General features: G+C 32.6%; 2 protein-coding genes across 6 annotated transcripts; one reads left to right on the top strand and one right to left on the bottom strand.

The window, feature by feature from the left end:
• Window positions 1-24,658: 24,658 nt before the first annotated feature.
• On the bottom strand, window positions 24,659-39,624 carry LOC114328264 (protein ITPRID2). The gene is made up of 4 exons (XM_050655656.1): window positions 39,481-39,624; window positions 39,016-39,427; window positions 34,193-34,257; window positions 24,659-30,798 (listed from the first exon to the last, which is right to left on the bottom strand). Exons 2-4 carry the CDS (start codon window positions 39,298-39,300, stop codon window positions 30,753-30,755), a joined length of 396 nt encoding a protein of 131 aa, XP_050511613.1. The 5' UTR covers window positions 39,301-39,427; window positions 39,481-39,624; the 3' UTR covers window positions 24,659-30,752.
• A 17-nt stretch (window positions 39,625-39,641) lies between these two features.
• LOC114328226 (ral guanine nucleotide dissociation stimulator-like 1) lies at window positions 39,642-457,290 on the top strand. Of its 5 annotated transcripts, none has more exons than XM_028277060.2 (10): window positions 39,642-40,054; window positions 398,735-398,845; window positions 415,774-416,033; window positions 420,472-420,627; window positions 422,970-423,114; window positions 428,435-428,721; window positions 430,529-430,887; window positions 440,784-441,151; window positions 442,802-443,048; window positions 446,868-457,290. In XM_028277060.2, exons 1-10 carry the CDS (start codon window positions 40,034-40,036, stop codon window positions 447,002-447,004), a joined length of 2,091 nt encoding a protein of 696 aa, XP_028132861.1. In that variant the 5' UTR covers window positions 39,642-40,033; the 3' UTR covers window positions 447,005-457,290. The 5 variants fall into 5 exon arrangements, with proteins under 5 accessions (XP_028132861.1, XP_028132854.1, XP_028132821.1 ...); XM_028277053.2 differs by having other exon boundaries at window positions 398,732-398,845; XM_028277020.2 differs by lacking the exon at window positions 39,642-40,054 and adding an exon at window positions 133,176-133,594.
• Window positions 457,291-501,133: the final 43,843 nt, after the last annotated feature.

Below are 501,133 nucleotides of genomic sequence, written 5' to 3'. Positions count from 1 at the left end.
ACCACCTGATTTTAGGGGTAGCTAGAATACCTTTTCTTTCTATTAATGACTTGGTTTTGGAATTGTGTCCTAAAAATGTGTGTTCCGGGCAGCGCAGCGACTTAAATGTCTCGCTATCCGCAAATGTCACTGGTAGGTCTGGATCCCGCGTATGAAAAAAAGCAAGTTAATAGCAAGTTGAAAAGTTGTTAGTAGCTTAATAAGGGTGTCTAGTCGGACAAACTTTGATATATGGGAACACTGGAACAGGGGCAGTTTTAATTGTAGAACAGGTTAAAAATTTGGAACAGTCAGACCACAAACCATTTTACATACTCATAGACGTTTCACGACCATGTTAATCTTTCGGATCGAATTAACGCCATCTCTTGATTGGAATGGGAACTATATTGACAAATTTTAGTTGTAAGAATTTCAAATTATAAATTTTGCGGGATTTTTGATGAAATTTCGCAGGAAATTAAAACAACAGAAAGACAATTCAATGTTTTATTCAATATTTTACTGAAAACTTCAAATATTCCAATTTGTTTTCAAAATGATAAACACTACTGCCATGTGTCACGTGAAAGCTCTGATGTGTAATATTGAGTTGAATGAAAATTTTTGAAAGAATCTTGTAGGATGATTGTTAAACATAGATAAATATTACCTTATAATCTTTTACAAACTTCCAAAAATATATAGGCCCGAAATGTTGATGACACACTTGTCTATTGGAATAAACTGTTTCAGGATCTATTAAATTATATTGATTTTTTAAATGTGGAAAAACACAACACGGGATGATCAATGTAAACCAAAAATTCTACTCATAAAAACGGAGAGGAGATTAATACAATTAATTGATTAAAATTGTAATTAAATCTAATTAAAAACGTAACACCACTATAATAAAATAATTAAGCCACAAACTGTAAAATAAAAAGTAAATAACAAATTAATTTGATTGTCAACTGTCAGCTGTTAAATATGACAAGAGAATTGACTGACAGCGACATCTCTGGATTGGAATGGTAACTAATTTGCTGTCTTGACCTTGACAATTTACGTGAAACGTCTATGAGTATGTATGGTTTGTGGGTCAGACCACGAAAACGGCACATATGTATTTTGTCCGACAGAACAGACTAAGGGCCGGTTGTTCGAACGCTAATCAACAATGATCACCATCAAATATTTAATTACTGTAACAACTGTCAATATCAACTTTGGTTGGGTTGCTGAAAACACAATTGATTATAATTATGAGATTAGTTAATAAATTAAAATAACAATTATTAACATAATTGATTAATTAATTTCATAATTGTAATCAATCATTATGTTTTCAGCAACCCAACCAAAGTTGACATTGACAGTTGTGACAGTAATTAAATATTTGATAGTGATCATTGTTGATTAGCGTTCGAACAACCGGCCCTTAAACTCTCCGAACAGAGATTAAACTCTCGTGCAAAAATCAGACTGATATTTATCACCAAATGGGCGTTTGAATGAGTGGAACATGTAGAATATGTCAAATGACAGGAAGTATGACAGGTGATAAATAGCAGTCTGATTTTTGCATGAAAGTTTAATCTCTGTTCGTAGAGTTTAAGTCTGTTCTGTCGGACAAAATAAATGTGCCGTTTTCGTGGTCTGACCGTTCCAAATTTTTAACCTGTTCTATTCCACAATTAAAACTGCCCCTGTTCCAGTGTTCCCATATATCAAAGTTTATCCGACTAGACACCCTTAAGCTACAGTATTTCTCATGATCATCTTTCAGTGCATCACAGTTTTTCGATTTCTTTCTAACGCATTAAATTGTATGTGACAAAAAAAAAGGCACGTCGGTGATTACATTTCGTCGGTGACATTTTTATAACATTTATTCTAGTTATTCTAGTTGTCGATAGATGGCGCCATAATAAAAAAATAATTTTTTTTTAATTAGATAATAATATTACAAATATAATCTGTATAATTTATAAGACTATACAAATCAAAGAAAATACCATTTTATAAATACAAGAAACACATTTGATTTGTTTTTATTCCAAATTGAAAATAAAATGTGACAACTGTCAGAATTAACTAAAATGTCATGTTAGAATGTCATAAATGTATATTATCACGGACTTACCCATTTTCCTATCATTTGTTACGCACTGAAAAATGATCATGAAAAGGACAATATTAACAAATTTTCAGCTTGCTACTAATCAACTTTTTTTTCATACGTGTGATCCAGACCTATGGTAAATAAAGTTCGGTTACAGTTTTATTAGAGCCATCATCTGACAAAACAACTTCGCTTTAACTTTTTTAAGAAATTGGCATGAGAACTTACATTGTTTTTTGTCATTTCCTCTTTTTCGGCTTTTCTTTTTCGATTTGTGCCCCAGATAATTTTTTTAATACATTTTTATTTAACTAAATAAAAAAAAACTTTGAAACCTCAAGATTATGTTTCTTCAGTAATGTGAAACCGTAATTTTAATAATAGTACTGAGTACTTAACAAACATAATTTTATTTTAATTGAATACTGAATGCAACACTACATAGATTCTTTACCTGCAGATTACAACATGACAAAGGGACGAAGACGAACTATTCTGTATTATACAATCACATGAAATAATACTAAATCTAAAGCGAGCACGACCACACTCTCGGCGAAGTTACTTCGCCAAAGTTGACCGAAGTCCGACCGAAGTACCGTCACTACACACTCGTTCTACTTCGCGAGGAACACATTCGAGCGGTGCGATACCGACATCGATCCCTTTGACTCGATCGCAAAAACCGCCTCGGAATGGAAGTAGACCGAGGCGCAGCAAAGTAACATAAGGTGGCAATCTACACTCTGGTACTTGTTGAACTTCGATCGACTTCGCCGAGAGCACCCGAGAGTGTGGTGCTCACATAAAGAGCTCTAGACTAAATTAATTTTATATAAAAAGTTTATTTTAAATACATATTATGTTTTTATGGGATTAATACGTAACTTGATACCTGTTAATAGGTACATAATACTTAAATTTAACAAGCGACAAGAAAACAGTAGGTATCACAATCTGGTTTTATTTAACTAAATAGAAATTATTCATTTCCTCTCATAACTGCTGATACAAAAGCTAACAACTTGCAAGAAATTTGAAGAAAATAAACAAACCATTCACATTAAGAGCATAGTTGTTTGGTTGAAATATGATATCTTTGACCAATAAATTATACTACATACTACATGGTAGTTAAGAATTTTGTGCGGAATGCGGCATTGCATACAGTTGAGTCCGTGAGTCTTTACCCGTGCGTCATTAATACCTGGCGAGATAAAACACATACTTTTTATCTAGCATCATTCTCTTCCACGCATGAAACTCATGACAAACCAGCTGCCGTTTGTTATTAAGTTAACACATGTTATTTTTGTGAACAATCTAGACTCAGTGCATTGAAAAGAGATAGGTACAAAAAAGACGATTCGGTATGTTTTCATATTTTAAGCACAATTTGTTTGACGTTTCTGCTTTGTTTACTTTTTAGGGCTGTCAGTCAGTTGAATTTTTTGCGGTTTTTGTCGAGTTTTTGCGTTTTGAAGTTTCTTTATTATACACAAACAGTTGTTTTCACAACTAATTTTATATTGGACTTTCAAATTTTAAGGTAAATAATTATATTTTGGCAATTAATATTTAAAACATACAAAGCTAACGTCATTCACACCACAAACCATACATACTCATAGACGTTTCACGTAAATTGTCAAGGTCAAGACAGCAAATTAGTTACCATTCCAATCCAGAGATGTCGCTGTCAGTCAATTCTCTTGTCATATTTAACAACTGACAGTTGACAATTAAATTAATTTGTTATTTACTTTCTATTTTACAGTTTGTGGCTTAAATATTTTATTATAGTGGTGTTACGTTTTTAATTAGATTTAATCACAATTTTGATCATTGTACTAACCTCCTCTCCGTTTTTGTGAGTAGAATTTTCAGTTTACATTGATCATCCCGTGTTGTGTTTCTCCGTTTCTCCACATTTAAAAAACAACATAATAGATCCTGAAACAGTTTATTCCAATAGACAAGTGTGTCATCAACATTTCGAGCCTATATATTTGGCCTTTGGAAGTTTGTACAAGATTATAAGGTATTTATCTAAACAATCATCCTAAAAGATTATTTCAAAGATTTTCATTCAACTCAATATTACACATCAGTGCTTTCACGTGACACATGGCAGTAGTGTTTATAGCATTTTGAAAACAAATTGGAACATTTGAAGTTTTCAGTAAAACATTGAATAAAACATTGAATTGTCTTTCTGTTGTTTTAATTTCCTGCGAAATTTCATCAAAAATCCCGCAAAATTTATAATTTGAAATTCCCACGTAACTAAAATTTGTCAATTTAGTTCCCATTCCAATCAAGAGATGGCGTTAATTCGATCCGAAAGATTAACATCACAGACCATATATACTTATAGACGTTTCACGACCATGTTAATCTTTCGGATCGAATTAACGCCATCTCTTGATTGGAATGGGAACTAAATTGACAAATTTTAGTTACGTGGGAATTTCAACTTATAAATTTTGCGGGATTTTTGATGAAATTTCGCAGGAAATTAAAACAATACAAAGACAATTCAATGTTTTATTCAATATTTTACTGAAAACTTCAAATATTCCAATTGGTTTTCAAAATGCTAAACACTACTGCCATGTGTTACGTGAAAGCACTGATGTGTAATATTGAGTTGAATGAAAATTTTTGAAAAAATCTTGTAGGATGATTGTTTAGATAAATATTACCTTATAATCTTTTACAAACTTCCAAAAATATATAGGCCAGAAATGTTGATGACACACTTGTCTATTGGAATAAACTGTTTCAGGATCTATTATATTGTTTTTTTTAAATGTGGAGAAACACAACACGGGATGATCAATTGTAAACTAAAAATTCTACTCATAAAAACGGATGGTTAATACAATTGATTAATATTGTGATTAAATCTAATTAAAAACGTAACACCACTATAATAAAATAATTAAACCACAAACTGTAAAATAAAAAGTAAATAACAAATTAATTTAATTGTCAACTGTCAGTTGTTAAATATGACAAGAAAATTGACTGACAGCGACATCTCTGGATTGGAATGGTAACTAATTTGCTGTCTTGACCTTGACAATTTACGTGAAACGTCTATGAGTATGTATGGTTTGTGATTAACATGGTCGTGAAACGTCTATGAGTATGTATGGTTTGATTCACACAGTAAAGAAGTGATTGTGTTTAGGTTTCCGTCAAAGTGAATAAAATGACAATTAATTAGGTAGTAGTTATAAAATATAATATTATTTGCTTTAAAACTCTTTTAAAAATTGTACTTTGATTTTATCAGTGGGTAAAATCCTTACTTTTGTTTATTTTTGACACTCAACATATTGCAAAATACTTTTAAATTAATAAAAAAAAACCTATTACATCAACACACTGTAAACATTGTATATTTAATTTTATTTTTTATAAATTGTTTATTTAATAATCACTAATGATATTAAAAGAATTTATTAATGTAATTCAAATGTAGCTGCAATTCTGCCAAAAATTTTGAAGCAAAACTTACATTTGACATTCTATTTATTTGATAACGTCAAATTTTATAGTAAAACCCGTAATCGGAACAGTAGCCACTTTCTGTCACTTGTTGCGTGAAATAGATTTCCGACTTATTTCGTATGCTTTAAATGATGACGCACGGGTAAAGACTCGCGGACTCAACTGTATTTTTGTATATTATATTATATTACATGTGTGATGTGTGATATTATGCAAAACTAACAAACACAGATTAGGGTATTATGACGAATTTAAACCACATTTAAAAAATGAATTTTTCTATTTTAGTATTTTGCATAACCAGCAGAAAAAAGCTCATTATTCTGGCGCCCCCCAAAGAGGGGCGCCCACCTGCAGTGCATCCCTTGTAGGCCCGTTATCGCCGGCTCTTTTACTATCCTTTCACATTCTCCTCATCTCCAAAAACTTATTTTTGTTTAAGTCGTATGAGGTGAATTTGTTCCAGCCACAAAAAACAAAAATCGTGCATACAGACTCCCATATAGCACACAACGTCCGATGTACGTCCATATAACGTACATTTAAAGTCCAAACGTCCATGGACCAAAACTGGACGTACTATGTACGTACATTACGGGACGTCCATTGGACGTTTGATTTCAACGTACATTGGACATCCATTTGTGGTCCATGGATATTTTACACAAAACGCGACTATTATAAATATTAAGTCCCAATACAAACTAAATGAGAATCTTCTTGACAACGTTGTCGCTCTTCGCGCTATCGGTCGTGAAAGGTAGTATTAGGCAGGTACTTTTAGGGGATTATCGCTGTCAATTGTTGTGAAATACTGAAGGAGGGTTTATTTATGATAATTCACAGAATGGCAAACCTGCTTGTAATATACAACAAAGGTACTGACTCTAAAAATAGTTTGGAACAGAAACAGAACAGAGATTAAACCTCTTTTAATGTGCATGCTTCCTAAGGCGTCATTATCTGAATCTCGTCTTTATGAAAATACATCCTGTGATATATTTGTGTTTTCTGTTTATCGTGCAAGTGCAGTCGTGCATTAATAAAGTTCCTAGTTCCTATAATAAAGTATATATTATAATGAAGTTATAGTAAAGAGAAATAAAAAAGGTCTTTTGTGTAATATTTTTAAGTATAAGTTTAGTATTATAAGGAACTATTTCCTATAAAGGCTTTTTGCTATGTATTCACAAAATTATGGATATTACATTGCTTTCTGAAAAGTGCCCTACAAATGTCCATAAGACGTACATTGAATGTACATAAGGTGTACACTGAAAGCTCCAATACAACGTACAATGTACGTTTGTAGCGGACGTTCTATGGACGTCCAATTTTGTGAACTCTGGACATTCGTTGGACGTCCATCGGATGTCCATTGTACCTTAGCGGGACGTCCATTGGACGTTCCAATGTACACAGATATACGTCCATTGGATGTCCATAAAACGTACTTGTGCTATCTGGGCTTAGGTATGCAAAAAGGAAAATATGAGCAAAGGAGCTTATAACACATAAGAAGAAGTCCACAAGAAAGGAAATTTGAGACTGCTTGAAGAATTGGAAGTCCGTAGACCGTCCACTCACCATCAGAATCAGGGAGAGGTATACGCCTGAACAGCTTTAAGCATATCAGTGTACCTACCTGGAAATAATTAGCCTCTCAGGGGACGAGTAACAACTTTCAATTGCCCGAAAATTACTCCTAAAATACACAACACAAGTTTCGCTTAAAACAGGTTTTTATTTCAATCTGGTCCATTGAACATTATAAAATAGACTAATTTCTATTTTTAAAAATATATCTACATCCATAAAAAATGTAGTTATAATATGTATTTCCTTTCATCCCAGACGAAAAGTCATAAAAAATTACTTAATACCTTCGGCCTTGGGTTCTACCAGAGCCACTTCACGCTGAATTAGGGATTTATTTTTAAAGGCAAACACTTCCATACATACCTATAAAATATGTATCAAGCCTTCATGTTCATTGACTCTACACCCAAACTACAAAAACAAGACATATAAATAATAACTTTTTAAGTTTATATTTTTTTCCTAACTAGTAACTAGTGTGTTGAATTTGACTGTTCACTGTTTAAATTTCATGAATTTTGGACCTTGTTCGGGCGGGGATTTCCCTAATTTCCCCCGTAGATCCGATTTCAGTTACTAATTTCTGCACATGTTTCAAAAAGATGTCGCCGCCGTTTTTAAAAATTTCGACAGTACTCTGGGCTAATTAGCAAAATTCATGGAAAAGTTATTTACCAGCAATTTTATTGCTGGAATCGAATTATAAGATCCTATATATTAATAATATAGGTATGCAAAGTCCGCAGATAGTGTGCTACTTTTTTTACAAACAAAATGGCGCCGACAAATCGTATTTTTTTCAATTATTGCTCTATAACTCCGAAGATTTTACCATTACAACAAAAACACTCAAATAAAAATTCACCGCAATTAAATTCTGCATAGGGATATGTTTTTCCCGATTTTCTCCGACGAAAATTTTCTTCGGAAAATGCGGGTTTTCCCAACAAAAACTCTAATTTTTAAATAAAGTTTTAGGTAAGTAATTATTAATCAATAATTAAATAACTTAGTGACATCAAAGCTTTCTGGGTATAGATTGTAATTCCAGAAGCCGGTGAAAATTAAATGAATATTTTAGCAACAATTCAATTGTTAATTAACAATTTACGATCGCAATAATAACCAAAATAATCATGATACATTGATCAAACTTATAAAGATTATAAAGATGAGATGCTTATTTAATATTTTATCGACAAAATATAAATTTTTCGTTTTTTGCCTAATTATTAAATTTTGAAAAAAAAATAGTTATAATACGCTGGTCTAATTAGTAAAGTACAAAGAAAGGTTATTTACCAGCAATTTTATTATTGGAATCGAATATTATGATCCTATATATATTAATAATATAGGTATGGAAAGTCCGCAGATAGTATGCTACTTTTTTTATTAGCAAAATGGCGCCCCCAAATCGTTTTTTTTTTCAATTATTGGTCTATAACTCCGAAGATTTTAACTTTACACCAAAAACACTCAAATAAAAATTCACCCCAATTGAATTCTACATATAGGCATGTTTTTCCCAATTTGCTCCGATGAAAATTTTCCTAGGAAAATGTGGGTTTTCCCAACAAAATCTCGAATTTTCAAATAAATTTTTTGGGCAAGTAATTATTTATCAATAATTAAATAACTTGGTGAAATAAAAGCTTTCTTGGTATAGATTATAACTGCAGAAGCCGGTGAAAATTAAACGAATATTTTAGCAACAATTCAATTGTTAATTAACAATTTACAGTCGCAATAAAAACCAAAATAATCATGAGTCATTGATCAAACTTAGAAAGATTATAAAGATGTGATGCCTATTTAATTTTGTCGACAAAATATAAATTTTTTATTTTTTTGCATAATCTATAATGTTTTAAAAAAATAGTTATAAACAAATTAACATTTCTCAGAAATTGTTTATTATATTCTAATTTTAAAAAATACTTAAAATGCGTATTTCAAAGGTCTTGAAAATGAATGCTTTAAAAAAATTTTCCAACCATTTGCAAAAAAGTTATGAAACAGTAAAATAAATATACGATTGCTCCGTTGTTTATAATTTGTTTTAATTGTTTCAAAGCTTAAAAGTGAGTCTGTGGTACAATCTAATTACTCACAAAGAATATCAAATATTAGTTCAATGGTTCTATTTTAATCAAAGATTAAAAATACATTTTTTTATAATTTTTAGCGCGAAAGTAGGCTTGATACAGAGCCGGAGATGTTCACTCGAAGCGACTGACACGCTTTAAACTCGCGCCAGTTGTGTATGTGGACGGGTATAATACATAATACATAGCTACGGTACTGTATTAGTCTACTTTCGCTCGTGTAAATTACAAAAAAAATATTTACAATCTTTAATTAAAATATAACCATTAAACTGATAATCGATATGTTTTGTAAGTAATTAGCTTGTACATACTTTAAATTCACTTTTACGCTTTGAAACAATTAAAAAAAATTATAAACAACGCAGTAATCGTATGTTTACTTTGCTGTTTCATAACTTTTTTGCAAATGGTTGCAAAAAAGTTTTAAAACATTCATTTTCAAGATATTTGAAATACGCATTTTAACTATTTCTTAAAATTAGAATATAATAAAAACTTTATGATAAACGTTAATTTGTTTATAACTATTTTTTTTAAACATTTAAAGATTATTCAAAAAAATAAAAAATTTATATTTTGTCGACAAAATGTTAAATAGGCATTTCATCTTTATAAGATTTCAAAGTTTCAGTGTATCATAATTATTTTGCTTATTATTGCGACCGTAAATTAATAATTAACAATTGAATTGTTGCTAAAATATTCGTTCAATTTTCACCAGCTTCTGGAACTATAATCCAAACCTAGAAGGCTTTTAAGTCACCAAATATTTAATTATTGGTAGATAATTACTTATCAAAAACTTTATTTGAAAATTAAAGATTTTTTTGGGAAAACCCGGATTTTCCGAGGAAAATTTTCGTCGGAGCAGATCGGAAGAAACATATCTCTATGAAGAATTTAATTGCGGTGAATTTTTATTTTAAGTGTTTTTGTTGTAAAGTTAAAATCTTAGGAGTTATAGAGCAATAATTGAAAAAAACACGATTTTCGGACGCCATTTTGTTTATAAAAAAGTAGCACACTATCTGCGGACTTTGCATACCTATATTATTAATATATAGGATCTTATAACTCGATTCCAGCAATAAAATTGCTGGTAAAGAACTTTTCCCAAAAATGGCCTATTCTCTGATAATCAGCCCAGACTACAGGGAGATTATCCGAACCGGCGACTTCTTTCTTTTTTTAGTTTTAAAATGGTCTGTCTAATTTCTTCTTCGGTAAGGAGTGCCTGCCGATCATTTTCATTCCATTGAATAATATCATCTTCATAATTGCCATAAAGTAGTTATTTAAAATAGAATGATCATTGTTGGGCATAACGTTAAGAGATAGGGTAAGAAACGAAGAAATTCGTAGAATAAGTGGTGTAGAAGACATTATATAACACGACATAGCCAAAATTAAATGGAAGTGGGCAGGACACGTCGCTAGAATGAAAGATGATAGGCGGACCAAAAAAATCTGAGAGTGGAGACCGAGATCGGATAGACGAAACCCGGGAAGACCACCGACAAGATGGACTGACGACATAAAGAGGATTTGTACCAACTGGATTGCATCAGCGCAAGATAGATCTAAATGGAAGTTTTTCGAGGAGGCCTATGTTCAGCAGTGGAGGACTATGAGCTGATGATGATGAGTTATTTAAAATTATTCCTAGTCGCTTTGTTTCATTAGAAAAAACACTAAATATTGTTCATAGAATTTATTTTTATTATTTGGTCCATTTAAAGTATTTACATTTTATTTTATTTGTATACACGCCACACTTAGTCTACTGACTATTATAGCTAAATGTAAAGTCAATTTGAATGTTCAAATAGGAGATTTGGATGGAATCTGGTTAAAAATGGAATTGTTAATACAACGCAACCTAAACATAATAGAACTTTCGTAGGTTTAACAATTCCTAATATTCCATGTGGTGAGACCGCTCCCGTCTGGAAAAATTTCTGATTAGGTTTCTTTGTGGATTCCTATTCAAAAATGTCACCTTTAAACAAATCTAAAGGGTGCCGGGCGGAATTTTTGGGCAGAAATTGTTTAAACAGTTTTTTTAAACAAATACAAAAGATCGCGATTTTTTGCTCTGGAACATATATTTTTAGGTTTTTTGGGTCATTCTAAACAAGAAAGGTATCTTGTAATTTTTCTTAAAAATTGATAGTTTTCGAGTTAAAGGCAATTAAAAATCTGAAAAATGCGAAAATAAGCATTTTCAAGGCTTAAAAACTCATATTTTAATTAGTATTTTTGAGGTTGCCAGATACTTAAATTGAAGACTAAACATTCAGCTTCAAGACACTGAAGAGTGTTCGCGTCTAACCTTAATTTATATTGTTGTTTTTTAATTGTTAAATATGCGTGTTTATCCGAATTTTTTGCCGGTGCGGCGCGCTCTATTTCAAAAATTTCCTATTTACCTCCGAAAAATATTTTTTCTAGATTCTTTGGGATATTCTATATAAAATAAACTTCTTGACATTTTTCTCAAAAGTTAATAGTTTTAAAGTTATAAGCGATTTAAAATCAGAAAAATGCCAAAAAACTCGTTTTTGTATTTTAAATTGCTTATAACTTTAAAACTGTCAACTTTTAAGAAAAATGTCAAGAAACTTATTTTATTTAGAATGTCCCAGGAATCTAGAAATATTTTTCGGAGGAAATTGGAGATTATTAAAAAAAAAACGGTTTAAATTAAGGTTAGACGCAATAACTCTCCAGAATCTTAAAGCTGAATGTTTAAACTTCAATTTAAGTATCTGGCAACCTTAAAAATGCTAATTTAAATATTAGGCCGATAAATAAATCGAGTTTTTAGGCCTCGAAAATGCGTATTTTCGCATTTTTCAGATTTTAAATCGCCTATAACTGGAAAACTATCAATTTTTAAGAAAAATTATAAGATACCTTTCTTGTTTAGAATGACCCAAAAAATCTAAAAATATATATTCTAGAGCAGAACAAGGTGATATTTTGTATTTGTTTAAAAAATTGTTTAAACAATTTCTGCCCAAAAATTCCGCCCGGCACCCTTCAGATTTGTTTAAAGGGGACATTTTTATATAGGAATCCACAAAGAAACCGAATCAGAATTTTTTCCAGACGGGAGCGGTCTCACCACATGGACTATAAGTACACTGTGACTAACGAAAATGCCCACATTTTGTTATACACTGTTTACAAAAAAACAAAGAACTTATAGAGTAGACTAAGATTGCTAAGTCGTCACAATACAATCGACTACATAAAATGTCGTCAAGTAGATTAATATTCTGAAACATATAGAATCTAAACGAGCATTTCTATACCTTTACATATCAATCACCCCATAATGAAACATGTATACTTATATATACAACAGTGCTACAGGCCTTGTAGGACCCTAGCTTTCAAAATCTTGGAGGAAAAAATGTCCCTCCATTTCTTCTGGTTAATTGCTTTTTCTCTCCAATCTTTTACGTCTACTTCTGGCGTAATAGATTGGAGATTGTAAGTCTTCGCAGCATCCTGTGTTACCCCGTCTATCCACCTCAGTCTTGGGCAAGCTATCCTCTTCTTTCCAATGGTTCTTTACTCTTTTCTCCTTGCAGTGAAAATTTCTTTTTACTGCAAACAATTTTCCCCTCTTTAAAGTTAATCTTATGTTTGGGTGTGATAGCATGTGCTGGATCCCGCGTACCGAAAAAAGTTGATTAATAGCAAGCTGAAAATTTTTTAATAGCCCAACGGTGTCTAGTTGGACAAACTTTGATGTATGGGAACACTGGAACAGGGGAAGCTTTAATTGTGGAACAGGTTAAAAATTTGGAACGCCAGACTACGAAAACGTTCCATGTATTTTGTCGGACAGAACTTCTAATTGATTTATTACCATTTCATTAAACTCTCATGCAAAAATCAGACTTATGTTTATCACCAACTGGGCAATTTAATGAGTGAAACACGAAGAACATGTTAGATGACAGGAATTATATTGGTGATAAATAGCAGTCTGATTTTTGCATGAGAGTTTAATGAAAGGGTAACAAATCAATTGGATGTTTTGTCTGACAAAATACATGGGACGTTTTCGTAATCTGACGTTCCAAAAATTTTTAAACTGTTCCACAATTAAAACTTCCCCTATTCCAGTGCTCCCGTACATCAAAGTTTGTCCAACTAGACACCGTTAAGCTATTAACAAATTTTCAGCTTGGTATTAATCAACTTGTTTTTGGTACGCGGGATCCAGGCCTATAAATGGCCTGAATGTTTGGATAAGCTATTATCACTGCGCTGTGAAGTAAAGCTACCTTTCAGTGAACGGCCACTCTGCTCTATCTAACACGTGTTGTATTCTGCACAGGGCATGTGAAGTGGTAAACAGCATTAACTTGTTCAAGAGGAGACAAATGAGTTTTGATTTTGAAAAATAAGTTCCTGATGGTCTTAGTATTCGTTGTACCACTCTTTAACTTTACATATTTGAATTGAGCATTTTGATTTACTTTACAGATTCCATAAAATAAATTGGACGTCAAATTAAACGACCTGCAACAGATTTATTAAGGAAAGACCAATCTATGCTCGTATAAGAAAGCGAAAGTTTTACTTCAATAAAATATAAAATATTATCAAATTAAAACTTTATTGGGAAAATTTTTTCTGGTAAAACCTTCATGGCTTTTAAAATTTGCAAGCCAAACGAATGCCGGAGCAAAGAACGCTAAGGGAAATCTAACAATTGCATTTCACTTCTCGTCTATCCAGCGCAGAAATCATTCCAACGCAAAAAAGATCCACCATACTCAGTTAGGAGCAAAACTAATAGAAATAAATAATCATTTCGTTGCAAAACGACACCAAAAGCCGTCTTATATTTCAGTTCGTTCCGCGCTGGACAGGCGAGAAGTGAAATACAATTATTAGATTAGATTTTCCTCAGGCTTCTCTGCTCCGGCATTCGTTTGGCTTGCAAATTTTAGAAGCCACGGAGCACGGTGGTCCTTTTTCATAATCTATGGTTGCAAAATGTATAAAATTCATCGTCAAATAATCGATTGTAATGACACTCATTGAATACCTAGATAACCAGGTCAACAAAATAAATCGTTGTTAGAACTCAACTCCCACCTCGAAGTGAACAATTGAAACCGATAGTTGTAGTACTTCTTTACCGAACTTACGCTCATTAGTTTTAGGCAATTTATCAGCGCCCGCGCCCTTTTAAAGTGAATTTAAGTGTACCTAAAACTGTTATTTTAATATTTTTTTGAAATGGAAGTCGAGCGAACAGGTATATTTACAATATTATAAAACAATAGTTGTACCTTTGTTGATAAAAAAAATATTTGATTGTAAAGATGATGATAGATTAGCACTAAAATAAGAATTTGTAAAGATTTTAATAGAGTAGAACTTTTGGGATTGATCGGGATTGTTGTTAAACTATTTTTTTTATTGTTCCTTTGTTTATTTATCTCTCAGAAAAAGTTACTCTTGTGTGCTCGAACGTGCTCTTTCTATATTTTTTTAATTTTTGTAGGTTCTTGTATTTTACATATACAACAATGTTTTACCTGTATACGAATTTTCAGTCCCTTATATTTAGTCTAAGAGCTGGGAGCGGATTTTGTGCATGATAAGTAATATGAAAAAACTATACGGGGATATATTGAATTAGTTGTGTACATGACTTTCCCCAACGACTGGAAACCAGGGTGGGGGACAAGGGTAGTTATAAGGGGTCAAAGTCGCGAAGTCATGATGGAGATGTGCACCAAAATTTGGGAATAAGTAGATTATGATATTAATAAGTAAAATCTTCAGGGGCGGAACGCTGCGTGGCGGGCAAATGTTGCCATGCGTCACAAAAAAAATAATACAAACTGTGACTTTGACCCCTTAGAACTACCCTCATCCCCAACTCTCATTTCTGCCCCTGAAGATTTTGCTTAGTTACGTCATGATCTACTTACTCCCAAATTTTGCTTCACTATCTCGATCACGAACGTCAAAAAAATCCCGTATAATTTTTATATTCACCCCTGCCCCCACCCCTTTGTCGGCACGCAACGTTCCGCTCCTGGAGATTGTACTTACTTACGTCATGACCTACTTATTACCATATTTTGGTGCAATTTCTCGATCATGAGCGCAACAAAAAAAAAATAATAAAAACCGCGACTTTGACCCCTTATAACTACCCTCGTCCCCCACTCTGGTTTCCGGCCGTTGGGGAAAGTCATGTATAGTCCGTCCGCTATAACTTTTCCCATGCGGTACGATTCATTTTCAATCAAATTAAGTCAAAACATAAATTGAAACCAACGTCGATGTGTATATACATTTTGTGTACTGTATACTATATACTACACACATCGGCGTACGTTTCACTTTCTGTTTTGACTTTACTTGACTGAAAATGAATCGTACCGCATGGGAAAAGTTATAGCGGACGGACTATACACAACTAATTCAACATATTCCCGTATAGTTTTTCCATATTACTTATCACGCACAAAATCCGCTTCTATCTCTCTGACTAATTGTGGTGAAATACTTTTGCAACCATAGATCGTCAGAAAGGACCACTGTGCGGAGGTGTTACCAGAAAAAATGGTCTCAATACAGTTTTATTTTAATATTATTTTATATTTTATTAAAGTAAAACTTTCGCTTGCTTTTAGAAGATGTCGCTACGATACCCATGTCACGTTATTTCGTTCCGATTCGATACTAACAGCTAGGGTTCCGATTCGATACTAACAGCTAGGGATGTTCGATACGTATCGATACTTTGAGGTATCGATACTTTATATTTCGATACTCGATATTTTGTATCGATACATTAGTTGGTATCGATACTGTGTATCGATACACCGAATCATAATATCGTATCGAAAATTCAACCCCTTATTTTATGCAACACCGGTTTGGAGAATTCTTTGTCCTTTATTTTCTTTCCAAAGTTTGTCCTTTAGTTTTCTTGAATATTATAGGTGGGTGGGCCAGGTGGCCTGCATTTTATTACAGGAGAAAAATAAGGGACGGACACCATACTGCGCTTGCGTACATGTCAAAATAAAGATGTCGATATTTTGTATCGATACTTGCAATATCGATACTTTTGATTACGATATCATAGGGTATCGATACAGAACCTAACAATACGTATCGATACAATGTATCGATACTTTGATGAATATCGAAACAGCCCGATATGCTTTGTGTTGGTTCAGTGACAGTCATATATAGTCCGTCCACTATAACTTTTCCCATGCGGTACGATTCATTTTCAATCAAATTAAGTCAAAACAGAAAGTGAAACGTACGCCGATGTGTGTAGTAGTAGTATACAGGGTGCGCCAAACCTCTGGTCTTTTTTGATTACGGCTAAACTATGAGACATACAAAAAAATGTTTATAACAAAACTAATGTGTATCAAAGAGGTCTATAATTTAAAATTATTTTCAATTATACAGGGTGAGTCAGAACGACGGTATGAACCAAAGTTGTATTTTTTTAAATGGTACACCCTGTATATTAAATCATTTTTGAATATATTATTTAAAAATATGAAAAATTTGTATAAGGTCTTATAGGTCTAAAGTTAATAATTTTCGAAATATTTACATTTTTATTGAGAAAAATGGTAATATTTATAGGGTTGTGGATTATGTTTCCAAGGAAATAAAAATTTGGGTGATAGGTCAAAGTTTTTAAAATATAGTGTTATTTTTAAATAATTTAATATTTTTTACTTTTAGCCATAAAATATACAGTGTGATCACTATTTGCAAATACAAAATTTTCTCATTTTTTTTAAATGGGACACCCTGTATATTACTTTTGCGTTTTGTAGTAAATATTACAACCTTTTTTTTTGGTATAAGGTTGTATGTACCTAGCATGTTTCGTTTTGTAGATATTTAAAAAAAACTATAGATTTTAGGTGTTGGCGGATTTTTTATTTAAAAATTTTTTTGCAAAAAAAATAATTATAATCTGGTTTTAGAAACATACACTAAAATATAAAATATGAAGATAAAAACGTAATTAAAGATTAAAATAAATCGTATGCTAGTACAATTCAATTGAATTTAATAACTTTAAATTATTTTACAAAAAATATTTTACCATATTAATGAATGCATAAATTAGTTACTAAATTAAATAAACAACCAAATTTTAAATCAACCGTAGTAATTTTTCTACTACAGCAACTTTCCTGTGCCAAATTAATTGTTAGTTAAATTGTATTTAGTTAAACTTTTAATTTACCTTTTAAATTTACTTACATACATCTTGAGAATATAAAAATTATTATAAAGTATGCTTTGAAACAAATGAATGTTAAATGTATCATCCAAATTATTTATTAATATAAATAGTATTTACTGGTGTCACAAAAACTGGGAATACTTTTGTAGTTGAAATTTTTGTAACAATTTTTTTTATTTTAAATTTTAATTTTTTAACCGAAACATTTTTGGATATGACATTTGTTTTGGGCGAAACCATTAGAAATTATTACCAGATTTTGTGACACGAGTAGGTACATAGATACTATTTACTTCTTAATATACTTCCATAACGTTCAATTGTTTCAAAGCATACTTTATACGTTCTCAAGATGTAGGTAAATTAAAACGTTATTAACTGATCTTACTCGTAAATACAATATAACTAACAATTAATTTGGTATAGGAAAGTTGCTGCGGTAGAAGAATTACTACGATTGATATAAAATTTGGTTGTTTATTTAATTTAGTAACTAATTTATGTATTCATTAATATGGTAAAATATTTTTTGTAAAATAATTTAAAGTTATTAAATTCAATTGAATTGTACTAGCATACGATTTATTTTAATCTTTAATTACGTTTTTATTTTCATATTTTATATTTTAGTGTATATTTCTAAAACCAGATTATAATTATTTTTTTTGCAAAAAATTTTTTATTTACTACGAAACGCAAAACTAATATACAGGGTGTCCCATTTAAAAAAAATGAGAAAATTTTGTATTTGCAAATAGTGATCACACTGTATATTTTATGGCTAAAAGTAAAAAATATTAAATTATTTAAAAATAACACTATATTTTAAAAACTTTGACCTATCACCTAAATTTTTATTTCCTTGGAAACATAATCCTATAAATATTACCATTTTTCTCAATAAAAATGTAAATATTTCGAAAATTATTAACTTTAGGCCTATAAGACCTTATACAAATTTTTCATATTTTTAAATAATATATTCAAAACTGATTTAATATACAGGGTGTTCCATTTAAAAAAATACAACTTTGGTTCATACCGTCATTCTGACTCACCCTGTATAATTGAAAATAATTTTAAGTTATAGAGCTCTTTGATACACATTAGTTTTGTTATAAACATTTTTTTGTATATCTCATAGTTTAGCCGTAATCAAAGAAGACCAGAGGTTTGGCGCACCCTGTATAGTATACAATATACAAAATGTATATACACATCGACGTTCGTTTCAATTTATATTTTGACTTAATTTGATTGAAAATGAATCGTACCGCATGGGAAAAGTTATAGCGGACGGACTATATTTATAAATTCTCCGATGAGAACCTAAAAAGGTTTGAAACCGGTTAGAGTGTTTTTGGCGCTATCTGAACGAACTGAAATATAAGACGGCTTTTGGTGTCGTTTTGCAACGAAATGATTATTTACAAAATAAGAAATTTGATGTCAAAGTGATTCAAAATATGGGCATTCCATTATTCGACGTACAATCTTTCAATACATATCTTATTTTAAAACACTTTTATAAAAATAGTTTAAAAAATATATCATACAATAGAATACATAGAGGAATAACTATAAAATATACACGTTTTTAAACATTTAAGATCACAAAATAGTTGACTGCCTCTAAATGGTCAGCTGAAGCACTGGGGTTTGGTTTACATTTGCTTATCTAAGTGTTTGTGGGAATACAATTGAGGTAAACTACTACTATTTAATAATGGTAGGGGAACACAAAGCAGGGATTTTGCAGTTACTCGAGCGCGTCAGAAAATCACATGCGGAGAAACCTTGTACCCTGTAAATGTATCTCTACCATAAACTAGATCTTAATACAGGGGAGTTCGTTAAGGAGGGTCCGAAAAAAGAATTTTATCCTTAAAAAACTCGAAATCGTCAGATTAAGATAAGGTAAGTCAAGTACATACAAAAGAGTGTATATATCAAAAATCTGACGATTTGAGCGGGGCGTAAGGAAATGGGTGAGTCAGAAAGTTTCATAAAAAAGCGAACATTTCGCGAAATGAACGTCAGATCGAAAAACTAAAAAATAGGTGAAATGAAATTCGACTCAATTCAAGCTTTCTGCTTAACCCGGGTATAAACATACCAAAAGGCACCGCCAGAAAAACATTCCACTTTGCTGTTCAGAGAGCCCATATGAAACGAGTCTTTGTACTCTACGCAGAGTATGGCATTAACAAAATAAGAAAATCTACGGTTTCGTTTTGATTAAAATCTGTCTTCCTCCATCCCCCGATAGTACTATTTCTAGGTCTACCTGTTGTCAAGGAGGCTCTAAGTGCCTTTTGGTATGTTTATACCTGGGTTAAAAGAGAAAGCTTGAATTGAGTCGAATTTCATTTCGCTTATTCCCCGTTAGAGGGCGTTCTATCCATACTGCGATATAAATTATTTTAATTTATATCGACAATCTACGGTCGGAATGGTAAAAATCTGTCTTCCTTAGAGCCTCCTTGACAACAGGTAGACCTAGAAATAGTACTATCGGGGGATGGAGGAAGACAGATTTTAATCAAAACGAAACCGTAGATTTTCTTATTTGTTTAAAAAATAAGTGTTCAATATTTTTCAAAAATCTATCGAATGGTACCAAACACGATCCCCCACAGAGAGGGGTGGGGGGGTAAATTTAAAATTTTAAATACGAACCCTGCGATATTTCGCGAAATGAACATCAGATCGAAAAACTGCAAAATACACGTATTCAATATTTTTGAAAAATCTTTCTAATGGCACTAAACACGACCCCCCAGGGCGGTGGGGCGGGGTGTTACTTTAAAATATTAAATAGGTGCCCCCAACTTTTATTGCAAATTTGGATTTCTTACGTAAAAATAAGCAACTTTTATTCGAGACATTTTTTCGAATTATGGATAGATGGCGCTATAATCGGAAAAAGCGATTATTGGTAATGGAAAATTAAATTAAAAAAATGGAAAGTCCCCCAGTTTATGGAAAACTTAACTAACTTTTTTTGGTTTTAGGACCTACGCTTCACATCCCAATAATATGTCCCCACAACACTCGAGTAACTGCAAATTTAGCATACTTTCCTCCCCTACTATAAGGAATACATATCGGTATAACGGGATTTTGATATCTCAATTAAACGTCAATTATGACAGCACTAGGGTCTGCTTTTGTTAACGTTTTCATTAGGGCCAAACTGAAAATTAATTCGACACAAGCTAATTACAAAATACCAAAGAATTATCAGTATAAAGCATTAAGTTAGTATTAAAGATTTTCTCTTCTTTTTTGAAGTTATACTTCTTTACCGGCGATATGAGGGTGAATTTTTATATTTTAACACCTATGATCCCGGCGCATGCGCATTATAACTTTGTTCTGATTGGATGTTCAAATGACATGTCAAAAATTATTCAATATGGCGGCTGTGGCACAGCTGTATAGTTTGATTATTTATGGTTGTTGCATTTTAAAATTTGTGTGAAAAGAAACAACAAACAAAAGTTAGTTAATAGTTATACTGCCTTTTTAAATAGTTTTCATATACCTATATTTTTGGACTTTTGGACTATTTTGGACAAGGAAAACTCATTCTAATTTGGTAATTAGTTTTTATTATAATCATATTGTAATTATACATTTGGATTAGGTTGAAATATGTACATTTATTTTCTCAAGAATGGGGATTTTAGAGAGAAATCCCAAATTAGGTCCGATTTTTATTTTTAAATTATGATTTTTTGGCGTAGATTTATTTATCTAGTAGGTATGTAATGCTTTGATTTACATACTTAATTTGATTACCAACAAAAGTTCTACCAATATTCATCTAATATATTGTTTTCTTACTGTTTTGTTATATTTTAATATTTTCTTCCACAAAATTTAAACTACATAATTTAATTATATTCAAAACAACGGTCAAACAGTAAAACGTTCAGTTACCCTATTTTTCCACATGACAAATAATGTGGAATTGGACGAGTGAGTCTAGGCTTCGATTACGAATCAAAGCGCCGCGAATTTCACGGGTTCGATTCCCGATGCAAGTTTTTATTTTTTTTATGCATTTTATGATTGTAAGTATATTTGTTATATATTTTTTTTTCAGAAAATGCGTATTTAAAATTTTTGCCAACAATTATTATCGTTCAGAAATCATTTTTTCTTTGTGGCATTTTTCAATGTGTTTGTGTGCGTTTTATTCTTGTGTGTGTGTGTGTGTGTGTGTGTGTGTGTGTGTGTGTGTGTGTGTGTGTGTGTGTGTGTGTGTGTGTGTGTGTGTGTGTGTGTGTGTGTGTGTGTGTGTGTGTGTGTGTGTGTGTGTGTGTGTGTGTGTGTGTGTGTGTGTGTGTGTGTGTGTGTGTGTGTGTGTGTGTGTGTGTGTGTGTGTGTGTGTGTGTGTGTGTGTGTGTGTGTGTGTGTGTGTGTGTGTGTGTGTGTGTGTGTGTGTGTGTGTGTGTGTGTGTGTGTGTGTGTGTGTGTGTGTGTGTGTGTGTGTGTGTGTGTGTGTGTGTGTGTGTGTGTGTGTGTGTGTGTGTGTGTGTGTGTGTGTGTGTGTGTGTGTGTGTGTGTGTGTGTGTGTGTGTGTGTGTGTGTGTGTGTGTGTGTGTGTGTGTGTGTGTGTGTGTGTGTGTGTGTGTGTGTGTGTGTGTGTGTGTGTGTGTGTGTGTGTGTGTGTGTGTGTGTGTGTGTGTGTGTGTGTGTGTGTGTGTGTGTGTGTGTGTGTGTGTGTGTGTGTGTGTGTGTGTGTGTGTGTGTGTGTGTGTGTGTGTGTGTGTGTGTGTGTGTGTGTGTGTGTGTGTGTGTGTGTGTGTGTGTGTGTGTGTGTGTGTGTGTGTGTGTGTGTGTGTGTGTGTGTGTGTGTGTGTGTGTGTGTGTGTGTGTGTGTGTGTGTGTGTGTGTGTGTGTGTGTGTGTGTGTGTGTGTGTGTGTGTGTGTGTGTGTGTGTGTGTGTGTGTGTGTGTGTGTGTGTGTGTGTGTGTGTGTGTGTGTGTGTGTGTGTGTGTGTGTGTGTGTGTGTGTGTGTGTGTGTGTGTGTGTGTGTGTGTGTGTGTGTGTGTGTGTGTGTGTGTGTGTGTGTGTGTGTGTGTGTGTGTGTGTGTGTGTGTGTGTGTGTGTGTGTGTGTGTGTGTGTGTGTGTGTGTGTGTGTGTGTGTGTGTGTGTGTGTGTGTGTGTGTGTGTGTGTGTGTGTGTGTGTGTGTGTGTGTGTGTGTGTGTGTGTGTGTGTGTGTGTGTGTGTGTGTGTGTGTGTGTGTGTGTGTGTGTGTGTGTGTGTGTGTGTGTGTGTGTGTGTGTGTGTGTGTGTGTGTGTGTGTGTGTGTGTGTTATTTTTTTAAATTTTTGGTATTGTCTTAAAAATCACATAATATGTAGTAGAAGTATAACTTCTTACGTGCGTACAAAGTACACACACATTCTTTTTTTTCTCATTAGTATCTACAATATTGTGTAATGGGAATTAACCACTCTTTTAATTTGGAAGGGTGATTATTTTGACGTTTAGATTTTCACTTCGAAAATCGTTCTTAAAATATGAAACATGATCGTATATATGAAGCAGAATCTTATTAGATGCGAGATAAGAGTTATAGCTACTACATACAGTCTGTAGGTGATCTTTCTTGTGCATTCTTTCTTGATACATATTATGCGATATAAAATGAAATTATGAATATGATACATATTATGTGATATAAAATAGGACATTCTGTATAAAATATGTTTAAAACTCACTCAAAGTCATTAATCGATGTAGTATCTGTTCTTGGATTCAATAACCGCAAGTAACAATGGACTGTCATGTTTGTTATTATTTAAAGGTGTATATAAACATTAACTCGGACGAGAAAGATATTATGATTATTGTTGTAGTTAGCAAGTATTCACGTTTAGGATAGGTCACGTCATTATTGTAAATAACTTATGGTGGAATCACCGATAGTTCGATTTAAACATAATATCGGAAAAACTGAGTTTTAATTAATTGGGACCAGAAGGCATCAATATACACACTTATTTATTACACATAGCTTAAAGATTGTGTTGAATCCTGTTTCTCCCACTGCTTCCATTACTTCGTTATGTTAATATGTTATGGTCATTTTCATGGGCATTTTTCAGTGCGTCACAAATGATAGAAAAAAAGGTTAAGTCCGTGATAATATACATTTATTACATTTATTCTAACATGACATTTTAGTTAAATCTGACAGTTGTCACATTTTATTTGCAATTTGGCATAAAAACAAATCAATTGTATTTATGGCATTTATAAAATGGTATTTTCTTTGATTTGTATAGTCTTATAAATTGTATAGATTATATTCTTAGATATATTATATAATTCGTAAATAATTTTTTTTCAATTATAGCGCAATCTATTGACAACTAGAATAAATGTTATAAATGTCTGTAATCACAGGCGTGCCTTTTTTTCTGTCACATACAATTTAATGCGTTAGAAAGAAATCAAAAACTGTGACGCACTGAAAGATGCCTATGAGAAAAAGATTACTTTTGAAACTGGGAGTATTTTGTTCGCTATATAAACATTCGTATATCTCAGCCCACGGTACACGCAAGAAGGCTATGATTACGCTTTAATAATGTTTGTCGCGCTAGCAAACCCGGAAAACAGTGCATCATTACCAATTCAGGGGATTAGATGCTAAGGGGTACAAGTAATAAAATGGTTTAGTCGAGAAAAACGAAGCCAACGTTAAATTTACATAGTAAATTCTACAGCGAATTAATTACTTATAGATTTATTTTGAATTAATTTTATACATTTTATTTATCTAATTGTAAAAGCTTTTGTATAGTTAGTATTTATTTTCATTCAAAATATTTGAAATTTTGAAAAAACGTTCGCACTTGTACCCCTCTGCTTCAAATTTTGCACTTGTTTCTTTTTGCCACTTAACGAATCTGCCATCTTACGAATTTCTTAAAGTAAAATAAAAGAAAATTTTGTGTTACATTTTGTGTTATTATTTCACTTATTTTGAATAATTTTTAAGGGCTTGATTTGCAAAGATGCTAAACGATTCACCAAAAATAATATCCAACACCGTACAGGCAAACGGATATAAGTGTAGTTATACCTGTTTGCCACAAATTCTTTTTAAATATTTCGTAAGTAGTCAAACTAGAATCTGCGATATGTCGCCACCAGTAGTTTAATTCACCTGTATCTCTTTGCCACTAAATTTTTAATACTATCTAGTATTATTTTGTGCACGTAACTCAGTTTACAATATTTTGTCACTTGTGCCCCTTAGCATCTAATCTCCTCAATTATGAAATATGAAGGATCAAAAATTCACCCAATTTCGAAACAAAAACGCTTTATACTGAAAATACTAACATGTATATTATAAACGGTCATAGTTGACAATTGAAGTGTTATAAAAAAATTTCGATTTACAGCCAATAAAATTACAGAGAATATTCTGTACAGACACTTATCAGTATTTCAACAATATAAAAACAACGCAGTAAAATTGGTACTTAGGGCTTTTGTCTGATATAGTCCTGTGGCGACACGTTTCAATTATTATTTTACTATTTTCTTAATTGCTAATTACGAAATAATATGGGTCATTTAAAATTCACATTTTATACACAAACCATATTTATAGAAGGGCCTCTTAAGTTCTAAGAAACGAAATATATCAGTATTCAGATATATTACCTTATCAGACCGTATGTTAATAAATCACCTTTAAATGCATTTGAACCGTCAACTTTGCTTGCTCTTAAACATAATGGCATTTTCGTGGGAAGCACAAATTCCATAATAGATTACGGTACCAGAATAGCCAGCCTCTTTATGTCAATAAATTAGTATTCAACTTAAAACCACAGATATGTGTTTTTAGTTCATCCACAGCCAGTCTGTCGCAAGCCCTCGAAGAATAACATACCTTTTTCTATTCGAGAGTCAGTCACACCCCAGCGGGCGTCGGAATAGGTCAACAACACACTCTTATGACATATAAGCAAAACTCGTCTTTTTACCGATTAAAATAAACATATTATTGACAGTTCGTTGTGTTACATTTATTTTAATTTAGGACACAAACAGTGTCCTAGTATGATACGGTACATAGGAAGAATATATAAAAGTTCAATGACAGTCCTTGGACTATTCCTATTGGAATAACATTTTGAACAGTAGATCCTCTCACTGATCTAAACCGGCTTTATTTCATAAAATGCTTTGATGCTACATTGTTGCCACACTGTACTTTGAATATATTATAGCGAAATAAACAGGAATATATCAGACGAAAAGATTTAGGTACTTCTTTTGAGGATCAAGCATTAATCTTGGGCTAAGTGACAAAAAGTTGACTTTCCAGTTATGTATTCCTTTTTTTTTTTGTAAACAATTAAATTCTTCGGCAGCTCTTAGTTAGACGAAGCTCAATTTCTTTTATTACACCCTATCTGTAAATTCCCTTTTGCAATTAGCTCATTACAAATGCCCAGTCCTCATTTATAAAGATAAAAATGCTACCTTTTCATAATACAAATTAATAGATAACGTTTTACATACAATTTTTCAACAATTAGAATAAAAGACGAATATAAAGAAAATAAGAAAACCTGTATTTGATACATATATCACAACAAGAGGTACGCTAGTTTCTTTTGTTTGATCGCATCAGTTTCTAAAGGTAATGGGGTATTACATTTTAATACTGAAACCAAAAGTGCTTCAGAAGTTTATGACCTTTGTATTCATGAATACAGTGTTGCCATATCTTATAAATAAGTTTCTATTTATTTCATTTATTCGTTAAATATTGTGAGTCTAAATATGAATCTAAGCTACAACTCATGGGTGTGTAAGAACTTGAAATAGCAAACAGTTCTTCAAGTAACTGGTGAAGCACAACGAAATTTTTTTGTAGTCATAGGTGCACTGGAATAAAGACACTACTGACACTCTTCCTAAAGAAAGACCTAGTGTTGTTTTTACATGACCATATAATCTTTCTGCGGTATGGAAACATCTGTATATTGCATTCTCAAGGCAAGTAAAGATTATTACAATCTTCTGATGAAGTACAATCACAGTGTTATATGAACAAAAAAATCTACAAGAGCCGCTATATGTTACTGAATGTTGAATATTAAGTAATAATAATAATATCGTATGGCTTTTTTGCCGGGGAGATCCTTTCGGACAGGTTCAGGCGCCATTTACATCTTTAACCCTGTTTCAAGTAACTAGTGTCGATGATAACACTAGCCCAGGGGGACCGACGGCTTAACGTACTCTCCGAGGTATGGTGAACAGCTCGTATCACTTTTTGGAAATGAAAATGGATTAAATATAAAGCAAAAGATTCCTCTAAATTAATTTCCCCTAAAGGAAAATGGATTGTCTGTGCTGGGGCTCGAACCCGGGCGCTCTGGCTTATGAGTCCAGTTATCATGCCGCTGTGCTACGGCTGTTCACGAATCTTACTAAATATTAAGTAAAGGAAGAATTATAAACAATTTATGTGGCCAACATGAGGAAGCTTGTATGAAGGACCCAAGTAGCACAATAAAAACATTTTAGTTTTATAAAGGTTTTATTGTGGTAAATAAGAAGATAATGGTTTTAAAGTTACCTTGTAGATATACTACCAGAACTTTAAAACTGTTAAGCATTTGTCACTAGTTTTAAAGTATCTAATAGTATCAAATAAGACTAATTAATCTTAATAGATAATTTGTCTTATTGTAGTTTTAAAATGGTTTATTCTCAGTTCACTTTAAAACTAATCAGTTTTATAAAGAACTTCCGGACTGTTTCGTTTTATTAGATTCTTGTTTGTTACCTTTTAGTTTTAAAGCAGTTTTAAAGATTCTCCTAATATGACTAATAAAACCTATTATTAAAACTACTTGATCTCAAGACTATTATGTGAGTAAAACATATGCCTTAAAACTATTTTTGTAGTTGTCTTTAAAGTTGCTTTCTTAAAAGCAATTAGTAGGCTATTTAAAATCAAAGCTCTTAACTGAATCAATTTGGTTATCGTATAGACTAAACTATGCTTCTTATTAGAAACACTAAAACTAAACCCATCCCTTCTTCTTTCATGTCCAAAATGGTCGGCCATTTGTTTTAGAGCGAAACAGTGGTGTAGTGTGTTGTAAAAAATGGAATTACAGTTAGTATGGAAGAAATATGTCGCAAGTACTTAAAATATAAACGAACTGGTCATTTTAAAAGAAAAATACAACACACACAGCACTACGACGCCTCGATTTTAGGTTAGATTCACATTAAAATCGAGTGGCATTATTGACAGCAGCATTAAAACTAAACGGTTTTAATTCCAAGGCAACCTTGCTTTTATGTAGGATATATGCTCTTGGCAAGGTATAAAATAACACCATTTGATCTTATCAATTCTCTGTCGATAGAATAAATAGTTTTATTTGGATTTCGGCCATATTGCTTTCTGGAGATGCTGAAAGCCATGATAGATTACAATATAAGGCTTGCCTAAAAATTATAAATAAGCAACTTAAAGACATAAATTCGATTTATTTTAACATTTAAACATTAAAATTGTAGATAAAATTAATTTTCTTTCAAATTAATATTTTTTGGATTTAAATTTTTTTATTATTTTTATTCTTTAATCGCCAAAAGTCAGAAATTTTAGGGCGCGTGAGTTATTTAGATCTCTTTTTGTTAACATTATCAATATAGTTGAGTGCGCAAGTGTTTTTCTACCTTAACAGTCCGAAATAACCAAGTACTTTTTATTATTTTATGATTACAAATGCGTATGTACCTATCATAACACATGTAAAAATTTGTTGGCCTATATGGAGAATATGGGTTTAAAGAATCATTTAATATGGTAAATCGTCTTTAAAAATCTCCATTTAAGAAACCTTTTTAAAACTGTCTGCACTTAAAGTGTCTTTTAACATGGTTTTAAAAGCACCTTCACAGCAGCTTTAAAACCAGTTGCTTAAGAAAACAAACTTTTAAGAAGGTTTTTATTTTTGGTTTTATTGACCTCTTTCAGAGTGGGCCCTTTTATGCTGAAAGCAGTTTTATTGCAACCTTAAGGTTTCCTTAAAAACCAAATGGTTTTAATTGTAGTTTTATTCTACAGTTTTAAAGCATCCTTAAAAGACTTAATAAACCCGTTCGGTGCTACTTGGGGAATTACAAAAAGGATATAATTAAGAACAAATCTATTAGAGTAGACGATGTTTAGATCTGACACTTGATGTTAACGTTAGAGGCCATATTATATTAAGATGGATAGGGTGCGTTCAATGGCGCAATTAATTTGATCCTATCTCTAACCGTTAAGTTCCTGAAATGAATAGGGGAAGGAGACCTGACAGGAGGCCCTTAGAGAGTACATGTCTGTGAAGAAGATTTGTATTGTTATTATCCAAGAAAAAAACTTATATAAAAAAGAAATTCAAGTTGCTTGACTTAGAAAAATTGAATCTTTCATTCATTGACATTTTAATTCCGATGATAAAGACAGTCTTCAAAAGGTCATAAACTCTGTTGCATTTATGGTTTTGCTAATCATATAGGTATTATTTGAGGCCCACAAACTAATCAATATTATCTGGTACTACAATTCGACCATAGTAACGAATATCCGGTCGAATATCCACAGATATTTGGACTTCAGAGTAATATAATAAGAGAAAAAAGGGAGCACAAACAGATCCAGCTGTTTTAAATCTTATTCTAGCCACTTTCAGTGGCATTCGTTTCATTGGTCGAACTATAGATATTTGAAAAGCAAAGACATTACTTTTGCATATAATAAACGGTCAGAACATATTTATCATGAAATATGAGAGCTCTATAGACCCAAGATATTTAAGATCTACAACACATACATATTGTTCTCTTAACTCTATTGTAAAAAAAAACAGAACAGAAAGAGAAAATAAAAGCAGAAAAAAAATATTGTAAAAAAGAAATATATTGTAAAAATTCTTTTTCAGAAGACAATGGCAAACTACCGAGTAGCGAGTAGTTCTATCTTGTTCTATTTTCTTTGTATTGTTTTATGTTCTTTGAATTGAATTAACTTTAAATTTTTCTTCAATAAATTTGCGCCCTAGCCGTTTATTATAAGATAAACCACATTAAGGGCTGCTATGTTAGAAAAAATCATGGAATTCCTATGAAAAATATTTAAAACTACTTACTTATTAGCTAAAAATCTCAATCCATGAGCAATGGTTAGACATATTAACATTTACATATAAATAATTAAGGAATAAAATCTCTCTAAAAAGGAAATGGAATAAAAGCCTTTGACAAGGTTGAGCTGACTGTAAGTACTTTTATACCTAAGAGTAGGTTAAATATGGTTGGAGGGAGAGGAGTCGATGTATATTTTGGAGTGTAATGGACGTTCCCAAAAGGAAAAGAAGACTTTTTTTTACCAGACTTGGTACGTACATATTGGAATAAAATTTCTTTTAAAATGTCCAAAAATATACAGGGTGTCACGTTTAAATTTAATAAGTTAAGGGTATATTCGATGAAATCAGAAGTAGAGTCGTAATAAAAAATATGGCATTAGATGAGTTATATATATATATACTTTATCCCAACTCTGTATACTATTACATATTTACAGACTTATTTTATGCACACCTTTTCTTATGTAAATTTTTAGTGGAAGTATGTATGTCTACAATACATACCATTCAATACAAAAGCTGTTCATTGTGGTGCACACGGCAGTTAAAGTGTTAAAAAGTAGTGGAATAAGTACATTCTAGATTAAATGCTTTAAGTTTTAAGTAATTCTTAAGTACCTACTAACTTTAAAAGACCCGTTTTTTTAAATACACACATATTACATTATATATCACCCATCAGCACACGGTCCCATGTATTATAGCTTAGCAACCTGACTGGTCCAATTGTAAATCTCCTTTTACAATATTTTTATGCAATAGAGATAACCCAAGTATATGGAAATAGGTTAAAACTCCATCGAAAAATGCTCAGTTCCATTTTTTGTTAAAGGTATAAGCGTATAAGATATAAGTCAAAAGTAGCTGTTTTATGTTCAAAAGAATTGATCAATTGATTGTCAATTATTTTTTCGTCGTCGTTTGTTAAAAATTTTCTCAGTTTGATCTTGGTCGTGTTCTGGATGGTGTAGGTGGATTGGACCTAAAAAGTAATATCAACATGAATTTTTAAATAAGCACTGGAAATTTGATCTGAAGAAATAGTACATGAAAATAAGCAAAAAGTACCCTGTTTGATACACTGACCCAGTCAGGCAAAGAGACAGTTGTTGATTTGAGTAGTACAGTCGAACCCGCTTATTAGAATACTGGTTACAGGAATATCTCGGTTTAAGGAATAGAAATTTGAGGTCCCAAAACGTTTCTACTAGCCACCAATGATCGGTTATTAGAATATCCCGGTTATAGGAATACTTTTTCTTGGCTTAGAACGCTATTCCAATAAGCGGGTTCGACTGTATATACTTTTTTCTTCTATCAGCAAAAAGTGAAGCATTTTAAACAAATTTAAGAGGAGTAAACTTATTAGTCATGTAAAAATCTTCAAAATGGCGTTATGTAAATGTTTCTATCCTTATTTATTGCTTAGAAAGTTCAGTCAGTCAGTCAGTAAAAAAAATCAGTCAGAATTTTCAGTTTCTTATGGTAATAATTTTTTTAAAAACAAACTTAGAACATTCAGATTACATGGAATTTTGGACCTTCTGGTGCTTAAAATATGATCAAAATTGTTTCTACTCATTTGTTTTTTTTTTATTTAAAAAATTAGAAATGTTTTTTTTTTTAAATAATATTGAATAGAATAAATAATCATCTTCTTTTATAAGTTACCTGTAGAATTACTGTAACTTTATTATTTGCTGATAGGCCTGAAGTTTATTAATAGCAAGCTGAAAATTTGTTAATAGCTTAACGGTGTCTAGTCGGACAAACTCTGATGTATGAGAACAGGGGAAGTTTTAATTGTGGGACGTGATTTTAATTGTGGAATGTGTCATTCTGACAAGTTTATGATTGTAAAAACTAACAGGTTCTTTTTAAGTTTATTCAATAGCAAACTTTATATGTATAATATATGAAAAAATGTTTGTCCTTCAACATATTGGGCATTTTAATAAGTCCTACAAATAGAACATGTCAAAGGACAGAAATTATGTTGGTAAATAGCAGTCTGATTTTTGTATGTTCGATAAAATACATGGGACATTTTCGTAGTCTGACGTACGAAACCTGTAACCTGTTCCGCAATTAAAACTTCATCTGTTCCAGTGTTCCCTTACATCAAAGTTTGTCCAACTAGACACCGTTAAGTTATTAACAAATGTTCAGCTTGATGTTTATTAACTTTTTTTTGGTACACGGGATCTAGGCCTATAACTTATTCATCATCATCATTCTCTTTGCCTTATCCCTATGCGGGATCGGCTTCCCTAATTGCATTTTTTCCACACAATTCTATCTTGGGTCATATCAATGTTAATCCTATTTACCAACATGTCCTGCCTTATCGTCTCCCCCCAGCTCTTCTTTGGTCTTCCTCTCCTACTCCTTCCAGGAATCTGCACTTCAGCTATCCTTCATATTGGATGATTAACGTCTCGACGTTGAACATGACCAAACCATCTTAACCTATGCTCTCTCATTTTGGCATTAATTGGTGCCACACCTAGACTTTCCCTAATATACTCATTTCTAATTTTATCCTTCTTTGTCACTCCACTCATCCACCTAAGCATTCTCATTTCCGCAACATGCATTTGTTGTTCCTCTTTCTTTTTCACTACCCAACATTCAGTTCCGTACATCATAGCCGGTCTTATGGCTGTTTTATAGAATTTTCCCTTCAGCTTCATTGGAATTTTTCTGTCACACACCACACCACTCGCTTCTTTCCACTTCATCCATCGAGCCCTAATTCTAATGCATGCATTTCCATCTATTTCTCCATTACTCTGTAATACCGATCCCAGGTACTTAAAAACTATTGCTTTTTACCAGTTCACTTTATCAGTTCACCATCCAAAGATACCATTTTATTTGTAGTAACTCCATCTTTAAATGAACATTCCAAATACTCTGTTTTTGTCCTACTAAGTTTTAAACCTTTTTCCTCCAGAGCTTGCCTCCACTGTTCCAGTTTTTGTTCTAAGTCTCTTTCACTATTTCCTACTAACACGACATCATCAGCATACATTAAGTACCATGGAATGTTACCCTGTAGTTTCGCTGTTATCTGGTCCAAAACTAATGAGAATAAATACGGACTAAGCACTGAGCCTTGGTGCAATCCTACTTTCACATGAAATTTATCAGTCTCTCCCACACCTGTCCTAACACTAGTTGTTACTCCCTCATACATATCCCTCACAATCTTTACATATTCACCAGGGACTCCTTTCTTATTGAGTGCCCACCACAGAATCTCTCGAGGAACTCTATCATATGCTTTCTCAAGATCAATGAATACCATATGAGCGTTTGTTTCTCTACTCCTGTATTTTTCCATTAACTGCCTTATAATGAAAATTGCATCTGTTGTTGATCTGCCCTGCATAAAGCCAAATTGATTCTCGGATATTTCGGTCTCTTCACGTATCCGTCTATCAATTACTCTTTCCCATATTTTCATGGTGTGGCTAAGCAGTTTTATAGCCCTGGAGTTTGTACATTGTTGTATATCTCCCTTGTTTTTGTAAACAGGTACTAGTATACTGCTTCTCCATTAGTCTGGCATTTGTCCAACTTCCATAATTCTATTAAATAGACCTGCTAGCCACCTTGTTCCTATCTCTCCCAATGCTCTCCATACTTCCCCAGGAATATCATCTGGTCCTACCGCTTTTCCTTTCTTTATTTTTTGAAGCGCTTGAGCTATTTCCTCGTTTGTTATTTTGGTGACCATTGCTGCTACTGTCTCCGTTGACTCTACAGGCTGTCTGTCAAATTCTTCATTTAATAAGCTGTCAAAGTACTTTCTCCATCTCTTTTTGACTTCCCTTTCGCGAACTAGTATTTTATTATTTTCATCTCAGATACATCTAATCTGATTAAAATCTTTTACTTTCTTTGCTCTCTGTTTGGCTATTTTATATATCTTCATTTCGCCTTCCCTGGTATCAAGTTGATCATATAGGTTTGAATACTCTTCTGCTTTTTCTTTTGCTACTGCTACTTTCGCTTCCTTTTTCGCAAGGCCTATGACTTACATTGTTGCAAAAAAAATTGATTTGAGATAAATAAATAAAATAACTGTTAAACTATTTGACCAAACGCATTGAAATTTTGAGCACATTTTAAGCAACAAAGACCCAAAATACCCAGAACAAAATTTTATTTCCTTAGACTAAAAGGAATTTACTAGAATTTTGATATATTATGCTTTTTCACAAAACTTGTATTTTGGAGTATTGTTATTTAATGGATGAGCTAAGTCACAACTAACAGCACTTGTTACAAATACTTCATCATCATACCTACTCTACCTGACTGGTTCAAGAAAATGATAAGATAAGGAGCTGTTACAATTTATAACTTACTGTGAGTCCGGAACTTTTGCACCATAGTCCTCTAAAAACTTGTTTAAGTCAATATGTGGCAATAACTAAAAAATAAAAATATATTTAATATAAACTTTGTTTTTCAAAACTGTTGCACATTATTAGGTCTTTCAAAATGCATTATATATCAGCTTGATATTCTTTCCAATTTTAATAATACTTAACCCTTAAACGCCCAAGGGTGGGTAAAAAATGTCCACCTAATGCGTATTCCCTTGTAACATATTTATTACGTGTTTAAAAAATTTTTCAAAAATTATTTATTGTTAAAAAGACAGCCCTTTATCGAATGTTAATTTGGTTCTACCGATATTTTTGAAAATAAAAGTAATATCTTGAGTTAAATATGGGTGGACACAAAAAGTACACCCTTGGTAAAACTTGTTACTAAAGGTTTCTATATTATTTCTCATTGGTAGGAATATAATCCATATAATTATCGACGTATAATTACATAATCGACATAATTATCCGCCAATGAGGAGGCTGAAAGGAAGAGTGTGGAGAAAATCGACAAATCTGAATTACTGGCTGTTACTTGTATATTAATTTTGATCTATATTTTAATTTTGTTGTAAGGTTTGTAAATTGTTTATATTAATATTTTAGAAGATGCTGTGTTTATTAAGCATAAGATTCTTAAGTTTAATCCATTTCCAACAACTCTCGATAAATATATTAGCTATTTTCGAGGTGGACATTTTTTACCCACCCTTGGGCATACATGGAACCTAAAAAAGGTTGGGCGTTTAAGGGTTAATACCCAAATGGATTTACTTTATTATATCGACACCTGATATGAAAAACATTGTATCTCCACTTACAATGTTTTTCAACTATGGCTTAAATAGCATCTATAAAAGATAACCTTCAATTTGGTCTAAGAAATTTTATCCTATCTTATGTAATTATAAAGTTATTTAACAAAATAACCTCATTGTAAGTGCAAATTTTTGATCACTGGGTGGAAAAAATATTATAACCAATGTTACAATATTCAATTTTTTTATTATTGATGAAAATTTTTTAATAAAACATTGTAACATGGGATACAATGTTTTTCTCGAAACATTTATTGAGTAAGTTTTATATAACTGCATTGTAAGTTGTGATACAAGAAAGCAAGATAGTGGAATATTACGATGAACAACATTGTAAGTCAATATAGTCAGGAGGTAAATTCTATATTATTAACTGCTGAGCATAGTAAGCATGCCTCAAATTGTAAAAACTCACATAAAAATACTAGTTTAGAATTTCAAACAAAAATAATAACACCTATATCATTCACTGCTGAACTAACTTCTACTGATGAAACTCAGATAATCAATGGTCACAGTGGATTGCACGCTCAAGATACATCGACAGTGGAAAATTCTGCATGCACCGAAGATACAAGTTCACCATTAGATACGTCTGCTAAGAAAAAACAATACCACAAGAAGAAAAATCTTGGAAGGAACAGACAAAGGGATCCTAGTGTTTGGAAAATGAATGTCTTGAAGAAACTGAGGAACTCTGGCCAAGAATTACTGGCAAAACTGGAAAATTATCGAAAATTAGAGAACTGGGACCTGGATGTAACGATAAATGTATCAGAAAATGTAAATCGAAATTATCTGAAAATGATAAGACTCAATTTATTTAATAATTTTTGAGCAATGGCTGATCATGACCAACAAAGCGAATATTTATGTAGATATGTTCTCAGATAAGAGAGGAAAGTTGCAAAGCTGAAAGAGTCCAGAAGACACTGGAAATATGAATATAATTTGCAGTTGGAAGAACACCGACTTCAAGTTTGTAAGAAAACATTTTTGGACACTTTTAACATAACAGATATGTGGTTAACTACATTATTCAAAAAAATTGATAGTCATGAAGGCGGAGGCCGTATACTTGGAGATATGCGTGGTCGCCACAAGAACAGGGCAAATGCTGTAGACGAAAGTATTAAAAATTCGATTCGTGAGCATATTAACTCTGTTCCAGCAAAAGAATCCCATTACGTAAGGCAAAGAACAAGTAAGATGTATTTTGATGAGTCTTAACTTTTCCCAAATTGTATTCACGTAAAACCAACCACCAAAAGTCAGTACAGAAACATATTCAATACTGAGTTTAATATCGGTTTTTTTGCACCGAAAAAAGATATGTGTCTTACTTGCAATCTACATAACACTAAAGCAGAGAAAGACCAAATAGAAAAAGAATATGCTTTATATATTGCAAATAAATGTGTTGCACGTGAAGCCAAAAATCGCGATAAAGAGGTTTCTAAGAAAACAGAAACGGTTGTAACTCCCTGCTTTGATTTGCAAAAAATATTAACTACGCTCCAATCAGAGGTATCATTGTTTTATTATAAAAGGAAGTTTAAAGTGTATAACTTTACTATCTTTGATCTTGGATCTGCGGAAGGCTATTGTTATGCATGGGATGAAACCACAGGTAAAAACGGGCCTAATGAAATAAGTAGTGCGCTATTTGATTTTATTAAGAGAAAAGTTGCTGGTGGAGCATTAGAGTTTAGAGTTTATTCAGATTGTTGTGGAGGACAAAATCGAAATCGAATAATATTTTAATGTATATTTATTCAGCTAAGATCATAAATATTAATATTACACACACGTTTTTTGAGGTGGGCCACTCTCAATCTGAGGGTAATTCAATGCACACCCTTATTAAGCGAAGAAAAAAGAACCAAGTTGTTTATGTACCACAACAGTGGTATACACTGATAAGGTGTGCTAAAGACACAGGAAAACCATACAATTTGAAAGAACTAAGTCAAAATGACATCTTGGACTTTAAATCAATGTTAAAGAAAATGCCGAATTGGGATTTAGATATAGATAAACGCCAAGTTTTCTGGTCGAAAATACAATACGTAAAAATATATAAAGAACAACCAAATATTATTAGTTTGCAGTACGATCTTATTTCTGATCAATTATCGTTTATAAACAGAATGTAAACCAAAATCGAGCAAAAGGCTACCAAATCCAGGAATAAAAATATACACGATTTATGGGAAGTACAAATTCCTTTAGCATATAATGGGTTACTTCCCATAACCACTTCAAAATAAAAAGATCTTGTTGCTTTGTGCTCTGGTAAAGCTATACCAGAGCAATATTGCAGTTTTTATTTAAATCTTCCCCACTCTCAACAAATGGAATATTCGGATGATGAATCTAAATAAAAGTTTGCAAGGGGTTAATTTTGTTTATTTTTTAATAGAATATAAACTGTTCTATACTTTGTAAATGTTCATTTTGTAATAAATAAATCTCAAAGATATTATTTTATTTACCTACTTCTTGTTAGTATGTATGACGTAAATTCTTAAATATTACTTGGCTGAGCAAAAAAATCACGTTTCAAGTAAAACCAATAAAATAAATTAATTATAATCTCTTTATTTGGATATTTACTGATTAGTTACAATTTATATCCACCTAACCAAAGAAACATACTGTGTTGAAATATCATTGTATGAACCACTTACAATGATTTTCACCTAAAATTCTGAAAAAATTTGCTATTGTAACTCGACCTAAATCAGGACCAGTAATGTTGACAACAATGTGATATGTAAAAGTGAAAAGCTGAGAAAAAGTTATAAAATATGGATTAAGAACATCACAAAAAATGTAAAAGCTGACCCAGTAAAAAAATAAAATGTTTTGGAAATTTCTTTAAATCGCTCTCCTGTAAACTAAGCAAAAGTGAGTTACAATGTTTTTCATATCAGGTGTCGATATATACTGGATAATAATACTGGATGCCATTATTTATTGGTCTTACGCTGGCTTTATAAAAGCTTGACTTCATCTTAGTACTAATATGTTATTTTCATACTCAACTCTGCTTGCAATCTTGCTGGGTGGATTAATTAGCTCGACAGAACTATTGCCAATCTCAAGCCTGGATAAATGAGAGGTCTGTAAGCAGGTTAGCACCCTACTGACAGACTTTAAGCCCATAAAGCTCATAGAAACAGGATTATGCATCAGAGCAATCTTTAATATGATAACTTAATATTTTTGGTGTGACTTGTCATTTTCTTGTATCTGCATTGTAAAGAAATACCTGTAGATATTAATTAATAATTCTCCCATCAATCTTGTATTATGCCCTTTACATATTCTACTTTTTTCTCAATCTTCTATAGTGTAATTTATTCCAATATTTTCATTTCACATATCTTAAATTATTTTACTGTTACTTATGCCCTTCATCTTCTACATCAGAGGTCGGCAACATTTTTAATGTAAAGAGTGAAATACTAAATTAAAAATTCATGGCGGGCGCCAACTACTTTTTGACTTATACCAACTTTTTGACTTTGATTATACCAAATATATTAATATAAACGTATAAAAAATATACGTTTTAAATTTCTTGTCCAAATTAACAATATAGCTTAAGGGCGCATTAAAATTTATTGAAGGGCGCAGTGGCGCCTGCGGGCGCCGCGTTGCCAACCTCTGTTCTACATGTTAATTACAATAAGTTTTTGTGCCACTTCAGATCACTTACAGTAACAGTTTTTTCTTTTAAAAATAAATTCTAATGGAATTGAGATGAAGTAAAGACTCCCATAAAGTGTATAATACTAAAGGTGCCATGCTATTTCAAAAGTTTTCATTAAAAATAGACAGTAGTTAAAATAAATCAATTATAGCTAAAACATACCAAAACAAAAATACATTCACACTATCTACTGATAACTATTGGTATATCATTAACTAACCAGACCAGGTTAAAGTTCAAATACACTATCTAAATATTCATACCTTAGAAGGCTGAAGAAACCTAGCTGGAATACGATTGATCTTTTCCGAATTCTTATTCGGACCAAATCCAAGTTCCAGCAGTACTTCCTCTGGATCTGGCTTTCGCAACTCCAGAAAAGACTCTACACTAGAACAGTGACTAGTACCGTCGTCAGAATGAAACGAAAAATCTCTAGAAAGAGATTTACCACTATTATTAAGTAAAGAAATTCTTCTTTGAGTGTTGTTAGATGAGTTTTTGGATGGGAGATTTTCGAACCATTGTTCTAGTGGGCTTTTCTGCATTCTTTATTGGAATAAATGTTAAAATTTCAATCAATATAACCTAATGTTATATTAAAACTACGAAAATCAACAAGTGGTTGGTTCTATTTTTAGGTATAGTGAGGTAATTTGGAACATCATATGACGTCTAAAACAAAGTGAATTTAAAATTAAATAAATAAACGTTTTTGAAAAACTTACATTATTAATACATCCTATTTGTTATTTACATCCAATAACACTATTTTTTATCTTGTCTTATCTTTTTGATAATAAATAAATATTGACAATTGACTTTTTAGTAATTTTTATTGTTGTTGGTATTAATTTGACAGTGACAGTGACATATGACGTCACGTAATAAAAAAGTTTATGGTGAAAGCAGAGCTACCGGAGAAATTAGCAAGACAAATTTAACTGTGATAATTATTTAATTAGTTTATTTAAAATTCAGTGAGAATTGTTTAGAATCGTTAACGTTATTTGGTTGAGTAAGTGTCTGTTAATTCTTCAGTGTTTTCGCGGTTTGTTGAACCCTTCAGTTTTGACAGATGTTTACCGTTCTTTGCGTTGGATCAAGTGTATCGTTTAAAAAATGTTCGGATTAATGATTTAATAATAATTTGCGTTTTTAAATGGCCATTGCAAATGTAAAATTATGTGTTTAAATGTCTATAAACATTAGTCTGTTGGACTGTTATATCTTAGAAACAAACCAGGAAGAGGAATAACATTTCAAAATGCCAAGGAAAAAATGAACGATGATGATAGTTTGGTAAGTATTTAATAATTTATTTTCACGCTTATATTTGTCGAAAATATTCTATTTGAAGAATCCTTCTTGGTCAATAAACTTTCTAGTTTGTTTTAAAGTAACTGTATAGTGCGATACGTAGGAAAATATGTAAATACGCTCATAGAATTTTAAAAATATAATTACACAATAAAAGCTTCCAAGTCGATTCGAAATCCCGCAATAAATAATTGTAGAGCAGTTTAAATGATAGATTTTAGCTTGTGTACATCTCAGTAACTATAGTAACTGTATTACATTTAATATTAGTCTGCAATATTTTAAAAAATATGATTTAATAAACTAGGAAGTGAATGTAATAATCAACAAGGACTAGGAGAATGTAATGTATGTTTAATCAATATACACGTAGCAACGACAGTATTAACATTAAAAAAAAATAGATATTACCTTTAACCTTTAAGAAGTTCAATAGTCTTGGTAAAAGTGGTATAAAACATATTTAACAGTTAAAACTGTTACTTTATGCCTCCCTGCACCTTTAAATTGCTTAAAAAATAATCTAAGTTAGATGACCATTGGTTTTCTGATCATTATACAGGGTGTAACAAAAATGCAGGTCATAAATTAATATACATATTCTAGGACCAAAAATAGTTCGAATGAACCTAACTTACCTTAGTATAAATATGCACACAAAAAAAGTTACAGCCCTTTGAAGTTACAAAATGAAAATAGATTTTTTCGAATATATCGAAAACTATTAGAGATGTTTTATTGAAAATGGACATGTGGCAGGAACATCTTAAAGAAAAATTATAGTGAAATTTGTGCACTCCACACTCCATAAAAAGTTTATGGGTGTTTTGTTCCCTTAAACCCCACCAAACTTTTGTGTATGTTCTAATTAAATTATTTTTGTGATACCATTAGTTGAATTAAATATTTTTAAAACTTTTTTGCCTCTTAGTGTTTTTTTGATAAGGCAGTTTTTATCTAGTTGCAGCTTCTTTTTTAAAATATGTTTACATAAAAATTTTATGGGGGTTTTGTTCCTTTAAACCCCTCAAATGTTTGTGTACGTTTCATTAAACTATTATTGCAATTCCATTAGTTAAATACAGGGTTTTAAAACTTTTTGCCTCTTTGTATTTTTTCGATAAGGCATCTTTTATCGAGATGTGGCTTCTTTTTTAATATGGTTCAAAATATACCTAAAAATGTAAATCATAAATAAATGTTCATATTATTTCCAAGTCTCCATAATCATACTTAACCATACACAAATATGTGGTGGATTTGACAAATATTCAAAATATCTCGATATAAACTGATTTTTCGAAAAAGTACTGAGAAGCAAAAAAGTTTTTAAACATTGTATTTAACTAATGGTACTATAATCTGCCTAATGCATCGTGGTCCCATGACAATTTCAGTTCATCAGCCACATTTAATCACCTTGCTACTCCTAACGAAAGAACATCCATTGAGATTATCTCAAATCTATCCTGTCTGCATAATCTATACCAGATTAACGTTTGCCCAAATACCTCTAATTCTTTATTAGATTTGATACTGGTCCAAAATAAAGATATCGCCGTTGTTGAACCTACAGACATTTTAATCCCTCCTGACCAATATCATCCCCCACTGGTGTTTGTAACTACCCATAACTACCAGATATAATGAGGGACTTTTACCGGAGGGTTACTATCATGACTTTAAATCAGCAAACTTTTCTCTAATTAAAGGCTATCTCGATTGTGTCAACTGGGATACTTTAATGATTGGATGTTCAGTCGATGAAATGGTTAACATTTTATATGATATTCTGTACTCAGCTATTGACATCTATGTTCCTGTTAAAAAATTCTCTTCTAGAAAATTTCCTATCTGGTACTCTTCGGAACTAAAATCGTGTATTATTAGAAAGAAGACAGCACACAGGAGACTTAAAGAGTCCAAGCTGCCAAAAACCAGTTACCTTTACAAACAGTTCTCAGAGCTCCGATCTCAGTCCCAGATACTTGCCAAGCGTGACTATTTAAACTTTACATTGTCTACTGAAAACTCTCTTCCCGGCGGTCTGAATAAGTTTTGGTCTTTTATCAATAACAAAAGAAAATCAAATGGAATTCCTTCTGAGTTATCTCACAACGGTAAAACTAGTTCATCTGGTAAAGATATTGCGAATTTATTTGCTGATTTCTTTTCATCAGTTTACTCCTCTGTTGTTGTTGATTTCCCCGAAGACATCACTTCTTCACCCTTAAACCCATCATCATGCAAACTATCCATCTCTGACATTTACTCTAAATTGTGTAACCTCAATCCTTCTAAAGGCCCGGGACCTGATGGCATCCCATCAAGCTTGCTCAAGTACTGTGCATTTAATTTAGCTCGGCCATTATTTCTCATCTTTAACAAGTCTTTAGCTAGTGGAAGCTTTCCAAATGTTTGGAAGACCAGTTTCCTATTGCCCTTACACAAAACAGGTGACAAAAGTCTTGTGTCCAACTATAGACCTATTAGTGTCCTAAACTCTATTCCTAAACTATTCGAATCACTTGTCTGCGATTTCCTTACACCCTCCTTGAACGGTGTTCTATTGGAACAGCAGTTTGGTTTCAGGCGCCATAAGTCAACTGAACTCAATTTGCTGACATATACTAACTTCTTACTGAACGCCTTGGACGAAGGACTACAGGTGGACGCCCTGTACACCGACTTCTCTAAGGCTTTCGACAGAGTTAATCACAATATTCTATTAGAAAAATTGCAGCGATTAGGGATACATGGTTCACTTCTGCTGTGGCTTAGGGAATATCTTCTGGACAGAAAACAAATCGTCAAGCTCTACAGCTATTTTTCCTACGAAATAGTTGTCCCTTCGGGCGTACCGCAGGGATCTCATCTTGGACCTTTGTTGTTTAATGTTTTTATTAACGATATAAAAGACTGTTTCCAATATGCGAAATTTCTTTTATTTGCTGACGATGTTAAGTTTTACTGCCACATTAGGAATCCACTCGACTGTTTAAGGCTTCAGTCCGATTTGAATCGGTTGAATGAATGGTGCAGCAACAATGACATGGTTCTCAACTCCTGCAAATGTTTTCACATTTCATTCACGCGTTCGAAAAGTCCTATCTCTTTCACATACAAAATAGGTGATATAAATATCACAACAGTCACATCCATAAAAGATCTTGGAGTTACACTTGACTCTGGACTATCTTTCAATATTCATATAAGCAATATCATCTCAAAATCGCTTCAACTGTTAGGTTTTATTAAAAGATGCTCCCAAGACTTTAAGCAGTTGAGATCGTTTAAACTGTTGTACTGTGCAATGGTGAGGCCAATCGTGGAATATGCATCTTGCGTCTGGTCACCCGCCTATGAGACATACAACTGTAAGATTTAAAGGATCCAGCACCTATTCCTTAGGTTCGTCGCATTCAAAACAAACCGTAGAGACTGGAATTATATGGATCTTGAACTAGAACTTAACATTGACACCTTATCAAGCAGACGGAAAAAGAAGGACATGTACATGTTGTATAATATTATAAATTCAATTCACGACTGCCCTGAGCTCCTGGAGGAAGTAGGTTTACATATTCCCTCCAGAATCACATGTTCAAGATCTACGTTTCATACTCCCATCAGCAGAACTAACTTCACTGCAAATTCTTTCATCTCGAGGGTTTCTAGACAGGCAAATGCTTGCTCCAATTGTGTGGATTTCTTTGCGGATAGTTCGCGATTTTTAAAAACGCTAAAGGATTGCACCCTCTAGTTTTATGTTCTTGAATATTTTAAACTTGTGATTATATATCTTTACCTGTTATTTTTACTTTTTGACTTGCTTTATTGTCGTAGTGTTTATTGTATCTTATTGTATTTTACGTATATTTGTAATATTTTGTTAGTTCTTCATATCTTCTGTAATGTTTTATTGCAATGAGCTTTGCTCGTAAATATATATAAATAAATAAATAATAATAATTAAATTGAAACTTACACAACAGTTTGGGGGGTTTAAAGGAACAAAACCCCCATAAAATTTTTTTGGGGTGTCCAAATTTCACTATAATTTTTTTCTTAAAATACTACTGCTATAAGAATACCACATGTCCATTTTCAATAAAAATCTCTAATAGTTTTCGATATATTGGAAAAAATTGATTTTCATTTTGTAAGTTCAAAGGGCTGTAACTTTTTTTATGTGCACATTTGTACCAAGGTAAGGTAGGTTCAATCGAACTATTTTTGGTCCCAGAATATGTGATTAAATTTTATGACCTGTATTTTTGTTACACCCTGTATAACTCACTACTCACTACTTCTCACATCACCTGAGTTTTTGTTAAAAAATTGTGCAAAATATTGTACAGTAGACTCGCGATTATCCAAGGTAATTGGGACCGTGACTACCTCGGATACAGAAAAACTCGGTTAACACTGAGCTTGGTTATATTGATAGAAAAACACGTATATCACCATAACTGTGGACATTTTAATGACAAAACTGATACAGTACTGTCTATAAAAACATTTGCATTATCAATATTACTGTTTAAAAAAGTTTGATTTTTACGTAAACTTCATTCCTCTTTTTGAGGCGACGATGTTGCGCCAATGTTGAAAGTTGTAACTCACCAGTTATGACTTTTGCCTCGGTTAACCGAGGGGCTCGGATAACCTAGACTCGGATAATCGCGAGTCTACTGTATTTCAAGATATTGTACATTTTTGAAAATGAAGGGAAACTATAACTTCATTCATTCAGTAAGATTTTCAATCCCTAGGGATTGTAGCTAACGCCATGGTATTCAAAATCCTATTCTTGGGTGACATGTATTATCCCTCTATGTCATTTATAGCTTGCTGTGTGTTTTTACTGTTCTAACTATTTTCCATTTTTTCCTGTCCTTGCACTGAACTTTTCAGTCTTTAACATGCATTATTTTTTTATCTTCTATTCTATATCATCCAGCCATCTTCTTCTAGACCTTCTCTACACCTAGATTATAGTGGTGTCCAATTATGCCAATTACATATTATATCCAAATCTTAAGCTCCAGCTTAGCCCAGCTCAGCTTATAGATAGGGCTCCTCTATCTGAGCACATCTTAACTGATATGTTTAAGATACAATCCATGTGGCAACCTGAAAATTGATCTAAGACTGAATGGTACAACGCATATGGGCTATTCCACGAATATACACCTGTCTTGGATTATCGCGACAACGAATATTTTAGTGTGCAACATAAGAAGTGCGAAAATAAATGGCTCTAATAATTGTTCCAATAAACAACAATGTATTTTGCAATTTACTTTCGTTCTTCATAATTTGCACAGTAAAATATTCGTTATCGCGATAATCCAAGACAGGCATATGTTCGTGGAACAGGGTATATGTTTGGTAATCATAGCTTAAGGCACGTTTAAACCTAAGATCTGTTGGTGCAACCAGTCATTAGTTATCCTTTTAAGCATAACTGAGTGTGAGTGTCTCTGTATATATCTCATATCCATTCTAAGTGAAGATAGTCCAGAAAGCCACTGCGCATCCGCTAGGAAAAATATTCTAATTAGGATTTTTTGCACAATCTTACTAAAAAAGGACCCCTTTTAACAAATTTGCATGTTGCCAGGACCAAAAGTTGGTCAAAAATTTTTTAAACGTTTTTTTTTGTTTTTTTCCTAAAATTATTTTTTTTTGCATGGATCAAAATTTTTTTAGGTTTTTTGGATCAATCCAAACAGAAAAGGTTTTTAGTGACTTTTCTCTAAAGTTAATAGTTTTTGACATATAAGCGATTAAAAATTGAAAAATTGCGAAATCGGCCATTTTTAACCCTCAAAAACTATGTGAAAAACTGAAAATTTGAGTGTTGCCAAGGTAGGTAGATATTCTTTAAACATCGATTGATGAAATCCCGAAGAGTTTTTTGCAGTACAATATCAAAAACCCCTTTGTTTTTTAATTGCCAATCAAGCATGCGCGACACTATTTTCCACCGTTGCATGTGTATACAGTATGGTGCAAATGAAAGGAATAAATTCGTTATTTCGTAAACCGGTGACTTTAAGGAAAAATCCCAAAACAGGTCGGTTTTTATTTTTAAGTTATGATATTGTGGCATATATAGTATACTAGTGACGTCATCCATCTGGGCGTGATGACGTAATCGATGATTTTTTTAAATGAGAATACGGGTCGTGTGCTGGCTCATTTGAAAGGTTCTTCAATTCTCTATTTAGTAATATAAGCATGTACATAATTATTTATACTGGGTGTCCAAAAAATTTTTATTAAATTAAATCATTTGGCAAATTGACAAAAAAATTAAATTATTGGACACCCTGTGTAAATAATTATATAAATGTTTATATTACTGAATAGAGAATTGAAGCACCTTTCAAATGAGCTAGCACACGACCCCTATTCTCATTTAAAAAAATCATCCATTACGTCATCACGCCCAGATGGATGACGTCACTAGTATACCATAGATGTCACAATATCATAACTTAAAAATAAAAATCGACCTGTTTCGGGATTTTTCCTTAAAGTCGCCGGTTTACGAAATAACGAATTTATTCCTTTCATTTGCGCTATACTGCATACACATGCAACGGTGGAAAATAGTGTTGCGCACGCTTGATTAGCAATTAAAAAACAAAGGAGTTCTGAATATTGTATTGCAAAAAACTCTTCGGGATGTCATCAATCGATGTTTAAAGAATATCTACCTATCTTGGCAACATTCAAATTTTCAGTTTTTCACATAGTTTTTGAGGGTTAAAAATGGCCAATTTCGCAATTTTTCAATTTTTAATCGCTTATATGTCAAAAACTATCAACTTTAGAGAAAAGTCACTAAAGACCTTTTCTGTTTGGAATGATCCAAAAAACCTAAAAAAATTTTGTTCCATGCAAAAAAAATAATTTTAGGAAAAAAACAAAAAAAAACTTTTAAAAAATGTTTGACCAACTTTTGATCCTGGCAACATGCAAATTTGTTAAAAGGGGTCCTTTTTGAGTAAGGTTGTGCAAAAAATCCGAATTAGAATATTTTTCCTAGCGGATGCGCAGTGGCTTTCTGGACTAAGAGATTTTATGTACAGCTGGTTCCAAAAAAAACTGATACGACTCTTAAAGCGTATTTTGTAGAAAATTGAGCAGTGTACTTTCTTCTTCTTTTTGTTTTTGGTCTCGCTGCAAGGCAATTGCCAGCACGATTTATAGGCGATCTTGATGTAGTCTGGCTTTAAGCCATATCAAAATCGCTGACTATGTTCTTTTAAAAAGCTTTTGATGAGGTGTGATATAATGAATATGAGTTTAATATTTAATTTATTATATTTTGAAGGATAAATACTTATTATTTACATACTGTCACTGTCACTGCCAAATCTTAAAATTTGTCAGATAACTTCAACCTCAAAAAATGACTGTTTGGTTTATTTTATTATTTGTCTGTCATAATAAATATAATAGGCCATTTCAAGACTTTGACGTTTATGACACTAATTGAAAGCTGGAAGGCAAACATTGAAATTATTTATATTTGTACCGCATTGAGTTTCTTAAGTTTTTTACGTTTAATAGTTTTTTTATAAAATAGTTATTGTTGTTATAAAATAGTGGTCTATATAATTGTTTTTATATAATAGTTTAATCGTTGTATAATAGTTTTTTATAGTTGTATTTTCCGAACATTTTGCTGTTGACTTCTGTAGCTTCCAGCTGTAGAAGTACTTTAACGACTGTATTTAGTTGTAAGCAGTGAATAAATAAACATAAGTAAATATTTTCAAAAGCTTTTGGTATATAGATCCATTTTCCCTCAAGGGGTATGAGTTAACCTACAGTAGAAAAACTTTTTCAAGGGTGACAACATGGACAAATATAGTTACTTACATGGACATAGTTTTTTTTGTATTTGGAGCTTAGTAATAGTTTTTACACAGGTCAACAAATGAAGGCATTCAAGAGTTTAAATTCTTACAAATATTTTGAGGTAGGATTTGTATATAATTGTGGAGCTATAAAAATAAATAATTTCATCATAGTGGTTCACCCCAGATATCTTAAAAAATTGACCTTTTAAAGAATTTGTACAGTCGGAAAAATGAAAGAATACCCATGAACGGTCACGTCAAACAGGTACAATCACATATTTTGTATTTGCTGTTCTTTTTCTATAAATAACAAACGATAGAGATTATGTTAATAATATGTGATCGTTCATGGGTACTCTTTCATTTCTCCGACTGTACCTGCAGTGAAAAAATTTCAAGAGAAGAAACTGAGAATCTGCCGGAAGAGGTGAAATGTTTTTTGATTTTAGACAACGCTCCTGCTCATCCCTCTGAAAATATTCTATGATCAAAACATGGCAACTTTAGTTGTATGTTTTTGCCAAAAAATACATCGCTTATTCAACCCATGGATCAGGAAATAATTTTAGCAACAAAATGAATATATCGCAGAAAGTTTTTAGATGAAGTAATTGTATGATGAAGATAACACAGAAGATACAAGAGGGCAGCATACTTTGCAAAACTTAACTGTTACAATTTGAAATCAACAATTTGTTAAGTTTGCTACAGCATGGAAAGGCAGTTATTAAGGGGTTACATAGGTCTTGCGGGTAAAAAAGTGACTTTTTAAAAAAATTATATCTTGGAAACTAAAAATTATTTTTATTTATAATTGGAACATGTAAAAGTATAGTACACTCAAAAAAATTTCAGCCAAATATATTCATTTTTGTAGAGTTGACTGCAATTTTTCGACAACAGCCCTTTTTTGCGGTGAGCAGCATAACAAGTCCAGTCTCATCTGAAATTTCTTGTAGTTTATACCTCTGGTTAGTGAATGAACAAAGATTTTTTTATTAGATGAGGTCATTTTTGTTTTATCAAAAAAAAACTACTTTAAAAATGAGAAAAATTGGGGTCAAAAATGTGTTTAAACTTATGTAAAATCTTCAAATTTCATTTTTTTTAATTCCTTCGTTCATTTACTAGCCAGAATTATAAACTACAAGAAACTTTTTGATTTCAAATGAGACTGGACTTAGTTATGCTGCCCACCGCAAAAAACTTAAACTCTACAAAAATGAATATTTTTGGCTGAAACTTTTTTTGAGACTACCTTAAGTACTATACTTTTACATGTTCCAATTATAAATAAAAATAAATTTTAGTTTTCGAGATATAATTTTTTTAAAAAGTCACTTTTTTTACCCATAAGACCTATGTAACCCCTTAAAAAAATGTTTGATGGCCAAGATGCATACATATATTTAGAAGGAAAGTTCCTAATTTCTGTAGTATAATACATAATACCGAAGAGGAAGTAGCTCTAAGAGCCGGACTCGACTTGCGATTTGTAGTCGTGAAGATTGAACACATTCTTTCAAATAGAAGTCAATCCATGATTATTTAGTTACAAATGGATTGACTTGTATTTGAACAATGTGTTCAATCTTCCTGATTACAAATCACAAGTGGAGTGTGGTGCTAATAACACCAAAATATTCCATATATGTCCATAGAAGGTACACAGACATTGAAAAATTCCTGGAATATCCCCGAAAACACATTCCCTGAACATCCCAGGAAAATCCTGTGTCAGCATTTTAAACATTACCTGAATGTCTTATTGGAACATTCCATGAATGTCCACGAATGTTCTTTGGACATTCAAAATATATTTTGTAGACATTCCCTGGATATACCAGAAATACAGTGATGAGCGCTCTAATAACCTGCAAAATAGCACAAAAGATGGAAAACGTATTAAGTAGTGAGATAAAAAGAAATGAAACTAGTCGAGCTGGGAAATTTAGCGATATTAACTTATACATTTAGATTGTATCGATTGTGTACCACCTTCAGACGTATCAGACGAGTTTGGAAACTACCACTGTCACAGTGACAGTTTTAGTTGATATACTCCTCTGATATGTGTAAAGGTGGGAAACAATCAATATAAAATAAAATTTAAAGGTTAATTTCGCTAAATTTCCCAGCTCGACTAGTTTCATTACTTTTTATCTCACAACTAAATATGTTGCCCGTCTTTTGTGCTATTTTGCCGGTTATTAGGGCACTCATCACTGTACATCCTTGCTGATGTGACAATACCTCCTATCTGTTTTTTCATGAGTTTTGTAGGAGAGATGGAAAATAGCTATTTGTATAACAAGGGAGGAAAGTGCTACTTTTCCTCCCGAGAATGAAGTTTACTGCCCGACGCGTAGCGGAGGGCAGTAATCATTCAAGGGAGGAAAAGGCACTTTACTCCCATGTTATACATATGGTTTTTCCACCTTCCTCAAATAACAAGTCATTTTTTCATTTTTACTTAATTTATTTATGTAACTACCAACAAAATTTATTAGAGCTAAAACTAACAAGTAGGTACAATATAACTGTCAACTGTCAAATATAAGTCAAATTATTAATGTAAACATTGTTAAATCAGAATAACAATTTACTGTTTTTTACCATTCTGCAAAATATGGAGTGTTTTTAAATAAACGTTAAAATGTATAGATACTTACGTAATAGAAAATAGATATTATACAGGGCGTCAATAAGTTATATTTCATGAATGAAATACAATGACGTCACTTTTACTTTTCCTCCCTAGGGAGGAAAAATATTTTCCTCCCTAGGGAGGAAAAGTACAACTTTGCTCCCTACAATCAGGTCCGGAAACGTATACTTTCGGTAGAGGTAGGTGGAAAACATGTTTTAAGGTCACCTCCTGTGTTCATATGTAAGTTTTGACTTGTTTTGTAGTTCATAGATAGTTTAATTTACTACAAAACAAGTCAAAAAATATCATATGAAAACAGGAGGTGACCCTAAGACAAGTTTTTAGTCTCACGAAACTCATGAGAAAACAGATAGGATGTATTATTACATCACTGACGATATGTGGCCATACCAATTAATACATCCTTGATAAATATAAACATTTTTATTGAACAAAATCTTTTCATACATTTTTTTAATGCAATTTACTGATATTCCTAAATATTTCAAAAAAATGTGTCACATTTGCTTTGTAAACCTTTCTTTTGCCTTTCGTAGCCACATATTCCGTTTCCTTCCTGGGTTTTTGTAGACCACTTCTCTCAGCTGATTCTAAAAAAATAACATAAATGGTAATTTTTCTATCCTTTACAATTAACAATCAGAAGAAATATTTACAGGTAATAATATGCATAAATAATAATATTTTGTATTTTGACAATGACGTCTGATTTGGAAGTCGAAAGATTAATAAAATTATTTTTTAAGTTAAATTGTGGCTTATTTCCCAATTAGAATAGTTAATTACAAAAATGCCTCAAATAACTAGCTTCAGAACAATAAATAATTCGTTTCATACCAACATTCGTCCAAAGTCAATTATACCTGTAGTATTTCCATGAAAAGATTCTTTAAGTGAATTTTGCATAGTTTTCTTTAAAATATCTCTATCAGGCCAGAACACAAATTTTTTTTAACCTAAGACACATTATATACAAAGTATTTTTGAAATAAGTTGATACCGGGTAGGGTGAAATACTAAACCTATATCCCAAATCTTTATAATCTAAGTTTAAGCTTAGTTTAGCTAAAGTAAGCAATACTTGATCACTTGGTGACAAAACAGTATTTTGATGGTATTTGATAAATGGTGTAATATACTTTAAAGCTATTTTAAAAACATTGTAATTTGCTAAACCAGTATAATTTTTAGTTTTGGCATCATCATTTTCTATACTTTCACAAGATAAAGCTAATTTCTTAAGCTGATATTTAAAATCCTGTGTTAATGTTAATGACATAAAATGTATTTGTTAATTTTTCCATTGTAATATATGTTTGACTATTTGGCAAAATCTTGTCTTCTACTAAACTAGCTTTTATACCAAATAACTGCTATCTACCACTAAATCCACTGTTTCTAAATCTACTAAAGTAACAGTAATGTATCATTAATGAAAAATGTGTAAAATCATAGACCTACCTAGTATTTGTAGAATATAAGACAGTCCAGTGTCTTATAAATCATTTCAAGAGGAATAAAAAAAGCAATTTTTTCTTGTAGGTACCCTTTTCTTTTAATTCTCCTTTGGTACCTTAATTCCCATTTTAGATTTTGGGGAACTCATTTCACTGTGTTTATATACCCCATATTTATTGAAGGAACCCAATCTGGATTGTTATTATCAGTTAAGTCGGCTGGTTTTCCTACAAGATTAGACTGTTAACATCTTCAAAAATCGTTAATGTTCAAATGTTGTAACTTACCAGATATAAGATGATTACAGGGGAATTTCCATTTTGCTAGTAAAATCTTTATATCTTATTGCATTTTACCATTGTTGTTGTCTCTCAGATGATAACTATAACTTATTTAGTTAAATTGGTTCAGTTTTGTGCTTAGAATGTAGCACTGATGGTAAGTGGTAAAAGCTAACTTTATCACGATTACTTTGCATTTCACACTTCAAAACACAACACCAATGAGGCATATTATCTTTCTAAATTAATACTTCCAGAGAAAATGTTAAATTAATCTTTGTACAACAACTAAAATGATCTAAAACCATAAGAACCTGATAGAATAATATTCAATGTTTGCCTTCCAGTAGCCATATTGTTTTAATTTTGACAGCATCTTGGAACGGCCTATATAATGTCAGGCCAATCATACACTGCTCAAAATGATCAAATCTTATTAAGAGTCGTATCAGTTTTTTTTAGGAACCAGCTGTACCTGGTAATATAATAATCTGACTATATTTTCTCCCTTTAATTTTTTTTTTGCAATTTCAGCATTTGTTTTCATTCTTCTTTTTCCCTCTCTTGTTACATTAGGGCCCAGTATTGTTCTCATTATTTTTCTTTTAAATTTCAGAAGGCTATCTTTCTCTCTCTTGTTAATCTCATATGTAACAACAGGTCTTATATAAATTCATCTTTGTTTTCTTACTTAGAGTCTTGCTTCTCAGCAGATTTCTATTCATTCCATATGTTTTTTTTGCCTTTCAGAATTCTTTCCTCTGTTCTCTCTTTTCGGGATTTCCGATTGTTACTCCCAAGTAGGTAAAGTTGGTTACAGTTTCAGTTACAGTTGGTTAGTTCTGTGTTATGAGATATTTCTGAGTTGTTGTGTCATCCTTCCTAATCATTATGTGTTTTGTTTTGCACTGGTCTGTCTCTAGCCCTATTCTCTTTGCTTCCTTATCTAATTTTTCAATTGCTCTCATTAGTGTCATCTTTGTCTTTGCTACGGTGACTAGATCATTTGCATAATATGAAGTTGATCTGTAATAATGCTTTTGTTTACGAAGTTTGTCCTCCTTTTTATTGCTTCTAATAAACTTAATATAAACTTATCTTTGCTGTGGAGTTTTTTAGACTCACTGTTAGCATATATGTGTTAATTTTTCTGGGATTCCATGATACTCTACCTTTCCCATAATTTCATACAATTAATTTCATCAAATGCGCTTTTGAAACATATGAATTTTACATGCATTTCTCTGGTGTATTCTCTTGATGTCACTGTTGTACTCGATGTGGTAGGGCCACTTGTACCTTTTGAGATAAGACTGTGAGGAAGGCCATGTTTTCTTTTAACTGCCTGTATTGAAAATGATCAAAAAGAGCTAGGAATACTAGGTGGCAAATATTGTCTGAAGATTTGGAATCAGATAGATCATCAGTCTACAGCTTATAATGGGCTATAGTGCCACAGATTAATAATACTTGATGTGTAATCTTTATAAAGCCACTTACAAAAATTTGAGATATAGCGATTGTTAAGGTGTTTAATTTACTCCTTCACCTCATTAGTAATTACATTAGTATATAAAACTTTCTACTACATCAACATTTGCCTCTTGGCATATGTGTGGTAGATAATTATTTGCCCTTTATTTTCGCACATATCAAATTCAACATTCCTCGGAGTAAAAAGTGCCTACATTATCCTTACTTTAGATGAAACTTTACATGATTTCGATGTAAAATAATTGCCCAACAATCAAATAAAATCACTAGTTGTACTGTTTCTAAAGTATTTTGTTATATTTAGTCATTTCTATTGCATGTAATTTAAAATGCCACTCCAGCGTTACATCATTCGGTGTTCACTGTTCCATAAACTGTTACTCTTGATACACTTAAATAAGTAACATAGTTACAATTTACACAGCCCAATTTGCTTAAGGTAGTGTAAAATTAGATATTCTTTGTTAATTGTCTTCGGATTATTTCCTAAAATCTTAGCATTTCTGTTATATTCAACATTCATAAAAAACTGAAAGTTCGGAGCAAATCTTATATGCTTTATTGTTAGTTGCGTCTTGTTTTGAACAAGACTTAAGACACAATAAACAGCGATGCACAAGCCCTTTTTATTAGTCCGTGTATGGAGAAGAGCAGCCACAGACAAGCAAGGGTGGAGGCAAAAAATAAAGGAGGCCAAGGCTCAATTTGGGCTGTATTGCCGTAGAAGAAGTCTTGTTTTGAAGCATATTTTTCACAATTATATAATTATCTCCCTAGTGTTAGTCCCCCACTATTGCATGGTCCACTGTTTTGATCAGTCATCACCACCTGCTTCGATACACGGCGCCATCTGGTGTGGTATTGACAGTCGTCATATCTATGTTAAGTATATCGAATTCTCTTCGCTATTCACTACATGTCCATACCACTTTAGTCTTTCCCTCATCTTGTTCGTAATTGGTGCAGCTCAAATTCTTTTCCTGACATAATCATTCTTAACATAATCAAGGCTGGATATGCCTAAAATCCATTGTAGTATCGATATTTTATGACATGGATAGCCTGTTCTTGTTTTACTGTGGCTGGTTAACATATTTTTGTATATAGGGCAACTGGGTGAACAACGGTATTAGGTATATACTTTTGCTTTGAATCAATCGTGCATTCGACAATGGCACCAGCTTGGCGCCATTTTAGTCATGTTTCCGATGGAAGGATGGAAGGTAGAAAGGCGATGGATAGGGACAAATAGACAGAAATTTTTAAGAAAACTAGGACCCACACAGGGCTGTAAAGCCAGAATGATGATGATAATTGTCATGATAAGTCTTTTCGAACATTAATGTGATAGTTTTCCACTTGATTTTCGCATCTTAGATTTGTACATGCGCATTTTAGGATGATCCCTTCTCACTCTAGGACAAGAATGTGCTGCATCATTATGGATAATAAAGTTGAATTTTCCAGCATACATTCGGTATTTATCTGTGTCAGCCACTCAAGTTATAGACTAAAGTACTAAAGTATTGCTGGTCTTTTACTACAAGGAGTAGACTAGGATTTTCATTTATTGAGCTCAGGATCCAAATAGTCCATGTGGTGAGACCGCTCCCGTCTGAAAAAATTTCTGATTTGGTTTCTTTGTGGATTCCTATTCAAAAATGTACCCTTTAAACAAATCTGAAGGGTGCCGGGCGGAATTTTTGGGCAGAAATTGTTTAAACAATTTTTTTAAACAAATACAAAATATCACGCTTTTTTGGCCTGGAACATATATTTTTAGATTTTTTGGATCATTCTAAACAAGAAAGGTATCTTGTAATTTTTCTCAAAAATTGATAGTTTTCGAGTTATAGGTGATTTAAAATCTGAAAAATGCGAAAATACGCATTTTTGAGGCTTAAAAACTCATATTTAAAGTAATATTTTTGAAGTTGCCAGATACTTAAATTGAAGATTGAACATTCAGCTTCAAGATTCTGAAGAGTGATCGCGTCTAACCTTAACTTATACCGTTGTTTTTAATTGTTAAATATGCGTGTTTATCCGATTTTTTTGTCGGTCAAATACATTGCCACATATTTATTGCCAAATACATTATATTGTATAAGATGTTGGTTCTGGTACTTCTTTGTATATACATTTCACAGCAGGTGTGCGATCATATTATATAAAATCCCGCATAACCTCAAGTGGAAAAAGAGGTTTCCAACTTTCCAATTAAGCACGACCTTTTCCTTTTCAATCCTCTTTTCCGGTCTCCGCAATTGCTTGCTTTAAACCCTCAGTGCCCTAAGAGACTTAAACTCAAAGGTAAATCCAAGGGCGGGCTTGTCAAAAGATTTATTGCGTGGGGAAGGTTTCATTATAATCTTTCGTTTTGATACTTTTTAGGTTGTGGAATTGATTTTTTTCTGTTTTGTCAGTAATTTTATTGGAAATTTTCGGTTCGCATTATTTTATTTTTGGGACTCCTCTTTTTCTTATATTAATATACAGTTGTTCCATTTTATCTTTTCCCATGCGTCAGGATTAATTTTCAAACAAATTAAATCAAAACATAAAATGAAACTTACGTCGATGTGTATTGTATATAGTATACACAATGTAGTGTCATCGACCTAGGTTTCACTTTATGTTTTTATGGACACATTGTAGATTTTCTAAATATTTAATTTAATCAGAGTTGATGATATTTGTTTCTGTAAAATAAAAAAAATTGTGAGATAATACAAACTAAATTTTATTCATTGTTTTTAAAAGAATTCGATCAATCCGATACGTTAAGTGATCCCTACGCGTAAGAAACTTTTGAAAGTAATAATCAAAGCCATGCATCCGATTGCGATTGTGTGAATTCTTTTTTATAAGATCTGCTTCGACAGGGACGGCAAGCCGTCCCTAGATTTACGATTTACTTGTAAGAAGCGCTGTGGAATATTAGCCGATAGGCAACCAATTATACATTTCACCACAATTTCACCCGTATTTGAATGGCAGAGTCCGGCAGATACCAATCTGCCGATCGCTGATGAACAGACACCAGCGCGGCATGTACCAAGCCACAAGCCACGTACCCTGCTAATCTAATAGTGCGCTCGGGATGAAATTATTTATGAAATAAAGTAGCTTTTGGAATTTTAAATCTCGGTTAGTTTTCACTGTAGCAGATTTTCGTAAACAGCTTTTGGAAGTTTTTAATTTTATTAATAAAGGCGACAATTTTGCAAGTGACGATATCTCGATCCGTAAAGCAATCGGTTTGAAAACTTTACTAAATGATGATTATTCTTTTAATAGGTATTTTTTACATATTTTTAAAAAAGTGTTTACCCAAACTGATGTGATATTCAATGTTGTTCAAGATCAGTCAACTGACATTATTTATTCCAAAAATAGAATAACAAAGCTGGTAAAAAATCTCAGAGATATACTATTTTTACTACAAAAACGATATTACTTATGTCAAAATTTTTGACGTAAGAGAACTGTCAAAACATTAGAATGTGACTTTTCATTATTGCCATATTTATTATAAACATGGCAATAATGAAAAGTCACATTCTAATGTTTTGACAGTTCTCTTACGTCAAAAATTTTGACCTAGTAATATCGCTTTTGTAGTAAAAATACTATAGTAATTTTCAATATATCGCAGTGACGTTTTGGATTCGCTTGATATTTCCGAACACCCCCACAAAAGACAAAAGTATGACACAGATCTCGAAAAACAAGTATATTTTGAAATTTTTGATACTGTTATTACTTGTGCAAATAGATACTCATTTTTTCAAATTTTGAAGATTTGCAAAAATTTAAAAGTTACCACAAAGTATTTTCAAAATATCTATTCGACAAGTGTATTAAAACTATCCATCATTCTTTAATCAAATAAACTAAGGAAATTAATTAAAAGTTATATTTGCTGATCCAAATATTTTCGGAAGATAGGATAAGTTACAAAATATGTATATGTAATTTTATATACAGCAATTCATTGCAACAAACTGTTCCCGAAATTAATAAATTATTATCATGAATTTTCTCATTGCTACCAACTTTTGCCTTAAATGAACGGGATTTCTCTTGTCTCAAAAATGTCAAAACGTATTGTCGAAACACCATGAAACAAAAGAGAATGTCAAGCTTTTCTCAAATGTCAATAGAAAAAAACTATTAAAATCTCTCCAACACATTAATAAATTTTACGATGATGTTATAAGTTATAACCCATTTTATAAATGGGTTATTTATGGGTTAATGGTTATTTATATCATGTTATAAACATGTTTAGGTTCTTAATCTATGTGAAAAAACAAAAAAAAAAAAACAAAAACCAAAAATCTGCTATTATGATTCAAGCCTTTTAATTAGATGGTATACCTATCTGATTAGACAAAAACCTTGCCGACCCTGTCCCTAAAGCCACGAGCCGCCACTGAGTGCAAGGACAGGAAGAAATGGAAAAGAGTCACAACAGCAGCAAAGACAAGACAATAATAGAATTTTGAACGCCATGGCCTTAGTCTAGAATACCTAGGGATTGTAATGCTTAATGAATGAATGAATGAATAAATTCTGATTCAAAATTTTGTCCTGGACCAATACTTAGATATAACAATCGAATTGAATGACAGAACTATTCAAAAACTCAATTAGGTACTACTACTTGAACTGTCACCTTTCGGATTATTTCGATATCAAGAAAATTCTTGATTTTTAATTCTTCTTCTTTTCGCCAAGGACTGTTTTATATAGATGGAGTAAATCTTACAGAACTGTCGTACCAAAATATTACATTTTTATAATATGAACCCCTGTTCTAAAAGAATATGAATCTTCTTCTTAAAGTGCCGTCTCCTCAATGGAGGTTGGCTACTACAATTGCAAATTTTTGTTTGTCTTCAGCTGTTCTTACTAACTGTTCAAAATTTAGCCCTGTCCATTGTCGGATGTTCTTAGCCACGATAGTATTTCCTCTCTTTATCTCGATTTTTCGTCTCACTATTAGTTGACCATATTGGCACTTATTGTTTCTCAGTATGTGAATATGAATATTTGGCTTAAAAAGAACATATTCAGATATATTAATGATCTTAGAATATGGTAATGATTTTTATTGGCTAAAGTTTTGCTTATATTTCTTTAACATTTAACCCAATAATGTTGAACTAAAGAAGCGAGTTTAAATATATCAGAAATCAATTTCCATCTAGATCTGGTTGACATCATCAAATAATAATTGTGTTTCCTGTTTTCTCGCACGCCAATGAGAAACTCGTCGAAAATTTTCTCTTCCGGTGCGTTTTATTACCGGGAATAATGTCAAGCAGTCGTAAAAATGAAGTTTACATATTCTCGTCCAAGCTAAATAATTCTGTAAAATACGTGAACCACCTAATGTTTAATCAAGAAAATTGGAAAGCCGCTATGGTGAATAATTAATATGTAGAAGGACGAGTAATGTTGGCGGTTTTGTTTATTTGTCTGTTTTGACGCACGGAAGATGAGTTTGGATAAAAAATGTGACAGTCAATATTAAAATCAAATTCACAAAACGATCAAGAGGACGTACAATGGAGAAATATGCAAATAAGTTGAGGACACAAAAACATGAATAGAAGAACAGTAGGTAATAATAATACTGGAAGAAAATATATAATCTTACTCTAAATTCACAATCAAGATGCAGTAGAAATAAACAAACCAAGACACGTTAAATGTTACTAGGAGTACTCCCAAATCATACTTTACAATGTATGTGCATTGTTAATCCCAAATTATGATTTACAAAGTTTATACATTGTAAATTATGATTCAGGAGTGCTCCTTGTAACATTTAACGTGTCTTGGTTTGTTTATTTCTACTGCATCTTGATTGTGAATTTAGAGTAGGTACCTCTTCGTCCTTTTGTTTCGATGTTCATTCTATTCCCACGAGAAGAGACGAAATGCTGTCAGGCTGAGAAGGCTATAATCCCCTTGAGTTAACCAGCTTTCTGAACTATTGCTTACGTGATACTTTTCTCCTTGTACCATGCATTTTCTGGATGTGATGGTCTTATACATCGGGATTGCATAGAAGCTGCAGCTTCTATGTCACATTTAAGGTTGATCTGAACCCTTAATTAATTTGTTTCTGATCCTAGAGATGGCTCTACTGTAGCATGTTACTGTGGTAACATTTTCAACTTAATTGTAGATTTCTACATGATGACTCAGTAATAATGTAGAGACCTGAACACTTTTCCATCCTTACACCCATTGGCTCAATTGGCTGTGTTGCCAAATTGTTTAGACAGTAATTTTATCAAGGCCTAATACCAATGTAATGTTAGCAAGAAACATTTAGTCCATGATGTCAGGCCGCTCCCGTCTGAAAAAAAATTATGACTCGGTTTCTCTGCGGATTACTATTCAAAAATTTTCCCTATAGGGCTTTTCATTCACAGTCATTTGTTTCGAGCTTCTGTTATAAATGTGTCACATAATATTAATATATCTACGATATACGTTATTAGTACAGTCGAACCTCGATTATCCGTCAGGGCACCGGACCAAGGGTATGACGGATAATCGAAAAGACGGTTAACAGAACATTAAAAAAATTCAAAATTCATAGTACAGCTCTCAAATTTTATTTGTATGTTTTGTTTGACAATATAAGAGAGATTTGTGTTCGTACAACCTAATCAATTTGTCAGCTGTAGTCTGTGTCAGCTTCTGAATCTGCTTCCTCCGCCTCTGTTGCCATTTCAACGATTTCATCATCTGTCAACAATTTTGCGTCCTCATCACAAATTAACCATTCTTTTATGTCATCTTTAGGCCACGAAAACAAAACAGTTAATTCATTCTTAAAATATGGTGATAGCAAAACTGTACATTTCAGCGAATTTCACTTGGCCTATCGACTTATCGCAATGCTCAAACAAAATGAATTTATGACTCATTTTTTACTTCTGTAGTCAATACAACTTATATATGGACCCTGACGGTTAACAGAGGTGACGGTTAATGGAGAGACGGATAATCGAGGTTCCACTGTATATACAATAATACAAGGCAGTGGATAGGTAGCCGGTACCGGTGACTTCTTCCGTAGCCGGTAGTTGGCTTTTATTGGTTAAGCAATTAAGTGGGCGGAACTACCGGTCAATGAGTTGGTTGCCGGTACCGGGTACCGGTAATACATTAGGTAATGGTGTATTAGCATGTGTATTACTTACGAAAATTATACAAAATAGCTGCATTTACATTATACATTTTCAATGATTGTGCGAAATAAGTGCATTTTATTTTAAATAATTATTTTCAAGCAATGTGCATTTTTATGAAAAAGTAATAAAACAGATCACAAATAATTAACTCAGAGATCAAGTAAAACTTTATTAAAAAATTAAAAAGTAACAATAGTTATGATTATTATTGTACCCCGGCAGAACCAAAATTAAGTCCCCATCACAGATAATCAAATTTGCCTGATTGATGCAGTTCTGAAGGCAAAACTCTGCTTTTCTGTATGAACAAGATCCTGTATAGATTTCCATGTTTCACAAGTTACCATAGTTTTAAAATTGATACCGAAACAAGATTAGAAGAGATTAGAAACTATTTGTTTTTTAAATTCAACTTGATCGGATTGGCTTTTCATTTTCTTTATTTTTTGTAAACCAATTACGGTTACATCTTGTCCTTTTGGTCTTTCAACCTTTAATTCAATTCAATGTTTTAAACTTTATATAAAACAAACACAGGAGCACACGAAGCATAGATAAATAATATATTATACTGAATATATCATATATCATACTCAAACACGAAGCAAACATAAACATAACCTAAACTAAACACTAAACATACCCTTAATTTAGACATGATTTAGACCAATAATAAGCGACTACCGGCTACAGAATAAGTCACCGGTACCGGCTACCTATCCACTACCATAATATAAACCAAAGACGTATGACGTAGATATATTAATATTGTGTGACACATGACAGAAGCTCGAACCAAATGACAATCGATGAAAAGCCCTATATAAAGAGTGCAGAACGAAATTTTTGGCCAGAAATTGTTTAAACAATTTTTTTAGAAATTCAAAAGGTCACCATTTTTTGCTCCGAAAAATATTTTTTAGGTTTTTTGGACCATTCTAAACAAGAAAGGTATCTTGTCATTTTTTGAAGTTATACTTCTTTACCGGCGATAGAGGGTGAATTTTTATATGGTAAAACCTAGCGACCGGGCGCATGCGCATTATAACTTTGTTCTGATTGGATGTTCAAATGACGTCAAAAATTATTCAATATGGCGGCTGTGGCACAGCTGTAGTTAGATTATTTATGGTTGTTGCGTTTTCAAATTTGTGTGAAAAGAAACAACAAACAAAAGTTAGTTAATAGTAATACTGCCTTTTTAAATAGTTTTCATATACCTATATTTTTGGACTTTTGGACTATTTTGGACAAGGAAAACTCATTCTAATTTGGTGAGTAGTTTTTATTATAATCATATTGTAATTATACATTTGGATTAGGTTGTGTGAAAAGAAACAACAAACAAAAGTTAGTTAATAGTAATACTGCCTTTTTAAATAGTTTTCATATACCAATATTTTTGGACTTTTGGACTATTTTGGACAAGGAAAACTCATTCTAATTTGGTAATTAGTTTTTATTATAATCATATTGTAATTATACATTTGGATTAGGTTGAAATATGTACATTTATTTTCTCAAGAATGGGGATTTTAGAGAGAAATCCCAAATTAGGTCCGATTTTTATTTTTAAATTATGATTTTTTGGCGTAGATTTATTTATCTAGTAGGTATGTAATGCTTTGATTTGCATACTTAATTTGATTACCAACAAAAGTTCTACCAATCTTCATCTAATATATTGTTTTCTTACTGTTTTGTTATATTTTTATATTTTCTTCCACAAAATTTAAACTACATAATTTAATTTTCAAAACAACTGTCAAACAGTAAAACGTTCAGTTACCGTATTTTTCCACATGATAAATAATGTGGGATTGGACGAGTGAGTCTACGCTTCGATTACGAATCAAAGCGCCACGAAATTCACGGGTTCAATTCCCGATGCAAGTTTTATTTTTTTATGCATGTTATGATTGTAAGTATATTTGTTATATATTTTTTTTTCAGAAAATGCGTATTTAAAATTTTTGCCAACAATTATTATCGTTCAGAAATCATTTTTTCTTTGTGGCATTTTTCAATGTGTTTGTGTGCGTTTTATTCTTTTATTTTTTTAAATTTTTGGTATTGTCTTAAAAATCACATAATATGTAGTATTCTTTTTCTCATGATCATCTTTCAGTGCGTCACAGTTTTTCGATTTCTCTCTAACGCATTAAATTGTATGTGACAGAAAAAAAGGCACGTCTGGGAATACTTCGGTAATTATTCTAGTTCGGTGATTATTCTAGTTGTCGATAGATGGCGCCATAATCAAAAAAGAATTATTTATTAAATAAAATAATAATATTATCAATATAATCTGTACAATTTATAAGACTATACAAATGAAAGAAAATACCATTTTATAAATGCAATAGACACAATTGATTTGGTTTTATTCCAAATTGAAAATAAAATTTGACAACTGTCAGATTTAACTAAAATGTCACGTTAGAATAAATGTTATAAATGTGTATTATCACGGACTTACCTTTTTTTCTATAATTTGTGACGCACTGAAAAATGTTCATGAAAAGGAGAATAGAAGTATAACTTCTTACGTGCGTACAAAGTACACACACATTCTTGTTTGAAAAGTTGATAGTTTTCAAGTTAAGGGCGATTTAAAATCTGAAAAATGAGATAATATGCATTTTTGAAGCTTAAAAACTCAGATTTCTATTAATATATCTGAGATAGCAAGTGCTTAAATTAAAGTTTAAACATTTGTTTTCAAAATTCTGCAGAGTAGTCGGTTCTATCTTCAATTTACACCGTCCTTTTTAAAATGTTATTATGCGTCCATCCAATTTTAATGCCGGTGTGGCAGGCTCTATTTCAACAATCTTGTATTTTGCACCGGAAAATATTTTTTTAGGTTTTTCGGTTAATACTAAATAAAAAAAAGTTTGTTTTCATTTTTCTGACAAGTTAACAGTTTTTGAATTATAAGCGATTTAAAATCTGAAAAATTCAAACATACACATATTCGAGTTCGAGGCTTGAAAACCAATAATGTAAATTATTATTTTTGTAGATAATAAGTGCATAAAATCGAAGCTTAAACATTCAGTTTTAAGATTTTGCTGGGAAACCGGGGCTAATTTCAAAAATAAAACGTTGTTTTTTACTTGTTTATTATGCGCGTTAAAAATAAAATTTTAAAAATGATTTAAACAATTTCTGCCCAAAAATTCCGTCCGGCACCCTTCTCATATGTTTAAAGGAGACATTTTTAGCAGGAATTTGCAAAGAAGCTGAATCAAGCATTTTTCACGCGGAAGCTACCTCACAACCTGGACTACTTCATTTTAAATTTTGTATATTATTATTACCATAGTTTTTTTAAACAATTTATTTATTTATTTAATTATTTCTTCTTCTTCTTAAGGTGCCGAGACCGCTTGTCGATCGTTGGCTCTCATGTTGCGCAGCATATTAACAATCATTGTCTTATTTACAGCCGCACGAAATAGTTCAGTGCTAGTTTTCCCAAACCATTGGCGTAGATTTTTAAGCCAAGAAGTTGTACGGCGGCCCACACTTCTTTTTCCCATTATTTTACCTTGCATGACAAGGTGAAGTATGTCATATTTTTCTGGGTGACGCATTATATGACCAAAGTATTCCAATTTGCGCCTTTTAACCGTGTTCACTACTTCGCAACTTTTATTCAAACGTTGCAAAACCCTTTCGTTTGTGACTCTTTCTACCCAACTGATCTTCAGAATACGGCGGTAGACCCACATTTCAAATGCCTCTAGGTTTTTTAAAAGCGATTCTGTCAGTGTCCATGCTTCAACCCCGTAAAGTAGTACTGGGAATATATAACACCGGACCATTCTTATGCGAAGTTCCAAATTTAGATCATGACTGCACAGGATTTTCTTAAATTTCATAAAACTTGTTCTTGCTTTGACAATTCTACTTTTTATTTCTGTACTAGGGTTCCAGCTTTCATTAATATGAGTACCCAGATATACAAGATTACTTACTCGTTCAATTGAGTCATTACCGATTGTTACGTTATAGTTATTATTATTTACGGCTGCCTGTTTACTAATAACCATAAACTTTGTTTTTCTTGCGTTGAGTTTGAGTCCATATATCGCGCAGAATGCCACCATTCGATTCAATAACGCTTGAAGATGTTCAATTGATCCAGTCAGCAACAAGGTGTCATCTGCGTTTAATTATTTACAATGTGCCAATTACATACGCCAATAATATAGCACGACAAAGCTGTGGACAACCAACCTGCTTTTAAATTTGATTTTAAATTTGATCTGCGAATGTTTATTTGGTTGTGCGACGTGTATAAGACGTTCCCTATCAGCGATTGGGACGTTCTGTGTCGGCAATGACGTAATGACGACTTTCCCACCTAGTCTGTTCTGCGTGGGGTACTGGAGAGCTCCTGCGCAGTTGCGAGATCCTTCGCAAGGTTCAGGGAATATTTTATTTGCCTCCATAGGTATTTCATCAGGTCCTACTACCTTACCATTCTTCAACCTCGTCTCTTGCTATTCCCGGTATTACATTCTCATTTGGGATCCAGTATCCTCTGTCTCTCCTCTGGTGTTCTTTATTTAGCAACTCTCTAAAGTACTCATACCATCTTTGCTTTATTTCAACATCGGATCTTAACACTCTTCTATCTGCTCTCTTAATCTGCCATACATGAGTCAAGTCCTTTGATGACTTGCCCTCTTGCTTTAGTAATGTTATATAACCTTTTCCAACTCTTCATACAGCTGTGCAGGCGACCTTTCCTTAGTAGTAGCTACAACGTGCTTTGCATCCAGTGTTGCCAATCGGCGTATCCGATTTGCGTATCTTTTTGAGAGTTGTCATATCTTCTCCGTATCTTTAAATAAATCGGATATTTGCGTATATTTTTCAGTGTATCTACCAATCTACTACAACAAACTAACAACAAAAATAAACTTAAAAAAATCCGCTTCTTGTTCATATATTCCCAACAACACATTAATTTTCTTTGGTTCCACCCAAATTTCTATAAATAGCCTATATTAGATGAATGTTAGCGACATCAGATACTTATCATGGCAATTATCTAATTTTTTAAAAGATAAGAAGGAACATAAGGGACCTGTGCGAATTGTTTTGTTTCCACTTAAGGCATACTGATCCAATTCAAATTTCAAAAACAGGGATTCTGCTGTCCGATGTTATTTATGGGGTTTTAGTCTTTAAACTTATGATAGCTACTGCACGATTTAGATTTATAGTTTTATTTTTATTTTATGTAGGTAAACGTCTGTCGAAAAATGGTTTGTGAAAATACTTTTCTATAATGGATAAATGGTAAAATTACAAAATGAAGCTAATTATATTTGTTTCTTAATTTAAAAAAAGTATTTTTATTGCTATTCGTTCTACCATTTTTAAACGCTAGTGTAGAAAGGGTTTTCAGTAATGCATTCAATATAAAAACAGATAAAAGAAACCTCTTAAATACATCTACAATTAGGGCTTTATTGGCGACAAAAGATGGTGTCGATAATACTGGCTGTATAAAATTTACACCTTCAAAAAGAATGTTACAATGTAACATGGCAAAATAAAAAATAAGAATGTATTTTGTTTTTTTTTGTGTGTTTTGCATTACGTACATGTTTAGGTTTTTAGTCCCTTAGAATAAACAAAAAGGTTTTTTTAATGAGATATTTGAAATTAAAAATCACACTCAATTTTGTCTTTTTTTTTCACCCCTGTAACTTATTACAATAAACATTATAGAAATCTTCAGGGACTTTCTGCCCTCGGTAATAATGTAATCTTTCATTCTGCGTTTAAATTTTTCAAATTTACTTATTAGTTTTCTCAGGATTCGAAAAACCATTGACCAGGAATTTTGCGCCTACGCTCTTAATGTAGTTGTAGTTTTTTTGTATTGATTTATTTTTATTTATTTTTCTAGTACCTAGTTTTAGGTACATAGTTATTACGTTTTAATAGAATAATATTTAAAAATGTTTTTTTAGTTAAAAATAAATAAAAAGCTCCAAATAATGAAATATTTAGATTTAACACTTACAATAATACAAAATACGTACAATATACAGGGTGTCCAGAAACTCTACCGACAAACGAAGACAGGAGATTTTTCAGATAATTTTAAGACAATTTAGCTCAATTCACCTAGTCCGAAAATGCTTCCTAGGGAAGCTAGAGCTCTTGTAATGGCGTGTTGTAATTAGTTTTTCTTAAATACCTCCAGAACGGTTCAATTTAGAAAAACGAAAATCGGTGCGTATATTTATCTTCCAGAGATAAATCAATTTCATCCTTTGCAAATTTCTAGTATCGATCATAGGCGTCCGTTTTGGGTAGGGCAACGGCTATTTTATCACATAACTTTTTTGTCTTTAACTTTTAAGCATTTTTGACACTGGATTAATAAATTTGAGATATTCTAGTACTAAAACGTACTCTTGCTTTAAGTCGGTAGGACACACGGTTTTCTAGAAAAATCGATTTGAAAATTTTTCGTTTCTTGAATTTGAAAAAAAAAAATTGAAAATATTTTTAACAAAAGAGTAACTTTTATTACTAGAATACCTCATAAATTAATAATCTAGAGTCAAAAATGCTTAAAAATTAAAGACAAAAATGTTATACGATAACATAACCGTTGACCTACTCAAAACGGACGCATATGACCCGTACTAGAAATTCGCAATTAATGAAATCGATTCATCTCTGAAACATAAATAAACGTACCAGTTTTCGGATTTCAAAATAGTTTTTTTGAATTTTTTTTTGGAAATTCAAAAAAAGAAAAATTTTTAAATCGATTTTTATAGAAAACGGTGTATCCTATCGACTTAAAACAAGAGTACCTTTTAGTTCTAAAATACCTCACAATTTAATAATCCAGAGTCAAAAATGCTTAAAAATTAAAGATAAAGAAGTTATGCGACAAAATAACTATTGCCCTACCCAAAACGGACGCCTATGACCGGTGCTAGAAATTCGCAATGTACGGAATCGTCTTATCTCTGGAAGATAAATTAATATGTGTACCAATTTTTGTTTTTGTCAATAGAAGTAGTATTCTTGGGTTATTTAAGAAAAACTAGTTGCAAGACGCCATCTTCAAAGAGCTCTAGCTCCCTTAGGAAGCATTTTTGGACTACGTGAATTGGGTTAAAATATCTTATAATTATCTCAGGCTGGAATCTCCTGTCGTCGTTTGTCGGTAGAGTTTCTGGACACCCTGTATAATAATAGTAGGTAATTACATGAATTAATCAGCTAGAATATGAGATTTCAATATACACACACCGGCAAAATTAGCCGAACACGTTAAAAATGGGACATGTTTGATGTCTCGTATTTCATAAACCAGTGGTCCGATTTGAGTGATTCTTTTAGTATTTTATAGCCTTATTATTTAAGAATATCGGTGTAATAATATTGTTGCTAGACAGGTAAATGTCATTTTATACCGGGTGTAATAAGCATACTGTGTTTTTTTCTTAAAGTTCGGAACACGCTGTGGAATATTCCAGCATATATAAAATATTAAAATTAAAACTCGATTGTAGAATTATGCTTTCTTAACATTTTCTTTTTTGATTCATTTGCTTATGTTGGAAAATAAAAAAGTTATGTGCTTTAACAACTAGCCATGTTTTTTATCAATAAATCCTCATAGTAGGGGAGAAAAGTATGCTAAATTTGCAATTACTCGAGCGTTCTTGGGACCTGGAGTGGATTGTGAAGAGTAGGTGCTACAACCAAAAAAAGTTAAGTTAAGTTTTCCATAAAGTGTGGGACTCTCCATTTTTCAATTTAATTTTCCATTTCCACCAATCGTTTTTTCCGATTATAGCGCCATTTATCCATAATAGGAAAAAATGTTGCGAATAAAAGTTGCTTATTTTTACGTCAAGGATCCAAATCTGCAATAAAAATTGGGGGCTCCTATTTAATATTTTAATGTAACCCCCCACCCCACCTCTGTGGGGGGTCGTGTTTGGTGTCATTTGGTAGATTTTTGAAAAATATTGAATAGGTGTATTTTGCAGTTTTACGATCTGATGTTAATTTCGCAAAATATCGGAGGGTTCGTTTTATAATTTTTAATTTACCCCCACCCCTCTCCGTGGGGTGTCACGAGCCCCCACGGAGTTGGGGTGGGAGATTTAATTTAAAATATTAAATAGGAGCCCCCAACTTTTATTGCAGATTTTGATTCTTTGCGTAAAAATAAGCAACTTTTATTCGACATATTTTTTCTAATTATGGATAGATAGCGCTATAATCGGAGAAAAATGATTGTTTCAAATGGAAAATTAAATTAAAAAATAAAAAGTCCCCCACTTTATGAAAAACTTAACTTAATCTTTTTCTGATTTTAGCACATACTCTTCACAATCCAATAGGTCCCCATAACGCTCGAGTAACTGCAAATTTAGTATACTTTCCTCCCCTACTATGAGGATTTATTGATGAAAAACATGGATAGTTGCTAACGCACATAACTTTTTTATTATCTCACATAAGTAAATGAATCGAAAAGGAAAATGTTATGCAAGCCTAAATCTACAATCGAGTATTAATTCTAATATTTTACATATGCTAGAATATTCCACAGGGTGTTCCAAACTTTAAGAAAAAAACACAGTATGATTGGTACACCCGGTACAAAATGGTATTTACCTGTCTAGCAACAATATTATTCCAGCGATATTCTTAAATAATAAGGCTATAATATACTAAAAGAATCACTCAAATCGGACCACTGGTTTATGAAATACGAGACATCAAACATGTCCCATTTTTAACGTGTTCGGCTAATTTTGCCGGTGTGTGTATAAACGAAAATTTTTAAAATGGTAAAACAGAAAATCCAGTAGATTAAAAATTATTCTGTAATAGGTAGTCAGACAAAACTGACAGGGCTTTAATTACAGAATAATTTTTGACCTATCCAACGTTGTAACCAGAATGATCCTAAGGGGGGTTACAACTACAGGATGGTCTCTTGGAGGTATGGAATAGTAATGGACAGTAATGTTGTTAAGTGTATGAGCTCAAAGTACATCAAAATCGGGGGGGGGGTTATAACCTCCAACCCCCCTGGTTACGCCCATGAACGTATCTTTTCGTGACAAACCGGATCTTTTTCGAGCGACCATCGGATAATCTAGAGAAATGCGGTTGGCAACACTGTTTGCAACCCTCTTTGCAATGGACACGCGCCAACTCGTAACTCTTAATGACAAACTTTTTTAAATCAAAATGTACACCGGCCAATTCGTAACTTTTCTACCTGACCAACTCGCAACTTTATAGAGGTGAATTCGAAACCATTGTTTAATAGTTGTTAATAGGTTAAAAGGTAAGAAATACATTTGAACAGTAACGAATTAAGCCAACACGGGGCATGTAGCATATTATTATGTAAGCGAATGGTTCTTGGTTTGCTTAAAAACATGTTGTGTATTATATGTACCTATAAAAAAATAACAAAAATTGAAATCTCTTTTGATTGAAACAATATTATATGTATAGACCAGGGCGGATCTGTAAAAAAAACGTCTATTTGTGGATGTGCGAGGTGGCATTCGGATTTTTGCAGATAAAGTTAGGTGACAACTTCAATAATAATAATTGACTTATGCTCCTTCTCAAATATGCCCGGAACATTAATAAAACAATTAAAATATTTAAAAATTTCGAAAAACATTAATTTTTTTCTACATTTTTTCTTATAACTTTAAAACGATTCATTTTGGAGCAAAGTCGTAGGGAATTAAAATAAAGATAATTGAATTTATTATGATATACGACTAGCTAAAAATGTCTTAAATTAATACCCTTTCTGAAAAAACTTTGGTTGCACTTAGAACCTTCGTAATTCGCATAGAAAATCCTTATAACATACTTAAATCGTCCACCAAATTTCATTAAAATCTACCTGATAGATTTTGCATAATAATTTTGCAATCTAAATTTTTTTAAAAAAGTTCAAATTTTTTAAAAACTTTCTGAACAGAAAGTAGACCATTTAGAAGTTTGCTAATTTTTTCACATATAAAGAGGCTCTCTACCTATCTAATACACTTTACAGAATTAAAATCGGATTATCTAAGAGGCCTCAGCACTGTTTAAAAGTTATAAACAATTTTTTGGCTTATAAACAAATACAGTGAGGACGTTTGAGTTGGAATAAATTCATTTTCTCGAGAATGGGCGTCTCTGGAGATAAATCCCGAAATAAGTCGATTTTTATTTTTAAATTCTAATTTTTTGGTATACATATCATACCAGTGACGTCATCCATCTGGGCGTGATTACGCAATCGATGATTTTTTTTTAAAAGAAAATAGGGGCCGTATGATAGCAGGCCGTATGATTCCGTCGGTATAACAGGTTGCTTTGCAACCAGATGCAGAACAGTACCATAAATGTTTCTCACTTTTTAGCACTTTCTTTAATTGAAATTTAAAATTATTTACCACCAATAACTTACACCCACGTGCACTCATTACGAAATCTGTTATCTGTTACAAGAATTTCAGTCATTTTCACAAAATTTATTTGGATTTTCTCTAGTATGTAACTCTTCCAAGAGACAATACATAAATGATGAATACCTTTTACACCACCTTCAAAGAGAGTAATTTTTACAGGTACATACCTGGAATACCGGTATTAAATTATCAACATTACTTAAAAATGAAAGTTATTAATTCACCGGTAGTTAGGGGGTTATCGAAGAATTACCTGCGCGCCAGAGTTACGAGTTGGCCTGTAATTAGGATGGGGGATTAAAATAGTTACGAATTCACCGAGACCCTTTGCAATCTTGTATACCTCCTTATGACCCTTTTGCATCTCTCGCCAGAGATGCAAAAGAAGTTTTCACTCTATTCGAGAACGGAGCCAAGGAAGTTGGTCTTAAGGTCAACGAGGACAAGACCAAGTACATGGTGGTTACGAAGAACCCAAGACCAAGGGTTAGACAAAACGTAACAATTAATGAATACAATTTTGAAGTCGTCAAAGAATTTAAGTACTTGGGAGCGATCATAACATCTGAAAATAACTATGAAAAGGACGTGGCAGCCAGGATTATTGCAGGAAACAGGGCATATTACTCGTTAAGGACCCTACTTAAATCAAAAATACTCTCAAGACCAGCAAAAATAAGAGTATATAAGACAATAATTCGTCCCACAATAACGTATGGAAGCGAAACCTGGACTCTGAATCAGCGGGAAACAACAAAATTACTGGTACTTGAAAGAAAGATACTGCGGACTATCAATGGGCCTTGCAGAGAAGAGACAACAGGAGAATGGAGAAGAAGACACAATGATGAACTCCAGACAATATACGGAGATGAAAACATAGTACGCTACATTAAATCAAACAGAATACGATGGGCGGGTCACGTACTAAGATCAAGTGACGAAAGACTTCTAAACGCCACATTCTGGGAAAGGCCAGTTGGAAAAAGGTCAGTTGGTCGCCCAAGAAAAAGATGGAAGGACGCAGTAGCCAGCGATCTACGCAAAATGGGAGTACAGCAATGGGAAATAAATAGCTGCTCAGGACCGACAACAATGGAGGGAAATAGTAAACGCGGCCAAGACTCACATAGAGTTGTAGAGCCAAATGATGATGATGATGATGATACCTCCTTATCTTCCTTTATATCTTGATTACTGCTGCTGGTAAATTAATTGATCACTCTTACACGTCTTTTATGAACGATTTTTCTTTACGAATGAATCTTTATCATTAAGATTAACATCTTTCCTTAAGGACCTGTAGCACGTCGTCTACCAAATTCCCAACTCATCAAATTATAGTCAACCGATTATTCCGATCCTCTATTATAAAGTTAAAACGAACTTTTTAATTCATCTGATTAGCAGAAGCTCCAAAGCCATCATTTTCTCGGGCCGGTTTCCTGGCTGGATGACGGGGTAGTCTTTTGGGGAGCTTTCCACCTTTCCAACGTCCTCTCCTCGTAAATATTTAAACGGCTTTAAAAGCTTTACCGGAACGTTTTATGGAGTAGCAGAGGAGCTGACTGCGAAACTAAATAGCCGAAGATAAAAGCGGATTCTCCTGTTAGCGGATGAAAATGTACATTTTTACATATTCAGTGGTGTGAATTTTTTCGTAATTTAGGTAATTTATGTTACCGGCGCGCGAATAATTTAAGTGTTTTTCAATCTTTTTGTTTTGCGACCCTTTTACAGGTTGAAATACTCTGGCGACCCCCGGTATTTATTTTGTATTTATTGCTATATTGCAGAAAAGGTAATACGTTAAGACATTTTTGATCAGTCGTATGTCATACAAAATTCAATTATCTTTATTTTATTTCTGTACGACTTTGTTCCAAAACGAATCGTTTTAAAAGTTATAAGCAAAGAAAGCAGAAAAAAATCGACGTTTTTCGAAATTTTTAAATATTTTAATTTTTTTATTAATGTTCCGGGCATATTTGAGAAGGGGCATAAGTCAATTATTATTACTGAAGGTGTCACCTAACTTTATCTGCAAAAATCCGAATGCCACCTCTCACATCCAAATATCCAAAAATAGACGTTTTTTCACAGATCCTTACTGGTCTATTAGGGCTCTATTAGTCTAGGTAACTGGTGGCGCAACTAGTGGGCCCACCAAATTGTGAGCACGGGCAACTGGTGGCCGAGAATAGCCACCAGCAAAAATAATAAAATGAATTGGAATTGGAAAAATAATCAAATGCAATTGGAAACTTGTTTGTTATCAATTTTACGAAAAAAAGTTATTCTTCATAAAATGCTCTTAATAGTATAAAATATAAGATGCAACCATCAGATTCAAATTTTGTGAATTTTATACGAGGTATGTCAAAAAAGATGAATTTCGCTCAAGAGTAAAGTATCCTTATATTAAACAATATCGAAAAGTGTTTTATAAAAAGTTGTTCGGAATTAAAAGCTATGTTTGAATATGCAATTACATTCTTCTAATTGAAATATTGTGAACTGTAAAGGTACTTTACTCTTGGACGAAATTCATATTTTTTAACATACCTCGTATAGAACTGATAAAAGTTTATATATTATGATTGCATCTTAGATTTTAGAGCATATAAAGCTTTTTGTAAAAAATAACTTTTTTCGTAAAATTAATAATAAAACACATAGGGCCGGTTGTTCAAACGCTAATCAACAATGATCACTATCAAATATTTAATTACTGCCACCAACTGTCAATGCCAACTTTTATTGGGTTGCTGAAAACATAATTGATTATAATTATGAGATTAGTTAATCAATTAACATAACAATTATTAACATAATTGATTAAGTAATTTCATAATTGTAATCAATAATTATGATTTCAGCAACCCAATCAAAGTTGACGTTGACAGTTGGTGACAGTAATTAAATATTTGATAATGATCATTGTTGATTAGCGTTCGAACAACTGGCCCTTATAGATATTTGTAATAAAATGATGTTGGGTATCCGTAATTTAAAAAAATTGCATTTTTTTTTCAATTAGAATGATGTAATAAAATTATTGTGTCCCAAAACATAGTTTTTTACTTCTTAACAACTTTTCAATAACAATTTTCGATGTTGTGAAATCTAAAGGTACTTTACATACAATTTTTTTGACATACCTCGTATAACATAGACTATGCAGAGCATTTTATAAAGAATTTTTTTTTTTCGTAAAATTGATAAGAAAAAAGTTTCCCATATGGTTCCAAGTTACGCAGACATACTGTACCTATATATAAAAGCTCAATTTTTTTAAATTTTCCAATTAACGTCACATTCGGATTCAGCATAATTAAAAACAAAATAGAAACATTTTTGATCGAGGTAAAGTGATGAATTCACCGATATTTCTAAAATATAAAAAAAAAACTTTTATTGTTTAAACAATGAATAGACAATTAACGGCTAAATCTGCGAGAAGAACTTTTTAATATAGCATATTTATAAATCAACAAAAAAGGTTTTAGAGAAATATACGCTTGTTAATAGAAAATATAGAAGTTAATAGAAAAGAAATACGAAGCACTCGATTACAATACAAATGAACTAGTGGTGGCCGACACCAGTTGCTCAGTCTAATAGGGTCCATATAACATAATGCCCCGGCTTGGTGGCGCCACCAGACCCGGTTACCCGGCTGCTGGACTGGTTCGGCCACCAGATCGACAACAATTTCTGGTGGCGCAACCAGTTGCCGTAGTCTAATAGGTCTCATTTACTTAAATGCCCCGTGACGTCATGAGTCACTGGTGGAGCAACTTGGTGGCGTCACCAGTTGCCTAATATAATAGCGGCCTTAGTTATAGTATTACCGTTGATTGAAATATTGATATGGGTCCGTCCCAGGGCCGTCCAATACCTCAATCAACGGTATTACTGAGTGGTGCCACAAAGTGGCTTAAGGATAGGGTACTGTAAGAAGAAGAAGAAGTGAACCAGCACATATAGAACCTTATATTGATAAATAATTTAATACACATGGGGTCTAATTATCAGGCTCCTAACATCCTCCAAAACAAGGTTTAGACAGATCAGGGTTCACAGCTACCCGAACTACCATTTTTTCCGGTGAACTGATATGATTATCTATTATACTAGCATTTTGTGTCGAAACTACAATTTGTTTTGTACAATATCAGTACCACAACCACAATGCAACTATTTAGAAACTAGAATTATATAAAATCACTATTGTAACATTAGTCAAGGTTCGTTTCGATAAGTTTTTGTGTCAAATGTCACGTTCTTGCTATTCTCATTAAAATGCCTCTACTGCTATTCCGTATCTAATATGACAAGCGAAAATACCACTCGAATGTGCACTAAAATCATATCCCACCTTTTTACGATCTATAAAACAATATAATAGAAGCATAAGAAAATTTGTGTTAGATTATTCCAAACAGATCCAATTTACTTTTTAGGGCAGTACAATAAAAAGAATCCCGAGCCAGAGAACAATAACCACAGAGAAGCGTCACGACCGTACTTAAAACGTGTACTGTTTTTGTAGACGCATGCGCGAACCTGGTTGCTTTAAGTGTTCCCAACACATGCTAATTCCAGCTAATTCTGTCGGTCTGGTTGTTTTACGATAGTCCGTAGGCGTGTATGGTAAATACTCGACTTAACAAGTTTGTTTGAGCATTTATATAATAATTATACATAATAGTTAAAATGTCTGGTTACTCGTGTGTGGTTCACGGATGTTACTCTGCGACAGGAAGAGGAATAAGTTTATTTAGATTTCCTAAGAATAATAACAGGTAATTGTTATTGCTTTGTAATTTATACATATTAGTTATTAGGTTTCTAATAGTCTTAATTTGACTTGATTAAATATTATTGATAATAAATCATGACGAAAGTGATTCATTTTCTTGTATACATTACCCCTAAGTAATGCAAATAAAAACTAAACTTCGTTCTGCCAAGCAACGGATATTTCAAAAAATAATAAATTTGGTGTCAGTGCATGTATTTCATAACAGACGCAAGTCTGCAAAGGGCCAACCAGGTCAAAACAGATGTCCGGGTGTCATCGCATTCTAATGGAGAATTCTCACGACGAGGTCGAGGCGCGTGTTGAAGCGAGATTCAAGTGGGTCCTAATTTAAACGTCGGCAAAGAGAGATATAATATATATAATAGTGGAAAAGAAAGAGAACGCAGATACCCTACAAGATGGTAAAATTAGTAATATTTACACTTTGTGATAAAATGTCCCGAATATGTCCCGAAGAATACAGGCAACCAAAAAGTTGACCGCTCTCAGTGGTGGAGATAAAAATATTAGTTGGTTTTTTTAATTGTCGCAATGATAAAAATTAGAACAAAACGTAGTTTGACCATAAAATTACCACGCCACTGATCATACCCTCGGCTGACGAGACATCCACACTATCTACAGGCTAATAAATTTTACCATTTGGTGTTATTTTAAGGGTCATAAATACCAAATTTTGACAGAAATTTCTCTATCTCTTCTTACGTTTAATCTTTTTCACGTTGGGTTGAATTCCGTCTTCAGTTTTTATCTTTTTCTGTTACATTTTTTTATTTCACTCATAATGTCGCAACACGCTCTGTCAGTTTTCCTCTTAAGATATCCTATTTTTATGAAATAAAAATATATAGAGTTCTATATACACGACAATTTCTGATCTGATTTAAACGACGCAAAAAAAATACTATTCAAACTAAAAATTGTTGGAGACATAATTGGGGCGATAATTTTGAAAATCTTAAAATTATAGCAGAACAAGACTTCAAAATTGCAAAAACACGGTTGCAAATTAACAAACTTACATTAAATTATGAAAAAATTAAATACTTATCTACCTTCTGCAGTGCAGTATACAAAAATATTGCCAACTTTTAATTCGTTAAATATAACAAAGATTAAATATATCGATCGGAGTATACATCTAAATCGTATTGTAGTCATATGTTTTGTTAACATTTTGTTTTTTGAATGTACCTGATATCTTTAGAAACAAAGAAAATAGACGATTTTGTAGTTTAACATGTCTTTTGTGGATGCAAAGGTACAAAGGTGGATACATCGATATTATATTGTAGTCTTGTGTTTTATTTCACAACGTATTATGTTTTCCATTTTTTGCGTTATTTTTTCGGGTATTAGCGCACTTATCACCGAATATTATAGTATAGGTCCCCGTGCGTGACAAGCTTTAGGTTCTTGACGTTCGGCAATATTTGTGCTGCTTAGAGCTATTTAAAATATTAAAACTATTATTATTACTATTATTTAAAATACAGAGATAAAATTCAACTTCAAGAAAAATTGTCAAATTATGAAACATGGAGAGAATTAAATGTAAAATGTCTTCATACTTTTGCTCCAAAGATATATTAGAGTCCATATATAGTCCATAAAATTTAAAAATATCTTTCTATCTAAAAATCTATAAATTCTTTGTTTAACATTTGTAGTGCCCAAGCATGGATAAAAGCTTGTAACAGACAAGATTTGCTATTTAAAATGGATTCACTATATAATAGTTATAGGATTTGTGAACTGCACTTTGAAGACCAGCTTATTTTAAAAGGAAGTACAAGAAAAACATTAGTCCCTGACGCAGTACCTACAATATTTCCATGCAATATAAGCAATATAATTGACCACGGTGAAGATATTCAAGAACCACCAAAAAAGATTATCGTTTTAGGTTTGTGTACATTTCAGTTAAAAATAGTATATTGTACAACAAGTGAGAAAAAACACATATTTCTCACGAGCGCAGAAGTTTGTTGGCACGAGCCGATGGGGAGTGCCGCAAAAAAGCGAGGGAGAAATAAACTTGCGTGCATAGAAATCAGCCCATTTAAAAATTTGGTCATTTTTGATATCTCGTATTTCCTAAACCTGTTGGCCGATTTAAGTCATTTCTTAATATGTTGTAGCTTGATTCTTAAACAATACCGCTGTAATCATATTATTGCTAAACAGGTAAATTTTCATTGTATACCGGCTGTACGAATCAAACTCTGTTTTTTTTGGCGGCCCTTTTGGATTTTCTATAATGAACTCTTTATTAATAGTCAAGCCCTTTCATTTGATACCCATATTGAAGTAGTTGTGAAAAAATATGTAATCCGCCATTTTGTAGCGGTGGACATCTTGGATTTACAATGATACTGAATGTATGTAATGTATGTAATGTTACAAATCGGTGTAATTGTAACGATTCGTATAAGACTTTTTTGATTATTGTTTAGATTGTTGCATATTTATATTTATAGAAATATACTCTTACAGTACTTCTTGGGTTTTTATTCGTTTGCTCCGATATTCGACTTTAAAGGAAAAATGTACTTTTGATACGTTTCCAAGACAAGAACAATATTGACATTCAATTTCAACATAAAGTTTCTTGTTATCGATCACGAACATTTGTCACCCAAAGAGAATTGGAACTTTCAGAGTTTGTGACATTTCCGTGGCCGTTACAATGGCTGTGTTTTTTTTTCGATAACCTATATTAAAAAATATAATTTATTAGGAAATACCTCGACGAACAAATTATATCTTGTATCAGCCCAAGCCAAAAACAAGCAGTGAATGTCACACCTACCGTAATAAATAGATATATTTTATTATTGGTCTTTCAATGCCAAAATCAGGATAAACAAAAAGGTATTTTCATTTATGGTTCCAATCCATATGATTTTCACCATTACTTTGCATTGTGCGATATATTTGCAACCTTTTGTAAATCAAAAATAATTCCATTATTATAAAGAATGCCAACAAAAGCCGGCCCTGTACGCAACTTTTTTCTCGGTGAGATATTTTATATTTATTGAAAGTCAACATAAATGACGATAAATGTTTAATTTTATTTACGAATTTATATTGTGTGATATGCCCACTGACTATTGCTTCGATGGCCGCTCTGGTTGCTTTAAGTGTTGTTGTCGGCTTAACCACGAAAGATCAAAGGCGTGTCGTTTCTCTGTGGTTATTGTTCTCTGCCCGAGCTCTGGCCGTTGCAAATGGGCAATCGATCTTCTGTTCAGACTTGGGCTATTCGGTAGCCTGAAAAATTACGGCAATAAACGGAAAATTTACATCGGGTTTTATAGCTGAAGGGCTGGGAATTCGTCATGGGTAGCTCTTGAATGTTTTTAAAGTTAATGGACAGAAAGACATTTTGTGATATTACATTTACTTAAAAAAACAAAGAACTTTCGAACATGAATAATTTTCAATCACTTTCAGCATTGGATAAAGAACAAGATATGTATTTAGGATTTAGTGTTGTATAACTGTAGTATTAATATTTGTTTCATCTCGTTGTGTATTAAACATACAATTGATGTGAGTACTACAACTTAATGATGTGAGTACTACAACTATTATTTTCCTCCACTCTTCCCGGTCTTGTACAGCAATATATTTTTGTTGCACCCCTATCCTTGTTGCAACTCGTTACTCCATCCAACCTTTAATAAAAGGTTGTATTTAGTAGTCTTTCATCCAGTGGCGGATCTACGGAGAGGGAAAATGAGGAAATTTCCCCTCTAACAAGGTCCAAAATTAAAGATAAAAATTATTGAAACAAAAAAATATATTAGCTGACATGAAACTTAAGCCACAGATGACAAATTCAACCCAATAAACACGCTAGTTAGGAAGATTAAGGGAACTTAATGCATATAGGTATTTTCTCTTTTTTATAATAGGTTCCGTCGTATTAATATTGTTTGTCTCAAAAATTATCGGCACTGGTCTATTATATTGTCAGCATAAATACAAGCCGTCCTTGTTCAAATATGCATACTGTTAATTTGCACTTTTACGTGTCTTTCACGACACTTCTATGGGTTTTATCTCATTAACCAGTGATTTTTCTACCATACTAGGTAGGATATCACTTTCTTTTGTAACAAGATATTTTTATACAAAAGGTCAGTCATAATACTCATAGTTACATAATAATAGTTTCTTTACGCCATGGAAATACCAACGAACATATAGACGTCCATAAAGGCTTGATTGACGCTTATGAAGTTTTAAGGTACTAGTACACTTTAGAAAACCAAAAATAAGCATTTTTTCAAGATTTTTTTTCTCAGAACCTTTATTAGAAATGAACATAAAACTTTTTACATATTAATATCTAACTCTTAGAGAATACAAAAAAAATCTTTTTTCATTTATACACATACACTAATATTGTAGAGGGCGCCAAAGTCGAGGCCTCGAAAAATGATGGCGGACAGTTAATCTCAGGATTGGGATCTCTGAAACAAAAAAATCGTACGGCATTTGAAAAAGGAAGGTTTCTTACGTGACAATTTACCACCGTTAGTGAAAAATTCCGCAAAGAAAAGATTTTACGGAAATTTGAAAAAATTTTGCGAAAAAATCGCAGGTTTTTCTTCAGTTTTTCATGGTTAAAAAATATTTATTTTTAATTTTTTTGGTCAAATTGTGGTAAATTGTAACGTAAGAAACCTTCCTTTTTCAAATGTAGTGCGATTTTTTTGTTTCAGATATCCCAATCCTGAGATTAACTGTCCGCCATCATTTTTCGAGGCCTCGACTTTTGTGCTCTCTACAATATTAGTGTACGTGCATAAATGAAAAAATATATGTTTTTTGTACTCTCTAAGAGTTAGATATTAACATGTAAAAAGTTTTATTTTCATTTCTAATAAAGGTTCTGAGAAAAAAATTCTTGAAAAAAATGATTATTTTTGGTCTTCTAAAGCAGTGGTTCCCAACCTTTTTTTGTCTGACGACCCACCTTCTGGTGTTTTTTCATATTCGCGACCCATCCCTCACCCATGATGATAGCAAAAAATAAGAAACACTGTCACTGTACGGCTGTACGCTACACAGCTACTGTAAGAACCACGCCGCGACCCACCTGAAATCCGCCCGAGACCTTCTAGTGAGTCGCGACCCACCGGTTGGGAAACGCTGTTCTAAAGTGTTAGTACCTTAAATGTATATTACCTAAAAAAAAAGATGTGTAAACCAATCGATAAAGGCGGTGCTAATCGAATTATTGGCACAATTCATCATCGTCATCTTCATGCAACCTCTTCTGTCCACTGCTGGACATAGGTCTCTCTCATTTTTCGCCACTCTCCACGGTTCTGTGCGTCTTGTTGCCATTTCTTGGATATTCGTTTATTGTCGTCTATCCAGCGCAGCGTGTTGGTGGTCGTTCTCTGCTGCGTTTGTCTTCCCTTGGGCGCCAGTCAATTAGTTTTCTTGTACATCTTGAGTCTTTTAGTCTCGCTGTGTGACCTGCCCAATTCCACTTCAGCTTGGCTATACGTTCGACGACATCACTGACACCTGTTCTTCTCTTCATATCTTGGTTCCTTATTTTGTCTTTTGTTGACACGCCAAGGATCGATCTTTCCATGCGCCTTCGTGCCACTCGCATTTTTAGTGCTGTTGTTTTTGTGAGCGTGAGAGTTTCTGCTCCGTATGTCATAATACATACAAATTGTCATAATAAATATGTCTAAAGTCATATATAAATATGTTTAAAGACATATGTTTGCAAAAAATGAACCATGCTGTGAGTTGTTTAAAGAGGTGGCTTTCCTATTCTGGTTTTAGTATACATATCATCTGATAAATCGGTCCAACTGTGCTTTACTAGGCACAGATTAGGGACACAAGATTTTATTACTATCGATGATTATACTATACCTTCAGTTACTAGTTATAAGTATTTAGGCATTGTCCTGGGATAGTAAATTGCTATAGACCAATCATATTAGCTATATTAAGCAAAGATGTGAGAAAGGTCTAATTTTACTCAAAGTTATATGCAGAAAAAGTTGGGGAGCTCACCCTAATACGTCTCTCATGTTCTGTATAGAGCTTACATAAGATCGATTGTGGATTATGGGTGTACACTATACGGATCAGCTTCTACCAGTAACTTAAACATATTGGATCGCATCCAAGCTAAAGCACTTAAGTTATGCTTGGGCGCGATGTTGTCATCACCAAATCATGCAATTCTTGCTGAAGCACAAGAACCTCCTTTATATCTTCGTAGACAGTATTTAGCTGCAAAACATATGGTTAAATATAGGTCATGTAATATGTATTTGTCTAATAAAATTAACTTAGTTAATATTGAAAATCTCACCAATCGTTACTGGTCAAAAAAACGTTCCCTTCCTTTGGCTGATGCTTGTATTGATACATACTCCTATGAAAAGTGGATTCATATCCACAGTAAATACCCACTTTACGAATGCAAATATGACACCTTAATTGTTAAACCGAGGGTCATATTTCTTGAGTATTCAAATCTATCATCCCTAAATAATGTGATTTTGAAATCCATTTTGGGAGCACAGGATAATGAGGTTGCAGTATACACAGACGGTCCAACGACTGGGGACAGCTCGGGTTTTGCCTTTTATGTACCATCCACTGGTCATACACAGCTGCATCGTGTGGCGGACTTTACTTCTATCTTTCCAGCCGAGACATTAGCAATTAAACAAGCGCTGCAATGGTGTTTAGAAAATCAGCTTCAGAAAATTGCTATTTTGACAGATTCTCAGTCAGTACTATTGGCATTACTTTCTCACCCAACAGAACATTATAAGAACAATATAATATATGACATAAGGAAAATTATTCAATATCTGGGAAAGCTTGACAGGAAAGTTCGTTTCATTTGTGTTAAAGGACACGCTGGTATTATTGGCAATGAGCATGTAGATATAGCAGCTAAAGACGCATGCCATTTGAGAATATTATCTATGAAACAGACGCAAACGATCTTTTAGCGACTTTCAGAAATAAAATCAGAAGCGATTGGGAATCATTATATATAGGTACTTATTAAGTATTAGTGAAAAATCGCAAAGTCACTATTATAGGATACATAAAGATTTGCCAAAGAACATTCCTCATCTCACCTTCCCTGTATCCAGACGATATTCCTCAATCATTACTAGGTTGATATTACATCATGGTCGTTTCTCGGCACACTTACACAAAATAAATATAATAGATTCGCCTTTATGTTCTTGCAATAATATGTCGATAGGTGACTTAAACCATATATTTTTCGACTGCACTAAATATACACTTGAAACATTGGAACTAATGACGGAATTAAATAATATAAAATTTCCTCTTCCAGTAAATATTTCAGCACTCCTTGTTTCATTTGATAAAAGAGTCTATGACATAGTTAATTTTGTGAGTAGGACGAAAGAAGACATTTGATCTTTCTTACGTTATAGTCTGTGGCAAATAGACTTTGTCTGATGCCAAACACACACATACACACACAAATATGTCAAAAATTCATACAAACGTCAAACGTCTTGTTTGGTTTGAATATACAAACCGCTGTGAACACGAGGTTTGATCCGTGATAAAACACGCGATTCTAATCGATTTAGGATCGGTGCCAGATTGATTTTTTAAATTTTTGTTATACCATTGTATTTTAGTCTTATGTTGTTTTCATGCTAAATTACGAAAAAATAAAGATGTAATAGATACTACCATTCATTTTAAACATAAGCTCAACTTCTATACAATATCTACTGACACAACTCAAAACAATGAATTATTCTTTGCAGAAAGTATTGTATCTCTTTAAATACAATATGATAATAATTACCTGTTTTTTAATACTGACGTAACTCAAAAAGGGGTAGTGTTCTACAAAAGAAGTACGTCCACTTGGAAAGCAAGAGGAATACCTGGGAAGCAGAAGCAACCGAGTTAATTATGACAATATTGTGCAAAATGTCGAACCAACTTTTCGAAAAACAATAACGACACTTCTGACATCTATCGGCCATAGACATAAACTAACTTTATGACGTTATCACACAAAAAAATATAGAATATTTGAAATCTGTTCAAGTAACGTAGTCCACTGTTTACTGTTTTTGAGATGTAATAGTCTTCTTCCAAGGTAGCGATATGGTGCATAATGTGGATATTTATCTCACTTCGTGAACATAAAACTAATTTATCAATCAGGAATCGAAAAAAAGTAAAGAATGCTGTCAATCAGCAGCTGATTTGGATTTCGACTAATACATAATAATATGAATGTCTCGAGGATGGCAGAGAGAGGCGGAAAGGCCTTGAAAATACTCCAAATGTGATAAGGCGACAATATTAAAAATGTATACCTATTGGTGGACCAATAGGCAAATGACCTGCAAGAGACACATGCAGGTAGGTAGAACTGGGAGAGGCCTAGATTCGGGCTACCGAATAGAAAAAAAAAAACAGTTAAAAAAGAAAATTGAGTTAAATTATGATAATGAATCTGATTCGGTATTCTCGCTGTTAATGGTTCTTGTTCAGTAATTTAAATAAACATAATACATGTCCCCCTGTCGTGTAAGCTAAAGCATGGTACTGAATTAAATTTGATACTTTCGCTAATCAGTTTTTTCACGTCCATAACGATGATTTAACAGTACGGGTGATTTGCTAGAAATATATGGTTTAAATTCGTTAAAAATTTTATTATTAGATTAATTATATAATTTTTAATCTCTCCTCAATTAGATCTACTGTAAATTGATCCACATTTAAGTAGGTGGCAGCCATTATTACCACTTATATTACTTACTTTTCTTATATTAACACAACCAGCAAAGGAAAGTATAGTAGTAAGGAAAATAACTTGACTTCAACAATAAACATAGTCCAAGAACGAAAATACAAAGATACAAGAAAGTATATCATTTCTAAGATAAGAATATAAGATATAAAAAGAGAATAATGGACACGATTTACTAAAGAGATGGAACATGACTTATATGGTTCGCAATAATAAGTTAAATCCTTAAAACGTGGAAAACATTAATGAACATAAAAATCTAAACAAAATAGAAGTAAAGCAGTAGATAACCCATATAAGAGAACTTAACTTGCTTTTTCGCATTTTTCCTATATAGGTATCTCAAATGTAGAACGGAACGTAAACGAGACATAGTAGACCAGGGCGCATCTGTAAAAATATTAGTACATTTGGACGTTGAGAGGTGACTCATTTTTTGCAGAAATTGCTTGAAAATTACTCATATAATAATACTTGAGTTATCCTCCCACTCAAAAAGGTCCGGAACATTGTTTAAATAATCAAAATGTCAAAAAATGAAGGGAAAATTCGATTTTTCCCTTCGTTTTTTGATTATAACTTTAAAAGTACTCATTTCCGAGAAAAGTTGCATATTATATGCTTCGCAAAAAAAAATATTTTTTTTTTAAATCTTACAGGACTGAAAATAAAGCAGATAGCAACTTCATATTTTTTTGCATATAGAAGAATACTATACCTTTTATTTGCAATTTTCAAATTTAACATCGGTTAACTACCACGGCGTCAGGAATTTTTTTAAATAAACATTAATTTTTGGTGCTACGAGCAGGATATCGGGTACGTTTGCTCTGATTGGGCATTCCAATGACCTTTGTTAATGATTGATAAATTTAATTTTTAGTACATTTCGATATAAATAAATTAATTTGTTTATTGCAAAATAAAAACACATACTCTGTCCTTTGAAATAACACTTTTTTTAGCAAAAACTTTGTTCATATATTTTAAGTTAGAGAATAAAATTTTATTATTTTTAAACATTATGCAATTGTTTAAATAATATATCACAAACAATAATCAAATTAGTTTGATTTTTGTGGAATTAAAATATTAAAATACAACAAAATATAGAGTAAGAAAATAATATATTAGATAAAGATTGGAATAAATTTTGGTGGAAATCAACTTGTGTGAATCGAACACCGCTGTCCTGCGCGTAGCACCAAAAATTAATGTTTATTTAAAAAAATCCTGACGCCGTGGATGTTAACCGATTTTAATTTTGCTAATTGCAAATGAAAGGTACAGTATTCTTCTATATGTAAAAAAATCAACTTGCTATCTGCTTTATTTTCAGTCTTGTAACATTTTGAAAAAACGAATTTTTTTTGCGAAAGCTGGATTACAAAATCTATTGAACCGATCTTAATGAAATTTACAGCATTGTTTTATTATATCACATAGTTTTCCTGGGTAAAATATGAAGGTCCTATGTGTGGCATAAATGGTTGAAAAACGTAAAATGCAAATACTTGTTTTTTTATGGTTTTTTCGCAATTATTGCTATTTTGCAACAAGGGTGACAATTTTTAAATTTTTAAAAAATCATATTATATTGTAGGAAATTTAATTACGCAACTTTTATGTCAGTGCAATTTTTCTCGAAATTGAATACTTTTAAAGTTATAATCAAAAACGAAGAAAAAAATCGAATTTTTCTTTCATTTTTTGACATTTTTATTATTTAAACAATGTTCCAGACCTTTTTGAGTTGGAGGATAACTCAACTATTATTATATGAGTTAATTCCAAGCAATTTCTGCAAAAAAATTAGAGTCACCTCTCAACGTCCATCTCAAAACAGATGCCTCCTAGACTATAGGCAACATAGAAAGTAACATACCTAATTCTTCTTCTTTCTTGGCTCTTCAACGCTGTAAGTGAGTCTCTCAACTGATCTCCGTGAGAACCGTGCTCTCTTTTCTTTTCACTATTACATATATGTTTTCTATTTCTTTTTGCCGACGTAAACTGGTGAAGAGTGCCACGCCACAATCCATTGGGTCCCGTCTTAAGAGCTCTTTTTTTATTTACAGTATCTTTTGCGTTCATCATCTGTACTAATATTTGATTTTGATTCGAACCGAGCAAACTACCCCTGCGAGACTTTTTACGATAATCGTCCACGTAGATACCTACATGTGCATCGATGTGACATATCATTTCCTGGCGCCAATCGATGTTTTGACGCCTTTTTCGTCGGAATAGGATGATTTATGGCACCTTCGGGATGTGTATCCGACGTTATCGAACTTCGTGCTGTATGCTGTATCGGATTGCTGCTATTTGTACCGTTTACCTTATGAAATATCTCCAGAGACGCCAAAACGTTTATTTACGAGATATTCATCCCAAAGTTCAGTTCAGAATCAAATAAATATGCGTTTATAAAGTTCCTCAAGCCTTTACCGAGGAATATAATGTTTGTGTGTACCGGGTGTCCCAATAAGAATGGCTCTCGGCCATATCTCAGGAACCGTTTATAGTAGAGCTTTGAAATAAAAAATTTTATAACAAAAGTTGCCCCAGGAAAAGCCTGGAAATTATTTTCGTAATTGTGGGACCACCGCTAGAGGGCGTAATTTAATATCAAAAATTAAAAATCTAAATTTTACAAAATTTTCCTAATGAAGGGGCACTGGAAATCCGATCGTCGTATTCTTCATAAAATTCTACGCATATTTGATTTGACAAGTTTAGGTCTACCTTTGGAAATAAGAGGTGGGGGTGAGTGGGAACCTTGTTATGAGAAACTGGCTGTGAGTCCGGTTCTGCTTAATCAAATTTTGCAAACTTGGTCTTGTTGAAGACAGATTTTTTTCGTCAATGTAAAAGTTATGATTTCGAACCAACTTACTGAGTAATGTGACAGCTAGAAGGCGTTATTTAATTTTTTTCAGAAATCTAGTGTTCCTTGGAAAATATTAAATACAAACATGCATTTTTACTACCATATTACAAAATTAGACAAAATTAGCAACAGAATAGCGAAAACCGCATGTTAATACCTCTTTTCTATCTCGAGATATCTTACAAAACGTGTAAATTTAAAAACATAACTGTTACTGTCACCGGTAAACGAAATAATTCATTAAAAGTAGTGTGCTATGGAAACAACAAAGAAACATTTTCCAGCTGTCAACGTATATTAGGTCTTTTCAACGCTTCTCATTTGTTTCGAGCCTCGTTCATATCTCGTATATTAATATTATACACGGATTCTACGGCATATGACAGAGGCTCGAAACAAATGAGAAGCGTTGAAAAGCCCTATTACAAAGAAATAAAAACAACTATTTAGTGATGACATAAACGTTCAAATTTTTGCCCACCATTTTCGTTGCAAACATTTATTCTTTCAAGAGTAGATTGAACAGCAGTCTCAATTTCTGCTCTAGATATGCTTTGAATGGCGTTTAGTATTCTCTGGATAATGTATTCTAGAGTAGTGTATGATGGGCAACAATTTGAATATTTAGGTCGTCACTAAGTAGTTTTTTTGTTCTGTGTTATATTTAATTTTAATAGTATTGTTTCTCTTTGTATTGTTGCTTTAATTAATTATATTTTTATACGTTGACATCTGGAAAATGATATTTTGTTTTTTTCCACAGCACACTACTTTTCATTAACTTAATTTACCGGTGATAGTAACAGTTATGTATAAAATTTACACGTTTCTCGAGATATCTTGAGATAGACAAAAGGTATCGACATGCGGTTTTCGCTATTCTATTGCTAATTTAATCTAATTTTATAAAGTATGATTAAAAATGCATACTTGTATTTAATATTTTCCAAAGAAAACTAGATTTCTGAAAAAACTTAAATAACCCCTCCCAGCTGGCTAATTACTTATTAGGATGGTTCAAAATTATCACGCCTACATTGAAGAATAAGATCTGTCTTCAGCAAGACCCAGTTTTCAAAATTTGATTTAGCAGAACCGGACTTACAGCCATTTTTTCATAACAAGGTTCCCACTCACCCCCACCTCTTATTTGCAAAGGTAGAGTTAAACTCGTTAAATCAAATATGCGCAGAATTTGATGAAGAATACAATAATCGGATTTCCAGTGCCCCTTCATTAGGAAAATTCTGTAAAATTTAGATTTTTTTATTTTTCATATTCAATTACGCCTTCTAGCGGTGGACCCACAATTATGAAAATAATTTCCAGGCTTTTCCTGAGGCAACTTTTGTTATAAAATTTTTTATTTCAAGGCTCTACTATAAACCGTTCCTGAGATATGGCCGAGAGCCATTCTTATTGGGACACCCGGTACATTCTCAAAGCAGTCTTTCGTTTATCTTCTGTGTGTAGATTCTTTTGGTAATTATCTTAAGTATGGTTTGTTTAGCAGTAAATGGTTGACTTCAATTGGTGCGGTCGTAAATATTATTAAATTTATCTGACTTGGTGCATTGTTAAGACCGGTCCGGAGCGATAAGCAACCGAGGTAGACAGAGTTGGTCTTATGACAATTAACACTGACTAGACGGTACTCCTATAATAAAGCAAAGAATCAACAAAATTTTCAATAATTACGACGACAAAAACAAAAAAAACGGATGTAAAATATTTTGCTTTGCCTTATATACCCGAAATTAATGTTTTCAAATGAGTTTTAAAACACATTAAATCTGTTTTAATTGCTAAGTTTATAGAAAAACAAACATTCAAACATATTTAAATTTTACCTGAAACCGGACCTTTTATACTATTGAAGTACCAGTACAAGTATTGATCATTGAAGTCAACCATTTACTGCTAAACGTACCATACATGTTCACATGTTTTACATATTCCATTCACTTAACTCGCGGCTATTTTGACAGATTCATTGTCGGGAACATAAAACACAAAAATTCCTATCTCTCGTCTCTCAGTAGTACCTAATATGTAGTTTAATGTCTCATTTATTGATGTTCACCAAATTGTCCGAGAGTTTTGTCTAAGATCAATATTCTTAATTAATTTTATAGTATGGGTTTTTCCTTTGAGTGGCATTACATTTCTTTTAATGATTCTTTCACCTTTTTCTAGCCACTTCTGAACCTTATTTCTTGCAGCATATTTGGTGATGCTACACAATGGTTGTCGACCTAAAAAGGTTTCTCTCAAGTCCTTTTTTGCCAACAAATCTGCTCGTTGATTCTCATGTACCCCTTCGTGACCAGAGATCCGTATTAAAAACACTATTCTCTTTTGCCAGGTAGTTCCTCATCCGATTTGGTTTCCGTTATCATATCTAAGTTCATGTAAAAGATGGTTTCCTCAAGTATAGTCCCAATGGTATTTGTGTGACTATTCAATACATAATTCGGCCTCTAAGTTGTTTACTTTATGTCTCAAGATGGTTATAAAGGCTAACGCCGAAATATATATGTTACGGTCAATGATGTAAATTGGACATTGACGTTAATGGCCGGGCATTGTCGTGAATGTCCATTTTCCTTGGTTATTAACGGCAATGCCCGGCCATTAACGACAATACCCGTAGCTATTGGCCAATGTTGTAAAAACTTAAGGTAAAATTAGATTTTTCATCAATAACCGGCCAATAACGACAGTGCCCAGAAGCAAATGGCCAATGTTGATAAATCGATGCCTCAGAAGATAATCGGTGTGAGTCAGTAAGTGTTTAAAATGAGATACTAAGATGTGTCTGAACGTAGTTGCAGAAATATAAGTAGTTATTAAAAACAAATAAAACGTCTTTATTTATCATAATATGGGTAACATATTCATATGAAGTAAACGATAGTAAAACTACACATAACCTATCTTTTATTCAAAATATCAACATTGGCCGGGCAATGATAAAAATGTTATCAAGAATTTAAAATTATCATCAATGTCCAGTTTCTATGGACAATAACGTTAATGGCCGGCCGTTGTCGACAATGACCAATTCAACCGGCCATTGTCGTTATTGGCCGGCCATTAACGTTATTGACCGGATTTACGTCATTGTCCGTAACATATACACTCGCACAAAAAACGGGCACCTCAAAAATGAGTCATTTTTAATGACTTGTATTTCCTAAACCTGATATCCGATTTAAATAATTTTTTAATATGTTATAGCCTTATTCTTTATCAATATCGCTGTAATAATATTATTGCTAGACAGGTACATTGTCATTGTATACAGGGTGTACGAATCAAACTGTGTTTTTTTTTCTCAAATTGGAACACCCTGTGGAATGTTCTAGCTTTTATAAAACAATGAAATTAAAACCCAACTATAGCCTCAGGTTTTCTTAACATTCTGTTTTTTGATTCATTCGCTTATGTTGGATAATAAAAAAGTTAGGCACTTTAACAGCTACTCCTGTTTTTCGTCAATACAGGATATTTTTAAATAAGTACGGCAAACTTTAAGGGATAATTCTGCATGATAAAATAATGACAGTATGCCCGCAAATGCTTCGTTTCCGATATAGGGGGTGTTGAAATTGTTCTTACAAACTGACGATTTATTTATTGCTCTAAAACGGTTTGTGATATGCAAATGAAATTTGGTAGATTTTAAGAGGTAGTTATTGCGCTTTTTTTGGCATACAATTAAGAATTTTATATTCACCATTGGCGTGCATACGGGATATTTCTAAAATGTTTATACCCGTATGCACGCCAATGGTGAATATAAAATTCTTAATTGTATGCCAAAAAATGCGCAATAACTACCTCTTAAAATATACCAAATTTCATTTGCATATCACAAACCGTTTTAGAGCAATAAATAAATCGTCAGTTTGTAAGAACAATTTCAACACCCCCTATCTCGGAAACGAAGCATTTGCGGGCATACGTTTATAAAGCAAACTGTCATTATTTTATCATGCAGAATTACCCCTTAAAGTTTGCCGTACTTATTTAAAAACACCCTGTATCGACGAAAAACAGGGGTAGTTGTTAAAGTGCCTAACTTTTTTATTATCCAACATTAGCGAATGAATCAAAAAACAGAATATTAAAAAAACCTGAGGCTATAGTTGGGTTTTAATTTCAGTATTTTATAAAAGCTAGAACATTCCACAGGGTGTTCCAAAGTTTGAGAAAAAAACAGTTTGATTCGTACACCCTGTATACAATGACAATGTACCTGTGTAGCAACAATATTATTACAGCGATATTGTTAAAGAATAAGGCCATAACATATTAAAAAATTACTTAAATCGGATATCAGGTTTAGTGTAATTAGTGTGTAATTTAAAGGTAGAAAGGCTTAGGACTAAGTAAGTAAGTAAGTGTGTAATTTAGTGTGAGTGTAATTCCAGCGGAGAAATATGAAATTTTAGCTTATTTAATTCCCAAGAACCTGGTTTGCAAAAAATTTTTCTATGGCAAAAATTAAGTGAGCTATTGACAATTAAGTAAAACTTATAATAACATGCAAAAACCACCTTTACCAACCCTTTCAAAGTCACCTCTTTTTGCGACTGAGGATTTAAAAAAATTTAATATTAACAGGCTTATAGATCTTGTAAAAACCTACAAAATTCTTTTTTACCAAACTTTCTAAGATAAAAAGTAAAAAAGTTACGGTTAAAAAATCAATATTTAAAAAAAAAGGAGAAATACAATTGGAAGCATAATAATGTAAGTTAGCGGTGTTTTTAGTCATTGGACTTCTTCATTCTTCTTTATTTATGTATTATTAATAGATTCTAGAAGTTTTACTGGCTTAGAATGATTAGTTTTTAAAAAACTGGAGTTAAAAGCGAATAACGAATTTTTGTAGTTTGGTAAAAAATGCCATTTTCTTTAGAATAGAAAGATTAGTATCAAAGATACGAAAAAATGTTTAAACATGAAATTGGAGGTTATTTAATTCCTAAGAACTTGGTTTGAAAAATTTTTTTCTACGGTAAAAATTGAGTGAATTGTAAATGAGTAAATGTATATCGAAAAACATTGATTTTTAGATATAAAACTACCACTTTAGAAAGCGAATAAATCGAAAACTATTAATTTTATCAAAAAAATGTGTAGAACATTTTTTGCTTAGGCTTAAAATGAATGTTTTTATCAACTTTTACGGTCAAAATATAACAAAAAATTTCGACCCCCGAGATGGGGTAGCAAACATCCCCATGGTAAAAGCGTCTTTCGGCATTATATAGATTTTGATCATTGAACTATCCAATACTTATTCTCAAATTTTCAAGCAAATAGATCCATTCTGTAAAAATTGCGAGGTGAAAAGCTTCGGTTCCTAGACTAAATGGTCATTTTCCCTTTGTGCCTCGTAGTGACTGTTTGCTGATTGGGAATAATTTATTATCAATTTATTGTTTGGTATGCAATTTGGTGTATTACATGAGGACACAAAATACAAGCCATCAGTATATAGTTGATGATTTATGAATTATTTTTCATTTACTTTTGTTGAATGTTTTTTTGAACTTTTATTTTTTTTTTAATTTGCCACCGCTTAATTTCATTCGCTTATCCAGTCGATTGGATATGAAAATATTGACGTTAAATCTTCGAAATTCTCATCAAATCCTGTAAACTTTTGATATTGAAATTAGTTCCCTTTAACAAACCATTTTCTTTCGTCCCTTCTGTCAAACTTTTCCAATTTAGCGTCAAGTGTCACAGAATCTGCGTCTACTTTGCATAATTTAGTCGAGAATTCGATTGTTTCCCAAATACAGCTCTACCCCGATATGCCTGTCTAAAATAATTTATTTAAAATGTTTGGAAATACTTCGAGATTAAAAAAAGTTAAAACATTTTCAATTTAAAGGAATTTTCACCCAAAAAGTTAAAGGATAAACAAATTAGTGCCACAAACTGCTCTAATAATTTAATTGATCAAATATCTGACTGGGCTTTAACTATATAATGTACTGGAAAATAGTTTTTTTTTACTTTATATTATAGTCCAGGACGCATCTGTTTTGAGATGGACGTTGAGAGGTGACTCAAATTTTTTTTGCAGAAATTGCTTGAAAATAACTCAAATAATAATGTTTGAGTTATCCTCCCACTCAAAATGGTCCGGAACATAGTTTAAGTAATCAAAATGTCATAATATGAAGGAAAAATTCGATTTTTTATTGTTTTTTTGACTATAACTTTAAAACTATTCATTTCTGAGAAAAGTTGTACTGACATAAAAGTTGCGTAATTAAATTAATTTCTTACAAGATATAATTGGTTAAAAATTTAATAATTAGTCACCCTTTTTGCAAAATAGCAATAACTGCGAAAAAAACCATACAAAAACAAGTATTCGCATTTTACGTTTTTCAACCATTTATGCTATACTTAGGACCTTCATATTTTACCCAGAGAAACTTTATGATATAGTAAAACAACACTGTAAATTTCATTAAGATCGGTTTAATAAATTTTGCAAAATACATATCGGTTTAATAAACTCATTTTTTTTTAATGTTGCAGGACTGAAAATGAAGCAGACAGCAAGTTGATTTTTGTTTGCTTATAGAAATGTACTGTATCTTTCATTTGCAATTTGCAAAATTAAAATCGATTAATTACCTCGGCGTCAGGAAATTTTTTAAATAAACAATAACTTTTGGTGCTACGCGCAGGACAGCGGTGTTCGATTCACACAAGTTGTTTTCCACCAAAATTTCTTCCAATCTTTATCTAATAAGTATATTATTTTTTTACTCTATATTTTGTTGTATTTTAATATTTTAATTCCACAAAAATCAAACTAATTTTATTATTATTTGTGAAATATTGTTTAAACAATTACATATGTTTAAAAATAATAAACTTTTATTCTCTAAGTTAAAATATATGAACAAAGAAAGTTTTTGCTAGAAAAAGTGTTATTTCAAAGGATAGAGTATGTGTTTTTATTTTGCAATAAACAAATTTATTTATTTATATCGAAATGTAATAAAAATTAAAATGTATCAATCACTATCAAAGGTCATTGGAATGCCCAATCAGAGCAAACTATCCGCTGTCCTGCGCGTAGCACCAATAATTATTGTTTATTTAAAAAAATTCCTGACGCCGTGGTAGTTAATCGATTTTAATTTTACAAATTGAAAATGAAAGGTACAGTACACTTCTATACGCAAAAAAATTTCAACTTGCTATCTGCTTTATTTTTAGTCCTGTAACATTTTGAAAAAATGATTTTTTTTTGCGAAAGCTGGATTGAAAAACTTATTCTGCAAAAGCTATTAAACCGATCTTAATGAAATTTACAGTATTGTTTTACTGTATCATAAAGTTTTTCTGGGTGAAATATGAAGGTCCTAAGTGTAGCATAAATGGTTGAAAAACGTAAAATGCGAATACTTGTTTTTGTATGTTTTTTTCGCAATTATTGCTATTTTGCAACAAGGGTGACTATTTTTTAAATTTTTAACCAATTCTATATTGTAGGATATTTAATTACGCAACTTTTATGTCAGTACAACTTTTCTCGGAAATGAATACTTTTAAAGTTATAATCAAAAAACGAAGAAACAATCGAATTTTTCCTTCATTTTTTGACATTTTGATTATTTAAACAATGTTCCGGACTTTTTTGAGAGGGAGAATAACTCAAATAATATTATTTGAGTTATTTTCAAGCAATTTCTGCAAAAAATTTGAGTCACCTCTCAACGTCCAAATGTACTAATATTTTTACAGATGCGCCCTGGTCTATTATTTATCCTTGTCTTCTACACACCTAATCAGCAAAGAAGGTTGATGTTTGTCCACGTAGGACGATAACAAACGATACCTTTATCTTTGTCTATTTAAATAGTTTTCTATAAAAAGGCAGCAAAGTCTTTTCAATTTTATTTTACGTTGCGCACGAAGATGTAAAAACGTTCTACTTGTGTGTTCGAGACCTCTGTCAAAGGGTAATTTATCTTTTTATACCTTTTGATTCTCTATATTTGTATCTTTTGCTTCTTCGCATGTTTGATTTTGTATTTTTTCATCTGGTTAGAGTCCCGTTGAGAATCCAAGTTTTGTTTGAGGCGACCTTCATTCCATTTAGAATCTAAGTTTCTCCCAATCTTAGTCCAGTATCTCCTAATTTAGAGGTTACCTTTATCCTGATATGAAGGACACTCGCATCTTAGTATGGAGGCTGCTTTTATTAAAGTTTCGGCTGCTGTAGAGGCCACCATCCAATTAATTTGATCAACAGATGATTTGATTTATTGTGAGTAGTACATTCTTATAAGTCAAATCAAGTGGTGTAGGTCTGGATCCTGCGTATGAAAAAAAGTTGATTAATAGCAAGCTGAAAATTTGTTAATAGCTTAAGGGTGTCTAGTCGGATAAACTTTAATATATGGGAACACTGGAATAGGGGCAGTTTTAATTGTGGAACAGGTTGAAAATTTGGAACGGTCAGACCACGAAAACGGCACATTTATTTTGTCCGACAGAATAGACTTAAACTCTCTGCACAGAGATTAAACTCTCATGCAAAAATCAGACTGCTTTTTATCACCTGTCATAATTCCTGTCATTTGACATATTCTACATGTTCCACTCATTAAAACGCCCATTTGGTAATAAATAGCAGTCTGATTTTTGCAAGAGAGTTTAATCTCTGTTCGGAGAGTTTAAGTCTGTTCTGTCGGACAAAATACATGTGTTGTTTTCGTGGTCTGACCGTTCCAAATTTTTAACCTGTTCCACAATTAAAACTTCCCCTGTTCCAGTGTTCCCATATATCAAAGTTTGTCCGACTAGACACCCTTAAGCTATTAACAAATTTTCAGCTTGCTATGAATCAACTTTTTTTTCATACGCGGGATCCAGACCTAGTGTGTTGCTTTCACGTTAATAAAGTTATCTGGTAATTCAAGAGACTTCAAAGTACGTATTGCCATGATGATCGCCAACATTCAAAACGAATAGGCACTATAAGAAGCAGAAGAGACTGAAATGAGTTACGAGACTCATGTGTTATTTTTGTAATAAACCATGCTTATTATGTAACCGCTTCAATTCACAAAATTCTAATATATTCTCTGATTGAGTTAACTCAAAACTCAACAACAACAAAATATTTGATAATATCGACACATTTTTGGCATAGTAACGTAAGTCACTAAAAACGATTTTGTAGAAAAATCATGTTTTTTCTTTTTTCTTTTCATGCGTTTGTTTTGCGGGTATGATTAAAACAATTCTGGACATACGTTTTTAAAATAGTAAAAAAAAAGTTTAAAGTAATTCTAGGCTAGTACACTTTGGCAGTATGTACCTTCTAAACAATAATATCGTAAATGTCACTTACGTTACTTTGCCAAAAATGTATCGATATAGGTATGTACGGATCGTATTTTATAGACAACCGTTTTGTTCTCTAATGACTTCAGAAACCTAACATAAATTAGAGACTACAGAGAGACCCATTATAACAGAGAGATATATTTTGTAATTTTGTACCTCTGTTGTCGTCACTAGTCAACAGTGAAGAGATAGACTCGCGTTATTTTTTACCACGCGGTAACTAGTGGTTGTTACTGAGAGATATGTGTTGCCTTTGACGGCCAACAATCACGAGAGGTATAATGTTCGTTTTTGTCTCAGCAAATGTGTGTAGTTGTGTAGGGATGAAACTAGCTACTGTTCTCAGGGTTGTCTTATTAATTATTTAAAATTAAGGATTGTAATTATGGGTTAAATAAAGTAAAAAAAAAATATATTTAATTGTTTTATGCGTGTGAAAAATTGAAAACTTCCCAGTTAAAGTTCAAATTAACTTGAACATATAATTTTTCCCATTATCAACACTGACGGGAAAACTTATACAATATAAGTTTTCTTCTGTTTTCGATAGCTCGTATAACTTTTGGAGGAAACCATTAATTTTATAATTACAATTACACCCCCTTGAAAAGCTGAGCGAACCCTTAAGAAAGCCTTTTGTTCCAAGTTTTTTGTGTATCCGTTTCTACCGGATGATTTAATTTCAACCAGAAATTGAAACAATATATTTCTCTGCGAGGTCGAGAGAGAACAGAACAGAATAAGAGCATTGAATCTATGTACGTCATTGTATCTAAGGATTGCGTTTCGCTAATTGTCCTGGTAAATAATTGTTTGAAACGAAGTAAATTGGCTAAATTTGCGATATCGTTCTTTGTTTGTTTTTTAATCAGTGTTTTTTGTGACACAAACAGCGCAGTCACGAAGATTTCGTGGGATCTATGATTTTAGGTATAAGTAGTACAAGCACAAAAATCAATTTTGATTGAAATATTTGAAGAAAACGATTACAGTCAAACCCGCTTATTGGAATAGCATTTGTGCCAAGTAAAAGTATTCCTATAACCGGGATATTCTAATAACCGATCATTGGTGGCTACTATAAATGTTTCGGGACCTCAAATTTCTATTCCTTAAACCGGGATATTCCTTTAAGACGTATACTAATAAGCGGGTTCGACTGTATTTTATATCAATTTATTTATTTAAAAATTGTATTATTATTCCATATTTAAACCATGCGGCTCTTACTCCCTCTAAGGAAAACTTTCATTCTTATTAAATACCAGGGTTATCAAAAAAAAATTCTGGCAGGATAACTTAATGTTGCCCTAGGTCTAGGTCCTAGGTGATTTGGTATAGCAAGTATGTATTTATAGTCCAAGTAATGAAGCTTAAAATAGGACAAAACCTCGCAATTTTTACAGAATGGATCGATTTGCTTGAAAATTTGAGAATAAGTAGTGGATAATCCAAGGATCAAAATCTATATCATTTCGAAAGACGCCTTTACCATGGGGGTGGTAGCCACCCCATCTCGGGGGTGGAAATTTTTTATTTGATTTTGACAGCAAAAGTTGGTAAACACATCCAATCTAAGCAAAAAACGTTCTATACATTTTTTTGATAAAAGTAATAGTTTTCGATTTATTCGCTATCGAAAGTGTTGGTTTAAATCGAAAAAATCATTGTTTTTAATCAGTTTTCTGCTAATAACTCAAAAAGTTTTCGTTCTATCAAAACAAGTTTGCTTAACAAAAATGTACCTTTTGAAATAATAAACAAAACCGTTTTTTATAATTTGCTTTTAGACCAATAGTAATCGAGCTATACTTTATTATATGTTAGCTCTTCTTCGTAAAATGCTAAATATTGTAGTTTCAAAGTCAAAAGACGGGAAAACTATGCATTTTTCGAGGATAACTTGTTTAAGCTAATTTAAAGTATTTAAAAATATCTATCTTCAGAAATGAAAAAAATAGTCCCTAGCTCAAAAATTAAGTGAATTATAGTAAAAAGAATGTCAGTCCCTATTTTTTTCAGCGAAAAAGTGATCGTAAACTTCCCCCTACTCTCCACCCTAATTAGAACTGGTCATTAATCTTATTTGGTCTTCTTAATTTATGTATTGTTAATGGGTTCTAGATGTTTGACCGGCTTAGAATGATTAGTTTAAGAAAAAATGAGTTAAAAGCGAATAACGAATTTTTGTAGTTTGGTAAAAAATGCCCATTTCTTCAGAATAGAAAGATTAGCATCAGAGATACGAAAAAATATTTAAATATAAAATTGTAGCTTATTTAATTCCCAAGAACTTGGTTTGCACAAATTTTTTCTACGGCAAAAATTTAGTGAGCTATTGGAAATTAAAACTTGTAATAACATGCAAAAACCACCTTTACCAACCCTTTCAAAGTCACCTCTTTTTGCGAATGAGGATTTTAAAATGATATAATATTAATAGTCCTGGAGGTCCTGTAAAAACCTACAAAATTCTTTTTTAACAAACTTTCTAGGATAAAAATAAAAAGTTACGGTTAAAAAATCCACATATTTTTTTGAAAAAAAAAGGAGATAACCAATTGGAAGCATAATAATGTAAGTTAGCGGTGTTCTTAGTCATCGGCCTTATTCATTCCTCTTTACTTATGTGTTATTAATAGATTCCAAAAGCTTGACTGGCTTAGAATGATTAGTTTTTAAAAGCGAATAACGAATTTTTGTAGTTTGGTAAAAAATGCCTTTTGCTTCAGAATAGAAAGAGTAGCGTCAGAGATACGAAAAAATATTTAAATATAAAATTGTAGCTCATTAAATTCCCAAGAAATTGGATTGCAAAACTTTTTTCTACGGCAAAAATTGAGTGAATAGTAAATGAGTATATTACCGAAAAACATTGATTTTTTCGATATAAAACCAACACTTTCGATAGCGAATAAATCGAACACTGTTAATTTTATCAAAAAAATGGATATAAATTTTTTTGCTTAAAATGAATGTTTGTATCAACTTTTGCAGTCAAGATTATAATAAAAAATTTCCACCCACGAGATGGGGTGGCAACCACCCCCATGGTAAAAGCGCCTTTCGGCATTATATAGATTTTGATCCTTGGACTATCCACTACTTATTCTCAAATTTTCAAGCAAATCGATCCATTCTGTAAAAATTGCGAGGTGAAAAGCTTCGGTTCCTGGACTATTATGTTAGTCTTTTTATTTTACAGTTATTTTAACACTATTTTTTAATTGATTTATACTAAAAACACATCAAATTAATTTATAATATTTTTATTTATTACTGACAAACAAATTTATAATTTAGACTGAAAAAAACTAAGTTTTCATTCTAATAGCACATAAAACAACATCCAAAAATGTTATTCTACATTTTACCAGACCAGACTGAAAACAATGGGAACCTTCTCTGGTAACACCTCCGAGGCTTCTACAATTTGCAAGCCATAACGGATGCTGAGACTAAGGAAGATGAGGGAATTTTACAATTTATAATTCACGTCCCATCTGCTCAGCGCGGTAAAGTTGCAACGAGAATGGCTCCCTTCGTACTGCAATCAGAGTAAACATTTAAATCAAAAATGAATAACCATTTTCATTTTCGTTGCAACACGAAACTACAGCCGCATCATCATTCCAGTTCGATCGGAGAGTGCAGCAAGCACCTCTACCGGTTTCGAACTTATTAGTCTCTTATCAGGAGGCACATATGCTGCTCTCTCTGACCCAACTAGGACAAACCCCGGCGTGCAGTCACGAATTGCAACGAACGAAATGGCAGGGATGCCCTAAAAATTCCCTCATTTTCCTTAGTCTCAGCATCCGTTATGGCTTGCAAATTGTAGAACCCTCGGAGGTGTTACCAGAGAAGGTTCCCATTGTTTTCAGTCTGGTAGGATGTAGAATAACATTTTTGGATGTTGTTTTATGTGCTATTAGATTGAAAACTTAGTTTTTTTCTAGCAGTTGCCGCTAGGGCATCCCTGCCATTTCGTTCGTTGCAATCCGTGACTGCACGCCGGGGTTTGTCCTAGTTGTGTCAGAGAGAGCAGCATATGTGCCTTCTGATGAGAGACTAATAAGTTTCGAAACCGGTAGAGGTGCTTGCTGCACTCTCTGATTGAACTGGAATAATGATGCGGCTGTAGTTTCGTGTTGCAACGAAATTGAAAATGGTTATTCATTTTTAATTTAGACTGACTTTACGGTTTAAATTTCGCGTATTTATATTGTTTGCTGCGTTATCTGAAATTCGATAGATGGTTCTCGTTCGACCAGTTTCTAAGTCGCCCTCGAATAATCTAGATCTAGATGATGGAGCGGAGTCTCGAAATTCGATTATTCGAATTGCTCCATAGGCTATAGACTGCTCGTGACGTCAGACGATCGAGAGAATCGTCAGTTGAGTAGCCATACTATCGTAACACAGTATGTTGGAGTGTCTTCCATAAATTTCTTAATGGGTCTGAATATTGCGAGTAGTGCCGTTTTTGCATGGTCTTATAAAGATTCAACTGTAGGATTGATAGTCTTGGCATTGATATCTTCGAAATACCACCAATAGTTGGGAGTGTGTTCCTCGTCTAATTTGTTCCATTGTTGAAATGAATGTAAAGTAAACAATAGAATATAAAACCGACTGTATGTACCTAAATAATACAAGACTTGTGCAAGTTGATCACATTGTTTTATCTTGGATATCAGTTAAGTTGTGACGCGGGTCGATGAAATGAGATCCACAAAATTGAGCATGCCAGAGCAGCTGTCAGAAGTATGTAAAAGTGGACTTGAGGTCTGGGTCGATGGACGCGATTGGCTGAATGATGACGATGAAGACGATTTAATTCCAATAGAAATTAGTTACAAATGAAGTAATTCGAAAGCCAATAGCATGTCTTCGGTAACACTGGATAAGTATACTTCTCTACCATACTTCTCCATTTTTGTTTGTCGGCATTGTCTAGACCTAGACACTAGGGAACTTGCACTAAAAAATTGTTTTGCATAAAATTGTTAATTTATGTTTTAAAATGTTATATTCAAAATATTACGTCCTAACAATGAATAGTGTACGTACAACATCTGATCAAAGTTCCGCGCCTAAAATTTCCGTTTCAAACAACTTCAAAAGCGAGAGCTGGGGTCTGACGTCATAGGCCACTCGTATCGTTTGCCCGTTCGGTAGGCTATTCCATTTAATGCAGTTTGCCCATAGATAAATAAATAATATAGTTGAAATATCTTGTTTTACTCTGTGGCAAAAATGATTTTTTTCTGTGACAGGCAAAATATTAACATTTTATCTCTGTTGACATGTATCAAAAAGTTCTTTTTTATGAAATTACTTTTGTCGTTTCTTGTGTTGAAGAACAAAGAAGAAACAAGTAACTTAAAAATAAACAAAACTTTTAGTAATAAAAGTAAGAGTAACTAAAAAGTATTGGTGCTACTATAGTATGCGGTCTACAGTCGGGTTTCTACTATAGCTTGCGGTCTACCGAGGGATGCGGTGTAAGTGTAAGCTGAGATGATAAAGATATTAACTTGTAAAATTACAATAATGATTCTTCTTATTTATGCGTATTATTAACTTTGTAAAGAAGGATTTTGTTGGCTATGTACACGTTCTATCGGTACGTCTGCTAATCACCATAATCTTTTCTCAGAAGGCTTTGAACACAATAATGAAAGGCTCCAGTAGGTACTAATAAACATTGCAATAAAATATAATCTTTATTATAATGCAAATTACACCGTAATCTTTTCCAGGATATACGAAATCCTTCGATTAGAGGTAGGTAGGTCAAACCCACGGGGTAAACCGTATACTATAATATAATGGTACCAAACTATTGTTATAAACGGTTTAAATATGCTTATTAATAACTCTTACTTATTTGCCTTGACACCTCGCATTTCTCCAATAGAATAGCTTTCACTACTTTTTATAAAAGTTGCCACCATGAAGACATCAACGGTAGGTAAGTTGTCAGACTTACCCTCGTCCGTCATATTATGCGTTTTAAACTCTTTACAAAGTAGCACTCAACTTTATCAATTTCAGTTTAAAACTAAGCTAATTGGAGAACTACTTATTACAATATATAAGATGAACATAAATAATACCTAGGAATTTTCCATTAAAGACGATTAAAATGTAATATACCCGTGATACCTACCCTAATCGCGTTGTTTCCGACTGCTAGGCCGGTTGACCGTGGCCCGTGACGTCGGACCAATAGAAGGACGTTCAAGAGCCTCCTAAGATATTTGAATTTTATAGCATTTTCAAAGCGTCGTAATTAGTGTACGGGTTAAAAATATTTGTTTTTTTCGCATGCAAGAGTTTTAAGATCATGTTACCTTATGTTTTTTAATATCATTTTAATATTTAAAAATTTATGCAAGTTCCATATTAAGGAGTTCGTGTGATATAGAAATTGAAACTAAAAATTCACTTTTTCATCTCTAATCCGAGAACCTTTCATACTGCCCTCATATCGCTAGGGTGTAGACGAAATGTATCTGAAACAGCCTGATTAACAGCATAGCTACGTTAATTTTATACAAATTGTATACCTTTGTATAATTGTATAATATCTTCGTCATGATACTAATTTAATCTTATTCAACTTCAATCGTCAGCGCCACGTGCATAGAGCACGGGTCTGCTTTCTATAGACGCTGATTCTGATATTAAAAATGTAGCGTCGGGAACATTGTCTAGAATTCATTATGTTGAATGGTATGTACAGGGTGCGCCAAACCTCTGGTTTTCTTTGATTACGGCTAAACTATGAGATACAAAAAAATGTTTATAACAAAACTAAACCCGTGTTGAGCTGCCCCCCCCCCACTTGCAAAAATTAAAAAACAAATAGCCCTGATTTATGAGCTATTTATGAGCTCTCATATTCCGCAAACTAAAAATTTTGAGCTCGTTCCACTGAGCAGGAATTTAATACCCTAGTGGGGGGGGCTGACTCAGCCCCCCCCCCCACTACTTAAAAATAGGAATATTGAATCGGTTTTTGCGGCAGAATTACGAGCTATTTATGAGCTCTTGAAATTATATAGTTTCGATTTTTGAGCTCATCCCCTTCACCCCCAAACAACCCTTTAATTGATTTAACTTAAGAGAAAGATGCTGAGAAAACTTAAAATATATCGTATTGCGGATATAATTCCTATAGCTTATATACTCTAAGAATAAACTATTAAATCAAGGGCATTTCGATTATTGAGCTACAACCCCTTCGCAAGAAAACCACCCTATCTTCCCGGCTTAAGAGAAAGTTGTACTTAAAATGCGTTAAACTAATTATTTGGCGACTACATATCATTTCATAATTTATAAGCTTCCAAATTACGCGCATTTAGATCAGTAAATTGCAATTTATTTTGTATAGTGCAGTCACTGAAGGTAAAAATCAACGATTACCTTCAATTTCGGTGAACCTTCATCGATTTTCACGAAAATTGTTCAGTGGTTAGAGGATACGTCAAGAAACAAAGGTGACATGGTACCACCTTGCGCCTTTACCCTGAGGGTGGATACCGCCCCTTCTCCGGGGTGAAAATTATTTTATAAAAAATAACTGCACAAATCAATAAAAGAACAAATTAAAAGCAAAATTTATTATGTAAAGTTAATAAAATAAGTCAATACTTTTTAAGTTATTAAAGATCAAAGATTTTAATTATTTGTGAAAAAAAATGCATATTTTAAAGAGGTTTTTTGTAAATCACTGAAAAACTGTAAGTTTTTACAAAAAAGTTAATAGTAGTTTAATTCGTATTCTAAGAATAATCTCTAAAATCACACGCCTTTCGATTATTGAACTACAACCCCTTCGCAAGAAAACCATCCCATATTCCCGGCTTAAGAGAGAGTTGTTCTTAAAAAATTTAAATTGATTATTTGGCGACTACATATCGTTTAATAATTTATTAGCTTGCAAAATATACGCATCTAAATTATTGAATTGCCATTTTCTTTCTATAGTGCAGTCACTGAAGGTAAAAATCAACTATTACCTTCGATTTCGGTAAATCTCCATTTATTTTCACGAATTGACAATAACAACTTGGGGTTTTAGCCTGGGGTATATGTCACCCCTTCTCGGGAGTGAAAATTACTTTATTAAAAATAACCCCACAAATCGAGAGAGGGACAAAGTGTAAGCAAAATTTGTTACATAATGTGATTAAAATAAATCAATACTTTTTGAGTTATTAAAGATCAAATATTTTAATTTTTGGAAAGAAAATGCATGCTTTAGAGCGATTTTTCATAAATGACTCAAAAACTGTAAGTTTTTACAAAAAAGTTTTCATCACTAAAATTGAAGCTAATAAAAAATATAATAAATTGCTTACTTGAAAAACCTTTAATGTTAATTTAAAGTAAGTTATTGGTAATTAAATGTATATTTTTTTCCGCGACTGTTCAAATCTAAGGGTTCAAGCTTAAATAACGGGAAAAAGATGCAATTTATAACACTTAGGTACTAAATACTTGTCAAAGTACTTTGAAATACCCATCAAAAATAAGATCCAGAAAAAGTTGATAGTTTCAAAATCCGCTCACCAATTTTCGTGAAAATGAATGGAGATTTACCGAAATCGAAAGTCATAGTTGATTTTTACCTTCAGTGACTGCACTATAGAAAGAAAATGGCAATTCAATAATTGAGATGCGTATATTTTGCAAGCTCATAAATTATTAAACAATATATAGTCGACAAATAATTAATTTAAATTATTTTAAGTACAACCCTCTCTTAAGCCGGGAATATGGGATGGTTTTCTTGCGAAGGGGTTGTAGTTCAATAATCGAAAGGCGCGTGATTTTAGAGATTATTCTTAGAATATAAGCTATACGAATTAAACTACTATTAACTTTTTTGTAAAAACTTACAGTTTTTCAGTGATTTACAAAAAACCTCTTTAAAATATGCATTTTTTTTTCACAAATAATTAAAATCTTTGATCTTTAATAACTTAAAAAGTATTGACTTATTTTATTAACTTTATATAATAAATTTTGCTTTTAATTTGTTCTTTTATTGATTTGTGCAGTTATTTTTTATAAAATAATTTTCACCCCGGAGAAGGGGCGGTATCCACCCTCAGGGTAAAGGCGCAAGGTGGTACCATGTCACCTTTGTTTCTTGACGTATCCTCTAACCACTGAACAATTTTCGTGAAAATCGATGAAGGTTCACCGAAATTGAAGGTAATCGTTGATTTTTACCTTCAGTGACTGCACTATACAAAATAAATTGCAATTTGCTGATCTAAATGCGCGTAATTTGGAAGCTTATAAATTATGAAATGATATGTAGTCGCCAAATAATTAGTTTAACGCATTTTAAGTACAACTTTCTCTTAAGCCGGGAAGATAGGGTGGTTTTCTTGCGAAGGGGTTGTAGCTCAATAATCGAAATGCCCTTGATTTAATAGTTTATTCTTAGAGTATATAAGCTATAGGAATTATATCCGCAATACGATATATTTTAAGTTTTCTCAGCATCTTTCTCTTAAGTTAAATCAATTAAAGGGTTGTTTGGGGGTGAAGGGGATGAGCTCAAAAATCGAAACTATATAATTTCAAGAGCTCATAAATAGCTCGTAATTCTGCCGCAAAAACCGATTCAATATTCCTATTTTTAAGTAGTGGGGGGGGCTGAGTCAGCCCCCCCCCACTAGAGTATTAAATTCCTGCTCAGTGGAACGAGCTCAAAATTTTTAGTTTGCGGAATATGAGAGCTCATAAATAGCTCATAAATCAGGGCTATTTGTTTTTTAATTTTTGCAAGTGGGGGGGGGGGGGCAGCTCAACACGGGTCAAAACTAATGTGTATCAAAGAGGTCTGTAATTTAAAATTATGTTCAATTATACAGAATGAGTCAGAACGACGGTATGAACCAAAGTTTTATTTTTTTAAATGGAACACCCTATATATTAAATCATTTTTGAATATATTATTTAAAAATATGAAAAATTTGTATAAGGTCTTATAGGCCTAAAGTTAATAATTTTCGAAATATTTACATTTTTATTGAGAAAAATGGTAATATTTATAGGGTTGTGGATTATGTTTCCAAGGAAATAAAAATTTAGGTGATAGGTCAAAGTTTTTAAAATATAGTGTTATTTTTAAATAATTTAATATTTTTTACTTTTAGCCATAAAATATACAGTGTGATCACTATTTGCAAATACAAAATTTTCTCATTTTTTTTTAAATGGGACACCCTGTATATTAGTTTTGCGTTTTGTAGTAAATATTACAACCTTTATTTTGGTATAAGGTTGTATGTACCTAGCATGTTTCGTTTTGTAGATATTTAAAAAAACTATAGATTTTACGTTTTTGGGGATTTTTTATTTAAAAATTTTTTTGCAAAAAAATAATTATAATCTGGTTTTAGAAACATACACTAAAATATAAAATATGAAAATAAAAACGTAATTAAAGCTTAAAATAAATCGTATGCTAGTACAATTCAATTGAATTTAATAACTTTAAATTATTTTACAAAAAATATTTTACCATATTAATGAATGCATAAATTAGTTACTAAATTAAATAAACAACCAAATTTTAAATCAACCGTAGTAATTCTTCTACCGCAGCAACTTTCCTGTACCAAATTAATTGTTAGTTATATTGTATTTACGAGTAAGATCAGTTAATAACTTTTTAATTTACCTACATCTTGAGAACGTATAAAGTATGCTTTGAAACAAATGAACGTTATGGAAGTATATTAAGAAGTAAATAGTATCTATGTACCTACTCGTGTCACAAAAGCTGGTAATATTTTCTAATGGTTTCGCCCAAAACAAATGTCATATCCAAAAATTTTTCGGTTAAAAAATTAAAATTTAAAATATAAAAAATTGTTACAAAAATTTCAACTACAAAAGTATTACCAGCTTTTGTGACACCAGTAAATACTATTTATATTAATAAATAATTTGGCTGATACATTTAACATTCAGCTATTTTAAAGCATACTTTATAATAATTTTTATATTCTCAAGATGTAGGATGTATGTAAGTAAATTTAAAAGGTAAATTAAAAGTTTAACTAAATACAATTTAACTAACAATTAATATGGTACAGGAAAGTTGCTGTAGTAGAAAAATTACTACGGTTGATTTAAAATTTGGTTGTTTATTTAATTTAGTAACTAATTTATGCATTCATTAAAATGATAAAATATTTCTTGTAAAATAATTTAAAGTTATTAAATTCAATTGAATTGTACTAGCAATTGTATTTATTTTAATCTTTAATTACGTTTTTATTTTCATATTTTATATTTTAGTGTATGTTTCTAAAACCAGATTATAATTATTTTTTTTGCAAAAAAATTTTTAAATAAAAAATCCGCAAAAACGTAAAATCTATAGTTTTTTTTAAATATCTACAAAACGAAACATGCTAGGTACATACAACCTTATACCAAAAGAAAGGTTGTAATATTTACTACAAAAGGCAGAACTAATATACAGGGTGTCCCATTTAAAAAAAATGAGAAAATTTTGTATTTGCAAATAGTGATCACACTGTATAGTTTATGGCTAAAAGTAAAAAATATTAAATTATTTAACAATAACACTATATTTTAAAAATTTTGACCTATCACTTAAATTTTTATTTCTTTGGAAACATAATCCACAACCCTATAAATATTACCATTTTTTTCAATAAAAATGTAAATATTTCAAAAATTATCAACTTTAGGCCTATAAGACCTTATACAAATTTTTCATATTTTTAAATAATATATTCGAAAATTATTTAATATACAGGGTGTTCCATTTAAAAAAATACAACTTTAGTTCATACCGTCGTTCTGACTCACCCTGTATAATCTAAAATAATTTTAGAATATAGACCTCTTTGATACACATTAGTTTTGTTATAAACATTTTTTTGTATATCTCATAGTTTAGCCGTAATCAAAGAAGACCAGAGGTTTGGCGCACCCTGTATATTTATTTTTGAACACAAACTGTTCCTGTGTACTATATAGAATAATCTACTAATTGCCATCCAAAATTAATTGATTCATGATGCTTAGTCCTGTCGCCAGGGGGGGTACAACGGCCTCGTTAATTCAGATGGACTTACTCAAGTTTTTTTTATGTATTTTGATCCGTAGAACACGAATTTTTTGGGTAACAGTTGATCCGGATGTCGATAAGATTGTTATAGACCAAGAACTTGAGGAATCAAATAACAGCGATTTTTGGCAAAACAAAACAATATTTTGTATTTTTTGGGCTATTTTAAGTAAAAAATATTTCTACAAGTTTTTTCGTAGGATGCACAGTTTTCGAGATAAACGCGGTTGAACTTTAAAAAAATCGAAAAATTGCAATTTTTGAACCCGAATAACTTTTGATTAAAAAATAAAATAGCAAGTCTGCTTACCGCATTTGAAAGTTTAAGTCAAATTATATCGGTTTTGATTATTTGCATTGGTAAAAATTTATTTTTTTATTGTTTAACAAAGCTATAAACACGTAGGGTTTCCCGTGCTTTTACATGCGTTTTAACGCATGTAACGTAGAAATAGTCTTGATTGCACTAGTACCTATTCTACCTACTCGTTCGATTTTAAATGAGAAATCATAGAAACATCACTCACGCACTAGTTGTTTGTAGCTTTGTTTAACAATAACACAATAAATTTTTAGCAATGCAAATAATCAAAACCGACATAATTTGACTTGAACTTTCAAAGGCGCTAAGCAGAATTGCTATTTTATTTTTTAATCAAAAGTTATTCGGGTTTAAAAATTGCAGTTTTTCGATTTTTTGAAAGTTCAACCGCGTTTATCTCGAAAACTGTGCATCCTACTAAAAAACTTGTAGAAATATTTTTTGCTTAAAATGACCCTAAAAATACAAAATATTGTTTTGTTTTGCCAAAAATCGCTGTTATTTGATTCCTCAAGTTCTTGGTCTATAACAATCTTATCGACATCCGGATCAACTGTTACCCAAAAAATTCGTGTTCTACGGGTCAAAATACATAAAAAAAACTTGGGTAAGTCCATCTGAATTAACGAGGCCGTTGTACCCCCCCTGGCGACAGGACTAGCTGTGATACTAGAAAGAAATAGACAACATTCAGGAAAGCTGGATAAATCTTAGGAACAACCTGAAAAAGGAACTGGTAGAGGGAAAACCGGAGAGAGAAAGGTGACGTGAAGTGAAAATAATATGAGAAGAAAAAGAAAACCTAGAAAAGAGACAGTCGTCAAAATCGTGCATTTAATACTAATTGGTATAATAAATGGGACTGGTTAACCGAGTCTATTAAGAGGGAAAAAGTTTTTTGCTATCCTTGTATCTTATTTTCAACACAAACCGAACATACAACTGGTCTAAAATAGGATATTCAGATCTAAAAAATTTATCTCGTTCAACTGAAAGACATTCCAAATCTAAAGATCACATATTTTCGTCGTGTTAATTAAAACTTTTTGCTAAACAAAATATAGTAACTGCTTTAGATACCTACAACAGCTCTAAAAGAGTCCATAATTACTTACAATAATCAGGTTTTGCAGAATAGGATGAATTTAAAAAGGCTTATCGATATGTTATAGTCAAAGCCCGAATTTCAGGCACTCCTAGGTTTGACTAGGCAATCCTCAGGTTTGACTGACGGTCTTAGTCAAAGCCCGAAATAAATTACAGTTTCGGCCTTTGACTAGTCAAACCTAGGATTGACTAAGTAGGTCAGGCAAAGGTGGAAATTTAATTTTATGAAATCGGGGTTTGACTAGTCAAACCCCGATCAGCTATTAAAATGTCGTAATTTGTTAGATTAGGTTTAATAAAACGTCATTTTTTAATTTTATTCTTTATTATTTTTATATGGTCGTAATTAAAATAGGTAAATTAGTGTTTATTCTCACATGTTGAGGTATTGTGGCATTTAGTTTTTCTTAAATATCCCCAGAACCCTTATATTTAGAAAAACGAAACTGGTACATATTTATCTTCCAGAGATAAATCGATTCCATCAATAATTACGAATTTCTAGTACCGGTCATAGGCGTGCGTTTTGAGTAGGGCAACGGTTATTTTATCATATAACTTTTTTGTCTTTAACTTCTAAGCATTTTTGACACTGGATTATTAAATTATAAGGCATTTTAGTACTAAAAGGTACTCTTACTTGATGCACCGTTTTCTAGAAAAATCGATTTCAAAATTTTTAGTTTTTTGAATTTAAAAAAAGTTTTTAGTAGTAATTGCACGAGAGCTCTAAAATTATCAATTTGTTTTCCGAGTGACACTTTGACAACTTTAATTTTACGACGCCAAGGGGAGTGAAATTATGTCAAAGTGGCACGAGGGCAATAAGTCTATAAAAATTTTAGAGATCCAGGGTAATTCGCTGAGATTATTTCATGAATAAAACTGTCTTTTTAAATAATTTTAACTAATATTTTATTCTAATATCTTCACTTCATAATTCTAATATCTTCACTCGAATATTTGCTAAACCTGTTTCATGGTGTTCTCTGTGACAAGTTGTAAAACATTAATTGTCATTATGTCACTCATTACTTAATGTCACTGAATGTTCATTTTTGCATAGTAACGAAGGCCATCTGACGTAATGCCTGACGACGGGATATTATCAGTAGTAATTGCACAAGAGCTCTGAAATTATTGAATTTTCCCGAGTGACACTTTGACAGTTTTAATTTCACGAGCCGAAGGCGAGTGAAATTATGTCAAAGTGTCACGAGAGCAAAAATTCTATTTTAATTTCAGAGGTCGAGTGCAATTTGTTGCGATTATTTCATGAATAAAACTGTTCAAAACCAAAATTTTATTGTAATTTATTTATGTAAGTACCATTAAACACACAGTTTTTATAAATATTTGACGATTGAAAGTCATCACTTTTATAATTTTTAAAACATTAATTGTCATTAATGTCACTGAATGTATTTTTTCGTAGCAACACGAAGGGCATCTGACGTAATATACTTAACGACGGGAGATTATCAAAAATTATCGATTTAATTCAGATTTCTGTAGTTTTCTATTGGTTAGAATCTCCTATGAATGAAATAATCAGTGGTAATTGCACAAGAGCTCTGAAATTATTGAATTTTTCCCGAGTGACACTTTGACAGTTTTAATTTCACGAGCCGAAGGCGAGTGAAATTATGTCAAAGTGTCACGAGAGCAAAAATTCTATATTAATTTCAGAGCTCGAGTGCAATTTGTTGCGATTATTTCATGAATAAAACTGTTCAAAACCAAAATTTTATTGTAAATTATTTATGTAAGTACAAATTAGTACCATTAAACACACAGTTTTTATAAATATTTGACCGTTGAAAGTCATCACTTTTATAATTTTTAAAACATTAATTGTCATTAATGTCTCTGAATGTATTTTTTCGTAGCAACGAAGGGCATCTGACGTAATATACTTAACGACGGGATATTATCAAAAATTATCACCTTAATTTGCATTTCTGTAGCTTTCTATTGGTCAGAATCTCCTATGAATGAAATAATCAGTAGTAATTGCACAAGAGCTCTAAAATTATCGAATTTTTTCCAAGTGACGCTTTGACAGTTTTAATTTCACGACTCGAAGGGGAGGGCAAAAATTCGATAATAATTTTAGAGATCGAGTGCAATTTGCTGCGATTATTTCATGAATAAAACTGTTCCAAATCATAATTTTATTGTAATTTATTTATGTAAGTACAAATTAGTAGGTACAATTAAACACACAGTTGTTATAAATATTTGACGGTTCAAAGTCATCACTTTTATAATTTTTAAAACATTAATGGCCCTTCGTAGCAACGAAGGGCATCTGACGTAATATACTTGACGACGGGATATTATCAAAAATTATCGGGTATAATATCACAAGAGAGTGAGAATAAATTGAAAATAATGCGACAGTTTCTCGAAAATTTGTTTACACAGAATTAAACACGTGATCAAATATCTTACTATACGATTGGAAGTTAAAATAATTAAAAAATAATCACTTTAATTTTTATTTCTGTAGCTTTCTATTGGTCAGAATCTCCTATGAATGAAATAATCAGAAAAACACGGTGTATTTTACCGACTTAAAAAAATCAAAAGTAGCTATTATCACTAAAATACCTCATAATTTAATCATCAAGTATCAAAAATTCTTAAAAATTAGAGACAAGTTATGCGATAAAATAACCGTCGACCTACCCAAAAGGGACGTATATGAACTGTACTAGAATTTCGCAAAAAACGTATCAGTTTAAAAAGTAGTTTTTTTATGTTATTTCAAATTAAAAGAAACATTTTCAAATCGATTTTTCTAGAAACGGTGTATCCTACCGACTTAGAGCAAAAATACCTTCTAGTACTATAATACCTCACAATTTAATAATCCAGTGTCAAAAGTGCTTAGAAGTCAATGACAAAAAAGTTATGCGATACAATATCCGTTGCCCTACCCAAAACAGACGTCTATGACTGGTACTAGAGATTCGTAATTAATGGAATCGATTTATCTCTGGGAGATAAATAAGTGTACCTACCAGGTTTCATTTCTCTAAATAGAAGTGTTCTGGAGATACTTAAGAAAAACTAAATGCCACAATGCCTCAACATGTGAGAATCAACACTAATTTTTTTATTTTAATTACGACAATATAAAAATTATAATAAACATTAAAATTAAAAAATGGCGTTTTAATAAACCTAATCTAACAAATTACGACATTTTAATAACTGATCGGGGTTTGACTAGTCAAACCCCGATTTCATAAAATTAAATTTCGACCTTTGCCTGACCAACTTAGTCTCTCCTAGGTTTGACTAGTCAAAGGCCGAAACTGTAATTTATTTCGGGCTTTGACTAAGACCGTCAGTCAGACCTGAGGATTGCCTAGTCAAACCTAGGAGTGCCTGAAATTCGGGCTTTGACTATAACAGATATAACAATATATTGGGCTTCGCAAGAATTAGCTTTTCGCGGACCCGATGAAAGTGATGATTCCATTAATCGCGGCAATTATTAGGAACTTCTATCGTTGTGCGGTAAATATAATTCAAAATTCAAAAAATTTCGTTAATTTTATATTTAATCCTGTTTTTATAAAGTTCTTTTAGTATCACTAATTCTAACAATATTATTATTATTAATTATAAAAGCTATTCTATCTCAGTTTTAATGGAAGCATGCGGTAAGAGGGAGGGTCCCCGTAAGGTGAAATGTAAACAAAAATGGTCAAAAACAAATGGAGCCTTAAATTACATTTTTGGTGCATTTTTTTTCTAGTGCAAATTTGTCTAGATTTTTTATAGTTAGAGCCTCCCCTATTGTAAAACTCACGAGCCGCCACTGACTATTGGTATTATCCAAGGTAATTATTTTATTTTGGATATTCTGGATATTTGGATATTTTTAAAAATATCTTGATGTTTTGGCTGTGTCAGGTATTAAAAATACATAACTTTCGCATGATACCTGAACACGGGTACAAGTAGACAGACGCTCTTGCAATATAATAATAATAATAATAATAATGTTTATTAGCTTTCATGAATACAAAATATCTTTTATGAATACAAAATATTTCTAAGCCACAAAACTTAACTAATAAACAGAAATCTCCACAGAAGTAACACCAGTGCAAGCACTGGAGTTGCTTGTATGTGGAAGTACAATATATTGACGGCTGACAATACAGAGCAGGAAAACAACGAGTTACGTGATAACCTAGTAAGCGAAATGGCACGTGCGGTACAGGAGTTTAATGGAACAAACCCACTTAGCAGACCACCGCTACCACGAATAAACTCTTGTAAGAAACTAGGTGCGCTGTTACAAATTGTGAACACTGAAGTCCTACCCAATTATGTCGCAGAAGCCCACACATTAGAATATTTGCACATGCTAATCTACTGTGCAGCAACAGCAATTGCTAATATAATGGGCGTTAAGATCAGAACACGACGGGGTACTAATAACGAAAGAACTGGTAACAGAATTGCACCTTGGGAAAAAAGACTGCTCGGAAAGATTGAACTACTACGTAAGGATATTGGTATAGTCACAGAATACGTACGAGGTGTAACAAGTAGAAAAGTCATCAAGAGAGCTGAAGAAATAATGCTGAGTACCGCAAGACACTCAAGATATGATCCAGAAAACAACACAGCCCATCAGTGTCTGGATACATTAAAACAAAAACTCTCCGTTTATTCAGGGCGACTAAGGAGGTACAAAGTTAGTAACAACCGCAAAAGCGACAATGCTCTTTTTGAGAGTTCTGAGAAGGCGTTCTATCGAAAACTCAGTTCCACTGTAGAACGTGTCGATAAGACTTACCCAAGCCAAGAAGAAATTCATGAGTTTTGGGGAAATCAACTTTCCACACCAGCTGCTCTTAACAACAATGCTGGATGGATAGAAGATACGACACAGAACTGCCAACACTACATTACTACCCTTTACGAACCCTTCACTTCTGAAGAAGTCTCAAATATCATCAAAGAGCTTCATAACTGGAAATCTCCTGGACCAGATGGAGTTCAAAACTTTTGGCTCAAGAAGTTTTGGCTCAACATTAATTAATCATGTTATTTCTAATCCGCAGGATATACCAGCATTCCTAACTCAGGGTACCACTTATTTAATACCGAAGGATCAAAATAACACCCAAGATCCAGCCAAATACCGCCCAATTACTTGTCTTCCAACTTTGTATAAATTGGTCACATCTTGTGTAGCCCGGCGTATCTACCAACACTGTGCTCTGAACAATATCATAGAACCTCAACAGAAAGGATGCGCTAAGGGTTCCATGGGATGCAAAGAACAACTCATCATCGACTCAGTCATTTCTAACCAGGCATATTCCAAAAAGAGGAATCTTTTTACTGCCTTCATTGATTACAAGAAGGCCTTTGATTCAGTGCCGCATGAATGGCTTATAGATATATTGAGAATATATAAAGTCGATGATAATATAGTGACCTTTTTAGAGCATATAATGACAGAGTGGAAAACTAGAATTCACCTTCAAATACCTGGTGAAATTAACATCGAAACTGAAAATATCGCAATCAGCCGGGGCCTGTTTCAAGGAGATTCGTTGAGTCCTCTGTGGTTCTGTCTAGCTATGAACCCACTATCTCAGCTATTGAACTCCACAGACGCAGGTTTTAGCATCAAAAATAACAACAATGTGGTGGCGAAGCTTAATCATTTATTGTACATGGACGATTTGAAATTAATGGCTTCCACTCGAAACCAACTCGATGAGATGCTAAAAAATGTAGAAACTTTTTCTAATGATATTAGTATGCACTTCGGACTAGACAAGTGCCGTATTTTAAATATAGTCAGAGGAAAAGTACAGCCCGGAGGATTCGATATGCAAAATGGCCAGAACATCGAGGCCATGGGTGAAAACGATATGTATAAATATCTTGGAGTAAAGCAAGCGCGGAAAATTGACCATAAACAAATGAAAACAGAGATAACTACAGAGTTTATACGAAGGGTAAAACAGCTGCTTCGCTCCCAACTTAACAGTAGAAATTTGTTTAACGCACTAAACACCTACGCATGTTCCGCGCTTAGCTATTCGTTTGGCATTGTTAAGTGGACAAAAACGGACATAGACAATCTTCAGCGAAAAGTAAGAACACACCTCACAAAGGCACAAAAACACCATCCTAAAAGTGCAGTAGAAAGAACAACATTACCACGGAATCTAGGAGGAAGAGGACTTATGGATATAGGTGAGCAATTAGATAAACAAATTGCTAATTTAAGAAATTATTTTCAGTTGCAAGCTGAGACATCTACTTTACATCGCGCTATTTGCGCAGTAGATGACACAACACCGATCAAACTGAGGGAACCAGAAATGCGCATAAACCACCTCACTAAAGACGAAAAAATGCGCACCTGGATGGGTAAACCTCTGCACGGGCGACATCCCAATGAGGTCAGCCAAGACTATGTCGACAATACAGCGTCGAACTATTGGTTGACATCAGGAAAGATGTTCCCTGAAACGGAGGGTTCATTACTGGCCATTCAGGATCAGGTTATACCAACCAGAAATTACCTGAAATATATCTTCAAAGACCCTCAGGTTCAAAACGACAGATGCCGATATGGATGTCAAGCCCAAGAAACCATCCAACATATTACAGGGGGCTGCCAGGCATTTGCTGCAACTGAATACAAGGAACGGCATGACGCAGTGGGAAAAATCCTTCATCAGGAGATAGCTATCAAGCTGGGACTTCTCCAAACGGACCATCTCCCGTATTATCAATACGTCCCTGAGAGTATGCTTGAGGATGGCAACTACAAGCTATACTGGGACCGCACTGTGCTCACAGACCAAACAGTGGCACATAATAGACCAGATCTTGTACTAGTTAATAAATTAACAAAACAAACAACACTAATTGATGTGGCGATACCTAACAACAATAATCTACGTAGTAAATTTACTGAAAAGATCGCCAAGTACAGAGATCTGGAAATTCAAATACGAAGGCAATGGAGAATGCAAAGTACCCAGACGATACCGATTATCATGTCTACTACTGGAGTCATTCCGAAGACCCTCCTCGAAAGCATCAAAAAGCTGGGTCTGAATGAACATCTTTATAAGACCATGCAGAAAGCTGTACTACTCGCGACGGCCAGAAGTGTACGAAAATTTTTGGGAGATACACCTGCATTCCAAGTCACCTAGGGCTCGATAACACGGAAAGAGTCCCACCAGAGCTCAATCCTTTTGATACCGTAGGTATCTGGGATGAGTCAATTTTCCCCTTAGAGGGAGTGTGAGCCGTATGGCTAAATCTGGATGTTTATTAGCTTTCATGAATACAAAATATCTTTTATGAATACAAAATATTTCTAAGCCACAAAACTTAACTAATAAACAGAAATCTCCACAGAAGTAACACCAGTGCAAGCACTGGAGTTGCTTGTATGTGGAAGTACAATATATTTTATGGAATATTATTAATAATGTAAATATTTAAATAGTTATAATTACACCAATGACACTAATATTAGGTAACTAGTAGTAATCTGATCAAATCTACTTAACAATATAGTAAACCTATGAAAAAAAAAAACATTAACAACAGGACAAAAACTGTAATTAAAACTTTACGTAAAAAGAAAATCATATAATATAGTCTAGTAAAGTAAAATTATGTACATGTACATGTAATATGTACAGCCGGTTCCTAAAAAAACTGATACGACTCTTAGTAAGATTTGATCATGTTGAGCAGTGTATTTGATTGATCTGACATTATATTTATTATGACATACAAATAATAAAATAAACAAACAACAAACAACTGATTACATATTATGTTAATTCATAAATTGTACTAATTATTAAGGTCTAAATGTTTATATTATTTTAAATCTATCTAAACTTTTATATTAACTATCTAAATGATAGTTTTTACATCAAATAGATCATTGTAAACGTGGATTATACAACAAAACAAATTAATATTCAATTCAGCCCTGTAACTTATTAAAATAAATATTATAGAAGTTTTCAGGGACTTTCAGCCCTCGGTAATAATGTAGTCTTTCATTCTGAGTTTAAATTTTTCAAAAATATTTATTAGTTTTCTCAGGATTCGAAGAAAATGAATACAATTAAAATACATTGAGAATTTTGACATGCGTCACAATTTTGCATTAACTCAATGTAAAATTCTAAACTGTTAAATTCCAGCTTCCCTAATTATTTGACATCAAAAGACATTAGAAACTATTTGTAGAGGATTAAAATCTGTATTGAAAACAACTGTTAAAATTGGTCTACGTAATTAAACATATTCCAAAATTTTGTAAAAATGTAATACATTTCTTTTCAGCCCAAACTTAGGCCACACACAATGCAATAATGTTCACATTTTTGAACTGTCAATATTTTTATTTTATCATCTATTGTTTAAAAAAAACCCAGTTGATAAGATACTCTCAGTTGCGGAGAAAGTATTAATAATAAAGATTAATAATAAAGTCTAATAACCGTGGAACAGACTAAGCTATATGACAAATTTTAAGATTTGGCAGTGACATTGACAGTATGTAAATATTAAGTATTTATCCTTCAAAATACACTGCTCAATTTTCTACAAAATACGCTTCAAGAGTCGTATCAGTTTTTTTTGGAACCAGGTGTACATGTAAATCAAAATGTAAATTCGTACAGATTGAAACAAATTTTATATCAAAGTTTAGGTGGGTACAAAAGATATTTTCAAGAAAGTATCCAAATCATACAAGGGGATCATTGGTTAAATAATTAAAAGGGGGTCATTTTTGCATAAAAATTACTTTTTTAACTGCTGAGGTCATCCAATTAGTAATAAAGGTCTATAGGATTGTTTTCTTTAAAGTTGAAGGGTAAATCTTTCACATATGACTTACTAAATTAAATTTGGCCCCCTATTTATTTAAATAATTATACATAAAACTTTAAAAACAAATTTACAAAAAATTATTTTTAGCGTTTTAAATAAGCACTATAAAATATCTTATTTTACAAGATAAGTTGCGCTATGTTATCAGTAATAATCAAAAGAAAATTGGTGCAAAAATATTTAATATTTTTTGAGATATTCAATTTGTTTATTAAATATTACTCTATTTTCAATTGCAAAAACGCGGTTGTTGCAAAAGAAATATTAACCTGTATTAAATCTTATTATTTTTATTTTTATGTATATTTTCGATAAATGTATTGATACATTAAAATTTCAATTAAACTTCCCCCTAAAATGGCATTTGAAAATTATTCAAATTTGTTTATAATTTGTTTTTTTAATAGCGTCGCGGGGATTAAATATTTTGAAATGCCGTTTCGATAATTGGGTTGCTGGGAATTTTTCACTAATTAACAAATTTTTTTGTCCTTTTTTCCTCTTCTTTTTTTTTCTTGGAATTATATTACTACGGGCCCTTTTTGGGTTAAGTTTCATTAAGAATGTCGAATCTCTAAATTGTAGATTCTAGACCTAAAAATATTAAGATTGGTCTAAAATCACTTAAATAAAATGTGAATACTTACTGAGTTACAGGGTGTTTTATTTAAAAATTTAAAAATTATTTTTACAAAGTACTTTCAAATTATTTGACGTATCCTTATCATACTTGACAGAAAGTGTGAGTACTATACAGTCTACTAAATTGTGATAAATAAAAGTTTCTAGCTACCACCACAGGCGTACGACAGGGGACAGTTAATGGTTGACCCTTCCCAAATTCTACGCCACTGAGGGAATTACTATTTTAGCGAAATTTTTCGATTCTCCAATACTTTCTATGTAAATAATATACTCCTTACTGGTAACGATTAAGTCATTAGTTTTCGAGATATTGGACGTTAAAAATGAAACGGCATAGTTATTTTGATTCATTCATTCATTCATTTTAAACTTACAATATCTCTCAAACTGATGACTTTATCGATACCAATAAAGTTATTTACATACAAAGTATTGGAGAATCGAAAAATTTCGCTACAATAGTAATTCACTCAGTGGCGTAGAATTTGGAAAGGGTCAATCATTCACTATCCCCTGTCGCACGCCTCTGGCACTAGCTAGAAACGTTTATTAATCACAATTTGGTAGGGTGTATAATAGCCACACTTTCTGCCAAGTATGATAAGGATACGTCAAATAGTTTTAAAATACTTCGTAACAATAATTTTTAAATTTTTAAATAAAACACCCTGTAACTCAGTAAGTAGCCACATTTTATCTAAGAGATTTTAGTTAAATATTAATATTTTTAGGTCTAGAATCTACAACTCAGAGATTCGACGTTCTTAATAAAATTTAATCCTAAAAGGGCCCGTAGTAATATAACTCCAAGAAAAAAAGAAGAAGAAAAAACGACAAAAAATCTTTGTTAATTAGTAAAAAATTCCCAGGAACCCAATTATCGAAACGGCATTTCAAAATACTTAATCCTTGCGACGTTATTAAAAAAACAAATTATAAACAAATTTGAATAATTTTAAAATGCCATTTGAGGGGGGAGTTTAATTGAAATTTGAATTTATTAATACATTTATCAAAAATTTACGTAAAAATAAAAATAATGAGATCTTAAGCAGGTGAATATTTCTTTGGCAACAACCGCGTTTTTGCAATTGAAAATAGAATAAACAAATTCAATATCTCAAAAAATATTAAATATTTTTTGACCAATTTTTTTTGCTTAATACTGGTAACATATCGCAACTTAGTATGTAAAATAAGATATTTTATAGTGCTTATTTAAAACGCTAAAAATAATTTTTTGCAAATTTGTTTTTAAAGTTTTATATACAATTATTTAAATAAATAGGGGGTCAAATTTCATTTAGTAAGTCTTATGTGAAAGATTTACCCTTCAACTTTGCAGAAAAAAATTCCATAGACCTTCATTAATAAGTGAATTACCTCAGCAGTTAAAAAAGTATTTTTTTTGCAAAAATGACCCCTTTTTAATTATTTAAACAATGATCCCCTTGTATGATTTGGATACTTTCTTGAAAATATATTTTGTACCCACCTAAACTTTGATATAAAATTTGTTTGAACCTGCACGAATTTACATTTTGACTTTTTTTTATTTTATTAGGCTAATAACAAAAAAACACAATTTCATTGTATCGAATGTCAACAAAATCTCTAACTAAAATTTTCAGGATAAAAAACCGGATCGATCTTAATATCGGCAAACATAAATCAGCCTTTTGTTTGACGTGCGAGGGGATAAAATTAGAAGGCTGAAACAAAAAACATATGAAACGTAATAAGCCAAAAGAAAATCCTCTTTTTCAGAGATTTTACGCTCCCAGACTCGAGTTCAAACGTAACTCAAATCATTATTGAGTAAATATTTCGCCGCCCTTATTAAATTACTTCGTCGGTATCAAGTTTATTGACGAACATGACGATTTATTATTTTCTACATAAATAATACGTAAAGTTCATAGAAAGTGATCGTGTATAGGCGGGTTCTCATTAGTCAACCTCATTGATCAATAGCGTTGATTCTATGCAACTGAACATAGAATTCAAATTCACACTATATCAAGGATATTGAATTCGGTCTACAAAGTGCTAACTTTAATAATGGCTGTAAAGAAGAAAATTGTGCATGCTGGCGTTCGCATTGGGTGTGAATATTTAAAAAACATACTTAAAAATAGGAAAACAAGAACATCTTTTACTCTATTTTGCAACGGAAACACCTCTTAAACGTTTTGGTTTTAGGTCTGGATCCCGCGTATGAAAAAAAAGTTGATTAATAGCAAGCTGAAAATTTGTTAATAGCTTAAGGGTGTCTAGTCGAATAAACTTTGACATATGGGAACACTGAAACAGGGGTAGTTTTAATTGTGGAACAGGTTAAAAATTTGGAACGGTAACAGCACGAAAACGGCACATTTATTTTGTCCGACAGAACAGACTTAAACTCTCCGAACAGAGATTAAACTCTCATGAAAAAATCAGACTGCTATTTATTACCTGTCATAATTCCTGTCATTTGACATATTCTACATGTTTCACTCATTAAAACGCCCATTTGGTGATAAATAGCAGTCTGATTTTTGCATGAGAGCTTAATCTCTGTTCGAAGAGTTTAAGTCTGTTCTGTCGGACAAAATAAATGTGCCGTTTTCGTGCTGTGACCGTTCCAAATTTTTAACCTGTTCCACAATTAAAACTACCCCTGTTCCAGTGTTCACACATATCAAAGTTTATTCGACTAGACACCCTTAAGCTATTAACAAATTTTCAGCTTGCTATTAATCAACTTTTTTTTCATACGCGGGATCCAGACCTATTTATGATGGTTTATATTTATACAGATCATCTCTTCCTGTACCACTTTTATTTGCTTTTAATATTTTATTCAGTTCAACTTTGTAGGTTGTCCGGATACTTTTAATTTTATTTTTAATATCGTTTAGAGTCAGTGTTTCTATTTCCATTCCAAGACGATTAGCTTCATAGCTTTTTTCCCGCTTTATTATGTTTTTATATTGTTCACTCCTAATTATTATCCATAGCACTCCTCTCTCTGGTATAGTTCTAGAAACTTGCAGATATGGTTGTCTCTCCATTTAAAATTTGACATTGTTCACGAAATTATAATATGTCTATGGTTTTCACAAAGAATTTAACCTCATCTCATATGCTTACTATAGGGCTTTTCATCGATTGTCATTTGTTTCGAGCTTCTGTCATGTGTCACATAATATTAAGATATCTACGTCATACGTCTTTGGTTTGTATTATTGTATATACCAATAACGTATGTCGTAGATATATTAATATTATGCGACACATGACAGAAGCTCGAAACAAATGACTGTGAATAAAAAACCCTATTTAACTACACAAAATACAAGTCAACGCAACTGAACGCTAGTTCTCATTGTCAAGCATTGTTCTATTTGATAGAATCATTTCCATTGATCTATCAAAAGTAGGAAGGCTTTTCACTTTTATTGAAATACCATATGATAGAACAATATCGCTGAATCGACGTTCATATAAATCTATTTTTCTTATATATTCTATAGCATAGAATCAAGGATACTGATCAATGAGATTGACTAATGAGAACCCGCCTTAAAAACGAAGTAACTAATAATAGTAGGGGAGCAAAGTATGCTAAATGTGCAGTCACTCGAGCGTTATGTGAAGGGGACCTATTGGGTTGTGAAGAATAGGTCCTAAAACCAAAAAAAGTTAATAGCCCAATAAATGACCGTTTTAAAGTGTAATTTCCAGGGGCAACTCCGAATTGCATGAAAATTTGGATTTAGGTTCTACTTACCCTTCACTTCAAAGTTGAATTTGTGCCGTTGGTTGCTTTTACTTGGGGGGTGACATTTACCCCTTCTCGGGGGGTGAAAAACGCGTGTTTAAAATAAGGCCGGAGATGGATAAATTGACTTATTTTAAGCACCTTTTGTTCTATAAAGTTTTTTAAGTAAGTCAATACTTTTCAGTTATTCGCGATTTAAAATGTTGATTTTTCGACAAAAAAAATTACGTTTTCAGACCGTTTTTCCCAAATAACTTAAAAAGTAAATATTTTATCGAAAAAAATATTTTTATCAAAAGTGTAGCCTATAAAAAAACGAAAAAAATGGTGTACCAGTAAAGTCTACAAATTGAGTAGAACCAAAGTTGTAGCTCATGAAAAATATGTTTTATTCGTCTAATTCCAAATCGAATAATTCAACGCGAAATCCCCGAAGAAAGAAGCATTTTTCGGGAAAACCCCGAAAATTTTTAAAGTATCGAAAAAAAGTTTATTATTTGTTTTTTACAAAAGTTTACAGCATCAACAATAAACGAGTTACACTGAAAAAAAAAGTTGGCCCCTTTTTTTTGGTAAAAAAATCGTGAAAACCTCCCTCTATTTAGCACCCTAAATGAAATTAATCGTTTGGCTTTACCATCTATTTTAACTGTATCTCTATTGTTTATATGATCTGTAAGTTTGATTGGTTTGAAGTGCTTATTTTTGAAAACATTTGGTTTTATAGTAAAAAAAAAATTCTAAAAATTTTTGAAAAATTTCATTTTTTCAAAATAACTAAAAAGTATTAGTGATAAGAAAAATCTTAAACAGTAAAAAATGCTATTATAAATATGCTAGTTTCATTTTGTTTCTCCGTAAGACAAAAATTGGTTAAGATATGGCTGTTCAAAATTTGCATACACTCGTGATTAGTGACCCAGTCAAGCTTTCTCAATTATAACCCTTTCAAAAATAAACAGTTTAAACCGGTGAGACTGACAGATCATATAAAAATAGATAGGTAAGTAAATTGTTTGTAAAGCGGTAGCGATTAATTTCATTTGGGGAGCTAAACACGGCGAGATTTTCATGATTTTTTACAAAAAAAAGAGGGCCAACTTTATTTTGAGCGTAACTCGCTTATTTTTAATGCTAAAACTTTTGTTAACAATTAAAACAAAGATTTTTATAAACACTTTAAAAAAGTTTAAATGGGTTTTTCCCGAAAAGTGCTTAATTTTTCGGTGATTTCACCTTGAAATATTTGATTTGGAATTAGACGAATAAGAACGTATTTTTCATGAGCTACAACTTTGTTTTTATTTGATTAATAAACTTTACTGATACACCATTTTTTTGGGTTTTTTTATAAGCTACACTTTTGCTAAGAATATTTTTTTCGATAAAATATTTACTTTTTGAGTTATTTGCGAAAAACCGTCTGAAAACGTAGATTTTTTGTCGAAAAATCAATATTTTTCGACAAATTCATTTCGCAAATTACTCGAAAAGTATTGACTTACGTAAAAAACTCTATAGAACAAAAGTTGCTTAAAATCAGTCAATTTATCCATTTGCGGTCTTATCTTGAACGTATGTTTTTTCACCCCTGAGAAGGGGTGACTGTCACCCCCCAAGTAAAAGCAACCAACGGCACAATTTCAACTTTGAGGTGGAGTGTAAGTAGAACCTAAATCCCAATTTTCATGCAATTCGGAGTTGCCCCTGAAAATTACACGGTATCGCCGAATTTCCCTTTCATTTACTGGGCTATAAGTAAGGTTTTCCATTTTAGTGGGCACTTACCATTTTTTAATTTAATTTTCCATTTCCAACAATCGTTTTTTCCGATTATAACGCCGAATATAATTCCGAAAAAATGTTTCGAATAAAAGTTACTTATTTTTACGTAAGGATCCAAATCTGTAATAAAAAATGGGGTTTCCTATTTAAGATTTTAAAGTAACCCCCACCTCACCTCCGTGGGGGGTCGTGTTTGGTGCCATTCGATAGATTTTTTAAAAATATTGAATAAGTGTATTTTACAGTTTTTCGATTTGATGTTCATTTCGCGAAATATCGCGGGATTCGTACTTAAAATATTAAATTTACCCCCCACCCCTCACCGTGGGAAGTCATGTTTGGTATGATTCGATAGAATTTTAACAAATATTGAGCACATATTTTTTAAACAAAGTAAGTTATCAATCGAAGTAGCACATAAAACGACAATAAATATCGTTCCCATACCACCATATTGACAACAGGTGGAATACTTTCTTTGGTTACACCTCCTGAGATTTTCAAAATTTATAAATCAAACAGGATGCCGAGGAAATTAAGATGAGAGAATTTTAAATAATTCACAACTTATGTGAATTATTTAAAAAAGCATAAGTATGTTTTATATTTTCTTAGCGAGACCCCCTAAAAAAGTTTTTTGTACGCCAGTGAATCTGTCCATAATATATCTATCAAAAGTTCCTATAATAGTCCTGTCGCCAGGGGGGGTACAACGGCCTCCTGTATTCAGATGGACTTACCCAAGTTTTTTTTATGTATTTTGACCTGTAGAACACGAATTTTTTGGGTAACAGTTGATCCGGATGTCGATAAGATTGTTATAAACCAAGAAGTTGAGGAATCACATAACAGCGATTTCTCGCAAAACAAAACATTTTTTTGTATTTTTTGGGCCATTCTAACCAAAAAATGTTCCTTTCAACCCTACAACCCGTATATCAATAATTTCTCTGCATTCCTTTCTCATGATATTATTTTTATAGTCCTGTCGCCAGGGGGGGGGGGGGGGGGTACAACGGCCTCCTTAATTCAGATGGACTTACCCAAGTTTTTTTTATGTATTTTGACCCATATAACACGAATTTTTTGGGTAACAGTTGATCCGGATGCCGATAAGATTGTTATAAACAAAGAGCTTGAGGAATTACATAACAGCGATTTTTCGCAAAACTAAACATTTTTTTTGTATTTTTTGGATGATTCTCAGCAAAAAATACTCTTACAAGTTTTTTCGTAGGATGCATAGTTTTCGAGAGAAACGCGGTTGAACTTTCAAAAAATCGAAAAATTGGAATTTTTGAACCCGAAAAACTTTTGATTAAAAAATAAAATAGCAATTCTGCTTACCGCATTTGAAAGTTCAAGTCAAATTATATCGGTTTTAATTATTTGTATTGCTAAAAATGTATTATTTTATTGTTAAAACAAAGCTATAAACACCTAGTGCTTGAGTGATGTTTCAATGATTTCTCATTTAAAATCGAACGAGTACGTAGAGGAGGTAAAAGTGCAAGCGGGGCTATTTCTAAGTAGCATGCATTAAAACGCATGTATTAGGCACGGGAAACACTATGTGTTTATAGCTTTTTTTAACAATCAAAAAATAAATTTTTAGCAATGCAAATATTCAAAACAGATATAATTTGACTTAAACTTTTAAAGGCGGTAAGCAGAATTGCTATTTTATTTTTTATTCAAACGATATTCGGGTTCAAAAATTGCAATTTTTCGATTTTTTGAAAGTTCAACCGCGTTTATCTCGAAAACTATGCATCCTACGAAAAAACTTGTAGGAACATTTTTTGGTTAGAATGACCCAAAAAATACAAAAAAATGTTTTGTTTTGCGAGAAATCGCTGTTATGTAATTCCTCAACTTCTTTGTTTATAACAATCTTATCGACATCCGGACCAACTGTTACCCAAAAAATTCGTGTTCTACGGGTCAAAATACATAAAAAAAACTTGGGTAAGTCCATCTGAATTAAGAAGGCCGTTGTACCCCCCCTGGCGACAGGACTATAAAGTTTTTTAAAATTTTTCTTAATAAAGAAGATCTGTAACCCTGTCGTTTTCGACATTTTTCAATAATCGCCCAGCATCTCGATAATGTGAGGAGCTATTGATGATTTAATTGGGCAATCGTTACTTTAACGAAAAAAGAAGTCATGACATCTTAACTACTTTTTTTCTATCTCCTCTAGTTTTCGGTTTTACATTGCAAAACATACCAATTTGGGACACACTGTACATATACACAAAAAGTGAGACCCTAACAATCCTGATCAAATAGTTAACTGAGACAACCGAGAAAACTCAGCAAAGGGGCGGAGGTAAATTCCTCACCAACCAGTAAAAACATATAATCCGACAGGTATTTTCCTTACCAAATTTAAGGGTTCCTATTAATCCGGTAGGTATTTTCCTCACCAACTCACTCAGGTAATAAAATAAAAATATAGATGTAATTTAAGAATGATTATTATGAAAGCATCCAAAATCCGAATAAAAGACATTAAATTCCTTACATTATAATAATAGTTTATAATATAGATAATAAGCAAAATGTATAAATTATTATTTAATATTTACTATTATACTAAGAGACACACTTTACAAAATCCATACAAAATTCATTTGATTAGACTGATATTAATAAATTTTCTACAGTTATTTTTCAATTTCAGTTTAACTTCTTTATCTTTGATAGGTTTAGCAATATGCAAACTTTAAATTTTAACATACGTATATATCTGAAATTCTTTAATTTATTCTAAGAAGATATATATGGATGGATGCGTATTATTTTTTTTTTATTTTTTTATTTTTTTTTTATTGGCTTTAGGATTAGACCATGCGGCCAGAAACAAAGTAAATAGTACATACATAAACATAATATATATCTTATCTAAACTATCTAATATATGCGTATTATAAAACGATGAACTAAAATGCGACTGAAAAGATTCGCAAGCATTCGTAGTACGAATAAGAGAAGAATTTGCCTCTGCTCACAAATATGGGGAAAATATGGTATTTTCGTCTACATAAGTTTCAACTAAATAATCAGCATATTATCTAAAATTTCATTTTCTGGTTTGCATGACATTAAATCAAACACAAAACAAGCTGATACGTCTTCTGGTTTTATATATAATATGTAAGGCCAAAAGTATGTTTGAGTCACTTACCTACTTCAGAATAATTTTGTATATTCTGATGTTAAATCAAGAGACTGATTTTTTTCTATACCAAGCTTGGTGTAGATGAAATCTAGAACCATGTATTTCAGTGTTCGGACACATTTGAATGATTGCATTATGTATAGCCTTTTCAAAATCTACAAAAACTTTACTAGGGGGGAGGGGCGATCAAAAATCTTCAAAAATTGCGTTACGTAATACGTGAACGCAACATTACGGTGCGTTACATAGGGGGGAGGGCGGGGTCAAAAATCTTCAAAAATTGCGTTACGTAATACTTGAACGCCCCCAAACTCAATTTTGAGAGCTTTAAAAATTTCTGATTTTAATAAATAAAAAAATTGTTGTAAGTTTCTGTTTTTTGTTTGGCAGTAAACAGTATATCTAATAAAGATATAATGCCCATATACATAATGCCCATTACTTAACCCAAGACTAGTGAATAATTGCAAATAATATGTGGTACAGCAAGAAATGTACCATACATACGAGAGGGGCAAAATTATGAAATAAATTCATTTTCTCTAAAATGGACGATTTTGGAGAAAAATGCCGAAACAGGTCGATTTTTATTTTTAAGTTACAATTTTTTGGCTTATATTTCATACTAGTGACGTCATCCATCTGAACGTGATCACGTAGTCGATAATTTTTTTAAATGGGAATAGGGGTCTTGTGGTAGCTCATTTGAAAGGGTGTTTAATTCTCTATTCAGTAATATAAACATTAACATATTTATTTGTACAGGGTTGCCAAAAAAAAATAATTCTTGGATTAAATTAAATGACACAAAAAGAAGAATGTATTTAATTTATTTGACTCAAAATACATTATATTGCTGCCAGAGAATAGAAAAAAATGTTTATTTGGCAAATGAACATTGCTTTTCGCTTAAATTAAATGTTCGAATTGCCAAGAGGCAGGTGAGAGGTTGTTTGAGATTTAATTTAAGTGAAAAGAAATGTTTATTTGTAAAATAAACATTTTTTTTTACTTGCTACTCTGACAGCAGTACAATGCATTTTGAGTTAAATAAAGTACATACCTACATTCTTCTTTCTGCGTCAATTAATTCAATTCAAAAATTATTTTTTTGCTCACCCTGTATAAATAATGATGTTAATGTTTATATTATTGAATAGAGAATTATTTTACCTTTCAAATGAGCCATCAAACGTGACTAGTATGAAATATATGCCACAAAATTTTAATTTAAAAATAAAAACCAACCTGTTTCGGAATTTTTTTCCAAAATCGTCCATTTTAGAGAAAATGAATTTATTCCATAATTTTTACCCTCTCTGTATAAAATTCAATGTGGCTAAAAGTCTTATATTTGTTTCACAACTAAATACAATTATCTTACTTTTGACGCAGTTTATAAAGAGAAAATTTTCCCCCTTGGTTGTTTTTTGAGCACAGCTCTTCACAAATTCTTGAACCTCATCAATATTGGAAGGAGGTTGACCAGGCATCATTTTTCGTCGATAAATATATAAATATATTTTCTTATGTAACTGACATCAATCGTAGTAATTGTTTCAGTCAAATTACCTGCAAGCTCTTGGCGTATAATTTTTGCTGGTTTTTCACTTAGATTCTCTTCGGATTTACGTTTACAAGAGTTAGAAACAATTTTTAGATATATCTTCTGACGATCAGGTTCATGATTATGGTGTAGGCTACTTCGAGATATTGTAAAATTTGCACCAATAGTAAACAATTTCGCACTACAAGTTGTTTTATTACACCTCCAGAACACTTCTTCACTTCTTAAAACTTTCATTTTATAAAAAATAAAATTTTCAAATTGTACCAGTAAAGGTTTACCGCAATTACTTTCTATTAAACATGCCATTTTTGTCAAAATTCCACTAAAAATAAAATACTATAATCAATTAACTAATTATTATTATAGGTACCTACTGTAATTTTATAGTAGATAAACAATTCCCTGAATGCCTTTTAGTAAAATCTACCTGAAAGAACCATTTCGGTTTTGGTGAGGAAAATACCTGTGGGATTATGACATACCCTTCCAAACGCAGGTAAAAAATTATTTTGGTGAGGAAAATAGGGCGGAGGTAAATTCCTCACCAACCATTAAAAACATATAATCCGACAGGTATTTTCCTCACCAAATTTAAAGGTTCATATTAATCCGGCAGGTATTTTCCCCACCAACTCACTCAGGTAATAAAATAAAAAGGTAGATGTAATTTAAGAATATTTATTATAAAAGAATCCGAAATCCGAATATAAAGTCGTTAATTTCCTTACATTATAATAATAGTTTATAATATAATAGGCAAAACGTATAATAGAGGAGTCAATGGAGTTTTTGCTTATGGAAAAAATCAAATAAGATAGAACTTTTTATAATTTCATTAAGAAATGTTAAATAAACAACATATCAAAAAGTAGTAGGTACTCCAAAAGTGGGTGCTTCACTTTTTATTAAACAAATGAACTGCGAAATTAATTGTTTTTTTAAATGCCGATGAAAATTATAAATTTTAGAAAAAAACTGACTTAAAAATTCTACGTAAAGAACCGAATACAAAGATTTGTCTAATATTAAATCTACAGCTTCTATAATTTTTTTATTTAGAACGCTCAAGTCACCCTTCTCACAAACATTGGCGCGCTTTATAGAAGCGTTCAACGCTGCGCGCGTTTGAATTAATTTATTATAAAAAATCACAAGGAAAAAGCTTTCCTGTAGGCTGTATACCATATAATACAAAAAACGAATAAAATCCTTTATAAAAGGTATATAATTAAAAATACCTAAAAAGGGCTACATTACAGAACTAGTTTTCGATTGGTTGACCAATCATTTTAGATAAGAACTGATGATGTGTGCTTACAAAATACCTTTTATAAAGGATTCTATTGGTTTTTTTTTAATTTATTATAATTTCTTAACTAATTGATGAAACTAAATTTTACAAATTGGAAACGAAAGAAGAATATTAAAGCTATCTTAAGTTGAAATAAACAGTTTAAATTGTTTCAGGCAAATTAGCTGCAAGCTCTTGGCGTATAATTTTTGCTGGTTTTTCAGTAATATTCTCTTCGGCTTAACGTTTACAAGAGTTAGAAACAATTTTCCGATCTATCTACTGACGATCTGGTACATGATTATGTTGTAGGCTACTTCTAGAAATTGTAAAATTTGCACCAATAGTAAACAATTTCGCACTACAAGTTGTTTTATTACACCTCCAGTACACTTCTTCACTTTTTAAAACTTTCATTTTATAAAACTTTCACTTAATAAAAAATAAAATTTTCAAATAGCAGTAAAGGTTTATCGCGATTACTTTCTATTAAATATGCCATTGCATATTAAATATGCCAAAATTGCAATTGTGACTAAAAATAAAATACCATAATTATTAACTCATTAATTATTATAGGTACCTACTGTAATCTTAGAGCAGGTAGATAAATAATTCCCTTGAATGCCTTTTTGTAAAATCTACCTGAAATAATCACTTCGATTTTGGTGAGGAAAATACCTGTGGGATTATGGCATACCCTTCCAAACACAGGTAAAATATTATTTTGGTGAGGAAATTACACCCGCCGCAGCAAAGATAGCACACACGGACTGATATGCACAACAATTTGAAACACCCTCGTAAAGCGCATCTCCTATTAAAAGCGCGTGCGCATGCGTGTAACGGTGCAATTACATACTGTGAGCGCACGCCGTGAACAGACCACGCTCTCCGTATGACATTTCGTTTGTTTGGTCGGCAGGATCGCGTTTTAGTTGATCGAAAACTACGCGGAGAGAAGTGCTCGCTGCTCAGTGTTCGTTACCGGCTCGCCATCACGTTGGCCATATCGATTTTTGTCACTCACTTGGCGCGATTTCATCGTGCCTCAACCAGTGATTTTTCCTCCATTCAAACTCAAATATAATGAATTAAACTGGTATTGTTTTTGTGTCTTTTTTGTAAAAATCAATGTTGTTACCGACTAATTCCTCGCCGATAGGTTTTCAACAAGAACTTTATCAAAGTGTCACCGAAAAAACAAAGTTTTTTGCTTCGAAATGCGTGAACAAGAGTCCGGCGAAGGAAAAAAGTGCCGAGACTTTGAGAAGGAGCAGGTTTAGGTTTTGTGTGTGTACCGGGCCTCGCAAAAGTAGCAAAAAGACTGCCAAGTGGTATGTCAAGGTAAGGAAATAGTAGTTTTGTAAATGACATAAAAATAACAAATTAATGTTAAAGGGAATGAATGAAATAAGTCTAGAAATTTTGAAGATACACCAAATACAGTTTTTGATTGTTTTTTCAATTTAAGTATTTTTTTCGTAGAGACGATCTAAAAATACACTCCAGATCAGATGCCCTCTCAAATTTTTCAATTTATGACATTATTTTTAACGAAACAAACTACACTGCCCGGCACAAAATTCGGCCACAAAATATTTTTTAAGTTGTTTTATTTTATTTTGTTTCATAGTCCTTTCGCATTATCCCGGAGGCATTGACTCATAAACATGAATATCTTACATAGATGTTGGATTTATAAGATTGGAATGGCCCGAATGCAGCCCAGATCTGAATCCTATCAAGGATTTATGGGATGAATTGAAAATAGCTACTTGCCGTCGTCCTATACTATTATCACAATAAAGATGCACTAGAAATAAACAAACCAAGACACCTTGAATGTTACGAGGGGCACTCCCAAATCGTTATTTACAATGTATCCATTTTCGGACTAGGTGAATGTGGTTAAATTCTCTTAAAATTATCTGAGGAATCTCCTGTCTTCGTTTGTCGGTAGAGTTTCTGGACACCCTGTATAGTCGGTTCGCTAAACTCGACACAACTGGCTAATGATTTTAGTAGGTAATTTTTTTGTTTTTTGCGAATTTTGCCAAAATTGGCAAAATTACTAATTATTTAGTAATTATTAACTAATTAGTAATTATTTTTTTTGATTATTGACTAAAATCACTTGCCAGTTGTGTCTGAGTTTAGCGAACCGACAGTATAAGTATGAAATAATATTGTTTGGTATAAAAAATTATGGTCTGATATGTGCAATTCTAATGGAAAAAAATATTTGAAGATTTTTCTCAAATTATGGATACCAAAAACATTTTCATTTATAACTCTTTTATTTTTAATTTGACGAAGAAAAGTTATTCTTCATAAAAAGTTATTCATGTTCTAAGATTTATGATGCAACCAACATATTATATAAAGTTTTATTAATTTTATACGAGGTATATAAAAATATAAATTTAGATCAAGAGTAAACTACCTTTATAGTTCATAACATTTAAATTAGAATGATATAATTGCACATTAAAACATAATTATTAATTCTAAACTACTTTTCATAATAGCAATTTTCCATATTACGAATTAAAATACGTAAATAAACAAAGTTTTCGTTATGATAATGCTCGCATTTTCAGCTTATTAATTAAATAAACCTTTAAAGCAGTGTTTTTATTTACGGCTTTTACAAGAAAAGAGATATTCGGATAATTCAAAAAACAAAATCTTAGTAATATCTTAGAGATAATATGAAAAAGACTATGAAACAAAATCCGCCCTTCAATTGTTCCACAAAATTTTTTAAAGTTATGAAAAAATACCACGCTTCTATTCGCCCCCGTATAATGCGATCTTAGCAAAATATTTTGTTACCAAAATTATAACAAACGATATCAATAGGTACATAAATACTTATTTTTTCCTTCTGTATGTTTATTTCATAGCGATTTCCAAATAAAAATGATCATAACTCGTCACATAACTCGACATACCCTGTATAGTATTGTCAATATATTGTAAGAACAGATAGAAGAAATATACAGGATGTCAGATTTAAAAAATTATATGTTTGCTTTACCATGTAGTTATTAATTACCCTGTAGAATTCAGCATATCTTCCAAGCGTGGAAAATATCATTGCCTACATGTTTTCTAAATAACTTTTTTGGATACTCTGTACCATAATGGAATTATCCAATAGTGTCGCACTAAAAATTCACCCTGTATGGATATATTATTTTGAATGGCACATTGCACATTCACTAAGAACTTGATCTGGTTTTCTCATGGTTTTTATCTTAGATATAAGAAATGTATTTTAATTAGTCTCTTTCTATGATAATTATCAGCTTAGGTCGTATTGATGTATGTATATAGTATTTAAGCGCACTCCAAAATTAGGTCTGGATCCCGCGTATGAAAAAAAAGTTGATTAATAGCAAGCTGAAAATTTGTTAATAGCTTAAGGGTGTCTAGTCGAATAAACTTTGATATGTGTGAACACTGGAACAGGGGTAGTTTTAATTGTGGAACAGGTTAAAAATTTGGAACGGTCACAGCACGAAAACGGCACATTTATTTTGTCCGACAGAACAGACTTAAACTCTTCGAACAGAGATTAAACTCTCATGCAAAAATCAGACTGCTATTTATCACCAAATGGGTGTTTTAATGAGTGGAACATGTAGAACCTGTCAAATGACAGGAATTATGACAGGTAATAAATAGCAGTCTGATTTTTTCATGAGAGTTTAATCTCTGTTCGGAGAGTTTAAGTCTGTTCTGTCGGACAAAATAAATGTGCCGTTTTCGTGCTGTGACCGTTCCAAATTTTTAACCTGTTCCACAATTAAAACTACCCCTGTTTCAGTGTTCCCATATATCAAAGTTTATTCGACTAGACACCCTTAAGCTATTAACAAATTTTCAGCTTGCTATTAATCAACTTTTTTTTCATACGCGGGATCCAGACCTAAATGTTTTAAGGTGTTACTCTTATCTGGCTTGATTATAAGGGGTACTTATCGTAAGATTCGTAAGAGGTCAGCCTTTGATTTTAATTTAAAATAGAAATATCATAACACTCAGTTTGGAAATGCCCGATATCGCAATAACAAGGTTACAACGGTCTTTCCACAGGTCAGTTCAAGGCAAAAAAATATAAATAGCCCAAATATCTTCGAATACAACACAACATAAAATGCAAAATGATCAAGTCTTAAGGGTTTAAGCCTGTGAATTTTATACGCCTCAGACGAAAGACATTAGTTTACCAGAAATAGACAGATGTCAAAAGGCACATACATACATTTTTTGTTACATACCCAAATTGCTGCAATAAACTGGGTTTATTATCTAATTACTCTCTTCTTCTCCAGATGCCATCTCCTCTAAGAAGGTTGACAACCATCATGTCAATTTGCAATTTCGATACGGCTGCTCTAAAGATATCAACAGAAGTGCAGTGTGCAGTTAAACCAAGCTCTCAAATTGTTTAACCAGGAGATTCTTCAACAACTTCTTTTACCCTGTATTCTTCCTTGTATTATTAATTGCAATAAGTTATAACACTCGCCCCTCATGACATGTCCCAGATATTGCAGTTTTCTAACTTTAATTGTATTTGAAACCTGTTTATCTTTTCTAATTCTTCTCAACACCTCGACATTCGTGACTCTATCCACCCAACCTATTCTTAATATCCTTCTGTAGGCCCATGACGCGAAGGCTTCTAATCTGTCCAAAACATCTTTCTTTATACCTCGTAAGGCGGTGCGGGGTGCAATAGCACCCCATACCTCGTTTTTCTTACCTATCTTTTTTAATATTTTTTTTTGATTTTTGTCCATTTTTTATTCGCATTAAATTCAATTCTAAACACATTCCACTCATTACAGGTGAAAATTTCATATTATCCTGAATTGGGCGTTTTAGTCCGTTCTTTAACGGTAAAATATTGCAAAACCTCTGAATTTTAAAGAACCGCTTGGATTGACATGAAATTTGGCATACACATAGCTAACAAGTCAAAGAAAAAAAGTGAAATTGTGCCGATATGTGCTTTTGCCCTGGGGGTGGTTTTCACCCCTTTTTGGGGGTGAAAAAATATTCGTCCAAAGAAAGTCAGGAAATGGATAAACTGGCTAATTTTAAGCAACTTTTGTTCTATAGAGTTTTTTCACTAAGTCAATACTTTTCGAGTTATTTGGCAGTGAATATGTTCATTTTTTCAACAAAAAACCACGCTTCTAGACGGTTTTTCGCAAATAACTCAAATAGTAAGGATTTTGTCGAAAAAACATTCTTAGCAAAATTATAGCCTGTAAAAAATTTAAAAAAATGGTGTATATATCACGTCTCTACACCTAGTAGAAGCAGAATTATAGTTAATAAAAAATAGGTTCATATTCGTCAAATTCCAAATGGAATACTTTAACGTGAAATAACCAAAAATGAAGCACATTTCGGGGAAAACTCATTACGACTTATTTAAAGTGTTAAAAAAAGCTTCATTTTCGTTTTATAAAAAAAAAATTCTAGCATCAAAATTAAACAAGTTACGCTCAAAATAAAGATAGTCCCTTTTGGTTTTGGTAAAAAAATCGAGAAAGTCACCCCCTAATTAGTATCTTAACCCTGCTGTCCCGTTCGAGTCAACTACACAAATGTACTGTTCGGGTCAATATGACCCAACTAGAGTTTACGCTCCTTAATCGAAATAAAATATACTAATGGTGATAAATAAAACTTTATTAACAAGAAATTATGGTTAATTAAACAAAAATTATGTTGTTAATGCAAATTAAACCTTAATAACAAAAATAAAAGATATGTTTTTCTTTCAAAAATGCCTAGTAACAAATATCTACAAAAATTTAATTCAGTTTAAAACTGGGACCGTAATAAAAATAATGAACTTTAAAAATATGTTTATGATATATACAACATAATAATTAGTCTTGTTATCGTTTTTCGGGCAAGTTTACTTGTTAGATTGCCGATAGACGGTTCACTAGCATTTTCATCTTGTCTACTTATTTCTGATCGTATCCTTTTTACCAGTTCGTGAGAGCCCTTAGATATTGGTATATTTTTTCTGGAAATGATGACTGGTTTCATTAGTTTTTTCCAAATTCCTCAAGAAAAATTCGCCGTTTTGCCAGTTTATTGGCATTCCATTCAAAAGCTCCCATATAAAATAAAACTCCTTAGGGGGGGGGGCAGACGTAAAGATATTGCACATTATATTTTGTATACTTAGGATAACCATATATAATTTAAAGCACCCGAAAAGCCGGGGGGGGGGCACGGCCCCCCTCTCCATGAGTATGGGCTCCTATGAGTATCGGCGCCTATGAGTATGGGCGCCCAAATTGGATATTTATTGATGCTCATAACACGAACGCGTTGTAGGCAGAAATGTCCAGCAGATTATAAAAAACAATAATTGGCCAGCGATTTATCTCTTCTCACATGTATAATACGTGCCAACAAGTAATCTGGAGTACACTGCTCCCTTGTTGGAAGTGTAATATAAAATAATTTGGGGCTTTTTCATTTGATGAAAGTGATACATGATGCATCGATTCATGATGCAAAGTACTCATAAGAACAACATTTTTAAGAATATTGTCAACAACATTGGTATCTTGCGTGAAGCAAAAAAGACGAGCTATAAACTTCTTTATCCGCGATTTTTGCTGAAAGCTCCGGTTTATTTTACTTATAGTTCCCGGCATTGTATCTACTTTGTTTTAGAAGAAATTGTCCTAAATTTTACACGCTACACGTTACAAGCTTTTACACGTAATATTGTGGCCTTCCAAATTACTACTCAAGACACACATCACACGCATTAGTGTATAGATCTGCAATTTTAGCGAATAAGAAGTTTTACTGTTGGACTGTACCATTTGAAGGGAGAGCGGCCTCTAAAGGCAACTAGTTGCTTATCGACGGTAACATTTTCATCAGGGTTTAAAAATTTGGTACATTTTCTACCTATGTTTCCTTTTCACGTATTTTAGTAAGTTTATCAAAACGTTTCCTATCTTGTCTAGTAGTTTTGTTATCAAAACGTATTACTTGCAAACTTCTTGTAAATATACCAAGCGACATTGTTGATTGAAATATACTACGACCCGTTTCTTCATTCCACAAACTTTTAGTTGATTCACCATGGGACTTATAGACTCGAGCTAAAAATAAAAGACCAATGTATGCTTGGAAACCAACTTTATTCATGCCTTTCCAGTTGGTTCCAAAGACATGCTGTCCGTCCATGTTGGTGATATTTATAATTTGGTTTTCAACATCGCCCAGCTATATACTACAGTTTATTTTACAAGTTCTAGCTTGCAGAAACCTGTTTTTATTTACAGACGTATCTGGCTGACAAACACACAGGTACTGCCAATATAGAATACTGCCAACTAAACACACATATACAGGTAATTTTTCACGGTTTAAATACGCGGGTCATATTGACCCGAACGTGCCCTAGGTAACAATTTAATTTTTATAAAAAATATCGGGAACTTGATTATTTACCTCATATGCAATTGAAAGACCTCATATTAGGTAATAAAGTCACGAAACACCAAATCGTTACACCGCGTAATAATTTGTAAAATAAGAAATAAATTATTTTTTGGGTCAAATAGACCCGAACAGGACAGCAGGGTTAAATGAACTTAATCGTAACGACTTCACAAGTTTCTTTACTTGTGTATATATTGTTTATATGATCTGTAAGTTTCATCGGTTCAAAGTCCTTATTATTGAAAGGGCTGTAGTTCAAAGGGGTTGAACGAGTCACTGATCACGAATGTATGCAAATTTAGAAACACCAAATCTTAATCAATTTTTGTCTAACAGAAAAACAAAAAAAATACATGATATTCACAAAAGCAATGCTGACTTTTTTTGTTTTTCGAGATTTTTGGTATCTTTAACAATTTTTAAGTTATTTTGAAAAAAAGCATATTTTTCAAAATTAAAATTTTTAAAAATTTTACTTTGAAACCAAATTTTAAAAAAAATAAGCACTTTAAATCAAATAAACTTACAGACCATATAAATACAACATAAGTAAAATAATTTGTGGAGCGGTAACGATTAATTTCATTTAAGTTGCTAATTAGGTGGTGGTCTTCCCGAATTTTTTTTGCCAAAAACAAAAGGGACCATCTTTATTCTGTTCGTCAAATTCCAAATGGAATACTTTAACGTGAAATAACCAAAAATGAAGCACATTTCGGGGAAAACTCATTACGACTTATTTAAAGTGTTAAAAAAACGCTTCATTTTCGTTTTATAAAAAAAATTTCTAGCATCAAAATTAAACAAGTTACGCTCAAAATAAAGTTAGTCCCTTTTGGTTTTGGTAAAAAAATCGAGAAAGTCACCCCCTAATTAGTATCTTAAATGAACTTAATCGTAACGACTTCACAAGTTTCTTTACTTGTGTATATATTGTTTATATGATCTGTAAGTTTCATCGGTTCAAAGTCCTTATTATTGAAAGGGCTGTAGTTCAAAGGGGTTGAACGAGTCACTGATCACGAATGTATGCAAATTTAGAAACATCAAATCTTAATCAATTTTTGTCTAACAGAAAAACAAAAAAATACATGATATTCAGAAAAGCAAATCTGACTTTTTTTGTTTTTCGAGATTTTTAGTATCTCTAACAATTTTTAAGTTATTTTGAAAAAAAGCATATTTTTCAAAATTAAAATTTTTAAAAATTTTACTTTGAAACTAAATTTTTTCAAAAATAAGCACTTTGAATCGATGAAACTTACAGATCATGTAAATACAACATAAGTAAAATAATTTGTGGAGCGGTACCGATTAATTTCATTTAAGTTGCTAATTAGGGGGTGGTCTTCCCGATTTTTTTTTGCAAAAACAAAAGGGACCAACTTTATTTTGAGCGTAACTTGCTTAAATTTAATGTTAGAGACTTTTTGTAAAAACAGAAATAAAGCTTTTTTTAAACACTTTAAAAAAGTTATAATGGGTTTTTCCCAAAAAGTGCTTAATTTTTTGGATATTTCACGTCGAAATATTCTATTTGAAATTTGGTGAATATGAATCTATTTTTCATTGGCTATAACTCTGGTTCTACGAGATCCAGAGACCTAACGCATACACCATTTGTTTTACTTTTTTATAGGCTATATTTTTGCTAAGAACGTTTTTTTCGACAAAATACTTCCTTTTTTAGTTATTTGCAAAAAACCGTGTAAAAATGTGGTTATTTTGTTGAAAAATGAACATATTCACTCGCAAATAACTCGAAAAGTGTTGACTTGGCGAAAAAGCTCTATAGAACAAAAGTTACTTAAAATTAGTCAGTTTACCCATTTCCGGACTTATTTTGGACATATATTTTTTCACCCTCAAGAGGGGGTGAAAGTCACCCCCAGGGCAAAAGCACACATCGGCACAATATCACTTTTTTTCTTTGACATGTAAGCTATACGTATGCCAAATTTCATGTCAATCCAAGCGGTTCTTTAAAATTTAGAGCAAAAACCGTGAAAGAATGGACTATTTCTGATGTTCCACCTGGAGCTAACAGGGCTACGGGACAAGATCGGTGTTACTTATGTCGGAGAAAAAGACTGTAAGTCCCGGCATATAGTATTTTTACTACAAAAACGTTATTACGTAGGTCAAAATTTTTGACGTAAGAGAACTGTCAAAACATTAGAATGTGACTTTTAAAAAACCTGGCAATAATAAAAAGTCACATTCTAATGTTTTGACAGTTCTCTTACGTCAAAAATTTTGACCTACGTAATAACGTTTTTGTAGTAAAAATACTATAACTGTATTTTGTATAAAAACTTTGTGTTGCTTACTCTGTGAAAAATTTCATGTGTTTGTCTTGCAACGATAATTAATTTTTTTAAAGAAGAAATAATTACCTTGTTTGTACAATTATGTTTCATAGTATAATATATACAAGTTCTAATTATCTTTCAAATCAATTTCCCCAACGTTTACATATAAAAAAAAAATGGATATACGGAGGGGTTCAATGGATATACGGAGGGGTTCCTCGTGTATCCATTAAGGAACCGCCTTAAGAGGGTTAATGTCCAAGCCTCCAACCCGTAAAATAATACGGAGAACACGTAACATCTCATAAGTTTTATTTAAAAAGAAATTGTAATGTCCCTGCTACAAAATATTTTTTTCAGTTGGTTGAAAGCAATTCTTGCCTGTCCTATTCTTGCTTTAATGTCTCTTCGATGTATTGCTTATTATTGTACCCCTTTATTTATATTTTTCAACTTTTTTAATTTGTTCTCCATGTATTGTTATGCTTTATTGACGCTGTTGGGCTTTTGTAATTACCATAAATTGTGTATTTTTGTGTTTAGGGACAGTCCGTTTTCTTCGCTGACTTCTACTACCCTGCCAACCATTTGTTGTAAATCCTCAAGACATTCCGTTAATAAAATAGTGTCGTCGGCAAACCGTATATTATTCATTGGTCGTCCATTTAATTTTATTGCCGTAGTTAGTTCTTCTAGTGCTTACTGGATTATTAATACAATACAATATACATCCTCTGAATACAAATTGAACAAAGTGGGAGACATGACACAGCCCTGTCTGACGCCTCTCTCAATCTGTATTTCATTTGAATCTAGAATATAAAATATGGTACCAAGTCTGTATATTTTTTTTCTCATTTTTGTATACTTTATGCCTTGTCATGTCTCGGATTATATACCCTATATATTTATATTAGAGTTAGAGTGTCCCTATACTCAATTTAAAACGCGGCAACTTAGTCACATCAATATCACTATTGTGTTTGCTTATAAGGGTGAAGTCGTTCAATGACCCTATGAGATCTATTGTGCACCCTTGCTTACTACTTTCTTTGATGGGTGATTGTAGTGGATTTTCTACAGTAGCTGGTCTAGGGCCTAGACTCTAGGCCTACTTACTAGATATCGATAAATCTTGGTAGTATAACATGTCATAAACATCGTGAAATCTCAACTGCTTAGCTTACACAACAAATATGATTTATCCTTATTGTTGTGTAGTTAAAAAAACTAAATATTACAACGTGAAACAAGTTGTTAATATGTACAATATAAATCAATTACAAAACAACAACAGTTGTTCTGAATTACTATCCTGGTGTATAGTGTAAAAGGGAAACACAATTTGGTAATAAGAATTGAATGCATGGGATCTACTCAAACATATTCATCTACTCTGACAAATAATTGGGGAGAGTGACTCATAGACGTAACTTGATCTAGTTGTACGAGGTGCAAATCAAATACTATTTTACTACACATGTTCACATCATTCACGATTCATTTTTAGGAACATTATTGACTTTGTCTATTTCAGTGAATACACTTAAAGCGGGCTCCACACTCTCCCAAAGTTGACCGAAGCCGGAAGTATCTCTCTACACACTCGTTCTACTGCGCGAGGAACACATTCAAGCGGTGCGATACCGACAAAGATCCCTTTGACTCGGACGCCCCAGACCGACAGAGAACGGAAGTAGAACGAAGCGAGGCAAAGTTGCACAAGGTGGCCGTCTACACTCTCGTACTTGTTGAACCTCGATCGACTTCGGCGAGAGTGTGGAACTCACATTAGAATTGGAGTCCCATTTTTAAAGACAAACGAATATACAGTTCTGCGGAGATTTTACTAGTTTACTTTTCTTAACAATATAGTACATTCTTTCACGGTTTTTGCTCTAAATTTTAAAGAACCGCTTGGATTGACATGCAATTTGGCATACGTATAGCTTACATGTCAAAGAAAAAAAGTGATATTGTGCCGATGTGTGCTTTTCCCCTGGGGATGACTTTCACCCCCTCTTTGGGGTGAAAAAATATATGTCCAAGATAAGTCCGGAAATGGGTAAAATAACTAATTTTAAGTAACTTTTGTTCTATAGAGCTTTTTCGCCAAGTCAACACTTTTCGAGTTATGTGCGAGTGAATATGTTAATTTTTCAACAAAATAACCACATTTTTAGACGGTTTTTCGCAAATAACTACAAAAGTAAGTATTTTGTCGAAAAAACATTCTTAGCAAAAATATAGCCTATAAAAAAGTAAAAAAATTGGTGTACGCGTTAGGTCTCTGGATCTCGTAGAACCAGAGTTATAGCCAATGAAAAATAGATTCATATTCACCAAATTTCAAATAGACTATTTCGACGTGAAATATCCAAAAAATTAAGCACTTTTTGGAGAAAACACATAATAACTTTTTTAAAGTGTTTAAATAAAGCTTTATTTCTATTTTTACAAAAAGTTTCTAGCATTAAAATTAAGCAAGTTACGCTCAAAATAAAGATGGTCCCTTTTGTTTTTGGCAAAAAAAATTCGGGAAGACCACCCCCTAATTAGCAACTTAAATGAAATTAATCGCTACCGCTCCACAAATTATTTTACTTATGTTGTATTTATATGGTCTGTAAGTTTATTTGATTTAAAGTGCTTATTTTTTTTAAAATTTGGTTTCAAAGTAAAATTTTTAAAAATTTTAATTTTGAAAAATATGCTTTTCTTCAAAATAACTTAAAAATTGTTAAAGATACCAAAAATCTCGAAAAACAAAAAAAGTCAGCATTGCTTTTGTGAATATCATGTATTTTTTTGTTTTTCTGCTAGACAAAAATTGATTAAGATTTGGTGTTTCTAAATTTGCATACATTCGTGATCAGTGACTCGTTCAACCCCTTTTAACTACAGTCCTTTCAATAATAAGGACTTTGAACGGATGAAACTTACAGATCATATAAACAATACATACACGAGTCAAGAAACTTGTGACGTCGTAACGATTAAGTTCATTTAAGATACTAATTATGGGGTGATTTTCTCGATTTTTTTACCAAAACAAAAAGGGAATAACTTTATTCTGAGCGTAACTTGTTTACTTTTGATGCTAGAAATTTTTTTTTAAAAACAAAAATGAAGCTTTTTTAAACGCTTTAAATAAGTTGTAATGAGTTTTTCCCGAAAAGTGCTTCATTTCTGGTTATTTCACGTTAAAGTATTCCATCTGGAATTTGACGAATATGAACCTATTTTTCATTAGTTATAACTCTGCTTCTACTAGGTATAGAGACGTGATATATACACCATTTTTTTTTTTAAATTTTACAGGCTATATTTTTGATAAGAATATTTTTTCGACAAAATACTTACTATTTCAGTTATTTGCGAAAAACCGTCTAAAAGCGTGGTTATTTTGTTGAAAAAATGAACATATTCACTGCCAAATAACTCGAAAAGTATTGACTTAGTGAAAAAACTCTATAGAACAAAAGTTACTTAAAATTAGCCAGTTTATCCATTTCCTGACTTCTTTGGACGAATATTTTTTCACCCCTAAGAGGGGGTGAAAACCACCCCCAGGGCAAAAGCACATATCGGCACAACATCACTTTTTTTCTTTGACTTGTTAGCTATGTGTATGCCAAATTTCATGTCAATCCAAGCGGTTCTTTAAAATTTAGAGGTTTTGCAATATTTTACCGTTAAAGAACGGACTAATATTTTTCTTAGAATTTTTCGTTTTATTTTTTTTTTCTGTTGTATGTACTTCAACCTTAATGATGGTTTTCAGATTCCTACAATTTTTAACAAAATGTAGAATAAATATGGGGAAGTTTCATGTTTTATTCTTTTCCTGTTGACAAATAAAATTGATTTATTTTAACTGGTGCGTTAAGTTCTTGGAGAAATGTATTATATAAAGTTGAGTTATTTAAAATATTTTTATATTTTATATCCAAATAAACTAATTGACTTATCTTTCCATTGAATCGTTTCCGCTTCGAGTATCTCCTAATAAAGACAACCTTTCTTCCTTTCTTTGGGGCGTATATTAAACTCCCGGATTCGTTTCAAGGGAAGTTTATTTTCCTTTATTCACGCTCCATTAGCCCGATCCGTGATTCTCGCTCGGCGCCTTATAACGAATCTTTTATAACGGATCTATAGGTGTTCTGATGCATACTATAAATTTTACAACAAGCGAGTTCCTTTCGAGTGAAAATGACCGACACGCGTAATGTAGAATTTGGCAAAATTTAATTATAATCCCAATACGAAAGAAAATCAGATATATTATGCTCTAAAAAATCTAAGGCTTTCGAACTTATCAAAAATGTCTATTAAAAGGGATGTAGGTAAATACTAAATAAACCGATAAATATACCTTAACATGGATAATGCTTGCTAACAAAGCATACTTCTCTCTGTTCAGGTGTCTGGATTCAAAAACATCCATAGTATCAATTTCTTTATTTTTTGTTTATTTTGCTAATTCTGTGAGACAACCCGTATATCACTAATTTCTCTGCATTCCTTTCTCATGATATTATTTTTATAGTCCTGTCGCCGGGGGGGGGGGGGGGTACAACGGCCTCCTTAATTCAGATGGACTTACCCAAGTTTTTTTTATGTATTTTGACCCATATAACACGAATTTTTTGGGTAACAGTTGATCCGGATGCCGATAAGATTGTTATAAACAAAGAGCTTGAGGAATTACATAACAGCGATTTTTCGCAAAACTAAACATTTTTTTTGTATTTTTTGGATGATTCTCAGCAAAAAATACTCTTATAAGTTTTTTCGTAGGATGCATAGTTTTCGAGATAAACGCGATTGAACTTTCAAAAAATCGAAAAAGTGCAATTTTTGAACCCAAATCACTTTTGATTAAAAAATAAAATAGCAATTCTGCTTACTGCATTTGAAAATTCAAGTCGAATTCCATCGGTTTTGATTATTTGCATTGCTAAAAATTAAGTTTTTATTTGTTAAGCAAAGCCATAAACACATCGTGTTTCCCGTGCCCAATGCATGCGTTTTAATGCACGTAATCTACGTAGAAATGGTCTGTATGCGCGCCTACTCGATTTCAAATGAGAAATGCATTGAAAACATCATTCAATCACTGTGTTTATAGCTTTGTTTAACAATAAAAAATTAATTTTTAGCAATGAAAGTAATCAAAGCCGATAGAATTTGACTTGAACTTTCAAATGCGGTAAGCAGAATTGCTATTTTATTTTCAATCAAAACTTATTCGGATTCTAAAATTTGCAATTTTTCGATTTTTTGAAAGTTCAACCGCGTTTATGTCGAAAACTATGCATCCTACGAAAAAACTTGTAAAAACATTTTTTGCTTAGAATGATCCAAAAAATATAAAAAAATGTTTTGTTTTGCAAAAAATCGCTGTTATGTGATTCCTCAAGTTATTTGTTTATAACAATCTTATCGACATCCGGATCGACTGTTACCCAAAAAATTCGTGTTATATGGGTCAAAATACATAAAAAAAACTTGTGTAAGTCCATCTGAATTAAGGAGGCCGTTGTAGCCCCACTGGCGACAGGACTATTATGACTATTTTCAAAATTTCTGCAGTAATAAAAAATCCGTTAGCCCTAGATTAATTTTGAAACATTCTAATAGACCAGTCCAAAGAGATTTGATCTCCAAAACATTTTGCTGAGAATGTTAATTTTGGGACCCAAAAAAAGAGACAAGAAAGTTTGCCACTTTTACACCTGGGCTTCCCCCTAAAGCCCCTCATTTTTTTCTGACGGGTTGAAGATTATTCCTGATTTCTTTCAATGCCTTATTTCATGTTTACTGATTTGTGGTGTACATAAATACTAAATAAACCGATAAATAGACCTTAACATGGATAATGCTTGCTAACAAAGCATACTTCTCTCTGTCGCAGATTTCTGGAATTAAAAAACATCCAGAGTTTCAATTTCTTTATTTTCTCCTTATTTTGCTAATTCTGTGAGACAACCCGTATACCACTAATTTCTCTGCATTTGTTTCTCATGATATTATTTTTATGACTATTTTCCAAATTTCTGCAGTAATAAAATAATCCGTTAGCCCTAGATTAATTTTGAAACATTCTAATAGAGCAGTCCAAAGAGATTTGATCTCCAAAAACGATTAGTAGGGGAGCGAAGTATGCTAAATGTGCAGTCACTCGAGCGCTTTGGGGACCTATTCCGTTGTGAAGAGTAGGTCCTAAAACCAAAAAAAGTTAAGTAAAGTTTTCCATTTTAGTGGGGACTTTCCATTTTTAATTTAATTTTTCATTTCCAACAATCGTTTTTGTAGATTATAGCGCTATCTCATAATTCGAAAAAATGGCTCAAATAAAAGTTACTTATTTTTACGTAAGGAATCCAAATCTGCAATAAAAAATGGGGGCTCCCATTTAAGATTTTAAAATAACCCCCACCCAACCTCCGTGGGGGGGTCTTGTTTGGTGCCATTCGATAGATTTTTCAAAAATATTGAATAAGTTTATTTTTCAGTTTTTCGATCTGATGTTCATTTTGAGAAATATCGCGGGATTCGTATTTAAAATATTAAATTTACCCCCACCCCTTTCCGTGGGAAGTCCTGTTTGGTATCATTCGATAGATTTTTGAAAAATATTGAGCACGTATTTTTTAGTTTTTCGATTTGTCATTCATTTCGCGAAATATTTGCTTTTTTCTTGTGAAACTTTGGGACTCCTCCATTTCCTTACGCCCCGCTCAAATCGTCAGATTTTTTAAATATACAATGTTTTGCATCTACTTAAATTACCTTATCTTAATCTTGACGATTTCGAGTTTTTCTAAGGATAGATTTTTTTTTTCGGACTCCCCTGCATTAAGAGCCAATATCAATATGGTAGAGGTACATTTTCAGGGTACAAGGTTTCTCCCCATGTAATAATCTGACGCGCTCGAGTAACTGCAAAAATCCCCGTTTGGGCTCCCCTACCAATACGAATAACTGAATTTTGCTGATAATGTTAATTTTGGGACCCAAAAAAGAGACAAGAAAGTTTGCCACTTTTACACCTGGGCTTCCCTCTAAAGCCCCTCATTTTTTTCTGATGGGTTGAAGATTATTCCTGATTTCTTTCAATGCCTTTTATTTCATGTTTACTGATTTGTGGTCGTTCGTACCACACACACAACTACAAAATTGACGATTTTATTTTAATTTTTGTTTTTAATTATCTCGGGATTTCCTGTGACGGTTTTTGTTTTGAATCATAGAGGCTTGAGTAATATTCCTGTGTTATTTTTATAATAATTCCTTTCTTTTGTCTTTTGTTTCTTTCATATCGTTGTTGTTTATACTGTTAATCTGTATTTTTTACCTAGCTGTGGTGTTTGTCAAAAGTTTTATATTCTTATTTTTTGAACACTAAATAAAAGAATTGAATAAATACCATGATTTTTTCATTTGTTCACATTAATTTACAAAATAGGTACTCGTTATTTCAAAATTTAATTACAAAAATATTCATTTTTACGATCATGATAGCATAATGCTTGTTTTCAATTTTTTGTACCCTATCCTTGAATTAGTCTTGTTTAGAGAATACTCACTTTATAAGTGTTTACTACTTTTTCGGTATTATTCAATTGTATTATTGAAAGAGTCAATTGTTTTACTGGGGTTTTCATTCATATTAATTTTACTTGCGATCATACGATATTTCGGTTTTCTAGAATTCAAAAATAGAAAATAGCAACCTCTATCTAAACTTCTAAAGTTTTGATTAAGTCTGCGTGGAATTATTTTCTAAATATAGCATCATATTTTTTATTTAGCCTTTATTTCCCAGCCGGGAATGCAATACATTGATTTTAATGAAATGAAACATACCACACTACAACAGCTATTTTAAAACGCCATGAAGTAAATGTAACAACTAGAATTTCAAGTAAGAGGATCGTGACTTTTCATTTACAGGGTGTCCCGGAAAATAGTGCATTCCTTAAAGGTGTGGGTAGAATGCACCATTTAAAAGAAAACTTTCTTATAATTTTTTTTTTTCTAAAGTCGTCTGTTGCATCAAAAAAATAAAATAATATCTTTTACTAAAATTTACATTTGGCAACCCGGCAGTTTTATTTATTTTGACATAGCGAAGATATTTAAAATTGTTAACAAACAGTCATATCATAATTACCTGTAACCCGAGAATACATCGTATTGTTGTGGTATTGTCATGATTTCGATCGCAAGTATCATGTTAATTTAGGTACACCAAGGCGATTTACCTCGAAGTTTAAGGATTTGTAGATGGTTTCAAAACAAAATGTGTAAAGTGTTGTGTGCAGATAAAACTTGTTTTACGAGAAATGATGTTTGTGTTTTACTTTAATAATGCCAAAAGTATTAATGTATGGGATGGGATTATTAGTAATCATCTGATTGAACCACTCGAACTTCCCAGAAGATTGAATGGAGAAGTGTAATACTCAAATTTTTTGTAACATGTTCTACCGATAGATACTTCTTGAAGACGTAGCTTGATTGAGTTGATTGTAATAAAAGTTTTTCATGTAAGTTAAAACACTATACCTACAAACCTTATTTATTAGATATTTAATAAACACAAATATTATCCTGTTTTTCTATCACTGTTATCAGTATTTTATCAATACATAATATTATGCCTAATGGTCGATGATTCATGATAGTTGAGTTCCAGTAAAATTATTTTTACACAGAAGAAGGAACGCAGCGTTGCCGGCTGTATTTGCATTTCTGTGGACATTAATCAAATGCATTAAAATGAATAAATTATTTTTTTGAAAACTGTTGACTTTACAAAAAAATTTTATCAGACTTTTTTGCTCTAAATGGTGCACTTAGCCCGTACCTTGAAGGAACGCTCTATTTTCCGGGATACCCTGTATATTAGCTAAGTTTTGTTGTTGTTTCTACATGAAATATGGCTTGCCATTCATTTTTATGGAAATTTACAAGGATTCTTTGTGATATTTGTTTCTTAATTTTAGTTTCTTTGTAAAATATTCTTTATTTAATAATATATGTAAATACCATATTTACCGAACGTGTAGGAACTCATCACTTTATAGCACCCCATAAAATTATTAGACCCTTCGATAACAAACTGGTCACTTGCATATTTTGGAAACCTGTTAGCTGATCACCTTCAGATTGGTAAACTCATCATTAGTATCTTTGCCCCAAGTCGCTGGTTTCGTATACAGAAGATTGCCTGCCACACTTCTTGTTTGCGTGGTAATCTATTAAATTGAGACAAATTGCTTTAAAATCTAACTGCTATATTTATGTCGTCTGTCTTACGGTGGGTGACCTATAATACCTATCTGCCAAACTAAACGGATATGATATCTGAAAATTCAGCTGCGTATAGGTTTTCTATAGTAGAATTCCCTAATACCAGTCAACCCTTGAATTTCATACATCGGGATTTGAATTACAGTATCTTATTAGTTTAATATTAAATCTGAAGTCTTGCATTGCTTCAAACAATTGAAAATTTCGAAATAATTTGTGATTGTGATTCTTTTAAATCGTTAAAGGGGTGATACACACGCGAGCAAGTACGCGAACTTATGGCTCGCGACCATTTTCGCGCGTGTATCACCGCAAGTACGCGTACTTTAAGTCCGCCGAGTAAGTACACCGTCGATCCAACAAGTTTAAAATCTTACTCGTAACCCGTACGTGTATCACTGCCACGAGCCACGAGCCTCGAGCCATCATGTTATTGCGTTTAAAGTTACACTTATATTTTCACTAATTAAGCAAATTACCTAAAAATAATTCAATCGTTTATTGTTGAAAGGAGACAAGTTACATTTTATAAGTTTTGAGAAAACCGTAAAACACTATTTTAAGCTATACTAAATTATTTTGATTATTTGTTTTTGAGTAAACCTAATTATTTATAGGCTGTTTTATCCTCCTGATGAAAATATTACCATCTTATCTATGATATTTTGTTTGTTTATGCCTACCTTGTATTAAATTAAAATAGATCAAAAACAAGTGCTATACTTCACATCATGATTTTGACAGATTACCACACTTATAAAAAATCAAATTATTCTTCTATTTAACAAAACTTGATCAAAAAAATAATCAAACTCTACTAAAAAACATAAGATTTCAGCAAAATTAGGTACACAGAAAATAAAAAATTTAACCACGAGGACAGTTTCTAAATTTTTTGCTACCGACGGCGACCGCGATCTTTAAAACCGCGTACTTTAAGTCTGCCGTGTATTACCGACGGCGAGCCGAGTAAGTCCGCGATCTTTAAACCCGTGTACTTAAAGATTGCGTGTGTATCACGCGCTTTACTGTTTTTCACTACTGCCTTGGTGGCCATTGAAGTTATAATTTACCTCAAATTTCCTCTAAAACCATTCATGTTATCAGAAATTCACGTCATCGCTCTGAACTTGTTTGAGGTTACATAAAATGGGAACGGAACGAAATATACGCCCTTCACTTCTGCTCGAAACAGATGAGATTAGTTTCATGCCGTAAATTATCCCTAGGAACAAGTAAAAAACTTGTCATCTGTCAGGAGCCCCAAAAGTTTTGATGGTTTTGAACAACTTGAGGGGTTAAAAATATAACAAACTAAATTTAGTATTTTAAAAAAAACTTAGTCTTTTAAATTTTTTAACCTCATTTAATTTTTTTTACAATTTGTCTAAAAATGTAATTAGAACAATAAATTGCAGACAATTCTTTATGCGTTTGTATTGTTCTTCTATGTGTGTGTAAAGATAAATAAATATCGTCGCTGATTTGCAAAAAGGGGCCAAGTAACATTCTTATATTATTACTAAGTGGAACTTAGCTCCTTTTCACACAACCAGTTTAGGAAAAAATGTTACTTGGCACCAAAAAATTACGAGACTATCTCAACAACAATTAAGTAATACACTTGTCCCCTTTTTGTAGAATAGGTACAACCTTCGTATCTTATCATTTTTGCACATAATCTCTCTTTTCAATAAAATGTCGCTTGGAACCGTTTTGCGAATCAGCGACGATATTCAGAAATAAGCAAAACTGTAGATAAATCTAATCATGCAGTTATTTTCGTTACAATAGAAATAATTTAATAAACTTTTCAATTACACATACGTAATGTATAATAACGGTTTGCTAATCACTTTCATTTTTTTAAAACATATACAGGTTTTGAGTAAGACCTTTTAAAATTTATTTTTTTGTGCGGGCACGTTACCTGATAGCGTTCACTTTGATAATACATGACTCTACCACAATTAACATTCAAAATATCTATTCTTGATTTTGGACAAAACGTTAAGCTTTAGATAATATTTAAATACAGTTGCAGAGAAGCTAAATACTGGAAATAACATTATTCAGAAATTCTGCGGCACAACATGGGGGGTATTGACATCCACACTCAGGTCTTAAAGCTTAGCTCTTGTTTATTCTGTAGCTGAATATTTTGCACCAATATGGATCAACAACAGTGCTCACATTTATGCTTTTGCTTTTGAAATCTCATCTATTAGTTGCCAGTCACCTCTTATAACATAATGACCTAATTAATTAACCCACTTACCACCTGTGGGAGTCATATGTTGCCCTAAAGCCACATCCATAGGAATTTTATCCATCCTTCGGATTTTACGATGTTTACATTTATATTATGAGACTTTTAGTCTATTTTGAAAAGGTTTCAGCCTTTGTATTTTTGGGTGGCTCACCATGTTCTTGTAACACTGATGATGCTCTTGTTACAGAGCGAAAACGTTTTGTTTCTATGTTTGTAGCCCTATGCTTTTTAAACTAATATACATTTTATCAGAACAAAATTTTTTTATTAAATTTTACTTCTAATAATTAATGGTATACAGCCAGCTACAGGAATTTCTTCCTTGTGGACTTCTGCTATTTGTTCTCAATAAAACTAACATCATCAAGTTAATATTATTTCCAGCAAAAGGCATTCAAATCATAGATATATTGTTATTATTGTAGATTAGGCTAGGTCCGAAAAATAGCGTAACGCGGAGCAGTTCGGGTTGGTGGTCTGTCTATCTGTAGCATACGATGGCCGCCACCTCTATGTTTGTGTCGTTCCATTACTCCCACCTCTTGGTAGATATGCTTACACTCGCACGACAGACAAAGATAGCTAGACCACCGTTACACCCCGATGCATTGAGTGGCATATAACTAGCCTGGTAATATATTGTTAACATGTCTCTGATTCGAATACCCTCTATCTAGATTACCTCGAAAATAACCGGAATGGTAGTTACTTCGTTATATGAATAACAGTAACGATTATGTATTATTTCTATTGGACATTAACTACATATTTCTATTGGACATTAACTACAAATTGAGTTCAAAATACTTGTTTATTTCTTGACGTTTCGATTTCCAACTCAGTATTATGAGAACGATTCCCGAAGTGGAAATCGAAACGTCAAAATAACCTTATTTTAAGCTAAAATTTTGAATTCCCAATGAAAATAGTAAATAATATTAAAATCCCACAAGAAAATAGCTTCAGAACAAGAGTAACGTTATACAGGGTGTTAGTAAATAAGTATGAAACATTTTAAGGGCTAATTCTACCTGAAAAAATAATGTCGCTTTGCTCTATAAACATATGTCCGCAAATGCTTCGTTTACGAGATACAGAGTGTTGAAATTATTATTTCAAGTATTGGATATTTCTTGATAATGTATTAAAAAAATGAAAAATACGCGTCAAGATGTTTTATTTTTCTGCATAAAACGGTGCACCAAATGAAAAAAAGGCAAGAAAGGTTTTTTATCACAAATTAGACGTGGAATTTAAAAATAATTTTTAATTCGAAATATCTCAGTGGCGTACTATTTTTTTCTTTAAAAAAATTCAGACCATTACCCGTAGGCGCGCCAATGATGGATACAAAATTCTTAATTGTATGTCAAAAAATGCGAAATAACTATCTTCTAAAACTCACCAAATTTCATTTTCATAGCTCAACTGGTCTTAGAGCAATAAATAAATTATCAGTTTGAAATAAAAATTTCAACACCCCGTATCTCGGAAACGAAGCATTTGCGGATATGTGTTTATAGAGCAAACTGGCATTATTTTTTCATGTCGAATTAGCCCTTAAAATGTTTCATGCTTATTTACTAACACCCTGTATAAGTTAATAAACTGGTCCATTTTCCTATATATCGAAAAAAAAACATTGAAAAAATTATAAGTCTATTGTCTAAATACGACAAACACTTCAAATATTTCATTAATTAAAAGTAATCCTACTCCTTAACTTTATCATCTCAATTATTTGATAAAACATCATAAACATTGTACATAATTTAATCAACCTTCATTGAATGAATATATTATTAATATTATTATAAAACCGATACCGAACGATAAAATGTAATGTAGAGAGAGCAGCTGAAGAACACGAGAGCAGGTGCTTGGAATGTGTGCCAATAAAGGTTCTCCTTTGGTGTAATAATAATATTATGCTGATGCTGACTGGTCGTGATAAGAATAGCATTTTTGTTGCACTTGAAGGGACGTACTCACCTGCACTTTTAATCTTTTATAAGCTTGTGTATTATTTTTAATGAAACTGTGTAATTGTATTTTCAATTTTTCATAAAAAATATTTGATTTTTTTTAAGTGAAAAGGATATTTTCTCTAATAAAAAAATAATTAGCTGAAATATGTGTATGTATTCTTTTCTCAAATGATATGATTTCAAACAACTAAGAGATAATGACAGCAAACAATACGGGAATATCTGAAGAACATCATATCTCAATCAGAAGTATTTGGTATTTTCTCCCCAAGCTAACATTTTAAGGTCCCTCTTGTTTTTTTTTAAATAACTAATAGAAACCAATTTTTTTTGCTTTGTCAGAACATTTGGCCTTAGAATAATTTAAACAATTTATTATAAAAACTTATATATTTTGCTCTTTTTCTTATTTAAAAAAAATAAATAAATTTTAAAAATCATTAGCGTTAATGTCCCCGACCTGATTTTTCAATGAATCCATAGCAATATTTTCATCATGGAGGTTTAATAACTTATTTTGTAATAGTTTACATGTACCCTAATAACCACTTATTCCAACCATACAACAACAGTTTTAAAATGTAATATAAATAACTTAATATGACAGCTTAAAGTTTGTCCCCAACTGTCCGCGTCATTAGCGTGGACCAACAGTTTAAAATTCCCGCGTGATATACCCAACCGGAAATTACCGTTTATATTTAAATTTCTATCCCCTCCAACAATACAGTTAAGGTATTTTTCCTGCGCAATATTTATTTAGTCTTCAGAGATACGCGTTAAAAAGTACGTGCACGTGGTCGTGTATTAAGCTTCGTCATTAGAGTGGAGGTAAGTTTTTCAGAAAAAATCAAAATTAAAAAAGTTAACTTATGATCATATTTGGCACTAATAAATAAGCTTTTAATTAGAATATCTTTCTTTATTCAAAAAATACTGAGGGAATTTTTATAAGAAAATATACACATTTTGTCATTAGAGTGGCTATTTATTTTCGTCATTAGCGTGCACAAATTAAACCACGCTAATGATGTTATGCCATGCTAATGATTTATTTTTTATCTTTGTAGATTACTTTGAAAAACTAACTTTGACTAGTAAATAATGGCACGCAAAAAGCAAAGTGAAGAAGAAAGAAAACGTAAAAAAAGGGAATGCGAAAAAAAAAGGAGACAAAAAATTAAAAATAACGCAGAAAGATATAAAATAGAGCAGGAAAAAAAACATCAAATATATGAAAAAGCTAAGGAAAAGGGCGTTGTTAAATTAAAAGAGGATTTAAGTCGCAGGGAACTAAAAGCAAAAAGGAAATCTTGGAAGGAGAATTCAAAAAAATACAGAAACCGGCATAAATTTTTCAAAAATTTAAATGACAATACACCTCCAGTCAGTGAGAATGGTGAGCCTGAAGAACAAAACCCAGAAGTAAATTTTGAGGAAAATGAACCGTCCACTAGTTTTGCTTCGTCATTTAGTAGTACACCTATTAGCAGTGTAAGCAGACAAAAAAGGGAAGGAAAAAGGGTTAAAAGACGAAACCAAACGAAATTATTTAGGGAACTAAAAAAAACTCAACAGGAAAATAAAAAATTAAAATGTAAATTTGAAATGTATAAAAAAAGATTTTACAGCGCCATTAAGAAAAAAAAGTCGGTTTTATCTCCTCAGTCAAAGGTTACAGAACTACTTAAAAATTCACCAAGAGTCCCTAAGGAAGTAAAAAGACAATTACTTTTTGGAGAAGCTCTAAAAGAAGATCTTTCTTCTAAATTTTTATCCCTAAAAGATGACAAGTCCAAACAAATATTTACAAAGGCAATAGAGGGTCCCAACTTGAGAAAATATAAACTACTGAAAGATGCCAAACAATTCCTTCCTCCAGGTTTAAGGAGGGCCAATAGGAATAGAACAGAAGTTTTTAAATACGAAAGAAAATCATTTACTGGTTTTAGCTTTTTAAAAAAGACCATACATGACTTCTACTTACAAGAAGAAAACTCTCGTATATGCCCTGGTAAAAAAGATACAGTTACAAGAAAATGCCAAAAAATGCAAAAAAGATACCTAAACAATACCTTAAAGAATTTATTTCACAAGTTTCAGTCAGAGTATCCATCATTGAAAGTGTCATATGCCTTATTTTGTAAAGTTCGCCCATTTTGGGTCATCTCTCAAAAATTAACGGGAAGGGATACATGCCTTTGTATACTGCATGAAAATGTAAAATTGCTTATAACAAGTTTATATACAAATAAAATAATATTGGAAAAGGACATAGATACACTTCTTGAAACTTTGTGCTGTTCAAAATACAATGAAGCATGTTTGGAACGAAAATGTGAAAATTGCAAATTTAAGAAGATATTCTACCATGTGGAAGATGAAATGTGGATAAGAAAATTTGAATATGAGAGGTGGATTACGCTAAAAGAAAAACGAATTAGTGTCAAAACTAAAAAGGACATTCTTGTTCAGATTACCAAAAAGGAGAAAGTGAGGTCTAATCCAGCAACACTAATTCAGAAATTAGAACTATATCAAAATAAAATTTTACGACATATTTTGACAATTAACCATCAATATTCAGTAATGAAGACATTAAAAGAAAGCCTAACTGAAAATGAAATTCTATTTCATATAGATTTTTCCGAAAATTTTCTCTGCAAGTATGCAAATGAAGCACAGTCTGTGCATTTTGGAGCATCCCGAGACCAAATAACACTTCATACTGGTATGATGTACCATAAATAAAAAAAAGAGGGTTTTTGTACCGTCTCCAAGTCCTTAAGACATGATCCTGCCTCCATAATGGCACATATGGAAATAATTATAAACCATTACCAGCATGAGTTAGAAACTGAATTTAAAACAATTCATTTTCTCTCAGACAGTCCAAGCAGCCAGTATCGAAATAAAAAAATGTTCTTTTACCTACAGCAAGTCTTACCAAAATTATTTCCACAAATCCAACATATTTCTTGGAACTATTCAGAGGCAGGACATGGAAAGGGAGCTCCAGATGGTATTGGTGCAACCATTAAAAGAACTGCAGATCAACTCATAACATTTAACCATGACATAAATAACTTTGATGTCTTTGTGAAATGTATTCAAGAAAACATCAGCAATATACATATCAAATGTCTTAATGAAAATAATATTGAAAAATTTGATGCTTTTCTGCCTCCACTACTAAAACCATATAAAGGGACAATGCAAACACATCAAGTAACTTGGAATCACATTACTCGAGAGCTGAGTTTTAGAACTTTAAGCTGCTTTAAATGCAGCTTTGAGAATTGTATTCTTTATGCGATTGAAAATAAAGTAGCGCCGCTACAGTCTTCATATTTAAGTGAGGAAAATGACAATGGAAGAGCCACTGCTCGGCCTACAGGAATAGAAGAATTTAGTGAAGATACCTGGGTTACAGCTATTTTTGATAATGATTGGTATCCAGGTAAGAGACTACAGTTTTTTACTATACTGCTTTTCTTTACTTTAAAATTTAATTGTTAAATTTTATTAAGCTATACACTTTTTTTCAGGAATCATTGAAAAAATTGATCGAAACATTATGACTGTTAACTTTATGATGAAAAATGGTAAAAGTTTTTTCTGGCCAGATATCGCTGATCGTCAAACTGTGACTACTAGAAATGGAATCTTATGTCAGCTAGTGCATCCACCTGAACCAGTTTCCAATAGATTCTACAAAATACAAGAATATGACTATATTGATAATTTATTTAAATCTTCAGTTTAGATGTTGTATGGTAAAGGAATGAAATCAAGTAAATGGTTTCACATAGTTGATGTTTCTTTTTTTATTATTTCTACATTTTTTTGGGGCAAAATGTTAAAATGAAATGTTCTTTTTTCTTTTAATATAAGTTGATTTTTGATGTAAACTTAAGGGTTGTTTTATTTTTTATCATTAGAGTGGCAGGTAAATCATTAGAATGGACATTTTTTTTCAAAAAACCTATATATAAAAAGAATTAAGCTCAACTTTCTATCACATTTAATTAAGAACCTCTCAAAGTGCTTTATACATTATTTTCAAAAATTTAACAACAATATTTTTTTTTAAATCTAGTCAAGCCCAAAAAATTTATTTTGGAAGAAACACCCATTTAATGATGTTGAAATAGAAATAAACCACTTCAGAAAAGAAAAAATATACACTTCTCCAAGAAATAATCTAATTAACTACAAATATGCTGGACTTAGGCTGTTTTTGTGTTTTGTGTACCACCGCAAATAATGATACCTATGTACCAACAGTCGTACATGTACCACAGATTGAGAACTATAGCCTCATGTTTTCTTAACATCCTGCTTTTGATTCATTCCCTTATGTTGGATACTAAAAAAGTTAGGTACTTTAACAACTAGCCTTGTTTTTCATCAATACAGGGTGTTTTTAAATAAGTGTGGCAAACTTTAAGGGGTAATTTTGCATGAAAAAATAATGACAGTTTGCTTTATAAACGTGTGTCCGCAAATGCTTCATGTCCGAGATAGGGGATGTTGAAATTTTTCTTACAAACTGACGATTTATTTATTGTTCTAAAACCGGTTGAGATATGCAAATGAAATTTGATGGGGTTTAAGAGGTAGGTATTGTGCATTTTTGACATACAATTAAGAATTTTATGTTCATCATTGAAGCACATAATGTCATATTACCCTTATGCGCGCCAATGGTGAATATTAAATTCATAATTATTGTATATCAAAAAATGCGCAATAAATACCTCTTAAAACCCACCAAATTTCATTTGTATATCTTAACCGGTTTTAAATTTTGCATATCTTAACCGGTTTTGGAGCAATAAATAAATCGTCAGTTTGTAAGAAAAACTTCAACACCCCTTATCTCGGAAACGAAGCATTTGCGGACATACGTTTATAAAGCAAACTCATTATTTTTCCATGCAGAATTACCCCTTAAAGTTAGCCATACTTATTTAAAAACACCCTGTATTGACGAAAAACAAGGCTAGGGATCATCCATAAACTACGTCGTAAAATTTTTGGTCTTTTTAATACCCTCCCCCCTTCCGTCGTAAATCATCGTTTAGAGTTGACCCCCCCCCTCATAAAGACGTCGCAATTGCAACTCATGACCCCCCTTTTTAGTGATTTTTTTTAAATTCCATGTTATTTCTGGATTTTTTAAAGTTAGCTATCAAAGTTACGAATTGTATCCGACAATTTACGAATGTATCCAAATTAGAATTACTATGCAGCTCATTAATATCCGCGTATTTAAGTATAAATACAATGTACTAACTAAATATTTTATTTCTATAGAATATTTTATTTCTATTCATTCTTGTACAATTGTTTCACACAGAGTATTCAGTAAATAAATGAACAGTTTAATATTTATTGCTTCCAGACGTTGTTCTGTATAGAAGGGTTTGTTTATATTCATAGAACAATGTTTTATTGTTTGGTATTCTGTACAAAACTGCTAGCAATATTATTAAAGCTGTGAGTGATAAAAACGAAATAAAAGTAATGCGGTAAAAGTAATATACCTACTAATTCTTTTTAATTCTAAAATAGGGTATATTTTTTACATTTGTGAACATCAAACGACGTCGGATGTGCACTTATGGCCCCCCTCCCCCCTGTCGTATACCGTCGTAATAAGCAAAGACCCCCTCCCCCTTTTCAACGACGTAGTTTATGGATGTCCCCCTAGTTGTTAAAGTACCCAACTTTTTTATTATCCAACATAAGCGAATGAATCAAAAAACGGAATGTTAAGAAAACATGAGGCTATAGTTGGGTTTTAATTTCAGGATTTTATAAATGCTAGAATATTCCACAGGGTCACGCAAACTTTAAGAAAAAATCACAGTTTGATTGGTACACCCGGTATACAATGACAATTTACCTGTTTAGCAACAATATTATTACAGCGATATTCTTAAAGAATAAGGCTATAACATGTTAAAAAAATCACTTAAATCGTACAACAGGTTTAGGAAATTCGAGACATCAAAAATGACCAATTTTTAAGGTGGTTCGTTAATTTCTTGGAGAAGTGTAAATCAAAAAATATAATTTGAAGAAAAGATTTGTCTGGTGTGTCATATCATCAGTTTAGATACGAGCATTTCAAGTCCATATGTTGACCAGGTGAGATGTGAGGCATTGCACTTTCAAAATTTATACTGAGAGTTGCAAAAAAAAGTAAAAAATCAAACTAAAACTGCAAAAACACATTCATAAAGAATTGTGTAATATAATAGTAAATAAATATTTCAGTCTCATTTTTGACATACGTATCTAACATATTTTTTTTATTTCAGGTATGTGTAGTTTTTGTATTTAACAGAATTTCTTCTCGTATGAGGTGAGTTTTTAGCTGTATATTATGCAAATAGATACTGATACATTTAATAAATACATTTTTTATAGTTTATGAATATTAGTTTATTATAATTATGAATTATTTACATGGTTGCACAACACCCGGATATTATTCAAATTTTAGATGGGGGTACAATGAAAATATCTGTGAAAAACTTTCACAGATTTACTTATCATTTTTGTTAAAAAAATATTTAAAAAATTAATAATAATTATATTCTCGGTCTTTTTTCTCAAGCAAAGAGATTATACAGAAAAAAAATCATTATTTATGAAATTGTAAACATAATAAACTCCCGTCAGACACTATCTTATTTCGTCACAGTTGGTTTGTTTTAAATGTAAAAGAAGAGTGTCTTTAAGTATTTTAACATCTTGTTTACTTGGCGGTAACATAAATAGTTGTAATATCCTGTTATACATCAAAGATGCCATTATGGTTTAAAAATATATTTTTTTAAACATCTTTTATAAATAATGATATCATACTGTTAAACATGTTTAAAATTTGTTATTAAACAGTACTGACTTTTATTACGACTCATTAAATATCTAGTTTAAATTTTTATTGCAATTAATCGCAACATGGTGGTATTTGTGGGTTAATACCATCAAAAAAATATCTATGGTAAACGATGCCAAAAGAAAACAGGAAAAGCTATAGTTGCCATTTGGATCGCAACTTTTGAAAGAAAATAGTTGTGTAGCTACTGATTGTTTAGCTAGTTTAGAGAAGTAGTCGAGGCATTGAAGGATTGAAGTGTCGATTTTTTTGCAGTAAGACGGATTTTAATGCGGATTGGTGCGTTGGATCTCAAATTGGATTTGTGCATAAGAGAAATGCATTTCAAAAATGCATATCGGTAAATAGTGGGAAAAATTGACTCAATTTTCTTACTCGGGGGTTTTTGGGGTCGGTGAAAACGAATATGGGGTCGGCGAGAGTGTGCAAACTATCTGGTGCCTGCAGCGGGTGTAATAAACGTCTTCCTCTGGAGTATTATGGTAATTTGTTAAATAATTGGCCCAAACTTGTAACTCGGGGGTTTTTGGGGTAATCTATTTTCTTCGATGTAACTATAGTGATCGAAAAGGGTGGTATTTTTATTATAAATAAACATAAATTTTTATTATTATAATATATTTATGGTTAAAAAAGTTCATTATACAAAATTTATCCTAATTTATCTTTAAATGTTTTTAAATTCATTTTCTTCATCATTATCATCTTCTTCTTCATTATTGCTTTCCTCTCTCGAGTCCAATGCAATATTTGTGCAATCAGAGCGTACACAATTTTTGCAGCTAAATTACAAACTAACCAAACTAAACAAACTAAACATCCTGCACCCGCATGAGTTGCCGTAGTATGACCTACAACTACAGAATATTAAATTTAAAATGTTTGGAGGACCAGGTGGCTGAGCCGTTCTAACTGGAATTAATACATTATTTTGTAATTCCCATCCCCAATCGGTTGGGTTCATGTTACTGTCCTCTCCATGGGAGCGTTCAAGTACTACGTAACGCGGTTTTTGAAGATTTTTGACCCCCCTCCTCCCCTACGTAACGCATATTAATGGGGCGTTCACGTATTACGTAACGCAATTGTTGAAGATTTTTACCCCCCCCCCCCAATACGTAATACTTGAACGGTCCCCATGCAGCCAAATTTGTGTTTGTAAATATACCCTTTTTAAATGCTGGGTAAATGCATCAACAGATGAAAGAATTTTTCCAATGACAATCTTTTTATTTCTGGCAACAGCCATTAAGTACAAGACCCCAAAGAGCCCCGAGTAACAAGTTTGGGCCAATTATTTAACAAATTACCATAATAGTCCAGAGGAAGACGTTTATTACACCTGCTGCAGGCACCAGGTAGTTTGCACACTCTCGCCGACCTCGTATTCATTTTCAGCGACCCCAAAAACCCCCTAGTAATGAGTTTAAGCCAATTATATGATAAATTACCACAATACTCCAGAGGAAGACGTGTATTACACCCGCTGCAGGCACCAGGTAATTTGCACACTCTCGCCGACCTCACATTCATTTTCAGCGACCCCAAAAACCCCCTAGTAACGAGTTTAAGCCAATTATATGATAAATTACCACAATACTCCAGAGGAAGACGTTTATTACACCCGCTGCAGGCACCAGGTAGTTTGCACACTCTCGCCGACCTCATATTCGTTTTCACCGCTTGGTGATTGGTGGAACAAGTACCTCTTCTTGTTTTCGGCCACCTCCCTCAGTGGTGTTTACTGAAGCCTTTCTCTGAAGGTTGCATTTGCCGTTCTACCTTCTCAGGTTGCTTCGTCTATTAACTTCCAAACTGCCCCTTCCAAATCCTTCCAGTTGGTTTCTGCTGTGGATTGGGACTGCATACAATATCATCGGCCTAACGTAGCAGTGGCGGATCCAGGGAGGGGCGATTGCCCCCCCCCCCTCTAAAACCAAGTGATTTAATTTTTCTTAAATTATATATAAAGATTATAAAACATTCATTTATTTTAGAAATTTAGCCAATCGGTCCCCCCTCTTAACGAAGCTGGATCCGCCACTGTAACGTAGGCGGTAGACCATGTACAGCTGACTTTTCTTGGCCTTCGTTAGGGGCTGGACCTAAAAATGTAAGGTTGAATTAATATTTTTGCTGACACAGCATTTATAGTATTTTTACTACAAAAACGTTATTACGTAGGTCAAAATTTTTGACGTAAGAGAACTGTCAAAACATTAGAATGTGACTTTTCATTATTGCCATGTTTTTATAAACATTATTTATATAAACTTATTTTTATAAACATGACAATAATGAAAAGTCACATTCTAATGTTTTGACAGTTCTCTTACGTCAAAAATTTCGACCTACGTAATAACGTTTTTGTAGTAAAAATACTATACCTTGGTTTGCTTCCTATGCTTCGTGAAGTTGAGTTTCCTGTCCCTGTCGAGGTAGACTCCTAGGTTTTTGACGAATGCTTCAGATTGGATGACGTTTCCTCTAATCGCAAGTTCCACTACTGGTGGATTATGTTGCTGCGTAAAGATGATAAGCTGCGTCTTTTTCGCGTTGATTTTGATTTTCCATTTGTCCATGAATTCAGAGATTCATCCTAAGTAATTTTCCAGAGTTTCAACAATTATTATGTCTTCTTTTCCTAACGTGTAGATGGCTTTATCGTCTGCATACAAGGCCGTACTTGTTATAGCGTCTGTTGGTAAATCTGCAACAAATAATTTGTACAAAATGGGCGATAAAATACTGCCTTGCGGCATCGTTTCTTGGATTTCTTGTATCGTGGACATCTTTTGGTCGGCTGAAACTTAAAATATTATATCATAGGTCTGGATCCCGCATATGAAAAAAAAGTTGATTAATAGCAAGCTGAAAATTTGTTAATAGCTTAACGGTGTCTCGTCGGACAAACTTTGCTGTATGCCAAGCCGCACACCAAAGAAACATGAAACGAAAAACATGAAACATGAAACGAAAAACATGTTTCATGAAAAGAAAACACTGCTAAACAAATCTCAAAGTCCGCCTACCAATGAAACGAGTGTGATTCATGCTCCTGACAAATTTTTATTTTCGGAGAGTTTCATAAATGGCCGGACATATATTTGTTTAGCATTGGTTTATTTCCATGAAACGTAATTTACGTTTCATGTTTCTTTGATGTGCGGCCTGCCTATGGGAACACAGGAAGTTAAGTCCGACACGTAGAACATGTCAAATGACAAGAATTATGACAGATGATAAATAGCAGTCTGATTTTTGCATGAGAGTTTAATGAAAGGGTAACAAATCAATTGGAAGTTATGTCCGACAAAATACGTGGGACGTTTTCGTAATCTGACGTTCCAAATTTGTAAACTGTTCCACAATTAAAACTTCCCCTGTTCCAGTGTTCCCGTACATCAAAGTTTGTCCGACTAGGCACCGTTAAGCTATTAACAAATTTTCAGCTTGCTATTAGTCAACTTTTTTTTGGTACACGGGATCCAGGCCTATTAGTTACATATTTGTAACATCTATTAACTAAGTAATGATACAACCTAGCTCTATCCATCTTGTATATTAGAGCTTTCTTTCAGACTGTGTCGTAGGCTTTTTGATGTCGAGGATGGCCATTTCTGTTTCCTGTTGAACCGGATTTTTGTGTGAACCATATTTCGATTTTTTTGGAGATTATTTTAGCTTCGTCACTGATTTAAAAAAAAGTGTTTTTTATTAGTAGTTTAGAACAGCGTTTCCCAAATGTTGGGTCGCGACCCGGTACCGGGCCACGGACGCAAAATGCCGGGTCGCCTCGCCGTTTCACATCTTGATTTTTAATACCGCGCTCTGACTGACGCAGGCTTCTCCGAGGATCAAAGCTGTAGCCCCAGAATGTGTTTGGGTGCATTGTAGCACCCACAGAGGCATTAGGTGTCAAAAAAAATGCCACCGTTTTTAACCAAATCTATGCAAGAGTGTGTAAAACTTATCTTCATAAAATCTTGCCCACTGAACTCAAGAGTATTATCTGCTTTGTGCAAAGAAATGGGAAGTGAACATGAACGTGATCTTCTTTTACACTGTGAAGTGCGTTGACTATAAAAAGGAAATGTTTTAAAAAGACTTATTGAATTGAATGAAGAAATTTCAATGTTCTTAGAACGACATCCACCAACGGCAGGGATGCAATATTTCAATTTAAAAACAGTTTTCATGATGTCAATTAGTTAATCAAGGCAGCCTATCTTTGTGATATTTTTGACCTATTGAACAATTTAAATATGACTTACTAGGTAGCAATGTAACAGTATTTAAAGTACAAGAGAAGGTGGAAGCTGTAACAGAAAAAAAAAACAAGTAGAAGCAGAAAATTACAAAGCTAACAGAACTACAAAAAGAGTATAACGTGAATTCATTGCCGGGTGATATTCCAGCTAGTCCATGTGGTGAGACCGCTCCCGTCTGAAAAAATTTCTGATTCGGTTTCTTTGTGGATTCCTATTCAAAAATGTCCCCTTTAAACAAATCTGAAGGGTGCCGGGCGGAATTTTTGGGCAGAAATTATTTAAAGAATTTTTTAGACAAATACAAAATATCACGTTTTTTGCCCTGGAACATATATTTTTAGGTTTTTTGGGTCATTCTAAATAAGAAAGGTATCTTTTAATTTTTCTTAAAAATTGATAGTTTTCGAGTTATAGGCGATTTAAGTATTTTTAAAAAAGCCAGATACTTAAATTGAAGATTAAATGCCAAAAAACGCATTTTCGGATTTTAAATCGCCTATAACTTTAAAACTGTTAACTTTTGAGAAAAATGCCAAGAAAGTTTTTATTTAGAATATCCCAAAGAATCTAGAAAAAATATCTTTTGGAGGAAAATTGGAGAATATTAAAATAGAGTGCGCAGCACCAGCAAAAAAATCGGATGGACATGCATATTTAACAATTAAAAAACGACAGTTAAATTAAAGCTAGACGCAATCACTCTTTAGAATCTTGAAGCTGAATGTTTAAACTTCAATTTAAGTATCTGGCAACCTCAGCAATACTAATTTAAATATGAGTTTTTAGGCCTCGAAAATGCGTATTTTCGCATTTTTCAGATGTTAAATCGCCTATAACTCGAAAACTATCAATTTTTGAGAAAAATTACAAGATACCTTTCTTGTTTAGAATGACCCACAAAACTTAAAAATATATGTTCCGAAGAAAAAAATATAGTCTTTTGTATTTGTTTAAAAAATTGTTTAAACAATTTCTGCCCAAAAATTCCGCCCGGCACCCTTTAGATTTGTTTATAGGGGACATTTTTAAATAGGAATCCACAAATAAACCGAATCAGAAATTTTTCCAGACGGGAGCGGTCTCACCACATGGACTAAGCGGCTTTCAAGGAACACCTGCTAGGACTGGAGGCAAATCTGAAGGAATATTTTCCCCCATCCACAGCAACAAAGCATGGATAAGAAATCCATTTATAATGGACGCAGAATCCGAGACAGGATTTCCGGATTTAGCTATTGAGTCAGTAATTGAACTATCGTGTGATTAGGGCACTCAAAGACATATTTGAGAAAATACCACTGATAGGTTTTTGGCTGTCTTTATAAAATATATATTTTTAAAAGCGATAACGTTTCTAATTCCTTTTGTTACGACCTATAAGGGTGAGGCAGGGTTTTCAACACTAGTTTTCCTCAAAAATAAATATAGGAACCGTTTGGAAGTGGAACCGGACCTGAGGATAAAATTAACATCTTTTCCTCCAAACGTGAAGTTTTTAGTTAACCAGAAATAACTGCATACTTCTCAAAAGTAAAAGTGGTATGCAAAAAAATAGTGGGTCACGAAGGATAAGCACAAAAATAACCGGGCCGCGGAAAAATAAGTTTGGGAAACGCTGGTTTAGAATATATTTGTTTATGTCGTATTATCTGATGATTTAATAGAGACCATTTCGATGAAAAGCAAGGATCTCAATTTCATTTCAAAATTGTTGACTTGTTTTATCAAATTCGAGTAAATAACATGAATGTGATAAGTAATTTGACGCAAAAGACATTAATAATTAATAATAATTATTATTGTAACTGGTTTTTATTAGGTGTTTGGTGTCAATATCATTTAATTTACTAGTTGATTGTTAGTTAGATTATTGTTTGAATTTTTCATTATAACTCCTTCCATGTTATATTTGTGTTATATATAATGCTAAAAATACTATAGTTTTATTGGAAAAACCAACCGTAGAAACGAGTTCGGACTAAGATAGGTCTTCTTCTTCTTCTTCAGGTGCCGTCCTCGTTCCGAAGTTTGGCTATCATCAAGGCTATGCGTATTTTTGATACCGTAGATCTAAATAATTGGCAGCTGCTGCACTTGTACCAATCTCTTAAATTCTTCAACCATGAATGTTTTCTTCTGCCAATGGATCTTTTACCTATTATTTTTCCCTGAATAATTAATTGTAGTAGCTGGTACTTTTGTCCCCTCATTATATGTCCCAAGTATTGCAGTTTGCGCTTTTTAATAGTAAGCGCAAGTTCTTTTTCTTTCTGCATCCTTCGCAACACTTCCATGTTTGTCACTCTCTCTGTCCACGATATTCTCAGTATCCTGCGGTACATCCACATCTCGAATGCTTCTATTTTCCTTGTATCGATCTTTTTCAGTGTCCAAGCTTCCATTCCATAGAAAAGAACTGACAGCACGTAACATCTCATGAGGCGAATTTTAAGATTTAAACTTAGCTCTCTTCCGCATAAAACTGTTTTCATTTTGGTAAAAGTAGCTCTAGCTTTTTCTATTCTGATCTTGATTTCTTCAGAGTTGTCGTTGTTTTCATTAATAACAGTTCCCAGGTAATTATATTTTCTAACACGCTCAATTCTTTGATCATGTACGGTTATGTCAGAAAAATTTTGTGGAGATTTCGACACCATCATTATTTTTGTTTTTTTTGATGTTAAGTGATAAACCGAACTTTTCGCTGCACTCTACTATTCTGTTTATCAGTGTTTGGAGATCTTCCGGGGTGTCTGCTATTAATACTGTGTCATCAGCGTATCTCAAATTGTTTATTAAAGTGCCATTTATTTTAACCCCTATATCTTGGTCAGCAAGGGCTCTGTTTATAATATCTTCTGAATATAAGTTAAACAAGGTTGGTGAAAGTATGCATCCCTGCCTTACGCCTTTTTTGATCTCGAGTTCCTCGGTTGTTTCCCGTTCTACTCTAATATTCGCCTTCTGGTTATAGTAAATATTGAAGATAATTCTGACGTCCCTTTTATCCAAGTTTTTCTCTACCAACAGTCTCATCAGGTGTTCGTGGCGAACTTTATCGAACGCCTTGTTGTAGTCAATAAAGCACATATATATATATATATATATCCTGGTTAACATCCAGGCATCTTTGGCACATGATATTAAGTGCAAATAGTGCTTCCCTTGTTCCAAGCCCGTTTCGAAACCCGAACTGAGTATCACTGATGTCAGCGTCTAGTTTTTTGTGAATTCTTGTATGTATCACTTTAAGAAATACTTTTAGTGTGTGTCCCATTAAGCTTATTGTGCGATGGTCGGTGCACAGTTTTGCGTTTGTTTTCTTTGGAATAGTTACAAAAGTTGACAGAAGCCATTCCTTAGGTATTTCTCCTGTTTTATAAATGCAGTTAAAGAGGTCAACCAAAACATTTACTGTTTCATCTTCTAAGATAGGTCATGAATAGCTAATTGGTGCCATATTGATTTTTTACATTACATACTAAGAGTATAGCCAACTTTTGATGAACAGAATAATACTGCTCAATTTTTTTTCTCAAACTAACAGAAGAAGTTATGATACAAAGCGGAGTAGGGCAAGGGGATATGATATAATATCCCATTAACTCGTCTCTTTCTAACATAAAGATGGTTTTAAAGAATTAGAGGGGGATAACCTGGGAATAAACATAGCAGGAGAAAGACTCAACAAAATAAGGTTCGCGGATGACCATATTTTATTCACACATAACGAAACAGAAATTAGGAGGATAATAGAAGAATTACAGCAAATGAAAGGACGGTGGAATTAGAAATGACTATTACCATCATTACATCACCAATCAGCAAAACGAACACTTAACAAAGAAATTATCAGGAGGTGCAGAAAGTGAAGTCATATACATACAGTGACGACGTTTGAGTTGGAATAAATTCATTTTCTCGAGAATGGGCAATTTTGGAGAGAAATCCCAAAATAGGTCGATTCTTATTTTTAAATTAGGATTTTTTTTACTAGTGACGTCATCCATCTGGATGACGTAATGGATAATTTTTTTAAATGAGAGTAGGGGTCGTGTGATAGCTCATTTGAAAGCTTTTTCAGTTCTCTATTCACTAATATAATCATTACCATAATTATTTATACAGGATGGCCAAAAAAATTACTTTTGAATTAAATAAATTGTTGCAAAAAGAGGAATATATTGTAATTTATTTAATTTAAAATACATTTTACTGCTGTCAGAAAACAGAAAAAAATGTTTATTGACAAATAAATATTGTTTTTTGCCTAAATTCAATGTTAAAGCTGTTGCCCACCTACTTCTTACCAGTTTGATCATTTGATTTAAGCGGAAAACAATGTTAATTTGTCAAATAAACATTTTTTTCTATTTTCTGACAGCAGTAAAATGTATTTTAAATTAAATAAATTACAACATATTCTTCTTTTTGCATCAATTTATGTAATTCAAAAATTATTTTTTGGTCACCCTGTATAAATAATTATATTAATGCTTATATTACGGAATAGAGAATTAAATAACCTTCCAAATGAGCTATCACACGACCACTACTGTCATTTAAAGAAATCATCGATTACGTCATCACGTCCAGATGGATAACGTCACTAGTATGATATACATATATGCCAAAAAATCATAATTTAAAAAGTAAAATTCGACCTGTTTTGGGATTTGTCTCCAAAATTGCCCATTCTCGAGGTCAAATGAATTTATTCCAACTCAAACGTCCTCACTGTATAAATTTGGAACAATTAATGACTACAAAAAAAACCAAAACCAAGAACACCAAATTAAATGGAGCTAGGCATTTTATGGTGAATACTAAACGTGAGAATTCCTTATTTAAACAACGATCTACAATGAATCGATCTACAAGGATCACAAGGAACCACATATGGCTCTAAAACATGGGTGCTCGACAGGAAGACAATAACTAAACTACAAGTACACCAGAGACCTATAGAAAGAAAACTTTGAGATAGAAAAACTAACACATGGATTAGACAATGTACAAAAATCGAATACTTACTTAGTATAGGGAGTATGGTCTCAAGAAAGCTGGAGTGGAAATGTGACTAAGGAGACCATCGGGAAAAAGAAGAAGCGTAGGAAGATCGCAACAAAGATGGCTCATGCTTAATTGAGGCCATGAGAGCCAGAGTGGCCCAACTGATTTTGACATGACTTTACATAATCAAAGAAAATGATCAGAAGTTAACAATGTCCGATTGTTTTGGTAGTTTTATGTTGACCAAGAATCATTATTGGTCAACATACAATTACTAAAACAATCGGACATTGATAGCTTCTGATCACTTTCTTTGATTATGTATCGTAATGTTAAAATCAGTTAGGCCACTCTGGCTCTCATGGCCTCAAATATGACTTAAAAAGAACAGCGGGACTAAATTAGTACCGGCTAGTCCAGAATATAAAAAACTGGGGAGCTGTGATAGAGACCTACATCGAAAAGATAGAGAACGGCTGAAGAAGAACAATCAGAACTGTTAAATCTGAGGATGTGAGATCAAGACATTTGAAAGATACGTATATTAAGAAATGTCCGGTACTAAATAGACGACGACGGTACTTGAGGGATAACAAGAAATAACGAATTAATTAAGTGCATGAATCATCTGGTATGATTTGTAAACAGTCAGATGTTGGAATGTCCAGACGTTAAAAGACACAAAAACAAAGAGACTTGTGCAATCCAAACCAATATACAAATGAGAAACAGAAAGGCCTATAGCCAGATAGTTAGACGATGTAGGGAATGACCTGAGAACGATAAATGCAAGAGAAATACATAGAGGATAGAGCATAAGAGAGATGTAAATGAAAGAAATTATTCATAGAAGCAAAGTCCCACTAAGGGTAAGAACAGAACAAGTGGGTCGCGGTGGAGGTGGAGGTGGAGGTCGCGGTCGATGTCGATATCCATGTAAAACAAACACATTCTAGTGAATGTAAGAGGACAGAGCAGGTAAGTCTCGGTGGAGGTTTAGAGCGATGCCATCCAGGAGGTTTACATCGATGCTTTTAAAAATGCAACGCCTCGCCGCTCGTGCGCGGACGCTACGTTGCTACACCGGCTGTCGGATGACAACAAAGGCGTAGCCCGCTATGCTCTAGTGGAGATGGGGGGGTTCGTTGAGACTTCTCTTTTAACCTGAAATAGATATTAACTGGGCGCCAGGCAAGTTTGCCCCACGGCCCACGCCTAAAGTAGACTGCAACTCCAAACCTACCAAATTGTTGCAGTACCAATCATGTGGTGTATGGAACAAATGAAATTAAGCGATACCTCACGTAAAAATTATCTATTAATAATGAGTAAATAAGTAATAAATAAATTTGGTCTGTAAACATGCAATAATTAACAAAAAAATAATAAAATGAATCATAATAATACCATAATATTGAACAACCACAACGATAACCTACAAAGTAACTAGATGCGCCAAAGCAAATAGGGCTTCTAGCCCTCAAAATTAACCGAAAATTATAAGCGTCACATGAGCTCAGGCGCAACCGCTGTAAAACAAAACAAAAAGTATAACAAACCGAAAACACACTAGGTACTATTCACAAATAAACTAAAATTAATAAAAGCTAAAGAACATAAACGCAAAAAAAGTAAATTAATCAAAATCCTTATCTTAATTCTGTACTGAGGTATCCAACGATGTATCCAATTCCAATAAGAAGAATAACCAGTAACATATCAACGACATAAACAAACGATTTCAAACACAACAAATCTTAATACTGAAAGAAGAAATCGGGAGGAATTGGAAGTAAACGGAACTAAACGGAACTGAACGGAACAAATTGAAACCCTAAAAGAGAAAAATAGTATTAGAATATCTCCTTTTATTTACACTAACATATTTTATAAAACTAAATCTAAAATTACTAAGTTAACGTGAACTGTCAAAATGACGTCTATTACTACAACAATTAATATTAAGAAAAATAAAAACTAAAAGCTGACTGAAATGACGTCAGAGAAATAATTCTATTTTAGTGGCAATGTCAAATAAGAAAAAAAAATGAAAACTGTAAATTAATGTAGATTTCTTCAAAATGACGTCAGAGCAACGATTCAAATTCTATATCAATCAATAAATAAGAAAACGATAGAAGATATTATACTAACCTTTGGCCAGAAGGGTTTTCAATGGGGTACAGACACAATGATATACTCTTCTACTTCCCACAGAGTATTTCCATCAATAAATACTAATTACCCCTATGTATTATGTGGTTTAAGGCCTAATTACTGCAAAAGAAAATAACAACTCTCAGAGAAAGTAATAAATAAAAAGCTCGGAAATCAACAATGCACTTATTGCAGTGCTTAAGAAATCGAATTAAGACATACCTGATGTTCTTTTCCTTCAGAATGGCTTCAGGAATCGTTACAGCGTATCTAAAATGGTGCTTTGAAAATAGGTCCCGTTTCTGACGGTGTGAACTTGCCAACTACACAAAATGCTACAACACTACAATATGCCAAGTTCAATTAACATAAATTCAGGCCGATACCCCAATGAGGGTGATCTATCCAAGATCAATTGCCTGAAAACTTATGTTCCAAGTAGCACCCCAATTTTAGAATTCGACGACTGTCAAAGTGACTTACCGTAACGTATCCATGACAACCCTTGCCAAATTCAAAGTCTGCTATCTATTCGATTATTTATTTAAGAAAATAGGAGAAATGTGGGAAACGATATGAAAGAGTGGAATAATTTATTAAAAAAAATAATATTGAGACGGTTGAATTTTTAAAACGTAACAAAAATAAAATGAGTTTGTTTTACATGGATGTCTACTGCGCGGCCTACAAGGATGCTTCCCTGTAATTGGTCCGTTCGAAGCCAAGTTGTCATTACCTGCGCTATCTGAGTTAATACTTTTTATATATTTTTTTTGTATTCAGTTTATTTTTGAATTTCTAAAGTAATTAAATTCAGTAAATTTTTGAAATATGAAGGAGGATCTGATTATTTACAGCTGACATTTCATCACTATCATCACTTGACTGACACAACATCGCAAAAGCACAGTCTTTTTGTCATTCAAATTTCATTAAACTACTTCACTTGATAGTGGTTCTAGCTCGAATGACAGCGCAGGTGACCTCCTTGCTATGTGCTGTCGACATCGACCGCGACTTAACTAGTAGCATCCACCGCGACCTACACCTCCACCTCGACCCACTTGTTCTGTTCTTACCCTTAGGATGATAAAGACACACGAAAAAGAACATAAAACATAGTAAAAGCTGTATGGTTTTATACATTACCGTGCGTTACATGAAAAAAAAAGCACAAGACCACAGCAAAATCTGCATGGTTTTGGACATGGTGCATCCACTTTTTGACTAAATTTGAGAATTTGTGTAGATACTAGGATGGTATAATTTTTTTGTAGCTTTGTTAAATATAAAAACGCTGAAGGTTATATTTAGCTACGATGCCACGAATATCTTAGATAAACATACGGAATTTTTTTATAGATAAATCTATCACAGAACGTAGGCTGTGCTGTAGTTCGCTGCAATTTGATAACACATATTAAAACGTCGCAATTGAGTGAATGTGAAAGGAATGTATAAATATTTGTTTTTAGGAGCGGAAATCGCGAATGTTTTGATAATCAACGTTTAAATTGAACTAATTTTAAACTAGAATAGCGCTACTGGATATGTTGGTGTTTCGTTTCCGCAAATGCATAAATGCGCACATTGTTGTTCGGCGAGTGAAAATTCTTGGAAAATCTAACTACGAAAGCAAGAGCTTTTCATTACTTCTACCTACCATAAAAGATCTGAGTGGAATTAAACGCAATTAGCACACTAGCACTAGCTACCCAAATACACAAAAAAAAAAATGCTTTAGGCTCAAATTTTTTTGCAGAATTGTTATTAGACCTCGGGCCCACTTTAAGGGTCTATCTTAGTGTAAAAGTACGAAATTCATAATAAAGTTTTTGGAAATTTCTAAAATAAAAAGTATTGTACCAATTTAGCATTTACCGAGCATTTACTATAAAAAGAAGTAGGACATACACGTAAAAAATATTCATAAACAAATATTTAAAATTAAACGATTTATGCGCCATCTTCTAGCACCGTGAAAAAAACATAGCTCCACTGCTGCAGTGATTGGGACTAATAGAGATCCTGAAACATTAAATTTCAAAGTGATTCTTGAAATATAAGTTATTTCGTATACCATCAACTAGAATTTTCGAAAAATATTAAAATTTAAAAAAATGACCAGTGGTTGAAAAAATTTTTAAAATTAGCTAAAACATTCTCAGTGTCAAAAACCGCCAAATTGACATTTTTTATCCAATCAAAAAACCCCCAGCGCTGTTGAGGAAGCCTGCAATGGCAGAAGCAGCTGTCCTGCGATTGTGCATCCCTCTGAATCGAAAGCAAGCAAAACCATCTTTTACTTTTCTATCTTTACTCAGATTTGAGTACTAGGAAGTTTCTTTCTGTCCTTTTCCTAGACGAATGAAAACGGAATGTGACTGCATATTGTAGAGTCCTTTTTGTTTTCTGTATTCGTCGTCTGCTGTCTTATAAATTGTAAAAGTCGCAGATTAAGTATGTACCAGAAAGAACTTTCAACAAGAAAAGTTTCAGATTTAAATAACTATTTACCATTTTAATTTTTATTATAATGGTGAATTCTGCATCTGAGGCTTTTCAGTTTGTTGAATAAAAAAACTATTCTATTCCAAGACTATTCAAAGACTTATTCCAAGATCATTGTCAATTACATTGAGGACTTATTGTCTTAACTATGTATTGGACAGATGTTTGTCTCTTATGGTCAGCACGTGACTATACCATCCTCATAGCAAAATTTTTTTTCGGATATATAAAGGTTAAACAAGCGGAGCCAGTATTGCCCCTTGTGGAAGCCAAGTATCGATAAATTTTCTTTGCTTATCTCTCCGTTGAGTCATTTGGACATTTATGTTACACAACAAATTCTGGATTCTACACCTGGAAGTCAAATGCAGAATCAGAGGACAAAATTATTAGGAACCAAATAGACTTCATTCTAATAAAAAATCGATTTAGAAACTGCATCAAATCAGTTAAAACTTATCCAGGTGCTGACATTGGGTCTGATCACAATCCCACAGTAGCTGTAACCCAATTAAAATTAAAAAAGGTGATCAAAAAGAAGTCTCGCAAAAATATTGATACAGCCCAATTACAAGACGAGAAAGTTAAGGAATCAGTTCAAAGACAAATGAACGAAAATTTAATTTGGGAAAATATCGATGAAAATGTCGATGAGGACTTAAATAAAATCGTAACAACAGTAAAAGAAATCTGCGTGAGAAATTTACAAGGCAGGCCAAAGCTAAAAAAGCAGGCTTTGATGACAGATGACATATTGGATTTGATGGAACAACGGCGACTAGCGAAAAACAACGAAACACGTTATAACATACAAAAAGAAATTCGACGCAAAATACGAGAAGCAGAGTCAACATCTAGCCAAACAGTGCCATGACATTGAAGAACTTGAAAACAGATACGACACGTTTAACATGTATAAAAAAGTGAAAGAAGCGGCTGGTATCTTCAATAAGAAACAAACTGCATTGCTACAGGATGAACATGGTAAAGTAATATTTGAAGTAGAGGACAAACTTAAAGAATGGGAAAATTACGTCACGAACCTATTCGAAGACGATAGGAGTAGTTCACCTCCGGATATTACTAACTGCGGCGGACCCCTAATAACACGCTCTGAGGTTATAAAAGCCATACAGTCATCAAAAGAATGGCAGAGCGACTGGTCCTGATGAAATTCCAACTGAAATATACAAGCTTATAAATGATAGCAATGTTTTAGAGGCTATAACTTCGTTTTTCAATACCATTTATACCAGCGATCAACTACCTAATGGTTGGTCTAATTCACTGTTTATAGCTCCACCTAAGAAGACAACAGCAAAAACCTGTGCTGATTATAAAACCATCAGTTTGTTAAACCACTTATTGAAAATTTTTCTGAAGGTAATACATGGTCGTATCTACAATAAATGCGAGGAATACCTGGATGACACACAGTTTAGTTTCCGTAACGGGTTTGGAACGAGACAGGCACTGTTTGGAATGAACGTACTTGCTCAAAGATGTCGAGATATATCTGTAGATATATACTGTTGTTTTATTGACTTCCAAAAGGCATTTGATCGTGTTAAGCACCCTATATTGATCGAAGCTCCAAAAGACATTGGCTTGGAGGGCCGAGATGTTCGAATAATTGCAAATTTATATTGGAATCAAACATCAGTTTAGTAGATGGTGTGAAATTACAGGCTCTTAATATTAAAAGAGGAGTACGGCAGGGATGCCTCTTGTCACCCCTGCTTTTCAACGTTTACTCCGAAAGAATTTTCAGAAAAGCACTTTCTGAAAAACAAGAAGGAATACTTGTGAACGGTGAAGTCATCAATAATTTGCGATATGCGAACGATACAGTACTCCTAGCTTCTAGTCAAGAAGATCTGCAAACACTACTTGATAGTGTCGTTGAGAGTTGTAGGGAGGCAGGTCTGGATCTAAACATACGGAAAACCAAAGTACTCGTAATAAGTAAGCAACAGCATATAAAACCGTCTATAATATGTAAATAATACCAAACTTGAGCAAGTTGATAAAATCGTTTACCTTGGACAGCAATTAAATTGTAACGCAGAAAGTCACGGCGAAATTAGATCTAGGATAGAGCAGGCTAGAGCGGCTTTTAGAAGGATGTCCAAGGTGTTATGTAACAGAGACCTAAAATTGGCATTGAGGATCCGCCTACTTCGCTGCTACGTGTTCTCGGTCTTACTTTATGGTGTCGAGTCCTGGACTGTGAATAAAATCGATCTTAATCGCCTTGAGGCTTTCGAAATGTGGTGCTATAGAAGAATTTTAAAAGTTTTCTGGGTGGAGAAGATTCGAAACTCCACAATACTAGAACGTCTCCACAAGACTACTGAGATCATAAAAAAGCATCAAGCAGAGAAAGCTGGAGTATTTCGGACATGTAATGAGAGGTCCCAAATATAGGTTGCTACAAAATATCATGCATGGAAAAATAGCAGGCAAACGCAGTCCAGGACGAAGAAGAACCTCATGGTTGAAGAACTTGCGAGATCGGTATGGTGTTGATACAAGCATGCTATTTAGGGTGGCAGTGAATAAAATTAAGATAGCTATGATGGTAACCAACGTTCTGAAAGGACATGGTACATGAAGAAGAAGAACAAATTCTGTTAGCCGTACATTGTCTGGCAAGGTATCACTCTTCAGAATATGTAGATTACTCCTTCTTTCCAGACAGTGTCATAGCCTGATGTTAGATCCAAGAATACACCCCTTGCTTTAACTTTCTGTTGAAAACCAGTCTCTATATAGCAGGGGTGGGCAAACTTTTTGTAGTAAGGGCCACAAAATGTTTTTGGTCTATTACCGAGGGCCGCAATATTTTTTGTTACCTTAACATAATAGAATTTTTAACTCTTTACTAATTTTGTTTAAAGGGGAGAGGATATGGTTTCAAATCAACATTTTAAGCACATTTTTGTGAATTCAAAGAATGTATGTACAATTCAAAGAATGTCAAGACCAAATATTGAAAAATGAGTTAACGGGGGCAAATTTTTACAGACGCCTCCAAAAAAAAAGGATTTTGCAGTAGACATCAACAAAAATTTAAAAATACTTTATTAGCTTATGAGTTTATCGATATAACTCTGTCAAGTTTTTTTAGTTTTAATGATTTTTGAGTTTTTGATATCACTCAGAAGTCAAAATAAGAATTTTTTTTGTAAAAAGGGGGCAAAACAAACTTTTTTATTATTGTTAAAGAAAAAATATCTCGACAGTATTACATCACAAAATGTCTAAAAAATCTATAAAAAATTTCAGGTGGATCTATCAAGTAGCTTTTGAGTTGCAATGTCCACCGCCTTTGAAAAAAGCAGTTTTGAGGAAAACACGTTTAAAGTTTTGACAACTTTTATTTTCAATTTCTTTTTTGTCTGTCAAATCGTAAAGTGATGAACACCTAAATATGTTTTTGAATGGTTTTGTATGTTTTTATTTTTATAACGATTTCCGAAGTGGAAATCGAAACGTCAAATAAATTTAATTTCAAACTTAAATTGTGGTTTATTTTCTGGTTGAATATAGACTGGTACCAAATCAATTTGAACTGAAAAATGATTTCTTAGAAGTGGTAATGAAAAATATATCTTCAAAATCTTTAAAACAATTTTCAAATTCCGTCAGCAAATTACAAAGTATTTCTTCATAAATTTTAAACTTATTTTATGGTACATTATTTAATGATTTTAATGAGGGAAATAATTGAACGAATTCTTGCTTTTTTGTATGATCAATGAATAGTTTGAGTTTCATTTTAAAAGTTTTATTTTGCGTTCAAAACTTATAAATTTAGCAAATTTGTCGCAGTTTTTCATTTCTAAAAATAAAGCAATTTCCTCCCCTAACTCACAGCATATTTTAAGAACCTTTTCTAAACTTAACCATCGAATATGATTGTGGTATAACACATCAGTATGTTTTGTTTCTATAACTCTTCCAAAAATGCTGATGAATGCACGATGATTTATTCCTCTTGAACGAATAAAACCAAAAATATTAGTTATAATTGAAATTACGATGTCTACTTGCAAAACATTTTTGCACAATACCTGCTGATGGATTATGCAGTAACAAAATAATAAATCATGTTCTAGAGATTGTTCATGAACATAATCTTTAAGTTTACAATATTTGCTCCTCTTTTTGATGCTCCATCAGGTGTTACACTTACTAGGTGGTTACGAGTTAGTTTAAAAATTTCCAAACAGTTTCTAACTACTTTAAGAATATCGTTTCCATTTGTTGAAATTTCATGGATTTCATTGAGAGAGCCGACAAAACTGTACCGGAAACCCAAATAATTGCCCGCGATATTTTGAAAATTTGCGCGAAAATCACCCGCTGCGAAAGTGTTAATAGCTGTATTATCTATATTTAATCATTAATATAAGCAATAATTTAAAAAAGTCTTGAAAAATGAAAATATTTCACTTTTTTCGCGGGCCGCAAAAAAATGTCTAAAGGGCCGCATGCGGCCCACGGGCCGCACTTTGCCCACCCCTGCTATATAGGATGTTAATGCGAGTACTAGAATACTACTACATCACAGCTGCTACGGCCAAGTCTAAAGCCCGCCTGTTTTTTGCTAAATTTTCAATAATAATACTTAAAACTACCAATTCTGTTATGACTTAGACCGTCCGCACATGGGTCGATCGAAGACACGTCTCGAAGTTCGCGCGTCTTGCTCGTCTTGTGCGAACCCTGCGGCACAAGCGATTGTTCTCCGCACACTTGTCGATTCAGTTTGCTCACATCTTCCAACCAGGAAGAACGCGTTTTTTATATATCAACCAAAACGACTATTTCGATCTGTGAAGAGTACGGTATTATTACATTTTTATACAGTTGCATTATACAGTTGAGGGTATTTTTCTACTTCCTCAACGAATTTTATAATAAACACCTAGAAACAGAAGTTCAATGTTTTCAGAATTTTACATTACAAACAATATATTTCCACAAAGCTAATAGTACTACAATCAACGAACAAAACATTCGCCGATCTTTAAAAAGACTAAAATTTAATTTAGGGCAAAAATAAACAAAAACGAAGCAAACAAATAAAATAATGACTGTAAACCTGCGTCTCACTCGAAGTTTCTCGTGCGCTTCAGATCGCACGGAACGAGAGTCGTACAAGACGAGGAGATTTGCAATCCTAAACGCTCCGTGTACGGAGCTCAATGCCACAATGAAGGAACTTTACTGGCGGGGAGAGATCTACGCGATTGGAATCGAGTCGATTACTTCGAGCGTCGCTCCATGTGCGGACGGCCTAAGTCGTTCAAAACGTTTGTAAGTGCAGCTGAGTGCTATTGGTCTGTATCTTTGCGGTTGGTTTGCTGGTTTCATTGGCTTGTTCTGTAGATAGGTAATAAAAAATAATAGTCCAAATAATACTGGTCCCTGTGGAACAACATGGTTCATTGTCTTAAATTTACTCGCTTCTCTCTCTTCTCTAAAACTAACTATTTCCTGTCTGATGAGAAGGTCCCGAAGGCTCTAGCCAAAATAACTTTTTACTTGACCAGTTAGACAAGCAATAGCGTCTTTTGTCAATGTATTAGCAACTACATATATTCCGAAAACTTGAAAATGCCACAAGCAAACATCTTCAATATTTACATTTTTGCAATATTTGCAATGCTTATTTACATTATTTACAGTAAATACGCTTTTGCCCGATCTAGCCAGATAACTCTTCAACTAGCTATCTAATATTTTTATTAAAGTCGAAAACTTAGATTCACAACTATTATGCAACCGTTTATCACTACATACTTTAAACAGTATTACAACATATTTAATGTGCGAAAAGCAATTCCCATAATTAGATGGAACTAGTTTTGATAATTCCACGTTTTCCCAAGGTCTGTTAATCACGTGATGTAATAAATATTGAGCAGTGATTGCTAGTTTATAACATCCACTATATTTTATAAATAATGTTGTCTCAAAACGCACTTTGATATGAATTTCCCGTAGATTAATTAACCAATCAAGTTCAAGAAAACCTTGACGATATATTTTTCATTGAGTTCATCGTGAACGATGTATTGTGTACCATCTTTAAAATAATGAAGTTTCTTGCAACGGGAAATCTAAAGAAACGGAGGACTATAAGATTTTTTACGTTGGAAACAAATTCTGATTTTTTACCTATATCCAATCCTTCTGCAATTTACAATAGTTCAGAGAATAGGTCTATTACCAAAAAGTATTACCAAAAAGCATTTTAAACAAATTTGAGAGTAAGAAACTCATAAATCGTATAAAAAACTTCAATATGACGTTCGCTGAATATGTCTATCCTTATTGGTTGCTTAGAAAATTGCAAAATAAATCATAAATTTTGAGTTTTAATAAATATTCATAACTTATGTAAAAATTAACTTAGAACCTTCTTATTACACGGAATGCTGAGACTTCTGATGCTTAAATCATACCCTAAATTTCAAAGCAATTTGTCAAATAGTTTAAAAGTTATTTAATTTGTTTATCCCAAATTAATTTTGTTTGCAACGCTATAAGTCAGAATATGATGAAGATACAGTAATACTTTGGATAGTTTATGAAAGAAGAAGATTAACACTATTATTTTAGAGTTGAGACTTTTGAGCTTCACCGATGAGGCATAAGGATGCTGAAATAGCTATATGGAGATGGTGGTCCAACTCTGAATCAAATATAAACAAAACCTGCCTTGATCTTTTTTAACTATTAATTTAATTAAAAAAAAATAAAAAATAATTCTAAATATTGCAAAATTATTTTGCAAGAACATGTGAATTAAAAAAAATGGGGGCTAACTTCGTCCCTAATTGTCCTAGGGCAATTATTTTTCTTTCTAAATGTGTATAAAAATTCAGTCTTTCTAAATATGAAAACATAATTTTTCTATGGATCCTATACAATGTGCAACTTCTCTCACTACTTACATACATTCAAAATGAACAATTTCGTGAGAAAAGTCGGCCATTGTAGTGAGAAATATTTTTTCTCACGGGTTCACCGCCGGTTTACATACAGATGATCGCCATTTCCGTGGTAACATGCACAATACAAACACAATTATTTTTGTCAAACAAAATGTGTTCAAACTTGTCAAAACTTATCAAAAATTACCTTTTAAGACTGTTCAACTGTGAATTATAATTTTAAATAAATAAAGTATATAAATATTAAGAATAATAAATACCTATGTGTATATATGTATTTTATTTCAATTTAGGCATATAATATACCTAAAAGCACCTAAATTATTTAATTTTGAGGTTTGAACTCTTGACAAAAACGCATCCATAGAAAAAGTACAGTGTACAATACGAGAGAAAATGACATATTTCTCTCTCGCTTGATTTGCGGCACTCGCCTCGTGCCTCGGCTCGTGCCAACAAACTTCTGCGCTCGTGAGAAATATGTCTTTTTTCTCTCTTGTTGTACAATATACTATTTTCTACGGGTAACGGTTAAAAAGTTATTCTAATTGTTTATAAGTAAGCAAAAAATCGACATGGTTTTGCAAGATAATTTTACACTGTTTAAAATTACTTTTTGTCATTTTTTTTTTAATTAAGTTAATAGTATAAATGTTCTTCTTTCATAAACTGTCCGAAGTATTCTCTATCTTCATCATATTCTGACTTATAGCGTTGCAAAAAAAATTAATTTGGGATAAACAAATTAAATACCTTTTAAACTATTCGAGCAATTGCTTTGAAATTTAGGGTATGATTTAAGCACCAGAAGTATCAGCATTCCGTGTAATAAGAACGTTCTAAGTTAATTTTTACGTAAGTTATGAATATTTATAAAAACTCAAAATTTATGATTTATTTTGCAATTTTCTTCTTCTTCTTGCAGTACCGTCTCCTATCGGAGGTTGGCTACCATCACAGCAATCTTAACTTTGTTGGCTGGAGCTCTGAACAACTGTATTAAACTGCACCCATACCACTCCCTTAAATTTCGCAACCAGGAAATCCTCCTACGTCCCACATTTCTCTCTGCAATTTTCTAAGCAACCAATAAGAATAGACATATTCAGTGAACGCCATATTGAAGTTTTTTATACGATTTATGAGTTTTTCACTCTCCAATACAAATAGGTTAAACAGGCAATAAATTTATTGTTTGGTATTAGCTTATGGATCATAACATAAATAACAAATTTCGAAAGAAATTTTGAAATTTCACGTTGCTTTGAATCCCGTCTTCAGTTTTTATTTTTTCCGTTACATTTTTCTATGTGACTCTGAGAAGTAATCAACAATGACCAAAAGGTAGCTGAAGAACGAAGAAGTGTTCGGCAAATGACAATAGCATTGTAAGAAGTGGTCGCTTATCTGTAGATCTCTTCTTCTTTTCCATAAATTGATCTCCCTGTATATCGAGTGTATATTAACAGGAGCAGTGTTGCCATGTCAATTAAGAGGCTGGTAATTTAAAAAGTCACGGACTTATTGACCCGCCCTCGTATTCGATAGATAAAATAATTTTTTGAATCCATAAATGAAACTCAATATAAACAACTAGTTGTGTGTAAAGCGTTCGAATACATTAAAGTAACGTAAGATGGTCTTGTACATACTTATAATTTGCGGTTTTGTATTAATGTAATTGGCTTTAAAATATCGCTACGGTCTGAATCCGTAATAGATTTCATTTCTTCGATGCGGTTTACAATTTCTGCGGTAATCGCTTTACTTGCATACACAAAACCGAGCAGCTATTCCAAAACCATATTCACCTGCTGATTTGTTTAAAGGCCATCAATGTTTTTTTGTGGTTTTATGGCATAGACTTGGGTGTCAATTAGTCAGTCACAACTTTTTTTTTTCTATTCATACATAAAGAAGGCAATGAGGTCCTTTACTTAGAGTTCCATAGCAAACTCTTCCACAGCTCTCTACTCAGTTCAAAAGCTGCATCTGGCCGCTATGGACTATCCAAGTGGCTCACCACATTTTTCCATTATACATCTTCTTTTTCTTCTCTTTTCATATGTACAATATTTTTTTTCTCTGATTCTGGCTTTGGTTTAGAACTAGAACCTTTAGCCACGTAATTGTATAACTTATCACTAAGTCAGGGGAGTAATGTGTAGTGTGTGTGTTGAGTAAGTGTCTTGTTACTTTGCGAAGTCGACGTCATTGTCTTTGCAAAGAGACGCTAATTGTTTCCGAACGTCTGCGGTCCCTTCGGTGAGTACCGATCCCACAAGGACAGAAACTATTTTCCATTGATTAATTTATAATAAATGAAAAATTTCTGCCCCCGGTAGGATTCGAACTCCCGACCTTTCGTTTCAAAGGTACAATATTTATCAGGATTAAAATATAAGCATCGAGTAAAAATTTGACAACTTAGTCATTTTCAAATTTTCAATTATTAATTAATAACATAGATGTCGCTAGGAAGTTTGTTTCCGTCCGCATCTTGTCATCTTTGCATATTGTCATTAACAGCTGTTGATTGTAAAATGGTAGCCATTTTTTAAAACACATTAAATGTGATTATTTTATATACAGTAGGAAAAATGAAAGAATACCCATGAACGAACATATAAAACTATAAAACACGCTGTATTTTCCTGTTATTCTTTCATTTTTCCGACTGTATTTAATATTTAAGAGTTTTTACCCTGACCAGTGGTTTGATCCCTGGGTTAATTTTAAAATTAGAATCTGTTTGTCCAAAGTTTTCTCTTCATTTGAGGTAGTTACAATTATAAGACGTAAGTTTTACCTTTATAATTTTTTATGAACAAGATTCTTCAACTTAGTCTTTTTATAGGATAGCTCTGATGATGTCATTAAAAATGTTGAAAGTACTTAGCTGATTTTAATAAATTTATTTACACACTATCAGTTTTTGAAAACATACACCAGTTCCCGTTTTGATTTAATCATCAATGACCAAAACTTCGAAGCGGTCAAAGAGTTCATATCTAGAGGGACATCGGTTAACCCCAATAATAACCACATCAGGGGAAATAAAAAGACGAATAATAATTGCAAACAGGTGTTATCATAGTCTATCAAAGTACTTAGCTAACAAACGTCTTATCTCAAAAAACTCATATAAGGCTGTATAGAACATTGATAGTCCCCGTTCTCACATATGGATCAGAGGCATGGACGCTAACTAAAACAGATGAATCCGCTCTATCGATTTTTAAAGAAAGGTGCTACGCAAGATATTCGGAGCGGTCTGTGTGAATTGAATATGGAGACGTAGATATAACTTTGGACTGCAGAATATCTACAAGCATACGTTTGGTGGAAAAGATCTTACCACTGTAATTAAGCGAAACCGTCTGCAGTGGGCAGGACATGTAGCCCGGGCCCCTGAATCGAACATGATAAAAAAGATTCTAAAAAACAGCTCAACCCGTGGGAATGAGAAGACGGGGTAGACCAAAGTTGAGGTGGATGGACGGGGTAACACAAGATGCCGAGAAGATCGGAGTCGGCAACTGGAAAATGCAAGCAAGGGACAGAACAGAATGGCGTAGAAAGCTTGAGAAGGTTCGAGGCCCTCTAAGGGCTGTAGAACCAAGATGATGATCTCTTTTATAAATATCGAAGAGTATGCCCGATGCAACAACCTCCAATTTGAATGAAATCGTGGTTTGTACCGTAGTTTGAAAATTTTGTGGAAATTGAAAGACAGTACATATTTTTGAATGCGTCTTGTTTCTAGTACACTTTTACTTGACATCAATAACATAATCATTATCTTACTTGTTTTGAAGTACGTTCGCAGAAATATATTTATTTAGGTTTAATTTAAAACATTAATTATTATAGATGAGTTTATTAAACAAAAAACATGTCTAAAACCATAACATTGTTAATTAAGCAGTTCGTAGTTAATTGGAAATAAAATTATCCAATTTGAGTGTAATTATTTCATGTGACAAATAAAACTGGAATACTAGGTTAATTTTTTTTTCTCTGGTGAATACAAGTGTCAGATTGTTGTGTGTAAACGACAAAATGTATACTTATTACTTATCTATTAATAGCACGATATGATATATGCCACATTGGAATTTCATCGTATATTCATATATGTAATATGTACCAAAAAAAAAACAGAGCAGTCGGAGATGGTTTTAAATTGTTTTTTTTTTGGTGTAGAAAAAATTGCAATCATTCAAATTCAAATTGAATAATGACCGCATGGTGTCATAGATTTTTCTTCTAGCAACAATAGAAGAAAAAAAGCATGATATCTGTGAGAATTTTGACGACCATTAGAGAAATTATAGAATCAAATCAACATTGTTCTCTTCTTCTTCTGGTAGCACTACAACCCGGGGTGGGTTTTGGCTGACTGCATTACAGTGATTAGCCATATTGTCTTAAATCTGACCATATGTTATCTCTCCATAGCATTAGTGGACTTCCTAAGGGCCTTCCTGCCAGTGGCGGCTCGTGGCTTTAGGGACAGGGTCGGCAAGGTTTTGTCTCCAAAGGCTTCAATTTCATGGGAGATCTTTGGTTTTTGTTTTTTTTTTTTATTTTTTTTTTGTTTTTTTTTGTTTTTTTCCTATAAATTTAGAAACTATACCTGTTTATAAATTAACTCTAGTCTATGTTGTTTCGAAGTAGCAAAATGGGTTATAACGTAATTGTAAAATTTATTATTGTTTTGGAGGGATTTTAAAAGTTTTTTTCTATCGACATTTGAGACAAGTTTGACATTCTCTCCTGTTTCATGGTGTTTCGACAATACGTTTTGACTCTTTTGAGACAAGAGAAATCCCGTTCATTTGAGACAGAATTTGCCCACATTTGAGCACAATAATTTATTAATACAGTTTGTTGTACCTAATAAATTGCAGTATATAAAATTATACATAGTCTGTAACTTATCTCACCTTCCGAAAATATTTGGATCAGAATATAAAACTGTTAATCCATTTTCTTATTTTATTTGATTAAAAAATGATGGATAATTTTTAATGAACTTGTCTAATAGATATTTTGAAAACTCTTTGGCGTAATTAGATAATAGTTTTGCCTGGTGCAATGGTTTTAACGTTTCTCCGGAGATCATACAATTCACTGGACATCAGGACAGCCCCGTCATAAATTTGCCTTACCAATTTATTTTTGATATCAAAAAATTTTAATCTGTCCTTTAAATTAAAACACCAAAAATATATTCTGTCTTATGGCTTCTACTCACGTCTGAAAACCTAACAACCTCTCATAAATATTAGACGTTACGCATATCGAAGAACAATTATTATTGATACTTGTGAAGGACACGTTACCTCTATCAGTAGTTTCATCTACTTCTACCGAAAAGGATCAAAATGTAACTACTAATTGATTCTTTCATTCTGTGCTGTTTTAGGTACGCCGCTATATTCTTCGAGTCAGAAAATAAATTAGAAAACTCCAGATCGTATTTGTTAAACAATTTTATTTGTTCTCTATAATTAACTTGATTTAACGAATGCTCCGATACATCCTGTCCGGTACATCCCATGGTAATTCCTAACAACTTAAAAGAATTACAATATCAATAATAATTAAACGACGTAAAAGTACTTATTACCTATGTATTTCATAATTTTATCACGGGCGCGCTAGCAAGGCAATACGTTACGTACGTGCATTTCTGCCGTTTGCAGATCACCGCTCGGCAGAGGTACCCGCTGCCGTACTTGCCATTCAAATAAATACGGGGAATGTATAATTGGTTGCCGATCGGCTAATATTCCATAGCTCCTTATTATAAGCAAATCTTCGATCTGGGGACGGCATGCCGATGCCGAGCCGGGCTTTATAATAAGAATTCACACAATCGCAATCGGGTGCGGGTGCATGGCTATAGGATCATTAATTTGAAAAGTCTCTTACGCACAGCGCACAGGGATCACTTAACTAACGTATCGGGATCGAATCCTTTTAAAAACAATGAATAAAATTTAGTCTGTATTATCTCACAGATATATTTTTTATTTCACAGAAACGAATATCATCCACTCCGATTAAATCAAATATTTAAAAAATCTATAATGTGTCCATAAATGTGTGGGTCGGCACTGCCGACCCTGCCGACCCTGACGAGCCGCCACTGCTTCCTGCTGTCGGGGCTTCCTTCCTAAGTTTTTAAAAATTTAGACGTCGGCAAAGGGAGATATAATAATTATATAATAATGAAAAAGAAAGAGAACGCAGTTACCACCCTACAATACCGTAAAATTAGTAATATTTACTTTGTGATAAAATGGGTCACAGCATATGTCCCGAAGAATAAAGGCAACCGAAAAAGTTACAGCCCCAGTGGTGAAGGTAAAAATATTAGTAGGTTGGTTAATTGTCACAATGATAAAAATTAAAACAAAACGTAGTTTGACCATAAAATTACCACGACACTGATCGTACCCTCGATTTTGTGGCAAAATACGAGACGATCAACAGGACAATAAATTTTAGCATTTGGTATTAGGTTTGTTCGTAGTACGATCCAATCGATCAGCAACCGTTGCCAACCATCAGACGCATGCGCAGTTAACAGTTAGCTCTGCGCAGTTAACAGTTCGAGTTCGTAGACTACGAACGCGCTTGCGTCTGACGGTTGGCAACGGTTGTTGATCGTTCTACGAACAAACCTATTATCTTAAGGATCATAAATACCAAATTTTGACAGAATTTTCTCTATTTCACGTTGCGTTTAATCTATTTCACGTTGGGTTGAACCCCGTCTTCAGTTTTTATCTTTTTCTGTTACATTTTTCTATTTCACTCAGAATGTAGCGCCACGTTCCGTCAGTTTCCTCCATTTGGAAGTCAATGAACATGGCCTGCCCATCGTAGACGTTGGTCCAGGAAAACGAGGAAAGAACCTGGTTCAATACAACATCTGTGCAGATTTTCCGCGTTGCTGTGGACAAGATAAAGGTTGCCATGATGATTGCTAACATTCGTATTGTTGTTCTTAAAAAGGTTGGCTACTACAATTGCAAACTCTTTGTCTTCAGCTGTTCTTATTCGCTGTTCAAAATTTAGCCCTGTTCATTGTCGGATGTTTCTGAGCCACGATAGTCTTTTCCTTCCTAGTCCTCGCTTTCCCTCGATCTTTCCTGTCACTATAAGTTGAGCATATTGGTAATATCGAAGCGAAGATCGGTGGGATATGCGCATTTTATCAATGAAATTCGATATTTTGAAGACATTCCAGAAGCCGTACAGATAAAATGTTTTAACGACCCATTAATCATTCAGAATTAGTCGACGGATATTAGTACAATTAAAATAATTAAGACGATAACTGGACGATAATAATTTAATGAGTGAAATTTAAAGTTTTTCTACTTTAATGACAAAAAAAGCAAGCTCATTAACAGAACCCAATTAAAAATTATTTTGCACATCATATTTGAAACATTATTTGGTTGAAAAATCTCATTTTTGTTGGCAAAAAATATATTAATTTGTCTGGACTAAATTACAGTTCTGTTTATCTTAAAAGGGATATGTTACTATCAACATTCACACAGTGTTGCCAAGCTGAATTTTGTTATTTTGAGTGTAAATTTTCCCAGCGATCTCCGAGGATACACTACTTATTATTTCTCAGTTTATGGCCTACGTATGTTTTTCTAACTTTCACTGTGTTGAAAAGTTCTCTTTCCTTGTCTATTCTATGCAGTACTTCTTCGTTTGAGGTATGCGATGTCCATGAAATTTTTGGGATCCTATGGTAGACCCACATTTTAAAGGCCTCCAATTTCTTTAGGTTGATGTTTTAAGTGTTGACCAGATGTAGTATTTTGATAAAAGTAGTCGAATTTCGAGTTTTTTGCGAGAATTAAAAAGCAGTTTTTTTATTCTTCGAAAGATTTTCTAACCTGTTTTATTCTTGATCTTATTTCTAGATCAGGATTTAGGCTACTCTCAATCCAACAAGACATATTCGTAATATTCGTCATGGATAGGCAAATCAAGAAGTTGTAAAGGTCCCATACTTCTTCCGGTTTTTCTTATGCCCTATAAATCAATGGCCGTACATAAAAACACAAAGAAGGTCTAAACCTCCGAGGTGTCGAACCGGGTTAAATCCTTAACGCTGTGTAAAAAGAACTTATATATTTATTAGTATTTAGTATTAGTATTTAGTATTAGCATTTAGTTTTTCTGTCAATTTCATTATTTGTAAATTAATTGTAAGTTGGTTAGGGCCATGAATGAAGAGTATACCTGCCGGCCAATTTAATGTTTCCACCTCCTTTTTTGTATTTTTTTGCTTTTTATTGATTTCAATATCTACCTATGTATGTATGTGCGTGCATAAGTATATGTGCGCACATGTACGTAATCTTATTATATTTGGAATATTGTAGCAAACAGTAATTTATTATCTATCGTGGCTGAATGGATCAAGTAATCCAAAGCCAATAAGGAAGAAAAAAAATGAATATGTCAAAAATAAACTTTTTTTAAAAATATGCTAATTAGTCCAGAAAGCCACTGCGCATCCGCTAGGAAAAATATTCTAATTCGGATTTTTTGCACAATCTTACTCAAAAAGGACTCCTTTTAACAAATTTGCATGTTGCCAGGACCAAAAGGTGGTCAAAAATTTTTTAAACGTTTTTTTTTGTTTTTTTCCTAAATTTTTTTTTGCATGGAAAAAAGTTTTTTAGGTTTTTTTTGGATCATTCCAAACAGAAAAGGTATTTAGTGACTTCTCTAAAAATGATAGTTTTTGACAAATAAGCGATTAAAAATTGAAGAATTGTGAAATCGGCCATTTTTAACCCTCAAAAACTATGTGAAAAACTGAAAATTTGAATGTTGCCAATGTAGGTAGATATTGTTTAAACATCGATTGATGAAATCCCGAAGAGTTTTTTGCAATACAACATTCAAAACTCCTTTGTTTTTTAATTGCTAATCAAGCGTGCGAGACTCTTTTTTTCACCGACAGTATGGTGCAAATGAAAGGAATAAATTCGTTATTTCGTAAACCGGCGACTTTAAGGAAAAATCCCGAAACAGGTCGATTTTTATTTTTAAGTTATGATATTGTGGCATATATGGTATACTAGTGACGTCATCCGTCGGGGCGTGATGACGTAATCGATGATTTTTTTAAATGAGAATAGGGGTCGTGTTGTAGCTCATTTCAAAGGTTCCTCAATTCTCTATTCAGTAATGTAAACATTTACATAATTATTTATACAGGGTGTCCTTCTACTTCTTTTTTTGTCAAATAATTTAATTTAATAAAAATTTTTTTGACACCCTGTATAAATAATTATGTAAATGTTTATATTACTGAAGATATAATTGAAGAACCTTTCAAATGAGCTAGCACACGATCCCTATTCTTATTTAAAAAAATCATCGATTACGTCATCACGTCCAGATGGATGACGTCACTAGTATACCATATATGTCACAATATCATAACTTAAAAATAAAAATCGACCTGTTTCGGGATTTTTCCTTAAAGTCGCCGGTTTACAAAATAACGAATTTATTCCTTTCATTTGCACCATACTGTCGGTGGAAAATAGTGTCGCGCACGCTTGATTAGCAATTAAAAAACAAAGGAGTTTTGAATATTGTATTGCAAAAAACTCTTCGAGATTTCATCAATCGATGTTTAAAGAATATCTACCTACCTTGGCAACATTCAAATTTTCAGTTTTTCACATAGTTTTTGAGGGTTAAAAATGGCCGATTTCGCAATTTTTCAATTTTTAATCGCTTATTTGTCAAAAACTATCATTTTTAGAGAAAAGTCACGAAAGACCTTTTCTGTTTGGAATGATCCAAAAAACCTAAAAAAAAAATTTTTCATGCAAAAAAAATAATTTTAGGAAATAACAAAAAAAACGTTTAAAAAATTTTTGACCACCTTTTGGTCCTGGCAACATGCAAATTTGTTAAAAGGAGTCCTTTTTGAGTAAGATTGTGCAAATAATCAGAATTAGAATATTTTTCCTAGCGGATGCGCAGTGGCTTTCTGGACTAAATGCAGAAAATCTTCAAAGACATCACTGTACACTAATTTTTGTTGTAATTTTAATTTTAAATTACAGGTATTATGAGCAAGCCAAGATAACAGTAGTTATCTTAGACAAACTAAAAAAATCTAAAATACACAATAGTTTAGCACAAATGTTCCGAAAAATTGATGTTGATAGAATATATATGTAATGGAGCAAAAGAACAAAGATGAAAAATGGACATAATAGTCTTTTTCCTTACATTAATTTCTGACATTCTAGATTATAATCAATCAATCTCATGAAACCCCAACAAAAACGGATAAAAACCGACCATATCGCGTCTTTCTCTCTGATGAAAATATTATTCCTTTGAGTGCTTTAGAGAACATTAAATTCTTGAGTTCGTTTCGAGGGGAAGGCATTATCAAGATTTTTGCTATCTTCACTGCCTAAGAGTCTCGTTTTTAGCTTGTTTTCGTTAACTTTTTATTAAATTTAGTCTTTTTTTAAATTAAAAATGCGAAGTGAACAATTAGCAAAATTTATGTCCCCTTTAGGACAGCCTCACTCGTTATATTCACGTTTAAAAAGTTGGTAAATGTTTTTTAATTTAAATAATTGATTCTACGTTTAGAATGTGATTATCCTTGATTAAGTGGATGGTTACGTAGTTTCTGCTCCAATGCTATTCAAATGGGATTCATTTTAGAACAAAAAAAAGTTTCTTTTGAATCAAATATTTGAAATTAAAAATCACACTAATTTTTCTCTTTTTTTCACCCCTGTAACTTGTTAAAATAAACATTATAGAAGTTTTCAGGCACTTTTAGCAACGTAATCCACAATCAAAATGCTGAAAATTTGATAAAATCTCGATCATTTGTTTTATTACCACAAGCCCAATATCTGATTTGATCAAGATTGGAAAAACTACATTTTTGACGTAGTGACAACAATGTCGTTCCGTGCTATTGATTAAACAAGAATTGGATTTGGCTTTTGACCGCACAATTCATGTACATAGGACTAATTCGAATGCTGGACATGACACTCATGACAGTGAAATGTAACGAGATATTGTCCCCATAGATCTCTCAATATTATCCCTAGTGAATTCACGCCGATACACCCTTTAATCGAATTGTGTGAATTGTAAAAAGTTATTACTGTATACGAAGAAAAATAAACATAGCAGGCTGTTCAATAAGTTTTGCGGTTCGATAAGAAGAACACAATTTTATGGTTTGAAATGCACTTTGTTATTCAGGATAGTCTCCCTAAACATCAATACACTTGTTCCAACAAGATTCCAATTTATGAATTCCATCCCTGGTGTGTCCTCACTGGTGATGAGTTTTTTTAGGTATTGAAATAGGTGGAAGTCGCTAGGGGCCAAATCTGGTAAATACAGTGGATGCTCCAATAATTGTGGCGCCTTACAACCCTGTGCAGCTTTAGAAAATATCAACAGTATTACTGTATGTGACCAAACTTTGAGGAATAGATTATAAGAGGCTGGTCTGCATGCCAGATGTTCATCGAGGGTTTCCATGTCACGTCATGGAAATAGTGGGCTCAGATTAAGATGGACACAACATGTGCACTGGGGCTTAAGCGGGCCATTCACGATCAGATTTGTGGTACCTCTAGTTGTACCACTAGTGGTATTACTAGTTGGATATTCGGCTCCATTCACGCTCCAACTTTTTATCTTACTAGCGCTCCAACTCTGTTTTTACGGTGGTGTACACTGCTCAGCCAAAAAATGCATCGAGTAAAGTCTATGCAAAATATAATTCGGAGGATTTGTGTTTTTAAAAATTGGGTACATGAGTTGAGGTTTCATAATTAAGCATGCCTTAAGTTTCGTTTCTCTAGCATTTGTCTAGGACTGATATGAACTAATTAATTTTTACGGCTCTTGTAATTTTTACGACTTTTTAAGATGTAGGGTAGTTATATTCTTTTTAGAAAGAAATAAAAACTTGTTCTAAACTGGAGCTGGGATTTACTTCATGTATTTTTAATAGTAGCAATTTTTCGTGCAATTTTTCGTTTAAAGTTATTTTCTATTATTTATTTGCGAACCAGGGATCTTTGCTCAGCGATGTACCAATTGAGATTTTGTTTGGAGCTGATGTTGTAAGCAAATTGTATACACGGAGGAAATAGTAGTTACAGTGCGGTCTCGTAGCAAATTTACTATTTTAATTGGGAATAAATCACAATGTTATTTAGAAATTAAATTTATTTGACGTTTTGACTTCTACTTCTGAAATCGTTATCAAAATGTTCCGAAGTGGAAGTCAAAACATCAAATAAATTTAATGTATAACTAATATCGTGGCTTATTCCCAATTCAAATAGTAAATTTGCATAAGATGCCAAAAGAAAATAGCTTCAGATTAATAAGAAACTGGTCTTTATTTACAGAAAGGAAAATGATTGGTTCCAACAAAAAGTAAATAATGAAGAATCGTGTATTTAATAAGGGTAATTTTTGTGAAAGTTTATTTTCTATTAAATATTTGCAAACTAGGAATTTTTGCGTAAAGAAACTTGTAGACATCCCATACGTAATATAGTGCGAGGCATAAGTTAGGGATATAGGAAATGTAATGATGAACGCATTATGGATCCTGCTAATTTTTTTTTACTATTTTAGTTATTTCTTTAGTATTAACACAGTTGTGTAAAGATTTACTCAAACTTCTTTTTTGTATTTATACCGGGTAGACGAAAAGAAATGTTTTTCTTATGTTAAATTTGAAACACCCTGTAGGGAGGACGAGGTACAATAATGTAATGAGCATGCATCGGAATCGTATTATAGTCTTATGTTTGGTGAACATTTTTTTTAATGTGCCTGATATCTTTAGAAACCAAGAAAATAGACGGTTTTGTATTTTAACTTGTGTTTTAACCGAAACAAAAGTTTGAGACACCCTTTAGGGAGGAAAAGGTAAAAGGGTGGTTATGCATTGATACTATGTTGTAGTCTCATCTTTTGTGAATTAGTTATTCTTTTAAATTTCTTTGATATATTTAATAACAAAGAAACTAGACGGTTTTAAATATGTGTTTTAACTGACGACTGCGATACGTGAGGAGGTTATGGCTTATCATACCACTAAGACGAAATGATTTCCTATATATAGTGCGAAAGAAAAATAGTGTTCAAAGAAAAAGAATATGTATAATGTACCTCTCAATATTTAAAGAGCCTCCAGGTAGCCACCGAATCCGTATTACTTTCAGAGAAATTCCACCCCAAAACATCATAGAGCCTCCATTAAACAATCTCTTCTCTCTTATGTTGTGCTGTGCATACCGCTTACCTGATCGACAAATACCTCTTATAGGTGTCGATAAGAACTGTTTACGTTATGTGCCTTTCTGTTTTTAAAGTTTTGTTAACTGTTATTTTTTAGTGTTAATTTAGTTTTGTTTCAGTTAAAAATCACCTATTTTCTTTGTTATTTTCTTTATCTTTAGAAAGCTAAAGATATCAGGGAGATTCAAAAAACAAAATGTTCACAAAACATAAGACTACAATACGATTCCGATCTATACACAGATTTGTACCTCGTTCTCCGTATACAGGGTGTTTCAAACTTAACATAAGAAAAACATTACTTTTCTTCCACCCAGTATAAGTACAAAAAAGAAGTTTAATTAAATATTTGAACAACTGTGTAAATACTAAAGAAATATCTAAGATAATAAAAAAAAATTAGCGAAATCCGTTAATCCGTTCACGAAAAAATCAACTATGAAAATGAGCATACATTTTCTATATCCTTAAGGGGGGGTATGGTTTGAAATCAATATATCAAGCACATTTTTGTGATTTTTTTTTCGAAGCTATGGTAGAATTATTTTATTTTTAAATCAAATAAACATATTAAGTACAATTCAAAGAATATTTAAGAAAAAATTCAATCCAAAATATTAAAAAATAAGCCATTGGCGACAAATTTTGGCAGGCAGCTCAAAAAAAATGGATTTTGCGGTGGACATCAGAACTCATCACTGGATTATACGAAACAAAAAATTCAAAAAGATTTAATTATGTTATGAGTTTCACGAGGTAACAACGTCGAGTTTTTTTTATTTTTAATGATTTTTGAATTTTTGGTATCACTCAGAAGTCAAAAATACGAAATTTTTGATAAAAATTTTGTGAAAACCAAGAGATTTAATATTGTTGAACAAAAAATAAGCACAAAACGAAAAATATCTCGACGTTGTTACCTCACGAAATGTCTAAAGAAAATCTATGCAAAATTTCAGGTAGATCGGTCAAGTAGTTTTTCAGTTACAATGTCCACCGCATTTGAAAAAGCAGTTTTGAGAAAAATGCGTTTAAAGTTTTGACAACTGCATCTTCATCTTCTGATTTGTCTGCCAAATCGTAAAGTGATGAACATTGGAATATGTTTTTTGAATTGCGGAGTAATCTACAAAAGAGAGGGCGAACAGTTGTTTAACGTTTCTCACTACGCTCAAGCGTGCTGGCGCGAAGCCGCGGCAACGCGAGTCGAAGGTAGGGATATTCAACACCCTGTATCTCTGGTAATTTTACTCCGATTATTTTGAAATTTTCAGAGAGTATTCTTGAAAGTATGCACTTTTATTTGAAATAATAAAAAAATTAAATATTTCAAACCATACCCCCCCCCCCTTAACTTATGACTCGCAGTGTAGTGGAACTTTTTAATCCAACATCAGCATTCACGCTCCAACTTTCTTAATAATACCACTAGTATTAATACCACTACTGGTATTACTAGTGGTACCACTGACCCAACCGGCCCATTCACGGGCTGATTTTAGATCCAACTACGAAAGTTGTACCACTAGAGGTACCACAAATCAGATCGTGAATGGCCCGCTTTACAAGAATGAAGCTCTGTGTTATTCACGGATGAAGATGAAGCTAGGTTTTTCATCTCTACCCTGATTTAAAAAGAATGAGAATTTCTATAATGGATGTTACACATGCACCAAATGCCGGCAATCATTTGATATCTATAACAAACAGATAGAACCCGTACAGATTCCAGTATCTTGGCTTGGATAACAAACGATCTTGACCACGAGGTCGAAATATGTGTTCATATTGAATATAGAGGATGCTAGGTCCAAAGAATAAAAAAATTCCTAATAAACTCTACCTTATCGTTGGATATCCGATACCAATTTGTAAAAACATTCATTTATTCCATATTGATATACGTAGTGGAAACATGGACTATCGGAATTACAAGTATAAGGCGTATCCTTTGAGATGTGGTTTTTTCGAAGGATGCTGAAGATCTCATGGACAGAGCACGTTACCAACAACGAGGTGCTGAGAAGAATGGGGACTGAGAGAGAACTCCTAAATATTGTAAAAAAAAAACAGAAATACCAGTTACTTTTTACGATTCATAACGGAAGGGAAAGTCGAAGGAAGAAGAGGTCCAGGAAGAAGAAAATGCTTCTGGCTGAAGAAGAGACTGGACAGGCATGGACACACATTCGATACTAAGAACAGCTCAAGATAGAGATCAATTTGCTGTAATTATAGCCAACCTTCAGTAATGGAGAAGTCACCTTAAGAAGAAGAAATCATATTACACTGAAATTAAATGAATTATTTATTGTTGACTAATCAGGCATTATAACGGTGTGCCACTTTTTAATATATGTACCGGGTGTCCCAATAAGAATGGCTCTCGGCCATATCTCAGGAACCGTTTATAGTAGAGCTTTGAAATAAAAAATTTTATAACAAAAGCTGCCTCAGGAAAAGCCTGGAAATTATTTTCATAATTGTGGGACCACGGCTAGAGGGCGTAATTGAATATCAAAAATTAAAAAATCTAAATTTTACAAAATTTTCCTAATGAAGGGGCACTGGAAATCCGATCGTCGTATTATTCATAAAATTCTACGCATATTTGATTTGACAAGTTTAGGTCTACCATTGGAAATAAGAGGTGGGGGTGAGTGGGAACCTTGTTATGAAAAACTGGCTGTGAGTCCGGTTCTGCTTAATCAAATTTTGCAAACTTGGTCTTGTTGAAGAGAGATCTTTTTCGTCAATGTAAAAGTTATGATTTCGAACCAACTCACTGAGTAATATGCCAGCTAGAAGGCGTTATTTAATTTTTTTCAGAAATCTAGTGTTCCTTGGAAAATATTAAATACAAACATGCATTTTTAATACCATATTACAAAATTAGACAAAATTAGCAACAGAATAGCGAAAACCGCATGTTAATACCTTTTTTCTATCTCGAGATATCTTACAAAACGTGTAAATTTAAAAACATAACTGTTACTGTCACCGGTAAACGAAATAATTCATTAAAAGTAGTGTGTTATGGAAACAACAAAGAAACATTTTCCAGCTGTCAACGTATATTAGGTCTTTTCAACGCTTCTCATTTGTTTCGAGCCTCGTTCATATCTCGTGTATTAATATTATACACGGATTATACGGCATATGACAGAGGCTCGAAACAAATGAGAAGCGTTGAAAAGCCCTATTACAAAGAAATAAAAACAACTATTTAGTGATGACATAAACGTTCAAATTTTTGCTTATCATTTTCGTTGCAAACATTTACTCTTTCAAGAGTAGACTGAACAGCAGTCTCAATTTCTGCTCTCGATGTGCTTTGAATGGCGTTTAGTATTCTCTGGATAATTTATTCTAGAGTAGTGTATGATGGGCAACAATTTGAATATTTAGGTCGTCACTAAGTAGTTCTTTTTGTTCTGTGTTACATTTAATTTTAATAGTATTGTTTCTCTTTATATTGTTGTTTTAATTAATTATATTTTTATACGTTGACATCTGGAAAATGTTATTTTGTTTTTTTCCACAGCACACTACTTTTCATTAACTTAGTTTACCGGTGACAGTAACAGTTATGTATAAAATTTACACGTTTCTCGAGATATCTTGAGATAGACAAAAGGTATCGACATGCGGTTTTCGCTATTCTATTGCTAATTTAATCTAATTTTATAAAGTATGATTAAAAATGCATACTTGTATTTAATATTTTCCAAAGAAAACTAGATTTCTGAAAAAAAATAAATAACGCCTCCCAGCTGGCTTATTACTTATTAGGATGGTTCAAAATTATCACGCTTACATTGAAGAAAAAGATCTGTCTTCAACAAGACCCAGTTTTCAAAATTTGATTTAGCAGAACCGGACTTACAGCCATTTTTTCATAACAAGGTTCCCACTCACCCCCACCTCTTATTTGCAAAGGTAGAGTTAAACTTGTTGAATCAAATATGCGCAGAATTTGATGAAGAATACAATAATCGGATTTCCAGTGCCCCTTCATTAGGAAAATTTTGTAAAATTTAGATTTTTTTATTTTTGATATTCAATTACGCCCTCTAGCGGTGGACCCACAATTATGAAAATAATTTCCAGGCTTTTCCTGAGGCAACTTTTGTTATAAAATTTTTTATTTCAAAGCTCTACTATAAACCGTTCCTGAGATATGGCCGAGAGCCATTCTTATTGGGACACCCGGTACAATCAAAATTGATGAATATATGAGAAAATAACTTGTGTTCCTTAGATATTTTTGATATGTGTGTTTTAAAATATTTTTATAACTTGGATACAGTGTAACGACCAACTTATCGCCCTTATCAAACTATAAATAAATTATTATCACTAACGCTTCAAACGCCATCATATTAAATGTTATTTTCAATTTAGGACGCAAATTTTAAATCCCACAACGGAGTTTGTGGTATTTGTTAAAAATAAACAAAAACGCATATCGATCATTGAGGTAAATATTTGTTTATTTACGTAAATGTATCAAAAGGTCCGGATAGTTATGAGGTTTTATTTTATTTGTACTTTTTTTCGTTTTACAGCGGTGTTTTTCAAATATGTATTTATTTCAATATGTGAATGAGCTTTTTTTGGTCATTTGCTCATTTTTTGTTGCTGTTTTGGTCATTTAACAATTTTTTAGGTACTCGTACCTTCTTTGCTTTATTTCAACATCGAATCTAAGCACTCTTCCATCCGCAGCAATAATCTGCCGCACGTCTCCAGCCCTTTGATAACTGCCCTTTGATGACTTCCCTTTGATGAAATACCTATCGGGTAGTTCAAATTCTTTATACGGCTTTGCAGATGATCTTTTCTTAGCAGTAGCTACAGCGCGCTGTGCTTCCTCTTTGATACTTTATATGTATCCTTATCTTTCTCCCTTTTAGACGTCATACCTCTTGTCCCTAACCTTCTATTGCACTTCATCTTTCCAGCAACAAGTTTTTTTGTCCCTAGGAGACCCTTTACCAGATGTTTTTCTTAGCGTTTCCTCTCTATTTCGTGCCACAACTTTGCCGTCGGCTTCTTCTACGGTCATTTACCGTATGTTTTTGCTCAAACTCTTCCAGTACTCTACTCTTGAAGACTTTTTCCAAATCCTTATCCTTTAACATATATCACTTAACGTTCTGGTCAGTGGCGGCTTGTGGTAATTTAAAATTTCAATTAAGGAATGTAATTATAGAAACGGTGAATAAAAACCGCGGACAATTGCGGCACAGTCAAAAAATTTTTGGGGCCTCGCCCTTTTTTGTCTAAAGGACACTGCACACATCTTATGGAATAGTATGATCTCACTCAAATTCAATAAAACGCCATTTTCGTATCATTGCGCCAACTCTTATCGTTTAAACATCATCTGCAACAATCATCTGCAACGTTTAAACTTTTTGTTTTTTATAGCACATTCTTGTACCAAGTTTATCTCTGGCCGAGGTGGACCATTCTTTTTTATAAGAACTCGATTTTCAAATGCATTTTCTTTTATAAAATCCACTGAATAAGGCTCCATCATAAATCTATTAATATTGTATTTAAGATTTAACCGTATTTAACTAGAACCCACAACAGAAAATTCCAAACTGTGAACCGAAACGCTCCACTGGTCTCTGGGTGCACTGCATAAATCCTCCCTATTTTAGATAGGCGAAATGCTTTTTCACCGATTTTAAGATTTCTCTTTCTAACTACAGGGGTAGGTTACTACTGGCTGGTTCAATTTAAATTCTGCACCAGAGCATAAGTATCTGCACTTGTCACGTGCATCCAGCGGCGTAGAGCAAATAAATATGATTAATAAATAAAGTTCTTCTTCTTCAGGTGCCATCTCCGCTACGGAGGTTGGCAATCATCATAGCTATTTTAATTTTTGAGGCAGTAGCTCTAAATGGTTGTTTCGAGCTGCATCCAAACCACTCTCTCAGGTTCTTCAACCATGAAATTCGTCTTCTTCCGATGCTTCTTCTGCCATCTATCTTTCCCTGCATTATGAGTCGTAGGATGCCATACTTCTCGCCCCGCATCACATGTCCGAGATACTGTAATAAAGTTATATTTTAATTATTCTATGAGATTAAAAAAATATTTTATGATATTTTATTATTTACGAGATTTAAAAAAACTGTATTTTAATGAACTTTTATTGGGTGTTCACTGCACAAGTAAACCAATGCAGAAACCGCCCCTGGTTCTGGTATACTACTTGCTTTTCTTTTAGCCTCATCTTTATCTCCATATCCATTATTACCTGTAGGTATTGATTAGCTACACATTCACCTTTTATCTTTTTACTGACTTTCCCTTCATCCGCTACTATAGGTAACATACTAGTCTTCAGTCTTCATAAAGAACGTATTAATTATAGCCAGATCCCATGCCATTGCAAAATCAATTACACGATTTCCTTCATTGTGTCTTATTGCCATCCCCCAACGTCTATGCATTCTTTCTATTCACGCTCTTTCTCTCCCAATATGTTCTTTTAAATCACCCCCAATAAAACACGCTCACTTATCCCGGCTCCTTAATAATAAACCAAGGGGGATACAGTGAAGATATTAGAAGAAGAATTACACTGGTCAAGCAAGCCATGATAAAACCTGTAAAGATCATCGTATCTAAAGGGAAAGATCATCGTATCTAAAGGGAAATATCATCGTATAAACACCAAAGTACTCTGTATTTACAATGCACATAATATTGGACATTAAAACATGTGTCTTGTACTGAGAAAAGAACTAATTCTCCAACAGATCCAAATCATCTTTTTGCCTACCTTTTATTTATATTATTTTGTAATTACTCCATTAAAATGTTACATTTTTTAAGCCGTACCTTGCATTTGTTAGAAGGAGTCAATTTTATTTCTTTAATGTGTAGGGGAGATCAGTAGAAGCTTCAGTTCAAGTTTTTGGGGTCGCCAACCTTGTCCCCCGGCCGCCATCTTGGAAATGGTGTGCAAAGTGGTTTGCACCGTAACTACCGTTTGCTCTCGTAAACTACCAACCCTACGGAAAATCTAATTAAACATAAAATGTAGCAAATTAAATTTTTTACAATTTTATTTCTATTACTTTTTATCGTCAAGTGACCAACAAAAAAGATATAAACGAAAATATTATGTAAAAATTTTTTAACAAGTTTCCTTTTGGAGGTTATAACTTTTTTTCAGTTCATTTTAATATAAAACATTATAGCAATTTTGTAGAGGGTTTTTCAGCGAACAATTTCCACTATAAATTTGTTTAATTCCATTTACTTATATAGGTTTTACAGCGCTCCAAACTTGACCAGATTCTCGAATGCTCATAGTGATATAATAAAAACAAAAGTTAGGCTTACTTTTCTATCTATATATATATATATATATATATATATATATATATATATATATATATATATATATATATATACATATATTTGATTAGAATGTGTCTAAAGATATTCAACCTCTTGTCTTTACCGACGAGCCCAGAGAGGTTGAAGAGGGCGAAACACATTTCTAAGAACTGGTGTTTGGATCTTTGATTCTATTCGAAAAATTTTTCCCAGCCCGAAATGGTGGATGTGTGAATTGTTCGTAAGGGGATTTTTCCACATTCTCTATTTCATCTATATATATATATATATATATATATATATATATATATATATATATATATATATATATATATATATATATATATATATATATATATACATATATTTGATTAGAATGTGTCTAAAGATATTCAACCTCTTGTCTTTACCGACGAGCCCAGAGAGGTTGAAGAGGGCGAAACACATTTCTAAGAACTGGTGTTTGGATCTTTGATTCTATTCGAAAAATTTTTCCCAGCCCGAAATGGTGGATGTGTGAATTGTTGTATATATATATATATATATTATTCATACAATTTATTATGATTTTAACATTCCTATGCTAAGCATATATAGAAACGATCCAAGAAGTTGTTTGAGGACAAATTCGCCGGTTCAGAAGAAGAATGACGCAACCGCATATTACAAAGTTCTTAAGAAGAGCAAAAAACGAATTTTTGATATCAAAATCGTAAAATATGATCAAAATTAGCCATTCACCACACCGTGGTCAGGATCTCGAGATATAAGCGTTTTTTGGGGTGTGCCGCTTGTTTATGAAGTAACATAACTTTTTTCCTGTTGCATATTTTGACTTAAAATTTTCCAAAAAACTTCTTCATGAATTATATTTTATTGTTGTGTTCGTTAAAATTATAAACTAAAAAGTTTGTCACTCAACTTTTTTAAGTAAACATGAAACTATCGAAATATGATGACAAAATGTTTAAAAACTAACATCTCCTTTTTTAATGTGATTAAATATTTAGGATAAATTCCATTCTTATATACATTCTTCAAAGGTTCCACAGTAAAATTTTCAAAAGAAAATATTTACAGGGACCAAAGATACAGCGAGGTAAATTTGAAAAATCATCAAAATTGTTTTTCGGCATTTTTGTATAAAATTTGATTTTTGAACATGTTCCACCAAATCTAGATAAAAATAAACTTTATATTCGGATTCGGCGACCTCGAAAACATAAAAATAGACCAAAATTGGTCATTCACCTTAAATTTGATTTTCGTGGTCGGCTTAACGATTGCTGCCGCTCGACTAACATAAAGTATTTTTTGTATTGTATTCCTATGAGAATTCGAGAATCTGGTCAAGATTGGAGCGCTGTAAAACCTAGATAATAAATAAAATTAAACAACTTTATAGCGAAAATTATTGTTCATTGAAAAATCCTCTACAAAATCGCTATGATGTTATTTTATTGTGAAATGAACGTAAAAAAAGTTATAACCTCCAAAAGGAAACTTCTTACAAAATTTTCTCATATTTTTATTTATAACTTTGTTGTTGGTCACTTGAGGGGTCTAAAAGCAAAACCAGCAATCTCCACGTTAACAAATTTTTCAGGAAATAAAATTTTTTAATAAAATTTTAACGTTTTGTTGAAGTTTGTTTTTTTTTGTTATTTATATTTATTTGTATATTGGCTTTAGTTATGCAAAAAAAAACTTAATTATTTAGATTAAATTTTAAGTAATTAACAATTTAAGTTTGGAGATTTCTGGTTTTGCTTCAAACACTTGGAGATTGCCGATTTTGCAACAGAAAAAACAATATATGAATTCAAAAAACACGCATCTTCCTTGAAACTAAATTTTTATTGAAAAAGTCTTTAAACAAATATTTATGGAACAAAAATTTTTAAACAATCAAATCTGAAATTTCATCACAAGCATCAGCTTCTCCTTCAATATGTTCAATATCTCCTTCATTTTCTTCGGAATCATTAATGTTTTCTAACATATCATTATTCCTATTTAAAGCGTTATGGTAAAACTCAAGATTTTCTAAGTTTTTCCACTCTTCTCCAAAATGTTTTGTTGGGAGTTTATTAACGTCTCGAAGTTTTAATAATATTCCTTTTTCATTTGTGTTTTTGTTGAACTCTCTTACGAGCACGTGTTGGTGTAACGGGCATATAGCTTCAGTCTCCATTTTAAAATACCACAGAGGATAATACAGCCAAAACTATTTATTTCAATTCAAAGGCGATCAATTTAATAAATACGTACTAATTGTAACAAAATCTTAATAACACTCAAAGACGTTGCAATTTCGTCAAAGACTGAAGCATGTTATAGGCTGTGCGCTGTGATTGCTGAAAACGGAGATTGCTGGTGTTGCTACTCACGCACCGATGGAGATTGCTGTTTTTGCTACTAACCCTATTTTTTGATGTTAAATATTTACAAGATATTGGTGGTTTTGCTACATAATATTTTGTGAAGTTGTAGAAATGAACACAAAAATATAGATGGCAGCAATAACTCAATTTGATGAAAATATGGAGATTGCTGGTTTTGCTTCTATACCCCTCACTTGACGATAAAAAGTAATATGTAGATAACGTGTGATCCAAAATTATTGCCACCATAGGTGGCTCTGAACGACAGAGATAGCTATACAGTGCATGTCTATTCTTAATTCAGATATACTTTCCAGTTTACGTCAACTTTGCAGTGTACGTCAACTTAACAAGAAAAGTTAGGTTATGTAGAGATGTTTGTGGTGGACATATACACCATGTTGTTTGATTTTATTTATTATTGTTACTTATAATTTTGTTAATTCTTTTTATTTTTGATTAAAGTTCTGTGTTAATGGTTTTGACTGATTTTTTATGTTTTATAATGTTAATCAAAATTAATTGATAAACCAATGATATAAATTCAGATTAAAACAAGACATACGTAATTTTTTTCACGGCTAGCTTTGATCCCAATAATTGTGGATCGCTCGTTATAAAATTGTAGAAAATTTAATTTGCTACATTTTATGTGTAATTAAATTTTCTGTAGGATTGCTAGTTTAGAAGATACAGCGCGAAAGCCCTTTGCACCCCTTTTTCCAATATGGCGGCCGGGGGACAAGGGTGGCGACCCCAAAAACTTGAACTTAAGCTTCTACTGAACCCCCCTGCACATTAAAAAAATAAAATTGACTCCTCTAAGAAATGCAACCTAAATGTAACATTTTAATGGACTAAATACTTTCAGGTACATGTGACCTGAGATACGAAAGAGCATTAAGGCTAAATGGAAACTCAATACATGGCGTAATATGAATAGTTTATGAAAGATAAATCTTGTTATTCAAATAGTTTAATCAATTCATTTCGATGACATTGACCTCCGAATTGTGTTTATTAGTAATAAATAATATAAACATTATCATAAATGCTGCAACATTATACCCAAATTAATGAGTGTTTTTATTAAAAATGAAACTATAATTATAGGCCTAGATCCCGCGTACCAAAACAAAGTTTATTAATAGCAATCTGAAATTTTGTTAGTAGCTTAACGATGTCTAGTCGGACAAACTTTGATGTATGGGAACACTGGAAAAGGGGAAGTTTTAATTGTGGAACGTGTCATCCTGACAAGTTTATGATTGTGAAAACTAGCAGGTTGATTTTAATTTATTCAATAGCAAACTTTATAATATAATACACTTATTAGAAATAGCAGATAATAAAAGGTACAAATAATAGTAAACAAACTATTTATTTTAACCGAAAAACCGTAATATTACAATATACAAAGAAATGAAGACATGTGTTTCTACTACGAGATATTTTAACAGACTAAATATCGAACGCAGAACAACATACAGTTCTGGCATTCATATCCCTTGTAACATGATACTTTATGCAATTTTAGGTAAGAGTGTATCGTCCTAATGCATTCGGAGAAATGCCCGCCCACGAAGAAATACTTCACATGTTCATTCTAACACTTAACAAAAATATATTATAGTTGATAAGCAAATTCCAACAACACTAAGCATCAAAATTAACGCACCACCTTAGAAATGGGACATTTTTGATGGCTCGTATTTCCTAAACCTGTTATCCGATTTTAGTGATTTTTTTAGTATATTATAGCTTTATTTTTCAAGAATATCGATGTAATAATATTATTGCTAAAACAGGTAAGTGTTATTGTATGCCGTGTGTAACAATGATAGTGTGTTTTTTCCGCAAAGTTTGGAACAGCCTGTGGAATATTCTAGCGTATATAAAATATTGAAATTAAAATTGAACTGTAGTTTTAGGCTTTCTTAACATTTTACTTTTTGATTCATTCGCTTATGTGGGATAATAAAAAGTTAGGTACTTTAACAACTAGCCATGTTATTCATCAATACAGGGTGTTTCTAAATAAGTGCGACAAACTTTAAGGGGTAATTCTGCATGAACAAATAATGACCGTTTGCTTTATAATCATATGTCCGCAAATGCTTTGTTTCCGAGATACGGCATGTTGAATTTTTTCTTACAAACTGACGATTTATTTATTGCTCTAAAACTGGTTGAGATATGCAAATTAAATTTGGTAGGTTTTAAGGGGTAGTTATTGTGCATTTTAGACATACAATCAAGAGTTTTATATTCACCATTGGCGTGTATACGGGATGTATCTAAAATGTTTATACCCGTAGGCACGTCAATGGTGAATATAAAATTCTTAATTGTATGTCAAAAAATGCTCAATAACTACTCCTTAAAACGTACCAAATTTCATTTGCATATCTCAACCAGTTTTAGAGCAATAAATAAATCGTCAGTTTGTAAGAAAAAATTCAACATCCCGTATCTCGGAGACAAAGCATTTGCGGACATATGTTTATAAAGCATTTATTATTTTTTCATGCAGAATTACCCCTTAAAGTTTGTCGCACTTATTTAGAAACACCCTGTATTGATGAATAACATTGCTAGTTGTTACAGTACCTAACTTTTTATTATCCAGCATAATCGAATGAATCAACAAGTAGACTGTTAAGAAAGCCTAAGGCTACAGTTGAGTTTTAATTTCAATATTTTATATACGCTAGAATATTCCACAGGGTGTTCCAAACTTTGAGGAAAAACACACTATCATTGTTACACCCGGTATACAATGACACTTATCTCTTTAGCAATAATATTATTACATCGATGTTTTTAAAGAATAAAGCTATAATATACTAAAAAAATCACTCAAATCGGACAACAGGTTTAGGAAATACGAAACGTCAAAAATGTCTCATTTTTAAGGTGGTGCGTTAATTTTGATGCTTAGTGTAAATGAAAAAATGTTTGCCCGACAAATATCTTGGGCATTTTAACCAGTCCGACATGTTGAACATGTCACCTGACAGGAATTATGCTAGTCTGATTTTTACATGAGAGTTTAAAGAAAGGGTAACAAATCAGTTGGAAGTTCTGTCGGACAAAATACATGGGACGTTTTGGTAGTTTGACGGTCGAAACCTGTGACCTGTTCCACAATTAAAACTTCTCCTGTTACAGTGTTCCCGTACATCAAAGTTTGTCCGACTAGACCCCGTTAAGCTATTAACAAATTTTCAGCTTGCTATTAATAAACTTTTTTTGGTACGCGGTATCCAGGCCTATTAATAATACGATATTAAAGTTTTTCTGTAAACAATGTGAATAGACAACCACAGTCGCCGTGTAGTTGTTTTTCAGCTTGTTATATCTGTCTATAATTATTATTTAATTGATGTTCCTGACAAAGATAATTCCTGGTAGTACAGATACGTGTCTTCTAGAGGTAGCCTTGGCAAAAGCGTGCTGTAACCTGTAATCTTCTATTTACCAATGTAGTCACTGAAGTATGGCGGAAACAGTGGCCTACTGCATTTCACAGGAATTTGCTACGCAATTGGTTTCATTTAACATACTTAGAGCTGCCTCTGTGATTGTTCTCTTTTTACAATTTGTTTCTTTGGGTGAAGTCGAGTTCGCTCCGCTTCGTTCAGGTATATTTTAGAAGGGTACGAATTGGCTCCCGCATGAATGCGGGTAGGCTCTCATATAATCGCGGAAACATTAGACATTGTTGCCAAATCGTGCAATATTTATACTGCTTAGGAAATTAACATAGTGATATAGACTTTTTATAGGAAAATTATACTTTTAGACAAATACTTTTAGAGTTTGTTTTAGTTCAACATTGGCATATGTGGCAATTTTAACACAAATTATCGGTGTCGGCCGGTATGCGCTCGACCGTTTTGCGCTCTTACCTGAAATCGGCCGGTTTGCCTTCTACACTCTAATACCCGAAAGTTAAGTTAGGACCGAAGGGTTAGGTCTTCCTCCTTTCCCATAGATATTTATAGGAAGGTACCTGTTTCTAACAAAAAGAGAAAATTTTGAAAGAAGTGACAACGCTGGGTGATATTTTCGACATGTTTAGGTAAAATAAATTTTGTCTATGGGAGCCAATTCGGACTCTACCTTTTTTAGTTCAGGTAAAATTCTTACCATTATATGAATACTTGAATACTATACTTGAATCTTTCAACTACACTCTACGTTAATTTTTCCATGCATGTTTACATATTTGAGATCTCTTAAAAACTCCATTTTAATATAAGATTGCTGTTCACTTACTCTACTCTAACATTTAGTGGTCTTGATGTTTCACATAAATAAAATATTTCACATTCATGAGGTATTTTGTATATTTAATACTATATGACAATGTATTTCATACTGTATATTTAAATACAATCAATTGTTATTTTTGGTCATCGTTAGGTTTAGTTTTAGATAAAATAGATACCAATATGTTTGATGTGTTGAATGTTGAGTTTATTTCGTGTCGTCTTAAGTTTTTTCGACAATCTATTTATAATTATAATGTATTATATCTTGTGGACGTTATAGGATCCCGTTCTAACTTGCTCTGTACCATTTGGTCTAATTCTTGAATGTCAATAAAGAGGAAGGATTAGGATAATAAATATAAACATCTAAGTTTTTGTACAGTTGCATTTATATAATTAAGTATTGGATATTTATATAATATATTATTGGATTTGTCTAAGTTAGATTTTATAAATTGCTGGTCTTCTTATACCTGAAGCATCCTGAAGTAGGAAATATTAATGGTTGTATTATACATTTTCTGATTGTGAAATATTGCTGGATATTAGTCTGCATATACCTGTCCGTTATCTGATCGCACCCCTCCAGTGATTAATATACCTCTATTCATAAGAATCATCGCCTGAATGCATAAAAATAAACAAAGGGTAAGAAGGGGCAATGAGAAGGAACTTTGGTCATGCTTTAAACAAGTTGTGATTGTCACTAAGTTTTTAGTCAATCTTCAAGACCCAAACTATGATTTTATCGTTTGTTATGTGATATAGGTACACAATATTCATTTCTAAATATGTATATTATAAATTTTTGATTATTTTGTCTAATGTAGTTTTTTTATTTCAGGTACGTGTTCCTTTTGTTTTTAATGTAGTATCAGATCAAATAGGGTGAGTAGTTGATCATAATTAACCAAATAACAAAAACATTATTAAAACTCCTTTTTCCTGCTTTGGCTACCATTTTGGTCTATACGAGTACCTAATAAGATTGTATTTACTTAGATTTTTAAGACCTTCATCACGTCAATTCTAATAATTCTTTCAAATCCTTTTTAATCATTTAATAATACAATGATAAACTGAATAAACTGAATAATACAATGTTCAGGTTTTTTAAATACTAAAATAATTATCTAGAATATGGATTTGAAATAAATATATAAAATATGTAAAGATAACAGTAGTAATACCACTAGCCTAGAATCTATGTAGTTCTGATAAAAACTTTATTTTAAATTCGAATTTATGTTTACCCTTTTCAAGAGTGAGACAATTTGTGACAAGTTGTCTATAAATTTGAAATTTTTATAATGCGATCATTTATTGGAAAATATCAAAATGCGATCAAGGAATAGCATGCTTGAATTTGTCAAAAAGTGAATGAATACAGGAAAACTCTTTTAAATAAGAAAGCTCACACTCCCAGAAAAACCTGTTCCTTTAAGATTGGGGCTGGAGTGGTAGGTAGCCGAACCTATCATTCAAAGAAAAAGTTTGCTGATAAAGATATCAGCAATATCAGCCTCGAAATATTTTTTAGTAATAAACTATAAAATGAAAGCACCTTTGAAATGTATGTTCACTCGAGCAAAGTTGTAATTCTGTTCATAATGCATAGATTACCAATAATTACATCTGCTTTATACGAACCATCAATACCACAATGACGTGAAATTGAAATTAAATAAATAGTCAAGGTGCGTTGCCAATTGTCAGACTACAGTAAATGCGGCGACTGATGACAATGACGGTGAATCAAGTGATCCACGAGGTGAGTCAAAATCTCCCGTTCATTGTCATTTAGCTAAACCGTTAAGCAATGTGCAAGGTCGCTTAATTTGAAGCAAGTTCAAATATAAGTTGAATGAAATCTCTAGGCTAGTTATAAATAAGTTCGATGTATATATAACATATGCCATCACACCTTGACGTCGGTATTTAATCCGAGCCCTGTTTTTTTTCTAGCGTTTGCAGAATGTAAAAGTATGACGCAAAAAACTGTGTTTATCATATCGTATTCTGCTTTTGCTAGATATTATATTGTATCACGCAAATGCTGGATTATTTTTTCAAATGCTGCTATACAAAGTTTACTTAATACAAAAATATTTATGTTTGGTGTTGATAATATACAAAACCGCGTAATATATTTTATGGTCATATAAACAACCGAAGATGTAATTATGTAATTTAAAAAAAAATTATATCGAGCCTAGGTGTTTTTGCCTTACTTCAATTGAAGAAAACTCGTACACTAATAACATAATACATAATCCTTTCTGTAGATAAAATTAATATCTACAAATAGGACAAACATGAAGAATTCCTAAATGAGAGAGAGAGATATGGTGTATAACAGGATGCTGGATACAAAAATGACAACTCCTACCTGTAATTTAGAAGTGTATTAAACACTAACGGTTCAAAAAGCTATCCAAAGGTAGGTACTAAGAATTTATTATGAGAGAGAAATACAAATAATACCAAAACAAACTAAAACATAAACAACATAAACAAACAAAATCTAGGACTACAATTTCACTTTACTAGTTACTGTAAGTCTTTCGAATCTCTGTAAGTCCATCCAATTATGGTCCATCCAATCCACGATCACGTAGATCCTTAACGTAGAGGTGTGGGGATGTGGCAACCCTGGGGTCTAAGGCTACCATGAAGCGGTGAAAACTTCTGTCGGTTTACAAAAAGGGCACTACAAAATTTATAATTAATTAAAAAAGAAAATAATCGTTTCGTTTTGATTCAGTTCGAGTCTCTTGCCATCCTCTGACACCTGATGTTTCGGAATCTATTCCTTGTCAAAGAGGCTTTGCAAGAAGACTGAATTGGGCCATAACGAAACGAAGAAGAAGTGCAAATATTAAAATATTTGCACCGAAGTATGGTTAGACTGTCCTCTAACGGGAATGATAAAATGAGTGAAAAATAATTTCGACCACGAATCCAGTAATCTATTAACCGAGGTACACTAGTACCAAGCGGCGCCGCTATGACAACACTCCAATAATGCGTCGCAGATTACTTATATGAAACGTGGTCATTTTGTACTCTAATACAATTCGAGTCCCTTGCCATCCTCTGACACCTGATGTTTCGGAATCTATTCCTTATTGAATAGAATTGACTAGAATTGAATTGAAAAGACTCGAATTGAATCAAAACGAAACGATTATTTTCTTTTTTGTCATACCTTACTCGGTTTTAGAGTACAAAATGACCACGTTTCATGCATGTCATATATATAAGTTATCTGCGACGCATTATTAGAGTGTTCTCCTAGCGGCGCCGCTTGGTACTAGTGTACCTCGGTTAACAGATTACTGGATTCGTGGTCGAAATTATTTTTCACTCATTTCATCATTCCCCGTTGAAGGAGAGGACAGTCTAACCATACTCCGGTGCAAATAATTTAATATTTGCACTTCTTCTTCGTTTCGATATGGTACAATTCAGTCTTCTTTCAAAGCCTCTTTGACAAGGAATAGATTCCGAAACATCAGGTGTCAGAGGATGGCAAGAGACTCGAATTGAATCAAAACGAAACGATTATTTTCTTTTTTGTGTTCTCCTAGCGGCTCCGCTTGGTACTAGTTTACCTCGGTTAACAGATTACTGGATTCGTGGTCGAAATTATTTTTCACTTATTTTATAATTAATTGCTCTTATACAAAAGCGTGACAATCTTTGACAGATTGACAATTTGTAGAGCACTCTGTAAATGTGTGTAGAGTAAATCATTGGCACAGGTTTATAGGTATTACGAGATATGTTGCAAGAAAGAGGTAAAGACAGAAAAGAATAATTAAGCATAAAATTTATGGGAGACAAACAGGAAAGCGCAAAAATATTTAAGTGTGGAGAGAACAATACTATTGAGACTAGAGTTAGATTGATCTCTAAAAACTCGGAGAGTAGTTGCGGGACTTTCTATGTGGTAAAGAAAATCAATAGGGGGATGTCAAATGCCTTGTCTTGGGTCTCGAAAGAGAGTGCAAGACATTTCTTCGGAGCCTTAAAACTATACCAAATCTGCTAATGGAATAAACCACAACTTTAAGAATTGCGTCATAGAACACCCGATCTCTATACAAATCAGGAGCCCCCCAAAATCTGCACAATTAATTAGATAAGTATAAACTAGAAATAAAAGCTCCGCAGTAAAGTAGATGGATCGGGACCGGCACTATAGACAAAAGAGGACACACACTGTTTATAGTTGTCATGCTAAAAACCATGCACCAGATAGTGGCTTCATTGTAACAAAAATCAAACTTCTTCTAAAGTCACGAATACATACAAGGGCGAACCCCGCTCCGTGTAGCAGCTCGAATGGATACGCTATGAGCTCCCCTACATATTATAAACCGCAAACCGGTTGAATCGAAGAGGGTGAGCGCCGAGCGGCGATCACCAACGTATCAACTTTGTGGAGCTGCTACACGGAGCGGGGTTCGCCCTTGTATGGATACTTACCTTAAGAGAGTTAAGTGCGATAAACCGCAGAATGTGTATCCTGAGACTAAAAGTATTTTTTTAATTATTGCTTCTCAAAATGTACATGCTTCCACGGAAGAAAAGGAAGACGATGTCAAGGAAAATAAATATGAACACACATGATCTAAACTTCTACCATACTATACTTACACAAAATATTTATATAATGAAAACTTATCCATTAACTAAATTAATGTTTCAATCGATTTGCGAAGTACATTATAAATAAACATATTACAAAAAGAATATGTGTCGATCAAACAACAGATATACAAAGAAATGAATTAATAAAGATGAAAGGAAAAGATCAATTCTGGTTTTATTTGTTCATGATAAATTTAGTCGATGTAGACATAGACGTCCTTGTCCTTGATGTCTACTCAATGTTTCCAACAGGTTTGACCCGTTTTGTGGGGGGTGGATCTTACCCATGCAAATAGTTAAAACATATATGTATTTCTTCTAATTCAGGTCATTTTTTTGTGATAAAGGAATTATTTTGATTTTTTCCTTATTTAGTCACTGAGTTTCCGTTATTGTCATTAAACGGACGTATAACGATGATATTATAGTTATTAAGGTACCAAGGGTATTATAAGGATAATAACGCTTGAGGTCAATGGTGTATATACCGAGGGCCTTTGGCCCAAGGGTTATACGTTGACCGAAAGCGTTTTTACCTATAATACCCGCGGTGCCTTCAACGTTTAATGTCCGACTAAATTCTTCTTTATATGCAAAAAATTTGAATGAATTTTGAATTAATTGGTTTTCAAATAAGTACATTTACCAGCAATAGTCGTAACGTAATTGTGGTAACCATAGTTTTACTTAGGTTGTTATTTGTCAACTTGACAGTATTTAACTAGTTATTTAAAGGGGGGTATGGTTTGAAATCAACATATCAAGCACATTTTTGTGAATTTTTTTCGAAGCTATGGTACAATTATTTTATTTTTAAATTAAATAAACATATTAAGTACACTTCAAAGAATATTTACATAAAAAAATCAATCCAAAATATTGAAAAGTAAGCCATTGGTGACAAATTGTGACAGTCAGCTCACAAAAAAATGGATTTTGCGGTGGACATCAGAACTCGTCACTAGATCATAAGAAACAAAAAATTGAAAAAGATTTAATTAGCTTATGAGTTTCGCGAGGTCAAACGTCGAGTTTTTTTATTTTTAATGATTTTTGAATTTTTGGTATCACTCAGAAATCAAAAAAATGAAATTTTTGGTAAAAATTTTGTGAAAATCAACAGATTTATTATTGTTGAACAAAACATAAGCAAAAAAAGAAAAATATCTCGACGTTGTTACCTCACGAAGTGTCTTAAGAAAATCCGTGCAAAATATCAGGTAGATCGGCCGAGTAGTTTTTCAGTTACAATGTCCACCGCATTTGAAAAAGCAGTTTTGAGAAAAATGCATTTAAAGTTTTGACAACTCCATCTTCATCTTCTTATTTGTCTGCCAAATCGTGAAGTGATGCACATTGGAATATGATTTTTGAATCGAGGAGTAATCTACAAAAGAGAAGGCGAACAGTTGTTTAACGTTTCTCACTACGCTCAAGCGTGCTGGCGCGAAGTCGCGGCAAAGCGAGTCGAAGGTAGGGATATTCAACACGCTGTATCTCTGGTAATTTTACTCCGATTATTTTGAAATTTTCAGAGAGTATTATTGAAAGTATGCACTTTTATTTGAAATAATAAAAAAAATCAAATATTTCAAACCATACCCCCCCCCTCTTAAATCTAATGCTGTCGGGCGTTATTTTTCAAAATAACGCCCTAATGCATTATATCATACTTAACTGACTTCGAAATCATGTCATTATTTGTCAAATAATATACCAGTCGGGCGTTAATATTATGTGATATAGTACGGGAACGTGTTATTGTCAAACTACGCCTCTAATAGTAAATACTAATTAAAAAATCCGAAGGGCACCTATGCTAGTGTTGCAGGCAGGCGTCTTATACCCTAGCGCCGGTATTGAAAACACACGTACAGTTCTTGATTCATATCTAGACATCTTTGTGAGAGAACGTTAAGTGCGAATAATAGTGCCTCCCTTGTTCCCAGGCCTTTACGGAATCCGTACGGCCTTTTATTATTATAATGCTTTTATTATTTTTTTTATATTTTTATATTCTTTTCATATTTTGTTTGTGGTACTCCAACTAATTTCATTTTAGCTTGTTTTCATCATCATGTTTTCAACGCTACCTTTTTCTAGTGATCAACATTTTTGTCCTTCGAGCCATGATTCCTTTTGGTGTTACTTGCTGTTGCCTCTCCTGTTTTTGGCATTTACTGTTTTCTTCTCCGTTAAAAATAAGTTTATTATACGTAATAAATGAACATTTATCGTTTTTATACAGAAATATATGGTAGGGGAGCGCAAGCGGGGATTTTTGCAGTTACTCGAGCGCGTCAGATTAGCATATGGGGAAAAATCTGGTACCCTGCAGAGGTACCTCTACCATATATTGGCGCTTAACACAGGGGAGTTCGTTAAGGGGGGCCCGAAAAAAAATATATCCTTAAAAAACTCGAAATTGTCAGATTAAGATAATGTAAGTTAAGTACATGCAAAAGAGTGTATATTTAAAAAATCTGACGATTTGAGCCGGGTGTAAGGAAATGGGTGAGTCCCAAAGTTTCACAAGATAAAGCGAATATTTTGTGAAATGGACAGTTCGAAAAACTAAAAAATTTGTGCTCCATATTTTTTTAAAATCTATCGCATAATACCAAACACGACTTCCCACGGAGAGCGGTGGGGGGTAAATTTAATATTTTAAATACGAATCCCGCGATATTTCGCGAAATAAACATCAGATCGAAAAACTATAAAATACACTTATTCAATATTTTTGAAAAATCTATCGAATGGCACCAAACACGACCTCCCACGGAGGTGGGGTGGGGGGTTACTTTAAAATATTAAATAGGAGCCCCATTTTTTATTACATAATTGGATTCCGTACATAAAAATAAGTAACTTTTATTCGAAACATTTTTTCGAATTATGGATAGATGGCGTTATAATCGGAAAAAACGATTGTTGGAAATGGAAAATTAAATTAAAAAATGGCAAGCGCCCACTAAAATGGAAAACTTTACTTAACTTTTTTTGGTTTTAGAACCTACTCTTCACAACCCAATAGGTCCCCGTAACGCTCGAGTGACTGCACATTTAGCATACTTTGCTCCCCTACTATACATTTTGTTCAATATAAAAAGGTAGGCCGTATTTTATAAACACGTTCATATAACATAAAATAAGTCTCTGCCTGTTTGTTTTCATTTCCGTTCGATGTCCTATCAAACCGAAAACCTTGTAACAGAAAACGTTATGTTTTTTACTAGGAAGATTCCTAAACGATAAACCTTGACCAAAAAATCCAATGCTATTACGGATTTTCTTATCCGATGCTGTTCTAAAGGATCGTTTAAACACAGCGATAAATCAAACAACTTATCAAGGTCAATCGAGTTGTTGCAACTTATCATTGTGTGTAAACGGTGCATCGCACAACTTATCAAAGTTGGAGTTGGGTTGAAGCTGGTATCGCATTGAATCGCAGCGTCTAAACAGCGTTTCAACTTGTCATCACAACTAGTTGCTGTGACTTGTCGTTGTGTTTAAACGACGCTTTACGGTATAAATCGTTCTTTTTCAAATCGGAGAATTGATTTTCCTTTGCCCTGAGTGAGTAAACTCGATTTCATTTTTAATGAGAATGTAATACACTCGTCGACAAAATTATGATCATCTTTGGGTAGTACTATAATATGCGGTCTACCTTAGCGTTTCTGCTATAGCTTGCGGTCTACCGAGGGTGCAGTATATAACATGTATTATATTACAGTGCTGGCAAAAAAATATACAAAGCCTTAGTTCGTTGTGATAAGTGTATTCATTGACAATGAGAGTATGTTGAATACTACAATCGCTTGACTATAAAGATTTTTTTACTTCTCTAGAAAGCTAGGAATTTGTCAATACGTCCCCATAATGAGTAGTGAAACATAATAAAGCAAAATACTTAACTACAGCAATTTTTAAAGAGCTGCTCCAGAATACATGATCCACTATCTGGTTTTAAAGGAGTAGATAATGAAGATCAGAGATCAGTCTGGTAAAATAAGCCTGTCGTCATCATCATCATATAACCTCTTCCACTGCTTGACATAGGTCTCTCCCATTTTTCGCCAATCTTCTTTGTTCTGTGCTTCTTGTTACCATTTCTTGGATATCCGTTTAATGTCGTCCATCCAGCGTGTTGGTGGTCGTCCTCTGCTGCGTTTGTCTTTTTTTCCAATTTTTAGAACTTAGAGGTAAGGCCAGTTCATAATGAAATGTAAGTATATAGGGTGAGGCAGATAACTGGCCTATTAGAAATATCTCGAGAACTAAAGGCAACAGAATCATGAAAATTGGAATAAAGGGGTTTTGAAGGATGATCTATTAAATGAAAATATTTTCATCTCTTTGCAACTTCCGGTTATACCGAAAGTTGCTTATAACTTCGTTTTTTTAAACGGGATACCCTGTACATTTTTACAATTTTGGATTCTCCTCAATATCTTCATTCTTAGAATATGAGATTTTGTAATATTATACAGGGTATTTTAAGAGATATTTACGTTTTTTTATTAATTTCGTAGCAAAATTCACACCACTATTACAAATTGTAATAGTTTGACATTAAAAACTCTGCTTACACATTCAAGTGATTTTTAATATAGTCTACTATTGTTAAGAATCATTAGCATAGCTAATTTTGAAATTTTAGTATACAGGGTTGGTCGAAACTCGGAATGAATATTTTCTGAGTTTTCTTAAATGGAACACCCTGTATTTTAGTATTGTAATGAAATTATATTTCATGGTACTTTTTTATTTTATAAGTATTCCCTATACCTAACTGCTTTAATTTGTGAGTTATTGGTGATTCAAGCTAAACATTAATCTCAACAAAAAATACGTAAAATTTTATTAGGTTGGCCGTGAAAATATTCAATCACAAATAATTTTTCAGAAATAAATACATATTAATCCAGACTGATCCTTAAAATTACCAATAATGGTTTAGCTATCAAAATACCTACGTAGTTAAGATTATTAGTGCGATTAACAATTAAGCACAAATTAAAGCAGTTAGGTATAGGGAATGCTTAAGAAATAAAAAAGTACCATAAAATATCATTTCATTACAATACTAAAATAGAGGGTGTTCCATTTAAGAAAACTCAGAAAATACTCATTCCGAGTTTCGACAAACCCTGTTTACTAAAATTAAAAATTTGGCTATACTAATGATTCTTACATAGTACATGATTTCTAACAATAGTAGACTATATTAAAAATTATTTGAACGTAAGTAGAGTTTTAGATGTCAAACTACTACAATTCTACAGGGTATGAATATTGCTACGAAATTAATAAAAAAACGTATTTATCTTTTAAAATACCCTGTATAACATTACAAAACCTCATATTTTTAGAAAGAAGACATCGAAGAGAATCCAGAAATGTAAAAATATACAGGGTGTCCCATTTAAAAAAACGAAGTTATAAGCAACTTCCGGTATAACCGGAAGTTGAAAAGAGATGAAAATATTTTCATTTAATAGATCATCCTTCAAAACCCCTTTATACCAACATTCATGATTCTGTTGCCTTTAGTTCTCGAGATATTTCTAATAGGCCAGTTATCTGCCTCACCCTGTATATGCGGATTTACTCAATTCACCTACAGACAATAACCATACGACTTCTATTTGATGTTTTACATTATGCCGTTCACAATATTTTTTATGCCAGTTTCCGTGATGACTTTTATCAACAAGAAGAGCGTGCTCTAGCAGTTTACATTTATATTTGACAATCAAAATAAATATGGAATACGAAAAGAAGATTAATAGTGGCACGTAGCAAACGCGCTTTTGCAAGCGGAACGAACAAGCGACAAAAGGAAAAAGGAACAAAGAGAGATTGATGGTTTCGTCGACATCGTGTTTAAATATATCTCTAGGTTAAATAACCTTATATACAGAGAGAGTCTGTAAAGTGGAATAAATTCAATATCTCAAATACTAATTGTTTTTTTGGAAAATGCTCAGACCCGTCGATTAGTATTTCAAATTGTCCTTTTTGACATTCAATAAAAATGTATACAGGGTGTCCCAATTTAGAGATATGACGTCATCGTCGATTTTCTTAAATGGCAACACTGTCATTTTGATAGCTAATTTGATAGGGTTTGTAAAGTTATACATAACTGCAAAATATCAAATTTTTATTCTCTACCATTTACAAGATAAGAGAAAATAACAAAGTTATATCTGTAATTTGGAATATATTCAATAATTAAAATACTAACTGTTTTTTTGAAAAATGCTCAGACCCGTCGATTAGTATATCAAATTGTCATTTTTGACATATAATAATAATGTATACAGGGTGTCCCAATTTAGAGATATGACGTCATCGTTGATTTTCTTAAATGGCAACACTATCATTTTGATAGCTATTTTGATAGCGTGTGTAAAGTTATACACATCTGAAAAATTTCAAATTTTTATTCCCTACCATTTACAAGATAATAAAAAATAACAAAGTTATGAAGAACAAAAAGTAATCAAATAATAATTGAATTTATTTATTTCAATTAAGAAAATGCTCATAACGTTGCCCATTGACAATTTGACAATAATTGAGGGCAACATTATGAGTTTTTGCTTAATTTATTGAAATAATTAAATTCAATTATTAGTTGATTACTTCTTTTTCATAACTTTGTTATTTTTTATTATCATCTAAATGGTAGAGAATACAAATTTGAAATTTTGCAGTTGTGTATCACTTTACACACCCTATCAAAATAGCTATCAAAATGACAGTGTTGCCATTTAAGAAAATCAACGATGACGTCATATCTCTAAATTGGGACACCCTGTATACATTATTATTATATGTCAAAAAGGACAATTTGATATACTAATCGACGGGTCTGAGCATTTTTCAAAAAAACAGTTAGTATTTTAATTATTGAATATATTCCAAATTACAGATATAACTTTGTTATTTTCTATTATCTTATAAATGGTAGAGAATAAAAATTTGATATTTTGCAGTTATGTATAACTTTACAAACCCTATCAAATTAGCTATCAAAATGACAGTGTTGCCATTTAAGAAAATCGACGATGACGTCATATCTCTAAATTGGGACACCCTGTATACATTTTTATTGAATGTCAAAAAGGACAATTTGAAATACTAATCGACGGGTCTGAGCATTTTCCAAAAAAACAATTAGTATTTGAGATATTGAATTTATTCCACTTTACAGACTCTCTCTGTATAGTAGGTTATTATTGGTTTTCCAAATATCAGAAGTTATTGTGATACTTATGTAATATAGTCCAAGAGGCAACGCTGAAAAATCTCTTTGAATTTACTAAAGCTAGATTTTTTATAGTTGATTACTGTGATTGTGTAGGTAGAGTAACATACTGCGGTGGGTCAAGCGAAACGTAGAACAGGGGTTACGGAGAGGGTATCAAAGTTGCTTTCCTACGAAGGTAATTAAATCCATTTACTAAGACTGAAAATCACTACACACATTCTAAACTAAATATAAATAAAAGTTGAATGAATAAATGAGGCCCCAAGACCGAACCTTGTGGGACTCCATGTTTTACGGGTCGAAAATTGGAGAGATAACCTTTAGACACTACAGCCTGGTGTCTGCCACATAGGTACGAAGAGATAAGCTTGAGAGGGATACCTCTGATTCCATAATAGTTTAATTTGTGGAGCAAAATGTCATGTGAAACGCAGTCAAAAGCCTTCGACAAATCGCAGAGAGAAATTGCTATGCGATTGCCACGTTCAAGCCCCTCAATCACCTCGCTCACAATATTATATGATCGCGTTTGTAGTAGAACGAGCACTTCTGAATCCATATTGCGAGTTGCTAAAATAACTCAAAATAAGAATAAAATTGTTATTTGATCACCTTTTCAATCACTTTTCCGAATGTAGAAACAATGCTTATGGGTCTGTAATTGTCAGCTTTCGAGGAATCACCTGATTGGCTACACATGTTTCTTCATTAAATAGGATAAAAGCTGCTTTTTTGACTTTTTTTTAATCTGTTTATTTTTTCCCTAGTAGCCCAAAAAATAAATGGACAACTGAAGGCTGAGAAGAAGAAGAACAAGAAGATTTCTCACTGAGAAATGACTCGTTAAGTTGGCAGATATTTGCGAATAATTAAGAATTTCTTTAGATACTTTTAAGAAAACTTTTTTCACTTAAAATGTTTTTTTTCTGATCTCAAGGGGAGGAAAGTACTGGAATGTCCAAACGCTTAATAAGTATACTTGAATTCACTTGAATGTACTTAAATAAACATCACCTAATACTTTTGAATATACGTGAACATAATATCTGGAATTTGACCTCTTTGGTAGCATTGTCTTTTACGATTATATTCATAAATTTCTGACCTAATACTCTTAAATCCTACTTGAACATGGTATCTAAACTTACATAGATTTTCTTTGTTAACACTGTTGTACGCGCCACTCACCCCCAAATTGAGTTAAATTCAATGCGCATAGATACGTACGAACTTTGCCCTAAGGAAGGCAGAGATTCAGTGTTCATACCGATACAGAACCAAACGCACTTGCATATTGTCGCTTTAAATGCAAATAAATGCATAGCATTTATAGTGTCGTTTCTTTAAATTCAGTAAATACAAAATACTACAAGCGTCAGGCTAGTAGTATTGGTCCTTCGAGCCGGATGGCCTAACCTACAATTCAGAAATTCTATTAGAGAACTCTTGAGAAACTATTACAAAACGTCAAATTCTATCCAGTGCCTCACAGATGATCCATTAGGCTTACTAAGTCCTTGTGTTATCATAGCCAAAATTTCTTAGAAACTCAGAAATTCTTCATACGATAACTTTGTTTTACGATTATTTTCAGAAATTTCAACAGGTGAGAAGTGACAACAGGTATCGATCAAATCACACTCACATTAAAAATTAATTACATCGAAAATAAATTCCTTGTAGCACTGTAAAAGGTTAAAGAGCTCTCGACCCATTTTGGCAACCCGGCAACCACTTAAATTATCGATGGCAACTGACATGGAAAATATTTCAAAATCCTTTTAGGTTTCGCATCCTCGTCCAAAACGTATTATCATCAATATGCTTCTTGGTTAATGACTGTTGGCGTAATTATTTTATTGTCGATGTTGATTAACGATTACTCGGATAATTAGATGTGAGATAATTTTAATGGAAATTTTGATCGATAATGATGCGGAATGGCTTCGCTGTCGAAGCTCGATACAAACAATTATAGAGTGAATATTGAGTCTGGATATTAAAATATTGACAGTTTTATTTTCTACAAGAAAATAAGGGAGCTAGGTGGAACAATAGGGGCACAACATGTTACTATATAAAAATGGAAGACTGATTTCAGACACCAGCTATCCTAAATTTCTTTCCAGTTATTCGGAATAGTTGTATACGCATTGAACTTCTCTGTTTCTCAGATAGAAAGAAAGAGGAACAGTGAATGAATGTGGTGGAAGTGGGAATGCTTAGATCAATAAATGGTGTGACAAAAAAGAAAAAAAGGAGGATATTAGGGAACGTCTATGAGTGGCACCAATTTATGCCAAAATAAGAGAGCATATGTTAGAACGGTTTGGTCATGTCCAATATCGAGACGTGAATCACCCAATACGAAGAATTGCTGATCTGCAGGTTTCTGGAAGGAGAAGGAGAGGAAGACCAAAGAAGACACGCTTAGACAGAATATGCTAGTAAAGGGAATTGACATTGATATGACCCAAGATAGAAAATGGAGAAATGTAATTTGGGAAGCCGACCCCGCATGGGTGTAAAGATACAGACAATGATGATGACTTCTCTTCACTTTTGCACTTTGTCAGGATAAATACTCCAAGGTGGACAAAGATAAGAAGATCAGGCTCTACGAGTGGAAGCCATTTTGTGAAACGGCCAAAAAGTGATTTTTGATGCTCATTTAACTTGTTCACAAGTCGTGTGTCTCTAAGCGAAAAACACGACCCTTCAAATTCTGGTCCAAATCTAATCTTATTTGGTCGGGCCAAATAAAACAATGAAGCAGGAGAGGTGATGACATGGTATTGTAGGAGCTTTCTCGCCCGACGGTAAAACTTGCTAGTACGAGTAATCAACACAACACAAAGCAGTACTTAAGATCTTGGGAGATGGCCACTCATCAGATCTAACGCCACCTGATGCGTACATATGAGGAATGCTGAAGGAGGCAGTCCGATCCACCGTCTGACAGTACGAAAAAAATTTTTTAGGAAAAGCTACAATTCAGCTGCTATTTTCCCTATATCTACAACTAATAGCTCACCTTTATATTACAAAACCATACTGTTTGCCACATTTTTTTTCAAGAGTTGTCTGCTAGTTACAAATAGAATTTGAATATACTCTGGGCTAATTAGCAAAATTCATGGAAAAGTTATTTACCAGCAATTTTATTGCTGGAATCGAATTATAAGATCCTATATATTAATAATATAGGTATGCAAAGTCCGCAGATAGTGTGCTACTTTTTTTATAAACAAAATGGCGCCGACAAATCGTATTTTTTTCAATACTTGCTCTATAACTCCGAAGATTTTAACTTTACAACAAAAACACCCAAATAAAAATTCACCGCAATTAAATTCTGCATAGAGATAGGTTTTTCACGATTTGCTCTGACGAAAATTTTCCTCGGAAAATGCGGGTTTTCCTAACAAAAACTCTAATTTTCAAATAAAGTTTTCGGTAAGTAATTATTAATCAATAATTAAATAACTTAGTGACATCAAAGCTTTCTTGGTATAGATTGTAATTCCAGAAGCTGGTGAAAATTAAACGAATATTTTAGCAACAATTCAATTGTTAATTAATTAACAATTTACGATCGCAATAATAACCAAAATAATCATGATACGCTGATCAAACTTATAAAGATTATAAAGATGAGATGCTTATTTAATATTTTATCGACAAAATATAAATTTTTCTTTTTTTTTGCATAATCTTTAAATTTTGAAAAAAAATAGTTATAATACGCTGGTCTAATTAGTAAAGTACAAAGAAAGGTTATTTACCAGCAATTTTATTGCTGGAATCGAATTATAAGATCCTATGTATTATTAATATAGGTATGCAAAGTCCGCAGATAGTGTGCTACTTTTTTTATAAACAAAATGGCGCGGACAAATCGTATTTTTTTCAATTATTGCTCTATAACTCCGAAGATTTTAACTTTACACCAAAAACACTCAAATAAAAATCCACCCCAATTTAATTCTACATAGAAGCATGTTTTTTCCGATTTGCTCCGACGAAAATTTTCCTCGGAAAATGTGGGTTTTCCCAACAAAATCTCGAATTTTCAAATAAATTTTTTGGGCCAGCAATTATTTATCAATAATTATATAGCTTGGTGAAATAAAAGCTTTCTTGGTGTAGATTATAAATTCAGAAGCCGGTGAAAATGAAACGAATATTTTAGCAACAATTCAATTGTTAATTAACAATTTACAGTCGCAATAACAACCAAAATAATCATGAGACATTGATCAAACTTAGAAAGATTATAAAGGTGTGATGCCTATTTAATATTTTGTTGACAAAATATAAATTTTTCATTTTTTGCATAATCTTTAAATATTTAAAAAAAATTGTGATAAAAAAATTAACATTTCTCAGAAATTGTTTATTATATTCTAATTTTATAAAAAATGCGTATTTCATAGGTCTTGAAAATGAATGCTTTAAAAAATTTTTCCAACCATTTGCAAAAAAGTTATGAAACAGCAAAGTAAATATACGATTTCTCCGTTTTTTATAATTTGTTTTAATTGTTTCAAAGCTTAAAAGTGAGTCTATGGTACAATCTAATTACTCACAAAGTATGTAAAAAATTAGTGCAATGGTTATATTTTAATCAAAGATTAAAAATACTTTTTTTTGTAATTTTTAGCGCAAAAGTAGGCCTGATACAGAGTCCGAGCTAAAATGTTCACTCGAAGCGACTGACACGCAGCATATATTATTTATAAAAGTAATAATAATATAATAATAATAATAATATCGTCTTTATTATTTCTTCAATATAGAAATGTACATTTTTATATAAAACATAATATATTATTTTCAGAAATAAAGGGCGAAGTTCATTTTCTGAAATGTCGCCATTTACAGAAAATGTTCTTCCACTTAACCCGAAGTCCTAGTCCGAAGTGTACGGTCGTCGCTCCGAGTGAAAATTTTAGCTACATTACTGTATTATTCTACTTTCGCGCGTGTAAATTGCAAAAAAATATATTTATAATCTTTAATTAAAATAGAACCATTAAACTGATAATCGATATTTTTTTGTAAATAATTAGCTTGTACTTTAAACTCACTTCTACGCTTTGAAAGAATTAAAAAAATATATAAACACCCTAGTAATCGTATGTTTACTTTGCTGTTTCATAACTTTTTTGCAAATGGTTGCAAAAAAGTTTTAAAGCATTCATTTTCAAGAAATTTGAAATGCGCATTTTAGCTATTTTTTAAAATTACAATATAATAAAAACTTTCTGAGAAACGTTAATTTGTTTATAACTGTTTTTTTAAACATTTAAAGATTATGCAAAAAAACAAAAAATTTATATTTTGTCGACAAAATGTTAAATAGGCATGTCATCTTTATAAGATTTCAAAGTTTGATCGGTGTATCATTATTTTGGTTATTATTGCAACCGTAAATTATTAATTAACAATTGAATTGTTGCTAAAATATTCGTTTAATTTTTATCAGCTTCTGGAACTATGATCTAAACCAAGAAGGCTTTTAAGTCACCAAATTATGTAATTATTGGTAAATAATTACTTATTTAAAACTTTATTTGAAAATTAACGATTTTGTAAAGAAAACCCGCATTTTCCGAGGAACATTTTCATCGGATCAGATCGGGAAAAACACATCTCTATGCAGAATTTAATCACGGTGAATTTTTATTTGAGTGTTTTTGTTGTAAAATTAAAATCTTCGGAGTTATAGAGCAATAATTGAAAAAACACGATTTTCGGGCGCCATTTTGTTTATAAAAAAAGTAGCACACTATCTGAGGACTTTGCATACCTATATTATTAATATATAGGATCTTATAATTCGATTCCAGCAATAAAATTGCTGGTAAATAACTTTTCCCAAAAATGGCCTATTCTCCGATAATCAGCCCAGACTAATATCAAATTAACATGTAGGATTAAAACCAATTTTGAGTTTTATCAATTTTGATTCGTCTTTATATTTAACAGTTTTGATTCAGAGATATCTTAACCTCATTTCTAAAGCGATGTATTTATTGAACACTACATCGTGTATAATACCAAAAGATTTTTTCGATAAGACTACAATAAAATGAGACACGATTAAATAATTTTCTCACACTCAATTCCTCCTTAACATGTAAAGAAAAAAATAAAACATGAATCTCACATTCAAATTGTTTATTCAGTTTGATTGAATGATACCTATCTTATTTTGATATCGACAAAATCTTTGCTACAATGTTATGTTTCTCGTGTAGCGTGTATGTGTAGTGTGAGTGAGACCTCATTTGAACTGCTTGAAGGCAAAATTCGAACTGGGTATTGACCTTTTTAAATAGCGGATGTAACCAAATTTTCTAGTCCTAGATAAAGATGGTTATTAATGTTGTTCTAAAAGATACTTCACGATGAGTATTATTTATATTTTTGTTGGTATTATAAAGTCATATACGGGTATATAAAAAACAAAAGTAAAGTCACCCGAACACAAAGAAGAAAAACTTAATGTCTGTATAGTTTAATACTGAGGCGCCGACAAAAATGTAATGGTGCTAGTATAGTATGCGGTCTACCGTCGCGTTTAGAAACGCATAATTAAGAAGAATGTTTTAATTTTGCAGATTGATACTTTGTCATTATGAATTTACCATTTTAGTTGGGAATAAGCCACAAAATTGGCTTATTTTGCCAATATAGATTGGAACAGGGAGACTGCATACTATAATAGCACTAATATAATAGGGATAAATTCGTTATTTTGTAAGCTGGTAGCTTAAGGTGATACAGTAGCGATCAACAGGTAGTAAAAACGCGTTCCAAGATTGTGGCTGTAATTTTAAATATTTTTTTGAGATATTTGGCACACATATTCGTAATATAATAAAGAATGGCGGTACAGAGCCCAATTTGAAAAATATATTAATATGTGGAAATTACTCTGTAATTAAATACAATATTAAAAAAACGAGCCTGTACCGCCATTAAAAAAAAAACAAAAAAAATACACTTTCTTCAAATAAACTTTTTTATCCGATGCCTAGATTTTGTGTCATTTTGGAACTACTAATGAAATAAACAATTTTAGTAGTTCCAAAATGACACATAATCTAGGCATCGGATAAAAAAGTTTATTTGAATAAAGTGTATTTTTTTGTTCTTCTTAATGGCGGTACAGGCTCGTTTTTTTAATATATTTAATTACAGAGTAATTTCCACATATTAATATATTTTTCAAATTGGGCTCTGTACCGCCATTCTTTATTATATTACGAATACGTGTGCCAAATATCTCGAAAAATATTCAAAATTACAGCCGCAATCTTGGAACGCGTTTTCGCTACCTGTTGATCGCTACTATTTCCTCTTAAAGTAAAAATCCCGAAAGAGGTCGATTTTTATTTTTGTGATTTTTTTGCATATATATCATACTATTGACGTTATCCATCTGGGGGTAATGACGTAATCGATGATTTTTTTAAACGAGGCTAGACGTGAATTCATTTTTATTAATTTTATTATGTTATAAAAATATCCCTAGTAGTCCAGAAAGCCACTGCGCATCCGCTAGGAAAAATATTCCGATTCGGATTTTTTGCATAATCTTACTCAAAAAGGACCCCTTTTAACAAATTTGCATGTTGCCAGGATCAAAAGTGGGTCAAAAATTTTTTAAACGTTTTTTTTTGTTTTATTCCTAAAATTATTTTTCTTGCATGGAACAAAATTTTTTTAGGTTTTTTGGATCATTCCAAACAGAAAAGGTCTTTCGTAACTTTTCTCTAAAGTTGATAGTTTTTGACATATAAGCGATTAGAAATTGGAAAATTGCGAAATCGACCATTTTTAACCTTCAAGAACTATCTGAAAAACTGAAAATTTGAATGTTGCAAAGGTAGGTAGATATTCTTTAAACATCGATTGATGAAATCCCGAAGAGCTTTTTGCAATACAGTTTTCAAAACTCCTTTGTTTTTTAATTTCTAATCACGCGTGCGCGACACTATTTTCCACAGTTGCATGTGTATACAGTATGGAGTATGGTGCAAATGAAAGGAATTAATTCGTTATTTAGTAAACCGGAGACTTTAAGGAAAAAACCCGAAACAGATCGATTTTTATTTTTAAGTTATGATATTGTGGCATATATGGTATACTAGTGACGTCATCCGTCTGGGCGTGATGACGTAATCGATGATTTTTTTAAATGAGAATAGAGGTCGTGTGGTAGCTCATTTGAAAGGTTCTTCAATTCTCTATTCAGTAATGTAAACATGTACATAATTATTTATACAGGGTGTCCAAAAAATTTTTATTAAATTAAATTATTTGACAAAAAAGAAGTAGAAGGACACCCTGTATAAATAATTATATAAATGTTTATATTACTGAATAGAGAATTGAAGAACCTTTCAAATGAGTTAGCACACGACCCCTATTCTCATTTAAAAAAATCATTGATTACGTCATTACGCCCAGATGGATGACGTCACTAGTATACCATATATGCCACAATATCATAATTTAAAAATAAAAATCGACCTGTTTCGGGATTTTTTCTTAAAGTCGCCGGTTTACCAAATAACGAATTTATTCCTTTCATTTGCTCCATACTGTCGGTGGAAAATAGTGTCTCGTACGCTTGATTAGCACTTTAAAAAAAAAAGGAGTTTTGAATATTGTATTGCAAGACCTGCAAAGACTCATGAGTAAAATAATGTAGTAGGAAGTACGGACTCTCTCTCAATATCAAAAAGACGAAGTTTATGAAAATTAGTAAAAACAACCATAATACTAACGAAATCTTGATAGTAGAGGGCCAGCAGATCGAAAGAGTAAAAAAGTGCACTTACCTAGGAACACTTATAACAGAAAACAGTGACTAGGTACACTGCAGAAATAAAAGTCAGAATCGAAAAAGCATGTTCTAATTTTATAAAAATGAAAAAGGTCCTAGGTAGCCAAGATTTAACATTAGCTCTTAAAGTACGCCTAACAAAATGTTACGTCTACAGTGTTTTATACTCTATACTATGGAGTGGAATCATGGACGTTAAATGTAGAGACAATGAGACGACTTAACGCCTTTGAAATGTGGACCTATAGACTATAGAAGAATTATGAGGGTTTCCTGGGTAGATAGAGTTACAAACAATGAAGTACTGAGAAGAATAGGTAAAGAGAAGGAAGTTGAACTTACAATAATTAAAGAAAAGAAGCTACAGTATCTTGGCTATGTGATGCGGGGCGAGAAGTATGGCATCCTACGACTCATAATGCAGGGAAAGATAGATGGCAGAAGAAGCATCGGATGAAGACGAATTTCATGGTTGAAGAACCTGAGAGAATGGTTTGGATGCAGCTCAAAACAACTATTTCGAGCTACTGCCTCAAAAATTAAAATAGCTATGATGATTGCCAACCTCCGTAGCGGAGATGGCACCTGAAGAAGAAGAAGATTGCAAAAAACTCTTCGGGATTTCATCAATCGATGTTTAAAGAATATCTACCTACCTTTGCAACATTCAAATTTTCAGTTTTTCACATAGTTTTTGAGGATTAAAAATGGCCAATTTCGCAATTTTTCAATTTTTAATCGCTTATATGTCAAAAACTATCAACTTTAGAGAAATGTTACTACAGACCTTTTCTGTTTGGAATGATCCAAAAAACCTAAAAAAACTTTTTTCCGTGCAAAAAAAATAATTTTAGGAAAAAACAAAAAAAAACGTTTAAAAAATTTTTGACTCTCTTTTGGTCTTAGCAAAATGCAAATTTGTTAAAAGGGGTCCTTTTTGAGTAATATTGTGCAAAAAATCCGAATCAGAATATTTTTCCTAGCGGATGCGCAGTGGCTTTCTGGACTATAGATTTTTCCGGTGTGTGTATAAAACTTTTAAGGAATAATCTATGAAAATATTATTTTAGTTATCACATTATTATTTGTGGAGAATGTAGTGTATATTTTTAACTTGCTAATCGATATGGCTCTTCGCTGCACCGCCTACGATCATTTTTCTCCATGTCTCCATAATTATTCAAAAGCCTTTTATTTTTCAAAGCGATGACATTGAATTCTAACTTTGCGATGGTTTTCTCACACATTGAGTTCACCACTAGCCAGATTAATCAAAGTTGCATCATATTATACTGGGTGAAAATTTGAGAACCCGCAATATGAGACATTGCAAAGTTACATCAATCAACTATTTTCAATGGGAAATAAGCCACCATTTTACTAAAAAAAATGATTTTATTTATTTATTTATATGCGGGATTACCTCCATTACAAAATATACAGTATAAAATCAATCTCTGTAATTTCTACTAAACTAGAGTAAACTTAATCTTAATTACACATTAAACAAAAACAAAATATTAATAGTCATCCATTACACATATTACATCTATTACACAAATCAGTTAAAATAAACAAAAAAGTACCTGTCAAGCTCTTTTAATCCGATTCTTAAAACCAGCCAAGGAGACACCAAACATTTCCAAGTTATTCTCGTTTATAATTTTTAGTGTTCGCTCAATGGGCGAATGCATACCATAGTAAACCATTTATTAATTTAAACACAAATACCAAATCAGAGTTATCTCGTCGAGTTTTTAGTAAATTCAGGTTGAGTGTTTTTAAAATATAGGTATAATCATGATTAGTAATGCGTATGTTTAATTTGTATGCACAATATCTCAAAAATTTATTCTGCAATCTCTCCAACGTAGTAGAATGAGCTTGGTATTGTGGAGACCATACAATAGATGCATATTCCACTTTAGATACAATCAAGGCATAATATACCGTTCTTAAAGTCCATACAGATAGTCTCAGGCAGTTGCGAATGATCAAGCCCAAAGATTTTAATGCATTTACTGTTACATTATTTATATGTTGCACAAAACGCAACTGCTCATCAAATGTGACTCCTAAGTCTTTTATTGTTTTAACATAAGACAATTCATTTTCATTAATTGTGTAAGAAGTATCATATTTTTATTACCTCTAAAAAAGCTTATATAGCAGCATTTAGCAACATTTAAATGGAAATTATTATTCTCACACCAAATACTCAACCGGTCTAAATCTTCTTGAATTAATGTTACATCAACATTTGAATCTACAGATTTAAATAATTTCAAATCATCTGCAAACATCAGGAAATCGCAATTTCTAAAACATTCTGATATATCGTTCACATATACATGTATTAAATAACAAAGGTGAACAGTGAGCTGCTTGAGGTACTCCTGATGTCACATGAATTATATTTGAATTAAAACAACCTATTCTCACCTGCTGTGTGCGGTCTCTTAAAAAGTTATTGAACCATTGTAAGGATTGATGACTGAAGCCAAAAGCATTTAATTTTCCTAATAAGATGTTATGATCTACTCTGTCAAATGCCTTGGAGAAGTCAGTATAAATAGTATCCATCTGACTTTTATTCTCCAACGCGTTTAATATTTTTTGTTCAAAGAGTATAAATTTGTTACCGTTGGTTTATTCTGAGAAAATCCATGTTGATTGTGTATTAGACGCTCTTTACAATAAAATTTTAATTGATCATGCATTAGTCTATCAAAAAGTTTTGGTATAGAGGATTGTTTACAAACGCTTCGATAATTTGTTATGTCTTGTTTATTACCTGATTTAAAAATTGGGCAGATATAAGAGTGCTTCCATAAAGTTGGGAAAACTGATGTCTTTAATGATGACTCAAAAAGAAGATATAAAGGCTTAGTTAGTGAATATATACAGTTCTTTAGAAAGTAATCGGGAATACCATCTGGACCACTGCTTAACTTATTGTTTAGGGATAAAATGTTGTTGAAAATATCTTTCACTGATATTGAAAAATTACGTATAAAAAGATTGTTGTTTCCCTTTACTTCCAAGTTATTAATATTTGATTGTGGCGAATAAACTGTTAAAAAAAATTGACGGAAACAGTTTGCAATCTGTTGTCCGTTTGTTGCTATAGCATTGCCATAGTACATACTATTTGGTAAATCATTTGATGCTCTCTTACTGTTTACAAACTGCCAAAAGTACTTAGGATTACTGCATAAATTATGATTTACTTGATTCAGATAAGTGTTATAACATTGATTTGATAGATCCTTACACAATCTCCTAAGTTCTGAGAAAAGCACATAATCCTCTTGATTACAGGAAGCTAAATAATTTTTATGAGCAATTTTTTTCTGTACGACTAAATAACGCAAGTTGGCATCAAACCATTTTGGATAACTAGAAGTTCTAAATCTTTTCACCGGTACAAACAATGATAGTGACATATTAAGTATGTTGTAAAATTCTGTTAAAGCATCATCAACATTTGACAAATTCAAATGGTCTTCCCAAGGTATCATTGAAAGATAGTTATTGAGACCTTCATAGTCTGCGTTTACAAAATCATGATAAAATTCAGTATATTCTAATGACTTACCTTGACATTCACACAAAATAATATTGTAAGTGTTAACCTATGTGATGATAACTATTTTTAAAAATCGGATCTGAAGCTTTTGCTACTTGTAAATCACAAACATTTGTAAATATTAAGTCTAAAAACACATTTCTTTCATTTGGAATATTAAGCATCTGGAAAAAATTCAAGAACCCATAAAACTCAGCTAGGTACAATGCATGTGAACCTTGAGGACAATTCACCAGGACACCTGATTCATTGTTATCCCATGAAGCTTCCGGAAGGTTGAAGTCTCCGAATATATAATATGTCTTATGATGATTATACCTTTGGGATATATCTTCGACTGATAAACAGTGTTGTTCATATATTTGTTCTACGGATTTTGGTGGAATATATACCCCTCCAATTATAAAATTTTCTTTACCGAATGAGCATAAAAGAAAAAGTTGTTCAATAGATTTGTACAAGGGTTTCAGCACAGTTACCTTAATGTAGTCTTTAATAACAATCAAAATACCTCCTCCTTTTGACTTATAACTATTATCACGATCACATCTAAAAGTTCTATATGAAGGTATTTTAATTTCACTATCTAAAATATCCTCGTGTAACCAACTTTCAACAAATAGGGCTTTTCATCGATTGTCATTTGTTTCGAGCTTCTGTCATGTGTCACATAATATTAATATATCTACGTCATACGTCTTTGGTTTGTATTATTGTATATACCAATAACGTATGTCGTAGATGTATTAATATTATGTGACACATGACAGAAGCTCGAAACAAATGACTGTGAATGAAAAGGCCTATATAAAAATGTCATAATCAGAACATAAAATAGAACTAATCAGATCTTGAATTTTTGTACGAAGTCCTCCGACGTTCTGACAATAAACTTGTAATAGGGATGAAATTAGTTTTTTCTTTCTTTCTTGAATTATTCAATTTTTGGTACACCATTTCTGTATTTTATGGCAATGTCTTTTTCGCCTTTATTTTGTCTGTCTTTTAATTCTTTCCAAGCTTTACTGAACATATCCCTTTGCATATTTGTTTGATCACTATTTATTTTGATTGTTGAGTTCTGTAGTCTTTTCTTATTCTTTAAAATGTCCTTAACAACACCATTATTGGAAAAAATAGCTCTAAGTGGACGAGACTTACTACCCGTGTTCTTTCCTACTCGAACAACTTTCATCCTCCAACGCTTCATCTTTTCCCATTTGTTTCATAATTTCCTCGACTTTGGCTCTGTCTTGTTTTATTCTATCTTCAATATTCACAGAATTCAATTCGGGATTTTATTAACGTTTCGACAAAATAAAATAATAACGAAACAAAATAATATTGTATTATTTTGTATTTTGACAACGACACCCGACTTGGGCGTCGAAACGTTAATAAAATCATTTTTTTGATAAAATTTTGGCCTATTTCCCATTGAAAACAGTTGATGATAAAAATGCCACAAGGAAATAGCTTCAGAACAAAGTTAGGTCAATTTTTATTTGAACGGGGAGACTTTCAGAGAATATTTTTCCCTAGTTAAGATTCAACGTCCTAGCAACTAGATATGTTACCCTTACCTTATCAGTTGAATCGAATGTTACAGAATCTATTAGAACTTGAATACTACTGAGAGAATAACACTGAGAATAATAGTTGTAAAGTTATCTAATTCAAAATTATTTTAAGGCTTCTTTTTTAAGTCATCTTCTTCTTTGTTTTAAGTCTTCTGTCAAGTAATTGCTGAGGATGGATAGATCATTTTTGTGAGAGTGTTTTCACTTATTTCTAAGCATTGGTGGTTTATTGCAAGGGTCCAATCGTCAACATATCCAAACTTGTGGCATTACATATATTGTAAGCATAGTAGCAATCTAGAGGCTAAAAAGTAAAGGAGCGAGCATAGAACTCTGTGGAAGGCCATCATTAAGTTTCATGTGTCTGCTCATATTCTTTCCCATTACTACCTGGAAGATTCTGTATCATATGTTGCTGTTAGATCTATGAATGCTGCTACTACTGTTTTTTGTTTCTTTTGAAAACTAGCTTCTATAAAAGTTGCTAATAACACTGATTTTAAAAATTAAGACATCTACTTACAAATAAGATATACGAAAATAACACGCAAACAAAAAACGGTTGCGAATATATTACTAATTTTATTTATTTTCTTTTATGGGAATTAAGTACCATTTTAGTTGAAAATACGAAATTTTGACATTTCGATTTCCACTTTGGAATTTATTAAAGATAATAATTAATATCATTAAAATGCCACAAAAATAGCTTCCAAATAATACTAATTTATTGACATATTGGCTAAATACTTACCCAACATATTCGCTACCTATTATGTGCCGTTATTGATTAACTAACTTTTTGTATTTTTTTTTTACCTTTATTGATTTATATTGTAGTCTTTGTAAATGTAAACCCTTTAATAAGCTTTTGTGGTTGATGCGGCTTTCTGTAAATAAAAACAAACCTTTTTTGTATTGTACTACAGTGTATGTGCAAAGGTAATTCCAAATGTAAGTGCATATGGTATGGTTACTCCAAACTCCAAACCGTGTATCGTGTAAACCTCTGACTCTGTTTTATACATCAAATCAAAGCGTAACATGTAACGGCACTATAAATAGGCACTCGAAACACATACACTCTCCGGTGTGTGCATTAACTTTTTGTTCCCCTTTTGAAGCGGCATGCAAATCTCAAGCTCAACTAAAAAAACATAAAGAAAGTCTTTAGATTTATGCTTACCAGATGTTCTCGGAGTAGTGTTTCTGATTTGAGAATCCTACTTATTGAGTGATACTCTTAACAAGGAAGGGGCGTTTGAACACTGCTAACAATCATCCAGACTTTATTAGGGCGTGAAAGAGAAAGTGAATTTTAATAAATAAAAGAAATAAATAAAATAGACTTATCAAGTTACGTTTTAAAATAAAAAAACTTATTACTTTTTTAAATTTTGAATTGAACTACATATTATCCCTGATAACGTTAGTTCTCGCCAGTGCAGTCGTCAGTGCGCAATGCACTGCCCTATATTATTAAATACGGGAAGTTTTTGATTCTGTCAACCTGACCGAATTAAAAAATGGGCCAAATACCATCTTAAAGTTTAGGAAAAGATCCATATACATATCAATCATCCATTTTGGTCCAATGATATGGGTTTTACGGCCCTCCCCATTTGGGGTCTGTTTTTCTTTCTGATCCCTAAAAGTCACAAAAATTTCGAAAATTTAAGTCTGATCTCTACGGCTTTAGATATTAGGTATTGATCATTACCTTTGCAACTTTGTCTAATTTTGAAATTCGGTTATACCTACCTACCATTCAAAACTTACCAAGCTCAGAAATTTGACTCAAGTTCTATTTAAAAAGAAAAAAATGTTTGTGGGTATGTGTGTGGAATTACACCGATCTGATTTTTTTTGTATGTTTTAAGAGGGCTACGGGGCCGGGGCTGATTCAGAACCTGTGTAGTTTGTGATTTTTGACCATGAAACATTTTACAACAGGGCATATAATTTGGGTAAATGTATCTCAGGTTTAAAGAGAGACAGGAAAACTGCAAATACACCACATCAATAGCGCTTGAGTTCAGCTTTCAAATGGTACCTAAGCAGGCAGGAACGGCCATACACACATCTCATTATAGCAGAAAAACTAAAAAATTGAACTTTAAAAATTTTAGTTTTTCGACAACTACTCAAAATTTCTACCTACGAATTGCGTCAATAACTGAACGTTTGTAGGACTCCAGACGCGTCAAACGGTGTATACTTTATACCTCATATCTGGGAAAATTCGAATTTTTAAGTTATGATCCTCATAAGTACCAAATCCATTTCCTATTGGAAAAAATAATGTGTGTGTACTTTGTACGCACGTAAGAAGTTATACTTCTATTACCTATAATATAATCTAACTTCACATTATGATTTCAATGAAATCAATATACCCATCTACTTTAAACAGTTTTTTTGTATTGTATTTAAGGGCGGGGAGGGGGGGGTATAGTTAATTCTACGTTTTTTGCATAATTTTAAAACGTTTTCCCTTGAAAGTGGTAGGGTTAAATTAAATGGGTAAAAGGATATCTTAAAGAACAACACTTGAAGAATATTCAGTTAAATTTTTATTGAAAAATATTAAAAAATGAAGCAGTGACGTCATTTTTAAGTAGATGATCCAAAAAAGAAGATGATTTGCGGTGTACACCATATCTTCGGACAGAATCATTTGAAACATATAAACCAAAAATATTATTTTAGTTTAAGAGTTTTTTGAGGTAGTGACGTCGAGTTTTTATAATTATATTGATTTTTAAATTCATGGTATAACTTTAAAGTGAAAAAATCGAAAAAAACAAAAAAAAAGTGTGTTCGGTAAAGAGAAAAATGGTAATATAAACAAAAAAATATTAAAATAAGCAAAAACTCGACGTCACTACCTAGTAAAATATCTAAAAAAGAAGTGTGCAAAATTTCAGAAAGATCGGTGCATTACTTTTTGAGTTAAGATGTACACCGCCTCAAAAAAACATGTTTTTCAGAAAACGCGTTTAAAAAAATGTAGTTTTGTCAATATAATACTAAGAAAATTTTTGTATACTCGTATATCCATACCTCCGTCAATTTTGCTCGGATTAACTTGAAATTTTAATGGTTTCTCTATCTATCTATCAGCGAGGTTCCTACAGCCTCCGCCGCTTCTCGCATTTCGACCGCCATCGTTTTCTGTCCATCCATTCGTCTTCTTTGATGGCTCTATCTTTCATGATGTGCCGTACATTTTCTTCCCAGGCAACTGAAGGTCTTCCCCTTCTTCTTCTTTGGTGTGGTATGTAATTTAAAGCTTTCTTTGGCCATCTATCTTCATTCATTCGTTTCACGTGACCATACCACACTAGTTGTCTAGTTTCAATTTTATCTACACTGGAATATACAGTATGTGTCCTCCTTCTAATATCTTCATTCCTGATGTGATCTTTTTTAGATATACCACACGCTCTCCTTAGATAATCCATTTCTACTATGTACTTCTATTCTTTTCCTATCTTTTTTTGTCATCTGCCAAACTTCTGCCCCATAAGTCATAATAGGCTCTATCAAGGTACGATAGATTGTCAATTTCGTTTCTTGCCTTATATCTTTAGACCACAGTAGAGAGCTCAGAATGTTTACCGCTTTTTTGCCCTGCTGCGTTCTCTTTTCGATGTCTCTTTTGGTAGTGCCTTCTTTAGATATTATAGATCCGAGATATTTATATTCATTACATCTTTTCGTGGTTCTAATTTCTAACTCTGGATCTTCTTCATCATCCCCTATTTTAAGATACTCTGTCTTTGACATATTCATATTAAGGCCCCATTTTTCATATTCTTTCTTTAGTTTTCTAAACATGTAGTCCATGTCTTCCTCATCATTCGCTACGACTACCTGATCATCTGCAAAAAACAAAGTTGTTAGACATTTACCACTGCCTATGTCTATTCCCATTCCGGATACTTGTTTCCTCCACTGCTCTAGCGATGATTGAATATATATTTTAAATAAAGTCGGAGACAGACAACATCCTTGTTTAAGCCCCTTTGATATAGAGAATGATTCAGATATAAAGTTTCCTTCTTTAACGACACTTCTTGCATTTTTGTATATATTTGCGATAGCATCCACATACTCTCTACTGAGACCTACCTTCGTCAATGTTTGAAACAGTTTTTTCAAAGGTACCGTATCGTATGCCTTCTCCAAATCTACAAACAATAGGTGGGTAGATAGATTCCTTGCCTTCCGTTTTTCTATTACCTGCTGCAGAACGAATATATTATCAGTGCACGATCTTCCTGCACGAAATCCACTTTGTTCTTCCATGTCTTCGTATTCTGATTCTATTCTTTTCTTTATTATTCGACCGTACAACCTCCCTACTGAGCTGGTAACTTAAGCTTAATGGTTTAATCTTGAAAATATTTACAATCAAATAAGCCAATAAAAAAAATCGAAAAAAATAATCAAAAATACTATGCCACCCCCCTTAAATGTTAAACTAATTTTAAAAAGAACAAAAAGAATACCAAAAATTAAAAAAAAAAAATAAAAAAAAAGGATATGACTGTCAGGATTCGAACAGGCCTCTCGATCCCTAAGCGAATGCTCTACCGATCAGCTACCATCGCTTTTGTATTCAGTCGATCATTTCTCGGACATAATTACAATCACGCTGACAGATACATTAATTGAAAATAAACATTTTCAGTAATACTTATAAGGAGGAAGACAAATCCACAGACATAAAAATTATAATAAATATATTTACTAAAAATACTAATAATATATTCTTTTCACTCACACCTTATTTGCGCTACATAACTTAAAAGATGTAGCGACTAATACCATACTGTCAGTGTGCGCATGCGCCAAGGAATGTAAAAATTCACCCTCGTGCCTAAAGAAGTATAACTTCAAAAACGGTTGTTTAAGCTCACTAAATCCTATAATTCATTCAGATATCATAGTTGACCTTAGGTGCATCAGGCACTACTTGTCAATACCTTTCAAACATAATGTTTAGTGATCAAAATCGGTTAAACAGTTTAGAAGTTATCGTCCTCCAAAATTATAATCCATTTATTAACCATTATCGTCGAAGTGGTCTAGCGGCTAGGAAGATAAACTTGATCGGGCAATCCGAGTACATTTGCCATCCTTTCCATTATTTTTTTTTTCAATCTATTCCAAATAGAACAAAAAATCTAGTGTACATTCGATGGACACACAGAATTAAATTGAAAAAAATATTGGGATGGCTGGGATATGAACTTGGATTGCCCTATCACACGTGACCACTAGACTTTGGGATTTTGGACGATAACGCGATAAAAGTGACCATTAATAACGCTTACCGCGTAATCGAGAAACAGTACATGCAAGTTCATAGACCTGGATCCCGCGTAAGAAAAAAAAGTTGATTAATAGCAAGCTGAAAATTTGTTAATAGCTTAACGGTGTCTAGTCGGACAAACATTGATGCACGGGAACACTGGAACAGGGGAAGTTTTAACGGTGGAACATGATAAACGTGTCGTCCTGACAAGTTTATGATGGTGAAAAATAGCAAGTTGTTTTTAAGTTTATTCAATAGCCAACGTTATATAATATATGAAAAAATATTTGTCCGACAAAAAGGTTGGGCATTTTAACGAGTCCGACACGTAGAACATGTCACCTCACAGGAACTATGTTGGTGATGAATAGCAGTCTGATTTTTGCATGAGAGTTTAATGAAAGGTTAAAAAAGCAATTGGAAGTTCTGTCGGACAAAATTAATGGGAAATTTTCCTAGTCGGACATTCTAAACATGTAAGATATAGACAAAAATGTTGGTGATAAATAGCAAGCTAATTTTGATTTGTTTATGTACAAATTATATTTTGTAACGCAAAAAGTTATATGTCGGACAAAAAGTTTGGGCAAATCTTAAGGAAATAAATAAAAAACATTTTTTCAGAATGACTTAGTCACATATTGATGAAGCTATTTTAGTTGTATATTATTATTTATATTCACATATTTTCATGTGCATATATATACATGCACACTCCAAAAACAGTGAGGTAAGTATCAATGCATGTATATATTGCAAAATAATTATTTTTTTGGGTGGAGTTTGTTCTAGATATTCTCAAAATGACAATAAAAAAAGTCAAAGAACATGTGAAAGCAATCTCTTAGGGTTTTCTAATTAGGCGCATCAGAAAGTACGGAAAATTTCCTACAAAAAACGTTGTATACATTTTTTCCATACTCAAATCTTAACCCTGTAAACGACATTGAAAAATGTAAAGAGTCTAAACTTTGGTGCTTATAAGAATAGACGTAAATATGACACATTATGCTTAGAAGTATGTATTAGAAGGCTGAATTTGTCAGTGTGACACTTTGTGCTATACAAAGTAGTATTTGAAAGTACATGGTCTCTGAGTTTCTGTTTGCCACGTGTGTTGGAAATTAAATTTTATATTAACTATGGAGTGTTTTTGTGTCCATTTTTGAGTGTCAACAGTTTAAATTTTAAGTCGCCAAATCAAAAGTGAAACCATTCAACGGAACATTTTTGAGTAATTTTCGAACATTTTACAAAGTTAGTAAAATACTTGGTCATCAATTCAATGATATTCAGTTGCCAGATAATTGTGAAAATTCTATTGAATATCATTCTTCGTGCTATAATGCTTTGCTTCATTGAAAAAGGGTACCTAAATAAATTATTACTAAAATTGTATAACGTAATTGTTCTAAACTTTCTACAAATGAAATAATAATGTAATTAACCAAACTGGAACATGAAGTAAAAACCACTTCTATGTAAAAGGTATATTTACTAAAAATTTTTAGAATCCCAATGGATTCAATAAAATGAGTTCATCAGAACGTTTTCAAACCTATCGGTCCATCATCAGTGATCTAAAATCAAATAAGTAATCCCACTATTAAAATTGAAAAGATGGTTGAAATTGTGAAAGTTAAAAAATGTGGTTATGATTACTTACTTGAATACTTGCAAAATAGCCCCAGAACCAAACAATGGTTGTGATTATAAATAAATCTACATTATGTTGAAATAAATTTAAAATGGCTAAACGCCGATGTTCAAGGATTAAACCTCTGGGAACATGGTGAAACTCTACCCGAGGACCCAATCAACCATCTTCGGTCAACGATGACTACTAAGTGTCAAAGCTATGTAAGGAAATACTTGATGTGACATTGACAGTTAAGGAAGAAGGTAGTCGATTTTCTAGGGAATTTAAAAAACAAAGTCATGATCCAAGACGAAGATATGGTAAAGCTTTTAATATCTGAAATTGTCTGTTAATTAAATCTATTGTTTTTTAAAATTAAAAGATAATGTGTTTTACAAAATAAAATTATTTTAACTGTAGGTAACTACAAATTGACTTTATCAAATAAAATTAACCTGATCAAAAAATTATAATATGATAAAGTGAGCTGATTTGTAGTAATAACAGAAATAAAATTAAATAAGTGGTGTTATAGAAGAAGTTTTAAATTTTGAAAAGGGATATTATTATATCAAGAAATTTATATGTCCCCAGTATGTGTATTGATGGTTGTATAGGTAGAAGGGAAATTATTGTTTGGATGTAGGTGAAAATTAAAAAATTTATATAGATTGGAGTTAAGATAAAGTCTATCTGATAGTAGAAAATGTGATTCAGGAATGCAATTATTATGGAACAATTTTTATGAAATTGAGAAAATTCTTGTGACAAACTGGTGAATATGTAAAATTGATAATAAATAATTGTAGGATAACAGGTTGCCCAGTTGATACAAACTAAAATTTAATTAGTATAGAAAACAATAGGTGTAATGAATAAAATAGAATTAATAAAACAAAATTAAGAGAATGAATATTGTTATAATTTGATTAAAGAATGACTGAGTTTAACTGTGATAAATGAAATAAAGTGATGAAATGTTAGATGTGGAGATAAAAAATATATTTGGAAAAGGTCAAAGACAAAAAGCAAAGGAGTGTGATGTAGGGTCAAAGCATAGGTGAAATGAGTGAAAGAGAAAGATTGGAGAAGTTGGGTATGAGGGTTGAACTGATGAAGAAAAGAAATGAAAGAAGTGTGAAAAGGGGGTATGGTAAATTAATTAGGTTTTGATTAAGAGGAGTTCATGTGGTTAGTAATGATTAGTATGTGTAAAGGAGTTTGGAGCCAGTAAGGGAACGAAGAAGATAGTTGACAGTGGGTAAATATGATGAAGAAGATAGCAGATAGGATAGGAAAAGGGAAGGTATAACAAAGTAATAGGAATTATGAAAATAATTGACGGTGAATGGGGACAAAATTGCGGTTAAGTGATGTTTGTCGGTTAACACAATTGGGACTTTTCTTTAGGTCTTTGACAATTTCCAAATCCTCGTATAAGTCTAAACGGAGTGTATTTTTTTGTTGAATGTTGTGTATCAACTGGACCCCATCAGGAATCTTAAGTTCGTGTTTATTGACTTTTAAATGGTGTGAAAAAGCTGAAGTGGTATCTCTCTTACTGTGTTCTGCCGATCGGGTGGAAAGAGATCTATAAGTTCTACCAATGTAGGTAGCATCGCAGTCTGAACAAGAGAGTCTGTATACCCCACTACGGCTCATGTAATGGATAGGGTCTTTGGTGTTAGTTAAGCTTTTATTGAGGGTGTTATTGACTTTAAATGAGATTTTGATGTTATCACAAGAATTAGAAATGATTTGTTTGACTCTTTCAGATAATTTGGAGTTATTAAACGGTAAGGAGGCATAAATTGGAGTAGTTGTGGAAGATGATGAGAAAGCGGATTGTTGAAGTAACTTAAGTTCTCTTTTCTGTTGAAGTTTATGGATGATGTCTGGGTCATAACCATTGTTAACTGCAATTGTTTGATGATGTTCAGTTCTTTGTTAAATTCAGTTGTAGATAGAGGAATAGAGTTTAATCTATGTATAAAACTACGAAATGCAGAAAGTTTATGTGAAAGAGGATGGTTAGAAGTGGAATGGATAACGTGATCAGTCTGTGTAGGTTTACGGTAGATACCAAAGTTGAAGTGGTCATATAGTCTGGTAATAGATATGTCCAGGAAGTTAATGGAGTTAGAAGATTCTAGTTCCATGGTAAAAGTGATTTTAGGATGGATTAGATTGATTTTATGAAGTAAGTTGTGAGCTGAGTCGGAGTTACCAGATATGAGGACTAAAATGTACATAACGAAACCAATGTAATATCTCTGGATTTTTTGTGATATGATTGGATTCTAAATGATCCATAAAGACATCAGCTAAGAAAGGGGATTGCAACTTCCCATTGCTAAACCATCTGGTTGTTGATAAAAGTTGTTGTTGAAGACAAAGTAATCTTGAGATAGGCAGATTTTGAGAATGTTTATAATAGACGAAGTGGTAGTGGAGGTCACCGAATTATTTAAAAGAAGCGAGTTGACCAGACTAATCGATTCATTTTTTGGGACTGAAGTGAATAAATTGCTAACATCAAAGAAAGCATGACGATATTCGGATTAAGATTGACAAGTTGAAGTTTTTCAACTAATTGGCGAGAATTCAAAACAGTAAACTGTGGGGTGAAGTTAATAAAATTTTTAATAATGTTAAGAATGAATTTGGATAAAATAGAGACTGGAGTATTGGTGAAACTGACAACGGGACGAATGGGAATGTCAACCTTGTGTATCTTTGGTAAACCGTATAGTTGTTGGTCTAAAATAACAAGGCAGTTACCCTTATCTGCTTTACTAAAAATGAGGTGTTGGTTTTTGATTTTATTTTTAATAGATTTGAGTGTGGATAGAAGGGATTTAAAAAATTTCTGAACACAAGGACCGACGCCGATAAGGTAGAATACAAGAGGGTCCAAGCTAAAGTGCGAAAAATGATATGCCAAAAGAAGAATGAGGCTTGGGAGCAAAAGTGTAACATGATTAACACACATTTAGGAGGACGGAGAAGTACAGAAAGTTGGAAAGTATTAAAATCGCTACGACAGGAAAAGAAAAGAGATATAATATCAGCAATCACACCGGATCAATGGGACGAATATTTTGAAAAACTCCTAAATGAGGACAGAGCGGAATTTTTAAATAACAGTGATACCAGCAATGTAAATATCTTAGCCTCACCATTACGAGTAACAACAAAAGAAGTAGAAGAAGTATGTAAGTCTTTAAAAAATAACAAAGCACCAGGACCAGGGAACATACCAGCTGAACTAATAAAATATGGCACAACAAAATTATATGAAAACCTGGCTAAACTCTTTCAAAGATGCATCAACGGAGCGGAACTCCCAGAAGAATGGAAGACATCATGGATATCCACCATACATAAAAAAGGCAGACGGGATCAATGTGACAACTACAGAGGCATCGCTGTAACGAACTCGATCAGCCGAATATACGGAAAACTGATTAAAAATAAAATCGAAAACGAATATAAAGATATAGAAGCTGAAGAACAGGCAGGATTCAGGGCAGGGAGATCAACGGTTGACCATCTGTTTTGTATTACACAGATTATTGAGAAGAAACTGGCCGTCAACCAGGAGGTGCATCTGTTATATGTGGACTTAAGAAAAGCGTATGATAGCATCCCACAAAACAAACTATGGGAAGCATTAGAGAAAACCAATATAAGCGCAAATTTAATAACAGCGACGAAACAATTGTATACCAAAACTGCAGCAAGGGTGAAAGTTGGAAGCAGGCTATCGAGAGGATTCCAAATTAGCAAAGGCCTAAAACAAGGGTGCTGCCTTTCACCGACATTATTTAAGATCTACCTCGAGCAAACTCTAAAACTTTGGAAACGCAAATGCAAAAACATGGGATTACCGATCAACAACAATACAATATACACTTTGTCATTTGCAGACGACCAACTTGTACTAGCGCAAGACTACGATGATATAGAATATATGACAAGGAAATTAATAGAGGAGTACAAAAAAGGCGGTTTGGAAATAAACATAAAGAAGACCGAATATATGTGTATCGGTGGGACACAGCAGGACCTTACACTGGGGAATGGCGAAATTATTAAACATTGCGACGCATATAAATACCTGGGTATGACCATCACACAAGAAGGAAACGTAGACCGGACGATAGAAGAAAGAAACAACCAGGGAAGAAAAGCAATTACTCTTCTCAATAGCATCCTGTGGGACCAGTCAATATCAAACAACAACAAACATAGAATATACAATACAATTGTTAAGAGTATAATCACTTACAGCAGTGAAGTATGGCAAATAAAAGAAAGATACAAGAGAAAACTTGAAGCAACAGAAATGGATTTCTGGAGGCGCTCAGCAGGAAAATCAAGATTAGAAAGGGTAACCAACAACAGAATTAGGGAAATAATGAATGTGAAACACACAATAGTAGATGACATTAGTACCAAACAGCTTAGATGGTATGGACACGTACAAAGAATGTCCGAAGAACGACTCCCGAAACAAATCCTAACGTGGACCCCTCATGGTAGACGAAAAAGAGGAAGACCCCGCCTTAGTTGGAGAGAAGGCATAAATCGAGAAATGAGAGAAAGAGAATTGGATGAAGCCCTTTGGATGGACCGAAGTGAATGGCGACTAGGCATCGGAAGACGTAGGAGAACGTTTTAAAACCGATATATATATATATATAGAAGGGATTTAGACTTGTTAAATGAAAAATTGGGAAAAGATGAAGATGACGTGGAAGTAGAAGAGGAATTGATGTTGGAAATAGAAGAATTGTTATTAGAGAGAAGTTTAGTTTTGAATTTGTTGATAGTTTGGATGCAAGAGTTTCTGATTGATGTTTTTTGTGTAAGTGAAATGGAAAGATTTTGAATAACAGTGTCGGTCTCTATAGAAAGACTCTCAAGATCTCTAATAGATAGATTGGTGGGAATGGAGCTATTCCCACCATGGGGAGATATATGGAGTGGATTATTAAAAGCTTTACCATATCTTCGTCTTGGATCATGACTTTGTTTTTTAAATTCCCTAGAAAATCGACTACCTTCTTCCTTAACTGTCAATGTCACATCAAGCATTTCCTTACATAGCTTTGACACTTAGTAGTCATCGTTGACCGAAGATGGTTGATTGGGTCCTCGGGTAGAGTTTCACCATGTTCCCAGAGGTTTAATCCTTGAACATCGGCGTTTAGCCATTTTAAATTTATTTCAACATAATGTAGATTTATTTATAATCACAACCATTGTTTGGTTCTGGGGCTATTTTGCAAGTATTCAAGTAAGTAATCATAACCACATTTTTTAACTTTCACAATTTCAACCATCTTTTCAATTTTAATAGTGGGATTACTTATTTGATTTTAGATCACTGATGATGGACCGATAGGTTTGAAAACGTTCTGATGAACTCATTTTATTGAATCCATTGGGATTCTAAAAATTTTTAGTAAATATACCTTTTACATAGAAGTGGTTTTTACTTCATGTTCCAGTTTGTTTAACTATAAGGTATACAGCCAATCCAGGGAACTACCCCTTTTTAGTTAATAATGTAATTAATATATCACATGGCTAGAAATAATTTGCTGCCAAAATAAATCGATTAGTTTAAATTTGAAGTTACGATTGCAATTTATTATGAGTTATTGTCAAAAGTGACAGTTTTTTTTAAATGGAAATGTATTCATAGACATAAGGGTAGACAGGGAATACAGTGCAAAAAGTCGATAGGTGGTCTATCTATCTCTTTTAACCAAGCGATCCCGCGCATGTGGCAGACAAAGATAGCTAGACCACTCAATCCATAATATAATTTGCCTGATCTACTCTAAATGTATTTACAGTGAGGTATCTAAATGATGTTGAGATAAATCGAAAGATATCGATTGTAATTGATTGCAGGTACTTTTGACATAGAATAATCACCCCGTATTGAAATTTCAAAAATTATTTTTTTAAATTGTCCGACTACAAAATATAACCCTTATTTTTTTCCGACAACAGTCATTCTTGGTAAGGAATAATTTACTTAATTAAATTTCGTCTTTGTCGGAAAGCTATTTATCACCAGCATTTTTGTCTATATCTTACCTGTTTAGAATGTCCGACTACGAAAACTTCCCATTAATTTTGTCGGACAGAACTTCCAATTGCTTTTTTAACCTTTCATTAAACTCTCATGCAAAAATCAGACTGCTATTCATCACCAACATAATTCCTGTGATGTGACATGTTCTACGTGTCGGACTCGTTAAAATGCCCAACATTTTTGTCGGACAAACATTTTCTCATATATTAAATAACGTTGGCTATCGAATAAACTTAAAAACAACTTGCTATTTTTTACAATCATAAACTTATCAGGACGACACGTTTATCATGCTCCACAGTTAAAACTTCCCCTGTTCCAGTGTTCCCGTGCATCAAAGTTTGTCCGACTAGACACCGTTAAGCTATTAACAAATTTTCAGCTTGCTATTAATCAACTTTTCTTTCTTACGCTGGATCCAGGTCTATCATACATTAATTTATAAAAAACTTTGAAAAACTCCTGACACAAGAAGAAGAAACCTCCAACGCGGTAAAAATGAGTGGCGCACGCAATATTTCAACTACAAAAGAGCTGATATCAATATTACATGGCGCAAAAATGTATTTTCTTAATGGAAAATAATTTGACTATTGGAGTTTTACTTTATGTTTTCCTTGGTGAAATCTACAAGTATTGATTTAGTCTCATTGAGTTTGATACGCTATTTCCTGTAGCCCAGTAAATGAACGGGAAATACGGCGATACCGTGTAATTTTCAGGGGCAACTTCGAATTGCATGAAAATTTGGATTTAGGTTCTACTTACCCTCCACTTCAAAATTGAAATTGTGCCGTTGGTTGCTTTTACTTGGGGGTTGACAGGCACCCCTTCTCGGGGGTGAAAAAACATAGGTTCAAAATAAGCCTGGAAATGGATAAATTGGCCGATTTTAAGCAATTTTTGTTCTGTACAGTTTTTTATGTTAGTCAATACTTTTCGAGTTATTTGCGATTGAAAATATTTATTTTTCCACAAAAAAACTACGTTTTCAGACGGTTTTTCGCAAATAACTCAAAAAGTAAATATCTGATCGAAAAAAATATCCTTAGGAAAAGTGTAGCCTATAAAAAACCGAAAAAAACGGTGTATCAGTAAAGTCTATCAATCGAGTAAAAACAAAGTTGTAGCTCATGAAAAATACGTTCTTATTCGTCTAATTCCAAATCGAATATTTCAAGGTGAAATCACCGAAAAATTAAGCACTTTTCGGGAAAAACCCATTTAAACTTTTTTAAAGTGTTTATAAAATCTTTATTTTAATTGTTCATAAAAGTTCCTGGCATTAAAAATAAGCGAGTTACGCTCAAAATAAAGTTGGCCCTCTTTTTTTTGGTAAAAAAATCATGAAAATCTCCCCGCGTTTAGCTCCCCAAATGAAATTAATCGCTACCGCTTTAGGTAGCGAAAGTGTTTATTTTTGAAAGGGTTATAATTGAGAAAGCTTGAATGGGTCAGTAATCACGAGTGTATGCAAATTTTGAACAGCCATATCTTAACCAATTTTTGTCTCACGGAAAAACAAAAAGAAACTAGCATATTTATAATAGCAAAACCTACATTTTTTTACTCTTAAGATTTTTCTTATCACTAATACTTTTTAAGTTATTTAAAAAAAAAGGAAATTTTTCAAAAATTTTTAGAAATTTTTTTTACTATAAAACCAATTTTTTTCAAAAATAAACACTTTAAACCAATTAAACTTACAGATCATATAAATAAAACACATACAGTTAAAATAAATGGTAAAGGAGTAACGATTAATTTTATTTAGGGTGCTAAATAGAAGGAGGTTTTCACGATTTTTTTTTACCAAAAAAAGGGGCCAACTTTTTTTTCAGTGTAACTCGTTTATTTTTGGCGGTAGAAATGTTTGTAAAAAACAAGTATAAAGCTAGATACTTTAAAAATATAAAAATAAGCTTTTCCCGGAAAGTGCTTAATTTTTACTTAGATCATTTCGCGTTGAATTATTCGATTTGGAATTAGACGAATAAGAACGTATTTTTCATGAGCTACAACTTTGCTTTTACTCAATTTATAAACTTTAGTGATACACCGTTTTTTTTTTTCGTTTTTTTATAAGCTACACTTTTGCTAAGAATATTTTTTTCGATAAAATATTTACTTTTTGAGTTATTGTCGAAAAACGGTCTGAAAACGTAGTTTTTTTGTCGAAAAATCAATATTTTCGATCGCGAATAACTCAAAAAGTACTAATTTACTTAAAAAAACTTATAGAACGAAAGTTGCTTATAATCTGTCAATTTATCCATTTCCGGGCTTATTTTAAACACGCGTTTTCCACCCCCCGAGAAGGGTGACTGTCACCCCCCAAGTAAAAGCAACCAACGGCACAAATTCAACTTTGAAGTGGAGTGTAAGTAGAACCTAAATCCAAATTTTCATGCAATTCGGAGTTGCCCCTGAAAATTACACTCCAAGACGGTCATTTATTGGGCTACTGGCCCATGTATTAACTTTATTGAGAGCTTTTTGCAGTTTTACTTTTGCTTCAATTTCATCGTCATCAACTGTTAATATATTTGTATCAGCAGCAAACGCAGCCGTTGTGGTTTAATACTGGTACATCGTAAGTGTACGGTAGATCAAGTAATAGACCTAAAACACTACCTTGGGGTACTCCAGCACTAAACTTGTATTTTTAACACCGATTTTTTCCAGAATTACAATGCTTGCATAAAATTATGCTACAGATAATGCCGGCTAGTAGAAAAATAATGATGGTGTATGCTTTTCACGATTGAAGTTACGTGTGTAAGTAATCACTCAAGAAACAGCCGTATTTCGGAGATGACTCTACGGACAAAGACGAAAGCTTAATACACACATTTTTTAATATTTTTTCATATTAAATATACGTTATCCTCCGAGTTAAATATAATATTACCATCACGCACGCAAGCGGTCATTTGTTACTTGGAAAAACTGTTGAAAAATATAACCGAAAATAAAAAGTCGTAAGAAAGTTTATTTTTCTCTCTGTTAACAACTGGAAATACAAAGCAGAACGTGCTGGGAATGCGAAGAAAATTGACGGAATAAATCGCCTTTCAACAGGTGCACGTTTAGCAGATATGTTTCGGTTTTTATTATTTCTTTAGGTCTGTTTCGTTGACCTTACGAACTCTTTTAATGTTGAGATTAATGAGTTTCTGGAAAAAAGCTTTTTATTTAGGAGTTTATTTATAGAACGGCGATTGTGCTAGCTAAAACGTGGCTGGATTTGTGTTAGTGTCTGAAGCTTTAAAATCTTATATGTGAGGATGTATTAAAAAATTCGTACATCTTGGCCATTAGTGCACCCTATGTAACGCATAGCTGAATCTTATGTTTGTGCGTCACAGTGTTGCCATGCCATTTCTTTCATAATTTCAATCAATGTTAAATGTACCTACAAGAATAATAGAATAAGAACGTTTACTTCTCCGTCATTATACTAGGTAGAAAGACAAATGAGGTGTCAAATGAAATTATATTGTTAGTGTATGTGTAGTTATATTGGGGATTTCTAATGTCGACATTAAAAGTTGCACTATCTTTTTTCTATAAAACATTTTGATCTAAAACTTACCAGAAAATTTCTTTGTACTCTCTACTTTCAAATAAACGTGATTAAGAAGCTATATTTTAAACTTCGTCACACAACTTTTGCGATTAAACTTTGCAACGCACAAATCCGCACCTTTTTCTTTGAAAAATTCATAACCTTTATCATGATAAGAATAAAAACTTGAAGCAGGTACCTTTGTCTTCAGAAGTGTTAGAGCTATATACTGTAAAAATTTCAGAAAAAAATATTAAAATGTAACAGAGTTGTAGCGAGGTAAACGCAAAAAACGTGATTTAATTTTTTTTTATTTTTAGGTTAAAATTGCGATTTTGACAATGTTCCCCCACATAAAATTCAAAATAAACCTCATTTTCGTTTTCAGCACCCTCGAAAATATAAAGTATGAATAAAATTAGCCATTCACCCCTCCGTGGTCAGTATCTCGAAAACTAAGCGCTTTTTTGAGGGTGTCCCGCTCGTGTATAATATCACAAAAAATTGTAGCGTGATAGTATGAAAAAATAGAAGATACGGCAACGGTGTTACAAGTGATGGTCGGATCCAATGCCAAAATCTACACAGACATATTAGGTTGCACTAATATCCAAGATGTCCAAAAATTCTTAGCCTACTACCTACATACCTTTAGGCTTACTTAGCCTACTTTTCCGAAGAAATAAACTTTTAAGGAGATCTATTTTATGGTTACGCCTTCTTGGTTTCGATTATTTGCAAACCATAAGAATGTTGGATGAAAGAAGACAAAGAGGTATTTTTACACGAATTTTCAAAAAAAAAACATTTCGCCTAGGTTAATTAGGGTCAAAGTTAGCCACTTTTTTATTTAATTCACAGCTACTTTGTTTATAACAATTAAGCAACCTAACTAGCGCCATTTTGAAGTTCAAGGTATATAGTTTATGTGTAAAGTTTGACGAAACTTTGAACTTCAATAAAGTGGTTAATAAAGCTTTAAAAATTACGTCCTAACGAAATCCATTCGTGGTCGGTGGAGGGGAAAAATTATTAAAATCCGTGCACTCAAAAAATGAAATTGATTCTTCAAACATATGCTGCAATTAATATCTCCGGAGCTTGTTGATGGATTTTGATCATAATTTTTTAAATTTCTATGTACTCGTGGTCTTGTAGAGTACGTTATGTACACACATCCCCACCTAACATTACAAAATGTTAGGGGGAACCCCCTTCTCACTCAGGGATATGGAAAATAGATTATGACCGATTCTAAGACCTACCGAATATACGTATATAATTTCATAACAATCGGTCAAGAGGTCTCGGAGAAGTATGGCAACTAACAGTGTGACAGGAGAATTTTATAGAAGCAAAATATATAGATGGCTATTAAAAGATATAGTGTAGGAAACAGAGCTTGAACCTTGCAAAATGGACACAAGTCCGGTTTTATTTTTTTTCTGGTATATCAAAGGGTGCTTATTATAAGACTAACTTTTTCTGAAAAAATTTCGCCCCGGAACCCCCCTTTTCACCCCTTTAAAGGGGGTAATTTGTGGTTTTTGCGGAACGTAGTCCTTCCTGTACCTTCTACAAAAAATTTCTTTTATAGAAATATAAAGAGGACTATATTTTCTACGATTTGTTTTCAACAGCATATGTCTATCATTCACTGTTTAGCGGGGGTAGCTCCCCAAAGTTGACAAGTTTTTAAAAAAGATATTTTAGAAAAAATATATTATTCCCTAACTGTAAAGGAAATTAAGAAAAAATCTAACCGCAATTATTCACAAATAATTGATTGATTTTTTGGTATAGGTTTCACTTAAGGGCAATTGCCCTTTTTTTAATTACAGGGTGTTACATTTTAAAAAAACCTCTTTTTATACCATCTGAACCGTTTATGCATGAGTTTAAAGACTTTCAGCGATTACCCATGTACTTGTGCTATTTACAAATTTGTATAATGCACCCCCATTTTTTCCCCGGAACCACCCAAAAAAAAGAAGAATTAATAAATAAAGTGATTTTCTTGGAATCCTTCGCACACAATGCCCTTTATTAATATGCTTCATATATCATTTTGTGCAAGTTATTATTACCCATGCATGGACACCAAAAGCGATTTCCTAGTGCAACCCCTGCAGCCAAAAAAAAAAACAAATAAATTGGGGGGTTGAAATTTTTTTTTGTTTTTTGCTTTTTGATCTATATGAGCATATGCTTCATCAATAGTGCTTTTCAAAAATATATATGGTTATTGCAACATCCCTGCGGAAACCACCCCTATCCTTGAAAATATACTGCAAAAACTACCCCTATCCCTTGGCGAGGATGTTTTTACGATTTTCTCATTACCTATGCATTCTTTTTGAACAAAAGTTATACAAGGTTAAATACCACTATTTACTCTAAAAATTAGGTCCTATTCATTTTTTTCGTATAAGCAACCGTTACGGCACAGTGGCGCCGTAAACCTCATATATGCTTTGGCGCGCTCCAGTTTTTGTTTTCTTTTTCGTCATCTGTTTGTTTTATTGATAAAGTACTTATGTCAAATAAAACAACACAGTGTAACCTACAAATTATGACCTATGCACATTTTACAGTCTTTGCGCCCCAAAGCCACAATGGTGGCCCAAAATCAATTTTTGCATATTTTCGCCACCTACACGCATTTTATCGCATTAATGCTACCTTAATAGCACAATATTCACCCTTAGGTGGTCGCTAAGTACTGGCGGATCCAGGAAGGGGTGATAGGGGTGATCACCCCCCCCTCTCAAGCCAAGTGATATTATATTTAAAGATTATAAAAATATTCATTTATTTTTAGAGAAATACTTATATTATATTATAATTTTGTAAAAATGGCGTACTTTTTATGCTTTAGCGACAGTGGCAGATCCAGCATCGTTAAGAGGGGTGTGACAATTGGTTAAATTTCTATAAAAATAAATAAATATTTTTATAATCTTTAAATATACTACCACTTGGTTGGAGAGGGGGGGTGATCGCCCCCATCATCCCTCCCTGGATCCATCACTGCTTAGCGACCACTTAAGGGTGAATATTGTGCTATTAAGGTAGCATTAAGGCAATAAAATGCGTGTAGGTGGCGAAAATATGCAAAAATTGATTTTGGGCCACCATTGTGGCTTTGGGGCGCAAAGACTGTAAAATGTGCATAGGTCATAATTTGTAGTTTACACTGTGTTGTTTTATTTTACATAAGTACTTTATCAATAAAACGAACAGATGACGAAAAAAAAAAACAAAAACTGGAGCCCGCCAAAGCATATATGAGGTTTACGGCGCCACTGTGCCGTAACGGTTGCTTATACGAAAAAAATGAATAGGACCTAATTTTTAGAGTAAATAGTGGTCTTTAACCTTGTATAAGTTTTGTTTAAAAATAATGCATAGGCAATGAGAAAATCGTAAAAACATGCTTGCCAAGGGATAGGGGTAGTTTCTGCAGTATATTTTCAAGGATAGGGGTGGTTTCCGCAGAGATGTTGCAATAACCATATATATTTTTGAAAAGCACTATTGATGAAGCATATGCCCATATGGATCAAAAAGCAAAAAACAAAAAAAAATTCAACCCCCCATTTTATTTATTTTTTTTTTGCTACAGGGGTTGCACTAGGAAATTGCTTTTGGTGTCCATGCATGGGTAATAATAACGTGCACAAAATTATGTATGAAGCATATTAATAAAGGGCATTGTGTGTGAAGAATTCCAAGAAAATCACTTTATTTATTAATTTTTCTTTTTTTCGGGGTGGTTCCGGGGAAAAAATGGGGGTGCATTATACAAATTTGTAAATAGCACCAGTATATGGGTAATCTCTGAAAGTCTTTTTACTCTAGCATAAACGGTTCAGATGGTATAAAAAGGGGTTTTTTAAAATGTAACACCCTGTAATTAAAAAATGGGCAATTACCCTTAAGTGAAACCTATACAAAAAAATCAATAAATTATTTGTGAATAATTGCGGTAGGATTTCTTCTTAATTTCCGTTACAGTTAGGGAAAAATATATATTTTTTTAAAACATCTTTTTTTAAAACTTGTCAACTTTGGGGCGCCACCCCTACTAAACGGTGGATGATAATCATATGCTGTTGGAAATAAATCGTAGAAAATATAGTCCTCTTCATATTTCTATGAAATAAATTTTTTGTAAAAGGTACAGGAAGGGCTACGTTTCACAAAAACCACAAATTACCCCCTTTAAAGGGGTGAAAAGGGGGGTTCCGGGGCGAAATTTTTTCAGAAAAACGTAGTCTTATAATAAGAACCCCTTGATATATCAGAAAAAAAATAAAACCAGACTTGTGTCCATTTTGCAAGGTTCAACCTTTGTTTCCTACACTAATAGGGGTTGCTGATAGAAGAGTGAAAATTAAGGGTTGTATGTATTTTTTAATTCTACACCATAGAAAATTAAGGTAGACAATTTTGTCCAAAAAAATAAAAAAAATGTCAAGGGGGCAACCCCTCTTATAATTTATGGGCATGAAAAATAGATTAGAACCTATTCTCAATCCTTCAGGATATACGTGTAAAATTTCATAAAAATGGGTCAAGCCGTTTCGGAGGAGTATGGTGACTAACACTGTTGCAGGAGAATTTTATGTATATAAAAGTAACTGTGAATTAAATAATAAAAGAGGCTAACTTTGACCGAAATTAACCTAGGCAAAAAGTTTTTTTTTTAAATTTGTGTAAAAATATCAGCTTTTGAAATCCCAAAGTAGATTTATTCTACAGTCAATATTAACAAAGCTTTTCAAATTGTTTTTAAGCCAAAAATGACTCTACTTTAGTAAAATGTTTTCGGAATGATAAAAATAGATTTGAATAGATAGTTTTTATAGATTTTTTTAAATGCTTGGAAAATATAAGTGTTCTTCTTTCCTGTGCTTTCCACAGAATTGCTGTATCATTATTATTTTCTGAACAATAACATTGCAAAAAAGCTCTTTTGGATAAACAAATTGAATAAAATTTAAACTAATTGACGAATCATCTTGAATTTTCTTGTGCATGATATGTACTGGTTGTCTCAACTTTTCATGCAATATCAAAGTCTCAAGTTAATTTTCGCAAAAGCTATAGCAAATTTTTAATTTTCGAAATTTTAGTCTTATTTTGCAATTAGCGAAGCAACAAATGATCGGACCAAAATTCAAAAACTGCCATCTTTGCTCATCTACTAAAAGATGAATACTCTAAATAAGGGAGCGTTCAAGTATTACGTAACGCGGTTTTTGACCCCCCCTCTCCCCCTACTTAACGCACCTTAATGGGGCGTTCACGTATTACATAACGCAATTTTTGAAGATTTTTAACCCCCTGCGTTACGTAATACTTGAACGCTCCCTAAGATATTTAATTACCCTATTTTTACCTATAGCGATTTAAACGAAAAAACTGACATTTTTGACGCTTATTTGTTAATAACTAAAATTCTCGTCCGATCTGTGACGGGCATTGTTGTATTTAATGTATTAGGTATACAGTGTGTCAATTTTAAAACTTACAATGGCTATATCTCACGAACAAAAGCTGAAAACGAAAAATGCTTGAAACGGTTTCTAGGATAGTAAGGGGGAACTAAAATGGCATGAAAGAGAACTCACCCCCATCAACCCCCTAGGCCCCACCCACCACAACCCAAAAAGTTTAAATTGCAAACCCCTACTTGTGATACATAATTGAAGAGGCTATAAAAAATGCTATCCAATGGTATAAACAATAATTATACAGGGTGAAGCAATAATTGTGAAACTTTGGCTTAAATGAAAAATTTAATGAGGTTTTGTTGAATTGCAAATTTGATAAAAATGTCAATTAAATAAATTTACAAAGTGGGTTCCGTTGTTTTGTAAACAATAATACAGTCTATTTTCAAATTCTGCACGAAATTTGGCAAATGTTTTTCTAGTAATAGGGCGACATGCTTGAGTAATTATTTCTCGCAATTTCCCAAGTGATGCAAGTTAAGTTTTATAAACAACTGATTTAAGGTAAAAATAGCAAATTAAGTTTTAATTCAACAAAAAAAAGTTCGAGCGGACATTTACCATTTAAAATAATAGTCCGTGAGATAGCATTACAAATACAAAAGTCATAGTAAGCCAGCTGATATTAACACCCTGTATAATTAATTTTTATACCATTGGATGGTACTTTTTATAGTAGAATAGTATATAATTTTTTTCTATGGGGTTACGTTAAATCAGTTGTTTATAAAACTCAACTTGCTTCACTTGGGGAATTGCGAGAAAGAATTACTCAAGCATGTCGCCCTATTACTAGAAAAACATTTGCCAAATTTCGTGCAGAATTTGAAAATAGACTGTATTATTGTTTACAAAACAACGGAACCCACTTTGTAAATTTATTTAATTGACATTTTTATCAAATTTGCAATTCAACAAAACCTCATTAAATTTTTCATTTAAGCCAAAGTTTCACAATTATTGCTTCACCCTATATAATTATTGTTTATACCATTGGATAGCATTTTTTATAGCCTCTTCAATTATATATCACAAGTAGGGGTTTGCAATTTAAACTTTTTGGGTTGTGGTGGGTGGGGCCTAGGGGGTTGATGGGGGTGAGTTCTCTTTCATGCCATTTTAGTTCCCCCTTACTATCCTAGAAACGGTTTCAAGCATTTTTTGATATCAGCTTTTGTTCGTGAGATATAGCCATTGCAAGTTTTTAACTTGACACACTGTATAGTACCCAAAAAACCCTTTTGCAACCTGGCTGGCTGCTCAAGTATCCCGACAAAAACCTTATTTCTCTGGACTAGTTCCAACGATAAAAGTTTTAGATTTTTGGATCTAACACTTCTTATTGTGTAAATAGATGTCGGTACAGCCAGCGTCTACAGGCAAATTATTTTGCATAATTTTCCTTATAGCCCAATAAATGACCGTTTTGGAGTGTAATTTCCAGGGGCAACTCCGAATTGCATGAAAATTTTTATTTAGGTTCTACTTACCCTCCACTTTAAAGTTGAATCTGTGCCGTTGGTTGCTTTTACTTAAGGGGTGACATTTACCCCTTCTCGGGGGGTGAAAAACGCGTGTTTAAAATAAGGTCGGAAATGGATAAATTGACTTATTTTAAGCACTTTTTGTTCTATAAAGTTTTTTACGTAAGTCAATACTTTTCGAGTTATTCGCGATTTAAAATGTTGATTTTTCGACAAAAAAACTACGTTTTCAGACCGTTTTTTTTTCCAAATAACTCAAAAAGTTAATATTTTATCGAAAAAACTATTCTTGGCAAAAGTGTAGCCTATAAAAAAAAAACGAAAAAAATGGTTTTTTTCAGTAAAGTCTACAAATTGAGTAGAAGCAAAGTTGTAGCTCATGAAAAATACGTTCTTATTCGTTTAATTCCAAATCGAATAATTCAACGCGAAATCACCGAAGAAAAAAGCGTTTTTCGGGAAAACCTTATTAACATTTTTAAAGTATCGATAAAAAGCTTATTATTTGTTTTTTACAAAAGTTTACAGCATCAAAAATAAACGAGTTACACTGAAAAAAAAGTTGGCCCCCTTTTTTTTGGTAAAAAAAATCGTGAAAACCTCCCTCTATTTAGCACCCTAATTGAAATTAATCGTTTGGCTTTACCACCTATTTTAACTGTATGTGTATTGTTTATATGATCTGTAAGTTTGATTGGTTTGAAGTGCTTATTTTTGAAAATATTTGGTTATAAAGTAAAAAAAAATTCTAAAAATTTTTGAAAAATTTCATTTTTTCGAAATAACTTAAAAAGTATTAGTGATAAGAAAAATCTTAAAGAGTAGAAAATTGTAGGTTTTGCTATTATAAATATGCTAGTTTATTTTGTTTCTCCATAAGACAAAAATTGGTTAAGATATGGCTGTTCAAAATTTGCATACACTCGTGATTAGTGACCCATTCAAGTTTTCTGAATTATAACCCTTTCAAAAATAAACACTTTAAACCGGTGAGACTGACAGATCATATAAAAAGTAAATAGGTAACTAAATTGTTTGTAAAGCGGTAGCGATTAATTTCATTTGGGGAGCTAAACACGGCGAGATTTTCATAATTCTTTACAAAAAAAAGAGGGTCAACTTTATTTTGAGCGTAACTCGCTTATTTTTAATGCTAAAACTTTTATTAACAATTAAAACAAAAGCTTTTTATAAACACTTTAAAAAAGTTTAAATGGGTTTTTCCCGAAAAGTGCTTAATTTTTCGGTGATTTCACCTTGAAATATTCGATTTGGAATTAGACGAATAAGAACGTATTTCTTTGATTGATAGACTTTACTGATACACCATTTTTTTGGGTTTTTTTATAAGCTAAACTTTTGCTAAGAATATTTGTTTCGATAATATATTTACTTTTTGAGTTATTTGCGAAAAACCGTCTGAAAACGTAGTTTTTTTTGTCAAAAAATCAACATTTTCAATGGCAAATAACTCGAAAAGTATTGACTTACGTAAAAAACTATATAGAACAAAAGTTGCTTAAAATTAGTCAGTTTATCCATTTCCGGTCTTATCTTGAACGTATGTTTTTTCACCCCTGAGAAGGGGTGACTGTCACCTCCCAAGTAAAAGCAACCAACGGCACAATTTCAACTTTGAAGTGGAGGGTAAGTAGAACCTAAATCCAAATTTTCATGCAATTCGGAGTTGCCCCTGAAAATTACACGGTATCGCCGAATTTCCCGTTCATTTACTGGGCTATTACTAAGACAGTTGATTTTCGCTCTGATTCAGAGCAGATCACAGGCCTCTCTGAAGATCCCAATACGGTGAAAGGTACATAAGAGGTTGGTGGTTGCCTCTGAAACAGAATCAAATATTAACTGTCTTTCGTTTTCAAAGTATTTTATTATTCAACACCCAAATTTAAAATACATTTTTCTTCTCGAGGTAATTATTTGCAAAATTATTTCAACAGAACATTTAGGGTTAAAACAAATTAACGAAAAGTGTAAACAAAGAAATAATGTAGCAAATCAGGTAAAATACAATACAACGTTTCGAATGAGATTGAAATGATAATTTTATTTGTACAGCGGGTTTTGTTTGAAAAACTCGTTAGAATTGCCGTTGAGTCACGAATTCACCTAATTTAGAATTAATTTAGGTGAAACGTACTAGTTTGTTTTGTTTTAACGACTATAAATTCGTTGTGCAGAACATTACGAAGTAGATTCCAATAAATGTTTCCAAGAAAATTATTATTCTGTAGCTTCCCAAGTTGTGAGGTTAATGAAACAATACGATGTTAGTACCATTTAAAAAAGTGTACCATATTTACACTAGAAAAAAATTTAGGTCTATTCAATGTTTCTGTTTTCTTTTACTTTTTTCTGTAAATTGTGAAAAAGCTTACATTCTGTTGAACAGCTCCCCTCATCGATTAAATCTTTTATATTATAAAAGATTTTACATGCGTATACTAACATAAAACGTGCCTTGAGGATTATGTTGTCAAAAAAGAATTATCTGAAATTATCAAAAAAAGACACTGCATATTGGTGAAATATTAAATTAATGCAACTAAACAGCTATGTTGCAGCGCTTTAAAACTACGTTTAATAGTCTGGTAAATGGTATTTTTCCGTTTGACACTTTCATAGTTGGTTTTTTTTGTGTTCCCACCCTTAGACAACCTTGTCTAAGTTCCCACCTGTTCTATGTATGAACCTAACCTAAAACGAGATTCGTTGTTTTTGTTGATTTATTATACTTATCGTTCAACGATAAATTGGACGTATCTTAAACTTTAATTCAAAAATGGATAATATACTACCTTTACTGATGTTTGATAATGAAATGAACAAGAAATAATTTTTGGTGCTGCTGGCTGTGCTGGAATTGGCAGAGCAGAACCATTGGATGACCCACCATAAATAAATAATAATTATCACGTAAATATGAATTATGTTAAAAATATTGTTCCTTAATACACAGATTTACAATTTCGTGAGCATATACAATTATGTATCTCCTAAGTTTCAATTACTTTATAATTAAAACCATTGTAAAATAAATATTTTCAAATAATCGCGCCATTACAATATATTTCTTAAACACGTTCAATATTGAAGCTACTACGTTCAATAAAATGGCGACCGCTTCGTCAACACGTTGAAGTTTAGCCTAAATTGACATGACGTTCACCCGAAAAATCTTAAACAGTTTCAGAGCGCTGACGTAGCGCACTGGTCTGGTGAACGCACCCAATATAAACAAATTATCAAATTACTTCAATGGAGATTCAAGAACAGAAATGGGTTTTGGAACTAAAACACCACTGTAAATATATAAAAGATATTATAAAAAACATTCCAACTCCATTGACGCGAAACTGACATGACAGAACGGAAGCCACGACAAATAGTTTGTTCGGACTTAGAGTAGAGCATAAACATTTTATACAGGGTAGCGAGAAAATATGAAAACCCGGTAATTTCTCGGAAACCGCTGGAACGATTTTTATAGATTTTGGTGGGTAAGGGTTTTCTAATACGGCCGATATTATAGTGGTAATTACATTTTTGTCTAATCTTTCGTTTTCTGGAAATCTAATGAACTTTCTTATTTCAAATGGAACACCCTGTATATTTTTTGCGTTTTGAAGTCCTTAAAAAATACTGATTATTTTTCATGTTATATTCCCTATACCTAAATGCCATAATATCGGAGTTATTGCTACATTTATTAAAAAAATATTTTAAACAAATTATAAAAATCAATTTTTTCGGCCCGGGTAGACATTATTATAGGTTCCTTGAATCATTAAAAACAAAAAAGACCCCCTCCGTGGCTCAGTGGTAAGAGCGCCTGCCTTTGGATCGAAAAAGTCCGAAAGGTTGTGGGTTCGAATCTCACCAGGGTCAGATATTTTTCATGTATTATAAATTAATAAATGAATATAGTTTCTGTCCTTGTGGGATCGGTACTCACCGGAGGGACCGCAGACGTTCGGATACAATTAGCGTCTCTTTGCAAAGACAATAACGTCGACTTTGCAAAGTAACAAGACACTTACTCAACAAACACACTACACATGACACTAGGTACCTAACTGTTCAAAATTACCGTACCTACCATGCCAATGGCCATTAGTTGTCGAGGCATTAGCTAAATAAAAAAAAACAAAAAAGGTCTTTTGTAATTTTTGTTAATCGTTTCCGAGTTATAAACAATTTAAAACTGAAAAAAATCGAAAAATGACGATTTTCTAGGTTCAAAAACACAAGTAAAGAATTGTATTTTTGAAACTACGAAGTACCTAAATTAAATTCAAGCGCGATCGCCCGTTCTCTCATATGCGCTTCATTAACAATTAAAAAAACAATGTTTTAGAATAAAACATGCCAAAAATTCTTATAGGGAGCTGATAGAAGGTTTGAGCTTGAATATAGGTGCTTCGTAATTTCAAAAATTATTTTTTTACGTGTGCTTTTTAATCTTAAAAATCGTCATTTTTCGATTTTTTTCAGTTTTAAATTGTTTATAACTCAGAAACGATTAGCTTTAAGAGCACACAGTAGCGATCAACAGGTAACAACAAACGCGGTCCAAGATTGCGAAAGTTCTGCGAACTTTCAAAAGTGAGGCAACAGTGCGTCGGTAATTCGACACTGACAGTGACGTTTATACTTTCAAAAACAATAATTTTTATACCCATAGGTGCGAAATGTTGCCAAGTCAGTGACGTTCGTTTTTTTGTTATAAAAAAATCGATTTTTAGTAGTTCCAATGTGACACAAAATCTAGGCAGGGATAAAAAAGTTTATTTGAAGAAAGTGTATTTTTTGTCTTTCTTAATGGCGGTACAGGCTCCTTTTTTCAATATTTTATTTAGTTATAGAGTAATTTCCACATACTAACATATTTCTGAAATTGGGCTCTGTACCGCCATTCTTTATTATATTACGAATATGTGTGTCAAATATCTCGACAAAATATTCAAAATTAGAGCCGCAATCTTGGAACGCGTTTGTTGCTACCTGTTGGTCGCTACTGTTTGCTCTTAAAGAAAAATTACAAAAGACCTTTTTTGTTCCCAATGGTCCAAAGAACCTAAAATAATGACTCCGGGCCGAAAAATTAGATTTTTATAATTTTTGTTTAAAATTTTTTTTAAATAAATGTAGCAATAACTCCGAAATTATGGCGTTTAGGTACCTATAGGGAATATAACATGAAAAATACTCAGTATTTTTTAAGGACTTGAAAACGCAAAAAATATACAGGGTGTTCCATTTGAAATAAGAAAGTTCATTAGATTTCCAGAAAAACGGAAGATTTGACAACAATGTAATTACTACTATAATATCGGCCGTATTAGAAAACCCTTACCCACAAAAATCTATAAAAATCGTGCCAGCGGTTCCCGAGATATTACCGTGTTTCCATACTTTCTAGCTACTCTGTATAGATATTATGTCTGTCGAATAAGCTGGTTACAGGATTTGAATAAAGGGAATATACAAAGAGTAAATGGGAATAAAATCGAAGTTAGTGAAAATTTAAAATGAAGAATAAAGTTAGACAGAATGCTTAGTTGGTAGAAAGTTGAGCCACGATATTTTTAGAATAAAAAATAAAACAATAAAATAAAAACGGAAAGCTAACATATGAATAAAATCAAAAGAAATTGGAATAAAATAATTATTTGAATAAAAATAACGAGCATGTGACGTTTATAACGTTACACACTTAGTGCAAGAACTTAAGGCAGGTATCCACTGTATGTTCAACGGCGTAACCAGGATGATCCTAAGGGGGGTTACAACTACTGGATGGTCTCTGGGAGGTATGGAATAGTAATGGTGTTAAAACTACATCCCAATGGGGGGTGTTATGACCCCCGAAACCCCCCTGATTACGCCTATGACTATGTTGGAGCTCCTGCAACTGCTCCACATAACATAGTGGATACGTTGACGCTCCCGGAGCGTGCAACGGTGCGCGCTCCAATGGGTAGCGGTTTATATGTAGAGGATCGCATGCCCTATCGATCGGAGCAGTTGCAGGGAGCGCGGAGCGCCAACAGTGGGTACGTGCATTTACACGCTTTGAAAAGAGAAATTGAAACCTTTACAAGAAATTAATCGTTAAATTTGAGACAATTCCCCAGGCAACGATTTATTGAATTTATAATACATTTGCAAACCGCGTATCATTTCCAGAATTATTTCAGGTGAACTCAAAACATTTTATTTTAATTTTACTGGAATTTCTCGTCATTCAATTTAAAATTCAAATCGATATTCTTTGTTGAACACTTTCATGTCATTATAGATCAACCATGAATATGGAATTTTATATTTGATCAATATTCATTGTAAAATAAATTGTTTTTTCAACTCGCATTACAACTGTTTTTTTACTGTTTAGTTTACACAATAAAAATTGGCATTGTTTGTCATTATGCGGATGTTTGTAATAATTGATTGCGTTTAAAGGACTTGTTGGTAGACGGTTTTTTGTCCATGAACGATGGCCTGTGGACTGTTTTTTATCGGTTTCATAATGTTGCACAACTAATGAAGGTGTGAACTTTTTACCAAAATTCAAAAAAAGCATAATGGGTACTACCAATCTGTCTTAGCAAGATACAAAAATTGATCTTAAGGTGATACAGTAGCGATCAACAGGTAGCCAAAACGCGTTCCAAGATTGCGGCTGTAATTTTGAATATTTTTTCGAGATATTTGGCACAGGTATTCGTAATATAATAAAGAATGGCGGTACAGAGCCCAATTTGAAAAATATATTAATATGTGGAAAGTACTCTGTAATTAAATACAACATTAAAAAAACGAGCCTGTACCGCCATTAACAAGAACAAAAAAATACACTTTCTTCAAATAAACTTTTTTATCCGATGCCTAGATTTTGTGTCATTTTGGAACTACTAATGAAATAAAAAATTTTAGTAGTTCCAAAATGACACAAAATCTAGGCATCGGATAAAAAATTTATTTGAAGAAAGTGTATTTTTTTGTTCTTCTTAATGGCGGTACAGACTCGTTTTCTTAATATTGTATTTAATTACAGAGTAATTTCCACATATTAATATATTTTTCAAATTGGGCTCTGTACCGCCATTCTTTATTATATTACGAATACGTGTGCCAAATATCTCGAAAAAATATTCAAAATTACAGCCGCAATCTTGGAACGCGTTTTCGCTACCTGTTGATCGTTACTGTTTCCTCTTAAGGATCCACCTAACACATTTTTACAATACACAAACAGTTAAGATTAAAGGTCGGTGCATATTATCATGCACGTATCGTTTAGTTTACGAAAAATATGATTTAATGGTTTTAAATATTATGAACAATTCACACTGTCGGGCACGTATCGTATCAGACACCTTACGTTTCCGTTCAGTATATTCGCAAACAATATTTTCCGGATGCGACCGGAACGGAACTAGTCGGAACCTGTGGGTACGGATAATGTGATTTCAGGTCCGTCGTTTTCCTGTCGTTGTCATGGCTTCTTTAAATGTAGTATTTTGTTTTTTAATTAAAGGTGTAATATTAGTTTTGTTCCAACTCGATACAAAACCGTTCTTGAATCGTTACGCGCATGCGTAATAACCAATACTTATGCGCAGTAACACATTTTTCGTTACTGCGCATACTCGTAACTGTTCAAGAACGGTTTTGTGTCGACTTGGAACAAACCTTTATTTAAAATATATTCAAACTGAATCAATCCTATTCATTCTAAAATATCCATATTTTACATCGTCATTAATTAATTATTTGTATAAAATCCAGTATTCGCCTTTCTTTTTCCTTTCTTTTAGTATTGGATGTAGGTACCGCAAACCTTCTTTTTACTACAGACTTGCTTTCTTCATAATAAGAGCAATTGCACATACTTTTTTCGTGAAAAGTAAGAACACATCTTCACCGGACCAAACTGAAACGTTCTATGTATGAAAATGTGAACGCGCAGTCCCATTGCTGAACTAGAAACGCTACGTGCCGGAAACTATACGTGCATGATAATATGCATCGACCTTTAAGGGGTCATATACGTTTCTCGAGCTTAAAAAGTAGTCTAAATGTAATGATAAATTGTACGAAAACTATTGGGCTAATTGATTTCATTTTTTTTTAATTTTAAAGGTGGACATAAAACATGTTAAAAGTTAAAAAATAATTAAAAACATGGCGGCTGCATCCAGTGGCGTAGAATGTGTTTTTTCTTTTCGGGTCAAACGGTGGGCATGATAACTGCTTAACCGTTCGTCCGATTAACTTCATTTTTGGCATACATATTCTAAATTAGATTCACTATCGTGTGACGAGAGTTTTATGATTAAATTTAACCATTTTCGAATAGCAATAAAAAAATAGAATATATTTTTGGTGAGAATTTTTTCGACTTTTTTTTTTTAAATTTCAACCATTTCCGTAATCTTTTTTTTTTCTTAAATTCCTCTCGTCACACGAGAACTATTACTCTAAAAAATGATAACAAATAAACAATTTTTGTTTCAGTTTGGTCTGAAAAAAAACACGTTCTACTCCACTGGACACAGCCGCCATGTTTTTAATTATTTTTTAACTTTTAACATTATGTTTTATGCTCCTTAAAAGTCCACCTTTAAAATTAAAAAAAAAAATGAAATCAATTAGCCCATGAAAGCGTTGGTAAAGGTGGTTTTTGCATGCTATTACAAGTTTTAATTGTCAATAGCTCACTTAATTTTTGTCATAGAAAAATTTTTTTCATACCAAATTCTTGGGAATTAAATTAGCTACAATTTAATATTAAAACATTTTTTCACATCTCTGATGCTAATCTTTTTATTCAGAAGAAAAGGCCATTTTTTCCAAACTACAAAAATTCGTTAATCGCTGTTAACATCATATTTTTAAAAACGAATCATTCTAAGTCGGCAAACTTCTCGAACGTATTAATAATACATAAATAAATAAGACCAAATAAGGTCAATGCCTAGTTTTAATTAGGGTGGTGATTACGGGGTTGCTTCCGACCACTTTTGCGCTGAAAAAAATAGGGACTGACATTCGTTCCATTATAAGTCACTTAATTTTTGAGCTAGACACTTCTTTTTTATTTCTAGAGATAGATATTTTTAAATTATTTAAATTAGTTTTAACAAGTTATTCTCGAAAAATGCATATTTTTCCCGTCTTTTGACTTTGAAACTACAATATTTAGCATTTGACAAAGGAGAGCTAACATATAATAAAGTATATCTTGATTAATGTTGGTCTTAAAGAAAATTAAAAAACAGGGTTTTATTTATTTTTTCAAATAGTACATTTTTGTTTAGTAAAGTTGTTTTGATAAAACGAAAACTTATGGAATAATTAGCAGAAAACTGATTAAAAACATTGATTTTTCGATATAATACTAACACTTTAGATAGCGAATAAATCGAAAAATATTAATTTTATAAAAAAAATGTATAGAACATTTTTTGCTTAGAATGAACGTTTTTACCAACTTTTGTGGTCAAAATATAATAAAAAATTTCCACCCCCAAAAGGGGGTGGCAACCACCCCCATGGTAAAAGCGCCTTTCGGCATCATATAGATTTTGATCCTTGCGAGGTTTTGTCCTATTTCAAGCTCCATTACTTGGACTATATTGTTACTTAAAATAATTCATCTTATCACATAATGAAAATGGATACAGATATTTGAAACGAAATTATTATTGGTAGATTGTGAGTATTAGAAATCCATAAACTACTAACCGATTGTGAGTAAAATAGTATGTATACAAACCTCGCGGGAACTCATTCTAGCCTCGCGTCTGTAGTTTGTAAACTACCTTGCCGCTCGGCTGAAATAGAGTATTTTCCCGCTAGGTATGTAATATACTATTTATGTATAGAAAATGTAGAGTTTGTTGCAATCTGCCAAAACATAATTATTTTGTCTTTTATTTAATAATTCATTCATTCCTTATCCAATCTTTCGGATTTCTTGAACACACTCACAGATTTGACAACCTTAAGTTAGGCCCCTAATATATTATATTTGTTTCAAAAGTACTTTTTTATGCATAGAAAATGTAAAGTTACTTCCAATCTGCCAACCATAATATTTTATGTCTTGGTACTTAATGGCCAACATTATTTTCTGCTTTATAGAGCCTTCAAGAACTTTCCCACCACGTAAATCGTCCCTTAAGGATCGTTTAAACACAGCGATATATCAAACAACTTATCAAGGTCAATCGAGTTGTTGCAACTTATCACTGTGTGTAAACGGTGCATCGCACAACTTATCAAAGTTGGAGTTGGGTTGAAGGTGGTATCGCATTGAATCGCAGCGTCTAAACAGCGTTTCAACTTGTCATCACAACTAGTTGCTGTGACTTATCGTTGTGTTTAAACGACGCTTTATCTAGTTTTACTTAATTTAGATAACGCCCCTTATAAATTAACCCTTAATAAATGACGTGATTCTTTGAGATTTATATGTGCAATAAGGTATACATTTAAGACACCAACTTCCGCATTACTGTCACCCTACACTCTATCAGCTGCAGGTGATTAAATATTTTATCAGGTTGCATGCGAATAAGGGTGACACAAACAGGAAACCTCGCACCCAAATACAATATGTATATGTGTTAAGAGACTTGACAAGTTAATGTTTGCTGCTAAGCTTTATGGATTGAATACAGGACACATACAATTTTTTAAGAAAAAATCAAATTATTAAAAATATTGCCAAAGTAAAAAGAAGGTACCCCCCTTCTACAAAATATTTATAAATTCAATACATTAATGAATTATTTTTTTAACCCTAGAACCACAAGGTGGTAGTACACCCTAGAGCCACCGTACAAATGTTTTTGACATGTGCGTGGACCTGATGAACCTGTATGTTGTCCGCACATCTACCTTTTTAAAATCATTAATATTTTTGATAATATTTTAGGGGTGTCCAAGTAGTTGTTTGAGGACATCTACCTGCTAATACTGTTAGTATTATAATTTATCCTAGGTGGCACAGCAGTCGGTTCCTCTCTACTTATTCTTACAGTTGTGCTACATATTTTGCTACGTGCAGTCGTATTAAAAATTGTGAAAAGCATTTTGAGTTGTATCCATAATAGTATTGAGAGTCTTGTGGGTAAAATTTACATTTTTGTGATAAGCATTTTGACTTTTTTAAGCGTGCATCATAAGTGGTTGTTTTATCTGTCAGAAACCTCTGGGGAAAATTATTTGCCAGTGAGAAAGTCGAACCATCTTTACTCATTGTTTTGGCCGAACGTTTTTTTGTCTCTTTATATGGCGAAAATAGAGACGATTCTCTAGAAACCCTAAGATACAAATAGTCATGAGCGAGGCTGGTCTTGGTCTTGCGGTCTTGGTCTTGGTCTTGCAGCAAGACCAAGACCAAGACCGCCTTTTGGTTTGCAAGACCAAGACCAAGACCAGGTATTCAAGACCACGACCAAGACCGAACCTTGCAGACTACACAAGACCAAGACCAACCTGCAAGACTCTTGCACTTTTTTGCGAAATTGGTTTTTTATTATTTTAACTTTATTTTTTTAGTTCAATAATATATACTGACATTGTAATAAACCTTAAACAATATCGAATTTTTAAAATACTTAATATTTTGGTTATATTTTTAAGTCATTAAGTATTTTCTCAACCTTCAAAGTGTCCAGAAGGCAAGTTTTCAAACGGCGACAGTTCAAGGACAATTGAAATTACTTGTAAGACAAAAAAAATGTAATTATAGATAGGGTAATCCATTTAAAAAAATGCCATTAAAACGGTTTTTATGTACCAGTAGTTTTCGCTTTTTTGTCTAATAAAATTACTGACACTTATTTAAATTATTTTCGCATAATCGAGGAAAAATGTAGGTCGTTAAATTTAAAATTAATACCAAAAAATATCATAATAGATTTTGAAAAGGGATTCACAACGCTGTGAAAGCATTGTAGCCTGAATAAAAAATAACTGGTTGTCGATTTTGTCGAAATTCTAGTTTTTACAACCCACATCCAAATATTTTCAACTTTTTAAATGTCATAATGGGTATTCAATCCAAAAATATGTGAAAATAAAAAGTGTGAATCACTCGTGCTACAGAGCAATGTAGTTTAAATAAAATTAAAGAACTGCAAGATAACAAATTACAGAATTAAGCGTTTATAACTCCCCATTAGGTTTAGTTATTATGATATAGTATTATGTCTATAAATAGGTATGGTAAATATGTATTGTTGTAGAATTGTTTTTTTTTTGTAAAGAAATTCAGAAAAAATTAAATTTATATCAACGACCATAAAATGATAGTTTTTCATCACCCTGTATTTTCATCACCAAAATTGTTTAGAATTTAATTTTGCTATTAAGCAAGTGTTTCGGGGAAAAAGTGAAACGACTAATAAGTGATTCGACGAAATGCATGGGACATGAACAAACATTTCGGTGATTAGAAAGTAGACATCGTTGACGAAAAAAAGACGGCTTTAAAATCCTTTCTGGAAAGGTTTTTAATGTGGTGTACAAGTGTATGAGGTTTTAGATGTTAAAGTAGAAAGTAGGAAATAACTAATTATGATATCTCTTGAAAAATGGCAAATTGTAAAAGTTCTGTGGAAAAATATTTGTTTCAGAAGAAATGGGTATGAATCGTTTTGAGAGAGGCGTGTTTTTGATAGAGTGGGAAAGATGAGGTAGAAGGGAGAAGAAATTAGGAGTCAGAATTTGGCGAGAGACGAGAGGACTGTGTAATTAACATCGGTGGAAGGCAGTCCAGTTTTTTGTTTTAAAAGTTCAGTAATCAGTGTAGAGTGTGTGTAATCGGCCTTTGCGAGCAGAATCAAGTGGAAACCAAATTGCCGACCGGTTGAAGAGTCAATTTTCCTGGTCCGAGGGAGCTTCTTTTGTTTTGTCTAGAACGAGTAGCTGATTAATATCTTTTTGCATAAGATATCGAACAAGGAAAACTGAGTAACAGAATTCGAGCAAATCCTGTATGATTTTTGGAAGCAGTCGTGACGAGAGGGACTTTTTCGCAACATCCAGAGAGTACGTGTTTGGGAGAATCAAGGACGGCGCAATACAGAGAACGAGGCAGTGAAGAAACAAAAAGGTCAGTCAAATTATTTGTCGGAATGGAGAAAATTTGTTTATATCAAACCCATATTTGTTTATTTGTTTATTGAACTTTTTTTACGCAGTTAGTCATTTAAAATCTAAGAAATCAAGTCAAAAGAAGAAAAGTAAATTTTATTAAATTTAGTATGAGTAAATAATAAATTAATTAAATAATTTTTTTGTCAAAACAAGGAGATATCAGAGTTAGAGTTTAATTGATTAAGTAAGAGATTGTTGCAACAAAGTTTAAATTTAATATTTTTTTAATCACATGTACACGACTTATTTGATAAAAACAATAGATTACATTTATATGATATTGAGTGTTTTCAATTTCCCTGTTTCCACCCTGGAAGAAGTAAGCAATCAGAAATATTAGAAGCCACAGGTATTTTATATAATACAAAATTAGCCCTGAGAATAAAATTGATTGGAAAATTTAATTTGAATTTAGTTTTTGTTTTACATAGGCAGTAAATAAAATAATTGAATAATTAATTAAAGTAAGAATTTGCTAATCAATTTATTTATTTATTTATTTATTTATTTAGTACCCAAATAACAGTACTGGACCAATTACAATCTGGGTTAGTGTATTAAGCGTATTAGTAAATTTACCGTTTACAGATCATAAACATAACAACAAAACAGTACAAAATACATAGACTACATAAACGCCGTTTATATGTAAGTGTGTGAAAAAACTCAAAATGAGAAAAACACACTCACATACGAACAACGACGAACAAAAACTTATAAAGTAATTAAAGAAAAACAGAAAATACATAGTATGTAAAACAATTAAATACAAAAATACAGAATAAATATATAATATAACAGCAAGATGCTAAAAAGTGACTGGTTGCAACCTAATATCGTTAGCAGTATTCTTAATGATGCGTAAATTAGAATTGAAGATGTCAAAGAGATCAGAGTTCGCATTGTAGTGAGCTTGCATTAGTAATCAATCTAATTAAATGTATGTATTTACTAAAAAGTATGTTAGTATGTTAGTTAGTTTATAAAAAAAGGTTAATTATATTAAATAAAGTAAAAAAATACTTATTTGATTTTTGTGTATTTTATTCGAAATTGTTTGGTTCAAATTATTACTACAAAAAAAGCAAGACCAGCAATACTCTTGCAGCAAGACCAAGACCAAGAACAAAACCGGCTAGTGCAAGACCAAGGCCAAGACCAATACTGCCTTTTAGCTGCAAGACCAAGACCAAGCTTGCAAGAACAAGACTAAGACTAGCCTGGTCTTGGTCTTGTTCTTTTTCTGCCCATCATTAGATACAAACGATTCGCTAAAACAGTAACAAAAATGCATTTAATCTCTTCTAACTTCCTAAAACACAAGATGCAGCCCGTTTCCACAGACTCCGAGTGTATCACCTGATTCAGTCATGCCTCGGTAAACATTATGATCCAGAAGATTGCGGCTGGAAAAAGAATGGAAAATTTTGGATACCAATCCAATCTTCCAAGCCTCCAGTACCCCCCCCCCCCCAGTGCCCCCAGTCTTTTGCAGATGCAATCGAAACTGGAAGTGCGTGCGTGATCAGCAGTGTACCTCCATTGTGGTGGTGATAGCTGTAACAACATTGTAAACATATCAACATGAATTGAAGAAAATGAATAATTGGAGGTTGAATTACCGATAATGACCCCCTGGACACCTCACTGGCTACGTCACTGACCAGAACTTCCGAATTAAATTTACTGCATCACAGAGAGCGCGTTATTTGTTTTAATTTGGCTGTCAGACCATTTGAAATATTTAATTTAACAGCTCATAAATATCTATCAGTAGCATCTATTTGATTTCAAATGACCGCTTTACATACATTACCACCAAATGGGAACTTTCATTTAAAATATTCTCTTTAAATGTTAAACAGCTGCCAGGCGCGCGTAATGTTTTTATTTATTTTTTGTGCTGTTTATCTTTTTATAGGCCAATTTCAAGCTATTCTTGCTTCTTCGTCGAAATGAACATAATGTGTACGCTGGAAATTATTTTCAGTTTTTTTTATTAAAATTCGGATAATTTAATATGTGACTAAACTTTTAAATACAAACCCCGCGATATTTCGCAAAATGAACATCAAATCGGAAAACTGCAAAATACACTTTCAACATTTTTTGAAAAATCTATCGAATGGTACCACACACGACACCCCACGAAGATGGGGTGGGGGGTTACTTTAAAATCTTAAATGGGACCCCCAAATTTTTATTGCAGATTTGGATTCTTTACGTAAAAATAAGCAACTTTTATTCGAGACATTTTTTCGAGTTATTGATAGATGGCGCTATAATCGGAAAAACAATTGTTGGAAATGGAAAATTAAATTAAAAAATGGAAAATTTTACTTACCTTTTTTTGGTTTAAGAAACTAATAATCACAACCCAATAGGTCCCCATAACGCTCGAGTGACTGCAAATTTAGCATACTTTGCTCCCCTACCAATATAGTATACTTTACACCAAAACAGGTTGAAGAGTTTTTAAAATTAAATTTTTTTTTTTTTTGTTAAAATTACTTAGTATAATAAAAAATTGGATTTTAATTGTAAAAATACGAATTTATTTGTAATTATTTTGTATTTTTATATAAAAAAAACTAGTGAAAATACGAAGATGGACTAATTACAAATATTTTGTAGATATACAATACAATTTACACTAGTAATTTTACGAAAAATCGTAAATTTTACATTCAAACAATTCAAAAATATAATGAAAGCCTATCTTAACCAATGATTTTAGTTGTATTAACTCGAGTCGGAGTATTCAATTCAGTGTATTCGCCAAGATCAGAAAATTCGTTTTTCGAGGATTTTGAGGACTTTATAGTAAAATCCAAAGCAACGAAATTTTCATTACATAGCCTCCTGTAATAATTATGATTTTTGTTTGTGATTCGATGTTATCAGGCGTAGATATTTATTTTACAAACTTAAATAATCTTTTTTATTTCAGGTATGTCTTCGTTTTGTCATAAACTAGTAGTTTCTGGTAACGGTGAGTACCGAATAATAAATAAACAATTTTAATTATATTAAACACTAGATAAAAAATGCAATAAGAACTGAAACAATTAATATTAGGTATGTTTGAAAGTTTGTGTAAATTATTGGAAAAGAAATTTACAGCAATTGTGCCATTCTATCGGTGAAAAATACGTTGCACAAATTTACAACATCTGATAATACTCTGGGCTAACTAGCAAAATACAAGGAAAAGTTATTTACCAGCAATTTTATTGCTGGAATCGAATCTTATGATTATATATATTAATAATATAGGTATGCAAAGTCCGCAGATAGTGAGCTACTTTTTTTATAAACAAAATGGCGCCCGAAAATCGTGTTTTTTTCAATTTTTTCTCTGTAACTCCAAAGATTTTAACTTTACACCAAAAACACCCAAATAAAAATTCATTGCCCAGATGGATGACGTCACCAGTATGATATATATGCCAAAAAATTACAATTTAAAAATAAAAATCGACCTGTTTCGGGATTCTTCCTTAAAGTCGCCAGCTTGCGACATTACGAATTTATTCCTTTCATTTGCACCATACTGTATGTGTAAAATAAATTTTTTTTATGTTGAACCCATCACCATCCCGTGATAAAATTTTTATATGTTATTAACAACAGTATTATGCATTTGTAGGGATATTATGAAAATTTTTAATTATGTAATTTTAGGCTATTGATTATATTCAAAATAAGATAGCTAAAAGGAACTACAACGTTAACGGGGTTTTATTATTTCATATGGTCAATGGACATCTATATATGAAAAAACCGCGGAGTGCTACCATTTAAAGGGGTGCGTTTTTGAGAAATGGGTGAATTAGTCCCTGGGCACAGGTTACATTAGGGTGAGTGCTATGCACTTTTGGTATAAGCATACCTACATAAAAATTGTTCCTGGTTAAATTTCCTATCTAAATATCGCTTTTTAAAGTCAATGATACTTTTTTTTACAAAAATATATTCAAAAGAAAAAGCACAAAGAAACCCAAAAGAAAGAAATTTTGTTTTTTGTCCCATAACTTTTGTCCACGAGGATATAGGTATAGACATTGCTTTACAGAAAAAAAAACCTACATATTTCTTCTTTAAAATGTTGTGTAGTAGAGGTAATTAGGATTTATAGTTTTCGAAATATGATTTTTCAAAGTTCGCCACTCACAGCAATTTTGGGCAATTTTCCTTGTAATTTCGCAAATATTGTTCTGTAACTTTTTTCCACGTAACTTTAGGTATATGAAATGGTACACGTAATAGAAATAGAAATCAATTAGCTTTAAAATGGTCTACTGTCTAACGTTGTACGACTTTTTTTTAAAGAGATTATGGTTTTTCAAAGTTTTATACTTTTAACGATTTTTTATAATATAATATAAAAATAAAATTATATTATTATATGATATATTGTATATTATATAATATTATATTATATATAGTATATATAATATAATATATTATATAATATATAATACCTAATATAAAAAAAATATTATTTTTTACATTTTTTACGATTATTTTTGAAGTTTCTCATTATAACTTTTTTTCTTCTACATTTAGGTATATATTATATTATATAATAAAAAAAGCTTATTTTGTTTACTTTAAAATTTTGTATTACAAAAAATTCGAGGATTATTTTTGAATAAGATATTATTTTTCAAAATGTAATAAGTACTTGCAACGCTTTTTGATTTTAGGATTATTTTTTTAAATTTCTCAATATAACTTTTTTTTTCTTGTACATGAATATACTATATATTGCTGAATAAAGAGGGCTTACTTTCTGTTCTTTAAAATGGTGTATCATCTATATTTAAATAATGGAAACCGAGTGATTCTTTGATATTTTTTTACCTGTATTATTTAAAATTATTTCTTTTACAAAAATTACATAAACATTAGTCTTAGAAAACATCACTTTAGTTAAAATTATTTTAACGTTGACATTTAAAAAATTTCAAAACCAAAGTCCATCTCTTCGTTAGCATTAGCTTCAATATCTTCCTCTGACACCTCAGTTATCTTAGAGTCCCACAATTAGTACCCATGCACATGCACCCTTTGCAGAATATTGAAAAACTAATTCCTATCTTCCTACAACCGCAGTTTTTTTGTACATCCTTTGGTACATTTACATCCTATTTTTTCAAGCAAAGCTTGTGGTGCAGGAGCTTTGACAGTAAATATTGGAATTAATCCATATTTTGAAGTTTGCCCGGCCGAGTCAAGTGGATCCAAAGTATTACCTATAAAAAATAAGATTCAATCATAACACACAATCACATAAAAAAGTTATAAGGAGAAATTTAAAAAATAATCCTAAAATCAAAAATCGTTGCAAGTACTTATTACATTTTGAAAAAGCATATCTTATTCAAAAATAATCCTAGAATTTTTTATAATACACCATTTTAAAGTAAACAGAATAAGCTTTCTTTTTTATTATATAATATATACCTAAATGTAGAAGAAAAAAAGTTATAATGGGAAATTTAAAAAATAATCGTAAAAAATATAAAAACTTGTTAAAAGTATAAAATCTTGAAAAAGATAACCTCTTTAAAAGTAGTCGTACAACATTATACAGTAGAACATTTTAAAGGTAATTGATTTCTATTCCTCTTACATGTACCATTGCATATGCCTAAAGTTGCGTAGAAAAAAGTTACAGAAAAATATTTGCGAAATAACAAGGAAAATTGCCCAAAATTGCTGTGAGTGGCGAACTTTTAAAAATCATATTGCGAAAACTGTAAATCCTAACGACCTTACTAAGCATCATTTTGACCATCAAAAGTTATGGGACAAAAAACAAAATTTCTTTCTTTTGGGTTTCTTTGGGCTTTTTCTTTTGAATATATTTTTGTAAAAAAAAAGTATCTTTGACTTTAAAAAGTTATATTTAGATAGGAAATTTAACCAGGTACAATTTTTATGTAGACGTGTTTGTACCAAAAGTGCATAGAACTCACCCTGATGTAACCTGTGCCCAGGGACTAATTCACCCATTTCTCAAAAACGCACCCCTTTAAATGGTAGCACTCCGCTGTTTTTTCATATATAGAGATTCATTGACCATATGAAGTAATAAAACCCCGTTAACGTTGTAGTTCCTTTCTATAGTACATAATCAATAGCCTATTTTTGGAAAAGAACTTAATCAAAATATATTTTTTTTGTTTGAGGAAAACATGTTTATCATAACATCATGCTGTATATATCACTGTAAAGAGCTTTAAAAATGCTGCAAAATGACACCTCTCCCAGCATTCTAGCTCAATTAGGACAGCTTCTACAACCCTTCCAATAAAGTATGGTCGCGGTCGTCGCGGTGTTTTGGATTTTTTTTTTTTTGAAAACTACATTTATTTCGGAAACAGCTTGAGATAAAATTTTTAAATTTTGTATTTTTGTTTCCCTTATTAGCCACTATGAGTATTCCAAATTATAACCAAATCTGAAGAGGGGTGGAAATTAGGTGTGTTGAGTTGATATGGGAATGATTGGAGAAGCTTATTGAAAGAGGCCAAGGCTCGATTTGGGCTGTAGTGCCATTGGATGGATGGATGGAGTTGATATGGAACAGTGATGTGGGAGAGCATATCAGTGATGTGGGTCACTGATATGGAATGACCCTCAGAAAGAAACGTAATTCCTTCTCAGAAAATGTTTGCATGGCGTAGGTATAACTGATTGTTATACATTTGTTAACAAATCCTACAGAATGTTAGTCATTTTACTGCACCCGGGGATTTATTTCCCGGACCACTTGTAAACTCAACAAGCCAATTTAACAAAGAACCACGCTACATCCCTGAGTAGGTACAAAGAAGTCGTGTTTCTATACTAATTTTTTCATCACTATTTCAACATCCTTTACAGTTTCTGCAACACAATGAACAAACAGCAGCTTGCAGGTGATTAAATAAAGAAAAATGTTTTTGTTTGCTTGTCTGGTGCGTATGTATGTATGTACCTACATTTCTGCATTCTGCACCTGCCATTTTCACAAACGGTAGTATTACGATAGAGAGAGACCGTATTTGGGATGTTACAGTAATGCATTTACCGTGAAATACTCGAAAGGTGAAGTAATTAATTGCAAACTCGACAATTCCTGTCCACTACATTTATTAAAAATAATTGGGCTGCAAAATGTGTTATGTACAGTGATACAAAACACCATTTAACTATAATTTATTGTTTATGCATGAGTTTTCAAACTAAAATCATTTCTTAATTTATGACAACTTTATATGAAAGCACGCAGGTAGTTTGTTCCGTATTTTCTACATGTATTAGTTTTTTTTTTGCAAAAAACAGTTAATTACAACCAATTAATTTGCAGTTTAATGCAGTAATTTGCAACTTAAATACAAATTTAATTGTACATTTGCATCGTACATGAAAAGCCAATACCAAACCAATACAAATAAAAAACAACATTTATGTTAAATGTGAAAAAGCTTTAAAATGACATATTACAAAGTTTAATATACTCATTTATTGTTAATATAATTGCGAAAAAAAGGTCGGAATTGCAAAAAAAATTATTTTCGCAATAACTGCTGTAAAAATTAGTGTACAGGTTTGAAATTTTTGTCAAATGAGGGTTCTTTGTTGCTTAATATGTGATAAAAATTTCAAAGCGATTCATTAAATTGTTTAAATTTTATTCGAATTGTTTATCTCAGTGAGCATGTTTTTTGCACTAACATAAGTCAGAAAAAAATGACGTTAGAACCATTCCACAGATGTCAAATGGAAGAGCATGAACTATATTTTCAACTTGGTTTAAAAAAAGCGAATAAAAATGCATTTATTAGTAATAAATAATTATGCAAAAGTATCGTAAATCTTTCTTTATAAACTTTTTGAATAACTTTTTCTATAAAATTTACTTTTTTACCCTGTTTTAAGTGCACAACTACCAAGTAATGTTATTTATATCATAATTGATAAAAATTTTTAATAAATATATATAATTTCTTATATAACAAAATAAAAAGTTTATAAGGAAAGATTTACGATACTTTTGCATAATTATTTATTACTAATAAATGCATTTTTTATTCGCTTTTTTTAAACCAAGTTGAAAATATAGCTCATGCTCTTTCATTTGACACCTGTGGAATGGTTCTAACGTCATTTTTTTCTGACTTATGTTATTGTAAAAAAATGCTCTCTGGGATAAACAATTTGAATAAAATTTAAACAATTAAATGAATCGCTTTGAAATTTTTATCACATATTAAGCACCAAAGAACCCTTATGTGACAAAAATTTCAAAGCTGTACACTAATTTTTACAATAGATATTGCGAAATTAATTTTTTTTGCAATTCCGACCTTTTTCGCAATTATATTAACAATAAATGAGTATATCAAACTTTGTAATACATCATTTTAAAGCTTTTTCCATAATCTCAAAGATATTTGTACTAAAAAAACCATAAGTTTCACTGTTTTCCATTGATTTGAAAAAAAGGGAAAAATGCCATTTTTTGACACTTAATTGTTTATAAATAAAAATGGCCGCCAGATCCTACGCAGGAAATAGTTACAATTTGCTCTTATAGGTATTACCTGTCGAAAAAACGCTTCAGTACTCTGGCTGCTCGAGTGTCATGGAAAAAACCTGATTACCCTGGACTAATTTGAAACTTTTGCTATACGCGGACGGTACGATCTCTGCTATCACCATTTTTCGAATATCTGGTACTCTTCCACATATGCGCAATAATAGTTCTTCCGTACCCTGCGCGTTGAAATTAAAGCTGTGTGTTTTGAAGTATAATTCAAATATTTAGCGGCGAAAGTGGTTTGCGCTAACATACAGTATACTGCTAAATAATCAGTAGGGTCACTTCTCGCAAAATCCTTTGTTCTCTATGTTTCATTGTGTGAATGAATTTGGTGACAGTGTCACCCAAATTTATCAAACATTTTAGTCCTTCGCGCATATGAATGACAGTTAACGGCACCATGCGTTTGCCGTGATTGGTCGTTACGACTGTGAATTAACTGATTCTTTAACATTAAACTGTAACTTAAGGGGGGGGGTATGGTTTGAAATATTTAATTTTTTTTTATTATTTCAAATAAAAGTGCATACTTTCAAGAATACACTCTGAAAATTTCAAAATAATCGAAGTAAAATTACCAGAGATACAGGGTGTTGAATATCCCTACCTTCGACTCGCTTTGCTGCGACTTCGCGCCAGCACGCTTGAGCGTAGTGAGAAACGTTAAACAACTGTTCGCCTTCTCTTTTGTAGATTATTCCTCGATTCAAAAAACATATTCCAATGTGCATCACTTTACGATTTGGCAGACAAATAAGAAGATGAAGATGCAGTTGTCAAAACTTTAAACGCATTTTTCTCAAAACTGCTTTTTCAAATGCGGTGGACATTGTAACTGAAAAACTACTAGGCCGATCTACCTGATATTTTGCACAGATTTTCTTTAGACATTTCATGAGGTAACAACTTCGAGATATTTTTCTTTTTTTGCTTATTTTTTGTTCAACAATAATAAATCTGTTGATTTTCACAAAATTGTTACCAAAAATTTAATTTTTTTGATTTCTGAGTGATACCAAAAATTCAAAAATCATTAAAAATAAAAAAACTCGACGTTGTGACCTCGTGAAACTCATAAGCTAATAAAATCTTTTTGAATTTTTTGTTTCGTATGATCGAGTGTCGAGTTTTTGTGAGCTGCCTGTCAAAATTTGTCACCAATGGATTATTTTTCAATATTTTGGATTGAATTTTTTTCTAACATATTCTTTGAATTGTACTTAATATGCTTATTTAATTTAAAAATAAAATAATTCTACCATAGCTTCGAAAAAAATTCACAAAAATGTGCTTGATATGTTGATTTCAAACCATACCCCCTCCTTAATGAAAATAACTTTATAGATGATTTCAATTGGAACTATAGTACCGTTGGACTATAGTACCACATTGTTATGTTTAAGTTTTTGCGATCTATTTGTGGGTTAATATGTTAATAATGTCTGCGACTAATTTTTTTTTTATTAATATGCGTGTACTAATGTTCTAGTTTTGCTTATTAGTATTAAAATATTTTAGCATACTCACAAAATTATTTAACAAGGCCACGAGTTGATTCCATTCATGTTTTCCTAAATTATAATGATAATATACAAGAATGTGTATACAGTTGAGTCCGCGAGTCTTTACCCGTGCGTCATCACTTAAAGCATACGAAATAAGTCGGAAATCTATTTCACGCAACAACAACTGACAGAAAGTGGCTACTGTTCCGATTACGGGTTTTATTATAAAATTTGACGTTATCAAATATATAGAACGTCAAATGTAAGTTTTGCTTCAAAATTTTTGCGCAGAATTACAGCTACATTTGAAGTAGCTTAATAAATTCTTTTATTATTATTGATTAATAAATAAATAAACAATTTATAAAAAAATCCAATAACATATTTTATTTTTGTTATTTTATTCACTTTGACGGAAATCTAAACACAGTCATTTCTTTACTGTGTGAATGACGTTAGCTTTGTATGTTTTAAATATTAATTGCCTAAATATAATTATTTACCTTAAAATTTCAAAGCCCAATATAAAATTAGTTGTGAAAACAACTGTTTGTGTAATATAAAGAAACTTCAAAACGCAAAAGTTCGACAAAAACCGCAAAAAGTTCAACTGACTGACAGCCACAAAATTAAACAAATCAGAAACGTCAAACAAATTGTGCTTAAAATATGAAAACATACCGAATCGTCTTTTTTTGTACCTATCTCTTTTCAATGCACTGAGTCTAGATTCTAGATGGTTCATAAAAATAACATGTGTTGTTACTTAATAACAAACGGCAGCTGGTTTGTCATGAGTTTCATGCATGGAAGAGAATGATGCTATAGTATTTTTACTACAAAAACGTTATTACGTAGGTCAAAATTTTTGACGTAAGAGAACTGTCAAAACATTAGAATGTGACTTTTCATTATTGCCGTGTTTATAATAAACATAGCAATAATGAAAAGTCACATTCTAATGTTTTGACAGTTCTCTTACGTCAAAAATTTTGACGTACGTAATAACGTTTTTGTAGTAAAAATACTATAGATAAAAAGTATGTGTTTTATCTCGCCAGGTATTAATGACGCACGGGTAAAGACTCGCGGACTCAACTGTAGTGAAGAAGGATCTTATCAATATTCGACTTGGTAGAATAAGCAGACATTGAAGCCAAATATACACTACTCCAAAAAATTAACTCACCATCTTAAAAATAGGTGATTTTAGATGTCTCGAATTTCCTAAACTTGTTGTCCGATTTAAGTAATTGTTTTAACATGTTATAGCCTTATTCTTTAATAATAGGTATCGCGGTACTAATATTGTTGCTAGGTTTTTTTCTCAAAGTTCACGACGCCCTGTGGAATATTCTAGATTTATAAAATACTGAAATTAAAACCCAACTATAGCCTCAGACTTTCTTAACATTCTGTTTTTTAATTCAATCGCTCATGGTGGATAATAAAAAAGTTAGGTACTTTAACAACTAGCCATGTTTTTCATCAATACAGGGTGTGCGACAAACTTAACGGGCAATTCTGCATGAAAAAGAAATGACAGTTTGCTTTATAAATGCATGCCCGCAAATGCTTCGTTTCCAAGATACGGGGTGTTGAAATCTGTCTTACAAACTGACTGACTGAAAAAAAAGAAGATTAAGCTAAGTAGATTTCTTTGATCTCTCAAATGAGACACATAGGCTATTGATTATGTACTATAGAAAGGAACTACAACGTTAACGGGGTTTTATTACTTCATATGGTCAATGAATCTCTATATATGAAAAAACCGCGGAGTGCTACCATTTAAAGGGGTGCGTTTTTGAGAAATAGGTGAATTAGTCCCTGGGCACAGGTTACATTAGGGAGAGTTCTATGAACTTTTGGTACAAACACGTCTACATAAAAATTGTTCCTGGTTAAATTTCCTATCTAAATATAACTTTTTAAAGTGAAGGATACCTTTTTTTACACAAAATATATTGAAAAGAAAAAGCACAAAGAAACCCAAAAGAAAGAAATTTTGTTTTTTGTCCCATAACTTTTGTCCACGGAGATATAGGTATAGACATTGCTTCACAGAAAAAAAACTTACATATTTTCTCTTTAAAATGGTGTTTAGTAGAGGCCATTAGGATTTACAGTTTTCGAAATATGATTTTTCAAAGTTGGTCACTCACAGCAATTTTGGGCAGTTTTCCTTGTTATTTCGCAAATATTGTTCTGTAACTTTTTTCTACGAAACTTTAGGCATATGCAATGCTACATGTAAGAGGAATAGAAATCAGTTACCTTTCAAATGTTCTACAGTATAATGTTGTACGACTTCTTTTAAAGAGGTTATCTTTTTCAAGATTTTATACTTTTAGCGAGTTTTTATATTTTTTACGATTATATTTTAAATTTCCCATTATAACTTTTTTTTTTCTACATTTAGGTATATATTATAATAAAAAAGAAAGCTTATTCTGTTTACTTTAAAATGGTGTATTATAAAAAATTCTAGGATTATTTTTGAATAAGATATGGTTTTTCAAAATGTAATAAGTACTTGCATCGATTTTTGATTTTAGGATTATTTTTTAATTTTCTCATTACAACTTTTTTATGTGATTGTGTGTTATGATTGAATCTTATTTTTTAGAGGTACCTAATACTTTGGATTCACTTGACTCGGCCGGGCAAACTTCAAAGTATGGATTAATTCCAATATTTACTGTCAAAGCTCCTGCACCAAGCTTTGCTTGAAAAAATAGCATGTAAATGTACCAAAGGATGTACAAAAAACTGCGGTTGTAGGAAGATAGGAATTAGTTGTTCAATATTCTGCAAAGGGTGCATGTGCATGGGTACTAATTGTGTGAACTCTAAGATAACTGAGGTGTCAGAGGAAGATATTGAAGCTAATGCTAACGAAGAGATGGAATTTGGTTTTGAAAATTTTTTAAATGTCAACGTTTAAATAATTTTAACTAAAGTGATGTTTTCTAAGACTAATGTTTATGTAATTTTTGTAAAAGAAATAATTTTGAATAATACAGTTAAAAAAATATCAAAGAATCACTCGGTTTCCATTATTTAAATATAGATGATACACCATTTTAAAGACAAGAAAATAATCCCTCTTTATTGAGCAATATATAGTATATTCACTTACAAGAAAAAAAAATTATAATGAGAAATTTAAAAAATAATCCTAAAATCAAAAATCGTTGCAAGTACTTCTTACATTTTGAAAAATAATATCTTATTCAAAAATAATCCTAGAATTTTTTGTAATACACCATTTTAAAGTAAACAAAATAAGCTTTTTTTATTATAAAATATAATATATACCTAGATGTAGAAGAAAAAAAGTTATAATGAGAAATTTCAAAAATAATCGTAAAAAATGTAAAAAATAATATTTTTTTATATTAGGTATTAAATAATATATAATATAATATTATATTATATATACTATATATAATATAATATTATATAATATATAATATATTATATAATAATATTATTTTATTTTTATATTATATTACAAAAATCGTTAAAAGTATAAAACCTTGAAAAACCATAATCTCCTTCGAAAAGAAAAAGTCGTACAACGTTATACAGCAGACCATTTTAAAGGTAATTCATTTCTGTTCCTATTACGTGTCCATTGCATTGTACCTAAAGTTACGTAGAAAAAAGTTACAGAACAATATTTGCGAAATAACAAGGAAAATTGCCCAAAATTGCTGTGAGTGGCGAACTTTGAAAAATCATATTTCAAAAACTATAAATCCTAATGACCTCTACTAAACAACAATTTAAAGAAGAAATGTGTAGATTTTTTTTCTGTAAAGCAATGTCTATTACCTACATCCTCGTGGACAAAAGTTATGGGACAAAAAACAAAATTTCTTTCTTTTGGGTTTCTTTGTGCTTTTTCTTTTGAATATATTTTTGTAAAAAAAAAGTATCATTGACTTTAAAAAGTGATATGTAGATAGGAAATTTAACCAGGAACAATTTTTATGTAGACGTGTTTGTACCAAAAGTTCATAGAACTCACCCTAATGTAACCTGTGCCCAGGGACTAATTTACCCATTTCTCAAAAACGCACCCCTTTAAATGGTAGCACTCCGCGGTTTTTTCATATATAGATGTCCATTGACCATATGAAATAATAAAACCCCGTTAACGTTGTAGTTCCTTTTAGCTATCTTATTTTGAATATAATCAATAGCCTAACATAAAAGTTACTGAACACTTATTATAGACCTTAAACACAAGTGCGAGTTACCTATCTGTTTGAGTCTAATGATAAAACAGAAAAGTTACCACTAGATTATTTTTTGTTTCATATGCAAATAAGCCTGTTCCCTTTTATAAACGTTTATGAACCAGGGTAATATCCATTCTCGTTGAAATATCTGCCACGTACCGACCACTTAGAAAATTGCTGAAAGTCGTAAACTTTAAAATTATGCAGGGCGTAGTAGAGGAATATAACGCTCATTGCGATTTGAAATGTATAATAGGCCTGGATCAAGCGTGCCAAAAAAAAAGTTGATTAATAGCAAGCTGAAAATTTGTTAATAGCTTAACGGAGTCTAGTCGGACAAACTTTTATGTACGGGAACACTGGAACAGGGGAAGTTTTAATTGTGGAACAGGTTAAAAATTTGTATCAGGCTAAGAAAATTAGAGATGCATCAAGTCAAACTAATTTGATTTTACTCAACAAACTTGACTTGACTTGAAAATCAAACTTTTTATATAAAAAAGTTTGACTTGACTTGATTTCGATATTTTTAGGTTTGACTTGGATTCAAACATATTCAAACAGTTTGAAAAGTTTGAATATTACGCAACGTGTTTATTTTCAATTTTAAATGAGATTGCCTACGCCTTTATTTGTTCATTGGCTGATCAACGGGGGTGGGGAAGGGATAGGGGAAATTCCCTCCCCCCCTCCCAACAAGGTCCAAAAAATTTCTTTTGACAAATTTCAATAAACATAGAAATATATTGGCGGATACGATATTTAAACCGCAGACAGACAAATAAAACCCAATAAACGCGCCAGTTAGGATAATTATTAAGAAAGCTTAATGCATATTTATACATTAATTTTTTTTAAATCTAAACCCAACATTTGTAGCCTGTATCCGAAAAAAATTTAAATTGTAGATATAAAACCATATAGACGTGGATCCCGCGCACCAAAAAAAGTTGATTAATAGCAAGATGAAAATTCGTTAATAGCTTAACGGTGTCTAGTCAGACAAACTTTGATGTATTGTTACGGGTTAAAAGTCGCTAAGCAACTAGAAACGATTCTTATAAATAAGATTGTCATAATTTTTGCTTTATTGTCACAAGTACTGGCCTAAACAATTATAAAAATCAGGCTTCTATATTGTCTTGAACATTAGCGGCTATCAAGCCATTTTTAAGTCCGTAATCATATAGAAAATCAGGCATGAAGTAGGCTTTAGGTATACATTGCTACCTGTCTAGTAAGGGTCATCTCTTTGTCTTTACCTGTCTAGTGTCATATCTTGCTCACTTTTGATTTACACTTCATGAGGACAAGTTAGTATTGTCCTATGAAACTCCTTGAGGATATTTAATCAGAAGTAATCCAGATAACTAATTAAGAAATATTCAATTTGATGAAGTTGACGATTGTCTTGCTCAGCAAGGATTTAAAATATCTGGATATTTAGGTCCCCAAGACCTTTCTTTTTGGCCATACGCTATCTTTAAGGCCAACAATTTTTCTTTCTCTCCAATTCATTTTGATGTTGTGAGTTTTTTTTAAACATCCTTGTCCAGGGTCGATATTTATATAACCTGTATATCTGTGAAGTATCCAAGTATATAAATGCAGTACGACATCATCCACGTGTATAACATCGACGAAAAAAACATAAGGTAGGATCAAACCAATACTTCTCTTAAAAGAACGTTGTTTTGCCTGTCTAAGCCACCACACCATACAGCAGTCTGACAAATATCTCGGTTTTGTATTTTTTTTCTTGTAAATAGTACCTAAATATAATATTACATAGTTTTAAGAATTATAATATGGGTGTACGCTGAAAAGAATATTCTTAGAGGCAAATATAAACTTTAGTTGAGCTTTTTACCTTTTCCTTTTGGTTTTTTTTATATTTTCAATTAAGATTAATATGAATTTTTTTTGTTTTGGTTAATAAGAATAAATAGTTTGTGAATTCTCCGATTTTTTTGATTTCTTATTATTATTTTTTTGTTTGGTAGAAAATAAAACTAGTTATTTACCTTCGCATACCTTCAATAAAAACCGGTAACATCGGCGAAGAGTAGCAGTATGGGAACACTGGAACAGAAGAAGTTTTAATTGTGGAAAAGGTTAAACATTTGGAAAGTCAGACTACGTAAACGTTCCATGTATTTTGTCGGAGAGAACTTCCAATTGATTTGTTACCATTTCATTAAACTCTCATGCAAAAATCAGACTGGTATTTATCACCAACTGGGCATTTTAATGAGTGGAACACGAAGAATATGTCAAATGACAGAAATCATGTTGGTTCGTAATAGCAGTCTGATTTTTGCATGAGAGTTTAATGAAAGGGTAACAAATCAATTGGATGTTCTGACCGACAAAATACATGGGACGTTTTCGTAATGTGACGTTCCAAATTTTTTAACTGTTCCACAATTAAAACTTCCCCTGTTCCAGTGTTCCCGTACATTAAAGTTTGTCCGACTAAACACCGTTAAGCTATTAACAAATTTTCAGCTTGCTATTAATCAACTTTTTTTGGTACGCGGGATCCAGGTCTAATAACCCTATGGTTAGTTTTGAATTTTAAAGAAATACCAACGAATATACAGCAATACAAACTTTTGTATTGTGGTACATATTTTCGAGTGAACTAGCAGCTTGGTACCACATGTTTTTTCGAACTGGCCCTAAGATAAATAAATGCCTTTTTTAATAAAAGAAAGTCATAAAATTTCCAATTAATTTTATTTTGAGCTGTCCATTAAAAAACGCAAAAAGTCTTATTTTATTGTAACCCTTAAGGCCATAGGCGTAACATGTCGCTTATCAAAATGTTCAAAGTTTTTTAAATGTATTAATTTTTTTCAAATCCTGAGAAAACTAATAAGAATTAAAAAAAAATTAAACGCAGCATGAAAGATTACATTATTTCTGAGGGACGAACATCCCTGTAAATTTCTATAATGTTTATTTTAATAAGTTACATTGGTGAACATAAAAAGGAAAATTTGGTGTTGTTATTAATTGCAAATATTTCATTCAAAACAAACTTTTTATTTATTCTAAGAGACTTTCGGCCCTCGGTAATAACGCAATCTTTCAATCTGCCTTTAAATTTTCTGCGTAAAAATACTTATTAGTTTTCTCAGGATTCGAAAAAAATAAATATCTACATTTAAAAGTTTTAAATTAAAACACATTGAAAATTTTGACTTTTATGTGGCACTCATTGTATTATTAATTTTCTTATCTTAATTGGCAACTAACATGTCTATCTCGACAAAAGTATACATACTAAATAAATTATTTTTCAAACTCTTTCAAACTAGTTTGACAAACAGTTTGAATTTTCAAACCTGTACGATTGAACAGTTTGACTTGACTTGAAATATTTGTCAGAAGGATTGACTTGAGTTTGACTTGAAATTAAGTCAAACTCAAGTCAAGTTCAAACATTCAAGTCAAACTTATGCAACTCTAACGAAAATGTTCCATCTATTTTGTCGGACATAACTTCCAATTGATTTGTTACCCTTTCATTAAACTCTCATGCAAAAGTCAGACTGCTATTTATCACCTGTCATAATTCCTGTCATTTGACATGTTCCAAGTGTCGGACTTATTAAAATGCCCAGTTGGTAATAAATACCAGTCTGATTTTTGCATGAGAGATAATGAAAGGGTAATAAATCAATTGGAAGTTCTGTTAGACAAAATACATGGGACGTTTTCGCAGTATTACGTTCCAAATTTTTAACCTGTTCCACAATTAAAACTTCCCCTGTTCCAGTGTTCCCATACATCAAAGTTTATCCGACTAGATACCGTTAAGCTAGCCTCAGCGCCAGTGTATCCTTTTAGTTACACACGATTTAGTTCGATCGATTGTGTCTCCTAAAAGGACACACTTTCTTAAGTTTTTATATGTAGAGAATAATGTTATGGCCTAAGCCAATTTCCTGGTATAACTGGGTTTGGCCTTAGAGACGTAGACATGAAAAGATAGGTTGTATGTAACTAGAAATTCATATAAATATACAAAAATAGAAAAATACGAAAATAAACTGCAACTAAATAAAAAAATTGCTTCAGTCACCCTAAAATAATATAAAAAAAACTATTCGTCCAAAAAAACATTTTGGCCCAGAATGAAAATTTTGTGAACCACCCGTCGCGCTGATGGTGTTAACAAATTTTCAGCTTGCTGTTAATCAACTTTTTTTGGTACGCGGGATCCAGGCCTATAAGTAAAATGTGTCGAAATAAAAATGAAACAAAACAAAGGGACTATCTGCAAAGATGATGCATTTTATATTAGTTCATCTTTTATGCAAGGAAAGTGCTAAAACGAAATAAAATTTCAGAGACAGATGTCTTTATTTATGTATAAAACATTCATATTCAGTATTAATCTTTTATTACAGCTTCAGGACAGAATTTTTAAAGAGAATTTTTATGTATTTTGCAAAGAAACATCAAAACCTTTATTTGGTCATCGATTTGGCTATTAGATCTACAGAAGAGTTATAAAAATTTCAAGCCTTTACTTTTTTCTTGTATCAGCAGTCTATCTATTCGACCATCTGAGGATTCAAGATTAAGTTTTATAAATATTAGCCTATCTTAGAAAGGAATTTACGTAAACACATGAATAGCTCACCTGTCTGATCAATACGAGCAAACCAGAGATCCAGGCGTAGGTCAACAACTATATCCTCTGAATTCTGCAATAACCACCAATAGGGAGAAGTTCTGGAAAACCTTAACTACACGCTCAACAGTCATATCTCTGGAATCTAATCAGAAAACTGGAAAGTTGCCCTAACATCCCGACAACTAACTCTTCAAGAGAATTGCAGATCAATCGCTCTTTCAAATAGGTATCTGCTATAAGACTTCTGAGAGGATAATCTACGTGAGGCTTCTGCAATCTGTCAGTGGACAGATTCCCGTTGAAAACTATATACAGTGCGGTGGAATAAGTGTTGCCCCCCCCTGTTCACTTGTTTATTTTAAGAATATAAGCAAAACGCTCAGACATAGGCTATTGATTATGTTCAAAATAAGAGAGCTAAAAGGAACTACAACGTTAACGGGATTTTATTGTCTCATATGGTCTCAGATGTCATACGGACATCTATATTTGAAAAAACCGCAGAGTGCTACCATTTAAATGGGTGCGTTTTTGAGAAAGGGGTGAATTAGTCCCTAGGCACAGGGTGAATTAGGGTGAGTTCCATTCACTTTTGGTACAAACACTTCTAAAGGAAAATTGTTCCAGGATAAATTTACTATCGAAATATTATATTTTAAAGTCAAAAATATTTTTTTTACAAAGATACATTAAAAAGAAAAGCAAGAAAAAAACACAAAAGAAAGTAATTTTGTTTTTAGCCCCATAATTTCTTTCCACAGGGATATAGGTATAGGCATTGCTTCAGCGAAAAATAACTTTCATCCTTCCTTTTTCAAATGACGTTTGGTAGAAGACTCTAGGATTTATAGTTTCCAAAATAGAATTTTTAAAAATTTGCCGCTCACAGAATTTTTGAGCAATTTTCCCCATTATTTCGCAAACATTGTTCTGTAACTTTTTTCTACGCATTTCTAGGTACAGTAGAACGTCGATAATCCGGACGTCAAAAATCCGGACCGTCAATAATCCGGATTTGTATCTAGCAAAAATATCTGATTCTTTTAAAATAAATTAAGAACTTAGCTGCAAAAAACGAACCTCTACCGCAGTTCAAAAATATTTTACACATTTTTTAAAAGCCCAAATAGTGTCTGATGTTTTTACTGTACACATGCTGCTATTATAAATTACAGTGGAACCTCGATAAGTCGCGATTAATCGGGACCGCGGCCGATCCGGGTTATCGGAGGCCGACTTATCGGGGTTCCACTGTAATTACAATACAGTGTTTAAACATACAATGTTTTGATTAATTTCACCTCTAGACACTTTAATGTACAAGAGAAAACAAAATTTTAAAACGTTTGTTGTACTTTAATATGTATACTGGCATTTTTTTGAAGTAATTTCGATAATTCGGATGATCCGTGATAATCCGGATGGGGTCCGGTTCCAATTAATCCGGATTATTGACGTTCTACTGTATATGCAATGGTACATTTAGTAAAAAGAGAAGTTAATTGCCTTTAAAATGGTCTACTGTGTAAGGTCGTACGACTATTTTTAAACAAGTTATGCTTTTTCAAGGTTTTATACTTTTAATGATTTTTGATATTTTTTATGATTATTTTTTTAATTTTCTCATTATGACTTTTTTTCTTGTACATTTAAGTATATACATTCTAGAATAAAAAAAGCTTATTTTCTTTACTTTGAAATGTTGTATTGCAATCACCTCTAGGACTATTTTTAAACAAGATATCCGTGGGATATCCAAGGGGATCCGTAATTTGAGAAAAAATTTAAATTTTTTTATTTTTTCAATTAGAAGAATATAATTGCATATTGTAACATAATTTTTAATTCCAAATAACTTTTCTCGATAACACTTTTCGATATTGTGGAGTTGCGAAATTTTCGCTCTTGAGCGAAATTCATATTTTTTAACATACCTCGTACACTATTGATAAAATTTTATATCTGATGATTGCGTCTTAGGTTTTAGACTATGCAGAGCATTTTATAGAGAATAATTTTTTTCATAAAGTTAATAATAAAAAGTTTCCATATGGTTCCAACTTAGTGGGACCTATTGCATGTGTATATGTCAAACTTTGAAAAAGCATATCTTGTTTAAAAATAGACCCAGAATTTTTTACAGTACACCATTTTAAAGTAAAGAAAATAAGCTTTTCTTTTTATTGCACAATGTGTATACCTAAATATACAATAATAGAGTTATAATGAGAAATTTAAAAATAATCGTAAAATATATCAAAAATCATTAAAAGTATAAAATTTTGAAAAACCATATCTTACTTAAAAATAGTCATACAGTCCTCTACGATAGACCATTTTAAAGGTAATTGACTTTTCTTCCTACTAAATGTAACATTGCATATACCTAAAGCTGCATAAAAAAAAGTTACAGAACAATGTTTGCGAAGTAACAAGGAAAATCGCCCAAAATTGTTGTGAGTGGCGAAATTTGAAAAATCATATTTTGAAACTGTAAATCATACAGACTTACACTAAACGTCATTTTAAAGAGGAAGGATGGAAGTTTTTTTTCTATGAAGCAATGCCTATACCCATATCCCCGTGGAAAAAAGTTATAGGGCAAGAAACAAAAATGCTACCTTTCGTGTTTTTTTCTTGCTTTTCTTTTGAATATATTTTTGTAAAAAAAAATATTTTTGACTTTAAAATGTGATATTTCGATAGTAAATTTAACCTGAAACAATTTTTCTGTAGACGTGTTTGTACCAAAGATGAATAGAACTCACTCTAATTCGCCCTGTGCCTAGGGACTAATTCACCCTTTTCTCAAAAACGCACCCCTTTAAATGGTAGCACTCCGCGGTTTTTTCATATATAGAGTTCCATTGACTCTATGAAACAATAAAACCCCGTTAACGTTGTAGTTCCTTTCTAAAATAGATAATCAATAGCCTAACAGGTCGATTTTTAAACTAATCATAGTATATTATAGCATCAACGTTTCGAACTTTACGCGATCGCTCTTCAGGTGACAGGCATAACTTTGATTTTTTTAAATAGTAAAGTACATCATGTGACACCTCATTTAACAGCTTTTAAAATACTGATTTCAAAAATGTATAATACTTTAATCCTTTTTGAGATCGCAGGCCCAAAACTTCGGTCGAACTCTTTTTAAACGCATTTATTTTTTTCAAATTTTGAAAAAACTAATAAGTATTTTTGAAAAATTTAAACGCAGAATGAAAGATTAGATTATTACCGAGGGCCGACAGTCCCTTAGAATAAACAAAAAGTTTATTTTGAATGATATATTTGAAATTAAAAATCACACTAAATTTTCTCTTTTTCCACCACTGACTTATTAAAATAAACATTATAGGAGTTCTCAGGGACTTTGGACCATCGAGAATACTGTAATATTTCATTCTGCGTTTAAATTTTTTAAAAATATTTATTGGTTTTTTTCAGGATTGGAAAAAAATGATTGCATTTAGAAAGAATTCGACCGAAATTTTTCGTCTACGCTCTCAAACAGGATTAAAGTATTGTACATTTTTGAACTCAATATTTTAAGAGCTTTTAAATGAGGTGTCACATGATGTACTTTCCCATTAAAAAAAACGAAAGTTATGGCTGTCAACTGAAGAGGGATCGCGTAAAGTTCGAAACGTTGATGCTATAATATACTATGGTTAGTTTAAAAATCGATCTGTCCGAGCGTTTTGCTTATATTCTTAAAATAAACAAGTTAACAGGGGGGGGGCAACACTTATTCCACCGCACTGTATGTAATCATCAACAAAACTTGTATGGAATCGCTATGTATTTGAAACCTGCAGTTTTTGAAAGCTGTAGGTGTAAACATTTTAGTTGAAACGATAAGAAGAAGAGTTGCCCTGACCAAGGACTATATAGCAGGAGGAAATCACTGAATCCCGAGTTAACCCGGCAGCACAAGATTGATCACGTAAATTGGTGTCTTCAACACCAAAACTGGAACATTGGAAATTGGAAAAGTGTGCTATTTTCATACGAAAGTAGGATGTGTAAAATCAGATGATTAACGAATTCGTGTACTTAGAGGGCGAGGAAGACGAGCAAAAACGGAAACTGTCAGATTTGTTCATAAATATAAAAGAGGAAGGCACTTGTTCTGGGGAGGAATTATGATCGGTAAACAAATCCTTTAATTTTTATCCAACCAACTTTAATAACTCGCAGGTATAGGGCATAGGTCTGGATCCCGCGTATGAAAAAAAAGTTGATTAATAGCAAGCTGAAAATTTGTTAATAGCTTAAGGGTGTCTAGTCGAGCAAACTTTGATATATGGGAACACTGGAACAGGGGCAGTTTTAATTGTGGAACAGGTTAAAAATTTGGAACGGTCAGACCACGAAAACGGCATATTTATTTTGTCCGACAGAACAGACTTAAACTCTCCGAACAGAGATTAAACTCTCATGCAAAAATCAGACTGCTATTTATCACCAAAAGGGCGTTTTAATGAGTGGTACATGTGGAATATGTCAAATGACAGGAATTATGACAGGTGATAAATAGCAGTCTGATGTTTGCATGAGAGTTTAATCTCTGTTCGGAGAGCTTAAGTCTGTTCTGTCGGACAAAATTAATGTGCCGTTTTCATGGTCTGACCGTTCCAAATCTTTAACCTGTTCCACAATTAAAACTGCCCCTGTTCCAGTGTTCCCATTTATCAAAGTTTATCCGACTAGACACCCTTAAGCTATTAACAAATTTTCAGCTTGCTATTAATCAACTTTTTTTTCATACGCGGGATCCAGACCTAGCAGTCAATGAGGGTATTTGGCTCCGAATTCTATCATACTACATCGATTTACTTGATATTTTCACAGTAAGTAGGTAATAGCTGAATAAACAAAGTCTACCCTATGCCGATGTGCGCTTTTATCTTGGGGGTGGTTCCCACCCTTTCTCGGGAGTGAAAAACGTTTTGGTTAAAATAGCCACGGAAGAGGCTAGCGCTAGAGAATCTAATTTTAAGCAAAAACTGTTCTATAATTATTTTTTGAAAACTCAATACTTTTTGAGTTATTCGTGGTTGAAAATTTGCCATTTTCATTGATAAATGACACCTTTTCGGACGGATTTTCGTGAATACCTTAAAAACTATGCATCTAACAAAAAAACTAAGTATATCAAATATTTCTGTAGGTTATAAAAAACAAAGATATTCGCTCCTTCATAAATCTTCTACTCAGTGCCGGATTTCGGGTACTTGCGGCCCTAGGCCAAATTACCCCGAGCGGCCCCCAATAACTTCACGATTATGTAATTAACCTTCCGATGACCAACCTTTTTTTGTTACACGATGACCAACGGGGGTAAAAAATGACCCCAGGTTAAAAATGACCTGGAATGAATATTTTCAGCATTTAAATCTTCATCTAACAATACATCCTCGTTTTCTGATACTATTTCATCTTCTATATCATCATAAAAATCTCTTGCAGTAACAATTTCCTGTAACTCAGCCTCAGTAAGATATTTGCGGGCCATATCTTATATGAACACAAAATACTAAGAAACTATAATAATATACGCCAGGAAATAATAATAATAACTAACTACTGTAGCAGACAGGAATGTCATGATTCATCCATAACAGGCACCAGAGTCTAAAAATAGATTTTTATAAGGCGCAGTGTAAAACTACTTGAAATTCCACATAATAGACGGTATTTTACTAAACATCAACTTTAGAATATATTTTTTATTCGTAAAATATAGGGAATTTTTTTTATTTCAAAATATGAGGATATCTAGAATGATATTAAAGTCGAATAAAAAAATGAGGTAAAAATTGAAAATATTTTTGAATTTATTAAAGAAAAACATACGCTGGGGTCAAAATTTACCCCGCTTGGTCATCCGAAGGTTAAAGCATAAAGCACATAATGTAGGTAATACATAACGTTTATTTTAATTTTACTTTTTAAAATTGTAACAACATTGGTACTACAAAAAGTACATTGGTAAATCACATTGAACATTTTGACAGGCGACATTTTACGCCTCTGCCCTTAATTGTTAAAATTAAATAGCATTTGTTTCATCCGGGGGAAAAGTAGATGCAGGTGACAGCAAAAGACTAAAAAAAGCCGAGTTGAAAAGACATTATAAGTAAAAGAACAAGCAAAATAATATGAACATATAACAGTAATAGGCTACGGTACTGAAAAATAAAAATATTAAGAATACCAGAAATAAACTTTTAGATCGTTAAATTGTCACATTATTCCCTTATACTGAAAACGTCAATGTCATGTTCTTAATTTGGATAACGTTGGATTAGAGATCATTGACACTCACTCCACTCCATACTCATCATAAATCTCATATTATATAAAATCTAAACACTCAATTTTTTAGCTTTCTTGGCTGCAAAATCTTCAGTCAAATCGTTAAAGTCCAGGGCTTGAAAAAGCTCTTATCATTTGAAACAAAACTAACGAAACTAGATAATCTAGAATCTTCGTCAATGTTTGATTCTTTTCAACACGCTTAATGATCTTTCTCCAGATGCATTAGATGTCATCATGCATAGTAGAATGCGCAGAGCCGTGTCCATATTCGGACACGGCTTTTTTTACACATTTTTTTTACCAAAAAAGTTTTTTTTACAAATCGCTGCGGCCCCCTTTTGCTTGCAGCCCTAGGCCGCGGCCTAGTCGGCCTAGTGGTAAATCCGGCACTGCTTCTAGTTAAAATAGAAAGAGGGATATGGTAGGTAAGAAAAGTTTGTTTTTTTGCTGCTTGCTCAAATCGGTGTATTCACTTGAAATAACAGAAAAACGGTCGATTTTAGGTGTATAATGATACTTACAACTTTTACAGTGCTTGAAAAAACCTTTAAAATGAGCAATACCAAATGTCGATTACATTCAAACTAAGCGAGATAGTTTGCAAAAAACTTAATGACTAATGTATTTTAAGAAGAAATGAGAAGTATATTTAACCCCTCATCCATCAGAATTTAAATACATCGTTTTCCTTCTACAATACTTTTTATTATAGTGTTATATGTTCAAAAGTTGGACGGGTTTAAAATTAATGGTTTTTGAAAAAATAAGATCAAATTATAGAGCGCATTTTTAAATTTTCTTTTTCTCCATGTAACTCGAAAATGATTAAGAGATACGAAAAAAAGATACCAAACAAAAATGTAGGGTTTTTTCAGATAAGCATTTTCTTTTTATTTTTCATTACTGTATCTCTTATCATTTTCAAGTTACATGGAGAAAAAGGAAGATTTTTAAGAAAATTTAAAAATGCTCTCTATAATTTGATCTTTTTTTTTCAAAAACCATTCATTTTAAACGCGTCCAACTTTCTGAACATAGAAATAACACTAGAACAAAAAAGTATTGTAGAAGAAAAACATTTACATTTTGGTGGATGGGGGTTAAAATTACTTCTCATTTTTTCTTAAAACATATTGGTTATCAATTTTCTTTGCAGCATATCTTGCTTAGTTTTAATGTAATGGACCTTTAGTATAGCTCATTTTAAAGGTCTTTTCAAGCACTACAGAAGGTATTGGTGGCATTATATACCTAAAATCGACTGTTTCTCTGTTATTTCAAGTTGAATACACCGATTTGAAAATGTACCAAAGAACAAACTATTTGCATCTACCATATCTCTTTTTGTATTATAACTAGAAGAGTTATGGAGTCAAGTGTTTTTTTGTTTTTCTATAACTTACAAAAATGTTGAATATATTTTTTTAGTTAGATGCATAGTTTTTAACGTATTCGCAAAAAACCGTTCGAAAAGTTTATTATGTTTCAATGAAAATATACAATTTTCAACCACGAATAACTCAAAAAGTATTGAGGTTTCAGAAAAAAAATATAGAACAGTTTTTGCATAGAATTAGGTTCTCTAGCGAATTCCGTGGTAACTTTAACCAAAAATGTTTCAACACCTAAGAAGGGGTGGGAACCACCCCCAAGATAAAAGTACACATCGGCATAGGGTAGACTTTGAATTAGGAGATAAGTAGAGGCCAGGCCGAAAATTCCATTAAAATGCATGCAGTAGGATAGAATTCGGAGGTAATATCTTATTCTTGCTCCCATTGACTAGCGTAGTATGTTGATTTGGTTCTATAACCTGTAGTGTTAAGGCGCATTTAAATCAAAGCGAACACGAACGAACGATCACTTGGTCATTCGTTCGCTACAAAGTAGGGCCATTTACATTGAAGCGAACGTTCGCATTCGTTGATGATCCGGAGTGCATATTGCCCGCAGATGTTTTTAAGATGGGCTGATGGGCCAGTGCCAGTCACACATTGTGTTTAAGTTTATTTTCGTGTTTCTTGCTGGGTAAATTTTAATACAATAATAGCTTACAAAAATAGCAGGTAGCAGGTATTATACGCTGTTTGAGGGAGCTTAGAAAATAACATATGTAATAAAGAACCAGCTTTCTTAAAATTCTTCCTCGAAAAAGTTACTTGCTCTTGATATTATGACTATATTATGTTCAAATAATAAATTGTAAAATTGGTGTATCAAAGTAAATTTGCTTTTAATTAATTTTAGCAATTAATTTGATTTGGTTACCTCATTAGTGTTTCTGGGTTGAAATTTATCCAATAAAAACATTAGGCTTTTAAAAGCAAACCACTTCGAACCCTCTTTTTGTCTTTCTCGTCTAAATGATGCTAGAAGCTAATTCATTTTTTTAGTTCAGAGACATCACAGCCCATTCCTATAGAAATGTTAAAACAAGCATCAGTTTTTCTGTTTATTATTTTATATATCTTTGATTTTGGGTTTCATAGGCATATTCCATATTGCAAAATTATGTTTTCACAACTACACAATTAGTCCTGTCGCCAGGGGGGGTACAACGGCCTCGTTAATTCAGATGGACTTACCCAAATTTTTTTTATGTATTTTGACCCGTAGAACACGAATTTTTTGGGTAACAGTTGATCCGGATGTCGATAAGATTGTTATAGACCAAGAACTTGAGGAATCAAATAACAGCGATTTTTGGCAAAACAAAACAATATTTTGTATTTTTTGGGTCATTTTAAGCAAAAAATATTTCTACAAGTTTTTTAGTAGGATGCACAGTTTTCGAGATAAACGCGGTTGAACTTTCAAAAAATCGAAAAACTGCAATTTTTAAACCCGAATAACTTTTGATTAAAAAATAAAATAGCAATTCTGCTTAGCGCCTTTGAAAGTTCAAGTCAAATTATGTCGGTTTTGATTATTTGCATTGCTAAAAATTTATTGTGTTATTGCTAAACAAAGCTACAAACAACTAGTGCGTGAGTGATGTTTCTATGATTTCTCATTTAAAATCGAACGAGTAGGTAGAATAGGTACTAGTGCAATCAAGACTATTTCTACGTTACATGCGTTAAAACGCATGTAAAAGCACGGGAAACCCTACGTGTTTATAGCTTTGTTAAACAATAAAAAAATAAATTTTTACCAATGCAAATAATCAAAACCGATATAATTTGACTTAAACTTTCAAATGCGGTAAGCAGACTTGCTATTTTATTTTTTAATCAAAAGTTATTCGGGTTAAAAAATTGCAATTTTTCGATTTTTTTAAAGTTCAACCGCGTTTATCTCGAAAACTGTGCATCCTACGAAAAAACTTGTAGAAATATTTTTTACTTAAAATGGCCCAAAAAATACAAAATATTGTTTTGTTTTGCCAAAAATCGCTGTTATTTGATTCCTCAAGTTCTTGGTCTATAACAATCTTATCGACATCCGGATCAACTGTTACCCAAAAAATTCGTGTTCTACGGGTCAAAATACATAAAAAAAACTTGAGTAAGTCCATCTGAATTAACGAGGCCGTTGTACCCCCCCTGGCGACAGGACTAAATAAACAACCCTCTCAAACTAATGTTTGTAAATAAATTAAATCAGTACTTCTAAACGAATTCGTTCGCTACCGTCTGTCCACTGTCCACATTGAACAACGATTTCCTTTAAGTTTTTGATTTAAGTGATGATTCGCTCACTTACCGACATCGGTTGGAACATGTGCGAATGCGAACGAATTCGTTCGGTCGTGCTCGATTCGCTGTACAATAGTATATTGTGCAACAAGTGCAGAAAGGTACTAATTTCTCACGAGTTTGAAAAGTTGCGGTACGAGCGCAAGCGAGTGCCGCAATTCAAACGAGTGCGAAATTACCTTTCTGCACGTGTTTCACACTATACTTTTTCTACAAGCACAGTTTTTCCTAAAAATAAAAATCACAATTTCCAAACGACGATTAATTATAATAGGTACCTATGTGATAAATTTTAAACTGTATTTAGTTAATACCTACTAATCAATTTAAATTCCTTATACCTAAATAAATTGCACAGAAATCAGTTAAAAAATTAATGCACTGCCTTAATTTGTTTAAATTTAAACAATTATTACACATTATATTTGTATCCGCAGTCACGGATTTACACAAAACCTACTTCATTCGACGTCTCTTGCACAGATTGCTAAATCCTTATTGGTTATTTGATAATTATAAAATGTTTAATAAGAATAAAATTGTAAAATAAAACAGTTGTAACATCCATAATTTAGTTTCTATGCTATAGTTAAATATAATAATTGTCTTATAGGTTATATATTTGTCTAAAGTTTAACCACGGATGTAAACAGAATATAACGTTACTCAGAATGCGGTAGTCTACGGATGTAAACAGAATATAACGTTACTCAGAATGAGGTAGTCAACTATGCAGAAAAGAACTTTGCGGCACAGAAACGTCACTTTGCGGCACAGAAACGTCACTTTTCTGCACACTAATGTCAAATATCTTATACTGTGAGAAAATATCAAGTTTGCTAACATAAAACCGTGCAGAAAAGTGCACTTTGAATAGTGGTTGTAGAAAAATACAATAAAGTTAACGAACGAATTCGTTCGTTCGTTCGTGTTCGCTTTGATTTAAATGCGCCTTTAGATAACCTGAGAGATGCGATGGAAGAAAATTTAATTTAGCATTAATTCGCTTAAAATAATAACAAATATTAGATCATTCCATATAAGTTTGGTCGAGTGCAGGTTTCATAACTTGTACAGCAGCAGTAAAAAAGTAACTAACTAGTATTGCTAATTTAAAACGCAAAAAAATGATTTTGTGCCCACTTTGTAATACCAGATCGGTTGTATAATTGCGCCGCACGTGTACCAAAGTACGCTTGGTCGATTTTCGAAGAACTGTGATCGTTTTGAACTTTTTGAATTAAATTCACGTTTATGGTATTGAAGGGAAAACGTGACTAAAACGAACCTGAATATCTTTGTTCATTTTTCATTGTCTGCGAACCGAAAGTGTCTCAACGTGTAACAAATCGATTTTCAACATACTATTACTATTGTGCCCTAAAGCATTGTTCTATTGTTCTAATAGTACGAATGTTGAAACATATCATACAAGTTTTTACTTAATACTGTTATTTCGTCTTCTATACACAATTATTTCCACTGATACACTAATAAAAAGTGTGGACCGTGTTTAATATTGTCAAAACATTAGATAACGTTCTCATGTCATCATGGATATTAGACAAGTCGAAAACGGCGGGTCCGTTGGGAAAAATATTCCCATGAGATTTTTTTGCATAATCACATTCGTGAGACATCCCACAATAAGGTTCAAGAAGTCGCCCAGGTGAAAAGTGGTTCAATTTTTTTAACAATTTTTTTAATCAAATTGCAAAAATCAATATTTTTGACTTGGACAATTTTTTTGTAGGTTTTTTGGACCATCCTGGATAAAAAACGTCCCTCATAATTTTTCTCCAAAGTTGATCGTTTTCGAGTTATAAGCAATTTAAAATTGAAAAAAACGAAAAATGGCGATTTTCAAGGCTTAATAACTCGGTTAAAAGTTATTATGAAAGTCAGAAAGTGACTAAATCAAAGTTTAATGCCCCCCTCCTGAAAAATTTTTGTCATTATTTTATTACTAAGCTGTTATTTTTAAGTAATAATAATGAACGCCATGCACGTGGTAGGCGGCCGTAAATGTGAGTGCAAGTAAGATGCACAATTGGACTGCCGGAGTGGCATCTCTCTCGCACTCAGCATTTACGGCCGGCTACCACGTGCATGGCGCTCAATATTATTACTTAAAAATAACAGCTTAGTAATAAAATAATGACAAAAATTTCTTCAGGATCTTGTAGGGGGGGCATTAAACTTTGATTTAGTCACTTTCTGACTTTCATAATAATAACTTTTAACCGAGTTATTAAGCTTGAAAATCGCCATTTTTCGTTTTTCGTTTTTTTTTCAATTTTAAATTGCTTATATCTTATAACTCAAAAACGATCAACTTTAGAGAAAAATTATAAGAGACCTTTTTTTATCCAGAATGGTCCAAAAAACCTGCAAAAAACTTGTCCGGGCCAAAAATATTGATTTTAGAAATTTGATTAAAAAAATGTTAAAAAAAATTTGGCCCACTTTTCACGTGGGCGACTTCTTGAACTTTATTCTGGGATGTCTCACGAATGTAATTATGCAAAAAGATCTTATGGGAATATTTTTCCCAACGATCCCACCGTTTCGGCCTTGTCTATATGTTTCAGTCCCAAAAGATTATGGCAGACACGGTTTACAGCCTTTTTTATCCATTTTATGAGGTTCATTGCTTATTTTTCTTATGTTTATAGTGTCAAACGTGTTCTTCTTTCGTCTGATATACACCGATCGTTCTGGAACCAATTGGCTTATTAGACCAGCAAAGAAAAACAACTGAAAAATCGTATACAGGATTTTGAACGTTCCGAAAGGTATATTAGGACTATTATGAGGGATAGCTGGTGACAGATACTTGAAGACGTATAATAGAAACGGAACTTTGTCAGAATGCGCAAAAAAAAAGAAATTCGATACGGCCGCTTTAAAGATAAGAGGTTGCCGATATTTTAACATCCCATTAATCATAAAAATTAGTCATTGGTAGTCAACTTGCATATTAGTGCAGTTAAAATTATTAGACCATAAAATATTATGCAAGAGAAATTTTTTTCTACTTTTAAATTTTTTCAAAAAACTTTTTTCTACTTTTAAGGGGGGCTATGGTTTGAAATCAACATATCAAATACATAGAATTATTTTATTTATAAATTAAATAAACATATTAAGTACAATTCAAAGAATATTTAATAAAAAATTCAATCCAAAATATTAAAAAATAAGCCATTGGAGACCAATTTTGACAGGCAGCTCACAAAAATAGTTATTTATGAAACAGTTCGTGAAGTATGCTTTTTGCGAACGCACGCCATGTTTAGAGCACGAGCGACAACGGAGCGAGTGCTATACATCGCGTAAGTTCGCAAAAAGTACTTCACGCACAGTTTCATACAATATTTGATCTATGACGAACAAACAAAAAAACTGTAACTCTTCGTCACTGGAATTTATTTCTATTCTACAATTTTTAGAACTTTGACATTTAAAAATTCTAACTTCTTTCAAACCACAAAACTGTCAAAACTTTTGTCGTAATTTATTGCTCATTATGGCATCACCATGACAAGGCGAAAGTTAAGGATATTTGATTATATGAAAGTGTGCCAAAATCCCCATTGAAAGTGTGCGGAAAAGTAAATCCCATTTAAAATACATTGTTACTTCACGCACACTTTAAACCCTTCACGCACTGCTATCTATAATGACAGTTTTCACAAACTAAAAACTTATACATAATATGACATAGAGTAGATAAAAATGAATTTTGAGGTGGACATCAGAACTCGTTACTGGATCATACGAAACAAAAAATTCAAAAAGATTTAATTAGCTTATGAGTTTCGCGAGGTAACAACGTCGAGTTTTTTTATTTTTAATGATTTTTGAATTGTTGGTATTACTCAGAAATCAAAAATACGAAATTTTTGGTAAAAATTTTGTGAAAATCAACAGATTTATTATTGTCGAACAAAAAATAAGCACAAAAAGAAAAATATCCACCTCATTTGAAAAAGCAGTTTTGAGAAAAATGCGTTTAAAGTTTTGACAAATGCATCTTCATCTTCTTATTTTTCTGCTAAATCGTAAAGTGATGCACATTGGAATATGTTTTTTGAATCGCGGAGTAATCTACAAAAGAGAAGGCGAACAGTTGTTTAACGTTTCTCGCCATGCTCAAGCGTGCTGTCGTGAAGCCGCGGCAAAGCGAGTCGAAGGTAGGAATATTCAACCCGCTGTATATCTGGTAATTTAACTCCGATCCATCTGAAATTTTCAGAGAGAATTCCTGAAAGTATGCACTTTTGTTTGAAATAATAAAAAAAATTAAATATTTTAAACCATACCCCCCTTAAGGACAAAAACAGCAATTCCATTAATGGTTCCGAATCCAAAATTATTCTGCACAACATTTTGAAACGCTATTTGTTTAAAGTATCTCATTTTTGTTGGTAAAAAAAATATATTAATTCGTCGGAAATTAATTACGGTTCTATGGAATTTGGTACTCACACAATGTTACCAAACTGAATTTTGTTATGCATATTCGTTTTAAATTTTCTAGCGGATTTCTGATATATTTATGTCTTTTCAAAAATTGACATACTTGACATATATCTTGTAGGTCACAGCAAATGTGTGGTTGTAAAAATTGTTTGAGAATGATGTTATTACTGTAAGGATGTCAAATTCTAGTTGTGTTTATGTTATTTTGTGTTAATTTATTTGTGTAATATGTATTGTGTGTATACAGGTGATGATTTTTGAACTAAATTGACTACCTATTTAAGAAATCAACGAAGTAGTTGACTTCTTTTATTTGCCAACATACATGATCGATTAGACCTCTGAATTCACCTGTTGAGTACACCTTAAATATGTATATGTCATAAAAAAATTAATGATCTGCATTTTATAAGTCTGGTAACCACTAATTGGGTGTTTCTAAACCACGAGCATTTTCTATGTTGACTCATTAAATAATATACTATTGGGTGGACCTTCATGCTAAATCTAAATACATGGTTAAAATTTAATACAATGGTAAAATATGTAATAAAGTATGACCTACAAAATAAGTACATAATATTATTTTGACTTGTAAATGAATATCCTCATTTCTTGGTACTGATATCATACATGTGTTTCCTCAAATTGCGTGGTTATTATAATATTTAACTAACAATAAAATACTAAATTAATACACGTTTTATACTTACACGTGTGTGAAAAGTATATCGTAAAATTTGTAACTCGAAATAAAAAAAAGATTTTTTTTTGTTATTTCCATATTTTTATAGTTCTTCTTCCTTTATATAGCCTCTGTTTTCAGTGTTCTTACTTTCCTTTACTTTTCATTGCTCTCCATTCAACTTTCAACAGTTGTTCGAAATGCTTCCATCATCTTTCCTTGTCGTCGGTTAATATTATTCCGTTTTTGGTCATAACTTTGTCTTTAGCTTTATTTCTTTGTTTCGTAGGTTTTTTAGCATGTATTCTATAAAACAAGTTTACGTTTTCTTCACTGTTTTCTCCGAGCTTGTTCCAGCTTTTCTTTTTCTCATTTTTAACCAATTCTTTAATTTTGTTTCACTATATTTTGTACCTTTCATATTTTTAAAAATACACGAACAAAAAGTTTCCCTGTAGTTGGCTGCAACGAAATTACAAAAACGAATAAAATCCTTTATAAAAGGTATATTTGTTAAAATCCCTAAAAAGGGCTACATCACAGAACTAGTTTTCGATCGGATGACCGATCAACATCAGTGCTTACGTGATTGGCAAGATAATGGTAAGTCACCATATAGTCAACATGTGAACAAGTCAATTTTGGGCTCAAATGGTACCTGAAGCATAATACATTGGATATTTTGTACATCCATGTTTAAGTTCACATACTTTATCTATGTTTCCATGACGGATCAATTATTGTAAAGGGTTTTTACACATATTTTTGTATTTTGGTGGTTAGCATGTTAGAATCACGTAAGCACTGATGATGATCGGTCATCCGATCGAAAACTAATTCTGTGTAGTCCAGTAGGGTTAGACGAATAACAGGCCTAACCTTGCATTAGGAGCTGCCCCAAATTTTATCTTTAGGGAAGGTCAATAGTAGTGTAAATTTAAAATCTCGACTGAATTGCGCCTGTGCGTTAGCCGCCATCGTGATTTTAAACTAGAACCGTTTTTGCTCAATATCTCCGCCATTTTCAGCTTTTCGACAAATAGTATACAACCCAAAATTGATGAAAATGTGATTTTCTATAATTTCTATTATTACAATTTTTTCGTGCGGTCGATATTTTCCGAGTTATGGCGGAAAATATTGACAGTTAGAGCATATTTATTGAATTATTTCGTTTATTATTAGTTTTACGACAAAAATGTTTCTATACAAAAATAGAGAGAATTAAATTCTACACAATTTTGATATCTTTCATTTTTTTGCTAAAATTAATATTTAAGGTAGTACACGTATGCGGAAATGGCGCGAGCGTAAGACCTGATTGATTTTATAGCAATTGATTTTGTTCAATATCTTTCTTTTTTAACAATTTTTTTCAAGCGGTTGATATTTTCCGAGTTACATGGGAAAATAGTAAAAAGTGATGGGGGAGCATAATTATTAATCTTGTTTCCGAGCTGCCCCAAATTTTATAATTCTATCCTTTAGGGCAGATCAATAGTAGTGTAAATTTATAATCTCGACTGAATTCCGCGGTTGCATTAGCAGCCATATTGATTTTAAATGAGAACTGTTGTTGCTTAATATCTCCGTCATTTTCAACTTTTCCACAAAAATGGTGGGAACTAAAATTGTTGGGAATGCAATTTCCTACAATTTCTTTTGAACATTTTTTTTTATGCGATCAATATTCTCCGAGTTAAGGGGGAAAATAGTGGAAGCGGAGGGAAAGCATAATTATTGAATTGTCTCAATTATTATTAACTTTACGACATAATTGTATATAAACAAAAATAAAGAGAATTATATTTTATACAATTTTTGAAACTTCCAATGAAACATCAACCAAAATAAGTACATAAAAGACATAAATAATTACTTATATGCATTAAGTTCACTTAATTTTATTAACTAGCGGGTTTTATTGGTTGAATTTGTCTGTCGATATTTTAAGTTTCATGTCAGCTAATATATTTTAATATTTCAACAATTTTTTTTAATTTTGGACCCTGTTGGAGGAAATTTTCCCACCCCCCTTGTAGACCCGCCACTGGTTCTCTCGAAAAATTGTAGTAAATCGTAATTGCAACAATTTCAGTCCTTACACTTTTTGTCGAAAAGTTGAAAATTGCAGAGATATTGAACAAAAACAATTGCTATAAAATCAATTAGGTCTTAAGCTCGCACTTTTACCGCATACGTACTACCTTAAATATTGATTTTATGGAAAAAATAAACGATATCTAAATTGTACAAAATTTAATTCTCTTCATTTTTGTATAGGTACATATTTGTTGTAAAACTTACGAGATAATTCAATAATTATCCTCTAACTGTCACTTCCCCCCATAACTCGGAAAATATCGACCGCACGAAAAAAATAATAATAAACTAAATTATAGAAAATCGCATTTTCAACAATTTCAGTTAGTACACTTTTTGTCGAAAAGTTGAAAATGGCGGAGATATTGAGCAAAAACGGTTCTCGTTTAAAATCAAGATGGCAGCTAACGCAACAGTGGAATTCAGTCGAGATTTTAAATTTATGCTAATATTGACCCTCACTAAAGATTAGAAAAATAAAATTTGGGGCAGCTCGTAATGCAAGGTCAAATGCTATACAGACTGGGCTAGTGATGTAGCCCTTTTTAGGGATTTTAACAAATACATATACCTTTTATAAAGGATTTTATTCGTTTTTTCATATTTTTGTCGCGGTTTGTCTTACTGGTCTATAATTTTTGCGTTATTGATCTATCCGTTGATGGATATAGCTGTTAAAAACACAGATCCACAATTTCGACATTTAAAGGCAATTACTTATTCTACCACACCAAAAATATTTTGAAAACTGTCCTTGCCAGACTACATCGCTCACGTTAAAAATCGCTAAGATATATTCAGCTTTTCTGGCAGAGTTTCTTGGCCATGAAATAAATCTGTTTACCAAACATTCGCGATTTATATCAGAACTCTGGCTGGGTCGTTGCACTTTGCTCGATATGCTCAAGAAATAAAACCTTCTTTTAAGCGAAATGTTCTAGAAATATGGCGTGTTTTACTACTTGGAAATATTTTGTTTATTTATTATGAAATGAACTTAAATAATATTTTCTTATTTCAGTTGTGTATGTTGTCAAACTTATTTGAAGATGCTTTGAAAAAGCCCACTTTTCTGTTGATTCATAAGCAGTCGACCCCAAGTATAAATTCTCTTTATATTGTTATGTAATGAATTAATGATTATGTTGAGTAACATGTTGATTAAATTAACCTATTTTTTTTTTGTTATGTTGGTACCCTCTTCATATGAACGAAGTGAAGTTTCATTATTTCAATATGCCGATTCATTCTTTGTTTACAAGCCATTTTTAGTATCGACGTGTCACAGTATTTTTTACAATGGAAAAAAATCAAATATCGTGCAGTGAATTTTTCTTAGGCCGATGCCACATTATGCGTTTTGACCGGATGCGTTTCCGCCGCATAATGTGACAGATCGGTCCGGTTGCATTGGAAACGGATGCGTTTTGAGTCATCGGTACTTGCTTACAAACTGCACCAGACTAAACGCATAGTGTGACAGGTCGGTCCGGTTGCGTTGGAAACGGATGCGTTTTCACCGCATCCGGTCAAAACGCATAATGTGGCATCGGCCTTATTGGAAGTTTGGTTATGGTTATGATACATCGGGGCAGGTCCCACCCGTGAGCCCTTAAGACACTTTAGACCTCCTACGGCGGGTCCATTGTATCATAAACCTACCCATACTGACACAACTATACACAATTCATCATCCCATCCTACACAACACAAATTAGCAGCCTACCATAGCATGATACATAGACTGACAGAAATTCCCATGACAAAAAATAACTTCGAGATAGAACTAAACATCATTAAACAAATAGCAGTAAACAACGGCTATAACGAACAAACACTTAACAAAATTTTAAACCAAAAACTCTATAAGAAAGCCCTGAAATTAGTGTATCCACCACCACAGAAAGAACCTAGTACCTTCTGCTCTCTCACATATACTGGCAAGATAACAACAAAAATAGCCAGATACATAAAAAAGAAAGGAATAACACCAGCTTTCAGAACTAATAACAACTTAAGCAAATATATTAAGAACAATAAAAGCCGAAAGAGAAAGCAAATACAGAGTGGTGTGTACAAACTAACGTGTGGTGACTGTCCGAAAACGTACATCGGTCAAACTGGCAGAACTTTTGACAAACGGATAGCAGAACACAAAAGGGCATTCAACAATAGAAAAACAGACACTTCTACATACGCACTTACCTTCTAGATCATAATCAATCTTTCAATGAAGAGTTTAAAATTCTGCATATTCAAAATAAAGGCCTTAAGCTATCTTTTTTGGAATCTATGGAAATTAATAAACTGAAAAATACAGATATAATTCTGAATGACCAACTCGAGACAAACAGCTCCCCACTCCTCAACCTCTTCAGTTGAAGACTTAAAAAGGCAAACACATTGTAAACTATATCACTTGAGAAAGGCACTCTGCCGAAACAGCTGTAGTCACTTAGTTATAATAAATTCTGTGGAAGTATAGAAAACAAACGTTTTCAGTGTTTTATTATTAGACAAAAACAAGTATTTGCATTTTACGTTTTTCAACCATTTATGCTACACCTAGAACCTTCATATTTCACTCAGAAAAACTTTATGATACAATTAAACAATATTGTAAATTTTATTAAGATCGGTTTAATAGATTTTGCAAAATAAATTTTGCAATCCAGCGTTCGCAAAAAAAATTCATTTTTTCAAAATGTACAGGACCGAAAATAAAGCAGATAGCAAATTGAATTTTTTTTGCGTATAGAAGTGTACTGTTTTGTACACTTTTTTTTTGTAGTGTTTTTTTGTGTAGTGTTTTGCAAAATTAAAATTGATTAACACCACGGCGTCAGGAATTTTTTTAAATAAACATTAATTATTGGTGCTACGCGCAGGACAGCGGATAGTTTGCTCTAATTGGGCATTCCAATGACCTTTGATAATGATTGATACATTTTAATTTTTATTACATTTCGATATAAATAAATAAATTTGTTTATTGCAAAATAAAAACGCATACTCTATCCTTTGAAATAACACTTTTATTAGCAAAAACTTTCTTTGGTCATATATTTTAATTTGCAGAATAAAAGTTTATTATTTTTAAACATATGCAATTGTTTAAACAATATTTCACAAACAATAATAAATTAGTTTGATTTTTGTGGAATTAAAATATTAAAATACAACAAAATATAGAGTAAGAAAATAATATATTAGATAAAGATTGGAAGAAATTTTGGTGGAAAGCAACTTGTGTGAATCGAACACCGCTGTCCTGCGCGTAGCACCAAAAATTAATGTTTATTTAAAAAATTTCCTGACGCCGTGGCAATTAATCCATTTTAATTTTGCAAATTGTAAATGAAAGGTACAGTACACTTCTATACGCAAAAAAAATTCAATTTGCTATCTGCTTTATTTTCGGTCCTGTAACATTTTGAAAAAATGAATTTTTTTTGCGAATGCTGGATTGCAAAATTTATTTTGCAAAATCTATTGAACCGATCTTAATAAAATTTACAGTATTGTTTTACTGTATCATAAAGTTTTTCTGGGTGAAATATAAAGGTCCTAAGTGGAATATAAATGGTTGAAAAACGTAAAATGCGAAGACTTGTTTTTGTATGGTTTTTTCGCAATTATTGCTATTTTGCAACTAGGGCGACTATTTTTTAAATTTTTAACCAATTGTGTGTTGTAGGAAATTTAATTATGCAACTTTTTTGTTAGTGCAACTTTTCTCGAAAATGAATACTTTTAAAGTTATAATCAAAAAACGAAGAAAAAAATCGAATTTTTCCTTCATTTTTTGACATTTTGATTATTTAAACAATGTTCCGGACCTTTTTGAGAGGGAGGATAACTCAAATATTATTATTTGATTTATTTTCAAGCAATTTCTGCAAAAAAATTTGAGTCACCTCTCAACGTCCATCTCAAAACAGATGCGCCCTAGACTATCACCCCTTTCTTACGGACCAGGTCAATAAGAACCTGGTCTTCGGCGTTTCTATTTTTCTTTTAACAGTTCTTTTTAATACTTTATATTGAAAAGTAAAATATGGTTTTTTGCTTGCTTTCGATTCAGAAGGATGCACAATCCCTGGACAGCCTTGCAGGCTTCCTCAGCAGAGCTAGCGTGCACACCTCTGAAGCGAAAACCAGCCAGCCCATCTATTTAAGGTGAATTTCATAGATCATTGAAATCCACTTTAAATTCACTTTATATTGAATTTAGTATGAAATTAAAATAGCTACAGTTTTTAGGATTTTTTTTTTCGGCCATACGTATTTCCAACGGTCATGAAATTTTAAAACATCCCTATAATTTCATTGTTTATTACCCCTAGTTTTGTATAAAAACAATTTCCAAAATTCACTAAATGATAATATCTAAATATGTTAAAATATTAACATTTTTTTTTCATTTATGGGCTACTGTTTTGTTTATTGAAAAACTTCAATAATTTTACAGTATATTGAAGTGTTTTACTTTTCAAACAAAACAAATATTCACTCTAATGGATAATGAATATTTAAATTTATGAAAGCAATTTAAAAAAAACATCGCAATACATTGTTGTTAATGTACGTAAATTGCTGTTTAATAACATTTTTTGTTGTTTATGTCGTTCATATATAGTTTTCCGTAGTGGAGAAAAGTCATAAATTCATTTATTATGGGTGGTTAATTGATAAATGTTATTCAATCAACCTTGTGGTGTAGAGTGTGTAAATGAAAAATTATTACAACGGTAGTCATGTGGAAAGTCCGTTTTTCTACACATAAAATTTTTAATGAATACATTATGGTCACATAAATAAAGATGAAGTACGTCTTTTTTGCTTACCAATATTAATAATTTACTCAATCAGTCTTGCGCATAATTAATGAAACAAACAGTTTTAGGCGACATTTTTAAACTTTTTCATCAATATGCTCTCATTCTAGTATTATTCACTGATTCCAAACTTTCTTTAACAGTTCGATATTCTTTTGTACGGAACTATTTGTCTTTTAGCCTAAAAATACACTTAATTTTCGGTAATAACCTACTTATTTAATCAAACCGCATTTCCCAGGAGCATTATTGCAAAATAGTCGCTTTGTAACACACACATCATCATCATTGATTCACATCACATCATCATCAGTTAATTGCATTTATCCATACAATTCTATCTTGGGTCATATCAATATTAATCCCCTTTACCAACATGTCCTGCCTAATCGTCTCCCCCCACGTCTTCTTTGGTCTTCCTCTCCTACTCCTTCCAGTAAGCAATTCTTCGTATTGGGTGATTAGCGTCTCGACGTTGAACATGACCAAACCATCTCAACCTATTGCTTTGTAACACCCACATTGAACCAAATTACTCGGAAGTAGGCTCAGGACACTGATACACTTTGTGTCTCGAAGGCACCGTTGCTCAGTTCTTGTAGATGATTGGCAGGGTCATTTAGAGAGGCAAGGAACACGCAAAAAATATAAACAAAAAGAAAAGGAAAAGAACACTAGTTCACAACAAAATGGGCCAAAATATATTTTATTATTATGAGCCGTTTAAGTGGCTATCAACGTGCGGCCTTTATAAAATATAAATGTAGTGCCAATTTTAACGTGGACAATTTAAAGAAGATAATACCAAGATAACCAAGAGACACCAAGATAAGATAAACAACGTAAAATAAGTACCTAAATAAGCTCATATGTTAAAAATATTAGAAGTAATAAAAAAGCAACATTTATGTAAGCACTAAATACTTTTCCAAACATTCTCCCCCTCTAAAAACGAATGTTTTTTTGGACCACTAAAACTATACGAATTGTAAAGAATGAACAATACAATATAAATATAATGAAAGTAGAATGAAGTAAAAACAAAGAATACTTATTAACAACAGTGGCCATTTTTTGACCATCGGACGATGTAGAATGCCTTCTGAAGCTGTCTTCAGGCTAACAACGCATACAATGCGGTCAGTACTGCAATGCAACTTATTGATTGTGGCCAATTACAGCGAAAGTGAGGCTGTTAGTCATTTTTTATGAGGACAAGAGAACCTTCAGTGAAAGACAGGGTTAGACTATGCCATTTGGATCGCTTTAGAATGAATGTACTCTTTAGACCATCTTTTCCAAAAGTCTCCTTGCATCCTTTGAATTATTTGCCAACGATTAGACAGTTAATCTTAGATCTGGATCGGGAACTGAATCTACTATGCGCCAAAAAATCGGAAAGTGACCAGGAGTCAGCGCTTGCAAGTCATTAGAATCAGAGCTTGCTACATACAATGGATGAAATTTGACTGCCTCTACTTGATCCCCTATAAAATAAATCCTTTCCCTGTCTATGACATGCTCAATTATTTTTGTAAATCATTGTACAAATAATTTAGAAATAACAGGAGGCAATGAGAGGTCTGTAGAGAATGACTTTATGGGATGGTTTAACTAATTTTCAAGTCATTATTATTTTATATCACACGTATCATGTATTGCATCCTTGCAATTTATCCACCTCTCTTTACCCCTACTGCATTCATCTTCGTCATTTTCCCAATTGTTCTGTAATACCAATTCTAGGTACAGTGGAACCCCGATAAGTCGGCCCCCGATAACCCGGAAGTCCAGCTAACCCGGACCGATTTTCATCAGACAAACATTTCAACAATTCAAAATAAAAATGTATGTAATATAATATTTTAGAGATAATGTCATTGTGTATGTGTGTAATTTGAACTATACGATAGTAAAAATGACTCATGGCATACGGCGGCATCGGCAGAACGACGTTCATTGGCTTGAATTATCGAAAACAACAGGCACCTGTGTAGTATTGTTTTATTTATTTCAATCAAACTGTCTTAGCATTGTTTAAAAAAGACTAAAAGACTAAAAAGACTAAAAATTCTTTTTTAAACAATGGTCTCAGTCTTCACTGTTGTTAAATAACATAACATCGTTCCGATTGTGACTGTATTGTGTGTAGTACAGTCTTGTATTGTTCGCTTCCGTTTGCTTAGGTTTGTGTTTACGTGTTTTTAGTAATTTAGATGTGTACTGTGCATTATATATTTCATGTTATTTCAATTATTATAACGAAGTTTATCTGTAAGTATACCGTATTTTATTAATTTTTACCATATTCTCCGGCTAACCCGGATCGGCCGCGGTCCCGATTAATCCGAGTTATCGAGGTTCCACTATATTTCAAACTATTACTTTTGACAACTATTTCACGGTCCAAAGTTGTCGTCTTATTTATGGTTTAGAAGTATAGAATCGATCTTTTGAGGTGCATTTTAGATATTCTGCTTTTTTCTGCTTAGTTTTATTTTTTTAGTATAGAAATTCTTTCTCCAATACTCGCTAACTAATATCTTAGGTTATTGACCGTTTAGTTGATTGAAAAGCCAATCTCCCACACTACCATTGCAGTTAATATGGGTGATGATTATCAGAAATTGTAAGAACAATTAAAAATTACATTACCCAATTGTCAACATATACACTAACTGTTACCGTTCTTCATCTTTTAATTGCTTTATATTCGAAGAACGCAACCAATTAGTTAACTATGTGATCTTTAGATTCTTTCGGTTGTCAGTCACTCGATCAATAAAATAGTCTCAATGGTATGCTGCTATGTGCATATCTTTGTGTGTCATCGGAAAAATAATATAATGTTAAGGCAGAATCCAACAGAACGTGGCGTAACACGCCTTGAGAAATAGAAAACATGCAATAGAAAAATATAACTACCCAGGCAACCAAATAACGTTTACAAAACGTTGAAAAGACGTCATAATTATTACCAAACCACGTCAGTTTGTTACGTTTTATCGACGTCGAAAGTTACGTGAATATGTCCCACCATAACTGACGTCATTTTTATCACGTTTTAAATACGTGATATAAAAAACGTAGTTTTTATGTCGTTTTCTCTAGATTATTTTTCATTTTATGGTTTTAAAAATACACAATAATAATTATTCGTATGGGCCTTGTTGGTATTGCAATTTTTCATTTAACTGTTTTAAATTTAGCTTATAGGCTAAAAAGAGAAAAGCCAAATTATGGGAGACTTTATAAAATGATATATAGAGAATTTTCACTTTTTATATACCTAGGTATACTTACTGTGTCAAAACTAAAACAACATATTGAACTAATAAATAATTTATTAACAAATTATTTTAATTAAACTCGATAACACATACTAATTAGTTCAAAAACAAAACAAAACACATAACCTCAAACCGTTTTCAAGAAGAACACTATTGCATTTGACTAACTCACTTGAGAAAAACGAATAAAAATCTCTTAATTAACACGTTTCTTCAACTGAATATCTAAATGAGGTCTTATTTAGCACACAAAGGATGTAAACAATAAATGAAAAATTTTGTATGACAATTTAAGCTTATACATGTCAATATACAACATTAAACATTATAAGCATTAACTCGTTAAGCTCCTCCCATTTTTGTGAGGTCAGACTTGGGATATCTGAAATGAAAACGTGTTTTTAAACGTATTTTAACGTCATTAATCTTACGTATTTAATATCACCTACGAAAGACGTTTATACGACGTAATGTTCAAACACGTGTATATATTCAACCAAAATCTGACGTTTCCTCGACGTTATTGACGTCACTTGGTTGTCTGGGTAAAGATGGGAATCAACGCAACGTGAAATACCGTTGGATCATTCCATATCAAGTCAACACACCTAATTTCCACCCCTCTTCAGATTTGGTTATAATTTGGAATACTTGCAGTGGCTAATAAGGGAAACAAAAATCTCAAGCTGTTTCCGAAATATGGTTATGTCAAGTTTTCCAAAAAAAAAAAAATCCAAAACACCGTGATCAGACTTTATTGGAATTGTTGTAGCAGCTGTCCTAATTGAGCTAGAATGCTGGGGGAGGGTGTCATTTTGTAGCATTTTTACTCTTTACAGTGATATTATGTATACAGCATGATGTTATGATAAACAAGTTTTTCTCAAACAAAAAAAAAATATATTTTGAATAAGTTTTTTTCCAAAAAGTACATAATTCAAAGTTTTCGTAATATTCCTACAAATACGCAATACTGTTGTTAAGTAATACTGTTGTTATAACATAAAAATTTTAACATGGGATGGTGATGGCTTCAACATAAAAAAAAAAAATTTACACATACAGTATGGTGCAAATGAAAGGAATAAATTCATAATGTCGCAAGCTGACGACTTTATGGAAAAATCCCGAAACAGGTCGATTTTTATTTTTAAATTGTAATTTTTTGTCATGTTATATCATACTAGTGACGTCATCCATCTGGGCGTGATGACGTAATCGATGATTTTTTTAAATGAGACTATAGGTCGTGTGTTAGCTCATTTGAAAGGTTATTTAATTCTCTGTTCAGTAATATAAACAATAACATAAATATTTATACAGGTTAGCCAAAAAAGTTTTTTTTTAATTAAATTAATTGACAAAAAAGAAGAATGTATGTAATTTATCTGTTTCCGGCAACAGAAAAATATATTTTAAATTAAATAAATTACATACCGTCTTCTTTTTTTATCAATTAATTTAATTTAAAAAAACGTTTGTTTGCCACCCTGTATAAATAATTATGTTATTGTTTATTAATTACTGAATATATAATTAAATAACCTTTCGAGTGAGCTAGCACACGACACCTAGTCTGATTTAAAAAAATCATCATTACCTCATCACACCCAGATGGATGACGTCACTAGTATGATATATATTCCAAAAAATTACAAATTAAAAATAAAAATATAGTTTCGGGATTTTTCCAAAGTCGCCAGCTTGCGACATTACGAATTTATTCCTTTCATTTGCACCATACTGTATGTGGTAAATTTATTTATTTTTTATGTTGAACCCATCACCATCCCATGATAAAATTTTTATGTTATTAACAACAGTACTATTAGACAAGGCGAAAACGGTGGGTTCTTTGGAGAAAATATTCCCATTAGATTTTTTCGCATAATCACATTCGTGAGACATTCCAGAATAAGATTCAAGAAGTCGCCCACGCGAAAAGTGATCCAATTTTTTTTTAATCACATTTTTTTTAGGGTTTTTGGACTATTCTCGATAAAAAAGGTCTCTTATAATTTTTCTGTAAAGTTGATCGTTTTCGAGGTTCATAACTATAAAACCAGACCAAATAAATCTTAGAACCAATTGCCCTAAAAACTCACTAGTTTGTTAATATCGCAGGATTCTCTACTTTCAAACATGCGCGTGTGGTCCAAAAATATTCACCTATGTCCCATTAGGCAAAAGGTAATAGTTAAACCCTTTTCGCCACGGTGGGGTGAGATTCAATAAAAAGTCTTATCAGAAAATATTTCACATTAACGCGAGGTGCCAACTGTGCTCTCTTTTCTTTTTACTATTATATATTTTCTATTTTTTTTTGCCGACATAAACTGATGAAGCGTGCCTCGCCACACTCCATTGGATCTTGGCTTTAGTCATTTTGTATGCAGTGCTGTACGTGTCTAATTCGATTCCTGAATTACCGAACATTTCTGCGATTTTTCACTTTTTTATCTTTAAAGAAGGGCGATTTTTCACCTGCATCATAACTTTTCTAATATAGTGTAGGAAACAAAGGTTGAACCTTGCAAAATAGACACAAGTCCGGTTTTATTTTTTTTCTGGTATATCAAGGGGTCCTTATTATAAGACAAACTTTTTCTGAAAAAATTTCGCCCCGGAACCCCCCTTTTCACCCCTTTAAAGGGGGTAATTTGTGGTTTTTGCGGAACGTAGCCCTTCCTGTACCTTTTACAAAAAATTTCTTTTATAGAAATATGAAGAAGACTATATTTTCTACGATTTATTTCCAACAGCATATGTCTATCATCCACCGTTTAGTGAGGGTGGCGCCCCAAAATTGACAAGTTTTAAAAAAAGATGTTTTAAAAAAATATTTGTTTTTCCCTAACTGTAACGGAAATTAAGAAGAAGTGCTGCCGCAATTATTCAAAAATAATTGATTGATTTTTTGGTATAGGTTTCACTTAAGGATAATTGCCTATTTTTTAATTACAGGGTGTTACGTTTTAAAAAATCACTTTTTATACCATCTGAACCGTTTATGCTAGAGTAAAAAGACTTTCAGCGATTACCCATGTAGTGGTGCTATTTACAAATTTGTATAATGCACCCCCATTTTTCCCCGGAACCACCCCAAGAAAAAAAAATTAATAAATAAAGTGATTTTCTTGGAATTCTTCACACACAATGCCCTTTATTAATATGCTTCATACATCATTTTGTGCACGTTATTATTACCCATGCATGGACACCCAAAGCGATTTCCTAGTGCAACATCTGTAGCAAAAAAAAATAAATAAAGTGGGGGGTTGAAATTTTTTTTTTGTTTTTTGCCTCTTGATCCATGTGGGCATATGCTTCATCAATAGTGCTTTTCAAAAATATATATGGTTATTGCAACCTCCCTGCGGAAACCACCCCTATCTTTGAAAATATACTGCAGAAACTACCCCTATCCCTTGGCGAGCATGTTTTTACGATTTTCTCATTACCTATGCATTATTTTTAAACAAAACTTATACAATGTTAAAGACCACTATTTACTCTAAAAATTAGGTCCTATTCATTTTTTTCGTATAAGCAACCGTTACGGCACAGTGGCGCCGTAAACCTCATATATGCTTTGGTGGGCTCCAGTTTTTATTTTTTTTTTCGTCATCTGTTCGTTTTATTGATAAAGTACTTATGTAAAATAAAACAACACAGTGTAACCTACAAATTATGACTTATGCACATTTTACAATCTTTGCGCCCCAAAGCCACAGTGGTGGCCCAAAATCAATTTTTGCATATTTTCGCAACCTACACGCATTTTATTGCATTAATGCTACCTTAATAACACAATATTCACCCTTAAGTGGTCGCTAAGCAGTGGTGGATCCAGGGAGGGATGATGGGGGTGATCACCCCCCACCCTCTCAAACCAAGTGATATTATATTTAAAGATTATAAAAATATTCATTTATTTTTAAAGAAATTTAAACAATTGGCACCCTCCTCTTAACGATGCTGGATCTGCCACTGTCGCTAAAGCATAAAAAGTACGCCATTTTTATAAAAATAATAATATAATATACGTATTTCTATAAAAATAAATGAATATTTTTATAATCTTTAAATATAATATCACTTGGTTTGAGAGGGGGGGTGATCACCCCCATCACCCCTTCCTGGATCCGCCAGTACTTAGCGACCACTTAAGGGTGAATATTGTGTTATTAAGGTAGCATTAATGCAATAAAATGCGTGTAGGTGGCGAAAATATGCAAAAATTGATTTTGGGCCACCACTGTGGCTTTGGGGCGCAAAGACAGTAAAATGTGCATAGGTCATAATTTGTAGGTTACACTGTCTTGTTTTATTTTACATAAGTACTTTATCAATAAAACAAACAGATGACGAAAAAGAAAACAAAAACTGGAGCCCGCCAAAGCATATATGAGGTTTACGGCGCCACTGTGCCGTAACGGTTGCTTATACGAAAAAAATGAATAGGACCTAATTTTTAGAGTAAATAGTGGTCTTTATTCATGTATAAATTTTGTTTAAAATGAATGCATAGGTAATGAGAAAATCGTAAAAACATCCTCGCCAAGGGATAGGGTTAGTTTTTGCAGTATATTTTCAAGAATAGGGGTGGTTTCCGCAGGGATGTTGCAATAACCATATATATTTTTGAAAAGCACTATTGATGAAGCATATGTCCATATGGATCAAAAAGCAAAAAACAAAAAAAAATTTCAACCCCCCATTTTATTTATTTTTTTATTGCCGCAGGGGTTGTACTATGAAATCGCTTTTGGTGTCCATGCATGGGTAATAATAACGCGCACAAAATGATATATGAAGCATATTAATAAAGGGCATTGTGTGCGAAGGATTCCAAGAAAATCACTTTATTTATTAATTCTTCTTTTTTTTGGGGTGGTTCCGGGGAAAAAATGGGGGTGCATTATACAAATTTGTAAATAGCACCAGTACATAGGTAATCGCTGAAAGTCTTTAAACTCTAGCATAAACGGTTCAGATGGTAAAAAAAGGGGTTTTTTAAAATGTAACACCCTGTAATTAAAAAAAGGGCGATTACCCTTAAGTGAAACCTGTACCAAAAAATCAATCAATTATTTGTGAATAATTGCGGTTAGATTTCTTCTTAATTTCCGTTACAGTTAGGGAAAAACATATTTTTTTAAAAACATCTTTTTTAAAAACTTGTCAACTTTGGGGCGCTACCCCCGCTAAACGGTGGATGATAGACATATGCTGTTGAAAACAAATCGTAGAAAATATAGTCCTCTTTATATTTTTATAAAAGAAATTTTTTGTAAAAGGTACAGGAAGGATTACGTTCCGCAAAAACCACAAATTACCCCCTTTAAAGGGGTGAAAAGGGGGATTCCGGGGCGAATTTTTTTCAGAAAAAGTTATTCCTACAATAAGCACCCCTTAATATACCAGAAAAAAAATTAAACCAGACTTGTGTCCATTTTGCAAGGTTCAACCTCTGTTTCCTACACTAATAGGCAACCGAAAATAATAGTCGTTTTACACGAAATCACTTAAAATTGCATGTATAACAAGTTTCCTCAGCGCATTTTGACATGCTATGCATTCCAGGAAGTTTTCTGTAATTATTTCACACCTATTTTAAAGTTTTATTTTGCATTCGGTGTGAGAACCCTTGTGGTAATGATTTCGTTGTATATATTTAATTTTTTATCGATTTTTGTGGACCAAAAACGAACACATACACCACATTTTTAAAGCTGAAGATGCAGGCACGTTTAAATTAGCTGCATAGAACATGAAACAATATAAACCGGACCTGTCTCAACCGATTTTAACGATACTAAAATACTCATAGAAATTTTTCATCGGACATCTTTTATTATCATACATAATATCATCACGTATCCACTATTTCGCGGACCTCTGGCGCTCCACGCTCCCTGCAACTGCTCCAACGGATATGGCATATGGCATGTGCTCCTCTACATATAAACAGCCACCGATTGGAGCGACGAGGCGGAGCGCGCACTGTTGCGTCCGGGACGAGGTCCGGGAGCGTGAACGTATCCATTATGTGGAACAGTCGCAGTGTGCCTTGACACCTATTAGGTTATTGTACATCTACTCTTTAATTGCTGTGCATTCCACGATGAATTGGAAAACATACCACAGTGGCATTCTTATGTTTTACCAGTCCTTCGGTGCGCAGGGAACATGCGATTAAGTCGAGAAACAGATGAACATGCATGGACTATAGATCTGACTGCGTTTATAATCCGGTCAACTTAGACATCAAAATGCTTGGCAAATAACAAAAATTGCCGGAGAGCCAAATTTTGGTGGAGAGCTAGCGTATACCATAACAAATAAAGTTTAAAAAGTCCCCATCGATCCCATGTGTGCGTCAAAAGTTATTCTGGGTCAAAGGTCAAAATTTGAGATTTTTTGGATTTTTTTCGAAAACGGTAAGTTTTATCAAAAAAAACCTCAAACCAAAGTTGTAGATCTTAACATTCTCTACAAAATTTGTCCTTACAATTTTTTTCCTAAGAGTTACCATTCCTGAGATATCGCGATTTTAAAAGTTACTTTATACATTATATGCACATATAAGCCACGTATATACATATGTGGCCCTTAAGACAAGTATAAATGCCTATTTGTGTGTCTTTTACATAGTATATTATACTATTCTGAAAATATTTCTTCAAAAGGTAATCAGTCCCAAACTGAATTTCCTCTATCCCGTGTCCTTGAAAAACATTTGGCTATACCATTGTTTAAGAAAGAACAGATTGTCTATTATAGGCAATGGCTACAGTATTGTCCGTAGGTCTGGTTCATAATATTATCTGTTTCTTTTAGTGCTAAAGGTTCAGTTCAAGTGAATATAAGTACTTATTACAAGCGTCTACCATTTAGTACCGTTACCGTTATTTGTACAATTTTATAGTTTTAAAAATGTCTCAGTTTTGCTTTATTTGTAATAAACTTTTAAGTGAAACTAAAACAGTTGTGGTTGATCGTGGAATGCCAAATTTAATCGAGGGCTAGTGTCGAGAGAGGTGATGAGTTTATTGAGTATTTAAGAACTCAAAAATCCGTTACAGTACACGTGAATTGCAGAAAATCATACATTCGGAAAACTTCAATCGCTGCAGTGAAAAGACAACGTGAGGAGGAACAGGCTAGTACTTCAAAAGTAAGTCCACCTCATACTAGAACGCGAGTAAGTAAATCACATTTTTGTTTTAAAAAATACTGTTTATTTTGTGGCAATGAGCCAATAAAGAATCTGAGATAAAGAAAGCACAGCATCTTCGAAAAATAATTCGTAACGTGACTACACTAAAATTCAAAGAATCCCTGTTGAAATTAGCTAAAGATCGTTCTGATGATGTCTCGAAGGCTGTTCTTGAACGTATTAATTTTGAGTATGATTTAGTCGCTGCTGATGCAAAATACCATGAAAGTTGTTACAAATCTTTCTTAAAACCTAATACTGGTCGTAAAATTGGCCGTCCACAAGATGAAACTGTAAACTCTGCGATGTAGAAAATGTTTCAACATAGAAACGAGTGATGATTGCCAGTTTTCGTTGGATGAATTAAGGAATGTTTGTCAAGATGTAGTTTTAGATGACAGAACTATAAAAATACGATTGAAATTGAAGTATGGTAGTAGAATTATTATTACAGAAAAGCCAGGAAAATTAACTCAGTCACATTTGAACAATTTTTGAACATTCAGCAAGAGGAAGAGGAAGAAGATGAAATCGAAGAAGACTTGACTGTTGAAGTAGACTTTCAAGAATAATATGAATCTGATTAAAATATCTAAAGAAATCAAAACAATAGTTAACCTAATAATCAATAGCAATATCAATAATCAATATCAATAATAAGGTAATATCTAGAACTTGACCGATATTGTTTCCTTAAATTATCCTAAAATTGTCAAAACAGTTAGTGGAGTAGGCCTACAGGGGAAACCACGGTAAAAAAACGCGCCGAGTACACTACAGGTGGTGTGGAAACGTGTGCATATCATGTATAATGTGACTCTTTGAATCGCGATATCTCAGGAATGGCAACTCTTAGGAAAAAAATAGTAAGGACTATTTTTGTAGAGAATTTTAAGATCTACAACTTTGGTTTAAGGTTTTTTTTTTGATAAAACTTACCGTTTTCGAAAAAAATACAAAAAATCTTAAATTTTGACCTTTGACCCCGAATAACTTTTGACGCACACATGGGATCGATGGGGACTTTTTAAACTTTATTTGTTATGGTATACCCTAGCTCTCCACCAAAATTTGGCTCTCCGGCAATTTTTGTTATTTGAAATGTCTATGTAGACCGGGTTATTAATGCCTCCTCTACCTCTACACATCGGCAGACGCGTTTGCGGATCACACACGAGCTGACCACACATCTGTAAATCGTTCAGTCTGTGTTAATTGTCGGGAGACGCAATATCTACCTTGAATAATTCACTGCGAAAACTAATGCGTCCTAGAGGTCAGAGGTCAGATGTGAAGAGGCATCGGACGTTCGCACCGAAACCCTTTGATCTGTGCTTCAAAAACCGACAACAATCGAATATTTCGCAGACGCGTCCACCGACGTGATAATATATAAACAACAAACGATCTGCGGATGCATCCGCAGATGCCGTCCGCGGACGCGTCTGCCGATGTGTAGAGGAGCCATTACCGAGGCCATAGTTCTCAAGGTATCAAAGAAATGGGACGGTATAACATTCGAATGTGCAGGAAAGAGAGCATGCAATCAGTAATGGAACTCTTGGAGGAGATGCGTAGGTTTTCGGATCGGTGGAGAGCAGTTCAGAGGTATGTGAAATGTGAAGAGAACGCTGGAGAGAGAGGAATAGGAGGAAAGGCGGTAATAGAGTGTCCAGGAGTAATCGAGAAGATAAAGGAGAGAGTGAGCGAGAGGTAACGAGATACAACATGAATAGGAAGAGAGAGAATCCTGCATGAACGAGTAATCAGGTGAATATCGTGCCGACGTTATGCCCCAACCAGGGCGTTCCGGCCGGTAACTCATCATAGAGGTGGGTGCTTTTTAGCAGGTAGGTTTTTGAGTTATTTTCGGCATTTATTTATTACTCTAAAGTCCATTTTAGGGCTTACAAGTCCTATATCCGATTCACTATTTGTAATAAAGATGGATATTCTCTGCAGAGTTAAACCTGTCTGTGTACCTAACTTGGCTGTATCAGCCTGAGTTGTGTGTTTCCTCTACCCCATCTCTCTCGTGGGCAGATGTCCACTTGGAAAGCTATCTTAGCACTATATCTGGGTATCATATGATCAGAAGTCATCATCTATTTATTCGATATGCCTGATTTCATTTATGTTGGTCCTATCTGCTAATCTAACCATTAAGTTGCTTAGGTTGTCTCGCTCTCTATATATTTAGTCCAGTAAGTCATGCCATGGTGTAAATCCAATATGACACTGATTCCCCTTCAATTCTTCAGTGTTCACTCTTCAATTTTTTATCAGTGATCTGGATTAACCTAGTGACTGCGCTTTCGGTTATTCGTTCCAGCCATTCCAAAAAACCCTTAAAGAAATAAAACTATAGTTCTCATAATCGTATATATCATAAAACTATAACTTTTAGACACTGATATATATTTTATCGTGAATATAAACGCCTCGGAAGTTGTGACTCGGTAAATTACATCACCGGCGACACGAACTTCGCCATCCATACAATTATTTATCTGGAAAAATCCTTACCAATGGATTTCCCTAGAACGGCATTCCGGAAAGTCTGAATCGATACCAAATTACGTCTGGAAAGGAATGCAATGGCGGACCGGGACTAGATTGGAAAGGTTTCTCCAATCAAGCTAAACGATATCGAGAACGCGGCCTAAATTAGATTTTTAGCGGTGATTTTGGTTAAGGAAAGCAAAAAGAACTATTTATTTTGATGGAATTTGCACATTTGCAAACAAATTACATAAAAATCTTGATAAATTTAATCAAAATCCAGTTGTTTGAGGAAGTCCTTCGAAATAAAAATAAAATAATAAATATTTGTTTTTTTTTACGGAAACACATTCCTTGGTATCACAGAAATATTGCCCTAAAGTTTTATTAAGAAATTTGAAATAGACACGAAGTTATAGCTGTATTTATAGGGTATCTATCTGATCTGAAACTTATTTGTATACTACAACGCGAGGGACGCCTGACCTGTGCAGCTGCAACTGGACAGTTGAGTTCTTAAACTTATAAATCGAAGACATGCTTTATATTATTCAAGTTTATCCAAAATTATTGTTTTTTGAAATGCCGGGTACACCATCCATACTACTATTTATCTCGAAAAATCCTTCGGTTTTTCCAATCAAGCTAAACGACATTGAGTACGCGGCCTAAATGAGATTTTTAGCGGTGATTTTGGTTAAGGAAAGCAAAAAGAACTATTTGTTTTGATGGAATTTGCACAAGAGCCAGTTGTTCTAAGCAGAATTTCTAGTTTTAAAAATATAATAAATTGTTTGTGTTTTTTTACGGAAACACATTCGTTAGTCTCAATCGACAGTAGAAATACTCTCCTAAAATTTATCAAGAAATTTGAAATAGACACGAGGTATAGCTGTATTTATAAGGTACCTATTTGAGCTGAAACTAGTTAGTATACTACAACGCGCGCGATGCCTGACCTGTGCAGCTGCAACTGGACAGTTGAGTTCTAAACTTTATAAAGAGAGCACGTGTTTTATATTATTGTTTGTCGAAAATTATTATTTTGATATGCCTAGGTCACCATCTATAGTGTTATTTATCTCGAAAAATCCTTACCAATGGATTTCCCTAGAACGGCATTCCAAAGAGTCTGGAACGAATAGGATTAATGCTTACCAAAAAATAAATACAAATTCTAATATAGAAAATTATGAAAATGAACATTGAAAATTAGTCTGGCCGATTGGCTCCATCAATGACATTTTTCTAACTTAAAAAGAATCCAATAGACGTTATTTTACCGCATTTTTCGTTTTTTTTTTTATTGGATTTGTGCAGTGAACAACTCGTTTACGTAATATAAAAGCTTTAAATCTATTTTAGTTTTGCGTTTGTTAATCAATTGACAAAAATTGTGTAATAAATAATAAATAATTTTAATAAGATTGTGTAATGGTCGGCGCAGTTACCCCTGAGAGAAAAAAGTTTGTGTCTTGTTATATTTGTCCCATGCCAACTCAAAATTGCCAGTAAACTCAAAAAAAAGTAGAAGAATAAGATTGTGTAATGGTCGGCAGTTACCCCTGAGAGCAAAAGTTTGTGTCTTTGTTGAATTTGTCACATGCCAACTCAAAATTGCCAGTAAACTAAGAAAGAAGTAGAAGAATAAGATTGTGTAGTAGTCGGCAGTTGCCCCCGAGAGAAAAAAGTTTAATGTCGTTGAAAAAAAAAAGTTAAGTTGTTGTATTTGTCCCATGCCAACTCAAAATTTCTACTAAATCAAAGAAGAAAAAGAAGATTGTGTATTGATAGACAGTTGCCCCCTTAGACAAGGAAAGAGAGGTTGCCCCTAGCGTGAAATTTTTTTTTATCTTGTCATGTTTGTCCCATACCAACCAAAATTGCTAGTTAACTAAAGAAGAAGAAGATGAAGAAGAAGAAGCAAATTGTACAATGTACTAACTCCAAATTGTAAGTGAATAAGGGATTTTTCCCTTGTTCCGAGACGATGAGCTGGCCAAATACCCAAGTAGGTGGATGCCAATAAACTGAAGAAAAAGAAGAAGAAGAAAAAATTTGTAGACATTACATTTTAAAAATACCATAGTTTAAGCGTTACCAAATATCTATAGTTAAGCGTTAAAAATTAAATTTAATAATTGCAATCGCAAAATCTTTAATTCAAGTTAAGAGCGTAGGCGCAAAATTTGTGACTAAATGCATTAATTTATACTACATTCTCATACATTATTACGGAGGGCCGAAACTCTCTTATAATAAACAAAAAATTTCTTTTGAATGAGATATTTTATTTAAAATTAAAAAATCACACTTTTTTTCTTTTTTTCTTTTTCACCCCTGCAACTTATTAAAATAAACAATATAGAAGTTTTAAGGGACTTTCGGCCCTCGGTAATAACGTAATCTTTCATTCTGCGTTTAAAGTTTTAAAAAATACTTATAGGTCTGGATCCCGCGTATGAAAAAAAAGTTGATTAATAGCAAGCTGAAAATTTGTTAATATCTTAATAGACTGGGAGATATTATACAGAAGTTCTGCCACGATTTTCTAAGTCCTGCCTTTTGCAATACTGGAAGGGTAGACGATGTAATTACAATCTGTGGAAACATCCACAAATTTCCTGTGACATTTTCCTGTAAAAATTAGATTTTCCCAAAAAATAAAAATAGGGATTTGCGATGAATTTCTAAGTCCTGCCATATCCGTAGATAGAGAGGATACTATCGATTTTATGAAGAAAATTTTTTGGGCAGGACGGTCGCAAAAGTACTTAGGGAGTATACATATATACAAATGTGTAATGAAAATAATGAAATTTTCATGATTTTCTAAGTCCTGCCAACTTAATAAACTAAACATATTTATTTCAAAATGATCAAAAAAATATTGGCATGACGTCTCCTAATGTTTAAGTATACTTGTCCCTTGGAAAATTCTGCGGAAAATTCTCACCCTGATTCCGTGATTTTCAGTAGTGTAATTATGTACTAGCAAAATGAGCAGAAATGAGCAAGGGCCATCTGGCAGTGAACACCTGCATCCGGTCTAAAAATAGGGTGGGGGAATATATGATATTGTATGAGCAAAATGAGAAACATCTGGCATCCGGTCTAAAAAAATAGGGTGGGGGAATATATGATATTATTGTGTGCAAAATGAGGAGCCCAATGAGGGTATATCTAGTCTAATATTTATCCTTTTAGGGAGAGAAAAAGATTGTAGACAATATCCGGGTTAAAAATAGTCCAATCAACCACTGGTCACCCACCCAGCAGGATATCGATTACTAAACAATAATTTTAAAGGTCATTTCTGGCTGGAGTGGGCATTTTTCAAATAAACAAAAAGAAATTATTTTAATTTGTATCATTCAATATAAAAAATAAATTACATAAGTCCATTATCGATGGGCATCATGGACAGTGGTCATTTCTGGTTGTACTGGACATAGTCCCAAATAAACAAAAAGAAATTATTTTAATTTGTATCATTAAATATAAATTACATAACTCCATTACCGATAAACATTGATCACGAAACAATAATTTTAAATGAACTTCTAGCTGGCTGGATTGTCGCAATGCATGTTAATTGCATAAATTAAAAAGTCATTCCCGCCAAATATGAAAACTAATTCTAAGACGGGAATGTAAAAAACCATTCGTTCCCAGTGGCTTAAAACAAAACAACAAAAAGTTTAGACAAACATATTCCCCGGCAAATTAACTGCAATTAATAGTGTCTGACTTTCAATTCTCATCTCGTATCACATCTGTTAATGCTCTTCTTATTATTAAACGTTATAGCAAGCACAGGGGTGTCCTAAGACCTATTTATCTCTCTTTAAGCTATCAATTATGTATTCATATTTTTTAAGACAAAAATTATTGAAAATAACCATATAATAATGCTCTTATTAATAATAAATGTTATAGCAAGCACAGGGGCGTCCTAAGATCCATTTTCCTCCTCTTTAATCAATTTATGTATTAATATTTTTTAAGACAAAAATTATTGAAAATAACCATATAATAATGCTCTTATGAATAATAAATGTTATAGCAAGCACAGGGGCGTCCTAAGATCCATTTTCCTCCTCTTTAATCAATTTATGTATTAATATTTTTTAAGACAAAAATTATCGAAAATAACCATATAATAAGTTGTCATACATTGTTTCTGTCTTTTAAACTCAGGCTCATTGAAAAATTATTCAATAGATTGCTACGTTTTTATTATAATCGGTTGCATGTGATTTTTTTCAATTATTTTTTAAAATAAGTTTTATAACTTAGTCAAACTTTGGTTAATGCAAAAATCTTTGTGTAAAAATTAATAAAGCGTCCTTTTATCTTTTCAAATAATTATCAGAAATACGCAAACACTGTTTAAATTTTTTGTTAATAACAAATGAGGAAAAAAAAAAGAGTAACACATGATATTCATGTGGGAATTCATTTCATGGTTTTTCTCACGCAAATTTTGAGTTGTCGTAAAGCGGACATCTGGACCTAATTAAAAATTTAACTGAACCCCTACACATACGTGGGTGGTATTTTTTGTGAAAAATATAACTATGCAGAAACATAACACAAACAGACTGTGAGAGACACATGGATGGTGTTTTTTTGCAAAAATCCTATAGATGGTGATTCAGTTCCCACAGTTCCTTAAGAAGGAAGCTCTATTTCCATGGAGGGGGGTACAAAACTTACAAGCCAAGCACCGATATGGGCGTGGTGTAGCTATCCCATTGGTTGGTTCACCCTCTTAAGTGGTGGGTAACAAAATGTTCTAACAAACGGGGGATTTTACAATTTTTAGATTGGCCTACTTTCTTTCCCACTTCAAAAAGCTATAAAACCATATGTAGCAAGTAGATTAGTTTTATTAAAATCAGTAAGTTCTGTCGAATATTCCAAAATGAAAGTGAAGTTTGCAGTACCTGAATGTTCGAAATCAAGTACCAAAATTATTTCGAATTTCAGTCCCCCAATGGGAAAAAATTTAGTGAAGTGAAGTTAAAATCCAACGCGGGCGGGGAAACATTTAATGAAGTGATCTTCCAGCGTGGAACTAACCGAAGGAGATTTTACTTGCCACAGACCAATGGAGGCCATTTGAGCAACAAGTTATGGCGTCATCCACCCCAATGATCGACCCAAAATACGATACTGTATCTGACGACGAAGGAGAAGAAATAGGTAATGGCTCTTTTCACGGGTCAAATCTTATTCAGAGTGATGATTTTAATGAAAGCATGGAAGTGTACCTCATGGTGAAAAAGAAGAAGACGACCTAAATATTACCACAAATTATGATAATATTGACAAAACTGTCAAAACTACAGATGATGAATATGACAGTAAACATTTGTAAGTGAAAATACTCGTTATTTGGAAGAAAACCAGATGGGCTGTGCTACTTAAGAAGATTAGTGGTTATGAGAAAAAACGCGATAGGGCGCAAAGGAGTTTGGACAAAGTTTGGACATTGGCATCTGCAACCAAATTCTGGCGTCTATATTGAGGTGTAAACCTGTGGACAATTAGTGTGGATTGCAGTGATAAAAAACGTTATATTTTTTTTGTATGCTGAATTGTTTGCTTAACTATGTAAATTAATTGTTTTTTTAACTATGTAAATTAATAGCATTTTTTGCTTATTGGTTTATTTAGTTAAACAAACATATTCCAAAATGAAAATTTTACTTTCATTTTGGAATATTAGACAGAACTTACTGATTTTAATAAAATAAATATTTTAAATAATATTTCAGTTTCATTTGTATTTTACAGGTACAATAGGCAGTTTTGCCAATAATTAAATCGTAATATATAAACACTTACCTAATTTATATATATATATATATATATATATTCCAATATTTCTCATCACAAAACACAAATCAAATTCCCTTTATGAACTTCATTAAACACATTATTTGTCCTTCCCAAATATCGCGTACATTTTAGCCGGACAAGTCGAAGAAGACTACATTTAAAAATAGACGCCGTGGTGTCTTCATTATGCGAGAGGTCAGAATGTAGAAATGCATCCTAAAAATATGTCATAAACGTACTCGAAAAATTTTTAAGCTAAAACATTTATTGATTTAATAATTAATTTTTCACTTCATTTATGAAAATTAAGAAAAGATATTTTAGAATCATATTTTAGAAGTATAGGTCTAATCAAAACTTGGAAAACAAATTTGTATTAATAATTTTTAACGGGGGCCCATCAACAAAAATTTTTTCAAAACAATATAATGTTGCATATCAATAAGGAAAAAATATCAAATTCGAAAATATATAACTTATTTGTTTAAAATTTAATACAGGGGGCGTTTCATTTGTACTTAAATAAAATTATTTCACCATTTATTTATGAAAATTAAGAAAAGATATTTTAGAATCATATTTTAGAAATACATGTCTAGTTAAAACTTGGAAAACAAATTTGTATTAATAATTTTTAACGGGGGCCCATCAACAAAAATTTTTTCAAAACAATATAATGTTGCATATCAATAAGGAAAAAATATCAAATTCGAAAATATATAACTTATTTGTTTAAAATTTAATACAGGGGGCGTTTCATTTGTACTTAAATAAAATTATTTCACCATTTATTTATGAAAATTAAGAAAAGATATTTTAGAATCATATTTTAGAAATACATGTCTAGTTAAAACTTGGAAAACAAATTTTTATTAATAATTTTTAACGGGGTCCATTAACAAAAATTTTGTCAAAACAATATAATGTTGCATATCAATAAGGAAAAAATAACAAATTCGAAAATGTACAACTTATTTAAAATTTAATACAGGGGGGTGTTTCATTTGTACTTAAATAAAATTATTTCACCATTTATTTATGAAAATTAAGAAAAGATATTTTAGAATTATATTTTAGAAATACAGGTCTAATCAAAACTTGGAAAACAAATTTTTATTAATAATTTTTAACGGGGTCCATCAACAAAAATTTTGTCAAAACAATATAATGTTGCATATCAATAGGAAAAAAATAACAAATTCGAAAATATATAACTTATTTGTTTAAAATTTAATACAGGGGGGCGTTTCATTTGCACATAAATAAAATTAAAGGGAAAATGGAAAAGGGGATTGAATAAAAACCTTTTTATTGTTCTAGATTTATATTATTACAAATAATACAGTATTTACACAAGCAGTAAATATACAAGTTCATATTGCAACAAAAACAACTACGTGTACTAAGATCATCTGCTTTCCCACTTGAATGTTCCGTAATATGAACAGCTGGGACGTATGATGGCACTCCGCTAACAGTCTCAAAAAAACAAGAAGGGCACAAACTTTCATTGTCTATTACGTAATAATATTTGGTCATACATACTGTTTGTCCGCTTTCATATGACAGAAAGCGGACATTGTTAACATCATCCACTTTCATTATTTTGTTCTCTGCCTCTGGGGAATCCATGTCCAACACCTCACAATCTTCCAGGTCTGACAAATTTTCGGTGGATATCGAAAAAACAAAACTTTCGTTAGAAGAGGCACTATCACTATATTCAGCTTCATTTGGTGGTATGACATCCAATGGATTAATAACTGCTTCCTCCATTGCCTGATTTTCATGATCACTATCTTCATGTGGTGGTATGACATCCAATGGATTAATAACTGCTTCATCCATTGGATTTATAACTGCTTCATCCATTGCTTGGTTTTCATTTTCTAGCACCATTTTGATATTACCACAAAAATTATAAATGCATCAGTTTATATATTTTCAAGTAGAATAAAGAGGGGGAGTTAGTGCCATATGCTTTTCACATCTAAAACTAGTTCAAGGGTCAATTAACTGGACATCTGGTGTGTCTAGACAACATCCGGTCTAAAAATAACTCAAGGTTAACGGCCAATATCTAAAAATAGCTTAAGGTCGGCGACCGGGGCATCTGTTAGTCTAGACAGTATCCGGTCTAAAAATAACTCGGGGGTTAAGGACCAATATCTAAAAATAGCTCAGCGATCTGGGCATCTGTTAGTCTAGACCGTATCCGGTCTAAAATGAGGTAGAGGGGGGACCCATCTGCAACTGGTATCAATGAGAGTGGGGAGGATGTAAGAGTACAGAAACATCGATAATGTTAACAGTATGTGCTCAAGAAGGCTTCGTGAACGTGTCGAACAATTTAGTAAAGGTATTAACAGAATAAAGCGTGATATTTTAGTTTATGAAAAAACAAGAAATATTAAACAGTTAGAGAAGAGTATTAACCAGTTAATAAGAAAATATAAAGACAAAGAATATATGTTTAAAAACTTTTCACGACTTAGTATAAGTGATGCGTTTGCGTAGTGGAATACTCCAGAAGAAGAAAATATACTATTTTTTGTTTCTGCAATCGAGGAGCAAAAAGTGGATAGACTTGGTGTTTAAAAACATTAATCGTTTTAACAATAATGGAGTGTTGCCAGAAAAGAATTGTGATGAATCAACACCCACAAAAACCTTTGTACCTATTCACAGAAGCAGAACTACAAAACTTTACCATACCATACATTAAAAAATTTGTGGATCCATATGAACTACTTCAGTCTTGGCATCACCCAGAAATTTGTGCAAGATTTTGAAATTCGAACTCGACTTCCGTGTTTTGTTCATTTCAATCGTCCCGAATGGAGAACAGAGGAAGAAGGATTAGCTTCTGCTCAATCCAGTTACCGTTTATGCAGATTTGCGCTGGAAAATCTATGTAACAATTATAGCGGTTAAATAAAGTACTATCTTTTATTAAGGTTTTTTATTAATAAAACAAAATGTCAAAAAAAATTCTTTATTGCATCATAAAAGTATCATACAAATAAAATACGTTAAATAATGCACATACACTATTATTATTTAAATGGTTCCATAAATTGAGTAGGGAGCCGCGGAAGATAAAAAACAAAAAAAACTGTGGGTTGGTTTAGAGTTATATGATAATAACTTTTCTGGAAATTAGCAAACATCTCAGATAGTTTGGTAAACATAATAGTTTTAAAGTCTAGTTGAAGATAGGGATATCTTTCATAATTTAAAAACACTTTGATATTTTTTAAAGTGTAATGATCAAATCTACTCACATCTTTTGTTAATTTCAATTTTTTGGTTCCCACTGAGCATGTATAACGTGTAAAGTTAGCTAGGGCCGGATATGGTAGAGTTATATAGGACATAAGACTAAGGTAGTTAAAAGTGTAACTATGCTAGTTTCACCTCCAAAAGTTCCAAATTCTCCACCAAAATGGGGGGGGGGCTATTTTAATGGAATCTACAATATGGGCTGTCATAGTTCGGCAATTATCCGCTAGGTGGCTATTTTTACGACATTTTCTAATTTTAATTAGAAATTAATATGAATACATAAAACTTGATTGTTGTTAGGATGTAGGTATATTCATAAACTAAACATATTTCTTACAATTAATTATATATAGATGTAAGTTTAGATAGCAGAGTCTTTAATTGATATAAAATATTTTCGTTTGGACAAGGCACTCCAAATAGATTCCAAACTAAATTGTCCACCTGCGACAACTTTTACTTTGGTCGAACGGAAAACTGAATGGTGATAAGTTATGCTCAAAAGCCCCCCCCCCCCCCCTGACTAGATTTGTGCTTGTATTCTCATAAGAATCAATGTAAAACTGCTGTGTTTAACATATTTATTGAACTTGACATTTTTCCCTTCATATACGATAAGTATAAATAACAAATTTTAGATGTAAACATTCAAAAATCCTGTTTACCCCCCGCCACTTTCATCACTAACACACTCGCGAATTCTAAATAATACCATCAAGTTTTCATTCATCGAATAAAAATTGTTTAACAATTTAACATAACATAAACAACTGTTTGATATGCTGATATGATGTATATGTTAACATAGAAAAGGCATTTAACGTAGTGTAATAAAATGGGGGGGCTCTTATTTAAGATTTTAAAGTAAGCCCACCCTTCACATCCGTGGGGTGTCGTGTTTGGTGTCATTCATACCGAATAACAACAGCAGGTAAACCACATTTTTGGAATGTAGAGCTAAAAACTGGAGAGCATTTATGCATGGTGAAAAAATACAACATTCTGATAATGCGTGACACGATTTAAGGTAGATACGTGAAGACGAACGTCATGGTCTTAGATAGTGATTTGATGCAGTTCCATGCAGAAGCTTCAAAAGATAGTAATGGTGATTGCCTACCTCCGTGGGGGGAAAGGTATGTGGAGAAGAAAATATACAAGATGGAAATAATAAATTTCGAAATGAAAAACACAAAAGAGAAAAAGGATTTAGACCGCGAAGATCATGAAGGAGCATATGGAAAGACGGAAACCTCATTTGGCAGGTCAAAGGAAACGTTGACGGAAATCGACTGCTTTATTCAGTATATCTACGGAAAACTTGAAGTGAAATTATAAGTGGTTATAGTAAAAATTTAGAAAGTATATGTCTTCAAACAAATACGTTAAATTAAAATTAAATATTACAAAAAAAATAAATTTATAGGATTTTAAGAATAAGTAGAAAGATTGCAATACTCAATTTCTAGTATCAGTCAATCTTTACTAGAATATATAACTTGAAATGAAAAAACAATAAATTAGTAAAACCATTCAGAAGGACCTGTCTACGCCTCTGTTACTCTAAAAATACCATATTAGTATAAAAAATATACGGTCATGAACTTCCAGACGCGAAATATGATTGAAACCGTATCGCGTAAAGGCGGTGCAAAAATTGTTGTTTAATATTAATAGAAATGCATGAAATAATTTTCTTTTCAGTATGTTTATTATTAAAAGTATGCAATATTTATAAATTCTTCCAAATAGGTTGTTACCAGGGTTAGAGAATGAATCAATTAGTAGCATTACATCAAAACAAAATATTTAAACAGAACGTTTTGTGTTTTTTAGAAAGACGCACTGGCGAAGCATCCAGTATTTGAATAATTTAAATTATACCTATCGATAACTTGATAATGCATTTCAGGAAGATCTTAAATTGGTAAACCTATTTTTAACAGTTTTGGCTACAAGTGCATCCGTTGACATCAGTTTTTTCAGCAATGAAGCGGATAAAAACATGTTAAAGAAATACCCCCAATTTTAAAATTGAATGTCCTCATTTTCTTTAATTTCCATTGAAAAACGCTTTTAATTGGATAAATGACAAAATCCTCTTTATACAATTCTGTTATTAACATTTTTTGCAAATAAGCAATAAAACTTACATTTGGGAGGTTCAAAATAACTTTTTTAATTAAGATTTTTTACATCTGGTTTTGGTAACACTTTAGAAAAGTCACACGTCGCCGCTGGAAAGTTTGTTATAAAAGATCTTATAAGCTAGAAAAAAAATGTGGTAAAAAGTGAAAAATTTAGATGCTTAGAATCAGTATTGCGGATCAATGGAGGGGTAGATAGAAATGTGGGTGGTAGAAGAGCAGGGTCGGGATGAATACACTTTTATTTGGAAATAAAAACATTAAGCGATAATTAGATTTTTTACATTTTATCGAAATGCTACACTCAACAAATATTGACGTAAGTTCTCAAATCTCACATAATAGTTTTTATCACTATAAATAATCATACCACTTAACTTTCGTCTTAACAAATTATTATATCAAAAGAGATTACGGTATCGTTGATAATCGTCACAGTCACACAAACTGTAGACGGGGTTATATCTTAATACAAATGACCAATAAATCTTAAATGGTCTTTGTTAAACAATAAAAAGTGAGATAAAAGCCGACTATTACACTTTGTGGATTACTTGAAAGACACAAAATCGAAAAGGGTGGCAAGAAAAGATATTCAAGAGTGTAATGAGAGTGTGTAGTATATAAAGAAGATTCGAAAAATGGAGGTAGCTGAGATGAAAATGTTACAGTGGATGCTAAGTTAAACAGGAACGGGTTGATTAAGGCTTAAAAAAAATTTAAGAACAAATACTGAAGTTACGTCACATTAGACGTAAAAATGAAAACTAAGTGTAACGAATGATAGTTATTTTAGAATGAATCGAGACTTAAATTAACTTAGAGATACTTAGAAGAAAGCTTCTCCATCAAGAAGAAGATGAAAGAAATGTCTGGAAGAGAACTTTAGAGGAAGGGTGGAAAAGACTCGATGGATAGAAATGATTGGTGATTAATAAAAATAATATTGACTTAGATAATAAATAAAAAATTTAAATAAAATTATGTCATATTCCTTGTCACTATCTCACTAAAAACATAGATAAGTTTCATTTTTTAATTTTATTGAGGTGTTACAGGAGTGTCACAATATTATAAACTATAGGTATATAGTGTAAATATGAAGAATTGTTTGAGTACTTTTGATTTGATGCTATTTATTTAATCAAATAACATCAATTTCACATATAGTCTGTTCGCTAAACTCAGACGCAACTTTCTAGATATTTTATTCGGTAATTTTGCCAATTTTAGTAAAATTGGCAAAAAATAATTACTAAATAGTTAATAATCACTAAATAGTTACTAAAAAATAATTACTAAATAGTTAATAATCACTAAATAGTTAGTAATTTTGCCAATTTTACTAAAATTGGCAAAATTACCGAATAAAATATCTAGAAAGTTGCGTCTGAGTTTAGCGAACAGACTATATGTGAAATTGATGTTATTTGATTAAATAAATAGCATCAAATCAAAAGTACTCAAACAATTCTTCATATTTACACTATATACCTATAGTTTATAATATTGTGACACTCCTGTAACACCTCAATAAAATTAAAAAATGAAACTTATCTATGTTTTTAGTGAGATAGTGACAAGGAATATGACATAATTTTATTTAAATTTTTTATTTATTATCTAAGTCAATATTATTTTTATTAATCACCAATCATTTCTATCCATCGAGTCTTTTCCACCCTTCCTCTAAAGTTCTCTTCCAGACATTTCTTTCATCTTCTTCTTGATGGAGAAGCTTTCTTCTAAGTATCTCTAAGTTAATTTAAGTCTCGATTCATTCTAAAATAACTATCATTCGTTACACTTAGTTTTCATTTTTACGTCTAATGTGACGTAACTTCAGTATTTGTTCTTAAATTTTTTTTAAGCCTTAATCAACCCGTTCCTGTTTAACTTAGCATCCACTGTAACATTTTCATCTCAGCTACCTCCATTTTTCGAATCTTCTTTATATACTACACACTCTCATTACACTCTTGAATATCTTTTCTTGCCACCCTTTTCGATTTTGTGTCTTTCAAGTAATCCACAAAGTGTAATAGTCGGCTTTTATCTCACTTTTTATTGTTTAACAAAGACCATTTAAGATTTATTGGTCATTTGTATTAAGATATAACCCCGTCTACAGTTTGTGTGACTGTGACGATTATCAACGATACCGTAATCTCTTTTGATATAATAATTTGTTAAGACGAAAGTTAAGTGGTATGATTATTTATAGTGATAAAAACTATTATGTGAGATTTGAGAACTTACGTCAATATTTGTTGAGTGTAGCATTTCGATAAAATGTAAAAAATCTAATTATCGCTTAATGTTTTTATTTCCAAATAAAAGTGTATTCATCCCGACCCTGCTCTTCTACCACCCACATTTCTATCTACCCCTCCATTGATCCGCAATACTGATTCTAAGCATCTAAATTTTTCACTTTTTACCACATTTTTTTTCTAGCTTATAAGATCTTTTATAACAAACTTTCCAGCGGCGACGTGTGACTTTTCTAAAGTGTTACCAAAACCAGATGTAAAAAATCTTAATTAAAAAAGTTATTTTGAACCTCCCAAATGTAAGTTTTATTGCTTATTTGCAAAAAATGTTAATAACAGAATTGTATAAAGAGGATTTTGTCATTTATCCAATTAAAAGCGTTTTTCAATGGAAATTAAAGAAAATGAGGACATTCAATTTTAAAATTGGGGGTATTTCTTTAACATGTTTTTATCCGCTTCATTGCTGAAAAAACTGATGTCAACGGATGCACTTGTAGCCAAAACTGTTAAAAATAGGTTTACCAATTTAAGATCTTCCTGAAATGCATTATCAAGTTATCGATAGGTATAATTTAAATTATTCAAATACTGGATGCTTCGCCAGTGCGTCTTTCTAAAAAACACAAAACGTTCTGTTTAAATATTTTGTTTTGATGTAATGCTACTAATTGATTCATTCTCTAACCCTGGTAACAACCTATTTGGAAGAATTTATAAATATTGCATACTTTTAATAATAAACATACTGAAAAGAAAATTATTTCATGCATTTCTATTAATATTAAACAACAATTTTTGCACCGCCTTTACGCGATACGGTTTCAATCATATTTCGCGTCTGGAAGTTCATGACCGTATATTTTTTATACTAATATGGTATTTTTAGAGTAACAGAGGCGTAGACAGGTCCTTCTGAATGGTTTTACTAATTTATTGTTTTTTCATTTCAAGTTATATATTCTAGTAAAGATTGACTGATACTAGAAATTGAGTATTGCAATCTTTCTACTTATTCTTAAAATCCTATAAATTTATTTTTTTTGTAATATTTAATTTTAATTTAACGTATTTGTTTGAAGACATATACTTTCTAAATTTTTACTATAACCACTTATAATTTCACTTCAAGTTTTCCGTAGATATACTGAATAAAGCAGTCGATTTCCGTCAACGTTTCCTTTGACCTGCCAAATGAGGTTTCCGTCTTTCCATATGCTCCTTCATGATCTTCGCGGTCTAAATCCTTTTTCTCTTTTGTGTTTTTCATTTCGAAATTTATTATTTCCATCTTGTATATTTTCTTCTCCACATACCTTTCCCCCCACGGAGGTAGGCAATCACCATTACTATCTTTTGAAGCTTCTGCATGGAACTGCATCAAATCACTATCTAAGACCATGACGTTCGTCTTCACGTATCTACCTTAAATCGTGTCACGCATTATCAGAATGTTGTATTTTTTCACCATGCATAAATGCTCTCCAGTTTTTAGCTCTACATTCCAAAAATGTGGTTTACCTGCTGTTGTTATTCGGTATGAATGACACCAAACACGACACCCCACGGATGTGAAGGGTGGGCTTACTTTAAAATCTTAAATAAGAGCCCCCCCATTTTATTACACTACGTTAAATGCCTTTTCTATGTTAACATATACATCATATCAGCATATCAAACAGTTGTTTATGTTATGTTAAATTGTTAAACAATTTTTATTCGATGAATGAAAACTTGATGGTATTATTTAGAATTCGCGAGTGTGTTAGTGATGAAAGTGGCGGGGGGTAAACAGGATTTTTGAATGTTTACATCTAAAATTTGTTATTTATACTTATCGTATATGAAGGGAAAAATGTCAAGTTCAATAAATATGTTAAACACAGCAGTTTTACATTGATTCTTATGAGAATACAAGCACAAATCTAGTCAGGGGGGGGGGGGGGGCTTTTGAGCATAACTTATCACCATTCAGTTTTCCGTTCGACCAAAGTAAAAGTTGTCGCAGGTGGACAATTTAGTTTGGAATCTATTTGGAGTGCCTTGTCCAAACGAAAATATTTTATATCAATTAAAGACTCTGCTATCTAAACTTACATCTATATATAATTAATTGTAAGAAATATGTTTAGTTTATGAATATACCTACATCCTAACAACAATCAAGTTTTATGTATTCATATTAATTTCTAATTAAAATTAGAAAATGTCGTAAAAATAGCCACCTAGCGGATAATTGCCGAACTATGACAGCCCATATTGTAGATTCCATTAAAATAGCCCCCCCCCCCATCTTGGTGGAGAATTTGGAACTTTTGGAGGTGAAACTAGCATAGTTACACTTTTAACTACCTTAGTCTTATGTCCTATATAACTCTACCATATCCGGCCCTAGCTAACTTTACACGTTATACATGCTCAGTGGGAACCAAAAAATTGAAATTAACAAAAGATGTGAGTAGATTTGATCATTACACTTTAAAAAATATCAAAGTGTTTTTAAATTATGAAAGATATCCCTATCTTCAACTAGACTTTAAAACTATTATGTTTACCAAACTATCTGAGATGTTTGCTAATTTCCAGAAAAGTTATTATCATATAACTCTAAACCAACCCACAGTTTTTTTTGTTTTTTATCTTCCGCGGCTCCCTACTCAATTTATGGAACCATTTAAATAATAATAGTGTATGTGCATTATTTAACGTATTTTATTTGTATGATACTTTTATGATGCAATAAAGAATTTTTTTTGACATTTTGTTTTATTAATAAAAAACCTTAATAAAAGATAGTACTTTATTTAACCGCTATAATTGTTACATAGATTTTCCAGCGCAAATCTGCATAAACGGTAACTGGATTGAGCAGAAGCTAATCCTTCTTCCTCTGTTCTCCATTCGGGACGATTGAAATGAACAAAACACGGAAGTCGAGTTCGAATTTCAAAATCTTGCACAAATTTCTGGGTGATGCCAAGACTGAAGTAGTTCATATGGATCCACAAATTTTTTAATGTATGGTATGGTAAAGTTTTGTAGTTCTGCTTCTGTGAATAGGTACAAAGGTTTTTGTGGGTGTTGATTCATCACAATTCTTTTCTGGCAACACTCCATTATTGTTAAAACGATTAATGTTTTTAAACACCAAGTCTATCCACTTTTTGCTCCTCGATTGCAGAAACAAAAAATAGTATATTTTCTTCTTCTGGAGTATTCCACTACGCAAACGCATCACTTATACTAAGTCGTGAAAAGTTTTTAAACATATATTCTTTGTCTTTATATTTTCTTATTAACTGGTTAATACTCTTCTCTAACTGTTTAATATTTCTTGTTTTTTCATAAACTAAAATATCACGCTTTATTCTGTTAATACCTTTACTAAATTGTTCGACACGTTCACGAAGCCTTCTTGAGCACATACTGTTAACATTATCGATGTTTCTGTACTCTTACATCCTCCCCACTCTCATTGATACCAGTTGCAGATGGGTCCCCCCTCTACCTCATTTTAGACCGGATACGGTCTAGACTAACAGATGCCCAGATCGCTGAGCTATTTTTAGATATTGGTCCTTAACCCCCGAGTTATTTTTAGACCGGATACTGTCTAGACTAACAGATGCCCCGGTCGCCGACCTTAAGCTATTTTTAGATATTGGCCGTTAACCTTGAGTTATTTTTAGACCGGATGTTGTCTAGACACACCAGATGTCCAGTTAATTGACCCTTGAACTAGTTTTAGATGTGAAAAGCATATGGCACTAACTCCCCCTCTTTATTCTACTTGAAAATATATAAACTGATGCATTTATAATTTTTGTGGTAATATCAAAATGGTGCTAGAAAATGAAAACCAAGCAATGGATGAAGCAGTTATAAATCCAATGGATGAAGCAGTTATTAATCCATTGGATGTCATACCACCACATGAAGATAGTGATCATGAAAATCAGGCAATGGAGGAAGCAGTTATTAATCCATTGGATGTCATACCACCAAATGAAGCTGAATATAGTGATAGTGCCTCTTCTAACGAAAGTTTTGTTTTTTCGATATCCACCGAAAATTTGTCAGACCTGGAAGATTGTGAGGTGTTGGACATGGATTCCCCAGAGGCAGAGAACAAAATAATGAAAGTGGATGATGTTAACAATGTCCGCTTTCTGTCATATGAAAGCGGACAAACAGTATGTATGACCAAATATTATTACGTAATAGACAATGAAAGTTTGTGCCCTTCTTGTTTTTTTGAGACTGTTAGCGGAGTGCCATCATACGTCCCAGCTGTTCATATTACGGAACATTCAAGTGGGAAAGCAGATGATCTTAGTACACGTAGTTGTTTTTGTTGCAATATGAACTTGTATATTTACTGCTTGTGTAAATACTGTATTATTTGTAATAATATAAATCTAGAACAATAAAAAGGTTTTTATTCAATCCCCTTTTCCATTTTCCCTTTAATTTTATTTATGTGCAAATGAAACGCCCCCCTGTATTAAATTTTAAACAAATAAGTTATATATTTTCGAATTTGTTATTTTTTTCCTATTGATATGCAACATTATATTGTTTTGACAAAATTTTTGTTGATGGACCCCGTTAAAAATTATTAATAAAAATTTGTTTTTATTACCTGTATTTCTAAAATATAATTCTAAAATATCTTTTCTTAATTTTCATAAATAAATGGTGAAATAATTTTATTTAAGTACAAATGAAACACCCCCCTGTATTAAATTTTAAATAAGTTGTACATTTTCGAATTTGTTATTTTTTCCTTATTGATATGCAACATTATATTGTTTTGACAAAATTTTTGTTAATGGACCCCGTTAAAAATTATTAATAAAAATTTGTTTTCCAAGTTTTAACTAGACATGTATTTCTAAAATATGATTCTAAAATATCTTTTCTTAATTTTCATAAATAAATGGTGAAATAATTTTATTTAAGTACAAATGAAACGCCCCCTGTATTAAATTTTAAACAAATAAGTTATATATTTTCGAATTTGATATTTTTTCCTTATTGATATGCAACATTATATTGTTTTGAAAAAATTTTTGTTGATGGGCCCCCGTTAAAAATTATTAATACAAATTTGTTTTCCAAGTTTTAACTAGACATGTATTTCTAAAATATGATTCTAAAATATCTTTTCTTAATTTTCATAAATAAATGGTGAAATAATTTTATTTAAGTACAAATGAAACGCCCCCTGTATTAAATTTTAAACAAATAAGTTATATATTTTCGAATTTGATATTTTTTCCTTATTGATATGCAACATTATATTGTTTTGAAAAAATTTTTGTTGATGGGCCCCCGTTAAAAATTATTAATACAAATTTGTTTTCCAAGTTTTGATTAGACCTATACTTCTAAAATATGATTCTAAAATATCTTTTCTTAATTTTCATAAATGAAGTGAAAAATTAATTATTAAATCAATAAATGTTTTAGCTTAAAAATTTTTCGAGTACGTTTATGACATATTTTTAGGATGCATTTCTACATTCTGACCTCTCGCATAATGAAGACACCACGGCGTCTATTTTTAAATGTAGTCTTCTTCGACTTGTCCGGCTAAAATGTACGCGATATTTGGGAAGGACAAATAATGTGTTTAATGAAGTTCATAAAGGGAATTTGATTTGTGTTTTGTGATGAGAAATATTGGAATATATATATATATATATATATATAAATTAGGTAAGTGTTTATATATTACGATTTAATTATTGGCAAAACTGCCTATTGTACCTGTAAAATACAAATGAAACTGAAATATTATTTAAAATATTTATTTTATTAAAATCAGTAAGTTCTGTCTAATATTCCAAAATGAAAGTAAAATTTTCATTTTGGAATATGTTTGTTTAACTAAATAAACCAATAAGCAAAAAATGCTATTAATTTACATAGTTAAAAAAACAATTAATTTACATAGTTAAGCAAACAATTCAGCATACAAAAAAAATATAACGTTTTTTATCACTGCAATCCACACTAATTGTCCACAGGTTTACACCTCAATATAGACGCCTGAATTTGGTTGCAGATGCCAATGTCCAAACTTTGTCCAAACTCCTTTGCGCCCTATCGCGTTTTTTCTCATAACCACTAATCTTCTTAAGTAGCACAGCCCATCTGGTTTTCTTCCAAATAACGAGTATTTTCACTTACAAATGTTTACTGTCATATTCATCATCTGTAGTTTTGACAGTTTTGTCAATATTATCATAATTTGTGGTAATATTTAGGTCGTCTTCTTCTTTTTCACCATGAGGTACACTTCCATGCTTTCATTAAAATCATCACTCTGAATAAGATTTGACCCGTGAAAAGAGCCATTACCTATTTCTTCTCCTTCGTCGTCAGATACAGTATCGTATTTTGGGTCGATCATTGGGGTGGATGACGCCATAACTTGTTGCTCAAATGGCCTCCATTGGTCTGTGGCAAGTAAAATCTCCTTCGGTTAGTTCCACGCTGGAAGATCACTTCATTAAATGTTTCCCCCGCCCGCGTTGGATTTTAACTTCACTTCACTAAATTTTTTCCCATTGGGGGACTGAAATTCGAAATAATTTTGGTACTTGATTTCGAACATTCAGGTACTGCAAACTTCACTTTCATTTTGGAATATTCGACAGAACTTACTGATTTTAATAAAACTAATCTACTTGCTACATATGGTTTTATAGCTTTTTGAAGTGGGAAAGAAAGTAGGCCAATCTAAAAATTGTAAAATCCCCCGTTTGTTAGAACATTTTGTTACCCACCACTTAAGAGGGTGAACCAACCAATGGGATAGCTACACCACGCCCATATCGGTGCTTGGCTTGTAAGTTTTGTACCCCCCTCCATGGAAATAGAGCTTCCTTCTTAAGGAACTGTGGGAACTGAATCACCATCTATAGGATTTTTGCAAAAAAACACCATCCATGTGTCTCTCACAGTCTGTTTGTGTTATGTTTCTGCATAGTTATATTTTTCACAAAAAATACCACCCACGTATGTGTAGGGGTTCAGTTAAATTTTTAATTAGGTCCAGATGTCCGCTTTACGACAACTCAAAATTTGCGTGAGAAAAACCATGAAATGAATTCCCACATGAATATCATGTGTTACTCTTTTTTTTTTCCTCATTTGTTATTAACAAAAAATTTAAACAGTGTTTGCGTATTTCTGATAATTATTTGAAAAGATAAAAGGACGCTTTATTAATTTTTACACAAAGATTTTTGCATTAACCAAAGTTTGACTAAGTTATAAAACTTATTTTAAAAAATAATTGAAAAAAATCACATGCAACCGATTATAATAAAAACGTAGCAATCTATTGAATAATTTTTCAATGAGCCTGAGTTTAAAAGACAGAAACAATGTATGACAACTTATTATATGGTTATTTTCGATAATTTTTGTCTTAAAAAATATTAATACATAAATTGATTAAAGAGGAGGAAAATGGATCTTAGGACGCCCCTGTGCTTGCTATAACATTTATTATTCATAAGAGCATTATTATATGGTTATTTTCAATAATTTTTGTCTTAAAAAATATTAATACATAAATTGATTAAAGAGGAGGAAAATGGATCTTAGGACGCCCCTGTGCTTGCTATAACATTTATTATTAATAAGAGCATTATTATATGGTTATTTTCAATAATTTTTGTCTTAAAAAATATGAATACATAATTGATAGCTTAAAGAGAGATAAATAGGTCTTAGGACACCCCTGTGCTTGCTATAACGTTTAATAATAAGAAGAGCATTAACAGATGTGATACGAGATGAGAATTGAAAGTCAGACACTATTAATTGCAGTTAATTTGCCGGGGAATATGTTTGTCTAAACTTTTTGTTGTTTTGTTTTAAGCCACTGGGAACGAATGGTTTTTTACATTCCCGTCTTAGAATTAGTTTTCATATTTGGCGGGAATGACTTTTTAATTTATGCAATTAACATGCATTGCGACAATCCAGCCAGCTAGAAGTTCATTTAAAATTATTGTTTCGTGATCAATGTTTATCGGTAATGGAGTTATGTAATTTATATTTAATGATACAAATTAAAATAATTTCTTTTTGTTTATTTGGGACTATGTCCAGTACAACCAGAAATGACCACTGTCCATGATGCCCATCGATAATGGACTTATGTAATTTATTTTTTATATTGAATGATACAAATTAAAATAATTTCTTTTTGTTTATTTGAAAAATGCCCACTCCAGCCAGAAATGACCTTTAAAATTATTGTTTAGTAATCGATATCCTGCTGGGTGGGTGACCAGTGGTTGATTGGACTATTTTTAACCCGGATATTGTCTACAATCTTTTTCTCTCCCTAAAAGGATAAATATTAGACTAGATATACCCTCATTGGGCTCCTCATTTTGCACACAATAATATCATATATTCCCCCACCCTATTTTTTTAGACCGGATGCCAGATGTTTCTCATTTTGCTCATACAATATCATATATTCCCCCACCCTATTTTTAGACCGGATGCAGGTGTTCACTGCCAGATGGCCCTTGCTCATTTCTGCTCATTTTGCTAGTACATAATTACACTACTATTTTCTAAGTCCTGCCTTTAAAAAGTTATAATACTCAAATACAATCAATACCTTTTCGGTACTCGGCAGGAAGGTTAAACGGTTCTTGTAAGACGGCAGGAGTCCTAGATTTGTAAGAAAATTCGTGAAAAAGTCAACGATTTTCTAAGTCATGCCATTTTGCACATGTTTCAAGAATCTTAATATAAGTCTATATATAAAGAGGCAGGATGGTTTTATGGTTATTTTGTATACAGGGTGGGGCATTAGTGTGGGCTAGTCCAATTACTCGTTTGTCGTAAGATATACGAAAAAAGTTATTTGGGTAAAACATGTGCCACAGATAGGACTATAATTTAACAGTATTTTCTAATATACAGGGCTACCCGTTTTCACAGGGTGACAAAAATTTATGTTTTTTTAAATGGAATACCCTGTATATTTTTACATTTTTGGATTCTACTCGATGTTCTCTTTAATAAAATATAGTGTTTTGAAATATTATACGAGGTAGTTTAAAATATAATTACGTTTTTTTTTTAATTTTGTAGGAACATTCACACCCTATACATATTGTTAGTGATTTGATATCCAAACTTCTATTAATTTATGTTAAACGATTTTTAATATAGTCTACTATTGTCAGTTATTAATAGTATACCAAAATGTTTAACTTTAGTATACGGGGTTGGTTGAAACTTGAAACTCGGAATGAGTATTTTTTGAGTTTTCTTAAATGGGACACCCTGTATTTTAGTATTATAATAAAATGATATTTTATGGTACCTTTTTATTTGCTAAGCATTTTCTATACCATATTTATATATTAATTTCGGCAGTAAATTGATACAGACAGATTACTCAGGTGGTTTTTGGGGTTTCTGAACAAGAATGTCACATTAGAACAGATCTTTACCTAGTGCTCGGGGTGACTGATATACACGCCGTATTCTTAAATTTCGAGGCTTTCAGACACTAAAGTGATGCAAGTAGATTTCTCGAAGAGTTTTGTGGTTGCTGAACATGAATACGCCATCAGAATCGACCTCCAAAAACTCTCTTAAATTCGAGATCAGTCACCCTGGGCACCAGGTGCTCCGAGGGTCGGTTGTAATGTCATATTCGTGTTCGGCCATCCCAAAAACCATCGAATATTCTGTTTTTTTTTTTTAATTTATTGCCGATATCCCACGAAACTCCAGATGGCGTGCCTTAGCAGCAACTCTGGGCACTAGGTGATTCAGAGGTCGGTTCTGCTTGCGTATTCGTAACTCCATAAACCTCCCAAATAACAAAATGTTGCCCTTCATACACCGATTTTGACAGGTTTATGCACTTTTGGATGCATGTTATGCACTAAAATGCAATTTCCACCCATTTTTATATTATACACCTTTTCCTGATGTTATCCTGAACACAATGCAAAAAGTTGCAAGTAGATAGATGCTGTATTTAAAAATCGATTCATCTCTGGAAGAGAAATAAACGTAGCAGTTTTCGTTTTTCTAAATATAATTTTTTTAAATTCTTTTAAACTCAAAAAACCAAAAAACAAAAAATTTTTCACATCGATTTTTCTAGAACACTGCGTATTCTTCTGAGTTAAAGCAAAAGTACCTTTTAGTACAAAACTATCCCAGAATTCAATAATCCAGTGTCAGAGATGCTTAAAAGTTAGACAGAAAAGTTATTCGATAATATATCCGTTTCCGTACCCAAACGGACCCCTATGACCGGTACTAAAAATTGACAATTGATAATTGACATTTGACAATTGGCCTCTGGAAGATAAATAAGTGTACCAGTTTTCGTTTTTCCAAATAAAAGCGTTCTGCAGCTATTTTAAAGAAACTAATTACAAGACATCGATATGCTTCTTCTAGACGAAGCATATCGAATATCGAAGTAGAGGTCGTCCGCCAACCAGATGGTCTGATGACATTTGTAAAGTTGTAAACGGTTTTAGATTAGTGTTTTTTAAGCATACTCGACATGGTATGACTCAAGAAAAATGTGGTGATATGAATATGTTTGTATAACACCCTGTAATAATTTTACAGACAGATAATTTATTTTTTTTATACGAAATAACTATACAACCATCCTGCCTCTTTGAAAATAGATTTATATTAACCTTCTTGAAATATGTGCAAAATGGCATGACTTAGAAAATCGTGTAATTTTCCACGAATTTTCTTACAAATTTTTTAACTATATATAGTAAAAAAGGTGTAACTAAACATCCTGCCATTTTGCATAATGTATACTGAAATTATTTATTTTGTAACAAAATTTATTTTATGACTTAGAAAATCACGGAACCAGAGTGAAAATTTTATACAAAATTTTACAAGAAACAAGTGCAGTTAAACATTAGCTGAAGTCATGCCAATATTTTTTTTGGTCATTTTGAAATAAATATAATTAATTTATTAAGTTGGCAGGACTTAAAAAATCATGAAAATTTCATTATTTTCATTACATATTTGTATATATGTATACTCCCTAAGTACTTTTGCGACCGTCCTGCCCAAAAAATTTTCTTCATAAAATAGATAATATCCTGTTATTCTATGGATATGGCAGGACTTAAAAATTCATCGCAACTCCCAATTTTTTTATTCATGGAAAATCTAATTTTCACAGAAAAATGTCACAGGAAACCCGTGGATTTTTTCACAAATTGTAAGTACCTTCTCTAACCTTCCAGTATTGCAAAGGGCAGGACTTAGAAAATCGTGGTTGAACTTCTGTTAATATCTCCCGGTTTATAAGGGTGTCTAGTCGGATAAACTTTTATATATGGGAACACTGGAACAGGGGAAGTTTTAATTGTAGAACAGGTTAAAAATTTGGAACGGTCAGACCACGAAAACGACACATGTATTTTGTCCGACAGAACAGACATAAACTCTCCGAACAGAGATTAAACTCTCATGCAAAAATCAGACTGCTATTTATCACCAAGTGGGCGTTTTAATGAGTGGAACATGTAGAATATGTCAAATGACAGGAATTATGATAGGTGATAAATAGCAGTCTGATTTTTGCATGAGAGTTTAATCTCTGTTCGGAGAGTTTAAGTCTGTTCTGTCGGACAAAATAAATGTTCCGCTTTTGTGGTCTGACCGTTCCAAATTTTTAACCTGTTCCACAATTAAAACTGCCCCTGTTACAGTGTTCCCATATATCTAAGTTTATCAGACTAGACACCCTTAAGCTATTAACAAATTTTCAGCTTGCTATTAATCAACTTTTTTTTCATACGCGGGATCCAGACCTATTATTAGTTTTCTCCGGATTTGAAAAAAATGAATGCATTTAGAAAGCATTGATCGGAAATTTTGCGCCTACGCTTTTAATATATACCACAATACGAATACTATTAACCATTTTATGCACGTCATTGTGCTGTTTACTCTTGTATGCAACAAAAACAAAAAAAATAAGAAAGGAAGGAAGGAAGAGAGCAAAGAGTGTGTCACGACGGCGAGCGGGCTTGGCTTGGCATCTATTTTGGTGGATATCGATTAGGTGATTCATCCATTATCCGGGTGGTTATTGCAACCCCGACGAGCTATTATTATACACGTTATAAGTAGACGTATAAAAAAGACGAAAATGGGATCGTAGAAAAATTTTAAAATCTGTTTTTGAGGGCTCTACTTACTGGAATTATCTCCGGAGCTTTTTGCAGCATTCTATTTATTTATTCTGTAAGAAAAATGAAGTATTTACACCATTTGAGAATTCTCAACTAATTCTCAACAATGTAAAATTACCCCTTAAAGTTTGTCGCACTTATTTAGAAACACCCTGTACTGATGACGAACATGGCCAGTTGTGAAAGTACCCAACTTTTTTATTATTCAACATAAGCGAATGAATCGAAATACAAAATGTTAAGAAAACCTGAGGCTATAGTTGGGTTTTAATTTCAGTATTTTATAAATGCTAAAATAGTCCACAGGGTGATGCGAACTTTGAGAAAAAACACAGTTTGATTCATACACCCGGTATACAATGACAGTTTAACTGTCTAGCAACAATATTATTACATCGATATTGTCAATGAATAAGGCTATAACGTGGTAAAAAATCACTTAAATCGGACAACAGGTTTAGGAAATTCAAAACATCAAAAATTTCCAAATTTTTAGTGGATCTATTTTTTTGCACCGCAGTGTATGAAAAGAGAAGAAGAGGAAGATGTATACTGGAAAAATGTGGTGAGCAACTTGGATAGTCCATAGCGGCAAGCTGCAGCTTTTGAACTGAGTAGAGAGCTGTGGAAGAGTTTGCTATGGAACTCTAAGGACCTCATTGCCTTCCTTATGTATGAACAGAAAACAAAAAAAAAGTTGTGACTGGCTAAATGACACCCAAGTCTATGTCATAAAACAAAAAAAAAAGATATCTGATGAGCAGTGGAAGGCTTTTTTCCCATCTCAGAAAGAGTAATGGTATTAAAGTTAGCTACATTTTACACCAAATTGAACTTAATACGTAGCGTAAGTGTATTCTCCTAGGGCAAATGTCTACGAAGAAGAAGTTGAACTATTTTACCGGGATATCGAAGAGGTACTGAAAATAGCGAAAACTAGATTAACCACGAGAGTCGTAGATAATCTCAATACAAAGAGAAAAATTGGAAAGTTTGTAGGAAACTATGGTCTGGAAAATAGCAACGAGAGAGACTACCAAACAGACGACTGTATACACGGTGATCGCCCGTAGATACACCGGAGAAAGTAGTTAGAAACCAGATAGATTACATGACAGCTGTTAAAACCGTGAAAACCTATCCCGGAGCAGACGAATGGAAATGAAGAATGGAAGAAAGGAATGCTTTCAACACGAACTGCATATGAGCTGTAGCAAACTGAACATAGACACCAATGACATTGAAGAGCACTGATCGAGTCAAACATTGTCTGCTGGAACCATGTAAATAAATAGGAAATACTTCCGCAAGGACAAAAGTGGAATGGATGCATGCCTCATCATTATGGAACAATGAAGACAATGTAAGAACAAATGTAAGATTAACCACAAGATAAGAAGATGATAAAGCAGTCAAAAGAAAAATACTTTGAAGAGAAATGCAAAGAGATTGAGAAGCTGCAAAAAGATACGATACGTTTAAAACAAGAAAATCTAAGAAATGGCAGGACTAAACAACACAATCTTACTAGTGTACTTCTAGACAGACATGAGATTACTATAACACACATTCAGCCCTATTCTGTAACTTTTAACAAATCGAATAGAAATGACCAAGTCGAATCGTAATTACCCAAAATCGGAATGTTTGATATCTATCGCGTCATTTTTGTGTTTGGATTGGTATTCTGTAACTCATATCGTAATCGAAATCTCTGACTTCTATTTCACGCGGTTCTGAGGAGGCGGCAACCGCGCATTAACCAGTGTTCTGTGACCTGGTTGTTACTCGAAATATGACACCGTTGCCATCTCCTCAATGTTTTCATACTTTCTTCATACTATCCTCAAGTTTTGAAAAGTAAATAAAATATTAGTGTAAATACTGGATGCAAAAAGCTCAAAAGAGGATAAATGGTTTTAAATTAGAGTTAATTAAAATTGATATAAAAAAAGATAAACTGATAAATAAAAAGATAAGTGAAAGTGAATATAAGAAGTATAAATGCTTTTAACGCTTGGTTTTATAATCAGTTAAAGTGAACTTTAAATTTTAAGTTGGTACCTTTATCAATGCAATTCATACTGGTAAATGTCAACTTTAAAGTGAACTTTAGTTAATGTTCACTTTAAGTTGATTATGAAACCGGGCGTTTTAAGGCCGCGTCTCACCATCAAATAATTTGATCAAACAGTTTGAGCAAACTTGACGTACTTGAGGAAGTACGTCAAAGTGACGTCACAATTGCAGTTTTTTTGAAATTCTAAAAATCTGTGCTCTCACTATCAGTCTAGTTTGATCAAATTTTTTGTATTGAGTTGTCTAACTTGTTTGTACTTTATTTAAAATTAAAATTTTTCATTATTATGCACAATGAACACTCAGGATGTGACGTCACTAACTGTCACTTTCAGTTTGCTCAAACGAGTTTGATCAAATTATTTGATGGTGGGACGCGGTCTTTAAATCAAAGATATTTAAGTTGATGTTATTAATTCATAATTATTAATAAATTATTTAAAATTGATATTACTAATAATATGCAATCTTTAAGATACGACTCCAGCTGAAATAACTGCTAAACAACTTTTCCCAAAAATGGCATCTTTTCTATAATTTGTTCAGACTATGAGCGTTGACTGATAAATATACAAGTAGGTATACTGGTATAATATACAAATATATATTATATATTTATCAATCAACGCATAAGAAGTCTATTGTATGCTATTCTCGTACATTATACCATTGATTGAAATTGTACAAGAAATAAAAGCGAAAACAGTATGGCAACACTGCGAGCGGCAAACATTCAGATGTCACATAGCAAATAAATAAGGTTAGGTCCTACAACTCCTACAACATGTCTAAATTAAATATATGATTATCTAAACAAATAAAACCACAGACTAAAAATGAAGCAGCTAAAAAAAAGGTAGAAATACTATAAATAATAATAATAAATAATACTATAAATAAGTAGTAATCAATTATTTTATATATAAAATATAAACTTCAAAACAAAATGCGCTTGCGTCAACCACAATTCCGATAATCGAAATCTCATCTCGACAGGGTAAATGCTGTCGAAGTGATTTCTATTCACTATTACGATTGTAGAGATTCCGAAGTAGTTATGGAATGCGGATTTGGACTATTTCTATTCAACTCACTTCTATTCGATTCTACTGACTTCTATCATCGAAATGAGTTACAGAATAGGCTTGATTGATGTTTATCATCATCACACATCCATAACCGAATATATCATCTGGATATAGATATTAATGATGAACAATAGTGTTTCGCAAAGGCCTACGAATAGGTGAAGCTTTTTTTTCACTTTATACATATACTTATACAGGGTGATTCATTTAGAGGTACTTTTTTAAAAAAGAAAAAACAATGAAAAAAATTAATTTTATTTGAAAATCTTTATTGTCGTAAAAAAGAACCATTCTTTACAATTACTTCTTAAAGATAATTTCTTTCAAATGTTTACCATGACTGCGGTTAAGACGGTCCATTCTGAAGATCTAATTCTCGATGACGCGTTCGAGCTTTTTGATTGGTATTGACCAGAGTGACTCGAGTAATACTGGCCTCCAATGCCTCAATCGTAGCCGGTTTATTCATGTAGACTTTGGACTTGAGGTAGCTCCAGAGGAAAACGACTAGACGTGTGATGTCACAGGATATAGGCGGCCAAGTCACTGGTCCGAAGCGTGAAATAAATTGCTCACCGAACCGTTTTCTCAGTAAAGCCTTGCTTTCACTGGATGTATGGCAGTTGGCGCCATATTTTTGGAACCAAATGTCACTTAAACTACGAACTTCAATTTCTGGTACCAAATAGTCCGTTATCATGGCGCGATAATGGTATCCATTCACATTAACATTCTGGCCGGTCCAAGACATGGACCAACGATGACACCGGCCCATAAACCACACCAGTGTTTTTTTCTGAATGTATTGGCAATTCTTGAACCTCTTTGAGTTGCTCATCAACCCAAATACGGCCATTTTGTTTATTCACGTCCTCATTAAGCCAAAAACGGGCCTCATCGGAAACATCTTTTTTTGTTCTAAGCGCACGAAACACATTCCTCATTGAACGCCTATTTTCGTAATACAGCTAAATAATTTCTAGACGTTGTGCCGAGTTAAGTTTTTCTAGGATGAAATTTTAAACAATATTCTATTTTCCAGATTTAGCCATTCGACTCACACTTACTCTAAGGATAAAATACACTATAGGTATAATCCCAGATACCTACGGTATCAAAAGGATTGATAGACAATTCACGACTATTAATCTCACTGGTCGTTCTTTACCATAAAGATTAACCTTTCTACCATCAATGGGTAGGTACGCATGGTTTATCTAGTAAAATACAAATTTTTATATCTTTATTGTATCACAAATTTGAAACGTGACTTTTCATGAGATAAGGTTTATACCCAGTGTAATGTATTTGCATTTTAAAATATCATTTTTGTTATTCTTTGAATTGAGAAAAATATTTCCGTTGTTTATGGTTTCACCGGTACCCAAACAAATGCGCCTGCGGATTATTTTTCAGAGAAGGGTGTTTTATTAGATTTTATGGCTTCATTCAATTCTTTGGAAGCGGTTGTCGTGTAATTTAGTGTTGTACTGATGGCTTAAAGTTTAGAATTAACAGCAAAAATTATAAATAGTAAAAAAATACTTATAGACTAAATACAATAGGGGGTCCATGGACCCGTTGACCCCCCCCCCCTGTATCCGCGCCTGATTTACGGCGTAATGCAACTAGAGATAATTCACTCACTCCCCATAGGAGTAAAGGATAAATAGAGGTCTTAGCGGAAAAACAAGTCAAAGAGGCAACCTAGACGCTTATAATATCGCTTTACCATAAAGACAAATCCACATTCCAAAGAATTCGCTCGGTAAGTAAATTTCATGTTCAAACTTGCAATTCAAATTACAATTTACAAAGTCGCGCTCGACAGAACTTTGCTGTAATAACAGTAACGTCTTGTACAAATAAATTTTTTAATTTCTTTGTCGATGTTAGTTGAGGCGTATCCCCTCGTTTCGTTATCGTGGCCGCCAGCTTTCTGTTCGATGTGTCTGTAGACGGTAATTTCTTTGTTATGTTTGTTTGACTTTTCAACCTTTCTTGTCTTGCTCGACTTTCTTGTGAGGTGTGAAAAACAGAAACCGTACAAAGGATCAAAGAGTTCATGAAAATGTTCTTCGTAGGTTATAGTCCAAGGGCCAGGGCTGTTTCGTGTCAGATCAAATTCCACGGCGTTTCACAGTGTATTTCTATGTATTTTGATCCGCTGAATTTGAATTTATAACTTACTTAGAAAACTACAGTGGCGGCTCGTACCACTTTAAGAAGGTAGTGCCAGAATTCGGACAGCCGCCAAAATTTTTAGTGACGGGTTCACGATATTGTCAAAAAAGTTATAAAACAAAAAATAAAAAAAAAATAGGCACTGATACTTTTACCTTATGTATCGTATGTATATTTATCTGAGGTGCCAAGAAATTGTTCAAATTTTATCAAAACAGTTCCGTAAATTCATTAACAATAAAAAAACTCAACTTACAACCATTATTTACTGCTAATATTACTTGACCTGTATTACGAGTTAGTCTCTATTTACAAAATTAAAAAAATAATACTATTTCTTTATTTACACACATGCACAAAGTTGTGTTAATACTTTAATACCACTTTAAAAATTTACGATACATCCTTCTTGTTTTTTTTTTGGTTGCAACGTTTTCAATGACTTTATTATTAAAATTATCAATACCATTTACAAAATGCTTTTCTGCAGATAACATACCTAAGTCGTTCTTCTTTCATTGTATTTTTAACTATTGTGTTAATTCATTTGAACGTCGAAAAACAGCGTTCTGCTTCAGATATTGATATAGGAATGGCAATTAAAATGCTTAAAAGTTCAATAGTTTCTTCCAATGTGCTTTTTAAACCTTCCCCATTTAATAAAACTCATAGCGGAATAGCCCCAGAGGTAGTACTTAATTCGTCTCACTAATACATTACTTCTAATTCAGTTTTAAACCGAGTTTTGTTTAAAAATTAAAATTGTCTCCATGTTTCATTAAAAAATGATTCGGGAAACCAAACCAACCGACGCTTGTAAGCAGAAAACTTCTCCGACATAAATAAATTAGAAGCAACTACATGTCAGGAGACGGTAGACCTTTGAAATATCTGTAACTTTAAATATTATGAACCTTTAAGTCGTTGTCTAATTGGGCGCTAAAATTGACCAGTTTTACCAACTTTAACAGAAAATAGACATAACAAAAGCGACAAGCCAGCTCTTAAAGAAACTCAAAATAAATAGATACCCTTGTGCACGGTACGAGATTCTCATTTAAGGTATACTAAATAGTCCAATATAGCAGCTCTCTCTCTGTCACTTATATAGGATGCTCGTAAAATCTTTCTCTTTTCAGCCGTGCCAGTACCAATTTTGGCTCAAGATTCTCCAGCCGAATAATCTCCGCTGTAAGCGGCAGCGATTGTACTACGCGCACACTTGCCAGACTTTATATAATTTATGAAGATAAAAAAAAATACACACAAAAAATTAACAGGCATTAAAAGATTTTAAAAATAAAAAATATGCTTCTGCATAGTTAGGAAGGTAGTGCCATGGCTCTATGGCACTACCTCACGGGCCGCCATTGGAAAACTAATAAGTATTTTTGAAAAGCTTAACTGCAGAACGAAAGATTGCATTATTATCAAGGGCCCAAAGTCCTTGAAGACTTATATAAAGGTAGGGGAGCAAAGTATGCTAAATGTGCAGTCACTCGAGCGCGTTGGGGCCCAATTGGGTTGTGAAGAGTAGGTCCTAAAACCAAAAAAAGTTAAGTAAAGTTTTCCATTTTAGTGGGGACTTTCCATTTTTAATTTAATTTTCCATTTCCAACAATCGTTTTTTTCGATTATAGCGCCATCTATCCATAATTCGAAAAAATGTCTCGAATAAAAGTTACTTATTTTTACGTAAGGAATCCAAATCTGCAATAAAAAAATGGGGGCTCCCATTTAAGATTTTAAAGTAACCCCCCACCCTACCTCCGTGGGGGGTTTTGTTTGGTGCCATTCGATAGATTTTTCAAAAATATTGAATAGGTGTATTTTTCAGTTTTTCGATCTGATGTTCATTTCGCGAAATATCGCGGGATTCGTATTTAAGATATTAAATTTACCCCCCACCCCCCACCTCTCTCCATGGGAAGTCGTGTTTGGTATCATTCGATAGATTTTTGAAAAATATTGACTACGTATTTTTTAGTTTTTCGATCTGTCATTCATTTCGCTTTTTTCTTGTGAAAATTTGGGACTCACCCATTTCCTTACGCCTCCTTACTTCCAAATCGTCAGATTTTTGAAATATACACTGTTTTGCATGTACTTAACTTACCTTATCTTAATCTACGATTTCGAGTTTTTCTAAGGATAGACTTTTTTTGGCCCCCCTTAACGAATTCCTCTGCATTAAGAGCCAAATATATGGTAACGTATATTTTCAGGGTTTCTCCCCATGTGATAATCTGACTGCTCGAGTAACTGCAAAAATCCCCGCTTGGCCTCCTATACTATAATGTTCATTTTAATAAGTTACGTAGTAAACGTATTAAAAAATTTGATTTTTTCACAACTCTTTATAAAAATATTCAATGCTGCCAACTTTATATGCCAACCACTTTATATTGTAAACGCACAACATAGACAAACACTGTGCTCTAATTTACACTAATCCACTTAACAAACACAAAGGGCTTCGATTCCTCAGATTATTGCCAATACCGGCTTAGTATTATCGAGAAGCTGAAAGGCATCGATGTTTCCATGATTATAAAGTTATTGATTGTGATTTTTGTACAAATTTTGATAACCTAGTCCTAGTCGATAGTATTTGTACGTGGGTCCTTGTAAAAGTCGCTGTCGTATACCAAAGACAACTACAACGTTCCTTAGAAGTTACTCACAAATCTTCATCTCTTTAGATCCTCTGTTCAATTTTTCACATGCGAAAAATAATATTATATTTTTCTCTGTATCAAATACAAAGAGCGAGTGAAGAAAGAGGACTTAACCTCAACATATTTATATAAAACAAAATGGATGCTGGTCAGCAAAACTCAAAAACTTGCCAGGCAATTGAAAATAAAAAACCAACTAATTGAACACGTTGACTCGTATACATATCTTGGAACAGTCGTCAACTCGAAATGGGATCAAACAACCGAAATACGATCTAGAATGGAAAAGGCCAGAGCAACACTTAACAACATGAAACATACAGGGTGTAACGAAAATACAGGTCATAAATTAAATCACATATTCTGAGACCAAAAATAGTTCGAATGAACCTAATTTACCTTAGTACAAATATGCACGTAAAAAAGTTACAGCCCTTTGAAATTACAAAATAAAAATCGATTTTTTCGAATATATCGAAAACTATTAGAGATTTTTTATTGAAAATGGACATGTGGCATTCTTATGGCAGTAACATCTTAAAAAATAATTATAGTGAAATTTGTGCACCCCATAAAAATTTTATGGGGGTTTTATTCCCTTAAACCCCCCCAAACTTTTGTGTACGTTCCAATTAAATTATTATTGTGATACCATTAGTTCAATTCAATATTTCTATAACTTTTTTGCCTCTTAGTATTTTTTCGATAAGGCAGTTTTTATCGAGTTGCGGCTTCTCTTTTAATATGTTTACATAAAAATTTTATGGGGGTTTTGTTCCTTTAAACCCCCCAAATGTTTGTGTATGTTCCAATTAAACTTTTACTGCGGTACCATTAGTTAAACACAGTGTTTTTAAAACTTTTTTGCCTCTTTGTATTTTTTCGAGAAGGCACTTTTTATCAAGATAACTTCTTTTTTAATATGGTTTAAAATATACCTAAAAATGTAAATCATAAATAAATGTTCATATTATTACCAAGTCTTTATAATCGTACTTAGCCATATACAAATATGTGGTGGATTTGACAAATATTCAAAATATCTCGATAAAAACTGACTTTCGGAAAAAGTACTAAGTGGCAAAAAAGTTTTTAAAATATTGTGTTTAGCTAATGGCACTACAATAATAATTAAATTGGAACGTACACAAAAGTTTGGGGGGGGGGGGGGTATAAAGGAACAAAATTTTTATGGGGTGTCCAAATTTCACTATATATTTTTCTTAAGATACTACTACCATAAGAATGCCACATGTCTATTTTCAATAAAAGATCTCTAATAGTTTTCGATATATTGGAAAAAATCGATTTTTATTTTGTAACTTCAAAGGGCTGTAACTTTTTTTATGTGCACATTTGTACTAAGGTAACTTAGGTTCAATCGAACTATTTTGGGTCCCAGAATATGTGATTAAATTTATGACCTCTATTTTTGTTACACCCTGTATATTCACCCATTCCGACATATCTCTCCCACTAAGAATACGGCTGCTAAAGTGCTATATATTTCCAGTCTTGCTGTATGGCGCAGAGGCATAGACACTGACGGAAACATTAATGAGAAAGCTGGAGGCATTCGAAATGTAGGTGTATCGACGTATCCTCAAAATATCCTGGACGACTCACATCACCAACGTAGAGGTACTACGCCGAATGGGAAAACAAAAAGAAATCTCTTTCACAATTAAGAAACGGAAACTTGAATACTTCGGTCATATTATGAGACATGATAAATATCATATACTCCAACTGATAATACAGGGTAAAATAGAAAGCAAACGCGGACCCGGAAGAAGAAGACACTCATGGCTTCAAAACTTACGCCAACGGTTTGGACTAACATCTATCGAGTTATTCAGAAACACCGCAAAGGACTCAAGGAATCCCCCTGTCTTATCCCATTGCCGACTTCAATTGGGTCAGTTAGTTCATCTTCCACTTTTACTTTTATTGTGTTGTTCTGGTAGATGTTTTCGATCGTTTTAATTATTCCTAGAGGTACCTCTCTCGAGTATAACAAATGGATAACCCTGTCCTAAACCCTAAACTCTTTCAATAATTTCACATACATGCCCTAAATTGTACATCCTCTAACTACGAATTTTGGTGTCTTGCTACTGATTTTTACCCTGTATCTATGAAAATATTGCGTTTTTAACTGATCTTTTTATTTACTGTTTTGTTTACTAGCGATGATGTGTACTAGTGATGTAACGAATATTCGTATTCGCATTCGCATTCGCGAATATTCGCATATTTTGCATATTCGCATTCGCATCCGCATTCGCGAAGTTTGTGCGAATGTTTAGCGAATGTGAATATCAGAAAAAAAATCATTTGAAGATAATATTAGGTTAATAAAATCAAAATCTATTCACTTCTCAACTTTTTTTTATTAAGAAAAGGTAACTTAACCTCGAATAATCACATTATCAGCTTTCACTTTATTTTATTATTTGGTATTATGTGATAAAGATTAAGATTCAGATTGATTTACACTAAATACCAATTAACTTTTCATTATAAATTTAGGAAACATTACAAAAATAGAAACAAATTATTAAAAAACTGGACATTCGCATTCGCATCCGCATTCGCGAATGTCGGTAGCAGATATTCGCATTCGCATTCGTATTCGCGAATGTTCAAAAAATGACATTCGTTACATCACTAATGTGTACCAACACCAACCCTACTCCCCTATAACTGACCCCTGAATGACTAAGAGCTCAGTTATTAATGACAACTGCCATACAAACAAATCGTTTTAGAAAATAAGTAGAAATACTAAATGAAAACAGACGTATCGTAATTAGGAAAGCGGGAAAGCTTTTTCCCTCGCTTGTCGGTCGTTACTCACCTGGCCCGAGGCAGTGATTCAGTTGGAAAATTAAAAATATACCCCAACAAAAGTGCCCAGTCACTTTTATTAATTAAAGTGTGAATGCGTTGGCTATGATGGAAGGGAATGGGTCTATTTTACGTGCTTTTTATATTTCAATTGTGTGATTAATCGTCTGAAATATTGATTTTAGTAAGGCAAACGTTTAAAAAGAAACCATTCTGCTGCGATAGTTGCTACAAGTTGTAGGAAAGACTTCTTTCCAAACGTTTTCAGCAAAATATAATGTAAAAACAATTTTTTCTATGGTTGCTATACAATGTGCCACTTTTGTTACTACTGAAATACATTCAAAACGAACAATTTCTCACGCAGTGAGAAAAGTCGGCCATTGCAGTGAGAAATATTTTTTCTCACGGGTTGTCCTACGGTTTTCCATACATATGATCGCCGTTTCCATGGTAACCTGCACAATACAAACACAATTAATGCTGTCAAACAAAATGTGTTGAAGCAAAACTTACCAGGAATCTGCTGTTATAACCATGCATTTTGTCTTTTGTGAGGAAATTAACATTTTTAACTATTTAGAATGGGAAATAAGCCACAATATTATTAAAAAATGATTTTTTATTAACGTTTCGACGCCCAAATCGGGTGCCGTTGTCAAAATACAAAATACTATTAATATAAACAAAAATGTTGTTGCTTAGTAAAAAAATTCTTCTAATAATTTATTTAATTTGACTCATTTATATCGGCAATTCAGATACATATGATACATTTTAAAGTAGAAGACTTTAAAATGATATTGCCAATATTTATGAGTTGCGTTCCTGGGACGACTTTACTGAAAGATAGTTCATTCGATTACATGAAATCAACCCCAACTCAAGAATATCCGTCACAAAAAAAATCATAGCATGTGATCTGTCTTTAAAAAGACAACCACATGCAACGGTGACATTAAAATTCTCGCGTTAGAGATCTCATAGTAAATCACGAGGGAAAACCAGGAAAAACCTCGTGATACTATCCCGACATCGTAAGTATTTGGTCTTACATTTAATTTACTCTCAAAATTAATACCAAATTCTGACTTTACTATAATTTTGTTTAAATTATAAATAATATCAATAATACATGGGTATATAAGTAATACTAAAATATAAAATATGTACTAACTCGACTATTGACTTACTAATTGTGGTATTTTCTTTCTATTGACTTCCTCTTTCAGTATGGGTATCAATATAAATATCAATAGAAAGAAAATACCACAATTAGTAAGTCAATAGTCGAGTTAGTACATATTTTATATTTTAGTATTACTTATATACCCATGTATTATTGATATTATTTATAATTTAAACAAAATTATAGTAAAGTCAGAATTTGGTATTAATTTTGAGAGTAAATTAAATGTAAGACCAAATACTTACGATGTCGGGATAGTATCACGAGGTTTTTCCTGGTTTTCCCTCGTGATTTACTATGAGATCTCTAACGCGAGAATTTTAATGTCACCGTTGCATGTGGTTGTCTTTTTAAAGACAGATCACATGCTATGATTTTTTTGTGACGGATATTCTTGAGTTGGGGTTGATTTCATGTAATCGAATGAACTATCTTTCAGTAAAGTCGTCCCAGGAACGCAACTCATAAATATTGGCAATATCATTTTAAAGTCTTCTACTTTAAAATGTATCATATGTATCTGAATTGCCGATATAAATGAGTCAAATTAAATAAATTATTAGAAGAATTTTTTTACTAAGCAACAACATTTTTGTTTATATTAATAGTATTTTGTATTTTGACAACGGCACCCGATTTGGGCGTCGAAACGTTAATAAAAATCATTTTTTAATAATATTGTGGCTTATTTCCCATTCTAAATAGTTAAAATTGTAAAAATGCCACAAGAAAATAGCTTCAGAACAACATTAGGAAATTAACATGTTAAATTTTCTGGCGATTATGTTGAATTGGTGCAGCATACGTTGTAAATCATCTTCACTTTGAGAGATTAGTATTGCATCGTCCGCTTAGCAGATTATTTTAAGTTGTTTTTCTCCCATTTGGTATCCTTTTTTAGTTCTTACTTTTTTTATTATTTCGTCTATGATCAGGTTGAACAATAAAGGACTCAAGAAATCCCCCTGTCTTATCCCATTGCCGGCTTCAATTGGGTCAGTTAATTCATCGTCCACTTTTACTTTTATTGTGTTGTTCTGGTAGATATTTTCGATCGTTTTAATTATTCCTAGAGGTACTTCTCTCGAGTATAACAAATGGATAACGTCCTTTAATGTTACCCTGTCAAATGATTTCTCTTGAACTTGCCTCATTATAAATAGCGTCAGTGGATGACCTTCCCGACCTTAAACCTTGTTGTTCTTCTGCTAATGTTATAATTTCATTTAATTTTAATGTTGTGTTTAATAAGTTAATTCCTCTGTAATTCTCCGGGTCCGATTTATCTCCTTTTTTGAAGAGAGGTATTAGGATGCCTGATCTCCATTCTTGTCGTATTCTGTTTTGTTCTATTATTTTTTGTATTAGTTTTAATAGTTGTTTAGATAGATCTTGTCCTCCGTACTTTAGGAATTCGTTCGATATTCTGTCCCCTTCTGGAGATTTTATATTTTTTAATTTTTTTAATGCTTCCTTTACCTCTCCCTCCTCGATGTTTATTTCTTCGTTTGTTGTAACTTCATTATCGTCGTCTTTAGCAAATAGAGATCGGAAGAAGTCTGCCCATCTTTCCTTCTGAATGTATTCCGCTTTTATTAATTCGTTCATCTCCTTTCTTTACCCTCTGATCATTCTCCATACTTCTTTTTGTGTTCCGTAGAAGTCGTGTTCCATCTGTTTTGAGAAACTCTTCCAGTGCTCCCTTTTTATTTGCCTCACTAAAGTATTCGTTTCGTTTCTGATTCGTTTGTAGTGGTTGTATGCCTGTTGTGTTTGTTTCGTTCTGTCTTGTAAAAAGGCTTTCTTCTTTTCTTCACATTTTATCCTAACTTCCTCTCTAAACCACGGGGTGTTTTTCTTTAATACGTGAGTATTCGTTACTTTTCTCTCTCCAAGTGAGTCTGTTGCAGCGTTGATTATGTTATCTTTGAGTTTTTTTCAGCTTTCATCGATGTTATCGTTTTCTAATGTTCCATTCTCAGCAATCTTCTCTGATATTCTTTTCCTGTATAAGTATTCCGTGGATTCCGTATGTAGTCCTTCGACTTTGATTTTTGTTTGTGTTGGTGCAGCCCTCTTGGGTGTGAAATATTTCATAATGATTCCTATTTTACATAATACCAAGTTATGATCGCTACCTACATCTGCTGAGTTGAGGCATCTTACGTCGATTATTTTTGATGGATGTATATATCTGTTGGTTACAACATAATCTATCATAGATCTTTGTCCACGGGTGTTATTGAATGTATATTCTGATTAACGTAGTCAAATACCAGGTCGGGCTACGATCCCTTAATAGCCCCTTCTTTATTCAGCGATCTTATATTAGTATTAAAACAGAATAAACAAACCAAACTTTTTGAGTACACATAAAATTCCTCTATAAATACATAAAACGCGTAACTTATGCTTTGTTTCAGCAACCGAGAGACACTCTGATGTTTTAGCGAATTCCTCGAGAGAGGATATTATTCTGGAATTAGGTATATCCATTATCATTCAAGCGTACGTTGTCTGTCTTTTTGCGACACCGCTTGTGTATATAAACTCAGAAGCAAAGATGCTTCCGCATGAAATATTGCCGAGCAAATTCTATGATTCGGTATTTATAACCGGGGGCATTTACTACAAGGAAATGCTTTTATGAGAAGTTGGGTAAACGTCGTATAAATACGAGGTTCGTAATATTTGGGATATATGATATATCTGTGTGATTTGGAATTTGATATTTTGCAGTAGTTCCCAATAATCGGTTGCATGTTTTGTAATTATTCGTTGTTGAGATAAAATTAATAGGTATCTGCAACAATAGGACGAACATGAAGAATCCTAAAAGAGAGATGTGTATGTAGACATAGGTTGCTGGTTGAAAAAATAATATAGGGATAGGGATGTCTTAACAGTACTGGTTCAAAAAGCTAGTATAAAGGGGTACTAACGATTTATAGTAGAGAAAATACAAAATGGAGGATAACAACTAGGAAATTAAGAGGAAAACAACATACATGTACATACCTAAGTAAATAGATCTAACACTAGATCATACAGAGCAACAAAACTACTAACTACAAGTAATTTTACTAGTTAAAGTAGTTAAATTAATAGTTTTCGATTTATTCGCTATCTAGAGTGTTACTTTTATATCGAAAAAATCAATGTTTTTCGATATACTCATTTACGATTCACTCAATTTTTGCAGTAGAAAAATTTTTTTTAAACAAAGTTTTTTGGAAGTAAATAACCTACAATTTCATATTTAAACATTTTTTCGTATCTCTGATGCTAATCTTTCTATTCTGAAGAAAATTGCATTTTTTATCAAATTACAAAAATTCCTTATTCGCTTTTAACTCCAGTTTTTTAAAAACTAATCATTCTAAGCCAGTCAAACTTCTAGAATCTATTAATAATACATAAATAAAAAAGAATGAATAAGGTCAATGACTAAAAACACCGCTAACTTACATTCTTATGCTTCAAATTGGATTTCTCCTTTTTTTTTTTCAAGAAATATACTGATTTTTTAACCGTAACTTTTTTATTTTTATTTTTAATCTTAGAAAGTTTGTCAAAAAAGAATTTTGTAGGTTTTCACAAGATCTATAAGCCTATTAATATTAAATCTTTTTAAACCCCTCGGTCGCAAAAAGAGGTGACTTTGAATGGGTTGGTAAAGGTGTTTTTTTCATGTTATTACAAGTTTTAATTGTTAATAGCTCACTCAATTCTTGCCGTAGAAAAAATTTTTGCAAACCAGGTTCTTGGAAATTAAATAAGCTACAATTTCATATTTAAACATTTTTTCGTATCTCTGATGCTAATCTTTCTATTCTGAAGAAAAGGACATTTTTCCCAAACTACAAAAATTCGTTATCCGCTTTTAACTCCATTTTTTAAAAACTAATCATTCTAACCGGCCAAACTTCTAGAACCTATTAATAATACATAAATAAAGAAGACCAAATAAGGTCAATGACTAATTTTAATTAGGGTGGTGATTAGGGGGTTGCTTTCGATCACTTTTTCGCTGAAAAAATAAGGACTGACATTCTTTTCATTATAAGTCACTTAATTTTTGAGCTAGAGACTTTTTTATTTCTGGAGATAGATATTTTTAAATACTTAAAATTAATTAGAACAAGTTTACCTCGAAAAATGCATAGTTTTATAATAATTAACTATTTAGATGGGAAATAAGGCACAATTAACTTGAAAAAAATAATTTTATTAACGTTTCGACGCCCAAATAATTATTAACGTCGAAACGTTAATAAAATTATTTTTTTCAAGTTAATTGTGGCTTATTTCCCATCTAAATAGTTAATTATAAAAATGCCACAAGGAAATAGCTTCAGAACAACAACAATATTTAGCATTTGACGAAGAGGAGCTAACATATAATAAAGTATAGCTCAATTACTATTGGCCTTAAAGAAAATAAAAAAAAATGGTTTTGTTTATTTTTTCAAAAGGTACATATTTTCACATTTTTAATATGGCGTTCGCTGAATATGTCTATCCTTATTTGTTGCTTAGAAAATTGCAAAATAAGTCATACATTTTGAGATTTTATAAATATTCATAACTTATGTAAAAATTAAGTTAGAACCTTCTTATTACACGGAATGCTGAGACTTCTAGTGCTTAAATCATACCCTAAATTTCAAAGCAATTGGTCAAATAGTTTAGTTATTTAATTTGATTATCCCAAATTAATTTTTTTTGCAACACTATAAGTCAGAAAATGATGAAGTTACAGTAACACTTTGGATAGTTTATGAAAGAAGAAGATTTACACTATTACTTTAATTAAAAAAAATGACAAAAAATAATTCTAAATATTGCAAAATTATTTTGCAAGAACATCATGTGAATTAAAAATACGGGGTGGGGGGGCGGCTAACTTCGCCCATAATTGTCCTAGGATAATTGTTTTTTTTTTCTAAATGTGTATAAAAATTCAGTCTTTCTTAATATGAAAAAATCATTTTTCTACGGGTAACGGTTAAAAAGTTATTTAATTGTTTATAAGTAAGCAAAAAATTGACATGTTTTTGTAAAATAATTTTACACTGTTTAAAATTACTTTTTGTCATTTTTTTAAATTAAGTTAATAGTGTGAATGTTCTTCTTTCATAAACTGTCCGAAGTATGACTCTAACCTCATAATTTTCTGACTTATACTGTTGCAAAAAAAATAATTTGGGATAAACAAATTAAATAACTTTTAAACTATTTGACCAATTGCTTTAAAATTTAAAATATAATTTAAGCACAAGAAGTCTCAGCATTCCGTGTAATAAGAAGATTCTAACTTAATTTTTACATAAGTTATATGAATATTTATAAAAACTCAAAATTTATTATTTATTTTGCAATTTTCTAAGCAACAAATAAGGTTAGACATATTCAGCGAACGCCATATTGAAGTTTTTTTATATGATTTATGAGTTTATTATTCTCAAATTTGTTTAGAATGCTTTACTTCTTAGTACTTAATAGACGAAAAAAGCGAAAATTTACCGTTTTTTGATCTTCATTTGTTTATAACTATGTATCATCAAAATCGGCTACAAGATGCTGCAGGATGTTTCGGCCTGGAGGGGGATGTGTCACGAGAAAAATCTTATTTCTTGGACTATTAATAAACTTTTTTTGGTACGCGGGATCGAGGAATAATAGTAGTTAATATGAATCACTTTGTATAACACACCTGTAGTTCATATCTTCGTTTTTAAAGTCTACAGACATTGTAAAAACTAATAATATACAATAATATAATTAATAATAGTATATTTAGTTATTCCCTGTAATCTTAAAAACCTTTTTACAAATAATTAACATCCTAATAATCCTGATGACTTTATAATACACGACTGCCCACCGAAGAGACGTATTCGGAACCACGCACGAGCAGGCACACCTTTCAGTACAAACGTTCGTAATTATAACTCGTCCTGTATATGGCCACGTGTTCCATTCGCCGTGTTCAACGGAGGAAAACACGACCTAGGTCGTGATGATATTACTGACCGTGAATGAAAAAAGAAAAAGCTGCGTATTGTAGAAACGTGTTATTGTCAGTGGAAAATGTTGGTATTAGTGCATTTGTTTGTTTACGTTCGTGCAGCAAACTTGTATTTGAAGCTTCTGGGACAAATATGTACAGGGTGGCCGGAAAGTCCATTTACATCATCATCATCATCATCATTCTCTTTGCCTTATCCCTATGCGGGGTCGGCTTCCCTAATTGCATTTCTCCACACAATTCTATCTTGGGTCATATCAATGTTAATCCCCTTTACCAACATGTCCTGCCTTATCGTCTCCCCCCAGGTCTTCTTTGGTCTTCCTCTCCTACCCCTTCCAGGAATCTGCACTTCAGCTATTCTTCGTATTGGGGATTAACGTCTCGACGTTGAACATGACCAAACCATCTTAACCTATGCTCTCTCATTTTGGCATCAATTGGTGCCACACCTAGACTTCCCCTAATATACTCATTTCTAATTTTATCCTTCTTTGTCACTGCACTTATCCATCTAAGCATTCTCATATCCGCCACATGCATTCGCTGTTCCTCTTTCTTTTTCACTGCCAAAATTAAGTTCCGTACATCATAGCCGGTCTTATGGCTGTTTTTTAGAATTTTCACTTCAGCTTCATTGGAATTTTTCTGTCACACAACACACCACTAACTTCTTTCCACTTCATCCATCCAGCCCTAATTCTACTGCATGCATCTCCATCTATTTCTCCATTACTCTGTAATACTGATCCTAGGTACTAAAACTATTGCTTTTCAGAATCATTTCACCATCCAAAGATACCATTTTATTTGTAGTAACTCCATCAAATGAACATTCCAAATACTCTGTTTTTGTCCTACTAAGTTTTAAACCTTTTTCCTCCAGAGCTTGTCTCCACTGTTCCAGTTTTTGTTCTAAGTCTCTTTCACTATTTCCTATTAGCACTACATCATCAGCATGCATTAGGCACCATGGAATGCTACCCTGTAGTTTCGCTGTTATCTGGTCCAAAACTAATGAGAATAAATAAGGACTAAGCACCGAGCCTTGGTGCTGTCCTACTTTCACCTGAAATTTATCAGTCTCCCACACCTGTCCTAACACTAGTCATTACTCCCTCATACGTATCTCTCACAATCTTTACAGATTCGCCAGGGACTCCTTTCTTATTGAGTGCCCACCACAGAATCTCTCGAGGAATTTTATCATATGTTTTCTCAAGATCAATCAATACCATATGAGCGTTGGTCTCTTTATTCCTGTATTTTTCCATCAGTTGCCTTACAATGAAAATTGCATATGTTGTTGATCTGCCCTGCATAAAGCCAAATTGATTATCGGATATTTCGGTTTCTTCACGTACCCGTCTATCAATTACTCTCTCCCATATTTTCATGGTATGGCTAAGTAGTTTTATAGCCCTGTAGTTTGTACATTGTTGTATGTCCCCCTTGTTTTTGTAGATAGGTACTAATATACTGCTTCTCCATTCGTCTGGCATTTGTCCAACTTCCATAATTCTATTAAATATACCTGCTAGCCAACTTATTCCTGTCTCTCCCAATGCTCTCCCTACTTCCCCAGGAATATCATCTGGTCCGACTGATTTTCCTTTCGTTATTTTTTGAAGCGCTTGAGCCACTTCCGCGTTTGTTATTCTGGTAACCATTGCTGTTACTGTCTCCGTTAACTCCACAGGCTGTCTGTCAAATTCTTCATTTAATAAACTGTCAAAATACTTTCTCCATCTCTTTTTGACATCCTTTTCGTGAATTAGTATTTTATTATTTTCATCTCGGATACGTCTAATCTGATTAAAATGAACAATACAATGAACTATGGCTAATCCCATATAAACACAATATTTATCTATTCGCCGTCACTTTGGAATTTACTAAAGGTTCTGCATACGAATAAATATGACGATAGAAGATATAACTACATAATTGCCAGCGATAACACTTCCAAATTCCAAACAAAATTCACAAAAATTAGATACGTTAACAAACGTTATCAGCAATGTCCGTGCAATCCTCGTTTTTTATGATTCATACACGGGCACGTATCATCATAAATAGTCCAGTGCATTTAGAACAAAAACACCGGAATAAATCGATTTTTAAATACAGCACCTATCCACTTAAAACATTTTGCATTGTGTTTGTGATGGCGTCAGGAAAAAAGTCTACAATAGAAAAATGGGTGGAAATGCATAATTGTGTTAACAGTGCAACAAAAACAATTCAAAAGAGCATAAACATGTCAAAATCAATACATTAAGGGCCAGATTTTGTTACTTGGCGGGTTTTGGCGTTACTGAACACGAATACGCCATCAGAACCGACCCCCTGGAGCACCTGGTACCTGGGGTTATTGCTAAGGCACGTCATCTGAAGTTTCAAGGGTTTTCGGCAATAACTTGATGCAAACAGATTACTCGGTGGTTTTGGGGGTCGCTAAACACGAATATCGCGTCATCTTCTAGAGCAGGGATTCCCAACCGGTGGCGGTGGTACGCGTACCACTGGTGGTACGCGGTAAGATTTCAGGTGGTACGCGTCGCTTGGGTGAAACAAGCGATTACAATGGGTCTTTTTCTGAGGAAATGCGAGTGTGTCTTTTCACCCGTTTCTTCAAACTGAGGTCAGAAGTTTTAATGCTTTTAATTGAAAAAAATAATGACATGAAAAAGTTGTTCCGTGATGGAGAATGGTTGTCAAGATTGGCGTATCTAGATGACATTTTTGACAGACTCAACACGCTGAACATGAGTCTTTCGGGGAGCAAACACAACACCCTTCAGAGCCAATGAGAAAATAAACTCCTTCAAGAAAAAGTTGGTTCTTTTATGTTCTCAAATACAGGGGAAGGATGTCTCTGCATTTCTTTTGCTGTCACTATTTTTTAACGAAAACCAAATATCTCCAATACCAGATGTGGTTGCTGATATAATAATTCTTCACTTGGAATCTCTTTAAGAAAGTTTTAATAAATATTTCTCTGTAGATTATTCCAAACTTGACTGAATCAGAAATCCTGTTGCAGCATCATCCACCAAATGAGTTGGAATTACAGGATTTACAGGAAACATTCATCGAAACACAGAAGACAGTTTTAAAGATAAATCCTTAATTGACTTTTGGATAAAATGAAACAAGCCAATGGACATATTTCTGATAGCAAATATGTTTCTAAAAACATAGTTTCCTTCCATTCCATGCCCCCCCTCCACCGGTGTTTGGTGGTACGCCAAAATCTTCAAAATGTATCAGGTGGTACGCAGTTGCTAGGTTGAGAACCCCTGTTCTAGACTTTCGAGGGTTTTCTTCCCTAAATTGATGCAAACACATTTCTTGGAGGGTTTTTGGGGTTATTGAATACGAAAACGCCATTAGAACTAACACCCAGGAACACCTGGTGCCTAGGGTTACTGCTAAGGCACGTCATCTGGAGTTTCGTGGATTTTCGACACTAAAATAATGTAAACAGATTACTCGGGAGCTTTTTTTGGATGATAAATACAAACACGCCATCAGAATCGACAATCGGAGCACCTGGTGCCCACAGTCACTGTTAAGACACGTCATCTTTTGGAGTTTCGTAATTTTTCGGCACTAAATGCATGCAAATGAATTACTAGGGAGTTTTTGGAGTCGCTGAACACGAATGCGCCATCAGAACCGATCCCCGGACCACCTGGTGCCCAGGTTCACTGCTAAGGCACACCATCTTCTGTAGTTTCGAAGGTTCTTGGGCACCACTTGCACTAGAAATCGGTTCTTAAGGTGTATTTTTGTTGAGTGACCCCAAAATGACCGAGTAATCTGTTTGCATCAATTTAGTGGCGAAAACCCTCGGAAGTATGAGGTGACGTGCACCGATGACGTGCCTTAGCAGTAAGCCTGGGCGCCAGGTGCTCCGTTGGTTGGTTGTGATGGTTTATTCGTGTTGAGCGACTCCAAAAACCCGAGTAGTAAAATCTGGCCCTTAATCTACTGATTTTGAGATGCTTAAATGCACTTTTGGATGCATCTTATGCACTGTAAATACAGCATTTCCACCAATTTTCGATTGTAGACTTTTTCCTGATGTCATTCCGAACACAATGCAACAATTCGATAGGTGCTGTATTTAAAAATCGATTTCAGCATTCAATCTTCGCCTGTCCAATGCTGGACATAGATCTCCTTCATAATTTTCCATCTGTTCCGACCTTTTGCCTCTTGCTCGAGGAAGCTTTTCTAAAATCGATTTATTTTTCCCTAAATGCCCTGGTCTAACAAAGTACATCGCTTGTTTTGTCATAGCAAACACTGTTGTGGTTTCGATAAAAATGATAAAAATTTTCATTATCGCTAATGTATACGTATGTTAACAAAAGCACCAGTTTTGTTTGAAATTCGTTCGAGTCAAGTGCTCGAATTTACTTGAAGACGAAAAGTGAACTTTTTTCGTTTGTGCCGGACTTTTGTTTGTGGAATGAGATTTGATTGCGGTCCTACTTTCGTATGCTACTGCGAAGACAGTCTTTCATCTAATTTTGTGTGTTACTGTTTCGAAACTGTGAGTAGAGTAATAATTTTATAAATGGTGGAAGTGGGCGAGTTCTGTTGCGAAGGCGCTTTACAGGGTTTTCTGTGCTTTTGTGATGAGCTTATCGTGAGTATTCGTAATAATAGAAACAGCTTACATACCGCTCCCAAAAAGAATATGGAAAAAGCTAATTTCGATATTTGTGATAAACTAAAATCTGTATATAAAACTTGATTACTATTAAAAGCTTTCATATTACGACCTAGTCGTCAATAGTCGTCAAGACAACAATAGAACACAAGTCCTGTTGTGTTCTTGCTTCGTCTCTGCTCTGATAACTTCTCAGTAATTAATACCAAGTAGAGTAGTAAATACCATATATAGGCCAGGGTAATAAGACAAAAATATACCCTGTTCGTGACACTCGAGCAGCCAGGGTACTGAAGCGTTTTTTCGACAAGTAATACCTACAGGAACAAATTGTAACTATTTCCTGCGTAGGATCTGGCGGCCATTTTTATTTATAAACAATTAACTGTCAAAAAATGGCATTTCTCCCTTTTTTTTCAAATCAATGGAAAACAGTGAAACTTATGGTTTTTTTAGTACACATATCTTTGAGATGATGGAAAAGCTTTAAAATGACATATTACAAAGTTTGATATACTCATTTATTGTTAATATAATTGCGAAAAAAGGTCGGAATTGCAAAAAAAAATATTTTCGCAATAACTGTTGTAAAAATTAGTGTACAGGTTTGAAATTTTTGTCAAATGAGGGTTCTTTGGTGCTTAATATGTGATAAAAATTTCAAAGCGATTCATTGAATTGTTTCAATTTTATTCGAATTGTTTATCTTAGAGAGCATTTTTTTGCAATAACATAAGTCAGAAAACAATGACGTTAGAACCATTCCACAGGTGTCAAATGGAAGAGCATGAGCTATGTTTTCAACTTGGTTTAAAAAAACCGAATAAAAAATGCATTTATTAGTAATAAATAATTATGCAAAAGTATCGTAAATCTTTCCTTAGAAACTTTTTAGATAACTTTTTCCAAAAAAAATTACCTTTTTTACCCTGTTTTAAGTGCACAACTACCAAGTAATGTTATTTATATCATAATTGATAAAAAATTGTAATAAATATAAATATATAATTTCTTATATAACAAAATAAAAAGTTTATAAGGAAAGCTTTACGGTACTTACATAATTATTTATTACTAATAAATGCATTTTTTATTCGCTTATTTTAAACCAAGTTAAAAGTATATTTCATGCTCTTTCATTGACACCTGTGGAATGGTTCTAACGTCATTTTTTTCTGACTTATGTTATTGCAGAAAAAATGCTCTCTGGGATAAACAATTTGAATAAAATTTAAACAATTGAATGAATCGCTTTGAAATTTTTATCACATATTAAGTACTAAAGAACCCTTATGTGACAAAAATTTCAAAGCTGTACACTAATTTTTATAACAGATATTGCAAAATTAATTTTTTTTGCAATTCCGACCTTTTTTCGCAATTATATTAACAATAAATGAGTATATCAAACTTTGTAATACGTTATTTTATAGTTTTTTTTATAATCTCAAAGATATTTGTACTGAAAAAACCATAAGTTTTACTCTTTTCCATTGATTTGAAAAAAACGGAAAATGCCATTTTTTGACACTTAATTGTTTATAAATAAAAATGGCCGCCAGATCATATGCAGGAAATAGTTACAATTTGCTCTTATAGGTATTACCTGTCGAAAAAACGCTTCAGTACCCTGGCTGCTCGAGTGTCATGGGAAAAACCTTATTACCTTGGACTAATAGTAGACCAAGGCGCATCTGTAAAAATATTAGTACATTTGGACGTTGAGAGGTGACTCATATTTTTTGCAGAAACTGCTTGAAAATAACTTATATAATAATATTTAGTTATTCTCTCACTCAAAAAGGTCCGGAACATTGTTTAAATAATCAAAATGTCAAAAAATGAAGGAAACATTCGATTTTTTTCTTCGTTTTTTGATTATAACTTTGGTATTCATTTCTGAGAAAAGTTGTACTGACATAAAAGTTGCGCAATTAAATTTCCTACAATATAGAATTTGTTAAAAATTTTAAAAATTGTCACCCTTGTTGCAAAAGAGCAATAATTGCGAAAAAAAAAACGATAAAAGACAAGTATTCGCATTTTACGTTTTTCAACCATTTATGCTACACTTAGGACCTTCATATTTTATCAAGAAAAACTTTATGATATAAGAAAACAATACTGTGAATTTCATTAAGATCGGTTGAATAGATTTTGCAAAACAAATTTTGCAACCCAGCTTTCGCCAAAAAAATTAATTTTTTCAAAATCTTGCAGGACTGAATATAAAGAAGACAGCAAGTTTATTTTTTTACATATAGAAGAATACCGTACCTTTCATTTGCAATTTGCAAAATGAAAATCGGTTAACCACTACGGCGTCAGGAATTTTTTTAAGTACACATTTGTTTTGGTGCTCATTTTTGTGAGTAGACATTTTGGTGGAAATCAACTTGTGTGAATCGAACACTGCTGTCCTGCGCGTAGCACCAAAAATTAATGTTTATTTAAAGAAATTCCTGACGCCGTGGTAGTTAATGGATTTTAATTTTAAAAATTGCAAATGAAAGGTACGGTATTCTTCTATAAGTAAAAAAAAAGCTCAACTTACTATCTGCTTTATTTTCAGTCCCGCAACATTTTGAAAAAATGAATTTTTTTTGCGAAAGCTGGATTGCAAAATTTATTTTGCAAAATCTATTGCACCGATATTAATGAAATTTACAGTATTGTTTTACTATATTTATAGTTTTTCTGGGTAAAATATGAAGGTCCTAAGTGTAGCATAAATGGTTGAAAAACGTAAAATGCAAATACTTGTCTTTTTATGGTTTTTTCGCAATTATTGCTATTTTGCAACAAGGGTGACAATTTTTAAAATTTGTAACCAATCCTATATTGTAGGAAATTTAATTACGCAACTTTTATATCAGTACAACTTTTCGCGAAAGTGAATACTTTGAAAGTTATAATCAAAAAACGAATAAAATAATCGAATTTTTCCTTCATTTTTTGACATTTTGATTATTTAAACAATGTTTCGGACCATTTTGAGTGGGAGGATAACCCAATTATTATTATAGGAGTTAATTCAAAGAAATTTCTGCAAAAATATATGAGTCTCCTCTCAACGTCCATCTCAAAACAGATGCGCCCTGGAATATAGAGGCACACACATAATATACTCACACTCGTATAGCCCCTGCCTCGGGGGACATGTGTGTTCCAATGAAACAGTGCGACAATGGAGCTCTCTACATGTCCTAAGATCAAACCGGTTACACTAGGGGTAGCTAGAAGATCTTTTCTCCCTATTATTGACTTAGTTTACTTATTACGGTTTTGGACTTAGAAGCTTTTGCAGGTAGACTTGTCTCCTATTATACCAGACCACATATTACCAGATAAAATGCTCAGAGAATGCACAAACTGATCAAGAAGACCAGTGAGCAATTCTATTCTAACCTAAATTATTAACTTTCAGTATTATACTAACTTACACAATGCTCTGCTTCTACACTAACCATTTTCACTTCACTAACTGGAAGAGATTTATCCTCTTGAGCCTTCTTTGTATATTTGTGTTCTCGAGGAGATGGATGGCCTCGATATTCACATGTTGAAGGGGACGTTGTTCATGTCTGCTGGCAGATTTTGGCAATTATTGTTCTACTAGTATGTATGATACAATTGATCCAAAAGATGGCATAACCCAGACATCCAAAGTGAAAGTTATCCTTCAACACCAAATTGTTCTATATGGTCCACATAATGTTCAGAAAAAAGTCACATCATTTTGAGCGTCGGCTTTGGGGGGAAAGGGGGGAGAAATCGGTAAATTCGTAGTTTTTTACGTTTTTCGTCAATATTTCTAAAACTATGCTTAAGCGTAAGTAAACAATGTTCTATACAAAAATGTTCTACATACAGTTTAAAACAAAAAAGATCCTATACATAATTGTTATAAAATCAACGGTTCCAGAGTTACGGAGGGTGAAAAGTGGAGGTTTTCGATACTTTTTATATTTTTTGGACAATTGATGATGATTTTGGGTGATGAGGTTGACGTTTCTTCAAGGGCTTATCACTAACACACCATCGGCCACTGAAATAGCAAATTTTATTTACAAAACACAATCCTGTTAAGACAATTTCTTTCATCAGTAATAATATTATACATTGCCCAAAAAATATAAAAAGTATCGAAAACCTCCACTTTTCACCCTCCGTAACTCTGGAACCGTTGATTTTATTACAATTATGCATAGAACGTTTTTTGTTTAAAATTTTATGTAGAACATTTTTGTATATAACATTGTTTACGCTAAAGCATAGTTTTAGAAATATTGACGAAAAAAGTAAAAGACTTCTAATTTACCGACTTCTCCTCCATCTCTCCCCAAACCAGACGCACAAAATGGTTTAACTTTTTACTGAACAATAATATGTGGACCATATAGAACAATTTGGTGTTGGAGGAAAACTTTTATGTACTTTTAATGTTTGGGTTAGGCCTTTTTTTGGACCAATACTACCTCCGTAACTTTGGAACCGTTTATTTTAAAAGAATTATGCATAGGGCTTTTTATTTCAAATTTAATGTAGAACATTATTGTATAGAAGGTTGTTCATGCTAGTTAGCATAGTTTAGGAAATATTGACGAAAAACGTAAAAAACTACGAATTTATCGATTTATCCCCCTCTCCCCCCCCCAAACCCGACGCTCAAAATGATGCGACTTTTTTCTGAACATTATGTGGACCATATAGAACAATTTGGTATTGGAGACTATTTTTCACTTTGGATGTCTGGGTTTGGGTCCAGTTATACCATACTATACTATATGTCTCCATTTTCAAACATCGGTAAATGCAGCTGTTTTTTACGTACCATGGAGCATTAACGCTACCTTAGTACCCTGCTCTGACACCTCTGAATTACTTTGATGTTTTTTTTTACTGGCGGATCCCCAGAGCTTTTTGCCGTATGTCCATACTGGTCTGAATTACTCATCCGCTGGTTTTAGTATCTGTTTGTAAATCAGTAGTTTGTTATCAATGGATAGTTTAGATTAGAATTTTTTCCAAGCATCCGGTTCATCTTTCTAAATTTTATGTTGATCCTTTTAATGTGAACTTTTCAACGCAGTCTCTTATCCAAATGTAACCCCAATCTGCAATAGGGACCTGAATGTTATTGATTCTTATCTGTAATCTATCTAATTTACCTCTCTGTCATTTATCTATAAAAAATTTTTTTTAAATTTTATTCAGCCCTTCAGCCTATTCAGCTAATAATTCCATCTTTTATAAATGTACAAATTATATTTTATTGTTTATACACATTGAAATGTTTTGTTGAATGCGTTGAACTTTTGTATTTAAATCGTACCCCATCCTCAATTATCCTTTTCTAACTGTTTTCATAAATATAAAGTAGTTCAGTTTAGATGTCAATATATGGGTATATCCAAAGAAAAAATATTATCTACATCAGCTTCTAAATTATCACTGAAATAACTATAACTGCCAGAATGTTGGTTTAAATTACGATAATATGGATAAGTAATGACGTTATTTATATTAATTTCGTTAGTTAGAACAAAACTGTGCCATTACTATTATCTTTACGTTTGTTATATTTGTATAATTCGAGTTATTACAACCGACGTTATTTGACCACAAAGTGCAGATAGATAGTCCTCCAAAGGAAATAAATTAAAAATAATAATCATATTCATGATCTGTTCGAATATGCGAATTATTGTCCTACGATAATTATTCTGAACGAAATTAGTCCCTGCTTTCAAATTGACGTTATCAAAAAATCAAATATGAACTTGTTCATGGATTTTGACGTTTCTTTTTTTAATTTGTATGTACTCTCTGCGTACATTACGAATATACCGTTTGTTAATAAATTTAATGTTACATTAACGTTGTAAATTGTTTAAACAATTTTTGGAAAAAAACTACAATATTTTTAGGCCGATTTTTGTTTACAAAACAGAGGAATAGATCATTTACAGTTAAATTTACAATACATTATTTATTTAAAAGCGTAAAATTAAGAAGATTATTTTTTCCTTATGAAGGCACATTCATAATATACAAACGAGTACCTACATACAAAAGTATCATCAAAATCCATCAACAAGAACCGGAGATATAGTTTATAGCGCGAATTTTACAGGACCCCTCCATTACTGAACGAATTGGAGGTCCACATTTTGAAGTTTTATAGACGATTCTGTTCAGAGGCAATCTTTTTCAAATTGTGTACATTAAAACTTCAATCCTGGACCTTTTAACACATTGCGTGCCACGCTTTAATCGGAATAATAGTCTCAGGGGATATTGATATCCACGACAAGAAAGTAAGTCATACGTGGTATATCAAAAATGAGCGACGTGCCTCTGCCAAAATATCTCTGTATCTCATATATGAGCGACGCGGCACGCAATGTGTTATATATATATATATATATATATATATATATATATATATATATATATATATATCGCTAATTAGGTTTCTTAATTGTTATAAAGAAAAAGCTATGAATTAAAAAAGTGACTAAACTTTGCCTCTAATTGTCGTAAGTTAACTTTTTTAATTCGTGAAAGATATTCTAAGTGTTTATAAGAAAAAATTTCAATGTCGAAAACGGTAGTTGTTTGGGATAAACAAATTGAATAACATTTAAACTAATTCATGAATCACTCTGAAATTTTAACCATATGTTTAACACGGTAAAATCCCACTTTCCACGCAATATCAAGGTTGTAGGTTCATTTTTTACAATAATTAATTATTAACATTTATTGAAAATTATGAATTCTTAGGTTTTTTTCTAAGCAACAATTTCTATCAGCATTCATAAATCTGAAATGGCGATGGAGCGTGCTTCTTCATCCAGCCTCAAAAGTCCACTGCTAAACATATGCCTCCTCCCCTCGTTTCCAACCCCATCTATCCTGCGCCGCTCTCATCCAGTTTTTATTTAGCTTTCTTAACTCGTCAGTCCATCTTGTAGGTGGTCGACCGACGCTTCTCTTGTCTTCTCTTGGCCTCCATTCCAATATCCTCTTTGTCCATCTGTCATTCTGGCTATGTGTCCTGCCCATCTCCACTTCAACCTGGCTATCCTTTCGATGACGTCAGTCACCTTTGTTCTCCTCCTAATTTCTTCGTTTTTGATTTTGTCTCGCAGAGTTATTCCCAACATTGACCGCTCCATTCTTCTCTGCGTGACTCTTAGTTTGGTAGCCGAGGCTTTAGTTAAGGTAAGTGTTTCTGATCCGTACGTCAAGACTGGGAGGACGCACTGATCAAATACCTTTCTCTTTAGGCATGTGGGCAACTCACTTTTAAAAGTTTCTCTCAGTTTTCCAAATGCTGCCCACCCAAGGCCGATTCTTCTCTTCAGTTCATGAGTCTGGTTATCCCTGCCAATCGTAATTTCATGTCCCAGGTATTTATATATATCTACGAGTTCTATTTCTTTCCCACCAATACTGATGTTCTGGTTGGGTACCAACTTTGTCATTATTTTTGTTTTCGAGATGTTTATATTTAAACCTACATTTTCTGTAGCCACAACGAGTTCCTGTACCATATCTCTTGCCATACCTAGATCCTCAGCTACTGTGACTATATCATCGGCGAAACGTAAGTTGTTTAGGTATTCTCCATCTATTTTTATTCCCTTTTTCATCCAATCCAAACTCTTGAAAGCATGTTCTAAGACCGTATTAAAAAGTTTAGGTGACATTGGGTCTGCTTGTCTAACCCCCCGTTCTATTTTTATGCGATTACTGTTAGTATGTAATTTGACGGTGATTGTTGCCTGTAAGTATATTTTGTATAATAATTTTGTATACCTATAATCTAGCCTGCATTCTTTAAGCGCCTGTAATATGTTGCTAAGCTCAACTGTGTCAAAGGCCTTGTGAAAATCAATAAAAACCAGAACTAGAGGTTTATTGTATTCCATTACTTTCTCTATTAGGGTGTTTATACTTTGTAGATGGTCATTTGTTCCGTAACTTTTTCGGAATCCTGCCTGTTCTCTTGGTTGATAAGTCTCTAACTTTCTTTCCATTCTCTTAACTATTATTCGCGTAAATAACTTATATAAATGGCTGAGGAGGCTAATCGGTCTGTAATTCTCTAAATTGGCTTTGTCTCCTGCTTTGTGTAATATAATCATAGTAGCGTTGTTCCAATCTGTTGGAATATTGGCGTTGTGAAGGCAGATATTGAAAAGTAGGAGAGTGCTATGTTGAGCGTTTCACTGTGAGGCAAGGTCACAAACCGCCAGTTACAACAAAGTTCAGGAGTGGCTGATGCTGTAGAGAGAATAGCCACACTGAAATGGAACTGGGCAGGTTTTGTGGTGCGAATGACCGATAACAAAGGGACAAAGCGGATTCTGGAAGAGAGACCAAGAGATGATGCCTACCGAAGAAGAGGTTGTCCACCAACACGTTGGACTGACGATCTAAATCGTTGTTATAGGAATTGGAAGCAAGAGGCGCAATATCGAAACAGATGAAAAATTATGAGGGAGATCCATGTCCAATGATGACTATTCCAAATCCAATTTCAGTATAATTTAAATTACTCAGCATTAACAAATATCCTGTCTGTAATTTACATCAGGACTGTCTCGTTCCGTCAATAAATGTTGTAGGAAGTCCAATATTGCTAGACACAAATTCCATTTCTTGAAATTTCTGGTCGTCTAAACTCCATACTTGACGTTCGTCTGGCGTCTGCGATTCCATATCAAAGCGAAACCACTAAACTTTGCGAAGGTGCGGTTTTGACACAAATTGTGATAATAATCGAACAGAATTTTCTGACTAAACTGTTTACGCCTCGATTTATTCTAAGAATAGAATAAAATACCGATTCATTGCTCTCTTTTGGATTATATTATTCCTCTTGTCGCTGGCAGTCATCGGGACAATAATATAGCATGTAGTTTTCTTGAAGTTCTTATCTTTTGAAAAGTTTCCAGTCTATCGGAAGTTTCACATAAGGCTGCACAAACATGTCATCCTCAATGTTGGAGATAAGTTAGAAACTCGATATTAAAAATTTGAGGTACACAGACAATATTATTTCTTTTATTATTAAAATCTGCTTTAGTAGCTATCTAAAACTATCTAAATTTTGTTTTTGCGATAAAATACAACACGAACACAGTAAAAATGCTGTAATTATGTTGACACATGAACAAAATAACAACTATATGTCTCGTGAATAATAATTTTCACAAACAACGAGATAGCAAAGAACGACCCCAAGTTCTTCTAAAGGTGCCTATCTTCTAGTGATGTTGGCGACCACATTGACACATCTTATTCTATTCACCGCAGTTAGGAATAGATCAGTTGTCGTTAGACCAATCCACTTCCTAATACTGGTCAGCCAGGATATACGTCTACCTCCAGGGCCTCCCTTGCCCCCAATTTTGCCTTGAAGAATCAATTGTAAAAGTATGTATTTACTATTAAGCATAATAGTAGGGAAGGAAAGTAGTTTGCAGTTACTCGAGCGTTATGGGGACCTATTGGGTTGTGAGAGTAGGTTCTAAAACCAAAAGAAGTTCAGTTAAGTTTTCCATAAAGTGAGGGACTTTCCATTTTTTAATTTAATTTTCCATTTCCAAGAATCGTTTTTCCGATTATAGCGCCATCTATCCATAATTCGAAAAAGTGTCTCGAATAAAAGTTGCTTATTTTTACGTAAAGAATCCAAATCTGTAATAAAAATTGGGGGCTCATATATAAGATTTTAAAGTAACTCACCTCACCTCCGTGTGGGGGTCGTGTTTGGTGCCATTCGATAGATTTTTCAAAAATATTGAACACGTATTTTTTAGTTTTTCGATCTGACGTTCATTTCGCGAAATATTCGCTTTTTTTGTGAAACTTTGTGACTCACCCATTTCCTTACGCTCCGCTCAAATCTTCAGATTTTGGAAATATTCACTGTTTTGCATGTATGTACATACTTTACTTTCATTATCTTAAAGCCAAGCGTCCACAGACCCGCATCGTATGCAACGGATTTTAGTTTGACAATCGATAATGCGATCCGTACGATGCGGATCAGTGGACGCGGTTACATAAGTTTCTGTACAAGGCAAACTAAAATCCGTTGCGTACGATGCGTCCGATGCGTACGATGCGGGTCTGTGGACGCTTGCCTTAATCCGACGATTTCGAGTTTTTCTAAGGATAGATTTTTTTTCGGACCCTTCCTAACGAACTCCCCTGTATTAAGAGCCAGTATATGGTTGAGGTATGTACATTTACAGGGTACAAGGCTACATGGCTACAAGGCTCCATACATTTACAGGCCCATGTGATAATTTATGATTTTCTTATGAATTATTTTGAGTTGAATGTTGATATTGTGCAGATATATTAAGCACTTAAAACTAACAAAAGGATCATCCTGCTTTAGGGATGTTATTATTAGTGAATACTTGTTGGGATAGGCCAGTGTGTATTGTTTTTTAATATACTTAAAAATAATTGCTGTACTTTTGCCATTTGTTAACAATTAAAATTTAATAATTGACTATTTTAACTTCCTTTATTATTTTTTAAATTTCTTATGTTTATTTATTTTTTATCTAAACCATGATACAATCAACAACTTCCATATTGTCCGTCTATTTCTACTCCGATACCCTCCTTAAACCGTTTGTTGTTTCATTTACATAGTTTCCATTTAGACACAATACCAATTGTGTCTATTTAATTTGATCTAAAGATAATTTGGACGAAACGACAATGACTCGTTTATTCCGTCCCGTATCTCATCTCTCAGACATCCTGGCTGCTCTATTCAAATTGTGTAACAAAAGAGAAGCAGTTTAAGGCCCTAATACTCTAAATTCTAAACTGAGACGGTCGGAAAACCTTGTACGGTGGTGTCAGTTTTACAAAGTGCGTTTTTCATTAATGCATTAAAAGCTATTTTGGACAACTCTGCGACTTTCTAATAACTGAGCCATAGACGATTACTGGTTTTAATATGGTATTATAATATATTCTTTTTTTCGTTTCCGGTCTTATATTTTTTTGCCATAATACTGAATTCAACGCACCTATAACTTGCTTTCCTTTGGTTATTCTGTCTTTTATGGCTTCATAACTTCTCCCTGTCTTTGTCAGTTTACCCCCAAATATGTATATTGGTCTCATTTCTTAATGGTTTCATCTTCTAAGTCGAGGTCATCTGCAGTATTTTCTCCTCCTACGCAAAGATATTGTGTTTTTTGGACATTTACTTCGAGGCCCCATTTTTTGTACTCTTCCATTAGTTTTCTAGCCATATAGTCCAGGTCTTCTTTGTCTTGGGCAATAACTACCTGGTAATCTGCATAGATTACCAAACGTATATAACGTTTTATCCCCAATAGATAGCCCCATCCCTTTACACTTCTTTTTCCAGTCCCTGAGCGCTTCATCGATATATATGTTGAACAGTATGGGAGATGAACCTTGCTTCAGTCCTTTTGTTACCTGAAAACCATTAGACACCTCTTTTCCTATTTTAACTTTTGCTATTGTGTTCTTATATAGCTCTTTAATAACGTCGATTAGTGTAACGCTGATACTGGTTTTCTCCAATACTTTCCACAACTTCGCAACAGGCACGGTGTCATATGCTTTTGTTAAATCGACTAAAAGTAAATGCACTTCTCGAGATCTCGGTGTTCTTTTCTCGAGTATTTGGGATAAGCAGAAAATACTATCTATTGTGGATCGTCCTGCTCTGAATCCGTTTTGTTCTTCTGATTCAAAAGAACGGTATTCTTCGCATATGCGTTCTTTTATAATTCTTAAACACATATTACTATTAGTATTTTAGTGAAAAGCAACAATGATATACCGGAAATATACCTACTAATTTCTGGTTTAAGGATCACAAACAGTTGTCTGGTTTTTATGTGAGATAGGAAATGACCTGTTCGATGTCTAATACCCTTCTAAAGATTTGGTTTATAACAAAACAGAATTAGTCACGTTGGACTTTGATAATGGTGTTTGTTATTCATCTTTTAAGAACCATTATACGTTAATTGATTGCTAGAAATTATCGTAAAATTCGACTTCCTCTAGTAGATAGTAGAAATAGTGCAAGCAAAAAATGTGAATATCCATATTTTAAAGGAAAACCAAACAAAAATTACTAATACATAGATAAGGTTTTGCAGCAAATTCTGTTTCAAATTGAAGAGATTTTTGTTAGTTTTTTTAGCTATCTGCATAGTCTAAAGAATAATTTAAATATTAGTCAATTATTAGAGGACATTTTAAAGTACAATGTCCATGACGATTTTTTCTCTGAAAATTTTCTACTTTCTGTATCCACCTACACAGGACCATAATAGTACAAGGGACTGAATGGACATATTTCATGGAACAAATTCCATATTACTGATGACGATGCTTTTCGGCTCCAGCTCTTAGACTACAAGTCTAAAGGTACGTATCCATACGTAGGTGCTCCGTGCTCGGTGTAGCTGCTTAAATGGATACGGCATGCGCTCCCCTACATATAAACTGCAAACGAAGAGGGTGAATCGAAGAGGGTTAGCGCCGAGCGGCGAGCACAACGTATCCACTATGTAGAGCTGCTACACCGAGTACGGAGCACCTACGTATGGATACGTACCTTAAGAGTCTACTAACGAGAGGGACAAAAGACGGGCTTCTGGTAGTCATGCAGAAAAATATCATTGGAATGGGGCGCATTGTTTATCTTTTTAGACATTTTTCTGTTTAAGGTAACTCCATTTGTATATCAATTTCTGGTATAATTTCCAATAATTTTTTTCATTTTCTCCTTAGATTTAATTTTCGGGTATAATATCACAAGAGAGTGAGAATAAATTGAAAATAATGCGACAGTTTTTTGAAAATTTGTTGTCTGGCAATAGACACGAGAGCCCGCAGGGCTCGAGTGGCTATTGCCCAATGACAACAAATTTGAGTAAAAATGAAGCATTATTTTCTTATTTATTCTTACTGTCGTGTGATATTCGTAAGATTATTTTTTTAATGCGTATATTATGGATATTTTCTTAAATGTGACAGTTGTCAAAACTAGGAAACTGGTTGCCATTAAACAGAATCAATCTACTTAAAAAATTATATCGGTAATTTTCTACAGTAGATAATTCTCAGTATAATTTTAATCTGATTGGACATAATTAAACACGTGATCAAATTCTTACTATACGATTGGAAGTTAAAATCATCAAAAAATAATCAGTAGTAATTGCACAAGAGCTCTAAAATTCTATATTAATTTTTGAGATCGAGTGCAATTTGTTGCGATTATTTCATGAATAAAACTGTTCAAAACCAAAATTTTATTGTAATTTATTTATGTAAGTACAAATTAGTACTGTTAAACACACAGTTGATATATAGTATATTAAGTATGGAGAACGGTAAGGGTTTTATACCGATCGAAGACAATTGTTTGGAGGAGGAGCGGAGCGACGACTCCAATTATTGTCTGAGATCGGTTACCCTTAACGTTCGACATGCTTATAACGTTTTTTGCACGATTGATACCATTAGTCCTGTCGCCAGGGGGGGTACAACGGCCTCCTGTATTCAGATGGACTTACCCAAGTTTTTATTATGTATTTTGGCCCGTAGAACACGAATTTTTTGGGTAACAGTTGATCCGGATGTCGATAAGATTGTTATAAACAAAGAAGTTGAGGAATTACATAACAGCCATTTTTCGCAAAACAAAACCTGTTTTTGTATTTTTTGGGCCATTCTAACCAAAAAATGTTCCTACAAGTTTTTTCGTATGATGCATAGTTTTCGAGATAAACGCGGTTGAACTTTCAAAAAATCGAAAAATTGCAACTTTTGAACCAGAATAACTTTTGATTAAAAAATAAAATAGGAATTCTGCTTGCTGAATTTGAAAGTTCAAGTCAAATTCTATCGGTTTCGAATATATACATTGCTAAAAATGTATGTGTTTATTGCTAAAAAAAGCTATAAACACATAGTGTTTCCCGTGCCTAATACATGCGTTTACATGCATGCTACGTAGAAATAGCCTCGCTTGCACTTGTACCTACTCTACCTACTCGTTCGATTTTAAATGAGAAATCATTGAAAACATCACTCCAGCACTAGGTATTTATACTTTTGTTTAACAATAAAATAATAAATTTTTAGCAATGCAAATAACTAAAACCGATATACTTTGACTTGAACTTTCAAATGCGGTAAGCAGAATTGCTATTTTATTTTTTAATCAAAAGTTATTCGGGTACAAAAATTGCAATTTTTCGATTTTTTTAAAGTTCCACCGCGTTTATCTCGAAAACTATAAATCCTACGAAAAAATTTGTAGGAACACTTTTTGGTTAGAATGGCCCAAAAAATACAAAAACATGTTTTGTTTTGCGAGAAATCGCTGTTATGTAATTCCTCAACTTCTTTGTTTATAACAATCTTATCGACATCCGGATCAACTGTTACCCAAAAAATTCGTGTTCTACGGGTCAAAATATATAAAAAAAACTTGGGTAAGTCCATCTGAATACAGGAGGCCGTTGTACCCCCCTGGCGACAGGACTACATTATAAATTATAAAATTAAACATTTTCGTCATATTGACTAGTTTCATTCATTTTATTAAGATAGATACTTTGGTTGTTAGATAGTAACTAGGGTGCATAACAACAATGGAGAATTGAGTTTTTATTTAGTTGTCAATAATTTTAAGTACAATTTTGATTATTATAAATTAAAATATGAGCGAAAGTGAATTTGAAGAAATTGAACGGGCTTGGGAAGAAGGGTGTTCCGCAATTATTCCCGAAAATTCCAAAATCCGTTATCAAAATACCTACCAAAGTTTTAAAAAATGGTGCAAAGGCAAGAATTTAAGAATCGAAGAAAAGACTCTATTGGCATATTTCGTTCAAAGACATATGCAGTTGAAAGCTCCTGGAAGCCTCTGGGCAGAATATTCAATGATTAAATCCACCGTTTTTCTTTATGATGGCATTGATATTTCCAAGTTTTCAACTTTGATCGCGTATTTGAAGAGAAAAAATGTTGGCTATAGGCCTAAGAAGTTTCAATATTAATAAATAATTCGTTAGTTTTCTTTATTCTTTCAAAAAATAAATTAAAATTAAAAGATTTTTAACTCGACGGTAAGTGAATTACTTACCATCGAGTTGGAGTACTTACCGTCGAGTTGGATTACTTACCGTCGAGTTGCTAGTAAATGTCACCTACTGACGTAAAATCTGTCACGGTAAACAGTCAAAAATGATCAATCGTGCAAAAAAATATTTTACGGTTGAAAGTCATCACTTTTATAACTTTTAAAACATTAATTGTCATTAATGTCACTGAATGTATTTTTTCGTAGCAACGAAGGGCATCTGACGTAATATACTTGACGACGGGATATTATCAAAAATTATCACCTTAATTTGCATTTCTGTAGCTTTCTATTGGTCAGAATCTCCTATGAATGAAATAATCAATATAATTTGTTTTTTTTTTTCACCTGTTCGTCCAATTAAATTCTCGATCTGCATCTGGATTGTATTTAGTTCGTAGCCACTAATAAAGGGGTTTGAAGACAACACTAGGGTGAGTTAAAAAGGATCTCGGATACAAGAATAGATCCTGGGGATAGATACAAAATTCGCAGGCGTTATTAGTATTTTTCGTAGTATTTTTTTAGTAGAATAGTTTTTCTATCAATTATTTTTGTATAATTTGTTAATACATATGAAATTTCTTTATATAAAATCATTTTATAAGAACCGGCAACAGCGAGCAGATTCTGACCGTTGTCATGTAGACACAGAAGTGTTTAAATCAAGTCCACAAATAGTTATTTGCATTCATGAATAGCATTTACACACGGAACGTGTTACTAAATTAAATTGGGCCTTATTGTACTACCAATTTGGGACCTATAAATAGAAAACGGACCAACAATGGGCTCTACTCGGGAACGATATTAGGCCTGGATCCCGCGTACCAAAAAAAAGTTTATTAATAGCAAACTGAAAATTTTTTAATAGCTTAACAGTGTCTAGTCAGACAAACTTTGATGTACGGGAACACTGGAACAGTGGAAGCTTTAATTGTGGAACAAGTTACAGGTTTCGAAGTAGTATAGTATAGTTGATCCAAAAGATGGCATAACCCAGACATCCAAAGTGAAAGTTATCCTTCAACACCAAATTGTTCTATATGCTCCACACAATATCCAGAAAAAAGTCACACCATTTTGAGCGTCGGGTTTGGGGGGGGGGGGAGAGGGGGGGAGAAATCGGTAAATTCGTAGTTTTTTAAGTTTTTCGCCAATATTTCTAAAACTATGCGGTTTAGCACGAACAACCCTCTATACAAAATTGTTCTACATTAAATTTGAAATAAAAAAGGCCCTATGCATAATCTTTCTAAAATGAATGGTTCCAAAGTTACGGAGGTAGCATAGTATAACTGGTCCAAAAAAAGGCCTAACCCAAACATCCAAAGTAAAAGTTTTCCTCCAACACCAAAATATTCTATATGGTCCACATATTGTTCAGTAAAAAGTCACACCATTTTAAGCGTCCGGTTTGGGAGGGAGATGGGAGAGAAGCCGGTAAATTAGTAGTTTTGTTACGTTTTTCGTCAATATTTCTAAAACTATGCTTTAGCGTAAACAATGTTATATACAAGAATGTTCTACATGAAATTTAAAACAAAAAATGTTGTATACATAATTGTTATAAAATCAACGGTTCCAGAGTTACGGAGGTTGAAAAGTCGAGGTTCTCGATACTTTTTATATTTTTTGGGCAATATTTATGATATAACTATACCAAAAACCCAGACATCCAAAGTGAAAGTTATCCTCCAACACCAAATTGTTCTATATGGTCCACATAATGTTCAAAAAAAAGTCACACCATTTTGAGTGTCGGGTTTGGGGGGGAGAGGGGGGAGAAATCGGTATATATAAAAAGTATCGAAACCTCCACTTTTCACCCTCCGTAACTCTGGTACCGTTGATTTTATAACAATTATGTATAGAACCTTTTTTGTTTTAAATTTTATGTAGAACATTTTTCTATAGAACATTCCTTGCGATAAAGCATAGTTTTAGAAATATGTATTGACGAAAAACGTAAAATCTACTAATTTACCAACTTCTCCCCCATCTCCCCCCCCCCCCCAAACCGGACGCTCAAAATGATGTGACTTTTTACTGAACAATATGTGGACCATATAGAACAATTTGGTGTTGGAGGAAAACTTTTACTTTGGAAGTCTGGGTTAGGCCTTTTTTTGGACCAATTATACTATACTACCTCCGTAACTTTGGAACCGTTCATTTTAGAAGGGTTATGCACAGGGCCTTTTTTATTTCAAATTTAATGTAGAACAATTTTGTGTAGAGGGTTGTTCATGCTAAACCGCTTAGTTTTAGAAATATTGACGAAAAACGTAAAAAACTACGAATTTGCAGATTTCTCCCCCCTCTCCCCCCCAAACCCGACGCTCAAAATGGTGTGACTCTTTTCTGAACATTTTGTGGACCATATAGGACAATTTGGTGTTGGAGGATAACTTTCACTTTGGATGTCTGGGTTTGGATCTAACTATACCATACTAAAGGTCAGACTACGAAAACGTCCCATATATTTTGTCGGACAGAACTTCCAATTGATTTGTTGTCCTTTCATTAAACTCTCATGCAAAAATAAGACTGCTATTTACCACCAACATTCGGACTTTTAAAATGTCCAACATATTTGTCGGACAGACATTTTTTCATATATTATATAAAGTAGGCTATTGAATAAACTTAAAAACAACCTGCCAGTTTTCACAATCATAAACTTGTCAGGATGACACGTTCCACAATTAAAATCACGTGTCACAATTAAGACTTCCCGTGTTCCAGTGTTTCCATACGTCAAAGTTTGTCCGACTAGACACCGTTAAGCTATTAACAAATCTTGTTTCTTGTTTTCAGCTTGCTCTTAATAAACTTTTTTTGGTACGCGTGATCCAGGCCTATATAATATTGACCGAGAGATCGGCCGAGTCGTGACACTTGAAAACGTCGAAAATGGTGGAAAGCAGAGATAACAGAAAGTAATTTGGTCTATTTCTTTTCTGTGACAACTCAAACACCCGAAAGAAATTGATAAGGAGTGGTTCTAGGTCTACCTATATGTTACACTTTAAAAAAGTTTGACCGTTAATACTAAATATATATTTTTCTCTAACTTCTCCAAGTTTTCTTAGCACACAGCGTATCTTCTTAGTTTGCTACAACAAATATGGTGTCAGTTAGCTAGTATTAATTTTTGATCTATCTCTGTTACATTGTAGAATTTGTCACCGCTCGCTTCGTTTGATGTAATCTATTATGATCCAACTATACTACACCTTGATCTGTTTCGTTCATACAGACTTTGTTTTTTTCATTACTAGGTGGGAAATTTGCAAACACGCCGGAGGTAAACATGTCCGGCAGTGCTGGATTCCGAAACTAAAAAAAAAACATCTTCAGAATCACGTCGAGTAGTTTGGCCCTAAGTCGGATCTCCCTGCCCTCCTTAACTGCGATGAGGCCGGGACCTACGATAAGCTGTCCCGTGAGCTTTTGTCGTCGTCCTTCTGCATCTCAGTCAACAGTAATTTAATTCCACTTGCTCTGTCTCTTTCTCATGGCTGCCGCCATACCTCACTCTGTCGTTCGTACTCGCATTTACCCTTGTGTTGTCTGTCATCCTTCTTTCTACCTCTGCGGGCCCAGTTCTGCGCCCTCGATACCTTCTAGAAATGTATCTTGTTCCCGCTCTTCCTTCTCTTTTATCCACAGCACCTTTCTCGCAAAGTTGTCGATTTTGTTTTATCCCGCTCATCCGTTACCATCTCTCACAGCAGTCTCTCTAGCTCATTCCTTTCTCTTACCCATATGACACATTCCAAAATGGTATATTGACACAGTGTCCGAAGCGCCACAATATAGACAATTGTCCGATTTCGCAAGTTTTAGTCTGTCCAAGACTAGCTAGACACAACATGGAAATGAAAGTTTAATGATAGAGCAAACCCAAATAGAAAAAGTAAAGACATACAAATATCTGGGACCCTGGGTTGATGGATGACAAAAATGACCAAAGCAAAGAAATTAAAGTCCGAATTGAAACTGCAAGGCAAGCATTTATAAAAATGAAGACACTGCTGCTTACAAACAAAGACCTTCAGTTGCCTCTCAGATTGAGGGCTCTAAGATGCTACATATTTTCTACAGTAGGAAAAATGAAAGAATACTCATGAACGAACATATAAAACACGCTGTATTTTCCTGTCACTGTGTCACACAAAAAATTGACCAGCGCAAGTACATGTAATAATTATTGTTACATGTACTTGCACTGGACAATTTTCTTTGTGACACGGTGACAGGAAAATACAGCGTGTTTTATAAAATATGTTCGTTCATGGGTATTCTTTCATTTTTCCGACTGTTAGGCCAGGGTAATAAGACAAAAATATACCCTGTTCGTGACACTTCAGCAGCCAGGGTACTGAAGCGTTTTTTCGACAGGTAATACCTATAGGAACAAATTATAACTATCTCCTGCGTAGGATCTGGCGGCCATTTTTATTTATAAACAATTAACTGTCAAAAATGGCATTTCCCCCTTTTTTTTTCAAATCAGTGGAAAACAGTGAAACTTATGATTTTTTTAGTACAAATATCTTTGAGATTATGGAAAAATCTTTAAAATGACATACTACAAAGTTTGATATACTCATTTATTGTTAATATAATTGCGAAGAAAAGTCGAAATTGCAAAAAAATTTATTTTCGCAATAACTGTTGATAAATTTAGTGTACAGGTTTGAAATTTTTGTCAAATGAGGGTTCTTTGGTACTTAATATGTAATAAAAATTTCAAAGCGATTCATTCAATTCTTTAAATTTTATTCGAATTGTTTATCTCAGAGAGCATTTTTTTTGCAATAACATAAGTCAGAAAAAAATGACGTTAGAACCATTCCACGGTTGTCAAATAGAAGAGCATGAGCTATATTTTCAACTTGGTTTAAAAGAAGCGAATAAAAATGCATTCATTAGTAATAAATAATTATGCAAAAGTATCGTATATCTTTCCTTATAAACTTTTTGAATAACTTTTTCCAAAAAAATTAACTTTTTTACCCTGTTTTAAGTGCACACCTACCAAGTAATGTTATTTCTATCATAATTGATAAAAAATTGTAATAAATATATATAATTTCTTACATAACAAAATAAAAAGTTTATAAGGAAAGATTTATGATACTTTTGCATAATTATTTATTACTAATAAATGCATTTTTTATTCTCTTTTTTTAAACCAAGTTGAAAACATAACTCATGTTCTTTCATTTGACACCTGTAGAATGGTTCTAACGTCATTTTTTTCTGACTTATGTTATTGAAAAAAAATGCTCTCTGGGATAAACAATTTGAATAAAATTTAAACAATTGAATGCATCGCTTTGAAATGTTTATCACATATTAAGCACCAAATAACCCTTACATGACAAAAATTTCAAAGCTGTACACTAATTTTTACAATAGATATTGCGAAATTAATTTTTTTGCAATTCCGACCTTTTTTCGCAATTATATTAACAATAAATGAGTATATCAAACTCTGTAATACGTCATTTTAAAGCTTTTTCCATAATCTCAAAGAAATTTGTACTAAAAAAACCATAAGTTTCACTGTTTTCCATTAATTTGAAAAAAAAGGGAAAAATGCCATTTTTTGACACTTATTTGTTTATAAATAAAAATGGCCGCCAGAACCTACGCAGGAAATAGTTACAATTTGCTCTTATAGGTATTACCTGTCGAAAAAACGCTTCAGTACCCTGGCTGCTCGAGCGTCATGGAAAAAACCGTATTACCCTGGACTATGTATATTACTACACATAATGGAAGCTTGTACATTGAACAGACAACACATAAGAAAAATAGAAGCGTTCGAAATGTGGTGTTACAGAAGAATATTGAAAATTCAGTGGGTTCAAAGAATTACCAATGTTGAAGTGCTACGACGTTTAAATAAGGGGTTAGAAATTATGAACAGTATAAAAACTAGAAAACTGGAATATTTGGGTCACATTACCAGAGGGGAAAAATATGACTTGCTGAGAATTATTATGCAAGGAAGGATCCAAGAAAGAAGAAGCATAGGAAGAAGACGCATCTCCTGGCTGAGGAACCTTAAAGAATGGTTTAACTGTAGTTCATTACAACTGTTCAGAACAGCAGCCAACAAAATGACCATAGCCATTATGATATCCAACCTCCAATAGGAGAGGGAACTTTAAGAAAAAGAAGAAGAAGAAGAGGAGCTACGGTAGTTCCCGTGTTCTGATAGCGTATTCTATATATCAGCTCCGCAGATTTACCACTGCCACATTCCCCGTTGCATCCCATCCGTCGTGCCATATCACAATGGGTGTGTTCCTCTCGTCGCTTCTGACGTTCTCCACTTGTATCTCACTATTTTTCCGCTGGAACATCCTCTCTGTCCCTCTTTCTCCAACAAATGTAAGGGGACACAGCCGGTGATCACCTACAGAAACATTCCTGTAAGCACTTGCTACCTGCAGCAAACTAGTTCTGTCCTCGAGTACCAAGAGCTGTATGCCTGTTCTACTGTCGGACTCCAGATTGGTGCCGCGTGGAAGATAATGGACTGCACAACTCTGTGTAGAATACTCATCCTTTCGGATTTAGGTTCACCGATATTGGGCATTACCCTCTCCAACGCAGTCGCTCATTTCGCCGTCTTATGATAACAATAAGAGTTTATAATATAATGTTCTTATCAATTTTTTTTAAAGGACATGAAAATTTTAAAATTAATAGTTTTTTACCTATTGTGATACTTTACTTAATTGCGCAACAATCCCAAATTATATTTAGGGGCCCAACAATTGTGTAGTGCCTCGGGCCTGATTTAAAGTAAAATGGGCTCTGCACCGCCAAATCCTCCGCAAATGCGAAAGGGGTATCTACCATGCCTGTAGACGGAGTTCCTCTTTGTCCCGCGTTGCTACCAGCACCGCCAAATCATCCGCAAATGCGAAGGGGTGTCCCCCTTTTTTTTTGCTCCGTTTATGTTATATTATTCTATTTGTAAGCGGTCACAAAAACTAGTTTGAAGCTGCTTAATTTGTACTGCTTTTATATTTTTATAATATTATTATTTTTTGTCTAAGTTTATCTATAAGGGTCTAATTTTGTTCCAGCAGCCCACATGGCGATTGTGGGGCGAGGAGAAAGCAGATGGCGCCCTATACACGGTTTACCTCAAGAAAGTTCGTTACCACCGACCGACCAGGAGTTTGTCGTCTTCACACTCGGTAAGTTTATTTATTTTTACTTATTTTGATAATTATAGTACAAAAAATAATTATAGAAAAACGAACAACCACATATTTGCTCACCCATTTAGTAGTACTTGATCGCTTAAAAGGTCTTTTCGTTTAATTTGTCATGTAACGTATAAAATAAACAAGTTACGACAGGTGCATTTTTGGCTATGAGAACTAAAATAATGTGCATCACATTACTCTCCGAATACAAACATTACATAATTTTTGTGGCCACGAGAGATGCATCTAGGCGAACGGCAGGCACCCCCAAAATGACCAGGTACTGACTACGAAGAGGTGAATGGCCAATTTTAGACACACTGTATGTTTTTGACGGTGCTGAAAACGAAAATGAAATTTATTTTGAATTTCATGTGGGGGAACATTGTCAAAATTTTTTCTGAAATTTTTACAGTATATAGCTCTAACATTTCGGAAAACAATAGTACCTGGTTCAAGCTTTAAGTCTTATTCTGATAAAGGTTATGAATTTTTCAAAGGAAATGGTGCGGATTTGTGCATTGCAAATTTTAATCGCAAAAGTTGAGTGACGAAATTTAAAATTTAGCCTTTTAATCACGTTTATGTTAAAATGGAGAGTACAAAGAAGTTTTCTTGGAAAATTTTAGATCAAAATGTTTTATAGAAAAAAAAATAGTGCAACTTTTATTATCGACATTAGAAATCCCCAATATAACGGTTATTTTTCGAGATACTGACCATGGGTGGTGAATGGCTAATTTTGGTCTTAGATTATGTTTTTGGCAGTGCTGAAAACGAAAATGAAATTTATATTAAATTTTAGGTGTGTTAATATGTACATAGATATTGTCAAAATCGCAATTTTACCCTAAAAATAAAAAAAGTGAAATCACGTTTTTTTGTGTTTAACTCGCTTAAACTCTGGTCCATTTTAATATTTTTTTCTAAGGTTTCTAAATTATATGTTGCTTACTCTTTTAAAGACAATAGTATCTGCTTTAAGCTTTTAGTCTTATCCTAGTAAAAGTTAGGAATTTTTTAAAATACAAGGTGCAGATTCGTGAATTGCAAAGTTTAATCGCAAAAGTTGAGTGGCAAAATTTGAAATTTATCTTATTAATCACGTTTATTTTATAACATATAGTACAGAGAAGTTTCCTGGAAAGTTTTAGTTACAAATGTTTTATAGGAAAAAAATGGCGCAACTTTTAATATAGACGTTATACATCCCCAAAATAGCGCTTATTTTTCGAGATACTGATCATGAGCAGTGAATGGCTAATTTTGGTCTTATTTTATTTTTTCGATGGTGCTGACAATGAAAGAAATTTTTTTTGAATTTTATGTGATGTCAAAGTTGCAATTTTAACCTAAAAATGAAAAAAGAAATGAAGTCACAAATTTTTACGTTTAACTCTCTACAACTTTGTTCCATTTTAACATTTTTTCTGAAATTTCTACAGCATATATTTCTCACGTTTGTGAAGACTATGAAAGCAACTGTAGTCTTTCAGTCTTTTCTTCATAAAAGTTACGAATTTTTAAAGATCAAAGGTGCAGATTCGTGAATTGCAAAGTTAAATCGCAAAAATTAAGTGACAAAATTTAAAATTTATCTATTTGATTACGTTTATGTTAAACCATAGAATTCAAAGAAATTTTATGGAAACTTTTAGATCTAGATCTGTTATAGAAAAAATATCGTGCAACTTTTAATTTTAAGAAAAACGTGGTTTATTTTTTTTGTATTTTTAGGGCAAAATTGCCATTTTGACAATGTTCTTTCACCTAAAATTCAAAATAAACTTGATTTTCGTTTTCAGCACGATCAAAAACATAAAGTAAGACCATTAGCCATTCATCACCAATGATCAGTATGTCGAAAAATTAGCGTTATTTTGGGGATATATACCGTGTATGTTAAAAATTGCACCATTTGTTTTCTAGAAAACATTTTGATCCAAAACTTTCCAGAAAACTTCTTTGTACTCATGTGTTAAAAGGAATTCAATTTAAAATCTATATTTAAATTTTTGTCAGTCAAATTTTGCGATTAAACTTTGCAATTAACGAATCTGCACCTTCTACTTTAAAATATTCATAACTTTTACTAGAATAAGACTAAAAGCTTAAAGCAGAAACCATTGTCTTCAAAAAAGTGAGCGATATATAGTGTACAAACGTCAGAAAAAAATATTAAAACGGACCAGAGTTGTAGCGAGCTAAACGACAAAAAAACGTGATTTCATTTTTTTTTTATTTTTAGGGTAAAATTGCAATTTTGACAATATTCCCCCACCTAAAATTTAAAATAAATTTCATTTTCGTTTTCATCACTGTCAAAAACATAATCTAAGACCAAAATTAGCCATTCACCACCCATGGTCAATATCTCGAAAAATAAGCGTTATATTGGGGATTTCTAATGTCGACATTAAAAGTTGCACTATTTTTTTTCTATAAAACATTTTGATCTAAAACTTACCAGAAAACTTCTTTGTACATACTCTCTATTTTAACATAAACGTAATTAAGAAGCTAAATTTTAAACTTCGTCATACAACTTTTACTATTAAATGTTGCAATGCACAAATCCGCACTATTTCCTTTGAAAAATTCATAACCTTTATCAGAATAAGAATAAAAGCTTGAAACAGGTTGGTACCGTTGTCTTCAGAAATATTAGAGCTATATACAGTAAAATTTCAGAAAAAAATATTAAAATGGAACAGAGTTGTAGCGAGGTAAACGCAAAAAACGTAATTTTTATTTTTTTATTTTTGGGGTAACATTGCGATTTTGACAATGTTCCCCCACATGAAATTCAAAATAAACCTCATTTTCGTTTTCAGCACCATCAAAAACATACAGTATGACTAAAATTGGCCATTCTCCGTGGTCAGTATCTCGAGAAATAAGCGGTTTTTTTTTGGGGGTGTTCCAATATTATGTGCTTCTCAATTTAAATAATTCGAATAAACAATAACAATGTAAGATTTTGTACTCAAACTTAAAAGAATAACTATTTAAAATTCATAAACTAATTGTGTCGTTTAACGGGCTTTCCGAGACTATCTAGTAATCTAGTGAGTTCTCAATAAAGTCAAAACGTGAATGAAGTCTATCTTCAAAGATGAAGATCGAATTTTAGAGATACGGTGAGCTTCAGTGGCTAACTAAAATGAACGGAAGAGTCAAAATTAATTCAAGCGGTAAAACATAAAATAAATAGACAGGCGCTTGACAGAGAGCATTGGCAAAAATCACACGCCTGTTAAATCATCAAAACAACCTATATCTACCCAAGTTTTTTAGTTATTTGAGCATTCATCAATAATTTTGTCCTAGTTTAGTTATATAATTTTACGAACTAGGTTATGGTTTGTAAAGTTAAAGCAGTTACTCTACTTTTATGAAGCAATTATTACTTTTAATCAAAATTACTTCCTTGTAAAATAACTACTATAAATTTACTACCTATAAAATGGGATTAATTTGTGGCTTGTTGAACTACTCGTAAACGCAAAATCATATCAGTTATGGTCGTATTTATTTCAGCACAAAATAAGAACTTTGTGGCTTCTTGCAACTCCATTCATAAAACATTCGTCTCTTACCCCGTTTAATAACATCACATTTTTGTTATTATACGGGGCATAATGTATAAAAAATCGTATAACTGACAACTGTGCAGCCTTCCGGTTTCTGCAAACGTATTTAGTGTCTATGGACTTCGTTTGCGAACATTCGTATTTTATTTTGTTATAAAATTAATGTTGCTGAAACTATAAGAATTAACGAGGACAGATTATTTTGAACAAAAATATTTGTTAGCAGTTTTTGTGAAGAATAACCCGTTCTCTCAAAAATAACGCTTGAAGCGACCGACGATTTTGGGCGCCTTGCGAGTAAATTTATATGTGCGCGAATTCATCAAAACTCTTGGTCCTTGGCGCAGCTGAAACGTTATATGTGCACTGATTGGATAATTACAATGACCTGTCAACAATTGTTCAATATGTCGGTTATTTTATTAATATGTCAATGGTTATGGGTAAACAAATGTTGTGTATATTAGTTTTTATCAATATGAGGACACAGACAAAAGCAAGTTTATAATTGTAGTGACTTTTTAAATAGTTTTTTAAAAGCAACAGGTACGTAATAATTGTAAATGTTTCAGTATGTATTGTAATAAAAAATTACATAGGTACTTACCTACTTGGAAAATGGAAAATAGGTATTACCTACCTAGTAGGTAATGCTTTGGTTTACATAATTTGATTACCAACAAAATTTCTACCAATATTCATCAAATATATTGTTTTCTTACTCTGTTTTGTTGTATTGTAATATTTTAATTCGACAAAAATCAAACTAATTTAATTAAATTCAGAACTGTCAAACAGTAAAACGTTCAGTTCGCTATCTTCCCACATGACGGATATGTGTAGATGGGTAAATGAATAGAGGCTTCGATTACAAATCTAAGCACGCTAAAATGCGCGGGTTCGAATCCCGATGCGAGGTTTTATTTTTTTAATTTTTTTTATACATTTTATGATTGTAAGTATATTTGTTATATAATTTTTTTCCAGAAAATGCGTATATAGTTAAAATTTTTGCCAACAATTATTGTTCAGAACTCATTTCTTGTGGCATTTTTCAACGTGTTTGTGTGTGTTTTATTCTTTTATTTTTTTAATTTTCGGTATTGTTTTAATAACAATTTTTGGAAAGTAGTAAGTATTAAAATTAGTTTAATATTTAAATATGAACTGTTTAAAGTACATATGTATTGGGACCGTGCAAGTTCGGAAAAGCGACACCTATTTCTACGCTCTGTACTTTTATTCGCACTTTTAATTATATTGGCCAATCATATGGTCCTGGTTACTGGATAATTGTCAAGGCCACAGTCCAAAAAAATAACAAGAAGAAAAAATAAGATATAGGTTATTTTATTCAAACGTAAACAATTGTATGTAGTAAATAAAATTAGTTATTAAAATGCAGTATTGCAAGCAAAATACAATTAATTAAATTTACCTTTATATAATAATTGCTTATCATATCAATATTGTGGAGCAATATATAAGTTTTCTTCTTAAATGACAATAGGTATGAAATGTACGTCAATTTGACAATTTCAGTTGACAATATGAATTATTTAAGAAAGTTGCAATATTTCTCGGCTATTCGCGCACGATCGTTTCGCGTATCCCTTCCAAGTACTTGCAGACCGCGAATATCAATTTCGTTGAAATCACATAATAGAAGTATGTATAACTTCTTTTACGTGCGTACAAAGTACACACACATTCTTTTTTTTTAAATAAAATTTGCATGAACTCGACGGTAAATATTCAATTTCTTTTGATCAAAGTGTCCTATCAACAAAAGTCAAAATGGTTTTTTAAAGCTGAAGAGGGCAGCCTCGTATGAAATTTTTGCATTTTTCAGCAAATGAAGTCAGTTTGTATCAATATGTCAAACAGATATCCACTGAGCACTTTTTGCCATTTCTTACGGTTCTCAGAATATCAATAAAATGTATCACTTCCAATTACCGATCTTTATGGAATTTCCATTGTTAGAGCCTAATCTTCAAAACCTATAACATGCAATTTCGATTTTGAGTTTTGGCAACAACTATGAGGCATTTGAAATATGCCTCAAAAACCCTGAATTTAAACTTTCACATTATAAACGATCTGAATGTTGTTCTGAAGCTATTTCCTTGTGGCATTTTTATAATAAACTATTTTTAATGGAAAATAAAAAATATGAAAAAAAATTTTTAGGAAACGCTTTTCTTTAGTTCCGAGTGACTAAAATTAAAAATATTAAAAATCAACTAAAAAGCAAAAAATAAAAAAAATTGAAAAAATCCAACACATTCGTCAAAGAAAAGCGTGGCGCGTCTTCATCGAATAAACGGTTTTCGCCCCACGCTTTTCTTTAACGAATGTGTTGGATTTTTTCAATTTTTTTTATTTTTTGCTTTTTAGTTGATTTTTAATATTTTTAATTTTAGTCACTCGGAACTAAAGAAAAGCGTTCCCTAAAAATTTTTTTTCATATTTTTTATTTTTTAGTCTTACACTTTTCGAACATTAAAATATATCGTCATGTTTATTAAAATATGTATATAAAACATATGATATACAAACATAAAAAGTAGTCGGAATCGGCAAAAAATTTGAAACTTCATTATTTATTTGTGAAGCATAACGTAAACAATTAACGTAAAAAGTGAAATTATGTATAGTTCATATCATTAGCTACAATCCGTAATGTCTACATTGTAAAAAAACAAGAGAATTTAAGCATTTTCCAATAAAATCGTTTTTTTTTTATTTAACCAATTATTAAACATAAACAATTTTTTTTATTGACTATTCGTGTATTGTTCCCGCGAATGCATATGTCTGCAAATTTTCATTCATTTGCATTGAAGAAAAGGCAGGCAAATTTACCTCTAAAGATTTGACGCAAACTATTGAACCAAAAAAAAGCGTTTAAAAAAAGAAGAATGTGTGTAACTTATTAAATTTAAATTAAAATACATTTTACTGCTGTCAGAAACCAGACAAAAATGTTTATATCACAAATAATCATTGATTTTCGCTTAAATTGAATGTTAAAACTTCCAAGAGGCAGGTGGCTGGCGGGAGCGGGGTTGAATATTTAATTTAATCGAAAAGCAATATTTATTTCTGAAATACACATTTTTTTCTGTTTACGGGCAACTGTAAAATGTATTCTGAGTTAAATAAATTACATACATTCTTCTTTTTTGTCAAATAATTTAATTAAAAAATTATTTTTGGTTACAAATAATTATATAAATTTTTATATTACTGAATAAAGAATTGAATGACCTTTCAAATCAGCTATCGCATGTCCCCTATTCTCATTTAAGAAAATCATCGATTACGTCATCGCGCCCAGATGGATGACGTCACTAGTATGACATATATGCCAAAATATTGTAATTTAAAAATCAAAATCGACCTCTTTCGGGATTTTTCCTTAAAGTCGCCTTTTTACGAAATAACGAATGTATTCCTTTCATTTGCATCGTACTGTATAAACAAATATATGAGTGTTCAAAATTTAAAACTTTATTGTTTGTTTATGACGCATAACGTAAACAATTAACGTAAAAAGTGAAATTATGTATAGGTTATATCATTAGCTACAATCCGTAAGAGTTTCAAGTTTCTACATTGTAAAAAACAAGAGAATTTAGGCCTTTTTCCATTAAAATCGTTTTTTTTATTTAAACAATTAATGAACATAAACAAACATTTTTTGTTGTCTATTCGTGTATTGTTCCCGCGAATGCATATGTCTGCAAATTTTCATTCATTTGCATGGAAGAAAAGGTAGTCAAATTAACATCCAAAGATTTGACGCAATCTATTGAACTAAATAAAAGCGTTTAATAAGTAGTATTTTGACAACGAAACCCGATTTTTGCTTCGAAACGTTAATAAAATCATTTTTTTGGTAAAATTGTGGCTTATTTCCCATTAAAAATAGTTTAATATAAACGATCTCACGTCACAGAAAATGCTGCTATTATACAGGGTGTCCCGAAAAGATTGGTCATAAATTATACCACAGATTCTGGGGTCAAAAATAGGTTGATTGAACCTCACTTACCTATATACAATAGTGCACACAAAAAAAGTTACAGCCCTTTGAAGTTACAAATTGAAAATCGATTTTTTTTCATATATCGAAAACTCTCAGAGATTTTTTATTGAAAATGGACATGCGGCATTTTGACCGCAGCAACATCTTAACAAAAATTTAAGTAAAATTTGTGCACCCCATTAAAAATTTTATGGGGGTTTTTTTCCCTTAAACCCCCCAAACTTTTGTGTAGGTTCCAATTAAATTATTATTGTGGCACCATTAGTTAAACACATTATTTTTAAAACTTTTTTGTCTCTTAGTACTTTTTCGATAAGCCAGTGTTTATCGAGATATTTTGAATATTTGTCGAATCCACCACATATTTGTATATGGTTAAGTACGGTTCTAGATACCTGTTAATAATCTGAAAATTTATTTATAATTTACATTTTTAGGTATATTTTGAAAAAGAAGCTACATCTCGATAAAAGGTGACTTATGAACAAAAGACTAAGAGGCAAAAGTTTTAAAAACACTGTGTTTAACTAATGGTACCACAATAATAGTTTAATTGGAACGTACACACACATTTGGGGGGTTTAAAAGAACAAAACCCCCATAAAATTTTTACGTAAATATATTGAAAAAGAAGCCGCATCTCGATAAAAACTGGCTTATCGAAAAAATACTAAGAGGCAAAAAAGTTTTAAAAACATTGTGTTTAACTAATGGTACCACAACAATGAATTAATTGGAACGTACACAAAAGTTTGGGGGGGTTTAAGGGAACAAAATCCCCATAAATTTTTTATGGGGTGGACAAATTTCACTATAATTTTGTTTTACGATGGTCCTACCATAAGAATGATACATGTCCATTTTCAGGAAAAAATCTCTAATAGTTTTCGATATATTGAAAAAAATCGATTTTCATTTTGTAACTTCAAAGGGCTGTAACTTTTTTTGTGAGCACATTTGTACTAAGGTAAGTTAGGTTCAATCGAACTATTTTTGACCCCAGAATGTGTGGTATAATTTATGACCAATCTTTTCGGGACACCCTGTAGTATAAATGTTTATAGCTCACATTTGCTTGAAACCCTTATAAACAAATTAATGTACAATGTTTTAAAGAAAATTTTAACTTCAAACGGGTATAACTTTAAAACAAATGAAGATAATGTATGTAATTTAACAAACTTTGTTTGGAAGCTTATTAATCAAGCTTTAAAATGATATCTTCTAAGGCTCATTTGCATGCGTAGAAGCCGAGTTACGATCGACAAAGCTTCGAAAAATACTTATTTTGCAATTTGCAATTTGCATTGTGCAATAATTTTACGATATCTTGAGTTCTAATCATTTGATTTAAGTTTAGTAAACGTTTTTTTTTTCGTTTTTTATTAAGGAACAAATTTTATTTAAATCATATTTTTTATCTCTTTTGGTTTATGAGCCAGAGCCTTATAAACAATTAAATTGTTTATAACAATTTTTTGACCACTCGGATCGAAATCCACCCTCGAAATTCGTAATCAGCAGCCTAAAATCCATAAGAAACCGTTGAGTTTGTCCATCAGAATTAAAAAAGACACGGTGACCCCTCTGGCGCCTAGACTATATTATTGTTTTTAGAGATATCTGACGACTAAATCATGATTTATTTTATTAAAATTAACAAAAAAGATACACACAGAATCATAATTTATCATAATCTAGGAAATAATTGAAGCATGAAATAAACTCATCATCGTTTTCATTGAACACATTCAACGCTATATAATTATGATCCATATTTCCATTAAAAACGGATGATTTTTTAATGAGAGGAAAGCCTCATTACCAGCAATTTGCAATGGTTGCAACCTTGGCAATGATACATAATTTTCGAAATGATGTAATGGTAATGAATTTTAATGTGTTTACCAACACACTGGACTAATTTACTCCGCGTTGTTTTTATCATTTCCTTTTTTCATCAGATCCACTAACGTTACTTCATCGCTGTATTTGGTGCAAAACAGGAAGTTTGCTTAACGACGGATTTTATTGTTCAATGACTCGGATTTAAATTTTTTGCAGTTGTCGAGTGGAAGAAAGCCCGTTGCTGATTTTGACGCAATTTAAATCGAGGTTTAAATACACAATAGATAAAAAACTAGGCCAACGCAATCATTTGGGGTATACAGGGTGAGGCAGATAAAGGGATAAAATCATGAAAATTGGAATTAAGGGGTTTTGAAGAGGCATTACAGGCAATACTAACTGATTAAGGCATTACAGGAGTTCAAAATCCCATCTAAGGGTACGAACATGGCGAAGATACATGGATGTGCGCAGTGTAGGTCGCGATCGCCGTCGCTACATCGATGTCAAAACAAACCTTCATTTTCTTAAGGTAAGAACAGAACAAGTGGGTCGAGGTGGAGGTGGAGGTCGCGGTGGATGCCACTAGTTAAGTCGAGTCGATGTCGGCAGCACATAGCAAGGAGGTCACCTGCGCTGTCAGTCTAGCTAGAACCACTATCAAGTGAAGTAGTTTAATGAAATTTGAATGACAAAAAGACTGTGTTTTTGCGATGTTGTGTCAGTCAAGTGATGATAGTGATGAAATGTCTGTGATGAAATTTACTGAATTTAGTTCCTTTAGAAATTCAAAAATAAACTGAATACAAAAAAGGGATTATATAAAAAGTATCAACTCAGATAGCGCAGGTAATGACAACTTGGCTTCGAACGGACCATTCACAGGGAAGCATCCTTGTAGGCATCGCAGTAGACATCCATGTAAAACAAACTCATTTTATTTTCAAAAGCATCGATGTAAATCTCCTGGATGGCATCGCGCTAAACCTCCACCGAGACCCACTTGTTATGTTCTTACCCTTATGAGATCGCACATACCAAGGATGTTGTTACCCGTTCACTCTCGCGACCTATCATCGCAATTCTTCCTCTTGGTCTCCTTTTCTCTTCTTGTCGTTTACGTCTGTCGTAGTACCGTCACATTCTATTCGAAATAGATCTTCGTATTTCAGTTCTTCATTTCAGTTAGTGATAGCGCTTAACTTTTTGTTCAATGTATTATTACTTATGTACCAGACTAGTTATAATAACCTATACTTACTAAACTCATTGTTATAAAACTGTAGTTTTTAAAAACAATAAATGTCTATCTATCTATCTATCATCGCGGTTTACAGCGATGTCAATTCCAAAACAAAATAGTTTTTCTGCAGCCGTCCCGAAAATAAAACTTTCGGTATGATTTATTAAATCGAAAGTACCATTTTACACAACTCGTACCGAAAGTAGCTACTTTCTGGACTAATTTTTTCACTTTCCGGACGCTTTTTTTACTTTCGGAACGATTTTCGGCAGCTAGGTAACGGCTTTGACAATAACATCAACTTTGAATTTTATTATGACAACGCTTGTCATTTAAGATTCGTGTGTGTTTTCGCTTAGTTTTTCGTTTTTCAATTCCAAGAAATGGAAATCAGCAGTGAAAGTGAAGCAGAAATGATTCCAGATGAGATTAGGGAAACTGCTAAAGCCGCTATTTATGAATTATTGCCGGTAAAGTCAAGAAATGGGTATGAATTGGTCTACAATTTATTTCAAAAATGGAGCAATGATAAAAATGTACATACTATAAATGAAGAAGTCATTATTGCATATCTATCTAATGGAAAAATCTAATATCTTAAAGCCATCAAGCCTTTGGAGCAATTACTCGATGCTTAAGTGCACACTTAACATGAAAAATAATATAGATATAAGCCGCTATCCAAAAGTTATTGCTTTCCTTAAAAGAAAATCCATCGGCTACAAACCAAAAAAATCGAAAGTATTGAATAAAGAAGAAATAGATAAATTTTTATCAGAAGCTGAAGATAAGATCTACTTAATGACAAAGGTTATATAATTAAATCTAATTTCTCTTTATAATTTTTTTTTATAAATTTTAGGTTGCCTTAATAATTGGTTTGGCAGGCGCTTGTCGTCGTGAGGAGCTTTGCAAAATGAGTTTAGATGATATAGAAGATAAGACAACCATGTTAGTGATTAAAATTCCTAATTCTAAAACGAACATCGAAAGAACCTTTGTGGTTATTGGAGAAAATAACATTTCTTTATACAGAATATATTTGTCATTACGTCAAGCAAACACACCGCATCGTAGATTATTTGTATATTTAAAATTACCGCAAATTATCCCAAAGAATACACCGGGCACTGTCTACGAAGGAGCTCAGCCACTTACTCGCTGATGGTGGTGGTACTATAACCAACTTGAAAAGACACGGAGGATGGAAATCAACTAATGTAGCAGAGGGATACGTAGAAAATTCTTTAAGAAATAAATTTCACATAGCTTCACAGATTGAAAATGGCCGCAACCAAGTTAATATCTCAAAAAATAGTGAAAGTACTGACACGTCCAACACTAATTTCAATACTGCAACTTCTGTTAATATTCCTAACAATATCAATGTAAATAATTGTTATAATTGTGTTATTAATATTCATAAATAGATTTTTCTAATGTTGAATTCACGAGAGTAACTTTAAAGTGTTTAATAAAAGTTCGTAAGTAAAGTTTATCCATATATTCCTTTTAACATACAAAACGGCTGCAGAAAAAATATTGTACGTAACACGATCCAAAAGTGATTTTACGAGACTCACAGGATTCCAGGACTCACCTACGGCTCGCCCTGGAGACTTCCTACTCGTCTCGTAAAATATCACTTTCGGAACTTGTTACGTAATAAGATAGGCAAAATGCCCTCACTCTCAGAATTCAATCTTTTTAATTTTTTTACGTTCTGTTCAATTAAAAAATGAGATAACGCGGATTTTTAGCTCGCCACCCCCCTTACCCCTCCCCCCACAGTCAAAACGCAGATTTTTAGATTAAATTTTTTTTTATTGGGTTGCAATTGATTTAAAAATTTCAAAAAATTCACACGTGTAGCTGAGGCTTTTACAAAACCATGTCCATTTTTTATGGACCCTTAGGTCGAGTGTACATAACCTCAAATTTTTTTTTATCTTTTTTAAAACCTATAACTTTTTTTTGGAGGGGGCTGCAGGTCAAATTTTTTTTTGCATTTCATGTATTTTATCAAAAGCTATCTCTCTGATTTTTTTCAGATTTTTCCGTCAGGTGCGCCATCTTGAAAAATTCGGAAAACTGTTTTTTTAGGGGGTTTTTAGGGATTTTCTCCATTTGATATACTGCAACATAGATCAACTCAAGGTTTTGTTAATAGATTATGTATAATTTAAAATAACTGAGTATATTAGAATATTCAAAAATTGGGCGAAACACTTTTAAACCCCCCAAAAACCATGTTTGTTTAAAGTTTTGTAAGGATTTTTGCGGGTCTAATTATATTTTTTGAGATCGATAGAGCCTGAATATTTTTTTATTTTTTTACGTTCTATATGATTTTAAAAAATTAGGACTCACTGCAATTTTAGCCCACTTCCCCTATTCCCCCTCCCCCACAGCCAAAAATGTCAATTTTTCGATTTTATTTTCTTTAAGTTGGTTTGCAATTAGATTATAAATGTTGTTCTGAAGCTATATCTTTGTGGCATTTTTGTAATTAACTATTCTAAATGGGAAATAAGCCACAATTTAACTAAAAAATGATTTTATTTTCCATCTGTAATGCGATAGAGAGAATTCGATAATCTGTGACGCACTGAAAAAATGGTTTGGGACGATCTATATAAATAAGTCAGATTAAATTAAATTATTAGAAGATTTTTTTACCAAGCAACATTTTTGTTTAATTTATTAATATTTTGTATTTTGACAACGACGTCCGTGGTGGACGTCGAAACGTTAATAAAATCATTTTTTTATTTAAATTGTGGCTTATGTCGCATTTAGAATAGTTAGTACCTAATTATTAAATTATAAATTACAAAAAATTCACACGCAAAGCTGAGGCTTTTACAGAACGTCTATTTTTATGGACCCGAAGGTCGAGTGTACATATTATAACCTCATTTTTTTTTGTTTTTTAATAGGTACGTATAACTTTTTTTGGCGATGGCTGCTAATTTTTTTTTTGTCTTTTGTGTATTTTACAAACCATCTACGTTTGGCTCCTAATACAAATAGTCCACGCTGTATGCTTGTCCCGTTAGGTAAATTATTCCGATTAATTTTTTTGCACAAACTTACTCAAAAACAGGTCCTTATAACAAATCCACAAGGTGCCAGGCAGTACCGCGGTCGGAAAATTGTTTAAACATTTTTTAAACGAATTCAAAAAATAAATTTTTTCACTTCGGACAAATTTGTTTTAGATTCTCTGGATCAAGCTGAGCAAAAAAGGTATCTTGTGATTTTTTTATAAAATTGACTGTTGTCGAATTACATGCAATTTCAAATTTGAAAAACGCGAAAATGGCCATTTTCAAGGCTTAGTAACTCGATTAAAAATTATTATTATGAAAGTGATAAAGTGACCAACTCAAAGTTTAACGCCCCCCTGCAATAGCCTACAAAATAAATTTTTGTCATTATTTTATTACTAACTATTATTTTTAATAATTAAAAATGAGCGCTAAGCATGTATTGAAGCGGCCGTCCGCGAGAGAGAGATGTACAATATTCATTGGACGTTTTAAAAAATATCGATTGGAAGTCAAAAATACGTTTTAAAAAAATAAAATAGGAATTTTGAGGTTATATGTATTGTACACTCGACCTACACGGGTCTATTGACGTTTTTGTGGGGCGGGTGCTAAAAATGCCATTAGTCTTATTTTTTATTTGCAGTAAAAAAATGAAAAAAAAATATTCAGGCTGTATCGATCTCAAAAAATAATATCATTAAGCCCGCAAAAACCCTTACATAACTTAAAAAAACATGGTTTTTGGGGGGTTTAAAGGTATTTTGCCCAAATTTTGATAATCCTAAAATACTCATTTATTTCAAATTATACATAATCTATTAACAAAACCTTGAGTTGCTCTATGTTGCAGTCTATAAAATGGAGAAAATCCCTAAAAACCCCTAAAAAAACAGTTTTCCGGATTTTTCAAGATGGCGCACCTGACGGAAAAATCTGAAAAAAATCAGAGAGATAGCTTTTGATAAAATACACAAAATCCAAAAAAAAATTGGACCTGCAGCTCCCTCCAAAAAAAAGTTATAGGTTTTAAAAAAGTTAAAAAAAATTGAGGTTATGTACACTCGACCTAAGGGTCCATAAAAAATGGACATGTTTTGTAAAAGACTCAGCTACACGTGTGAATTTTTTGAAATTTTTAAATCAATTGCAACCCAATTAAAAAAAAATTAAATCTAAAAATCTACGTCTTTGGCTGTGGGGGAGGGGTAAGGGGGGTGGCGAGCTAAAAATCCGCGTTATCTCATTTTTTAATTGCACAGAACGTAAAAAAATTAAAAAAATTGAATTCTGAGAGTGAGGGCATTTTGCCTATCTTAACGGGGGGTACCCTTACTATTGTTTTACATCGCGATCGAGCTGCTGATCGCGTGGTAAATTATAGTTTATTGGTGGTTTTTAAACCACGTGCCATTCTCCGGAGATACGGCTGGTGTATTTATTCATTTCTTGTTGTAATCAGGTTGCGATAAGTTTTGGTTATATGTAAACCGCAAAGAACATTGAAAGGAAGGTATTTTCGATATGTTCTGCCCGTCATCGATATAAACCTCGACCGCGATCGCGACCTACACCGCGCTCATCCATGTATCTTAGGCATGTTCGTACCCTAAGATAATTGGACTGGTACATATGACGTTCCAGACACTAAAGCGAAGTTAATATTAATGGAAAGAAGAGCCAATACTTTAGAGTTCAGAAAGGTGTAAGACAAGGGGACTCTCTATCCACCACGCTGTTTAATTTCGCCCTTGAAAATATAATAAGAGACAGCAACATGAATAGAGCAGGAACAATATTTAATAAGAGCCATCAGTGTCTAGCGTATGCTGATGATGTATTTTTGGCTAGGAGTAGAAAAGAATTAGAAAAAATAGCTAAGAATCTTCTAGAGGCCGCAGGGAATATGGGGTTACAGATAAATATAAACAAAACAAGATACATGGAGCTGAAGAATAAGCAAAAGAAAAACAGAAAACTAAATATGGAAATTGCATTAGGGAGAGAAATTCTAGAAATTGAAGAGGTGGAGGATTACATGTATCTGGGAGTTTTTGTGACAAATAAATGCGAAGAAGAAAAGGAAATAGAGCTACGAATAGCAAAAGGAAACAGATGTGCGATCAGTTTGCAAAGAATAATAAAATCCAAAGAGGTATCGAGAAATACAAAAATAAGGCTGTATAAAACTATCCTGCGACCTACTATGACGTATGGGTGCGAAACATGGGTGTTAACAAAGAAAGTACAACAGAAAATTGAAAGATGGGAACGACGAATATTAAGACGAATTTTTGGAGGAAAGTTGACAGACATAGTGTCATGTATCATAGTGACAAGTGTTTGTGGTGACGAACTACGTTATAGAATGAATTTACTTAAATTACTTGTATGTATTAACACAGCTTGAATTGAATCTTAAACCCAACACAATTGTGAAATGTAAACATAGCTGCCCAAAAATGCTGCCCAAAAAAATTGTAAATTAAAATATTGGAGCAGTAGTCGTCAAACAAACACATGTCTTTCTATCGTTTGAATTTGGATGTGTATATAACGTATACAGGAGTAATATAAAGCAAAGAAGGATATAAAGGAAGGGTATAAAGCAAGACATAATGTCAGTGTTATGAGTACTTTAAGAGTGACGTAATATTACTTTAACGTTTTTTACTTAATGACTTTTTTAATGACTGTAAACATTTAATTTATTTAGTTTTTATTTTAATTTATTTACACTTATTTTAAATTTATTTATACTAAACTCTTTACACTAAAACATAATTTATATGATACTTACGTTTATTAAATTCCCGACTTAAAAAACGTACATTGAATAGGTATCCTATTTTATTATTCAAAACTTTTCGATGTCATTAGAAATTCAAGCTCACTGCAAAATCTAACTAAATGATTCTATTTATACATGCCGGCTCTGTCTTCTAGAAAGCTTTAGTAATTTCTCTACAGACTTCGCGGCGTCATTCTATCTTTCAGGAGATTCGGTACGAGCTAGACTAGTCAGGGCCGGCCTGGTACACGTGCGGTCCGGTTGGAAATCGTAACATTAGTGTATACAAATTTATAGTAATTTCTACAGTACTAACACTTTCTCTTATATATTTCAGGACTCCGACGACGAAATTTCCCACCTAGAATGGGAAACCGTTCGAGTACGGTTCGTCAAAGCGGGAACGTTGAAGAAACTAGTCGAGGCTCTTTCCACCGATGATGGAGAACTGGAAACGACCTACATCAACGTGTTTCTGGCCACGTACAGAAGCTTTTCTACTCCTAAGGAAGTACTCAAATTGCTGCTGCAAAGATATGCCGAACTGTCGGAAACGACGCTCAATGGCAAGCCAGATTATCACGAACAACATCGGAAGTGAGTATTCTTAGATAAAAAAAACAACACTTTACTGTTTGTTTTCCCAAAATTAATTGAGTTGCTAATGAAACAACTGCTTTCGTGGTATTGTAAATGTATGTAAATTAAAGGTTTCTTATATCATCTTGTCCTTGTCTTGTGTTGTGATGGTCCGATAGAAATATTATAGAGGCCGCGTTGCTCAGAATCAGAAGAGATGTGGAAGCGGTTCTTTGTTTGGACCATCCTTACTAGCACATAAACAAATATAAACTTGAAGAAAAAGAAAAAATATATTATAAGTTGATAATAATATTTATTTATTTATCGTATGGCATATATACAAAAAGAACACATAATTTTAAAAAATATATAAAACGTTACATGAAGTATTACAAACAAACATCTAATGTATTAATATAATGTAAAACATTTTCGGTCGCACTCAGGAGCTCTTCGAAAACTTCAGGGAACCGCCTTCGGGGGCATTCTTGAACAATGTGATGGACGGTCTGTCGTTGCGCACCACAGTCACCCTCAGGAGTAAGGGCTTTTCCCCATTTATGCAAGCTGTCAGCACATCTACAGCTACCTGTTCTAATTCTGTTCAGCGTTGCCCATGTATTGCGGGGCAGTTCAAAGCCTGGCGGTTTCTGATCGATACAGGCCATTTGGTGTGCTACCTGTGGTGAGTCGCTCTCCCATTGTCTTCTCCAAGCGTTGGTGAGGTCGAAATGTTCGCGATGTAAGGAGGTGGCCCTTAACAATGGAGGATACCTGGAGTGCAGTCTGTTATCATGGTGGATGGGTAGTTGATAACCTCGATTTTTCGATATTCTCTGAAAAGACAATGACTTCTTCTTAGTTTCGGCGGTGGAATGTGACTCAGAATGGGAAGCCAATAGTTCGGTGTTGGTCGAATTGTTGTTCTTGAGATCATGTAAAACTAGTTCGCGTTCGTAGTAGAATACTACACGTGCACTGGGTACTAAGTAACGCTAAATGAACTAGCACAATAGGCAGCCAGACAATCTAGAATCTCTAGATCTCCTGGCAAGAACACATTACAAAAATATAAGTTGATAGCTACTAGAAAATCCCTATGAAGGAGAAAATCCTATATGGAGGTTGTTTAAATTCAAATATAGTTGTATGAATGAGTCGGCTATTGACTGTGGAGCAGAGCACACGTAGAAAGTCATTGATGTTAGTTTGTACAAGTGTCAAATCAACCTGTAAGTCTAACCTTTGATTTCTTGTACCTTTAACGATGTTTTGATTGTTTATTAAAACCATTATAATTTTAATTCATTTATCTCACCAGGGCAATAGAGAGCCTCGAAAGGAGCCATAGTGGGGATTTCAATTTACAGTTATTAGTAATATAGTAGACCTTGCCAGTTTAACTCACAACGGAGGTGCTCCCCATAGTGATACAGTTACCTATTTACAAAACTGTCAAAAGTAAAATTTAAATAAATTTCAAACTAATGGGAACAGTTTTTAGAAATCCATTTAACATTAAAAAATTGATAAGAGTTTTCAAATCTTTTCTACTGACGCAAATACAAATTTGTATGGATAAGAAATTCGGTCATTTGCTCATTTATTTTGGTTAGCAACAAAGTTGGATAAGGCATGATATTTGTACGGTTTATCTCAAAACCACCGCCCAATTCTATTTAAAAAATAAATAATATTTGATGATAATAATAATAGTCTTTAAAAAACTTACAATGCAGTGATAAATTTCTAAATAGTGTAACTGTTTATGCACATTGTACATATTTAGATTTAATATGCATATGATTATGATTGTCTGCGAGACACTGTATGTATAATGCCAAATTGCTATCATTGTAATCGTTTTACTTGTAAATATACGAAACAGTGTGTATTAATTGCTTTTACAGATGAAGAAGGAGAATTGGACAAAATTGTTCATCAGTTTATCAAAAGGTTTTTTTCTTGTGATGTAACGATGCAAACAACTTTTATTTTTTAAAATTCGATTTGGTTCAGAGCGCAATAACTGTTAGACGGCCCTGTATAATTTATTACGATTAAAAGAAATTAGTTTTGGTAAATATAGATGTTCTGTTTGAAAGACTGTCGAAGAGAAGCACTTTAATGTTTATTTTCAGAGCGTTGTCTCCTCAAAAGTTACTATTAGGGGAGTGCAATTAGAACGAAAATATGCATTGTTTCGGAAAAATTCAAACAAGCTTATATTTTTCTAAAACTTTTTTTGTTAGTTTATATACATGTTAAAGTAAAAAGTTCTACTCGCAGATTTGGCCGCTAATTGTTTATTAATTGTTTAAACAATAACAATTGTTTTATATAAATAATTTTAAAAATATCGTTATATTATCATTTTACTTTGATCATATATGTTTCTATTTTGTTTTGATTATGCTGAATTCGAATATGGCATTGCAATTTGAAAATTATTATACAGAAGCTCTTATACCGTATGTCTGCGTAACTAGGAACCACATGGAAAACTTTTTTATTATTAATTTTACGAAAAAAAGTTATTCTTCATAAAACGCTCTGGATAGCCAAAAATCTAAAACTCAACCATCAGATATCAAATTTTATCAATTTTATACGAGTTATGTCAAAAATATGAATTTCGTTAGAGTAAAGTATCTTTAAAAAAATGCTATTATGAAAAGTTGTTTGAAATTAAAAACTATGTTTAAATATACAATTACATCATTCTAATCGAAAAAAAAATCAATTTTTTCTTAAATTACGAATACTCATCATCATTTTATTACAATTATGATAACTATTTTATTATCACTTTTCTTGTCTAAAATCTAAGATACGACCATCAGATATCAAACTTTTTTAATTTTATACGAGGTATGTAAAAAATATGAATTTTTCTTAAGAGTTAACTGCCTTTATTATTCACAATATTTTAATTAGAAGGATGTAATTGAACACTAAAACAAATTTTTTAATTCCAAACAACTTTTCTTACTAACAATTTTCGATATTGTGAAACGTAACGGTACTTTACTCTTGAGTGAAATTCAAATTTTTTGGCATACCTCGTATAAAATTAATTAAATTTGATATTTGATGATTGCATCTTAGATTTACGATGTAGAGTATTTTATAACGAATAACTTTTTTTCGTAAAAATGATAATAAAAAAGTTATCAATATGTTCCAAGTTACGCAGACATACTGTATAAGAGCTAAAAAAATGTTTTTTTGCTGAACATTTATTATTGTTGAAGCTTATTATTAAATGTAGTTTAGGTAAGTTTTACAGAAAAAAGTTTTGATCACTTTGTATAAACATTTTTTAGCTGGTAATTTTCGGTTTTTGTATTACATTTTTGTTATCTTTCTTAATTTTCTCAAAAAGAAATAGTTTATTTCATTTCTAAAGTAAAATAATTTAGTGCATTTTAAAGACTACATCCTAAGCTTTAAAAAAGCACTTATAAAACTGTAATAGATCTGTTCAAACTTGAGTAATACCGTCTTAAAGTGGTGGTAATTCTATAAAACTACGAAGATTTCAAAAATTACATTTTTTGAGACGTCATATCATTTGAATTACATTTTTGAGATTGTTTTTAATGAAACATCATTTCGTAAGATGCTTGAAAGGTAAGTTGTGCAAAATTGAGGGTTTTATAAGAAAAATTGTATTAGTTACACATTTTTAAATCATTTTCAAACAAAATTCATGTAAGGCTCACTTTCCGCCCACACCGTACTTATGCCCATACATTTTATTTCGTTTTATTATAACCATAAGATAGTTTAAATATTCTTCTTTAATGTTCAATTTGTATAATTTTATTTGATCCATTAGTTAAGAATTACATTAAAATAACTTAACCGTGCACTTCGCCGTACGCTAGTTTACAGTGCGCCAATGTTTGTGAGAAGGGTGACTTTAGCGTTATAAATAAAAAATTATAGAAGATACAGATTTAATTTTAGAAAATTCTTTATATAAGATTTTTTTTGTAAAATTTTCTGAATTTTTCAATGGTCAAGTCAGTTTTTTTCTAAAATTTATATTTTCGGGGTTATTTAAAAAAAACATCTAATTTCGTAGTTCATTTGTTTAATAAAAAACGAAGCACCCACTTTTTGAGTAGAACTTTTTGATATGTTGGTTTATTAAACATTTCTTAATGAAATTACAAAAAGTTCTATCTTGTTTGATTTTTTCCGAAGTGAAAATATATATGCACTCCCCTATATAAGAACTTTGTTTTTAAACAGCGTCTGATAACTTTTTTCTATTGGTCTAATTAAATCGTACAATATCTCCTAGCGTTGGATCGTTGAGAAATAAAATCTTTCGAGATTCACTTTTCGCCTGGTCAACAAGGAGACCGGTGGAGTTTTACCGGCTTTTGAACTGTATTTAGGCTTTTGTAGTGTATTTTATAAAACTATATTTTTCTGTTTGTAGAACTCTAATTTCTGCGTTACACGTGTGGCTGGACAGTTACCCTGAAGACTTCAAAGATCCGCCCAATCATCCTGCCCTTCGTCAGCTGCTCCACTTCTGTGAAGAATATCTACCTTCTACTGAGCTAGATGCCAAAGTACGACATAGGATAGAAAGGTAACTATAGACTTTCTATATTTCAACAAGATATTATATTTTCGCAATAATAATTAATTAATTAATAATAATAATAGTCTCCCGTTTTATACCGCTCACGTGACTTTGGGAGTATAGCAGGGTAGTCTGCTATATCTAGGGCCTACGGTATACAAGGAAGGTAATAGGGCCAGTGCTACGCTTCAACCGCCAATTATTACCCCTGGTTTTACCCAAGGTACTCATTGTATTCAGGCTGAGTCGACCTGGGGCCTATAAACATTTTAAAAATGTCTAGTTCTTGCCGGCGGTAGGATTTGAACTCCGGATCACCGGCACGCGAGCCAAGCACACTACCGCTTAGCTACGCCGGCCCGCATTAATTAATTAATTACTCTTCTCAATAATGTAATATGTACTTCCACTTCCAGAATCTTTCTGGTCCATCTACATAATATATCATCCGTCAATCTGGCAACATGTCCGGCTAGAACATTTAGCCATATGCTAAATGCTATTGCTATTCTTTCAACTGCATCCGTGACTCCTGTTCTTCTTCTCATTTATATGTTTGGTACTTTATGATAAATTTGGCATTGATCTTTTCATAGCGTGTTGTGTAACTCTTATTTTATTTATTGTTTCTTTTGTCAGAGTTATTGTTTCCGCACTATATGTAAGAATAGGTAAAACACATTGGTCAAAATCTTTCCTTTTCAAACAAACTGGAATGTTGAAAATGTTGTTCAATCTCTACAAGGCAGGCCATGTGACACCTATCCTTTAGATAGATCTAGATAATTGTAAGCTATTACATGGTCGATGCTATGGCTTTGATTTTGAATTTTATCGCTTACTATTAGGTTGGTCATAAATTCTGTCTTTGAGGTGTTAATTTTAAGACCAATTATTTTTGGCGCTTCATACAGCGTTTCCATTGGTGCTGATTTTAATTCCTTGATATTCGCTGATGATTTCTTCTAATTCCTTTGTATTGCCATTTCTTTAAACATATCCATTTAATCTTTTATTTTTAAAATTAACTAACATTATTCATTATCGAAATTATCAAATTTTCAACAAGAATTAGAACAATCGAGCAATATTAACCCCATATTGCATAGCGTTGCTTTAAGGCAACACCAAAATTAACTTCCGTTAGAAAACTAACCTTTAATTATTAAGTGAATTTAAACTGCATGTTGTGTTCTGAAAGATACATTCTATCTATGTAATTACGCAAACTCCTACGTCATTATGTCAAGCCAAGTTTTCGCGCCAAAAGTTGGCGGGCGTTGAAAGGCGTGTGTTACAGGGTGTCTGCCTAACTTGGAACCATATGGGAAACTTTTTTAATATCAATTTTACGAAAAAAAGTCATTCTTTATAAAGTGCTCTGCATAGTCTAAATCCTAAGATGCAATCATCAGATATCAAATTTTGTCAACAGTATACGAGGTATGTCAAAAAATATGAATTTCACTCAAGAGTGTAAATCGATTCTGTGGAAATCGGAGTAACAGAAATGAAAATGTTATAAGACCAGTGCCAGATGATTCTGATGACAGTAAACAAAACCTGCTTGTACAAAACCTATTTTTGTAAAACAAAAAGTGCATTACCTATTCCGACGCGGAAAGGTAATGTACCTACGACAAATGAAATAAAACAACCAATAGCATACTTTACTAAATTTTTTGATGACGAGTTGATTGGAACTCTTATAGAGCAGTCAAATTTATATAGTATTCAACTAAGTCCAAATAAGCCACTTGGTGTAACAAAAAATGAAATTGAACAATTTATTGGTATGTCATGCTACACGTCTACCTATATAAACTACCGCAACAACCAATGTTTTGGAATCCAAAAACGAGGATTACCCAAGTAGCCGATGTAATGTCTGTGAATCAATTTGAGGCTATAAAAAAATATTATGAGCGAGAATACTAGACAACCATCTAACTAAATAATCTCCATATTATGACTATTCATACAAAATAAGACCGTTGATCACTAAAGTGAACGAAGTATGTTCTACAATTCCCCTTGGAGAGTTCTTGTCAATAGATGAACAAATTGTTCCTTTCAAAGGAAGAAGCAGTATAAAGCAGTGTAATCCAAAAAACACCGAAAAAGTGGGGATACAAAATTTTTGTTTTATCTGATAAATGTAGTTTAATTGCATATTGTTGCTTACAGTACACATTCCTAATTTTCAAAAAAAGGGGGGCCGACTCAAAAATTAAATTATGGGATCATTTATGTTCATAATTAAAACAAGGTAAAACGAAAAAAACATTTTTAGTTTGCATATTTAAAATTTATGCAATATAGGGTTAAATTTTATATTATGTTTTTAGGTATACTAGGGAAACCCAAGTAGATCCTCTATTAGCACCTCCTCCTGCATTCGCCATGCGCTCCCTAGCGGCTGGATGGAGGATGTATAAATTACCAGATGTACCTGTGCGCCATTTTGCTGAACAGCTTACAAGAATGGACGTGGTATGTATAAAAATTTTGCTTTTTGAAAATGAAAATGAAATACATTCGAACCACCCATCACAAACGGTGGGCGCCAATGTATAACATTCAAACTACCACAGAAAGTTAGGAGGTTAATGTGTAACAATACAATAAAACTCCAACTAGCTATAGGAGCTAAATGTCTAGCTCAGTCACTCAGGTAATAAAACATAAAATTTACCAAACTTATAATATGTAATATGTTACTTTTTACACCACTATAGACTGGGAATTGGGATTTGACATTTTTTTAAACTAAATTGATGTTGCTCTGAAAATACAAAGAAACAACAATAAGTCCAAATTAATATTTGGGACTTTTTTTGTACAATATTAATTCTCGATGTGTCTGGCGTAAAAGCTAAACTTAGCTTTAGTAAGTGTAGTCTTTTTAAATAAACCAATTAGGAAAAAGAAGTAATTTATTCTACAACCAAGAGACGGAGAAAACGGTTTGGGAATTAATACCAAAGCGATAACTTCTTCATTTGGCCTACATCGAGCCGCATTTTTGACCAGCATAAAACTTATGGAAAGTTCTTCAAGATTATTCGCCGACACAACAACAAAAGGATATACTGGGTGAGATAAGTCCATTTATATACCCTTTGTTTCATTATTCTATTTGGCTATCAGTTATTCAAAGACATTAAAATCAATAAATTCTGTGATTCAAAGATATTTTCGTGTTCCAATATCTTTAATAAAAATGGATGAGTTCAAAAAATATAGAAACATTGCTAAGTCTTCTCTTACTCGTATGTACAACTGGTTTATAGCCAAAAAAGACGTAGAATTAGATGTTACCCAGTTCGAGACGCGATTAAGTAGACTTCATTTAATATTTCATGATTATGAAAAAGCACAAAATGAAATCGAATTCCTTGCATCAAATACAGGCAAAGAAGAAAAAGATAGAGAGTTTACAGAAAATCAATATTTCAAACTTGTAAGCGATTTGACCGCTTGTGTTAATAAATTAAAAGCTGCACCTTCTCAGATAAGATCTAGTTCATCCAGTGAGGGTTCTTGTAGTGCTCCAATAGCAGTTCGTCTTCCGGATATAAAAATCTCACAATTCTCAGGTCATATTAGAGACTTTCAATCGTTCATCGAGCTCTTCGATGCGCTCATAGTGAAAAATGAGACATTAACAGATGTCCAAAAACTTGTGTACTTGAAGAGTTATTTAAAAGGTGAAAGCCTTCAACTTATAGATTCATTACCGATAATTAATGAAAATTTTGTAATCGCGTTAAATATTTTAAAGAAGAGATACGAAAACAAATTCACCATAATAAATTCTTATTTGCAAGCAATTTTTGATTGTAATAATATTTCTAAATGTAAGTCAGACACATTAAGAGAATTAATCACTACAATTCAAAAGAATATTTTGTCACTAAAAAATTTGAATTTAACTTCCGAAAATTTATTTGACTTAACACTTATATTCATTCTAAAAAAGAAGTTAGATTTTCAATCGGCTAAGGCATATGAATCTGAGAGGAATCACGATGAAATACCTACTTTAAATCATTTCTTAAAATTCTTAGAAAAACGTGCAGTAATTCTGGAAAATGTTGAAATTTCTAGTCCTAAAACTACCGGAAAAAATTTCTCATCTCATTCGACAATGCATGAGGCAACTTCAAATGGCCAATTTCAATTAATTTGTATCTACTGTAACAAGGAGGGCCATAAAATTTACACTTGCTCTGAGTTTAAAGATAAACAATTTAAGCTAATAATTCTTCTACGTTAATAAATTCTTAATTATTTATGACATTAATTTTAAGAAAGTTTATTTATGACATTTTGTCACTGTCACTTCACTTTATCTTGCTACTAGGTATCTCGACAGCAGATATTGTATGTCGGGATTTCTCTTTACTCATATTTATTTTACGTTAAAAATAGTATATTAAGTATGGAGAACGGTAAGGGTTTCATACCGATCGAAGACAATTGTTTGGAGGAGGAGCGGAGCGACGACTCCAATTATTGTCTGAGATCGGTTACCCTTAACGTTCGACATGCTTATAACGTTTTTTGCACGATTGATACCATTATAAATTATAAAATTAAACATTTTCGTCATATTGACTAGTTTCATTCATTTTATCAAGATAGATACTTTGGTTGTTAGGTAGTAACTAGGGTGCATAACAACAATGGAAAATTGAGTTTTTATTTAGTTGTCAATAATTTTAAGTACAGCTGGTTCCAAAAAAAACTGATACGACTCTTAAAGCGTATTTTGTAGAAAATTGAGCAGTGTACTTTCTTCTTCTTCTTCTTTTTGTTTTTGGTCTCGCTGCAAGGCAATTACCAGCACGATTTATAGGCGATCTTGATGTAGTCTGGCTCTAAGCCATATCAAAATCGCTGACTATGTTCTTGTAAAAAGCTTTTATGAGGTGTGATATAATGAATATGAGTTTAATTATATTTAATTTATTATATTTTGAAGGATAAATACTTATTATTTACATACTGTCACTGTTACTGCCAAATCTTAAAATTGGTCAAATAACTTGAACCTCAAAAAATGGCTGTTTGTTTGTTTATTTTATTATTTGTCTGTTATAATAAATATAATATAATGTCAGACCAATCATACACTGCTCAAAATGATCAAATCTTACTAAGAGTCGTATCAGTTTTTTTAGGAACCAGCTGTACAATTTTGATTATTATAAATTAAAATATGAGCGAAAGTGAATTTGAAGAAATTGAACGGGCTTGGGAAGAAGGGTGTTCCGCAATTATTCCCGAAAAATCCAAAATCCGTTATCAAAATGCCCACCAGAGTTTTAAAAAATGGTGCGAAGGCAAGAATTTAAGAATCGAAGAAAAGACTCTATTGGCATATTTCGTTCAAAGACATATGCAGTTGAAAGCTCCTGGAAGCATCTGGGCAGAATTTTCAATGATTAAATCCTTTAGTTATCCGTTAGTTTTCTTTATTCTTTCAAAAAATAAATTCAAATTAAGAGATTTTTTAACTCGACGGTAAGTGAATTACTTACCGTCGAGTTGGAGTACTTACCGTCGAGTTGGATTACTTACCGTCGAGTTGCTAGTAAATGTCACCTACTGACGTAAAATCTGTCACGGTAAACAGTCAAAAATGATCAATCGTGCAAAAATAAAATAAGATGAATTTTATTATCGACAAGCAAATACTGCCTAAGCCTTACAAAATTTAAAAATGATACTTATGGTATTGTTGTTGAATTCAGTGTTGGATCGCTTGTTGGACTTAGATGATGTAGTTCTCGGCTTCAGATGATGGCTTGGATGTAGGCAAATCTAGATGCTTGCCATGTATTTGTGTTTGGGTAGCCGTTGTTTTTTGAAAAGTAGCTGCAGTTTTATTACATGGCATTGCTATCCGATATGTGAAGCCCCTGAAGTTATCTCATGTCCCTACAACAGGGACAAAATATAAAATTAGGCAAAAAAAAACTAAAACAGAAAATACTTTGTGTTAGCGTCTGAATATGTTTTAAATAAAAATAGCAAATTAGCAAGGATCAAATTAATATAATAATTATTAATAGATTTAGTTAATTAAAAATGAACAAACATTTTCAAATTTCGTTGCAATACGAAACTACAGCCGCATTATATTTTAATTCAATCAGAGAGCACTGCAAGCGCCTCTACCGGTTTCAAGACTTATTAGTCTTTCCCCCCGGTTATTAGAATAACCCCCGGCGTGCAGTCACGATTGTCACAAATTGCAACGAACGAAAAAGTAGAGATGTCCTAGCGACATCTGCTAGAAAAAATTTTGAGTTTTTAATTTTATAGCAAAATTTACAAAACGGTCGTTAGAACAATAATGACATATGCGGCAGAAACACGACCCGACACAACAATAACAAAAGATTGCTAGAAACAGTAGATATGAAAACCCTTACAAAAATCGATGGTAAGACACTATAGGGTAGAGTTAAAGCTACATATATACGATGGAGATGCGGAGATAGAATAGGGCAAAATGTTACGGTAGACCCATATAACTTTGAAATAGTGGAGAGTTTTAAATACCTCGGAGCAACAATCACTGCAGATAAAGATATCACGGACGAGATTGAAGGGATAATTCAGGCAGCAAATAGATGTATGTATAGCCTCCACAATACTATTAAATCTAAGAGCCTAACACGAGCATCAAAGATCAAAATATATAAAACAGTTATTAGACCGGTGCTCATGAATGGGTGTGAGACGTGGACTCTGACCAAAGCAATTGAACGAAAACTTAGATGTTTTGAGAGAAAAATCCTCAGAAGAATCTTTGGACCTTATCACGACCCTAATAGCAATCAATACCGAATGAGAACAAATGCTGAGGTCAAGTAGATGTATGGGGCGAGTGACATAGTCCAAGAAATTAAATCTCAGCGTCTAAGATCGGCTGGCCATGTCCATATATTCCCTAATAACCGTCTTGCCAAACTGATCTGGGAGGAAGCCCCCACAGGAAGAAGGTCCTTAGGACGACCACTAATGCGATGGAGAGACAATATGGTCAGATCTAAGAACAATGGGGCTACCCACTGACCCAAATATCATGGACGACCGTTCAAGATGGAAGCAAGTTGTGCAGTCAGCCAAGACCCACCCCGGAATGTAGTGCTACTGGAAGAAGAAGAAGAAGAATTTAAATAGCCAATGCAGTATAGCAATAGCAATAGCAGCATACGTTAGAATGAGACCCATTTTCAACAGTCGAGACATATTAAAAACAAAATACCGTCTGTTAAAATGCTACATATTCGCAGTTCTGCTCTACGGAATGGAAGCGTGGACACTAACTGTTTCATCTATGAATCGACTTGAAGCTTTCGAAATGTGGTGGTATAGACGCATTTACGTATATCCTGGATTGACCGAATTACTAATGTGGAAGTCCTGCGTAGAATGGGGAAATATTGCAATTCTCATGACCATCAAAACTAAAAATTAGAATATATAGGACATGTAATGAGAAATCAAGAACATTAAAGCCTTCTCCAACTGATTCTGCAAGGGAAGGTAAATGGTAAAAAAGGACCGGGAAGAAGACACATTTCCTGGCTTCAAAATTTACGAAAGTGGTGGTATAACACGACTACCACTGAATTTTTCCGCGCTGCGGTAAACAAAGTCAAGATAGCCATGATGATCGCCAACATCCGGAACGGATAGGCACTTTAAGAAGAAGAAGAAGAAGAATTTGCATGCATTAATAAATAAATATACTATCTTTATGTGGTTTGTAATAACGTTTTTTTTTTCATTTTAGGATTTGTTCAAAAAGCTAGTCCCTCACCAATGCCTCGGCGCCGTATGGTCGAGACGGGACAAGAGCCGATCCCACGAGGCTGCTACAGTTTTAGCTACAGTAAATCAATTCAACGCGGTATCCTTTCGCGTAATCTCTTCCGTTCTAGTCGATTCCTCTCTAAGATTCAGCGATAGGGCAGCCATTATTTCCACCTGGATAGACATCGCACAGGAGTTAAGATTAATCAAGAACTTTTCCAGTCTGAAGGCAATTATCAGCGGGTTGCAGAGTAATCCGATATATAGGTAAGTTGATAAGTTAATTTGGATCAACAATTTGTGTTTAAAAGCTATTCAGTCTCCATTATTTCACGATTTTTGCTCAGGATTTTAACGAACCGCTTCGATTGACATGAAATTTGAAAATCGTGTAGGAAATGTGACATAATTATGTCAGATACTGTTTTCAGCTCCCGGCCTAACAGACCCGAGTTGTTTACCAAGTAACCTTTTTTATGATTTATGATGTTCTATTCCTTGTCGACTTTTAGTAAATTCTTACTTGTTTCTTGTCAATACTATTCGAGATGTTATTTATTTCTAGAACATTGAATGTTGTATAAATAGTAGGTTTTTGTAATTAGCAGGGCAGTTGTGAATTTGAATACGTCGGTGTACTTTGATTTGTAACGGGCGCGGTATATTTAGAATTTGTAATTAATAAATTATTCGGTTTAGTGTAATAAATAAATTAGATATCGTAGTTTGGAAAATAAAGGATATACATTCAGTGTTTTTCATTTGTTTAGATGTAAGGTATTAAAAATAAATAAAGTCAACTAAAACTAAACATTAGTGCCTAAAAGATCATAGAAAAGTCTTTGTAACAGAAACATAATAATAACAATATGTAAGTATTACGAGCCTAGTAGGCCAATGGTTTGATGTACTATTCTTTTCCACTCCCTTTTGTCAGTTGCTTTTCTTTCTCTGTTCGTTACGTTAAGTCTTCTTATATCTTCTTTAACTTAATTGTTCCATCTTCACCTCGGTCTTCCTCTTCGCCTTTTGCCTGCCAATGCACTGGATAGTACCATTCTGGGAATTCTAGATGGAATCATTCTTTGCGCATGGCGCAACCATGCGCTTTGCCGTTGCGCCTTAATTACCGCTAATATGTATGTTATTGGGTTTTTACTGTATTAATAGTTTTCTTCTTTTAACTCGATCGAAAGCCTGTTTAAAATCAATGAAATGAACCATCCCGTCTTTATTTTATTCATAACTTTAGCCTGTATTTGTCGTAGTAGAACTGACCCACAGTACTTCTGCCTTTTCTGAACCCACACTGATATTCTCTTATGGTTTTATCATCATTCGTTGTTGTTAATCTATTCTTAAGATTCATAGCCAATATTTTATACTGTATGTTGAGCAGCGCTATGCCTCGATAATTCTGACACTCAGCCATATTTCCTTATGAATAAAGCATAGTATTGCTTCTGTCCAGTTCTTAGGTAGTGTTTCCCATTGTACAGTTTTCGGCTGTTGTCCTCGTTTCTCATTTTTTATCCCTATAAAAAGCATGTCAAAGAATAAAGAAAATCTTTTGAGTCTAATTTGTAATTTGCTATGAAAATGTACAGATTTTAGAAAAATAACAGAGCTATAACAAAATATGTATATTGGAGATGATTCACATAGAGATCAAAATTATATCAATAAGACCAATATAAAAGATTTCTCCAATATATATCACAATTTACTATTTTAATTGGGAAACAGGCCACAATTTAACTTGAAAAATGATTTTATTGACTTTTCGACTTCCACTTAGGACGTCGTTATCAAAATACGTTAAATCAAAAGTCAATAAAATTATTTTTCAAGTTAAATTGTAGCTGATTTCCCAATTAGAATAGTAAATTACATAAATGCCAGAAAGAAATAGCTTCAGAACATTATATATCACAACTTAATAAGCTGAATTTGTTTTGTAAATATTTACCTTACATTACATCAATAAGATCAAAAAAATGTGATTGGTTATTTTATTTTATTGTTGTTACTTTTATTTTTGTGTATCTATAATAACCATTCTGTTATATTTTAGGCTACAGAGAACATGGCAGTCAATACCAAAAGACAAAATCGAACTCTTCGACGAATTGGCTCGAATATTCAGCGAAGACAACAACCAGATGACCCAACGAGAGCTACTCATGCGCGAAGGTACTGCGAAATTCGCAGATACGTTCGGAGAAAATGACAAGCATTTGCAGAAAGTTTTCCAAAAGCAAAATCATCACGTGGCTAACATCTCTTTCGGCACCATTCCTTATTTGGGGACGTTCCTTACGGATCTCACTATGATAGACACTGCCATCCCGGACGCTATAGCGGAGGGGCTGATTAATTTCGATAAGAGGAGGAAGGAGTTCGAGGTGCTAGCTCAGATTAAATTGTTACAAGGTATGTAAAAATTATGCACAACTTTTTATTTTTTGAGTGACAGAAAGAGTGATACAAGGTTGTGTATCTTCGCCATTATTATCCAATGTATATGTACTTCATATAGCGCGTATGGTGGTACGGGGGTTGTTACCCCCGATGATGGGGTTGATTAAGTTGAAACACTAATTACCGGAATATATTTATTTAAGTCACTATGTACGACAGTAACTAGTTGGTGTAAGGGATGGACAACTCTAACCACGTCGGTTTCTGAAGTATGAAGAACTCTTTACTTTCTCTATATCTATAAATAAATCGTAATTGTTTGTTATGATTGACTATACTTGAATGTGACCGTGAATTACTAATAGCAGCATAATTGCTGACTTCAGTGTTTTCAAAATGCGTGGCCTAGATTACAAAACCAATGTCACCTATTTACGAAATCCAAACAATGCATGTAAATAATATTTGCTTAAGACTTTTAAAAATTAAATCGATATGGATTAATTTTTATTTTTTGGATGCTAATATAAATCCTTTACACGCGCATCGGAAAAATTAAATCCACCTTCAAGCGTATGGAGGCTTTTTTAAAGAACCACAACCTCTCTATTGGTATAACAGTAAGAATGCTGCGATGATACGTCTTCTCGGTCCTTTTTTATGGTGTTAAATCGTGGACCTTGAACCTAACGAAGATATGTGAAGAAAATTGGAAGCATTTGAGATGTGGCTATATCGGAGAATTCATAAAATCCCGTGGACTGACCACCACCAAATCTTGAAAGTTAGAATACTTTGGACACATTATATGAAATGAATCTAGATATGCCCTCCGACAAGCCATCCTGTAAGGAAAAATATTTAGAAAGCGAGGTCCAAGAAGAAGAAGAACATCCTAGTTGAAGAACCACAGAACCTGGCGGAACACAACATCTGTGCAGCTTCTCCGCGCTGCTGCAGATAAAATAAAGATCTATGGACTTGGTATATTTTTTTTTTGAAGAGGAAGCCTTAGAGTCTTTAAACTTGGTACATGGGTTCCTCTAAGTACAGGGTGTCTGCGTAACTTGGAACCATATGGGAAACTTTTTTAATATCAATTTTACGAAAAAAAGTTATTCTTTATAAAATGCTCTGCATAGCCTAAAACCTAAGACGCAAGCATCAGATATCAAATTTTATTAACAGTATACGAGGTATGTCAAAAAATATGAATTTCGCTCAAGAGTAAAGTGCCTTTATATTTCAAAATATCGAAAATTGTCACTGAGAAAAGTTGTTTGTAATTAAAAATTATGTTATAATCTGCATTTACACTTCTCTAAGTGAAAATTTTTTTTTAAATTTTCCTCAAATCACGGACCCTCAACATCACTTTATTTATGATAGCTCCGTTATTATTGATTTTACGAAAAAAAAATTATTCTTCATAAAACGTTCTGCATAGTCTAATAACTAAGATAAAATTATAGGATATTAAATTTTGTCAATTTTATACGAGGTATGTCAAAAAATATGAATTTCGCTCAAGAGTAAAGTACCTTTATTTTTCACAATACAGTGGAACCTGCTTAATTCGAACTTCCATAATTCGAAATCTTCTTTAATTCGAATTTTTATTATTATATTATTATATTATATTTTGGATAATTCGAACTTTTCTACTATCTTTTCTGAATATCTTAGAATCTTTTGTCATTACTGAGAAACTAAATTCCAAAAAGCAGCTAAAAATTTCGGATCTCTTTGGAAAAAATAAAGTCGGTCTTTTTTATAGCTTGCAAATGTTTTAATTGGTATTTTTGGCCAAATTTTGTTGGCCCATTGTTTTCGGTTGACAAAACTCGGACAAGAATAGGAACAAAAACACCTCCAGCGATAAAAATGATCAAATACTGTTTTTTGCTGATCAACTACTGATATTTATCATACTCTGCAGATATTTTTGTAGGTAATCCTTGTTTTTGTAGATTTATTTTTTAATTCGAATTTTTGGATAACTCGAATTTTTTTAACGGTCCCCTGAGATTCGAATTATCCAAGTTTCACTGTATTAAAATTTGTTATTATAAAAAGTTGTTCAGAATTAAAAACTATGTTTCAATATGCAATTGAATTCTTCTAGTTGAAATATTGTGAACTATAAAGGTATTTTACTCTTGAGCGAAATTCATATTTTTTGACATACCTCGTATAAAATTTAAAAAAAAATGATATCTTATGATTGCATCGTAGTTTTTTGACTATTCAGAAATTTTTATAAAGAATAACTTTTTTTCGCAAAATTAATAATAACTGAGTTATCATAAAATAAAAATGATGTTGGGTATCCCTAATTTGATGAAAATTTTCAATTTTTTTTTCAATTAAAAGAGTGTAAATGCATATTATAACATAATTTTTAATTACAAACAACTTTTCTTAATAACAATTTTTGATATTGTGAAATATAAAGGCACATTACTCTTGAGCGAAATTTATATTTTTGGACACACCTCGTATACTATTGATAAAATTTTATATCTGATGACTGCAAATTAGGTTTTAGACTATGCAGAGCACTTTATGAAGAATAACTTTTTTTCGTAAAATTGATATTAAAAAAGTTTCCCATATGGTTCCAAGTTACACAGACACCCTGTATAAAGAAGAAATCTATTGAGTATGGTGTTGTATCTGGATCAACAGTTTTTTTCTTGTCATATTATTGAGCATTTCTTTTTTTTTTTTCAAGTAAATGTTCTAGCTAATTTAACCAAGTCTTGAAAACTTGATTTATAGGTTCATTTTGGTTCCACTTGGTCAAAAGAGAACCGTATGGAATTTGAGACAATAGGCCATCCAAAAAAACCTCTTGATTCTGGGCTCATGGCTCTTACTCGTCTTTGCATATTCTTATACTCTTCCCTTTCGTGAAGGAAGAGTTTTAGAAACTGTATAGGTTTTCTTCTTTGTAAAAAGGCCTCTTGAATCTGGATCACTATTTTTCTTTTTCTTGTATTCTTAAATCTTTTCTTTTTCTTTAAGGGTTGTTCCTGGAGACTTGAAATCTGGTTCATAAGTTCTATGTGGTCAAAAGATGGATTCTTATTTATGTAGGATTCTTTAAAGACAATCGTAATAAGAGTCCGTATGAGTCTTAACAGTTTTAATTAACAAAATAGACAATTAAATTATAGATACTATTAAGATGACGAAATGTAAAAGTGTTTGTGTAATTGCGAACAAAATTTTACGTGTTCTTACAAAAATAAATGTATTTGGAAATAATTGCGTCTAATGAATATTATAACCGGCTTGTCATAATACCCGTCTTAAAGCGTCTCTAAGTTGCGTATTTTTCGATTATCCCAAATAACACGTCCGTCGAGGTTCTGATGTTAAAATCGACTAACTGTATTGATTCCCACACTAACCAAAACCGTCTATGTTCTTTCCCTCTTCATGCATAAAACCGAAACTATTAAAAATCTACTGCAATAAATTTCTCTCATAGTGGCGAATGTTATTCTTATGTCTTAAAGATTCAAAGTTAAAAGTAGTTCGCACCGGCTGCGGCTGGGCTTTCGTAGTAATCCCAATCCGTTCCACCCATCTGGGCCAACGTAGGTCCGTATGTGTGAGGCTCTTATTTCGTGCTCGACTTAAAATTTAAGATAAAATATTTACAATTCTACATTTATATGTTTTTTCTTGTAGCGGAAGTCCTAGTCTTTAAACTTGGTACATGGGTTTCTCGTAGCACAAAGAAGAACCCTATTACGTTTAGGCGATAAGTCTTCTTCTCCTTTTCATACTGTATGCCTTTTCAGGCGTAGGTCTGGGGTTTCTGGTCTACTTTTATTAACTTCTTCAATTCTTCCACTTTCTATTCTTCTACGAATGAGTCACTAAAGTCACAGTTTTTTTTTGTGATATACCAGCGGCACACCAAATAGAGCATCGTAACATAGTCCATTAAAATGTTACATTTTTTAGGCCGTACCTTGCATTTCTTAGAGGAGTCAATTTTATTTCTTTAATGTGTAGGGGGATCAGTAGAAGCTTAAGTTCAAGTTTTTGGGGTCGCCATCCTTGTCCCCCGGTCGCCATCTTGGAAATGGTGTGCAAAGGGGTTTCGCGCTATATCTCGTAAACTACCAACCCTACGGAAAATCTAATTAAACATAAAATGTAGCAAATTAAATTTTCCACAATTTTGTTTCTATTACTTTTTATCGTCAAGTGACCAACAAAAAAGATATAACCAAAAATATGTAAAAATTTTTTAACAAGTTTCCTTTTGGATGTTATAACTTTTTTTCAGTTCATTTTAAAATAAAATAACATTAAAGCAATTTTGTAGAGGGTTTTTCAGCGAACAATTTCTACTATAAAGTTGTTTAATTCTATTTATTTATATAGGTTTTACAGCGCTCCAAACTTGACCAGATTCTCGAATGCTCATAGGGATACAATAAAAACAAAAGTTAGGCTTACTTTTCTATCTATATATATTTTTTATTCATACAATTTATTATGATTTTAACATTTCTATGCTATTATTAATCTGTTTTTGACCTTTCTTCCCACTATAAAACTTATAACTCTAAGCATATATAGAAAAGGCCCAAGAAGTTGTTTGAGGACAAATTCGCCGCTTCAGAAGAAGAATGACGCAACCGCAAAATGCAAAATTCTTAAGCAGAGCAAAAAAACGATTTTTGATATCAAAATCATAAAGTATGATAAAAATTAGCCATTCACCACACCGTTGTCAGGATCTCGAGATATAAGCCTTTTTTGGGGGTGCCGCTTGTATATGAAGTAACATAACTTTTTTCCTATTATATATTTTGACTTAAAATTTTCCAAAAAACTTCTTCATGAACTATATTTTATTGTTGTGTTGGTTAAAATTATAAACTAAAAAGTTTGTCACTCAACTTTTTTAAGTAAACATGAAACTAACGAAATATGATGACAAAATGTTAATAAATTAACAACTCCTTTTTTAATGTGTTTAAACATTTTGGACAAATTTCATTGTTATCTACGTGCTTCAAAGATGACACAGTAAAATTTTTAAAAGGAAATATTTACAGCGACCAAAGATACAGCGAGGTAAATTTGAAAAATCATCAAAATTGATTTTTGGCATTTTTGTATAAAATTTATTTTTTTAACATGTTCCACCAACTCTAGATAAAAATAAACTTCATATTCGGATTCAGCGACCTCTAAAACATAAAAATAGACCAAAATTGATCATTCACCTTAAATTTGATTTTCGTGGTTGGCATAACGGTTAATGCCGCTCGTCTAATATATAGATAGAAAAGCAGGGCCGGACTGGCGCCTAAAAAAGGCGCCAACCCAAATCCTAAAAAAGGCGCCAACCCAAATCCTAAAAAAGGCGCCAACCTAATCTCTAAACAAAGGCGCTAAACCTCCCTTCTTTACATGAAACTTTTTTCAAATCCTAGCGCATGTAAAGTAAATAAGTAAATATTACTTGTGATTTTTTTAAATTTAATTTTAATTAAAATCCATAAAGTAATTTCCTATTTTTGTTGGGAATAGTAAATTATATTAAGATACTCTAAAAATATAGCTTCAGTTTCCCAGTATCCCTTTAACTCCGTTGAATTTTTTGGTGCTCTGTGGAGACTCCAAACAAATTTTTGAAAAATTTGAGTAATTTTTCAACCGCTTCTACAGAGGAATTTACTGGTTCAAAAACATTTAACAAAAATCATGATTGGTGTTCAATAGAAGTCACTTTTTGAAATTTTTCAAATTTTTAGAGCGCTATGAAACTCTATATAATAGAAGAGCAAACCTCGATAAAAAATCCGCAACCACACGGTGTCAGACGATCCGTGCCTGAGTGGTGAATGACCTAGGTCAGACGACAGCAAACGGAGCCCTCGAAGAACTGACGAAACCCTTTGAAATTCAAGCCTTAGCGTGGGCAAGGGCGCACTGCCTCGCCGGACAGTATAATTCGCCCCTACTCGTGGGAACTATATGGATAAGTATTTAATCACGTAGGAAAAAATAAAACAAAATGAAGGGACAATTGAGCGAGTTACCAGTGGTGATGCAGCTGGAACAAGCTATGAAGGAGATGATAATATGATGTTCATAAGTAGTGAAGAGAACAAAGGGTAAGTACTCAGCGAAGAAGAAAAGAGGAAGGAGCAGACTTCAGAAAAAGGGGATCTGTTGAAAGAATTCCGGTCAGGGACCTGAAAAAGACGGATCATTCAGCGGAGGCAACCTTGCAAAGGAGCTGAAAGGATAATTAGTGAAACTAATGTTCGACCATACAAATGCGAAAATCAAAATCAAGAATGTGGTAAAAACCTTAAAAGAGTCACCGAAGACATGGAGGGCACTTTCAGAGAAGTCGCCCCACACAGAAGAGAAGTCGCCTGTGTGTCCACACAGAAGAAGAGGTCTTCCCCCAATAACTTGTGAAAGAAAGAGACAAATGATCGCAACGGTCCTGAACTCAGGGGAAAGAGGCTTTGAAAAAATTAACGACACTATAAAGTCGAGTTGGAAGATGATCACTTTACTCTACGGCCGCTAAACCGAGAAGAGGAAATAAACTTGCAGGCGACTTAGTAGTGGTCTTGGAACCTGGGCTGTTAGGTGAGGGGGAAAGGTCCCACGACTTGATCAGGAAAAACCGAAATTGGTTGTATGTACAGGAGATACATACAGATCAGGAGAGATACCTCCAACTTAATTATATGATTACAATTACAAGGTAGAGTCAGAAAAAAGAGAACCGGGGAAACGTCAGAATATTTTTATGGTCCCTGTAGAGAAAGGTGTGACGGAAATGGAAAGGGACAAGACGCTACTGGCAATCATTTCTAAAGTGTGGGAAGACATGGAGACACTGGAGACTAGAGAGGCGTCCCTAAGAGTATAGAGGAGGCTACAGAGGTAGGAACCTCAAGAAGCTCCTGGAAGTCGTCTTTATGGGTATGGACCTTCACCTCGCGCTGGAGGAGTATGAACGTAGTGACGCAGAAGGTGATCGTGAAGGGAAGTCGAAAATCCTACGCAGAGTAATCCTCAAGCTAAACTAAAGTAGTGCAGACACGAGGAAGAGTCCAATTGGCGTCAAAAGCGCAAAGAAGACTAGGAACGGGACCTAAACCTCGAAGTGGCACGGAAAGAACAGGCTGAGCCTCTAAAGAAGACAATCGTGGCCCGCACGGAGGGAAACGTAATAGAGAACGTCCGGGACTGTCAGGACCAGTGAGACATATTTGATATAGACAGGGATATCACAAAGGAAGAAATCCTGAGACAGGTTCGAAGGTATACCGGCAGCAGAAAATCTCACACATCAAGCCTACGTTCGGAGAGAAGTAATAGTGAATCCTTTCTGGACATCTCGCTGGTTTCAACGTCACTTCTAAATACGGTCATAATTTGGACTGTTTTTTAAGAAGAATCGCTCAGTTTACATAAGTATATCAGTTTTGAACTAACGAGCAAACGGAAGAAATGGGAAGATGGGGATATCGATCTAAAAAGGTTTTTTAATGAGGAGGTTTTTTAGAAGGATGCTTTCGGCACAGTATATAGAGGTTCCACAGTAAAACCACTCCTCTGTCGGCGCTTTGATCTCAAGAAGTAATACCGGCAGTACGCCATTGGTAATTCACCAGTGGTGGATGCGGGTTTTCCCTGTTAAAACCCGCACGTTTCTGTGCGACTAGCAATGCGAGAGTGGGGCAAAAGCGACTAAGAACATTGCGCGGTCGCCATGCGCGACTACAGATTTTACTTCCAATTTTTCGGAGAGTGGTTCTACTGTCCCTCTTTATACTGTGCTTTCGGCTTGATTGGTCAGAGATGCGAGGATATGAGTAACATAAACCGTGCTATTTTCGAGCTATGTGTGTTAAATTTTGTTGTATAGTCGGCTCTGAAATTCGCTAGAAAATTTAAACCGAATATAACAAAATTCAGTTTTGCAACATTTTGTGAATCCAAGTCCTCTGATATCAACAAAACCGTAATTTAGTCCAGACAAATTAATATATTTTTTTACCAACAAATATGAGATATTTTAACCAAATAGCGTTTCAAAAATGATGTGTATAATAATTTTAATTCGGTTTCTCTAATGAAATTGGGAAATGAAATTTTTGTCCTTAAAAGTAGAAAAAAAGTTAAATTTGTCTTGCTTAATAATTTACTCTTTAATAATTTTAACTGTACTAATATGCAAGTTGACTACTAATGATTAATTGGATGTTACAATATCGGCAAGCTCTTATTTTTAAAGGCGGCGTATCGAATTTCTTAACATTTATACCAAACATTGAAATGGCCACTTTTTGCACATTCTGACAAAGTTGCGTTTCTACTATGCCCACTGGCTTCATTGTGTAAGATTGTAGGGCGCACCAATCCTATATGTATAATGTAGTTTATTGAGCGTAGAAGACTGCACTCAGATTTTAGGCCAATTGTAAGATGTAACACTCTTATATTGTAATAGAAAGAGCGGATATTGATACCTACGAAAGGCGCCTGAATCGTAAAATTGGTCTTCGACGGCGCCGCGCGTCGCATCTAAGCTATTTGATTATGTATTATCTAATACCTGATACAAGGTTACAAGTTGTATTTTGTTGTACCCACTGGCTTCGTTACTTAGGATTCTGGGCACAACAATCCTATATGTATAATGTAGTTATGGAGCGCAGAAAACTACACATATCTATTATAGGTTAATTGTGGGATGTAACACTGTTTGTATCAAGTATCAGATAATCAAATGGCTTAGATTCAACGCGCAGCTCCCTCGAAGATGATTTTTATAAGTAGGTAATATAAACAGCGGAAATTGATACCTACGAAAGGCGCCCATCACGTAAAAATTATCTTCGAGGGCGCTGCGCGTCGTATCTAAGCTATTTATTACATTTATTACAATAGAACAGCAGATTTTGATACTTACAAAAGGCGGCAGAATCTAAAAATGATCTTCAAGGGCGCTGCGCGTCGTATCTAAGTTATTTATTATAACAGAAACAGCGGAAATTGATACCTACGAAAGGCGCCCAAATCGTAGGAATGGCTTTCGAGGTCGCCGCGCGTCGTATCTGTGCTATTTTATTCTGATACCTGATACAAGTTATATTTTGTTGTACCCACTGGCTTTATTATATAGGTTTCTGTAGCAGTTTATGTTTCTTCATTAAGTAAAAACAGTTTTTAGGGTAATTTTGCCGCCTAATTTTTGTGTAAAGATTAAAAAAAAATTTTCAGCGTTTAATTTTTTTAATGGATAGATACTAACGGAGGTAAAAGGCGCACCGGCCCGCGGGCCGGTGGGCCGGCGGCCCAGTCCAGGCCTGTAGAAAAGCATTATTTTTCTACGAGAATTCGAGAATCTGGTCAAGTTTGGAGCGCTGTAAAACCTAGATAATAAATAAAATTAAACAACTTTATAGTGAAAATTGTTTATTGAAAAATTCTCTACAAAATCGCTATGATGTTATTTTATTGTGAAATGAACGTAAAAAAAGTTATAACCTCCAAAAGGAAATTTCTTACAAAATTTTCTCTTATTTTTGTTTATAACTTTTTTGTTGGTCACTTTACGATAAAAAGTAATAGACATAAAATTGTAGAAAATTTAATTTGCTTCATTTTATGTGAAATTAAATTTTCTGTAGGGTAGCTAGTTTACGAGATACAGCGCGAAAGCCCTTTGCACCTCTTTTTCCAAGATGGCGGCCGGGGGACAAGGGCCTCAACCCCAAAAACTTGAACTTAAGCTTCTACTGAACCCCCTACACATTAAAAAATAAAATTGACTCCTCTAAGAAATGCACACTAAATGTAACATTTCAATGGACTAACAGGCATTTATCGAATTTTATTTTTAGGTGCTGCAAATGCTTACCATTTCACGGAAGATCCAGCCTTCGACCGATGGTTCGACACCATTCTAGTCCTAGACGATCGAGACGCCTACCAGCTCAGCTGTCAAATAGAACCATCCAGTTCCAACAACGTTAAAGTGAAGAAACGAACATCGGGACACCAGAAGAACGATTCGATAGCCAGTACTTCGAGCAGCAATAGCTCGCAGTTCTACTGCGACATAGATAGCACGCCGAGTTCGCCGCATAATAGTTTAGATAGGAAATTGAGTCCTTCGCAGATGTCGAATTCGAGTAGTAATTCTTCGCTACCTTCTTTGGATGTGTCGCTAAATAGTTCGCATTCGGGCAGTGCAAATAATAAACTTCAGGTGAGTCAAAGCTTTTATATCTATTTCTATAAAAATAGAAGAGAAAATATCTTTTTTCCAGTTTTTAAGACTGCCGAGCCTTTCCTCAGTTCCTTGTAATACGATCACCGGCACAAAAAACCGCCACCCAAAAAAAGGGTCATTTTTAGTATATTCTATTTCCTAAACCTGATGTCCGATTTCATTAATTTTTTTAACATGTTATAGCCTTAGTCTTTAACACTATCGCTGTAATAATATTGTTGCTAGACAGGTACATTGTCATTGTATACAGGGTGTACGAATAAAGCTGTGTTTTTTTCTCAAAATTTGGAACACCCTGTGGAATGTTCTAGCTTTTATAAAATACTGAAATTAAAACCCAACTATAGCTTCAGGTTTTCTTAACATTCTGCTTTTTGATTCATTCGCTTATGTTGGATAATAAAAAAGTTACGCACTTTAACAACTACCCCTGTTTTTCGTCAATATAGGGTGTTTTTAAATAAGTATGGCAAACTTTAAGGGGTAATTCTGTATGATAAAATGATGACAGTTTGCTTTATAAACGTATGCCCGCAAATGCTTCGTTTCCTAGATAGGGGGTGTTGAAATTGTTCTTACAAACTGACGATTTATTTATTGCTCTAAAACGGTTTGTGATATGCAAATGAAATTTGGTGGATTTTAAGAGGTAGTTATTGCACATTTTTTGGCATACAATTAAGAATTTTATATTCACTATTGACGTGCATACGGGATATATCTAAAATGTTTATACCCGTATGCACGCCAATGGTGAATATCAAATTCTTAATTGTATGCCAAAAAATGCGCAATAACTACCTCTTAAAATCTACCAAATTTCATTTGCATATCACAAACCGTTTTAGAGCAATAAATAAATCGTCAGTTTGTAAGAATAATTTCAACACCCCCTATCTCGGAAACGAAGCATTTGCGGGCATACGTTTATAAAGCAAACTGTCATCATTTTATCATGCAGAATTACCCCTTAAAGTTTGCCGTACTTATTTAAAAACACCCTGTATTGACCAAAAACAGGGGTAGTTGTTAAAGTGCGTAACTTTTTTATTATAAAACATTATTATTATATATTATAAAACAAATATTAAAAACATAATGTTAAGAAAACCTGAGGCTATAGTTGGGTTTGAATTTCAGTATTTTATAAAAACTAGAACATTCCATAGGGTGTTCCAAAGTTTGAGAAAAAAAACAAAGTTTGATTCGTACATCCTGTATACAATGACAATGTACCTGTCTAGCAACAATATTATTAGAGCGATATTGTTAAAGAATAAGGCTATAACATATTAAAAGAATTACTTAAATCGGACATCAGGTTTAGGAAATACAAGACATTAAAAATGACCCATTTTTTGGGGTGGCGGTTTTTTTGTGCCGGTCAGTGTATATTGGTCCTTCGAACCGGATTTATTTATTTAAGATTGTGAACATGTTAAAAGTTGGAAATTGTAAAAAACGGATTGGAAAAGCTATTCCGCATGATACACAAAATGTTTGAGACCAACCAACCAATGCAACCAAATTTGGAAATTTGGTAAAAACGACATGTACTAAACGAAAATCTATAATTGATATATTATTTAAGTACATACGTGACTAATAAAAGTTTGTTTTGTACAGGTACCTTTAAACCATAACAGTTCGGGGACATTGAGCAACCAGTCGCAGAAAAGTAATCCAGACTTTTACATCATTAAAGTAACTTACGAAACGGACAGTGTAGAAACGGACGGTATAGTGTTGTATAAAAGTATAATGTTAAGTAATAATGAAAGGACGCCTCAAGTGATCAGAAATGCCATGTACAAATTAGGATTGGAGGGGAACCCGGACCAGTATACTCTAGCTCAAGTTTTACCAGAAAAAGGTAAGGGTAGTATAGACATACACATACAATTAATATCATTATACAAGCCTAGGTACTGACTGCATTTATAGTTCATCAGTAATAATTCCGGAACATCAGTATCATGAGTCACTAGATTACTCCACTATTTTTACTCATCATTATCATTATCTCAGCCCGTAAGTCCACTGCAGGACATAAACCTCTCCTGTTTTGTATCTAGAGCAGATCATGTTGCCATCGTGTAGGCGGTTTTCCTTTGTTTCGTGTATCGGTTCTTAGTTTCAATTCAGTTAACTTGCGTGCCCACCTTCCATCCTTCATCCTTGCTATGTCCATCTCAATGTCCTTGCTATATCCTTGATCAACCTATCCATGTGCCATTGCAAAGATCTATTGTCTTCCATCCATCTAGAGAAGACTTACACTCACTGTAGACCAGGGCGCATCTGTAAAAATATTGAGTACATTTGGACGTTGAGAGGTGACTCATATTTTTTTGCAGAAATTGCTTGGAAATAACTCATATAATAATAATTGAGTTATCCTCCCACTCAAAAAGGTCCGGAACATTGTGTAAATAATCAAAATGTCAAAAAATGAAAGAAAAAGTAGATTTTTGCTTCATTTTTTGATTATAACTTTAAAAGTATTCATTTCCAAGAAAAGTTGCACTAACATAAAAGTTGATTAATTAAATTTCCTACAATATAGCATTGGTTAAATTTTTTTTTAAATTGTCACCCTTGTTGCAAAATAGCAATAATTGCGAAAAAACCACAAAAAACAAGTACATATTCGCATTTTACGTTTTTCAACCATTTGTGCTACACTTAGGACCTTCATATTTTACCCAGAAAAACTTTATGATATAATAAAACAATACTGTAAATTTCATTAAGATCGGTTTAACAGATTTTGCAAAATAAATTTTGCAATCCAGCTTTCGCAAAAAAATGCATTTTTTCAAAATGTTGCAGGACTGAAAATAAAGCAGACAGCAAGTTGAATTTTTTTTGCATATAGAAGAATACAGTACCTTTCATTTGCAATTTGCAAAATTAAAATCGGTTAACTACCACGGCGTTAATAATTTTTTTAAATAACCATTAATTTTTGGTGCTACTCGCAGGACAGAGGATACGTTTGCTCTGATTGGGCATTCCAATGACCTTTGACAATGATTGATACATTTTAATTTTCAGTACGTTTCGATATAAATAAATAAATTTGTTTATTACAAAATAAAAACACATACTCTGTAATTTGAAATAATACTTTTTTAGCAAAAACTTTCTTTGTTCATATATTTTAACTTGGAGAATAAGAGTTTATTATTTTTAAATATACATATGCAATTGTTTAAACAATACTTCACAAACAATAATCAAATTAGTTTGATTTTTGGGGAATTAAAATATTAAAATACAACTAAATATAGAGTAAGAAAATAGTATTAGATAAACATTGGTAGCCGCAATATTCGATCATTTTTGACAGGTCATTGGAATGCCCAATCAGAGCAAACGTATCCGCTGTCCTGCGCGTAGCACCCAATATTAGTGTTTATTAAAAAAAAATGGTAATTAACCGATTTTAATTTTGCAAATTGCAAATGAAAAGGTACAGTATTCATGCAAAAAAAATTTCAACTTGCTGTGTGCTTTATTTTCAGTCCTGCAACATTTTGAAAAAATGCATTTTTTTTGCGAAATCTGGATTGCAAAATTTATTTTGCAAAATATATTAAACCGATCTTAACGAGATTTACAGTATTATTTTAATATATCATAAAGTTTTTCTGGGTGAAATATGAAGGTCCTAAGGGTAGCACAAATGGTTGAAAAAGGTAAAATGCGAATACTTGTTTTTTTAAGGTTTTCTCGAAATTATTAATATTTTGCAACAAGGGTGACAATTTTTAAAATTTTAATCCTATGTTGTTCTGAAGCTATTTCCTTGTGGCATTTTTTTGATTAATTATTTATATGGGAAATAAGCCACAATTAAAATGAAAAAAATAATTTTATTAACGTTTCGACGCCCAAATCGGGTGCCGTTGTCAAAATACAAAATATTACTAAAATAAACTAAAGTGTTGTTGCTAAGCAAAAAAAAAATTCTTCTAATAATTTATTTAATTTCACTCATTTATATTGGCAATTCAGACATATATTATACATTTTAAAGTAGAAGACTTTAAAATGATATTGCCAATATTTATGAGTTGCGTTCCTGGGACGACTTACTGAAAGATAGTTCATTCGATTACATGAAATTAACCCCAACTCAAGAATATCCGTCATAAAAAATTATAGCATGTGATATGTCTTTAAAAAGACAACCAAATGCAACGACAGTAAAATTCTCGCGTTAGAGACTTCATAGTAAATCACAAGGGAAAACCAGGAAAAAACCCTGTGATACTATCCCGACATCGTAAGTATTTGGTCTTACATTAATTTACTCTCAAAAAATAATACCAAATTCTGACTTGTAACATGTTTAAATTATAAATATTATTAATAATACTAGATATATAAGTAATACTAAAATATAAAATATGTACTAGCTCGATATTATTGACTTACTAATCTTGGTATTTTCTTTCTATTGACTTCCTCTTTCAGTATGGGTAACCACATCCTACTGCATTCTACCGAGGAATTTGCGACACAATTGGTTTCATTTAGCATAATTAGAGCCGCTTCTTTGATTTTTCTCTTTTTACTATCTGATTCTTTCAGGACTATACTTGAATCTCTCCACTGAACTCTATGTTCATTATCCCATGCGTGTTGACATATTTGAGATCTCTCAAATTCTCTATTTTTAATATAAGATTGATGTTCACTTATTCTAACGTCTAATGGTCTTGATGTCTCACCTAAATAAAATTGTTCGCATTCACAAGGTATTTTATAAATGCAATTTTTTGTTCTTTCTTGATTTTAAAAATTTTGAGAATTTTACTGTCGTTGCATTTGGTTGTCTTTTTAAAGACATATCACATGCTATAATTTTTTATGACGGATATTCTTGAGTTGGGGTTAATTTCATGTAATCGAATGAACTATCTTTCAGTAAGTCGTCCCAGGAACGCAACTCATAAATATTGGCAATATCATTTTAAAGTCTTCTACTTTAAAATGTATAATATATGTCTGAATTGCCAATATAAATGAGTGAAATTAAATAAATTATTAGAAGAATTTTTTTTGCTTAGCAACAACACTTTAGTTTATTTTAGTAATATTTTGTATTTTGACAACGGCACCCGATTTGGGCGTCGAAACGTTAATAAAATTATTTTTTTCATTTTAATTGTGGCTTATTTCCCATATAAATATTTAATCCTATATTGTAGTAAATTTAATTAGGCAACTTTTATGTCAGTGCAACTTTTCTCGGAAATGAATACTTTTAAAGTTATAATCAAAAAACGAAGAAAAAAATCGAATTTTTCCTTCATTTACTCAATTATTATTATATGAGTTAATTCCAAGCAATTTCTGCAAAAAAATATGAGTCGCCTCTCAAAGTCCACCTCAAAACAGATGCGCCCTGGACTACTGCTACTTTTCTCATGCTATGGTCGTGACGTTTTGGGCAGGGTTGGCGCGAAGATTTTGGGTGCCATCATTTCCTTTGTTGAGACAATCTGGGCGTTTTTCAATTTCAATGGCTTCTCGGTTTGTCAATACGTTATAATTTAGTACCGATACCTATATATATGTACTTAATGTATGTCATGGCTGTTATGACGGACTGACATAATTTTATCGCATTTAGAAGTGTTATTTTGAAATACCAAAAACTAATATGCTTCTCTTCTTTCAGAAATGGTTCTTCCTTCGAATTCCAACGTATACTACGCAGTGAACACACAGTACAACCTAAACTTCATTTTACGTCCCAAAAAGTCAGAGGAAAAGGACACGCCAGGAAAAAACTCGAAGGGCAAATATAAGCTGTAATTTTTTTTATTGTACAAGTATTTGATATTTCAAAACTTTTCCAGGTTTTTAATACTGTATATTTTTATGCGTGCGTCAGATTTTTCACTGAAGATTTCTGAGTTGGGTCAAGTAATGATGACAAAGACAGCTAAATTAAATTGTTGTTCCATAAAGGAACGCTTACATGGCGCTTCATAGGTCTGTTGATAATGAAAAGACCAGAAAATAAATGAAGTTGAGTAATAAAGGTATATACACAACCCTGAGATACTCAGGGAAGTGAAAGTGAAGATACGCAGGGGATGATCTTAGAGGACCATAGAAGACGACCTATATTTTAACCTAACATATCCTAAAAAAATATTAAAGCATAAAATATATGGTACAAACAGCTTAACTTGGAAAATCCATAAAGTCTCATAAAACGAAGCCAACTATAGTAGGAAACATATAAACAAACAGCAAAACAGTATTCTATACTAAATTTACAATCAAGATGCAGTAGAAATAAACAAACCAAGACACGTTAAATAATACTAGGAGCACTCTCGAATCATAATTTACAATGTATAAACTTTGGAAATCATGATTTGGGATTTACAATGTATATACATTGTCAATTATGATTTGGGAGTGCTCCTAGTAGCATTTAATGTGTCTTGGTTTGTTTATTTCTACTGCATCTTAATTGTGAATTTTGTATAGTAAACGAAAGTTTTTAGAAGTAAACATTGGATTTGACTGCAAGATATATAAGTCCATGTGGTGAGACCGCTCCCGTCTGGAAAAATTTCTGATTCGGTTTGTTTGTGGATTCCTATTCAAAAATGTCCCCTTTAAACAAATCTGAAGGGTGCCGGGTGGAATTTTTGGGCAGAAATTGTTAAAACAATTTTTTTAAACAAATACAAAAGATCACTTTTTTTGCTCCGGAACATATATTTTTAAGTTTTGTGGGTCATTCTAAACAAGAAAGGTATCTTGTAAATTTTCTCAAAAATTGATAGTTCTCGAGTTATAGGCGATTTAAAATCTGAAAAATGCGAAAATACGCATTTTCGAGGCCTAAAAACTCATATTTAAATTAGTATTTTTGAGGTTGCCAGATACTTAAATTGAAGTTTAAACATTCAGCTTCAAGATTCTGAAGAGTGATAGCGTGTAACCTTAATTTAAACCGTTGTTTTTTAATTGTTAAATATGCATGTCCATCCGACTTTTTTGCCGGTGCGGCGAGCTCTATTTCAAAAATCTCCAATTTTCTTTCGAAAAATATTTTTTCTAGATTCTTTGGGACATTCTAAATAGAATAAGTGTCTTGACATTTTTCTCAAAAGTTAACAGTTTTAAAGTTATAAGCGATTTAAAATCCAAAAATGCGTTTTTTGCCATTTTTCGGATTTTAAATCGCTTCTCTTTAAAACTATTAACTTTTGAGAAAAATGTCAAGAAACTTATTTTATTTAGAATATCCCAAAGAATCTAGAAAAAATATTTTTCGGAAGAAAATAGGAGATTTTTGAAATAGAGCTCGCCGCACCGGCAAAAAAATCGGATAAACGCGCATACTTAACAATTAAAAAAAAAACGGTATAAATTAAGGTTAGACGCGATCACTCTTCAGAATCTTGAAGCTGAATGTTTAATCTTCAATTTATGTATCTGGCAACCTCAAAAATACTAATTTAAATATGAGTTTTTAAGCCTCAAAAATGCGTATTTTCTCATTTTTCACATTTTAAATCGCCTATAATTCGAAAACTATCCATTTTCAAGAAAAATTACAAGATACCTTTCTTGTTTAAAATGACCCAAAAAATCTACAAATATATGTTCCGGCGCAAAAAAACGTGATATTTTGTATTTGTTTAAAAAAATTGTTTAAACAATTTCTGCCCAAAAATTCCGCCCGGCACCCTTCAGATTTGTTTAAAGGAGACATTTTTGAATAGGAATCCACAAAGAAACCGAATCAGAAATTTTTCCAGACGGGACCGGCCTCACCACATGGCCTAATAGCTGACAACTAAACAAGCTAAGTGTCTTGTTAAATTCAATACTTACGAAAATCTGAGTGACATATTTGTATGGAATACTCAAAATACAAGCTACTTAATTACTAAATGTATCAATAATTATCTACTTTAATCAAAAAGATGGTGTATATGGACTGGTAGATGTGAGATATTTCTCTATATTTTGCCATAAAGTAGTAAACCAACATAGCAACGTAGCTAGAGATCCAATAGACTAACGAATACATGAATACTGTTTGTTTCTGCTACAGTTCGTCAAATATACTGTGATACTTGGCCGTATGGACAGCCTAAGTCTGACGTCACAAATGTCACAAAATTGGGAGGAGACTCCAAACAATTCTGTTTGTAACGTTAAATGATCATAAGGAATTTTTCATTTATGTGCTTTGTGTGGCAAAATAAGACTTCATTTAGGTATTTCGTTAATGAAACGTGTTAATTAAGAGATTTTTATTCGTTTTTGCTCAGGTGGTTTTTATTCCTTAGTGGTTGAAAATAAACATAACCTCAAAACTGTTTACGTTCTAATCATTGCATTCAATTAACTCACCTGGGCAAAAACGAATAAAAATCTCTTAATTGACACGTTTCTTTAACTAAATACCTAAATGAAAAGTCTTATTTTGTCACACAAACCACGTAAACAATAAATTAAAAATTCCTTATGAGTGTTTAACCTTATAAACAAAATTGTTTGGAGTCAAATATAAGCTCCTCCCAAGAGCCTCCTTGACTGCGCACCTACGATGCGCAGTCAACAGAAACATAATTCACCGAATGCGTTCCTTTTTTTTTTTTCTACGCAAGTGGACAAAATCGCCAAGTATCACCGTGTATTTGACAAGCTGTACATATTTTACTGTTAAATATCTAAATGTCTTAATTTGATTACTAAAATGGCTTTGATGTTTCAGTGAAAAATCTGATTGAAAAAAATTGTTTTATACTATAAAAATTTGTATATTTGTGAGCTGTTTATGACAAATAATCCAAGAAACAAATAACATCTGTGATAAAAGCACAAAATACTCTTTCGTCATCACATTATGTGTGGTATTAAGTTAGAATCATCTAATTTTCAGATTTTTTTAAAATAAATTTGCTTCTTTCGAAGCGGAATAAATAATTTTTGCTAAAATTTATGCTTTCAGCTTTAGTGCATTGTGTACGATAATTTTTAATTGGCGGAAAAACTTCTATGATTCAGATTTGAAGGAAATAATAAATATTATAAATGATTTATTTGACAAGTTCCTTTATTAGTTATTAATTCGGTGGAGAATGCTTCTGTTCCGATGGTGGGTGTTAACGGAATCAATTAAAATAAGTGTAAACAACGAACAGTAATATTTATTTTATTTTTGGTTAAAAGGCGTGCTTATTCATCTCGTAAGAGGGTTGTTTATTGTTTGAGGGCAGCGAAGGGGCGTCTGAACTGCCGGCCTGCCGTGACGATACTGCCGAGACCACAACACCATTATCATCATGTTTGCGGTTTTACAATATGGCTAGAAAAGGCAATAAATTACTACATCTGGCGTTTTAAAAGCTCAGAACCTTTCTGTAGTTTTAAGAAACGTCTTCGAATGCATTTCCAAAGTGCGTTATTGACATAAGGTCTGATAAGGTAATTAATTTATCGGGAATTCAGTTTGTTAAACTGAACACACCAAAAACATATGGTTAGGGATACATTTCGTTTCATAAAACTTAACGGCCCTTCTTAACATCTGGTTTGTATATTAAATGTGAATTTTATATGACCCATATTATTTCGTTTTGAAATAAGTTATTAAAAAATAAAATTAGCAAAAATAGTAATTAAAGCGTGTCGCCACACTTCTTTTGATATTATTAAGTTAATTAGACTCTTCATCAACCCGTACGCGACCACTGCTGGACATAGGTCTCCCTCAGCTCTTTTCATTCTCCGTCCTGTGCGGATTACATCCAGTTACTGAGAACACGCTTCAGATCGTCGGTCCATTTGGTTGATGAGTTGGTTGGTTCTCTGCACCGTAAAGCTTCTTCTCGTGGCCTCAACTCGACAGTACGTTTTGTCCATGGGTTTGTCTGATAACCTGGCGAGGTGTCTTGCCCAATTCCATTTTAGCGACGCGATTCTTTCGACAGCGTCTGTTGTTTTTGTTCTACGACGGATTTCTTTGTTTGGGATTCGGTCTCTCAAGGAAACACCCAACATCTGGCGGTCCATAGCCCTCTGAGTTATGCGAATCTTGTTCACTACCTTTTTTGTGTGTTATTGTTTCCGCTTCATAAGTGAAAACAGGCAACACACACTGGTCAAAGATTTTCCTTCTCATAAACCTTGTATATTTAGAATGTCTAAATCTTAGTTGTCTTATCTCTATGTCTTTTTTAGTTGTATTTGTACATCAAATCCAACTAAGTGTTTTCTGGAACAGTTTCTTTTTTCTATTTGTAAATCTTTCTTAACCTTTTTCTTAAAAGAAACTAAGTCTGGCAAATAATGTTTAAACCGTTTAAATAGAAATTGTTTTATTTTATCATTGTATTTAGTGGGTAAATTCATTTTTCTGCTTAATGAGAATTTTTCTTTTGTAAAACAGTTGTTCTTTGTCTTTCATAGTAGGTTATAGTCCAAGAGGCAGCGCTGAAAAATCTCTTTGAATTTACTAAAGCTAGATTTTTCAGTTGATTACTGTGATTGTGTAGAGAAACATACTGCGGTCAGTCAAGCGAAACGTAGAACAGGGGCTACTGAGAGGGTATCAAAGTTGCTTTCCTACAAAGGTAATTAAATCCATTTACTAAGGCTGAAAATCAGTACACATATTCTAAATTAAATATAAATAAAAGTTATTATAGTCGGTCAGCTGTATGACGGTACAGAGCCGGTCGGTCGGCCCCAATGAATGTACAGGGATATTCACTATATTTTGACCCCCCTTGTAAACTGCTTTATTTACAGAATTAGAAAAAATGTAAAATACAAAAGTTATTCGATTTTTAAAATATGATTTTTTGACATATATATCGTACTAGTGACGTCATCCATTTGGGCGTGATGACGTAATTGACTATTTTTTTTAAATGGGAATAGAATATGGGTCGAGTGCCCATTTGAAAGGGTATTCAATTCCCTATTCAGTAATATAAACATTAACATGATTAATTATACAGGGCATCAATTTTTTTTTTTTAAATTAAATTAATTGTTTAATTAATAATTCAAAATTTTTTTTGGATACCCTGTATAAATAATGATCTTAATGTTTATAGTACTGTATAGAGAATTTAATAACCTTTCAAATGAGCTAGCACACGACCCCTATTTTCATTTAAAAGAATAGTCGATTACGTCATCACGCTCAGATGGATGATGTCACTAGTCCGATATATATGTCAAAAAATCATAATTAAAAAATCGAATAACTTTTGTATTTAATTTTTTTTTAATTCTGTAAATAAAGCAGTTTACAAGGGGGTCAAAATATAGTGAATAACCCTGTACATTCATTGGGGCCGACCGGCGGTTCTGTCCCGTCATAGAGCTGACCGACTATAATAACTTTTATTTATATTCAATTTAGAATGTGTGTACTGGTTTTCAGCCTTAGTAAATGGATTTAATTACCTTCGTAGGAAAGCAACTTTGATACTCTCTCAGTAACCCCTGTTCTACGTTTCGCTTGACAGACCGCAGTATGTTCCTCTACACAATCACAGTAATCAACTGTGTAATATTTAGCTTTAGTAAATTCAAAGGGATTTTTCAGCGCTGCCTCTCCGTCTATTAAGATGTTTGCATTATAATACTCATTAATTGCTAAGTTTTCTGGTGTTCATAATGCGAAGTCGTCGCTATCTATAAACCCTTTTAGTTTTTGCTTTGATTTCAGTATGAACTAAGATATGTCAAGAAAAGTAGTAGTCATGACTAGAAATTGTATAAAGAAGTTAGATTTCTTTCTATTTCAAATCACGGATTAATGCAGTCCATCAAAAGGATAATTTTCAATAAAGTGCTCCAATGCATCACTCAAATCATTTATTTATTGCTAACGAACTTGTCAAATATCATTAATGATTATTGAAATAGTATTAAACAAAAACGTTGCTATAATATGATTATTTCTACACATACAGAGCATTAATTATTGGAATAGGCACTCCAAATATGACAACTACGCACACTTTGGTAGTTCAGAGTAGGTTCACACCATACCAGTTAATAAGCTTATGCGCGTGTGCGGAATTTGTTTCTCACTCGCGCTGTAGCAAAACCTGACAGTGTAAACCCACTTTAACATCTTAGCAATGCAGTGTTGCCATTTACAAAGATGTGTCTAACCCAACAATTAATTCACTGTAGCATGGTTCGTCTAGGTCGAACGAACTATCAGGAAATTGCCTATACTGGCAAAACATAAATATGCATCATCTAGAAGTGGGTATTACGTCTGATACAACAAAAGGTGCTGAATATTGATACACAGAGTGTTTGATAATTGCTGTTCGCGTAATTTATTAATTTCGCTCTCATTAGCTTTTCAAAAATGAAGTATTAGATTGGTGCCATTTTGCAATTTTAAACAAAACTATCTTTGTTATTAAACATTCTGTGGAAATAAAATGATCACTAATGCATTCTAAATAAAATAAATAATAATATGATGTTTAGATAATTTTTAAATTGATAAAATATTTAATATATAGGTATATTTCAGTTACAATAATTTATGTGGCCCTTTATAGGGACTTAAAAAATGCGAATTCATATCTTACAAGAACTTTAAGGGGAGGAACCAAGAACGGATGAAAAACCAAGACTGAAAGTTAAACTGACACTGAACTCGGAACAATGTAATTGTATTTATTTAAATTGTTAAAGTTAACAAGACAGTCGTTGACCAAAGCTAAGTTGAACTTGAATGAAGACCTAGCTATAGGTACATTACAACCATTTTTTCTTCCCACTGTTCTAAGAAACGCCGTACAGAATAAATTATTGGGAACAAAACACTTGGAAGTACTGAATTTTATTTGACTTCTTCAAAATTACAATTATCATTAAAATCTTATTATTAATTACTTTTTTTTGTCACAAAACTCAACGGTTTGACACTACTTACTATTGAAATTTGACCTTAAATATGTATTTGGTCTACACCTTATTTTTTCGAATGCTTTCGATCATTCTGGACTATTCTATTTTACTACAGTAAAGTTTGTTTAGCAGTAAATGGTTGACTTCAATTAGTGCGGTCGTAAATATTATTAAATTTATCTGACTTTGCCCATTGTTAAGACCGGTCCGGAGCGATAAGCAAACAGAGTTGGTCTTTTGACAATTAACACTGACTAGACGGTACTCCTATAATAAAGCAAAGGATCCACAAAATTTACAATAATTATTACGACAAAAACAAAAAAAAAACGGATGTAAAATATATTGCTTTGCCTTATATACCCGAAATTAATGTTTTCAAATGAGTTTTAAAATAAATTAAATCTATTCTAATTGCTAAGATTACAGAAAAACAAACATTCAAACATATTTAAATTTTACCTGAAGCCGGGTCTTTTATACTATTATCGGTTAACCCAGGATGTTTATAGTCGGTACTATTCGAAGACAACCATTTACTGCTAAACAAACTTTACCGACAAACTTACACTGGCATACTCGTTACAGTCTTTATCACACGAATTTTTACAAGTGGTTTTCTTCAGAAAATACAGTTTTATAATATATTGTATGTAGTTTTGTCGATGTTTCCATGTCAAGAAATAGCATTAAAAATGTTGAAAATCCTCGAAAAGCAACCGAAAACGTCGGACGCCTCGCAAAAATCACAAAAAAGAGTGAAAACTATGTGTCTTGACCCGTGATTAGTTTACCGTGAGATATAGTTGCTATTAAATATTACTTTAGCAAATTAAAATAATACACGACGACAATTTTCGATAGAACTATTTATTGATTACTATACTAACTATATGATGATTACTATACTATACTGAATACTACTAAAAATACAAAAGACTCTTGACCAGAAATCCCTGATGGCGGGGAACACAAAAATGTCTATCTGTACGACACAATTTCACCTTGGGAAAAACGTAATTACAAAATCGTTCATCACTGTCCTTCTCAGAAGCTGACAATAACCGCTTGAGTCGACTTACTGTTAATTTCCAAATACCTACTTTCTAAAGAGAAGGATTATTATAGACAAATGTTCCCCAGAATTGTAAAAATGAATGTATTTTAATCTTTTAAGAGATTTCTGGAAACTAATTTACCCAAACTTAAGAATTAGCGATATGAATCTACATCGTAAAATAAAATCGAAAAACAAAATTAACTAAACTATAAGGACACGGAACACTATGTAAACAAGAGCCTGTGTCACATTGTTATCCCAAGGATGATTTTGATATTTTTTCAACATTTTTCTTTGCTTTTTCAACATTTATTTGACGTCTTTGATGGTTATTTTCTAACTGACCATTAAATATGAATCCTCATTACGGCAATTTAAATCTTAGTCCCATCACAACCGTGGCTTTTAAGATCACGCATTAAAAGCGATAGGAAACCGGTTAAAAACGACGCCAAAAACGTGATAGAAGCGCCAAACAACGTCGAGGAAACAACAAAAGTATATTAAATGCCAGTAAAAAACAGCTACAAACCGTTACCAGTTATTTGGTTCTTTTGTGTGTTAACAAAGTACGAAGACCATCAAAATATCAGGGACAAAAGCATGTCAAATGTGATCAAAAATCAGAAAAATTATGTTTACACGTTTTAGATCTTTGTTAGGTCGCTTTTTCAGCGTTCTTGACATCTTTCATAGCTTTTTGAGAGCTTTTTTGACCCTACGATCTAACTGGCTTGTGGACATTAACTCGCTCAGTGCCCACGACGACAGTGTGTTGTCACGAGGGTCTCATCAAGGATGCTGACGAGGCAAGAGTGTCGGCGGTAGTACTGCGTCAAATTCGAACTTAATGTAATTACAATTTTGCAATAGGGCTTTCCATCGATTGTCATTTAGTTCGAGCTTCTGCCATGTGTCACATAATATTAATGTATCTACTTCATACGTCTTTGGTTTGTATCATTGGTATATACCTATAACGTATGACGTAGATATATTAATATTATGTGACATATGACAGAAGCTCGAAACAAATGACTGTGAATGAAAAGCCCTATTGCCGTTCAGTTAACAATGACAAATTATTGATATGTGGTCGTTAAGGAAGTTATGTCTGTTTTTATACGGTAGACTCTCTATAACGAACACGGATATTACGAGGTTTCGCTTATAACGAGGTACACTAGATGTCCCGTGAAATTCCTATTGAACTATAACACCTCTATAACGATGCGTATTTGGTTATAACGAGGAAAAATGAAATCGAAGGTTAAGTTTCTTTACCTGTTTTTGGCGTGGTGATGGCCATATATAAATACCATAACTGCCTGTATACAGGAATGCCCAACATCTGTGTGCTTATTGAGACTAGTGCTGTAATAAATTCCATCGCCGGTAATAAACTTCTTCCTTCTTGTTTATCTGTCGACCGACATTGAATCGTAGGAAATTTACAATTTACGATAGCCAAACTTCATTGTTGAGATCGACCATCAACACCTAATAAACTACGTAAGAGGCATCAAAACATTTCAGTGGTGGTGGCATGCACAATATTATTGTTGTCTGATATAACGAGATCCGCTTATAACGCGGTTATTAGTCCGCCATTTCAGTTCTCGTTATAGAGGGAGTCTACTGTATTATAGATGGCCTCAACGAGCAACAAGATAAAGTATAGATATAAATTATATGCCTTTATATTTATAAATATCGTCAACGAGCAAAGGGATAATATTCTAAAGTCTGGATATAAATTGTATAACTGAAATATACCAAAATTTTATCCCACATACCTCTAACAGTCACTATTAGTTAGCTTTTCAACAAAAACCGAATTGTTCAATGTATAGACTTGTTTATTAGATATACTTTATCGAAATCGTGAATGGTATTAGTCAATTGTATCGTATTATGAGCATTGATTTCTCAATTTTTCTCCCAAGTGACCAATTTTTAGCGATGTAGTGTTTTGTGACACTGTTGTATCTCTTATATAATAAATTTTTGTATAAAAATGTAACCCCTATTGGTACTTAATTGTATATAAATTTGTAAAATTGTAAGGAGATTTATTTTTATTGTATTTTTCTATTAAAAACCTTCATATTAACTTTGCTTGTTTATTTATTTACCTATTTATTATTCTTTTTATAAAGGACAAAAAAAGTGAAAACAGAATTTTGGTCGGCGTGACTAACTTTGCTTTCCTGCTTTCCTAGTGCCAAACACCTTATGGTGGTACTCCACTCTCAGGAACATCCTAGGTTATTGGGGGTAGTTACCCCCTATGATAGGGGTTGATGAAATAGACACTATTTGCTGAATACTTATTTATTTACCAACTCTAAACACCACAGTAACTAGTTGGTGCGTTTGAGGTCTAACTGTCTAATAATAATCTGAATCACGAATGATAATTGATAAAAGAATTATAATAGAATGATCCGCGATGCTTTGCTGTAACTATAAATAAACTAGAAAAGTGTTGATGTTTTTAATGCTGACTCGGCTTGGCCGTGAATTAAGAACAATATTGAATAGGTGACAAAGCGTTGTTGAAACTAGTGCACTTGTGTTGAGTAATCGGTGTCACCTTAAGAAGTTCGGTACGTATTTTCGGCTGCAATGCTATTCAAATGGGGATTCATTTTTTTCGAATCTTGAGAAAACTAATAGGAATTTTCGAAAAATTTTAACGCAGAATGAAAGATTACGTTATTAGCGACGGCCGAAAGTCCCTGAGAACTTCTATAATGTTTAGTTTAATAAGTTACAGGGGTGAAAAACTAAGAGAAAATGTAGTGTGATTTTTAATTTCAAATATCTCATTCGAAATAAACTTCTTATATATTCTAAGGGACTTTCGGCCCTCGATAATAATTTAGTCTTTCATTTTGTGTTTAAATTTTTTAAAAATATTTATTAGTTTTTTCAGGATTCGAAAAAAATGGACACCATGTCCGTGGAAATCGAACATTCGCTATCTTTGTTATACAATGCACTCATTCGAATATAATGTTATGACAAGACTCAAGACAGTGACAAGTAGAGATGTGTCCGACCCGCTATTTTGATATAGCAGTTCATTCTGCTACTGCTTTTTAACGCTTTTACGATGATAATAAAATCGATCAAAGAGTTGTTTATTAAATAGTATTGATAGTGTATTTGAAAAATAATAATTGATTTAAGGCGTACAATTAATAAAAAGTTATTTATTGTTTATATATTTATGGAAAATCCAAGTATTTCAAGTCATTAAAGTTCAAATAAAAGTATTATTTTATAAGAGTTTGTTCCGATAACCGTAAATAGGTACGAGTTTAGCTATAAAGTGCACATGGTGACATAAAATGTAGTAAATGCTAATGCTTCAAGTACGTACTACATTTTTGAAGATTTCACTACACTTAAAAAGCATTTGCTTTTCTCCGTAGTATTTGCTAGTATTTACCAGCCTACATAGAAGAATGTACTACGCTTTTGACGTATGTGTTTGTTTAGTAGTATTTTGCTTCAGTTTAAGTGAAGTTGGTGGGTGGACGTCTTCGGCGTAGGTATTTTTTTGTTACAATATGGCAGCATTTATGAATGTGTGTCATAGAAAAATTTACAAACTAAGAAGAAGATTCTTAATTTTTGGGGTCATTCTTTTATCAAATAAAATTTAATAATTGTGAAGAAGATTAACAAATAACAATTGTTCATTTTTATCCTCGCGAAACTCTTTTGTCGCTTCGGATCTGAGTCACTCATTTTTACTCATGTACAATTCTAATAATTTGGTACGTAAAAATGTGAATTCACAAATCACAAGCACATGGAAAACTAGCGTTTACTACTGTCTGTGTGCGCATGCGCGCAGAATTAGGAAATTTTACTCTCAATCGCGCCTAAAGAAGTATAACTTCAAAAATATATTTACAAGCAGTTTGTCAACAAAATAATATTCAGAAAAGAAAGTTAACAAAAGAATAATTCCATAAAGTTATAAAAACGTCTAAGAAAAGATCTCAAAGACAAAGAAGTAATAAGGAAGAAGTAAAGACAAAGAATCGATAAAAAACGAGAAAGGGGACCTTTGGTAAAGTAGAAGAGGCAATAATGAAGAGATGGAAAGAATATTTCCAGAAAGTTTTACAAGCGGAAACAAGCAATGTTACATATTTGCAAAAAGAAAAAGAGTGGTAATGAACAATATAACATTACAGACAATATTATGTAAGAGGAATTAATGAAAAGTAAAGAAATGGAAAGGCACTTGGGCATGATAAAATTACGGCGGGAATGATCATAAGTACGAGTGACAATTGAAAACAAAAGCTACTGGAATTACTCAATATAGCATGGAAAGAGGAACAAGTGTCTACAGACTGGGAAATGGGTTCGCTTGTACCTATCCTGAAGAAGGGCGATAATAAGAATTGCAATAACTATAAAGGAATTACCCTGCTTAGCACAGTTACAAATATATACGAAAAAATAGAAGAAAAGAAGTTGTGACATATAATCGAGCCAACATTAGATGAATGCCAAAGTGGTTAGGCAAGTGGGACCGTGAATGGCAAATGGGACCGTGCAAGTTCGGCAAAGCGACCCCTATTTCTTCGCTCTGTACTTTTATTCGCACTTTTAATTATATTGGCCAATTATATTAGTCCTGGTTACTGGATAATTGTCAAGGCCATAGTCCAAAAAAATAGTAAGAAGAAAAAATAAGATTCAGGTTATGTTATGAAAACGTGAACAATTGTATGTAGTAAATAAAATTAGTTATTAAAATGGAGTACTGCACTCAAAATACAATTAATTAAATTTACCTTTATATAATAATTGCATATCATATCAATATTGTGGAGCAATATATAATTTTTCTGCTTCAATGACAGAAGGTATGAAATATACGTCAATTTGACAATTTCAATTGACAATATGAATTATTTAAGATAGTTGCAATATTTCTCCGCGACTCGCGCACGGTCGTTTCTCGTTTCCCTTCCAAGTACTTGCACACCGCGATGTCGCCTGTCAAAATGTTCAATGAGTTCAATGAGTTTTTTTCAAATCCTTAGAAAACTAATAAGTATTTTTGAAAAATTTAAAGGCAGAATGAAAGATTACATTATTACTGAGGGCCGAAAGTCCCTGAAAACCTGAAGACCCTAAAAACTTCTATAATGTTTATTTTAATAAGTTACAGGAGTGAAAATAAAAGAAAATTTAGTGTGATTTTTAATTGCAAATATTTCATTCCAAAGAAACTTTTTATTTATTCTAAGAGACTTTCGGCCCTCGGTAATAACGTAATCTTTCATTTTGCGTTTAAATTTTTCAAAAATTCTTATCAGTTTTCTCAGGATTCGAAAAAAATTATTACATTTAAAACACATTGAAAAGTTTGACAGGCGACATTTTGCGCCTTTTCCCTTAATGAGATAATCAAAGAAAGGCTATCGAAGGGACAAAGCCTACCTTTTATAGACAAGGGAAAAGAATTTGATAAAGTGCTGTGATCAAATTATATATGGGAAAGCCTGGGAATGAGATATACAGCAGATAAAATGGTAAGGTATTATGATGAACATTATAAAAAACTCCAAAAATCGCGTAATAAGTAAAAATATGATATGAGAAGAGTTCACAACGATATATAGGGTGTAGGAGACGGGAGAAATTTAAGTCCTTTATTATTATTATCCAGATTTAGCCATACGGCTCACACTCCCTCTAAGGGGAAAATTGACTCATCCCAGATACCTACGGTATCAAAAGGATTGAGCTCTGGTGGGACTCTTTCCGTGTTATCGAGCCCTAGGTGACTTGGAATGCAGGTGTATCTCCCAGAAATTTTCGTACGCATCTGGCCGTCGCGAGTAGTACAGCTTTCTGCATGGTCTTATAAAGATGTTCATTCAGACCCAGCTTTTTTATGCTTTCGAGGAGGGTCTTCGGAATGACTCCAGTAGTAGACATACTAATCGGTATCGTCTGGGTACTTTGCATTCTCCATTGCCTTCGTATTTGAATTTCTAGATCTCTGTACTTGGCGATCTTTTCAGTAAATTTACTACGTAGATTATTGTTGTTAGGTATCGCCACATCAATTAGTGTTGTTTGTCTTGTTAATTTATTAACTAGTACGAGATCTGGTCTATTATGTGCCACTGTTTGGCCTGTGAGCACAGTGCGGTCCCAGTATAGCTTGTAGTTGCCATCCTCAAGTATACTCTCAGGGACGTATTGATAATACGGGAGATGGTCTGTTTGGAGAAGTCCCAGCTTAATAGCTATCTCTTGATGAAGGATTTTTCCCACTGCGTCATGCCGTTCCTTGTATTCAGTTGCAGCAAATGCTTGGCAGCCCCCTGTAAGATGTTGGATGGTTTCTTGGGCTTGACATCCATATCGGCATCTGTCGTTTTGAACCTGAGGGTCTTTGATGATATATTTCAGGTAATTTCTGGTTGGTATAACCTGATCCTGAATGGCCAGTAATGAACCCTCCGTCTCAGGGAACATCTTTCCTGATGTCAACCAGTAGTTCGACGCTATATTGTCGACATAATCTTGGCTGATCTCATTGGGATGTCGCCCGTGCAGAGGTTTACCCATCCAGGCGCGCACTTTTTCGTCCTTAGTAAGGTGGTTTATGCGCATTTCTGGTTCCCTCAGTTTGATCGGTGTTGTGTCATCTACTGCGCAGATAGCGCGATGTAGAGTAGATGTCTCAGCCTGCATCTGAAAATAATTATTATTATTATTATTATTTATTATGTTTTGGCCAATTGATTCAAATCAAGGTCATCATACATCTAAACACACACACACACAAACACACAAACACACACACACACACACACACACACACACACACACACACACACACACACACACACACATTTATCATGTTGATGAATGACACAATAGAAACAAAAACTAAGCCACGACGTAGAAGGTACCAAAACAAAAACCAGATATTAGATTACTGATTGGCAGTGTACCCACAATAACACAATAATTGGGAATGTACCCACATAACAATGATGTTCGCATCATGTTCAAAGCATATACTACCAACCTTCGACAGAGTATATTCTTTTTAGTACATGCGTAATAGGAGCATAGCATGTACCATAAAAAACATTATAAATTTCATGTTCTTTGTATATACTTTAAAGAATATTCTCGTACCGAATCTACTGAGCACAGTGTACGTAGTATCTCAGAATATTCGTAAAAGTATATTCTTGGAATATACCTTCATCGAATATACTTTAAAAGTATGTGCTTAACACATACTTGTACGTATGTTCTTTTAAAATATCTTAAAAAGAATATGTAGGTATGTATAGGAAGAATAATGTTAGCCTTAAATATTATCAACGTATTATTTTTAGAATAATTGATAAAATTTATGTATGTAGGTATTCCGGACAAAATCATTTCTTAAAATTGTTTTAATTGGTATGGTAAAAAAGTTTAAAAATTAATTTGTATTAAAGAAAAAAAAATTCGTTCTCATAATTGAAATGAATTTACCATTTTGATTTTACCATGAGTATTTTTACATCGTTGGAATTTATTAGATACATTCAATTGCTGTTTATAAAAGAATACACCATTACCAGATTGTAAAAGAGCGGAATAATGCAAATGGAATAACGGAAATGACCCTTCTCGTTCTACCTGCACAAAGGTTTTATGAAAATGAAAACGCAAACACAAACACTAAACAGGCACAGGACACAGTGCACAGGCATTTGTATTTGTATCCAATCTATGCTTGATACTGTGTTAGGAGGAAGACGAACGACAAAGTATACTAGGAACTAGGGGACTAGGAACATACATAATCTCTTTAATTTGTTTGTGGTGCTTGAAAATATTAAATTCATTTTGGTAACTCAATATTACTTAAATAGTAGGTAAGTACAAAATATATAAATTTTAGTTATAGTTTAGTTTCACTAAATATTATATACAGGGTGAGGCAAATAAAGGGCCTATTAGAAATATCTCGAGAACTAAAGGCAACAGAATCATGAAAATTGGAATAAAGAGGTTTTGAAGGATGATCTATTAAATGAAAATATTTTCATCTCTTTGCAACTTCCGGTTATACCGGTTATAACTTCGTTTTTTTTAAATGGGACTCCCTGTATGTTTTTACATTTTTCGATTCTCTTCGATGTCTTCTTTCTTAAAATATGAGTTTTGTAATATTATACAGGGTATTTTAAGAGATAATTACGTTTTTTTATTAATTTCTTAGCAACATTCACACCCTGTAGAATTGTAGTAATTTGACATCTAAAACTCTACTTACGTTCAAATGATTTTTAATATACTCTACTATTGTTAAGAATCATTAGTATAGCTAAATTTTTAATTTTAGTATACAGGGTTGGTCGAAACTCGGAATGAGTATTTTCTGAGTTTTCTTAAATGGAACACCCTGTATTTTAGTATTGTAATAAAATCATATTTTATGGTACTTTTTTATTTCTTAAGCATTCCCTATACCTAAAGTTAATTTGTGCTTAATTGTTAATCGCACCAACAATCTTAACTACGTAGGTATTTTGGTAGCTAAACCATTATTGGCAATTTTAAAGATCAGTCTAGATTAGTATGTATTTATTTCTTTAAAATTATTTGGGATTGAGTATTTTCACGGCCAACCTAATAAAATTTTACGTATTTTTTGTTGCAATTGATGTTTAGCTTGAATCACCATTAAATCACAAATTAAAGCAGTTAGGTATAGGGAATGTTTAAGGAATAAAAAAGTACTATAAAATATAATTTCATTACAATACAAAAATACAGGGTGTTCCATTTAAGAAAACTTAGAAAATACTTATTCCGAGTTTCGACCAACCCTGTATACTAAAATTAAAAATTTAGCTATACTAATGATTCCTAACAATAGTAGAGTATATTAAAAATCATTTGAACGTAAGTAAAGTTTTAGATGTCAAACTACTACAATTCTACAGGGTGTGAATATTGCTACGAAATTAATAAAAAAACGTAATTATCTTTTAAAATACCCTGTATAATATTACAAAACCTAATATTTTAAGAAAGAAGACACTGAAGAGAATCCAAAAATGTAAAAATATACAGGGTGTCCCATTTAAGAAAACGAAGTTATATATTATATATTCCGTTGCAAACATATATATTATATATTCCGTAGTATAACCGGAAGTTGCAAAGAGATGAAAATATTTTCATTAAATACATCATGCCTTGCCATTCTGTTGCCTTTAGTTCTCGAGATATTTCTAATAGGCCAGTTATCTGCCTCACCCTATATAGGTTGTCAATTTAAAAAGTTGCCACCCCTATAATTTGGTCCCTATAGAAAATCTAAAAATATACAAAAACACGTCAAATTTATTTTTGAGGGGGACATTTTATAGACCAGTTTTCAACTAAATTACACTAACCCTCTAGCGGGGCGGACACAACCCCCAAAATATTTAATGGAAAGGGGGGTTGAGTGATACCTCATTTTAAAGGTCGTTCGATTGCCTTTTCAAAAATACCACATACATTATATTTCCTTTCATTAATTTTAATTTTTTTATAATTAATTTTAATAATTAAATATCGAGTTCAGAACTCCAAAAATTTTTTTGGAGTATTGAACTCCAAATTGAATTTTTTTGGGGTGTTGAATTATTTAGAGTATTTTTTTGAAGTATTTTTGGAAAAATCAAGTAAATCCGTAAAGATATTAAGTATAGAGTTCAGAACTCCAAAATTTTTTATAGTATTGAGTCCAAGATTTTTCCAAAAGTACTGAAAAGAAATATAAGGCATGTGGTATTTTTGAAAAGGTAATTTAATGACCTTCAAAATGAGGCATCACTCAAACCCCTTTTCCATTAAAGATTTTGGGGGTTGTGTCCGCGCCCGCTATAGGGTTGATGTAATTTAGTTGAAAACTGGTCTACAAAATGTCCCCCTCACAAATAAATTTGATGTGTTTTTGCATATTTTTAGATTTTCTATAGGGACCAAATTATACGGGGTGGCAACTTTTCAAATTGAAACACTCTATAATATTTGTATCTAGGTATTATATTTATATATTCAGCATATTTATTTTGATATGCATATAATACCTAAGTCCTAAATATAATATATACTTATCTATATATGTAATATTTATATAAAAAACTAAAATTTATATGTACCTACTTACTTTTTAGTAATATTGTAAAATGTACTAATTACATTCTCGTATGCAATTTGAATATGTAAATATGATAGTTGGTAGAACCTAGAATGAGATTAGGTGATGCTGAAAACATACTTCTGAGCAATATAGCACTTGCTTGGAATATTCTTAAAAGTATATTCGTCCCAAATACTAAAAAGATGTACTAAAAAGAATGTATTGAAGGCTATATATGTAGACCAATTCATAAATATGGATTGGGTACTGGGTACTAAGTAAGCAAAAGTAAAGACAGATACAGGCAGCAGAGTTGAAATATTAATTATACGGAGTGTCCAGAAACTCTACCGACAAACGAAGACAGGAGATTCCTCAGATAATTTTAAGACAATTTAACCCAATTCATCTAGTCCGAAAATGCTTCATAAAGGAGCTAGAGCTATTTGAAGATGGCATCTGGTAGGTAATTAGTTTTTTTTTAAATATCTCCAGAACGCTTCTATTTAGAAAAACGAAACTTGCTACGCATATTTATCTTCCAGAGATAACTCGATTATATCTATTGCAAATTTCTAGTACCGGTCATAGGCGTCCGTTTTGGGTAGGGAAATGGTTATTTTATCGCATATCTTTTTTGTTTTTAATTTTTAAGCATTTTTGAGCCTGGATTATTAAAACGTAAGGTATTACAGCACTAAAAGGTACTCTTACTTTAAGTCGATAGGATACACCGATTTCTAGAAAAATCTATTTGAAAATTTTTCGTTTTTTGAGTATCAAAAAACATTTCAAAACAAAACTATTTAGAAAAACCAAAACTGGTACGTTTATTTATACAGGGTGTTTCATTGGGAAAGTAACATACGTTAACTGTAGAAAGAGGACACTTAGGCGGTCTCAAAAATACCATACTTAATGGGTCTTACTCCATTAATAACAAAGATACCGGTGTTCTACCTATTTTGCCATTTTCTTATTTGGTTCATAACTTTTTAACCACACCGTATATTTATTTTATATTTGGCTTGCAAATATCCTTTAAGGTGTACAATAAACTAATTTATTTACAAATGTAAAAAATCCAGGCCCGGATTAAAAAATATTAGAAAAATGATCTGTCCCAAAAACAACACCCTGTACATTAAATTTTTTTAAAATGGATTTTTTAGTTGAAAAGAGGATGAAAAACGAAATTTAGTGGTATACTTTGAATTTTCGGCAATATGATTTTTCTGGTCAAATTTTGAATTTGAATTCTGAAATTATGTGAATTGCGAGAGCTCTAGATAGAAAAAAAAATTAAATACAACTTACAACGTGTTAACCGCACTGTATATTTATTTTTTATTTAACACGCGAATATTCTTTTAGGTGTCCAATCAATTATTTTATTTACAATTATAAAAAATCCAGGTCTGGATTAAAAAATATTGTAAAAATATTCCGACCCCAAAAAACACCCTATATATTAAATTTTTTTAAAATGGATTTTTTAGTTGAAAAGAGGATGAAAAACTAAAGTTAGTGGTAAACGTTGAATTTTCGGCAAAATGATTTTTCTGGTCAAATTTTGAATTTTAATTATGAAATTATGTATGTGAATTGCGAGAGATCTAAGTAGAAAAAAAATTAAATACAACTTACAACTTGTTAACTGCACTGTATATTGATTTTATATTTAAGACGCTAATATTCTTTTAGGTGTCCAATCAATTATTTTATTTACAATTATAAAAAATCCAGCTCTGGATTAAAAAATATTGTAAAAATGTTCCGACCCAAAAAAACACCCTGTATATTAAATTTTTTAAAATGGATTTTGTATTTAAAAAGAGGATAAAAAACTAAATTTAGTGGTATACTCTGAATTTTCGGCAAAATGATTTTTGTGATAAAATTTTGAATTTGAATTCTGAAATTATGTCAATTGCGAGAGCTCTAAGTAGAAAAAAATTAAAATGCGACTTAATTTTAATTAATACCATTATTTAATCTAAATTGGTAAAATGTTAAAACATTTCAGTGTTTTTTTATTATCAGTGACAAATAGTTTATGGCGAATATTTATCTTATTTTAATGAATAAATAATACAGAGTCAATAAAGAATATATCACTTTAATCAACAAAGTATCTAAAAATTATAACAAAAGAGAGAAAATGTGTAATTCAAAACTAAAGTACTTATTCAAAATTACCACCATCAAAAATTATTGTTATGTGTCAAAATGTTAATATTTTACCAATTTAAATAATGGTATTAATTAAAATTAAATCATATTTAATTTTTTTTTACTTTGAGCTTCGCAATACACGTAATTTCAGAATTCAAATTCAAAATTTTAACAGAAAAATTATTTTGCCGAAAATTCAAAACATACCATTAAATTTAGTTTTTCAGACTCTTTTCAAATGCAAAATCCATTTTAAAAAAATTAATATACAGGGTGTTTTTTGGGTCGGAACATTTATACAATATTTTTTAATCCGGGTCTGGATTTTTTTATTTGTAAATAAAATAATTGATTGAACACCTAAAAGAATATTCGCGTGTTAAATATAAAATGAATATACAGTGCGGTTGACAAGTTGTAAGCTGTATTTCAATTTTTTTCTACTTAGAGCTCTCGAAATTCACATAATTTCAGAATTTAAATTCAAAATTAGACCAGAAAAATCATTTTGCCAAAAATTTAAAGTATATCACTAAATTTAGTTTTTCATCCTCTATTCAACTGAAAAATCCATTTTAAAAAAATTTAATGTACAGGGTATTGTTTTTGGGTTGGAATATTTTTCCAATTTTTTTAATCCAGACCTGGATGTTTTACAATTGTAAACAATTTAATTTATTGTACACCCTAAACGATATTTGCGTGTCAAATATAAAATAAATATACAGTGTGGTTAAAAAGTTATGAACCAATTAAGAAAATGGCAAAATGATAAAACACTCAGTATTTTTGTTATTAATGGAGTAAGACCCATTAAGTATGGTATTTTTGAGACCGCCTAAGTGTCCTCTTTCTACAATTAACGTATGTTACTTTCCCAATGAAACACCCTGTATTCCAGAGATCTAGAACCGGTCATATACGTCCGTTTTAGGTAGGTCAACGGTTATTTGATTGCATACCTTTTTTGTCTTTAATTTTTATGAATTTTTGACATTAGATTATTAAATTATGAGGTATTCTAGTACTAAAAGTTAGTCTTGCTTTAGGTTGGTAAAAAACACCGTTTTTTTTTAAATTTTTCAATTTTTTTTCAAATTTAGGAAACGAAAAATTTTTAAATTTATTTTTTTAGAAAACAGTGTGTTCTGCCGACTTAACCCAAGAGTACCTTTTAGTACTACTAGAATTCCTCACAATTTAATAATCCAGCAATTAAAAATGCTTAAAAATTAAAGACAGTTATGCGATAAAATAACCTTTGCTCCACCCAAAACGGACGCCTAATACTGCTACCAGAAATTCACAATGGATGGAATTAATTTATCTCTGGAAGATAAATAGGTGTACACATTTTCGTTTTCTAAATAGAAGCTTCTAAATAGAAGCTTTCTGGAGATATTTAAGAAAAACTAATTACAAGACGCCATCTTCAAAGAGCTCTAGCTTCCTTAGGAAGCATTTTCGGACTAGGTGAATTTGGTTAAATTGTCTTAAAATTATCTGAGGAATCTCCTGTTATCGTTTGTCGGTATAGTTTCTGGACACCCTGTAGAAGAGATCAGGTAAGAAACAAAGTTTCTTACCTAAAGAGATGAATTAAAAATAAAGTCGATAACAGAGTTTATAGATTACAATTTACAAATGGAAAATTCATTATCGAAATTAATGAATACAGTATCTTTATTCTATCTACAGTATCTACAATTAATGAATACAGAATGAATCTGCAACAGTAAGTGAATTTGGTTAATGTATTTTAGTGATAAGCTAAGTGAATAAACTAGGTAGGTACCTACATAATAATACAACATATTTATAGTATAATCCAGAAACCATCCACAGATTCTTGTGATCACCTGTAATAAAATTTAATATAAAACACATTTAGTATTATTTAAGAAATAATTTTGGAGTTTGGAATTTTATTTACAAAAAAGACAGTTAAAATTTTGGCAAGAGCGCCTTTGGTATTCTAAAATTTGGCGGGAGTGCGAGTTTCTTTTTTAGAAATGTCGCGAGTTTCTTTTTTAGAAGTGCTTCAATTAAGTAGTTGGGACCGTGCAAGTTCGGAAGAGCGACACCTAGTGTCATAGCTCAGCAACATTTGTAGCACTTTTAATCATATGGGCCCATTTATATTAGTCCTGGTTACTGGATTGTCAAGAGCATAGCCAAAAAATGAATAAGAAGAAAAAGTAAGATTGAGGTTATATTAGTAAAACATAAACTTGTATGTAGTAAATAACTAATTTTGTTTCTTTTGCTTTATTGTGATGGAACTCCACTTTTCTCTTTTTATTAATTTGTGCTTAGAAGTTGGAAACGAATAAAACTTAATCCATTAAATAAAACGTATCTTAATAGGATAAGTCATAGACTAAATAGAGCACTACATGAGGAAAAAACGACTCCTTCCAGTTTTATGTTTCGAATCTCTCACGTGAAGACCACTCTATATCGAAAGCTACAAAAAAAGAATGTGTGTGTACTTTGTACGCACGTAAGAAGATATTCTTCTATTATATAGGTAATTTCAACGAAGTAAATATACTTAACAGGTTATTTTTATTTTATTTAAAAATTAAACAAACTTTCTTATCTACCACTTTCAAATTTTTTTTATTAAAATAACCAAAAATAAAAAAAAAAATATGAATCGCCCAGGATTCGAACCCACGTCGTTCCAATCTCGGACCTAACGCCCTACCAACTACTCTAGCGAGGTCATTGCAATCGACATGTAAGTTTCGAATATAATTACACAACACGGCGTGTAAAAATGTTATGCCTACATAATATTTTATTATTTTACTACAGAGAAACACAAATCCAAAAACACAAGAATTATAATAAATAATACATTTACTAAAAACACTAATATATTCTTTTATTGACTTAACTGCACGGATACAGATACATACATACCTATCTTGAAAGATTAGCAAGGAACTAGATACTGTCTGTGTGCGCAGGCGCGCAGATTTATGTACAATTTTACCCTCAATCGAATCGCCGCTAAAGAAGAATATCTTCAAAAAATTTAAACGACCGACAATAACAAATTCACCTTTAAGAAAAACAGATATAACCTGGGCCCGCACAAATGAAGAAAAAACCACAGTATTCGCAGAGCATCTTGCAGCTGTATTCCCAGTACCAGAAAACAATGACGATGAAGATGACGATATAAAAAGGTACCTCGAACCTCCATTTCAACTATATTTTCCTTCTGACAGCATTTACTCCGACAGAGGTTCGACAACAAATAAAAATACTAAATCCTCAGAAAGCCCCTGGCTATGATTTGATAACATTAGAATTACTTCAGAAGCTACCGAGAAAAGCAGTGGTGGAATTAACAGTAATATACAACAGCATACTACGTCTTCGCTACTTTCCAATACAATAGAAATTAGCTCAAGTTACTATGATTCCAAAACCTGGTAAACCCACAACACAAGCAAATTCATATCGCCCTATAAGCCTACTCCCAATAATGTCGAAAATATTAGAACGGCTGCTATTACATAAAATCGAGCAAGTTGTCCCCATAAACGAAATTATACCATAACACCAATTCGGATTTAGACGTGAACACTCAACCATCCAACAATACCACAGAATAGTAAATATAGGTAATTAAAACAACTCTTGAAGAGAAAAAGTTTTGCGCTGGAGTGTTTCTCAATATACAACAGGCACTTGATAGGGTATGGCATCAAAGTCTCCTCCATAAACTGAAATTACACCTAACAGACCAACTATACTTTATTCTCAAATCGTATCTTACTGACCGATACTTCCAAGTCAAAATTAAAGATAACTTAATTACCACATCATCCAATCTGGCCTACCACAGAGTAGCGTTCTCGGCCCATTTCTGTATCTGATATTTACAGCCGACGTTTCAACCAGAAATGATACCTTCTTAGCTGCTTTTGCCGATGATACGGGAATCTTAGCAGTGGATGTCGACCCTAATGTAGCATCACAAAAAGTACAAAATCATTATGACCAATTACAAAACTGGCTCAAGCGATGGAAAATAAATGTTAATGCAAATGAGTACAAATTACTTTTACAACCAGAAAATCTGCGTGTCCTCAAGATTCTATAAATAATACTCCGATTCCCATCAAACCAGTTGTCAAATACTTGGGATTGCATCTGGATGAAAAACTCATAATGGAAAACGCACATTAAGACTAAACGTAAACAATTAGATCTTAAACTAAAAATATGAACTGGCTATTTAACAAGAGGTCTCAGTTATCTCTTAAAAATAAGCTGCTTCTGTACAAATCTATACTTATACCAGTTTGTTCATACGGAATAGAACTATGGGGCTGCAGTAAACCTTCAAATACGAAGATACTCCAAACATTCCAGTCCAAAATACTCCGTATGATAAGTAAAGCTCCATGGTACGTATCCAACCAGACACTTAACAATGATCTGGACATCCCAATAATCAAGGACTTAATAAAGAATCATTCAAAATATAAAAATCGCACCACTGGCCACACCAACAAATTGATAAATAATTTATTCACCCAACCACTTGCTGAAAGAAGACTGAAGAGAATATGGCCAGACGATCTACCATAATAATGCTTAGAGAACCGTCACTGGACGGTACCTAACTCATGTTAATTGACTTACATACCATTTACTTATTACTTTGTAATTATATAGAGTAAATTGTAAAAATTCAGTGTATCAAATAAAAAAAAATTGCGAAATCTAATTTTCGTCAATGAACGTAGGTATGAAATATGTCATTATGATAATTTCAATTGAGAATATGAATTATTTAAGAAATATGCGAAGACAGTTACAAGATTTCTCCGCTACTCGCGCATGATTATTTCTCGTATCCCCTACAAGTACTTGCACACAGCGAATAAAAGTGAAGATAGGCAATGCGGTTGCCTTTACTTCCATTGTGATCTCAGGATGATGTTGTTACCATACGAAGCTTGGGCTAATGGCTTATAACACTCCATTACTAGCTCTGATGTGACACGTGGTCTATTCAGAGTTAGTAGCGCTTGTCTGTTCTCTGTGCAGATTATTATGATTTTACCGGCTATACCATTTCGGATTATCTCTTTTGAGGCTATGGAGATACCAGCCTGATCAGTCTGAACTACGCTGGCCTTTTTACCCATACCCTATTTTATACTAAGGTTCAGTGATCTGGAGTATTGTCCATCCCGCATCCTGAGCATTCTTCTATTTTGGAGCTATCGGTGTATATGCAATACGCGTTTGCCACGTTTGACTCCCTAGCCACTGGGAGCTTATCCCGAATCAAATTCTTCTTCTTCTTATACTTGTTTAGATCTGTCGATCTGTTAATTCCGACGTTGAAGTATTTCTTGAGAGGTAGACCGCCAACTATCTCCATATTTTTGGTGATCTCCCAGATGGTCGCTTGTCAGCTGGTTTTTCTTCTAGCGCATTTCTTGGTAGTCTATGCTCCTCCATTCTTTTTACATGACTGAACCATTCATTATCTTCGTTTTTGCCTACCCCATATTGCACTCCAGATTGTTCCCTGATGATGTTGTTTCGTATTCTATCCCTTCTTGTCTTTCCTGCTATTGCTCTTAGTGTCTTCATTTCGGCTGTTCGTAGCATGCTTTTGGTTTTCTTGGTATCTTCTCTTGATTCAATACCATAGTTCATAAGAGGTCTGATGCAAGTTTTATACATTCTAACTTTGCTGCCAATTCTCGTATATGAGTTATTCCAGACCACATCTCTCAAACATCCGGACTTGACAGCGGCCTTGTTTATTTGTCTTCTTAGGTCTCTGGCTGTGTCATGATAACTTGATAAATCTACAGCTAGATATTTGAACTGGTTTAGCTATTCTATTGGTTTCCCGTCTACCACGAGCTTGCATCTAATTGGATCATTTGCAATGGTAATGCATTTTGTTTTCTGCGTGGATATGTTCATGTTGAGTCGTCGACATGCTTGGTAGAATCGATAAAGTTGGCTTTGTAGGTCATCCTCATTCTCTGCAATCAGGGTTGCATCATTCGCATAGCACACTATACTGATACTACTGTGACTGAGTCTGTATCCTAGATGTAGCGCGAATCAAATTTAATCGTGGAAACACATACCACCCAAACAAATATTCGTCCCAATCCATTTGTCAATAAATAATACGCGGTTATACAGGGTGTCCCGAAAAGATTGGTCATAATTTATACCATAGGTTCTGGGGTCAAAAATATGTTGATTGAACCTAACTTACCTTAGTACAAATGTGCACATAAAAAAGTTATAGCCCTTTAAATTTACAAAATGAAAATCAATTTTTTCCAATATTTCGAAAACTATTAGAGATTTTTTATTGAAAATAGGCATATGGCATTCTTATGGCACGAACATCTTAACAGAAAATTATAGTGAAATTTTTGCACCCCATAAAAATTTTATGGGGTTTTGTTCCCTTAAACCCCTCCCAAACTTTTGTGTACGTTCCAATTAAATTACTATTTTGGCACCAATAGTTAGACTCTAAAACTTTTTTGCCTCCTAGTCTTTTTCTATAGACCAGTTTTTATCGAGATACGGCTTCTATTTTAATATGTTTACGTAAAAATTGTATGGGGTTTCGTTCCTTTAAACCCCCAAATGTTTGTGTACGTTCCAATTAAACTTTTATTGCGGTACCATTAGTTAAACACAGTGTTTTTATAGTTATTTTCCTAACAAGTGCATAAAGTAATTCTTTTCCGCACGCGACTGCAGTTTGCCGAACGACGCGAAGCGGGAGTTCGGCAAGCAGTCGAGTGCGGAAAAGAGACTTTCTGCAAGAGTTAGGAACAATATTTTTTCTGAGTCCTTAAAAAATTACCAAATCTTAATCAAACATACACAAATTAATTCTTTGACAAGGTTGTCAAAACCAAACTTTCAATATAATTAGTTAGCATGACGACGATCTTGGTTTTCATGACGATGATTCAAAACGACTGTTATTGTATAATTTTATTTCATCGAATTGTCGCGTTAATTTCATTAAAACAGGAACACAATAAGATATATTTGAAATAAATTAGTAAATAATTCTAAATATTAGTTTATTGCATGTATTATAATTACTTTAAGGCCATATTAACATATCTAAATTAACACGCGTGCGGAAAAGTAAAAACCGCGTGCGGAAAAGTAACACGCGTGCGGAACAGTGAAATTTTCTAAACTAAAATGCGTGCGCGAAAGTAGACATTTTTGCACGCTCGTAGAAAAAAACTTTTTTGCCTCTTAGTGTATTTTCATATTATAAAAATGTAAATTATAGATTTTTCATATTATTACCAGGTCTCTATAATCAGAACCTTGCGGTGCATCTTTTCAATATGATGCAAGTCTTCGAAATCCCGCCCCTTAAGGGGATAGGCGCAAAATTTCGGCTCCAAGGTTTTTTTAATGCATTCATCTTTTTCGAATCCTGTGAAAACTAATAAGTATTTTTGAAAAATTTAAACTCAGAATGAAAGATTACGTTATTACCGAGGGCCGGAAAGTCCCTGAAAACTTCTATAATGTTTATTTTAATAAGTTACAGAGGTGAAAAAAAAAGAGAAAATTTAATGCGATTTTTAATTTCAAATATCTTATTCAAAAGAAACTTTTTGTTTATTTTAAGGGACTTTCGGCCCTCGCTCGGTAATAATGTAATATTTCATTCTACGTTTAATTTTTTCAAAATATTTATTATTTTCCTCAGGATTCGAAAAAAATGAATGCATTTAAAAATAATTGGAGTTGAAATGTGGCACCTGCGCCCTTAAATATGATTGAAACTTAACTTTTATTTTTACTAAATGAAACTACACAAAATGAACGAAAAATTTTATTTTAAAAACAAAACATACTTTAATTAATTGAGATTATATGTAAAATGTAAATATTAACATAACATTTACAGAAATTACAATTTTATCCATCTGACTTTAATTTTAGCAAACTCGTCAATCAGATGGGTGTAGTCTAAAGTAGCAGCTATGACTATTGAAATGACTGCTAAATTTTTGAAATTATTTTTTCTTATGGAGCTTCGTAAATAGCTTTTAATAAATTTTGAAAAACTTCTTTCCCCACTAGCTACCGAGACAGGGAGTGTCAATAAAATTCTTAGTGAAACAACTACATTTAGGTATAAAGAAATTAGGTTATTTGGAGTATTGTATCATTTGGGATATATCACGAAATTCTTCTAGAAGATCATTGGCCTCTATATCTGATCCTTTTCTTCTCTTCTCTTTTTCTATTGAAAGTATTGAATGAAAATTCATACAATTTTTTTCTAGTGTTTTATCGTCTATTTCCCTCAATTTAATATCATACAAATTTTTTAAATTTTTAGTGTTTCTAAAAGCGAAAATCGATCAATCAAAGCAGTAATGACAATGTCTAAAATATAGATGAAAAAATTTATTTTAAATTTATCTTCCACTGTTAAGAGCTCATCCACTGACTTTTCGTAATCAACATATCAATATATCAACTTATATCAGGATTTTCTGCAATTTCATTTGTCTATAACTTTTCATTTTTTCGCTTAGACAAAACATTGCTTTAAAACCATAAAAATCCATAAATCGTATAAGTACCTTAATGTCGGAATAACAAAGAACTTATAGAAAAAGATAAACGTTGTATACGCATTTGTGTATAATATTTATATACTTTTAGCTGACACTTATTTCTATATATATTTTATATATAAGTACTGAATGGTTCAATTTTTATTTTGATTTTACTGATTATGCCGCCCTCCTTGTGATGCCGCCTGATGCGACTGCCTTACCGCATCATAGCACGGCACGGCCCTGTCTATAATCGTACTTAACCATATACAAATAGATGGTGGATCTGAAAAATATTCAAAATATATCGATAAAAACTGGCTTTTCGAAAAAGTACTAAGAGAGAAAAAAGCTTTAAAAACACTGTGTCTAACTAATAATACTTTAACAATAATTTAATACGAACATACACAAAAGTCTATGGGGGTTTAAGTATTGGGTTATTTTGTAAACCCCCATAAAATTTTTATGGGGTACACAAATTTCACTATAATTTTTTGTTAAGATATACCTGGCATAAGAATGCCACACGTTTATTTTCAATAAAATATCTCTAATAGTTTTCGAAATATTGAATAAAATTGATTTTCATTTTGTAATTTCAAAGGACTGTAACTTTTTTTACGTGTACATTTGTACTAAGGTAAGTTAGGTTCAATCAACATATTATTGACCCCAGAATCTGTGGTATAATTTATGACCAATCTTTTCGGGACACCTTGTATATTATATACCAGCAGACAGACTAGAGGCTATTTTTAGTGGGTTAATTTATATTGATTTTTCTATAAGAAATAAATATTTGATAGAAACTTTAATAAAAGAAAGGGAACTTCTGTGGTATTAAGTGATCGAATTGTAGGGTTGTATTGAAGCCCATGAATAATTGAAGACCCTAAATATTTCGTTGTAATAACCGTAGGTCATTAATCAACATATATATTGTTAGATACAAAGGAATAAACACGAAGGAAGGAAGATTGTAAACACTATTTTTAGACGTGTCTAAACTAAATGAACGGCAAGCATTTTTTTGTATATTTATAATATTTTGTATATTTATTATAATAGAAAAGGCTAGAAGTGCATTCACTAATAATATGAAACAAATATTATGTAGTGGAGACCTCAGCCTAAATCTTAGAAAGCGAGTACTAAAATGTTATGTATTTTCTGTTCTTTTGTATGGTGTGGAGACATGGGCTCTCAATAAACAATGCCTCAATAGATTGGAAGCATTTCAGATGTGGACGTGTCGAAGAATGCTGAGAATCTCCTGGACAGACAGAATAACCAATGAGGAAGTACTAAGGAGAATACAGAACAGCAGGGAGATACTGGATTTCATCAAAATAAGAAAACTTCAATACTTGGGTCATATAACACGTGGTGACAGATATGAACTCCTAAAATTAATTATGCAGGGACAGATTCAAGGAAGGCGCAGCATAGGTAGGAGAAAAATGTCCCGGCTGAGAAATCTCAGAGAATGGTTTGGATGCAGCTCAACTGAACTCTTTCGGGCTGTAGTGTTGAAAGTGAGAATAGCAATGATGATTTCCAACCTTCGTCGTGGAGATGGTACGTAAAGAAGAAGAAGAAGAAACATTATCAATTTCTTTGCAACCTGATCATGCAGCAGCATTATGCTCTAGTTAAAGATGTCGCTACGATATCCGTGACATTTCTTTCTTTGCAATCTGGGAAGGCAGATATCGAGGTACCTGGTTGAATTGGAGAGAAGAGAATATGGAACTACTGATGAGGGGAAAATCCCGTGTTCGGATTCCTGTGTTTATATCTATGTCTTCTGTTGTCAAATGTCCTACTCTTATTTTTTGTTTTACATTGTCTGTTAATATTGTGTACCTACTAGGTTAATTAATCTGTGGTTTAGCCCTTTTTCTCCCATTATTTCTATCACGTCCTTTAATCGCACTCTATCAAAAGCCTTGGTCATATCGACGATTTTTTCCTAGAGTTTAATAATTTGTTTTTGAACGCCATAAAAGCGGTAATTATAAGACGTATAATTATATATAGAAGCACATATAGCATTATATATATAGGAGGACGGAGGAAGGAGGACGAAGATGCAGTGAATCATGGAAATTTCTGAACAAGATCAAGAATAACGAAACACGCAACGACAAACTACAATTAATACCAACAGATAAATGGGTTCAACATTATAAGGACTCATTAACTGAACAAAGGCCCGAATACTCACAACCAACAGAGACGGAAATACAAATTGTAGGGGAAGAAATAAACATAAACAGTGTAGCAGTTAAAAATGCAATTAAACAACTAAAAAATGGAAGATCTCCTGGTCCAGGTGGGATCCATGCCGAACTACTGAAAAATGGAACTAAAAAACTTTTCGAATCTCTGGCATATGTATTTACAAAGTGCATCAATGGCGAAAATGTACCCAGTGACTGGAAAATAGCTTATATATCATCGATTCATAAAAAGGGCAATAAACTAAAATGTAGCAATTATCGCGGAATATCAGTAACATACAATAAGCAGAGTATATACAAAAATTTTAAGAGAACTGATTGAACAAGAATACTCAGGATACGAAGAAGAAGAACAATGCGGGTTTAGAGCTGGAAGGTCCTGTACGGATAATGTATTTTCGTTAAAACAAATCATCGAAAAATAATTGGAACGGAATAGGCCAATACACCTAGTTTTTATAGATTTGCAAAAAGCATATGACAACATACCGATACCGAAACTATGGGAAGTACTGCAAAACTCCAACATTAACTTTACTCTCATAAAAGCTGTCCAAAATTTATACAGTGACATGAAATCTGCAGTAAAATTAGGAAACAAAATAACAGATTTGTTTACAGTCAACAAAGGTCTACGACAAGGATGTTGCATATCACCAAGTCTGTTTAAGATTTATGTCGCCAAAGCCCTTACAATGTGGAAACGAAAATGCAGTGGAATGGGCATCCAAATCGACGACAACACCTGCATGTACACCCTTCAGTTTGCAGACGATCAGGTAATATGTGCAAACGATAAAGAAGATTTGGAATATATGACTCGCAAATTGAAGGAAGAATACGAAAAATGGGGATTGCAGATGAATGTAGGAAAAACACAATATTTATGCCTAGGTGAGGATTCAACTGATATGATATTGGACAATAATCAGAAAATAACTAGCTGTGATAAATATAAGTATTTGGGCATTAATTTCAACAAGGAAGGTACTGACGATGCAGAAATTAAGAGCAGAATAAATAAAGCAAGAAAGATAATTAAATCATTGAACGGAGTTTTGTGGAGTACCGAGATAGGGAAACAAAGAAAAATGCGAATATACAACACCATGATTAAGAGCACATTGGTATACGGATCCGAAACATGGAGAATAAAGGAACACCAAAAACGAAAAATAGAAGCTACTGAGATGGACGCCCTAAGAAGAGCAAGTAAAACATCGAGATTGGACCGGGTTAGAAATGAGGAAGTAAAGCGAATAATGAATTTACAGGAAACGGTTGTAGAATGCATTGAGAAGAAACAATTAACGTGGTACGGACATGTTCAGAGAATGGGGGAGGAAAGACTGCCAAAGAAAATTATGAAATGGATACCTACAGAAAACAGAAAAAGAGGAAGGCCAAGAACGACATGGATACAGGGAGTAAGACGATCAATGAGTGTACGAGGATTAGAAGATGAAAACTGCAATGATAGAAGATATTGGCAACAAGGCATCGGACAACGGCGGAGGACGTTTTGAACCCGAATTTATATATATATATATATATATATATATATATATATATATATATATATATATATATATATATATATAATTATATATACCCACATTTGTATAATAGGGAAGACACCTTAAGAAGATTTCATGCTTTTATTAGAAAGCCTAAACCAATTTTTAACATAATGAAAAAACAACATATCAATGATATCTTTCATCTTGAACCATTAGTAATGCTTTTGGTTTAATGTTGTACATATTTTGAATAATTTAAACAAAAAATATAATCAATGTAAGTATTTTAAAAATGTTTGTTTCACCTTTCGAGTTCAAGCTCTTTCTATTGATTGTGACGTAACCAGGCTGAAGACGCATGATCAAAATGGCGTCCGAAACGTCCGGCCTTCGCAGGTTTCACCAGTCAGTATCAGTCGAAATTTCAGCTCTGCCGCGGCGTTGAAAAAATCCTGCGCGATATGCAGCTCGCGACACCAACAATTTGTTTGTAATAGTACAATAAAAAGTTTTAGTGCAAGCAGTAAAAGATTTATTGAGACCGGAAAAATAAAATTTTCTATTTGCCGTCGAGCGCTGCGAAAAATCGGAATTTTCTTCTTGTTTTTCACGATACACGATACGGTTTTTGACGCGATTTTAAGTGGATTTTGATGTGAGCTTTTTTGTAGTTTCTTAATTAGGCCACAAGTGGTGGTATGTAAATTTTGGAGCTTGTTGAGCGCAGTGATACGTGAGATGGTTCGTTTTTACAGTGAGAAGATGAGGTTGAGATAACATGAGGATTTGCAGGCAGAGTGTAAGTTTTTCTATAATTTTTATATGACTTAAACATCCTTTTATGTCTGAGACAAACCCCTTTTTTACTATAAATAAAAACTAAACAGAAAATATCATGGAAACTGTTCTAACCTATATTTTCACTGCAGCTTTTAATAAATCTGCTACAATGAGAACTTTTTCACAATAATCATTGTAGAAGATATTTTAACAAACGTTAGACTTTAGTTTATATACTTTATGGTGAATCTCTGGCTTTGACGTAGATTCAAATACATTTCTCTCTGAAAATCTGTATTACTAACCTAATTAACCTGACACTAACGTAAATATTTTAAAACAACAAATGTTTTATACAATAATAGCTTACTAGTTATGAAAATTACAGCATTTCCTATCTAAAACATAAAAAATAGCGGAAATTATCATCATTATCTTTACTCTATCAGATACTACTCTGAAGAGTTCTATTGAACAGTATTTAAACCAGTCCCTTAAACATTTTTCAACCATGACAATCTCCTTTTTCCTATACTCCTTCCTTCTCTTATATTTCCCTGTATTATCAGTCTTAGCATTTCATATCGCTGTCCCCTCATTACATGTCCCAGATATTGTAACATTCTTCTTTTTATTGTGTTTATTCTTTCAAATTCTTTGCCCATTTCTCGCAATACTTCCGTGTTCGTTTTCTTCTGTCTTCATGTTATTTTATGTATCCTTCTGTAACAACACATTATTTTCAATGACTGTAGCTTATTTATGTGTTCTTGTAAAAATACGTAACTCTCAGTTCTACTTAAAGTCTTTATTGCAGAGAATTGTTTTCATTTTTACAAAATCATTTCTTCCTATTTCTCTCCCGGTCCTTATTTCTGTCATTTCATAATTATTTTCTGTAATCCAGGTTTCCAGGTATTTGTATTTATCAATCCTTTCAATCGGTACATCTCCCAAAGGTAAGTTTGTTTGTATATTTGTTTTCTTTATTATTATCACAGATCTAGTCGTTTTTGTATTCATTTTTAACCCCTATTTTTCGCAAAAATTGCTTGTTTTGTTTACGAGTAGTTGTAGTTGCTCAGTAGAGCTTGCCATAATCACGGTGTCATCTGCATATTTTATGTTGTTAATAGATCTTCCGTTAATTAATATTCCTTCACTTTGAGATAGAAACGCTTCTTCAAAAATGGCTTCGCTATATACATTAAATAGTAACGGAGACATAATACATCCCTGCCTAACTCCTCTCCTGATTTCAATTTCTGATCTGGGTTGGCTATCTATTACAATTTGTGCTCTTTGATTGCAGTGAATGTTTGTAATTATTTTAAAGTCTCCTTTGTCTATGTTTTTTGTCTTAAGAATTTTTTTGTACAATAAAAAGTTTTAGTGCAAGCAGTAAAAGATTTATTGAAACAGGAAAAATCAATTTTTCTATTTGCCATCGATCGCTGCGAAAAATCGGGATTTTCTTCTTGTTTTTCACGATACACGATACGGTTTGTGACGTGATTTAAGTTAATTTTAATGTGAGCTTTTTTGTAGTTTCTTAATTAGTCCATAAATAAATTTTGCATCTTTGAGCTATTGCATATGAAAAGTAAAAAATACCTCTCGTTCCGTCCGTTTCTGAAGCCAAACTGAGTATCATCTATTCTTTCTTCCAGTTTTTTATTTACACGACCATGTATTATTCTCAAGAATAATTTCAGAACATAACTTAATAATGATAGAGTTCTGTATTCACTGCAGTCTTTTGCGTTTGTATTTTTATCGATAGCAAAAAAGGTGTAGAGTAACCATTGTTTTAACCAAACTTTTACTATACTTTATTTCACGTTAAGAATAGGACATTGCGAAGATAGCCCCATACATTTCTTATGAACGATAGAAGCGCGCCGATGCCACGCCGTACTGATTAAAATCAATCGTATATCGGCAGTCGAGTAGCCACCCGTGCCCGAGAGGTTTGTCAACACTGATATCCATAAGCGTAACGTTCTAATCTTAACGTTCTATTCGTTCTTAATGTTCTTAACGTTCTATTAATATTTTAAGTAAAGGTGAAATAAAGTATAGCAAATTTGTAGAATTTTTCCAATTTTTCTTTCAAATTTTCGATACATGCCAGGGAGGAACGTTCTTCGCAGGAAGGCCATCATTCAGAAATAATATACCTATGAATAAGATCCCGTAAGGGATAATTATTAATATCCCATAAGATCTTCGAGTTCTAGATCCTTCTTCACCCTCTTTGATTTTTATCTGAAATACATCTATAGTCTTTCTTTTATTATTTTCTCATATGGCTCATACTAGCCACAAATAGAAAATCAGCTATGATTGAAGCAGTAACGCTAAATAAAAATAAAATTAACTCTATAAGTCTATAACTTTATTACTTTTTTTGGTGGAATTAATGTATGAAGTAATTATTGAACCTGTCTGAGCATATAGTAGTCAACTGTGGGGAGTATTTAAGTGAATGCAATATTGAAAGTCTGCCGAGATTTCAATCGAAAGTCCTTTAGTAAATTGTTAATGCCCTTTTGTTCGTCACCAACGGAGTCATACGTCATGATCTTATTGTGCACGAATGATTCTAGATGCGTTTTCCAATTTTAATACTGGAAAACGGCTTAAATACAGATAATAAGAAGACTTTTGAAATAACGGTACATATTTCATTTAATAAACGAAAATTTTCTAAAATATAAGAAATTGGTCTTCTTCTTCTTCTTTTTGTGTAGAAATAACTGTCTGTTTTTTCAATGTGCCTCCAGTAAGTTGTCATTCTATCGTGTTCGTGGTCTTCCCACTGATCGTCTTCCTATTTGGGAACCGTCTCTCGCCGTCCTTACAATCTAATTGTTGTCGTTCGACTTATGCGGTCATTCGATTCTACTCTTTTGTTTCTTACTTACTTACTTATCCTCTTCGTTCCCACTGGAATATAGGGCATCTACTGTCATTCTCCAATTTTGCCGATCTTGTGCTTTTTCTCTGACTTCTTTCCAGGTTAGGCCGACGTTTTCTGCTTCTTTAATAATTGTTTTCTTCCATGTATTTTTCGACCTCCCTGTTTCTGTTTTCCTGGAAGTTGGAATTCCAATGCTTGTTTTGTTATGTCTTTATCTGGTTTCCGCAGAGTATGGCCCACCCATTTCCATCTTCTCTTTCTTATTTCTTTATGTATTGTTCTTTATGTATTGTTTCTTGCTTCGTTTTTTTCCATAAGTCTGAGTTTGTGATTCTGTTGGGCCAAAATATCCAAAATCAAAAATCATAATTCTCTTGCACCAAAATTTACAGATTGGCTTCTTATGTATACAAATCTAAACTCTCTTTTATCCAAATTTAATGAATTTATAAGTACTGTTCAACTTTTAAATCCTCATATTATTCTCCTAACAGAAACATGGCTTAATTCTTCAATCCCCGATACTATTGTAAACATTTATAATTTTACTATATTTCGCAGAGACAGAGGTACTCGTCGGGGAAGGGGGGAGGAGTATGCATCTATTGAGCAAATGAAATTACTAATATTTTTTCAATAACTAATAAAACAATAGACTTGCCAGGTATAGAAATTATCCATTTACTTGTTACTAACAATTCTTTTACATTTAATATAGTTTGCATATACCGACCTCCGGATACAGTACTTACTGAGGACAATATGCTTATTGACAAACTTGAGGAATTATCATCCCTTGAAAATCTCATTGTCGTTGGAGATTTCAATTTTCCTGAGATTAGCTGGCCCATTATTTCCAAAACTGACACTATTAACTCCCAAAATTTGTTTAAAAACTTTGTCATGAACTCAAACTTAATCCAACTAATAACTGAACCTACAAGGTTTAGAGTTAATAATCATCCTTCAATTTTAGACTTATTTTTTACAAATAATGATCAATTAGTTTCTACACTTGATGTGTCCTCTCCTGTGGGCATTTCTGACCACTCACTTATTACTGCTCACATTCAATTTAATCTAACACCACTTTGCAAAAATAATCTCGTAACGTATGCCACTACTGATTTCTTTACTGTTAATTTTGTTTTGTCCCAGATAGACTGGCAATCTATTTTTCTTAATCACCCAGATCCATCGTCAATGTGGGACTCTTTTCTTCATACTGCTATTAAAACAATTTCTGATAATACAACTGAACGACAAATATACAAAAATCGATTAAAACCTTGGATTAACCTCTCAGCTATCCGCTTAATTCGACATAAACGAAAGCTTTGGCGAACGTATAAACTTACTGGTTCCCTGTATGATTTTCTCGCTCACCGTAATTTTTCTAACAGAGTCAAACAATCGTTGCTAAAACTAAGAACAGAATATGAAGAATCTATCATATCTAGTGGTAACAGTAAAAAAATTTATCGGTACATTCGCACATCTTTATCTTCTAAAGTCTCCATACCATTACTTCAAAAAGATGATGGGTCCATATGTTCTTCTAATAATGAATCTTCGGAATGTTTATCCTTATTTTTTTCTCAGGTTTTTACAGACGAACCAAATGACACCATTCCTCAAATAATGAGTCCACGTCTCCTTAAAACTCTTGATAATATCTCTTTCACTCCAGATGTTATTAAACAACATTTGTCGAAACTACGCAATAATTCATCACCTGGATTAGATGGACTAACTTCCTTTTTCCTTAAACAGTGTGCAGAGTCTGTAGCCATACCTATATCCTTTATAATGAATACTTCTTTTAATCAGGGTTCTCTTCCCTTGTCATGGAAATTGGCTTCGGTTACTCCTATATTCAAGAAAGGAAATAAACTTGACTGCAATAATTATCGTCCAATCAGCCTAGTTCCTATTGTCGGCAAGGTCATGGAATCCATTATTTCTGAAGCTATGTCTGAATTCCTCCTTCAAGAAAATGTCATCCCTCACCAGCAGCATGGTTTTATCAAGGGTCGTTCAACGATCACAAACTTACTTCATTGTATAAGTGACTGGTCTTCATCTTTAAACAATCGATATCCTGTTGATGTAGTCTATTTAGATTTCTCCAAAGCTTTCGATCGTGTTCCCAAACGTCGATTACTAGCTAAATTGGATCACTATGGTATCCGCGGAAAGTTAAACTTTTGGATTCAAAATTTTCTATCAGACAGGTACTTCCGAGTTCGTGTTGGGGAAGCTTATTCACTGGACAAACCAGTCAAGAGTGGAGTTCCACAAGGATCAGTACTTGGACCACTACTATTTTGTATATACACTAGTGATCTTCCTCTTGTTGTATCCAGTAAGGTTTCCATTTACGCAGATGATACTAAATTATATGTGAATCCAATTATTGACCAACATGTTCTTCAAACCGACCTTGACGCAATATTCAAATGGTCCTCAGAGTGGTTACTTCCACTGAATATTGAAAAATGCGTCATACTACATATTGGCAAAAATAACCCATTACTACCGTACTATATTAATGGGCATCCCATAGAGTCAGTAACCTCCCACAAAGATCTTGGAGTGATAGTTAATAGTAACTTAAATTGGTCTGACCATATAGTGTCCGTGTGTAAACGTGCAAATTCTAAACTGTTTCTAATCCGCAAATGTTTCACACGAATATCTCTAACCTTAATGAGTAAACTTTACTCTATATACGTCAGACCTATTCTTGAGTTTGCAGGACCAGTGTGGAGTCCAGATCTTAACCGTGATAAAGTCTTACTTGAAAATGTTCAACGTAAAGCCACAAGACTGGCATTTGGCCGTGTAAGACCTAATTATGAAGACAGACTATCCTTGGCTCATCTAACAACATTTGAACATCGACGTCTTCGAGGTGACCTAATTATATCCTTCCGTATTTTAAAATATAATTTTGGAAACCTTAACACAATATTTACGCTAAATCTAGACGAACGATTAAGAGGTCATCGATATAAATTAAAGAGGGAACAGACGACAACAAGATCCAGAATGAACTTTTTACCAAACAGAATATTTAACATCTGGAATAACTTAGATGAAGACACCATATCGGCAACTAGTGTTAACATTTTTAAAAATAGACTTGATAATTCTTTATTTTCTTTGCAAGACTGAATAATCTTAGGACGGCATTATTTTTGGTTCAAAATTTTGTTTGAAATTGTAATCTTTAAAATTTTTATTAGTTTTATAACGATATTTTTCTTTGTTTTGAACATTATGGGAGCTTTACAGGATTGAATTGTTTTAGGGCGACATTGTTTTATTGTTTCAATATTTTTATTTGATGTTTGTTAATTTTTAACTTTATTCTTAATTTGTATTAGTTGTAAAATGATATTTCTCTTTGTTTTTGGGCATAATAGGAGCTCGCTCCTCTGCCCTTATTTGATTTATAATAATAATAATAATAATAATAATAATTTTTCATAAGCATTTATTGATGAAGGATTGAATCTTTCCAGTGTTGTGCTTTGTTATCCTAAAAGTTTGTGATCCGTATAATAGTACTGCCTTTGAAATATTGAAGATTTTTTACTTTAGTGTCCAGTTTTATCTCATTAGATTTCCATATATTATGTAACATATAGTATGCTGTCTGTGCTCTGTCAATTCGTGTCTGGATATCCTCATCTGCTCCTCCTGTCGTGTTCAGTATACTTCCTTCAGGTAATTAACTCTTTCCACTGATTTCAGCTCATCGTTTTCTATTTGTATGTCCATTTCTCTCGGTGTGTTAATTTTCATTAATTCAGTTTTAATAATGTTTATCTCCATACCCACTTTTTTACCTTCTTTGGCTAATTTCTCACTTTGTTTCTGCATGCTGTCTCTTTGCTGAAAGTAGACATACATCATCTGCGTATGCAAGATCTTCTAATTGTTCAAAGGTATTCAAAGGTGGCAGACAGTATACAACCCTGCTTTACACCGCTGTTAATGTCGATTGGTTCTATTAAATTCCCGTCGTATAATACTTTTACTGTGGTTTTTTCATAAAACAACTTCATAATTCTTAAGAAATTGTCCGGTATCCCATAGCTCTCTACTATTTCCCACAATTCTTCTCTACATATGTAGGATATCGAACGCCTTTCTAAAGTCAATGAAGTTTAGATAGTATAGTTTACTTTGCCATTTCACTGACTGCTCGATGATCATTCTGAGCGTGCAGATCTGGTCTATACATGACTTATTTGCTCGGAAGCCAGCTTTATTTGGTCTTAATTTTTGGTCTATTTTATTTTTCATTCTATTAAGTATGATACGGGTCATTATTTTACTCGCAACACATAAGAGGGTTATAGGTCTCCAGTTCTCGCACTTTGAGGTGTCGCCTTTTTTCGGGATAATGATTATAATGTTTCTGTCCATTCTTTGGGAATTTTCTCTTGACTCCATATATTTTTAAATATTTTATACAGTAAATGTGTCATTTTTTCAGAGTTTACTTTAAACAGCTCACCTACAATATCATCTGGACCTGCTGCCTTTCGCTTTTTGAGTTGTTTTATACTTTCTATTATTTTTTGGTTGGAGACATCAATATCTAACGGTTCCGGGTTTTCTTCTTTCTCAATATTTTCTAATGAATTCACATTGTGGTTAAACTGGTTTCTTACCCATTTATTAATGTTATACACCTTGCATCTCCGTCATAACCCGTGTTGAGCTGGCCCCCCCCACTTGCAAAAGTTAAAAAACAAACAGCCCTGATTTATGAGCTATTTATGAGCTCTCATATTCCGCAAACTAAAAATTTTGAGCTCGTTCCACTGAGCAGGAATTTAATACCCTAGTGGGGGGGGGGGGGCTGAGTCAGCCCCCCCCCCACTACTTAAAAATAGGAATATTGAATCGGTTTTTGCGGCAGAATTACGAGCTATTTATGAGCTCTTGAAATTATACAGTTTCGATTTTTGAGCTCATCCCCTTCACCCCCAAACAACCCTTTAATTGATTTAACTTAAGAGAAAGATGCTGAGAAAACTTAAAATATATCGTATTGCGAATATAATTCCTATAGCTTATATACTCTAAGAATAAACTATTCAATCAAGAGCATTTCGATTATTGAGCTACAACCCCTTCGCCAGAAAACCACCCTATCTTCCCGGCTTAAGAGAAAGTTGTACTTAAAATGCATTAAACTAATTATTTGGCGACTACATATCATTTAATAATTTATAAGCTTCCAAATTACGCGCATTTAGATCAGTAAATAGCAATTTATTTTGTATAGTGCAGTCACTGAAGGTAAAAATCAACGATTACCTTCAATTTCGGTGAACCTTCATCGATTTTCACGAAAATTGGTCAGTGGTTAGAGGATACGTCAAGAAACAAAGGTGACATGGTACCACCTTGCGCCTTTACCCTGAGGGTGGATACCGCCCCTTCTCGAGGGTGAAAATTATTTTATAAAAAATAAATGCACAAATCAATAAAAGAACAAATTAAAAGTAAAATTTATTATATAAAGTTAATAAAATAAGTCAATACTTTTTAAGTTATTAAAGATCAAAGATTTTAATTATTTGTGAAAAAATGCATGTTTTGAAAAGGTTTTTTGTAAATCACTGAAAAACTTTAAGTTTTTACAAAAAAGTTAATAGTAGTTTAATTCGTATAGCTTATATTCTAAGAATAAACTCTTAAATCACGCGTCTTTCGATTATAGAGCTACAACCCCTTCGCAAGAAAACGACCCCATATTCCCGGCTTAAGAGAGAGTTGTTCTTAAAATAATTTAAATTAATTATTTGGCGACTACATATCGTTTACTAATTTATGAGCTTGCAAAATATACGCATCTCAATTATTGAATTGCCATTTTCTTTCTATAGTGCAGTCACTGAAGGTAAAAATCAACTAGTACCTTCGATTTCGGTAAATCTCCATTCATTTTCACGAAAATTGGTGAGCGGATTTTGATACTACCAACTTTTTCTGCATCTTATTTTTCATAAGTATTTCTAAGTACTTTGACAAGTATTTAGTACCTAAGTGTTATAAAATGCATCTCTTTCCCGTTATTTAAGCTTGAACCCTTAGATTTTAACAGTCGCGGAAAAAAATATACATTTAATTACCAATAACTTACTTTAAATTAACATTAAAGGGTTTTTCAAGTAAGCAATTTATTATATTTTTTATTAGCTTCAATTTTAGTGATGAAAACTTTTTTGTAAAAACTTACAGTTTTTGAGTCATTTATGAAAAATCGCTCTAAAGCATGCATTTTCTTTCCAAAAATTAAAATATTTGATCTTTAATAACTCAAAAAGTATTGATTTATTTTAATCACATTATATAACAAATTTTTCTTAAAATTTGTCCCTCTCTCCATTTGTGGGGTTATTTTCAAGTATTTTAAACTAGTTGATTTTTACCTTCAGTGACTGCACTATAGAAAGAAAATGGCAATTCAATAATTGAGAGGCGTATATTTTGCAAGCTCATAAATTATTAAACGATATGTAGTCGCCAAATAATTAATTTAAATTATTTTAAGAACAACTCTCTCTTAAGCCGGGAATATGGGGTCGTTCCCTTGCGAAGGGGTTGTAGCTCTATAATCGAAAGACGCGTGATTTAAGAGTTTATTCTTAGAATATAAGCTATACGAATTAAACTACTATTAACTTTTTTGTAAAAAACTTAAAGTTTTTCAGTGATTTACAAAAAACCTTTTCAAAACATGCATTTTTTTCACAAATAATTAAAAGTATTGACTTTGAATAAATTTTGCTTTTAATTTGTTCTTTTATTGATTTGTGCATTTATTTTTTATAAAATAATTTTCACCCCCGAGAAGGGGCGGTATCCACCCTCAGGGTAAAGGCGCAAGGTGGTACCATGTCACCTTTGTTTCTTGACGTATCCTCTAACTACTGACCAATTTTCGTGAAAATCGATGAAGGTTCACCGAAATTGAAGGTAATCGTTGATTTTTACCTTCAGTGACTGCACTATACAAAATAAATTGCTATTTACTGATCTAAATGCGCGTAATTTGGAAGCTTATAAATTATTAAATGATATGTAGTCGCCAAATAATTAGTTTAATGCATTTTAAGTACAACTTTCTCTTAAGCCGGGAAGATAGGGTGGTTTTCTTGCGAAGGGGTTGTAGCTCAATAATCGAAATGCTCTTGATTTAATAGTTTATTCTTAGAGTATATAAGCTATATGAATTATATCCGCAATACGATATATTTTAAGTTTTCTCAGCATCTTTCTCTTAAGTTAAATCAATTAAAGGGTTGTTTGGGGGTGAAGGGGATAAGCTCAAAAATCGAAACTATATAATTTCAAGAGCTCATAAATAGCTCGTAATTCTGCCGCAAAAACCGATTCAATATTCCTATTTTTAAGTAGTGGGGGGGCTGACTCAGCCCCCCCCCCCCACTAGGGTATTAAATTCCTGCTCAGTGGAACGAGCTCAAAATTTTTAGTTTGCGGAATATGAGAGCTCATAAATAGCTCATAAATCAGGGCTATTTGTTTTTTAATTTTTGCAAGTGGGGGGGGGGGGTGGCAGCTCAACACGGGTTCCGTCATATATCTGTACTTCTAGCTCTCTCCCATAGTGTCTTACCATCAATTTATGAAGGATTGTCATGTTAATCTCTGCTGTTCTCTTCTGTTTCTAGAATTATTTTTGTCCTCTGTGTACCAGGTCGTGTTTTTGCCTCGTATATCATTATTGGCCCGATGACTGTTTTCTATATTCTGCCGTATTTCTTTTCCAATATTGTATTTCTCCATATTGTTTAATTCAGGCAATCTGCGGCTCTCTTTGCTCTATTTACTTGATCTTTCACTACTGTTTATACCAATTCCGTAGCTAAATAGTTTGATGCCTAGATATTTAAACTCTTGTTGTATTATATGATCCTCCAGCTCTAATTTACGTTTTATATTATTGGATTTGCTGTTATGACCATGCATTTTGTCTTTTTTGGGGAAACTAACTTGTTAAATTTTTTGGCGGGTATATTAAATTGGTGCTGCATACGTTATCAATCAGTTTAAGAGATTAGTATTGCATCGTCTGCATATGAGATTAATTCAAATTGTTTTTCTCCATTTGGTATCCTTTTTCTTACTTTTTTATTATTTCATCCATGATCAGATTGAACAATAGATGACTCAGAGAACCCCCCCCTCTTATCTAATTACCAGCTTCAATTTGGTCAGTTAGTTTATCTACTTTCACTTTTTAATGCTGTTCTTATAGATATTTTCCATCGTTTTAATTATTCCTCGAAGTACTTCTCTTCAGTAAAATAAATAGATAACGCCCTTTAATTTGACCCTATCAAATGATTTCTTTAGGTCTACGTAACAAATATGCCGGTTGGTTTTATTGTAATGATTTCTCTTAAATTTGCCTCATTATAAAACTGTTGTTTTTTTCTCATATAAAATAGTTGTTCTTTTGCTAATATAATTTCATTCAGTTTGTCTGTTATCATTTTGGTTGTTAATTTTAATGCTGTGTTTAATAAATTAATTCCTCTGTAATTCTCCGGGTCCGATTTTGTCTCCCTTTTTGAAGAGAGGTATTAGGATGTTTGATCTCGATTCTTGTGGTAAAGAAAATAACATTGTTATAGAATGAAAATAGAAAAGGAACTACACTTTTGAAAAATTGTTAAAATTTCAGTTAACAAGTAGTTTCAAGTAGAATTTAAGAAAAAGACTACGTTTTCAATCCAATGGCATATAAAACAACATAATGTTATTCTAAAATTCCACCAGACTGAAAACAGTGGGAACCTTCTCTGGTTACACCTCCGAGGCTTCTACAATATGCAAGCCATACGGATGCTGAGACTAAGGAAGATGAGGGAATTAAAAAAAAATCCCTCATCTTCCTTAGTCTCAGCATCCGCTATGGCTTGCAAATTGTAGAAGCCTCGGAGTTGTAACCAGAGAAGGTTCCCATTGTTTTCAGTCTGGTGGGATGTAGAATAACATTATGTTGTTTCATATGCCTTTGGATTGAAAACTTAGTCTTTTTGGTAGCAGTTGCCGCTAGGTCATCTATGCCATTTCGTTCTTTGCAATCCGTTACTGCACGCCGGAGTTTGTTTTGGTTGGATCAGAGAGAGCAGCATATGTGCCTCCTGATGAGAGACTAATAAGTTTCGAAACCGGTAAAGGTGCTTGCTGCACTCTCTGATTGGACTAGAATATGATGCGGCTGTAGTTTCGTTTTGCAACGAAATTGAAAATTGTTATTCATTTTTGATAGAATTTAAGAATTTAAGTCAAGGGCGTAGGGGCCAAATTTCGGCTCCACTGCTTTTTAAATGCATTCATTTTTTTCGAAAATAATAAATATTTTTGAAAAATTTAAACGCAGAATGAAAGATTACATTATTACAGAGAAAGTCCTTTAGAATAAACAGAAAGTTTCTTTTGAATGAGATATTTGAAATTAAAAATCACACTAAACTTTTTCTTTTCTTTTCACTCCTGTAACTTAATAAAATAAACATTATAGAAGTTTAGGGACCTTCGGCCTTCGGTAATAACGCAATCTTTCATTCTGCGTTTAAATTTTTCAAAAATACATAGTTTTCTCAGGATTCTAAAGAAATGAATGCATTTAAAAAGCATTGGGGCCGAAATTTTGCGCCTACCCCATTAACGTTGAAGTCAAACTTTTTATAATGGTACATTTTGTCTCCTCGTTTTTAGAAAAAATAAAATATTTAAACGATTTTGTTGTCGGCCAAAATACGCGGTTTTAACATTCTTCCACTTTTGTACGCATTTAGGTAAAATTATTCCGAACATATTTTTTCTCTTCTGGTATTTCTAAAAGGTGGGTTTAAAATGCGGGTCACGTAGGTATTTCTAGCTGATTTGTGGAAGCTAAAAAGGCAGTGCGCAACACGTTATGTCGATTTTTTTCCTTACGACTTTATTATTTCTGTAACAATGGTATCAAGTATAGGGCCTGAAGATTGCTCAAAATCTACTATTATGTACATGCATTTAGTGATATTATCAACAATAATACAGTTATGACCCTCTCAATGAGCCATAGTTGTTCGTGTCCTTAAGTCCGATAAAAATCCAAATATTGTAAATTCATTCATAACAATACTTTAACTATTGCTTATTTAAAACTTTAGAGATACTTGTAAAATTTAGATTATATTGTTGGTTAGAGAAAGAGACTTTACTCACAGGAAGAGGCTGGAGGCTATGGAACGTAAAGTTGTGCTCACTACGGAGAGCAATGGCTTGTATCCTCGCTCCAACCCTTGCTCCCTGGTATTTATATTCGTGAATTCTCGCATTTAAAATGATGTATTTATTTTACATAGCGATCGATAATATAGTTTCGATCGCTATGTAAAATAAATACATTATTTTAAATGCGAGAATTCACGAATTATAAATACCAGGGAGCAAGGGTCGGAGCGAGGATACAATCCATTGCTCTCCGTAGTGAGCAAACCCTAAGGTTACGTTCACTACAGAGACCATCACATGGTATCCTAGCCTAGAGCATAGTACCCTACTCTTCATATTCATGAATTCTCGCATATAAATTAATGCATTTATTTTACCTGGCGATCGAAACTATATTATCGATCGCTATGTAAAATAAATGCATTATTTTGAATGCCAGAATTCACGAATATGAAGAGTAGGATACTATGCTCCAGGCTAGGATACCATGCGATGGTCTCCGTAGTGAACGTAAGCTTAGGCGCTCTAACAACTATTGTTGCTAGTGTTGCCAGGTCCGATTTGTTTTTAATCGGTACATAAGCAAAAACAAATCGGGATTTAGGGTTGTAGATCGGGACAAATAAACAACAATAGCCCAGTAAATGACCGTTTTGGAATGAAATTTTAAGAGTCAATGGTTTTAGATTCTACTTACTGTCTACTTCAAAGTTAAACTTGTACCGCTGCTGGTTGCTTTTACTTAGGGGGTGACAGATACAGTTTAAAGGCCATAAACAAGGGTGCTGTTTATCTCCCATTCTTTTCAATATATATATACCGATGGTGTTCTCAGACTTTGGAAGCAGAAATGCAGTGGTATGGGTATACCAATCGGAGACATCACACTATACACTTTGAACTACGCAGACGACCAGGTGGTAGTTGCACAAAATAAGCAAAACATAGAATATATGACGAGAAAATTGATGGAAGAATACATGAAATGGGGTTTAGAGGTAAACATAAAGAAAACACAATATCTACACATCGGTAACCAAATACAACAGGAAGGCCTAGATCTTGACGGAAGTGACTACATCAGGGGTGCACAGATTATATATATCTAGGGATTAAATTAACAAATAGTGGAGAACGGAACCCAGTATAGATGATAGAATGACGAAGGCTAGAAAGGTTACTAGAGCCCCAAACCCTGTCTTGTGGCAACATAACATAACCTTTAATACAAAAATGAGGATGTACGACGCTATTTTGAAACCAATTTTAACGTATGGCTCCGAAGTGTGGTAAATGACAAAAAAATCCGAAAATAAGCTGCTTACTACCGAAATGGATTTTTTAGAAGAGCTGCCAGAATATCGAAATTTGACCATGTTCGAAATGAAAATATCAGAGAAAAAGTAGATAAGCAGAAAACAATAGTGGAAGAAGTACAACGGAACCAACTCACTTGGTATTGACACGTTCAACGAATGGGAGATGAAAGACTTCCAAAAATAAAAATGAGATGGATACCGCCAGAAAAACGAAAAAGAGGAAGGCGACCTCCTGGAAACAAGGAATTACAAAAGCCATATCAGAAAGAAATCTACAAGAAAGATACTGGCTAGATCGACAGGCTTGGTGATTGGGTACCGGAAGGCGTGGAACGCTATAGAACCGGTTATATATTATTATTAATATTTAGTAATAAAGACAGTTAATATTTGATTTTGTTTCAAAGATAGACCATCATCGTCTTACGTGCGTTTCACTTTTTTGAGCTCTTCAGAGAGGCCTATGGTTTGCTCTAAACAAAAAAAAACGAACTGTCTCACTGAGCATAATATGAACAATAATTTGCTTTTTATTCACTGCATTATTATTGTTTGTAATTTTGCTTAGTGAGACAGTTCGTTTTCTTTTTGGTTCAAAGCAGACCATAAGCTTCTCTAAAGAGTTAGATAAAATGATGACTGTCTACCTCTGAAACAAAATGAAATAATAGCTGTCTTTTATTTTCATTTTAAAATAAATAAATATTACATTTTTTGATATTCTGGTGATACATTCTGATTTCCTATTGCTTTTAAGTTAACTATTGTATTTTTTATATTCTGCTCATGCTTATATCTTGATTTTTCTCCTAAAACCAGGCCTGACAAGATATCTCGTGCACTAGTTATTGTCTGCTTCGCCTTTTCTATTGTGGACGCTGTGGAGTCGCGATAGAGAACTTCTGAGTGGGATTTAGCCACTATAGCCTTGTGGATTATTTTTTACCAGCTTTGTGCTTGCCTCGGCCTGTTTTTCTGAAAGGATACGTTTGAGGAATATTAAGAAAGTTCGGGATTTTTTACGGTTTTATTAGTTTAGCGACGACGGCACAATTTTTCTAATGGGTTTTTTGGGAAATATCAGCAAAAATATCCAATCTTATTTTGTCATATCAACAAGACCAGACTGGTCGATAACTTTATGGTATTTTTTTGTTTTTTCACTACATCACTTTCTTTCACTATATTTTTTTATTTGTTGTAATGTCACGAACAAATTTTACCATCAATAAACTTACACTTGCTGGTATAAATAAATAGTTATATGATGTAGTAAAACGCTTTTATCGTCTTTTGCCTTTATAATTTAATAACTCCTTCAGGCGGCGATAATATCCACCTACCTTAATACACCACTAAAAAACATAATCGAAATGAGCAGTAGTAGTAAGTATACATTTTGTACCAACATTTCAAATGTCTATAATAATCAGAAAAGTGTACTGTGATTCCAAATGCCGAAAACGTGGTCTTGAACCTTTAAAAGCGTTTATTATTCATACTAGTGCGGCAGATTCGTGCAAATATTATAAGAATTGTGCATTTAATAATAGAGCATATAATTTGGACCACATATACTACACATATAAAGGTTCAAATTTAGATAGGAGGCCATCTCAGATTTTGCCTTTAATAAAAATGGTGGGGATTCAAAATGGCGACTATACATATGTGACTAATAGCACGATAACTTTTGAACGAGACTTCAGATTTCAACCTAAATTTGGTATATAGGTTCTTTTTTTGATGTAAAAGATCAAGGTCTTGAACCGGAAGAATATGTTTACCAGAAGTTGTGTTTTCCTGGTTTTTATGTAAAGATATGTTGTTTTTTCCAATTCTTTCACCCTGTATGTATTAATTTTTCAAAAAGTTAATACGGCCATTAGAAAGAGCGTAAAAATATTTGTTAGGAAATATTTTTAACTTTTTAGTTATATTAATTACCATTTAATAAATGCAAAACTTATCTACACATGTACCAACCTATATACGGCAGATTCGTGCAAATATTATAAGAATTATTGTGCATTTAATGGTAGAAGCATATAATTTGGACCACATATACCAATAGAGGTTCAAATTTAGATACAAGGCCATCTCAGTTTTTGTTCCTTTTACAAAAACGGCGGTCATTCAAATGAATCTGCCGCCCATAGGTACATGTGAATATATGTTATGCATTTATTAAATGGTAATCAACATAACTGAAAAGTTCAAAATATTTCCTAAAAGGTATATTTACACTCTTTTCAATGGCGGTATTACCTTTTTGAAAAAATTATATGTACAAGGTGAAATAATTGAAAAAAAAACAACATATTTTTACATAAAAAAACAGTAAAAACACAAATTTTGGTAAACCGATTCTTCCGGTTCAAGACTATGATATTATTCACAAAAAAAAACCTATATACCAAATTTGGTAGAAATCTGACGTCTCGTTCAAAAGTTATCGTGCTATTAGTAACATATGTATAGTCGCCATTTTGAATGCCCGCCATTTTTGTAAAAGGAACAAAAACTGAGATGACCTCGTATCTAAATTTGAACCTTTATATTATGTGTAGTGTATGTGGTCAAAATTATATACATGTGAAGATACGTTTTGCATTTATTAAATGGTCATTAACGTAACTAAAAAGTTAAAAATATTTCCTAAAAATATTTTTACGCTCTTTTCAATGGCGGTATTTTGAAAAATTAATACATACAGGGTGAAAGAATTGAAAAAAATATTTTTACATAAAAACCAGGAAAAACACAACATCTTTGGTTACACACACAACAACTTAATTTGGTTAATATCTGAAGTCTCGTTCAAAAGTTATCGTGCTATTAGTCATATATGTATAGTCGCCATTTTGAATCTCCGCCATTTTTGTAAAAGGCAAAATCTGAGATGGCCTCATATCTAAATTTGAACCTTTATGTGTGCAGTATATGTGGTCCAAATTAGATACTTATATCATTAAATGCACAATTGTTTCACATGTCGGCTGCACTATACACTTCGAAATTACTTTTGTACCTGTCGGGGAGCCCAAGCCGGGATTTTTGCAGTTACTCGAGCGCGTCAGATTATTACATAGGGAGAAACCTTGTACCCTGAAAATGTACCTCTACCATATATTGGCTCTTAATGCAGGGGAGTTCGTTAAGGGAAGGCCGAAAAAAAATCTATCCTTAGAAAAACTCGAAATCGTCAGATTAAGCTAAGGTAAGTTAAGTACATGCAAAACAGTATATATTTCAAAAATCTGACGATTTGAACGGGACGTAAGGAAATGGGTGAGTCCCAAAGTTTCACAAGAATTAAGGATCCCCCAAACCGACGCGAAAGTTTTGCGACGCGAATTTTCCGTAGCGGAACATTCGCTGGCGGAGCGGTAGCGGACAAGGGTTCCCCATATTGACGCGAAAGCCGACGCGACTATTCGCCATACAAATGTGAACAAATTATATTTTTAAATCGGCCAACAGGTTTAGGAAATACAAGACATCAAAAATGACCAAATTTTTAAGTGGGCGTAATCTCTATGCAATCAAATTAATAATAATATTATAATGAAAACTTATCATTTTCTCCTAATTCTGACCCTATACTACTCCAGACTTTATCCTTTTTTCTTATATTTTTATAATCTTCGTCCGTTAAATCATATATTATAGGATATTGTTTAACAATTTCAATGAGTTTTTCTGTAACAACCATTTTAAAGGATCCCCCAAACCGACGCGAAAGTTTTGCGACGCGAATTTTCCGTAGCGGAACATTTGCAGGCGGAGCGGTAGCGGACAAGGGTTCCCCATATTGACGCGAAAGCCGACGCGACTATTCGCCATACAAATGTGAACAAATTATATTTTTAAATGGGCCAACAGGTTTAGGAAATACAAGACATCAAAAATGACCAAATTTTTAAGTGGACGTAATCTCTATGCACGCAAATTAATAATAATATTATAATATATAATGAAAACTTAGCATTTTCTCCTAATTCTGACCCTATACTATTCCAGACTTTATCCTTTTTTCTTATATTTTTATAATCTTCATCCGTTAAATCATATATTATAGTATATTGTTTAACAATTTCAATGAGTTTTTCTGTAACAACCATTTTCAAACACGCGAAACTACAACGGTAGCGGAAAAAACCGCGCATGCAGCGTTTCCTGAAAGGAACGCTGTTCTGCCGCGACCGTTGCGGATTCCGCGCAAAGTGGTCTGAACACGTTCATAATCCGCCGTGCCTATCGATTCGCCGCGATTCCGCGTAGGTTGCGGTTGCGAAAGTTTCGCGTTGGTTTGGGGGATCCTTTAAACACGCGAAACTACAACGGTAGCGGAAAAAACCGTGCATGCAGCGTTTCATGAAAGGAACGCTGTTCTGCCGCGACCGTTGCGGATTCCGCGCAAAGTGGTCTGAACACCTTCATAATCCGCCGTGAATATCGGTTCGCCGCGATTCCGCGTAGGTTGCGATTGCGAAAGTTTCGCGTTGGTTTGGGGGATCCTTAAAGCGAATATTTCGCGAAATGAATGACAGATCAAAAAACTAAAAAATATGTGCTCAATATTTTTTAAAAATCTATCGAATGATACCAAACATGATTCCCAAAGAAAAGGGTGGGGGTAAATTTAGTATTTTAAATACGAATCCCGCGATATTTCGCGAAATGAACATCAGATCGAAAAACTGAAAAATACACTTATTCAATATTTTTGAAAAATCAATCGAATGGCACCAAACACGACTCGCCACGGAGGTTGGGTGGGGGTTACTTTAAAATCTTAAATGGGAGCCCCCATTTTTTATTGCAGATTAGGATTCCTTGCGTAAAAATGAGTAACTTTTATTCGAAACATTTTTTCGAGTTATGGATAGATGGCGCTATAATCTAAAAAACGATTGTTGGAAATGGAAAATTAAATTAAAAATGGAAAGTCCCCACTAAAATGGTAAAGTTTATTTACCTTTTTTTGTTTTAGGACCTACTCTTCACAACCCAATAGGTCCCCATAATGCTCGAGTGACTGTTTAGCATACTTTGCTCCCCTACCATAAGGGTTTTTTGCATCACTGAATACTAATCTGACATTATTTTTTTTTTGAAAAACAAAATGGCGGATAACGAAATTCAAATTTTTTATTTTAAACATATTTTTTCAAAATTTTATATAATAAGGGACTTTTGAAATTGCTGATTACCATTATCATACATTTTCACTTTGAAGTACAATATTTAGATCCTATTACCTAGGTACAACCTCCCATACAAACGCAACAATCGCCAGAATAATGTAATATGCGCCATTTTACACTTTTTTATTCAAACAACTACCAGAATTATGTACTTTTTGAATGTATGTTTACCAAATTTTGATTATTTTAAGTATATTTTTACTGTTTATTCATTAATCAATTTTATGCATTTATTGTTATCAAACCTTTATTCAACTTTTAATTTACATTAATACATACTCGAAAAAGAAAATTCTGCTTTACAGCAATAAAATTGATGAACTACAAACGTTTTACAGCGTTTTCAATATACGCGTTCTTTTTTACTTTCGCTGTCGGCCAAAATAAGGGCGTACACGGCTCACTTGTCCCGGAGTTATGAATAAGAATAGATCCGGTCTGATCCCTATAAACAACTGTAAACATAAAAATCCCTAAATAGGGACTTTTTTATTTTACCGCATGACAACGTTTTCAGCATTTGGAACCACTGTGCAGTGGTCGAAAATTAAAAGTACGCTACGTCATTAGTAGATAGGTACTTACTATTGTTTCAAGCTTGAGTAAGCATTCCAGTCCAAGATTCGCTAGAATGTCTTTCCGATTTTTCGTATTATTTATGGAAAGAAGGACACCCTGTATACAGTCATTTATTT

This window comes from Diabrotica virgifera, chromosome 7, assembly GCF_917563875.1.
Source record: "Diabrotica virgifera virgifera chromosome 7, PGI_DIABVI_V3a".
Lineage (NCBI taxonomy): Eukaryota > Metazoa > Arthropoda > Insecta > Coleoptera > Chrysomelidae > Diabrotica > Diabrotica virgifera.
This window is presented reverse-complemented; position numbering and strand designations above follow the sequence as displayed.

What these genes read in the sequence shown, in the direction of transcription:
- LOC114328226 (XM_028277011.2), top strand. Translation starts at nt 133,382, where the DNA reads ATGTTGTTACCGACTAATTCCTCGCCGATAGGTTTTCAACAAGAACTT. An exon ending in CAGAGTAATCCGATATATAG is followed by an intron (nt 428,722 to 430,528) that starts GTAAGTTGATAA and finishes GTTATATTTTAG; the next exon opens with GCTACAGAGAACATGGCAGT. An exon ending in GTGCAAATAATAAACTTCAG is followed by an intron (nt 441,152 to 442,801) that starts GTGAGTCAAAGC and finishes TGTTTTGTACAG; the next exon opens with GTACCTTTAAACCATAACAG.
- LOC114328264 (XM_050655656.1), bottom strand. Translation starts at nt 39,300, where the DNA reads ATGCAGAAAAGCCCACTAGAACAATGGTTCGAAAATCTCCCATCCAAA. An exon ending in GGTTTCTTCAGCCTTCTAAG is followed by an intron (nt 34,258 to 39,015) that starts GTATGAATATTT and finishes TTTATTTTTTAG; the next exon opens with TTATTGCCACATATTGACTT. An exon ending in GCAAAAGTTCCGGACTCACA is followed by an intron (nt 30,799 to 34,192) that starts GTAAGTTATAAA and finishes ATTACTTTTTAG; the next exon opens with GTCCAATCCACCTACACCAT.